The 553,112-nt window shown below is 41.2% G+C and overlaps 3 protein-coding genes across 10 annotated transcripts; all 3 read left to right on the forward strand.

The window, feature by feature from the left end:
* Nucleotides 1-22,468: 22,468 nt before the first annotated feature.
* Nucleotides 22,469-80,029, forward strand: LOC138759424 (beta-2-glycoprotein 1-like). Of its 2 annotated transcripts, XM_069929795.1 has the most exons (8): nt 22,469-22,605; nt 28,945-29,118; nt 30,566-30,662; nt 60,937-61,013; nt 63,660-63,851; nt 72,671-72,850; nt 77,251-77,448; nt 79,587-80,029. In XM_069929795.1, exons 1-8 carry the CDS (start codon nt 22,539-22,541, stop codon nt 79,649-79,651), a joined length of 1,050 nt encoding a protein of 349 aa, XP_069785896.1. In that variant the 5' UTR covers nt 22,469-22,538; the 3' UTR covers nt 79,652-80,029. The 2 variants fall into 2 exon arrangements, with proteins under 2 accessions (XP_069785896.1, XP_069785897.1); XM_069929796.1 differs by lacking the exon at nt 28,945-29,118.
* A 3,420-nt stretch (nt 80,030-83,449) lies between these two features.
* Nucleotides 83,450-482,530, forward strand: cep112 (centrosomal protein 112). Of its 7 annotated transcripts, XM_069929789.1 has the most exons (29): nt 83,451-83,886; nt 111,543-111,602; nt 111,744-111,875; nt 122,934-123,124; nt 124,447-124,616; nt 144,759-144,783; nt 154,373-154,450; nt 163,297-163,344; nt 165,517-165,594; nt 200,278-200,364; nt 209,240-209,339; nt 215,750-215,868; nt 218,738-218,881; nt 227,651-227,805; nt 234,487-234,616; nt 236,274-236,366; nt 248,010-248,069; nt 255,543-255,622; nt 280,924-281,059; nt 301,639-301,746; nt 304,017-304,199; nt 318,787-319,017; nt 329,616-329,678; nt 378,827-378,889; nt 410,982-411,131; nt 424,462-424,551; nt 472,277-472,378; nt 479,337-479,401; nt 482,139-482,530. In XM_069929789.1, the coding sequence occupies exons 3-29, from the start codon at nt 111,776-111,778 to the stop codon at nt 482,140-482,142; spliced, it is 2,853 nt and encodes a 950-aa protein (XP_069785890.1). In that variant the 5' UTR covers nt 83,451-83,886; nt 111,543-111,602; nt 111,744-111,775; the 3' UTR covers nt 482,143-482,530. The 7 variants fall into 7 exon arrangements, with proteins under 7 accessions (XP_069785894.1, XP_069785890.1, XP_069785889.1 ...); XM_069929788.1 differs by lacking the exon at nt 111,543-111,602; XM_069929793.1 differs by lacking the exons at nt 111,543-111,602; nt 304,017-304,199 and having other exon boundaries at nt 83,450-83,886.
* Nucleotides 482,531-510,843: 28,313 nt separating this feature from the next.
* axin2 (axin 2 (conductin, axil)) lies at nt 510,844-550,554 on the forward strand. The gene is given in 12 exon segments (XM_069929805.1): nt 510,844-511,684; nt 512,755-513,586; nt 523,131-523,259; nt 534,932-535,028; nt 538,069-538,089; nt 538,092-538,208; nt 539,541-540,004; nt 540,934-541,113; nt 541,773-542,009; nt 542,632-542,730; nt 546,619-546,789; nt 548,708-550,554. Coding segments are annotated over 11 exon segments (2,382 nt in total). The 5' UTR covers nt 510,844-511,684; nt 512,755-512,846; the 3' UTR covers nt 548,835-550,554.
* The last annotated feature ends 2,558 nt before the right edge of the window (nt 550,555-553,112 follow it).

The following is a 553,112-nucleotide window of genomic DNA, read 5'->3' on the forward strand; positions in this document are numbered from 1 at the left end:
GTAACAACAAATTAAAATTACAGATAGTTCGCAACAGTGAACATGTGATCCATGTTATTGATTAAAGAAAAAATCTAACTAATCTAATTAAATTTCTAACCTCAACCTATTATATGAGCAATTACTACAAAGTCAGGCATCAACTATTAATTTCAAAAATAATAGGTTCTGAAAAAAAGGAAATAAAAAGGAGAAAAAATCCAAAAATAATTGATCTATATATTTTGAAAATAATTTTAAAAAGAACTCCAAAGAGAAAAAAATTAATACTCGTTTTAGTAGTTGAACATGTAATTTTCTTAAGAGAAAAAGATCCCATCAAATCCAATGTGTATGTGTGGGAGGGACAACATCCTTCCACCACAGCAAAATGAGTCTTCTAGCAGTCAGGGAAGCAAAAGCAACCACATGGGATTGAGATAATCAAAATTAAGTCCATTGGTCTACTCATCCCAAAAATAGCAATAAAAGGGCTCGGAGACAGATTTGTATCAAGAATTAAATATAATGCACTAAATACCTCTTTCCAGTAGTTACAAAGGGAGGGACATAATTAAAACATATGATTATAAAGTGCCTTCCTGAGTTGTAGACATCACATTTAGAGAATATATTGGGATACAATTTAGCTAATTGAACTTTGGAATAGTGAGCCCTATAGACACAGAGAGGATGAATGTACATTTTTCAAAATAGAGACCCATGTATCTTCAACAAACAGCTGTTGAAAGTCATGTTCCTAAACTTTCTTAATGTTAGTCCTTTCTGATTGGGTCTAAAATTATACAATTCCCAGATAAGATTAAAATCTAAATCTTGGGGAAGCCTCAAAGTTAAGGAGTTTAAGAAACTCCTAATGTATAAATAGTGAAAAAAAATGTGGGTAATTTAAATTTGGCAGATAATTGCTCTAAAGGAAGCAAAGTTTTGGTCTATACATGTCCAAGAAAGATTGAATACCCAACCTGGACAAGTGAACAATGACTTGAAACTCTACATTTGACACATGAAAATGCAGACTTTGCCAGCACACTGGCACATAATTGAGGTTGGTGACACCTAGCTTTTCCCATGGGAAGTTGGTTGGTAGTGAGGAGTTGGAATGAAGCATGCCATCATGAAACAAAGATAAGATGGAATTGTAAAAACACAATGCTGGAGAAACTCAGCAGGTCAAACTGTGTACTTTATGTAGCAAATACAAAGATACATAACCACATTTCAGGCTTGAGCCCTTCATCAAGGTATGGAATTGAATTTGCTGAAGATGTTCCATAGTTTCCATTGTTTTCCATCAATTTGGGGGATGCTATTTCATTGCAGAAGCTCTCAGACATGCTCATTAGATCGAAACTCTTCAGGCATAATCGGCATTAGAAGAAGGGCTCAGGCCTGAAATGTCAAATACCTCCTACTGAGTTTCTCCAGCACTTTTGTGCACTTGTACCAGTTCCCTGCATCTGCAGACTTCTTGGTCACCTCCTGCATCATGTGACTTGGGCTCAGTAAGGAAGGAATCATCATTACTGGATTCATTTTTAAACTCACAGCATATAAGTACAGATCTGTTTCTGGCACCCAAAGGAATTTTCCCCACACTTTATGACTCAATTTCCTCAGCTGTAGGATTCCTATGCAAGTTTTGAAATGCGAGTTCCATGTACTCACAAGTTGAGTGTGAGCATGCTTGTTTACAAAACTTTTCATGAATCATTCTTGCAATGCACAGACTGGGAACAGGTTGAACTTACAATGACGCAATAAAGGCTGGGTTTCGACAGCGAGGTCACTGATATTCTCCTGGCTTCTAGTTGCTGCTTCCAGATTAGTTACGTTGAAAAATATCTGGAAGGTGCTGGGTTCATGTAGCCCCACAATGTTGTAATAACTTCATTAAACTAGGGATTGACCAGTCTGCAAGGAGCAAGTAGATTCATGTGATATAAGTATTGACATTCATGTTCCCATTCAGGTGGGATCAATATTTCTATCACCACCTCTGATTATATTTTTTAATTTTTAAAAAATTTACTACAACTTTGTAACACAGGTTAGTTCTCTCGGTCAAGGTATCTGGAACTAGGGGGTGCAAATTCAAAATAAAGGTTACCCACTTCATACAGAGGAGGTGGTTCTTCCCTCAAAGGATTGTGAATGTTCGACATTCTCTGCTCCAGAGAGTGGTGTAGGTGGAGACAGGTAGAATATAATGCAGTCAAGGTGAATGGGGGAAGAGGGGGTCAATGACACTGATGCCAAGATTGGATCAGCTATGTCCTGCTTGAGTGGCTAATAGTCTTTTAAAGCCATTCCAGATAGGCAAAAACTTGGGATGTAAAGGTGGAAAAAATCCACCCAAACGCAAAAAGACCTACCTCTCTGAATGTGTGAAGACGATCTCCAAGCCGCATAACCAACCCCTCTCAGAGGGATAATCTCCTCAGCGCAGCCCTTCGCTGATCAATTTGAATTGGCAGCTTTACTAGGCGGCTGTTTGGGGGTGGGCTGATAATGCTGTCAGCCCACGACCCATCTCCCCACTCACTCCTCTCCCTCCAAGTCATGGGCGGTGGGGAGCCCTCGGGACAGTTTGGGCAGTGGGGACTGGCGGGGCAGCGGGGAAGGTTAGGGGGTGGCTGGGGCGGGCTGGGACAGCTTCACCGGGCAACTTCAGCCTTCAGAGCCATTCTCTGCAGCTCAAAACACGGCAGAGCAATGACTGTTTCCCTACCCTTAATCCCCCACACAGCTGGAACTGTTCTGGGAACAATTGCATGGGGGATTATGGGTAGGAAAGACAGCCATTGCTCTGCCGCATATTGATGATGGGTGGCACTATGGTACCAATCGGCCCACCTCCACGGGGAGGCAGAGAGCACTACGGGGCGCCTCTCCTTTGAAAGGGACGCTGAAGCAGCCTTTTTGGGCTGCAGTCTGAAATGGTAAGTTCAAGATTTCACCCCGCCACGTAGCCGGTCTTCAGGTGGAGGACCGAACAGAAATGGCCTTTTAAACTCTCCGTGTTCCAACCTGAAACTTATTTCTCTCTCTGCAGGAACTGCTTAACCTACTGAATGCTTTCAGCATTTTCTGTTTTTATTTAAGGCAACATAATGTTTGTCTTGCTTGATAAATGCTCTCAGCTTTTCAGTAATGATTTATTAGTGTCAAGTGTGGTGCCTGGTGAATTTAAATTTAGTGAAATAAACCTGTATTAAAAAGCCAGTGGTGATAATTGCCTGTGAAGAGAATGAACAAACCACTGACAAACTATCTAATTCAAGTCTCACTACCAAGTTGTCAAGGGGAATTAAGGACAAGCAATAATTGCTGGTTGTGCCAACAATATCCACATTCTGTGAATGAATAAAACCTCCAACTGTCTGTGGCTAGTGCTGATTAAGGAAGCAACACAAGGTTATTGTGGGTGTAGCCATTCACATTTCTTCATCCAGAGTCCTCTGGGTTTATATTTAAACACTGATTCAGAGTAACCAAGATTCTATGTGTACCTTTGCTCTTGTGGGTTGTTACGTACACAATTGATCAAACCCTTTATGAATTCCTGGTGCCACATGTTACTTATTTATGGTAAGATCCACACAATCTGGTTACTGTGGCTGCCTTTCCAAGGTTAAAAGCTGTACCCAACATCAGTAAACAGGAGGCACATAAAGTCATAATACAACAAATCAGTTGACGTTTGCGAGCAGGTTCGCTAATCAAATGGAGAGGGGAGTTGTGGTTGCCCGGCAAGGGACAACTCAGAGAGGGGGAGGACATTTGGGGTTAAGGGAATTTTAGATGTGAGAATAGTGGACATATTTTATGTTTTAGAAGTGTCGTCTTTCAGTGTGTTAAAAAAAAGAAACAGAAATGGATAAGGAGGAAAGGTGGTGATGAGGAAGCAGAAATGAGAGGTAAACAAAGTATGAAATGGCCATGTTGAACTATATGACTATAAATATTAACGGAATACATAACCAAATCAAAAGGAAGAGGCTGTTAAATTTACTGAAGAAAGAAAAACTTGATATAGCATTCATGCAAGAAACGCATCTAACTGAAGTGGAACACAAGAAATTAAGGAGTGACTGGGTAGGACACGTAACGGCAGCATCATATAATTCAAAAGCCAGAGGAGTAGCTATATTAATCAATAAAAATGTACCAATCAAAATAGAGGAGGAAATAATAGATCCAGCAGGGAGGTTTGTAATGATAAAGTGTCAGATATATTCAGAATTTTGGAATTTGCTCAATGTATATGCACCTAATGAAGAGGATCAAAAATTTATGCAAGATATCTTTTTGAAAATTGCAGATACGCAGGGGAATATACTGATAGGAGGAGACTTTAACCTTGATTTGGACTCAAAGATGGATAAAACTGGAAAAAAGACTAGCAGAAAGAACAAAGTAACCAAATTTATGGTTAAATTGATGCAGGAAATGCAACTTTTGGATATATGGAGGAGACAACACCCAAAGGAGAAGGAATACTCATATTATTCAGGTAGACATAAAACATACTCAAGGATAGACCTGTTCCTGTTGTCAGCCCACATCCAAGGGAGAGTTAGAAAAATGGAATATAAAGCTAGATTGTTATCGGATCACTTACCCCTGTTATTAGCAATAGAGCTGGAGGACATCCCCCCCAAGAAAGTATAGATGGAGAATAAACTCCATGCTACTTAAAAGACAGGATTTTAGAGAATTCATTAGCGCCAAATTAAAATGTTCTTTGAAATAAATACAGAATTAGTGAAAGATAAATTTATACTATGGGATTCAATGAAAGCGTTCATCAGAGGGCAGATAATAAGTTATGTAACTAAGATGAAGAAGGACTACAATCGGGAAACAGAACAGCTGGAAAGGGAAATAGCAAGTACAGAAAAAGAATTAGCAACAAGATACAACAAAAAGAGAATTGGCGGACAAAAAAAATAAAATATGAAACACTACAAACATACAAGGTGGAGAAGAACAAAATGAAGACAAAACAGAAATATTATGAGCTAGGAGAAAAAACACAAAATACTAGCTTGGCAGCTTAAGATAGAACAAACTAAAAGAATGGTATTGGCATCAAGGAAAAAGGACAAACAAATTACATATAACCCAACGGAGATCAATGAAAACTTCAAGGAATTCTACGAGCAACTATATTGAACTGAGAATGAAGGGAAAGAAGACAAAATAGATGAGTTTCTTGTTAAAATTGAACTACCGAAATTGCAAGAAGAGGAGCAAAATAAATTAATAAAATCATTTGAAATAGAGGAAATACAGGATATATTTAAAAAACTACCGAACAATAAAACACTGGGAGAGGACAGACTCCCAATAGAATTCTATAAAACATTTAAAGACTTATTAATTCCTCCTCTCCTGGAAGTAATGAACCAGATTGAAGAAACACAAAACATGCCAGATTCATGCAAAACTGCAATAATTACAGTAATAGCAAAGACAGGGAAAGATCCATAACACCAGCATCTCTACTTAACACAGATTATAAGATAATAGCTAAACTATTAGCAAACAGATTGGCTGACTGTGTACCAAAAATAGTAAAACTAGATCAAACTGGATTTATTACGACGAACAACAGACAATATCTGTAAGTTCATTAACTTAATCCATGCAATACAAGGAAACAAGACGCCAACAGTGGCAGTTGCCTGAGACGCAGAGAAAGCCTTTGACAGAGTAGAATGGAATTATTTATTCAAAGTACTACAGAGGTTCAACCTACCAGAGAAATACATTAATTGGATTAAAGCATTATATAAGGGACCATTGGTGAAGGTGACAGTAAATGGATATTTATCAAACCAATTTAAATTAAGCAGGTCAACTAAGCAGGGATGTCCATTATCTCCCTCACTGTTCGCTTTAGCTATAGAACCACTGGCAGAACTGATAAGAACAGAAAATAAAATAAGAGTGATAAAAATAAAAGAGAAGGAATATAAAATCAGTCTATTTGCAGATGTCGTCATAGTATACTTAACAGAACCAGAAATATCAAAAGAATTACATAAGAAATTGAAGGAATATGGAGAAGTATTGGGGTACAAGATCAACACAAATAAAAGTGAAGCGATGCCAATGAATAATGCGGATTTCACAAAGTTTAAGAAAGAATCACCATTTAGATGGCAAACACAAGCAATCTGATACGTAGGTATACAACTAGATAATAATCTAGGCCATCTGTACAAATTAATTATCAGCCATTAATGAAGAAATTACAAGACGACTTAAGAACATTGGAAAGATTTACCACTAACACTGATAGGAAGGGTAAATTGCATTAAAATGAACATCTTCCCAAGGATACAATACCTATTCCAATCGTTACCAATTCACCTAACAGAGAAATTCTTCAAGGAGCTAAAGAAAATAATAAGGAAATTCTTATGGAAAGGGGGAAACCGAGGATAGCTCTAGATAAATTAACAGAATGGTACAGCTACCAAACTTTAACAATTATTATAGAGCAGCACAATTAAGATACCCATCAGATTTTTAATCAAACAAGGGAAAAACCAGATTGGACCAGATTAGAGCTAGATAAAATAGGGGAGAAGGTACCTGAACATATACTATATAAGTGGGTTGAAAAGCTGGTGCAACATAGGAATTCACCAGTACTGCACCATCTGCTCAACATTTGGAAGAAAATTCACTTAGAAAGGAATAAAACAAATTATCAACTACCAAAATTAATATTGACGCAAAATCAACTAATCCTTTTCACAATAGATAACCTTTCCTTTAAAGAATGGGAGAGAAAAGGGATCAAAAGAATAGAAAATTGTTTTTCGGGAAATAAATTATTATCTTTTGAACAAGTGAAGGACAAATATAGTATAACTCACGGTTATACCACCAACTGAAAACCTACTTGAAGGATAAATTGGGAAGCAGGCTGAGGTTACCAGAAGGAAGCAATTTTGAATACGTGATTACAGACACAATGATAATTAAAAGATTTATAACGAACATGTACATCAAACTGCAAGAAAAAGAGAACAAGGAAACAAGCTGTAAACCCAAATAAAAATGGGAACAAATTTAAACATAAAGATAAAGAATGAAACATGGAAAAGCTATGTTCCAGAACTATGAGAAATACAATAAACACGAGGTTACGCATGATACAATACAATTGGTTACACAGGCTATACACTACGCCCCAAAAGTTAAATAAATGGGACCCAACAGTATCAGACAGATGTTTTCGCTGTAAGGAGGAAACAGGAACAACAGTACATGCAATTTTGGCATGTGAGAAAGTGGAAAAGTTTTGGGAAGATCTAAACCAGGTATTAAATAAAATCACAAAAAGCAACATACCAAAAAATCCAGAGATCTTTCTTCCAAGTAATATAAGAAGTAAAGAACTTGGATGGAGCATAAAAAAATTTATGATAGCCTCAGCTGTAACAAAAAAATGTATTATGTCAACCTGGAAATTAGAAGATAGCAATGAAATGAATAAATGTATTCCATTGGAAAAAAATAACAATTTAAGAAATAACATCACAGTATTCAAACAAATTTGGGAACACAACAGAGAAGTCCTACCACAGACCTCCACCACCTAAAATGACAGAAGGAGAAGAAGACGAAATATACTGACCCAGTATGCAAAAGTAGAAGACACAAATTTCTTGTTTATTTTCATTGTGTGACGACAGTGTTTAATGGGTATAATGTTTCATATATGTTGAACGTTGAGTGGGAGGGAAGGGGAAAGGGGAGAAAATGACACTGTGTATATTCAAGAGGGAAATGTTTGTGTGTATTTTGGTCAGTATGGTTCATAGTGTGAAAAATAAAAAAAATTTAAAATGGCATAATACAACAAAGAATCCAGGAAAATGGGATGGAAACAGACAGTGCTGTTAAATTGCTGCACTGAGATTTAAAGGCCTGAGCTATTTGAATATTCTACTGTGATAAATGCAAAATTTAATTTTTTTAAAAAATCTGAAAATCTGCGGATAATAGCAAAATATTGTGGAAACTTATTTAATTTTAATGTTTTTAATTTTTTAAAAACATTTTATTTAGACCTACAGTTCAGTAACAGGCCCTTTCAGCCCATGCTTCCCAATTGACCTACAACCTCCCAGTATGTTTTGGGCGATGGGAGAAAACTGGAGCCCCTGTGGAAAACCCACACAGACGTGGAGAGAAGGTAGAAACTGCTGGATTTGAAGCCTGGTCCCGACTGCTGGTACTATCAGTGTTGAACTAAGCACTATGGTAACCGGGCCACCCTGGTTCTCTCCAGATCACAGTAGTATCTTTGGCTCCGAACACTACTGGAACAAATTGCAGGTTAAACAAGAAAAGCTCCATCCCATGAATGAATGGTGAGGAGAGCTTACAGGTACAGATGTCGAGAAAATGGATTTCACTTGTTTTTAATATACTAAAACCTTGTTAGCAGTAAATAAGGTTTAGTTAAAAAAAAACCCCATGAATTGCTGAAAAAGGAGTTTGTTAATCTGCAGGAGTCATCTACTGCATCTAATGTTCCTGTTGAGGCCTCCTCTACATCAGAGGTACCAGGCGCAGACTGGGAGATCACTTCATTGAGCATCTCAGCTCTGCCCACCACAATAGCACGGATCTCCCAGCGTCCCAGTGGCCACCCATTTCAATTCTCCATCCCATTCTCTTGCTGATGTCTCACACACCACCATACTGAGACCACTGCAAATTAGAAGAACACCTCATTTTGTCTGGCATTAATGTCAACTACTCCGGTGTCAGTAAGGCCCCTCCCCCCACCCCACCATCTTTGCCAATGTCTCATTTCCTCTAGTTTTCTCTCTCTCTCTCTCTCTTTTGCTCTTTCCTTTTCCTTCTGTGTCCTTACCCCAGCTCTACATTCAGAGAAAGCCCCCCTCCTCTTCCCCCAATCAATTCTCACCTTTCCTCTCCATATCCAATTAACACCTTTTGACTTCAGCTCCACTCATCCCCCTGCCCTTTCTTTTAATTCAGACATCTTCCTTTTCTCCCCCCTTGTACTTTCAAAGTATCAAGCCCAAAATACCGGATATATAGCTTTACCTCCGATGGACAGTGAGACCTGCAGAGTTTCTCCAGCATTTGAGTTAACTGCAATCAAAGCAGTAAAAGCCTGAAGATTTTTATGTTTCACTCAGGTAATTTACATCCAGTCTTGCTTTAAGGTGAAGTTTGCTGTGGGAAATATGCACAGGGGATGACACCTCCGAAAAGCATTCATGTTAGGGTATCAGACCCCGGGGCTACCAGACAACAGCAACACAGGCAATGGCGACAGGGGAAAAGAAGAGTACACAATGGTTTTCTGAAAGTATCGTGAACTGTTGGACATGAGGAGCAGGAAGAGATACGGGAAAGGCCAGAGGACAAATGCTTAATGATGCCAATGAACTGACACCCCACCACACTTCTTTAGATGTGAGCACAATGAGGTTTGAGCAACCAGTGGGCTGCAGTCTGGCATGAAGACAGGGGAATCTGATGCAGGGACTTGTACAGAAGGATTACATTTCCATAGAGGACTCAGAGGAAGGTTGTGGTTGGGATGCTTAAATCATCAGGCCAGTATGTTGACAACAATATAGTCTGTGCATGTCAGGCCTGTCTCACCCAATGCAGAAGATGACAAAGTATGTGGTGGAGTCAATCTCCTTGCTGTTCTAAAAACACAATGCTGGAGAAACTCAGCTGGTCAAACAGTTTACTTCATAAAGCAAAACTTAATCAACATTTCAGGCTTGAGCTTTGATGAAGGGCTGTAGTATGCAGTTGTGCAGAGTGCAGATCACAATCTTTGTCAGGTTTCCTCAAGGATATAGTTACACCTTCCAACATTTGAAAAATTCTTCCATCCCACACTCAAATTCCGTCATCTTGAACATGATGCCCCCCCCCATCAAGCACATTTCTTCAAGACATTTCCACCGTCTCTCACTTCCCTTCTCACTACGCAACTGCAAAAGGTGAACACTTGCCCTTTTACTTCTCTTTTCACCAGGAAGAGGAGCCTTGTTTGTCTAGGCTTACAGAATGGATTGCTCCACATATCCTTTAAAAATACTGGCATAGCTTGAACCAATGAGAGGTCTTATGGCTACTCCTTTGATCTGGAGAATGTGGGATGAGCCAAAGGAGAAGTTATTGAGAGTGAGTAAAAGTTCTGCCAGTTGGAGGAGGGTGGTACTGGAAGAGGATAGGTTAGATCTGTTATGCAGCATGAAATATAATCCTTCTGAATGGAGGACGGAAATAGATAGGGACTGAACACTAGGTGAAAATTAGGCTTTCCAACTGAAAGTTGTCAGTGATGGAGAGAATGTGATGTGTCCCAGATGTTTGGGGGGGGAAGGGACTGGATCAAGGGGGACAAAATTGAGCCAAATAATATCAGTTCAGTAGGACAGGAACAATGAGTTTACTGGAGGCAGTGAGGTTTGTGGATCTTGGGTAGGAGGTAGAACCAGACAGTGCAGGTCAGGAAACAAAGAGGCTGTGGAAGGGAGAGGAGGTCAGTGGCTTAATGTTTATTGGTGGCGTACTTTGCAAAAGGTAGGTGAAAGGTGGTATTATCAGCCCTCTCAGTAGTCAGTTCTGTCTTTGATTTCTCATTCTGATTGAATAAAGGCAGTAGGAAACTTGATGAACAACCCTTATCTTCTGACTTGGGATATTAAGCCGTCAGTCTTAACAATAAATTCAACAATTTCAGGTCATACATCTTTCCAATTTGCCAATTCTGATGATAGATCATCAATGTGAAATGTCAACTGTTTCTGCTCCCATAGATGCAGCCAAACCTATGGCATCATTCTTTTCATCATTTTTTTTTGTTGTTTCTTTAACATTACCCAGCATCAGAGTTTTGCTACTCCCAATTATATAAAACAGAGTCAGCTTATTTTATTTTTCCTTTTCTTTCTCCTCTGCTTTCTTTATCCAATTATACTTTCTTCTCTTAGCAGACCAGCTACATTGAACAAACTTCGGCCTTCCCACAGCTGGCCCAATCACCACTTACATCAGATGACTAGAGATCATTGGGAGAAATCAGAGTGGAGAGGGGGACCAAATTCAAGTTCTTGGGAACCATCATCTCGGAGGATATTTCCTGAATGGAACACACTAATGGGATAGTGAAGAAAGCACATCAGTGCCACTACTTCCTAAAGGTAGTGGACACAACCCAGGAAATCACAAGCAAAATCCTACCCACCGTTGAGAACATCTACCAGGAACATTGGCGGTGGTGGGCAGCAGCAATCATCAAGGATCCACACCACCCAGCACACACACACTATTCTCACTGCTACCACCATGAAAGAGGTATAGGCACAATAAGACTCACACCACCAGGTTCAGGAACAGCTGCAATCTCTCCACCATCAGACTCAGCCATAAACTCAATTAGGTGCTCATTTAGGAATTCTTGCTTATGCACTTTGATTTTTTTCCTCTTTGTACTGCAGTTTGTTTACATGTGTATACTTTGTACAGTATTTTTCTTGCACTACCAATAAGTGGTACAGGTATTTCTGCCTCACTGCAGGAAAAATGAATCTCAGGGTTGTATGTGATGTCATGTGTACTCTGACAATAAACCCCAATTTGAAAAGACCCCTTTTGGCCTCCACTCTATTGCAAACTTTCCTTTTGTTCTTTCCATCTTTCCTCATTCTCTGCAACTGGAAACATTTTATTTCTAACTTCACAGTTCTGATGAAGGTTCGTCGACCTCATTATCGGTGTTCCTCCCTACAGGTGCTGCTTGATCTGCTGAATATTTCTCAGGAAGGCGTTTTCATTCTAGGACCAGAGAACTTTCATGTAAATCTGAGATGAGGAAAGGCTTCTTCTCTCAAAAGGATTCTGACTCTTTGGAACTCCTTGCCTTGCAAAACTGAACAGACTGAATCCTGAAGATTTTAAAGCTGAGCTACTTATTCATCAGTAAGGACATTGATGGCTATTGTAGGTGGCAGGAAGGTGGATGAGAAAGGTCGGGTCAGCCATGTTCAATTACTGACCCAAGTAATTGAATTTGTCAAGCCGAAGGGGCTAACAACTCAATCCTGCTCCTCAATGTCCTATGGTGCAATATTTCTCATTGTTAATTGATTGGATTGTTTATTTCATTTTAAAAGAGAAAGTTTTAAGTACATGTTTCTATTATATACATATGTTGTCATATACATACGAGTTCAGATTAAATTAATAAAAGTTGATCTGTTTATAGCTCTTCACTGTTTGACTGAAAACAGTCAAATGCAACCACAAGTAGTGCTCTTCTGGCAACAGTTCGTTCATTCAGGTGCCTTGTCATTTGGCATGGGCACTCATCCCATCCCTCACAATCTCTGACCTTCCAAATTGTAGTTGTTGTCTTTGAGTGGAGACCATAGTCAATGTTGAGTTCATGATTATACATAGGAAAAATACTGAGTGATTTCCTGTTGCCTTCTTCAGTTGCAGTGTCCATACTGGATGGGTGACTCTAACCATTGATCAACAGATTCATCTGCCCAGCGTTTTTAGTTTTACAACCATCAATTCCAATTTGTAGAATCTGCTTGTAAAAACCATCTACCATCTGCAATCCATAGCTTCACGTGACCTTGATTGGGAGGCTAAACAGGTATTATACCTTGCCCAAGGGTGACCAGGCTATCAGATGGAAGGAACGCCTTACACCATTTGCTGAGCAATTACACAGCACCAACACCAAGTTAAAGGGCAGCAATTAAAGGGTTAAATCATCATTATCTTTTGAGTGAATCATCAAAATCTGTAATAAAAACACAGAAATGCTGGGAAATTATCTTTAAAGCTATATACATACCTTTACCTCCGATGGAAGCTGTGAGACCTCTGAGTTGCTCCAGCATTTCTGTATTTTCACCTCCTTATCTTTAGTATGTTGACAAGGTTAAATTGATAAAATAGATAATTTATCTGCCTTTATTTGTTTTGTTAAATTATAACATTGTTATGAAAATGTGGTGGTACACCACCGGCCTACTGCAGGGGGCAACCTCTGTACCTGCACGAGTGTAAGGGGACAGGACAACACCTGGCCGGCTGTCAAATCAGTCGGCCTGAATGGATTAAGCCCCACCCAGTCGGGTGTCAATCACCCTCCGGGATATAAGCCAGTGCCGGCCTCCCGAGGCCTCACTCAGAGTTGCTGCAGCCACAGCCTGCCTGGCTCTGTGGAAGTCTTTGTGGATAAAAGCCTGTTGTACCGTCTTTATCTTTGTGTGTGTCTGATTCTGTCTAACAGTGCACCACAGAAAAAAATTAGGCTATTTCAGATGAAGCGATCAGCAGTAAATGATTCACAGAATGCTCACTCCCACCACCCCACCAATCATTCTGTACCCTGTCAATGTAGAAAGAAATGGAGATTAAACCCATCACCTCGGTGGCAGTTAGTTGCAACAAAGCAAGTGGATTGCTTGTCAATTCAAAGCATTGCTTTGCAGGAAACAAAGCAAACAACAAACTGCTGGAGGCACTCAGCAGGTTGAGCAACATCCGTGAAAGCAAAGTGATGGTGGACATTTCAGGTTGAAACCTGAATTGGGATAGGGTGCTGAGGGATGATAGTCCTAATGAGCAGGTGAGAGGGGTGGGTGAGACTGGGGCTAGTTGGTGATAGGTAGAACCAGACGGGATGGGGCAGATGAAGTCAGGAGAGGAAGTAACAGAGACTGGGATATGGAACTAGATAAACAAGCAAAGATGGGCTGATGGAAAATGATTGGGGGAGGAGACAGAGATAGGAAAGAGTCTGTGGGTGATGGATAGAGGGGAATGAAATGGGGGATGGTAATTAGATAGTAATAAAGGAGGGATGGAAAAAAGTGAATCCCATCTTTTCTTGAATCAACATGGTGAACCTCCTCTGCCTCACCTTCAAAGCCAGAATATCTTTTCACAAGTAAAACCAAAACTGCACATGGTACCAGTATCCCCCACTTTTTGAATGTTCACATTACACTACTTTGCTTTTACAAAAGACCTACATTAATACCCATTTTCACTAATCGGAAGATATCTGGAGGATTTCTGCTTTTACAAAAAAAAAAGCAAAAATAGCGTTCAGCATTTGTTTTGCAGCGAGCAGTTATAGTGGCAGTGCGCACCCAGAGCAGTGAGAGTGGAGCTGCCAAGCTCCTTTCCTAGGAACTACACTCAGCATCAAGTTGCTGTAGCTTTGAACTGTGTCTGTGAGCATCTGTGATTTATCTCAATTTATTTTGTGCATCCGTAGCAAGATGTGTCCTAAGGTATCAAAAAAGCCTAAGAGAGCTCATAAGGGTGTTATGCTTAGCATAAAACTGACAATTAAAATGTTTCAATCATGGTGAATGAAATAAAGACATCATGCATGTGCTGAACTTGCCTGCGTCCACCATTTGTACTATTTACACACAGAGAGAAAGATTATATCAAGTAATTTAATACATTAAGTTTTGTGTGTTATTTGGTAGGTTATTTTTTTAGGTCTGGGAAGCTTCAAAAATTTTTCCTAAATTAAAGGTAATTGCTTTTTTGCTTTACACCATTTCGGTTAACAAAAGGTTTCATAGGAACACCTTACTTTTGGATAGCAGGGGAAACCTGTACTCCAGGTGTGGCCTCATCAATACCTTGTATGGATGCATCAGAACCACCCTGTTCCTAAATTCAATCCCTCCAGGAGAGAAGGTCAACATTCTATTTGCCTTCTTGATTATCTGCTGCACTTGTAAACCAACCTTTTGTGAATCCTGCACAAGCATTCCCAAGTCCTTCTGCACATCACCATGCTGCAATATTTCACTGTTTAAAATTTAAACCAATCTTCTAATTTTCTTTCCAAAAAAGATGACCCTGCATTTTACAGTACCAACAGACCATTGCCCACTCACTTATACATCTCTGCAGACTCTCCACATCCTCTGCACAATTTTGCTTTCCACTCAATTTAGTGTCATCAACAGATTTACATTCACTACACAGTCCTCTCTTCAAATCCTTAATGTATACATTTGCAGGCCTAGCTTCAACCCCATGTGAACTCCACTCACCACTGATTGCTAACCAGAGAAACACCCATTTATTCCAACTCTCTGCCTTCCATCAGTTAATCAATTCTCCATCCATGCTAGTACAGTACTGCCAATTCTTATGGAAACTTGTCTATTATGTGGCACCCAATCAAATGTCTCGAAATCCAAGAAAATAATATCACCAATCCACAGAGCTCATTACATCCTCTAAAAACTACAGTAAGTTTGTCTCACAGGACCTGCACTTCCTGAATTCATGGTGCACCTGCCTGCTGGAACAATTTCTATCCAATTTCTTCCTTAATAGTAGCTTCAAGCATCGAAATATTTTCCCAACTACAGGCATAAAGTGAACTTGCCTATAGTTACACATGACTTTTGCCTACAGCGACATGACATTCACTGTCTTTCAATCCACCACGACCTGCACAGAGGCCATAGCATTTTGGTAAATTGTCTCAAATGCCTCTACTGTAATTTCCACCTTTTATTTCCATACCTGAGATACATTCCATCAGAACCAAAGGATTTATCAACCTTCAGACCTACATGTTTGCTTGGCACTACCACCCAATTGATTGTGATTATATCAAGTTTCTCACCTCCCACTGCAACCATAGCATCTCTGGCATGTTAGAGATATCCTCCACTGTGAAGACCAACATTAGAGAGTCATTGGAAGTATTGACCATCCACATTACCCAATAACAAATCCCTTCTCATCTTCAAAGGGACCTACATTCTTTAGCCTCCCTTTTCTGCTTTATATAAATATTAAAATGTTTATGATTTATTTTTATATTTCACACCTCAAGTCTGTAGCAGTTAATCTCTCTTAACTCATCTATACTTCACAAACTTTATTTTGGGAACCGTATTTGAGTGAAGACTAATTTATAGTTCTTACTTTAGACTTGCTGGTGTGGCGGCACGCTATTCGGCAGGTGAACTGGCCCCGCATGTCACGCATGTGGCGAGGCAGCCGGCCAAAATGGTGTCGTCGGGGGATTCTTCCCGACCTCGGCACCAGGCTTAGAAGCCCGCGCTCTGCGGCCCACGTAACGCCCTGACAACGTCTGGACCCAATCCAGGTTGGGGGAATAAGAACAGCTAAGCAGACCTCAATAAATCAGTTTTGCTCACTGAACTCAACCCATTTGGTTTTGGAGTTATTCAGAAAGCAGAGTAGCTGTCGCTACACTGGCTTGGATGTTACTTGCTTGAGAAAATATTTAGATTGAAGAGCTTTGCTGCGTCTTGACCCATTCACCCATTACACTAGATCGCCTGGGATGAGGGAAAAGAAGATCTATTCTGAGCAGCCAGGGAAAGTTGTGTGGGCAGTGAGGAGAACAAACTGTACTGTTCTTGGAGCTGACTGTGAAGGGGGAGTGAGTGGGTGAATAACTCACTCTCACTCAGTAATAGGTTTGAAGCCCAAGTTTGTCTGTTTCACACAACTTGTGTAATTCAATTAACCAAACCCTTGAATTAAAGGTATATCATTTTTAGTTTTTTCTTTCTTTCAATCTACCCTTCTTGTTTGAAAGACTAAAAGTCATTATCTGCAGTGCATATCCCATCACCCTCTGACCCCATTGAGCTCAGGGATTTTACACACGATTCGTATTATGTCATCAGCCTGTTCAAGTCAGTGCGAATAAGAACAAAAGAAATACGAGCAGGAGTCAACCACCTGGCCCATCGAGCTAGCTCCGCCACTTCGAAATAATCACGGTTGAAGTGGTCATGGACTCCACCTACTTCCCCTTTCTCCATTGCCTTTAATGCCCTTAAGTAGCAGGTAGGAATTAAGGGCTAGTAGATGGAGTAGAATCCACCAATGCTGGATTCAGGGATTGCAGGGCCTGTAGCACAAATTTTAAAGGGGCCCTAAATTGTGCAGGCTAACGCTTTATGCGTGAGCAGTAAAGGGGAAGCACTTAGACTGAAATTACGCCACACCTCTCCTGCTAAAACTTCCTGACGGCGGCAGCTGGCTCAATGGTCGCCCTAGTTACCCATAAACCCTCAAGCAGCTGGAACCACACTATGCTTCCCTGGCAGAGCGGTTCCAGCTGCGTGGAGGAACCATGGGTAATGAAGACGGCCATTGTTCCTGCATCAGGCAGTCTCTGCGTGTTGCCAGGACAGCCCCGAAGCGGCCCGATCAGATACCGGAGTGGTGCTCCGGTGAACTCTGCTGTTACGCCGGGAGTTAGATTGGAGGGGAAGAGGGGGATGACGGATGGCCGGGGCTAGGAGCGAGGCGGTTGGGCAAGACGAGGACAGTGGCGCCCCCATAAGTGGCATGTAACATCCTTGATGAAAGTTTATAATTTGGCCAGTAATTCTAAAAACCCCACGTAATTTTCATTATGAGGAGAGCCAACAGTTTTCATCACCAACATGAAATGAAAGCCCTCCCAATACAGTTCAGTCTCCATTTCTTTGTTTTAGCTCATCAAGCTTGTTTATGTGAGGAATATTATTCATGTCAACATGATAGATTGCATAGCATAACCAATTCCTTGCATGTTGCTTGTCGGTTTATGAACGTGTGAAATAAAACTTCTGACGATGCTGAAGAGAAGAATATCATTAGTAAACTTCAATGGATCCATTCAATGGATGCTGACTGTTGCTTTTTGGGGGAAAAACACAAACGCTGGAGAGACTCAGGTCAAACAGTGCCTTTATATACCAACGTTCCGTGCTTGAGCCCTTTATCAAGATGCTGTATGCAAGAACAACTAGTACTGGTTGTTCCTATATTTCCACCTTCAGCCGTTATAGAATCAACTCGCGTGTTTTTGATATCACAAGTTAGTCTCTTTTTTTTCATTTGCTTAACAATTCCAGAAGCATAATGACGTCCAATATCTCCGGCTTTACACCTTGTCTGCAGTATGCTGTTCCCCCGACATGTAAACGATCAAAACCAGCCCACTGACTAAGGGGAGGCGGATTTGCAAATTGTGTAGCCTGCAGCGACTGTGAGATACAACACGCCCATTGGCTGTGTTAATAACCCCGAATTAAGGTGATAATAGGCCAAAATAGCTCACTTTAAGGTTAGCGATTTAAGCCAATCATCATCTTTAATCAGGCTAATTAACAGACTATCAGAGTGGTTTCTCACACCCGCTGCTCAAGATGAAAACAAAAATGTTTAAGTTCATAATTCATAATACTGTCATCAATGCGGCGGGCCTTTAAAATGCAGAGCCCATAGCATATGCCACTTTCGCTACTATGTTAATCCGGCCCAAGAGTCCACAGCTATTTCAGGCATGATCTTACTGAGTATCTTAATGAATGGTAGAGCAGGCTCAACTGGCCAGATGGTGAATGTAAAAATAGCTTAAACCCACTCAAATTCTGGCAAGCTAAGATAATTTTCCCCTTAATGTTAACTTTCAAGTAAACAGATTTAGCAAATCAGATGAACATTGGATAAAATCACTGTGATAAAGAACACTGAATCAGTGCATCTTCAGCAGTAATGTTAACATGTGGAACTTCCCTCCCTCACTCCTTGCCAAGGGCAGATACCCTGTAGGACCAGTGAACTGTTTTGACTTCATCACATGGCCACTAAAAGTACAACTGCCCACAGCTACATTTTGTTCATACAGCAACATGAACAGAATCCTTTGCCAAATGTGAATTGGAAAGCAAGTAGCCTGTTGCTGGATTCAAGTATCTTTAACTATCAGAATTTATTGTTATGAACATGCCACAGAATTTGTTGTTTTGCAGCAACATTAGTTATTGCTATAAATAACAATTTTAAAAAAGTGCAAAAAGCAGAGAAAGTGAGGTAGTGTCCTTGATTCATTGTCCATTCAGAAATCTATGGTGGAAGAAAATAAGCTATTTTTGTACAGTTCATCTTCAGGCTCCTCTACCTCTTTCCAGATGGTAGCAATGAGAAGAGGGCATGGCCTAGGTGGTAACGATCCTTAATGATGGCCACTTTCTTGAGACACCACCTCTTGTTAATGTCCTTAATGGAGTGAAGACTAATGTCCATGATGGTGCTGGCAGAGCTGACAGCCTTCTATAGCCTTTTCCTAACCTGTCCTTCATCACCTCCATACCAGACAGTGATGCAACCAGACAGAATGCTATCCATGGTATACCCATAGAATTTTACAAGTCTTTGGTGACATACCAAATCTCCTCAAAAAGACCTTTTTTCCTGCTTTAAGGTTTTTAAGTCAGAAATCTTAAAATTTCCCTTGGACTTCAAGATTTTCCTGGAGATTAAACTAAAATTCCTAGTGTTCCTTTAACAATCATAGACACCCTCAAATACATGGAATTCGCTCCCAGTGGAACTTGATGCCTTCTACGCCTAATTTTATGACAGTAACTGAAGAACCATCCTCTGCATTCCAGTAGCACTTACATCAACAGTGATGAAGTGTTTTGAAAGGCTGGTGTTGAAGCATATCAGCTCCCTGTATGGACAATGACATGGATATGTTCCAGATCACCTATTGTAGCAACAATTGTAAGGCTGATGTCATCACATTGGCTCTACACAAAGTCCTGGAATACCTTTACAATAAAGATGCATTCATCAGGGTGCTCTTTATAGACTCCAGTTTGGCATTTAACACCACCATCCCCTCAAAACTGATCAGCAAATGCCAAGACCTGGGACTCAAATGCTACACCATTGTGCAATTGGATCATGGATTTCCTTACCTCCAGACCACAATCAGTGAGGATTAGCAAGAACATCCCCTCCACAATCTCCATCAGTACCTGAGCATTACAGGACTGAGTTCTTGGCCCCCTGCTCTACTCACTTTACACCTACAATTGTGTAGCTCAATATGACAAAAACACTATCTACAAATTTGCTGACAATTCCATTGTAATGAGTTGTATAAAGAAAAGTGATGAGTTGGCATATAGAATGGAGACTGAAAACTTGGCTGAATGGTGCATCAACAACAATGTCACCAAAACTGTGGAGCTGAGTGTTGACTTCAGGAAGGGATAACCAGAGGTGTACAGTCCATTGATTAATGGTGGATCAGAGGTGGAGCAGGTGAACAAATTTAAGTTCTTGGGAGTCACTATCTCAGAAGATTTTTCCTAGCACCTCTACTTCCTCAGGAGTTTGTAGAGGGTTGATATGACTTTTTTTTTTGCATCCTGCAAAAAAAAAAACTTGTAAAATGTCTTTGAGGTGTGGTGGAAAGTGTGCTGTCTGGCTGCATCATGGTCTGGTATAGAGACATCAATACCCCTGAGCATAAAGCCCTGTAAAAGGTAGTGGACTCTGCCCAGGACATTACAGGCAAACATCTCTGGAGAACATCTACAGCACACATGTCAAACTCTGGCCCGCGGGCCAAATTTGGCCAGCGATATAATTATATTTGGCCTGCAAGATCATTCAAAAATGTATTAGAGGTGGCCCGCCCTGCAGCGAGAGCCGATGCTGTTTTTTGGTAATGTCACCCCCACCATCCTCCCCCTTCATTACACATCCTTCCCCACCCCCTAACTATCCCCTTCCCTCTAAAACCACCCCCCTTAAAAGATGGCCAGAATATTCTCAAAAAGGAATCCAGAATGGTAAAGTTCCACAAACCTTCTGCTGGGAATCCTAACAACACCCGGGCATCAGATCCACGGGACGCGGAGGGAGCAAGAGTGTGGTAGGTTGACCGTGCAAACTTTGAGAACGGGGAAAACAAAATTGTAACACGAGAAGTCTGTCGACGTCATCAGCCGGCAAGCCAATTGGAAGGCTCCCCGCACAACCAGTCACTTCTCCCACCTATCGAGCGGTGCGGCGGATTGGCGAGCGCCTGTGATTTCCTGTCGGCGCGACAGACATGGCAGGCTGCGCACGGCCCCCGCTGTTCTGCAAAGGCTGATCGGTAGCGCGCTGGGCCTGAGTGGGTGGGTAAGCAGGGGTGGGCAGAGGGTGTAGGTGAGGAGTAATGGGCAGGGGAAGTTATGGTGGTGCGAGGAGCAGTTAGAGGGAGAGATGAGTAGATGGAGGGGTGGATAGGGAAGAGGTAAAAGGGGAGGGGCAGGGCGAGTAGGGGAGGGGTGATTAGAGGAGCGGTGATTAGAGGGTGAGATGGGTAGAGGGAGGAACAGGTTGAGGGGAGAGGCAGTAGAGGGGCGTGTATAGGATGGGGTGGGTAGAAGCTGAGCGAGTGGAGTGAGGGGTGAGTAGAGGTTGGGTAAAGGACTGGTCAGGTAGAGGGATGGTGGGTCGAGGGTGAATACAGGCCTAGAGCCTGAGGAGTGAGCAGGAAATGCTGAGTCCTGATGCAGGCCAAAATGGACACAGCCTGTGAATGCTGACTACATCTCCACAGGGACCAAATATGTTTCCCTCAGGTCAAGCAAAGGGTGAACTTGAGCTACCTACTCCTGACCCGTAACATTATCCTCCTAAAGTTTTATCCTAAAGTTTAACATTACATATGTTGAAAGAAGAGAAAACATGCAGATGTTGTTGAAAATTTTCAATAAATATTTAGTTCGGCCCTCGACTTAGTCCAAGTTTTTAATTTTGGCCCTCCGTGAATTTGAGTTTGACACCCCTGATCTACAGGAAACGCTGCCAACAGAGAGCAGCAGCAATCAGAGTATCCACACCACCCAGCACACACTCTGTTCTCATTGCTGCCATCAGGAAAGAGGTATAGGTGCTACAAGACTCGCACCACCAGGTTCAGGAACAGCTGCTACCCCTCCATCAACAAACTCAATCAGTGACTCATGGTGACCCTAACTTTTTGCACTTCATTGATTTTTTTGTATTCTTTCTGATTACACAGTCAATTTGTTTACATTCATTATCTGTTTACAGTTCTTTATTTACATGTATAGGATGTGTACAGTTTTTTCCCCACGACCAATAATTGGCCATTCTGCCTCGCCCACAGAAAAAGAATCAGAGTTGCATGTGACGTCATGTACTCTGACAATAAATCTGAACTGAAATTTCCTGAAGAACTTTGGAAATCGCAGACTTAAAGGTGATGCAAGGTGCTATAGAAATGCAAGTCTTAATTTGTGTCTTTTGGATGGTTCATGACCATTAACAAATTGCAGGAGAGTGTTTTCTGTTGCTTGATAATGATAAAAATAATTCAATACATGTTACAGGGGATACAGTTGCTTCCCCTAATCCAGAAGCCTTTGTCCCCAATTAAAGCAGAAGGCTACATTGTTTAGGCCAGAAATGTACAGATTGGGAAATAGCTGGACCAGGAAGTTTGCACAATGTCATATGATAAAGAAACATTTACCCTTTTTTCATTCCCCCGGTCAGTAACCTGAGATGGATTGATAAAATATTTGCAATATATTTTGTGCTGCAACATTATCCAGGCACACCGTCTGGATCTGTTCTCCACATTACACCTTTGAAAAAACTGGAAGATGCTAACTACACATTTCTTTTTCACTTTAGCTTATCAACTGTATATTTATAAATGCATTTCAGCAGGTAAGTGATGATAAATTGTAAAGTTTTAATGAAAGTTTTCCAATTTGATTTTTCTTGTACTGTATTGTGGAGAATATAACCAAACTCGTGCACAGACTGGATAAGGAGCCAGCTGATGATCCTAACTTTGGTTTCAAGGCAGAAGGTGGCTGGATTACCAAATGCCTGCCTGTCCATCCAGTTGCTGTCAAAACCAATCCTTTTCTCTGCCACTGTGGGATGGGGAGTGGGGGAAAGGGGGTAGAATCTCCTCTGCTCTGGTTCAGCATGCGACTTCTGACATTTCGCAATGAAACTTTACTGAGGGAGTATGGCCCATTTGGAAAATGGGTGACAGGTGGCTTACTGATTCTTAGGACTTTGGTCTGTCAGAACTCGGGGCTGGGGGAATGAAGGTGGTACTATGGGTATAGATGTAGTTAATTTGGTAAATATTACCCATATAAATGGTTCCTCAAAATTCCAGTAAACACAGTAGAGTAATTTGGTAAAAAACAGAATTTGGCTGTAGTCTTTTCCATTTTTTTTTCCAAAGGATGCTTTTGAAATTCCAATCTCTAGTTTCCTCCCAAATTATTGACCTGGAAACCATGATGGCATTTTTCAACTGCGTCTTATTTTGGGGAGAAGTGCAAATGTGAAGCTGCTTTCCACCCCTGAAATGGACAGAGTCAAGAGACACGATTGAGCATTTCCTTGTCAGCAAGCAGAAAATAGTCATGTAAATGCAGCTTCCTTCGGCAATATCCTGTGCATCAATTTCTCCATCAGAGTATGATCATTTCATGTGAATGATGTTCAATGAAATAACAAAACGAGACTGTCTATCAGTCAGTCTGAAAGTAGATAAGAGGATGCATTGTCAACTGCGACATGATCTTAACACCTTGTTTTTATTCATACTTAAGATTTCAGATTTATTGTCAGAGTACATACAAACAACCCTGAGATTTATTTTTCTGTGGGTGAGGCCAAATTACAACTTAGTGGTTGTGCAAAAAAAACCGGACTCAATGTACCAATGTAAACAGTAAAGAAATGTAAACAAACTGTGCAATATAGAGAGAAAAAAAATCAATAAAGGGCAAAAAGTACAAGTCCTTAAATGAGTTGTTGGTTAAGTTTGTTGTTGAAGAGTCTGATGGTGGAGGGGTAGCAGCTGTTCCTGAACCTGGTGGTTCGAGTCTTGTGGCACCTGGACCTCTTTCCTGTTGACTGCAGTGAGAACATAGTGTGTGCTGGGTGATGTGGATCCTTGATGATTGCTGCTCCTCTGATGTTCTTGATAGTGGGGAGGGTTTTACCTGTGATGTCCTGGGCTGCATCTACTACATTTTGCAGGGGATTACTCTCAGGGATATTGGTATCCCCAAACCAGATCATGGTAGCAGTCAGCACATTTTCAACCACATATCTGTAGAAATTTGTCAGGATTTCACATGTCAAACCAAACCTCCTCAAGCTCCTGAGAAAGTAGAGGTGCTGATGTGCTTTTTTCACAATGCCATTAGTGTGTTCAGTCCAGGAAAGATCCCCTGAGATAATGATTCCCAAAAACTCAAACTTTACTCTCTCCACCGCTGATCCCCCAATAATCACTGGATTTTACACCTCTGGATTACCCCTTCCTGACATCAACAATCAGCTTCATAGTTTTGGTGACATTGAGTGCAAGGTTGTTATTGGTGTATCAGTCAGCCAAGTTTTCAGTCTCCCTCCTGCAAGCTGACTCATCACCTTTCTTTATACAGAACAGTCCCCTTGGTGCTCCAACACTAACTTTAACAGATGGATATCAGGATGCTGTGATATCCAATATCTGTGTCCCAATCATGGGAGCTATGCCCTAAAACACACACTGACATCCAATGGCGATAGTCAATTGACATTCAAAACATGTTCTGTCAATCTTTCTGCAGAATACTTCTTTAGAATAGAAGGTCTGAATACAACAGTCTGGACTAAAAAGACTGTTAATAATCTAACATTAGCTTTGTGTGGGACAATGCCATCAATGGCCACAACTGAGAATTGTTTAAGGACCAACAAATTAAAGTCCAGGACTGGCATGTTCCAGTGTGAAGGAAAGATGGGGGATGATAAGGTTTGAGAATCTTGGATGATGAGTGAGATCATACACATAGTGAAAAAGGAAAAGGTGGTGTGTGAAAGGTTCAGGAAGCCACAATCTGATAGGACCCTGCAGAACATTAGGAAGGCCAAAATGTCCAAGGCATTTATACTTGCATGAAAAACAAGAGGATAACTAGGGAAAGGATAAGACCACTTAAGGTAAAACGGGGAGATTTATGATTAGTGGCTAAGGAACTAAATGAACACATTGCATCAGTAATTACTAAGATGGCAAATATGGAGGATAGTGATGGTTGAAGTATGACTAATTTTTTTTTGATTCCTTCATTCAAGAATCATGTACGCTTTAGAATCCATGTAACTTTATTGCCTTTGAAAAATATAACTAACCATCAAGATAAATGCTGAACATTCCTGTCATTTTTACCAAGTCTCCCTGACAATTCAGACATTTTGGCCTGAGCCTCATTCATATCTATCACTTCTTACCAAGGGATTTGTCCTTCCATTTTGCTGGTACTTTCTTGCAGTTGCAAGTTTTCTGCTCTCACCATTTGAACTTGTAACAGGTACATCCCACTGGTGAACATAATTGGATGCTTACTGTACTGTTAAGTACATAAACAGCACACAGACTTGAAGCATCAAGGAAAGATATCCTTGTTTGAGGCAATTGATTCTCCATAGAATTGAAATGAGACATATGGTATTGCAAATGGTCACTGTGACACTGCTTCCCATCTCCACCTTTCAAAAGTGACACCCAACAGCAAATTCACCTGAGCCACGATCCTATACATAGTCATCATATCTTCATTCTTTTCTCCAACAATTTCTCTTTTCATCTGCATTCCATACTTCACCAAATACTGAATGATACAAGGGTTATGGTCTCCCAGGAACCAGACTGATTTTAATCATATCCAAGTCTAGGCAATGCCTATCATATGGGCTAATTGTCCACATTATAGAACATCAGAGTCTGCCAGTCCAGCTTTCATCCAATCTCTGAATTATAACTTATAGCTGCATTGGGACTATGTTACATGAAAATTAATCTACAGGCCTGGGTAAAAGATCCAGATCCATCAATTCAACTCCTAGAAGTTAAATTATTTAAGTTATTTGTTTTAAAAAAAGATGATATCAATGATGCTGACATGTAACTAGCACAATTGTGAAAATCCTATCAGTCTGCTAGCCTTTAACATCTTAAATGATTCTTTTCTACCCTTGGAAATGCCCAGCAAACCATTCAGTGCAAGAGCAGGTGGAATTGATCATGAATTCTTGGCCTTGTCAGCAACACCCTCTGCCCATGATAAAAAGAAACCTAACCTGGCATGACAGGATGGTGAGAACCAGAGTAGGTCACCAAGTGAAGGACTGAGGGAAAGGTAGAGGTCAGGTGAAGCACATCTGAAAGAAACAACAAGCAGGGCCAGATTAATAATAATGTAGAGAATGGTGGGCTGGTGAATTTATTTCAATGCAGGAAGTATTAAGATTAGGCAGATGAACTGGAGCCTGGATTAGTACACAGAATGGCAATGTACCCAAACTTTGTTGAGAGAAGGGCAGGTATGGCTTATCAATATTTTGGGGTTTTGATGATTCAGACATAATCAAGAGGATGTAAAAGAGGTGGGGAAATCCCCTATGGATCAGGGAGAATATCACAGTGGCACTTAGAACATATTGATGGGCTCATCCAATGATTTAATATGGGTAGAGCTCAGGAATAAGAAAGGTGCAACCCCACTCGAGGCCTTCCAATTGTAAAAAGGAGATAGAGGAACTGGTGTAGAATTGTGGAAAGATGAAAAAGCAGGAGGGTAGTTATAGTGGGTGATTTTAATTTCCTCAATATTGTCTGGGACTCCATTTGTGTTAGAGGCTTAGATGGGGAACAATTTGTTCGATGTACAGTATTCAGGAGGGTTCATTGACACTGTATAGTCCAACAAGGGAAGGGAATATCCCAGGCTTGAAGTATCTGTTGTGAGTAGAACACTATTGTAAACATCCTCCTTATGCTTACCATTCAATGAATTTAATTGGGGTGATTACAGAGTATAGGTTGTCAGCAGGATGAATGGCCAACACTGTCCAACTGCCTTCATGTTTCATGGTATTGATTGCAAATATATTTCAAGGCTTGTTTGCAGAACTTTATGAAAGGTCACTGTTCTTGTGACATTGATTGGTAAATTGTTTGAAATGTAATGTTTGGCCTGGAAGTCAGCCTGAAGAAAACGGAGGTCCTCCATCAGCCAGCTCACCACCATGACTACCAGCCCCCCCACATCTCCATCGGGCACACAAAACTCAAAACGGTCAACCAGTTTACCTATCTCAGCTGCACCATTTCATCAGATGCAAGGATCGACAATGAGATAGACAACAGACTCGCCAAGGCAAATAGCGCCTTTGGAAGACTACATAAAAGAGTCTGGAAAAACACCCAACTGAAAAACCTCACAAAGATAAGCATATACAGAGCCGTTGTCATACCCACACTCCTGTTCGGCTCCGAATCATGGGTCCTCTACCGGCATCACCTACGGCTCCTAGAACGCTTCCACCAGCATTGTCTCCACTCCATCCTCAACATCCATTGGAGCGCTTTCATCCCTAACGTCGAAGTACTCGAGATGGCAGAGGTCGACAGCATCAAGTCCACGCTGCTGAAGATCCAGCTGCGCTGGGTGGGTCACGTCTCCAGAATGGAGGACCATCGCCTTCCCAAGATCGTGTTATATGGCGAGCTCTCCACAGGCCACCGTGACAGAGGTGCACCAAAGAAAAGGTACAAGGACTGCCTAAAGAAATCTCTTGGTGCCTGCCACATTGACCACCGCCAGTGGGCTGATATCGCCTCAAACCGTGCATCTTGGCGCCTCACAATTTGGCGGGCAGCAACCTCCTTTGAAGAAGACCGCAGAGCCCACCTCACTGACAAAAGGCAAAGGAGGAAAAACCCAACACCCAACCCCAACCAACCAATTTTCCCCTGCAGCCGCTGCAACCGTGTCTGCCTGTCCCGCATCGGACTGGTCAGCCACAAACGAGCCTGCAGCTGACGTGGACTTTTACCCCCTCCATAAATCTTCGTCCGCGAAGCCAAGCCAAAGAATACAGGGTATGCCATATTGAAGAATATTTACACTAGGAAAGTAACCATTTATCTGCTTCCATCAGAAATAGGAGCAGGAACAAGCTATTCAGTTCCTTGCCTCAATTGAATGATAATCTGTGCCTTCAACTCCATTTTGCAGCCTGATCTTTTATCATTGGATCACCAGAGAGTGTCCAAGATACTTCCATCTTCTCCCTTTATCCAGAGCATCCACTGCTCTCTGGGGTATGAAATATGCTAATAACTGGACAATTATTTGAAAGAAAAAATATTTCAAGAGCTTTGGGGAAAAAGGAGGGAATGAAATGGACTGGATTGTTAGACAATCAGCCAACATGATGTCAATGAGGCGAATGGGCTTGTTCTGCATTGCAGTGATGTTTTGTTAAATTTAAGATTTCACAACGCAGCAATGTCCTGATGGAATCATACTTTGTATAAAGTAGATAAGATATGAATTTAAGGGACCATTCAAAGGTTTAAACACTGTGTGAGAGAGTCTCCATGATAAGTGGGTTCTGATATGGATTCACCATTGCTGAGAAAGGGATAATTGATTATGACCATTAATTAGGGGGATTCTGGCTCAATGGTGAATTAACTGACTGCTATGTTTTATTAACTGTATTGGTAGTTTTTAATCCAATTATCAGGCCATTTGATGAATGGGCTAGATCAAGGGCACTCAAACTACAGCACCTGGGCCAACTGCAGCCCATTGCCCTTTTTTAAGGGGCCCGTTAGAAGGAAAAAAATGGTAAAGCTGCTGTAATTGCAGCACTTCTGCTGGCGCAGACCTGCAGAGTGGGGAATGAAGCTTCAGCACCCCTCCACAGTGTCCAACTGCCCAATCCAACTGCTGTCACCCTGTACCGGCTTTAAACAGCTTGTTAAAGGACTCAACAGTGTCCCACAACCAAAACAATTTGGCCACTCCTGGGCTAGATGAACAGATAACCTTCCCTATCCCATTCTTCTACTTTCTCCTGGTTTGAGCAATGTGATTTTAGATGGGAAAGTAGAGGCACAGCAACCTAAAAGAGGGAAAACAAAAAAAAAATAAAAGTATTTTGCAGAGAAAATCATGATTTTCTCCTTCTCTGCAGCATGTGGCAGACCACCAGAAGTCAACAATGCAAAGAATATAAATGAAAAGATCATCTACGAACCTGGTGAAAAAGTGATATACTCCTGTATACTTGGGTACACAGGCATTGGCCACAACAACATTGTCTGTCCAAAGAATGGCATTTGGGCCAAACCCAATTTTAACTGTAAACGTAAGTGTTACAAAAATAAAATTGTGAACAATTTCACCTGCAACTGCAATTCTCTGAGGTCAGGTAGCTTCTTCATTTGCTGAAGTCTGAGGGACAGGCCATTATCTTTTAGTTAAATGCATCACAGCCTTCTGGGCTCGAAATTTATTTCCAATTGATACCAAAACTCTCGTTTCTAGGGCAGTAGTGGGTGCTTGAGGGTGATAGGGCAGTAATGATAATACAGCAGATGTCAGAAAGTAGAAACAAAAGTAGAAAATGCTAGGAACAATCAGGAGATCAAGCAGCATCACTGGGAAGAAAAGCAGTTGTCATTTTAGATAAAGAACTCATCAGAAATGAAAAAGTGAAAAATAACAAGCACGATTACCCTTTGGACTCTGGCCATTTTTAGCCTTTCATAATATATACTCCTGACTGGGTCTATGAGTAGGGTAAAGTACAGCACAACACCAGTATGAACCAGCTGATGTTGGATACAAAACCAGTAAAAACACACTGAAATGCTGGAGGAACTCAGCTGATCTTTCAGTGTTCATAGGAGAATGATATATTGCTGACATTTCAGATCTGAACCTTTCTTCAAAGAATAAGTAGAATGAGCAAAAAAAAAACCCAGGAAACCTCAGAATACAGACAATTCTGGCTGGGGGAGGAGTCTAGACCAACAAAAAAATGTTAATTGGACATGATAAGTGGAGAGGCGAGAATTGATTATGTCTTTGCGAAGAAAGACAGGGAAAATGGAGAGAGCCAGAGCTGGGGGAGGCAGCAGGTGAAGAAGTGAGAGGAAGGATGGTTTCAACAAAAGGCAGAGAAGTTGATATTAATGCCATCTGGTTGGAGGGTGTCCAGTCAGACAATGAGGTGTTGTTCCTCCAATTTGCAGGTGGTCTCAGTCTGAGAGTACTCAATACTAGGGACATGCATGTCAGAATGGGAATGGGATGAGGAATTTAAATGGGTGTCCACTGGGAGATCCACACTATTGCAATGGACAGTCCCAGAAAATGGGGAAAACACAGTATATGTGCTTGTTGGTAGTCCATGAAAATGGGGACAGAGTCCAAAGGGCTGTTCCCAGGGGAGGGAAAGGTGATAGTGCTTTAAGGATAGAAGACAAATAGGAAACACATCGAGACAGAAGATGCATGTTGTTCCTTGAGCTGACATTAAGCATCAATGGGACAGTGGAGGAAGTCAGAGACAGAAGGATCTGGAATGTAATTAAGAATTAGTGTCCGGTGATTGATAGTGAAGTTCATGCTTGGAGATTAAACAGGTGTATTTTGTTTCTCCTGTGTCAAGGATATTAGGGCATCTTAAACAAATAGATGAATCTTGCTTGTGTCCAGGTATAAATTATCCTGCCAGAGTTCATCAAGAAGATTGTAATTTTATTACATGGCAAGATTGTTAAATATTGTGTGTTTTCTTCCTCTAAAAGCAAGAACTTGTACCATTCCAAAAATGCTGGAAAATGGAGAAATGCAAGCAACAGAGTTCACGTTTGGGAAGCATATTTACTACAATTGCAATGAAGGGTAGGTACTGTCTGGAGAAGGTACAACAACTTGAAATATGGAACCTTACTAATCTGTTCAGCCCACAGAGTCCAAAACAGGCAACAAATGGCTTCTGCACTTAATCTCATTTCCCAATTCTTGCTTACCATGTTACAGTTCACCACACACCAACTTATTTAAAAATACAAGAGCTTCTGCCTTCACCATTTTCGGGAGTGAGTACCAGACTTTTGTGCTTCACTCGGGATGCAAAAAAGTCATCTGTTCCCAAAATCCTTCTGTTGGGCGCCATCATATCACCTTCCATTACTTGTCAACTTTAAGTGTCTTTTGATGTTTCTTGCTAATTTAGTCCTATAATTCATCTTCCCTTTCTTCAACTATTTCTTGGTCAAACTTTGCTGAATTCTAAAACACTTTCAGTCCTTAGGTTTGTAGCATTTACTCACAACATTGTTTTGTTTTCCTGAGACTTCACTTCTTGAGTGTCTTTAATTTCCCCTTCAATCAATGCTTGGACTTTTTTTTAAAAAAAAAAGACAGACAGCATGGTAACAGGCCCTTCTGGCCCATGAGCCAGTGCCTCCCGATTTGAATCCTGGAGAGCTGGCATTGTAATGGCATTGTGCCTACTGTTATGCTAGCCGTGCTGCTCTCTGTTCCTCAAAGAGATCTAGTTTTTGAAAAATCAAGTAGTATTTCATTCAATTACTGCTTAGAGTTTCTTTCATCTCAACATGTTCTTTAATGGGGTTGAACAATCTACCCCACAGTGGTTTTCAAACTTTTTCATTCCACTCACCAACGACCTTAAGTAATCCCTTACTAATCACAGAGCAGCAATGGCATAGGGATTACTTAAGATGGTATGCAAGTGGAAAGAAAAAGTTTGAAAACCACTGATCTACCATAACCAAAGTACAAAAAGACCTGAAGATGCTGTAAATCTGAAATAAAAATAGAAAATTCTGGAAAAGTCATCAGGTTGGAACAGTGCTGATGAAGAATCCGCAGTCTGAAACATTAACTGATACTTCCACAGGGCTACAAGAAACTACAGGTGCTAGAATTTGGATTTATAAAATATAAAATGCTGGAAGAATTCAGCAGATAAAGTAGCATCCGTGAAGACAAAGGAACAGTTGATGGTTTGTGTCAATATCCTGAACCAGGATTTAGATGGTTGGGGGAAGATAGCCAGTACATAGAAGTGAGGGGAAGTGTCAAAACAGAGGTTGGTAGGTAAGACGAGATGAAGATGAGGAGGAGCATGATGAGCAAATGGAGCCAGGTGGGGAAAGGGGAAGGAGAATGGTAAGTGATGTGGAACCAGATAAAGGAAGAATGATGGGCAGATGGAATCAGGTAAATGAGGAGGAGGGGATAGGAGAGGTGAACCAAGGGAAAAGGTACCTGGATGAAGGACAGAAGGGAACCAGGTGGGGGAGGATAATGAATCCTGGAATTGAGGAGAAGGGGAAGGGAAATGGTAAAGGGTGGAATGTGTGCATGTCCTGAAATTGAAAAATTCAATGTTCACAAGCTACCTCGACCACACCTCCTCCTCTCCAGTCTCCTGTTAGGATTATATCCAAGTCTCTCCAAATCATTCTCATCTGTTCTCAAGGTGGCACTTTCTACTCTGGGATTTATAAAATGCCTTTCTCCTTCTGGAAGGAGGGTGTTCTCTCTGCTGCATTTTCTTTCAATTGCCCATCACCCACAGAGACAGAGTTCCCTTGGTCCCATCAGCCTCCACATCATTTTTACCAGATATAACGAGATCCCACATTTCTTTTCCTTTTTCCTGCTTTCCACAGGGACCACCCCCCCCCCCCCAATGACTCCCTGATCTACCCATCCCCAGGCACTTTCCCCTCTGGCTGTAGGGATCAAGGGACGCAGGAACCTAACCTTGGTAAAGGTAGATATTCACATGCATCTCCTCCAACCTCATCCATTGCATTTGATGCTCTTGATGAGACCTCATCTATGTCAGAAAGATAAAGTGTAGACTAGATGATGGATTTGCAGAGCACCTACAACATTTCATAGCAGACATCCAGAACTTCCTTTTGTATGGAACTTAAACTCTCATTCCCACGCAACTTGCATGCACTTAACCTCCTCCACTAGCACAGTGAGGCCAAATGCAAACTAGAAGAATAACAGTTCATATGCTGCTGAGGCACCCTGCAAAGCAATGGAATCAAAACTAATTTTTCTAACTTTAGGTAACTTTCCATGTTCCTTTCCCATTTTTTGTCCACCCAGTGACTCTTCACCTTTTGTATCCCTTCCCCCCTCATTACCAAGACTCGTTACCCCACCCCATCTGGTTCTATTTGCCCATACCTACCTACCTGGGTTTCATCTCCCTTCTTTTATTTTTCCTGTCCCTTCCCCTTTCTGTTTTCAGTCTGTCTCATCTAGCTTTGTCTGCTCATCACTCCCCCTTATCCATCTCTACCCATCACCTACCAGCCTCCATCACATCCTTCCCACTCATTTTCATTTGCTGACTGTTCACTCAACATCAGTGGTTTTCAAACTGCCCCCCTAAACTCACATTCCTCTTTAAGCAATCCCTATGCTATAAGTGCTCTGGGATTAGTAAGGGATTGCTTAAGGTGGTATGTGAGTGGAAAGAAAAAGGTTGGAAAACCACTGTTTTAATCATACCTAATTGACTCATTTTGTGCACGGTTTCATAACTCCAAAGGAAATGGGCCAATGACAATTTTTCTCAAGAAAAATATTTCAGTAACAAATGGGTCTAGAGCAGTGATTCTCAGCCTTCCCTCCTCACTCACATACTACCTTAAGCAATCCCTTACTAATCATAAAGCACTTGTGGCATAGGGATTGCTCAAGGTGGAATGCGAGTTCAGGGGGAGAGTTTGAAAACCACTGTTCTCCACTCTTATCCTTTTTTCCCAAACTTTATTTAAAAGATAAAAACATAACATACAGTATAGAAATAATCAATAAAGATTTTACATTACCACCCATCCCACCCCTACAGCCAACTCCCTTAAGGGGAGCACAAAAAATACATAAAAAGAAAATATTATAAATGTTAACAACATTTCAAAGTATATCTAAATGCATATATTTCAAATATGGAGACCATTTACTAATAAAAGAAGAAGAATTATCATGTAAATTATAAGTAATTTTTTCCATAACAATACATGCTTTTAATTCATTATGCCAACGTGATATATTAATCTCAGTATCATCTTTCCAAGTAATAGCAACACATTTACGCACTACTGATAACATCAAACGTACAAAAGCAATTTGAATTTTATCCAATCCTATTTCCCTTAAAAAATACAAATTTCCCAACAAAAAATGGTAATATAAAATTATATAATTTCTCCAAAACTACTTTAATTCCTTGCCAAAATGATTGAACTTTAACACAAGTCCAAACAGCATGTAGAAAAGTTCCAATACATGAGCCACATCTAAAACAAGAATCCAAATGACTAAACCCATATTTTAATTTTTTTTTTTTTTTTTTTTTTTTTTTTAAAGTTTACCAGGGTCAAATATAATTGATGTAAAAAAATTATAACTAACTATTCCATATCTTACATTAGTCAATTTAATTACGTTGTCCTGACACATTATCTTTGGGAAAAATAAATACTAAATCACTCTCCCATTTAAGTTTAGATTTCTCCCAATCCGTCTTATCCATACTCCTTTGGCTTGGCTTCGCGGACGAAGATTTATGGAGGGGTAATGTCCACGTCAGCTGCAGGCTTGTTTGTGGCTGACAAGTCCGATGTGGGACAGGCAGACACGGTTGCAGCGGTTGCAAGGGAAAATTGGTTGGTTGGGGTTGGGTGTTGGGTTTTTCCTCCTTTGTCTTTTGTCAGTGAGGTGGGCTCTGTGGTCTTCTTCAAAGGAGGTTGCTGCCCACCGAACTGTGAGGTGCCAAGATGCACGATTTGAGGCAATATCAGCCCACTGGCGGTGGTCAATGTGGCAGGCACCAAGAGATTTCTTTAAGCAGTCCTTGTACCTCTTCTTTGGTGCACCTTTGTCTCAGTGGCCAGTGGAGAGCTCGCCATATAACACGATCTTGGGAAGGCGATGGTCCTTCATTCTGGAGACGTGACCTGCCCAGCGCAGTTGGATCTTCAGCAGTGTGGATTCGATGCTGTTGGCCTCTGCCATCTCGAGTACTTTGTTGTTGGTGATGAAGTCGCTCCAATGAATGTTGAGGATGGAGCGAAGACAACACTGGTGGAAGCGTTCTAGGAGCCATAGGTGATGCCGGTAGAGGACCCACGATTCCAAGCCGAACAGGAATGTGGGTATGACAACGGCTCTGTATACGCTAATCTTTGTGAGGTTTTTCAGTTGGTTGTTTTTCCAGACTCTTTTGTGTAGTCTTCCAAAAGTGCTATTTGCCTTGGCGAGTCTGTTGTCTATCTTGTTGTCGCTCCTTGCATCCGATGAAATGGTGCAGCCGAGATAGGTAAACTGGTTGACCGTTTTGAGTTTTGTGTGCCCGATGGAAATGTGGGGGGGCTGGTAGTCATGGTGGGGAGCTGGCTGATGGAGGACCTCAGTTTTCTTCAGGCTGACTTCCAGGCCAAACACTTTGGCAGCTTCCACAAAACAGGTCGTCAAGTGCTGAAGAGCTGGTTCTGAATGGGCAACTAAAGCGGCATTGTCTGCAAAGAGTAGTTCATGGACAAGTTGCTCTTGTGTCTTGGTGTGAGCTTGCAGGCGCCTCAGATTGAAGAGGCTGCCATCCGTGCAGTACTGGATGTAAACAGCTTCTTCATTGTTGAGGTCTTTCATGGCTTGTTTCAGCATCATGCTGAAGAAGATTGAAAAGAGGTTGGTGTGAGAACGCAGCCTTGCTTCACGCCATTGTAATCCATACTATGTTGTAACAAATTATACACAACTGAAATATAACCCTTTTTCGATATAGAGGAAATCAAAGATTCAAATCTCAACAAAGTAGGTAAAATCATCTCTCTACGATAATTATCTTTTATCAAAGCTCTAAGTTGATAATACACAAGGAATTTACAGGTATATCAAATCTTTCTCTCAATTGATTAAAAGAAAGAAATTTCCCCTCTACAAAACAATCTTGTATTGTCTTTCTACCCTTAGAATCCCAAATCTTTAAATAATTATTAAACATTGAAAAAGGAATAAGCTGGAGTTAAAATTGATCATTTATCTTTCGACCCTAACACCCTATTTTTAAAAAAAATCCAAATCTTTAACAAATGCTTCAATATCGGCATATCATACAACTGTAACAAAATCAAATCCCAACAAAATATAAATTCATGTATTTCAACCCTAGAAAAACACGCCATCTCCACTTTAGCCCAACTGGGAGGCTGATCTAAATCCATCAATCTACTAATGAACTTCAACTGGGTCACTTCATAATAATCTTGAAAATGTGGTAATTGTAGTCCACCCAATGTATACTTCCATGTAAGTCTATGCAATGCCATTGGAGCTAATTTATCTTTCCATAAAAACTCTCGCACTGCTTTATTCAAATCTTGAAAAAAAGCCCTTAGAAAGTAAACAAGGCAATGACTGAAATAAATATTGAATGAGGAAAAATATTCATTTTAATACAATTAACCTGACCAATCAAAGTTAATGGACAATCTTTCCACTTAATCGAAATTGCTTTAATCCGTCTTAATATAGTACATAATTTAATTGATAAAATTCTTGACAATTCATATCCATAAACACACCTACATATTTAATTTTACTTGTCCACCTTAATTTTGTAATTGTTTTAAATTTGGAATAATCTCCCACTCCAACTGGTAAATTTCACTTTTGTCCCAATTAACTTTATATCCCGATAATTCTCCAAATTTCAGAAAACTCTTGCAATTGTTTCAACGACCATTCCGGTTCCGTCAAATATACAAACACATTGTTCGCAAACAAATTAATTTTATATTCTTCATTCTTAATCCTCATCCCTCTAATTTCTTCATTTTGTCTAATAGCCTGAGCTAACGGTTCAATAATAACACAAATATGGCTGGTGACAATGGGCAGCCCTGTTGAGTTGAATGAGTCAATTTAAATGGTAAAGAAATCTGTCCATTTGTCACCACCCTAGCAATCGGGTTCATATACAAAACCTTAACCCAACCAATAAAAGAAGGGCTGAATTTAAATTTCTCTAACACTTTAAATAAAAAAATCCCGCTCAACCCTATCAAAACCTTTTGCTGCATCTAATGCAACCACATTAGGTGGTTAGGTCACTTTCAATATGCGTTGACCAAAGTAATTAATCGAAATACATTGTCTGATGCATTTCTATTCTTAATAAAACCTGTTTAATCAATATGTACCAATTTAGTTAAGTATTTAGCAAGGCTATTAGCTAATACTTTCACTATAATTTTATAATCTACATTTAATAAAGAAATAGGAGTCTATGAAGACACTTTTAATGATCTATTTTTCTTTGGAATGACAGTTATTAAAGCACTTGAACATGATTCTGGCAACTTCTGATCTTCAGTAACTTGATTTAACACTTCTCCAAATACATTAGAAAAATCATCATAGAAAATTTATAAAATTCCACAGGGAACCCATCATCCCCTGAGGACTTTCCATTAGGCATTTCCTGAGTAGTTTCCTTAATTTCAAAATCCATAAATGAAGATTCCAATTCCTGAACCTCATTTCCATCTAATACCAGTAACTTTAATTTAGATAAGCAAGTCAATAAAACCATTATCCTGTTTCCCCTCAGAAGTATATATTTTTAAATAAAATGAATAAAACTGGTCATTAATTTCCTGAGATTTATAAGTAACTTTTGAATTCTTCTCAACAGCATTAATAATCAGAGATGTCTGTTCAGCTTTCAGTTGCCAAGCAAGTACCTTATGAGCTCTTTTCCCCCCAACTCATAAGAACGTTGTTTAGATCGATTATTTAAGTGCTCAAACTGATAAGTTTGTAAAGTATTATAACATAATTTCAACCTCATTAATGTGACTTTTATCTTCTGTTACATTTTTCTGAAAATCTCTCTAACTCAGCAATCTTATTTTCTAACTCTAAACTTTCTGCCATATGTTGTTTCTTAACTTTTGTAGAACAACTAATAATTTTTCCCCCAAATAAGCTTTTAAAGCATCCCATATTACAAAATGACTATCCACAGAATCAACATTTTCTGTCAAAAATAGATGTTCTTTGAAAAAAGTAACAAACTCTGTTTTTTGCAATAACATTGCATTAAACCTCCATCTAAACGATGGATGAACAACCTCCGAACTTTCACAAGAAAAAAATAATCAATGATCTGATGTAACTCTACTTTTATATTCAGCTCTTAATACTCTACTTTCTAAATGTGCTGATACCAAAAATAAATCAATTCTAGAAAACGAATATGTCATGAAGATTAAAAAGAAAAATCTTTCTCTGTCAGATTAAATTTTCTCCAAATATCCACCAAATTTAAATATTTCATTAGCGCATTAATTTGTATTGCCATCTTTGATTTCCTTATACTTTCTGGATTTTTGTCCAATAAAGGGTCCAAAACACAATTAAAATTACCACCAACTAAGACATTTTCATTTGCTTGAGTTAACAATTAAAAAAGCTTCTGAAATAAACCACTCATCATCTATATCATAAACCACCCATCATCTATATCATAAACCACCCATCATCTATATCATAAACCACCCATCATCTATATCATAAACCACCCATCATCTATATCATAAACCACCCATCATCTATATCATAAACCACCCATCATCTATATCATAAACCACCCATCATCTATATCATAAACCACCCATCATCTATATCATAAACCACCCATCATCTATATCATAAACCACCCATCATCTATATCATAAACCACCCATCATCTATATCATAAACCACCCATCATCTATATCATAAACCACCCATCATCTATATCATAAACCACCCATCATCTATATCATAAACCACCCATCATCTATATCATAAACCACCCATCATCTATATCATAAACCACCCATCATCTATATCATAAACCACCCATCATCTATATCATAAACCACCCATCATCTATATCATAAACCACCCATCATCTATATCATAAACCACCCATCATCTATATCATAAACCACCCATCATCTATATCATAAACCACCCATCATCTATATCATAAACCACCCATCATCTATATCATAAACCACCCATCATCTATATCATAAACCACCCATCATCTATATCATAAACCACCCATCATCTATATCATAAACCACCCATCATCTATATCATAAACCACCCATCATCTATATCATAAACCACCCATCATCTATATCATAAACCACCCATCATCTATATCATAAACCACCCATCATCTATATCATAAACCACCCATCATCTATATCATAAACCACCCATCATCTATATCATAAACCACCCATCATCTATATCATAAACCACCCATCATCTATATCATAAACCACCCATCATCTATATCATAAACCACCCATCATCTATATCATAAACCACCCATCATCTATATCATAAACCACCCATCATCTATATCATAAACCACCCATCATCTATATCATAAACCACCCATCATCTATATCATAAACCACCCATCATCTATATCATAAACCACCCATCATCTATATCATAAACCACCCATCATCTATATCATAAACCACCCATCATCTATATCATAAACCACCCATCATCTATATCATAAACCACCCATCATCTATATCATAAACCACCCATCATCTATATCATAAACCACCCATCATCTATATCATAAACCACCCATCATCTATATCATAAACCACCCATCATCTATATCATAAACCACCCATCATCTATATCATAAACCACCCATCATCTATATCATAAACCACCCATCATCTATATCATAAACCACCCATCATCTATATCATAAACCACCCATCATCTATATCATAAACCACCCATCATCTATATCATAAACCACCCATCATCTATATCATAAACCACCCATCATCTATATCATAAACCACCCATCATCTATATCATAAACCACCCATCATCTATATCATAAACCACCCATCATCTATATCATAAACCACCCATCATCTATATCATAAACCACCCATCATCTATATCATAAACCACCCATCATCTATATCATAAACCACCCATCATCTATATCATAAACCACCCATCATCTATATCATAAACCACCCATCATCTATATCATAAACCACCCATCATCTATATCATAAACCACCCATCATCTATATCATAAACCACCCATCATCTATATCATAAACCACCCATCATCTATATCATAAACCACCCATCATCTATATCATAAACCACCCATCATCTATATCATAAACCACCCATCATCTATATCATAAACCACCCATCATCTATATCATAAACCACCCATCATCTATATCATAAACCACCCATCATCTATATCATAAACCACCCATCATCTATATCATAAACCACCCATCATCTATATCATAAACCACCCATCATCTATATCATAAACCACCCATCATCTATATCATAAACCACCCATCATCTATATCATAAACCACCCATCATCTATATCATAAACCACCCATCATCTATATCATAAACCACCCATCATCTATATCATAAACCACCCATCATCTATATCATAAACCACCCATCATCTATATCATAAACCACCCATCATCTATATCATAAACCACCCATCATCTATATCATAAACCACCCATCATCTATATCATAAACCACCCATCATCTATATCATAAACCACCCATCATCTATATCATAAACCACCCATCATCTATATCATAAACCACCCATCATCTATATCATAAACCACCCATCATCTATATCATAAACCACCCATCATCTATATCATAAACCACCCATCATCTATATCATAAACCACCCATCATCTATATCATAAACCACCCATCATCTATATCATAAACCACCCATCATCTATATCATAAACCACCCATCATCTATATCATAAACCACCCATCATCTATATCATAAACCACCCATCATCTATATCATAAACCACCCATCATCTATATCATAAACCACCCATCATCTATATCATAAACCACCCATCATCTATATCATAAACCACCCATCATCTATATCATAAACCACCCATCATCTATATCATAAACCACCCATCATCTATATCATAAACCACCCATCATCTATATCATAAACCACCCATCATCTATATCATAAACCACCCATCATCTATATCATAAACCACCCATCATCTATATCATAAACCACCCATCATCTATATCATAAACCACCCATCATCTATATCATAAACCACCCATCATCTATATCATAAACCACCCATCATCTATATCATAAACCACCCATCATCTATATCATAAACCACCCATCATCTATATCATAAACCACCCATCATCTATATCATAAACCACCCATCATCTATATCATAAACCACCCATCATCTATATCATAAACCACCCATCATCTATATCATAAACCACCCATCATCTATATCATAAACCACCCATCATCTATATCATAAACCACCCATCATCTATATCATAAACCACCCATCATCTATATCATAAACCACCCATCATCTATATCATAAACCACCCATCATCTATATCATAAACCACCCATCATCTATATCATAAACCACCCATCATCTATATCATAAACCACCCATCATCTATATCATAAACCACCCATCATCTATATCATAAACCACCCATCATCTATATCATAAACCACCCATCATCTATATCATAAACCACCCATCATCTATATCATAAACCACCCATCATCTATATCATAAACCACCCATCATCTATATCATAAACCACTCATCATCTATATCATAAACCACTCATCATCTATATCATAAACCACTCATCATCTATATCATAAACCACTCATCATCTATATCATAAACCACTCATCATCTATATCATAAACCACTCATCATCTATATCATAAACCACTCATCATCTATATCATAAACCACTCATCATCTATATCATAAACCACTCATCATCTATATCATAAACCACTCATCATCTATATCATAAACCACTCATCATCTATATCATAAACCACTCATCATCTATATCATAAACCACTCATCATCTATATCATAAACCACTCATCATCTATATCATAAACCACTCATCATCTATATCATAAACCACTCATCATCTATATCATAAACCACTCATCATCTATATCATAAACCACTCATCATCTATATCATAAACCACTCATCATCTATATCATAAACCACTCATCATCTATATCATAAACCACTCATCATCTATATCATAAACCACTCATCATCTATATCATAAACCACTCATCATCTATATCATAAACCACTCATCATCTATATCATAAACCACTCATCATCTATATCATAAACCACTCATCATCTATATCATAAAGATTCAGCAAAAATTTTACAGTTCACTCTTAATACTCTGCCAGCATACCCCTCTGAAGATTCCAATTCAAATGGTAAATTTTTTATTTTATTAATTTTTTTTTTAAATGTAATCCTATACGTTATTCATGTTATAAAATCTTAAATAAAGTTTAAAAAAAATTGGACTAATTTGAGTTGGGTTATTAATGTGTAATAATTATTGGGGAGGGTACAGTTTATTTAGATTACTGATACTGTATTGTAATTTTATTTTATTCTTAATTTTTTTTAATGTAATCCTATATGTTATTCATGTTATAAAATCTTAAATAAAGTTTAAAAAAAATGGTAAATTTTTATGAATCAAAATCACTACTCCTCTAGCCTTAGAATTAAAAGAAGAAAAAATATGACCAACCCAATCTCTTTTCAATTTCAAATGTTCTTTTTCAGTCAAATGTGTTTCTTGTAAAAAAGCAATATCAATTTTCTTTTTTTTTTAAATATAAACCAATATTCTCTCTCTTAATTGGCTTATTTAATCCCTGAACATTGAAAGTTGCAAAATTCAATTTAGACATATTTTTAAACTACTAATATATTTACACATGATAAAATAATGCTCCTCTCTAATTCTTTCCAAAAATAAAACCCCTCAAAAAAAAAAAAACCCAAAGTAGTAATACCCTAAAAATCTGGGTGTGGTAAACCCACTAGCAACAGATGACCATCAAAATTTTCAGGGTCATCCACCGCCCCCCCCCCCCCCACAGCCAGATACATATTTATAATTTAATCAAACACAATAAAATATTGCCCATATATTCAGCCCAATGATTCCAAGCCTAACGACTGCTCTGAATCTTCAACATCAAGACTTTGTGTCATCTCTTCTTTCTTTCCATTCTCATGTCCATTTCCATTTCCACTCCTTAGGAGACAACAGAGGAGAATGCCCATTTCTTTGCAATTCCGACAAGGAATTAGCAAAAACCAAAGCATCATGATCATTCTCAAAGAATTGAGATTGAAAATTTCCATAAAAAACATTCAAAATTTCAGGATAATGAAAAGCAAACTTATAGCTTTTTTTGCCACAAAACATGTTTGGCCATATTAAATTCTCGTTGTCTTCTAATAACCTCTTGGCTCAAATCGGCATAAAAGAACACTGATATTTTGAACCATTAATGGAGACTATTCTACCATGCTTTCTGTACTGCCATACATAAAATCATTTCACTATCTTGGTATTTTAAACAATAAATCAAGACTGCTCTCAGTATTTGTCCTGGAAGTGGTTTTCTTCTCAGAGCTCTGTGAGCCCTATCCAGTTCCAAACCTTCAGGGAAAAGCTCTTTACCCAGCACCTCTGGGATCCATTGTGCTTAAACATTTTTATAGGATCAGCACCTTCAATGTCCCCTGGAAGACCAACTATTTTCACATTATTCTTTCGGTTTTGATTTTCCAATGAATCAATCTTCTTCATTAAATCTCTTTTTTGAATCCCCCAATCTGCAAAAGAACCTTCCACTTTTTCTCCATTAAATTCTACCTAATTTTGACACTCAGAGAAGGCTGTTTCAATTGTCTTAAAATTATCTTGCACAGTGTCAACTGATTTTATACATTTATTAATATCACTCTTAACTAGACATTTCATCACACAGGGTATTCATTTTTATTTTCATCTCCATAAATCCTTGATTCACTCGAGTTGATATTTGTTTTGACATATTATGCATTTGACAAGCAATCCCTTCCAAAACAGTAAACACTGAATCCATTCCAGATTTCACTTCCACTTCTTGAAATCTACCTCCTTTAACTACAGGCTCCTTCTCCTCCTGGAGAAATTCCAATAAGATAAGTTCCTCTTCTTCCTCAGTCATCGTAGGTCCTTTGGCTGAATGGCTGCGGGTCTGGACACCTGATGCCGGCACCCCTACCTCGTCGGGATGCCGGCGTTCGGGCTCCCCCACAGCCCATACTTGTACAACAGCTTTCGGACCCGGGACGCCACACGCAGGCCAGGCAACGCCATCGGACGCGCAGGAGCGTCCTCTGATGCTACACTGCGCGCCACCGGGCCGCTCAGCAAGGTCGCGGGTCCCATTGTTGGCTGAGCCACCTGCATGCACAGCTTCATGTGAATGCAGGTCAGCAAGGGCCGAACTCACCAAGGTGTCGGCGCCACCTTGCGGAGGCAGGATCGGCACCAGAGTCAAACTCGAATAGGCTGAGGTCCTCTGAGGCTTGGAGACTCTCAATGACCACTCCATGGATTCAGCTATGCAGGTAGGCCTCAATTCTACCACACTTTTGTTTGGTAATTTTTTCTGAAGTCGAAGTTTAAATTTTTTCACTTTGGACGCCATCATAGATCTCTGTTATTTAAACAACTGTAAACATTATTTTTAACCACTTTTATGGTTTTTAAAAACTGGGTATTTAGTGATCCATCTGGGGAAAGGTGGAACTCACGTCTTTCTTTTACACCATCTTGCCACGCACCCCCCCCCACTACACTCTTATCCTGATGCAGAGTTTCAATCTAAAGTATTAACTATCTCTTTATCTGAACAGATGTGCTTCACCCATTGAGTTCCTCCAGCAGTTTAACTTTTTCTTTCTTTCCATTGACAATAGTTAACAAGAATATGTGTAGAGACTGGTGCCAAGTGCAACACACATTTCCTCGAGCTCCTCGTCCTCCCTTCTTCTATTGGGAAACTACACTTCTTCACTCTGCCTTCTCTCTTCTAACCTCTATTACTCAAGATTTAAATCGTTCAGTGGCTTCACAGAGAAGTGAGCCCAGATATAGGCAAACAAACAAAGCATGATCCTTATTGTACACGGGGAAATCGCAACAGGGAAGACTCAAAACAACACTTAATTCTAAAATTATATAGGCATTCACATTGGATACAGCAATCTCTGATACCAGTGGTTGTCTCTCTCTTTTTATTACATGCATGCAGTAATATTTAGCAACTCACAGACTCTTACAAGACAGGGACTTCAACATGCACTCCCAGTTTCCTAAATGAAAGGGGTACAGCTCAATGCAAAATATTCCCATACAATACTGCGATCCCCTATTAAGTGTAGGCAACACGTTACCAACAACTCCACAGTTTGCAATCTGGCGTAGAGCAACATTCATAACCAGCAGCAAAGTGGATCATCTGCTTTACGTGATGAGCTTTTAAAATCCAGTAAGCTGAGGAGTCCAGCCCAAGTAATCAGTAAGGGATTTAAATGGGCCAATCATCAGGTGTGCACTAATTGGTGGACAGAGTCCAACATTGATTAGCAGGTGATGCAACTTATGAGATTCCAGATGGAAAGGTCACATGATCCTCCACAATCCACACTACGCCCTCACTTCTGCATCCACCTATTACGTCTGACCTCTGTCTGTCCCCTTCACCTACCAAACCATTTTATTCAGGTGCCTGCCTGTTTTTTGGCCTAAATGAAGAAGGACTCAGGCCTGAAATGTTGACTGCCTTTTACTTTCTATGGATGCTGTGTAAGTTGCTGAGTTTCCACTGATAATGCCTAACCTGAGTTTTCCACATTTTCTTTGTTTAATACCACTCCCAACATGCCTCTAATATCTTCGTAGCATCGTATGTATAAGTTGGTTTTAGATTGAACTACATTGGACTGACATCAGTGATTGAGAAAATACTGGTAAATATCTAAATGGATATGATAACAACATTGAGAAATTGATCTTTGGAGATGTGTCTTGTAGAGATGATGAGGGATTGTCAGTGAATATGATACATTGGGATTCTGAAAAACCTGTAGATTAATGAATGATCACATGGAATGAATTCAATTCACTAGCATAGATTGAATGTTAATTCTGTGCCAAACTATTATTCTGCCTCAAACCACTGACCTGCATATCGCTCTTTACATGTACCTGACCAAATTTTTCTTAAATGTTAAAATTGAGCCCACATTCACTACTTAATTTGGAAGCTCGTTCCACACAGCCACCACTCTGTGTGAAGAAAATCCCTGGCACCTCATCTATGGTGAAGGACATTTTAAATATACCTGCCAGGCCACTGCAAGTTCTCCACAAGCCTCCCTCAAGGTCCGAGGGATTATCTTGTCATGCCCTGAGGATTTATCTACCTTAATTCATTTTATAACAGCAAGCACATCTTCTGTAATCTGTATAGATAACCATGACCTTACTGCTTGTTTGCCTCAAGTCCTTTGATTCTGTACCAGTTTCCTGAGTAAATACAGATGCAAAAAATACATTTATGATCACCCTCATCTCTCCTGAGGATGACAACGCTGATCTTCAAGAGGAAAAATATTGTTCCTTACTATTCTTTTACTCTTAGAGCATTTTCCTTCACCTTGCCTACCAAAGCATCCTCTTGTCTTTTTTTTTTTTAGCCCTTCTTATGTTCCTCAAGTCTTTTTAAAACTGCATTTTATTCTCCTCAGAACCTCATTTGCTCTGTGGTGCCTATATCTGCTATACACCTCTTTCTTCTTCTTAACCAGATCCCCAATATCACTTGAAGACCAAGGTTTCTTATGTCTTTTAACTTTGCCTTTAATCCTAACAGGAACATACAAACTCTGTAGTTTCAAAATTTCACCTTTGAACGTCTTCAACTTACCGAGCACATCCTTGCCAGAAAACAATCAAGCCCAATCCACATTTTTTTAGATCATTTCTCATTTCTTCAAAATTGACCTTCCCACACATACTTCTGTCACCTGTCCTATCTGTTCCCTAACAGGAAACCCAGTATTGGACTCTTTCTAGTTGGTACCTCGATATTTTGATTTCCAAAACTTTCCTGAAATCATTTGACTAACTCATCCAGCCCTTTTACATTATGGGAGTCTCCGTCAATGTGAAGAAAATTAAATCACCTAGTAGCACAACTTTGTTTCCTGCAGCTGTCTGCTATCTCTCTACAGATTTGCTCTTCTAATTCTCACTGACTATTAGGTAGTCTGTAATACAACCTCATTAAGGTTGTCATACCTTTCCTTTACCACAGGCCCACCCATATAGCCTCAGTAGATAAGTCCTCTGGTCTAGCCTGCTGAGTACAGCTGTGGTATTTTCCCTGACAAGCAATGCCACTCTTCCTCCTTTCATCCCTCCCACTCTATCGCATCTGAAACAATGGAACCCTAGAACAATGAGCTGTCAGTCCTGCCCCTCCTGCACCCGTTTCACTAATGGCCACGATGTCATATTTCCACACTCCACACTCTAAGCTCATCTGCCTTTCTTACAATACACCTTGCACTGAAATAGATGCACTATTATTTACACCACGAACAACCTTTTGATTTCTGTCTCTATATGCAGTCTTAGCATCATCTTTTTTCTCCTTCACCCCACTATCTGGCACTCTTGTTTTCCCCTCCCCCCTGCAAATCTAGTTTAAATACACTGGAGTAGTACTAACATACCTTCCTGCAATGATATTAGTCCTCCGCCAGTAAGAACAAAGAGAAGGAATAATAAGGTATTTCTCAGGTAGGCAGGATGTGACTAGTGATAAAGGCACTGAGATGGACAAACCTTTTTCTGCACAGCTATGAAGGCTTAGTCATTGCATTTGACTCAGAGCTTGATAGATTTTTGGATATTAACAGTTTCAGAGGATATGGTGATAAGGAAGGGCATTGGTGTTGGGGTAGAACATCAGTCATTTGAATGGTGGAACAGTTTTGGGGTGCTGAAGGGATATTCCTGCTCCTATTTCTATGTTCTTGTATTCTTGAATCTTTGCCTTCTCTGCTAAGTCAATTAGATCCGTATTGATGCAATCACTCATAATATATACATGTGATTTGCACCCCTTCCCCCTCCCCATGGTTAAAAGAATAGTAATTTTGAGAAGTTCTTTTTCTTTTGGCTCACTTCTCTCTGCGTTAATCTCTAGATTCATGTCATCTAGTTTAGTTAAGTCTGCATTGAGAATGAATAATAGTAAAAACTAAAATCAAGGTTTAGATTTATATCTCAAGTTTGGAACCAATTACCTGCATTAATTCCAGTGTCTCAGATACTCTGGACAGTTCCATCATATAACTCATTCATAAACTCACAGCTGTGCATTTTAAAAATTCCAAAGGTTCAATTATCTCTTCCTTTTTCAGATTAATGTAAAGATCTGTTTCTCAGGTCTAGACCCCTGAATCATTTTGATAAAACTGCTCTTCCTCCCAACTTTTAACATGAGCTGTTCTATTAATGATGCTGTGAGTCAGTGAGTAGGTGAACAAGGCCGAAAACATTGAATCTCTAAGACCACCTCAATCTGTACCTAATCGAAATGCACAAATTAATGCACAGCCTTTTCATTCAATACTATATACAATTACTCGATGCTGTCGAGTCCACGCTGCTGAAGATCCAGCTGCGCTGGGTGGGTCACGTCTCCAGAATGGAGGACCATCGCCTTCCCAAGATCGTGTTATATGGCGAGCTCTCCACTGGCCACCGTGACAGAGGTGCACCAAAGAAAAGGTACAAGGACTGCCTAAAGAAATCTCTTGGTGCCTGCCACATTGACCACCGCCAGTGGGCTGATATCGCCTCAAACCGTGCATCTTGGCGCCTCACAGTTTGGCGGGCAGCAACCTCCTTTGAAGAAGACCGCAGAGCCCACCTCACTGACAAAAGGGAAAGGAGGAAAAACCCAACACCCAACCCCAACCCACCAATTTTCCCCTGCAGCCGCTGCAACCGTGTCTGCCTGTCCCGCATCGGACTTGTCAGCCACAAACGAGCCTGCAGCTGACGTGGACATTTACCCCCTCCATAAATCTTCGTCCGCGAAGCCAAGCCAAAGAAAGAAGATATACAATTACTGGTATATGACACTATCAGAAAGGAAATACTCAAAGTCCTGAATTGTGTGCAATATTTTCAAAATTATTATGAAAAGCACATGAGCTGAAACATTCCAAGACCATTGGCTCGCAGGTTTGAATCTCTGGCTGGGATTCTCTGCTGCTGATATAGTTCCTTTCGGCAAGACATTAAGAAACCCAAAGCCAAGCTATTTTTTATATTTAAATGTTCTACCCTGAACTCGCTGTTCAAAATATAAAACTTGTGGCCTTTGAGGTGTATGAGTTCATGGTTTAGATTTTGAACAAGAAAGTTTTTACACCTCTAATAGTCAGCTGATAGCACATACATCAAAAGGTAGCTGGAGAACTCTTTGTGTGTTATATATTTTTCACTGCCCAACAACATATTTCAGCCAAAATAACTGAAGTTTGCAGCACAGAGTGGCCATTTGACCCAGAAAATCAGCACATGTTCTCTGCTGAGGTAGTAAAGGAAATAACCTTGTTCTTTCCTACATTTGTTTTACACTATTGGATCCATGAGAGTATAGAAAAAGGAAATAATATTTCTCTTTCCCAACAATCCCAACTCCACCCCAACATCATTTACCTTGACACAGAACAAAACAAACCAAAATATATTCCAAAATATCCAGACCCAATTACTGGACTAATGCGGTTGTATCTCATTTCATTAGAATAGTTCAATCACATCCAGGACCATGTCCACCTCTGCTCAAACCATTGCTAGTTTTTGAATCTTGAAGTGGTCTTGGAGAACAGGCAAATAAGTTAACGGCTCAAATATATGAGGCATGACCAGATGCAAGAAAAGTATCAAGGCCACTCATACTTTTGTAAGCCTAGGTCACTGGCTGCCTCTCCACATCCCAGCTCTGAAGCCCACTTTGGTCTCAGCTCAACTAATGGCATATATTTAAAATGCACTCACTGTTGCAATATAAGAAATATCACACAAGGTTCCATAGAGTAAAGTGACTAGGATCACATTGTATGTTTTAGAAACTTTAACTGAGGATAAAAATTGACCAGGATACTGGAGATAAATCTGGTGGCATGGTTAGATTAGTGGTTAGCGCAACGTTGTTACAGCGCCAGTGATCAGGACCAAGGTTCAAATCTTGCACTGTGTGTAAGGAGTTTGTACATTCCTCCCATGTTGGCGTGGGTTTTCCCCAGGGGCTCTGGTTTCCTCCCACCCTTTGAAATGTACAGGGATTGTGGGTCAATAGGTGTAATTGGGCAGCATGGGCTCATGGGCCAAAAGGGGATGTTTCTGTGCTGTATGTCTAAATTTATTATGATTGTCTTTAGAATAGCATTGCAAGATCTTTAAAAAAAGATTTTTAAAACAATCATCAGTGCATCATTCTATCAGTGTTTTTTTTCTCTTCAGTTTTCTGGTCTGGGATTCAAATGTTCAAGCTCCCAATTAGAAGAGGTGTTGGGCACTACCAGTTGCCCCAATAATCACAGAGACAAAGACTGAGGGCAACAATAGGCTTTATTACACACGAGACTGCTGGCCTGGGTCCAAGCTAGGGAAATGAGGGAAGGAAGAGGAGACTCGACCTTTATGGCCTGGGTCACAGGGGAGGAGTCCAGGAGAGGATGTCATCAGGAAGACGGGCCAGCCTGTGCCTGTAGTACATACAACCATATCATTCCATTCACCCCCTCTTTTTAAATAGAGACCACCAGGAACAATCATGAGGAAGGTGGGGGGAGTGGGGAGAGAAGAAAAAAAAATGGAAAAGGTAAACGCTCCCTCTGACTAGAGGTTCAGTCGCACAGGTGACTTCCTCCTTCTGCCGGACCACTGAGGGGCCAGCGAGTCCGTGTGTTGCTCCTCGGTGTAGGAGGCCGTCGCGGGAGAGGCCGGGGCAGGAACTGTTGGGGTCGGGGTGGTGGTGGGGGACTCGAGGGGGAATGTCTCCGATGTATCGCGGGGGGTAGACTCCTGGGGTGAGAAGTCCAGTGGGGAGACAGGCAGCTCGGACTCCAGGATTGTGCTCCTGTGTCATGTGATCAGATCCATAGTCCGGTCGGTGGCAGGCAGGGCCGTTTCGGGGTCTCCGGCCCTCACCAGGTCTCAAATCGGAACAGTGACCTCGTGACCATCAGGGTGCGTCACAAATGGATATTGGGGGATGGTGTGAATGAGGTGCACCGCTTCCTCCAGTGGGTCTATCTTATGGCCCCTGATGTGCTTTCGTAGCAGGATCATCCCTGTGGTTGCCAACCAAGGAGGGATGGATAAACCGTTCGCCGATCTCCTAGGGAAAGCAGAGCTGTTCATGCGGGGAGGTGTTAGTAGCGGTGCACAGCAACAATCAGATGGCGAGGAGTGCATCGGGCAAAATGTCCTGCCAGCGGGACACTGGCATGTTCCTGGACCTGAGAGCCAGGAGCACCGCCTTCCAGACAGTGGCATTCTCCCTTTCCACCTGGCCATTACCCCTGGGGTTATAGCTGGTGGCTATGCCTCTGGCTAGGAAGTGCTGTTGCAGCACTTAGTGAACAAGGACCCGCGGTCGCTATGAATATAGTCAGGGTACCCAAACAGGGTGAAGATGCTGTGCAGTGCCTTGATAACCATCATCGAGGTCATATCCGGGCAGGGAATAGCAAAGGGGAACCTGGAGAATTCGTCCACCACCATCAGGAAGTAGGCATTCGTATTTGAGGTTGGGTGGGGGCCCTTGAAATCGACACTGAGTCAGTCAAAGGGGCGTGTAGCCTAAATGAGGTGTGCCTTTTCTGGCTGGTTGAACTGCGGCTTACATTCCGCGCAGATCTGTCAGCGTCTGGTCATGAACCGGACGTCCTCTTCAGAGTACGGGAGGTTCCGAGTCTCGATGAAGTGGTACAGCCTCATGACTCCAGGGTGGCACAGATTGTCACGTGGGGCCTGGAGACGGTCGAGATGCACGCTGGCGCACGTCCCCCGGGATAAGGCATTTGGGGAATCATTGAGTTTACCTGGCTGATACAAGATATCGTAATTATAGATGGATAACTTGATCCTCCACCTAAGAATCTTGTCATTTTTTACTTTACCCCGCTGTTTCATATTGAACATGAAGGCCGCTGCCCTCTGGTCTGTCAGCAGTGTAAACCTTTCACTGGCCAGGTAATGTCGCCAGTGGCGCACTGCCTCAATGATCGCTTGTGCCTTCTTCTCAATGGAAGAGTGCTGTACTTCGGGACTGTGCAGGGTGCGGGAGAAAAACGCTACTGGCCTGCCTGCCTGGTTAAGTGTGGTGGCCAGTGCGAAGTCGGAGGCATTGCTCTCCACCTGAAAGGGGATGGATTCATCCACAGCATGCATCGTGGCCTTTACGATGTCTCCTCGGATCTGGTAAAATGCAGCCTGGGCTTCCGCCGATAATGGGAAGGTTGTGAAGTTAATCAGGGGGTGGGCTCTATTGGTGTAATTGGGCACCCATTGTGCTTAGTATGAAAACAGCCCCAGGGACCTCTTCAGCACCTTTACGGTGTTTGGGACTGGGAGCTCCATGAGGGGTCACATGCAGTTTGGGTCCAGGGCAATAACACCATGCGCCACGACTCATCTGAGGAGGGCCAGGTGATCTGTATTGAACACGCACTTGTCCTTGTTGTACGTCAAGTTGAGGGACTTGGCTGTACTTAAGAACTTGGCAAATTTAGCGTCGTGATCCTACTGGTCGTGGCCTAGATGGTGACATTGTCGAGATATGGGAACGTTGCCATCAGCTTGTGCTCCTCCACCATCCGATCTATAACCCTCTGAAAAGCAGAGATACCGTTAGTCACACCGAAAGGCACCCACAGGAAGTGGAATAGTTTGCCGTAGATGTAGATTCCCATGTAGATTCGATCGCTCCGGCGGAGGGGGAGTTGATGGTAAGCCGACTTGAGGTCAATGGTCGAAAAAACTCAATATTGCACGACCTTGTTAACCAAGTCGGCTATCCGGGGTAGTGGGTACGCATCTAACTGGGTGAAGCAGTTGATGGTTTGAATATAGTCAATCACCATCTGGGGCTTGCCTGCCCCTCTGACCACGAGGACCTGCACCTCCAGGGGCTGGAGCTAGGGTCTATGATCCCCTCCGCCAAGAGTCGCTGAACCTCAGCCCACGTCCTCAGTGCAATAGCGTCTACTCTTGGTGGCAATCGGTTTACAGTCCGGGGTGAGGTTCGCAAATAATGACAGAGGGGTGAGACTGCAGAACGGTGCTGGAGACTGGGTGCTTGGTTGGGGTCTGAGAGCTGGGGGTTGTAAATGGTAAGTGGCGGTTGGGGGCCCCCGAATGCCATCGTCACACACCTGAACTGACTCTTGAAGTCGAGGCCCAGGAGGATCGGCATGCAGAGCAGGGGCATGATCAGTGATATGAATCATTGTAACATTCCCCCCCCCCCCCCCCAACCATTAGAGATGTTATACAGTACCCCCGGATACGTCTGTTGGTCCTTCGCCACCATCGATGCTGATCCTAATGGGGAGAGTCTGCGGACCACGTCGGGTTAGATAAAGCTTTCAGTACTGCTGTTGTCTAAGAGGCAGTTCGTCTTGTGTCCATTCACCTCGATCTGCATCATGGAGCTCATGATCGGGTGAGGGCTGGCTTAGTTCAGAGTGACAGACACCAGGACAGGTATCTCCTCATCGTTGTCGGTGGGGAGGCCCAACGCCCAAGATGGCAACCTCCATGTTGACCACACTGCCCTCGTCGGGGAATAAGGGGGAAGTGGTGTTGTGGTGGGTGGAAGTGACGCCATCGACGAGGAAGGTTGCGGCGTAGAGGATGGGGGCAGTACCGGCAGACACATACACATTGCGCTGCTCCTGGACAGGGTTCTGGACTACAGACCTTCTGATAATGGCTCTTCTTCCTGCAGCCCAAGCATGTGGCTCCTTTCGCAGGGCAGAGGCATTTCAAGTGCCGAGCCTGCCCTCAGAAGTTGCATCCCAACGATGCTGGGGTCACCGCAGCTGTGGTCATGTCGGTAACCCCCGACGCTGATTCCCAGGACGGAGGGCCTCATGGCAGTATGTACGCGGTAGGCCCACTTCGGCCCATGATTGACTCCGCTTGGTGCTGGGCTGAATCTAAAGTTCTGATCTGACAGATCGCTCTTTTTAGCAGGAGTTTATCCTCCTCGGTATAATCCGACCTCAACCCTGACACACAGGCATCTCGGACCAGTTCTTCCATGCACTGGGTCACCGATATTGTGGTCATGGGGTTCCCCAAGCAGTCTTTTCCCAGTGTGACCAGAGATTAAACATAGAAACATAGAAGATAGGAGCAGGAGTAGGTCATTCGACCCTTCGAGCCTGCTCCGCCATTCAATGAGATCATGGTTGATCTTAAAGTTCAGTACCCCGTCCCCGCCTTCTCTCAGTAACCTTTAATACCCTTATACTGAAGAAATAGATCTAATTCCCTCTTAAATATATTTAATGAACCTGCCTCCACTGCCCTCTGTGGCAATGAATTCTACAGATTCACCACCCTCTGGTATAGAAATTCCTCCTCATCTCGGTCCTAAATGGTTTGCCTATTATCCTCAAACCATGGCCCTGGGTTCTGGATTTTCCCATCATTGGAAACATCCCATCTGCATTCACTCTGTCCAGTCCTGCCAGAATTTTATGTCTCTATGAGATCCCCTCTCAATCTTCTAAACTCCAGGGAGTACAATCCCAATTTGCGCAATCTTTCCTCATAAGTCATTCCTGCCATTCCAGGTATCAGCCTGGTGAATCGCCTCTGCACTCCCTCCATTGCAAGAACATCCTTCCTTCGATAAGGTGACCAAAACTGCACACAATACTCCAGATGTGGTCTCACCAAGGCCCTGTACAGCTGCAGTAAGGTATCCTTGTTCCTATACTCAATCCCTCTTGATATGAAGGCCAACATACCATTTGCCTTTTTAACCGCCTGTTGGACCTGCATCCTCGCCTTCAGAGACTGATGTACAAGTACCCCTAGGTCTCTCTGCACTTCCCCATCTCTTAATCTATTGCCATTCAAATAGTAATCTGCCCTCCGGTTTGTATTACCAAAGTGGATAACCTCACATTTATCCACATTGTAGTGCATTTGCCATGTATCTGCCCAGTCCCTCAATTTATCCAAATCACACTGGAGCTTCCGGACCCCCTTTTCCGTGCACACAACCCCTCCTAGCTTAGTGTCATCTGCAAATTTGGAGATATTACATCCAATCCCCTCATCCAGATCATTAATATAAATTGTGAACAGCTGGGGTCCCAGGACAGATCCCTGTGGTACCCCACTGGTCACCGCCTGCCACTCAGAAAATGAGCCATTTATCCCAACTCTCTGTCTTCTATCTGCCAGCCAGTTCTCAATCCACATCAATACTTTGCCCCCAATCCCATGAGCCTTGATTTTGGAAGCCAGTCGTTTAGGCGGGACCTTATCGAAGGCCTTTTGGAAGTCCAGGTACACCACATCCACTGGCTCTCCCCCATCTATTTTACCTGTCACCATCTCAAAGAATTCCAATAGATTTGTCAAGCACGATTTACCTTTTGTAAATCCATGTTGACTCCGTCCGATCCCTTCTCTGCTAGTCATATGCTCCGCTATTACATCCTTAATAATGGATTCCATCATTTTGCCCATTACTGATGTAAGGCTCACAGGCCGATAATTCCCCCCTTTTTCTCTACCCCCCTTTTTAAATAGTGGGGTAACATTAGCTACCCTCCAATCCATGGGTACGGATCCTGAGTCTATCGAGTTCTGGAAAATAATTCTTAAAGCATCTGCTATCTGAATGGCCACTTCCTTAAGTACCCTAGGGTGTAGATTATCAGGCCCTTGGGATTTATCTGCCTTCAATCCCATCAATTTCCCCAAGACCATGTCCTTAGAGATACTGATTTCTTTCAGTTCCTCCCTTGCATTAGTCTCTGTTTCCCAACATTCTTGGGAGGTTATTTGTATCCTCTCTTGTAAAAACAGAACTAAAGTAAGAATTTAATTGGTCTGTCATTTCCTTATTCCCCATTATATATTCCCCTGATTCCGTCTGCAAAGGACCTACTCTGGATTTCATCAATCTTTTCCTCTTGACATATTTATAAAAGCTTTTGCAGTCGGTTTTTATATTTGCCGCAAGATTGAATGAACTCTTCAGCTGACTCACCAGGTTGCTGTTTTCTGGATACAAGCAGGTAACGGGAGTAAACTTTGTTCACCTTTGGCTTGTATAGTACCCGTAGTTCAGCCATCACCTCAGTGTAGGTCGCACTGATTCAGGTGGCTTGGAAAGCCCCCTGGCCGACTCTTGCCTGTAGGACCTTCAGCCTCTTCTCATCTGAATTGATCACTTCAGCGGCAGCCTTGAGGAAGTTATTGAAGCAGTTCACCCACTGTTCAGAGTTCAGATGCACCCGGGGTTTGGGGATCTACCTCTAGCTGATTGGGGCACAGCAACTTCTCCATTATTGGAGACCTTCAAAAATCGTGTGTAATAAATTGTTGGGCACTACCAGTTGCCCCAATAAACACAGACACAAAGACTGAGGGCAACGATAGGCTTTATTACACACAAGACTGCTGGCCCAGGTCCAAGCTAGGGAAATAAGGGAAGAGGAGAATCGACCATTATGGCCTAGGTCACAGGGGAGGAGTCTCGGAGAGGATGTCATCAGGAGGGCGGGCCAGCCCATGCATGTAGTTATACAACCATATGATTACAAGAGGAAGATGCAATGCTATGGACAATGGTTTGCATGAGTGAAGTAAAAAGATTGCAACGTCATATGTAGCTCATTTCCACATCTTTGCCTCATAAAGTTGTCATACCTTTTTTTGACATTAGCGAGTGGGGAGTGAACCTTCCTGAGTTCCACTGGCAGGAAAGTTGGTTCTCAGATCCTCAGCAGTTACTTAATATTTTACACACCACAGATATTTCCCAATGATCTGTTTCCTATGCACGATGTTTTTCATGAAAACGTAGTATATATATGTTTTTAGCAATATATCAAGTGTCTTTTACAGCCCACATATTTTACAAGTCATATCAGTTTTGTGTAATATAGAAGAAAACATTGAAAGGGCAAGGCAAAATAAATATTTCTGAAGCATTTTGTACTAATTAGATGTATACCCTCAAGACCTGTTCCAATATACAGTATGTTATCATCTAATGTTATTCAATGTTTGTTATTTTGAAGGTAATACCTTATGATTTAGGTGGAAGCAAAACTATTTAATTCAGAGGGAAAAGTTGTGTCGAAATAAGACCAGACATATTGGATGAGCTAAATACATGTGATGCATATAGCATTAATGTTGATTCTAATGTTATAGTAAAAATAGTAAAACTGGGTCATCTTTGCTTTCAGTAACTGTTATCACAGTTTCCTGACCTTTAATAGAATTAAAATCTGACCTATTTATTTCAGACCGAAAGTGCACTCTGGACAGGGAGTCACTATGCCATTTGTATGTTGACCCAGGAAGTGGATTTGTGCATTTACATTTTTAGATTTAGACATACAGCACGGTAACAGGCCCTTTCGGCTCATGAGCTTGTGCAGTCCAATTACACTCGATCAACAAGCCCCAGTGCATTTTGAAGGATGGGAGGACACCGGAGCACCCGGAGAAAACCCACCCAAACATGGGGAGAATGAACAACATGGAATTTGAACCTTTTGTCCCGGTTCCTGGCACTGCAATAGCATTGAACTAACTGCTACGGTAACCGTGCTACCCACTTAAAGAGGCTGTCTAAGTGTTGGGGAAAGGAGGGGTCATGGAAAACAGGCATGATGGTTCCAAATCCTCATGATCATAATTCATCCACAGATTGAGGGTTCTGTGCACTGCAGTTATGTACATAAACCCCTCAAATACTAGAGGGATATCAGCATCCCTTTTTATGTCAAATAAAAATTACAGAGCTTAATTTTTACAAGTAAAAGCTTAATTGTGTGGATGATTACTTTGATTCAGAGTTTTATCATGATGAACACTGAAGAAAATTGGAGCAGGAGTAGGCCACCTGGCCCTTTATAACCATTGCAGCTGATTTGTTCCTGACCATGTCTGTGCCAATTCCACACAGTTCTCCAATTATTCAAAAATGTACCTATCTTCTCTTAAATTACCTCCAGTGGTCTAACCTCTGACCCCCCCCCTCCTCCTTGGACTGAGAATTCCAGATTCACAACCTTCTGCACGAAATTCCTCTGCACCTCAGTTTTAAATGACAATGTAACTATGTCTCTTTTGTTATGGAGTCCAGAGGATCCCAAAAACTAGCAGCAATAGATATGCACTACAACACAGGTTACTTAAACAAAAGTAGTTTTTAATTATAATTGAACAAGAAAACATAATTAAATTCTAACTTATTACTATCAACTTACTTAACCTACTTAACTACTTAATTCCCCCCCTCTAATACTAAGCGCGGGTGTGTGTAATGTATATTTAAGATTAGAAAATTTCTTTGGATCACAGTTCAATCTCACTGGTTGCAGGCAGTTCTTGTGCTGTGCACAGAGGTTAGCATTAACAAAGTACACCAGTCTTTGGTGTTCAACAGGCAAATGGTTACCACTCAGGAGGGTTCTTGCTGGTTTTCAGAGAGAGGTTCCTTTTCCAGGACATCTGCAACTGATTCCTTCTCAATCAGTCTTGCTGACGAAACTTGCCCCCTTCAAGGTTCTCCAGATGATCCTCTTTCTTTCAGGTCACCTTTCAACCGCCAGTCTTCTCCTTTGACCAGACAGCCTTCCAAAGTTTGCCAGCTTTGTCCTTCTGGAAATAACTTCTGTGACTCCCTCTCTGAGAGCAAAACTGCTCTCCTCTGCATGCAAAAATCACATGCTTTCCCAGGCAAGCTGCTGTCAATACTTTGTTGCCTCCTGCAAAAAGCATTCTGCAAAAGTCCTGCAAATATTGCATTTTAAAATCTGTGTGTGCAAGCTGCTCTAACAATTCCTCCCAAACCACCCCTAAATATTCTGTCACACTTTGCTCAAGCCTCTCCCACTCGAGGAACCATCTCAACATCTTTCTTGTGGTGCTTACTTAGATTCTTGTATGTTTCAATAAGGTCAAACTTTGCTCTTCTAAACAGAATACAGGCCTGATTTTTATAGCTATTTGTAAAAGGATGAGATGGATGGAGAGACAGGATTGCCCACGCCGAATGGCAAGGCACCTGAACGAACAATGATGGTATCATTGCAAGTTATCCCTTCTGGAATGCTTCCAGAGAAAATCAGTTAACTGAAAAGTTCAGTTATCCAAACATTTTTTCAGTGGCAACATGATGGTCACAAGTTGAAAAAAATTTTTCACTTGATGTGCTCATGTGGGGCTCTGACATGCTGTTAGCACCAATTTGGTATCAACAGAGCTCGGAACTAGCTGGGAAGACAGACACTGAATGGCTGGATGCCAGCTTAGAAAAGCAGGTTGGAATCTCAAGCCATCAGTGAGCGACTGAAGGAAGTTGATTGGTCAGCCCGTGTATGGGGAGACTGTCCTTGTTTCAGGTAACTCCCTCCTCCCTCTCTTTCCATTTCTTCTTTACCTTCCACTGTACTTGGTTTTCTGCTGTCCCAGCGTCATCAGGGAGAGCAGCCTCCCGGGCAGGAGCAGGAAACACGGACTCCCGGGCAGGATTGGCGATGGCAGTTGGGAGATATCGGGGATCGTTAACGGCAGTGGGGAGGTGTTATGGATTGGTGACAGTTGATACAAGTATTCTGCTAATGCTATTGAGCTACTTAAAGCCATTAATCAGTAATACAAAAAATTCAGTTAATCGAAGAACATACAGACCCAAGTTTTTTGGATAACCAGAAATGTACTGTATATCCTTTATTAAATAAAAGAAGCAAAATTGTACCAGGTGTGGAATCACCAACATTCTGTGCAAATGTAACCATTATTTTTAAACTCTAATTCCTGAGCAAGGGAGGCAAATATGCCTTTTGCCATCTTACTAACCTACAAACCTCTTTTTTGCATTACAAGAACACATGTACGGGACTATGTGTGGCTGCGGGATCACTGGAGGCAAATCATGTGGTATTAAATTAAGTACTATTCTTTTTAATTTTACATGCCCCTTTTTTAAAAAAAAATTCAAATTTTTTTTTACATTTCGCTGGGTCACATAATGAACTCTGAATGAGTGAGCTCAAAGCTTCTGTGTTTCTCCCCATCTTCTTTCTTGGAAGCATGCAAATAAGGATTAATGATGCAATTGTCCATCCTGTTTCTCCCTCCCTTTTCTAAGAATGCCTAGGCTTCATTGCACATTTAGTACAATGTGGGAGACATTCATCCTTGGATTGAAAGCACTAAATGCTGTTTGCAACATCTGTGTATTTTACTTTGTTTCTGAAATTAGCCAATGCAACTGAATTACAACACACAGATGTTATATGTCCATGTTTGATTTTTAAAAATTCTATTTATATATTTTATTTTGACAATCGAAGCAGCAGATAAAAAATATTTTTGAAGTGGGTTAAAGGGTATAAAGAGGACTTACAATAATTTGTAAATACTGCAATACTACAAATGGGATACTGACAAGATTATCATGTTTTTCTTGATATTAGTGGAGGATAAACATTATCCAGAACACCACAGAGTACTCTGATGTTCTCATTCTGAATAATATAAAGAGATCTTTGAGTATACTGATTAGATCTGAACTGCAATGCAGAATTAGTACAGAATTTTGCTTTAAAGTTCCTAGAATGTAACTCAGAAATGAGTGTAACCGACTAAACCACAATTAATATTCTGACATATTTTATGACAATTGACAGAAGCTCATGGTGAATTGCAGAATAGCAAAGGTTTATTTTGTCCTATTTAACCATTGGTAATTCTAATTTTACTTATTTAGATTTATTCTTCGAGGAAAAGGCAACAGTACCTGCCAGGCTGATGGAACTTGGAGTGATCAGCAACAGTCCTGTGAACGTAAGCATTTTGTTTTCATGTGAGTTTAATTGTCTTACTAAAGGCTTTTTAAAAACAGAAAAATTGTTCTCATCTATAACTGAATAAATAAAGAACAAGTTACAGAATGATTTACAGAATAGTTGAAAGTATGTCTTTCTTTGTGGATGACAACAATAGATAAATATTGGTTGTGTAATCTGGGTAGTTTCTTGAATATATTTGGCAATTATTTGCAAAAAGTGGCATGAGATTTAACAGGGAAGAGGAGAGATTTCATGACATGGGGTGGAAGTGGGTCCAGGATGCGGAGGTGTTTTGGATGAAAAGTTCAAAACTCTTGCACATCATTTACAAGCTTGTCTGTCTGATGGAACAGACAATACAACCATGATCCACAACTCCAGATGAGCTTGGGTTAGATGGAAACTGGGAACAGTAGATGGTAGATTCATGATGACAATTATGGATGTTGATTCTTGTTGTAATTGTTTGACAGGTTAAAGGGTGAGAAGATGGGGTGAAGTGGGGTGGGGAGGGAATTTCAATCCTGGGAACGGTGTATGGTTCCAAGATAGCTGAGAGCACAATGGCGGCACAGTTAGCACAACACTGTTTCAGCGTTGGCAATCGGGACCAGGGTTTGAATCCCGGTCTGTCTCTAAGAAGTTTGTACGTTCTCCCTGTGTCCACTTGGGTTTTCTACCACCATTCAAATCGTATTGGGGGCTGTAGGTTAACTGGGTGTAATTGGGTGGCATGGGCTCATGCACCGAAAGGGTCTGTTGTTACCTTGCTGTATGTCTAAATTTTAAAAAAAATCACATTTAAATTTAATGATTTTAGCTGTGTCTCTCAATTCTGCCCAGGATATTTGCTTGATTGGGAGAGGAATTTATTCCATGAGGGGAAAGGGTATATTTGGGGATGGGAGGAATGGATACACAATAACCCCTGCTCTTCTCAGCCTGCGAGAATGACGTGAGAATATTTACCATCTCATGGAATATTTAGCCTCCTCACCTCCTGAAAACCCAGCAGCCAACAGTTAAACTTAGAAAATGGCTTAAGTATTAGGCTGCTCGCCTCATGAAAATACAGTATTTAAAATGCAAACCTGTCTCTTTGGAGTTGACTCTGTTCCATTATTGTTTAAAAAGTGTTTCTCTGAATGCAGCCAATAATCTGACCACAAGCAATCCTCTATTATTGGCTGATGTTTCCTTTTCTGTATCATTGTCACCATCCTTTCCCAGCACTACAACAAGGAAATAAATGATTTTTTTTTCATAAATAACTTGTCCTTTGCAATTCATTTAAAAAATAAAATCTGATAACACTGAATACATCATGGGGAGAACATCATTAGATCAAATCAGGAGACTAGAGGGGCCAAGATGGCCTATTTCCATACTGTAATTGTTATATGGTTATAATGAGAACAGAGTTATTATCAAATTTCAGATTTATTTTCAGAATACATACATGACATCACATACAGCCCTGAGATTCTTTGTCCTGCAGGTGAAGCAGAATCACCACTTATTGGTAACGCAAAAAAAATCTGTACACAACATACACATGTAAATATAATAAGCAATACATAGACATCTTTTTTTTTTAAAAGATCAATAAAGTGCAAAAGTAAGAGTCCTGATATGAGTTCCTGATTGAGTTTATTGTTGTCGAGGAACAGCAGCTGTTCCTGAACCTGTGGTGCGAGTCTCGTGGCACCTATACCTCTTTCCTGATGACAGCAACGAGAACAGAATGTGTGTGCTGGGTGGTGTGGATCCTTGATGACTGCCGCTGCTTTCCATCGGCAGCATTCCCTATTGATGTTCTTGAAGATGAGGAGAGTTTTGCCTGTGCTGTCTTGGGCTGCGACCACATAATATTTGGAGGACTTTACGGTCAGAGGTATTGGTTTCCTCATAGCAAACCAGTCAGCAAACTTTCAATACATCTGTAGAAATTTGCCAGGATTTCTGATATTGTACCAAACCTCTGCAAAATCCTGATATCTGATGTACATTGACTCCCCTGATGTACAGATCAGAACGTGCAATTTATTGGTGACAGCGAGTTGAGTGCATTTGGGGCAAAAGTGTGGTGTTGCTCCCTCATTATTTCCTGCCATATGGAACAAGATAGAAGTAAATGCAAAAGAAAGAGCCAACCAATGTTCCATCTTACAATAAACCAGAAACTTCTGGAAGGCTTGGCTGACAAAATTAATGATAGAAATTAGTGAGCAGGGAACTTATAAAACCATAAATCTCTTGGTCCAAATAGATGACATACATAAAATCATAATTTAGCAAGATTCAAGAGTGGAATAGATTGGGAAAATGACCTCCTGAAACACTCCTGCTTTCACCCCATTTCCATCAACCCCCATTAACATAAAAAAAATTGCAGTCAACATTAGCAGAATAACAGGACAAGTTGAAGTGTCCAAGCTTTAAACTTGCAAACAAAATCCTCTGAAGAAAAAGAATATTTAGATTGGTTGTAAAAATTAACTGTAGGATGTTTGATACAATTGGTAGCTGGGTAATTCCGACATAAACCTGATTAGTGCAACCTTAGATCAGTTTTGAATGACAGGGTGCATATATTACATCATTAATACAAATGTTTAACTTTCTTTTGTATCTTCCACAGCTGTATCGTGTTTACCCCCAACTGCTCCAATAAATGGGAAACTCAAATTACAACCCACTGGCCGATTTGATGGCATTTCTGTCTTTGGCGACGTGGTCACGTACGAGTGCAATCAAGGCCTGGCTTTGATTGGAAATGAAACAGGCTTCTGTTTAGCAAATGGAAAATGGTCAAATGCACCTCAATGCAAAGGCAAGTAGGCCTGATGCCTGAATATAATGGCAGAGGTTTCTATTCTTTCCATCTGAATTTTAAAAGAAATTTAAAATATAACTCATCCAGAATGGAATGCAAATGACCAGAGGTTTGTATTATGAGAAAGTAATATTGCTGAAGATTCCTGAACAATGTCAGAATTATTTTTCCCAACATTTTATTGCAAAATAACAAATATTACAAACTGATCACAACTGGGAGCAGAAAACTGGCAACATTTAGCAATCATCAGGGTCCATAATATTTTAAATAAAAAATAGCTGGTGTATATTTACAACAAAGCTTCAGATGAAAGATATATTAACATGCATTGCCATTTTGTAATTTAACATGCCCCAGGACCAAAATAGCATTGTGTAATAAGTGAAAAACAGTCAAATTTAATCCTGGCAGATTGACATTATATTTTACCATATTTTCTGTATTATATTAATAACAATACCCTCTTTCAATGACAGAAACCACCCCTCTCTATTTTGGTTTTGAAGGGGTTTAAATAAAAACCATTAGCAAAAATATTTAAGGAAGGGATCAGGACTGTTTAATATTTTAAATTTTGAAATGTAGACATCAGCATGGTAACAGGCCCTTTTGGTCCATGAGCTCATGCTGCCCAATTACACCCAATTGACCTATAACCCCGGTACATTTTTTTGAAAGGTGGAAGGAAACCAGTGCCCCCATGGAAAATCCATGTAGACATGGAAAGAACATATAAACTCCTTCTCGCAGCACAGGATTCGAACCATGGTCCAAATCGCTGGTGCTGCATCAGTGTTGCACTAAGCACAATGCCCCTAATATTTTCCAAGTTTTATAAAGAATCCTCTCACCTTTCTTTGACAGGCAAATGATGGAATCTTGTTCCCTCTATAATGTTTGGGATAAAGACATTTTTTTCATTTATTTACCCTTGTGCTCCACAGTTTTATATTTATAATCAAACAATTAAAGTTTACATTGCAGATTTTATTCAAGGTTATGTGTAGTGTCATGGATTATAACATATTTTATATTGTATATAGATATGTTTTTGAAGGAGATAGATTGTAGGGGTAGTGAAGGTCACAAACAAACACAAACATTTCACAAACCAGATCTCATTTAAAACGCAAGACCTCTGGGCCCAGTGCCTTTATAAAGACAATAAAAACTGCTTTGCTGAAGTTTTCAAAAGGAGGTGCAAATAGAAGAACACGAGCTCAAGAGATTTCACAAGTAGGTATTAATTGAACATGCCGTGGAGTAAAGGATTATTGTTTTGAAAGCAACAGATGAACGGGCTCCAAAGATTGGGTCTAGTTCTGCAATCTGTCTGGTTGCAGTTTGCTGTTCTAAGAAGGTCATGTGGTTTTCCAAGCAGAGAAAGAGACCAAACAGGCTTTCTCTAAGAGAGAGAGAGAGAGAGAACTGGTTTCTGCAGTCATGGCAAGTTGGCAGCTTGTTGAAACCCCATTTTGAAGGCGGGTTGTGAGTTCTAAGTTTAGCCTGTTGAAAACCCTTGTGGTCCATACAAGACCAAATGGCTGGCTAGAGTGTTTCACCTAAAATAAAGGAAACAAATGGAACTCTGTGGTGACCTGCAGAAGAAGAGGTTATCATTTGGAAAACCCTGATGGGGCAAGTTTCTTCAGTAAGACATTGAAGTAGCTGATTGGAGGGAATCAATTTGTGTGTGTCCAACGAGCAACAAATCTCTCTCTGAAACCAACAAGAACCTTCCCAAGCAGTAACTAATTACTTTTAAGTACCAGAGCTTGGTAAAAATTCATAAATGTTAAATTCTGTGCACAGTATAAAAATTGCCAGATACTTGGAGGAGTGGGAAGTGAGATTGGACTGTAAATCAAAGAACTTTTCTGAACTTAGCAACAAATATATTGTTTTGGATGATGTTGGGGAAGATGGCCAGTCTGAGATTGGATCAAGGGAGCCAGCGGTGCAGAATGGAAGGAAGAGGGACAAAGTGGTCACTGGGGACTCCATCATCAGGGGAACAGACAGAAGGTTCTGTGCACCCGACAAATATTTCCGCATGGTTATGTTGCCTTCCAGAAGCCAGAGTGTGGGATATCTCGGACAGGGTTCATGGTATTCTGAGAGGAATGTGTGAGCAGCCGACGTCCTGGTATACGTGGGAACCAATGACATTGACAAATTAAGAGAGGAGATCCTGAAGAGGGAGTACCGTGAGTTAGGACAGAAATTAAAAAGCAGGACCTCCAAGGTCATAATCTCATGGTTGCTACCTGTGCTGCATGCGGGAAGGGGCAAAAATGAAAAAAATCAGGAAGTTAAATGTATGGCTGGAGGATTGGTGCAGGGTGCAAGGTTTCGGGTTCATGGATCATTGGGATCTCTTCTGGGGAAGATATGACCTCTACAGGAAGGATGGGTTGCACTTAAATCCAAAGGGGGAAAATATACTTGCAACAAGGTTTAATAATGCTGTCAGTTATGTTTTAAACTGAATTGGCAGGGGGAGGGGAACCAGATTGAGAGCAAAATGTATAGGAAGGGGAACATAGGGGTAGTTCCGATAGTCTGTGAAATCTCAAAGCCAGACGGAGCAAAGAGGGATAGGAGAGTTTCAGAGAGGGTGTCAGGTAGTAAATTGGAGAGAGCAGGGTGGTACAGTTTCGAGGTATTGTATATGAATGCATGGAGTATAAAGAATAAAATGGATGAGCTTGAGACGCAAATGGACATTGGAGAATATGATGTTATTGGAGTAATGGAGACATGGCTGCAGGAGGGACAGGATTGGGAAATTAATGTTTCAGGATATATGTCCTATCGAAAAGACAAAAAGTTAGGTAGAGGAGGTGGAGTGGCTCTGTTGGTAAAGAATGAAATTCAGGCGATGGAAAGACATTGAATCAGGTGGAGTAGAGTCTGTTTGGATAGAGTTGAGAAATTGCAAAAGCAAAAGAACCACAATGGGGGTTATATACAGACCTCCAAACAGTGGGCTCTGATGTGGGAATCAGTATAAATAAAGAATTGAAAATGGCATGTCAGAGCAGTAATGATACAGTAGTTATGGGTGACTTCAACTTGCAAGTGGACTGGGAAAATCAAGTAGGTGTGGGAAAGCTAGAGAATGAGTTTATTGAATGTCTTCGAGATACATTCTTGGAGCAGCTTGTGACGGAACCTACCAGGGGGAAGTTGATTCTGGACTTGATACTGTGCAACGACATGGAGTTAATAAGGGACCTTGAGGTAGGGGTGCCATTAGGTAATGGTGACCATAATATGATTACTTTTAATCTGCAAATGAAAAGGGAGAAGAGAAGGAAGGCAGAAACATTAGTGCTACAGCTAAATAAGGGTGACTATACAGCTATGAGAGAGGAGCTAGCCAAAATAAAATGGAAGAACTGGGCAACTGGGCTAAGCTGGGAGGACAACTAGGCAAAAATGGCAGATATTTCTAGACATTTTTCACAGGATTCAGAATATATTCATCCCAAAGAGGAGGAAAAGCTCTATGAAGAGCAAATGGCAGTCGTGGTTGACAAAGGATATCAAGAGCAGTATCAGGTCCAAAAGAAATAAGTATAAGATGGCAAAGCAGAGTGGGAGGTTAGTGGATAGGGAAGCCTTTAAAAAACAACAGAGAGAAACTAAGAAAGTCATTCAGGAGGGGAAAATTGCAATTTGCAGTACGAGGGCAAATTGGCAAGTAATATAAAATAAGATAGCAAAAGCTTCTTCAGATATGTTAAAAGGAAATTATCAATGACATGGAGATGGCTGAGGAATTTAACAATTACTTTGCATTTGTTTTCACCAAGGAGGATATAGGTTATGATCAGAAATAGGGGTAAGGGTCAAGCAGTATCTAGGGACTTGGTGAAATTATCGAAGGAAACAGAGAATTTAATGGATATTCAGATCCAGAAGCAGGTGGTTGTGGACAAATTGTTAGAACTGAGGCATGATAAGTCCCCTGGGCCTGATGGGCTGCATCCCAGGGTGCTTAGAGAGGTTGCTCTGGAAATTGTGGAAGGACAAGTTGACATTTTTCAAAGTTCTTTAGATTCCGGTGAAGTGCCTGCAGACTGGAGAGTGGCTTTTTAAGAAGGGAGGGAGAGAGAATACAGGAAATTATAGACCGGTCAGCCTGACGTCGGTGGTGGGGAAGATATTGGAATCCATCATTAAAGGAGAAATAGCAGAACACTTAGGAAGGAATAATAGGATAGGAGCGAGTCAGCATGGGTTCCTTAAAGGAAAATCTTGCTTGACTAATCTCCTGGAATTTTTCGAGGACGTAACAAGGAGGGTGGACTCGGGAGAGCCAGTGGATGAGGTGTACTTGGACTTTCAGAAAGCCTTCGATAAAGTCCCACACAGGAGGCTAATTTGCAAAATCAAGGAGCATGTTAACAGGGGTAGGATGCTGTCATGGATAGATAATTGGTTGAGAAAATGGAAACAAAGGGTTGGGATAAACGGGTTATTTTCTGGATGGCAGGATATGATGAGTGGGGTCCTGCAGGGGTTGGTATTGGGCCCTCAGTTGTTTATCATTTATGAAAATGATTTGGATGAGGAGATAAATAACTATATATGCAAATTCGCAGATGACACTAAACTGGGTGGTAGTGTAAAGAGTGAGGAGGATGTCAGGAAATTGCAAGGGACTTGGACAGTTTAGGGGAGTGGGCAGAAAGATAGCAGATGAAGTTAAATGTGAGTAAATGCGAGTTTGTCCATTTTGGAGGCAGAAACAAGAGAGCAGAATATTATTTAAATGGAGTTAAGCTAGGGAGTGGGGTAATGCAAAGGGATCTGGGCGTACTCGTTCACCAGTCATTGAAAATTAGCATGCAGGTTCAGCAAGCGGTGAAAAAGGCAAACGGTATGTCGGCTTTCATAAAGAGGGGATTGGAGTACAGAAGTAGAGAAGGCCTCCTGCAGTTGTACAGGGCCCTGGTGAGACCTCACCTGGATTATTGCATCCAATTCTGGTCCCCATATTTAAGAAAGGACATACTTGCTATAGAGGGAGTGCAGCGTAGATTTACAAGGTTAGTTCCTGGGATGGCAGGATTGTCATACACAGATAGGCTAGAAAGACTTGGATTATATGCGATGGAGTTTGAAGGATGAGGGGAGACATGATTGAGGTATTTAGGATTATCAAAGGGCTTGACAGGGTGAAATCAGAGCACATGTTCCCATTGATGGGTGAGACTAGGACTATAGTTTAAGAATACAGGGAAGGCCATTTAATACAGAAATGAGGAGAATTTTTTTTACCCAGAGAGTTGTGGGTATGTAGAATGCATTGCCACAGAGGGTAGTGGGGGCAGATTCGTTGGATAGATTTAAGAGAGAGTTGGATAAGGCTCTTGTGGGCAGGGGAGTTAAGGGTTATGGGCTGGGATTAGTTATTGAAAGGGAAAGATCAGCCATGATCCGATAAGTGGCGGTACTGGCTTGAAGGGCCAATTGGCCTACTCCAGCACCTATTGTCTATATACACATTCCACACTGCTGAAGATCCAGCTGCGCTGGGTGGGTCATGTCTCCAGAATGGAGTTCCATCGCCTTCCCAAGATCGTGTTATATGGCGAGCTCTCCACTGGCCACCGTGACAGTGGTGCACCAAAGAAGAGGTACAAGGACTGCCTAAAGAAATCTCTTGGTGCCTGCCACATTGACTACCACCAGTGGGCTGATATCGCCTCAAACCGTGCATCTTGGCGCCTCACAGTTCGGCGGGCAGCAACCTCCTTTGAAGAAGACCGCAGAGCCAACCTCACTGACAAAAGACAAAGGAGGAAAAACCCAACACCCAACCCCAACCAACCAATTTTCCCCTGCAACCGCTGCAACCGTATCTGCCTGTCCTGCATCGGACTTGTCAGCCACAAACGAGCCTGCAGCTGACGTGGACATTTACCCCCTCCATAAATCTTCGTCCGCGAAGCCAAGCCAAAGAGACACATGCACTTAGTAATTAGAAGAGGGTCAAGTTAGGTTAGTTAAGTTAACCATAATAAGTTAAAGTTTGATCCTGTTTTTATGTTTAAAGTAAATAAAAAATGTCTTTTGTTTAAGTAACCATTTAGCTTGGTGAATTTCTATTGCTGTTGGGTTTTGGGCTCCTCTGACCCCTTAACAGTATACATTTTGTTTTGACCATGTGGAAATTACAGCACTTATTATTCATAGACCCCTCATTTCAGGGCACCATAATATTTGGGACATTTGGCTTCACTGTGTTTTGTGAGTACTCGGGTATGTTTAATTGCTTTATTGGTACAGGTATAAGAGAGCTTTTGATCACCTTTGGAATCTGTAGTTGCCATTTTTCAACATGAGGACCAGAGTTGTGCCAATGAAAGTTAAAGAAGCCATTATGAGGCTGAAAAACAAGAATAAAACAGTAAGAGACCTCACCCAAACCTTACAATTACCAAAATCAAATGTTTGGAACATCATTAGGAAGAAAGAACATACTGGCGAGCTCAGTCATCGCAAAGGGACTGATAGGCTGAGAAAGACCTCCACTGCTAATAACAGAAGAAATCTAATCATAATGAAGAAAAAATCCCCAAATGCATGTCCAACAGATAAGAAACATTCTTCAGGAGGCAGGTTTGGATGTGTCAATGACTACCGTCTGCAGAAGACTTCATGAAAAGAAATACAGATGCTACATTGCAAGATGCAAACCATCCCAAAGGTGGTGTGCTTTGGATCTTTGGCAGTTCCTTTATGCCTCCATACTTTGCTCTTGCCATCACTCTGATAGAGGTTAATCTTGGTCTCATCTGTCCACAAGCTCTTTTTCCAGAATTCTGCAGGCTCTTTTAAATACTTATTGGGAACCTATAATCTGGCCATCCTTTCTGTGGCTAACTAGTGGTTTGCATCATACAGAGTAGCCTCTGCATTTCTGTTCATGAATTCCATCTAATTGACCCTCTGATTTGATGGCTTATGCACTTTAACAGAGGGGCATCAAGTGTATGAGGGTCTCAATAAGATTAACAGTGACTAATTGTAAAGCCATGCTATAACCCAATTTCAATGTTGAGAGGAAGAGAGATTGTTTTAAAAACACAATTTAAAAAAAATCACACATTTTAAAATGGTGAAATATTGATGTTTTTTAAGACCTAGGTATCCTTGTACATAATCACTGAAGTCTAACATGCAGGTAATTAGGGAGGATGGGTCACGTCTCCAGAATGGAGGACCATCGCCTTCCCAAGATCGTATTATATGGCGAGCTCTCCACTGGCCACCGTGACAGAGGTGCACCAAAGAAAAGGTACAAGGACTGCCTAAAGAAATCTCTTGGTGCCTGCCACATTGACCACCGCCAGTGGGCTGATAACGCCTCAAACCGTGCATCTTGGCGCCTCACAGTTTGGCGGGCAGCAGCCTCCTTTGAAGAAGACCGCAGAGCCCACCTCACTGACAAAAGGCAAAGGAGGAAAAACCCAACACCCAACCCCAACCAACCAATTTTCCCTTGCAACCGCTGCAATCGTGTCTGCCTGTCCCGCATCGGACTGGTCAGCCACAAACGAGCCTGCAGCTGACGTGGACTTTTTTACCCCCTCCATAAATCTTCGTCCGCGAAGCCAAGCCAAAGAAAGAAGAGACAATTTATTAGTCTACATTGCAAGATGATTTGAGTGGTTAAGTAAGGATATGTTATGACAGTTATATTGGGTCATTAAAAAACACATGCTTTCAATCGAGGGTGTATAGTCAACTTTCACTAAATTGGATCCTGAAGTAGCATGTCTGTCAAATGAAGTAAAATGACTAATTTAATCCTTGATTCTCCAGAGTTTATGAGATGCAATGTACCAAATTCTCAGAGAGCTCAAAGGGGCAGATGAAGCATAGGATACTTTCCCTGTCTGAGTCCAGAAACAGGGTTCACAGTCTCAAAATAAAGGCTAGACAATTTTGGATTAAAATGAGGGGAAATTTTCTTACTTGATAGGGGGGTAAATCTTTAGAATTCTTTACTATAGAATGCTTTGGAAGCTTAGCTACTGAATACATTCAAAACAGAGTTTGACTGATTTCTAGATATTAGAGGAATCAGGGGATATGGATACAGAAGGAAAATGGAGTTGATTTAAAAGATCACCAGGATCTTGCTGAATGGTGAAGCAGGTTTGAGATGGCTGTATGGATTTTTCTTACACCTATAGGATACTAGCCATTCAATTTTTAATTAATTTATTTACATCGCAGTCCAGCAAATGTTGATAACTAGTTTAATGGGGATGCATGGTTAGTGTAGCAGTTAGCGCAAGCTGTTACAGAGCCAGCGATCAGGACTGCGGTTCAAATCCTGCCCTGTCCGTAAGGAGTTTGAATGATCTCCTTGTCTCTATGTGGGTTTTGTCTGGGGGCTCCGGTTTCCTCTCACTGTTCAAGACATACCGGGGGTTGTAGGTCAATTGGGTGTAATTGGGTGGCACAGGCTCAAGGGCTGAAAGGGTCTATTATCGTGCTGTATGTCTAAATTTAAAATTTAATGAGGGATTAAAAAGGTGTGGCATCACAGAGTAAGGTGAATGGGATTATGGCATTGGTTTGACACCATAACATTTTGAGAAATTTCCTACCTGTTGCATGTACCAGGCATCTCTGGCTGGCTGCAGTACCACAGGGCATGACCAAGCAATTGTGTCATCTACAAAAAAAGAAAATATGACCTCAGCTCCTGTACAATGGGTAACACTTATAATATCGTAGAGTACAAAAAATTCAAGGCTCCATCTTATAAACTATTTTTTGCTTTATAGAAGTAAAATGCCCACGTCCACCAAAAATACCAAATGGATTTACGGACTTTCACTTAAAAATCATATATAATTTTGGAGACACTGTTGAATATGGCTGCATTGCTAATTACATCTTGGATGGAGCAAGGCAAATAACGTGTCAGAAGACAGCACATTGGACTGATTTACCCTCATGTCGAGGTGAGATAAACTTAATTAGGATTATTAATTGTCAATAATGTATATACTGTATATAATTTTTAATTTCTTATGGGATTGAAGTGACAGAGCAATCTTGATTTTATAAGAAAAATTGTGCCTAACCAACATATCTTAAGTTTTGCAATTATAACAAGATGTTTATTGTCAAACACATATGCATCAAAATTCTTACTTGCTGCATCCAAACAGATACTTGAAAAAATTACAATGATTGAGAAGGCATCAGGATATTAAAGCTTGCTAGCTTAATGTCTGCCTGTGGAGAGCTGTAGATAGGCATAATTACATAGATGTCTTCTCAGTTATAGAGTCATAAAACCTGGTTCAAACTCGATCAGACCATGGACCATCAGAATGCAATCAAAGCCTGAGAACATCACTTTTATCAGCACCCAAACGAACCAGGACAATAAAAATCTCAAATATTCCATGCATCCATTTGAGGATGGAGCACCAAATGCTGATCAAGAACAAAGGACATACACATAAACACAAAACTAATTATCCTGGTCTGAAAGGGACAAGTATGGCAAGACCCAATCCAAACTAGTCAGAATGTACATGCAATTCAACCCAAATGTAACACACTCATAATGTTGGAACTGATCAGGCTTCGTAGATTTGCCAGCATCAATAATACAAAAGAATTTATTAATTCAAATTGCTTCCACTATGAATAATGTGACTGACAAATTTACAACTATTCTAATATTTGCAATTATAAACATTGGGTGGCACAATTTGGCATAGCAGTTTGTGCAATGCCTTGCCAGCGCTTGGGACTGGATCTGGGTTTGAATATAAGGAGTTTGTATGTTCTCCCCGTATCTGTGTGGGTTTTCTCCAGGAGCTCCAGTTTCCTCCCACCTTTCAAAAATGAACCAGGATGCAGGAGTGGAATTTGGGCAGCATGGACTCCTAGGGCTGAATTGGTCTGTTACAACCTGAGCTTGTAATATCCTTCATGGAACCAACCATTGGAAGAGCAGAAATTTCTTTATACTTCAGTATTAGGAAGGACAATGCCATTGATTTTCACTCCATCACAAATCCCACTTCCGAACCATTGATTCCAACTCTTTCCTTGGCAATTTTACGAGGCTAATCAAATGGTTCACAATCTTGCAGTGATGAACTACTGAACATTTATTTATTTTTTTGGGATCTGGACATCAATGGCAACTTTTTCAGTGAATGGCTTGCTGGACTATTTCAGAAGGCATTTAAGTTTTTTTACCAGATTGATGGGCTTGGAGCCATATGATAATGGTCAGACTGATTAAGGATAGCAGATTTTCTCCCCGAGTGATACATTTTTTTCACAATCCAGTAGTTATGCAGTTATTATGACTGTGACTCATGCATTTTTTTAAATTCCACAAGAAAGCAATAACTCATGGTGTATAAATTTTTCACCAACAGCCAACCTCAGTTTAACTCAGTGGTTCTCAACCTTTTTCTTTCCACTCACATACCACTTTAAGTATTCCCTATGCCATCAGTGCTCTGTGATTAGTAAGGGATTGCTTAAGGTGGTATGTGAGTGGGAAGGGAAGGTTGAGCATCGCTGCTCTAGACCCAATTGTTACTGAAATATTTTGCTTGAGAAAAATTGTCATTGGCCCATTTCCATTGAAGTTATGAAAACGTGCACATAACGAGTCAGTTAGGTATAATTAAAACAGTGGTTTTCAAACTTTTTCTTTCCACCCACATACCACCTTAAGCAATCCCTTACTAATCACAGAGCACCTATGGCATAGGGAATACTTAAAGTGGTATGTGAGTGGAAAGAAAAAGGTTGAGAACCACTGGTAACTGCTTCTGAAATCTTGATCCATGCCTGTGTTCTTCAGCTCAACCTCACCATTCTAGCATTTTCCCAAAAAGCCTCCCACCTTCCTGTCTCTACTTATATAGAGTGAAAAGACAGAAATGCTGGAGGAACTCAGTATGCATAGAAAGTAAAAAACATTGAAGGGCTCAAACCTGAAACGTTGATTATATAAGGTACCTTTACCTCTTAGGGACACTGTGAGATCTGCCAAGTTTCTCCAGCATTTCTGTGTTTTCACTACAATCGCAGCATCTGTCGACTTCACTCATAAAATTTAGAGATCCACTTCCTGTTTTGTGTCACATCCCATTCACTCATCACTTCTATCCTGATTCTAGGACCAGCAATAACTCAGTTTCTAAATCTTTTCCCTATTTTCAAAATTCAAATGGTCTCATGCTCCAGTCCAACATCCATTACTTGACTTACTAACTAGACTAATAAAAACTTTTTCATGACGTCGTGATAATGTTAAATACCAGTTAACAGCATTGAGCGGTGCTGCACTTATATTTTAGAATTCGTTATCTTTTTTTAAAATAATTTATTTTAGAATATTGCAGCTTTATTGTACATGGTTTATTTTGTGTTTTTTATTGTATATGTTTATTGTATTGTATTCTATTTTATATTCTGGTCGATGCTAATCATGTTTCGCCTGGAATACCAGCATAATGACAATAAAGTGAATCACATCACATTGGACAATTTTAGTACATTTTGGCCCCTATTTGGGGAATCTCATCAGACCAACCCCCTGCTTTTTGTACATAAAAGCAAGTGATTGGATTGATGAAAATGCTTTCCTTATATTCCTGTTTACTATTCTCTCCCAACACTGATTCAATTTCCTTTTGAAGAAACTGATTGAATTTGTGCCAGTACACCTACAGGCAATGTATTTCAAAGCAAATTGACTCTTCATGTAAAGATGTTACTTCTTGCATCTCACACATTTTTTTCCAAATTTTCAAGTCTGTGTCCCCTGATCTTTGAACCACCCACTAATAAGAATAGCTTCCCCTTGTCTACCCTGGGGGGACTACCAAAAATGTTATCTGTATACACACAATAAACATTTTACAGATGACTGAAAAATAACTATTTAAAATATTACTGAAAATTTGATAAACAATAAAACTACAATGAACAAGTAAATTAGCTAAAATATTAATATAAATTCAAGTTTTAAATAAAAGTAATTACCTCCACTTATTTTCTTCATTGAAGGTAGATAATCCTCATTCAAATGAATGGGGCAAGCATACACATACTGGTATAAGCTAAAGGAATTTGATGTGAAATGCATCCAGTCCCTCTGTCAGTGCTTTACGGTTGCGACCTGTATCTGACCTTGTGCATTCTTTTCTTCCTTGCTGAAAAGATGCAGGAAATAGGAATTGAGTAGGCACATACTGTCAATTGCCAATGGTTCTCTATTCCAACTTTATGTGCTTCCCCTTTAGCTGCCAAGGCTCTATACAGTGTGTGATCCACTGTGGTGCAGCAAGCAATCACAAAATATGAGGAGTCTGTACTTCAGGATTTAATCAGAAACTCTGTACATGCCAGTCTTAATATCTTTCCTGGCTCAATGTGTGCCTGACTGTCTTTTGCTAGCACCATTTGTCTGACTGACCCTGGGAAGGGCTGGCTCAAGTCTATATACCAGCCAGTGGTTGACAGCCGGCCAGGTTTCGTACCTGCAGGTACAGTGGTTGCCCTCTGCAGTAGGCTGGTAGGAGTGTGGCCAGTGTTGTGGTTGTATCACAACACAGTGGTTCCCAACCTTTTTCTTTCTACTCACATACCACTATAAGTATCCCCTAAGCCATTGGTGCTCTGTGATTAGTAAGGGATTGCTTAAGGTGGTATGTTTGAAAACCACTGTTTTAATCGCACCTAATTGACTCATTATGTGAACAATTCATAACTGCAAAGGAAATGGGCCAATGACAATTTTTCTCAAGCAAAATATTTCAGTAACAATTGTGTCTAGAGCAGAGATTCTTTACCTTCCCTTCCCACTCACATACCACCTTAAGCAATCCCTTACTAATCACAGAGCATCGATGGCATAAAGATTACTTAAAGTGATATGTGAGTGGAAAGAAAAAGGTTGAGAACCACTGGTCTATGACATGCCAATTTTCCCCCAAATCTGTCTCTCCGTCCATTTTTTTTCTTTAAAGATACTTCATATTTTTGCTCACTCTTTCCTTACATATGCTTATTTGGCTCAATGTCAAAATTTGTTGATGAGAGTTTTGTGAAATGTCTTATGACAGTTACAAAGTTAAAGGTGATATACAAATGCAAATTGTTCTTCGTATTATTGATGTCATAACCCAAATGCAATGTGAACATAAATGCAGACCATCTTTACCTAACTTTCAAAGTGAAGACATATTTGGGTCCAGATGTTATCCTTCCATGATCTTTTTCCTTGTAATAGTATGATGATAAGATATAATTGAACAATGAACTTATCATTAATACATCTGAAACAACATTTACCAATTAGACTTGTCTTTCTTTCCAGCTCCATGCATTATTAATGTAAAAAGAGGTCGCATATTTTACAATGCGAAGAAAATCTGGCTGGAAGACCTCCAGCATAGAAGAATTCTGCATGGAGAAGTTGTGGCTTTTTACTGCCTCAACAAATTAAGAAAATGTGGATACCAAGTCCTGACTCAATGCAATAATGGTAGAGTTGAAATACCTTCATGCTTTGAAGGTGAGACTTTTTAGGTTTGAAGGTGTATGATATTTCTAATACTTAATTTCATTCTTTGAAATGTTTGAAATAAGTGTTAGAACTGGTTTGTTTAAAATTCTGTGGAATAGAAGGATTGTGCCCTAATATTATATGACATACATCCAATCAGAAAAGCAGACTTTCCTCCGCCTGTTGTCACCAAGCCAGTTTTAGATCCAATTAGCCAACTTACCTTGGATACTGATTTATATAAACTCTCATAGAAGTGCTCTAAAATTGGAATGATACAGAGAAGATTAACTCTCATAGAATTTCATGAAGGTCTCATTAATCTCTTTTGGTTTATAGGTTATCCTGTCATTCCCAGTTTGTACTGCATTGATAGTCCTCGAGGCCTGTTCTGTCCTCAACTGCCAGGAAAGGACTTTGTGGGCTCTCTCTCCAAATTCATAGTATTTTTATTTTGACCTTCTCAATACTATATATTTGTAGCAAATTGTATTTCAGCTTTTTTAATTATTAGAGCCCTGTAATGGTCATCTGAACCTGATTTTTGGAAATCAGGAAAGTAATTTCTAATTTATTCACTTCCCTCATTTTTTTACTGTTTGGTATATCCAATTATTTGACCTCTCAAATATGCTTGAAGAGTGTCTCATCGGAGGAATTTATCTGAAGTAGAGGTACAATTGGCCTTGCAGAACATATCTAGCTGCACTCTAATGAAACTACAAAACTCTGGATTCTTTAACAGTAACGTATTAAGAGGCCATCTGCATGGTGTATTCTGCTTGACTGCCATTTCTGTTGTTAACATCAGGATTGAATGATCTAAGAGAAGCCCAGCTGTGTACTCAGCCTCCATGATCCTACCCTCTACATGGACTGAAGCCAGAAAAAAATCTATTCTAGAATAAGAGTCAAGTTGTTTTGAATAGAAGGAATAGCCCCTCTCCCTTGGATGCTTCTGCTTTCACACATCTATCAAATTCATCTCCCTCATACCGTCATTGGTAGCCCTTGCCGCCTTTGTTTTGGTTATTTTCTTTGTTGACTTATCTAGGACAGGATTCAGATGAAAATTAAAATCTCCCCAAACCAGAATGTTTTCCTTTCTCTCTGCCAATCTCAGACAAATGTTCTGTATGAACCTCTTGTCATCAAAGTTGGGGGCATACACATTGACTAAGATCTAGGATTCTGAATACATCTGACAGTGCACCAGAACAAATCCTCTTGTTCTGTCTGTATAGTGGTTGATATCTTGAACATCATTACCAGTTTTGGAATCAGATGCAATTATTATGTTTAAGGGACAAGCACTTAAATAGACAGGGCAGAGAAGGATATGGGTTGGTAATGGGGGTGAGAGTAGATAGGTAAAAAGGCCAGCATGTACATGATGGGTTAAAGGGGCCATTTCTATGCTATCAATTCTATAACTTTATGAGACATGATCCTACCTTAAAGGATCCTTTTTCTTAAGTTTTTAAGGTCTGAAACCCTTTCTGAACTTGAAGAATTTCAATGACCCTAAGGCATAACAGTACACTCAGGTCTTATTAAACCAAGAACCACTAAGAGAAACCATAACATACCCAGAGGACTTGGGGCTTATCTTTGGAGAATGGAAGAACACAAGAATGGAAGGAAATCCAGTAAAATTAATTTCATACATTTTGTGGAGTAGACTGCTTTTGTTCAGCCATGATAAATAAAAATTCCAGCAATTGGAACAGGTTACACAGCCTCTGTTTCAGGTTCCTACAAATTCTACTCTTCAGATGGCTGAGCAGGACACAAGAATTTCAAAGGCCTTGTGTCTGTTAATATTTTGCTTGATCATGGACAAGATGTTGTATCCATGTGTAGCTTTAACCAAAATAAGAGATAATTTCTGCCTTCATGCCCTAGACAAGTTCCCATTTTAAATCCAAAGAGTAGGGTGACTTGTAGTCAAACAATTTTATGTGGATAATTTCAACGTTGGCAAAAGGAAGGATGCAATTAATGAATTCATAAGAACATAGCTGTTAGGGAGGCAGGTTTGGCGGGAGAGAAGTTGAGTCACAGGTGAAGACGGCTGTCTTCAAGGGATGTTGCTGGAAAATTAAAGATGAAGTTATAAACTCATTATCTTGTTTATTTCTTTGCAGAACCCACACGATGGACCTACAGCGTTTCATACAGATCACTTCCGTCAGAAATACAACAATGTTAAATCAGAAGCTCTACAACCTCATTTATTAGCCAAGTATCATTTACATGGGAATCATGATTCACACAATGATTCAAAGCTATATACTGTTCACAAATCTCACTTATATCACAATTGGTTAAGTAGTGCTGGTAAAATTGTGGGTGCCGTTGGTAATATCTTTTTGGACAGGTTATGGTTGATTCTCAGATATCCCTTCACTTTTCCCATGTGGAGCACAGATAAAGTTATTGTCAGAGTACATGCATAACATAATAATCAGTGGCATTTATTATTGCATCAGATAATCCACATTTTAAATATATATGAAATCATTACAACTTTGAAAAGCTTTGTTAATTTTGGTTTCTATAATAATAAATGATTGATCTATGTTCTTGAGTTATTTGGATCAATGTCCCATTTTCATGAATCAATGTTTTTCATTACTATGGTTGTTGCTTTGCTAAAATTGGCTTGTTTGAAACTGGTAGAGGAAAGAGAAAGAGAACACTTTTTAAGCTGAAGACACTGAGTGAAACACAAAAGTCTGCAGACACTGTGAATATAGTAAAAACACACCTAAATGCTGTAGGAACTCAGCCGGTCTTTCAGCATCCATTGGAGACAAAGATATATTGACGTCGTTTTGGGCCTGAGCTCTCCATCAAAAAACAAGCCAAATGAGCAAAAAACAGGAACTCTCAGCATACTGATACAGTGTTGGCTGGGGGATGAGTCCAGACCAACAAAAGGTGTTAATTGGATATAAGGGGAGAGGTGAGAATTGATTATGTCTGTGCAAAATAAGACCTTGAGCAAACAACTCTCTCATGAGATCTTCCACAATCCAAGTCCGTCGTCCATGATATTCCAAATACTCTTTATGGCGAGATTCTCAAATTAGAATGTCTTTGATCTGGTAACGATGCACCCTAATAATGACTGATCTAGGCCCCAGGCCCCAAGTGGTCTCAGCATCAATGATCTATGTGCTTGGTCTACTTTAGGAAGGGTTGTTAGTATATTGGACCCAACAACTTCGACGAGCAATTTTCTTTCTTTGGCTTGGCTTCGCGGACGAAGATTTATGGAGGGGGTAAAAGTCCACGTCAGCTGCAGGCTCGTTTGTGGCTGACAAGTCCGATGCGGGACAGGCAGACACGGTTGCAGCGGCTGCAGGGGAAAATTGGTTGGTTGGGGTTGGGTGTTGGGTTTTTCCTCCTTTGCCTTTTGTCAGTGAGGTGGGCTCTGCGGTCTTCTTCAAAGGAGGTTGCTGCCCGCCAAACTGTGAGGCGCCAAGATGCACGGTTTGAGGCGATATCAGCCCACTGGTGGTGGTCAATGTGGCAGGCACCAAGAGATTTCTTTAGGCAGTCCTTGTACCTTTTCTTTGGTGCACCTCTGTCACGGTGGCCAGTGGAGAGCTCGCCATATAACACGATCTTGGGAAGGCGATGGTCCTCCATTCTGGAGACGTGACCCATCCAGCGCAGCTGGATCTTCAGCAGCGTGGACTCGATGCTGTCGACCTCTGCCATCTCGAGTACTTCGACGTTAGGGATGAAAGCGCTCCAATGAAAAGAACAACAGGATCACCAGATTCGGTAACCTCCTCCAGGCCAATAGTTCTTAAATTCTGTCTCTTATTCCTGCTTTTGAGGTCGATAATTCTCTGTGTTAGTTTCTTTGTTTGAAGAAGTTCAAATTTACTTTGTTCAACATTGTCCATTGTCCGAATCAACCTCTCACATTATGTTCCAAAGAGGTAATATGATCTTCCAGCTCCTTCACTATTGTCGGTCAACATTTTTAACCAAAAGTTGATTAACCGAGGTGTATATCTCTTTATGTTCAGACATAAGCATCTTTTTCTGCTGGTCTATCAGTAAAGTGACAGCTTCAATGGTCAGAGCAGACTCCATAGGCTTTTCAATCCACAATTAAAATCATATAGAAAGCAGTTAGATTGACTAGTATGATATCTTTCTCATTGTAAAATATAGCAAGAACTGCAGTTCTTCATTGATCATACATTAAGAACACACCACAGAAACAGGCCTTTTGCCCCATACTATCCGTACCAAATTATTTTTCTAGATCATCTCATCAACCTGCCACTAAATTATAGCCCTCACACCCACATACCTATCCACATTTCTTTTAAATGCTGAAATCAAATCTGCATCCACCATCTTCACACAGCACTCTCACCACCCTCTGAGCAAAGAAATTCTTCCTTATGTTTCCCTGAAACATTTCATCTTTCATCCATTACCTGTGTGCACTCATTCTTGAGTCACCCAACCTCAGTGGAAAAAACCAGCTTGCATTTACCCTATCTATTTCCCTCAATATTTTGCACTCCTCCTTTTTCTCTAACCCTCCATGGAATAAAGTTGTAAACTATATAACATTTCTCTATAACTTAGCTCAAGTCTCTTCTCTCTTTTAATATTATTGATATCTTCCCTGTTGTTATCTGAATAAATCTGCACACAATACTCCAAATTTGGCCTTGTTGCGGCTCACCGGAGGCCTAATCGAACCGGCTTGGGAGGTTCCAAGTGATATCTTGACATCATTTAAGAGAAGGTTGGATGTGTACATGCAGGCGCCTCAGTAGTCCGTGAACTACTCGATGCCACTTTAGTTGCCATTTCAGAGCCAGCTCTCCAGTGCATGACGTCCTGTTTTGCGGAAACTGCCAAAATGTTTGGCCTGGAAGTCAGCCTGAAGAAAACTAAGGTCCTCCATCAGCCAGCTCCCCACCATGACTACCAGCCCCCCCACATCTCCATCGGGCACACAGAACTCAAAACAGTCAACCAGTTTACCTACCTCGGCTGCACCATTTCATCTGATGCAAGGATCGACAAAGAGATAGACAACAGACTCGCCAAGGCAAATAGCGCCTTTGGAAGACTACACAAAAGAGTCTGGAAAAACAATCACCTGAGGAAACACACAAAGATCAGCGTGTACAGAGCCGTTGTCATACCCACGCTAGTGTTCGGCTCTGAATCATGGGTCCTCTACCGGCATCACCTACGGCTCCTAGAACGCTTCCATCAGCGCTGTCTCCGCTCCATCCTCAACATTCATTGGAATGACTTCATCACCAACATCGAAGTACTCGAGCTGGCAGAATCCGCAAGCATCGAATCCATGCTGCTGAAGACCCAACTGCGCTGGGTGGGTCACGTTTCCAGAATGGAGAACCATCGCCTTCCCAAGATCGTGTTCTATGGCGAGCTCTCCACTGGCCACCGAGACAGAGGTGCACCAAAGAAGAAGTACAAGGACTGCCTAAAGAAATCTCTTGGTGCCTGCCCCACATTGACCACTGCCAGTGGGCTGATCTCGCCTCAAACCGTGCATCTTGGCACCTCACAGTTCGGCGGGCAGCAACCTCCTTTGAAGAAGACCGCAGAGCCCACCTCACTGACAAAAGACAAAGGAGGAAAAACCCAACTAACCAATTTTCCCTTGCAACCGCTGCAACCGTGCCTGCCTGTCCCGCATCAGACTTGTCAGTCACCAACGAGCCTGCAGCAGACATGGACATACCCCTCCATAAATCTTCGTCCGAGAAGCCAAGCCAAAGAAGAAGAAAGGATGTGTACATGGAGGTGAGAGGGTTGGAGGGTTATGGGCAGAGAGCGGGAGGGTTGAACTAGTAGAGTTGTTCAAGTGAACCGGTGCAAACTCGAAGGACTGACATGGCCTGTTTCCAAGCCGTAAACGGTTATACGGATGGAGTGCCTTGGCGGGGTGGTGGTGGTGGTGGAGGGTGAAACATAGGGGCATTTAAAATACGCTCAGACAGGCACGTGGATAGAACAAAAGTAGGATTACGAGGGAGGAAGGGTTTAGTATTTTGGTACGAATAATGTATATAGGTCAGCACAATATAGAAGGCCAAACGTGTGTTTCCCCCCCTTTCATCCACTGCACCTCACCTCGCCTCACCTCAGCGCTCCAATCTGCATCGCCCATGGGATGGCGCTGACATTTGACGTCACTGATTTGGCGTGGAGTCGCCAGTCTCTATGGTAACCCGGGCGGCGGTTGATGGAAGTACGTCATCGCGCGGCGACGGGGCGAGCAGGCGGTGGTTTGAACGTTGGCGCCGTCTCTGAGCTGGCGTCATTGTAGCTTCTTGGTGAGCGGGCAGATGGAATCCGGACAGTAGTTTCCGGGAGGATGAGGCACTGTCCACTTTAAGGGAGTCAGGCCAGAGGGCCTTGCACGCGGAGGTAAGACGTGTTATATCTAGGGAAAGGGATGGCAGATAAATTAAACGAACAGTTTACGACTGTCTTCAGGAAGAAGTAACAATAAACTATGGAAATAGTGGGAAAACAGCAGATCCAGAGTAAGTGGCGAACTCATTAGTAGTAAAAGCTAAAGCTACGCAACCAACGTTTTGGGCTTGAACCTTTTCATCAAGACATGAGCAAAATGTGGCCACCTCTAATAAGGCCAGCGCCTCAGTATCGCTGATGCCTTCATTTGCCAGTTGTATCCAACTGCAGCTCCTCACAGACCACGTTAGGAAATTGGAGATGGGTGAACTTCAGGAGGCTGAGGGGTGATACAGAGGAGGTACAGCGTTGCAATCACACCTAGGAGGCAGAAGGAAGGGAGATGGGTAGCAGTCAGGAGAGCGAATGGAAATAAACAAGTAGTGCAGGTTACTCCTGTGGCTGTACCTCTCAGCAATAATCCCTTTGGATACTATTGAGGGTGATAGGCCAGGCAGCAGCCAGACCAAAATAGCATTGTGGTCAGCTCTGAGCCTCAGATGGGAAGGGTGAAGTCAGGTTGAGAGATAGTCATAAGGTACTCGATAGGGGAACAGAAAAGAGATTCTGCAGGCTGCAAATGAGTCTCTGGGATAGTGTTTTGCCTCTCAGGTGCTGGTATCTAGGATGTTTCTGAGCAGGAGTAGAATATTCTTAAGGGGAAGGCTGAGCAGCCAGAGGTCATACATATTGGAACCAATGACAAAGGCAGGAGTGGAGTAGAGGTCCTGCAAAGTAAGTTTAGGGAGTTAGGAAAGAGGCTGAAGACCTCTGGATTACTCCTGGTGCCTGAACTTGAGGGGAAAAAATATTCTGGCAGTGAAGTTTGATAATGCTCTTTGGGGTGGGGACTTTCATCTTGGTCTGCAGAAGGTGAAGAGACAGTTGGTGCACAAGTAAGGCAGCTGTTAGGGAGTTTGTGTGGAAGGACAGGCAGATTGGACAAAATTGTAGCCAGTGGGATCAGTTCAATGCAACAGGGACATAGTCAAAAGTAACAAATAAAGGGCTCAAGGCTTTGTATTTAAATGCATGCAGTTTAAGAAATAAAGTTCATGACCTTGTAGTAGTACAGCTACACATTGACATGTATGATGTTGTGGCCATCAGTAAGTCATGGCTTAAGGATGAATGTCATTGGGAGCTTAATTTACAAGAAGATATTAAAAGAATAAGCAGGAAAGTAGAGGGGGTGGGTGACTCTGTTGGGAAGGAATAACATTAAACCATTAGAAAGAGGTGACATAGGATCTGAAGGTATAGAATCTGTGGGTTGAGTTAAGAATGGCAGAGATGAAAAGACGGTAATATACAGACCTCCAAACAGTAGCAGGGATGTGGACAATGAATTACAACAGCAAATTTAAAAAAAAAAGGCAAGACAGAAGGTCAATGTTATGGTCATCGTGGGAGATTTTAACATGCAAGTTGATTTGAAAAACCAGGTTAGGACTGGTTCTCGAGAGAATTTCTAGAAAGTCTACAAGATAGCCTTTTAGAGCCGTTTGATGATGAGCCCACCAGGGGATTGGGTGTTGTGTAAAGCACCAGAGACTCTTAGAGAGCTAAGAGTAAATTAATGGGTGAACTATATTTTAAACAGGGAGAAAATTGAAAATACCTAGATGTAAAGGGACCTTGAAGTCCTTGTGCAAGATACCCTGAAGGTAAAATTGCTAATTGAGACAGTGGTGAGGAAGGCAAATGCAATGTTGGCATTCATTTCAAGAGGAATAGAGTCCAAGAACAGGGATGTGATGTCAAGGTTTTATAAGACACTGATAAGACCTCACTTGGAGGATTGTGAGCAGTTGTGGGCTCCTCATTTAAGAAAGGATGTAATGATGTTGAGGAGGGTTCAGAGGAGGTTCACAAGAATTATTCTGGGAATTAAATGATTGTCATATGAGGAGTGTTTGACAACTCTTGGCCTGTACTCAGTGGAATTTAAGAGAAAGAGGGGGATCTCATTGAAACATTTTGATTGTTTAAAGGCATAGACAGAGTAGATGAAGGCTGTTTCCCATGGTCGGAGAGTCTTGGATAAGAGGGCAAATTGAAGGTCATATGCTTAGAATAGAGATGGGGAGAAATTTCTACAGCCAGAGGGTAGTAAATCTGTGGAATTTATTGCCACAGGCTGTTGTGGAGGCAAGGTCCTTGGGTATATTTAAGGCAAAGATTGATAGATTCTTGATTAGCCAAGGAATCAAAGATTGTGAGTTGAGTGGGAAAATGGATCAGCTCATAATTAAATAGTGGGCAGACTCCTATATCTGCTCCTATGTCTTATGGCAGGGGTGGCCAAAGTACAGCACCTGGGCAAACTGCATCCTGTGGCCCATTTTTAAGTAGCCCAGGGTGAATTTTAAAAATAAAATGGAATATGCCCGACTCTAATAATAAATTGCATTGTATATACATTGTACCTGTCAGTTTCAACACTAGATGTCGCTGCCATTTTGAACAACTAACCCGATTGTTGAAATGTTGCTCAAAAATGAGAACGTTGACCGTGGTTATTGAGAAGAAAAAAAAGTTGACCTCAGTTATTGAGAAGAAAAAAATTTGACCACGGTTATTGAGAAGAAAAAAATTTGACCATGTTTATTGAGAAGAAAAAAATTTGACCACGGTTATTGAGAAGAAAAAAATTTGACCCCGGTTGTTGAGAAGAAAAAAATTTGACCCCGGTTGTTGAGAAGAAAAAAATTTGACCACGGTTATTGAGAAGAAAAAAATTTGACCTGTTGATTAAACATTGGAACCAAAAAGACCATATAACCACTTACTGCACAGAACAGGCCAGTTCGCCCCTACTAGTCCATGCTGTAACAAATTCCCACCCTCCTAGTCCCACTGACCAGCACCCGGTCCATACCCCTCCAGTCCTCTCCTATCCATGTAACGATCCAGTCTTTCCTTAAATGTTACCAATGATCCCGCCTCGACCACGTCTGCCAGAAGCTCATTCCACATCCCCACCACCCTTTGCGTAAAGAAATTTCCCCTCATGTTCCCCTTATAATTTTTCCCCTTCAATCTTAAACCATGCCCTCTAGTTTGAATCTCCCCCACTCTTAATTGAAAAAGCCTATCCAAGTTTACTCTGTCTGTCCCTTTTAAAATCTTAAACACCTCTATCAAGTCCCCTCTCAATCTTCTATGCTCCAGAGAAAAAAGCCCCAGTCTGCACATCCTTTCCCTGTAACTCAAACCCTGTCAACATTCTCGTGAACCTTCTCTGCACTCTCTCTATTTTGTTTATATCTTTCCTATAATTTGGTGACCAAAACTGTACACAGAACTCCAAATTTGGCCTCACCAGTGCCTTGTACAATTTCATCATAACCTCCCTACTCTTGAATTCAATACTCCGATTTATGAAGGCCAGCATTCCAAATGCCTTCTTCACCACACTATCTACCTGAGTGTCAGCCTTGAGGATACTATTTACCACAACTCCTAAATCCCTTTGTTGCTCTGCATATCTCAATAGCCTACCATTTAATGCATATGACAGAAAATAGCAAGGGAGAAAATTTCAGACATAGTGGGAAAGTGAATACTTTTTCACAGAAGTCAAGGGGAAGTGTATTTGTTTGATTTGCAAGAAATCTGTTAACTTTAATAGTCCATTTTTACTAGCCTATCTACACATTTACTCATTGCAACATAATCATTAAGGTGGGCATGTGGGCCTTGAGCTATATTCACTGAGAGTTGGGGAGGAATGTTGGAGACTGCTCTGACCCTTTTTTGATCTTTTCTCCTGTTTTTATTTTGCACCGCTTTTTGAATGAGAATTTGAGTTTTATTGTATTAATTAAATGTAAGAGCAGCAGATACAGAAATGCCTACTGTTATGTCAGCATGTTAAATAACTACTATAATGTCAACAATTAAACTATTTAGTAGTGTTGTATAGTTATTGTGATAGAAAATGAATTTTTGATGGCGCAGAGATTTTCTGGTCTAAAAACACAGTTTTTGTAGTGTAACTGGTTGAAAACTTCTGTGCTTAATATTGTTTGGCCTCTGACTCCTTGTATTTTTGTATATGTGGCCCACAACCAAAAATGTTTGACGAGGACTGTGTTATGGTCTTGTGGTCTCATTCACATCTGCAAGACCTGGTGTCCTGTACCAACCTTACCTGTTGTGCTGAACTGTCTTTGTGTTGAGACTAGAATACAGAGACCAGTTCTTAGCAACAAGCTCTCAGCAAAGGCAGACATTGAGAAAAAAATTAACCTTTCCCTTCAGGGTGTCAGCATTTGTCTTTGATCATTTGAGGAAGGATGTGTTTTGTGAGTCATGAGATCAAAGACCATACAAAATTCATGGCAACTGTGCAGTGGTGAATCCTGTTTTCCTGAATGCTTCTGATAATTGACCATCTATCTGCAATTTATTTTTCAAATTGACTAGAGGGTTAAGTAAATAACAAAGATAAGCGTATACAGAGCCGTTGTCATACCCACACTCCTGTTCGGCTCCGAATCATGGGTCCTCTACTGGCACCACCTACGGCTCCTAGAACGCTTCCACCAGCGTTGTCTCCGCTCCATCCTCAACATCCATTGGAGCGCTCACACCCCTAACGTCGAGGTACTCGAGATGGCAGAGGTCGACAGCATCGAGTCCACGCTGCTGAAGATCCAGCTGCGCTGGATGGGTCACGTCTCCAGAATGGAGGACCATCGCCTTCCCAAGATCGTATTATATGGCGAGCTCTCCACTGGCCACCGTGACAGAGGTGCACCAAAGAAAAGGTACAAGGACTGCCTAAAGAAATCTCTTGGTGCCTGCCACATTGACCACCGCCAGTGGGCTGATAACGCCTCAAACCGTGCATCTTGGCGCCTCACAGTTTGGCGGGCAGCAGCCTCCTTTGAAGAAGACCGCAGAGCCCACCTCACTGACAAAAGGCAAAGGAGGAAAAACCCAACACCCAACCCCAACCAACCAATTTTCCCTTGCAACCGCTGCAATCGTGTCTGCCTGTCCCGCATCGGACTGGTCAGCCACAAACGAGCCTGCAGCTGACGTGGACTTTTTTACCCCCTCCATAAATCTTCGTCCGCGAAGCCAAGCCAAAGAAGAAAAAAGAAATAACATCATTTGTTTGTATTCAGATAACTGAATATGTATTACCTATTTATTTTCTATATTTATTGTCTCTTTTTAATTCAATTAAGAAGTTTTTTTTTTAGTTTTTGTAATTTTTTAATGAGGTCCCTGTTCAGCTGCTTCAAGTAAGAATTTTGGTACGCAGGTACATAAATACCAAAATTCATACTTGCAGGTACTTCATTAAAAAAATACAAAAACTAAAAAACTGCAAAAATTTAATTAAAAAGGGGCAATAAATGTAAAATGAACATGACAATAAACACACGATCATTGTCTCTGCCAGCCAATATCACCAGCGTTCAGATCCTAATTTCATTCATTTCACTCGTGTGGACAGACCTCATCCCACCTGTCTGATGCAGACTGTTAAAATGGCCACTTTGTTATGAGCTTGAATATAGAATAAGATTATCATTTAGCCTGCAGGCACAGCAAAATGTTTGCTCCATTTATTAATGGTTGAATTATTTTAAAGGATGTTCCTTTGGGAAAATGCCTCATCCCCATTGACTTGAGAATCCAAAGCCCCTGACTCCTCAATTTAAAAAAAACCAAACTTTTGGGATGGAACATTTTGATACTGTACATGTTTCTGGTAGATTGGTCGTGATAGCAAACTACCCAAATGTCCCCAGAGGACACATTAGGAACTGCAAATGCTGAAGTCTAGAATAACAAACAATCTTCTTGGGAGAAAAAGGAATGGTAAAGTCTTGATGAAGAGATCCAGCCTGAAGCATTGACCGTACATTTTTTTCCCCCACTAATGCTGCTCAACCCTGAGTTCCTCCAGGAGATAGTTCATTACCCATCTGAGCATAATGTTGGAACCCACATAACCAGAGATAAAGCAAAGTGCCTTTTCAGATGTGGGGAGATAGCTAAGTAATAACGATTTCTTCAGCCTGTGCTGCTTCAATTTCACCAATTTATTTAGTTTTTTCAGCCAAGTGGAGATTGGCTGCTGGTGAGCAGAAACTATTACTGAAAACCTGGCTTGGAGCATCAGTGAGGATGTTGACTTACAATGTCCAGGAGTATTACATCTCAAGCTGTTTGTCCACCTGAAGTGTCATTGAGGAAGAGATGCAGTGCCCTCCATATTGATTGGAACAAACACATTTTTTCCCTTTATTTGCTCTTGAGATACACAATTTTATATTTGTCATCAAACAATTCACATATGATTGAAGTGCGCTTACAAAATTTTATTAAAGGTTATTTACATTTTGGTTTGACCATGTAGAAATGACAGCACTTTTTATACATAGTCCCCTCATTTCAGGGCATCATAATATTTGGGACATTGCAATATTATGTATATTAAAGTAGCCATGTTTAGTACTTTGTTGCATATTTCTTACATACAATAACTGCTTGAAGTCTGTGATTATATGAGTGTTATTAGTCAGGACGGCTTTGTAAGGTGAGCCTGGTGGGCAGCTCGCTTCTTTGCCAGCAGCTCCTGGATTTCCTGGCTGTTTTCGTCAAACCAGTCCTTGCTTCTCCTAGAGGAGAAGCCCAGTACCTCTTCAGTGGATTGCAGTATGGTAGTCTTCAACTGATCCCAGAGGGTTTCAGGGGACGGGTCCGTGAGGCGGGTTGCAACGTGGAGCTTTGCTTTGAGGTTTGCCTGGAAGTTTCCTCTCGCTTCGTCTGACTGCAGGTTTCCAACATTGAACCTCTTTCTGGGGGCTTTATTGTTCCTGGGCTTTGGCTTGAAGTGAAGGTTGAGCTTGCAGCGAACCAGCCGGTGGTCAGTGTGGCATTCCGCGCTAGGCATGACCCTGGTGTGGAGCACATCTTGTTTGTCACTTTCTCGCACCAGGATGTCCAGAGAAGGAACAAGCCTTCCGTCGCGCATGCAGCCATCTTCAGCGCAAACTCCGGGAGATCCAAAATGAGTGGTGGACTAGCCTCGCCAAACGAACCCAGCTCAGCGCGGACATTGGCGACTTCAGGGGTTTCTACGAGGCTCTAAAGGCTGTGTACGGCCCCTCACCCCAAGTCCAAAGCCCGCTGCGCAGCTCAGACGGCAAAGTCCTCCTCAGCGACAAGATCTCCATCCTCAACCGATGGTCAGAACACTTCCAATCTCTTTTCAGTGCCAACCGCTCAGTCCAAGATTCCGCCCTGCTCCAGCTCCCTCAACAGCCCCTAAGGCTAGAGCTGGATGAGGTTCTCACCCTGGATGAGACATATAAGGCAATCGAACAACTGAAAAGTGGCAAAGCAGCAGGTATGGATGGAATCCCCCCCAGAAGTCTGGAAGGCTGGCGGCAAAACTCTGCATGCCAAACTGCATGAGTTTTTCAAGCTTTGTTGGGACCAAGGTAAACTGCCTCAGGATCTTCGTGATGCCACCATCATCACCCTGTACAAAAACAAAGGCGAGAAATCAGACTGCTCAAACTACAGGGGAATCACGTTGCTCTCCATTGCAGGCAAAATCTTCGCTAGGATTCTACTAAATAGAATAATACCTAGTGTCGCCGAGAATATTCTCCCAGAATCACAGTGCGGCTTTCGCGCAAACAGAGGAACCACTGACATGGTCTTTGCCCTCAGACAGCTCCAAGAAAAGTGCAGAGAACAAAACAAAGGACTCTACATCACCTTTGTTGACCTCACCAAAGCCTTCGACACCGTGAGCAGGAAAGGGCTTTGGCAAATACTAGAGCGCATCGGATGTCCCCCAAAGTTCCTCAACATGATTATCCAACTGCACGAAAACCAACAAGGTCGGGTCAGATACAGCAATGAGCTCTCTGAACCCTTCTCCATTAACAATGGCGTGAAGCAAGGCTGTGTTCTCGCACCAACCCTCTTTTCAATCTTCTTCAGCATGATGCTGAACCAAGCCATGAAAGACTCCAACAATGAAGACGCTGTTTACATCCGGTACCGCACGGATGGCAGTCTCTTCAATCTGAGGCGCCTGCAAGCTCACACCAAGACACAAGAGAAACTTGTCCGTGAACTACTCTTTGCAGACGATGCCGCTTTAGTTGCCCATTCAGAGCCAGCTCTTCAGCGCTTGACGTCCTGCTTTGCGGAAACTGCCAAAATGTTTGGCCTGGAAGTCAGCCTGAAGAAAACTGAGGTCCTCCATCAGCCAGCTCCCCACCATGACTACCAGCCCCCCCACATCTCCATCGGGCACACAAAACTCAAAACGGTCAACCAGTTTACCTATCTCGGCTGCACCATTTCATCAGATGCAAGGATCGACAATGAGATAGACAACAGACTCGCCAAGGCAAATAGCGCCTTTGGAAGACTACACAAAAGAGTCTGGAAAAACAACCAACTGAAAAACCTCACAAAGATAAGCGTATACAGAGCCGTTGTCATACCCACACTCCTGTTCGGCTCCGAATCATGGGTCCTCTACCGGCACCACCTACGGCTCCTAGAACGCTTCCACCAGCGTTGTCTCCGCTCCATCCTCAACATCCATTGGAGCGCTTACACCCCTAACGTCGAAGTACTCGAGATGGCAGAGGTCGACAGCATCGAGTCCACGCTGCTGAAGATCCAGCTGCGCTGGATGGGTCATGTCTCCAGAATGGAGGACCATCGCCTTCCCAAGATCGTGTTATATGGCGAGCTCTCCACTGGCCACCGTGACAGAGGTGCACCAAAGAAAAGGTACAAGGACTGCCTAAAGAAATCTCTTGGTGCCTGCCACATTGACCACCGCCAGTGGGCTGATAATGCCTCAAACCGTGCATCTTGGCGCCTCACAGTTTGGCGGGCAGCAACCTCCTTAGAAGAAGACCGCAGAGCCCACCTCACTGACAAAAGGCAAAGGAGGAAAAACCCAACACCCAACCCCAACCAACCAATTTTCCCTTGCAACCGCTGCAATCGTGTCTGCCTGTTCTGCATCGGACTTGTCAGCCACAAACGAGCCTGCAGCTGACGTGGACTTTTTACCCCCTCCATAAATCTTCGTCCGCGAAGCCAAGCCAAAGAATAGTCAGGATAATGTGAACTATTTTGTAACCACGTAAGAATACACCCTTCTCACTGTAGTAAATGCAGTGCACCACTGTGGGGCGTATGTATATGTATGGGTGTGTGAACAGTTTCCTGAGAAGGTGGAAGGCATCAGTAAGTTAAATCTCTTCTGTTATTTGAAACTTGCATCTCTAAATTATTTAAGAGACATAACATGAATAAACCCATTCAAAATTGCTGGAGCAACAGCAGTTTACCCAGTGATGGACGGGGAGGCTGAAGACATTGTTGAATTGTTTAAAAAGTTTCCGCAGAAGTGCAATGTCGCATTCAAAAGCTATTTTAAAATGCAACGGTGGAGGAGAAGGTCAGTTCTATACTTCTCTGGACAGGAGAACGAGGCCTTGACTTATTTAATAGCTGGGAGCTTACAGAGGTGGAGGAAAATGATTTAGAGCAGATTTTTGCAAAGTATGTTTCTCACCTTGACCTCTGGTCTAATCATAGAATTTAACACTATGAACTTCAAGGCCTCTGCCATCTCGAGTACTTCGATGTTGGAGATGAAGTCGCTCCAATGAATGTTGAGGATGGAGCGGAGGCAACGCTGGTGGAAGCGTTCTAGGAGCCGTAGGTGTTGCCGGTAAAGGACCCATGATTCAGAGCCGAACAGGAGTTTGGGTATGACAACGGCTCTGTATACGCGAATCTTTGTGAGGTTTTTCAGTTGGTTGTTTTTCCAGACTCTTTTGTGTAGTCTTCCAAAGGCGCTATTTGCCTTGACGAGTCTGTTGTCTATCTCGTTGTCGATCCTTGCATCCGATGAAATGGTGCAGCCGAGATAGGTAAACTGATTGACCGTTTTGAGTTTTGTGTGCCCAATGGAGATGTGCGGGGGCTGGTAGTCATGGTGGGGAGCTGGCTGATGGAGGACCTCATTTTTCTTCAGGCTTCCAGGCCAAACATTTTGGCAGTTTCCGCAAAACAGGACGTCAAATGCTGAAGAGCTGGCTCTGAATGGGCAACTAAAGCGGCATCATCTGCAAAGAGTAGTTCACGGACAATTTGCTCTTGTGTCTTGGTATGAGCTTGCAGGCGCCTCAGATTGAAGAGACTGCCATTCGTGTGGTTCCGGATGTAAACAACGTCTTCATTGTTTAGGTCTTTCATGGCTTAGTTCAGCATCATGCTGAAGAAGATTGAAAAGAGGGTTGGTGCGAGAACGCAGCCTTGCTTCACGCCATTGTTAATGGAGAAGGGTTCAGAGCGCTCATTGCTGTATCTGACCCAACCATGTTGGTTTTCGTGCAGTTGGATAACCATGTTGAGGAACTTTGGGGGGCATCCGAGGCGCTCTGGTATTTGCCAAAGCCCTTTCCTACTCACGGTGTCGAAGGCTTTGGTGAGGTCAACAAAGGTGATGTAGAGCACTATTCTTGGAGCTGTCTGAGGGCAAGGACCATGTCAGTAGTTCCTCTGTTTGCGCGAAAGCCGCACTGTGATTCTGGGAGAACATTTTCGGCGACTCTAGGTATTATTCTATTTAGGAGAATCCTAGCGAAGATTTTGCTTGCAATGGAGAGCAGCGTGATTCCCCTGTAGTTTGAGCAGTCTGATTTTTCACCTTTGTTTTTGTACAGGGTGATGATGATGGCATCATGAAGGTATGATTAAAACAGTAGTTTTCAACCTTTTTCTTTCCACCCACATACCACTTAAGCACCTATGGCAAAGGGAATACTTTAAAGTGGTATGTGAGTGGAAAGAAAAAGGTTGAGAACCACTGCTATATAGCTAATATAAACAAAGCTGGAAATGGGGACAATAGACAATAGGAGCTGGAGTAGGCCATTTGGCCCGTCAGGCCAGCACCGCCATTTTAGATCATGGCTGATCATTACCATCAGTACCCCTTTCCAGCCTTATCCCCATAACCCTTAACTCCGTTACCCACAAGAGTCTTATCTAACTCTCTTTTCAACATAGTCAGCGAATCCGCCTCTACCACCCTCTGTGGCAGAGCATTCCACAGATTCACACTTCTCTGGATAAAAAAAATGCTTTCTCATCTCCGTCCTAAAGGGCCTACCCTGTATTCTTAAACTATGTCCTCTAGTCCTCGTCTCCCCCATCATTGGGAACAAGTAATCAGACTTCACCTTGTCTATCCCCCTGATGATTTTGTATACTGCAGAAGGGCGTCTCTGTTCTTATACTCCAATCCCCTCTTTATGAAAGCCAACATTCCATTTGCCTTCTTCACAGCTTTCTGAACCTGCATGCTAGCCTTCAGTGACCGGTGAACAAGTATACCCAGATCCATTTGCACTTCCCCACTCCCTAGCTTGTCTCCATTTAAATAATACTCAGCTTTCCTATTACTTCCCCCAAAATGAATAACCTCACATTTGTTCACATTGAAATACGTCTTCCATTTAGCTGCCCACTCCTCCAGTCTGTCCAAGTCTCTCTGCATTTTCCTTACATCCTCCTCTCACCCCACACCGCCACCCAGTTTAGTGTCATCTGCAAATTTGCTCATATTATTTACAATCCCCTCATCCAAATCATTAACATAAATTACAAACAACTGAGGACCCAACACCGATCCCTGAGGCACTCCACTCGTCACATCCTGCCATTCTGAAAAAGACCCATTTACTCCAACCCTTTGTTTCCTATCTCTTAACCAATTTCCTATCCATGTCAGCACCTTACCTCCAATACCATGCTCCCTGATCTTGCCCACTGGACTCCCGTGCGGTACCTTATCAAAGGCCTTCTGGAAGTCCAAATACACCACATCCACTGGCTCTCCCGAGTCCACCCTCTTTGTCACATCCTCAAAAAATTCCAGAAGGTTAGTCAAGCATGACTTACCCTTAAGGAATCCATGCTGACTAGCCCTTGTACTATTATTACTGACTAAGTGTTCTGCTATTTCTCCTTTTATGATGGACTCCAATATCTTCCCCACCACTGATGTCAGGCTAACCGGTCTATAATTTCCCGTTTTCTCCCTCCCTCCTTTCTTAAAAAGCAGCACCACATCAGCCACTCTCCAATCCTCAGGGACCTCCCCGGAATCTATGGAACTTTGGAAAATGTCGACCAGTGCCTCCACAATTTCCATAGCCACCTCTTTAAGCACCCTAGGATGCAGCCCATCAGGCCCTGGGGATTTATCAGCCCTCAGTCCCAACAATTTACTCATAACCTCCTGCTTCTGGATCCGGATATCCATTAGATCCCCTACCTCCCCAGTAAAGTTCTGCAAGTCTCTTGGTACCGCATGACCACCACCCCCTAACTGACTATAACCTATATCCTCCTTGGTGAAGACAGTTGCAAAGTATTTGTTAAATTCCTCTGCCATCTCCTTGTTTCCGGTAATAATTTCACCCTTGCCCATTTTCAAAGGGCCAATTTTAGACCGAACCAATTTCTTCCTCTTCACATACTTAAAAAAGCTTTTGCTATCCTCCGCAATATTATCTGCTAATTTCCTCTCGTACTTCATTTTCCCGTCTCTTATGGCTTTCTTAGTTACCCTCTGATGTTCTTTGAAGGTTTCCCAATCCTCTAATTTCCCACTCTGCTTCGCTATCTTATAATTACTCCCTTTGGACTTGATAATGCACTTGATTTCATTAGTTAGCCAGGGCTGCCATTTGCATCTCCTAAAGCCTTTCCTCCACTTTGGAATAAATTTGTCCTGAATCCTGTGAAAAATGTCCATAAAAACCTGCCATTTTCCCCCTGTTGTCCTCCCAGCTAGTGTATCTTCCCATTTTATTTTGGATAGCTCCTCCCTCATAGCTGCAAAATTCCCTTTATTTAACTGAAGTACAGATGCTTCCGACTTCCTTTCCATTTCCCTTTCTAATTGCAGCTTAAAAGTAACCATACCATGGTCACTATTCCCTAATGGCTCCCCTACATCAAGGTCACTTATTAAGTCTGCGTCGCTGCACAGCACCCAGTCCAGAATCGACTTCCCCCTGGTAGGTTCCTCCACTAGCTGTTCCAAGAAAGTATCTCGTAGACATTCTATAAACTCGCTCTCTTGTGTTCCTGCCCCCGTCTGATTATCCCAGTCCACCTTCATGTTGAAGTACCCCATAACTACCGTATTGCTACCACTTTGACATGCCACTCTTAATTCCTGATTTATACTACTACCGATATCTGAGCTACTTTTCGGAGGCCTGTAAATGACCCCCATTATATTCCTCTTGCCCTTGCAATTTCTTAATTCAATCCAAACAGACTCTACCTCACCTGTTTCAATGTCCTTCCTTTCAAACGCCTGAATCTCATTTCTTACCAACAGAGCTACCCCACCTCCTCTTCTTAACTTTCTGTCATTTCTAAAGGACGTGTACCCTGGAACATTTATTTCCCAATCCTGCCCTTCCCGCAGCCATGTCTCCGTTATTCCGACAATATCATAACCTCCCATCGCCATTTGCGCCTCAAGCTCATCCATTATATTCCTTACACTCCTTGCATTCATACACAATACCTTGATGCCATACCTCCTTTCTCCCTCCACCTTGGTTCTTGGTGCATTCGTTCTTATTCTCCTATCACTTTTAGCTCCCTTATTCCTTATTGTTTCACCGTCTATCGGAACCACCCCTATATTCTCTCTCCTATCTACTTCCCTATCAGTCCTGTTCCCTTCCCCCTGCCAAATTAGTTTAAATCAGCTCCTTGTCTGCTTGATCTTGTCAATTGAAATGGAGTAGATATTTGTCCATTAGTTAGCTTTGGGATCCTTGTATAAGGCCTTAATCTAAAAATTCTAAAAATTTGACCTAATCCAATTTCTAAAAATTTGATCTCATCCAATTTCTAAAAATTTGACCTCACCCAAATTATAAAAATTTGACCTAACCCAAATTTGTCCAGGACCTTAAATTAAAAAAAAATCCCATTCCAATGGATCAAATGTGATCTAATGTGATAGCAACACTTATTTTTGTGCCAAATGTATAGTACAAAGTTGTCCAGCCACATTATCCGCTGATTGTCTCTGTTTAACAAAGCCTGTCTGGTCCATGTTTATTAATTTTGGTAAAAATTTAGTCATCCTATTGGCAATATTTTGGCAAGAATCTTGTAATCTGCATTCAATAATAAAATAGTTCTATATGATGAAGGCTTCAAAGGGTCACGGTCTTTTTTTTAGGTATTACGATAATTATTGCTGTTGAAAATTATTCTGGGAGAGTAGGGGTTCTTTCTACTTGTTATCCCTGTCATCACAGAAACCATTCAGCCAATTTGTTTCTTCCCACATTATGTTGAGAAACTATTGAGAGCTCTGGATAGAGCATAGGTTTTGAGACGGGGTTATATCTAAGCTCTAATACGGAAGACCTCCATTCCACAAACACAATGCTAGAAAAACTCAGCAGGTCAAACTGTAATTTATACCGTAAATTTGTACATTGCCTACATTTTGCTCATACTTTGATGAAAGACTTGGGCCTGAAACATTGGTCATATAACTTTATCTTTGCTGCTTAACCTGCTGAGTTTCAATCACGTCATCTGCAGACTTTCATGTTTTATTACAGTATAGTTATGGCTGGCACCTATCTGAAAATGTGGAAGATTGCACAGGCATGTGCTGTTCAAAAAAAAACAGAAATCCAATCCAGCTAATTACCATCCAATCAGTTTGCTGTTCAACTATGCACAACAAAGTCTTATCACAGTGGTCAGTTAATGATTTTTCTTGATGCAAAGCTGGCCTTTAAGTGAATATAGCATCAAGCAGTATTAATAAAAGTTGCCCGTGTGCGAGTGCGCTCACAAAAAACTTTTTTTCAAAAACCTTTCTGGTTTGTGAAAGCCTTTTATAAAATTAAGTTTTCCATTACAGGGCGTATGATTTATTTACAACATTTTCATGGTAACATCATGAGATCAATTTTTCCACATATATTCTGTGAGTGATTTCATCTGAGATTTTCACATAGATTTCAGTCTTCCCTGCATAGCCTGTGTGCCAACTGAAGCAAACTTATGTCTTCTGTTGAGCACAGTCGTACTGAACCCTGGTGTACCTCAGGGTTATGTGCTCATCCTGCTCCTATTCATGCTACTAACCCACAACTGCATCGCTAGATCCCGATCTAATAGTGTCATCAAGTTTGTAGATGACACAACAGAAGTTGGCCTCATCGGCAACATTGATGAGTTGCACTACAGTGAAGGGGTGGAAAATCTCGTGGAATGGTGTGAGTAACAACTGGAGTCTCAAGGTGGCCAAGTCTGAGATGATCATGGATGAGGAATGACACACCAACAACTCTGTAGTAGAGAAGAGTGGAGAGCACCAAGTTCCTTGGTGTTCGCTTAACTAGTGACCTATCATGGACACACATCTCCTCACTTGTCAGGAAGTTGCAACACTGACTACTCTTCCTGCAAGACTGAAGTGGGCAAGAATTACCAGCCAGCATAATGTCAACCTTCTATAGAAGCTCTATTGAGAGTGTCCTGGCCGGCTGCATCACAGCATGGTATGGTTGCTGCATAGAAATGGATCGGAGATCAATCCAGAGAACCATAAGAGTGGAAGAGAGGATTACTAGAGTGTCTCTTGCCACCCCCCAATTGACGTGATCTACTGGGATTGTTATCTGAAGAGGGTGTGCAAAATCATTGAGGACCCCTTCCACCCTGCACACAGCATCTTTCAGCTGCTTCCATTGGGGAAGAGATGCAGGAGCATCAGAGCCAGCACCACCAGGCTGAGGAACAGCTTCTTCCCACGGGCAGTGAGAATGCAGAACGACCAACTGAACTGCTCACACTGACTATCCAAGAATCTAATTTGTACAACATATTATTTATTTGTGTAGATGAAATACTTGTCCTGCATATGTATTGTTTGTCTGTATGTGTGTTATGTCTGGTTGAGTGTGTCTACATGTTTTGCACAGAGGACTGAAGAACGCTATTTCATCAGGCTTGTACAATCAGATGACACTAAACTTGATTCAACAATATGTCACCTTGTTCTTTGGGATGTGCCAGTTTATAAAATGGGGTTGTTGGACAATGTCTTGCACTAGAAAATTTGGTGCAAGTCTTTGCATCATTTAGTAACTTCATAATCTTTCAGCAGTAGATAATACGTACTAGTTCAAGTGAATGTCACTCGGAGCAGTCTGCTCATTTCTCATTTCCCAAAAAGTGAGTGGCACGAAGGCCACTTAAAAAAAAATTTAGACTTGTATAAATTTGCATTACTTGAAATTCTGAACCGCTAATGGAATTTGAACTTGTCCCCGATCATGATGTTAGTTAAGCAAATCATTCCTACAATTGCTACTCTTGCAGTTTTATTTTTAGTTTTGAACTTCCTTAAAATTTATTTTCTTATCTGTTCCCTCGAACTGTGTGTATCTTTAGCTGGTGCGTTTGCATCTGTCTGGGTGGTCATGAAAGTAATATGCACCTTTCATTCCATCTAATGGTATTTTTCACTGATAATGTATCATCCTGAGGATGTATGTGTGCCTTTGTTCTGTTGTCTTGATATCTTAAATATCAGGTTTCACTGATTTTTAGATATTAAAGGAATTACAGGATTAGGAAATAATACCGGAAGTAAATTAAAATTGAAAAAATCACCATTGAATGGTGGAGGAGGCGTGGTCCTCTTGTTTAGGTATGTGATTATTTCTTTAATTTTAGTTTTGATGACACTTAATTGGGATACATTTCAGCTGTATATATATATCTATATATATGTATATATAGAGAGATATATATATAGATATATATATATATAGAGATATATATATATATACATATATATAGATATATATATATAGAGATATATATAATATATATATAGATATATATATAGAGATATATATATCTATATATATCTAATCCTAGCCAATTCTATTGTAAATCGTGCACTGCTTTACTAAATCAGTTTTTATGGATTAAGTTTAATCTTGACTGGTCAGTGAGATTTCAATCTGGAGTCACAATGGTCCTTGCTTTTTATTTATTTTCATTTCCAATTGGATATTTAAGTTTTCTGTGATTGCTTTAAAATCTTAACTGTTCCAAAAATATCACTGCACATGCTGATCATGTGGTTCAGGATGAACTTTGCCAAATTCCCCTGAATATTGCTGCACAGAAAACAAATACTCCACTGTAATTATAGTTTACATCATGTTAGAACATAGAACCCTACAGAATAGTACTGGCCCTTCGGCCTTCAATGTTGTGCCAACCCATTTTTTAAAAAAAAGTAATAAACCCTCCCTGCCCATAACATTTTTTTTCCATCTGTGTGTGTGCTTATCTTAAGAGTCTCTTAAATGCTGTTAATGTTTCAGCCTCCACCACCATCCTTGGAAAGACATTCCAGGCACCCATAAGTCTCTGTGCATAAAAAAAACTTAACCCTGATGTCTCCCCTAAACCTCCCTCCCTTTGTACATATGTCCTCTGGTGTTTGCTATTCCTGCCCTGGCAAACAGGCACTGACTGTCCACTGTATCTATGCTTATCATAATCTTGGAGACCTCTAAGTCTCCTCTCATCTTTCTGTGTTCCAAAGAGAAAAGTCCCACTTCTGCTAACCTTGCCTCATAAGACTTATTTTCCAATTCAGGTAACATCCTGTAAATCTCCTCTGCATCCTCTCCATATCTTCCACATCTTTCCTATAATGAGGTGACCAGAACCGAACACAATACTTACCAGTGATTTGTTAGTCAGCATTTATAAATAGTTAAACTTATTTTTCTATAAATATAAAACCTTAACAAGATGTACACTTCAAACAGAATTTTTATCCAGTTGGTAGATCCACGTAATGGACTTCATGACTTTGATACTTGCTAGTTTATTTCATCTGATGCAAGGATCGACAAAGAGATAGACAACAGACTCGCCAAGGCAAATAGCGCCTTTGGAAGACTACACAAAAGAGTCTGGAAAAACAACCACCTGAAGAAACACACAAAAATCAGCGTGTACAGAGCCGTTGTCATACCCATGCTCATGTTTGGCTCCGAATTATGGGTCCTCTACCGGCATCACCTACGGCTCCTAGAATGCTTCCATCAGTGCTGTCTCCGCTCCATCCTCAACATTCATAGGAATGACTTCATCACCAACATCGAAGTACTCGAGCTGACAGAGTCCGCAAGCATCGAATCCATGCTGCTGAAGACCCAACTGCGCTGGCTAGGTCACGTCTCCAGAATAGAAGACCATCGCCTTCCCAAGATCGTGTTATATGGCGAGCTCTCCACTGGCCACCGAGACAGAGGTGCACCAAAGAAGAGGTACAAAGACTGCTTAATGAAATCTCTTGGTGCCTGCCACATTGACCACTGCCAGTGGGCTGATATTGCCTCCAACCGTGCATCTTGGCACCTCACAGTTCAGCGGGCAGCAACCTCCTTTGAAGAAGACTGCAGAGCCCACCTCACTGACAAAAGACAAAGGAGGAAAAATCCAACACCCAACCCCAACCAACCAATTTTCCCTTGCAACCGCTGCAACCGTGCCTGCCTGTCCCGCATCGGACTTGTCAGTCACCAACGAGCCTGCAGCAGACGTGGACATACCCCTCCATAAATCTTCGTCTGCGAATCCAAGCCAAAGAAAAGAAAAGTTTATTTGATAAATAGAGAATGCTTTGAAAAGTCTGATTCAATCTGTTCAACAATGTGAAAATGTGCAAAAAAGAATGTTGCGAGAGAGTAAATACTTGGAATGTACTTCATGGGGCTCTTACACTAACCCCTGCTTTAATTTGGAGGTTGGGAATAGAATTCAGGATCATCAGTGCCAATGAAGAAGCCTTGCTTTTCTTTTAATTTAATCCCTGATACCTGAAGGTGGATCGGTCAACTTTGAAAGATAAACACCTGGCTTGCTTCAGGAGAGAGAGGCTTGGCATTATGATCTTCTTTTTTCTTTGGCTTGGCTTCGCGGACGAAGGTTTATGGAGGGGTAATGTCTACGTCAGCTGCAGGCTCGTTTGTGGCTGACAAGTCTGATGCGGGACAGGCAGACACTGTTGCAGCGGCTGCAGGGGAAAATTGGTTGGTTGGGGTTGGGTGTTGGGTTTTTCCTCCTTTGCCTTTTGTCAGTGAGGTGGGCTCTGCGGTCTTCTTCAAAGGAGGTTGCTGCCCGCTGAACTGTGAAGCGCCAAGATGCACGGTTTGAGGTGATATCAGCCCACTGGCAGTGGTCAATGTGGCAGGCACAAAGAGCTTTCTTTAGGCAGTCCTTGTACCTCTTCTTTGGTGCACCTCTGTCACGGTGGCCAGTGGAGAGCTCGCCATATAACACGATCTTGGGAAGGCGATGGTCCTCCATTCTGGAGACGTGACCTACCCAGCGCAGTAGGATCTTCAGCAGCGTGGATTCGATGCTGTTGGCCTCTGCCATCTCGAGTACTTTGATGTTGGAGATGAAGTTGCTCCAATGAATGTTGAGGATGGAACGGAGGCAACGCTGGTGGAAGCGTTCTAGGAGCCGTAGGCGTTGCCGGTAAAGGACCCATGATTCAGAGCCGAACAGGAGTTTGGGTATGACAACGGCTCTGTATACGCTAATCTTTGTGAGGTTTTTCAGTTGGTTGTTTTTCCAGACTCTTTTGTGTAGTCTTCCAAAGGCGCTATTTGCCTTGGCGAGTCTGTTGTCTATCTCTTTGTCGATCCTTGCATCCGATGAAATGGTGCAGCCGAGATGGGTAAACTGGTTGACCGATTTGAGTTTTGTGTGCCCGATGGAGATGTGGGGGGGCTGGCTGATGGAGGACCTCAGTTTTCTTCAGGCTGACTTCCAGGCCAAACATTTTGGCAGTTTCCGCACAACAGGACGTCAAGCGCTGAAGAGCTGGCTCTGAATGGGCAACTAAAGCGGCATCGTCTGCAAAGAGTAGTTCACAGACAAGTTTCTCTTGTGTCTTGGTGTGAGCTTGCAGGCGCCTCAGATTGAAGAGATTGCCATCCGTGCGGTACCGGATGTAAACAGCGTCTTCATTGTTGAGGTCTTTCATGGCTTAGTTCAGCGTCATGCTGAAGAAGATTGAAAAAAGGGTTAGTGCGAGAACGCAGCCTTGCTTCATGCCATTGTTAATGGAGAAGGGTTCAGAGAGCTCATTGCTGTATCTGACCCGACCATGTTGGTTTTCGTGCAGTTGAATAACCATGTTGAGGAACTTTGGGGGGCATCCGAGGCGCTCTAGTATTTGCCAAAGCCCTTTCCTACTCACGGTGTCGAAGGCTTTGGTGAGGTCAACAAAGGTGATGTAGAGTCCTTTGTTTTGTTCTCTGCACTTTTCTTGGAGCTGTCTGAGGGCAAAGACCATGTCAGTAGTTCCTCCGTTTGTGCGAAAGACGCACTGAGATTCTGGGAGAACATTTTTGGCAACACTAGGTATTATTCTATTTAGGAGAAGCCTAGCGAAGATTTTGCTTGCAATGGAGAGCAGCGTGATTCCCCTGTAGTTTGGGCAGTCTGATTTCTCACCTTTGTTTTTGTACAGGGTGATGATGATGGCATCACGAAGGTCCTGAGGCAGCTTTCCTTGGTCCCAACAAAGCTTGAAAAACTCATGCAGTTTGGCATGCAGAGTTTTGCCACCAGCCTTCCAGACTTCTGGAGGGATTCCATCCATACCTGCTGCTTTGCCACTTTTCAGTTGTTCGATTGCCTTATATGTCTCATCCAGGGTGAGGACCTCATCCAGCTCTAGCCTTAGGGGCTGTTGAGGGAGCTGGAGCAGGGTGGATTCTTGGACTGAGCGGTTGGCACTGAAAAGAGATTAGAAGTGTTCTGACCATCGATTGAGGATGGAGATCTTGTCGCTGAGGAGGACTTTACCGTCTGAGCTGCGCAGCGGGCTTTGGACTTGGGGTGAGGGGCCGTACACAGCCTTTAGAGCCTCGTAAAAACCCCTGAAGTCGCCAATGTCCGCGCTGAGCTGGGTTCATTATGATCTACATTATAACTGCTAGGTTAGAAGGAAAATACCATACCTATCTCCGAGGAATCCTTGTAAAGACTGCTTATTGTTAATTTTATCAAAAATGAAGCTAATATCTTTTGAAATTTCAGTTTATGACTACTTTTTTGTTATCGGTCTGTGCTGAATGTATTTTCCCTGAAACATGCATTTTGACTGCTTGTAGTATTTTGTTTCTTTCATCATTATGCCATGGAAATAAGATTTTATTGTGGAGCAGAACGTTTAGTCCAACATGCCTCCCATGCCATCCTTTAATTTAATATCTGTAGATTCCCTCTGAATCGAGGAAGGTTGAGTCTGGTCAGGGGTGCTGTAAAGTTCCCAGCAATTTAAGAAGTTCTCCAAAAAGTGGTCTAGTTCATGTAGAAAGAACAGCCATTGGCCTCTTTACGATTGGGTGAATGGCAGAATGGGCAAATGGACAGCTGCTCCAATTGGCTGCTCTGCACCTGCTGCAATTGTGTTCCAGCCATTGTACTTGCCACAGCACCACTGTGCATGTGTGAGCCTCCATGAGGCACGGCAGTTGAAAACAGACCTTGGCTGATAGCAGACGCCATTACAAGAAGCTCCAGTTGTACATCGTGTTGTTTGAGTTTAACCGTAAAGTGTTGACTAAGGGTTATTTGGTGCAATAACAAACAGACCCTGTTACAACACTGATGGTTTCAGGTAATACAATGCTGCATGGTGCATTTTTGCAAATTTAGCATTGACTTTTTAATTTTCTGGACTAGCTAATATTTGCTTCAGTGGGCAAAAACAGATCCCATTTTGTTTTTCATTGATGAAGATTGATTTCCTCTGCCACCCCCTTCCATTGCCATACTTTTGAAAATTGTCTCCTCTTATGTGTTACATTTTGTAAACTAACAGCCATTTTTAAGCTTTTTTTTAATAGATGAGACAAATTGAACATAATCAGAAACAGTTTTTTAAGCCTTCGTGCTAATTTGTCTTGGCAATAAAGATGGGAGTTGCAGGGAGCATTAGTTGAAATTGGAATTTAAATAGGAAGTATGCATTTTCTTTGTACTTTTTATAGAAGTGGTTTTCCAAAGGTGACTTTTTTTAAAAAAATGTCCAAGTTGTTTATTGTCATTTGTGTGATGTTTCAGTGAATTACCAATCTGAAGGCAAATGCACATTTGATCACTGTTTGGACAAAAGAATTGTTTGGGATGATGGGCAGAAGTAGCCAGGCAGAGGAGGGGTGGAGTTTGGAAATACAGGCAGGTGGGTGATAGTTTGAACCAGGCAAAGGAAGGAGGAGGTAGATGGTCCCAGTTTTTTTTGTGGGGGGGGGAGGAATGTGGAATGAGGTGAAGATGACAGGCATTCTGTTCCTATGAGATTGGTGTGCCCCTTAACCTTCGCTGCCTCTATTTTGTTAAATTGTGTCAAAATTACAGCTTGGAAACATCCGAATCTTAGCCATTTTTGGCAGTGTTTCTCTCTTGATATTCACACAGAGATACAGGGACACACGTAGGGAGGCGCAGAGAGGCAGACTGTAGCCCCTTTTCTCATGGCACATTGTCCCAGGAATTAATGGGGAATTAACTGGGACAGGGTCTGGTGGAAAAAGAAAACAGCATGCTGTCGTCAATTGACGTCATTTCATGCCAGGGATTGATGGCCTCAACCCTTTCTCATGTCACCAGTGTCAGCTGATGCTGATTAAACCAGTGGAAAAAGGACCGCAGAAAGTCACCTGTTTCCAGTTGAAGGTAGAACACTCCGATCCCTGGAGATGAGTCTGTTCAGTGGGAAAGCAGTCACTGTTCCAGTTAAAGGTGGTCTCGTGAAAAAAGCACAACTTCCTATTGTGGGACACAGCACAGCCAATTAACTGGGATGCCCACCCCCTTGTTTTGGATTGAATCTTTATTAAACATGGTCTTCCCACAACTGAGTGCAGACTGATAGCTTGTTTATACTCCGACTTCTGTAGTTTGTATAATTTTGATTCTCTCTCCAAATTAGTCTTGCATCGTCCACTTTCATCTAAATCAGTATCTGTTGTAAGTTATTCCCTTTGGGATTTCCTTCGACATTGTTTTTTTCTGTGGGTTATTGTTTGCACAGTACTTCAAGATGTTTTTCTAGATTCAAGAGTGCTTGTTAAAAGACCAGATTCACTGATGAGAAATTTTCAAGGGGATTTGTTAAAAGTTTGTTTTGCATCACATGATCTGCAGGAACTTACAGATGTTTTTTGAAGTTGCTGGAATTTAAAACCAGCATGAAGCAAATGTCCAGATGCAAAGAATTGGTAATGCAACATTGCTGATTGATCAATTCCCTATTTCATTGTATTAGTGTACATAAGATAGCAATTCAGTTGGAGCAAGGATACCTTTCTATTTAAATAGTTGAGGTACCTAAACTAAGAAATGGAGAAATTTATTAGCATTTATTGGAAAAGACATAATGCCTGTAACTTGCTGCTGCTCTCTGGTGGTGGAATCTGATCTGTTTTTAAATCTTAAGAAATATCAATGCTGTTTGAGTGAGATGGGCAAGTTGCAAAAAGCATCTTTTAAGTAAATTTATGAATAAATTACATTTATTGATATCAAGGTATTTTTGCTCTTGCTCAGAGTTTGAACTAACCAATGGAAAATTCTTGTGGAATGTTGGATGTTTCCTGCATATTTCTACTTGAAATATGATTTTCATGTTGTAAACCATGTAGCTATGTTATAGCTATACCCCATGTTGATGCTTAACACAGAATTTGTGCAGTATCTTATGAAATCTAAAAAGATGCCTAAATGGAGACAAGGAAAACACATTTTCACGGAAGAAATGCTACCAGTGTAACTTAAACCTGCCATATTTTTGTCAAATTACAACATGCATAGAATGGTTAATTCAGTATTTCATAATTAATTTGTACAAGAAAACTTCAATGTTTTCACTGTTGTCGGCTGGCGAGAAGTTTGAGAGGATGTTGCTGTTTTGTCGTGACCCAGTGTGGTCTAGAGAGCTTGAAGAAAGATGAAATCCTGTGGTTCAGAATGGGTATGGAAACAAAAACTATCTTGTTTCAATTTCTATTATGTATTCATTATCCAAAGGTAGGGATTTCCTTATTCACAGATTCCAGGCAGATCTCCACTCAACTTAAACTTGGTTCAGTCTTCTAGCCACCACCCCTCTCTGTGGGATATTTCCAGTCAGCATTCATCCTGTCTGGACCAGACAGATTTTTGTTTCACCTGGTTGAATCCTGAGATTGTGATTTTTTTTTTTCCCCTTCCCCCTACAACCCCCCCCCCCCCCCCCGCCCACCCCCCCAAACTGGTTGAGAGACAAGTATGTGAGGAGAGATTGGGTCCACAGCCAGATCAGCCATGATCTTATTGAATCGTGGAGCACACTTGATGGGAAAGATGGACTACTACAGTTCCTATTTCTTGTGATAGTTGGCTTCTAGGTATTGTTGTGAGAACAAGGAATATTTATTAACATTGGCATGACAACCTGGAATTTTTTTCTTGCTATTTATTGTGACCTACCTACTCATAAATAAGTTAAAAAGCATTTTGGATCTTTCACTGTAGAATCAAACTTTCTTGAGGCATCCACACGGTTTTTCAGTCCAAACTTATAAAATATTAGATCAGATACTATTTAGTGTCATGTAATAAAACAGAAGTGCTGTACAACCCTCTAGCTCAGTTCAAACTATCGCAACCTAAGCCTAGATCCAAACCTCTGACACGATGAGGAAGCTTTCAGCACCCAGGGGCCTTCGGGAGCCCTTATTGCCCTATCACCCTCTTGATTCGTGGTTCTGATATCTGGTTCTCATGAGTCACTCTCTAGCAACCTGGTGTGAGTCCTTTGACTTCAAGTTACCTGCAGCCAATGTAGGCCACAAAGGGAGCACTGGATACAGTGTATCCACAGGAACCCTACCAGCCTCCACATCCAATATATAATCCCCTGGAATTTCTGGCACTTACAGTAGGATCCCACTACCAGACATATATTTCCCTCTTTGCTTTCTGTAGGGACCACTGCCTCCATGACTCCCTTGTGCAAACTTGTCCCTCCCCATCAATGCCCCCCCCCCACCCCCGGCCACCTTCCCCTGTGGCTACAGGCAGTGCCTCATTTGTATCCACACCCCTTCCCTCATTACAGTCTGGGGCCCCAAACAGGTCTTTCAAGTGAAGCAACACTTGTGTATCTGGAGGATTGATTTTCTGCATCAGATACTCCATTTGTGGCCTTCTCTACTTCAGAGAGACTTGGTGCAGACTGGGAGAAACCTCCTAGTGGCCAATTCTGCATCACACTCCCATATTCACATGTCTGTCCATGGCCTTGAGGCTATCCCACCAAGACCACCTGTAAATTGGAGGAACAACATCTTATATTCTGTCTGGACACTCTCCAGCTGGATGGCATTAACATTGGCTGTTCTGGTTTTTGCTAATTTGCTCTCCTTTTCCCCTCCCCCTTCCCTCTCTCTTCGTCTCACCATCCCTCCTCCACTTGCTTGCTCTGTGTCCTCCCTTCCTTCTCCACCTATTACCTCCTCCTTTTGTGACTATGCCTCCCTTTTATTCAGACACCTGCCAACATTTTTCCATACCTTGATGAAGGGCTCAAGCCAACAAAATGTTGGTTCTGTATTTTTATCTTTGCTATAAAGCACAATTTTTGACCTGTGTTTCTCCAGCATTGTTTTTACAGACTGCAGTGAGTTCACAGCTGTTAAAAAGGTCATTGCTCTGCAAACCTGCCAATTGCCAAGATGCAAGGTCTTGCTAATGAATGCTCTACTGTGATCATACTCTGAAGTGTGCCAAATGCGAGAAGAAATGGGTTGCACTGTGACCAACGACAATAAGCACTCCAAAACAGATAATGTTGGGTAGGGACTAGGCAAGAACATTTTGAGCTATAATTTTGTCGAAGATCATTGCTCAATGGAAAGAACATGAACATATGAAGCAACCAGACTAACTAGGATTTTTTGCTTTGCATTTGTAAAGGGGGTAAGATTGGAAGACCCAAGTAAACCAATGGTACAAGTAAAGACCTGGTGTCTGAGTGGATTATAAATATTTGGAGTGCTTCAAAGAAGGCTGTGCATCAGTGTTGATTCTAGGAAAAAAACAACAAAGGTAAACAGATATACCAAGTGATGGGCGAGCTCTTGGAGAACAAGTAAGGATATTTGGCAAATTCTTCACAGTAATCACTTGAATATATCTCAAAGTGCCAGTTAAAGGAATAAATTACAGAGCAGAGGAAAATGGAAATGATGGCTTTGGCTTTCTAATAATTTGTGATGAATTTGGACTAAGGGAAAAGGCTCAGGGATCTCAAAGAAAATCCCACCAGGAATCTTTTGGGATCAAGGGCTGGTAGTTATGGGCAGGGCAGGTTCTGATGTGAAGTTGAGGGATTTGTATTTCAACTAAAAGAACTCTTGTAATTAATGTTTGTGTGCAAAAACATATTATAGTATCAACATTAATAAGGCAATTGAAGAGGCCAAGGATCAAAACACAAAAAAACAGTCTGAAGGAAAGGGAACAAGAGAGAATCTGTATAAGGAAACTATTTGGAATTACGAGGCAAGGGGTAGTAATCTTGCAACATCAGACAAATGGGAGCGTTTCTCTCATCTATTAGAACAATATTTCTCAGAAAGATCTTCCCGAATCTGGCTGAAAATTCCTTTAAATGCATCAACATTCTCATTATCATTGATGCGTTGGACTTTCCAATCATTAAGAATGGGGATATTTTTGGGGTTTGCACCTCCATTGTTCACCACCATTCATGGTGGATGTGCAGGACTGCAGAGCTTAGTTTTGATCTGTGGGTATTGGAATGTCATTTAATTGTCAGATTGCCATTTGCTCAGTTGAGAAAGTGTGAAGATTATTACTGTTGGTTGTGAAGGTGTTTGGTATTTTCAATGAGTTGTTGTTTATGGGTGGGGGGTCAATGTTACTGGGATCTCAGTTTCTCCTACTCTTTGCTTTCTTGATGTCTGAACCAATGTTCAACAACTGCCTGCACAAAACATCAAAAAATCTAAACTAGGAATACAAGATCAATGCATATGTTGGTAACCTTTTAGAAAGGATTGCCTTCAATATGAGAAGACTGGGATTTCACACAAAGTGACAAACCTAATTTACATTATATTTGTTTGTTGATGGTGCTTCTTCAGTCTAATTCTGTGTCTTCCTCCCTCATTATTGGCTTGATTTTGACTTGGCAAACTCTTGCTGGGAGATTAGGTTGGCACTAGGTGACTAACCTTTTGGATGGTCTTCTAAAAATGTTAAAATGCTGGAGCAAGTCAAGCCACATTAATTCAAATATAAATAATGTTTTAGGTCAAAGACTTTTTGTCAGAACTTTTGAACTGAAATGTTAACTGTTTCTCTTTTCACATGTTACCTGAAGTGTTTCTCAACATTTTCCAATTTTATTTCAGATCCTCAGACTTTGCAGTTAGAATCATTAAAAAAAAAGCCAACTGTCCATGCCAATCCAGGTATCCTCCTGGCTAATCCTATTTGCCTTCATTTGACCCATATCTCTGAACCTTAACTGTGGATTAACCTGTCCAAATGCTGGCTAAATTATCTTGATTTTAAAAAAAAGCTCTACTGATTTACTTTATTTTCTGAACCAGGTTGTTGTGAATCTATGTTCTAAAGAATCAAGATGGCTCATCACGAGGAAACATGGGAAAAGTTAGATTCAGAATTTGACCACTACTTGGTTGACATGAAACCATTTGTTCTGAAGCTTGTACAAATGTCAGGTAAGATAGTGATGACTTGCATTTTTCCTGAAGATTTTTCATATGTTTGTTATTGGTGATTTCTCTTTTTGTATAATATTGGAGGTGTAATTTTATTTCTTGAGAAATTTTATTCTATTGTAATGTCTTGAGCTTTGAGATTTTAGAAATGAAATTTAAATTCAACTGTAATTTGATTTTCTGGTCCAAGAGCATTGATTGTACAGAATTGCTATATCAGAAAAACAAAACCAGAATAAATTGCTGCCAGTTCCTTTTCTTAGTTATCTATTTAATATTTCCAAATGAGCATTGCTTACTTTAGATCCTCCCTAATTGTAATTGCATTAAAGCAAGGTCATCCAACTATTTAAGGAAGTTTGCTTTTCATGAAGCTAAATACAATCTGCAGGAGGAACTCAGTGGGTCAAGTAGTATCGATGTTTTGGTTGAAACCCCTAATCGAGACTGGGGATATTGAAAAGAGAAGCTAGTGAAAAGAGGAGATTGGAGAGTTGAGATGGGGGCCCCATGTGGGTTAGGTGAACCAGATAGAAGTGAAACTTTTTTTGCCCCTCTCCCATTTGTTTGGCATATGTTGATCTACTGTCTCTAGCCGAGAGGTTAGGTGGAGGAAGGTGGGTCTGGGTGGATGATTAGAAACTGATAAAGTGGTATGAAGAGAGACTAGATGGAACCAAATAGATGGTCTACTCCCAGGATTCTCCTTTTTTTTTAAAAAAATTCCAATTTTCCTTCCTATAATTATCATTAATATCTTTCCAAATTTTTTATCAAATGAATATGTATAGGGTTTGAAGTCTTTTTCTTGATTAATTTCAGGTTTCGTCTATAGATAAAATCTTTCAGAAATACTTTGTCTATCTCATGTAGTACCATATGTACCCATTTTGTTAAGTTAGTTTGTTTTTTTATTTTTCACACTAAACCATATCAACCAAAATATGTACAAACGTTTCTCATTAAATATACAGTGGCATTTTCTCCCTTTTTTTCTCCCTTTTTTTCCCCCTTTCCCTCCCTCGCCTCTTCCCACCCACCTCCAAAACCATAAATATTCAACATGTACAAAACAATAAAACCATAAAACAATATCTTCACACAAAGGAAAATAAGCAAGAAATGCGTCATCTATTTGTTACACACTGAATCAAGTCATTTTGTCTTCTTATCATTTTAGGGGATGGAGGTCCAAGGCAAGCTCTCTCTGTTATGTTCCATGTATGGTTCCCAAATTTGTTCAAACAATGTGACTTTATTTTTTAAATTGTTATTTTTTCCAATGGAATACATTTATTCATTTTCATGTACCATTGCTGTATTCTCATGTTCTCTTCCATTTTCCAAGTTGACATTATACATTTTTTGCTACTGCTAAGGCTATCATAATGAATCTTTTTTGCACTTTATCCAATTTGAGGCCTAATTCTTAACTTCAAATGTTACTTAAAATAAAGATCTCTGATTTTTTGGTATGTTATTTTTTGTCATTTTAATTAATATCTGATTTAGTTCTTCCCAAAACGTATTCACTTTCATACATGCCCAAATTGCATGTATTGTTGTTCCCATTTCCTTCTTACGGCGAAAACATCTATCTGATAATGTTGAATCCCATTTTTTTAATTTTTGAGGAGTGATATATACCCTGTGTAACCAATTATACTGTATCATGCGTAACCTTGTGTTTATTGTATTCTTCGTAGTTCCAGAACATAACTTTTCCCATGCTTTATTTTTTATCTTTATGTTTAAATCCTTTTCCCACTTTTGTTTAGGTTTATAGTTTATTTCATCATTTTCCTTATCTTGCAGCTTAATGTACATATTCGTTATAAATCTTTTATCATTGTGATTGTAATCACATATTCAAAGTTGCTTCTTTCTGGTAATCTCAATCTGTTTCCCAATTTATCCTTTAAATAAGCTTTCAGTTGATGATATGCAAACATTGTACCATGAGTTATTCCATATTTGTATTTCTAATGTTAATAAATTATTTCCCGAAAACAATTTTCTATTCTTTTGATTCCTTTTCTCTCCCATTCTCTAAAGGAAAGGTTATCCATTGTAAAAGGAATCAATGGATTTTGCGTCAATAATAGTTTTGGTATTTGGTAATTAGTTTATTTCCTTTCTCAGTGGATCTTCTTCCATATATTAAGTAATTGATACAATACTGGTGAGCTTTTATATTGCACCAACTTTTCATCCCACTTATAAAGTATATGTTCTGGTACCTTCTCCCCTATTTTATCTAGTTCTATCTTAGTCCAGTCTGGTTTTTCCCTTGTCTGGTAAAAATCTGATAAATACCTTAATTGTGCAGCTCTATAATAATTTCTAAAGTTTGGTAACTGCAAACCACCTTGGTTATACCTCTCTGTTAATTTATCTAATGCTACCCTTGGTTTCCTCCCTTTCTACAAGAATTTCCTTATTATTCTCTTTAGTTCATTAAAGAATTTTTCTGTTAAGGAAATTGGTAACATTTGAAATAAGTATTGTATCCTGGGAATACGTTCATTTTAATGCAGTTTACCCTCCCTATCAACGTTAGCGGTAATTCTTTCCAATGTTCTAAGTTTTCCTGCAATTTCTTTATTAGTGGCTGATAATTTAGTTTGTACAAATGGCTTAAGTTATTATCTAACCTGATACCTAGGTATTGGATTGCTTGTTCTTGCCATTTAAATGGTGGTTCTTTTAAAAATTCTGTATAATCCGCATTACTCATTGGCATCACTTCACTTTGCTTTGCATTGATCTTGTACCCCGATATTTTTCTATATTTCTTCAAGTTCTTGTGTGATTCTTTTATTCATATCTCTGGTTCTGTTAAGTATACTATGATGTCATCTGCAAATAAGCTGATTTTATACTCCTTCTCCTTTATTTTTATCCCTTTTATTTTATTTTCTATTCTTATCAGTTCTGCCAAAGGTTCTATTGCTAAGGCGAACAATGAAGGGGGATAATAGAAATCCCTGTCTAGTTGACCTACTTAATTTAAATTTGTTCGATACATATCCATTACTGTTACCTTCACCAACAGTCCATTATACAATGCTTTAATCCAATTAATATATTTTTCTATTAGATTGAACTTCTGTAATACTTTAAAAAAGTAGTTCCACTCTACTCTGTCAAAAGCTTTTTCTGCGTCTAAAGCAACAGCCACTGAAGATTTTTTATTTCCTTGAACTGCATGAATTAGATTAATAAGTTTACAGACATTATCTGCTGTTCGTCGTTCCTTAATAAATCTAGTTTGATCTTGTTTTACTATTTTTGGTACACAATTGGCTGATCTGTTTGCTAATAATTTTACAATTATCTTATAATCTGAGTTAAGTAGAGATTAATGGATCCTTCCCCGTCTTTGGTATTACTGTAATTATTGATGTCTTACATGAATCTAGCAAGTTTTGTGTTTCTTCTACCTGCTTCATTACTTCTAGGAGAGGAGGAATTAATAACTCTTTAAATATTTTATAAGATTCTATTGGAAATCCATCCTCTCCTGGTGTTTTATTGTTCGGCAGCTTTTTTAATATCTTGTACTTCCTCTATTTCAAATGGTTTTATAAGTTTGTTTTGTTCCTCTTCTTGCAATTTCGGCTGTTCAATTTTAGCTAAAAATTCCTCTATTTTATCATCTTTCCCCTCATTCTCAGTTTGGTATAATTGTTCATAAAATTCCTTAAAGTTCTCATTAATCTCCATTGGATTGTACGTAATTTGTTTGTCCTTTTTCCTTGATGCCAATGCAGTTCTTTTAGCTTGTTCTGTTTTAAGTTGCCAGGCTAATATTTTATGTTTTTTTTTCCTCCCAGTTCGTAATACTTTTGCTTTGTTTTCATTATGTTCTTCTCTACCTTATATGTTTGTAATGTTTCGTATTTAATTTTTTTTGTCCGTCAATTCGCTCTCTTTCATTATATCATCCCTTTTTACTAGTTCCTTTTCTGTACTTTCTATCTCCCTTTCCAACTGTTCTATTTCCCAATTGTAATCCTTTTTCATCTTAGTTACATAACTTATTATCTGTCCTCTAATGAAGGCTTTCATTGCGTCCCATAATATAAATTTGTCTTTCACTGATTCTGTGTTTATTTCAAAATATGTTTTAATTTGGCATTCAATAAACTCTCTAAATTCCTGCCTTTTAAGTAGCATGGAGTTTAACCTCCATCTATATGTTCTTGGTGGGATGTCCTCCAGTTCTATTGCTATTAACAGGAGTGAATGATCTGATAGGAGTCTAGCTTTATACTCGGTTTTCCTAACTCTCCCTTGAACATGGGCCGACAACAGAAACATATCAATCCTTGAGTATGTTTTATGCCTACTCGAATAATATGAATATTCCTTTTCTCTTGGCCTCCTCCATATATCCATAAGTTTCATTTCCTGCATTGATTTAACCATAAATTTAGCTACCTTATTCTTTTTGCTTTTGTCTAGTTTTATCCAACATTGGATCCAAATTAAGGTTAAAATCCCTTTCTATCAATATATTACCTTGTGCATCTGTAATCTTCAAAAAAAAATCCTGCATAAACTTTTGATCCTCCTCGTTAGGTGCATATATATTGAGCAAATTCCAAAATTCTGAGTATATCTGACACTTTATCATTACATACCTCCCTGCTGGATCTATTATTTCCTCCTCTATTTTGATTGGTTCATTTTTGTTAACTAATATGGCTATATCTCTAGCATTTGAATTATATGTTGCTGCCGCTACGTGTCCTACCCAGTCTTTTTTTAATTTGTTATGTTCCACTTCAGTTAGATGCCTTTCCTGCACAAATGTTATCTATTTTTTCTTCTTTCATTGAATTTAGTAGCCTCTTCCTTTTAATTTGGTTATGTATTTCATTAATGTTTATAGTCATATAGTTCAATGTGGCCATCTTATATCTTGCTTATACCTCTTTTCCACTTTCTTGCCACCTCCATCCCCCTTTTTCCCATTTCCATCTCTTAGTTTTCCCTTATTAATCTCAATGTACGACAACACATTTAAAACATAAAATACTCCAACAATTCCCACACCCAATAATACTTTAACCCCAAATGCTCCCCCCCCCCCGCCCCCGAGTTACCCCTTATCCCTTGCCAGGCAACCACAACTCCCCTTTCCATTTGAATTGCGATCTTGCTCGCAAGTGTTAACTGATTTTGGAGTGACAGTTATTCCCTCTCCCCTCCAGCCGCTCCCAGAAAACACTTTTTTTTACACATATAACAAAGCTCTTTTTTTCCCCTTACTTCCTTCCCCCTTTTTTCCCCCTTACTTCCTTCCCTTCTCTTTCCATCTTTAGTTCTTTACTTATACATTGTTTTTACATCTTTATATATACTTTCTTCATTCTTGTTACATCTCTTCATCTCTTCTTCTGCCCTGCAAACGTTCTGCGAATTCTTGCGCTTTCTCTGGATCCGAGAACAGTCTGTTTTGCTTCCCGGGTATAAATATTTTAAGCATGGCTGGATGTCTTAACATGAATTTATAACCTTTTTTCCATAAAATCGTTTTCACTGTATTAAACTCCTTCCTCCTCTTTAAGAGTTCAAAACTTGTTTCTGGGTAAAAAAAAATATCTTTTGACCCTTGTACTCCAATGGCTTATTATCTTCTCTAACTTTGTTCCTTGCCCACTCCAGTATATTTTCTCTTGTTGTATATCTCAAAAATTTTTCTAAGATGGATCTTGGTTTTTGATGTGACTGCGGTTTCGTAGCTAATGCTCTGTGTGCCCCTTCTATTTCCATTTCTTCCTGCATTTCTGTCCTTCCCAGGACCTTTGGGATCCATCCTTTTAAAAAATTCCTTCATGCCTATGCCTTCTTCATCCTCCTTCAAGCCCACTATTTTTATGTTGTTTTGCCTACTATAATTTTCCAACATATCAATTTCCTGAGATAACAACTCTTGAGTCTCTTTAATTTTTTGTCACTTTCTTCCAATTTTTCTTGTCATTTACTTCCATTTCTACAGCCGTTTCCCGCTCTTCCACACTCTCTACTCTTCTCCCTATTTCTGTCATGACCAGTCTAAACTTTGCACTTTATCTTCTGCTCTTCTCATTTTTCTTTTAATTGCACTAAATTCTAATGATAACCATTCTTTTAATGATCTCATTTGTTCTTCTAAAAAGGCTTTATCTATATTCTGTCCATCTGTTTTACCTTCTATTTCTCTGGGTCTTCTTCCTCTTCTTCTGTGTCTGTACCTGTGTTTGTGTTTTCTTCTCTTTATGTGTGTCTCTTCTCTTTTTCCTGATGAGTTGCTTATATTTCTTTTTCGGGCCTCTTCTTGCTGGGCCTCTTGCTGCTGATCCTCCCCTACTGGGCTGCCCGTCTGTCAGGCCTCCTGCCGTTGGTCCTCTTGACGGTCACCCCTCCATCTTTCTCCCTCATCTGTTTCCTTGCTCCCTCGCCTGCCGCCGTCCTCATCCTCCAGCTGAGCACCCAGGTGTTGGGCATCCCTTAGCTGGTCACACTGTGGCTGCCCGCTCCTCTGCTGACCCCCCCCCCCCCCCCCGTCGGTGTCCTCTGATTGCGCAGTTGCGCACTTTAGTTTAGCTCCGATAGCCATTTTTTAAGTCCACTAGTCGGAAGGTCGCGACTTCACAGGGCAGGCACCAACCTCGGGGATCAGGCGCTCCTTGCCACCACAGCTCCCTGTTCCTTCATGCAGGTAAGGCCTTCTTCTTTCTTCTCCGGTGACTTTTTGTTTGGTTGTTTTTACTTTCTCCTTCTTGGGTGCCATCTTCTTTCTCTTCTCTGCAACTTTATCTTCTATTTCTTCGTTTTTATTTTTGTTGTGCTTTGTCTTTTCCTAACTTTTTTCTTTTTTTCTGGAGAGGGCTGGTTTTACCCGACCGGCCACTACTCCATCACGTGACTCCTGCTGTTGAGTTAGATTCAAAGAAAAATGCTAAGAACCTCAACTGTGAACCCAGATAATATTTCTTAAAATCTGGACCTCCTGATTTGTAGTCCCATGTCAATTTATCCAGTGCCCCCAGAAAGAGGTTCAATGTTGGAAACCTGCAGTCAGACGAAGTGAGAGGAAACTTTCAGGCAAACCTCAAAGCAAAGCTCGAGGATGCAATCCGCCTCACGGACTCGTCCCCTGAAACCCTCTGGGATCAGCTGAAGACTACCATACTGCAATCCACTGAAGAGGTACTGGGCTTCTCCTCCAGGAAAAACAAGGACTGGTTCGACGATAACAGCCAGGAAATCCAGGAGCTGCTGGCAAAGAAGCGAGCTGCCCACCAGGCTCACCTTTCAAAGCCGTCCTGGCCAGAGAAGAAACAAGCCTTCCGTCGCGCATGCAGCCATCTTCAGCGCAAACTCCGGGAGATCCAAAATGAGTGGTGGACTAGCCTCGCCAAGCGAACCCAGCTCAGCGCGGACATTGGCGACTTCAGGGGTTTTTACGAGGCTCTAAAGGCTGTGTACGGCCCCTCACCCCAAGTCCAAAGCCCGCTGCGCAGCTCAGACGGCAAAGTCCTCCTCAGCGACAAGATCTCCATCCTCAATCGATGGTCAGAACACTTCTAATCTCTTTTCAGTGCCAACCGCTCAGTCCAAGATTCCGCCCTGCTCCAGCTCCCTCAACAGCCCCTAAGGCTAGAGCTGGATGAGGTCCTCACCCGGGATGAGACATATAAGGCAATTGAACAACTGAAAAGTGGCAAAGCAGCAGGTATGGATGGAATCCCCCCAGAGGTCTGGAAGGCTGGTGGCAAAACTCTGCATGTCAAACTGTATGTTTTTCAAGCTTTGTTGGGACCAAGGAAAACTGCCTCAGGACCTTTGTGATGCCATCATCATCACCCTGTACAAAAACAAAGGTGAGAAATCAGACTGCTCAAACTACAGGGGAATCACGCTGCTCTCCATTGCAAGCAAAATCTTCGCTAGGATTCTCCTAAATAGATTAATACCTAGTGTCGCCGAGAATATTCTCCCAGAATCACAGTGCGGCTTTCGCGCAAACAGAGGAACTACTGACATGGTCTTTGCCCTCAGACAGCTCCAATAAAAGTGCAGAGAACAAAACAAATGACTCTACATCACCTTTGTTGACCTCACCAAAGCCTTCGACACCGTGAGCAGGAAATTGCTTTGGCAAATACTAGAGCGCATCGGATGCCTCCCAAAGTTCCTCAACATGGTTATCCAACTGCACGAAAACCAACAAGGTCGGGTCAGATACAGCAATGAGCTCTCTGAACCCTTCTCCATTAACAATGGCGTGAAGCATGGCTGCGTTCTCACACCAACCCTCTTTTCAATCTTCTTCAACATGATGCTGAACTAAGCCATGAAAGACCTCAACAATGAAGACGCTGTTTACATCCGGTACCGCACGGATGGCAGTCTCTTCAATCTGAGGCGCCTGCAAGCTCACACCAAGACACAAGAGAAACTTGTCCGTGAACTACTCTTTGCAGACGATGCCGCTTTAGTTGCCCATTCAGAGCCAGCTCTTCAGCGCTTGACGTCCTGTTTTGCGGAAACTGCCAAAATGTTTGGCCTGGAAGTCAGCCTGAAGAAAACTGAGGTCCTCCATCAGCCAGCTCCCCACCATGACTGCCAGCCCCCCCACATCTCCATCGGGCACACAAAACTCAAAACGGTCAACCAGTTTACCTATCTCGGCTGCACCATTTCATCAGATGCAAGGATCGACAACGAGATAGACAACAGACTCGCCAAGGCAAATAGCGCTTTTGGAAGACTACACAAAAGAGTCTGGAAAAACAACCAACTGAAAAACCTCACAAAGATTAGCGTATACAGAGCCGTTGTCATACCCACACTCCTGTTCGGCTCCGAATCATGGGTCCTCTACCGGCATCACCTATGGCTCCTAGAACGCTTCCACCAGTGTTGTCTTCGCTCCATCCTCAACATTCATTGGAGCGACTTCACCACCAAGAACAAAGTACTCGAGATGGCAGAGGCCGACAGCATCGAATCCACGCTGCTGAAGATCCAACTGCGCTGGGTAGGTCACGTCTCCAAGTATTCCTTTAATGTGTCCTACATTAAAAAAACTTATCAGTTGAACCCAAGTTAGTTTCACAGAAAAATTAGATCTGCTGTCTTATAAATTGTCTAAAATCCTCTTTTTTCAGTAACATCGTATTTAATTGCCATCTTTATTTATTTTCCTGTTTCTCTGATATTTGTATTACCAAGGTTAACGGTGAGTGATCGGAGTGCAGCCTAGGTAAATATTCAATTTTTACTACTCAGTCTTTCAGTCTTAATGATACTAAAAATAAATCTATTCTAGTATGTAAGATGTATTTTTTTAAATAACATGAGTAGTCTCGCTCCTTAGAATTCGACTGTCTCCACACATCCATCAAATTTAAATCTTTCATATATGAAAGAGTTAACTTGGCTGCTTTAACTCTTGTTACCATTTTTGCTGATTTATCAAGGATTGGATCCAGACAAAAATTAAAGTCTCCTCCAATTAATATATCTTGCCCTCCCTCTGCTGCTTTTAAAATTTCATCCTTCATAAAGGCTTTGTCGTCATAATTCGGGGTATAAGTATTCATTAATGCCTTCCATTGAAATAATTTCCAAGACAATCGGGTCATTTTTATTAATAATGATTGCCACTCCTACTGCTTTTGAATTAAATGATGATGAAAAGACCACCTCTCCCCCCCCCCCCCCCCCACCCCCCACCCCAACAACCACCTCAGTTTATCATGTTCCACTTTTGTAAGATGTGTTTCTTGGAGAAATACCACATCGGCTTCTTATCTTTTTAAAATATGAGTATTCTTTTCATTTTGACCTATCCATTCAAACCATTAACATTAAAATGATAAACTTCAATGACTTATCCATAGGAGCATATTAAAAATTCTGTGCAAATAAATATGTAAACAGTTTCATGATCTGTATCCTCACCCTAAGTATCAAACAACCTCTGCTCCGAAAGAAAGTACCCGAGGCCCGCGAAAAAAAGCCCACGAAAGCCTCCAGGGATAAAGAAGGAGAACTCCCCCCTTCAGTGCCATCTTGAAAACTATATTCCCCTGTAGATGCCATTACCCCCCCTTAAGCCAAAGTTGTACCGTGTTGTACCTTCAGTACCTTCTTTCCACTCTCTGAGCTCCCCGAGAACCGTAGGTAGGATAAAACTTTGAAATTTCATAATAAAATTAAGGCAACCTTCAAAAAAACACTTTACTATGTCCTTCAATATCTTATTTACACCAGTCTTTTCACAGTCAACTTTCTTGTTCTTCTTCATAACTGTTGAATAAACTCTTCCACCTCCTCCTTCGATTTAAGCTACCTTCTGTTACCTTCAGAGAGTTTCACTCTCAATGTTGCTGGGTATAACATTGTGTATTTCAAGTCTTTTTCATGGAGTTGCCTCTTGACCAAGTCAAATTCTCTTCTTTTCTGAATTACTGCTGAAATCCTGGAATAACATAATCTTTGCATTGTCCAATTTTATGGGAAAACTAAGAGTTCTATATATTCTCATAAGCAGCTGTCAGGGTTGTCTCTCTGTCCTTAAAGCTCAATAATCTCAACAAAACAGGCTGAGGGCGAGCTTCACCCATTCTCCTCAGTCCCAGTGTTCGATGAGCGCATTCAATATGCACTTGTTCGCCGAGTTCCTCGATGCGAAGGACTCGAGGGATCCAAGTCTCAAAGAATGTCACGGCATCTCTGCCTTATGCACCTTCTCTCAGGCCAACTATTCGCACATCTGCGTTTGTTGTCTAACAGCTAATTATTTGCTCAAGTTTCCAACTTGTGCATTTTTTGTGTTTCACAATTTGCTTGTTTGCACAGTCAGATTTTGTTAAATCCAGTTTGAGTCTGGTTCCCACCTACCATCCATGAGAAGTTTGGATATTGTTCTATTTTTTAACTAATTTTCTCATGTGCCCCTGTGTATTCTCCCACAGAGAGAATACCATGCTATTGTTGGCATTTTATTTATGCTGAGAAATTATTGTAGTTTTTGTAAATTCTGTTTACATTCTGTAGAGCGGCAGAGATGTGCACTGTGGATCAAAAAATTATGTGATCCTTCTGGAGCTGGAGCAGGAGTCATGGGACGGAAAAATCGTAATCTGTATGCCAAGCTTCTATTGCACATGCTGAGACGGGGAGTCCTTGAAGGGCCTTTCAAACGGAGGCCAGAACCTGGCTCTCTGAAAACTCTACCTTCCTACATGGTATGAAAGGTTCATCAAACAATTCTTAAATTGCAAAATACAATCATCCCTGTCTGATTTTTGTGAGTGTATGCAGTTAATAAAATGTTCATTAGATGTCACCGTTGGCTTAATTGTGGTATTAATGTGCATTTTATAAATTCAAAAAGAATATTGACCTAGTAATAGTGAGAAAGCCTTCTGGAGCTAAGGGTAAACTTCAGTTCTGAGGCTCTTATTCTTTTGGTCCTGGGGGGTAGAGTATACCTGCAATTTGGTTGTGAGCCCAAGTTATTTGGAGCAAGAAACAACATCTGTTTCATGAATGGATGACAATGCGTGAAATGCCTTTTTTTTTAAATGAAAATGGAACTGAAATTCCAGAATTAAACAAAACCTTTGTGCTGGAGTTTCTGCATCTTGGCTAGTTTGCTTAAAAACACAACTTCCCAAACACCATCGAACATGTGACAGTTTTTTTGCAGCTTGTTCTGCATGCACACACGAACACGCATGCACACACATGTACACATATATAAGTGTATGTGTATACGCATGTGTGTGTACAATATGTAAATGTGTGTGTGTACACGCACACGTGTGCACACACACAGTTATAACACCTGAATATATAAAATCTTCCCAATACATTTATCTTTAAATAGCACACCTATGTTCATGTGAATAATAATTTCTGTTGGGTTAAAAATATATTTATGGATTCTCCACAGATTTCTCCTTCCAATGAATTCTGGTAGTTTTTTTCCTTGTCTTTGGAAACTTGTATTCATGTCCAGGAAGAAGTAAATATGTTTTGTCATAGAACTTCCCCATATCAGGTTGTCATTCTCTTTTGGTTTTTCCAAGGAAATGGTATGTGTTCCATTTTCAGAACATTTGCCAGAACTTGCGAGTCCTTGACCCAGTATGTTCGATGCTGAATCAGAAGTTCTTTCTGTAAAGCAGCTGGCATCAATGCTGCATTACAGGGATTTGAATCTTGGATTATGGTGCGTGGGCAATTGAAGGTCACAAACCTTTATTCTTCATTGCTGAGTGGCTGTGCACCAAACAATTAATGCACCGAACAGGCAACTTGCCAATAAATCAGAGGAAGCAAATATTAAAGAGCAATATTAATATATTTTTATGAATCTATTTAACAACAATGATTTGGTCAGCTTTAGGGAGGGAAAAAAGAAACCCATACATTGGAATAATTTGAAACTATATGCTAACACAGAATTTGGGATTTTCTGGCAAATGTAAGGTTGTAATGTCTGTCTCTAGTGACTGGCAGTCCCAGTAATTCAACTTGTTTATTGTTGTCTTATTAATTGTAGTCAATCTACTTTGATGAACCCAGTTTTGCAAAGCCAACCGAAAACACTCCTGAAGGAATATCAGAATGGGTGGCAGCTGACTTAGGGGCAGGTGATTCAAAATTCAGTAATTCCTGGAGAACCAGCTCTGAAGATGACAAGTCTTTTGGTTTTCGCCAGGGTGTTCACAGGTCAGTTTTTAAAAAATATAAATACTTTTCAGGTTGGTCTTCCGCTAAGAGATTTTGAGCAGATGATAGCTGAATGAGTTAAGGCCTAAAATGGTTCTGATTACTACACTTGTACTTGTTGCTATCAACTTAAGTGCAAGTTCATTTTAAATTAATGTTTTATGAGATTTAGAACATTTCCCTTTGGAAAACATGATCTGAATATTATGCACACGTTAAATTGTGAGCTCAATTTATTACATCAACTGATTTCAGTACACTTCGATTAACTGATCAACTGGAATTCAGAATATCCGAAAGTTTTTTTTCGGGTGTGACATGACGTCACAATTTGGGAAAAAAAAGTTTTAAGACCACCCTGCCCCTTTCCATTTCAAATCATCAAATTATTCTCAGCTAGTAGTTCCTACTTTAACTTTTTCATATCCCCAGACTGTGACAGTCTAAGCTCAAAATGCCCCAAAACAAAACCTGACGTCGGTCATGTCAAGTCCCGACTGTCAAAAAGGAATAACTTGCAGTCTGGCCTCCTGGCTTGGGATTCTTAGTTTGATTGCATGCTGTTCTTTTAGTTGGGAGTGGAAACAGATGGCTGTGATCACTGTAGACTTACAACTTTCCTGTGTTTCGAATGTGGCAACAACCACCTTTGATTTCTTCACATGGAAATTTTCACCCAGTGACCTCCTAGTCACTAAATGGGATTTATGCCCCTGAAGCACACTTTAGGGTTAACAAGTGACCTTCTGTCACACAAGTTGTCCCTTCTAAACATCCTGTCTTGGGTCGTCAAGTGACTCCCGTCACACGAAGTCCTCCTCTTGAAAGGGGACTGAGGAAACCCAGGTCGGACACGCATACTCTCTGAGTATCAGAGTGGCACAAACTGCTGACAGGACAACAATGCTGGCACTTGCAGACGAAGTAGCTCAGTCTCCTTTCTCCCACTGAAACCACTGGGTGAGCACACTGACAGTCTGACTGACTGCCCTCCAACCACTGACAGCCTGTTCAAAAACTCAGCGTGCTGGAGTTTTTCAACTGCCCCAGCTCCCCCATTGGTGGAGAGAGGGTGACAGCAGTGGACGTGTTCTCTGCAAGCCCACTGACTTCCAGTACGTGGCTCTCACACTTGATAGCTGTCTGTTTTCCCAATGTTGTTTCAGCATTTTACAGGCAGCTTTCAGTTTTTTCCAGTGCTTCTTCAGTGCTTCACAGCAGCGCATGATCCTTTCTTTCCCCGGGAAGTTCATTCCTATCCTTGGTCCTAAAATAAAATAGTCCAGGATCCATTACAATGGGCTTTTTGGGAGTTTAAGTTAGAATTTTATCCACAACGTGGGCATATTGTCTTTCACTGAAAGCAGTGTACAAACTTTGTGTTTTGATTCTTCACACAATGCCGATTTGATGTTAAACCTGAAAAATTTGACCTCAAAGACAAGGATATTGCTGCGTGTTAATCGTCCATGGACTATACTGCTTTTATCAATAGGAAGACTGCAGATGCTGGGTTGAATGGAATCCTTGCCCATTGTAATAGTGAAGAAAACCTTTGAGTGCCAAATTACATTTTCAAAAATCTACTTGTTTTGATAAAGGTTTGATGAATGAATGCTTGCTGATTGTGGGAGACCTGGATTTGTTTCCATGTGTCATTTGGCTGAATAGCTGGCAGTGAGTGGCTAAAGTACATGATTATAAGGCTTGGAATAGTGCTAACTGAGAGAATATGGTGGAACGTATTTCTTATTTTTTTCTCAAAAACTGGGAAGGTCAATATTTATAGGGTGTGAAATGAGTTATTTGCTAGGTCATTTTGGGGGATATGCCACTTGCAACAACATAGAGGCCAGATCAAGTAAAGATGGAAGTGTTTCCTCCCCTGAAGAACATTTATGAACCAATAGATTTTGTGTCATATTTTTTAAGATAAATTCCAAATAATTACCCAATGAGATTTGAACTCTGCCCTCTAAATTGTTAGTTTGAGGTTCTGTCTTTCGCAGCAACTTAACCTCTTAATCATTTCCCACCTCACTGCAGATGATAATGTGAGATAAGGGGTGCAAGATGGTGTGAGTTATTCACTAACCGTGGCTAATTGTGTGAGAAGATCAAACTTGTCACTATATCCAAGGCTTTCAGACTTGACTTCCTGTATTGATATTGACTTGCTGTCTTCATTCACTCCTTAAAAGTTTCTTGTCCTGTATGCAGTTAGAACATCTCTTCATTCACCAAGGCCTTTGGAGCTGTACTGGAAAATCAGGGTGACGGTTCCTGCCATCTTCAAGTAAATTGACAACACTTGCAGTATGATTAATTTTATAATCAAGTCCTGCTACTTTAAACAGTTAATTCATGGTAATAATTAGTAGAAAATAGTTGTGAACTACACACAAGATTGGGGTTTGTAGGTGAGTGCCGATGACAGTAGAGTGCAATTAGCATTGGCTGGTTGCTAAGATTTTATAGGTTATCTACACCAGATCAAGTGGAAATGGGTAAATAATTTTTAGTGATTTCTATGGTTATGTTCAAACTCCTCCAAGTTGAGATTTCATTCTCAACTCTTCTAATTATTTAGCTACTAACTCCACACCAGTCCTGTAGTTACTATATCTGGTGATAAACAAGAAGTTTACAAGAATTCCTCAAGCACTGTGATTATCTGATGCATTATTTTTGTATTAGTCTGCTGATGGTTATGTTCAAGTCGAGGTTCAGGCAGGCTAACTGAAGTGACTCTTGTGTATAAGAAACTTGCATATTTAGTATTCTCTAGAAGTTTGTACATGCATGCTCTGAGGGCTCAGTTTGAAATCATCTGCAATCTGTTCAACAGGACTTTAGGTGTTGGGCAGATTAATATTTATTTTTAAGTTGCTCTTCAATTGATTTCCTTTGTTTTGCCAATATAATTATTTTGCTTATTTTTTAAATTATTCCCATTAAAATATATTTGCACATTTAAAGCATGCTTAGATGGAAATGCTTGAGGGACCTGCACCAGTTTGTCCGAGTGTTGTTAATCATGAATTTTGTAAGTCAATACCTGTGCTTGGAATTGTCTACTGAGGAATAATCAATTTCTCTTACATTTACTCGAAGACGCTACATTTTTGTGTGAGTAATTTCAAAAGTTGTTCACCTGAAACTAACCTGTGTAGAGGCATGGCGAACACTGAATCCACGAACAATTTAAAAAAGAAATGGAAATGCTCAGGATGTCGAGCAGAACTTGTAGTGAGAGAAAGAGAGTCAATGTTTTGGGTCAAGGACTTTTCATCAGTTATAAAAGTGAGCTTGTGCATTTTAAGTTGTATGGAGAGGGAATGTCTGGCTTTATGCACTTCATTTTACTGTTTCTTTGACTTCTAAATGTCTACTATTTAATGTGTATTTTCTTGCCTTGTGAGAGGACCAGAGACTGTATTTGACAGGAGATGAAGCTGATATTTTATATATTTCCCCAGGATATCTCTGAAATATTTTGCAGCCAACTGTACAATTCAGAGGGCCTAGGTGGCAAATAATTATTATGTGGTACTTGCAAGGTTCCAATTAACATTTCAGCTTAAGGATGGCACACTCTTCAGTACTGGACTGAAATTGTCGCTGTGGTAATTACAGTAATTGAGTTTTACAGTCCAACTGTCCATTCCAACCAAGTTGTCTCCCCAAGGTAGTTCCACTTGCCTGTATTCAGCCCATATTCCTCTAAATCTTTCATATCCAAGTACATGCTAAATGTATTTTAAACATTACAATTGTACCCCCTTTTACCACTTTTTCTGGCAGCTCATTCATTTCCCCACCACCCTCTGTGTCAAGGTGCCCCATGTCTGCTTTCATTATAAAATCCATGTCCTTTAATTTTAATTCCCTTGTTGTCAGATTTTGATGTCACCTTTTCTATCCCCCGTTGATTATGCATACCTCTCTAAGGTCACCCCTCAATGTACTCTGCTCTGGAGGGAAATGAGTCACAGACTATCCAGCCTCTCTTAGTAATTCAAGCCTACCAGTTCTGGTAACATCCAGTGAATCATTTCTGCAACTTTTCCAGCTTAATGACATATTTTAGGTAGTTAGGTGATCAGAACTACAAGTAATGTGTTCTCACCAACATTCTACACACTTGTGATGTGATGTTCCAATTCCTGTACTCTGTGCTGTGATTGATGAAGGCATGTCTTGCCACTTTAAAGGAATTGGGTACCTGTGCCACTGGTTCTCTCTATTCCTTAACATTCTTCAGAGCCCTTGCACTTACCCTGCAAGTCCTGTCCTAGTTTAACTTACCAAAATGAAATGTTTGTACTTGTCAGAGTTGAATTCCATCTGCTATTCTTTGGTCCACTTTACCAGTTGACCTAGATCCTGTTGTAATCTCAGATGACCCTCATTGTCCATTCTACCACGAATTTCTGGTGCTTGCTACAAGCTTACTAACCATGCTAACTACATTGTCATCGAAGTTGTTAATGTAATGACAAGCAACAGTGGACCCAGCACTGATCCCTTTGGCACACCACTGGCCTCCAATCTGATTAACAATTTTTCAGTACTTTCCTCTGACTACTCCAATCTAGTTCCTTGACACATAGTAGCAATTACTTTAAATATATTTTCTATCACTTCTATTTCAGAGGGCATTAAGGATTTGTACAGAGAGTGAGTCAAGTTGGGTCATGCTTAAGTCCTCTTCCCAAAAGAAGTAATTGAGTTTGGTAGCTTTTGCGATGCTTTATTTTAATTGGCATTAGCAAATTTTTTTGGAATATTTTATTTTTGATTTTTTTCAAAAATATACATAATAAAATCTTCAATATCACAAAATATTAAACTTTTTTTTTTACAAAACAATAAAAACGAAACAGTCCCTCCCTCCCTCCCCCTTTCCATACAAACAGATCTGCACATGGTTAGAGCTTGCGTATCTTTTAAATATATAGAATACAATTGAGGAAATCATGTTTGGATATGCATAATAACATTTATAGTCCTTTTTTATTTCTGTATTTGGGCCCCTATGTGGTCTGTGGGTAAGATATAATTAGTGCAAAAATTATATTTAACCAATTCATATCTTGCATTTGTAACTGATGTCATGCTGCCCTTGCATCAATCCAACCAACTTCTTTCTGAAATCACCACACCCAAGTCTGACTCCCATCTTTCCCTTGACCTCTGTAACCCTGGATTTGCACTTTAGCTCTGGAGAACATAGTACATTTTTGTTATATATTTGGGTGTATTCCCCATCTAGACCATTAGTTCAGATTCACTACTTTCAGGTGGGGTCAATGTTGTTCCCCATCTTTCTCTTAAGAATGATCTAAGCTGGAGAAAGCATAGGAAGGTCTCAATGGCCACTCTGTATTTATATTTTAGTTGTTTGAAGGATATAACAGTTCCTTCTGTATAGCAGTCTTTAATATATCTTAAGCCTTTGTCATACCATAAATTTAATATTCTATTGCCTACATTCATGGGCAATAACACATTTTTACACATTGTTGCTTTTATTGATCTCCCTACTTTTTTCCCTGTACATTCATTAATTTCTTGCTACATTCTAATCATATGTATTAGTATGGGATTATATCTTTTTTTCCTAGAGGTTTGGCACTCATACATAAAATCCTTTGCTTTCTCCTCTCCCATTGAGTGCATTCCTATCTGAATCCAAGAGGTGGGGTTGTCTTCCATAAAGAAGGCTGCGAGAAATCTAGCCTGTGCAGCCAGGTAGTATTTTTTTTAATCTGGAAGTCCTCTCGGCCCATATTCGCATTTCAGTTTTTCCAGTGCAATTCTTGGTACGTTATTATTCCATAGGAATTGTCTAATATTTTTAGAAGTTTTAAGGTATGGAATAGGCAGTGATTGAAAAAGGTACTGCAGTTTTGGCATTACTTTAAATTTGATGCAATTAACCCTTCCCACTAGAGTAATCAGTAAGTCTCCATTTCTGGAGGTGTTCTTCTATCTTCCCTAAATGAGGAACATAATTTAGCTTTTACAGATTTTGTAAATTGTTATCATTTGCTATTCCAATATATTTTATTCCATCCATTTTCCATTTAAATATAGTTCCTTTTTTGGTATCTTCCATATTCAAATTGTGTCAATGGCATTATCTCACTTTTCTCCATATTTATTTCATAACGAGATATTCTTCAATATTTTTCTAGTTTTCATTGTAATTTTTTTCAAAGATTTAGCTGGGTCTGATACATTAGCAGATTTATTGACTTCAATTTTTCAAGTTGCTATAATGAGATTTGAACCACTAGCATATCCATTCCTGGACAAAATCATAAACTGATTCTGGGTGGCAGTCACAAGCAATTATAAAATATAAGAGAATCAACTAGAAAAGGAGAGATAAAAGGTAGAATGAAAAAGATGAATTAATTGTAGTTATGGGTTTAATGGCAAATGGAATTTCTGGGCAGTTCTGTAAATGTATTTAAAATAGGAAACAATTCCCAAGGTTCATGAAAGAAACTTGGAATGCTGAACCCAATTTTGTTCAGCTGATGTGAGCTAGGCATTGGAGAAGCCTCAGTGGAAAACCAGAATGTTTTGGGACTTCAAATAATCTACGAAGAGGCGTAGAGAATTGACCTCATCCTTCTTGGAAAAAGTAAGATTTGAAGGGAGGAACACATTCCTTATTTCTAACATCCCAAATGGAATCTGCTGAATGAATCAAGTGAAGCTATTTGCACGGAACCAGATGATACAATTATAAATTTTGAAAGCTACCAGATGGAGGTTTTTCCACACTCGAGCTGTAAACCTCTGGAATACATTTGGTGTGGACTTTGTCAAAGCATTTAATTAGATAGTTAAATGCCAAGGAGAAAAAAATATTTCCACATATTAAAATATATTTCAGATGTTTTGCTGGACTTTGCCAACACCAATACAGCTTTCTGCCCCTGCCCCTTTTTACTTCCAAACATTCTTAGCTGTTGTTAAATTAAAACTTAAAAACAGAAGTTGTTGGTTTTGCACACCAGGTCATGTAAGCACAGAGATAAATGGTGATGACTTTTCATTGGAATGCCTCTTAATTATGATAGATTTAACCCGAGTAAAGCATCACTCTTAATTAGTTTTATTTTTAATATTGTGGTAATGCTGAAAAAAGATGGGTTTTGTTCATTGAGTTCATTTCCCAACTCTTTTTCCAAATTATCTCCCTTCAGTGAGGATGGGTTTAGTGCATATAAGAATCATTGTGAATGAATTCAGCATTTATAAAGTTTCACATTGCGCAGTATCTGCTTTGTTTCAATTTAAATTCTTTCAGTGTAACTTTTTTTGGAAACTTCACCGTGGATAAGGGATCACCTCCACATCCAAATCAACTTATCTTGACTGATTTTTTTTTTTCCATTTATTTATGTGGCTATTCATGATGCCCATGAACTGAAGTGTTCCGGACAATTTTTTTTCCGTTTGTCATTCACTCCAAAGGAATCCAGTTTATAATATTTTGGAAGTGATGAAATCCAAAATAATAAAGGGAGTGAAGCGTTTTGTTTCCACTGTTATCTGTGGGTATCGTTGTTCTCAAATTGTCTTGAGGTCTTAAATCTTTTGGGACAATTTATTTCTTGCTGCAAAACTCCACGAATATAAAATAGCAAATGCATTCTCCAGTTTGATATGTTGTACAAGTAAAATTGTTTATTAATCATGTACATCTAACTTGTAGAATGTTCAGGTGACAGTTTTTTTTAAACTGTGGAACATTTGCACTGATTGTCCGTCATGTGCCAGATATACATGAGAATTTGTATGGAGATCATCTGTAATAAAGCTAAATAAATATAAAATAAATGACAATTTGATTTAATTACTGATGGCTTCACTTGTTTAAAACTTTTTAAATGTTTGCTTTTTTTTTTAAAGATATTCTCAACATTTTTGAATGCCTTTCAGGGACATTCATTGTTTTTGGCATGCTTGAGAGTTGGCTAGGCTAGTTTTAATACATTTATTATTGTTGTAAGTGGAGTTAGTTTTTGTCCACTTTTATCATGGCCTTGTATTGCACAAGGCCCTGATGCTATACTAGACATTGCATTTTGAATTGGAAAGGCCTTTTTGAGCAGCAGGTTGACACTGGCTGATCTAGATGAGTGAAGTCCAAGGTCAGTAGCATCGCACATAGAGCGCCACCAGCAGCAGGCTCTAGTCCAAGAAGTTTAAGAAGCTGGAAAATATCAAAATTAAGTATTGTGAGACCTTTGGACTTGAATACTAAAACAAATCATTGTTTTTTAAAAAAATCTCAATGATGTGACCAAGATGCAAGAGAAGTGAGAAAGAATGTGTAAAATTTTGAAGCAGCCCTTGAAATACATTTTATGAAGGCATTATTTAATCTCTAACTATTTAATATTTTGAAAGACCTTGACAAATTGTGCACGTAGAACTCTGTTTCACTGATTGCTGAATTATATTTTTTCATATTTGCTGAAACTAACCAGAAGATGTTTTGCTTGCCTATAAATCTGAAAATAAAATATGTAATTTACCCAAACGACTATCTGGTTAGTTAAGTTTTAGCCCTAAGTTGTTAACAAGATCCCAAGTACATGAATAACATAATTAATTTGGAACAGTTATCCAACATTTATTTTGAAGGGATTTTTTCTCGCTATTTTCACATTAAATGTAAATGGAATTCATGACTTTGTATTGAAAGTTAGAGCAAGTACGCGTTCACATTATTTCTCTGAACTTCTTAATCACTTTTATGTTTTTTAAATTCTGTTACTTGTATAATTTGATGCCATGGACCTGATCCCTCATATAATTATTTGAACTTGAAAATATTACTACCATAAAACTAATATGTCATTTTGGTTAATAATGAGGGCGTGCCTAAAATATGAGGCACTGTCTGAAAATTTGTTATAAATTATTTCAATAATAAATTGCAATAATTCTAGAAGATATTTGGTGCTCAGAGGGATTAAACAAAAATCTGAGAAATTAATCTTTTAACAAGACGTTAACAATGGTCATCTGTTCATTCTTTTCTAGATTTTATGTGAACATTTTCTCTCTTTAGAAGTTCTACTGTAAAATGTATCTAAACAGTGCATTCATTAGATATGTCTCCCTCCCACTTCATTAACTCTTTTCTGATTGGAGAGTTTATCAACAACTTTTTTTCCTTAAAAGTCCATAATAGGAAAGATAGTGTATGAGCTTAGAGATACGAGTCAGATTCCTTTCTTCAAGACTGCAACCTGCCATCAAATAATGAGGCTCTTCTTTGTTTGATCTTGGCAAAAAAAATTATTAATCTCTGCTCATCTTCCAACCAATCAAATAGCCTCACTAATTATCAAAGTGTTTGGGTGGATTGAAAGCTAATTCATATCAAATGCTGAAGAAATTCCCAGGAGTTGATAGAAATGATCCTGTACAGGCTACAGCAAGTCTTGCAGGTGCTTCACTTTTCTGCATATTTCTTTGACTTGCTGCTGCCCTCTGTTTTAAGATTTTTGAGTCTATGTCATTGTATAACTGACTCACATCACCTTTTCAACAGGATGATGTAGAATCTTTATTGTGATCTTCTCATTTTATTTTTACAAAAAACTTTTGAGTGTTTTCTTTTATAGTAAGCAGAAGGGGAATTTGTCCAGTGCACATTTTTTATTGTTGCATTACTTCATTTAAGGGAGAAAATTTTTTGGTTATGTTTCAAAACAATTCTTTATCATTTAAAACAATATCAACATTTTGTCAAAAAGTTGCAAGGCATTGTACATTTTAAGGAGCACATTTAATTGTTCTGTCTATAAATTCTAAAGTTTGATATTTTAGTTCAATTTAATTTACTTATTATGTGTCAGTTGATCTCTTGAAAAAAACGAGTGCTTGGGGCTTCATACTGGGATTGAATTGTTTTGCTGCAGTTTAAATGAGCAAGCTTTTCTACCCCTGTATATTGGTTGTTGTATTTTGAGCATGTTGGAAATGAGTGGCTGAAGAGAACTTAATGGGTCATGTGTGAAGTTACAAATAATTTTTTCATGGACAATATGTAGCTTCAATATCATTTAAAATTAAAAAAAAATGTTAATATCGTATGTCTGATGTTTTTCATGTCAAATGTTTGTTCATTTTGAAAAAGAAGGTAAGTATTTGGGAGCTTGAATTTTGTGTTATTTGTGTTTAAAATCATTAATGATTTGTTCACATTTAAAGTAGAGTACTAATAGGTGCAACTTGGGCTGCAAGATTCCTTTGTGTGTTGCTCCAGTTTTCCAGCATCTGGGTAGAACCATAGGACACTCCAGCAAAGAAGGGGCCATTTGGTTCTTCTAGCCTGTGCCAAAAATATTACACCACTTGTAGTGACTTCCTGGTGCTTATATAGTCGCTTGGAGGCTAAGTTAGGAGTTTGTCTTCAACGCATTTTCAATCATTTCCAGTACAAGTTCAGGTGTATTTAAATCCTTTATTGTTAAAACACAGAACTTGTAATCTTTTCTGATCTTGTGTGTAGTAGATTAACAACAAAACATCCATATAAAAGTTAACTAGGCCTAAACTATATTCAAATGATACTTCTTGATTCTGAAAGCAGTCAACAGAAATTGTCAACCCCCATTTTACCCTTCTTCTGGTTTCCAACTGCCAATGCTGGCTGTAGGATCTCATTTTAAGTGTTCACATAACTCCTGCACACATTCCTTTGTAAGCTGGCCCTGGCTCCAGCCACTGCGCTGCCAAGAACAAGCTGAGTGCACATGTGTAACCATGCTCCATGGCGCAGCCGGGGCTGATCCAAGTGTGCATTCGTCGCCATGCTTGCCCCAGCTGACACCACCGCTGCCAGGCCTGAGGCAACCTTGCATGCACCGCCATGGTCTGGTTCCATAAATGGTGCCAGTCCTAGTGCATGCACCGACAGGAAGAGGCCTTCGGACCCCAGTGGGTACCGCCGATGCTCACAACAGGTAAGGCTCTTACTCCGCTAGTCCCACCAACCTGCATCCATTCCATAACCCTCCAGACCTCTTCCATCCATGTATCCAGTTTATTTTTAAAACTTAAGAGTGAGTCTGAGTTTACCACATCAGATGGCAACTCGTTCCACAATGAGTGAAAAAATTACCCCTAATGTATTCCCTAAACATTTACCCTTTTATCCTAAAGCCATGTCCTCTTATATTTATTTCTCTTTAATTTAAGGGGAAAGAACCTACTCACATTTACTCTGTGTCTACCTCTCATACTTTTGTAAACCTCTATCAAACCTGCATTCTTTTTTGTTTTAAAAAAAAATTATTAGTCTCACTTTGCAAGAATGGCATGCCGTACATTTGAAGCAGCTGGGTTTTTTACTTTATAAATAAGAAAATTACAGTCATGCACTGGTGACATCCTGTTCTTGGGGCTGTACTTTTAAGCTCACCAGCTAGCAGGCCCCAGATGCAATGCATGTTTTCTGTGTATTTTTGTGGGATTTTGTGAATTTAAGACAATATTTGAACTCAGATTGCATTCTTTGGTGCCGCATATTGGATCTGTTATCTTCTACTTTCTTCTTCTTCTTTGGCTTGGCTTCGCGGACGAAGATTTATGGAGGGGTAGGTCCACGTCTGCTGCAGGCTCATTGGTGACTGACAAGTCCGATGCGGGACAGGCAGGCACAGTTGCAACGGTTGCAAGGGAAAATTGGTTGGTTGAGGTTGAGTGTTGGGTTTTTCCTCCTCTGTCTTTTGTCAGTGAGGTGGGCTCTGCGGTCTTCTTTAAAGGAGGTTGCTGCCCGCCGAACTGTGAGGTTGCATGGTTGGAGGCAATATCAGCCCACTGACATTAAAGAGATTTCTTTAGGCAGTCCTTGTACCTCTTCTTTGGTGCACCTCTGTCTCGGTGGCCAGTGGAAAGCTCGCTATATAACACAATCCTGGGAAGGCGATGGTCCTCCATTCTGGAAATGTGACCCACCCAGCACAGTTGGGTCTTCAGCAGTTTGGATTCGATGCTTGCGGTCTCTGCCAGCTCGAGTACTTCGATGTTGGTGATGAAGTCACTCCAATGAATGTTGAGGATGGAGCGGAGACAGCGCTGATGGAAGCGTTCTAGGAGCCATAGGTGGTGCGGGTAGAGGACCCATGATTCGGAGCCGAACAGGAGCATGACAACGGCTCTGTACACGCTGACCTTTGTTGATCTCACCAAAGCCTTCGACACTGTGAGGAGGAAAGGGCTTTGGCAAATACTAGAGCGCCTCGGATGCCCCCTCAAGTTCATCAACATGGTTATCCAACTGCACGAATACCAACAAGGTTGGGTCGGATACAGCAATGAGCTCTCCGAACCCATCTCCATTGACAACGGCGTGAAGCAAGACTGCGTCCTCGCACCAACCCTCTTTACTATCTTCTTCAGCATGATGCTGAAACAAGCCATGAAAGACCTCAACAATGAAGACGGTGTTTACATCTGGTACCGCACAGATGGCAGTCTCTTCAATCTGAGGCGCCTGAAAGCTCACACCAAGACACAAGAGCAACTTGCCCGTGAACTACTCTTTGCAGATGATGCCGCTTTAGTTTCCTATTCAGAGCCAGCTATCCAGCGCATGTCGTCCTGTTTTGCGGAAGCTGACAAAATGTTTGGCCTGGAAGTCAGCCTGAAGAAAACTGAGGTCCTCCGTCAGCCAGCTCCCCACCATGACTACCAGCCCCCCACATCTCCATTGGGCATACACAACTCAAAACAGTCAACCAATTTACCTACCTCGGCTGTACCATTTCATCTGATGCAAGGATCGACAACGAGATAGACAACAGACTTGCCAAGGCAAATAGCGCCTTTGGAAGACTACAGAGTCTGGGAAAACAACCACCTGAAGAAACACACAAAGGATCTGTTATATATCCTTATCAAATCACCTCCTACATCTTTAATTTGATATTCTATTTCAGTTTGTATATATACATTCAGATCTATGTAAATGCTGCTCTCAATATCTTCCAAGTTTGAACAAAATTTAATTTGCAATATTGCCCTCCTCAAGAGATACTGAATTCCTTTTCAAATGAACAAGTTTCAAACTGCACATGTTCATTTCACTTGTCTGTAAGGTATGACATATCACTAAAGTAACATAATTAAAAATGACCTTTTGGATTTTCCCAACTTAGAATATTCCTTTCATCATTCTCTGAAGTTTCCTTTTGAAAATGGAGATGGAAACCATCAGTGTTTTGAACTTGTGGTTTAAAACATGCTGAATGTGAACAATAAACAAACTCATTAACTTGAAATATTTGTGTTATCTTCTGGCTGCAATTCAATGGATTAAAGCATTGATCACTGTGGTGCTGACCTATGAAGATCAAAAAAGAAGTCCAATGGTTAATTCTTGACCGACTTCAAACGAACAAAAGGCAGAACAGGGGATAGACACATGGAAGCAAATTGATGGATTTTGGTCACAAAAATGAAATGCAGTAGCAAATAATGAAATAGAACAATTTTTCAATAATGAATTAAAAAAAAAAAATTAGACATGTAGCACCGTAACAGGCCCTTCTGGCCCACGAGGCCATGCTGCCCAAGTACCCCAATTAATCTACTATCTCCATACGCTTGAAGGGTGGGAGGAAACCAGAGCACCTAGAGGAAACCCATGCAGAAATGGGGAGAATGTACAAATTCCTTATAGATAGTGCTGGATTCAAACCTCTCTAGTGAAGAGAGATCTGGATGCAAATCCTTGAAGGAGTTTGGTTGGAAAGGGAATCACCATGAAGCATGAAGGATTCTTTGCTTTAATAAGTGGTATAAAAATAAGAAATTTTTTGAACCTTAATGAAATGCCACTTGGGTACAGCTGGAGTAATTTGTCTAACTTGTCAAACGATATTATGGCCTTTAAGTATATGGAGGATTTCAGTTGTGTTGGGGTTTCATAGAAGCAGATGTGGTTCTTGAAAGCAGGTTGCAAATGATCATGAACATATCTCGGGGAATATATAGAGAGAAACTTTTCAGTATCTTGAAAGCACAGATATAATTGGAAAAAGAACCTGAGGTGAGCTAACCGTATATTATTTATTTGTCACCTGAAATGCATTAGCTGAGATAGTGATAGAAGCAGATTGAAAAATAACGACCAAAAAGTCATTGCAAAACCAACAAGATAAATGCTCAAAATTATGAGGAAAGGTTTTCTGCATCACTTTGTGATGTGCTGTTAGCCATTTTCAAGCTCAGTAAATTTTGTTTCCATCTCCAACTTATCTCTGAGTAAAGGGAAGGGAAATTGGCCACAATTGCATTTCTTAATTATTATTAGTTCCAGTTTCTGCTTGACAATATTACTAAGATTTGTGGTGATTTCTTCCCGGGTTATTATTTTGCCAATAGATTTTCTCATCTACTCATGAAGAGAGTATGTTCAGGTGCCAGTAGAGAAATTGGAAGGATCCTGAAGGGTGTGGTGAGGTGGAAGCACTTTAGATGTAATTCCACAGGTTGAAATAGTTTTAGGCAAAATTTCTGGTCCATATTTGATGGATTCAAGAGATTGGATGGTCTCATTGGACTGGGGTAGGGTTGAAAATAGAGGTTTTAGGCAGCAACAGAGTGAATAAATAAATAAAATTAGTATAATTTAGTGCACAAAAAAAAGCATCGATAACATTCATTTAGAATATCTTGTGGTAGAAGTGCGTCAGTTGGACAGTCAAGTCGAGGTGGACATGGACAGGGATTAGATGGGAAATTAAGTGGTTTTACAAGGCAAAGCATGAAGTCAAATTGAGCATTTTATTTTGTGTGTAATTTAGTGGGTGCCCTGATTCTGAAAGGTGTAGCTTCACATCCAATTCCAGAGAGCTGAGCGCAGCAATTTAGAGGGGACACTCTTGATTCTGGACTGAGGGAGGGTGACTCTCAAGGGTGCTGGCCTTCAGGTAAGACCTCAAGCTGAGGTTACTTTTGCACCCTTAGGTGGATGTGGCACAGTTTTAAATTTGAGCAAAGATGTTTTTCCTTGTGTGAGCCACATGGCGATTGAATCATTGGTGGCATTTCAGGTGAAATTTTTTTTTTCACTACAGACGAGGACATTCCTATGGAGGAGAAATTTGGGGAAACTAAAACGTGACCCATCTGGATAACAACGCCAATTAGAGTGTAAAATAGAACAGAAATTAAAAAAAAATGTGTATATGACAAATAGGCTTTCATAACAGAAAGAACCAGGTCAATATGCAAAGTTCACAGGGGAAGTAAACAAGGAAACAAATTAGACCAAGGGAGAGCAAAAGAATGGGCTGACAATAAAGATTAAGGGGAATCCAAAACTCTCTCATGTGCACGTGAACAGGAGAAAGGTTGCAGAAGAAGTGAATGCGATCAAAGGCCAAAGAAGAAATGTTTATTGAAGGCCAAGTGAATAGCAAAGATTAATCCTTACAAAGAAAGTTGGTGCGTTCGTCTCAGCAAAGGAAGGTGTAATTGAGATTCCACAAGAAAGAAAACCCATGGTGGAAGTGTGATAATATTTGCCTTTTAGTAAAGTAATGACCTTGCCACTCTTGGTTTTGAGGGAATCTAGGAATAAATTAGAGGGCTGACTATAATTTTGCAAATTTTGTGGTGGCAGAGAATGAAAAAGTTGCAACTGCTACACCTTTGTTCAGAATCTATTCTTTTACATCCTGGGTAGTTGGACAAATGATAGAAACAATATTCAGGAGCAAGCTTAGTTATCATTTGGACCAAATGTGGATTGATGAGATCAAGTTGGCATAGATTTATGATGGGCAATAGTATCTAACTAACTTGTTAATATTGGTAATTAATTTTTTTAAATTCTTTTTCTTTTTTTTGCTAGTGGGTTGAGTTCCAGATACCAGGGTTTTTATAGTATGCAGATGACACAAAACTTTGGGGATGATCCCCACTTCTAGAAGGCAATTACCAAAGAAAAGCATAATAGCAAGCCTAAATTACCACTGACAGATGGCTTTGACATCCACCATACAATGCTTTGAGAAGCTGGTCATGACTTGCATCAACTCCAGCCTCCCAACCAGCCTTGAATCACTTTAATTTGCCTACTAGCCAAAGAGACACCACCTTCCCAGCTCTTCATTTGGAACACTGAGACAGCAATGTTAGATTACTGTTCATGAACTACAGCTCTCCCTTCAATACCATACTACCTAGAAAACATTCCTAAAGTTTTGGATTGAGGCTTCAGCTCCCCACCCTCCCTACAAATGGTTCCTTGACTTCCTATTCATTGAAGAAAGATAACAACACCTGGATCACACTGTGTATATTCAAGAGGGAAATTTTTATGTGTATTTTGGTTAATAGGTTCATAGTGTGAAAAATAAAATAATTTTTTTTAAAAAGAGGCTGAAAATACATTCTTCCATATTTAGCCCTAAACTTTGCATATACGAGCACCATATTTGTGCAAAGTTGAATATTTATTTCTCGAATTGTATGTAATCTTTTCCAAGGGTATACAATTTTGAATTTCCCAGTGCCATCTTTCCATGCCCAAATGCACATCTGATTTCCAAATCACTGCAATATACTTCCTTGCCACTGCTAAAGCTATTTTAATAAATTTAACTGGATAAAATGATAGTTTCAATTCCGGTCTTGTTCTTTCCACATTCCCCAACAAAAATAAATCTGGATTTTGTGGAATAACAATCCCAGTAATTTTTTCCAAAAACTTTACAAAATCCATCCAAAAACTTTAGAACATGACCAAGTAGAATGCAAAAAGGTTCTTACTTCTTCACCACATGAAAATTTTTAACTGATAAATCTGATTTCATTTTATGCAATTTTAGTGGTGTTAAATATAATTGATGTAAATCATTGATAATGTTTGTCATACAACCTTGACAGAGTTCTGCCCATCTTTTCTTATTAATTTAATATTTAGATCAACCTTCCATTTATGTCTAGATTTATGTATTTCCTTTTTAATAGTTTATACAGGCAGTTCTTCAGTGCTGTCAGTGACTCAACTTCCACCTCTCTCTGTCAGTGTATTCCTGGTACTCTCCAGTCTCTCATTGAAAAAGGTTTCCCTCAGATCCCCTCTAAATCTCTTGTCTCTTGCTCTAAAATTATGTTGTGTAATGCCTCACGTTGATAAGAACGCTTATGGTGCATTGGCCCTCATTAGTTGGGAATTAAGTTGAAAAGCCATGAGGTAATGTTGCAGCTTTATAAAACTCTGGTTAGACCACACGGAGTATTGTGTCCAGTTCTGGATGCCTCATTACAGGAAGGATGTAGAAGCTTTAGAATGGTGCAGAGATTTACCAAGATGATGCCTGGATTGGAGAATGAGTCTTATGGAGCAAGATTGAACTTTTCTCTTAGAGCAATGAAAGATGAGAGGTGACTTAAAGGTATAGAAGATTACAGGAGGCATTGACAAAGGGGGGAGGGAGCAGCCAGTGCCTTTTTGCTGGGGTGATGATGGCAAATAGCAGAAAGAATCTGTTTAAAGCGAATGGAGTTTAGGGGAGATTTCAGAGGCAAGTTTTTATACAGAGAGGTGATTGCCTGGAATGCATTGCTGGGGGTGGCAGTGAAGGCTGGAACAAAATGGACATTTGGAAGACTCTTAGATGGACATGTGTATATAAGAAAAATAGCGGGTCATGGCTATGAGGTCGGGAAGGATTATATTGTGGTAGAGTAGGTTTCTATATATCAGGACAACATCATGGGCTGCAAGGCCTGCGCTGTGATGTTTTATGTTCCAATTTTATTAATCTTTGATATGATAATTTTGTACACCTCAAACATGTTCCCTTCTAACCGCTTCCGCTGAGTCTCATTTCATAATACACATGCTTCATCCAAGGCAATGTTCTTTCAAATCTCCTCCAGCGTTGCTGATACTTTCTCTCGTATGGAGACCAGAATTGCATGTCTTACTCCAGCTGAGGTCTGACCAATGTTTTACAAAGTTGGAGGATCATTCCCTGCGTAGCCAATATCCTGTCCCAAATTAACTGTTCTTGACTGACACTGCCACCTTCAAGGAGCTTTGTAGTTGCATGCCAAGGGTTCTTCTCTTCCTCAGTATTCTCCAGGACCTTGCTTTTTATGATGCACATTCTATCCTAATTAGTATGCCCAAATTGCATTGTTTCACATTGATCAGGATTAAATTTCATTTGCCATTTATCTGTTCATTTTGTGAACACATCAATTTCACTTTGTAGCCAAGATGATTCTACACACCCTCAACAATTGTTTGTGTTACCTGTGAATCCACTGATCATTCTTCCTGTATATCTACATCTAAATCATTCACATATATTTCAAACACAGAGTTCCAGCACTGATTCCTCTTTTTCAGAATCAGAATTTTTTGTCACGAACATGTCTCAAATTCATTGTTTTGCAGGCGCATTACACAATGCAAATGTTGCAATAAATTACATATAAAAAATACTATAAACAAATTGGTGCAAAAGAAGAGAAACCAAAGCAGTGTCTATGGTTCATTTTCCATTCAGAAATCTGATGGCAGAGGGGCAGAAGCTGTCTTTGTGCTGCTGGGTGTTCGTCTTCAGGCTTCCATACCTCCTTATCAATGGTACCAGGTGAAGATGGCATTGTATGGGTGTTGAGGGTCCTTGAGGATGAAGGTTGCTTGCTTAAGACACTACCTCTTGTAGATGTCCTTGATAGTGAAGAATGATAGTGTGAAGAATAATGGTGCTCAGTTCACAACTCTAGATTTTTTTCCTGTCTTGTACATTGGCATCTCCTTACCAGACAGTGATGCAACAAGCCAGAATGCTCTCCATAGTACACCTGTAGAAATCGGCAAGAGTATTTAGTGATCTACTAAATTTCGTTAAACACTTCATGGAGTATAGCTGTTGGTGAGCCTTTTCATGATTGCATTGACATGGAGGCCTCTGGACAGAGATTCAGAGATGTTTGCACCCAGGAATTTGAAGTTCTGAACCATTTCCATTGCTGACCCCTCAATAAAGACTGGTTTAAGTTCTCCTGAATTCCCCCTCCTGATGTCTACAATCAGATCAGATTTCATTGTACTCAATGAAAACATGTAAAAAAAATAAAGAAATGTAAACAAACTGTCCAATACAGAGGAAAAAGTGCAAAAGTAAGAATTCTTAAATGAGTCCCTGGTTGAGTTTGTTGTTGAGTTGTCTGATGGTGCAGGGGTAGCAGCTAAAGCTGGTCATGTGAATCTTGTCATTATCTATACTTTTTTCTTGATGGTAGTAACAAGAACAGTGTATGTGCTGGGTGATGTGGATCCTTGATGATTGCTACTGCTCTCTGACTGCAGCATTTTCTTCCATTTTATACGGCTTCATGCTCAGGGTTATTGGTGTACCCATACTGGACTGTGATACAGCCAGTCAGCACACCTTCCACCACACATCTACAGTAATTTACCACCTCCTTAGTTTTGCTTGCATTGAGTACAAGGTTGTTGTGATTCTACTCAACTAACTGAACTAGTTCAACTTTGAGCTGTAACCTCCTGATTGATCTCGATGATTAGAACTTTTAATTTTACATATAGTTTTAAACTCAAACTACTTTGTCGAATTCCATTCAAGTCTTGGTGATGGTTTTCCCCCATGCCCGGAATGTGCTTTTATATTTGGTGGAAATGGCAGGTTTGAAAGATGCCATATGAGCCTTCATTGCACTGTAAATTACATACGTTGAAAGCATGGAGTATTGCTGGTTGTTGTGTTTGGGCAAAATGTCTGAATCATATTAAATGGAAAAAAACATACACAGCATCATTTTACAAAAGAATATGATCAGCAAAATATTGTCCGTTCAAGATCTGCCAAGGTGAATTATGCAATGTTCTCAAACAAAAGGTCATCGCTGTTCTTACCATGACCATTTGACTTGCCGTAAGTATTTCAGTTATTAAATCTAATACATTAAGCTTGTACCTGATGACAGTATGATTTGTTTTTCTGAATAAGATGGTAATCATTACCCACCTCCCCCCCGCCCCCCCCAAACCCACCATGCTTCCAGCATTCCTGGAATACTGATTGCTTCTATTTTGTGGTTATGTTGCAGGCGAAGACACACATACGAAGGAAAGGTAATATTGTGTTCATCAATACTATTACATAGATTACATCAAGAAACTATTGTTATCAACACAATTGTAAGATGAATAAATGTAGGTGTTTAGTTTTTTTTTAGTCATTTTGTTGGTTTTAATAATAATTATTTAATTTCTTGTAATTAGAAGTAAGCGTGTTCTTTGCAGGCCATTGTCCAAAGAAAGATGATGATTTGTGGCATGAATATTTTGTTTCAATGTCAAACGAGCTTGTTGGTATTTGGGTTAAGTGAGGCAGTTTTTTTTCCACATATTGAATCAACATTCTACCTTGGCATGTAAAGCCTGAAGGCTGTAATATTGACAGAATCAAATTGGATCAGGATTAAAATCATGGGTGGAAATTACACATGAAAATTAATTTGGGTCTGAAAAATGAGGATGGCCTTTATAGTTTAGATTTTTTTAAAAAAAACTTGTTCTTTGCAAAGCTGTCTGAAGAAAAACGCAATAAATGTTGGAAACTATAAATCTATTATTTTTGATTTTAATTAATGCAGATCCATTGAGTTATAACGTTGATTTGAATAAATCTGAAGGACTTCCAGAAGTTTTTCATGTTGAAGGGGCACATTTCTACTCTAAATGAGTGAATAATCTCACCCATAGCTAGAATTAAATTAATATTGGTCCACTATTTCTGGTCAGATGTGTCCCAGCAGGATGAGAGCACAGCAATGTAAAATGATGCCTTCCATTTCAGGGACCTCCTTTTGTGCATTAAAATCACTTTTTAGGTAGCTGTATGAGGAGACAGTTACCAGTGAACCTTGGTCTATGGTGCAGAATTGATTATGATACAACAATAAATTTGAATTTTATGTAGAAAGATTTTGGCAAGGATATTATTTTTCTGGTGTAGCATTAGACAGCATTCAGTAATTAGAATGATAAAATAATTGAATAAAAAGCATTTTTGTAAAAAGAAGAGCCATCTTATTGTACCAGATAAACAATCAGTTATATCTACATTATGAAATTAATTCCTTAAAGAACAAGTTACATTAGGATCATCTGCCATTGTCCAAAATCAATTCCACATGTCCCTTGTTGGAGGGGTGGTGGGGCACAATTCTTCCAACCTCTATGGTTCAGTTGGTTTGGTAGAATGAAAAGCAATAACTTGTATTTGAACTGTCATTGGAATCTTAAAAATATCTGAAAATGCTTTCCACACATCTCTTTTTGATGTGTGTTCATTGTTGTTAAGTCACAAATGTGGCAGCCGATCTGTACACTGCAAAGTATCACCAACAATAGTCAGATGTTTTTAATGTTGGGTGAAGGACAAATGTAGGTCAGGACTCTCGGAGATCATTGCTCATCTTAATTAAAATGCCTTGAAATCTTTTGTATTCTCTTGAGAGGGCAACAGGGTCATGTTTAATGTTTTATTTGAATAATGTCATTTAAAAAAACAGCCTTTCCTGCATTTTGTATTTGCATTTCTGAACATGGATTGGAACATTATATCACTTGGCTATTTATTTGAGTACTTTATGGATGAGGTGGCTGAAAATAACCAAATTACTTGTGCCTTTTTAATTTTAATATAGAGTTACAGCACAGTAACAGGCCCATCTGGTCCTTGAGCCTGCTCTGATGTGACCATTGCACCCATGTAACCAATTAACCTTCTAACCCCATACATTTTTGAAATGTGGGAGGAAAATAGGAGCACATGGAGGAAGCCCATGCAGACAAGAGAACGTACAAATCCCTTGCAGATAGCAGTGTATTCGAATCCAGGTCACTGGGGCTGTAATTGTGTTGTGCTAAATCCCTACATTGGCCCTTAATATTTTGATATTACTCAAAGGTATAAGTTTCAGGTTTATTTCTAAGCCATGGTACCCAGATTTCTTTCTCAGTACCCCAAGAAGGAGATAACTTTGGGTTTTGAACAAGAAATCAGTAAAATATGAGCAGAGGTTGGCCATCTGGTCCTTGTCTTCTCTGCAATTCAGCATGATTATAGGGGGTCATCTGTATTGCTATCATGTCCCTACTCTCTCCCTATGCCTCTTGAAGCTTTGAACATCTAGAAATTTATGAAACCCTTTCATAAATATATTCAGCAACTCTTTGTAGGAAAATTCCACAGTTTCACCAAGCTCTGAATGAAGAACTTTCTCCTCATCTCACCCCTAAATGTCTCACCCAATATCTTGAGATTGTGGCCACCTTTTTCTGGACAGGTTAGCTAGGGGAAACAATCTTCTCATATTCAATCTGCCTAGCCCTGTCAGAATTCTGTTTCAATTTGATCTTCATGTTCTTCTAAACTCTGACACGAAACTAGTCAACCTAATCTTTCCTCTAATGGGAGTCATGCCATCCTAGAAATTAGTATGGCAAACCATTGCTGCACACCCTTTTATGGCAAATATATTATTTCTTTGCCTACATATCTAACTGATTTGTAATCCCTTTTTATTCTCCATGTTCCACTTCATAGCTACAATGTCTGTGTGACAAGACAGCCTTGCTCCATACTCAAACCCTTTACCATGAAGACTAACATGCTATTTTTCTTTGTTTTTTTGCTGCACCTCGAAGTTTGTTTTCAGTGACTGGTGCACAAGAATACCCAAGCCTTATTTTACATTAATGATTTTCAATATAATACAAATTAAATAATGTGGCTCCTTTGTTTTTCTGATGGAGTGGATATATAGACAATAAAACAGGACTGCACAGGCAATTTGGCCCACATGTTTGTGCCAAACATGAGGTTCAAATCAAACTTTAAAATCTGCTGTACCTGATAGCAATTCTTCCTTGCCCTTCATATTCATGTGTTTATCTCAGAGCCTCTTTTTGAAAAAAAAACTAGCCAGATCTTGTACCCTCTAAACCAGGCAACATGCTGTTAAACCTCTTCTGTGCCAACTGCTCCATCATGTGATGTAACACTCCAGTTTCCATTCCCCTGCCTTGCTAGTTGAAACCCTAGTTAGAAGGTGCAAAATTTGTCCCTACATCTCTTCATCTCTCTTCCATCCAGGCCCACAAATGGTCCTTACAAGTAAGGCCAAGTTTTACATACATGTTGTCCAACCTCATCTATTGCATTTGGTGCACTTGGAGTAGCCTCATCTACATTGATGTGGTGAATGTCTGCCAAGCTGCCTGTCTCCCCTCTGGTGAGCCTTGCTATACTAACATTGGCTGTGCATTATCTCTACTGTTAAGGACACTCCCCTTGGGTATAAATGTGTATGCACTTATTGTCTTTCGTTATTGTACCAAGAGTTTCTGCTAATAAAAGCCATGATTATTGTTTGACCATGTCGTCTTTGTCTACTTCATCAACTGGCTATCTCTTCTCTGCACAGTCTTGATGAAGGGTTTCAACCATTGGCCATTTTTTCTCATTAAAATCATTGGGTCAACTGGACTTGTGCAAGGTTGACATGTTCAGATATTTCAACCCAAGTGCAGGGAAATTTGAAGAAGTATGCTTTGTTGGGTCCTGAGGAGGCCAATCGAGTGCCCTTGTTCTTGGAGTAGTTACCACTGAGTAATCTTAACACTTCCACCTTCATTTAGGAGTTCTGATGTTGTGTGAACGAACATCAGCAGTCTTGGTTGTTTTTTATTGTGCCCACTTTGTTCCCATTTATAACTTCTTTCAAATATAATTAAAAGTCAAAGAATTGCATAAATTTTTTTTGTCTTCCTAGAGCTTGTTGCTCCTCTCTCTAATTTGTCCATCTTGTAAGGTTTGGATGAGCTAGCTCTCGAGTTAACCATCTGCAAAATCAAAGCAATTCTTTTCAACACCTCTCAATAAGATCTTTGATTCTTGACTCATTAATTTCCATATCTGCGACCTGCAAGTGGTAACACAACTAATACGTTTACTGTTTCTAATCATAATAGCCAAATGAATTTGAAACAATGCAGGTTTTAGTAAATCTGGTAAATGCACAAAATATAATTTTGTTTGTAGAAACGGAAAAGTACAGCACAGGAACAGAGTGTCACGCCCACCACAGCACATAAAAATGCTGGAGGAACTCAACATGTCGCACAACATCCATGGAAAACAATGGGCAGACAATTTTTTTTTTAAACCTCAGGCCTTCAACGGGAATGCCAAAATTCAAGCAGATGTCTGTGGCCATGGGGTGTGGCCAAGGGAGACGAGTGTAGGCTTGCAGGTAATAGGGAGATGCTCCCTCCTGGTCTACATTTTTTTTGGTTGGATTATTTATTTTAATTTTTATGCCAAATTTATTTTGCGATGTGTCTTTTATGAAACCCTGCTTCCTTTACAGCTCTGGTTATTTTTACCTTGTGCTTTTTTGGATAGGTGTTATTCCTTTCTGAATTTATTCAAGATTCAATTTATTATCATAATAATAAAACAATGTCCTATTACATTAAATTTCTTTTTGACTGCTGCAAGGTAGACAGATTTGCCACTAGGAGGAATTGCCTAAGCGCCACACAGAGTCAGACATACAAAAGCAAAAGAGAGTCTTCCCCCCCACCCCCCAAAGCCACCAAGTGTCTGTAGATTCGCCTACAGTGCTTCCGCAGCTACTGCAGCCACAGAGTCCAGTCAAAACCCGAGCTCCAGATCTGAACCTCCGACACGGTCAGGAACCCCAGTGCCTTTGATACCTCCTCGCATCCCAGTTCCGATACCTGGTACCCCTCCAGCCAGTTTGAGCCAGTCTCCAGCAGTTCACAGCCCGCGCGAGTCTCCCAACAGAATTCTCCAGCAGCCTATAACTTCATCACCTCGAGTCGCCAGCAGCCTGCTGCATGCACTTGTTCCTCAGCCACAGAGGCCCCTCACTGGTCCACCACTGTGGTCACTGACCCCATGGGTCGTCGCCTCTGTTTCTTCTCCAAAATCTGCTTTGATTTTGCAGGTGGTTTTGATTTTTTTCCCATCCTCCAGTACCCTGCTCCAGTCCTCTGCTTCCCCAGAGTCTACAGCTCTTCATGGCTGCTGCTCATTAATAGGTGCCGCCATCTTGGGCGCAGACCTACGGTTGCAGGATTTCAAATAAAACCACTGTCGGCTCCCTCAATGGGCCTTTCAAAGCCCGTGCGGAGCTGACAGCAGTGAATGGACCCCGCGGAAATGCTGCATCTCCACTCCCTTGCTCCCCATGGGTCTGCACCAATGGCAGCACTGCTGCTACAGCAGCTCTGGTAGTGCCGCCTTTGAGGAGAAAGTGCCAACACTTGTGGGGTTTTGATGTTTTTCTTTGGATATATGCTCTTTATTAGTGGTTTTCATTGAAAGTTTGCTTCTCTGAATTTTGCTGGGTTTGGTTCATGTATTTTTCCATTGTTCTCCAGCACAGTTTGTGCATTAAATTCAGCAACAAAAAAAGCCTTCCTGTAACTGTAGAAAAAAAAATACATTTTGCGTAAAAAAAATTTTTCATTTTTAAAATTTATAATCAATAATAAATTATACATTCAAAATACAATTCAATACATAATTTATGCCATAAAACCCCCCAGCCCCTATCCCTATACCTCCCAACCCACCTCTAACCTACCCCAAAAGAGAAAGAAGGAGAAAGTAGAGGTATCATGGTTTGGGACCACACCACCAATGTATGGGAAAAAAGAAATTTAATAATTTAATCGCATCGAATCCATGTACAGGCTCCAAGTTGTTTAAAAAAAAGGATAATTATTTCAGAAATTATATGTTCTCTTCTATATTCATGATCTCATTTCCACATGCCATCGTTGAATATTCAATTTTGAGTAAAAATTGTAAAGAAACAAAATAGTCAAATAGGGAAAGGGGAAGCCATTGCTGCTTCACAAGCACGTATTTCACTCAAAACTGTGGTTTTATTCAAGATTCACAATTATTTTATTGTCACTTAATCAAACAGAAGATGTGACATTACATAAAATTTTCTTCAGTTTACTGTAAGGCGGACAAAGATTTGTTCTCAACAAAAATTGCCCAGTGCCACTTAAGCCAGAGAAAGAGAAGCAAAAGAGAGCTCCCCCCAGAGTCACTGAAAATCTATGGCTTCAACTCCAGCACCTACACAGCCTTCATTCCGAACCATCAGCAAACTGAGCTCCAGACTCGTACCTCTAACTCGGTCAGGAAGCCTTCATCACCCTCTCTCATCCTGGTTCTGATACCTAGTACTCCTTCAACCACTCTCAAGCGAGATTCCAACAGTCTGCAGCCTGGTGTAAGTCCTTTGACCACAGTTGCCAACAGTCCACATCCTATGTGGGTTCCTCACTTCGAGTCACCAACAGCTCGCCGCCTGTGTGTTCTTCAGCCTCAGAGCCCCTCACTGGTCTGCTGTCAAGGTCACTGTCCCGCAGGTCATCTCTGGTTCTTCTCAAACGGGGTTGGTCTCCCTGTATTCTGGTGAGTCCTCCACTTCCCAGGAGTCTGCAACCCCTCGTGGCCACTGTCGATCATAGATGCAGCCATCTTGGGCTAGGCCCGATGGTTGCGGGATTTTAAAATAATCTACTGTCAGTTCCTTTACCAGGCCATTTAAACCATGTACAGTGTATGGCAGCCAAACTGGGCAGTTGGACACTGCAGGGGAGCGCTGAGACTTTGTTCCCTGCTCTCTGTGGGTCTGCACCAGTGGCAGTGCTGCCATTACAGCAGCTTTGATAGCAATGCTTTTTAATGGTTCTTGAAGAGAATTCCGTTGGAATAATTCTACTTACTTAAGTATTTCTTTCTAGAAACATCACTGGAAAAGTGATTAGGAATTAACTGTCTCTCCAAAATTATTTGTTGTTTCTTTGATTTTTGTCGGGAATGCCTCAGAGCGAGTACAGTGCATTATGAAGGGGGTGGGAGAACACCCAAAGGTGCTTTTGTGTCCTTCAAAGTGAATTTGGAAAATTAGGCAGAAAGTTTTAAAAAGTTGGTCTTCCAGGATAGTAAACTCAGGATTACTTTCTTAGTCATAAGCTAAGCAAAGGTTTTTTAAAAAAAAAGTAGGACAATAGGTCATATGATTGCAGAGCTGGTTCAGGAAGTAAGGCTGTGGGCACTTGGATCTCTGAGATCACTTTTGGGTAGGTTGGACCAATACAGGAAGAATAAAGTTTACATCTGAACTGGAGGGAGCCCAAAGCCACTGAATTCCTTCAGCAGTTTGTTTCTTTTTCTCTAAATCACAGTATATGCAACTTTTTATGTCTTCTTGCAGGGTGGTTAATGCAAGGAATGTTGGAAAAATCAGATTATCTTCAGTAACCATTCTTAACCATTTTTTTTGGTTATGGTCCCCTTAGAACTCTGTTCAAAGTTTCAACGTTTATGGGGCCCCCTTCCCTGTGAACCAGTTAAGTTTTAGTTTCTTCCATACTTCTCTCACTGACTGCATAAAAAAATTTGAAAAATTTATGTTACATGATGTGAAAAAGCAACAAGGCTTTTACTTAAATATGCTGTGATCCCTGGGGGTTGGGGTGGGGGCAGTGGTGGTCCCCATTGAGAATTCCTGATCAGCATGGATCATTGCATGGAATTATGAGATTATTATAATCATGAGTACATCGTTGAATGAAGTGGAGGGCTACCTGCTTAATGTCCTGGAGTATATAACTTTCAGTTATATGAAAGAAGGGAATGCAAAAGAGAACATGGACAAGATAAAGGAGATGATTGTGATCTTCAGGAGGACCACTCTGCTACACATCAATGCTTTCATCATGGAGAGAGTGAATAGTACAAAGTTCCTTTGTGTGCAGATCCTGGACCCACAAAACCACCTCATCAGTTAGGAAGGCACTGCAGCACGTATAATTTCTAAGGAAGTTAAGGTGGACAAGGTGACCAGCTGGCATCTTGACAAGATTTTACAGGAGTACAATTAAGATTGTCCTGTCTGGCTGCATCATTGTGTGGTGGGGTAGCTGCAAAACATTGATCTGTGGAAGTCAATGCAGAGGATCATCGAGCGGCTGAGAAGAGCACTGGAGTCTCCCTTTTCTCTAATTGATGACATTTACTGGGAGCGTTGCTTAAATAGGGCTCAAAAATTATGAAGTACCTTTTACATTCAGCACACAATATCTTTGATCTACTACCATCAGGAAGGAGGTACAGGAGCATTGAAATCAGAACTGAACGATATTCTGTAATGGAATAAATATATCAAAAATATTTATTTAGAGATATATTGCGTGTGGTCTGGAGAAATGGTGTTTTGTCTGGTTGTACGTGTACAGTCAGATGGTTATAAACTTGATCTTGAAGAGGGAGGTTTCACTTCTTTACAAATTTTACAAGACACTTGGTCACATGGAGAATTGTGTGCAGTTTTGTACCTGACGTAGAAATGAGTTGGTTGTGCTGTAGAAAGTGCGGAAGTGAGTATGTTCCCTGGACTGGAGACTTTAGTTTTGGAGAAAAATGTCATAGGCTGGATTTGTTTCTCTGGAGTAAAGGAGACTGAGGGGTGACTATTGGAGGTAGATTAAATTGTAAGAGAAGGAAAGGTCAGAATTTTTTTTCAAATTATGTGGATATCAAAAACTAGGTCTGAAGTTGAACATGAAAGTGTTTAAAGGAGATCTGTGGGCAAGTTTGATACCTGGAACTCAGTGCAAGAGATGGTGGTGGAATCAAATTCAATTATTGTAATTAATGGCATTTAGAGAAGAGACCAATAGGCAAAGCATGGAAGGATATGCTCTTAATGCAGGCAAATGAGATTAGTGTAAATGGCCAAAAATATTTTTATGGCTATATTGGGCCAAAGAGCACGTTTTTGTGTTGTACAACTCTATCTCTGTAATTAGATTGCACTACAAACCAGGATGTGATGTTTAATTGTATGGAGCCATGATCTGGAGCACTGGGCCTCACTTAGTGCAATTGTATGTTGCAGGGTATGCATATTGTAAATTAATCCACTCAGTCATGTTAGAAAATGAAACCACACTTGGAATATTGTGTGCAGTTTTGGTCACCCATTTATAGAAAGATAACATAAAACTGAAAAGGTTGCAGAAAAGATTCACAAGAATGTTATTGGGATTAGCGAGCTTGAATTATAAGGCGAGCCTGGATATGTTGGGACTTTTTTTCACTCGAGCATAGGAGACTAAGGGCGTCCTTATGGAGGTTATTAAAATCATGAGGGGTGTAGATAAGTTAAATATGATTTTTTTTCCAGGATAGGTAAATTTAGAACTTGAAGGTATACATTTAAGGTGAGAGGCGCAAGATTTAAAATGGATCTGAGGAGCACCTTCATCACACAGAGGGTGCTGTGTATGTGGAATGAGTTGTCAGAGGAAATGCTAGAGGCAGGGAAAATTGAATGTTCAAAAGACATTTAGGTAACGTTGAGAGGGGTATGGGTCAGACACAGGAAAATGGGACTTGCTTGATTGGCATGGACATGCTTGGCTGAAAGGCCTATTTCTGTGCTGGAGGAAACAGGGACTGATTTTTTTTTAGCTTGGGCTTTTGTTATTTTTAAGTCGTTATTTGTTGGTGTTATCTGGAGGGATTTATTTCATTCCTCACTCTGAAACCTAAATTGTTGATTTAATGCAAAATTAATTTGGATTATGTTCCCAGGTGATTACTGAACCCAGACCAGTTACATCTTCTGATGATGATGACTTTGAAGCAAGATTAAACAGTTGGAATCTTGGGGTATGTTCTGTGTGTGTGTGCACTTTTGGTTTTCATGTTACATATTGCAATACCTACAGCTCAAAGGCAGGCCACTTGATACATGCTAGATTTTGTGTTCTTTCCAGTTTCTTGAACTTCAGGCCATCATCCTATCTGTCTACTTACTCTCGCATGGGTTTGTCCAGCTTTAATATATTCATGCTAGTTGTTTTTGCCCTTGAGACAGTCTCCTAAATTCTCTCGTGGATTTTGAAATATCTTAGATTTGTAACTCCTGCTTCTTATCTTCCTTGCATGTGGGAGCAGCTTTTCTTACTTATCTATGAAATTATTTTGTACTCTCTCGGCCCTCCATTAGAACACACCTGAAGTTGTCACTTCTAAAGTGTACCAGCCTATTAAATATTCTGGCTGGGTTTCATTTTCTATTTCTGCTTCCTTTTGTGCTCTTCTTTTCCTTATGATTTTATAATCGAATTATTCACGGCATTCTAATATAGTTTCCCATGTTAAGCCACAAGTTGTTTTGGTTAGCTTAGCTTTGTTGTTGGTGACTATTGCTTGAACATTTCCATTCATTATTTTAAAGTTCAATGGATTTCTAGTCATTGCTTCACTTGCATTTCTGACCTTCAATTCACCCAGTTTGAGATGTGATGTGTTGGGTCTCTCTGACAATTATTTGTTTCTTGCAGCTTATTTAGAAATGGTTTGCTCTTTATCCTTTTGTCTCTCCTTCCTCAGTTTTTTTTTGTTCTCTGGGATCAAGTACAGTACTTTTTGTTGTCAAACAACTTACCTACAGAGGGTGCAGTTGAAGCATAAAGGATACGTTGGGAATCTCAGCTCTACCACAATCCAGCACTTGTATTAAAATCTGATATGGAGATTTTGGTGATAACAAGAAATTCTCATTTTTGGAGTTCAATAAAATTAATATTTAAGTTCTGAATTTTAAAAAAATTTTCATCAAGTCTATGCTCCTGAACATAAAGTTAATTAATCACAAAGAGTTCAAAAAAAATTCCTAATTCTCAGAAATGAGGCATATTTCTGGCTTGTCACATAGAATAGCCAATAGCCACACAATAGTTTTGTAGTTCAGTGACTAAATCCATCGAGAATATAATATTAGTAATAAACAGATCAAAGGGAGTAAAGTCATCCATATCCTTTAGTTGTGGCTTTGCATGAGAGCAAATAGATTGGTATTGGGCTGTACAAACTTCAAAGTGATTTCAGTAGTCAGTGAAGGAACACCACAAACAGCTGCATCTCTGAATTGCTCTGGGAAATGTTCTGTATCACAGAGCAGAAGGCTACAGCTGTTGTGAAAGAGTGTAAGAAAATTCAGATCTCTAAACAACTTTCATAATTGGTTAGCATAATATCTTGATTATCATAAAAATATACAATTATCAGGCTTTAACTAATTAAGTAACATGGTGGCAGCATTTACAAAATCAGAGATTGTGTATCAGCAACAATAAATCCTGTCAAGCAGTGCAGGGATGAAAATGGTTACCGTAATTCTCTATTATCCATAACAAAGAATGAATCTAAGTTGCAAAAACAGCAGTTTAAAGATCCAACATTGAAATGAATTTGTGTGTCTGTACAAAAAAACAAATACCCAGGAGCCTAATCTCAAGTCGCAGGGTTCATAAAGTAGCAGAGAACAGCTGGAGCTTTGTTTTTGAGGTTTGGAATTGCAATTGAACTCTGATTAGAGGACAGATGTATCAGACCCAGACTTCCATTATTCTGTTTTTTTTTTAAAATTGTATATGCCAATAATTGTACATGTATGTATTTTAAAAGTATTCACTTCTTCTTTTAATCTCTTCCACTGCACTTTGGTGGGTTGAGCAGATGACAAACAACCGTGGAACCAAATATTATCAGCTTTGGAAGAGGAAGAAAGGCAGATTCCTCTTCAGCAGTCACCGCTTGTCGCTTCCCAAGCTGTTAGTCTGGTCAATCTTGGAGATAGATGGAGTTAATTACTTTTAGGTTCTTCATCTCTCCTTGCTGGAAAACCCCTATTTTTGTCATATCTTGGTTGGAGAGGATAGGGAATTTTGGGATCTGGAGGCATTGCGTTGAAGTGATAAAGCCATAGATATCCCAACAGCACTTTTTTAAAGCTGTAATTTCTGCAACTAAGGATGAAGATGGTAGAGACATGGAAACAGCACCACCTGCAGTTACCCGTCCAAGTCTTGCACCGTTCTTTATTGCCACTGCATCTAAAGCCTGCAACGGCTACCCAGCAGTCTGTGGGAAGTTATCCAGGATGCCAACAGTTCTTGAATGTGACTCAAGGACAGTTCAGGATAGCCAATGAACTATGAACTTTACGTTGATGCCAACACCCTGTGTATAAAGTGAATGCTAAATGTACAGAATGGTAAGTTATAGCAAAAGAGGATGTAATTTACCCTATGATGTTTTGGAGGTACCCTAATCCTATTTCCCTATTTCTTGTATTTCATGAGGAAAAATAAAAGCTGCTGAGCCTGCATACCAGCCTTTTGTGAATCATGCATTTGGCCACCCTAATTTGTTTGCATCTAACAGCTCTGGAATCCTTCACGATTTAGTTTTTATTTTTTTTCTACCAAAATGGCAGATTCCCCTTTATTGCACTCCATTTACCAGAGCTTTGCTTGCTCCTTTAATCTTTTTTTTAAAATCACTTTGTATCCTTGTGTTCTCTTCACAATTTGCTCCGATCTGTCCTTCTGTCATCAGCAAGGTCAGCTGCTTGTACTTGTGTAAATTGCTCAAAGATGATGCACCAATTCCTGAAGCACACTGCTTCATCAGTGGTTGTCTGTCAGTCCTAAAAGCAGAACTGGAGCTATTCACAGATCACTGATTAAACACAACCTGCTGGAATAATTCAGACAGTGAAAAAGCATCGAGGGACAAAAAGAATGGTTGGAACTCCTCATTGAGACTGGAGATGTGGAGCAGAGAAGCCAGTGTAAAGAGGGCTGGATGGGATCTGAATGAGAGGGACATGTGTGGGATTGGTGAAACATGACAGGCAATGACACGAAAATTGGCAGGCACCTGACAAAAGCGAGAAAAACAAAGGGCTCAGGTGGAGGAAGGTGAGTCACACAGACTGATGAGGCTGCCAGTGCTGGAATCTGATGAGAGGAAGTGGTAAGAGTGTTATCAAGAGAGACCAGACGGAACTCAAGGGGTGATGAGAATAGAATGGGGGGGAGGGGGGGTAGGAAAGTGGCAAGAAAAGGGAAGAGTGGAAGTGCACAGAAGAGATTAGAGATAAAAGAATCATGGAGGGAGCAATCCCTGCAGAACGTGGAAAGGAGGGGTTAATTCAAAGATTATTGCAGTCTCCCCAGTTCTCTCTCTACTCAAATAATGATGCATTGTGGCTTGAATGTACAAAGAATACAGCAACATACAAATTGGTGAGAAGCAGAATTCTCTGCACAATTCAGTATCAGGCAATGATAATGATTAACAAAGAAATGTCTATTTACATCCCCTTGATATTTGAATGGACTACATTCAGTATCCTGAAAGTCACCTTAATCAAAAACTTAACCTGACTAGTGACAGAAATGCTATGATTCAAAGTGCAGGTTAGATGTTGGATATCCTGAGGAGGCTTTCTTCTTGATCCCTCAAAGACATTTTACTATCTGCAAAGCATATTGTGAATGTGAAGGAATAGTCTTGACTTCACTGGATGACAGCATTCAGGAGTCTTAATTCCCACCAGAACAAAGCAGCTGGCTTGATTGGCACATTTCACCATCCTGAACATTGATTCTCTTTGCCAAAGCAACTTTTCCCAAGCCTGTTGACTTTGATCATCTGCATGTGAAAGTCACAACTAAGATGTACCTCGAAGTTGTATAGCACCCTGACAAATAAAACATCATTTTTTTTTAATTGCTGCTGGGTAAAAATACTGGGACTCCTTGACTGCAGCAATAGGAGTTATTGAGAGCAATCAACTGTATCATTTCAGGAAGCTGCCTCAAATAAATCTTAGAAAAAACAATTGGGGGTGAGCATGAAATGCTGGTCATATCAAATGCCCATATAAAAAGAATGAATTAATTAAAAAAACTAAGATGAGGAATGTTATTAGGATGCCGATAAAGGGTTTGGGCTGAAACACTAACCATTCCACTGTTGCTTGGCCCAATGAGTTCCTCCAGCAGATTGTGTTTAGCTTCAGATTCTAGCATCTGCAGTCTCCTCTCTTGAGACATTGTGTGTCTCTTCAGGAATCCTCCTCTCCATCAAAGCATATTGTTCTGGTATGAACTTCTCAGTCTTTGCTTTTAGAGCAGTTTTTAGCATCAATTGTGAGCAGTCAATTTACATCAACGGAATGATGGTGAGAAAATTGAGCCATGGAGTGTATCTGACCTATCAGCACTGTCCATTGATGGAGTATTGACACTATGCAGTTGGTAATTTGGTTGAGCTTGTATTTTTTTTGATTATTTGGTTAAACTGATCATGATGCTGTCCCTTCCTTGGAATATCTGTGCTGTTTCTTTGCCACTGAAGTCTGCCATGTTTAGTAGTATTACGTGGCACTTTAGTAGAAAATTAATAAATAGATGACCAAGATAGGACAACACAAATGTTTTCCATTTTTTAAAATCCTTTACATTTACCAAAATAGTGAATGATAGTTAAAATACACACAAAATTCATAATTTTCATTATCAGTCCTATAACTAGCAACCTTGTCATTTACCATAATTTCATTTAACAATAAATTACGCCACAACAGGATTCCCAATTAGATTTCAGATTTATTGTCAGAGTACATACGTGACATCGCATACAACCCTGAATTCCTTTTTCTGCGGGCGCGGCAGAATTACTATTAATTGGTCGTGCAAAAAATAAATTGTACACAGCCTAAAATGTAAACAAACAAAGAACTATAAACAAACTGTGCAATACAGAGAGAACAAGAAAATCAATAAAGTGCACAAGTAAGAGTCTTTAAGTGAGTCTCTGAGTTTCTTGTTGAGGAGTTTGATGGTGGTAGGATAGCAGCTGTTCCTGAACCTGGTGGTGCAAATTGTGTAACACTGATAGTTCTTTCCTGATGGCAGCAGCAAGAACAGGGCTTGGGCTGCATCGTGAGGGTCTTTGATGATTCCTGCTGCTTAACAATGGCAGTGCTCCCTGTAGATTGCACAATAGTTGTGAGGTTTAGGCCTGTGATTTCCTGGGCTGTGTCCACTACCTTTTGGAGGGGTTTGGGCCCAGGAGTATTGGTCAGCACACTTTCTATCATACCTCAGTAGAAATTTGCCAGGGTTTCTGATGTCATACCAAACCTTTGCAAACTCCTGATGAAGTAGAAGCGCTGACGTGCTTTCTCCACATTGGTGTGTTTGGTCTAGGAAATATCCTCTAAGATGGTAACTCCCAAGAACTTAAATTTGCTCACCTTCTTCACCTCTGATCCCGCAATGATCTCTGGATTGTATGCCCATGGCTTTCCTTTCCTGAATTAGCTCCTTAATGTAAGATCATTCAGCCAAGTTCATCCTCTTCCTTTATACAACACATTACCTTCATATTGTTGGCAAATTTGTAGATGGTGTTATTGTCATACTGAGCCACACATTTTTAGGAATAAAGTGAGTTTGCAGGGGACTAAGAACACATCCCTGTGGTGCTCTGATACTGATGGAGATTGAGGAGAAGAATTTCTGACCAATCTTAACTGATTGCAGTCTGGAGGTGAGAAAATCTATGATCCAATTACACAGTGGGGTGTAATTAATTAATCACAGGCAGTCAATACATCAGAGATCACATTTGCAGACATTTTGCCAACAATTACTTTCAGGCATTGATTTGTTTCTTGGGATGAAGTACTATTTTTATATTACTGAATACTTACCTGAAGGTATGACAAGGCTTCCTTAGTGTGCACATACTTGAAATGATTTGATTATTAATGCTGTTATTTAATAACTGGATGATTTGGCATCCACATAGGGTCAAATTTGTGAACTTCCAACCCTATTTCAACAGGGATGTTGCCTTTCATTTTTCAAATTAAAAGGTGCAAGAAATAGAAAAACAAAAATTGCAGATGCTGGAATCTTGAGATGATAATGAGATGCTGGAGACAGCATCCAAGAGTAGAAATGGTCTCTCAACTTTCTGGTTTGGGACAAAGAAACAAAGTTCTGTAAAAGGTTGTGGTCTTGATAACTATCTAGAAATGAGGAAGTGACATTCAGTTAGAGTGGGACCTGCTGAATTGTCTTAACATCATTCAAAGATAGTGCATAGAAGTAGATAAGTTGCTTGTCATATTTATGCTGAAATACTTTGTATTCAAACTATATTAATGTGTTGCTCCTTGCCCAGAATGATTTGCTGCTTCAGAATTATGCCAATTCATCGCTAACCTTTGAATGTAATTTTCACAGAAATGAGTAACAGCTATTGATCACAAAAATGTTAAAAGATTATCATCTGAAAAAAATGTTTGAATTGATTATTGTAATTTCACTGACAAAATATTAATAATATGTGATATTTCTGTTAGTGGAAGAATCTACAATTGCATCCCTGTTTAAAAATATGGGGCTGTAGCAAGTGGTGCAGTGATTAAAGCACAGGGCTCCCATTTAATCGGGTGAATCAGAATTTATTGTCATTAATGTATCATGAAATTGGTTGTTTTGCAGCAGGATCACAGGTGCAAATATTGGTATAAGTTACATTTAAAAATGTATATAAATTGTTGCAAAAAGAGGAGAAAGTGAGGTTCTGTCTGTTCTGAAATCTGACGGCTGAAGGGAAGAAGCTGATTTTGTGCTGCTTGGTGTTCGTGTTCAAGGTCCTGTACCTCCTCCCTGATGGAAGCAGTGTGAAGAGGGCAGGCCTAGGTTGTGAGGGTCCTTGTGGTTAAAGGTTGCTTTCTTAACACACTACCCTTCTAGATATCCTCAATGGAGTGAAGACTGATGCCCATGATGGGACTGGCCAAGTTCACAACTCTCTATAGCCTTTTTCTGTCCTCTGCATTGGCACCTCCATACCAGACAGTGATGCAATCATTCAGAATGCTCTCCACTGTACACCGTAGAAATTTGTAAGAGTCTTTGGTGACATACCAAATCTCCTTCAACTCCTCACGAAGTATAGAAGTTGACAAGCCTTCTTCATGATTGTATTGATATTGAGGCCGCAGGGCAGCACTTCAGAGATGTTGACACCCAGTAATTTACTCTTTCCACAGGTGAGGTGAAGGTTTTCCTTTGAGGATCATGTCTTTGAAATGTTATTCCTTACGGGGTGGTGGAGGTAGAGTCTTTGAACACCAAGGCAGCAGAACATATTGCTCTTAATAAAAAGGGTGTGAAAGATTACTGAGGGTAGATGGATACGTGGTATTAAGGTTACAATAAAGTCACACATGATCTTATTAAATGGCAGAGCAGACTGAAGAACTGAGTGGCCAACTCCTGTGTAAATAATATGTGTTGAGACTAAATAACTCTATTGGTATTGATTTTTTTCCACTGCCGCACCTGAGTCGATAATGAATGTGTTTTTCCAGACTGTCATTGAAACATTGCTGTCTTAAAAAAAATGTTGGTTTAGGAACATTCCAGAATGATTTTTTTTTTGCACAATAAGCAAATCTGGTCATTTTATTTTCCATCAATATCATATTCATATTAAATCAATTAGCCAGTGACTGAAGACCCTACTGCAGCTTGGCTGGGAATCCAAAATATTGTGTGACCTCTCAGCACAAAAATGCTGGAAGAACTCAGCAGATCACATAGCTTCCATAGGAAGTTAAAAGTTACCAATGTTTGGTCCTGAGCCCTTTGTCAAAGGTATAAGCAAAAACTAGGCAGGTGCCTGATGAAGGGCTCAGGTCTTGTTTGTGAGAGTTAAAAGGGAAGATAGAACCATAGAACATGACAACACAAAAAACAGGCCATTTGCCCCTCTCGTCTGTGTTGACCATCATCTCAGATCCCACTGACATGTTCCTATTCCATAACCCTCCAGACCTCTCCCATCCATGTATCTATCCAATTTATTCTAATAACAAGAACAAGCCCACATCAGATGGCAGCTCATTCTACACTTCCCCCTAAACCTTTCCCCTTTCAACTTAAAACTATGACCTCTCTTATTTATCTCCCCCAATCTAAGTGGAAAAAGCCTATTTGCATCCACTTTGTTTATGCCTCTCATCATCTTGTAAACCTCGATCAAATCTCCCCTTATTCTTCTTCGCTCCAAGGAATAAAGTCCTAACCTGTTTAATTTTTCCCGGTAATTCAACTCCTGAAGACCCAGCAACATCCTAGTAAATCTCTGCACTCTTTCAATCTTATTGATATCCTTCCTGTTGTTAGGTGCCCAGAACTGCCCACAATATTTCAAATTTGGTCTCATCAATGTCTTAAACAGCTTCAACATGACATCCCAACTCCTATAATCAATACTTTGATTTATAAAGGCTAAGATGCCAAAAGCTTTCTTTACAACCCTGCCCAAATGCAACGCCACCTTCAGGAAACAATGTAATTATTCCCAGATCTCTCTGCTTCTCCTCATTCTTCAGTGCCCTCTCATTTACTGTGTACGTCCTACTTTGGTTTGGCCTTCCAAAATGCATTACCTCACATTAAACTTTTTCTTTTTTGGACCATTCTCCCAGTTGGTGCAGATTTCTCTGCAAGCTTTGAAAATCTTCCTCGCTGTCCACAACATCTTTGTTTCATCAGCGAATTTGCTGATCCAATTTACCACTTCATCATCCATCTATAATAAGTTTCAATCTTGGCACCTCTTTTGTTTTTCAGATTGAAAACCCCAGATATTTAAGAGAGAAACCAATACCTCTGTCTCCGGTAAGTGAATAGCAAAATATGCCTTGTAGAAATTGAGGAGAAAAATACCGTCTAACTCCAATACTTTGCTGTCCGACTATTCGGACATTCTGATGATTTGGCATCTGCTGATATTTGCCACGCTCCAGTTCAATTCACTGGGCTTGTGATTCGCGTGCTCCTTTTCTACTTGCTGGCTCCCGTGTTGCCTTTCCAGTCACAAGATCATAAGACAGAAAAACAGAAGCAGGCCACGAGGCCCATGAAGTCTATTCCGTAAATCTACACTAAGTTACTCTACACTAGTTCCAATTTCCAGCCTTTTCCCCATATCCCTTGATGCCCTCACTAATGAGATACTTGTCTATTTCTTGTTTAAGTAGTCCCAGTGATCTGGCTTCCACTGCTGTATGTAGCAGTGAGTTCCACAGATCCATGACCCTCTGGCTAAAGAAGTTCTTCCTAATCTCTGTTTTATATGGATAACCTCTAATTTTTCAGACTATGACCTCTTGTCCTCACTTCACCCACCAAGGGAAACATCTTACCCGCATCCACCCTATATAAACCTTTCAAAATACACAATGCCTCTATGAGATCTCCTCTCATTCTCCTATATTCCAATGAATACAACCCAAGAGCTGCCAAATGCTCCTCGTACATTAGTCCTTGTATCACATCCTTTCTAAGATGTGGGGCCCAAAACTGCACACAGTACTCTAAATGAGGTCTCACCAGTGCCCCATAGAGCCTCATCAACACCTCTTTACTCTTATACACTATTCCTCCTGAAATGAAGGCCAACATTGCATTCGCTTTCTTCACTACCAATTTCACCTGGTCATTAACTTTTAGGTTTCCCTGCACGAGGACACCCAAGTACATCCTTTTGTACATCCGAGGTCTGAATTTTCACCCCATCCAATTAGTATTCTGCCTGTTTATTTCCAAAATGTACAACTGTACATTTCTCTATGTTAAATCTCATTTGCCATAATTTTGTCCAGTCTCCTAATCTGTCTATATCCTTCTGCAACTTTATGGTTCCTACTACACTTCCTACTCCACCACTTATCTTGGTGTCATCAACAAATCTGGCCACAAAGCCATTCATACCACAATCCAAATCATTAATATAAATTGTAAACAGCAGCGGCCCCAATACCGACCCCTGCAGAACACCACTAGTTACAGGCAGCCATCCAGAATGGGAACCCTTAATTTCAATCCTTTGCTTCCTGCCTATCAGCCACTTTTCTATCCAGTTTAATAACTTCCCTGTAACTCCATGGGTGCTCATCTTATTTAGCAGCCTAATATGCAGCACCTTATCAAATCTTTTGAAAATCTAAATAGACAACATCCACAACCTCTCCTTTGTCCATACTACTTGAGATTTCTTCAAAAAACTCTAATAGGTTGGTCAGGCAGGATCCACCCTTTAAAAAAACCATGCTGACTTGGACCTATCCTGTCATGCATCTCTAGGTATTTCATCACCTCAGCCTTGAGGATCGACTCTAATATCTTCCCAACCACCGACATCAGACTAATTGGCCTATAGTTTCCTTTTTTCTGTCTTCCACCTTTCTTAAATAACAGAACCACATTTGCGACCTTCCAATCTTCTGGAATCTCTCCAAAGTCTTATCGATTTCTGGAAGATCATTGCCAATGGATCTACAATCTCCAAAGCCACCTCTTTCAAAACCTGTGGATGCACCTCATCCAGTCCAGGACATTTATCAATCTTTAATCCGTTTAGTTTGCCTAGCACAATTTAACTAGTAACTCTAACTGAATCTAACTCAACTCCCTGAAGCCTCTGACTGTCTGAATGTCTTCCGTGGTGAAGACAGACGTAAAATAATGATTAAGTTCCTCTGCCATTTCTTTATAACCCATTACAATTTCCTCACTCTCCTTCCAGTCAGTCATGACTTGCGCACCCTGTAAAATTTAATATAATTCTTTGTTGCATCTAAAAAAGAAAACTAAAAAGTGTCTGAGTATTGATAGAAATAACCTACAATAACAGAAAAATCTGCTGGTCTGGCCAATCCAGCAAACAAGATTAATGGAGTTTTATACATTGGATAGCCGAGTTATGAAATGGAGACCCCTAAAGGCACCCTCATCTTCCAGTGCCGCCATCTTTCTTTTCACTGAACTCTATTGTTGTTTTATTTATAGATTTTACCTAAAGCAAGCCAGGGAAACACGAGCACATTTTGCAGTGATCAGACTCTAGTTCGAATGCATGAAAAAGAGGTGAGAATATATTTGGTTTCAGCATTATCTGTAGCTCAGGTAGTTGGACATTTTCAGCAATATAAATTCCTCTCCTCCATCTTATACTGTTGCATTATTTGGGAAACTCAGCTTTGTCCCAAAATACAACTTGCAGCTGAGTTGATGTGAAGAAGTTTAAGGCAAGAAAATTGTCTTCACTAGTGTTAATGTGTTAGGTTCAAGTTTCTAACTTGGCAGAATTGTCAATTTCCATCTGCAAAAAGAAAAGCGTATTGCTCTTTCAGCATCTGGTTCATTAGAAAAATAAAATCCTACTGCATATTGAAGGCTAATCAGATCAATAGATGAGATGTCATAATAGTCCTCGATGGTTCATGTCCACAAGGGATGAATTAGCTTGGTCTTTCAAAGTTGTTTGCCATCCAGCAGGTTTAGACTCTGATATAAAGTTTATTTGGCTCCTTTGCTGCACCCTAAATTTTGTACTTCTCTCTGAGTCATTGTTCTTTTGCATGCATTTTATAGAACATAACAGTATGGCACAGGAACATGTATCTGTCCATGTATCTGCACCATGTATAATGCCCAACTTAAACTAAGGCTCTGCAGCGAGCATGTGGTCTGTATCCCTCTATTCCCTGAATATCTGCATCTCTCTCAAAGCTCCTTAAATTCTCATATTGTCTCTGCTTTTACTCATGACAGATGTTGCCAGCACCACCCACTCTGTGTATATAAAAAAAATTGCTCTGCACATTTCCTTTAAACCTCCCTCCCCCACTCACCATCTTAAATGCATGTCCTCTATTGTATGGCACTTTAACCTGTGAAACGTTTTGTTTCCCTGGCCTCTGATGCGCCAGAAAAAGCAGCCCATGTTGGCCCAATCTTTTCTCACAACACAGACTTTCTAATACAGACAAAATCCAAAAATCTCTTCTTTACTTGTAATAGACCACTGTTATACTATGATTGGCTACTGCTGGCTGGACACCCCACCTATTATCCCTTGCATGCTCCCCAGTCTTCCTGCCATGATCAGTCGATGAGGTTGGTGTTCCAGTCTATAGTTAATAAAAACCTATCAGTTTCACAACCTCAGTCTTTTGTGGTAATTGATGGTGCATCAGTACCCTTTACAAAACCTCAAGTATCCAGTATTACACACAATATTCCAAATATGGCTGAGCCAAAATTTCATAAAGCTGAAACATAACTTTGTACTTTTATACTCAATGTCCTGCCTAATGAAGGCAAGCACACCAGATGCCACATTTATCACCCGACGACCCTTTACTTGCATAGCCTCTTTCAAGGAAATGTGGGCCTCATTCGCCAGATCCCTCTGTGCATCACATCTATTCAGAGTTTTGTCATGTGTTTCTCTTTTATTTGATCTCATAATTGTCCAGATTTCAGATTTACTGTCAGAGTACATACATTACATCACAGACAATCCTAAGATTCATTTTCATGCAAAAGTAGAATTACCTCTTATTAGTAGTGCAAAGAAATTGTATATAACATACACATGTAAACAATAAAGAACTGTAAACAGAACAAAATGTAAACAAATTTACTAGTGCAAAAGAGTCCATAAATGAGACCCTGATTGAGGAGTCTGATAGGGGAGGGGGCAGCAGCTGTTCCTGAACCTGGTGGTGCAAGACTTGTGGCACATATACCTCTTTCCTGATGGTAGCAGCAATAACAGAGCTTGATGATTGCTGCTGCTCTCTGATGGAAGTGTTCCCTGTAGTTTAAACTCCATCTGCTATTTCTTTGCCCATATCTGCAACTAATTTACAGTAAAACCCCTGGTATCTGGCAATCAATAATGGTAACATTATTGTAAATCAAAGTACTGATTAAAGCTCAAAATTCATATATCTGGTCCATAATACTCCTTGCATTAAAATAAGCATACTTCAGCCCATCAGTCTTACAGTTTTCATTCACTTGACCTTTCTTTCAGATTTACTTGCCACAACATTTGCCATTTCCTCAACTCCTGCACTTGCTGCTCTGGTTTCCACTCCCCTGCCGCTCTAGAGTAACACTAGAGAACCCCCTATGAGGATATTGGTTCCTCTCCAGTTTAGGTACAACGCATGCCTTTTGTTCAGGCCCCACCTGCCATGCAGGGGAGCCCAATAATCTATGTATTCCAAGGGACTGGTAGATTTCAATTCTACAACAATGTCAATGCCTGGAAAGTGGAAAAGACAGGAAGATTCATGGATTGGTTGAATTATGTGAGAATGTCATATTTTGGTTGATCACATGTACAAGACAAAAAGATCAATGTTATTTGATTATAGCAATATATTTCTGAAATACAAGTCTTGTGTTAGCAAGGAAATTCTAAATATGGTAAATCTGGAATTCAAGCAACAACAGCCTCAAGCCACCACAAAAAAAAGTTAAAAAAAGATAGGAAAAAATATGCAAGTTGTAAAAGTAAATGCTTTAATGTTTATATACAAGCATTCTTGCAAGTAAAGTTTGTTCATTGTAAATATGGAATAGTATTTTTGTCTTTTGAGCTGTTTATTCTTAATGCAGGTGTATTAAGCATTGTAACTATTAAGCAACCAGAAAATACACTTATCTGGCATCTACCAATCCCCATAGGTGCCAGATACCAGTGGTTTTACTTTATTATGAAGTTAGATGATTTTCATGTGTTCTTTATATTTTGATGCATATTATTGATTTTGTTTTATGGAATTATTCATCAATGTGTTTCTAAGAACGTTGTGAAGGTGAGTGGGGAATATGTTTGTGTAGAATTCTGTTTGTTGTGGTTTATGCTGTCGCCTTTGCTTATTTTAAAACTGGAAGCAGGTTGAAACGAACATAATCATGTGCCAGAGGGCATGCAGAAATTGAGAAAGGCTCCACTCCACTGCTGTTGTTGTCCCACCTCCTGTCACCATGATACTCTGCTCCCTTTGATCAAATGCCTATGGATCCCAAGGTTGCTTCTATCTTTTATACCCTGACCTGCTTCCTGTGGAGAATGTCACAGTGCAGATTGTGTTTGTACTTGATATACATGTAGAACCACCCACCTGCATAAATGCTGTCATTTTTAAATGCTTTGGATAAATCCAGTCTTGTTTAAATACTGCCCCTGAATGTTTAGATATCTTGCAATGAGTTGGAACATTTTTTAATACAGAAATTATTCAGACATGTCAATTAAGAAGGAAGTGTACATATGTTTGTAGTTCATATATTCTATAGTTGATTCAGAAATGTTCAAAGAATTTGGCATGAATTATTTTTAAAATGTAATTGCCAAGGGCTCTGCTTCTGGATATCTGGGGATACCTGCAATGCAATAGCTTTTCAGTAAATTCAAATTGTTTGGAGTGTATTTCATTGCATTAATGTATCAAGAGATTAAATGATATTGTAAATTTCAAAATGAAACCTCAGGAGTTTGTTTTTTGATATTAAAGCAAGTGATGTAATTCTTCCCAGTTCAATATGTTTGCAAGCTGTAACTGTCTTTTATTAAGCTCCTTTCTTCTGTAGGCTTACTAAAATACCAGATTTACTGCTATATCAGACAATGTTGGCTATGGATTCATATATTTAAAAAATCAGCTCATCAGGCAGAATCTGTGGAGGAAAATAAAATGATTATTTTGGCTGTCTTGATGAAAATAACAGTCTCTGTGCATTTGCAAATGCACAGAGACTGATGAAATATGATCACTCTCTCAAACTTCCCTTTGCTGGCAGCTAAGTCGCTGGTACTTGGTTATTTCAACAGTTTTACTGTCCTTGTCTGTCTTGGTGGCAAGAGTTTCCAGGAGGGGTGAGTTTCTGCTTTTCAGCCAAAATCGCAGACTCCATCATGATTCCTTGTTGTGTCCAGTCTTGACTAGAGGTGGTGTTACAGTCTGATTTTTAGATCGCCGTGGATTATCAGCATTGATAATAGAAGGAACAAAGATTTCCTCAAAAAGGGGAAAAGAAACCTCTGGACACCCTCCAACCAGATGGTATTAACATCGACTTCTCCGATTTCCATCAGCATCCCCCACCCATCCCATGTCTCCCCCTTCCCCATCCCTGTTTCTTCTTTCCTCTAGCTCTATTTCTCTCTTTCCTTCTCTGACAAATTATAGATATGATTTTGGGAGATAAATTGGGGCAGGCAATTCCTATACTATGTACAGAATTTAACATTTATGAACTTGGAGGAATGAGAAGTGAGATTGGACTGTGAATCAAAGAATTTTTCTGAATTTGCATACACATTACATAAACATGTGCTTAGAATTAGAAGGGAGTTAAGTTAGGTTAATTAAGTTAATAGTGATAAGTCACATACAAACACTTCAAAATAGATCTTGTTTAAAATACTGGAGCTCTGCTCATGCTAGACAGACCCACTCCAAGAGCCTTAACAAAAGCTTTGGAGAGTGGCCAAGAGACTTCAATAATGGATTTTTGTTTGCAAAAAGGCAGTAGATGAAAGAACTCGTCGGAGCCATAGGCTGTCTGGAGTGGAACTTGCTGTTCTAAGAGGGAGTAAAAAAAAGGCTTCTCTCAGAGAGAGAGTGAGAGAGAGAGAGGGAATTGAGTTCTGCAGTGCAGCAGCTGGGACTGGAACAGGACAAGCTGGAAAGCTTGTGGAAAACCCCATTTGGAAGATAGGTTGTGACTGCTTAGTTCAGCCTGGTCAAAGCACTTGTTGTTCATGCAAGAGGAGAGGACTGACTGTCTAATGTTTCACTTGAAATAAGAGAAACAAAAAGGAACTCTGTAGTGACCCGAAAGAAAGAGGTTATCATCTGGAGAACCCTGATGGGACAGATTTCTTCAGAAAGATTCTGAAGTGTCTGGTTACAAGGAATCAGTTGTGGGTGTCCAGAGAAAAACAAATCTCTCTGAAAACTGACAAGAACCTTCCTGAGCGGTAACTATTTACTTTTCAAGCATCAAATCCTGGTGAACTTCATAAATGCTAAATTCTGTGCATAATATAGGAATTGCCTGCAACCAGTGAACTTGGAGGAATGAAAAGTGAGATTGGACTGTGAATCAAAGAACTTTTCTGAATTTGCATACACATTACATAAACGTGTGCTTAGAATTAGAAGGGAGTTAAGTTAGGTTAATTAAGTTAATAGTGACAAGTTAAAGTGTGATTCTCTTTTCGTGTTTAAAGATAATTGAAAGCAACTTTTGTTTAGGTAACATTTGTCTTCGTTAATATCTATTGCTGCTGGGTTTTGGGGCCCTCTGAGCTCGTAACACTTTCTTTTTTCTTTTCTCCAGCTCTATTCATAGAGCCATCCTTCCCCTGATCAGTTCTCACTTTTCCTCTCCTCTCTCTAATTTAAGGTTCAAGGTTTTTATTATTGTCAAGTTATAATGTTAAAAATGCAGCATACATGTTATACTTTAACTTTTGCCTGCTATTTTGTTTGTTTTCTTGTGCCCATCCCCCTGTCCTTTCTTTCTTTCTCTCCCAGCCTTTTTATTCAGCCAATTGCCTGCATTTTGCTTACTTCTTGAAGGAGTCAGGCCCGAAACATTGGTAATATAACTTTACCTCCTATGGATGCTGCAAGACCTGCTGAGTTCCTCCAACATTTTTGTGTTTTTACTGCAATCACATCATATTTCCTGCAGACTTTTGTGTTTCACTCCAAAGAAATCTGATCAGCTGAAGACATTTTTTAAAAAATTGTACTTAATGAGATTCAAAACAAAGCGAGCTTGATTCCTGGTGCTCTGTATTCTGAAGCAACAGCAATAATCTGTAATCTCATAGTCCAGCATATTGCCTACTCCGCCATTTTGATTAATCTAGGGCATCCATTAAGGATGTAAAAGCACATAACAGTAGCACAATCAAATGTACATCAGAATGAAGTACATACCTGGTTGGGTGTCTCTTGGATATACCTTAAAGATTCCAATCCTTCCTTGAGTCATGGGGGTATACAGCATGGAAATGGGCCCCTTGGCTCAACTAGTCCACGTCAACCAAGTTGTCCACCTGAGCTAGCCCTTTTACCTGTGGTTGACTTATCATCCATCTAAACATTTCCCATCCACGTACCTGCCTGAATATCTTTTGAACTTTGCAATTGTATCTGGCCCTGTCACTTTCTCTGGCACCTTGTTTCACGTATCTATCATCCTAAGTGTAGGAAAAAAAGGTATCCCTCAGGCCTCATTTAAATCATTTGCCTCCTGCCTAAAATCAAAGGCCTCTAGTTTTGGATTCACCAATCCTGCGGAAAAGGTAGTGACTCTTTACATTATCTATAACCCTCATGGTTTTGCATAACTCTATAAGGTTATCCCTTGGCCTTCTACACTCCAGGGAGCGTTATCCCTTTCTAACCTTGTAACTTAAGCTTCTCTGCTGAAAGATCTAAACAGAGTAGATATGTTACGGTTGTTTCCATAGTAGGGGAATCAAGGACAAGCGGGCATAACTTCAGGATAAAAGGGCATCACTTTCTTTAGTCAGATGGTTGTGAGTGTGTGGAACTTGTTGCCACAGGTGACTGTGGAAGCAAGGTTGTTAGGTGTATTTAAGGGAGAGATTGACAGGCATTTGATTAGTCAAGGCCATCAAGGGTTATGGGGAGAAAGCCGGGGAGTGGGGCTGAGTGAGAAGATGGATCAGCATATGGCAGAATGCTGGAGCAGACTCGATGGACATTTTAGCCTATTTCTACTACAATCTTTTGATCGCGAGTCTGGGCAACATATTGTGAATCCTTTTTGCATTTTTTAAAAAATATTTTATTTATTCAGCATATATAACGTCAAAAATTAAGAACATTACAACATACGTACATAATAAAAAATTAATCTTCCCCCAAAATTAATCTAATCCCAAAACAAATATATAAAATATTAATTGTAAAACTATTATAAATAACTAAATTGGATTGCATCAGTTGACACTCAAAGACCTCAAAAACATCATAAAATAATTATGTTTTTAGGGAAAACTTCACTGATCAAGAAAGTATAAATTTATAATTTTAACTTCATTATTTTTGCATTTGGACCCTGAATTTGCAAAAATAAAAAATATTTATCCCTTAAATTATACTTAATTTTTTCTAATGGAATTCATCTTTACATTTCTAATGTTAATGAAACATCAGATTTCCAGGTTACAGTGATACATTTCCTTAAAACCAACTTAATAAACTTTAATTGAGAATCTGACAACAATAATTTAGGAGTACCACTTTCAAAATTTCCTCATAAAAATAATTCAGGATTTAAAGTAAAATTCACTACCATTATCCATTGTAGAAATTTAGTAATAGAAACCCAAAAAGGACTAACCTTTAAACAAGACCACGTAGAATGAAGGAAAGTTCCAATTTCTGTTCCATATCTTAAACACTGATCCGATAAATATGATCTCCATCTACTCAGTATATGAGGAGTAATATATAATTGATGTAAAAAATTATAATAATCTATATCATACATTAATAGTACTTGTCATAACTTCTTTACATAAATTCTGCCAAACTTGTTGATCTATTATCATGTCTAAATCTCATTCCCATCTTTCCTTTGAATTAAACAAACCTATTTTAGGTGTCTGTTCTTGTAATTATATAAATGCAATTGAAATAATTTTTTTAACCATTCCATCAACCATAATTTGTTGCAAATTTGAAATATCTTTTGAAATAATTTCCGGTCCCAATTTGTCTCTGAAAAAAGCTCTCAATTGAAAATGGCAAAATAATGTGTTAAAAGGTATACCATATTTAACCATTAATTGATCAAAAGGCATCAATCTATTACAATAACAATCCTTTATTGTACCACATATTTAAAAAATTATCTTCTGGAAAAAAACAACAAAGGATTAAGTGTTTTTAAAGAATACATCCATTAACTTCATTCCAAATATTCAACAAATGTTTTAATATCGGAGCATCCTTATCTATCACATTAGATTTAAAATCCCATTTATAAATGAATTCATCTGACTTAGCCTCTCCTATATTATTTAGTTCATTATCCACCCACGATGGTTTAATTTTACCAAACATAAAAACTAAAAATTTTAATTGTGCTGCTCAATAATAATTTTTTTAATTAGGAAGTTATAATCCTCCCTTCTTATATTTCCATGTTAATTTTTCTAATGACTTTCTTACCATCTTCCTTTTCGAAAGAAATTTCCTAACTTGTTTATTTGAACTGAAACAATTTATGGGGTATAGGTAAAGTTTGAAATAAATATTGAAGTCGTGGGAAAATATTCATTTTAATACAATTAACTCTCACAATTAATGTAATCGGTAAACTAACCTATTTCTTTAAATCTTGCTCTGTCTTTTTAAATAATGGAATATAATTTAATTATATAATTTTTTCAAATTAGTATCAATATATATACCTAAATATTTAATCTTATCTGTCCATTTAAAACTAACCTCTTGTCTACATTGAATAATCTCAGTCTACAAGCTCCAATATTTCACTTTTATTCCAATTTATCTTGTATCCTGAAATTTTCCCATAGTCTAACAAATGTCTGTAAAGTCTTAGTAATGATATTTGTGGTTGAGTTAAATAAACTAATATATTATCAGCAAATAATTTTATGTTCTACCTGATATATCTCAAATTTCTTCAATTGTTGATCATCTCTAATTTTTTGTGCAAGTGATTCTATAGCTAAAGCAAACAAAGCTGGTGATAAAGGACACCACTGCCTACAAGATCTACATAATTTAAAAGGTCAAGATACCTGTCCATTAGTAATCACTTTAGGACTTCTATATAAGGCCTTAGTCCAATTTATAAAATTAATACCAAAATCAAATTTACTTAATACTTTACATTTTAAAAATCCCACTAACCTATCAAAAGCTTTTTCAGCATCTAAAGCTACAATAAGACAAATCTCTTTTTTTCTGAGCTAAATAATTATACTTAACAAGCTTACTATATTCTCTGAATTTGCCTATTTTTAACAAAACCCGTCTGATCCATATATATTGAATCAGGAAGATATTCATTAATCCTATTCACCAATACTTTTGCTATAATTTTATAATCTACATTTAACAAAGGTGTAAGTCTATAAGAAGTAGGCTTTAATGGATCCCTATTTTTTAGGAATACCTGTAATAATCGGCATGGAGAAAGTTTCTTGAAAACTATGTGGTTTAGAAGCCTGATCTATCACTTTCATAAATAATAAATCTTTAAAACCTTTATAAAATTTAACTGGAAACCCATCTTCGCCCAGATATTTATTATTATTTAAACTATTAATCATAAATCTCTTGCTCAGTAAAAGGAATCTCTAATTGATCTAAACTTTCTTGAGTCAAAGATGGTAATGTTAATTGTGACAAATAATTGTCTGTGGCTTCTTCATCCTGTAATGAATCAGATGTATGTAGTTTTTCATAAAATTCCTTAAATACCTCATATGTAACTTCATTGTTATCTTGTTGCATAGCATTAATTGTTCTAGAAGATTGTTCTGCTTTTAATTGCCAAGCATTTTGGGGAGGGAGGGTTTTTTGTTCTTCAATTTTTTTCATTTTAACAATTTTATATAATGTTATTTTTAATAAGTTTAGTGTTTTTGGTTTTCAGATAATGATACGTCAGACCAATCTAAGTTATAGGAATTCTTCCTGGATAGGACTGTATGTTAATAATTTGGGAAATAATGGCTAAAAAAAGTTAAGATATTATGTTTTAATATTAATGGGATTAACAGACCCACAAAAAGAAAGAAGGTATTAGCATATATTAAGAAATTAAGGGTATTAAGCCTTTTTATAAGAGACTGAAAGTGAACATTTAAATTTGAAAATAGATTGGGTTGGTCAAGTAGCTTTTTATACATTTCATTCTAAAGCTAGGGGAGTGGCAATTTTATTTAAGAAAAAATTACCAGTTAAGATTCAAGATGTAATTACAGGTCTGGTGGGAAGGTATCTTATAATGAATTGTCAAATATTTTCTGAAGAATGGACTTTATTAAATATTTATCCACCGAATTTGGATGATCAGAAATTGATACAGGATACTTTTTAAAATTTAGAGAATGTACATGAAAATGTTTTAGTGGGTGGTGATTTTAATTTTTGTTTAGAATCTATTATAGATAAGCCTTCAAGACATATAGTGAAATCAAAAGCAGCTAAAACATTGTTATCTTTAATGAAATATTTTAATTTAATTGATATATGGAGGCAAATGCATCCTAAGGAATGGGATTATTCTTTTTATTCTAGTAAATTTGATACATACTCTAGAATTGATTTTGTTCCTACTCTGCTCAAAATCAATCGAGTGATTGCTGTGGATTATAAGCATAGATTATTATCAGATCATTCTCCTCTTAATGGAGTTGGAATATTTAGAAAAACAACGTAGTTTACAGATGGAGATTGAATTCTTTATTATTGAAAAGACTGGATTTTTATTTATTTATAAGACAACATATTCAATTGTTCTGTGAAACTAATTTAAATTCAGTAGATAATGTTCTTTATTTGGGATACATTGAAAGCTTATTTATGAGGTCAAATTATGTTATTCTTCAAAACTTAATAAAGAATATATGAAAGATATAGACAAATTGGAAAAGGAGATAAATTTATTGGAAAAAGAAACTAAAAAATCATTTTCTGAGGATGAATATAGAATTTTATTAAATAAAAAATTACAATATAACGAATGCAATGTTAACCTAAAATAGAGAAAATGATATTACAATCTAAGCAAAAATATTATGAGTTATGGGAAACATCACAAACTTTTTGCACTCTTTCCAGTTTAATTACATTTTTCCTGTAAGTAGGTAACCAGACTTCATGAAACACTCTAAATGTGGTCTGACCAACATCTTTTACCACAATATGATATGTTTAACTTCTGCACTCAATGTCTTCATTAATAAAGGCAAACATTCCAAACACCTTCTTCACCAATCTATCTGTGTCTCCGCTGTCATGCAATTGTGTACCTGTACTTTTGGGTCTCTGAGACACAACACTTTCCAGGGCTGTAGCATTTTCTGTGCAAGTCCTGCCTTATTTTGACTTCCAAAATATATCACCTCACACTTATCAGAGTTAAATTCCATGTGTCATTCTTTGGTCCACTTCCCCAGATCCCTTTGTAAACTTTGATAATCTTTTGGTGTTGTCCCTGCAAATGTAATTGCCATGTTAACTTCATTGCTATCCATATTGTTAATACAGTGGACCTGTGACAGAGTATATAGATATGGTTTTGGGAGATAATTTGGGAAAGGTTTGTTAGAGTAGGTTAAATACAAACACTTTAAAACAGATCTTATTTGAAATACTGGAGCTCTGCTAATGCTAGACATATTGGGGCCATAGAGCATTTGCAAGAGCTTTGGAGAGTGCCCAGAGACTTCACTAATGGATTGTTGTTTACAAAAGGCAATAGATGAAGGATTTTGTCAAAGCCGCCACCTTTCAGGAGTAGAACTTGCTGTTCTAAGAGAGCCATGTGGTTTTGCAAGCTTCTGAGAGAGAGAGAGAGAGAGAGAGACACACACACACATACACACACCACACACACACATACACATACACACACCACACACACACACACACCACACACACACACACACACACACACACACACACACACACACACACACACACACACACACACACACACACACACACACACACACACACACACACACACACAGATCACTTCCAGTGTACAGCCAGCATTAGCCGGGACTGGAACAAGACAAGCTGGCATCTTATGGAAAGCCCCATTTTGGAAGATGGCCTGGTCAAAACCCTTGAGGTTCATCCAAGAAGAGAGGACTGGCTGTCTAATGTTTCACTTGAAATAAGAGAAACAAAAAGGAACTCTGTGGCGATCTGAAAGAAAGATGTTATCAACTGGAGAACCCTGAATGGGCAAGTTTCGTCAGCAAGATATTGAAGTGGCTGATGTTAGTACATCAGTTGTGGATTTCCTGGAACAACACATCTCTCTCTGAAAACTGGCAAGAACCTTCCTGAGCATTAACAATATACCGTTCACCTTTCAAACACCAAAGCCTGGTGAACTTTAAAAATGTTAATTCAGTTTAAGAATTGCCTGCAACCAGTGAACATGGAGGAATGAGAAGTGAGATTGGACTGTGAACCAAATAACTTTTCTGAACTTACACACACATTACACACACGTGCGCTTAGAATTAGAAGGGGGTTAAGTTAGGTTAGTTAAGTTAAAGTGTGATAGATTTTCATGTTTAAAGATAATTAAAGCAACATTTGTTTAATTAACCATTTGTCTTGGTGAATATCTATTGCTGCTGGGTTTTGGGGTCATCTGGGCTTGTAACAGACCAAACAGAGTTTCCTGTGACATACCACTAATCATAGGCCTCTAATCAGAAAACCCCTCCACTACCAAGTCATTTATGAATCCAATAACTTGCTCAACTTGGATCTCATGATCAAAACTTCCACATCAACCTTCCATTTTGGATGTTGTCAAAGGCCCTACTAAAGTCCATAGGGTCTCTGTCCACTGTCCTGTGATCTCTTCTTAGCGACAGCTTCATAAAGCTCATCTAATTTGTGAGACATACCCAATGCCATGCTGACTTTCCCCAATCAGTTCTTCCTTTTCTAAAAATGGGTCAATCCCGTCCCTTCCCTCTTGTGGCCGAATACCCTCCATCCACTGTTACATTGAAGAGATGTGTTAAACTAGTTTATATTCTTACAGTTGATATAATAAATATTCAGTGGAAAATTGTGTTGCATTCCAAATCTAAGGTGTTACATATAGAGCATGGGTCCACTGCCTCTATTTATCAGGTTCTGTGGTGGTGTTTTCTAAAAGAGATATGGCAGAGGAAGACCAACTGGAGAAGAAGAAACATGCCACAAAAAATCAACAAATGTACAAGGTTGACATTCTAGTGATTCTGCCATGATATGGCCCATGCTTTCCAAGGTTTTGGCCAGAAATGCTAGAAGTAATTGAAAAGCAGACTTTAATTTGCACATTATCTTCTCCAATTTCTCCCACCTTTAATGAGATGCCTGCACCAGGCATATCTTCTTCCCTTTCAACAATCTGAAGTGAACTGTCCTTTTGTGGACTCTAATTTCACCACTGCCCTGCTTCCTTCCATTGGCACATTCCTATTCTTTCTTTGGCTTGGCTTCACGGACGAAGATTTATGGAGGGGTAATGTCCACGTTGGCTGCAGGCTCGTTTGTGGCTGACAAGTCCGATGCGGGACAGGCAGACATGGTTGCAGCGGTTGCAAGGGAAAATTGGTGGGTTGGATGTTGGGTTTTTCCTCCTTTGTCTTTTGACAGTGAGGTGGGCTCTGCGGTCTTCTTCAAAGGAGGTTGCTGCCCGCCGAACTGTGAGGCGCCAAGATGCACGGTTTGAGGCGATATCAGCCCACTGGCGATGGTCAATGTGGCAGGCACTAAGAGATTTCTTTAGGCAGTCCTTGTACCTCTTCTTTGGTGCACTTCTGTCTCGGTGGCCAGTGGAGAGCTCACCGTATAACACGATCTTGGGAAGGCGATGGTCCTCCATTCTGCAGACGTGACCTACCCAGCGCAGTTGGATCTTCAGCAGCGAGGATTCGATTCTGTCGGCCTCTGCCATCTCCAGTACTTCATCAAAGGCACATTCCCATATCACAGAAAAGGCAACACCTGTTGCTTTACCTATTTCCTTTCCACTATACAAAGGCTCCTTCTAGGAGAAGAAGTGATTGAATTGTATTTCCAATCTGAGACATTTGATCTCGTTATTGTCTCCTCTACAACAAAGAAACCAAATGTAGTTTGAATGAACTTTGCAGAATCTGATGGGTAAGAAGGTAGGAGAAGATTTCATTTATAAATAGAGTATTAAATTATTGTCTGGAAAGACAGATAACCCCATTCTAAAACACATAATTTGGATGTGGCAACAACTTTTAAAAATGTATAGGTCTAAAAAACACCCTTGTATCCAAATTAGTTAATACCAATGGCATTAGGAAATAAAATCCTGGACTCTTGGCACCATACAGCGATCAAGTGTATCGGGAATTGTTATAAACAAGGACAATTTATGACATTTGAAAGCTTTAAAAAAAGATCTGATTTGTCAAATACAACTTTCTTTTGCTATCTTCAATTAAGATCTTTTTAAGAGATAGTTTAGGACCAGTAATGATCCTGCCGACGTGTAATGACATGGAGGCTCTTCAAAAGGGAATCACAAGTAAATTTATATACAAGATATATTTCCTATTGCCGAGCAATTGCCTGAAAGCAGGCTTGCACAAATCAAAGGAAAGGTGGGAGATAGACTTAGGGAAAAAGATTCAAGTGCAATATTGGTCAAAATTGTGCTCTGAATATATGACATCATTTATTAATGTCAGATATAGATTAGTACTGTTACGTACTAACAACCCTTTTAATTATGTTTGGGATTAAAGGATTTTTGTTCACACTAACACAGGAACAGCAATGGAAAATTCACCAGACAATGGTAAATTCAAAAGAATAGTTTTCACTAAACTATTAATTCTAAGCTTATTTAACTCTAAACTTAACCCACAATGTGCAGATGTAAATGTATATGTGTGTGTGTATAATTAAAGTCCCATTCTGAAAAGTCAATCTTGAAAAGTTCAGTATCATTTTAGTCTTGCTTGAAGGACTTAAATTCTCAGTTCAGAAACAATTATAAAGTGCTTTTAAACATTATATCTTCAGGCCTTTTTACTCACAATGTGGTTATTTTCTTCCACGATGAATTTACAAACCAGATACGGGTTAAACAAAGTAGCCACACAAAAATAGATCCAGTATATATCTGTCCTCTTTTCCAAAGAGACAGCAAAATTGTCTTCCTTATTTCAAAAGCCACTGATTCTGTGTTCCCCTTTTCCCAGGAGTAACACATGCAACAGCACCGTTTCTGGTTACTGTAACTCAACCTTGTCTTCACAAGGTTTCAACCCCTGTGTCACAGGGTTTTGACTTCTGTACTCTCCAAACTGAACTCAAAATGTCTGAATTTGGTAATATAGTTCTCCAAATCATGTGACCGTTACATCATCACCAAGATGAGGTTGAATGTATAGATGTTCTAACCTCTATACCACACCTAAAGTATAAGTGCAGAATTTCAGATTTTAAACCATGTAATTTTTGCAGTGTAAGGTATAATTGGTGCATAAAATTGTATTGTACTGTAATGGATTTGTGTTAACCTTTAATTCTTGAAAACCACATGACTATCAGTTTTATTTCTTCCAAAATGTTGTTCCTTTTTCAAAACCATTCCATATCCATAACAACCTCTGACCTCATCTCTGTTCAAGAGGCTTAAGTGGCTTTGATTAGAAACAGATGACTTCCTCAGCAGTTCTTGAATAATTAAGACCCACTTGAAATCCATTAGCTCTGTCTGTTGACTCTGAGGATGAACACTCTTCTCTGAAAATAATGGTTCTCTACTAATGTGCTTGACCTATAATCCTGTACCAACCCACAGCTAACTTACTAAGAATACAGATACAATATTTTAACTCTATAATTTACTTTATTAAGACATTTTTAAAAAAGAAATGTAGTTTAACATTAAATTAAAGGTTTACACAAATCCATTACAGTACAATACAATATTATGCACCAATTATACCTTACACTGCAAAAATTACATGGTTTAATATCTGAAATTCTGGACGTGTTTTAGGTGTGGCATAAAGGTTAGAACATTTATACATTCAACCTCACTATGTGTGAAAGTAAGATCCTTTTGGTATGACTTGGCAGAAATTTTAACAAAAATAATAGAAGTGGGGTTTCCATTGGAACCAGAACTGTATTTATTGAGCAATCTAATGGTTATTGGCACAAAACAATCAAAATATCAAATGCAGTTCGTGAGAATTACACTAGTGATAGCCAGGAAATGTATCGCTGTTACATGGAAGTCTTACTTCCCCCCTACTTATTACTCACTGGAATATGGAAATGCAAAGTTGTACCCCCTGGAAAAGGTAACATAATTTTAGAAAGAAATATGACATGTTTGTTAAAATATGGTAACCTTGTTTGAATCATACTGGCTTAAGGATATCATTAACTTCCCCAAAAAAAGCTTAAATAATACAGTTAGGTTAATAGTGTTGAATTCCTGAAGATGATGATTGTGTCTTACAATCCCAGTAGTCTCCTCTGCTCAAACATCCCTTCTTTTTTGGGCAATTTTTTTGAATGTTAGTAGTTGGGTGGGGGGGGGGGGTGGTGGGGAGTGAGATTTGGGCAATCATGTGAGACTCTTTAATTTTAAAATACTATTTATATAATGTATGTAATAATATTCTACATGAGTCTTGGAAAGATGAAAATAAAATATTTTTAAACAATATGTCGGGCTGCCACTGATCTTCCAGTTGGTTGTCACTTTAATTCTCCATTCTGACTTCTCTGTGTCTGCTCTCTCACATTATTCCATCAAAGTCTGTGCAATCTCCATGTACAGCAACTCACTATGCATCAAGGCACATTGCAACCCTTGGAGTTTGGCATTGAATTCAACAATTTCAAATAATCAATCTTTCCAGTTTATGACCAGTTCAGACAAAATGTTAATTCAGTTTTAATCTCACAAATGCTGCCCAACCTGTAAGTACTTTGAGTATTTGTTTTTAATTTCAGATTTCTTGCAGCTGTTTTGTGTCTCTCAATCCCAGTAGTCTCCTCTACTTTAACATTCCCTTCTATTTGTACCACCCAGATAGCTGCCCTCTCTCATCTTGTTTGTAGTGTTGTTATTTTGAGGTAACTAATAATATTTAGATCTACCACACTCCTTGAATTTGTCACTGTGGGATGTGCAGAGTATACAATGCTTATAACTTTCAGGCATCCCTGTGTTGCGAATTTTGTACATGTTGCTCCCTGAGGTCTTGTATAATGCAAAGGTCTCCAGGGATGAAAAGGAGTTTCACATTATCTTATGCTGTTGGTCTGCATCTTGCACATTCACATCAGCTCTTCTAGCAGCTAGCTTGTGAATTTTGTGTTGTCTCTGAATTTCCATTTTGAAGATTTTGCTGGTCTCGAGCAGTTCATGTTCATTGCCACCTTTTGAGATGGCCATGCAACTGTGCATAGTGCACCTGTTGTTTCTTTATCCTGTTCAATTTCTTGTATGTCTCCTGCCTGTGGTAGGGGTGTGCTTTATAAGTCAAATATTATTGCCATGAAACACAGCTACCTCATTCATCACGATGTACTCTTTTCTTGTGTGTTCATTCAGAATATCAGCTGATTCTGAGACAGTAGAGCTTTAAGAAAGTTAAAGTGTGCCTTGAGGCTGATTCAGATGAAAGATGTTGACTCCAACCAGCAAATTATCTTAAGATTAGAATTCAGGACCTCTTTTTCAATAGAATTTAATACCGTTATTGAAGAAAAATCTATTCTTGCATCCAGCTCTGCATTCTTTATTGTTTATTCCCTTTGCATGACATGTAATTTAAGGATTAAAATATCTATATTTATCAACTGGAATCAGTAAAATTAAGAACCATACAGTTTTATTGTATCAGCCAAAATATTAGTGTAATACCTCACTTGGCACATCGCCAGACATTGTACAGAATAGAAGCAGGCCCTTCGGTCCTAAGTGGGCCTATTCATGTCGATGCTAACCTTCATGCCTACCTACAGTGGGACAAAGACACTTTTATTTGTTCTGTATTTTCCAATGTGCTCCACAGTTTTAAATTTGTAATCAAACAATTCACATGCGTTTAAAGTGCACATTCCAAGGTTATTTGTATGCATTTTGGTTTGACCATGTCAAAACTACAGAACTTTTTAAACAGTTTCCCCATTTGGGACAACATAATGTTTGGGATATTTGGCTTCACAGGTGTTTATGATGACTCGGGTATGATTAATTACTTCATAGGTGAAGCTATGATTCTAAACATTTAATCAACTTTGGGGTCTCTAGTTGCCATTTTCAACATGAGGACCAGAGTTGTGCCAATGAAAATTTTAAAAAAGGCCATTATGAGGCTGAAAAACAATAGTAAGAGACCTCACCCAAACCTCAGGATTACCAAAATCAATAGTTTTAAACATCATTAAGAAGAAAGAGTGTACTGGTGAGCTTAATAATCACAAAGGGAGAAAAAGATTGAGAACCATTGCTCTTGACCTAATTGTTAATGAAATATTTTGCTTGAGAAAAATGGTCATTGGCCCATTTTCTTTGGAGTTATGAAACCGTGCACATGACGAGTCAATGAGGTACGATTTAAAAAGTGGTTTTCAAACTTTTTTTCCCACTCATATACCACTTTAAGTAATACCTTACTAATCACAGAGCATCTATGGCATAGGGATTACTTAAGGTGGCATGTGAGCGGAAAGAAAAAGTTTGAAAGCCACTGGTTTAATTAATTCTGTTTATTCTGGATAATGTAAAAGTATGAAAATGCATTTGTATCTGATAATTGTCCTTACAGCTTGCTTACAGATAATTTTTAGTTTCCTGAATATGAATGTACTTGTTGAGGTGACTCTTTTACATTAATGGGCTGAAGTCTGCCTTTTTTAAAAAAATCATCTGAATTCATCACATATTACAAAAGAACAAATATTCCTGAAAGGAATAATCTTTTCATGCCATTTGATAGTTCCTGTGGTCAAATACTCTGCATGGATGTGAATGTTCTGAGTAGAAAGTGATAAGAAGCTTGAAGGAGATTAATCATACAATAACCCACCTTAGGTCCTGTTGAAGAAGCCAGGTTCAGCTTGCTTTGGCAAGAGCTCAGCATTTACCACAGTTAGGTCAGAGCTTGCACAATAACCCCTGTGAAAACAGCTCGATGTTCCAACATCCTCACACCAGCAAAACTTAATAAACAGACTAAGTAAGGTATCTGGGATTCTGTTCATCCCTCTGCAACTGGATCCTTGAATTTCTCATTGGTAGACCCCAATCAATGTGGATTGGCAACATCACCTCCTCCTCACTGACTATCAACACGGGCACCCCAAGGCCTCAGTCCTCTGCTCTATCTCCTATACACTCATTATGTTACCAAGTTCAACTCCAACACAATTGATAAATTTTTGATGTCACTACGGTGTTTAGTTGAATAACTGGAAATAATAAGTTGGAATAAAGGATGGAAATCAAGAATCTGGGCAGAGCCAGAGCAATCTTACTCTCAATGTTACTGACCAAGGAATTGTTGGTTTCAGGAAGAGGAGACAGGGACCACACGGCTGTCTGTATTGATGGGACAGTGGTGAAGAGGGCTAGACTCTTCATATTGCTGGGAGTCCATATATCAGATGTGAAACCTCGACGTGCAATGTGGAAAATATGCCAACCAGTTGCATCGTAGCCTGGTTTGGAAATTCGAGGGCCTGAGAATGCATAAGGCTGGAAAAGGTAACCAGATCCATCACAAGCTCCATCCTCCCATCTGTTGAAGAGATGATGTGTGGTTCTGCCTCAAGAAGGTCACCATTGTTATAAAGGACCCCCATCACCCTGGTCACAACCTCCTTGCTTCTTCAGGTAGCAGGTACAGATGCCTGAAGACCAGTACCTCCAGGTTCAAGAACAATTTCTCTTTTCCCTTGTTACCCAAATCATGAATTGCACTGGCAGCAGAAAAAAGACTGTCTGCATTGTTGTAATGCCACTTTTTTTTGCACTGTGGTAACTGAATATTTATTATCTATCGATGTTTTGTCTTTATTATCTCTTTTGAAATTAATTTAATATATGCTTATTTTAATGAAGTAAATGTTCAGCTGCAGCAAATTAGAGTTAAAGTGCATTTGTACAATCTATAGACAATAAACTATTATCTTTACTGCTAATTGTGGTGGTGCTAGCGCAGCTGTAACATCAGCGCTGCTGCGGACCTGGGAGAGTGGGGAACAGAGTCACAGCACTTCCCACGGAGTCCTACAGCCCAGTACTACTGCTGACAGCTCCGTACATGGAGCTGGTGGTGTTTTATTTTAAATCTTGCGACTGTGGGGTTTGGGCCCAAGATGGCTGTGTCTGTATTCGGCAATGGCCTTGAAAGGTTGCAGACTCTGGGGGAGTAGCAGACTGGCACAGGGGTAATAATGGGAAGAATATAGCCCATGCTTCCCTGTTGAGAAGGAAAGGCACAGGAGCCAACCCTAAGGATGGTGACTATAGTAGCAGACCAGTGAGGGACTCTGTGGCTGAAAGACACACACAAGTGGTGAGCTATTGGTGATTTGCAAGCGAAGAACCTATCCAGGCTGCAGTCTGCTGGTGACTTGAAGTCAAAGGACTCACATCAGACTGCGGGCTACTAAAGGTGACTGGCTCAGGAGAACCAGGTATCGGAACCAGGATTTGTGAGGGTGCTGAGGGCAGGAAGAGCTCCTGAAGGGCCTCCACTGCTGAAGGCTTCCTCATCACGTCAGAGGTTTAGATTTGGGCTCAGGTTGCCAATGGTTTGCAGAGGCTGCAAGAGCGCTGAAGACAAATCTATGAACACTCAGTGATTCTGAGGGGACTCTCTTTTGATTCTCTTTAACTCTAAGGGGTGCTGGGCAATGCTAATGGCGAATCTTTCTCTGCCTTATGGCAGACTAAAGGCAATATTGTGTAATATTACATTCCTGTTTTATTCCATGTCAATAAATATTATCTGATCTTATCTGATCACCATAAAAGATGAGGTGATGGACTGCCACCTTTAGATTGCAAGTTCCTTTTCAATTCATATCACCTTTTCTTCATTGCATCAATGAATTCCTTCACCCTAAGGAATGCAGTGTTCAAGAAGACACCTCGCCATTAGCTTCTTAAATATGTTAAATATTGGTCTTACCAATCCCATCCAAGAATAGAAAATTAAGTTTTATGGAGCAGTTTTGTAGTGGCAATTAGTTTTTGGTCTTGATCTCTTTTATATTTTGTCCTGCTTTTTGAACCTATGATAGGCTATTTTCTTTGGCTTCATGTGGTCTTGTATCTTCAGTCTGATTTAGGACTATTTGTGTTATTTTGCATTGATAATCCAGACGGCATACTATCGATTGGGCTTGTGCAACTCTCAGGACAAGAAAAAACTCCAGAGGGTTGTTAACCCAGCCTGCGATATCACAGGCACGAGATTTCACTCCATTGAGGATGTCTACATGAGGTGGTGTCTTAAGAAGGTAGTCTTTATCCTCAAAGACCCCCACCACCAAGGCCAAGCCCTCTTCACTCTGCTACCATCAGGGAAAAGGTACAGGAGCCGAAAGATGAGCACTCAGTGGCATAAGGACAGCTTCTTCCCCTCCGCCATCAGATTCCTGAATGATCAATGAATCAAAGACACTGTCTTACTTTTTGTGCCACTATTACTTTTTTTTCATATTATTGTTGTAAGATGGTTTATCATAAGAATGTTTGGACTTTGACGCTGCCGCAAAACACAGAATTTCATAACTTGTTCATGACAATAAATTCTGATTCTGAACTGATTTTGGGCTGCAGTCAAGTGCAAGTTAGGCACATTGTGCATAAAACAGGCAGACAATTCATAAAGCTTATTATAATTCTGTTTGTGACATTCATATAGTTAAGATGTAAAACAATTTATAACTGCTATTCAGTTGATATTGAAATTACCACTCTACTTAAGTAAATGAACTGGGCCTAGAGGGCATTTGTCATAAATAAAACAGACAAGGTCACTGGAGAAAAAGCAACTAATTTGGAAGTTGTTTTAAATTATTTAGGAATGATATTAAAATTTTGCATATAAAAATTGACATGTTATCTTTCTGCTTCTTCCTTACCTCCCTCTCAACTTGTGATTGTGGTGATCTGATAGAAAGAGAATTGCTGGTTTTTTAAGTTAATGTGAATTTTCAGGTTTTTGATAAATTACCTGATGTCTTTTTCAATCTATAGAAATAATTTTGATTGTTAGACTGTTGTGGGTAGTTTAGCTGTTGTGGGTAGCAGGCGGTTGTGGGTAGCTTAGGTGGTTGTGGGTAGCTTAGGTGGTTGTGGGTAGCTTAGGTGGTTGTGGGTAGCTTAGGCGGTTGTGGTAGCTTAGACGGTTGTGGGTAGTTTAAGCTGTTGTGGGTAGTTTAAGCTGTTGTGGGTAGTTTTGCGGTTGTGAATAGTTTAGGCGGTTGTGGGTAGCTTAGGCGGTTGTGGGTAGATTAGGCTGCTGTGGGTAGTTTAAGCTGTGAGTAGTTTAGCTGGTTGTGGGTAGTTTAGCCAGTTGTGGGTAGTTTAGCCAGTTGTGGATAGTTTAGCCGGTTGTGGGTAGTTTAGGCTATTGTGGGTAGTTTTGGCTGGTTGTGGGTAGTTTTGGCCGGTTGTGGGTAGTTTAGGTGTTGTGGGTAGTTTAGCCTGTTGTGGGTAGTTTAGCCTGTTGTGGGTAGTTTAGCCTGTTGTGGGTAGTTTAGACTGTTGTGGGTAGTTTAAGCCGTTGTGGGTAGTTTAAGCCGTTGTGGGTAGTTTAAGGCATTGTGGGTGGTTTAAGGCATTGTGGGTAGTTTAAGCCGTTGTGGGTAGTTTAAGCCGTTGTGGGTAGTTTAAGCCGTTGTGGGTAGTTTAAGGCGTTGTGGGTAGTTTAAGGCATTGTGGGTAGTTTAAGCCGTTGTGGGTTGTTTAATGCATTGTTGGTAGTTTAAGCCATTGTGGGTTGTTTAAGGCATTGTGGGTTGTTTAAGGCGTTGAGGGTAGTTTAAGCCGTTGTGGGTTGTTATATGCATTGTGGGTAGTTTAAGCAGTTGTAGGTAGTTTAAGCAGTTGTGGGTAGTTTAAGCCGTTGTGGGTAGTTTAAGCCATTGTGGGTGGTTTAAGCAGTTGTAGGTAGTTTAAGCCATTGTGGGTAGTTTAAGCCGTTGTGGGTAGTTTAAGCCGTTGTGGGTAGTTTAAGCCGTTGTGGGTAGTTTAAGCCGTTGTGGGTAGTTTAAGGCATTGTGGGTAGTTTAAGGCGTTGTGGGTTGTTTAAGGCGTTGTGGGTTGTTTAAGGCATTGTGGGTTGTTTAAGGCATTGTGGGTAGTTTAAGCAGTTGTGGGTAGTTTAAGCCATTGTGGGTTGTTTAAGCCTTTGTGGGTTGTTTAATGCATTGTTGGTAGTTTAAGCCATTGTGGGTTGTTTAAGGCATTGTGGGTAGTTTAAGGCGTTGAGGGTTGTTTAAGCCGTTGATTATTCTTCAGCTGAATAAAAATTTTCTTGGATACTCTTGTTTTGCAGTTTTTGAAAATTGATGTGAAATTATCAAAGATAAAGGGAAGATTCAATGGCACTTCAGTGGGTTAGTTCTTAAGATGTGGGTGCAAAATTAGGTCATTTGGCCCTTTGAGTCTGCTATTTGAATCACGGTTGATGTAGTTTTCTTCTAAAACCCATTCTCCTGCCCTCTCCCTGTAACCTTTGACTCCTTACTATCAACCCTGTAACCTGTCAATCTCTGTTTTAAATATAGCCAATCCCTGCTTTAAATATACCTCCACAGCTGTCTGGCAACAAATTCCACAGAGCCACCATTCTCTGGCTGAAGAAATTTCTCCTTATCTCTGTTCTAAAAGGATGTATTTTTGTTCACTGGCTTTGCTCTCTGGTCCTCGATTCTCCCACTACTGGAAACATGCCCATTCTTTTCAGCCCTTTCATTGTTTAGTAGTTTTCAATGTGATCCACACTCATTGTTGGAAACACCAGCAAGTACAGGCCCAGCACCATCAAACTCTCCTCATATGTTAACCCTCTCATCCCCAGAATCATTCTTGTAAGCCACCTTCAGACCTCAATGCCATCCTTAGATATGAGGCCCGAACTGCTCACTATAATCCAAAGGGGCACGTTTGAGCCATGACCCTTTAGAGATACAGGAGTATCAGAACCAGCACCACTGTTTTTTTTCCGACGGGCACAGAGAATGCTAAATGACCAAAGGAACTGCTCACACTAACCATCTAAGACTCTCATATGTACAAAACAATATTTATTTATTTATGTGTATAGATGAAATACTTGTCCTGCATATGTATTGTTTGTCCTTGTGTTATATCTGGTTATGTGTATATCTGGCATGTTTTGCACCGAGGACCAGAGAAAGCTATTTTGTTTGATTGTACTTGTGCAATCAGATGACAATAAACTCAACATGACAGAATGTCAGTCACCTGTAAAGATTATGTGGTAGGTCAGTTTAAGACTGAATGTCTTACCTTATGATTTCTAGTGTACAGTTTGCAATTCTGTGCATTCTGCATTTAAGAATATGTTAAACCATCCAATTAATGTATTGCACTAGTGCTATTCGTAGATCAGTTCATTGAGGGTGCAACACCAAAAACCTTGCACTCAGCATTGACAAAATCAAGGAGATAATTGTGAATTTCAAGAGAACACGAACCAGTTCTCATCAACTGCAGTTTTTAAAGAACATCAGCATGTGTGAATGAGTCCTCCCAGTGGGAACTTGTGGGGAAAAGGTCAGCCTTCCTCTCCCGCGTTCTATGTAGATGTTCTTCATGGTGGGAAGAGTTTTACTTGTAATATACTGGACGGTGTTCACTATCTTTTGCAGGGCTTTCCACTCAGAGATATTGGTATTCCCCATACCAGGCCATGATGCAGCTGGTCAACACACTTTCCACCAAGGTTTCTAATACCATACCAAACCTTTGCAAACTCTTGAGGAAGTAGAGGTATTGACGAGCTTTCTTCATACTAACATTGGTATGATGAATCCAGGAAGGGTCCTCTAAGATGGTGACTCCCAGGAATTTAATTTTGCTCACCCTCTCCTCCTCTGACCCCTTGATGATCACAAGATCGTATACCTCTGTTTTCCTTTCTTAAAGTCTACAATCCCTCGTCTTGGTGACATTGAGTGAAATGTTGTTGGTGCACCATTCAGCCAAGCTTTCAATCTTCCTCCTGTCTGCTGACTCATCGCCCTTTTTTATACAGCCAACTAAGATGATATGGTCAGCAAATTTGTAAATGGTGTTCTTGTCGACTGAGGTGTAAAGCAAGTAAGGCAGGGGGCTAAATACGCAAACCTGTGGTGCTCCTGTGGAGATTGTAGAGGAGATGTTCTTGCCAATCCACATTGATTGGGGTCTGGAGGTGAGGAAATCCAGGATCTAATTGCACAGTGGAATATTAAGTCCCAGATCTTGTAGTTTACTGATTAGTTTTGAGGGGATGATGCTGTTGAATGCCGAACTGCAGTCAATAAAGAGCATCCTGATGTTTGCGTCTTTGCTGCCAGGTTTGTGTAGACGTGTCCAGGTAAATGCCAGAAGTATAATTTTAAGGAGGAGGATGTTTTAAATTTTCACTGATTCTGGAGTGATAAAATCCATCATTTATCTCTTGCATGCTGCAGTCCTTCCTTTGATGGTCTCTTTGTCTTTATTGCTAACCTGTCAATTATTATGTGGTCATTGTTGGTGGAGCAACTATTAGAAGTGATAAAGCAGCTGTTGTATGTGTTTTAAATTCTTCCCTGCAAAGTGATAGACTTGACCAAATTTGGAAAGTTAGTTTTGTATTGATTAAGTTAGTGAAAGTGATCTGAATCACGCTATTAAAGTATATCCTTAAAACTACATCCTGGTATTTGTATGCCTTATAAGTGCTGCAGTGCTTTTGGAAAGTTTTGCTGGTAGCAGTTATTATTGTGACTCCTGTACTAGGCACTTGATTTTCTTTAACAGAATTAGCATGTTCAATGGGAGTATTGGTTTATCAAAATGACCTGCAATTGATTACCACCATGTTCCATGAGGATTGGCTATGCAGATTGGGAATAGACCATCAGACACACCTATTAGATGATAGTTAATCAATATCTTTACAGCATTCACTCTCCACCAAATTACCTGTTAATCTCAGTAATGAAAGAGGTAGTTGAACTAACATTTCTGTGTGTATGTCTTCATGCTCACGAATATGTTTCTTAATTTTGCAAGCCCTACTTTCAAAATTCCAATGTAATGTGAACTTGCCCCATTACATCATCCTTTTATTTTGGTCTTCTTCTGTGTGGATTTGCTCTGTGCATCTTTGAAGCCAATAGATCCTTCTTAAGTTTTGGCACTAAAATAATGAAAGTGCTCCAAAAGGGTTCTTGCCAAGGCTCTCGACAACTAATGGGTTTATTAAAATAATGGCCAGAAAATGAATTTGCCTTTTTAATTATTTATTTTTGCCTAAGCACTTGATTTTATTGGTTTATGTAAAGTAGTAACTAATTCTCTTCTCCCACAACCCAGTGCTGTACCATTAAGTATTTATACCTTTTTTTTGCAAAACGAACAATGGTGTAGCATTGAACATGTGTATGATGAACTGCAATGAGTCAGTGGGTGTCCGTCTATAATTCTGGAAGGAATTTAAGTTCTAGATTAGGTCTTTTTGAAAAATAGAAATGTTTCAAATTGAAGGTAACTTTGGTAATTGGTAGATTCTAAAGAGCAGAGATGACAGGAATTTTTAATTAGAGGAAAATGTCAAGTTGCATTTTGTAAGGATTTGTGTTAGGAATGCTGCTTTTCACCAAATGAAAAATAATAATTTGAATGAAAGAATGATGTAACTAATTTGCAAAAATATAGAGCAGTTACAGTGTATTTAGGATCAAGAAATTGCAAAGGAGCAGATGAGAATCAAGTTGGAACTGTGGTAAATGGAATCTGGAAGCACATCTGGCTTGAATAAAGAGAACAAAATACCAGACAAATATTGTTGAATTCTTTTGAATAAAATTAGGACAGTGAAATACAGGCAATAAGTCTTGGGTATATTGTAGTTAGCAAGTGCAATGAAAAAGCAGGCAAGATTTTAGGCATTAACAGCAGAGATCAGATATACATTTATAAAAGAAATGTTGAATTTGTACAAAATGCTATTGTATAGAATTCTAGCTAACCTACAAATGGGTGAATACTGTGGATGCTGGAGATCTTGAGTAAAAACACATTGCTGGAAGGACTCGGCATACTAGGCACCATCTGTGGTGTTTAAACTGTGTCATCAGCCATGATCGTCTGAATGGTGGTGAAGGGCTGAATGGCCTTCTCCAACTCTTATTTTCTATGTTTCTATGAAAAGATGTTAATGTTTCAGATTGATGAACTGACTAAAGAGAATTAATATGATATAGGGTGGATTATATCTAATACAATTGGTTAAATAATCATTTTTGAATATGTTGCAATCATTGAACTGTGAGATGTGGACTGCACGTCTTGAAAGTCCATCATATTAGCAAAGGCAATGAGTGGTCATGGACCCTTAACATTGACCCTTTTCATATTGGCTAACCGCTAAATCGGTGGTTCAACGAACCATTTCAAAATACCGGTAGAGCCATTCACATTGGACCAATGTTAATCAGTTTCACATTCACCACCTGGCATCACAGACCAAAGGGGCACCTATCCTCCAGTGGTGATGTCCTCCATACCCCTGTCCCATTCACAATGGACAAACCAGTCTTCTTTGGCTTGGCTTCGCGGACGAAGATTTATGGAGGGGGTAAAAAGTCCACGTCAGCTGCAGACTCGTTTGTGGCTGACAAGTCCGATGCGGGACAGGCAGACACGATTGCAGCGGTTGCAGGGGAAAATTGGTTGGTTGGGGATGGGTGTTGGGTTTTTCCTCCTTTGCCTTTTGTCAGTGAGGTAGGCTCTGCGGTCTTCTTCAAAGGAGGTTGCTGCCCGCCAAACTGTGAGGCGCCAAGATGCACGGTTTGAGGCGATATCAGCCCACTGGCGGTGGTCAATGTGGCAGGCACCAAGAGATTTCTTTAGGCAGTCCTTGTACCTTTTCTTTGGTGCACCTCTGTCACGGTGGCCAGTGGAGAGCTCGCCATATAACACGATCTTGGGAAGGCGATGGTCCTCCATTCTGGAGACGTGACCCATCCAGCGCAGCTGGATCTTCAGCAGCATGGACTCGATGCTGTCGACCTCTGCCATCTCGAGTACTTCGACGTTAGGGATGTAAGCGCTCCAATGGATGTTGAGGATGGAGCGGAGACAACGCTGGTGGAAGCGTTCTAGGAGCCGTAGGTGGTGCCGGTAGAGGACCCATGATTCGGAGCCGAACAGGAGTGTGGGTATGACAACGGCTCTGTATACGCTTATCTTTGTGAGGTTTTTCAGTTGGTTGTTTTTCCAGACTCTTTTGTGTAGTCTTCCAAAGGCGCTATTTGCCTTGGCGAGTCTGTTGTCTATCTCATTGTCGATCCTTGCATCTGATGAAATGGTGCAGCCGAGATAGGTAAACTGGTTGACCGTTTTGAGTTTTGTGTGCCCGATGGAGATGTGGGGGGGGCTGGCTGATGGAGGACCTCAGTTTTCTTCAGGCTGACTTCCAGGCCAAACATTTTGGCAGTTTCCGCAAAGCAGGACGTCAAGCGCTGAAGAGCTGGCTCTGAATGGGCAACTAAAGCGGCATCGTCTGCAAAGAGTAGTTCACGGACAAGTTTCTCTTGTGTCTTGGTGTGAGCTTGCAGGCGCCTCAGATTGAAGAGACTGCCATCCGTGCGGTACCGGATGTAAACAGCGTCTTCATTGTTGGGGTCTTTCATGGCTTGGTTCAGCATCATGCTGAAGCACTGGTTCAAAATGAATAAGCAATGATACTACCTCCTTAGGTGTGTGAGAAACAGAAGTACCTTCACAGAATTTGCTCGAGACAAAAATTGAGAACAAAGAACTTTTATTCTACTATTACAACAATGCAAAGTTGGGTGCTTCCCCTTACCCTGGGAATACACACAGATACTGAGGCAGACCCAACTTTTATACATTTCATTTCAGGACAGAGATACCTTCCCCCTAACATTCTTCTGCCTCCTGGATTGGTTTAGCATTAGGTAATTCTGCCCACGTGGATTCTAACTTCTTATCAGTTTATGTGCCTTCCTGGAAACTTGTTAGCCAGGAAATATCGTCTTTGTTCTTTACTCATTAATCAATGCCCAAGACTTGCTAAAGCTATCTACTTGCTCTCCTGTTTTGAAGATCCTTATTTTATTATACTTTTATAACCCTTCCTCCCATTCCAGCATCCCTTCACCCTGATTTAACCCATAATACTTCATTTCTAATGAGCACTTGCTTGACTCCTCACATTCCAGCATCCCTTCACCTTAAGTTAACCCATAATACTTCATTTTTAATTAGCACTTGCTTGACTCCTCACATTCCAGTATCCCTTGCAGGTGCTTCATCCCCGGGATGATTTGACCCCTGGCATGTTAACTAGTCTTCTTTGTCTTGGCTTCGCGGACGAAGATTTATGGAGGGGCTAAAAAGTCCACGTCAGCTGCAGGCTCGTTTGTGGCTGACAAGTCCGATGCGGGACAGGCAGACACAGTTGCAGCGGTTGCAGGGGAAAATTGGTTGGTTGGGGTTGGGTGTTGGGTTTTTCCTCCTTTGCCTTTTGTCAGTGAGGTGGGCTCTGCGGTCTTCTTCAAAGGAGGTTGCTGCCCGCCAAACTGTGAGGCGCCAAGATGCACGGTAGATTGGTGGTTAATTACAGGGTTGAAGTGCCAGCATGAAAGGGGCTATTATCTTTGATTCTCTCACTGTGGGTGCTGCTCAGCAGGCTGAACATTTCCTATTTTGGATTACATCAGAAAGGAATATCAAAAGTTTACTGAAATTTTCAAAGAACAGAATTTAGATTTAGAGTGAAATAATTCAATATAATTTGCATTTGGCAATGGTGATTTAGTAATGAATTCCAAAACCTATGAGAAATGTTAGTACATGTATTATTTTCTTTTTTGCAGGGTTCAACAAACCTTTTCAAATATCTGTTTCACATGAGATAATTTAGCTATTCTTGTTTACAGTATATATTTTGTTCAATTTTTGCTTCGGTCCCACAAGACACCACTTTAACAATTGTGAACCACAGAGTAATTTTCTTTCTCTGTAATGCAACTTTTTTCTTGTAGTTCATAGTTCCTGCTCACTTGACCTTTTTTTTGTTTTCTTTTCAATATTCCACACACACAAATGCTTTTTCTCCATCCAACCTCCTGGCCTTTACATTGCATAAGTTTGGATTCATTCCACATTTCACAGATGTTACAGATCTGAATATACTGTTTAAATTGTACAAAGTAAAGCTCTGCTTTTATTTTTGCAGCTGCTCTGTGGAAAATTAATCACGAAACATCCATCGTGTCATTGTTATTTAACAGCAAAAATGCATTCATGTGTTTGGTAAAAATGTCCTAAGTTGCTTTACAGGAAAATTAGTAAACAAACTTTGACACAGATTTTCATAAAGTGATTGTAAGATAATTTTTATGATATAGATTAGTGTACATGCTCTTGTTTTGTCTCTTACAACAAACTGGTGTGGGTGGTAGGCTAACTGTCCACTGTACATTGCTCCTTACATGTCAATAGGTGGTAGAATTTGGAGAGAGTTGATGAGGATATTGGAGAGGACAGAAATGGATTATTGTAGGATTAGTGTGAATGGTTGGTGCTGACATGATGGGCCTATTTTCATGCTGCATATCTCTATGGAAATGGAAGTGGATATTTTGACATTGGAGGGAATTCCTGATACTGGGCACTTGACATTCAGCGATGACAGATTTGTTAAAATTGACATCTATGAATTGTTAGTATTTTGAGGGCTGAGGCATCACTGTTAGAGTAGTGGTTTGAGCAGCGCGACTCGGGTTCAAATCCTCCGCCATCTGTAAGGTGTTTGTCTCTTATTCCTGTGACCTCCAAGTATTCCGCTTTTCTCCAGCGTTCCAAAAATATATGGGTTAGAATGTTAATTGGCTGTGTCAGGTGACTTTGGGTAATGCAGGCCAATGGGCTGGAAGTACTTGAATCTGTAAATTAAATAGAAACCAGTGAGATTGGTAAACAGCAGGGAGAATCTTAAAATCACCTATGTGCATTATAGATATTTTCTGACCTGCTGCAATTTTAAAAAGTATATATTTTTATTACAGATTTCTTGCTTTCTCAAATATTTTGCTTTTGTTTTGGTCATCGTCCAGTTGAGTTCTGGAAGTCAGTTATGAGGGGGAAAAAACTGTTTAATCAAATCATAGGCTATGAGATTTTGCAATAAAATGATAAATGTGCACAAGTTGATATGAAAACTTGATTATGTACTGGTAATTTGAGTTTCCTCTAATCTTATTTTGGTTAAGGTTTCTGTTGTTGAGGGTAAAATGGTACCTATTTATTTTCAACAAATTAATTTGAACACACCAGTTGGTTCATTCCTAAACTGAAAGTTAAATACATTGGAAAATCCCATTATAAAATGATAACAGAAGTAGTTTCAAGGTGGAATGTTGGTGTTTGTTTTTTTATTTGCTTCCTCCAGACACCAGAGCTGAATATTTTGACATGAATGAATTGTTTTAAATTTTTAACAAGCTGGTTTGCACTTTGCTTCCAAGTCCACTTCTCTATTGTCACATTCCTTTTCAGAGAGCAGGTCAGACAGATGCCATTTTTCAAACCATTTACTGATAAAGCTTTGTTTATATTCATAAGGCTGGAGTCTTAAAACAATAGCTTCCTTCTAACCTGCTATTTTATTTTAGGTTGGGAGAATTGGTCCCAGACTTGGCATCTGCTCACTATCTTCCACTGACCCAGTCAGATTTAATTTGAATTAATATATTTGGCTAAGTTAATGTAGGTTTTTGAGGTAAACCCTACCCCCATTATTTGTTTATGTTTCACGAAGCCTTTATAGACACACTAGCACAAGCATTTTAGTCATTACAAACCAGAGGTGTTAGCATTTTCTGAGATGTGCCTCTGGCCAGAGGTGATCAGATAAAAATCACAAGCAATAAAAGCAGATGGAGCTGTAAGCATCAGATAAGGAGAAACCTATAAGCATGAAGTTTTGTTTATAGAGAAGGAAATTAAACAGATCAAATAGATCATAATTTTAAATATCATAAATATGTTTGACAAGTATAAATGAAATTGTTATTGAGCATAACATTAAGAACTGCATAAGCAAACATAAAACATCAGCTATCATCAATTGCTTGCAGATAATATATTTGCACAAGTTTGAAATTGGCAAAAATGTCAGCTAATGATTAATAAATCAAACAGATCAAATCACAATTTTTGTGAGAAGGAAAAGGAGAATTTATAACACTGTGGATCTTTGGGTTGAAATAGGCCAGGGGCATGATTGCCACATGAGATTAGGGGCAGCACGGTTGGCGTAGCGGTTAGGGCAATGCCTTCACAACGCCAGTGATCGGGACTGGGGTTTGAATCCCATGCTGACTGAAAGGAGTTTGTAGATTCTCCCTGTGCCTGCATGAGTTTTCCCCGGGGATTCCACTTTCCTCCCACCGTTCAAAAGTACCGGGGGTGTAGGTTAATTGGGTATAAATTGGGTGGCACAGACTCGGGGACCAAAATAGCCTGTTACTGTGTTGTATGTCTAAATTTTAAAAATTTTATAAAATGAATAATACTCAGGAAAACAACACTACAGCAGATGCATTCTTATTGCTTCTGGGTTTTCTGACCTGACTGGTTTGTATGGTGAAGTGCCTCCCCTCAGCACAGTTAACTCTCAGCACTTGGCACACTTCAGTGTTTGGTACACCAATATGTGGACTGAATAATAGTTCCATTGTTTTAATAAATCAACATGTATCTCGGCTCAGGAATAGCAATAAACTAGTACCTGCATCATAAGGTATAGAAGGAGGCTATTTGTTCCATTGTTTGCTCTTTGATAAAGTTGTCCAAAATTGTCCCACTTCCTACTTTCTTCATAGTTCTGCATTTTTTTTCATTTTGAAGAATATATCCAGCTCACTTTGGACGTTATCATAAAATTTGATTCCAGAATCTTTCAAGCAATGCACCTTGTGTTTCTCACCCCTTTCCCCTGGTCTTAAGCCTGTTATCTTCAGCCATCAATCAACGTGTTCCAGCTTGCCTACCAATCATACAGTCTACAGATGACACCATAGCCTTGACCCTCCATTCCCTCTTGACCCACCTAGAGAATGATGCTAGGCTGCTGTTCATTGAGCAGTTTTCCACAGCATGATCATACCTCACAGGTTGATGGATAAACTCCTCAATGTGACTCAACACCTCTCTCCAAATGGATTCTTTGCTTCTTGACCAAAAGACCTCAGTCAGTCCAGACTGGTAACAAAATCTCGTCCCATCATACTGAGTACTGGCAAACCTTAAAGGCTGTGTGCTTGGCCCACAACTGTTTATGCTGCTGAACATACTATGCTACCAAATTATGTTCAAACAGGATCATCAAGTTTGCAGATGATACAACAGTAGTTGGCCTCATCAGCAACAATGATGAGTAGACTTACAGAGGAGGTTGGAAAGTTTGTAAAATGGGGTGAGAACAACCGCCTGATTCTCAACATGGACAAAAACAGGGAGAAGCAAAAATGAGTCTCATCAGAGATATCAAGCGGCCATGTATCTCACCACTTCCTCAGATGTCGTTACTTTTAGTGCTCCTTAACCTCTGTAGCCACAGGGAATGTTGTTCAGAAGCTCAAGATCACTTTTCCAACTCACATTGCCTTGACCCTTAGTTCTGAATCCCAAATTCTCGGAAAGCCAACAGTGTCCTGAGGTCTTTCGGTGGGGGGGGGGGGGGGGGGGGCCTCATGGCAGGTTACCATGAAATTCTTTCCGATTCACTGATACTAATGTCCATTGGCTTTTGTAAATTACTCTCTACTATTGAAAGATGGTAAGGAAAGGAATTGATAGGCCTGTGAGAATGAATAAGTTTCAGGGCCCTAGGGAAACGTAGGGCAGGTAGGATTGTCCCTGCTGGAAGCCAGCGTGGACTTGATAGGCTAATTGGTTTTCTGTGTCATAAGGCAAAAAATTATTTGACTTCCTTCTTCACCTGTTTTGACCCACATGTGAAGGAAAACAATGTGATTTATTGTTAACTTCCCTTTAAAATTACTTAGCAAGCCTCTAAGTGAGCAATAAGGGATAAAAATGTTTGCCAGTGATCATCCCATCCCATCAATTGTATCTTTTTTAAACTTGTTCCTTTAATGCCGAGTGTGATTGCTGTTGGCTCATCTGATCTCCATCTGGTGCTTTATCGTGTGGCTAAACGGAGATGGAGTAGCACCCAAATATTTCCACTTGGGAATGCGGTGTGACGTGAAGAGCATATCAGTCGGAGTCTGTGATTTGGGTTCATAATATCTGTAGCTCTTATAAAATAATAATTCTTTATATTTCTTTTTCCAGACCACAGATGTCCCTAATGTCTTTGTAATTGTCCACAGTGATGTGGCTGCAGTAACATGTTCCCCTGAAGAGCTAAACTGAGGAGTTTTGAATAGTAATACGACCAAGCAAAGAGGATATTAAAAGATTATCGTTAAAAATAATGGTCTCAATGGCAGCTATAACCTCTCCATTTCAGAATTGAATACTATTAGGAGCATAATTTTATAAGAGTAAGCTATAAATTGAAAATAATAGGATTTAATAAGAAATTCCCATAGGTAATTTTATGCATTCTTTAACATTTTCTTTGAATAGGAAATGGAATGGGTAACCCTTGTTTATTCATTTTAATGAACATAGATTGAAATGAAGACAAAGATGCTGGAAGCAAAATTCCATGAGGAGAAGCTGAAACTACAACAAAAGCATGATGTCGATGTGCAAAAGGTAGAGCAAGGTTTTTTTTTCTCATTGTTCCATTTAGACTACTATTTAAGAATCTCATGATGTGATAGGGAGAGGTGAGCATGATGGTCTAGTTGTTTTAGGGAGCCTTTGAAACTTCTACTTGCTGCTCAGAAAGAAATTCAGATTTGGATCCTTAAGTTCGACCATAAATAAATGCCATCTTACAGACCTGATGCATATGGGTTGATGAACTTCATTGTTTGCTTTTCAAACAACTTTTCAACCCAGTGACAGCTGGGGTTGGTTCATTGTTGCAGCCTTTATTCCAGGAACATGAACAATGAAGGGAATGGGAATGAATTGGTTGAGGAGATGGTAGAGTACCCACACAACGATGTTCAGGATAAGTCAAGTACTTCACATTTCAGTATTTCCACTCAATGTCCCTTGTTTTTAATTCCTAAACATTGTGCTTAATTTTTCTTCATCATGAAAATTAGGGAAAAAAAAATCATGAAAATTAGGATAGCTTTTGGGGACCATAGATTAATCTGGAGGAGATCTGAAACTTTTCAAGTTGGCGTCAGCGTGGAGCAACATTTTGAGAGCTGCTCCTAGCATATATTCTCTTTGCTGCCTTCTTATTGAACCAAGTATGAGTTGACTTGCCAGGAGAGCACACAAAACAAACTTTTTCACCGAATCTTGCTACACATAACAATAAACAATTTGATATAGCTTTGTATCACAATTAGTCGAATAGAATGAAGCCCAAGAAAGCCTAACTAGCATTAAATTGTCTGTCTATCCAGACAAGCCATTGCTTCACTCTCTAACCTGTTCATTTCTGAAGATGTTTAAGTGCTAAGCTCAATATATATATATTTTTGGATCTGGGCAATACTATCATTTATTGCCCATTGCTTGAAAAGGCAATAGTGAGCTTCCTTCTTGAACAGCTGCAGTACTTTGAGTGAATGATAATAAGTTTATTGTCATACACACAAGTTCAATGTACATATGCAGCAATACTCTTGCTGCAGCCAAACTGATAATTTTGTAAAAAAAAGAATCACTGCGATAGTATACATTAAATTAGCCTTAGTACAGACAGGTCTCTGTGGTCTTGGAGTAGTTTATGGTTAATATCATCAGGAGTAAGTTCAAGATTCTGATAGTCATTGAAAAATATGACTGCAGCAGCTGGAGGAGGGTTGAGGACCAGAGTCTCATCTGAGTGCTGCATGAGGTCACTCTGCTGTTGTGGCTGGTAGAAATACTGGCTTTGGGGTTGATGTGTCTGGTACTGTCTCACGGGAGTTTGTGGCAGTGGAACAGGGGGTTGATGTTGTTGACCAGAGGATGACATTAGAGTCATCATGTCCCACATGAGTGAGGCCTGGTTTTTAATATCCTGCTGGAAATCTTTGAACATTTGTCCAAACCCTGCCGTCTCCTCTGCGCACGAACATCTGCCTGCCTCACGTGCTGCCATCTCCGCCTCCTGTGCCTCTGTCTTCATTCATTCCTCACACCTTTCTGGACCTTCTCCTGAATATCGTCCCTTTCAACATCCACATGGTCTTTTCCTGGGTCACGACCTGTGCCTTGATAGATCTCGGTCTCATTTTAAGTGACTAGCACATTAGAAAGCAATGGAACACAAGCCTCATTAGTAAGACCGCTCTTTATGAACAGATACACTTACAAAACACATGACAAAATTTGTTGATTCTCCGGAAGAAACAAGTTTTTACTTGATTGCTCTTGAGGCACAAGAGCTGCATTGATCGCCTCAATTTCCATGCTACTTGGGACCCCAGCGTCAGGACTACTGCTGGAGGAGGGAGACACATATGAAACCACATCAGGGATAATGGATCGACAATGTTTCTCCTTAGTGGTACTGGGTGGGCTGAATGGCATAACAAAGTTCAAAATGCTGCCAGTCCAATCACCGCCTGCCTTACTATAATTATCTGATGGTACTTTCTACGCAGACATTTAAACTTGCCTCTCACCTGGGACTTGTCACGATTGAATCCCATTTCTTTTATTTGTAATGCTACCTGATTTTATATCGGTCCATCCTCATCGTGCCCATTATATGGTGGTTTATTTAATTCTCCGCATGGATGGTGAGGAGCTCGTGGACCTCAGAATCATTCCAGTTGGCAGACATTATGGTCGTTGCATGCTACGAAGTGACTGTTGGCTGTTTAATGCTTATAACTGACTGTTCGATTAAAACTTTCAAATTTCATGCTGAAACGTCTTGCACATTACGCGTCATTAAACGCTATCGTAATGCCATATTAATTCCGCCAATTTGGTCCTGAAATGCCATTTACTGTGCAGCATTCTGGAAATTTTACTAGGTCCCTTTGTGGTAAAAAGACTGTACTGAAAAGACACATGATTCTGTTTCCGTGCTTTTTACACAGCACAGGTTCTGGAAAAAAGGAGAATGTCCTGGAACAAAGTGGATGTGTAAAATGCATCTCTCCCTACTCCTCTCTCCCTCTCCCCCACCCCAAGAACTGCAGAGTTCCTCCACCATTTTGTTTTTATTTGATGAAAGGTCTGTTGGTTTTGTTTATAGTGAAATTCACTTAATATTCTCTGGTCTCTGAGAATATTGCATGGGTATAATGTGAGTTAGGATTACCATTATCATCTGTATTGGTTGTTGGAAATTTACAAGCACATGATGTACACAACAGGCTATTTTTTTGATTGGGAAAATCTCAGGCCAGTCTTTTGAGACTTGCAATCCTTACTGTAATAGTTTTATGAGCAGTGTTATGTACCTGCTGTGGTAGTGACTTCCATGCTCTCATCAGTCTCTGTGTATGAAAGTTTTCATATTTTTGTTTTGTTTTGGAGCTATGTCTATGCATTTATAAGTACACAGAGAATAGAACAGAAGACCAACCTCTTGTGTGTCTGGATTAAATTCTATCTGCCCCTAGCCTGCCCAACATTCCATCTGATACATCTGTCTGTATCCTTAGACAGCCTTCTTTGCTATTAATAACAACCAATTTTTGTACCAACAACAGACTTGTTATTCAGACCACCTACATTATGATCCAAGTTTTATTTGTAAATGTATGTAGTAGGAGTGCATAATAATAAAGGTCCCAGCACTGACCTATGTGTACACGTTGCAACGGACTTCCAATCAGAAAAACAATCCTCTACCACCACCCATTGCACTTCATCAGCAAGCTAATTTTCTAGTTGCCAAACTACTGGTATTCATTGAAAAATATTGTGAAACTTTACTGCCCTTCCACTATCACAAATGTTTCTTTCCTTGGATGGGAAGATCAAAACTGTTTGAAATGATCCTGATCTTGCCTCATCACAATAATTGGAGTAATAAATCTTCATTATTCAAGAGGGCATCGGGCCCTTCTGGAGTATTTGGCAGGGTACTGAAAATCTGTGCCAAACAATGAGCTGGAGTGTTCATGGACATCTTAAATCTCTTATTGCTGCAGTCGAAGGTTCCCACAAGTTTCAAAAGAGCTTCAATCGTACTGGTGCCCAAAAAGAACAGAATGAGCTGCCTCAATGACTATCGCCCAGCAGCCCTCATATCTTCTATGATGAAATGCTTTAAAAGGTTGATCATGGGCAGAATTAACTCATACTTAAGTGAATGGAAAGAAAAAGGTTTGAAAACCACTGTTTTAATCGTCCCTAATTGACTCGTTATGTGCACAGTTTCATAACACCAAAGGAAATGGGCCAATGACAATTTTTCTCAAGTAAAATATTTCAGTAACCATTAGATCTAGAGCAGTGGTTCTCAACCTTCCCTTCCCACTCACATACCACCTTAAGCAATCCCTTACCAATCACAAAGCACTTATGGCATAGGGAATACTTAAAGTGGAATGTGAGTTTTAAAAAAAGGTTGCTCACCCTTGCTCTATCCTCAAGGACCCTCACCACCTAGGCCATGCCCTCTTCTCACTGCTACCATCAGAAAGGAGATACAGGAACCTGAAGATGAAGACACCTTCTTTCCCTCTGTCATCATATTTATTAATGAACAAGAACCACATATGCTACCTTACTTTTTTCTCTTATTTTATACTAATTTTTTTTTTAATGTAATATATAGGCACGTGCCACTTAACATCTGTTCGGGCAACGTCCAAAGCCATATTTGTCTATGGTCCCATAATTATCTTGTTACTGCAAGCAAGTCTGCAGCAATTTAGAAAAAGTGATTGCTCACTATAAGAAATTTTATACTGTATATCCACACTGATCCCACTGCCCTACTCTCTGCCCTCTGTTGGTCCCCTCACTGATCCCTGCTTATAGATAAAAAATTTACAGGTGCATTACAATTTTTGTATGCCTAACATCATGTAATTGTGAAGGAAAAATAAGCATTTAATGTTGAGACCATTTTGAATAGAGATTGAAGAAAGGAGTGGTTGCTTTTAATTATACAGTTGCAGATCTTGGTCAGCAGTTGGATTATGGTATCAGAAGATTTATGATACAGAAATAGAGTATTGGACCCATCTTGCCTATGCTAGTTATAAAGGAACCACAGAAATGCGGTCTTCCAGAAATGTGTGATTTTAAGACACTAATCAATTTATTTCTCATTGCTGATGTTAAGCATGCTCTGAATTGATTAATGCTGATTCGCATTGTACCTGTACCACTTAAATTTGATTAGATTTAAGTTTCAGATTTATTGCCTGTGATATCATGTACAACCCTGAAATTCTTTTTCCTGTGCGTGAGGCAGAATTACTACTTACTGGTAGTGCAAAACAAAACTGACTCAACATCCTCATGGAAACAAATAAATAAATGTAAGTATACTGCAATACAGAGAGGGAAAATCAATAAAGTGCAAAAATAAGAGTCCTTGAATAAGTCTCTGATTGAGTTTGTTGTTGAGGAGTCTGATGATGGAGGAGGAGCAGCTGTTTCTGAACTTGATGGTGAAAGTCTTATGGTACCTATACATCTTTCCTGATGGTAACAGAGAGAACAGAATGAAAGTCTGCAGACACCATGGTTGAAGTAAAAACACAATGCTGGAGAAATTCAGCTGGTCAAACAGTGGACTTTATGTAGCAAAGATAAAGATACATAGCCATAAATTTGGGATTGTACCTTGATGAGGAGTTCAAGCATTGGTTGTATCTTTATTTTTGCTACATAAAGTCCACTGTTTGACCAGCTGAGTTTCTCCAGCGTTGTGTTTTTAGAACAGAGCATGTGCTGCCTGGTGTGGATCATTGATTGCTGCTGCTCTCCGATGGCAGGGTTCTCTGTAAATGTTCTCGGTGTTCTCGGGAGGGGAGTTTACCTGTGATGACTTGGGCTGTATCTACCTTTTGCAGGGCTTTATGCTCAGGGGTATTGGTTAGGGTGGCCAAATGTCTGGTTTTAAGCCAGACAGTCGGGCTTTTGAGTAATCTGTCCTCTGTCTGGCGCCACCTGCATTTGGGGTGTAGGGTCAGAAAGGGGACACACCATATTTAATGCAGTGTCTAAGGATCCATAGGCCGTGCGCAGCCATGTTCTTTCTTGCAAGCATGCGCTAGTGCTTGCTGGTGCGTGTGCAATAGATTGGAGTACCAGGTCCACTAGCGTCACTTCCATCGGAGGGAGGGAGCGCATAGTCTACGGACCCTGGGACGCTGCATTTAACTGAGAGAGTTTTCTCATGCACACCCTGCATGTCTTCCATTTTGGAAATGGCCACCCTAGTATAGATGTCCCTGACATCAGATCATAATGCAGCGCACTTTCCACCACATATCAGTAGAAAATTTCCAGTTTGATAGGGTAATTACCGCTGAATCCAATCACTGTTAGAAGCACCTTGGAAAACAGCAATTAGAGCACTAGTTCTGGTGTGGGCTCTCTTTTTCACCAATACAAACCTAGAAATCTTGGTGGAAGGGTGATTCAAAATGCTGGATTTGGCAGTAGAAGCTGCCAAAGGTGGAATTGAATATCCATGGAGACAAGTTACATTAGAGACTGCAGAAGCTGGAATTTGGAACAAAAATTAAGTAACTGGAAATGATTGCTGGGTCAGGGAGCAAGTTGGTTGTCGAGCGAGAGGAAGATGAGTGGGCTTAGTGTCAGTGGTCCCTTCTGCCTATAACAGCACCATTTCAATCAGTCATTTACAACTTTGACACGTGGCACAGCTGTTCCAGGAGTATGAATGCAATCCACTTGGTAACACTCTTCCCTCTCTCTGCCTGGAGAAGGTTCCATGCAATTGATATATTAAAAAAATCAATTCAAAATATGAATTACACAATTGAAGTTTTAAGCCAAAAATTATTTTTTTCAAAACTACAATTATACTAATTAGATTCAAAGCATCAAAGTTGTTTTTAGGAATTGATAAGAAGAAAGCTCTGAACTGTCAGTGAAAACCAGGCTTTTCTGGGTTTTTTTAGCCCTTGCCCAGTGATTTCTGTCTATGTTATCATTGATTTTTTTTTTTAAGAACTAATTGTAACAGCACAGTCACAAAGACACAAGTCATTAACATTCAAGTTTGCCTGAAGTTCAATATGATCATGTCTAATCTCTGCTGGCCTTGCTTCTTTTTGTGCTATTTTCCCATAATCCACAGCTCTATCAAATATTTATCTATCTCCACTTTAGATCTCTGCTCTACTACCCTGGTGCAGAGAATTCCAGAGATTCATTAACCACTGAGAGAAGAAATATCTACTCACTTCAGTTTTAAATGACCAGCCCCTCACTTTGCAGCTAAATACTCCCAGTGTGGCATCATTGACTCAATGTGGTACTTTCTGCCACTAACTTCATTAAAATCATAAGTTCTATTTAATACAATTCAAAGTTGCTCTCAAACAATGGTATGTGTGTTGTGGATAGCCTACATTTGTGGATTCATAAATCAAAAGAGTTGCTACATGTCTAGAACTGAGCATCCTCAAAAACATTTACAATGTGGAGCGGTTTTCCAAGCAAAATCTTCAAGGTTACATTCTCGTGTGCCAGTTATATTGTGTTAATAAAATCATTGTGTTAATGAGATAGCAAAGGTGACAAATGTATTTTATTGCACTTGAATTTCAAATTGTTCATTTTGGACCTGAAAGAGATGGAATATGGCACTGTCTAACTGATGATGTTCAATACCTTGGTGGTCTAATCTGACTTGACGGCTCATGCATGCAGAGGACTAAAATGTAGGAAGGTGCACCAAATATTGGAATGCTGACTGCATCATGAGGCTGAAGCACAGTGGTTAAGTCCTTGTCAGGATTGTGTGAAGAACTGAGAGTAGTATTGGCACCATGCCGTTGAAAAAAAAATCTCCTTAAGTAGAGTGCATGGCTGATTTTACCAGAAAGATATCTGAACTCCAAAGATTATATGGTGGAGGGAGATTGCAAAGACTTGTCTTTAACTGCTGGTATTTAACTTTTGAAGATTTAAAGCAGAATTGATGTGTTAATTAAAGAGAAACTTTTGCTGGTTGGGAAATCTAGGACTGGGGATGGAAGAGCTCGTCTATCATCACAACATCAAGGTGTGAAGTTTAAAAATAATAATTCCATGTGCAAGTGACAATATAATTAATTTTGAATTAGAAATGAGATAAATTAAAGAGTATGTGACAAACCCAGAGTAGCCTGCTGAGGGCAGGTAATATGATCACTGAAACAATAGATTTCAATGAATTAATCGTTTGTAAGTGTAACTCTGCTTCAAGATGTTGTAAATTTACATTAAACTTTATTGCAGTATGGATTAATCAAATGAGGCTTACTGGCAGCCATTAGCATTGTGTATTCAATGTAATCAGCTTTACTTTAAGGAGTTGCTTCAGATCTGTCTTTTTTACTTATGCTTTTGCCATTCTAGTTGATTTATTTTCAGGATTTTTCAAAAGTGACAATCTGATTTTCAGAAGATTTTTTGTTTCATTAAACTCTCAGAATCAACACTGGAGTAATTTTATTATGTTGCCATTGTAAATATATGATGTGAATTTGGGGCTTGTTTTTGATACCTAGGGGCAGAATTAGACTATTCACCCCCTCAAGGCTACTCAGTCATTCAAATCATGGCTGATATATTTTTCCTCTCAATCCCACAATCCTATCACCTTTGAGACATTTACTAATCAACCTCTGCTTTAAATATACTCAATATACAGATTCCCCACCCTTTGGCTAAAGAACACCTCATGTTCAGGCATTGTTATGCTTTTAGAAAATAGATCATATCATTAAATAGGACAGAATTGACCCTTTATTTAGATCAAGGGATTGTTTAATTTAGTCTTACTTATTTTCTATCCAGAACTATTTTGGAATATATTAAGAGAAAGAGATAAACGGTTAATTACTATATTGACAAATATGGATAGGTTTTGACATTTGTATTTAATTTGTGATATGACCTGTTGTATGTTATAGTGGAAGACCTTGATTATAGGATTTATATGTAAAACTCAACAAAAATATTTTAAAAAGAAAGAAGGAATATACGATTGGCACCAGAATTATTATTTTTGCTCTCGTGCTGTGTCAACTTGAGATATTTTTTCTTGACACTTTGTGATGGAATTTTTTTATTTAAAGGTACACTGGATAGAATAAAATTGATAATAACAGTTATTAGTGTTATTTGAGTCTCTGGATGGATTGACCCTCAATTGGATGGTTTCTAAATAATCCAAACCAGATTTATTATTTGCCAATCCACATTTATCAGTGCTTTTTCTTCAAAGTCTATCTTTAAAAGATTTTATTTAATTTATTTTCTTGCTATAGCTGAGTTATGTCTGTACACTATATTTTAGAGTTGGAAAATGCCTTCAAAACTGAATTCATCTGGATCTTCGGATTTTTTTTTCGTCTTGTTCCAGATTCTTGACCGGAAAAATAATGAGATTGAGGACCTAAAGACACTTTATAGGAGCAAACAAAAGGAAGCAGAGGAGATGAATAAAAAGCTGGAAAAGAGAGGTAAACATTGTGAAGATTGTGGCAAGTGTCTGCTTTGCTCTGAAATTAAAACTTGATCTGAACCTGTTGTGACTAAAGCCAATCCAAACTTTAACCAAGCTCAACATATATTTTTTTTGGTTAACCTACCTGACCCTGACATATTGAGAGAGCAAGTTCTCGAGTTAAAAAAAACGCAGCTACTTTCCCATCTCTGTTGGCATTCATCCTTATTGTGTCCCACAGTCCACTTGTTTATAAGGATCAGGGGTGGCCTGCTCCAATCTCAACAAGAGGATTTACTCAATTTTTATTGTTTGGTTTGACTTGACACAATTTGTGAAGTTCTGTCAGACTGATTGAATGAACAGGTTCTAGTTGGAGCTGGATGCACAACTTGGTGATCTTATTTTGCACAGGCTGAACTGGAGGATTCATGGAAGAGATTTGTTTTGTAGCCTGAAACAGAGTGGGAATCAATATTAAAGGACCTAATCAAAGGTTCATGCAGGGGCTATCTAGCCATATAGGAATGGATCCCTTTTTATTCCATCCTTCAAATCCAGAAAGATCTTGGGCTCTCTTGGAGATGTAGTTTACCTTTGTTTGGATAACAATGGGGAGTTTGTGTTAGCTGATATCACTTTATTCATGTTTTTGATCATTTGCTTCCACCCATTTTTTTTAACTACAGTTTAGCTGAGTCTTAGATCAATTACAGTTAAATTTTGTTGACCAATTCCACTTAAATTATATCAAGAAACTTACATAGACTGGCAGCTATCCAGCTTGTTGGGGTCACAACAATCAGCAGGAAAAGGCCTGCTTAACATTCTGCCCATACCCAAGAAATTTGTGGATTGTGACATTGGGAGACTTATTATTTGTAAATACAAGTGCAATTTAAAAATGACAGTCAAAGTAAATTTATTGATGAAGGGTGGCATCTTCAGTGAAAGATTCAAGTTGTGAACACAATTATCATTAAATTCATAGAATTGGATCTGTACTGAGTTGTGGAAATAACTGGTCTCTTAAACAGGTTTCTATTAAAATATGATTTGTTTCAAGATAAACAAAGCTTCGAACTGCCCCTCTACAGATGATAACTTCCTAATATGGGACACACTGAAGGCTTATTTTAGGGGCCAGATAATTGCATATACCAAAAGCATCAAAAAGGGGCACATGAGGAGATTAGGATTTAGAACAGGAGATAGCTCAACTGGAAAAATAAATATCAAACATCAAGCTCAGAGGGAAAATACAGGAATTTGGTGAATAAAAAGCTCAAATATAATATGTTACAAACATATAAGACAGAAAAAGATGTTAAGATCTAGAGAGCTGTTCTTGAGCTGGGGGAGAGGGTCCGTAAAGTCTTGTCCTGGCAGGTGAGGGCAGAAGAGGCCTCAAGAACAATCAATACCATTCAAACAGGGAAGGCAAGATCTCACATAAATCAAAAGAAATAAACAAAACATTTAGAAGGTTTTATAAAGAATTGCATAAATCTGAGTCAGGGAGAGATCCTACCAAAATAGATTATTTCTTGCTTTCATTGGAACTACCAAATTTGTCAGGTCACTCGTCAGAGTGCTTCTGGTACCATGTAACTCAGTTCTACTTGTCGCATAGTCTGGTGGTCAGCGACTAACTCCCCTACCAGGCTTGCCTGGGGAAGAGGGTGGCTAGGTTCCCTGCAGGATGAAAAACAAGACCTGTCAAAGGGCAAATGAACCCTCTTGTAGGGTTAATCGCCATCTAGCAAACATAGAAATGGCATCCCTTGCATTGAAGCTTGGTCTGGCCATTCACTGCAACAGAACTTCCTTTCTGAGGAGTGGGATATCCTCATTATAAAGGTTAAAACCCTGTGTTTTTGATTTGTAGTTAATTTTGTGCCTATCCCTTTAAGAAAAATTATTGTTTATAGTATTACCATAGTGACTATGATGTCATATGTCATAATATCTGAGCAGACCAAGAGCTTGCATCTCATTCTTCAAAGAATTATGAAGGGAACATAAGCTCGAGATACTTTTCTTTGACTTCTTCTTAATTCATCTTATTTTGTCTTAATTTTGTCTATTTCTTATATCTGTTTAAAGTTGAATATCGTTATATCATTTATACAGAATGCTTTGTTTATTCATCATTATGAAAATCTCAATGCGAAGTTATGCAAAATGTTTATCAGTTTTATCAATGAATTAAAGCTACTTAAAGCTGAATCTACAAAGTTTAGTTTATTAGATTAATAAGTAATTATTATTGCTCATATTTCTTTGAAGATGATGTGTTTTGAAATTGGGAAATACTTGAACTTGGAAATTGACATATATACTCATTAAACCCCACAAACTGACTGAAAGAAACCATCATCATCCAAAAGGATGGATAGCCAGAAGAAAAAGAAGAAGACCACTTAATATGGATCAAGAAGAACAAGAGGGGCTGAATGCCCCTTTCTCTAAAGATACGATTGCATGGACCCTGAGCTCTTTGCAGGCTGGCAAATCACTGAGGGAGGATGGTTTCCCTGTTGAATTTTACAAAGAGTTCAAAGATCTTTTAGTCTCTCTTCTTATGAAGGGTGGTGGATCACGTAGTGGAGATCCATATCCTCCTGGAGTCTTTTTCAACAGCAATCATAATAGAGATCCCAAAAAGAGGCAGCGACCCATTGAATCCCACCTCATATAGACCCATCTCTTTATTGAATAGAAATCATAAAACCATTGCAAAAGCATTGGTCAATAAGTTGGCAGAATATTTGCTGAAATTAATGAATCCAAACCAAGCTGGATTTGTAGAAAAGAAACAATCAGCAAACAACATAGCTAGATTGCCTAATATATTTGGCACAGTCGGGTGGAGCCATGAGTGGCCGTAGCTCTGGATGCGCAGAAGGCCTTCAACAGATTGGAATGGGACTTTTTGTTCAAGGTACTGGAGAAATTTGGATTGGGTCAAACATTTATTAATTGAGTGAGAACACTTTACTATAAACCCCAAGCTAAAATTATTACAAATGGGCAGATGTCTTCAGTGTTCCCATTGAGCATGTCCAGTAGGCAGGGCTGTCCATTGCCCCAGCATTGTTCATACTGGCAATTGAGCTGCTGGCAGAAACTATTGGGCAGGACCCAGACATAAAGGGGTTCAAGGTGGGCCAGGTGGAACAAAAAATTAACCTTCTCGCTGCTGATGTGTTAGTGTATTTGACAGACCCCAGGGGGTCATTGGCCAGGCTGAGGACCACGCTGGAGGATTATGGTAAATCTCGACAAAAGTAAGATTATGCCTTTGACGAATGGGGATTATAGATAATATCAACATGAAAGTTAATTTAAATGGTGGCAAGAAGGCATTAAATATCTGGGGATAAAAGTAGACAAAGATTTATCCAACTTATACAAACTTAATTATCTCCCTTTGTTCTGGAAGACTGAGGAGGACCTTGATAAATGGAGGACTCTGCCCAAAACACTGTTAACTGTGTCAGAATGAAGGTGATGCCAAGGCTCCAGTAAATGTTTCAATCATTAATCATTTTGTTGCCCCAGGGCTTTTTTTAAGATGCTAAGCAAATGTGTCAGAAAGTTCCTGTGACGCGGTAAAATGGCTAGAATCTCCATGGAAAAGTTGACACGGAAAAGAATTTGGGGGGTTTAAAATGATCTGATTTCCAAAAATATGACTGGACAGCCCAGGCAAGGTTTATTGCCTCACTCTTTGAGCGAGGGGGTCCCCCCTCATGTGCACAAATTGGACTACACGTGGTAGGTGAAAAGATAACAGGAGAATTCATATATAAGTGGAACACCAAATTATTCTCAAAGAAAACAGATAACTCCATATTAAAGTCTGTACTGCAGACAGGGAAAAGAATAAAGCAGTGTATGGATGAAAGATGGGGATATCTCCCAAAATACCCTTGACCCAGAATGATTTAATACCCTTGACTCTGGGTAATAAAATTCTGGACACCTGGTGCCAGAAAAGGGATGAGGTGTATCAAGGATTGTACAAGCGAAGGCAACTCATGTCATTCAAGCAAATGAGGAATAAATATGATTTGTCTAATAGAACATTCTTCTGCTATCTGCAACTCAGATCTTTTTAAGGAACAAGTAGGGACCATCTATGACTGCCCATGTGTAGTGACATGGAGATTCTAATTTGAAAGGGAAATGTGTGTAAATTTATCTCCAAAATGTATTACATATTCCAAATTGAGGGCTCGATCCTGGGCTTATACAGGTGATGGGAGTCAGACTTGAGCACAAAAATTAATGAAGAGTGGTGGCAAGATCTGTGTCTGGACAGCGTGACTAGAGTCAGTAATGCCAGATACAGGTTGGTGCAGTACAATTTCTTGCACCAATTGTACCTCATTCCACAAAAGTTACATAAATCAAAGCTAGAAATTTTGTAAATGTGCTTTAGGTGTGGTGTGGAGATTGGAACCTTTGTCCACTCCACCTGGCTATGTACATGGTTGAGATCCTTTTGGGACGTTCTAAAATAAAAAATTACAAAAGTGGATTTTCCACAGGATCCAGAGTTGTACCTTCTGGGAGATATTGGGGACGTGAATTTTAGACGGTCCAAATACCAAATTCTGTTCGTGAAGGTCGCTTTGTCGGTAGCCAGGAAGTGTACAGTGGAAGTCCGACTCCCAATTAAATGCCACACAATGGAATATGGAAATGCAATCTAAATGCATTCGTCAGAGAATGGCAACCCTATTTGAAATATATCGGTACACAGATTTGTTTAGAATCCCTTTGAATTATGGGTACTTTAACAATCCATCTCCCCAGAGAAATTAGTGGGATTAAGGAAGTAGGACATGATGCAAGTTATGTGCTTTTTTTTAGTTTTGTTTTTAGTTCTTTATTTAGTCACCCTGTTTTTTGCTCCCCAAGTCTTTTTCCTAAGTTTCTGTTGACCCCACCAGTATTTGTATCTATACAGGTATTCTCAGTTGTAATGGGGCGGGGAGGGGGATAAATACAGACGCTATGTTATATGAGTGTTGAATGGGATTGTATTGTTCATTTGAATTCTTGAGTCTATGAAAACCAAAAATAAAATATTCAAAAAAAACCAAAGCTTTATTGTAGATAAGTTAAGAAACAATTTTAATCAAGTTTGTATGGTCAATGCAGGAGATCTGTGGCCTTAAAAACATTTTTGCTCATTTAATAGCATAGCACCCCAAGGGAAAACAGATGTGTTGTAATAATCCTGGAGTCACAAATATAAGCTTACTAGGCTATTTTAGAAAGCACTTAAGAGTGAAATGCAATGATGCAGGTCTAGTTTCTGCATGCTAAAAAGCTGTTTGATTCTGTGACAAATAGAGAAAAGGGTTATGATTGCAGAGTAATCCAGAAGGTTGGACTAATGATCTAGAGGAGGATTCATATTCAGTTGTAAATAAATTTGTACTTTAGTATCAATAAAGGGTGGCAATCAACTTTGATTGTTATAAATATCTTCTGGCTTTAAAATATCCTTCAAGGAGGGAAATCCACTGCCCATGACCAGTTTGACCTGTATGTGACTCCAGAATCAAACATGTTGTTGACTCTTAAATATCAGCTGGAGTAGGATTGAAGCACTGCAAAAATAAATTACTGCATTGACTGCTTGGTTAAAAATGGACAATAAATGCTGGCCTTGCCCATTACACTCAGATTGTTCTGTATCCATCAGAGGAAGGTGCACCTGCAGGATTGCCTGACAAAATAACTTCCAAACCTCGGGCAGGTAGAGGAGCCTCGAGGATGCTCAGGAATTTAGCTCACTATAAATTTTGGGAGAAGGGTAAATCACCAATGGTGATTTACTCTTAATCTAATATTGATTGACATTGACAGAAGGCTGGAATCATTTGCAAAAGTTAAGCTGTGTACAAAGTTAGAATTTCTACTGAATCATAACTTTGAATTGATGAAACTATAGATTATTACAGTGTGGATAATCACTGTACAGAAATATAAAATGAAAATTGTTAGCAATATATTTAGAACATGAAATCACATGGACCAAAGGGTCTGATCCTATGTGATTTCTGCACCCAGATTGATGTCTAAACTAAAACTCTGCTGCTTGTACATGATAGATTTTCCTCTATTCTTCCAATATAATTGACACATCCATGCATCTTAATAATTTCCCAAAGTCCTTTTGGAATCAGGTTTTAACCAGTAATAAAACTACCTCAGGTAAAAAAAATGTATGACTAATTGCCTTGAGGTTTCATTAAGGTTTCTTCCAGGCAGTATTGTAAAATCAGTGCAAGTGGAAAAGAGGAGCAGCAGGACAGATACTACAACCAACGTGTCATGTCCATGATTGTCAGTTTCCAATGTTCATTTATCTGGTATGCTCAGTTATTTATTTTTGTATTTTGACAGTTCAGATCTTGGTTCGTGAATCACAAGTTATGCGAGAAAGTAAGGAGAACCAGATTGCTGAGTTGAAGAAGATGGCTGGGCAGAGTGCTGATACTTTAAAAAGTGATTGGGAGAGAAAGGTATGGAGCATTTGAAATGTGGATTGCTCTAGTTCAGTGGTTCTCAGCTTTTTTTTCCCCATTCACATACCACCTAAAGTAATCCCTTTCTAACCACAGAGCACCTAGGGCAAAGGATACCATATGTGAGTGGAAAAAATAAGGTTGAGAACCACTGCACTAATTGCATTATTGTGAATTTTTTTTTAAATACTGAGAATATAGATCTAGAGATAAAATTTCCTGTTTCTGTGATCGTGGAGGTAGGTGTTGGATGTGGGTAGTTGTGGATGGGAGGCAAGAAGCCACATAACAAATTGAACATTATGGTAATGTTTAGTTTTTATGGTCTTTAGGATTTCTTGTTTAATATATAAACAAAGGGAAATGTTAACTGTGCTTTCTCTAATCCTTCCTAGGAAAACTAACTGGTTCATTGGATTATTTGGGATATACACTGAAGAGTACTTGAAGTTGTAGGCGTCAAACTTAACTCTTCAGTAGATGAGTCAGTGGCAATTGGTTTTGGATAGAATCTTGCTGACGGATTTTGAACAACTTGGTGTCAATTGGGAGCAAATTAGAATTGATTGCTATGGCCATAATCACCTTGGTTCAATTTAAAGGTGGCCAGAAAGAAATGAATTGAGGAAAGTGTGTTTATTGGTAAAAATTGTGATTCATTGATGATTCGATATCAGCGAAGAAGTTTGACACTACCTCAAAGGTAATGAAGGGTGAGAAATGTGGAGGGGTGACAAAGATAGGTGATATCTCCAACTATGTGAAGCCAACCCAATAGCCTTTGGAGAATATTTTGAGGATTAACCATGTAGGTAAGAAAGAGGAGAGATGGGGATTTAGAACCTTTTCTACGTTATAGAGATTTGCTATTGAGACTTGCATATAATGAGGGTTCCTTAAACAAATAACCTGGTTTAAATTGTAAACTATATTTTCTCAATAACCTTAACACTATTACAAATAATGGTTTTACTTTAGAATCATTTTAACTATTCTACATTTAGATCCCCAGCTTAACTGACAGTTGCTGTATATGTATATTCATTCTGGGTCAAATACACTTCCTTGGACTGGCTGCTGTTCCAACGACCATCAACTGAAGCATTTCCAAAGTTCATACCTCCTGCTCTTTATTCTCATTGTGAGTGTGTGATCAGTTCCTTTTCCTCTCCCTTCATGTACTATATGCACCATATTTTTCATTGATTATTTTGTCACATAGGGCTAGGCTGATAGCTGCAATGTAGAAAGTTTGGTCTTTGTTAAATTCCTGTGGCCAGCTTTATCAGCCCTTCAAGAATGTCTCATTGTCTTTGAGCTATACCTTTTACCTCAAATCCAACTTCCTGCTTTTAATCATTTGTATAATAATTTTACAACCAAGAAATCTTTTACAAACAACAGAAGTAATGATGTTTGGGTTTAAAGGAAAGACATTTCAGCAGGTAGCTATGACTAAATAGGGAAGACAGATATTGAAAGGCTTTGGAGATGAAAATATGGAGATTGCTTGGCAATTTTCAAAAACCAAGAGGTTAAGAGTGGAAATAAGAAGAAAAAGCTGATGCCGAAAATCTGAATTAAAAGTTGAAAATGCAGGAAAAACTCAGTGGATCAGGCAGTATCGATGGAAAGAGAAACAGTCAATCTTTCAGATCAGTGATCCTTCATTAGAACTGGGAAGAGGGTGATTGAGAGTGGAACTTTGGAGGGTAATATGGATATCTGAGAAGAGGGAACAATTTGCATCAACTCACTTGGAGTAAGGGGGAACAATTGATTTTCAGTTTTTAAGTGGGAATGAAAAAACAGAGATTGGCTTTGTTCTTCCAAATGGTTCTGAGAATTGAAACAAATTGTTTGATAGTCTTAATGGTTTGGTGTCTGGCGCATTCATTAGTTTGGAGTGAGAGTCAAGGGTATGGACTGTGGGCCAATGGTATGAAATATAAGAGTGTTGGAAATGGAAGAATAGCATCCAATTGTCTAGAAAATTTAACACTTCTTGGCTATAAGCATGTACCCACTCGGATTTGGTGTTTTGCTTATGGAGCAACAGTGATTGCCTTTAATAACTGATCCATTGATTGCTGCTTACTGGAGACATGTAACAATGTTGTTTCTATTTTATGGTTTCTAACTATTTGTTAACATTTTATTTCTGAATTTAATGTTTGTTCAGGTTCAATGTTACTGGTTCCTCCTGTTCCTTAAGATCTGATGCTGATCTTCAGTAACCATTGTGGCGTTGGGTTTAGGGTTAAGAGTCCTAACAGTGAAACTCCTTATTATCGCAACTGAATATTGCCATCTCAACATGAAATTCTCCTGCTTCCCAGAGGACAAAGTAGTCAATATGCTTTTGAGATAGACCCTCGCCCCCCCAGATGGTAATCAATATTCAGCTATACATTGCTTGTAATTTAAAAGAAAGACATGGATTTCTTTACATTTTTTGATTTGTGTAATCATTTTGGTTTTTACTGAAATTCTGTACTCTAAATGTGCACATGAATGGCAAAAATCCACTTCTTTGGACACGATACATATGTCTTTCAAAATCTGTTTGCACACACACAGTCTCCTTTAGGTTTGGAGCAATGTAATACTTAAGAAGTAGGCATTATGATATTTTAAATGTCTGTATTTCCATAAAGCGTGCTGATGGAAATTTTGTAAGTTCAATCATTGATAACTCAAAAACCAATCCTGGGGTTCAGATGAACTTGGCAACTGAATCACTTCAACATTTTGATGGCAGGCTACTGACAAGTTGAGATAAAACCAGGCGCACCTTGAATCCTCTTTCATAGAACAACCACTCATGTCTAAGTGTTATAAATAACTTTTTATTGTTTAAATGTAGTTACACAATGTTGTGGCAGAACTGGAGCAAGAGAAGTTTCAGCTACAGAAGAAGCACACAGAGAATATTCAGGAACTCCTCAAGGATACCAATGCACGCCTCACTAAAATGGAGACAGAATATGCTGCTCAGTCAAAAGCTACAGTAAGTGTCCAAGCTTTCGTTATCATGAATAAGTTATTAACAATTCATTAATTGAAGTACTGTGTAAAACCCTGCCAGGATTAAATTGTCGCAAGTTGCTACTTTATAAAGTTTTCAAGCTTCTTGTTGAACTTGTTTGAACACTCAAAGCCCATTGAGATTTGACATAATAATAGAGAACTTCAAAACAAGTGATTTGTTCTTATACAATCAGTTATGTCTTAGGTTTGGGTTTACAAACTGACCATTTCAGCCTGTTAATATCAAAGAAGGATAGGGGACAGAAGATGGCACGCATAATCTGAAGAAGTGGTGAAAGCAGACATTCTCACCATGATCGGGATGACAATATGATAAATTGTACTGGCAATTTTGCAGATGATACAATGATTGGAGATGTAGGGACAGCGAGGAAGGCTTTCAAAGCTTGCAGTGGGATCTGGACCAGCTGGAAAAATGGGCTGCAAAATGGCAGGTAGAGTTTAATGAGGACAAGAGTGAGATGTTGCACTTTCAAGGGATTAAACAAGTTGGGACATGCATAGTAAATGGTAGGGCACTGAGTGATCTGGGAATACGGGCACATAATTTCCTGAAAGTGGTGAATAGGGTCATAAAGAGAGCTTTTGGCTTGTTGGCCTTCGCAAATCATAGGAATTGGGATGTTAATGTAAAGTTGTCCTAAGACATTGGTAAGGTGAAATTTTGAGTATTGTGTGGAATTTTGGTTACCTAACGACAGGAAAGATATCAGTAAAATTGTAAAAGTGCAGAGAAGACTTATAAGGATGTTGTTAGCAGTTGAGGAACTGAGTTGCAGGGAAAGGTTAAGCAGGCTATGATTTTATTCCCTAGAATGTGGAGAATGAGGGGAGATTTGATAGAGGTATACAAAATTATGAGGGGGATAGATGGAGTAGATGCAAGCAGGCTTTTTCCTGAGACAAGAACTAGAGGACATAGGTTACAAGTGAAAGGGAAATTTAGGGGAACTTCACACAGAGAAATTTGAGAGTGTGGAATGAGCTGAAGTGGTGATCACAGGCTCCTTTTTAACATTTAAGAAAAATCTGGATACCTCATGAATGGGAATGGTATGGGGAGGCTCTTGTCCAGGTTATTGGAACTAGGCAGAAAAATAGTTCGGCACAGACTAGATGGTCTGTTTCTGTGCTGTAATATTCTACGGGTTCTAACATTAAAGAAGCATCTTGAGAGCCAAAGGGCCTGTTTCTGTGCCATTTAACTCCATCTCTGTGATGTACTCCACCTCACTGCTTCTGCACTGATCAATGAACATGCACTCATGATCCCACTATTCCTGTACAACTCTCAGTATTCAGCATATCAAAAACACCACACTTGTTTGGATTACATTCCATTTTGTCCACCTGATCATTGATTAGTCATTGCTCCTACAATTAAGGGTACGTTTTTGCTATGTGGAGCAAAAAAGAAGGGAACAGCAATTCAGCCCCAACAAAGGCAAACACAGATATATCACTTGGGCCACTTGAATGCCAATCAATCATTGCCCTTTTCATTTTGCTTCATGTGTAGCCAGTTTTTAAAAACTCTAATTTACTACTTTGCCTTTGATTGTTTGAACTTTCCTTTTCGAACCAGTCTGCCATTTGGGATGTGTTCCTAACATCCTGCTACTAAATGAGATAAAATCTGAACAAATTTTTTTGATACCTTCTCAAAAAACATCCATTCAGATACCATGTGTAAACCTTGTGTTTTTGATTTGTAGTTAATCTCATTCTCTGAAGAATCATGACAGATTCAAGATATTTTTCTTTGAATTCATCTTATTTAATTTCTTTTATATTTGTTTAAAGTTGAATATCGATATCATTATACAATATGCTTTGTTTACTCATCATTCTGAAAATCTCAATGCGAAGTTATTGCGAAATGTTTATTGGTTATCAACTTATTAAAGCTAGTTACAGTTGCAACTATGAAGTTTAATAAATTAATATGATGGTAATTCAGAATATCGTCGCTTATGTTTCTGTGAAGAAATTGGGAAATACTAGAACTTGGAAAGTGCTGTCTATACCATGCTCATTCACAAATCCACACTGACCATACTCATTCTTACACCCAAGATGTTTACTGAATGATTTACAATTCAGGAACAATTTAAGTTATGCCCACCATTCAAGTAGACAAGTGGCTATATTGTCATTATGTATATTATGATAATATACATACATAATGGTGTGATGCACTCCTATATACAGTATGTTGCAGAATGATGTGTTCCATAAATTGAGGGGGAGAGGGGTAACGTTTGCATTAAGATGAACTTAGGAAGAGGGAAGATCTTGATTTTTGCTGAGAAATTTGAAAAATCCCTGTATGAAGAAAATATTTGGAGTACTGTTGTCAATAATAAATATGGATCAGTGAGAGAGGGCAAGTGCCTGACTAAAAGAAAAGTCCATTATGTTGGCGCATACTCAATTAGGAGTGTTGGGAGGGAAATGGGAGGAGTTACAAATATGTCATTTGCAAATTTGTTGAAACGTTTCATTGATTCATTATTTTCTTGCAAACTGCAATTAACCAGTCATGCTCTGCCTTTCTGATGCACTGTGGCATAACAATTGAAAGTAAAATTTCCATTGTTCACCTCTGCATATGTTATAACTGAAGTTTTGTGTCTCTGACACAGTACATTTGTGTAACTCATAAAAATTGAGCAAATTTAAATTAAATCCCCATCTAACATGATAACTTTATGCTGAGATCACTGCAGTCACTTGGTTTTTTAAACAATTTTTTGCTTTTCATAAATCAATTAAGACACTGTGTGATCACTATTTGTTAGATCTGACATGGAGCAGTAAAACTGTATAATTTATATATAGTTTAAATTATTGTGTTGGTTTGAATGATCAAACCATGACTTTTGATTTCTTTTTTCTGGACATTTTGAGAAGTGGAAGTTGATTAGGCTGGAGACTGGTAAACGGAAACTTTGTTGCATCATTTGAAGAAGTGGAAGTAAAAAATAGCAAGTAGCACTTGTCAAATCTTTCATAAAATAAGCAATGGATTAAACATTTCCTGTCAGTAGGCCTGAATTCTAGAGCTATCAAAAGCAGTCAGATTCCACTGTGATACTAAGGATTTAATAATTAAACACTGTAGAGTTCAACAAATGCTTTAAGATGAAAGAGCAGGCAGTCAATGAAAATTAGATTGTTTGTCTCTCCTCATTTCCCATCATGAATGAGTATCTAAGATGTCAGTGTGTGAATAGAATAGAAATAAAAGAGAGCTATCTTGCACTTCTGCACAAGCGTGAAATTCTCTCAATGGATTGAGATTGTTTATTTCACCTCCACATTGCTGGGCCCTGTAACTAACTGGTGATCCTGGAATTGCTCTGAGATTCATCAAATCACAAGGAGCATCGAATCAGCAGCCAGCCTCGCTCAAGCCACGCCCCAGTGGTGACACGGCCGGCTGCAGCCCAATAAAGTCGGTGTCGATTACACTCCCTTGGTGTGCAAGTCTTTTTTCTACCTCGAGCTATAACCGTAGCAACCCTGCTACAATATCATATATTATAAACAGTGTGTCCGTGCATAGCCCAGACCATTACATTCTGTGCCCAATATTTTAAAATGAAAAATACCCAAAAACCCCAAGCCACTCAGTCAACTCAGTCAGTCCAAAATAAAACAGTCCACAGAATTCAATCTCAAAGTTCAATGTCCAAGTTCAGTTCTGAATGAGTTCAAAGCAGTCAAAGGAAAATTGTCATTCCATGTTCCCACCTATTTTTCATAAATATATTTGATTAGTTTGAACTTTTACTGAGTACACCAGACCATTGGTTGTATTGGTTCAAATAGCCTTGATGAATGAAGAGTTTTATAGCATTGGAAGCTGATTCTTTGGCCCAACATCCATGTCAATCAAGTTGTCTACTTAAACTAATGCCTTTTGCTTATGTTAAACCTTTCTATGTACCTGTATAAAAATATTTTAAATGAAACTCCTGCCTCTACCACTTCCTGTGGCAACTCATTCCACATATCCATCACCCATTGTTAAAAAGACATCCTTAAAATCCCTTTAAATCTTTCCCCTCACACCTTAAATTTATGCTCTCTGGTTGCACTCCTCTTCTATGGAGCAAATGACTTGCCTCATCTATGATCCTCATGAATTTTTTTTTGTACTTCAATAATGTCCCCCTCCCATTCTCCTATGCTGCTATGTGAAAGGTCCCAGACTCTCCTTGTAACTCAAGGCCGCTAAGCCTGGTAAAATTCTTGTGAATCTTTTTTGCACTCAAATTAATGAATAATATTAGCCATTTCTGCTCCAGGATGTATGGTGGTCATCAAACCTTGGTAGAAAGTTTACTATAAATGTTCATGGCAATTATTTAATAAAGTAGGCAAAGAAAGGCCATTTCCTTTGACTATTTACTATGAAATTAGAATTGAGTTATAGTCCTAATGCAGGAAATGAGATGAGCATTGATGGCAAAGAAGCCAGTATGGGTTTGATGGCCATTGAGCTATTTCATTGCTGTGCAACTTTGTCCATGAGGTAACTCGTGTTTATTGTCTTATAGGTGACATCTGAAGAGGAAGGGTTCAGTTCAAAATGTAAAAAAACTAAGACTGATAGGCTTTTTAAAAATAAAATCAAAGCAATAAAAATTGCTAAGAAACAGAGCAGGTATGATCTAACCAAATTGTTGAATATTTACAAGGGGCTGATTGGCCTACATCAGTTCTTAAGACGCGATTGAATTACATAAAACAGGCCTTTTGATACCTTTTAGATCTTAAGTGATGATTTACTATTTGAACAAATGATCACAGTCATTGAAATTGGACTATATCCCTGGTGAGAATGTCTTCAGAATCAAAATCAAGATCTATTGTCATGAACAAACCATGAAATTCAGAGTTTTGCAGCAGCATCTTAGTGCAAACATACAAATTATAACCATCTTACGACATTACTATAAAAAAGAAAATAATAATAATACTGCACGAAAAGTAAGGCAGTGTCTTTGGCTCATTGGTTATTTAGGAATCTGATGGCAGCAGGAAGAAGCGGTCCTTATGCCAGTGAGTGCTCATCTTTAGGCTCCTGTGCCTTTTCCCCGATGGTAGCAGAGTGAAGAGAGCATGGCCTCGGTGGTGGGGGTCTTTGAGGATAGGGGCTGCCTTTTTAAGACACAGTCTGATGCGTGTAATGTCACAGGCCGAGTTGACAACCCTCTGTTGTTTTTTCCTGTCCTGAGCGTTGGCACCTCCATACCAGGCAGTGATGCAACCAGCCAGAATACTCTCCACGGTACACCTGTAGATGTTTACACAAGTCTTCGGTGACATACCGAACCTCCTCAGACACCTCACAAAGTATAGCCGCTGGCAAGCCTTCAGTAAGGAGCATTGAGAGAAATAATTATTAAACCTATTTCTAGTCTATGTTCCTGATGGCAGCTATATACTTTTCCATTTATCTTGGCATTTAATGAGCTAATCTAGTATTTTAGTGTGCTAAATCAAGTTATTGATGTCCAAAATCAGCTGTAATATCAATATATATCTTGCACAGCATTTTCAAAAGCTAGTGTTGCATTGCGGCTAAAGTTTGGGGATTCACTGAAACAGACTTGACATGTTTGCCTTGGTAATGAGTACAGCACTTTGTTTTGGAGAAGAGAGGTACCCTCTCAACCTTTTCCACAAGTTGCTCTTTTTCTGAAGGAAGAAGTACAGTTTGTGGAGTTGGCCTTAGAGCTGCAAGTTTCAGACTTGTTAGTGATATCCTGGTCTCATGAACTTCTACTTTGCAAACCGAGAGAAGTCTACTCAACAGCTTTTTGTACTGCTTATGTGGGAAAAGAAGAAAAGGGATAAAAAGAAAACTGAAATCCATACTCTAGATGCTAAAATTGGCAACATAACCCCCTCTTATAGTTTCAGAACCCTTTCCCTCTTTTTTATAATTAGTAGCCAATGCTTTGAAAATCCATCAAACACTTTCAAGTCGAAGGGAAGCTATTAATCTTTCTGAGGTTTTTAATGGTGGCAGTTGATGAACTGCCAATCTTTCAGCACAAGTCCCAAAAGAACATGTAATGAGTGAAAATGAACATAAACTGCAGATGCTGGAAATCTGAAATGAAAGCAGACAGTTCTGGTAACATCTGTGGAAAGAGAAACGGAGCTAACGTTTCCTCCCCCCCCCCCCCCCCCCCCCCCACAGTTGTGATGAACTGTCTTCAACTTGAAATATTAATTCTGTTTCTCTTTCCATAGATGCTGCCGGATTTGTTGAGTGTTTGTAGCATTTTCCGATTTTGTTACATGCAATGAATATTCATTATTCATCGACTGCCTATTCAGTAAACTACCTTGATCTGTCGAGGTCATTCCCAGTACTGTTTCTGTCATCACCAGCTGTTTCTGTTGATGGATGATATTTTTTCCCTCCATTTATCCTCATAGCTTCATCTGTTGGCCATTCTCCTGTTTACAAGATGTTTAATAATTGCTTTAACCAGAAACCGAACAATGAGCTTGGAACAACTGTAAAATCACAATTGGCTTTGGGGGGGGGGGGGGGGGGGGCGGAGGCAAGAGACAATTTTTAAAGTACATTTTTTGTGTTTAAACAAGTGATTAATCAGAAATCTGTAGATGATGGGGTCAATTGTAATGGACAAATGCAGTGGAGAAATTCAGCAGGTCATGCACGTAAGTTGAAGGTGACCATTCATTCCTGACCAAGGGTTCAGGTCCGAAACAAAGATTATCTTTTGCTTCAATCAGATGCTGCATGACCTGCTGAGTTTCTGTGACATATTTGTGTATTGCACTCGACCCCAGCATTTACAGACTTTCTTGTTTAACTCTATTAGGCTGCTCCACTGCAAAATCTCTTTGAGGGATACCTATCCTGAAGAAGATCTCTTCTCTTTCAAGGTTCTATGAATCTCTCTCTCTCTCTCACTCTCACTCTCTCTCTCTCTCTCTCTCTCCCTCTCTCTCTCTCTCTCTCTCTCTCTCTCTCTCTCTCTCTCTCTCTCTCTCTCTCCCTGCTTTCCTTTAGATATCCCTGCATTCCTGATGAAGGGCTCAGGCCTGAAACATTGACTCCCTTGTACTTCTTATGGATGCTGTGTAACCTGCTAAATTTCACCAGCACGTTTGTGTATTGTATTTCAAATTTGTGACAATATGCAGGGGTGCAGTCCTGCTGGAGCTTTGGGGCTGCTTTGGGGCTACTCTGTCACCTCACAGGCCCACTCAGAGCAGTGGGGGCGGTGGCTCAATGCGGGATCAGTGGCCATCTTCATTATCCATAATCCTCCACGCAGCTGGAACCACTCTGCCAGTACCAGCACCAGGGAAACATGAATTGCCCCCCCACCCCACCCCCCTTCCTAGCTAAGCGCTATTTTCTATTCTGGACATACCTGGGTCTTCCATGACTACTTCATAGTCCTACATTTTGCTGTCAATTATACAATGACAAATACAACATGGAGGCCACCAAGGCCAGTTCTCGCGAGACCTCCTTATCGTTGTTTTTGGTGAGCTCTGGCACCTAAAAAATTAGCACTGCACCCCTGACAATTTGGTTCATGCTCCAAACATGTAGTTCCTGTTCTGAGTGCTTATCATTAATGTGCAGAAGGGCATTCCATTTGTATATTCCTAGGAGGATTATGGAGTAGGGAAATTTCAGATAGTTGTTAGAGTAATTCACAAAACATTGGGCTGAAGGGCCTGTACTGAATTGCAAATTTCTATATGTTATGTTCTGCGTTGTGTGCAACTCTGTGGCATCATTTGTAGTTGAAATTTATAATCCATAAGCTTTGTGATCAAATTTATGATAGAGATGGAGAACTTGCTGAATCTCAGTTTCCCATACCAACATAAAGCCTGCGGAATCATTTATTTAAATGGGCTATGTCATAATTGCCAAATTCTGGGAGTTTCTGGAGAGTAGACAATCAGTAAATTATGAAATCTGTATGCTGATCTGCAAATAGGATTGAAGCAAAATATGTGGAAAGAAGTTCAGGCTGGAGCTCCCTCAGAAACCTCTCCAATGTAAATTGGGCCAAAAGGCGATGTCTTCAAATAAAAGTAACATTTTTCATAGTATCAATGAATTTACTATCATAAATAAAATTAAAATTAAGCATAATAACAGGCCACTTCAGCCCAGGAGCACGTGTTGCCCAATTAACCTACAACCTCCAATACATTTTGAACAATGGGAGCCCTTGGGGAAGACACAGGGAGAACGTATAAACTCCTTATAAACAGCATGGGATTCGAACCCCTGTCCTGATTGCTGGTGTTATAACGGCTACACCAACCATGCCGCCCTAAATCATGGAATAGATTTTCAGTGAGCTGACAAACAAAAATTGGAATTCAACCCATTACCAACTGCAATGGATACTGTAAATTCAGGAATCTGAAAAGAATAGACTGTTTTGATCTGTTGACCTGTTAAGTATCTATTGAGGGTGGTATCATGATGCGGTCCATCGGAAAATTATTTAATCGAGGTCGAAAAATGCAGGGTATATAATCAGTTTATTTATTTTGACATGGTAAATCTTTGAATTTAAATTGTCTTCTTTCCATGGGAGAAAAAAAATCTGATTGTTATCAAAGAATAGGTGTTCTTGGGTATGTAGCTCCAAAAGCAAAAGTTTAGAGGTTGAATACATTTTCTGTTTCTTTGCATTTGCAGAACCACACTGTGAAAGAACTGGAGGCTCGCGTCCAACAGTTGACTGTGGAGGCTGAGAATAATACCTTAGTGCGACAGAAACTGACTCAAGAAAAGGGAGAACTGGAACAACGCTGCCAGATGATTTCCCTGGAATTGCAGGATATCAAATTAAGGTACAGTGCACACTGAAAACACCATGAAGTGCCTCCTCACTTTCCTTGCAGCACAAAGGACCAAAATCAAGAAAAGGAAAATAGAAATCAAGACGAGGATAGTGAGAAATATAAGAACAGTCTATCATGGCTTCTATGGATGTGTGTGTTAAAAAAAAAAGATTCACTGAAATTATTTTGAGTCACTTGTACACTGAGATTGAGAAATTAAATTGGTGAATAAGGCAGAGATATTAAATAATTAGTTTGTGTTTGTTCTCATTGAAGAATACCTTCCAGACCATAAAACAATGGAGCAGAAATAGGCTACTCAGCCCATCGTGTCTGCCCTGCCATTTAATCATGAGCTGATCCATTTCCACTCAGCCCTGCTGCCTGGCCTTGATGCTCTGGCCATTCAAGAACCTATCAATCTCATCCATGGAGAGAAAAGGTCATCATTTTGTGTTGGGAGCAACCCAAAACATTAATTGCCTATTTCTCCCTCTGGATGATGCCTGACTGTTTGCTAAATAAAAATTATAAATAAGGAGTTATACACTAGCATGCATTTTGATTGGTTGAGGGACTGAAAACAGAATAAGAATAAATGGGTCATTTTTGGTTTGGGACCAATGGGGTCCTGGGGCTGCAGCAAATCATAATCTATATCAATGACTTGGATGAGCAAATCGGGTGAAATATAATTACGGTTGGTGATGATATAAAGCCAAGTAGCAGTGTCAGTTGTGAAGAATATGCAGTTAAGTTTCAAGAAGATAGATACAGGCTCAGTGAATGAGCACAGTGGTAGGAGACGGAATATAAAGTGTACAGCCGTCATTCTCAACCTTTTTTCAGCTTAGACACACCCCCCTACCCCGCACCAAAAAAAAAATCCAGGACTCTGGTCAAATTTATGAGCCTCCTTCCCTGTGAAGCAGTCAAGTTTAGGTTTCTTCCATACTTCTCTCCTACCAAATACAAAAATGATGTTATGTGAGGCAAAGAGAAATCAAGGCTCTTACTTAAATGTGCTGTGGCCCCCCAGTGAGGGCCAAGGCGCCCCCTTGAGAATGATTGGTATACAGGTATGGTCTCCCTTCACAAGGAAAGACATAGGGATACAGGGGAGTGCAACAAAGGATTACTAAATTAATTCCTGGGATGGAGGGTTTGTCCAATGAGAGATTAAGCAAACTAGGGCTGTAGTTTAGAAGAATGAGAGGTGATCTCATTGAAATACAGGTACACAAAATTCTTTGAGATGGTTTAATCGATAGATATAGATAGACGTTTCCTCTGGCTAGGGTGCGTAGAACCTGGAGGGGTCATAGTCTTAAAATATGGGGTCAGGTTTTCAGGTTGAAATGGTAAAAAATTTATTCACCGAGAGGTAAACAAGTCCTTGGAGGTCTCTATCCAAGAGATGGAGGCTTAGACACTGAGCTTATTCAATGCAGAGTTGATAGACTTTTAGATATTAAGGGAATTAATGAATATGGAATTTATGCAGGAAAATAGCTCTGAGATGATAGATCAGCCTTAAGCTTGTTGAATGGTGAACAGGTGTGAGGGCTGAATAGCCTACTCCTGCTTCTATTTCTTATCTCCTTGTGCTCCTCTTCTGCATGGATAGAACAATTCTGCAGTAGAATTGTGACTTGCTTCATTTTGCTCCTGACCTGGAAGGGTTGGATAACCATTGGAAATGCTATTTCCATTTTGAGCATTCCATAGCATGTGGTACAATTGTAATGACAATGTTTAGATTACAGGATTGAACAATTATCTCTGAAATAAGAGTTCACAGAAGAGCAGAGGATATATTTTTTATAAAAATCAAATGGATAAATTCCCCAGGCTCTAATAAAGCCAGTCAAACTTCCTCAGGAGTTTGCGGAGGAGCTAGTGGAGTTGTTCAAGTGAACCGCTACGGACTTGAAGGGCTGACATGGCTTGTTTCCGTGCTGTAAACGGTTATATGGTTATATATGGTTAAAACATAAACATCAGGAAGTTCTTTAAAGCGAACATTGAATTGAGATGAGTTTTAAAAAAAACTTGCTTTTTCATAGTATCCAGGGAAGTCAACTTCTATGTGTATAATAAGAGCAGGGTATAGTGTTACACAAAACAAGAATGTAGGGTATAGAGTTACATTTTGAGTTGACTTGTGTATTGAATAGGAGAGACGAACACATTTGGTAGTGTTCAGTGATGTGTGCCTGGATTTCAGTGGTGGACAGCAGATGAACCAAAATAGGTAAGCCATTCTCGGCAAACCTTTGGAAACCCCCCATTCCAATGAATGCCTCTATGAAAAATATGTCTCCTCTGCATCCAAAAATATATTACATGCAGGAGAAGGAAGAAATGCAGATTTGTAGTTGAATTATGACAGTATAAAGATTTTAACATTAACAAAATGTAGGTATTTATTTAAATTAAATTTATTTTAATTTTTTAAAATTTAGATGTAAAGCATTGTAACAGGCCAATTTACACCTCATTAACCTAGACTCTGGTATGTTTTGAAGGGTGGGGAGAAAATCGGAGCCCCTGGATAAAACCCTAGCAGACACGGGGAGATCATACAAATTCCTCACAGACAGCATGGGATTCGAACCCTGGTCCCAATCGCTGGCTCTGCAAAGGTGTGGTGCTAACCACTCCACCAACCGTGCAGCCCACAGTCCTGTACCTTTTGCTCTCTACCTTTTGCATGCATGATCTAATTAAAGGAAAGGGATAGGTGGTTCCATAAAAGGGAATAAGATCTGAAAGTTGAAACAGTCATACAATATTGAACAAGCCCTCCAAGCTTTCCAATTTTACATGCTGCATTGGGTCCATTTCCCTGTGATCCCCTCCTTTCCACAAATCTGTCCAAATAATGGTATTGTGCCCACTTTTCCTCTGGCAATCCTCATGTCTAAACCAGACAAACTAGGACTGATGTTGAGTGCCTAATCAGCTCGGCGCTTGTTCACAATCACAGAAAACTGAGGTCTGTTCTACCCCAGTTAGGGTTAGCATATTGGTTAACTCAACACTATGACAGTGCCGGCAACCCAGATTTGAATCCGGTGCTGTCTGTACGAGTTTCTTTGCATGGTATATAACACGATCTTGGGAAGGCGATGGTCCTCCATCCATGTCTGCATGGATTTCCTCCAGTTTTCTCCCACCTTTCAAAATGTTTGGAGGTTCTAGGTTAATTTGGGTGTAATTGGGCGGCATGGACTTGAGGGCCGGAAGGGCCTGTAACCGTGTTGTATGTTTAAATTTAAAAATTTAATTTAAAATTTCAATCAATTAATGACAAGAGTCTTAGAGTTATACATTGTGGAAATGGGCTCCGTGGCCCAACTCATTCTGTGCCCCTCCATCAGGTATTATCCCAACCTTCTACGCACCAGGTTAAAAAGAATTCTGGCTGATTCAGCCCTTCCTTATTACTCAAACCCTTCAGTTCTCTTCCTATTCCTGGTTTTATGACTCCTGGGAATCCATGGAGCAACACAATATTTTAAATTGAGGTCCCATTTTTACATGGAAGCTGGAGTTAAATGCCCAGTTATTCTGACCAGACACTAAAATACCTCAACATCCGTCAATGTAAAAAGGCCATTACATATTTTTCATATTTTATTTTTTCACCATCTTGACAGCAATTGAGTTAATATCCAGGTCCTTAATCAACTTGTTCTGTTGTCAGAATGGTCCCCAAATGCCTCTTTTATAAGTTGTGATTAAAAAGTTATTTTTCTTCCTATCCCTCCATCTAACAAACATTAAGTTGAAACATTGTTACTTTGCTTATTTCAGCTTTTGCAAAGCAAGTTTAAAGAAACTAAAGTTGTTTAAAGTCTATGCTAGAATCATATGAAGCTAAGCTTGGAATGTTGATTTGGTTATTACAAAAAGAGAACCTGATAACGATGGGACAATTAAATTGGCATGCAATAAGCTTAATAACATAAGAAACACAGTTTTAGTTTATCCTTTAACACTGTTTTGAAAGATGGCTGTATTTTCATTCTGGTGCAAAAACTTGATTAGATTCTTCCAACACAGAAATGATGTGGCTTTATATGGATTTGCACATTGAGTCTTTGATCATTTATGATTTAGATTTGCTTTCAAGCCGCTGTTTAAATATTTGCTAGAGGCTAGTTATGAGCATTCACCAAATAACATGTTCCGTTTTGAATATTTCACATGAATAAGTGAGCATTCCATTGACAAAAATGCATATTTTAAAGGAACTTTGAAAGAAAAATGCAAGATAATGAAAAGAGATGAGAAAATATTTAATAAAAGCTAAATATTTTCCTTTGCCTTGACTGTTGCTTGGTATAATATAGAGCAGCCATTCTCCATGGGGGCTACAGCACATTTAAGGGGGTGGCACTGCCTGAAATCCTAAATTTTTTGATATAGTTTGTAAGAGAGAAATACGGAAGAAACCAACTAAATTTTAATGCTTCACAAGGAAGGGAACCTATAAACTTTGTGCACAGTCATAAGGGGGGAGGGGCATAGACAATAAAAGGTTGAGAATGACTGATAGCACTATTCACTTATTACTAATCTGCAAGATTAAAATCTTATATCAAAACAACATTCTACTCAGTGATTACATTTTTATTGGAAATTTGATTTAAATTTTAACTTGTGTACTACCGAGATAGATTTGTTGCATACTCTACATCACCTTTGTTGACCTCACCAAAGCCTTCGACACTGTGAGCAGGAAAGGGCTTTGGCAAATACTAGAGCGCCTCGGATGCCCCCCAAAGTTCGTCAACATGGTTATCCAACTACACGAAAACCAACAAGGTCGGGTCAGATACAGCAATGAGCTCTCTGAACCCTTCTCCATTAACAATGGCGTGAAGCATGGCTGCATTCTCGCACCAACCCTCTTTTCAATCTTCTTCAACATGATGCTGAACCAAGCCATGAAAGGCCTAAACAATGAAGACGCTGTTTACATCCGGTACCGCACGGATGGCAGTCTCTTCAATCTGAGGCGCTTTCAAGCTCACACCAAGACACAAGAGAAACTTGTCCGTGAACTACTCTTTGCAGACGATGCCGCTTTAGTTGCCCATTCAGAGCCAGCTCTTCAGCACTTGACCTCCTGTTTTGCGGAAACTGCCAAAATGTTTGGCCTGGAAGTCAGCCAGCTCCCCACCATGACTACCAGCCCCCCCACATCTCCATCGGGCACACAAAACTCAAAACAGTCAACCAGTTTACCTATCTCGGCTGCACCATTTCATTAGATGCAAGGATTGACAACGAGATAGACAACAGACTCGCCAAGGCAAATAGCGCCTTTGGAAGACTACACAAAAGAGTCTGGAAAAACAACCAACTGAAAAACCTCACAAAGATAAGCGTATACAGAGCCATTGTCATACTCACACTCCTGTTCGGCTCCGAATCATGGGTCCTCTACCGGCATTACCTACGGCTCCTAGAACGCTTCCACCAGCGTTGTCTCCGCTCCATCCTCAACATTCATTGGAGTGCCTTCATCCCTAACGTCGAAGTACCCGAGATGGCAGAGGCCGACAGCATCGAGTCCACGCTGCTGAAGATCCAGCTGCGCTGGGTAGGTCACGTCTCCAGAATGGAGGACCATCGCCTTTCCAAGATCGTGTTATATGGCGAGCTCTCCACTGGCCACCGTGACAGAGGTGCACCAAAGAAGAGGTACAAGGACTGCCTAAAGAAATCTCTTGGTGCCTGCCACATTGACCACCGCCAGTGGGCTGATATCGCCTCAAACCGTGCATCTTGGCGCCTCACAGTTCGGCGGGCAGCAACCTCCTTTGAAGAAGACCGCAGAGCCCACCTCACTGACAAAAGACAAAGGAGGAAAAACCCAACACCCAACCCCAACCAACCAATTTTCCGCTGCAACCGTGTCTGCCTGTCCCGCATCGGACTTGTCAGCCACAAACGAGCCTGCAGCTGACGTGGACAATTACCCCCTCCATAAATCTTTGTCCGCGAAGCCAAGCCAAAGAAAGAAAGAAAGATATATTTTTCTAAAAATCTAGTCATATTCTAACACAAGTAATGCTAGCTGCAAAGTTACTATCTACAAGAGTTAAAATCACTGAGTTATAATTTGTCCCTGATTTTTTTTCATATGATGCAACATACCATGAAATTGCTTAACAGTCTGTAATATACTGTAAATGTTCTTTCAGATGATAATAATTCACATGATGTTATTGTTTCAGATGTAGAATCTATAGTAATTTTCTTGGGGTTTTGAAAACCGTGTGTGAGGTTGAGAAAACATTAATAACTATGACTTGCAATGGTTTATAATGTTGTCTACATCCCTGCCCACACCCCACCCCAAGATGTAAAACAGGTTTTTAAATAGCTGATTGATTTTGAATTGTAAATTTATTCAAAAAAATCTATTGGATTTTTAAATTATTAATATACAAAAATATGGCACAGAATGTAATATAAACTTTCAGTTCAAGTTGATTTCTTTACTCAGATATGAAGGTCTTGTTGGTTGCAATCAATTATTATTTCATATTTAATAGTGTTCCAGAGGGAAGTTTAAAGTCTGACATTATTTAAGGATAAATTTGCTGTCAAAGTGGACCCTGAAGATAGCTGAATCTTTATATTAAAATAAAAGTGCTTTTCTTGCCCTCATAGATACAACTCTCTTCAAAAAGAAAAGCAACAAATGTTGGAAGATCATGAGAAAACCGTAAGGCAATTGCAAATTAAACATGACTCAGAGCTGAAGAATATAAAGCAGGAAAATGTACTCTCAGCAGCCAAGGTAATACAAAGGCTTCCAACCTACAGCAGCCAGTCCTTGAGCAAAACATTTCATAAGTTCTCTGCATGTTCCTAGCTTGATGTGCTTTTCAGACACCAAGCAAGTTTTAGGCTTTAATGTTTAGCCCCTTTCACACTTGCAAATGGTCCCAGGAATTAATGGCCAATCGGCCTTTAAAGTGTTCAGTGTGAAAGGAAAATCTTCTCAATGCCTGTGTCAATTGACGTCATCTCATGCCGGGGATTAATGGCCTCAACCCCCAGTACAAGCTCTGGTGTCTGCAATCAGGCAAGTGTAGAGTGGGCAATTGCATTGTGGGATTGAAATGACCCAAGTTTTTGCACGAGTGCAGGATTATGAAGGTCGAAGAGATTAAAATGAAGGTATAAACTTTGCCTGGGAAAGTCGCAGTGGGAGAGAGAGGAAATAAATAGCAATAGCAGACAATTTTTAAACAGTGTGGGAAGTTGGTAGCGCTATACCACACAATTTATAAAGACGGGGGTGGGGGGGGGGAAGCAATAGCGGACCTGATTTTTCAGAATGCCGTGTGTCAGAGAAACCCCTCCATGAGTGCTCCATGCATACAGCCATATATACATCCCTTTCTCTGCCACACAAAATTCTGGAAGGGCAGGTCCGACATCACTTTTCCCCTCTTTATTTCTAATTGTGTGCGACAATGCTACCAATTTTCCAACGGTCTTTATAGATTGTGCTACTGTGGTGGCGCAAATAAGTGCAGCGGCGAACCGGTCCTGCTTGTTACATGCGGGTGGCAGGGTAGCCGTGGCAAAGATAGCATCGTGGGACCGTCTACCAGGACAGGCCGGAAGGGCGTGTACACACTCACATCATCGTGACGCGACCACGGATGCGTGAAGGGCGGAACAGAGTCGGGTCTAAAGGCTGTGCGCGAGATTCAAATAAAATCAGTTAGTTGTGCTACATGAGCACACAGCCTGCTGCTTCATCTCTGCACTGCACTCACTCAAAACACTACACTACCAACTTTCCCAAGCTGTTTAAAAAATTATCCGTTATTATTTGTCCTTTACCACAGTCCCTTATAAAGGTTTATATAGGTTGGCACAGCAACAACAAGGGCTTAAGGGTTCATGCTGTGCATAAAGCTTAATTATGTTATAATTAGGTATGATTAATTTTGTTCAAATATAAGATCATAATACATTGATCAGGATTTAGGGCAGGTCCACCATCGTTCAATGCATCATGCCATCACCAGTAGAAGGTAGAACAGTCTTAACCCCGTTGCAAGTGTGAAAGCATTCAGTGTCCCAGTTAGGAGTGAGCAAGTGTAAAAAGCCAAATCCCCATTCCTATTCTGGGACACTGAACAGCCGATTTAGTAGACACAAGTGTGAAAGCACCTTTTGATGCAAAAAAAAATCTTTGACTTCACTTGCAGTTTGGCAATTGCATTGTGAGAATATTTTATTCATCTCTGTCTCCTAAAATCTTTACAGCTGCTTCACAGCACCCAAAATGATCTTTCACCTTAAAGTCATCATCTTTTAGCATTTAGTCTGTTAATTTGATTTTGCTCTGTTCTGAATTTATGAAATGTGCAAAAAGATTCCATTAACTTTGTGTATTAATCTCACTATTATTTTCAATTTTTGCCCTCTTGAAACAGGCAAGTAATGTTATTGAAGAAATGGAGCAGAATATCTCCCAACTGAAGAAGGAGCTGCAGGAAAATGAACATCACAAACAGGAACAGTTAAGGGTGAGTTCATAGAAAGCTATGTGAAGATCACATATTTTGATAAATATTTCATTAAGGCCCAGTGAACTCATGTCAAGTTTATTAGCATCTGATGACAATCTAAATCCAAAAAAAATCTAGTGAAATTATTTGAATTTATTTAATTAGTACCTCTACCACATTCATTGGAGCTGGTAATGATGCCACAGTGTAGATGTCACTCTTGTGGAGAATTTATGTGTTATTAGTTCTATTTGGATTAAGATGTTGAAAAAGCCCTGGAAAAGAGATTTGTAAACTTTGCATATTTCAACCAGATTTGCGCAAAGGGGTAATTTTGGTGTGACATTTTTTGGAAAACTGGAAATACATTTCAACCTCGTTATAAACTAAGCTGTCTTTGAGAAGTAAATGAATAGGGTGAGATAGGAGCATAAATTTGTAAATTCCACTTTTAATTTGCATAATATGTTTTTCTTCGATGTCCAAAGCAATCCAAGGGTGAGTTGGATTAAACTGCATAGAATGAATTCAAAGAAAGTACTGCATTCTGATTGAAAATACAAAAAAATGCTGAATTTTAAATGTATAATCTATGAGGTTAAATCTCTTACAAATATTTTTTTGAGATTTTAATATTATCACACAATATTTTTGCTTCATTTTGAGCTTCATTGTGCTCAAATGCTTATATTTATTTTTACATATTATAAGGCACACCTTCCTATATGGGGCTGGCTGTCTTTAACATGTTGGGAGAGATAGCAAAGGATAAATGGCTTTCTAGATTTTGAAAAATGTAGCCTGCAATGCTGCATCTTTAAAACCCATGAACAATGAAACCTTAGAAACCATTTATCATAGATTATAACATCAGCCTTGGAATCTTGGAAGTTCTTATAGCAAGGGTAAGACCTTTGATTGCTATTCAACTATGACTGCTAAGAAACACAACGTATCAACTTTGCAGCCAGAGGAGAGAATATCTTAGATCTGGCGTACACAAATGTCCCTGGAGTGAACAAAACTGTCTCCTGCCCCACCTTGGACCACATCCATTCTGTTAATCCCTATTTACACATCACTGGTAAAATGAGTGAAACCAGTTCACAGGGAGATCAGAACATGGCCAGAGGAACTCGCTGCAGAACTGTTTTGAAACCATGGACTGGAGAGGATTCCAGGAGGCAATCACCTGTAACGACCACATCAACATCAATGAGTAAACGAGCACAGTGACTAGCTACATAGAGAGGTGTATTGAGGATGTCACAGTAATCAAACCTTACACAGCCAGAACAATTATAAGCCATGGGTAGACACAGCAGTCCGTGCATAACTCCGAGCTCATGACGCTACTTTCTGGTCAGGAGACAAGATGGCTTTAAGATCAGCAAAGGCTGAACTCTCTTGTGTAATCAGGAAAGCAAAGCATGGGCACTCACTGAGAATCCATAGACACCTGGGTGACTCTAGTTCCATAAGGCACATGTGGCAGGGTATTCAAACCATACTGACTATGTCAATCTTGCAGGTCAGCAACAAGTTGAATACCTTCTATGTGCGTTTTACTGAGGAAAATAAGATGAAATTCAAGAAAAGCTTGTCTCCCCCTGAAGAACAGGCAGCCTGTTGGTTGAGGTGAGGAAGATCATTCGAGGGTGAACCCACACAAAGCAGCAAGTCTAGGAAATATACCTAGTCAGATACTGAAGGATTGTGTGGCCAAGCTGGCGGAGGTCCTAATGGACATTTACAACATCTCACTGCAGCAGTCCACTATCCCTGTGGGATTCAAAGCAACCACCATCATTATCAAGATGGGTCACGCTACTTGCGGTATTTCTTTCTTTCTTCTTTGGCTTGGCTTCGCGGACGAAGATTTATGGAGGGGGTAAAAAGTCCACGTCAGCTGCGGCCTCGTTTGTGGCTGACAAGTCCGATGCGGGACAGGCAGACACGGTTGCAGCGGTTGCAGGGGAAAATTGGTTGGTTGGGGTTGGGTTGCATCTTTTGAGGGGGAGGACGTGGAGGGGGAGGACGTGGAGGGGGAGGACGTGGAGGGGAGGATGTGGAGGGGGAGGACGTGGACCTGTCCTCGGGCCTGCGCAAAGGAGCTTTTAGGTGGAGTGCAGTGCGCGCAGTACTGGCCCCACCCTTTACACCCATGGTTCGTGTGCCGTGGCCAAGCAAGCTGGGACGTGGCAGCGAGGTCCTTGGGTCGTAGGTTTTATATCGGAGTGGCCTTCTCCTATGCAGGTTTCTTACCCGGGCTGGAGGGGCCTGCCTCCCCTCCTAGGTCGGTCCATACTGCCCGGACCGGGGCCGAGGCCGCCGCAGCTCACCCTGTGCCTGGACTGGGGCCGGGGCCGCTGCTTCTCTCCCTGTGCCCGGACTGGGGCCGCCGCCTCCAACTCTCTGCCCGGACCGGGGCCTCCACCTGCCTCACTCGACCGAGGCCGGGGCCACCGTCTCCCCCTTGCTCCTGCCCGGATCGGGGCCGCCGCCGCCGCCTACCCTTCGCCCGGACCGGGGCCGGGGCCGCTGCTGCTCTCCCTGTGCCCGGACTGGGGCCGCCGCCTCCAACTCTCTGCCCGGTATACAACTATGATATAAAACATAAACCAGGAACACTTTAACAGCCTTGCAGATGCCTTATCATGCATGCCACTACCCGACAGAGCAATGAGAGAAAATGATTAAATGGACGGCAGAGGCTGCAGCGATCAACCAAGAACAACTTCAACAACTGCCCATTACAGCCCAGATGATCACAAAGGAAACCCGAAAAGAGGCAACATTAAGCAAGATCCTATACTTCACCCTTAATGGGTGGCTCGAATCTGAAGTCATTCCAGAAGATCTAAAACCTTATCACACACACTGCCATGAACTATCATTTGAAGAAGGATGTTTACTATGGGGTACCTGTACAATTATTCCAGCAAAATGGCAAACTACCATGTTATCAGAACTACACCACAACCATCCGGGAATGGTATGAATGAATGCACTGACCCAGATGCATGTCTGATGGCCTTCTGACAGAAACATTGAAACAACAGTAAGAGAATGCCAAGTATGTCAGTCAATGCAGCCAAAAATGCTGCAAGCCAAAGGTAACCCATGGAAATGGCCATCCAAACCTTGCCATCGGATTCATGTAGACTTCGCTGGACCGTTCATGGGTGAGACTTTCTTGATAGCCGTGAACACACACTCCAAATGGCCAGTAATTTCACAGCTGAAAAATACCAAAGCAGATCCCACGATTGACCGTCTACGATCTATCTTTGTCTCTTATGGATTGCCTCATGAATTAGTTATAGATAATGAGCCTAAATTTACATCAGAACATTTTTTTAAATGTATGCGTGACAACAATATCAGACATATTTTGTCTGCACCCTATCACCCAAGTACTAATAGGAAGGCAGAACGTTTTGTACAAACATTCAAAAAGGAATGCAAACCATGAAATTTCTAAATGCCTCCCAGACAAGCAAAATTGCAGAATTCCTATTGGGATACAGAAACACGCTACATTCTACCACAAAACGCACCTCAGCTGAACTAATGTTTGGCCGCAACCTGTGGACCAGGTTGTCCACAGTTCATCTAGATCTGGGTGTCTGATTGCAATAAAAACACAGCATCGCCACAGACCTCACCTAGAACATTGTAAGTGGGTGAGAGAGTTCTGGTACAAAATTATAGACCATATAAAGACCCATGGGTGGTAGGAATAATCTTACAAAAACTGAGCTCATACTCTGTTCTAGTGGGGGACAGATTGTGGAAGCGACACATTGACCAGTTACGAGCATTGACTAACACTAAGGTCCATGAACTGCCTCATGAACTGGAGGAGGTGGAGACAGATCTGTCGTAGCCTGTTCGACCATCCCTCCCCTCAGGCCAATTGGCGGGGGGGGGGGCAGAGACGGTCATGGAGCTGAGCCATCCAGTGAGGAGTCCAGTAACTGAAACACGCATCCAGAAGGGCAGTGAAGACAGGCAGTCACCACTAACTCGACCGTCTACCTGACTATCTATCGGTCCTGAGCAAAGACCGGCACAGCAAACCACTCCAAGGAGAAAGAAGACCACCTGAACGCTTTAAGGAATATGTGCCCTAATTATTATTAAATACTTTTGTGGCGGTACTCCATTAGGCAGGCGAAGCAGCCCCACTTGTCACGCACGCGGCGGGGCAGCCGGTCAAAATGGCACTGTCGGGGATTTCCTCCCAACCTCGGCACCAGGCGCACTTGGGGACCCACGTGACGCCCCAGTGATGTCGGGTGCCCCCCAGCACGGTTCTCAGCCAGGTCCAGGCTGGGAGTATAAGACCAGCCAGGCAGCCTGCAATAAATCAGTTATTGCTCACTGAACTCAATCTGTCTGGTTTTGTGATCCTTCAGATAGCAGTGTAGCCGTTGCTACAATTGGTGACCTCGACGGGTTCAAACGTCTTTGAATGACCCTTCGATCAATGCTATAGCCATCAAGCTTCCTGACTTCTGTGTTCAGGAGCCGGAGACCTGGTTCAGCCACGCAAAGGCTCATTTTCACCTGTGCCAGATTTCATTGGATTCGACCAAGTTTTACCATGTGGTCGCAGCCCTGGACTAGGCCACCTCCAAACGAGTGCTGCACCTCGTTCAGCACCCATCCACGGAAGATAAGTACGGGACCATCAAGAGGGTGCTCACCGGCTCCCTTAGCCTCTCCAGGCGCCAGCGTGGTGCTCGGATGTTGTGCCTCGATGCCTTGGGGCCCAGAACTCCAATCGAGTTGATGGACGAGATGCTCACGCTCAGGGTGATCACACCAACTGCTCACTCTTCGAGTGCATCTTCCTCAACCATCAGCCTGAAGACATCCGGCTATTACTGTCCCGGGAAAGCTTCGTCGACCTTTGGAAGGTCGCTCAAAAGGCTCCGGAGCTATGGCTTGAACGATTCCCGGAGGGCTCAGCAGTCCAGCAGGTTACAAGTCACAGGCATGACCAAGCAAAGCCTTCCTCTAGCGCTGCGGTGGAACAACTGCAGGGGCCTCAAAGAGCATAGCCAGAAGCAAGTCATCCATTTCAGGCCTCTGCTTCTTCCACCTGTGCTGGGGAGCCAAGGCTCAGAAGTGTCGTCATCCCTGTTTGTTTCAGGGAAACGAGCAGGCTGGCCGCTGTTAATAGCTGCGGCGGCTGGCCAAGAACACAGCCTTCTCTACCTGCGGGATTCAGTCAGCGGCTGACGCTTCCTTGTCGACACCGGGGACCAGATCAGCATCATCCCGGCCACAGCCATTGAGTCCTGGAACCGGCCTCAAGGACCTCCCCTCCGTGCAGCCAATTCGACGGAGATCCGATCCGAACGTATGGAGACAAGACAGTCCACTTCAAGATCGGCCAGTGGAAGTTCTCTTGGAGGTTCACCGTTTTGTCCCTTCCAACCGCCATCCTGGGTGTTGACTTCCTCCTCACCCACGGATTCCTGGTCGACATTCGGTAGGTGACTGGTAGATGCCCGTACCTTCCAATCCGTTCGCCTCAACGCTTCCCGCATAGAGCAGCCACAAATGGCCATGGTCAGCACGCCCAAGGACGAGTTTCAGCGTACCCTGGATGAGTTCCCGTCCCTCCTCAAGCTGCAATTCTCGGCCACCTCACCACGCAACGTGGTTTTTCATTACATTCCCACCCAAGGCCCGCCGGTCCACGCCAAGGCAGGCTGGCTCCTGCCAGATAAGCTCCAGATAACGAAGGAAGAGTTCTCGCATCTGCAGGATCTGGGGGTCATTCGACGCTCTGCCAGTCCTTGGGCCTCACCACTCCACCTGGTCCCGAAAACCTCAGGCGGCTGGTGCCCCTGCAGAAATTATCGACAGCTTAATGACGCGACAGTACCTGACCGTTACCCAATCCCTCACATCCAGGACTTTACCACCAACCTACGTGGCGCGAGGGTATTTTCCAAGGTTGACCTGGTGCGCGGGTATTACCAAGTCCCGGTGCACCCCGAGGACATACCCAAAACGGCCATCATCTCCCCCTTAGGCTTGTTCGAGTTCCTACGCATGGCGTTCGGGCTCAAGAACGCCTCCCAGACCTTCCAGCGCCTTATGGACACAGTGGGTAGGGATTTGAATTTTGTATTCATTTACCTGGATGACATCCTTGTCGCCAGCAGAGACCGGGCAAAACACAAGTCTCACCTGCGCACTCTCTTTTCCCAACTGGCCGACTTCGGCCTAACGATCAATCTGGCCAAGTGTCAGTTCAGGAAAGAGTCCATGCAGTCCCTGGGTCATACCATCACGGCTGAAGGAGCCACACCTGCTGCTACGAAGGTCGCTGCAATCAGGGAGTTTCCACGCCCAGACAACCTCAAGGGGCTACAGGAGTTTGCGGGTATGGTCAATTTCTATAACCGCTTCATTCCAGGTGCTGTGCGCATCATGCAGCTGCTTTTTGCCATCCTCGCGGCCAAAGACAAGACACTCACCTGGACTCCAGAAGCCAGCAGGGCATTCGAAGCTGCGAAAGATGCCCTTGCGAAGGCTACCCTGCTCGTCCACCCACACACCGACCTGCATATGGCGCTCTCTGTCAATGCCTCTGCCACATCCGTCGGCGCCATCCTGGAGCAGCAGGTGAATGGACAATGGAAACCACTGGCATTCTTTAGCCGACTTCTTCGCCCAGCAGAGCGCAAGTATAGCACTTTTGATCGTGAGTTGCTGGGCATGTACCTGGCAGTGCGTCATTTCCGCTATTTCTTGGAGGGAAGGCCTTTCACCATTTTTACTGACCACAAACCCCACACTCAGGCGCTCGCTATGGCAAGAGATCCCTGGTTGGCCCACCAACAGCGTTACCTCTCCTTCGTGTTGGAGTTCACCACTGACATTCAGCACAAGGCAGGGAAAGACAACACGGTCGCTGACGCATTCTCACAACCGGCCATTTGCGCGCTGACACCTGGCCTCAACTTCGACCAGCTCGCCCGGGACCAGAAGTCCGAAGACGAGACGTGGACCTTCAGGACTGGTATCACGGGTCTGCAGTTCCAGGACCTCACGGTGAGGGCACTATCCTGTGCGATGTCACCATGGGCACCCTGCAACCAGTGGTTCCCCAACAGTGGCGCAGGCAAGTCTTCCACCATATCCATGACTTTTCCCACCCTTCCATCAAGTCCACGGTCCATATGGTGGCAGAACGTTTCGTTTGGCACGGGCTTCGGAAGCAGATTGCGGACTGGGTCACAACCTGCACCCATTGCTAACTTTTCAAGGTACACTGGCACACCAGAGCACCCATACAAGATTTCGAACACGTCCGGGAACAGTTCAGCTATATGGACATCATCGGACCCTTACCCATTTCCCGAGGTAACCATTACCTTTTCACAGTTGTTGACCACACCACTCAAGGTGATCCTGATGCCAGATACCGCCACGGACTTCTGCTCCCGAGCGCTTTTGAACGGTTGGGTTGCCCGGTTCGGCGTCCCGAACCACCTCACTAGTGATCGGGACGCCCAGTTCACCTCTGCGCTCTGGGCACAGCTCGCCAACAGGCTGGGGATCGAGCTACATCACACCACAGCCTATCACCCACAGGCCAATGGGCTAGTTGAACGATTGTTGGCATTTATGGCCCGCCTCACTGGGTGGACGAGCTGCCTTGGGTGCTCCTGGGCATCCGCTCGACATCCAAAGAAGACCTACAGGCGTCATCAGCTGAGCTGGTCTACGGTGCACTGCTAGCCCTACCCGGTGAGTTCGTCGATGCACCTCACAAACCCCAGCAGTCACCGCACGGTCTACTTCCCCATCTCCGGGCCCAGTTGGACTCCTTCATACCCCCACTGCTGCCCAGACATGGCACACAGGCCTCTTACATCCCCAGCGAGTTGTACTTCACAGAGAACGTTTTTATCAGGTGGTGCCCAGCCACAGCACCTTTACAAAGACCATACAAAGGGCCATGCAAAGTCGTCCAGCGTTCAGGATCCACTTTCACACTGGACATCAGTGGTAAGAGGGAACTGTTTACACTGGACAGGTTAATGCCAGCCCACCTCGACCCCACTGAATCAGTAGTTGTGGCCCAACCCAAGAAGTGAGGCCTCCCGGCAAAAAAGGACATTGGCGCCGGTTCTGGGGAGGGGTGGGGGGACTGAGTGGCGGTACACCATTAGGCAGGCGAAGCGGCCCCGCTTGTTATGCACGCAGTGGGGCCGTCGGGGTTTTTCTCTTGACCTCGGCACTGGGCTCAGAAGCCCACGCTTGAGGACCCACGTGACACCCCGGTGACGTCAGGGCCCCCCAGCGCGGTTCTCAGCCAGGTCCAGGCTGGGAGTATAAGACCAGCCAGGCAGCCTGCAATAAATTAGTTTTTGCTCACTGAACTCAACCCGTCTGGTTGTGCGATCCTTCAGTTAGCAGTGTAGCCGCTGCTACACTTTCCCTTTTAAAATTATAATTATTCATAAGATGTATTCTAATTCTCACTTGTAGTCCTGGTCCTGATGTAACCTTATTAGTTCGAAGGGCCCCAGTCAGTTAGTCTATGGATGATAAACCATCACATCTCTGAGTCTTAATTGTATGAGTACATGCACAAGAATAACGGTAACCAAGCTAAATAACTACTGTCCAGTAGCACTGACATCTATCACCATGAAGTGCTTTGAGCAGCAAAGTGCACCTTCCAGCGACACTGGCTTCATTCCAGTTTGCCTACCATCCAAACCAGTCCACAGATGATGCAATAGTTTTGACCCCCTCCCCATCTTGACCCACTTTGAGAATGATGCCTGCATGCCAGGCTGTTGTTCATTGACTTCAGCTCAGCATTCTACACAATCATACCTTCAGATGAATCCCCATCTACTACCCTACCAGCCTCTGCATCTAACACATTATCCGCCGGAATTTCCAGCACTTACTACAGGATCCCACCACCAGACACATTTTTCCTTCTCCTCTCCTCTTGCTTAATGTTGCCTCTTTTTGGGCACTCACCAAAGTCTTTGCAAAGGCCCCCAGGAGCCGCCCTGTCTGGCTTGAGCAGAGCTCCAGTATTTTAAATGAATTCTGTTTTGAAGTGTTTGTATGCAACCAACACTAAAAAATCCTGCCCCAAATTATCTCCCAAAAACCTATCTATATACAATACAAACACAACATAATCTGTCACACTCTGTTGAAGAAAGGAAACAAATTCAGTTGTGATAATTACAGACGGGATACACTCTATTTGTATAGAGAGTCATCTCAAAGATTCACCTCAACTGCCACCTGCCACTGGTAGAAGAGTTAATTCCTTGATCACTGCAGATTCCAACTATCTAGAAGCATTATGGACCTGACCTTTAAGAGTGACAAATGCAAGAGAAATGCCATTAGCAGTATTAACTGCAATATGCAGTTATTGACTTAACAAAAGCAATTGACTCTGTCAATCAAGAGGGACTGTGGAACATCCTCCTTAGGTTTGGATGCCCTCAGAAATTTATCTCCATTCTCTCTGATTACATGCATGCCATAAACCTAACCAATCAATGCACAATTTTAAATCTCCATACAGACTGAAATCAATTGCCATGCAGTAATTCTCTCTGTGTTTTTCATGGCAATGCTGTTCCTCATTTCCATTGAGCTACCTGCTAGAGTGGAGCTCATCTCCAGGTCAAATGAGAACTGTTTAACAGACATTACTCTCACCTCAGGTTCACTCGATCCACTTACATTGAGCTGCAGTATTCAGGTGTATTTGCACTTGCCAGTTTCCCAGTTATCAGTGATTTGTTCACTGAGTGAATAGCCTTCAGTAAACATTTCTATGGCAAAGATCCTGCCCACTAACCCGCTTCCAAGTGAACAACAAAACAGTAAGCATAAAATTTAGCATTGTTCAAATAGCCCACTTCTAAGTGCTGACAGAGCATTGAAGGTAATACAGGGAGTCTAATTTTAAACCCTTAGAGAAGCAAGCTTAGAGAAGAGTTGCCAAGAAGAGAGAGGCAGGAACTAGGTAACTATAGACCAGTTAGTAAAAGCAGAATCTTGTTGGAATCCAGATACAAACCTTTAATGTGTTAATTTTGTGCAAAGTTGCATGATATAGATGAGAGGAATGTTGTTGATGAATTACTAGGTATTGGAATAAAACTGTTGAGATAAGGATGACGTCCTGGCCTTTCTGGTCCATATGCTGGACAGTTTCAGAGCAAACCATTGGCCAGGTTTGCTGTCAAAACCTTTTGCTGATAAACTGCAGGGAAACGCAAGCGCAGTTTGCATATTTATTATAATCTTTGTAAGGATGGCAAATGCAATGAATGCTAAATTCATTTCAAAAGGATTGGAACAGTGGTTCTAATCTTTTCCTTTCCACACACATGCCACTTTAAGTATTCCATATGCCATAAGGGCTCTGTGATTAGTAAGGATTGATTAAGGTGGTATGTGAGTGGAAAGAAAAAGTTTGAAAATCACTGTTTTAATCGTACCCAATTGACTCGTTATGTGCACGGTTTCATAACTCCAAAGGAAATGGGCCAATGACAATTTTCCTCAAGCAAAAGATTTCAGTAACAATTGGGTCTAGAGCAGTGGTTCTCAACCTTTTTCTTTCCACTCACGTACCACCTTAAGCAATCCCTTACGAATCACAGAGCACCAATGGTACAGGGATTACTTAAAGTGGTATGTGAGTGGAAAGAAAAAGGTTGAGAACCACTGGATTAGAATATAAATGCAAAGATGTAATGCTGAAGCTTTACAAGGCAGTGGTCAGACCCCATTTGGAATATAGTGAGGAGTTTTGGATCCCATATTTTGGAATGTAATGCTGTTGGAGAGGGTCCAGAGGAGGTTTACAAAAAATATCCCTGGATTAAGAGGGTTAACAAATAAGGACCATTTGATGGATCTGGGCCTTCATGGGCTGGTGTTTAGAAAGATGAGGGGTGACTCATTGTAACCTACTAAATATTGAAAGGCCTGGATAGAGTGGATGTGAAGAGGATGTTTCCAGCAGTGGGAGAGTCTTGGACCAGAGAACACAACCTCAGAATAAAAGGACATCCTTTTAAAGAATTAAGGAGAATTTTCTTCAGCTAGTGTGTGGGTATCTGTGGAATTCGTTACCACAGACAGATCTGGAGGCCAAATCATTGAATAGATTTAAAGGGGATGTTGATAAATTTTTAATTAGGAGGGTATCAAAGATTTCAAGGAGAAGGTAGGGAAATGAGATTAAGCTATCTCAGCCATGATTTGAATGACGGAGCAGACTTGATGAACCAAATGGCTTAATTCTGCTTCTACATCTTGTGCTTCTTGCCAGGAAGAGGAAGAAAATAAGAGGATGTCTTGTCCTATTTTTGAGCTCTTGATGAAAGCACTGAAGGAAGATCAGGAGTTGCACTTCCATGTGCAGCGGCAACTGGTCTAGAGGAGTTCATGTAGAATGTTGATCATGACATTGTAATTCTCGAAGACACAAACCTTTAAATTTCTTAAACCACCTCATAGATATAACTGTTTAAAATATGAAGAACCTGTAAATTAAATTTGTAATGTGAGATCATTATTTTTTTTTCACATCATTGAATGCCTTTACTTTATTCATTTTATGTGTATTTATTTAAGAATCAAATAGGAAGATTTGAAGAAGAAAAACTGCATCTGGAACGCCTTCATGAAAGGAAGGTAATGAAGAAATATCTGTTATAAATATTGATGTGAACTATTGAGGAGACATGAAATGTGATAAGAGCAATAATTGTTTTAATACAGGAATTGTAATAGTGTTTCTCTGCCATCTATACCACAGCAGTAACATGCTGCTCGTCCCAGCAGCATGTTCCAAGTACCTACCACTCCAAGTTTCGAAAGAAAATCTGGCTTTTCAGATCTCCTTTAAACTTTGTCTCTTTCACCTTCAAGTATACATACAAGTATTTGACTTCCTCCCTGTGGAAAGGGACTATCTACCCCATCTATTCATCTCATAATTTTATCGAATTCTATGAAGAGGAAGGGAAAGCGAGAGACCAGAAAAGGAAGTTAATAGAAATTGGAGAAGTTGATATTGATGCCATCTGAATAGAGACTGCACTAGACTTCAGCATCTGCAGAATATCTGAATTTCTTGTTTTCCTCCTTTAGCTAACCCCTCCCAGGTCCCTCTCTTTCCCCTCCAGCTCCCCACCCCTTCTCTTCTATCAGAGAACTACTCCTCTTAGTTCTTTGCCCTCTCTTCCATCATGTCTCCATGTCTTTCTCTTCTACCCTCCCACCTATTCCCTCTTACCTGCTAGCCTGTGCTCCTTCCTCCCACCCCCACACCTTTTCTTGAGACATCAGGCTGATTTTTGACTCTACTGAAGGGCTCAGGCCTGAAATGGTGACTGCCTTTTACTGGGGTGGCCAAACTTGCTTAACGAAGGCCACATACAATAAACTTCAGATGTTTGAAAGCCATAATTGCAAGATATGCCTATTAAAACTACCATTGTGAGCACCAGTTTGTACGACTCCTGTCTCATCCAACGTATTTCTGCAAGCCACACATTTTGTGTCAAAGAGCACATGCAAGTCATGGTTTGTCCATCCCTGGTTTATACACTGCTTGATTTGCTGAATTTCCATTGCACTATTGTGTACTGCACTAGATCCCAGCATCTGCAAATTTTCTTGTTTGCCTCCGCCTTTCTTGAACAATGTTTACCTGTAGCTTTATTTTAGGAGTAATTCCCTTTCATGAATAAAGTAGCTAAAGCATTAAAGTAACTGAAACAGAAACACTTTCAAATTAATGGTTCAACATAGTTCTGCCATGTAGTTATATCATGTGTCATATTGAACATATTGAACAACTGAAAGTTGACTGTTATAAGCCACCAAGTGGTGATCACGTGGATGAAAGAATTCAATATATGCAAAACACACCTGCTTTGTTCCTCTTGTTTATCCCAATAAAGCTGTAAAAGATGGACAGCAGTGCACTAGTTGTCAGGCCAGTAATTAGAACAGCTGCAAGTATCTTTTTGTATACCTCCAGGGAATATGGAATACATGGTGATGTTTGCTTCAAAGTGCCACAAGGCACAGGAGAACCTCTAATTTTTACTCATGTAATAAAGAAGGCTCATTGGAGGAAGGATAAAAGAAAAGTCTGATACTTTTAGTTGTTAAAATAGTAGTTTTGCAATGGCTAGCCATTACAGCTGTTTGTCCTCTTTGTCCAGCATTAGAAATAATAAAGCAGCAATAGTTTAATGTTTTTTTTATTAATCATTAGTGCAGCAGGAAATAGATGAAAAATCTAATAATGTACAATTATTTTATTTTATGGGTGTCATTTCCTCTTCTTTTTGGAATTTCATCTATCAATGGTGACCTTGAGAATGTGCGGATGACCTGCCGCTAGACTGATCTCTAAGTATCTCTAGATCTACTGTTAAAAAGCAATTTTGAATATTTTTTGGAGGTAATGCCTGGTGTTTCTGTCCTTTCCTCCTCTCTCAGTTACTTTTCTACCACAATATAACTGATAGCAGGAATCCAACTATTTACAGAACTCCAGGCACAAACCTACTGTTGTCACTCTATGGCATCATGTGATCCTGTGTAAATTAAACTAGTTTTAGCCTGACTCGGGTTTTAAAGCCCCATTCGAAATTCTCTCTTTTTTTTCCATCTGCTAGATATATTTTATTTTAGCAGAACTGGAGATATGCAGCTAATAACAAAATTAAACATTAATTTGAGAGTTTAATAAATAGAGTATGTTTTAGGAAAGAGTAGAATTTGTGATATACAGAGTTCTGAGAGGAAGCTATACAATGAGCTCCAGTCAGAGATAGTGTTGAATTATTATAGCCTTTAATTCTGTAATCCAGATTCCCTACTGGGTTCTGGAATCTCCCTTTAACGTCAATAGAATCCTTTCTTCCTTTTTCGCCTTGAACTTTATTCCCAACCCTCAATGTCCTCGACAGGAAAATGAATAATTTTGATTATATCAGAACCATTCAGTAATTAGGTGTATTAATTCCAAGAATGTTTGTAATTTGGGTTGGAGGTGCAACCTGATCTTAAGTCAGAGAAACTCAAAACTTGCTTGCATCTGGATGATTGGCAGAGGTTTCATTTCCATCCCTATGTAGGAAGTTTGCTCACTTGGAATAGGACAATCAAGTAAGACAGTAAAACCCCAGTTAAATGGAATTCAAGCAACTGGCAACCTTAAGCAACTGGCAAAAAAACCCCCAAGGAAAATAAATAAATAAAAGTGTAAATAAAACTATAAAATTGAAATTGTTCTCTGAAGTAAACCTTTGGTGAAGATGGGAGGAAATATTCAACCAGCAGGGTGCTTTGGTCTTGCTTTGCTTGTAGCAGCTGTTTGAATAAAGTTGTGTTTTTTTTTAAACTTTATTTAAGATTTTATAACATGAATAACATATAGGATTACATTAAAAAAAAATTAAGAATAAAATAATAAAATTACAATACAATATCAGTAATCTAAATAAACTATACTCTCCCCAATAATTATTACACATTAATAACCCAACTCAAATTAGTCCAACCCCCCCTTTCCCCCAAAAATAAAAAGTGAAGAATTAATAAAGTTAATAATATATGTGAGAAAAAAAAACCCACTTACAAAAAAAAACAAAAACATAACCGATTAAAATACTAACAAAAAGAAAAGTAATTAATACTAAGATATCAGACTGAAAAAAAAAATATTTAAATCAAACTTAAATGCATATATTTAACAAATGGAGTTAAGATGAAACATATATTTAACTCAAACTTAATATAAAAAATTAGTAAAGTTCGTAATATTATCTATCAAAAATTCTTAAACATAATCAATTCTTAAAAAAAAATGTAGCATGAAAAAAAGATGAAAAAAAAACTTTCTCTATAGAGATAAACCTTCACCAAATATCAACTAACTTCACATCTATCATCATATTAGTCACATAAACCACCATCTTAAAACAAAATTCAAACCTCATTAAGCATTGTACAATTCAATTTTAGTACTCTTCCACCATTTTTCCCTTTTACTCTTGAATAGTTATCCAATAAAAGCTCCAATACCACATTTAAATATCCCCAATCATTACGTTAAAATTCAGATATCCAAATAATAAAAACACATCTACAACGAAATCTATATCTTCAACAAATGGAGCATAAACCACAAACAAAATTCAAGCCTCATTAAGAATTGTACAATTCAATTTATAACTTTCACCATTATTCCCTTCGTTCTATAACTAAAATAGCAAAATAATATACACCAGAATTACCACTCCTTTCACCTTAAAGTTAAAGAAAAAATATAAAAAAAACTTATCCATCCCATTCACATTTAAATTTCAGATATTCCTTATCTACTGAATAAACTTTACAAAAAAAACCACATCAATTTTTAGTTTTTTAAACAATCAAATACTTTCTTATGCTTTTTTTATATATTTAAACAAAAAAACTCTTTAATCTAATAATACAAAAAAAAGGAAAAAAAATGGGTAGGAGGTTAAAAATACCCCCTCCCTTCTAAACCGCGCAATGCGGTAACTCCCAAAAAAAAAAATGGGTGTGAGATAACTCACACGTAGCAAATGACTTTCAGGAAATAGTGCCTATCCAGTTCTCTCCCCCAACTCTCACTTCACCTTAAACTAACATCATCATTATTTAATATCCCTTTTTTTTTAAAAAAACATTAGAAAAAAAAAAGGACAACTCTTCTTTTAATCAGCTCCAACTGCCGAGTCACCATTACAACCATTCCTTCTTGGAGCACGGCTCTTTTCTTCCATCTCTTGTCTCCTTAGAGATCGTGGTGGACTATGTCTCTGTTGAAACTGAGTAATTGGCAGCTCTAGAGCAAATGCTATAGCTTCCTTTGGAGAATCAAAGAACTTTGGTTGGCAACCATCTTGAAAAACCTTCAAAACAGCTGGATATCTAAAGGTTGCCTTGTAACCTTTCTTCCACAACAACTCTTTAGCAGGATTGAATTCCCGTCATTGGAACATAACTTCTTGACTCAAATCCGCATAGAAGAAAACTCGATTATTTTGAATCATCAAGGGTGATTTTCTCTGTTGTGCATTTCTAATAGCCACTCGTAAAATTATTTCTCTGTCGTAATAATTCAAGCAACGAACCAAAACAGGTCTTGGACTTTGACCTGAAATAGGTCTTCTACGCAAGGCTCTGTGAGCACGTTCCAGTATTATACCTTCCGGGAAATGTTCTTGACCCAACACCTGTGGAATTCATTCAGTAAAAAATTTTCTTGGGTCTGGTCCCTCCATGCCTTCCGGCAAACCAATAATCTTTATATTGTTCCGTCTGGATTGGTTTTCCAAATAATCAAACTTTTTCACCAAATTTTTATTTTTAGTTTGTAAGTCTTCGACCATTTTGGTCACATCAAAAACTTGATCCCGTATTTCGTCTATATCTTCTTCACACGAATTAAATTTATCTCTCACTTCAAGCTTAAAAGCTCCAAACTCAGCCATCTGTTGAGAATGTATTTTCACCAAAGTATTAAACCTAGTACCAAGTTCAGTCATAATCTTGGATAATCCCTGCATTATATAAGATAATTTAGATTCAAGATTCACAAAAATCTTTTCAATTGGAAGAGATTTTGGCTCAACAGATTCCTGCTTCTTCTCCAAAGGATCTTCTATTCCTTCCTTCATTCTGGTTGCCTTCCTTGTAGTGTGACTGCATGTGGAAACCCCAGCCACAGCCTCTCCAGCAATGACTGGAGGACGCTGGCCGGGGTTTTCCCCAGTCCATAATGTATTAAATTCTCCCAGTACATCAAGTTGTATAGGTTCTTGTATCTCAAGAGATGCAGTTTGCAGCGCCACCTCTACAGTTGACAAATGCCTTTGAGTAACTCTTTGTTCTAAAGGCTGTTTGGCGCCCTCTTTAGGGTGCTCTACCGATGTAACATAGAGCTCTACATCCGAACACTGTACCTCTCTCCTGGGATCCATTTCACGCTGAGTCCCGGTGTCTTTCCTGTAGGTAGGCTCCAAAACTTGAACTTTTGGAAAATGTAGTTTTTTGATGATCTGTTGTCGTTTTTTTTTTGCTCTTTTCCACCAATTGCACCATCGTAAGTTAAATTAACAGCACTGAAATTATCTAAACTTTTAAAGAATTTTAACGGGCATTTCTAGACAAAACAATAAGATAGAGTCAGGAGAGGACTGGAAGGCACGTCTGATCCTTACGCCATCTTACCACACCCCCGAATAAAGTTGTGTTTGAATAGAATTGCGTCACCCAGGATGAAGAGCTGGTTGATTTTGTTCGCCTTTGAGGTGATTCTCTTATCCCTGCTTAGGAAGAGTCTTTATTAGTATATTATGAAGTATATTGTAAGACTTTATTTGTAAATTTGGGGGGGGGTGGTTAATTGTGATGTTATTGTGCATCTTTTGGGTGGCTCTTGGATGGGGAGGAACCTTGCAGATGCAGCGATGGTTAAATGTTTTAAAATAATATGACTGAAAATAAAGTAAAATGCTTTAAGGCTTATATATTCACGCAAGTGAAATTTGTTCAATGTAAATACAGTATAGAATTTTTGTCTTTTAAACTCTATTCTTAATGCAGATGTTAGGCATTGTAAAAATGAGTCTCAAGCAACTGGAAAACTCAAATATTCAGCATCTACCGATCCACATAAGTGCCAGATACCAGGGGTTTTTACTGTAATTAAAGAACAAGAAGAGATTATTTTAGATTTATTGTCAGAGCACATACATGACATCACATACAACCTTGAGATTCTTTTTCCTGCAGGCGAGGTGGAATTACCAACTTATTGGTATGTAAAAGAAAACATAGTTAATGTACACATGCAAACAAATAAAGAAATGTAAACAAATTGTGCCAGACAGACAGGGGAAACCCCAATAAAGTGCAAAGGTAAGGACTCTTAAATGAGTCCCTGATTGAATTTATTGTTGAAGGGTCTGATAATGGAGAGATAGCAGCTGTGACAGTGCGGGTCTTGTGACACCTTTACTTCTTTCCTGATGGTAGCAGTGAGAACAAAGCGTGTGCTGGGTGATGTGGATCCTTGATGATTGCTGCTGCTTTCCAACAGCAGTGTTCCCTGTAGATGTGCTCTAAGATGAGGAGGGTTTTGCCTGTGACATCCTGAGCTATGTTCACTGCTTTTTTTCAGGGTTTTGCGCTCGGGGTTTTGGTGTCCCAATACCAGCCTATGATGCAGCCGGACAGCACACTTTGCACCACACATAGAACAATAGAATACTACAGCATGGAAAACAGGCCATTCAGGCCTTCTAGTCTGTGCTGAAATATTATTTTGCTAGTCCCATTGACCAGTCCATAACCCTCCAGACCTCTCCCATCCATGTATCTATCCAGTGTTCTCCCTAAACCTTTCTCATTTCACTCTAAAACCATGTCCTCTCATATTTATCTCTCCTAATCTAAGTGGAAAAAATCTACTCACCTTTACTCTGTCTGTGCCCCTCATAATTTTTAAATCTCTATCAAATCTCCCCTCATTCTTATATGCTCCAAGGAATAAAGTCATAATCTGTTTAATCTTTCCCTGTAACTCAACTCCTGAAGACCCAGCAATATCCTAAATCTTCTCTGCACTCTTTCATCTGTAGAAATTTGCCAAGGTTTCCAATGTCACACAAAACTTCCGCAAACCTTTGAAGAAGTAGAGGCGTTTGTGTGCTTTCTTCGTAATGTGTTAGGTCCAGGAAAGATCCTCTGAGATGGTGACTCCCAAGAACTTAAATTTGATCACCCCATCCACCTCTACTCCCCCAATAATCACTGGATCATGTACCTCTAGTTTTTCATTCCTGATGTCATCAATCAGCTCCTTGATTGTGGTGACATTGAGAGTAAAATTGTTGTTGGTGCATCATTTAGCCAAGTTTTTAATCTCCCTCCTGTATGTTGATTCATCACCCTTTTTGTACAACCCACAAATTTTGTTGCAGCTGCCAACAGTGTTATTTTAATTACCAAACCATTTAATATTTGAGAGAACATTAAATTTGAAATACACTTAAATTGTCATCTATCTATTATTTTTGCTCCTACTGTATTATATATTTTATTTTATTTTAGATCCACAACTTGCTTGCTGAGAAAGACCAAGAGAAAGCAAATGCACTGAAGCAGATTTGGAAATTAGAAGAAGCCTTTCGGTAAAACACTTTTTTATAACTTTTTTCACATAAAACAATCAAGTTAATCTTTGCTCCTTTAATGTTCATTTAAGCTGATCTGGAAATGTGGATTTGAATGTTTCTGAGAGGCTTATAGGTATGTTTTAGTGCTGAATACCAGACTAGTGTGTTAAGCCGATGAGCAATTTCCAATGGGTGGTGAACATTTAATAATGATCATTGAATAATAATAGTAGGCATTTTGTTAGCGTCTGGGGCAGAATCCTCATTAACTAAATTTCCATTTTATTAGTTCATCACTGGAATGAGCTTGCTGTGTGTAATACCTGCCACAAGTTTACGGCAACTGAACTTGTTTATTCTTAAAACATGAGGAACTTGATACAATATTTAGGCAATTGAATTTTTTTTTCCTCCTCCAAATACAATTTCAAGATAGATTCTGAAAAGCACAAATTGTGGTGGATTCTTGGTGATGACCTGTTTTTTCTTATACTCTGGTAGCAGACTTGTGGCAGGTAATTCACAAACAGAATGCAAACCTGTTCAGCCCTAGTTTTGCAACCTTCTAGGATTCCTGTTTAGCTATTTGATGCTTGGGGATCTTGCGCTAATAGAATGGGTAGAATTCACAGAATAAAATCATGCAACTGGGAGCTTGTAGGGCTGATGAGATTACAGATGGGAAGGTTGACACGAAGGAAGAATTTGAAAAGGTTGGGAATTTTAACCTTGAGTAGATTCTGGAACTAGAAACAACATGGGTCAGCAAGCACAGAGTGATGGCTGAGTAGGGATTCAAGATTTATTATCATGTAATTTTCCACAAATGTAATAATACACAAAATTTGTCAACTTTTCCCACTAGCCTGGCACACTTAACAATAAGCGAAAGAGAATAAAAAGGGATTTCTTTCACATCCATTGAATGTCTGTGGATTCACCTCCAGTGCTCCCCCAATCTCTGCAGCCACACAGCCTCCTGTCCATCCATTGGTGAACCTGAGCTCCCTGAACCGAATGTCCAATATGATCAGGACCCTTTCTGCGCCTAAACTCGCCACTAGAGTGGTTTGACCTTCTGGTATTTAGTTAGAAGAACATTTTGTTTATATGCATCATCACACAATCAATGCCTGATTGAGGGACAATCAGAAAAAAAGTCCCCAAATGGGAGGATCTAAGTCAACACATAGTTTTCATCCTGCTGTTGTTATTTTATAGATCACAAATGAAACTTTGACAGAGAAGATATGGAACATCATTAGGGTCATTGGCAAAGAGTACAAGTCTTCTAAGGAAGACTTTGTTGCTGCTCTAAACATTGCTTACAACTGGGATGACACCATGGTTATTTAAACATTTTTAAATAAGGGGGCATGGTTAGTGTAGTTGTTGGCCCAATGCTATTACAGCGCCAGCAAATCTGGTGCTGTCTGTAATGAGTTTCAATATTTTCCTCGTGTCTGCATGGGTTACTTCTGAGCACTATGGTTTCCTCCCACCCTTCAGAACATATAGGAGTTATTGGTATTGGGCGGCATGGGCTTGTGGCCTGTTGGTGCTGTGGGTCCAATTTTTTAAACTTAATTAAGATTGAGATCAATCCAGGGAAAAAATACTCTTTGAAGAGCAATTTACCAAATTAGTGATTTTATTGACTATGAAATATGTAATCGATAAACCACTGACATGTTTGCAGTAAAAACTTTGGAATAAAACATAAACATTCCAGACTTCAATTTAGACCTGCCATTTGTTGACTATGTGATGTTATGATGGTGTTATTCTCTACTCTAACTGCTAAGATATGTGTTTAGTAAACCAGTAATATCATATAACACAATCACTGACCTGTTTTAACATTGTCGATGCCTTATTGTGTAATTATAATATATTTTATCTCTTAAATAGACTATTATTAAATTGTCAGGCATGGTGCATTTGGCAGGAGTCTCACCTCTGAGTCAGAAAGTTCTGGATTCCATTCCCACTCCAGAGATTTGAGCATGAAATCTAGTTTGACACATCAGTGAGATATTGAGGGCTATTTGCCAGATAAGATGTTAAAATGAGGCCCAGTACATCCTTTCAAGTGGACATACAAGATACCATGGCATTATTTCAAAGAAAACATGAGAGTTGTTCTTGGTGTCCTGACTAATTTATAATTTCAACCAACTTCACTAAAAACACATTATTGGGTCATTATTGGGTCATTATTCTCATTGCCATTTGTTGGGCTTGCTCTGCAGACATTGTCTGCTGCGTTCTGTATGTTCTGTATACTACTTTGGTTATAAGGAGTATGGGTTTCTCTAAGATTAAAGAAGGCACAATGTAAATGAAAGTTTTTTAAAATTAAATTTAACTACAAAAGGAATAAGAAGCCGATGTGAATGCAATATCTCCCTTCACTTGAGCTCTTTATTTCATATTTCTCATGAAAGTTTTGTTCATTCAGTTCTTCAAGTTTGTTATCTTAAAAAAAACAAAAAAATATATTTTTTTTCAGAAATGTGCATTTTCAACTGGATGCTGAGAAAAAAAGTGAGATTTCCAATTATATGTTGTCACATTGTGTTGGAATATGTGTGGAAGAGGATATTATTAAAGGACAACAAAGTTTAGAATTCAGACTGCTTCCAGTGTGTAATTTTGAGACTATGTGAATTTTGTATCACCTTTTCAACTACATCAAGTATTTCAGGTTAACAAGAAATAACATGCTTTTGAATTAGAATCAGAATTTATTGTCATGAACTTGTGTAACAAAATTTTGTGGCATCACTACAGATATAAAGATTGCTATAAATTACATTTTAAAAAGAACCCAATTAGTGCAGAAGAAGAGAAAAATTGGGATAGTGTCTGTGCTTCATTGTCCGTTCAGAAATCTGATGGCAGAGGGGAAGAAGCTGTTTTTGTTCCATTGGGTGTTCATCTTCAGGCTCCTGTACCTCCTTCCTGGTGGTAGCAGTGAGAAGAGGGCATGGCCTGGATGTTGAGGGTCCTTGAAGATAGAGGCTGCTTTCTTAAGACTCTGCCTCTTGTAGATGACCTTAATGGAGTGAAAACTAATGCCCATGATGGTAACCTCCTCCTGTCCTGTGAATTGGCACCTCCATACCAGACATTGATGCAACCAGTCAAAATGCTCTCTTCGGTACACCTGTAGAAATTTGCAAGGGTCTTTGGTGACAGACCAAATCTCCTCAAACTCTTCATAAAGTGTAGCTGCTCGCTAGGCTTCTTCATTATTGCATCAACTTGAAGGCCCCAAGATAGATCTTCAGAGATGTTGACACCCGGGCATTTGAATTTCTTTACCCTTTCTACTGCTGACTCCTCATTGAGGATAGTTTTGTGTTTTCCTGCTTTCCCCTTCCTGAAGTCAACAATCAGATCCTTAATTTTACTAATGTTGAGGGCAGGTTTGTTGTTGTGGCACAACTCAGCTCGCTGATCTGTCTCACTCCTGTACACTTCCTCATTCCCATCTGTGATTCTCTTGATGACCGTGGTGTCACCAGCAAATCATGCCTAGTCACACAGTCAGGGGTGTAGAGTTAGTAGAGCAGTGGGCATCCTTGAGGTGTGATGGTGTTGATTGTCAATGAAGAGGAGATGTTGTTACTGATTCGCACTTTTTACAGTGGTCTTCTGATAAGGAAGTCAAGGATCCAGTTGCAGAGAGAAGTGCTGAGGCCCAGGTTTTGAAGTTCGATGACTGATACTGAGGGGATAATGGTGTTGAAAGCTGAGCTGTAATCAATGAAAAGCAGCCTGATATATGTGTTGCTGTTGTCCTGATGATCCCATGTTGAGTGGAGAGCCAGTGAAATTGCATCTTCTGTGGAGTGATTATTGCAGTGGGTTCAAGTCTTTACTTAGGTACAAGTTAATTCTGGCCATGACCAACCTCTCAAATCATTTCATCACAGTAGAAGTTGGTGCTACTGGGGCGATAGTTATTGTGGCAGGTCCCTCTGCTTTTCTTGGGCACCAGGATGATTGATGCCCTTTTAAAGCAAGTGGGAGCCTCCATATTCAGCAATGAAGGATTGAATATGTCTGTGAACACTCTGAGAACTAACAAGCCATAAAAAATCATTTGAGTGATAAGCATCAGCATTTCCCTTTTGTGTCACTCAATCACAGAACGCAGAGTGTGTTTATTTGGAATTTATTTTGGTCACAAATAAGTCTAATGCAATTGCAGTAAGAAGAGTTGAACACAAGATATTTCACAACTCAAAACATTACATATATCCAAACCAGAAATCTCTGAAATATGTTCTCGGTATGGTGTGGAGACTGCTTTGTTTTCTCGCATTAATAAAGCATTTATTTTAAAACGACAGAACTATTTTAAAAGCAATACACTGTTTATTACTTCATGCTGTTTGCATCTTTCTTAATAATTTAAAGATTACTTTTCTTAACCATTTTGTCAAATGGGACATCAAACCTTTAAAAGTAATTTCTTTTTGGATGCAAATAAATTATGCAATGTAACCAAACATTTGCACAAAGGTTGCAATTTAGATTTGCAGTCACCAATGGTGGAAAATATTTCCTAAGATTATCCAAACAATCCTGGAAATAATTAAGGCAAAGGGGGTAACACCGAAATCTGCAGAATGCTTTGCTTATTTCTCGAAGAAGGGCTCAAGCCTGTTGGGCTGCAAAGCCAGCTGAGTTCCTCCAGGATTTTGGACAATTAAAGGCAAGGTTACACATCTGTACTAATCTCAATTAATCTAATACTAATTATTTTTACATGGTCAAACTGGAAAACCAGTTTGATTTTTAATTGTTTCCAAGTATTTGTTTTTTTAATCTGAATATCAGATTAAAACAGCACCTCTGGCTCAAATGTTTTATACAGCTGTTTTATGATTAGCATTTGTTGTGGCCACCCACCCGAAGAAGATTCTTCTGCTGAGCACCACCACATTATTTGAGATCAGAGTGGCTTCAAGCTCCAAGTCAAGACCATTGAACTCAATGAAGTAAACCTGACCATATAAGCATCAAGATTATGTAACTCAGCATTGGTAATAAGTTCAAGCCCAAAATTTTATGTACACATTTGTTTTCATCTCTAGATTCAACCTTCTGGCCTACCTATGGACTTTCCACTGATTCCAAGAATGGTCTCTTACTGTAATGAAAGGTCAGAAATACTTCATATCCTGCCCTCAGCACATCAATGCTGCTCAATTCACATCTTTTTTTCAAAAAAGGTACTTTATTTCACCAAATTGCCAACATTGATCAATTCAGAAAGCCAGCAATGCTTCCTTACAAATTACTATAAGGCAAAACTCCCTTGCTGGATTTTGCCCAATTATCAGTGGCAATTAATTCAATAGCATTAAAATATTCAAAAGATCTATAACTGTGACAGCATCATAATCAAAATATTTTTTTACTGCTCTGCCATCCAACTATTTAATTTGGCACTATTTAAAGATAGGTGTCAATATTGTTCTTTTTAATTTAATTTTTATTTTATTTACAAATTTTCAAGTCAAACAATGCAAAAGACAAAATAAGTTTCCAAAAAAATATTAATATACATCATTAATAGCTATTGCATGTCTAACTATAATTAACTGTTCGTGACCCCCTTTTTCACAATCTGATTTTTTTTGGACCTGAGCCATCGCATTATATATATATATATATATATATCGCCCTGTATATGAATGGAAGAGATATGGAGGACTATATGGAGGTCAGTGGGACTCAGCCTGAAAAAGTGGCTTGGTACACTCTATTGGGGCCGAAGTGGCCTGTTTCTGTGGCAATTGTTCTTTGGTTCTTTTTAGATCATGAATGATCTCGATTGTAACCTCAACTCCATATTGCTACCTACCTATAGGATCTTTCATCCACTTGCTTTCAAAGTATCTGAATAATTCTGCTTGAAAACATTTTGAAGGTCTTTTACCACCATTTAAAGAAGAGTGTTACAAAAGCTTAAACTTTGAGGACAAAAAAAAAGCCTCACATCTCTAAAAGGGGTGATCCTGTATTCTTACTCTGTGACCCACCCTCTCCAGATGAACGATGTCAGGATCCTTTTGGATCTTGTGCCCTGTTCTAAACTTCATTGGATACAAGCCTGATTGGTTAAACCTTTCCTCATAAGACACCCTATTCATTCCAGTTTTTTTTCCAGTAAATCTTCTCTGAGCTATTTCTTATGCATTCTACTTTAAATAAGGAGACCATACCCTGTATAGAACTCCTGATGCCATCTCACCAATGGTCTAAAAATTTGGACCAAAGTAAATTTTAAATTTAGACATACAGCACAGTAACAGGCTGTTCTGGTCCATGTGCTTGTGCCGCCCAATTAATCTACACCCTCAGTATGTTTTGAAAGGTGAGTGGAAACTGCAGCATCCAGAGGAAACCCATGCAGATACATGGAGAACATACAACTCCTTACAGATAACACAGGATTCAAACCTGGGTTACTGGCACTGTAGTAACATTGCGCTAACCGCTACACTAACTGTGTTTCCCAAAATGTTAAAACATAACGTCCATATTTTTGTATTCAATTCCAAGCAATAAATGTTTTGCTTATCATTGTACTGACTTTGACTCTTCATCCTGATCTTTTCTAATTTTGGGATATTTGAAATTTTGTTTTTAAATATGCTGTAACAGAAGACAAACTGTCTCAATTCATTCACAGGTGAAAAGGATCTTAATATGATCCCTTCGACAATTGGTTTCTGCTTTGGTGATGTCGTAGATTACTTGCATCTAAAATATCTTGAATGATAAAGGGGAAAAACTATTGAGTTGGATATTTTTATAGTTCAGGAGTGCTTGTTAACCAAAGAGGAAATAATTAATGATGGCATTGCTCACTGTCAACTGCCTTTGGGTGAATGCCCATGTACTCTAACTGACTTAGCAGCATTAGTGCTCTGCACAATTCTGCATTTTTACTTGTTCTTCTTTGGCTTGGCTTCGCGGACGAAACTGCATATAAAAAGACACCATCAATCTTTTAAAGTGACTTTGACAAACAACAGTGAAAAGACTGGCAATATTATATCTGTTTATATCTTTAGTTTAAGATAAAATATTATTGAAGCATTACATTTTAAGCTGTTCTAGGACTCCCAAAAAAGATATGAAACAACTTGCCGGTCACTGGTCATCAGCTTTGTACCCTAGCTGAAACAGAAGTAATGCCTTTTATGAATCTTTATTTGAGCTGTTAAAGAATGATGCTTGAGCTAGAATGGAACAAGCAAGTAAAATGTAATTGTAAAGTTCTTTAATTGTCAAGATAGTGTTATATTTACACAAGTTTCATATTGATACTAATGGTTATCTGGAAATAATTGTAAATTTTATGTTAAGTAAGATTTACTGATGATGTAATTAAAATTGAGAGGAAATATATTGTGTGTTTCAAAACTACTGATCAGATGAGTTTGTGAACAGACATACTGTGCAAAATATTCTTATGAACTTAGGACAATCTATCCAGCAACGGTATAAGTTGCCCATTGTGTGTGTTCTCCGGACACATCTGATGAGCAGTTTACATTCAACATTTCATGCTCGGCAGTTGTAAAGCTTAAACAGGAACAAGGGAAGTTTGAAAGACACTAGTCAAGTATACAGAGGTTATCCTTCATAAACCACAGTATTACGTAACATTTTGCTTCTCTCCAGCGCCATAAATTTTCAGCTCTTCCTTCAAAATTTGTTTTGTGCTGATTCTTGAACTATTTTGATGAAAGCTTATTTCAAAGGTCAGATGCAATATTGAAATAGGTTTAATTGTCAGTGAGTGGGTAAAGGCAAAAGTAAGTCAACTTTAAAACCATACAGCTGTTCTTTATTGTATGTGGCCTATCAGCATCTGAAACCCATTTAAGCAATAACAGTTTCCACAGTCTATCACTAGGCAATCATTTTGACCTTTCTTGCATGCTGCTTGACCTTCCCTCCAGGGGGCAGAGTGTGAAGTAGGAACAGAGGACCGAAATATGCAGGATTTGTGTTTAATAGTCTTGAAAAAGCTGAGAATAGGGAATGGTATTTTAGTTACGCAGTTGTATTAAGCTTTGGCAAAAACTTAAAATATTCTTTTACATGAGAGCAGTTTTTTTGATTGAAACATCTGGGAATTGTTGGGGGTTGTTGCAGGTTGATATGTTAAAGGCAAGCGGCTTTATTGTGGCTTGAATGTGCACCATATAAAGACGTGAAATTTCCAAGTGTGGGAATATTCCCATTAAGCTTTTCTGATTTAACTGTTTCCCACAATAACAGCACCTACTGCCAATCTTTTTTTTCTCTTGGCATAGATAAATGTATTGCTAATGTAAGATCAAAATGCAAGTAATTCTTCTCGCCGTGATACCAAGCCAGTGGATATTTGAGGTCACCTTTTCCAAGGGGGCTCTAAAGGAACACAGCTACGTTTTATCATGCCATTTTTCATGATATGTTAGCTTGCTTTCAAGTACCTTACACCAGATGCTATTATTTGGTGGAAGAAGATCAAAGAATGCCAAGGAAGTCAGCTGGCACCAGTCAGACTGTTTAGATTAACCATATGTGCAGGCCTGGTACATCTCTGGTGTGTGAAAGTACATAGATGTGGATTTTTCACCTGATTATGTCAATGGCATCCTAAAATCAGGTCCTTCCTCAGCCTCCTCCACCAAAGCAAAGCAAATCCAGCCTCTCTTCGTAATTGAAATGCTCTATTCCAGGCAAAATCCAGGGTAATCTCCCCTTTTACCTCTCCAATACAGTTAAATGGTCAGAACTACATATAGTTCTCCAGTTGTGACCTAACCAATGTTTTTCAAAACTGTATCAAAACCTCCATATTCATGTATTCTCTGCCCCAGCTAATGCAACCTAATGTCCTTTGCACCTTCAGTGATCCTTGTACATCCCTTGGTTCCTCTATTCCTCGGGCCTTACCTTCATTGTGCATTTTCTACCTATGTTAATCTTCCCAAAGTCCGTCACTTTGTACGTCAGGATTAAGTTCCATCAGCAGTTACTCTGTCCATTTTATAAATTTATCAATATCCTCCTAACCACACCCTCAGTTCTGCTTTTGTTCTTTTATTTAACCACAATCCCAGCGGGAATCTCACTTAACTATATCCCCAGTTCAGGCTCTGAATCTACATCCAACCATGTCTCTGATCTGCAGCTCTGGCCTTGCATCTAACCCTATTTCTGACTGTTAGCTGTGGGCTCACACCTGACCTTGCCCCTAATCTACAGTGACACACCTTCCTTCAACCTGGCTCTGGCTACAGACCAAACCACATTACCAACTGCTGGCTCTGGTCTCATTTCAAGTCTCTTGCCTGATACCCAGCTCTGGCATCACACCTAATCACTGCTGGGACCAGGCACAAGATTTGGAGTGCAGCCAGAGACCAGTGGGTCCCAACAGTACCTGAGATGGATCTGGGGCAGATCCATCTTTTTTGCTTACTGCATGCATGTAAATAAATAAACAGGAAGAAATCAGGAACATCAAATAGAAGCAGGAGTCATTACACAATGAAAATAAACAAGAAATTTGTGTCATCTACTTTTACAGACTGGGTCAGTCCATTTCGTCTTCTGCTCATTCTGTCATTGTAGGTGGTGGAGGTCTGCGGTAGGACTTCTTTGTTGTGTTCCATGTACGGTTCCCAAATTTGTTTGAATACTGTGATGTTATTTCTTAAATTATATGTTATTTTTTCCAATGGAATACATTTATTCATTTCTATGCACCATTGCTGTATTCTCAGGCTATCTTCTGATTTCCAGGTTGACATTATACATTTTTTTGCTACAGCTAAGGCTATCATAATAAATCTTTTTTGTGCTTCATCCAAATCGAAGCCAAGTTCTTTACTTATATTACTTAGAAGAAAAATCTCTGGATTTTTTGGTATGTTGCTTTTTGTGATTTTATTTAATACCTGATTTAGATCTTCCCAAATCTTTTCCACTTTCTCACATGCCCAAATCCCATTTCCTTCTTACAGCAAAAACATCTATCTGATACTGTAATGGGTTTAATGTATCGTATATCTTGAACGTTTAGTGGGTGGGGAGGGGGGTGGGAAGGAGGTAGGGAAGAGAGGGGGGAAAAGAGGAGAAAATGACAGTGTGTATATTCAAGAGGGAAATGTTTGTGTATTTTGGTCAATATGGTTCATGGTGTGAAAAATAAAAAAAAATGTTTTAAATAGAAGCTGGAGTGACTCAGCATCCATGGAGAGAATAGTCAGTCAACGATTTGGCTCAGGACAGTTTTAAGGTAGTGGCTGTTTTCAATCATTTTTAGAATAAATGAAGAGATTCAAGGGACTGAGAAAAATCAGCCACAATTTTACTGTGAGGCAGAGCTTGGAGCAGGGTTTAGAGATTGAGAAAGCAACACTTTTTCTGTTTATTCTATTGGGTTATTGCAGGCATAATTTAGTTTGTAAATCTCTGGTTTTGTCTCACAGGTGACTTACTGTTTGTCCCTGCAATGAGATTTTAAAATTATAGATTAAAATAGAAGCACATAATGTCAGAACTTTCTGAAATGGTGCATTTCAAGCAACAGCATAAGGTTTTGTGTAAGTTGAATTACGATATAAATGATTGCTGAAGTTCAAGGGACATTATCACCTTTTCACAGCAGCTGAGCATAGGTTATAAATCCAACCTTCCCAACATTGCTGATATCCCAAGAATGAGCAAAATTTTTTTAAATAATTTTTTTTATTGTTCACACTGTGAACCATATCAACCAAAATATGTACAAATGTTTCTCATTAAAAAAATGAGCAAACTTGAGGTACTTAATCACAGTAAAGGTTGAATTTGTTTTTACTTGTAGGCTGATTTATATGAGATCTAATCTTTACCAATTTTTCTGAGTATCTATCTTAGTATCATAATATAAAAGTGCTTAGAGCGAATAATTCCAAACTTTGAAAGTCCAAGTAATGATCAAAGGAGAACACTTGTTTCACAGATAGTAATAATCATCCACATACAGCTGTGTGGCTCCTTCTGTACATGCAATGTTTTATTCCACCACCCCCCCCCCCCCCACTCCGTTCTCTCTTTCAGCTCTTGCCAGACCACGTAGCTCTCCTGTGACTGAGTGTGGGCAGATTCATACTCACATGCCTTTGTCAGTCCCAAATTTTGGCCAGTTGCTGGGGGAACATAACATTAGCTTGATAAGTTTTCTTTAATCTCCAGGGTTTGGCCCTCTTTCAGTCTCTTCCGTGGCAATGTAGCAAAAATTAAGAACTTTTGACTCTTCAGATGTAATCACATTGCATAACAACAAGTGTATCATTGAATATAGAGCACAGAAACAAATCGTTTTGCCATTCAGTCAGTGCTGTTCCTGAGGAGTCTCCGCATGACGTACAAACAGACTGCACCGGATTTGAACACTGGTTCTGGTGATGTACTGCCACACTAACTATGCTACTCTTTAATAGTTGATCTTTCCTTCATGACACTACACTGCTTCTGTGAAGTAGTCCAGGGGACCCTGTTGAGGCCTTCCCCATTAACCAGAAAAGTTAGCTCTGGGTGATGATCAGGATTAACCATGACGTAGAGATATAGAGCAAAATTTGTTGCATGGGAAAATAAATATTAGCATTGTACTGAAGTTCATAATTAAAACTTTAATGTTAGATATGCAAGATATTTTTGAGGAAAATTTCAATGACTGAGAAAGAGGAATACTTTGAAAGAATTAAGTTCGACAGTGAAACAGTAGCGAGCAGTAATGCCTATTGGGCTGAATGATCTGTTTTTGTTATATCCTTGCATTTTTGGCAGCATTCCTAATGAAGCATCCTCAGGATTCCCCTAAGTCCTTAATGAATATTATGACTAAAGCAGCATGGTGTTGTACCAAGCATAGTGTAACCAAATTTTGATTTTTAAAAATTCATTTTTCTTTTTTCCTATCCCTCTGGAGGTAAGAGCCAATTGGCCTTGCTTTACATATTTAATGTGTTAGCTTTAGTAATTCATACTTTCAAGCCCCTTCACTCTAATACCTCATTTAGATTCTCTGATATGTGAAACCTCGTAATCATGCATTGAGATTCATTTTTGTCTATTTTAAGCACACACTGCAATTTTATCCATGATATCTTGTCCAGTTAATGTAGCAATAGTTACATGAGACACTTGATACCATTGATTATTCATGAAATCCAACACACTTCATTGTATATTTCATATTAACAACCTGCTAAAGTGAAGTACTGGTGTTGAAGTTTGAACACATTCGTCAATGACATAGATACAAATGTAGCCCTGAAAATTGAGTTGAAAGACCTCTCAGCCTGCTATTTATAGGGATCTATGTGAAATAAGTTTGGGCAATGTCACCTCAGTTCTGCCTGGCATGACAGCTCAAACCTTCCTTTTTTTTTTGCCTTAACTTGACAATCTTAACTGAAGAACAATGCAGAAAATAAAAAGGCATCACAGTAGTGCAGAACAGGTTTTGGTCTGATTTTAGATGTGTGGAACATCATGGAAGTATAGTGATGAGTAGTACGATATTCTGCATGACCTAAGAGGGCTTGGCACAGAGAGTACTCCACTTCCCAATAGTCAATACTTCCCAAGCACCCAAAACAATCAGAGAAAGACAAACCCTGGTCAGACAAGACTTAGCAATGAGGGGAGAGAATTTGATATTTGTTGTAATATATTCAGCAGCTTTGATTAAAAAATCATAAAACATCATGAATGTTTTATAACAAGCTCTTTTAGGTCTTGTATTAATTGACTTGATTGAGGCCATTTGTAGCATTGCTCGGAGGGTATGAGAGCAAAGTAGAATAATAATAAGCTAACAGATAATTGCAGGCAGTAATTCATTCAAGTGGTTATGAAGTCATTTTGAAACATGCACTGGTGAACATCCATAATATTGTAAAATTAAGGAAATGCACAGCCCCTCAACCAACTACTGGCTGGAAAAGAGAAAGGACATTTGCATACTGTCACTCCAAGATCCACTAGGCAGAAAAATCCTGCTGTCCACTGTCCTTCCTCCCACAGATTCATTCCCTGTCCTTACTTTCTGTAGTTCTGACTTGTAACAATATGCTCAGAGCAGCCCCTTCCTCTGTCATGTCAGCAGCCAAACCCACCAGTGAATGTGCAAAGGTGGTAAAAAGAGCCAGAGCTCTGTGGCCTGCTGCAACCTTTAATGGGTATTGTAATACAGTATCCAGGTTTATTTTGACCATTGTATAATTGGAGAGAAACCATTTACTTTGAATTCTTGAGCTGATATTTTTAGAGTCCCATCTTACAGGTGCTAAATGGCCTGACCTTTTTCCAGCATTTTCTGATTTATTTTTATTTGTAGACTTGCATTTGTGCAGCACTTTATCACAACCTCCAGTTGTGTTTCCTAATATGTATCAGGAGCAGGGCTTTGACCTGATGCATTGACTGTCTGTTTCCTTCCATGGATGCAGCCTGACCCACTGAGTTCCTCCAGCAGTTTTTTCTTGCAGTCGATATTGATTGACTGGTTTCCATTCTCTATAAATGTCAAAATATTTTGTTTTGACTCCATGTATGATCCATGGTGACTCAGTAACCTACTGCTTGAAATACATTTCCAGAAAACAACACTGGATATTTAATTTCGAATTGGGTAGCATCATCCCTCAACAACAGGAATTCTGGATTTCCAGTATACTTCCTGTTACCAAACATAGGATATGTTAAGGAAAGAGCATTTAAATATGTGTGTACAATCACAAATGTTGACTTAACACCTTATAAAATAAATTTACCTTATTTTCTTTTCTCAGTAACAATTTGAATGGGTCTCATAAATAGTCACGGGTCTCAAATGCACCTTATCCTATCAGTCCTTTCAGGGGAAGCAGATACAGTGCCTTCCACAATGTCAAGGACAAAAACCTTTTTTTAATTTATTTTCCCCCATGTTTCACAGTTTTAAATTTGCAATCAAACACGTGATTAAAGTGCACATTCCAGATTTTATTTCAGGTTATTTGTATTCATTTTAGTTTGACCATGTAGAAATAACAGCACTTTCTATACATTGTTCTCTCATTTCAGGGAGCCATAATGTTTTGGACATTGGCTTCACTCAGATATTTACTCAGGCATGTTTAATTGCTTCATTGGTACAATTATAAGAGAGCAAGGCTTGCTTCTCAGCTTTTGATCACCTTTGGAGTCTGTAGTTGGATCTTTCAATATGAGGACCACAGTGTGCCAATGAAAGTCAAAGAATAAAAGAGTCAGAGACATTAACCAAAGTTTAGGACTACCACAATCAATTGTTTGGAACATCATTAAAAAGAAAGAGCAAACTGGTGAGCTCATTTATCACAAAGGAATTGGTGGCCAAGGAAGACCCTCCACTGCTGATGTCAGAAGATTTCTCATCATAATGAAGAAAAATCCCCAAACGCCTGTCTGACTGATCAGAAACACTCTTCAGGAGGCACGTGTGGATGTGTCAATGACGACTGTCCGTAGATGACTTCAGGAATGGAAGTACAGAGGCTACACTGAAAGAGGGAAATCACTAGTTAGCCATAGAGACAGGATGGTGAGATTACATTTTGCCAAGGAAGTATTTAAAAGAGCCTGCAGAATTCTAGAAAATGGTCTTGTGGACAAATGAGACCAAGATTAATCTGTATCAGAGTGATGGCAAGAGCAGAGTGTGGAGGTGTAAAGGAACTGCCCAAGATCTAAAGCATACTATCTTATCTTCATGTATGGCTACCAGAGGTAGTGGCACACTTATCTTCATTGATGATGTAACTGCTCTTGGCAGTAGCAAAATGAATTCTGAAGTGTAACATTGCTCAAGTTTGAAGCAAATGCCTCCAAGCCCATTGGACAGAGCTTATCCTACAGCAAGACAATGATCCTAAACCTACTGCTAAATCCAATTGAGCTTGCCTTCCATATGCTGAAAAGAAAACTTAAGGGGACAAGCCCCAAACAAGCAGGAACTGAAGATGGCTGCAAGTAGACCATCACCAGAAAAGATACTCTGCACCTGGTGATGTCTATGAATTTAAGCAGTCATCCAATGCAAGGGATATACAGCAAAGTACTAAACATGACTAATATACGTTCCAAATATCATAGTGCCCTGAAATTGAAGGAATATATCTATAAAAAGTGCTGTTATTTCTACATGGTCAAAACAAAATGTACAGAAATACTCTTTAATAAAACCTGGAAAACGCACTCTCATTACATGTAAATTGTTTGATTACAAACTTAAAACTGGAGCACGGGCAAATAAAGAGAAAAATGTCTTTGACCCAAACATTGTGGAGGGCACTGTATTTCCTTTGTCCTCATTGAAAAGTCACTCCCCAGAAAAATCCTGAATTATTCAATCTAGTTTTGTTCCTTGTTTTTCACAAAGTTACCTTATTGTACTCAGCTCAAGAGATACAATTCAAGGGTTTGGTGGTTGTGGCAGGACCCAGAGTGAACATACTGAGTCAGAACATAATCAGGCCAAACTGTATTACACATTATTAATCATAGTCACATGCAGGAGCCTAAAACTCTGAGCACAGAACCAGGACTTACGGCCCACTGAGCCAACACTAGCCATCAAGCCTCGATTTGCACAAACACTAATCCTATTTTAAAGGTTAAAGGTTTCATTATTCTCATTTAATACTACGTTTGGAATGTAACATACATGAAATTCTTTAACTTTGTCAACCGAAAGGAAGACAGAGAGTTGCCACTTGGTCAAGCACCTCTCACAGAAATGAGGCCCCAGTGAGGAACACACTCATGACCCTTTGTTTACAAGACCATTGCTCTTACCACTGAGCTATTGGAGCCTCCCTATTTTAATCTTCTTCCCCACCCCCACCCCATGCTCCGTTCCTTCATCAATAGCCATGTTGGATTGACTGCTGATCTATACACAGTGATCATCTACAGTGGCTTAGTTTAATCAGTCAACCTGCTCTCTGGAAGAGAACTGAAGCACCTGGGAGAAACCCAAGCAGCCACAAGGAGAGCATGTTGACTCCATGCAGGCAGTGCTGTAGGTCAGGATTGAAACCGAGTTGTTGGAGTGGTGAGATAATTGCCTTTCACCATCTGTGGACCTGCACCTCAGAAAGAATTAGTGTCCCGAGGAGGGGTAAAAAGTAAGAAATAATGATATAATCACAAGAAAAATTGATTAAATAATTTACGATAGAAGTGGTTGCAAGAGATATTGAACCCGACAAAGCAGAGGAGTTGAAATTATTACAAGCAAGGAGATCTGATTGATTAAACTCCCTCCCAACATCAAGTTAATTTCTTTATATCGTAGTAATGTTCAAATCATGCATGGTCTTTAGGTAGAACTGTGGAAAAATTGTTTACCATTGAGGTTTAATGTCAATCTGCCCTTTATCATCTCATCCAGCTTTTGTCCATATTACACAGATCATGGATTGATGCCCCAATGATACCACAGAACAAACAATTAAAGATTGAATCAAGGATCGAACATTGAGCAAGCGAAAGAATAGAAAATCTTTCAGTATTAATGTTCAAGTTTATTATCATCTGACTGTACACACACAGCCTGACAAAACAGCATTTCTCCAGAACCTGGTGCATACACATATACAGTACATAATAATCACATAAAAATATAATTTAAAATAAATATATATAAATACCTACTTTGTTACAGGATACTGTTCATCAATTTCACAACTTGGTAAAGATGCTATTACTCTACCTGGCAGTCCTGATTTTGATGCTCTTGTACCTCCTCCTTGATGGTAGTGGGTCAAAGGCACTGTGCTGGAAAGAAAGGGTCTTCTATAATTCTTTGAAGCCTATTTCAGCAACCCTCCTGGTAAATGTCATCAATAGATGGAAGGTTAACCCCAGTGTGGCGTGGCACAGATAGAGTAGTGGTTAGCATAATGCTGTTACAGTGCCAGTGATTTGGACTGATGTTTTCTGCACTGACTGTAAGGAGTTTGTATGTTCTCCCCATGTCTGCGTGGGTTTTTTCCCAGTTTTCCCCCACCCTTCAAAATGTACCAGGGGTTATAGGTCAATTCGGTGTAATTGGGCGGCATGGGATCGTAGGCCAAAAGGGCCTGTTACTGCGCTGTATGTCAAAATTATTTTTAAATTAAAAATTTGATCTTCTATCTATCTTCTAGTTCGATGCTTTGTAGCTACCATACTACGCAATGATGCAGCCAGTCAGGACTCCTGTAAAATGTGGTAAAGCTGGAGGCCAGTAGCCTTGCCCTCCTCAACCTCCATAGGAAGTGTAGACGCTGCCGTGACTTCCTGACTAATAAGGAGCTGTAGTGTGTCAAGGATAGATTGTCCTTTAGATGGACGCCGAGTAACTTTGTGCTCTCCTTGCAGAACGATTGATGTGTCATCCAGGTTGATCGACCTTCATCCTCCTGAAGTCCGAAATCATCTCTGTCTTTTCCATTTTGAGACTCAGTTTGTTGTTTTCACCCCATTTTATGAGCCTTCCAACTTCCTCTCTGTCAGCCGACTCATCATTGTTATGATGAGCTCAACTACTGTTGCATCATTCGCAAACTTGATGATTCTGTTTGAACCGAATCTGGCAGTGAAGTTGTGAGTCAACAGTGTGTACACAGCCCTGAGGTGCTACCTACCATGAATTTGCCATTTATATACATGGGGCTTGAAGATGAGTTGTCTCTTGAGTGATATTAGTATCATTTAGTCATTATCAGATGACAGTTCACATGCAGTCCTTATCACACAACTATCACCATTTGTCTCTTACCCTTATTTCCTGAAGATCTACCGGGACCAATGCCTGAAGAGGGCGCACAAGATCGGTGAACCGATGCGGACTCGAAAGGCCAACATGGCCTGTTTCCGCTCCGTAAATGGTTATATGGGATATTGATGGAGCTGTACTGTTCCATCTTTTCCAGGAAAAGATGGCAAGAGGAATGGACGTAATTGGAGGATAGTGATCCCAACTTCCCCACAACATAAGTGCAAAATTCTCATTAAATCAAAATTAATAATGATGCCTATTGTTTCCTGGAGCAGAAATCCAGATAAGCAAACTCCAGCAGTTGAATTAGCATAACGTGCAGTTCCAGCACAAGATTCATTTGGGGCTTCAGGGCATTTCAACATTGCTTGAGCTATTGACAAAGTGCCAGTTCATGCAACAGTTGTATTTTGTGCAGCTAACAGCACGGACATTCAGGAGCTAAACATTGAACATCCCGGCTAACTCGAGATGTGGTAGCAGGACCTAATAAAATGCCCCTTGCTGTAGATGCACAACCTTTCACACCCAAGAGCCTCAAAATCTATGCACGACGAAAGAGGCACTCGCTCATCCAGCCTACCCTGGTAGTTGCTATGCATTCTTCATGACTGATCTCCCAAGTATTTGATCTCACTATTTGAATTTGAATACACGGCACATCAGTCGTAGAATTCTAAGAGCCGGCAGCACTTGCATTTAAAATGGATCAAAGCAGAGCTGCCTTTCCCTGCAGAAAAGACATTTCAAAAGGAAATCAGACAGCCAGGCAAGGAAGGAATCTGGAGAAGTGGAAGTGTGCAGATTAATTTCTTATTAAAGACAGCAAGAACCAACTTCAAAGGTGCTGTCATGAATGAAGAATCCAGTTTCAATGTTTACACTTTGCTTTTCATCCTCTTTGAATGACTCCACTTTGGGCATTGTTAAAGCAAGGCCACTCTAGCATGAATTGAACTTTGGTGACATCTTGACCTTTTACAATACTGGGCCCACAAGGGAACATGCTATATTAGGTCTCGACCCGTGCAATGAGACAGTTAAAATGAACAATATTGGAGTTGGGTATCCTCTTGGAGAGATTGATCACATAATTGAATTCAAAGTTCAGAATTATTGTCAGAGTACATACATGACATCACGTACAATCCTGAGATTCTTTTTCCTGCAGGTCAGGCAGAATTTCTACTTATCAGTAGCACAAAAAACTATACTCAAGAAAAGATCCGAAAATAAAAGAAAGAAAAGTAAACAAATTGAAAATGCAATACAGAAAATATTTTTCAATAGTAAATAATGCACAAAGTAATTTTCAAATTTTTTTTGGATTTCAGATTTATTGTCACACTACATTAATAACATCACATATAACCCTGAGATTCATTTTCCTGAGGACAAGGCGGATTAACACTTATTGGTAATGCAAAAAAAATCTATGCAACATACACATGTAAACAGATATCAAAATGTAAACAAACCACATATCAGAGAGAATTAGAAAAAATTAGTAAAGTCTCATACATATGGAGGTTCCAATATTTCGATTAAAACCATGGTATTATTGCCGAAAGAAATGAGATTAGCATGGGTTGAGGAAGAAGTTGGCTAGCAGAGACTGGTAAAACAAGCTACATGGCGCGACAGTTGAGGAACAGTAGAAGACTTTCAAAAATATTTTTCACTGTGCACAACAAAAGTTTTACTCCAATTAAAGCAAGATTGGGGAGAGCCACCTTGGACAAGCAGGGAAATAAAGGTAGGCATCAAAGTTCATCCATATAAAGTCATCAAGGATAGTGGGAATCTGGAGGATTACAAAAACTTTAAAAAACAACAAAGAACCACTCAGCAAGCATTAAATAAGGGGAAGATAGATTATGAACGTAAACTAGCATAGAGTATGAAAACAGATGATAAAGAGTGGATAAAATGAAATTAGGTCCCTTGCAAAGCTGGAATTGTTCAAACCTCTAAAGGTGGCCTCATTTAACAGGGGCAATAGGACCAGTTTACACATCTGTCTGATGAGGAAGAAGTAAATTAAGGATTTGATCCTTAAAAGATCAATGAGAAATGCCAAATAATTAATGCTCAATTTATCTGGGCTGCATTGAATAATATCAGGATTTAAGAAGGCGTTTACAGATATTGTCTCTCACTCCTTTCCCAATGTTTTGTAATTCATTCATTCTCATGTCAGTGAAGTATGCACATAAAGATATTGTCCTGTTCTTGTACATCTAGTACATCTAGAGGTCACAGGTTGATGAGTCTTCTGCACAAGTTATATTGTTGGTGAAAGTTGAAGTCAAGGGCATCAACACCATTTTGAAACTGATACTTGAAAACAAGCAGTGAGTTCTTTTCATTCAACTAGGAATAGCTGTATTTATTTCTGTATCTTATAGTGAAGTATACTATACTGAGCTACTATAGACATCGGAGTACATGCTGTCAAGTTGATGTATATGTGGGGAAGTCTATGTACACGCTGTGGAGTTTAGTGCAAGACTGAAACCTCCAGGATTGCTTGCTGGGCTTATATGCATTATTGCTTCTGTCATATGGGCAGGAAGTGACCATCAGTGATGTCATCAGCCCAGATAAAAACCTGCATTGGATGCAGGTCAATTTCCCAGTTTTCCATAGCACATCCACTATTTTTGGAGCCGGTTCACTTACTGGTAAGTGGGTCGCCACATGACCCCCCCCCCTACAAGAACCACTAATCCCGCTATGGACCCCCAAAATCTGTATATTTTTTTGTTTCTGTGTCCTCCATCCTTTCAAATTCCTCTTTGGGCAGATAAAGTTTATCTGGAGGGAGCCTCTGAGCTCGGGCATGCAGCAGTGGCCCTTTGGTTGATATGTGGTGCTGCACCCCATGTTTTGGCATCACTGAGGTGAATTGTGACGTAATTATTTCGGGGAATTCTGCCAACAACCTAGTGAATTCATTCTTCAAAAGAGTAACATAGTCTAAATGCAGGGTTGGCAGCTTGGCCTCATCTAGGGCAAAGTTCTGGAAAGTGTTAGCATAAATGAGTCTTTATCCCTCAAGATCAACCAGCAGGCTATGTGCTCTGAGAAAATCAGCTCCCCTTAGCGGTTGTGCGACCACGGCCAATGTGAACATCCACGTGAACTTAGTATCGCCGAACTGAAATGGTATCCTACATGTGCCAAATGTCTGGATAGTACTGCAGTTTGTGGGTTTCAATGATGGCCCAGGTTTTCTGTAAATGTGTCACATCCCGAAAGCGGAAGCACACTGATCTCAACCCCTGTATCCACCAAGAAATCCTGGCTGGAATAACTATCCCAGACATATAAAAGACTGTTTCGATAGCAGCCATTAGCAACAGCTGGCCCCAGCATTTCCCTGAAACTCACAGGGTGATCGGCAGTGGCTTCTGCGCCCTATCAATTGATGGTAGAAACACCAATGGGTGCTACCTTTGTCCTGTTGTCTCCTAGCAGTCAGACAACAGATTTGATCAATCCTGCTGCCAGTCTAATATTGGAGTTGCACAGTCCTGCTGCTGTGAGCAGGATCTGGTGACCTATCCTATGGATGTCATGCTTTCTTGCTTAGCCTGCCATAAGGCACTTTCAGGTGGCCAAAATACCCCTATGTAAAGCTGCATATTCTACCCCTATGCAGCTGTCGGGAGGCCACCTGAAAGTGGAGAACCCGGCTAGGAGGAGTCCTTACCTAACCCTCCTCCTGTAGGTATAATCTCCGGCTCAGAGAATCCCCCGTTGCACCTGAAAGCAGCAGTGGGTCTATGGCCACAGTCCACAGGAGCTGGCATTCACTCGGACGCAGCTCTCCTTCAGCTGGCACGTTCAGGTGACAGAAAGGCATCTTCTCTGCGGCCACCTGAACGTCCCAGCTGCACTCCCCCAGCCTCATCTGCCAGCGCATTATCTGTGTCCGAGCACCAAAAAGCAGCTATAGAATGTCAGCACGGACCATGACTCTCCGTGGTTACTGCAATCCTCATTGGTCAGCAGCATGTGGATATCTTCTGGCAATTGCTCCAAGTAAGCCTGCTCAAACATGAGGCAGGCCCCCATGCCCTTCCGCTATTCAATCATGAGCACAGAAGGGGTCCTGTCTCCCAAGCCATCCAAGTGAAGTAAACGTGCCACTCGCTCACATCATGAGAGGCCAAAGGTATGGATGAGCGGACTCTTGAGCATCATATACTTTCCCTCCTCCACAGGCTGCTGCAGAAACTCGGTATGTCCAGGGCGTTTACTACTTAGTAGTACCGCGTGGAATTAGATGTTATCTGCCTCAACTGGAATTGGGCTTCTACTTGGTCAAACCATACTCGTAGTTGCGAAATCCAAAACATTGGTAGTTTCAGAACTACAGCATGCATCAAAGAAAAATTTTCCATGTTGTGGTCCAAATATTGTTTGGACGGCCGGGGTCATCAATGTAGTGAAGTATTCTATACTGAGCTACTATAGACGTCAGTGTGCATGTTGTCGAGTTGATGTACGCACAGGAAAGCCACTGTGGAGTCTAATGCAAGACTGATAACTCCAGGTATCAGTCACATGAACAGGAAGTGACATCACCAATTATATTATCAGCCCAGATTAAATACCTGTTTTGGATGCAAGTTAATTTCCGTGTTTTCCACAGCATGTCTGCCATTTTGGAGGCAGTTTGCTTGCTGGTAAATGGGTTGCCACAATCTAGTATTTTCATATAAGCTATTAAACATGAAAGTCTGCAGACATTGTGATTGTAGTTTACACAAAATTGCAGGAGAAACTCAGCAAGTTCCGCAGCATTTTTTTATGTGGCAAAGATAAAGATACATAACCAACATTTTAGGCCTGACCCCTTTGCCAAGGTATAAACAAAAAGCAGGCAGGCGCCTGAATAAAATAGAGGGAGGTAGGGGCAGGGGAAGAGCACAGGCCCACAAACAAGAGGTCATAGGTGGATTTGGGTGAGGGCATGAGAAAAAAACTGAAGTGATGGGGAGAGATAGCTCTCTGAGTGGAAAGAGAAGGGGGTGGAGAGCTGGAGGAAAGGAGACAGAGGGGATAGGGAAGAGAGGGAGACAGGGAAGTGGTCTAATGGAAACGGGAGAAGTCAGTGTTAATGCCATCTTGTTGGAGAGTGCCCAAACGGAATATAGTATTAGGTGTTCCTACTCCAATTTACAGGTGGCCTCAGTTTCACAGTGCATGAGGTCATGGACAGACATGTCAGCACAGAATTGAAATAGTTAGCCACTGGGGGATGCCTGTTATTGCTGCGGACACAGTGAAGTTGCTAAGTGAAGCGATCACCCAATCTGTGTCCAGTCTCTATGATGTAGAGATGACCACAACGGGAACACCTGATACAATAGATGACCCACACAGATTCACAAGTGAAGTGTTGCTTCACTTGGAAGAACTGTGTGGGGCCCCAAATGGTGGTGAAGGAGGAGGTGTAGTCATGACTGCAGCATTTCCTTCAGTCATGGGTAGGTACCAAGGAGGGTGATTAGTGAAAAGGGAGTCACAGGGTGGGGGGGGGGGGAAATGATCCCTGCAGAAGGTGAAGAGGGGAAGATGTGTCTGGTGGTGGGATCATGTTGGTGACACAGAAATTGCAGAGGGATAATATGTTGGATGCGGAGGCTGGTGGGCTATTAGATGAGGACAAAAGGAATCCTGTCCTTGTTGCACCTAGAGGCAGAGGGAGCCAGGGCAGGTGTGCGGAAAATGGAGGAGATTTGAGTAAGTGCAGGGGTGATGGTGGTAGAAGGGAAGCTACATTTTCTGAGGAAGAAAGGCATCTCAGATGATCTGGAATGGAAGAATTCATCCTGGGAGCAGATGTGACAGAGACGGATGAATTGAGAGTAAGGTATAGAATTCTTACGAGGGACAGGATGTGAAGAGATGTAGTGATGGTAACTGTGGGAGTTGGTGGGTTTGTAAAGTTTGTCTCCCGAGATGGAGACTGAGCGATCAAGAAAGGGGAGAGTCACCAGAGATGGACCAAGTGAATTTGAGGTCAGGGTGGAAGTGATTGAAGCCAAAAGCTTATCATGGTTGCATGAGGCACCACCATTTTAGTTGTCAATGTGGCGGAGTTTTCTTTGTAGCTTGCATTGGTCCATTTAACCAACAAAAATGCGGGCATAGCTGGTACCACGGCTACCTCTTTGACTTGAAGAAAGTGGGATGATTCAAAGAAGAAATTATTAAGGTGAGAACAAGTTTTGCCAGGCAGAGGAGGGTGGTGATGAAGAGGGATTTGTTGGGTCCGTTGTTGAAATAAAGTTTCTTGTGTAAGCAGTTCTGTTGACTCTTTTTCATGCCCATCAAGGATCTTATAGCTGATCAGAAGTTAAATAATTGGAAATAACTGCAAACCCCAGTGACTGGGGACGTGTTTTGATTCAGATTATAACAGTGATTATAACATCCATAATAGTTTTGATTATAACAATGTGTACTAAAACAGTTATGTAAATGTATAGGTGAGTCTCACTCTTCTTTACTCATCCTTTTTCACATCATTATAGGATGGGTCAGATAAATAGAGAGTTTTAAGTGAGACAATTTTAAAAGAACTGAAAAATTTGCTTGCTTGCTTGCTGAGTGATTGGCACTCAGAATGAGAAAATAAGAATACTCATTAATCAAGGTTAGAATATTTTATGGACAGATTTAAAGTGAAGCACTAAGATTCAGATAGAACAACCTGCAATGTTGTTGTCTTTTTCATGGTATTTCGTGTCAGACCCAGTGAAGTGCTTTGTAAGTATGGCACAGGGAAACACAGTGAATGAAAGTCAAATCAATAGAGAAGCGGACAATCTGAAATAACCAAAATTCAGGCAGCAAACAGCCAGTCAGGGGACATTCGTGGAAAGAAGAAATAACAAAGTTAATATTTCATGTCATAGATTCTTCATCTTCGGCCTGAAATGTTAACTCTGGTTTTTCCATAGATGCTGCCTGATCTCCTGTTCATTTGCAGCATTTTCCAATTTCATTATTATTGGTAAGAAAAGCAACAGGGTAAATAACCAGAGGTAAACAAGAAAACTACAGGTGCTGGGGCCTGGCAGAGTACACAATAGTGCTGCATGGCCAACTGAGTTTCTCCAGCACTTTTGGGTACTGCAGGGTAAATAACTAGAAATTCTGTCGTGGTCATTGGTTGAAGGATACCTTGAACAACCATCCCCCATCTATTCAAATAATGTTATGAGATCTTCATCAACCACCAGAAAACAGACATGGTACAGGCACAAGACATAAATTAAAAGAAGAAAACTCAAGAGATGTCTCATCTGTAGTGTGAATCTGGTGCAACACAGGGCTTTTGAATGTTTAAATAGATGTAATGGTGGCTTTTTTTTTGTGTTAAATGAAAGGTTCCTTTGGCTGGTATATTAACAAAACATTTGTGCTCTTTTAGTGAAAAGGAAGATCAGCTGACACGAGTGACCGATTTGCAGAAGTTCCAAGCCCAGAAGGCAGATGCAGCTCTGGAGGAATTCAAGAGACAGGTTGAACTGAATTCTGACAAGGTCTACTCTGAAATGAAACAGCAGGTGAGAGTTCTTCCATTGACTCAGGAGTGTCAATGACAGCCTGTTTTGTACGTTTATTCCATTAACCATCATTTTTTAAAATTCACTGGAGACAGAAGCAAGTAATCAAGCGAGTTGCTTCAAATGATAAAGTATTGATTGTCTATTGCTTTTCCTATGTGACCTGCTGCGTTCCTCGAGCACTTTTGTGCACTGCACTGGACCCCAGCATCTTCAGACTACTTATTTACCTTGATATCTTAGCAGACAGGGGGTAGCTCTTGGAGCTGCAAGAAATAATATGCTGAAGAGCAGCAAGGAACCCACAATTATGAATGCACAACACAGACCGCAAGTGCTGGAGGCTGGAGCAACCAACAAATTGATGGGGAACTCTGGCCATGCTGTATCTGTGAGGGTAAAATAGTGACAATTCTTTTCCCTGCTGAGTTCCTCCAGCAGTTTACTTTTTGCTTTCCATAAATGCATATTTCTTTTGCTAACTATTTCACTTCAAAAAAAATCAAGTTGGAAGCCCCATGAGTCACCATCCTTTGAAAGTCTTGTTGACAAGGAATGCAGAGATCCTTGTTCAGATGTTGATTTGTAACAAAAACAAACAACAATAATCGGGCACCTTTGAGACTTTAGTGGTGCTAACTTCCATATTTTATGAACTATTAATAATATCAAAAATCACTTTAAGACAGTAGTCTACTATATTTTTCAGTGAACCTGGTGAGTTTAAAGGAAGTGAGAAGCATACCAGCGCTCCAAATTTTTTTCAGATTTCAGATTTATTGTCAAGAGTGCATGCATGTTATCACATACAACCTTGAGATTCTTTTTCCTCTGGACTTATTGGACAGATGTCTGGATTTAGGCTGGACAATCCGACTTTTGAGGATTCTGTCCTCCGTTCAGCACTACCTTGAGCTGGATGTTAATACACCACCAATGGAGGACAAATTAAGGGGCAGAATCTGCAAAAATGGAAGGGAGTCAAGGGACATAGTACTTGCCTGTTAATTTACGGCTTCTGGGGTCAGAAGGCCTTGCACGACCATGTTTCTTCTTGCACACGTTTCAAAACTTTTAATATGCTTAAAGAGAATCACTTATTAGACAAACAAGACTTCTACCAGTATTTGCAGATCATAGGAATTGTTAATAGGAGAGTTAACAATGTAACCAAGGCAACATGTTTGATACTATTATTTCTTAGAAACATATAATTCAGTTAATGGTAGTAAAATCATTTCAAGTCTAAGTATTGTGTATATAAAGGTCCGTCAAATCTTAAAACATACTCGACTTCATACATTACAACAAAAAGGGAAAAGGAAGGAAGAGGGATAATTTCTGAGGAAGAATGGAAAATAATATGGAGCAATGGAGGTATCACTTGAAGACTAATATGCAGAATGATAAATCATTAACTAGGAAAAAGAGCTCAAGCAGATAATTGCTGATTTACATTGAAAAAGCTAGGTTTTTGCTGTATTTACATAGGAAAAAAAAATTTCATGCTAGAATTTTTATTTAATAAAATAACTAAGGTGAATATCTGTTTGCATTTGTTGTTTTTGCAATATAGTTTAAATTTTATAAATTTTTTGAAACACACTAGTAACCTATGACCGTGTCAGTCAGGGCCGGTGCCAAGGAGGGGGGCATTCGCAGGTATTGCCCCCCAATGAGTTATTATGTCCCCACCCACAGCACTAGCATCACCCCCTCCCCTTCCCCCCCCCCCCCACCCCCCCACCGCTGAGACCCTGTATATCCTCCTTTCTCCTTTTTGGTAATTTGGAAATGGTCACTCTATGCAGGCTCCAGACCTGGTTCCAACAGCAAATACCTCCTCTCATTTCGGACAACCACAATTCCAGTGATGGCCACACCTAGCAGTACTCATGGCCCTACATTCTGACCATACATCTTGCTGGCACTCTGGACCTTGGCTCGCATGCCCAACTAATCTGTGAGTCAATCTCTCAAAATTTCCAAACCATCAGATGCAGGATACACAAGAGAGTTTTACAGAATTTCAGTTTTATCAGCTTCCATCATGGAATATAACAATTCATGGCAACGCATTGTGTCAAAGATTGATGAGCAAATATTTTGCTCTTGAGTTGTTCCTGATGCTTGCCTCCAGAAATTAACTGCAAACATAGACCTGAACAGCACAGAGGAAAAGATCGAAGAGTACATTTAAATTCTCCTTGATAAAGTGCAACATTTTCACTGATTCATTGAATTTTTTGCCATTGACCTCACAAATCCCCATTCATTTGAACATCAGCCACCTCCTACTCTATCTGTGAACATGTTTGCAAGCCCCACTATCAGTTACCTGAGAGCCCACAAATCCAGAGTGAAAATAAGTTATACATTAGTAAAACATCAAAGTCATCAGGCTCTGTAGTTGAAGTAAAACGACAATGCTGGAGAAACTCAGCAAATCAAACAGTATAGTTTATGTAGCAAAAATAAAGGCTTGAACTTAATACCTTGATAAGTTATTCACAGTTTTGAGATACTATCAAAGTTGCGGAAAATTCTATAACCACTGTTTTAATGGGATCATTGATGAATTATTTTAGAAGAAAGGAAAAATTGTACAGTAAAACCCCTGGTATTTGGCACCTTTGGCCATTGGAAGATACTGGATAAGTGTATTGTCTGGTTGCTTGAGATTTATTCTGACAATGCTGAACTAAAACACTTGCATTTTAAAAGGCATAAACACTACACTGAACTTACATTGAAAAAACTTCACTTGCATGAATATATAAACTTTAAAGCATTTTACTATTTTTAGTCATATTCTTTGAAAACATTTATCCATCGCTGCACCTGCAGGTTTCTTCTCCCTCCACAGAGCCGCCTAAAGACAAGCATAACATTATATATAAAATTAACCCACTTCCCCAATGTTACAGATAAAGCCTCTGACTGGGGCGACTTACTAAGCAAGGATAAGGAGACACTTTAAGAGAGTCACCCTAATGGGGAGTGACATCAACCAGCTCTTCATCCTGGCCCATTGCTGTTTCACACTTTATTTAAACAGCTGCTCTGAGCAAAACATGACCAAGGCTCTCCGCTGGCTGAATATTTGCTCCCATCTTCACTAAATGTTTATGTGTTACTTCAGAGAATATTTAACTTTTATAATTTTAAACTTACATATTTTATCTATTATTTTATTCTTATTTATTTTGATTTTTAAAATTTATTTTCCTTAGTTTTTTTCACTGGTTGCTTGAGGCTGCTGGTTGCTTAAATTCCAGATATGAGAGGTTTTACTGTATCTCTACTAGTCTTTAAACTTGGCCTGAAAGTCCAACTGATCTTGCAATTTGCTTTTGTGTTCCTCGGTTTGTAATCTTCTGCTGATAATAAAGTAGCAGAATTAATTGAAATTTCTTGTAGCAATGTCTCTTTGAGAAAATTTTTAATTCATTATGAGGAACAAAGATGGTTTGAGGAAGGCCAGATATAGTGCCCTCCATAATATTTGGGACAAATGCATTTTTTTTTTCATTTATTTGCCCTGTACCCCACAGTTTTAAATTTGTAATCAAACGATTCACGTGTGATGAAAGTCCACATTTCAAATTTTATTCAAGGTAATTTGCATACATTTTGATTTGACTATGTAGAAATTATAGGATCTCAACAAAAATTGTAATCTCCAATCAATACATTTTGCCTTTCCCTGCATTTTCAAAAATCTATCTTTCATAAAAACATCATCATCATAATTTGGGGCATAAATGTTCATAAACATCCATGATTCTGCATAAATTTTACAGTTTGCCATTACAAAACTTCCAGCTTGATCAGTTAATGTCTCTTCTATATTTTGATCCAAATGAAGATATTTGCCCCACCCATCCTCATTTTATTTTTTTGTGTTCCAATTTCCTAAGTTGTGTTTCTTGTAAAAAGACTATATCTGCCTTTAATTTTTTTTTCTTCACTGACCCATTGATTCCATTAACATTAAAACTAATACATTTTATAATGTTCTATCTATATTTTTCTTTAAAACAATATTCTTAACAGTAAAAATCTCTTTGACTCTTTAAATAATAGGGATCCTTCCCCTTTAAGAAAAACACACAATGTCCCTGCCCCAACAGTGACATATATGTAGAGCCCTGAAATCCCACAAGAAAGTCCATGGAATCTCTCTCGAAGAGGAAGAACCCCACACTGTAGCTCCATCCTTTTTTGTTACTCCTTTCCAGGCACCATTCTCCCCCATCGATTGGAGTCTCTACCCTGCTACCACTTCTCCCAGATTATTTTTTTCTCTTACTGAGCTCTCCGTAAACATTTCTATACCACTTTACTTTTAAGCACTAAATATTATATGGTTGAATAAAAAAAATTTAAAAATCCAAATTTTATTACTTTTACTTAGTCCCATTATAAATATTTTCACAGTCTTCTCCCTTGGCAACTTTAATCTTTTTTTTACAAACTTTGCAGAAAGCTTCCACCTCGTTCTTGGTCTTGAAAAATCGCTGGTTCCCTTCCACTACTTCAACCCTCAAAATTGCGGGATAAATCATTGAGTATTTCAAGTATTTTAATATGTCATTGTCTTTTCACATCTTCAAATTATTTTTTTTGTTTAATCAAGGTCTGGCTAAATTCTGGAAAAAATATTACCTTTTCATGATCAACCTCAGGTGGGCCATTATTCTGTTTAGAGTAGTCATATGCTGCTCCAAATTATTCTCAGTAGTTTAAAAGTCTCACCAGAACTGGTCATGCTCCCTGATCTCTGGCTCTTCTGAGTCCGAGTTTTTGGTGAGCTCTCTTGTTATGCAGTTTTTCTCCAAATGTTTTTTCTCCCAACTCATATGAGATCCATTTTTGAAAAATGTTCACCAAGTCTCTTCCCTCGATTCCTTTAGTCCAATAATTTGGACATTATTCTGTCGATAAAAGTTCTCCAAATGGTCAGTTTTGTCCAACAGTCATTACTTATCCAACTCCCATTCTTTGGCTTTTTTTTCCCAAAGCCTCAAGTTTTTCATGAATTTTTGTCAATTCATCTTCTGTTCGACCCATTCTCTCCATCAAGTCTTCAACAATCTCTTTTCAACCATTTTCTCCATCATATCTTTCATCACTGCTTCGACACTTATGAATCAGTTACTCAAATTCTCCATTTTCTCCAGGATGATACTCAATTCTTGACTCAACTCCCCAGTTTTACCTGGTTCTGCCAGTCCTCTCACCATTTTTGCACCACTGCCTTTTGAACTTACACTCAAAGTTCCCAGTTGAATAGGAGCTTCTTCAATCTTTGTTCTCGGCTGCCTTAGCTTCTTCGTGCTAGCTTTATCCATTTTTGATGAAGAAATTTTGATTTTCAAGTTTTGACCATCTATTTAGTTCTCTTCACAAAGAGCTCATCCAAAACATATCTGTCTAAGTCCTTCGCATGGCCACGTCTCCTCCACTGATCAATCCTGACGTAATCTCTGATTCATATTGTTAACTTTTTTTGGACTTTGTTAACTATTAAAAAAAAAGATTGCTGGTTCCCTTTATGGTATGGTTTATCAATTGCAAGAGAATAATTTACTGTACCCTCCTGAGTAAATACCTTCTGTTGGTACACTTTAGTAAATTAATTTGAAACATATTTAATACCTTTCAAATTAAATGGGCTAGTTCAATATAAAATTATAATATTCAAATTAAATAAGTTAAACATATTGAAGACATTTGGTGAGTTTGATAGGGCATTTATTTACAAGAATTTATCTTTCTTCACCTTATTCTGTTTGCGTAGGCTGAAGTATCAGGAATGGTTCTGGCCATTCACCCAGTGTTGGAATTAAATTTGCATTTTTTTTAATTTCTTCCCTGCTGCATAGCACAGGCAGCTGATCTCCCAATAGCTGGGGTTTGTGATGAATTTGAATGGAGTGTTCGTCTTCATCCTCTCCATCTTTGGCACTTTTTTTCTTAGTGTTAGCACGAGAATATACGCTGTATTAATGTTACCAATCAAAACAGAATGAACTATTTTCCAGTGGCAGAACCTCTCTACTTTTTTTTTGTTTGGCTTGGCTTCGCAGACGAAGATTTATGGAGGGGTAATGTCCACGTCAGCTGCAGGCTCGTTTGTGGCTGACAAGTCTGATGCGGGACAGGCAGACACGGTTGCAGCGGTTGCAAGGGAAAATTGGTTGATTGGGGTTGGGTGTTGGGTTTTTCCTCCTTTGTCTTTTGTCAGTGAGGTGGGCTCTGCAGTCTTCTTCAAAGGAGGTTGCTGCCCGCCGAACTGTGAGGCGCCAAGATGCACGGTTTGAGGCGATATCAGCCCACTGGCAGTGGTCAATGTGGCAGGCACCAAGAGATTTCTTTAGGCAGTCCTTGTACCTCTTCTTTGGTGCACCTCTGTCTTGATGGCCAGTGGAGAGCTCACCATAGAACACCATCTTGGGAAGGCGATGGTCCTCCATTCTGGAGACGTGACCTACCCAGCGCAGTTGGATCTTCAGCAGCGTGGATTTGATGCTGTCAGCCTCTGCCATCTCGAGTACTTCGATGTTAGGGATGAAGTCGCTCCAATGAATGTTGAGGATGAAGCGGAGACAATGCTGGTGGAAGTGTTCTATGAGCCGTAGGTGATGCCAGTAGAGGACCCATGATTCGGAGCCAAACAGGAGTGTGGGTATGACAACGGCTCTGTATACGCTCATCTTTGTGAGGTTTTTCAGTTGGTTGTTTTTCCAGACTCTTTTGTGTAGTCTTCCAAAGGCGCTATTTGCCTTGGCGAGTCTGTTGTCTCTCGTTGTTGATCCTTGCGTCCGATGAAATGGTGCAGCCGAGATAGGTAAACTGGTTGACCGTTTTGAGTTTTGTGTGCCCGATGGAGATGTGGGGGGGCTGGTAGTCATGGTGGGGAGCTGGCTGATGGAGGACCTCAGTTTTCTTCAGGCTGACTTCCAGGCCAAACATTTTGGCAGTTTCCGCAAAACAGGACGTCAAGCACTGAAGAGCTGGCTCTGAATGGGCAACTAAAGCGGCATTGTCTGCAAAGAGTAGTTCACAGACAAGTTGCTCTTGTGTCTTGGTGTGAGCTTGCAGGCGCCTCAGATTGAAGAGATTGCCATCTGTGCGGTACCGGATGTAAACAGCATCTTCATTGTTGAGGTCTTTCATGGCTTGTTTCAGCATCATGCTGAAGAAGATTGAAAAGAGGGTTGGTGCGAGAACGCAGCCTTGCTTCACGCCATTGTTAATGGAGCAGGGTTCAGAGAGCTCATTGCTGTATCTGACCCGACCATGTTGGTTTTCGTGCAGTTGGATAACCATGTTGAGGAACTTTGGGGGGCATCCAAGGCGCTCTAGTATTTGCCAAAGCCCTTTCCTGCTCACAGTGTCGAAGGCTTTGGTGAGGTCAACAAAGGTGATGTAGAGTCCTTTGTTTTGTTCTCTGCACTTTTCTTGGAGCTGTCTGAGGGCAAAGACCATGTCAGTAGTTCCTCTGTTTGCGCGAAAGCCACACTGTGATTCTGGGAGAACAATCTCGGCGACACTAGGTATTATTCTATTTAGGAGAATCCTAGCGAAGATTTTGCCTGCAATGGAGAGCAGCGTGATTCCCCTGTAGTTTGAGCAGTCTGATTTCTCGCCTTTGTTTTTGTACAGGGTGATGATGATGGTATCACAAAGGTCCTGAGGCAGCTTTCCTTGGTCCCAGCAGAGCTTGAAAAACTCATGCAGTTTGGCATGCAGAGTTTTGCCGCCAGCCTTCCAGACCTCTGGGGGGATTCCATCCATACCTGCTGCTTTGCCACTTTTCAGTTGTTCAATTGCCTTATATGTCTCTTCCCGGGTGAGGACCTCATCCAGCTCTAGCCTTAGGGGCTGTTGAGGGAGCTGGAGCAGGGCGGATTCTTGGACTGAGCGGTTGGCACTGAAAAGAGATTGGAAGTGTTCTGACCATCGGTTGAGGATGGAGATCTTGTTGCTGAGGAGGACTTTGCTGTCTTAGCTGCGCAGTGGGCTTTGGACTTGGGTTGAGGGGCCGTACATAGCCTTTAGAGCCTCGTAAAAACCCCTGAAGTTGCCAATATCCGCGCAGAGCTGGGTTCGTTTGGCGAGGCTAGTCCACCACTCATTTTGGATCTCCCGGAGTTTGCGCTGAAGATGGTTGCATGTGCGACGGAAGGCTCGTTTCTTCTCTGGCCAGGACAGCTTTGCAAGGTGAGCCTGGTGGGCAGCTCGCTTCTTTGCCAGCAGCTCCTGGATTTCCTGGTTGTTTTCGTCGAACCAGTCCTTGTTTTTCCTGGAGGAGAAGCCCAGTATCTCTTCAGTGGATTGCAGTATGGTAGTCCTTAGCTGATCCCAGAGGGTTTCAGGGGACGAGTCCGTGAGGCAGATTGCATCCTCGAGCTTTGCTTTGAGGTTTGCCTGGAAGTTTCTTCTCACTTCGTCTGACTGCAAGTTTCCAACATTGAACCTCTTTCTGGGGGTTTTACTGTTCCTGGACTTTGGCTTGAAGTGAAGGTTGAGCTTGCAGCGAACCAGCCGGTGGTCAGTGTGGCATTCCGCGCTGGGCATGACCCTAGTGTGGAGCACATCTCGTTTGTCTCTTTCTCGCACCAGAACGTAGTCCAGGAGGTGCCAGTGTTTGGATCGGGGATGCATCCAGGTAGTCTTCAGGCTGTCCCTCTGCTGAAAAATGGTGTTTGTAATGACAAGCCGCTGTTCTGCGCAGAGCTCCAATAGGAGGCGCCCGTTGTCGTTGCACTTGCCGACACCATGCTTGCCCAGGATTCCTGGCCAGGTTTCTGAGTCTTTGCCGACGTGAGGGTTGAAGTCGCCAAGGATGACAAACTTGTCGGCTGTAGGGGTGCGTTGAATGAGGTTGCGCAGATCAGTGTAGAACTTGTCCTTTTCTGCTGGTTCTGCCTGGAGGGTTGGAGCATAGACACTGATGAGGGTGATGGGACGCTTGTTTTGAAGGGGGAGTCGCATGGACATGATCCGGCCCGAGTGGCCTGTCGGGAGGTTTTCGAGTTTGGAGGCAATGGAGTTCTTGACCATGGTAGAGTGTGTAGCCCGTGCTGTGTTCTTGGAGGCTGCCTACATCTGCAAGGCAGACTTCACTGAGAGCGGCTATGTCGATGTCAAGTCTGAGGAGTTCATGTGCGATGAGGGCAGACCGACGTTCAGGTCGGTGGCTGTCAGCATGGTTCTGATGTTCCAGCATGCTGGAGTTTGAGTTTGTGAGCATCCCCTCAAAAGATGCTCACCTCTCTACACTCAGTAGATAAAAAAGGTGTTCCTATGAGATAAGCTTTCCAAGTCTCTTGAGGTGGGAAACTGGCTGGCAGAAACCCTGGAGCTGTTAATGAAAAAGGTTTGTACTTGGGGATAGAGAATCAGAGGTCCACATGGCTTTAATCCACTTGTCTTCCTCCTGCAGTCTTATTTTAAGTGTGTATCATGCCCAATTGGTGTCTATTGAGCTTGAACCAACACTTAACATGCGCTTAATTAATATGAAGCAGAACATTGCTGTATTTCCAGGAAAATCTTCAGCTTTGAAACTCAAACGTGCCTTCTGTCATAACAATGGGAACAGCACATTTTATTCCTTGTGCTCCAGGCTCAAGCTGGCTGCTTCTAGGAATTCCTCTCTATTTTTTTGGCAAGAATGCAAATTATTATTGGTTAAAATATTTTAACCATGGTGATGCAATATAGTTTGCAAATTTGAGAAATTCCATTTTCTCCCACACTTGACCAAAGCTCATGAATTTGAGTAGAATGTCACCAGCAGCCCATGGATTTGAAAACTTGACCAGAAACCAATGGATTGGAAATGAATGACACTTTATAATTAGTCAAAAAAGATGCCCTTAGAGCTCTAGAAGCTGTTGGACGTTCCCAAATGGAAAGGATAAGAATATTTTACATCTGAATATTGATAGGATTTTATTAACCTAGCTTTCTTCCTTCAAACACTGATAGGCTTATATTTCATCAACAACAAACTATTCATATATTTACATCTTTAACATAAAAGAAAAACATGCCATAAATAGGACCAAAATTGAAATCAACTCAAGGGAATCATGGGAAATGCCTAGGGGGCCAACATTAGGCTAAGGGGAGACAGAAGTAGGGTTGAGGGCGGGGTGGGGTATCAAATAAAGAAACATCCCATAATTAGAATTTTGAAGAGGCCTTGGTTGAACAGTGGGTTTAGTGGCATAGGAATGATGTCATCTCAAATTGCAACCTGCAAAAGCAATTCTGTTGTCATCAGTTTCATGGAGGTATGGATATGGAAGTAGGATATGGTTTTATTGGATCAAGTGAGTTTGGATATTGTGTGAGGAGACAGGGCCCAGCGGATATGAATAAAATGAACCTCTCGATGAATAGCTTAAACCAATTGTGGTTAAACCAGTTGTGGGCTGATGTAACCATGTTAAAAGTCTGCATCTGTTAGAATGAAAACCAGGGCAGTGTCAGCAGGAAATTCAAGGCTGAAGGACTGGCAACTAGAACATTGAAAGCTGAGCTACATTAGTGATCAACACATTGAAAACGACAGAGGTATCACCGCAGTCAGATGTGGATCCTTCTCCATTTCTCCACTTGATAAAGGATTTTCTTTCTGAAACATCAACCATTTGTTCTCTCCCACTGATGCTGCTTGACACATTGAGTTTCTCCAGCAGATTGTGTTTGGCTTTGCATAAAGGATGTTCAGTTGATCAAGAAAAGGCAACATTTGCATGACATCAACAAGGGTTGCAGGTGTAATTCTGCATTTATCCAAGGTTCTATAAGGGAGGAAAATCAGTAGAACTTTCATTTCCTGACCATCTCTAGTTGGGTCAAAATTGTGAACTCTCTAGCTACAAAATAAAAATAGTCCATGGTTATTCTGCAAGACCTTTCTCCACTGATCAATCCCGATATGATCTCTGATTAATATTGTTCACTTTTTTGGACTTTGTTACTTATATTTAAAAAAGGATAAACTACTTTTCTGATCTGTTTTATCAATTACAAACGTATTTTAGTGTACCCTCCTGAGTAATTGTCTTCGGTTGGTATGCATTTAAAATGGACTTTTAAATGAATTAACTAAATAAACATGATTATTATCTTTCAAATTACATGGGCTAGTTTAATATAAAATTACAAGATTCAAACTAAATCAATTAAACATGGAGACACTTGGAAAGTTAGTGTGTTTTTTTTCAAAACAAGAATTTATCTTCCTTCACCTTATTTCTGTTTGCGTAGGCTGAACAGTCAGGAATGGTTCAGAGTGACTTTGGTAAAGTTCAGGAGGGGAGAGGAAGTGTCTCTTTCCTCTCCCCTCCTGCATAATTGGTCAGAGGTGTTTCAGTTTTGGGTAGATGAGAGACAAAACTAATGGAACTGCTGTTTGTAACAAGATCCTTCAACCTTTTTGTTACTGTTTGTATTGAGATTCAGTTTTTATTGTAAGAAGAAAATTAGGAATTCAAATATAGATGAAAGCCAAGGTGAGAAATCTCCAGATATGTGTTAAGATTATCAATGGTTACATTAGTAAATCACAAAATACTGTAGTTATCATCCGATTGTACAAATACAACCCAATGAAACACCGTTTTCTGCTTCATGGTGCAAAAATATGCAATAATATATACAGACATAACACACATACAGACAAATGGTACAGTGCAGTGCATATATACATATATAAAAATAAATATATATTGCAAAATAAATGGTAGAGTCTTTGAGTATGAGCGGTTCAGCAGTCAATCGGCAATATCAGATTTAGATTTTACATTTATTGTCAGAGTAAATACATGACATCACATACAACTCAGGTTCTTTTTCCTGGTAGTGCAAAAACAAAACTACACAGCATATACATGGAAACAAATAGAGAACTATAAACAGATAATGAATGTAAATAAACTGACCGTGCAATGCAGAGAGCATAAAGTGCACACCTTGCCCTGTTTCTCAGCCTGGTGGTTCTGGGTCTGATATTCTTGTGTCTCTTTACTGATGGGAATACCTGGAAGATGCTGCGTGCAGGTTGGCAGGGATCCTCAATGATTTTGTGAGCCCTCTTTAGACAATGATTCCGGTTGATCGCGTCAATTGGTTGGGTAGGGGAGAGGGAGACAGACCCCAGTGATCCTCTCTGCCGCTCTTATGTTCCTGTGTATTGACCTCCAATTTATTTCTCTGCAGCAACCATACTAGCCAAGATGCTCGTGGTAGAGCTCCTGTAAAATGTTGACAGAATGATGGCCAGTAGCCTTGCCCACTTCAGACTTCTTAGATCTCAGAAAGTGCAGTCAATATTGAGCCTCCATGACAAATGAATCCAGGATAGGTCCCTTCTTAAGTGGACTCCGAAGAATTTGGTACTCTCTACTCCACTTCTGAGCTGTTACTGTGTAGTGGAGGGTGGTTGTTCTTGATCCTCCTGAAGTCCACAATCATCTCTTTTATCTTGTTCACATTGAAACTCAGATTGTTGTTCTCATACCATTGTTGCTGATGAGGCCAACTACTTGATCACTGTTGGAATTAGAAATGCAGTCGTGGGCAGTAGCATGAACAGCAGCAAGCAGACCACACTGCCCTGAGGTGCACCAGAGCTCAGCATGATAGTACTCGATGTTCTGCTGCTGACCCGGACAAACTGTCATTTTTCCATAAGAAAATCCAAATTACAAGAGAGGTGTTGAGTCCTATTGAGGGCTGCTTCTCTACCAGCCTCTGGGGAATTATCCTATTAAATGCCAAGCTGGTCAATGAACCGCAGCCTGGCATATAAGGCATCATTCTCCAGGTGGGTCAGAACTGAGTGGAGGGACAAGGCTATAACATTATTAGTGGACTGGTTCCATCTGTGGGTGAATTGAAATGGGTCCAGTATCTCTAAAAGATGCGTTTTGATGTGTTCCATCACCAGATGCTTAAAGCATTTCATAATAATGGAGGTCATTGCCACGGGATTGTAGTCATTGAGGCTTGATACTGTTGTCCTCTTTGGTACCGGGATGATGGTGGCTGTGTTGAAACCCGCAGGGGTGATGGACTGCTGCAGTAAAGTGCTGATGTCTATAAGATCCTCTGTCAGTTGGTCCGCTCAGTCCTTCAGTACCCAACCAGATATGTTGACTGGTCCCACTGCCTTCTGTGGGTTCACCTTAGATAGGGTTCTGCTCACCTCGGCCACAGCAGGGGACCCATTCTTCAGCAACAGCCCGTTCTTGTCATACTGTGCATAGGAGATGTTCAGTCTCTCTGGAAAGGCTGCATCATTGTCTTTGACTCGCAAGGTTATCTTGTGGTCTGTCATAGTTTTTAATTTCTTTTCACATGCGCCTTGGGTCGCTAGTTTTGCACAGCTCTCTCTCAATCTTCTGTGCCTATCCACTCTTTATAAATGAAACATTAACTGTTATTACAGCAAATCCATCCTAGAGTTAAATTTTCACTGACCTTCTTAAAGACATCTGCCTCTACTTGTATCCCCTACCTTCTTAAAAGCTAAACCTCATACCTTATGTACATACTCGATGGAAATTCTGAGAGAGTGATGAACACTCCGAACTTGTCTTTGACATTAAATCAATGAGAAAGTTCCTATTTCTCAAGGTAAATGGAAGCTAAAATTTAGAAATATGACACAGCAACAGGCCCTTTCAGCCCCCAAGCCCATGCTTCCCAATTACATCCAAATGACCTACAAACTCCAGTATGTTTTTGAAGGGTGGGAATAAACTGGAGCACCCAGAGTAAATCCCCACAGACATGGGGAGAACGTACAACTCCTTACAGACAGCGCCGGATTCAAATCCTGGTTGCTGGTGTTGTAATAGCATTGCACTAACCACAATGTTAACATGCTGCTAACTGTCAAATAAAGATAGTTCACCAAATGTCCAAATCAATTATCCCTCAACCAGTGTAATTTTCATAATAATTATTTATCTTGTTGCTGCACTTCCAATGAAAGAGTGACCACTTTAATAAACTTCCTTATTAGCCATAAAGAGGTCAATTCCTGAGTTCATTGTGATACAAGTACAGGTTCTTCCCCCTTTTAAATACTCTTCTGATGGGAGACAAAACTGATGAGTGGAATTAATCCACATGTGCCTTCTCTTTGCGTGACTGGTGTTTTACACGTGTCGTTTTCGTTAAGTTTTGGGATCAGAAGCATGATATCTGTCTTAAGGGTGACTTGAGATCTGTAGCCTCAGGAACACGGTATTTCCAGGCTATATTTTTATTTGGCTGCACCTCATGCTCATCCTGAAATTGCACGGAGTGTGGGCCATGTAATTACTTTGGAAGTGAGGTTGCATAATCACTGCAGCTCCATTGGTTCCAAAGAACAAGTTCATTTTGCAAAGTTAAAAGAAAAATTACTAGGAATCAGGAAACAATCTTGTAAGGAATTTAGTTTCCACTGTTACGAATTGATCTCAGCACTGATGCATAAGAATACATTGCTTCCAAATGACATGCTTTGAATTGAGGAAAGCTATGTCATTCAACACAGTAACTTTCAGACCACCAAATAAATCTACTTGATTATTAACAGTCACACTTGTCACCAGCTCTCTTGTCATCATGGTTTGTGCCTGGAGTTGACTTAGAATTGGAATAGTTTAAGATTTATCAGAAATTGAAGTGCATTATGATAAAATGAGTATTCATTTAATGGAGTAAGCTTGTTCTGAGTGGACATTCTCAATCCAATTGGCAGATCATACATTAACTATTGACGTGTTCTTTCCAGGAGACAATGCAGCGCCATCTGGTGAATTTATGTAAAAGAAAATAAGGGAAAACAGGATTGAACAAGTCAGAAAGAAACTGCCTGGAAAATATTCTCCTTTGTGATTCATAGTGGTTTGGATTCTCAACATTAGATACATCAGTACTGTAGTTGATTTTTCAGATTTTGGTTTACAGATCAGAAATTCATGTTTTTCTTGCTGGCTTTTTAGTAGACGTCGAAAAGTGATTGCTACATTGGGTGGGGCGTATTCTCCAAGGTGCAGATTTTCAATTTATTTTATTCACCAGTTTTCAGGTGTTTTGATGATGTCTAAAGAAATTAAGAGGGTATGAAGCTTTCAATTACAAATAAGTAGCTTAAAAGTACCATAACTGAAAGGTTGCAATACACAAAAGTGCTGGAGAAACTCAGCAGGTCATGCAAGTAAAGGGCAACCAACATTTTGGGCCTGAGCCCTTCGTCAAATACATACCTCAACAAAGGGCTCAAGCCTGAAATGTGGTTATCCTTTACTTCCTATAGATGCTGCATGACCTGCTGAGTTTCTCCAGCCCTTTTGTGTGTTGAATTCAACCCAGCATATGCAGTCTTTCTGATCCCCAGAAAAGATGCTGCTGCCAGGTGTCTAGCCCTGTAAGAATGTGATAGGTTTTAATAAAATCATCTCTTTTTCAAATAAACAGTCCATCCTGCTTAATCTCCTGTTATAGGGACAACCCACTATCCAAGGAATCTTTACCACACTCACAGAATATATTGTGGTAATTTGCCTTGTGTCACTCCAATGCCTTCCCAGCATTTACAAGGCACAAGTATAAATATAGTGATGGAATTCTTTTCTCTTGCCTGGATTAATGTAGTTTTGACATGTTAAGTTCTGGAAAAACTCAGCAGGTCAAGCAGCGTTTGTGGTGGAGAATGTTTTGGGTCAAGAGCCTGTATCGTTTTTGATGCTTTTGAAGGGCAATAGAAATAATAGGGGAGAACACAGAGAGGGACTCACAGAAGCATTGTCAAAGAGAGAACTTCTTCAAGGTGGAAATGCCTTGAAGAGAATTGTAGAGTATTAATTGTGGAGAAATAGAGACTGCAGACACTGGAATCTGAAGCAAAAACTAAATTGTTGGAAAAACTCCTGCGACCAAACAGCATTGTGGAGGCAAAATAAATGTGCGGACATCACAGGTTGAGACCCTGTATCAAATTACATTATTCTTGATGCATTCACCCAAATCATTGGACAAATTGTGAACAGCTAGGGCACTGGCACCAATCCCTATAGATGCCTGAACTCAAACATGATCTGTTTTTTCTGTTAAGAAAACCTCAGTATGTGCCAGGATATTGAGTTCAAATCCATGTGTTCTTGTTAATAATTTCTCGAATGACAGTTTATTGAAAGTTTAAAACCATGACATGCACTGTTTGCCTTTATCCATTTTACTAGTTACAACTTAGAAAAAAAACTCTGAATAAATTTATGAAATAAGATAAATTTGTTTTTACTAAATTTGTTGTTAATGTTCTCTAAGCACCCTGGTACCACTTCCACCATTTTCCCCATTCCTGATGTTTGGATAACTGATCAGTAGCTCCATCTTTTGTCTCTTCCTGTTTTAAAGAGTGGGATACATTTGCCATCGTTCAAGAATATATGAAGATTTAGAAATTGTCAAGAAATGCACCTCACTAATTTCTTTGAGTGTTTTGAGGAGGTAACTAAGAAGACTAATGAAATTCGGATGGATGTTGTCTACGTAGACTTTAATAAGGTGTTTGTCAAGGTCCTGCATAGTAGATGAGCCCAGAAGGTTGAAGCACATGGGGCCTAAGGCAAGTTGACTAAATGGATCCAAAATTGGTCTTGTGACAGAAGACAGAAGGTTGTTGTGGAAGGATCTTTAGTGGCCAGTGGTTCTAGCACAAAGATTGGGACTGCAGCCCTTGTGGTTTGTGGTGTTTATTAATGACTTGGGTCTGAATGTAGGAAAAATGATGACTAAACCTGACTATTAAGCAGCAGAGTTTTAGTTATATTTGGTACAGACATACAGGCCAAAGAGGATATTCTATGTTCTTCAAAGTTACATAATACATAATAATTTAATATACATGATATACCAACTTTTGTCTGCTGTAAGGTGAACCAAGAGTCGACATGAGCATTGACTGGCATCCCTAACAATAAAGAGAAAGAGAAGCAAAAGAGAGTCCCTTCGAGAAACTGTGTTCATGGATTTGCCTCTAGGGCTCTCGCAGCCTCTGCAGGCACAGAGACTCTTGTTCAAACCACTGACAACCTGAGCTTCACCAAACCTCTGTTACAATCAGGAAGCCTTCAGCGGCCGATGTCCTTCAGGAGCCCTTCTTGTCCTTGGCACCCTCTATCCTGGTTCTGATGCTAGTTCCCATGAGCCAGTCTCTAGCAGCCCGCTGCATATGTAGGTCTTTCAAGTCACCAGCAGCCTACAGACTGTGAGTTCTTTGACCACAAGTTCCCAACAGCCCACAGCCTATGGGTTCTTCTGTTGCTGAGTCCCTCGGTGGCTTGCTGCTCTGGTCACCTTCCCTGCAGATCATCTCCCAGACTTCTCCTTCTCAATGAGGGAAATTCTCCCCATTTCTGGTGCCCTGAACTGGTCCGCTGCTCCCCTGGAATCTGCAGCCCTTGTAGTGTACTCCCCAACTCAGACACCACCAACATGAATGCAGACGTCTGTGGTTGCAGGATTTTTTTAAAAACGCCATCAGCTCCTCTAATAGGCCATTTAAAATGTATATGGAGCCATCGACATCACAGCTGGGCAGTAAAACCCGGAGGAGCAAACTGTGTCTCCCCATTCTCCTGGGTCCCCACTAACGGAAGTGCTGCCATTTTTATGTGTAGTAATTTTGTGGACGACGTGAAAGTTAGTGGTACTGTATAATCATTCAAGACTAAAGCAGAATATAGATCAAATGGAAAGTTGGGTGGAGCATTTGACAGATGGAATTTAATCCCAATGAGTGTGAGGTAAAGTATTTTGGGAAATCAGATGGGAAAAGAACATGCACAGTAAATAATAGGGTGCAAAGTAAAATTGATGAATAGCATAACCATGGGGTTCAAATCCTGAAAGTGGTAACAGCAGTGATAAGTGGTGAAGAATGCATTTGTGTGTTCCATATTTACTAGGGCCCTTACATGCTAGGACTAAATCTTGAACAATTGTTTTAGATGAGAGTAATGCAGATAGTCTCTAGTTTTCTGAAGTTGTTTTTGATGTTTACACAGCAATGCTGGAGCACCTCCTCATTTGACAACCAGGAGGTTTGATCATGTTTGTTCACTTCTACTGGGAAGGCAAATGTGTCTCATCGCACTTCATGCTGGCAATTGTTCATTGCCCTATCTAAAATTGATGCCTTGAATCTGATAGTACAGTAAAACCCCTGGTATCTGGATTTCGTGCAATCGGCAGCCTCAAAAAACTGGCAAAAAAAAATCAAGGAAATTTAGTTTTAAAAAATTTAAATAAATAGGTACACAATACGCATTTAAAATTGTAAGAGTAAATATGTTCTCTGAAGTAACACATAAACCTTTGGTGAAGATGGGAGCAAATAGTCAGCCAACAGAGAGCCTTGGTTGTGTTTTTCCCTTAGCAACTGTTTGAATAAAGTTGTGTGAAGCAGCACTGTGTCACCCAGGATGAAGAACTGGTTGATGCTGCTTGCCATTGGGATAACTCTCTTAAGGTGCCTCCTTATCCCTGCTTAGTGAGGAACACCCCCGGTCAAAGGCTTTATTTGTAAACTTGGTTTGGGGGAGGGGGGGGGAGTTAATTATATATAATGTTATTGTTCATCTTTTGGGTGACTCCGTGGAGAGGGAGGAATCTGCAGATTCAGCGACAGTTAAATGTTTTCAAAGTATATGACTGAAAATAAAATAAAATGCTTTAAGGTTTATATATATTCATACTAGTGAAGTTTTTTCAGTGTAAGTTCAGTATAACATTTTTGTCTTTTGACTTTTAAAATGTTTATTCTTAATGAAGACTTATTAGGTATTGTATGACCAAGTCTCTAGCAACCAGAAAATACACTTATCCAGCATCTAGCAATCTGTATAGGTGGTGGACACCAGGGGTTTTGCTGATGCTGGTAAACCAAACTTTTCTTTGTACCATTTGTCAGAGGTTGATTATAATTATTAGTCAACAGTTGTTTCTTAATCTTAACTGCAGTTTGAGTAAACATGTTAAACAGTGAAAAAATTAAAATTCCATAACACTACGAATTACCAAAATATGTATTCCAAGAAACCTATACTGGAGGTAATAATTGTTTGAAATCATTAACCCTCAATAACAAATGTACAAACTCAGTTATTCTTCAGAGCTTAAACCTTGTGATAAAATTTAGAACTTTGTCTATAACTGGTGGGTGCCAAAGACCTGCAATTTCTTTATGTGGGTCAGAAACCAGCTTCTTCCCATGGGCAGTGAGACTACTGAATGACTGAGGAACTGCTCATACAAACCCTCTATGACTCAAGTATTTACTTATTTTAATATATGTGTATGCATATTGGGCATGTATATCGTCTGTCTGGATGCGTGTTCGCAGTGCTTTACATCAAGGATTGGAGTAGGTTGTACTTGTACAATTGTATGATAAATTTCAACTTTAAATGTTGGCTGAAAGTGTTGAGAACTATTCTGTGTTTATTGGTATCCTTGTAATCATCAGTTGTTTCTCTTCCAAAGGAGATCACTTCATCAATTGATCTGAGGGAGAAGAATGCTGCCAATGCTAAAGCATTTGTTTGGGGCCACATGAGATTGGTGTTGCCCACATTCACTTGTTCCACCCCGCTCCTGAGAACCTCTATCTGCAGTCACCTTTCTTTCTCTCGCCTCTTTCTGCTGCCCGTCTTCCCTCTACACTCTCAGTCCGATGCAGGGTCTCGGCCTGAAATATTGACCAACTCTTTGCTTCCACAGATGCTGCTGGACATGCTGAGTGTTTCCAGCAGTTTTTTTCCCCCTCCAGATTTTAGCATCCCCAGTCTCGGTGTGTCTCCATGGATTTATCCTCTGGAACAATAAACCTTGATGCTCCCATGTCAGCTCCATTCTACTTATTTTTTAATGCTGTAAATGTTCAGAGTTTTATTCATCTGAAGCAGAGTAAAATTATTGTTCAAATTCATAAGATCTGGAATAAGTGGAATCAACACTCTCGACCTGTTTGCCAATGCTGGCATTAGTGGGAAGTTATTGTGGGAAAGATGACTAGTATGGTTTTAACCCAGGCATGGTGTCTTGGAACCATTTATTACCAATTCCATAATGGGTTAACTAGCTGTTTTGATGGTTTCAATTTTCACTCTATAATTCATATTGCTCAGATCAATCTGCTGATGGCTTGGGGACAGAATCTGTAACTGGAGGAGGCCTTTATGTAAAGGAAAATGGCAAATGTATTTGAAGTTTGCTTCTGATCTTTATTTGACTGATTTATTTTGTCATCAGTTGTTTTAAACTTTGTTCTTTTTAAAATTTGTAAATTTTTTAACTACTACTGATGTTCGCACAAGAATGTTTTCTTACTTTTTTTTTAAACACAGAAATCACAAACAGCTACTCAAATATAATCACAATTTATTCCATCCTGGATTCACTTTGTGAAAGCTGTATTTGGTGTGGTGAAATAGTTATAGATTTTTGTCTCTATGACTACAGTGTCAAATCAAAAATTCCTTTTTTGCATTTTTTAGATGGAGAAGGTTGAGGCAGATCTGAGAAGATCAAAATCTGTCCGAGAGAAGCAATCAAAAGAATTCTCTTGGCAGTTGGAGGAACTCAAGCAGCGATATGAACAACAGGTATATATAATCAGATGTGTTTTTACTTTTATAGGAACATTGATTGCCTGTATTTTCAGCAAGCTCTCAGAATGATTTTGGTTCATTAGAAGTTCACTGTACAATAGTAGTGATTTTAGTTGTGTCACATTTTCTTCACTTGCACTCATTGTACCAACATTCTTGGGAATTAAAAGTATATGGGTTTGAGTGAAAAATATGTTGGAGAGTGGCCAGGAACACTGCATTCAGTAGGTCTTGAAGGAAACAAAGATGGCAGCCATTATTCTGTTGCCATATCAGGAAGATGCCTGGGGCAGAATGAAAGAAGAAAGCAAGATGTATTTATGATAATAAAGAAGTACAGATTATTATCTCTGCTCATAAGTAGAGAAAATGAGGGAATCCACCCACCCTACATCACTGAGCCAGCCAGTGAGGAAACAAATTCTGTGTACTGTGATAGCTAAAGTAAATGGAACAAAAATTCTTGGCTCACCCAGTTTTGGATTTGAGATGAGGAGAAAGGGGAGAAGAATAAAGAAGATAAAATGCAATTTAATGCACCAAAGTATAAAATGAAAATATATGTATCATTTAACTAACAGTAACTATTAACACACCTCCATACTTTCAGTGTTTCTGCATTGTTGTAAACTAGAGGACAATTTTTCTTTAAAATCCCGAGCACCTGTTTCCCTTTACTGACTAAAAAAAAAACCCATATCTCAAATCATTTGATGCCTTTGCTTTTCCTTTTGTCTTGTACTGCGGGCTTCTTCCCTCTTTAATTTTTTAAGCATTTTCCCGTTCCAAAATAATAAATAATTGAAATATGTGAAGCCGAGTTGTTGATGTAAGCAGCATTGCAGTGGTTCAGGAAAGGGCAAGGAAAACTAAACTGCTGAATATTTGATAAGGGTTCAACAATGCGGGTGTGTGATGAAGGAACGCACTCGTAAAGTCGCGGTAAAATAGCAGATCTTGGCTTTATGTTTGTGTGGCAGTGGGGATGGAGGTGAAACATTCCCATTTTGAATACTGAGTGTTTTTGGTTAAATGTGTAAAGAAAGCCAGAATTGAGGCCGCCTTGGAGTTGAATTTAATAATTGGTTTCAGTTTGAAAGTTGCCTAAGGGTTAAGTGCTCTTAGAATGCCCTGCGCATGTTGAAGCATTTGAGACGGATCTAGCCATCAGCTGTTAGACATGAAAATGTCTGTGCTTAAAACAAGCTTACATCTTTTGGGTCGAGCGCCATCTCGACGAAAATCAACCAAAACTGAAGAAAAATGTAAGTGACTGCTCCTAGCAGCTGTGCTGCCTGGCATTTGCTGGAAATCTGGCATCCTGCAGGCCCCTATTCATCACCTGCTTCAAAGCCAGCCTAGCTGCCTTTAGTCAGAAGGCCAGGTAGGGTGCCATTGTGCGCAGTCTGGGAGGATTAGTATCACAGCAGTAGAAAGTAGGCCTCAGTTTCAAACTACCATTCAAACCTAGTGAGAAGAGCTGAGGATTGGCCAAGGTCACAGTATCCAGCTTGGTAGGGACTGAGAACAGAATATTGGGGAATAGACTGCTTTATGTGTAATCATAGCCACCAGCACAGCAGGCGTCCTGCTGAACACGTAAGTCTGTTTATTTCAGAATCACGGAGCTGACAGCGAGATAATGCTCCAGCTTTCATGTAAAAACGACTGTAAATTGGTTGATTTTGTGTGCATGGAATTGGAACTGTAGAATCCCGTAACCTGCTGATTTTTCCACAAAAACAAGATCCAAATTCCATTCTGTACAGATTTAAGGGGAAAAAAACCTTTGTGCGTCTTTTCATTGAAACGTCATTTCTGATTTGAATAGCTGCAGAAATCAGTATCTTATGGTTCACATAGTAAAGATTAGGTTTTACTGTTTTATAGGAATATGGTGTTGGGCCGGTTATTGCCATAACAGAGAAAAGCTTACAAATATTGATATGAATGTAATCATGTCTTCTGTAAAAGATATTGATGGATTTATTGTTTCTCTCTTCAATTTGTGAAAGTGGGCAGGGAGGGGAAATGTAGATTGAGCACCCGGTGTACAATGAACAAATTCAAGTGAACTTTAACACCTACAGAAGGGTCGGAGCACAAATGACGTAGAAATTTTGTTTTGCATGGGAACAAGAAAAGAATTTTTTGACACTGATCAATTTAAGAGGAATTAGGAGGGGGAAAATGCAGCAGAAGAATTGTTGTCATGGCAACAGTGATGTGGTATTGATGAACAGTACCCTTCCTCATCCAATCAGATAGTCGAATTGAAGCTGGAGCATGAGCAGGAGAAGACGCACCTATTCCAGCAACACGACGCGGAAAAAGACAGCCTGGTCCGAGAGCACGAACGTGAGATAGATAACTTGGAGAAGCAGCTTCGCGCCGCCATAGTGGAGCATGAACACCAGACTCAAGAATGGAGGAAGCGAGACTCGCAGGTGAAAATGGCTGACATGGTTTTTTTGTTTACTTTGCTAAATTAAAAAAAAATCTTATTAGAATGTTTGCAACTGATACAATACGTTTTGGGAAATATTGGAATTGTATGCTTGCTCGCCGATTTAGTGAGGGGCGTGTAGCCCTTCGCGTACATCTCTTTTTTTTTGCCAGATAGGGATAAATAAAGCTTAATCTGCAGAAACGGCAGGTTGCCAGCTTTAAAATATCCCCTGATGCGACACAATTTGGCCTTTCACTTTCACCTGGAGTCACGGTTCCATTACTTCAAATTTCTTCTGCAAACTGGGAATCGCATACGGTCTTTGTGATCCGTGTAAGTCAAATGTTTTATCGTTTATTTTTATTTTGCACTGTGGGGAGCCTCGCATCGTTTTCATTCCCACCACTCCCTCCCCAAAATCTCTCATTTTTTCACTACTGGATGTCCTCTGTGTGAGCGTTCCTGAATTTGTGAGGTTTAGACACTCTGCTCTCCCCCTAGAGGTTTTTTTGTTTTTTTTTCCCCAATCCTTGAACTTAACAATCACTGTTGGAAGCCACTTGACAGAATAACCCCCAGCTGTGGACACATTTGAATCATCAAACTTACGGATGAAATTTGCATTGTCAGCATGGAAAATTATTTAGATTAGTCCTGAGCTTTTTTTTATAAAAAAAAACTTTCAAATGCGTTGTGTTTTTGAGCTGTAAACCCAAATTATATCAGCAGGAAGGAAAGAGGCCTATTTGAAACCACTGCAGAAAGATTAATGCGGTGAGATAAATCCCAATGTCTGCATCACCATGGCACGGTCAAACTGGCACAAAAAAAAACAAATATTAAGATTTTGGGCCAATGTTTGAAGGATATTTATTTGAAGAAAATGCAAGTCAAAGAAGGACAAATGCAAGCAAAAATATTTTAATATTTCCATAATCATCGAATCCCATTATGACAGGAAAGCAATAAATACAGGTTCAAGTCATTCAACGCCCTAAAATATAGAAGATAGGTTGCTTTGTTTTGATCAACAGTAATGAGTTGGCGCTCTTAAAATGGTGTCTGTTCATTCTACATGAAGACATCAACAATGCATGGCAAGTTATCTTAATATTTCAAATGGAAGTTTATTTTAGAAGAAAAATATAAAGCAGCCTTTATTTCATGAAACATGGTCGTTTGATACAGAGCATGGGCAAGTAACAGATTTCAACAAAAGGACAAAACCCAGGGCGTTATTGGAGCTGTGCTGACTGATTGCTGGGCGTGGGCAGATCGAGAAGATCTGGCGAAGAGACTTTGGTTCCCACTTGATATTTTGTATGCAACTGAGTTTTATTCAGCATTTTAAGGAATATGACTTCTCAAGGAACCGTGGCTTTATTTTTAAAATCATTGCATCACTTAAGCTCAGCAAACCATTGGATCTGGCCAAGATGGTCTAATAAGATGCTGATATTCAACATTTGGAAATAGACCCTTATGAGAAGTTATCAATCTCACCAACTAAGCTCCAAAAATAAAATAACCCTCTTTGGTATTTATGAGCCAGAGTTGGAAACAGAGCTGAGATGTTGGAGAAATAAAGGTGTATTTGAAATATTGAGTGTGGTGTTCTTGAGTAAAGTATATTATAAATGTGTTGGCTTAACAGATAAACAAATTAAATTATTATATGGGAAATCAGTGTTATAAAGGGTACATGGTGGAAAGTCAAGTTATATAATAAGGACCATTCCTTCTAGAAGTCACAAATAAATGGCTTGGAAAAAATCTAAAAATGTATTATAAGGAAACTCTTTATTCCTTTCTGCCTGTAAACTGTGTCATTATTACTCAGGGTTGAACCTCATATCTTTCTTATCTGAATGAAACCAGCAGATCCAAGGAAAAGGAGGTGTGCCATTTCCAGACACAAATGACATTAGATTTTGGATTTGTGTTATCTCACCAAAAGAAAAAATAATTGTTGATTACTGAATATGATTATTTAATCCTATTAAAACTGTATTCTTTGATTCAAGAAAGGATATGTGTAAAAGAAAATCATGGTTGCTAATGTTTGGTCCAAGAACTGAATGTTATGGGGGAATCATTCAAAACTCCAGTATTCACAGCGTCAATTTCATTATTCCGTAATGCTTACATAATTCAGTAGGTGACAAAGGATGACCTCAATTGGTTCATTGGTTCATCTCTATTGAAGATGTCATGCCATATTTATTTGAAAATTTGGAGTGGGGGGGAACTGCTAAAGAAGCTTTTCAAAAGCAGGAATGAACTGAGTAACTTGTAAATTGTTGCCAGTAAAGGTTGAATGTTGCTTGATTTTCTACATTGTTACTTGTTAGTTTTGTAAAGAAAAAAAATGTAGGTCCTGGAAATCTGAAATAAAAGCAGAAAGTGCTGGGAATACTCAGCAGATCAGGCAACTTCTTTGGACAGAGGCACAGATGTACATTAGCAATTAGTTTTGTCTGCCCTGTTTATGTATTCCCACTCTGGCATGGCAAACATGTATAGTAAAAGTCTGCTTGGGGATTGGGTCAGTCCGGATTTTTGGATTCTTGGGCAGTACATTCAACATTTAAATTTAAGGAAGAATATAGAAGAGACAAACAGTTAAATTTTGATAGTTTATTCATTAGTAAATACAGCACGCTTCATTTTCAAAACAAGCAGTTTTAAAGAAAAATATAAATGGTGCTGTGCATCTGTGGCATTTAAATATGCACACACACATAAAAGCCTGCTAAATTTAAACATATTGAGAGTTTTTGAAAAGTCCGGATCTCAGCTGGTAACTGGATTTTTGGATTGCTACTGTAATTGTCCTTGTTCCTATTGGTGTAAAACAAATTTAACATTTTAAGTATTGTGGTTAATGATAAAATGTATTACTCCACAGATTTATTTCATGTTGTGCTCTTAAGCTTCTTGTGGATTGTCTGAGCAGATGAAGGAGGGTATCATTAATATTTGTGTTCTGCTAAGAAAATGTATACCTTCTTCACTGCTGTATTCCTGCAGGTTTGGAAATCTGCTTTTAGTAAATAAAAGTGAACATCAGCGAGTTTAAACTAGAATGCGATTGGAACACAGCTAAGTTCAGATATTCAAGGTAACACAAAAGTCTGCAGACACCATTGTTACCAGAAATGTCAGTTATGTATTTTTATCTTTGCTATATAAAGGACACCATTGGACCTGCTGAGTTTTTATATTCAAGATGAAGTCCTGATCCTTTTAAATTCAATCTAAATATTCTTTGGAGACACACAGGAGACTGCAAGTGTTGGAATCCTACAGCTAAGCGCAGTCTGCTGCCCGGCCTGCAGGATCCCTCCAATAGAATGTTTCTTTGCCAATAGACTTAGCAGATGAGATAGAATCTGTGTAGAGAGAAACATGTTCAGGTCATACACCAATGAACAGTTCTGGGGCAAAATCATTGACCTCAAACTCTCTCTCTTTAGACACTGACCTGCTGACTATTTCCATGTTTTTCAACTTTTATTTCAGATTTCAAACATGTTGTGATTTGGACATGTAGCTTTCATACCACGAGGTTGCTCAAATTTAGTAACAGACCCTGCCGCCCCCCCCCCCCCCCCCCAACTAGATCATACAATGCAATGAAATATACATCAGGGTTAGCAATTACCAAGTTGAAACAGGGAAAGGAGAAGCAAGGTTAGTAGAAAACAAATACAAAGATGTTTACTCAAAAATGCTGGAGAAACTCAGCAAGTAAAGCAACGTTCTTTAAGTAGCAAAGATAAAGATACATAACCAATGCTTTGAGTCTGAGCCCTTCATCAAAGTATGAGCAAAATGCAGGCAGGTGCCTGAATAGAATGGTAAGGGGGGGGGGGGGGGGGCTGGGGAGATGGGGAGGAGCACAGGCCTACAGGTAAGAGGTCACAGATAGAACAAAAGAAAAAAGCTGAGGTGATGGGGAGGGGGTAGCCCTCTGAATGGAGTGGGAAGGGGGTGGAGAACTGGAGGAAAGTGGGCAGAGGGATATGGAAGAGAGGGAGATAGGGGCGTAGCCTAACAAAATCCATAGAAGTCGATGTAATGTCATCTGGTTGAGAGTCCCAAGATGGAAAATGAGGTGTTGCTCTTCTAATTTAAGGGTAGCCTCAGTTTGGCAGTGCATGAGGCCATGGAGAGAGAAGTTGGTGTGGGAGTGGGGTGCAGAATTGAAGTGGTTGACCACTGGAACATCCCCACCATTGCTGTGGACAGAATGAAGGTGCTCAGCGAAAAATCGCCCAGTCTGCAGTGTCGATATATAGATGTGCATGGCTTCTCCAAAATATTCATTATCGTGTCAATAACTGAGAAAAGCAAATACATGTTGTTGTGAGTTGCCAAGCAACTTCGTAAGATGTTCCAGGCACCATCATTCTTCTGAGGAAGGAAAAGTATGAAGTGCAGCAAGCTGTTGATCCTGCACTGACTGTTGGTCTGTGAAACACCCAGGAGAGTTTGTTTCTCTGAGGCAATCTTCAGCACATGGATTATGAAGGCTCATTCCATCAGCTTTTGAGCATTACGGCCTATCACCATCAGAAATAACAACTGAACTGCAAAATAAATCAGAATAACTACTGTTATCATCTGATAATGTCATGCTTTGATTGTGGTATTCACTTGAAATAATGCCAGCAAGAAATTTCCCAACGGGTTGAAGAAATATTGTTACATCAGGCACGCTTGTAGAGGCTGCCAAACAGAATTCTTTGATTATCCGAAAAATGAATTGTGGACTTGTTTGATAATATCTGGAATTTTAATATTCTGCTTCACGAGGAGGTCAGAAATTTGGATCCCAATCTTGCTGATCCGGGATATCACGATATCTGCACTACAAGTCTTGTCATCCTGCTCCCTAAAGTCCAAATTGTTTAAGTCCTGGAATCTTCCTTTGTGAATATCAAATCCAGTGTTCTGTGGAATAAAAAGAGCGAGGAAGCAAGCACTGAGAATGAGGATGTAATTGATACTACTGGTAAATATGAATCATGAACAGAAGAGAAGAAAAGCAAAATCAAATGAAGAAACAGACAGGAAAACAGTTAAAAATGTTGATTTTTTTTTCTTACAGGAATGGGACAACAATTTGTTCCTTTTCAGGATCATAGAGGTTGAGTGGTTTTGCATTAAAAATGGTTTCATTGTTATAAAGATCTTTACTTTCTCGAGTACCCGTTATATTTTTATAAACAAGAAAATCTGCTGGGCTATAGTACAGTACACAAAGTGCCAGAGAAACTCAGCTGGTCACGCAACATCCATAGAAAGTAAAAGGCATTTAACGTTTCTGGTCTGGACCCTTCTTCAGGAGGACTCTTGAAGAAGGGGCTCAGTCCCTTTTACTCTCAATGGACACTGCGTTTCTCTAGCACTTTTGTGAACTGCAGTTATATTTTCGTGGTAATTTTAGTGAACTGTTAAAATGAAAATGCAGCAGGGTTCACAAAACTAGAGAGAAGATCAAAGATGAAACGTTATTCATTCAAAACTTGTACAAATCTCATAAGATCAATAAAAAGAATATTGTGACAGGATGGTGGGGCTGGGGAAGCACTTTATTTCCCTGATGGGTTGATTTAGAAATCTCAGATATAAAAAATATCATGATTAACATTCCACAGCTTGGCAGAAAGCTTAATAACCATAACCATATAACCATATATCCATTTACGGACCGGAAACAGGCCATGTTGGCCTTTCGAGTATGCACCGGTTCACTAGAACAGCTCCACTAGCTCAAACCTCCCGCTCAGAAAATTCTTTCTTCATTAAGAAAAGACGAACAACAGAGACCAATAATGGGTAAAGGCAGAATCAAAGTTTGAATCGGCAAAAACCAGAAAATGTTAGAAACACTTGGTGGGTGGCATTTATGGGAAAAGAACAGAGCTAATGTCTCTGGTCAATGACTTTTCATGAGAAGGATCTGATGATTTTCCCACAAAGGGTCTTTAACATGAAATGCTACCTGTTCCTCTTCTCACAGATGCCGCTTGACTGCTCAGTGCTTCCTGCAATTTCTGTTTTGATTTCACAGTTCCTGCAGCTGCTGAGTTTTGCCTTTCTGTCTGAAAGGTGCAAGAGCCAATTGCCAATACACCAGAATCCATGATTTCAGGATCTGGCACATTTGTGTGATAATAACCTGGTTTTACAGATTCTGGATAGGGACTGAAAGTCAAAATATGCTGGAAATCTGAACTAAAAACAGACTCTGATGCAAACACTTCCACTTGAATGTGAATTCTATCTATCAGCGAGAAATTCTGACCTGCTGAGTGATTCCAGCATTTGTTTTATTCAATAAGGATGTCATTAACCAGAAATAATGGTTAATCGTATTACTGTGTGTTTCATTATGTGTATCAATGATCTGCAATATAAGGAGATATATTGGTCAACAGTTTTATTTCCTTTCCTATTGATTGCAAATAACAGCATAAAATTGGTTTCAATGTCATCAGACTCATGTATTTCTCAAAGTGGAAAAGCCTTTGATGGCATCTATGCAGCTATCCTACAGTATCTGCCCTGTAGTAATAGGTAACCTTGAATTCTGCCAGTAGATTATGTTACAATAAATGAATATGTAAATCCTTCAAGGGCATTATAGTTGTAAAAGGGAGACACAAGGAACTCCAACTACTGGAATCCAGAGCAAAAGACAAACTCCTGGAGGAACTCAGTGAGTCAAAAAGCATCTGTGGGGAAAAGGAATTGTTCATGTTTTGAGTCGAGATCCTGCATCAGGACCAAGAGAGGAGATAGGCAGGATAAAGAGGAAAGGTGAGAAATGAGAAGGGGAGAAGGATAATGCGTGGATAAAGCAGGGAAGGGGTGGGGTAGATTTGGCACACACGGGGAGGTAGGTGATTGGGAGAAGAGTGAAGGTGAAGACAGCTATTGGATGATTATGGTTGTAATTTGTAAGTTGCAACTTAAATCTATCCCATGTGATGAGCAAAGAGAGTTAGATAGATATTTACTCTTCATGGCATGTCTCCCTGAATAAATGGAAAGTTGAAGAATGTTGTTTTGGTCGTCCCTTTGCATGTGCCATCTGATTCCACATCTCTCTAGGTTCCTATTAGTACTGTACACAGTATTAACTGTGGTGACACATCTTGCCAAGATTTATGTAGGTGGCACAACGCTATTACAGCACCAGCGATCGGGACCAGAGTTCGAATCCTGCGCTGGCTATAAGGAGCTTGTGCATTCTCCCCGCGTCATCTTGGGTTTTCTCTGGGTGCTCTGGTTTCCTCTCACTGTTCAAAGCGTACTGGGGATTGTAGGCCAATAGGGTGTAATTGGGTGGCGTGGGCTCATAGGCCGAAAGGGCCTGTTACTGTGCTGTATGTCTTTAAAAAATTTTAAATTGTCCTCAGAAGGACTGCCATTCCAAAGATCTTATTTTGCTTTATGGAAGAACACGTCCATTTAGCTAACTACACAACAAAGAATTTTGGTGACTGTAGAATTATTGTGTGACCACAGGCTCATTTCTTCTTTCACATTTATTTTCCCATACTCTCACTGTGTCAGATAATTGTTGTGAGGAATTTGACGTAGGAACTGCCAAACATCTAAGCAATTGACAAATGTTAATCCAAAAACACATTACCTAATCTTGCGGAGAATAAGGAAGGGGCAGTAATATCACTCAGAATTGCAACAGTGCTAATACAATGGAAAAGTGTTTGATCTGTAAATATGAAGTAGTGACTTGCTAATGGAAGGTAATCGGAGTGCAACACAGTATTTGAAGTGAGGTGCAGACAAACTTTATCAGTGGGATGACTGCAGTTCATTTGTTACTCTGACAACTTTGATAATTTCCATGAATTATCATCTTTATAAATCTCCCTGTGTTTCTACAACAGCAATTGTGAAGTTTTTATTATCTGTTAAATGCATTCTTGAATCGGAACAAATAGAAAACCTCTCTTGTTAAAAGACAAATCACATTGGGTCAGAGGAATGCAATTATACTGATAGCAATTACTGAATTGTCTGTGAGTTTATTCAATATGGCACAAAGTTGGGGCAGAATGAAATTTAATGAGCATCTATGCATGAATGCTGCTCTTCTTGTATGTTTGTGGATGGATCAAACTGCAAAATAAAGTTTCAAAGTTTATTGACTTTATTTGGAATATTCAGGTCAAAAGAAACAGATCAGCTGTTTTCTCTCAGTTTACATACAGCCATGTGAAGTGATGCATATTTCCAGCAATATGCCAATTATATCATTCATTACCGATGAGATGGTAAACACTTTCCAAACGCACAGCTGCTGGATTTTGTTTCAATCACAGGCCTCTCTGGGATAACTGCTTTTTTTCTTGAACTTTGACATTTACAAAAGAATGCATATTTCTTTGCAATTTGGCTTTCTTGTTATGATAGCCACGAAGATAAAAAAATTTACTCCAATCTTACTCTTGAATTATTACAAGGAATAATTTTCTGTGCCATAGCTGTTTCAAGATCACAGGCTGATGATAATCTGTGACAAATGTAATATTTTCTGGGATACCATCATCCCACTTCATTAAGATAATTTAGATTGACTTTCCCATGTCTTAGTAGGTTGCAGTCCTAATAGAGTTGATGTCGTAAAATACTATGCTGTACATAAAGATTAATTATGTTATCATTAGGCATGATGAATTTTGTTCAAATATAAGATCATAAATCAGTGAACCGGTGTGGACTCGAAAGGCCAACATGGCCTGTTTCCACTCCGTAAATGGTTATATGGTGTTATGGTTATATGGTGTTATGGTTATATGTTGTTATGGTTATATGGTTATATGGTGTTGTGGTTATATGGTGTTATGGTTATATGGTGTTGTGGTTATATGGTGTTATGGTTATATGGTGTTATGGTTATATGGTGTTATGGTTATATGGTGTTATGGTTATATGGTGTTATGGTTATATGGTGTTATGGTTATATGGTGTTATGGTTATAAGGTGTTATGGTTATATGGTGTTATGGTTATATGGTGTTATGGTTATATGGTGTTATGGTGTTATGGTTATATGGTGTTATGGTTATAAGCAAAAGTCAGCGTTCCCTTGGCAGTTTGCATTTCATGAAACCCATTCTTAATTATTCTGAGACTTTCTGTTGATGTTCTTTAAACATTTTTAGCAAATCAAATGTAACTTTGATATCCTCTGTATAGTATAACATGCTTCAGAAGATCTCTATTTTCCTGTTGTTCATTTTGTTCATTTGGTTAGTTAAATAAAATTATGCAGAATAGCAGACATATAATGCAATTATTACACGGTGATATAATACCAGTTTGCAAAATATATTTTTTGCTGATGCTATGAAACTCAATAAACAGAAAAAAATTATAATCTGACAGACTGAAACACAAGAAAATCTGAAACATCTTAATTCATTAGATGCTGACTTGTGTCTCAGCAAGACCCTTAATAGAACTTCTTGCTGCATTTCTGATTAGCATCTTCAAAGCCACTGACAGCTGTCAGCCTTTGAAACACAATCAGAAATCTTAGCCTGTTTTTATTTCGTCGTAGCTATTTTTAATTATGGCTGCAACATGGAGAGAAATACTTCTGGTTTAAATGATGCCGCCCTTTCATTGAGTCATACAAATGCAATTGGAATAATTTATCTGGAATCAAAGCAGCAAGTTTAAAGGGAAAGATTTGACTGACGTGGACCTCAGACCAGATGGGGCTTTATGATGAAAAAGGTTTAATCCCAGACCTGGAATAGTTTCCATCAGTGGAACAGTACAAAGCAATTCACATATTGCTTGCTAGAAATGATCTTATGCACAGTGATTTTCTCAAGACTTGCAAATGTGGCATTAGCTAATATTCAGAGAGATGCTTTCCTTTCATCCACCTGAGACTTAAGATTGCAGTACAGTTTTTGAATAGAAAATGAGAACTGCAACACCGATATAAGGTTTGGCTTCTAATTTGTATTCACTCTACATGTCACTGCAGGATCTGCACACACAAGACAACTGGTTCATGTAGTTACTAAGCCAGAAACACTTCTAACTAGCTTCTTTACATTTCAACAAATAAATTAATGATAGCGTGAGTATTTCTGAAATAACCCTTCTCAGTCTTTAGCCTATAGATACATCTGTCCGGTAACAATTCTCCTTAAACCACTGCAAGATGTTTAATAAGGTGAACAACAGCCTACAAAAACAATGTGCCTTTCATGTGTTACTTTAAAAAAAATGTTGCAACGGTATTGCTATTCAATTTACTCTTTTATCCTGAAGGAATACTGCTGTAGGATCTTTATGTGCACCTGAGCCAGTACAGAACCTTGGGGTCATCTGGAACTCTTGTAATGTCTGGATTGAGATTAACATTACCATCCCAATGATTAAATACTTTTTTGCTTCACGTTGTCATCTACACACATATAAAGGATTCTAATTTTCTCTTCTGTTGTTATGTAACTAATTGAATGGTTCTTTTTTAAATATAAATTGAATTTTCATTAGGACATTTCTCGTGGATGTGAAGAAAAGATCCAATGAAGATGCTTCAATATCTTGCATTCAGCTGGTTCGAATGTGCACGTTTTAGAATTCTTCATAAAAATACTACTGACATAATAGTCCTTTTACATTTTATCCTCTTCCATAAACCCCCCTCCCCTGCCCCCATCCAGTAAGTTGGTAGGATTTTTTTCACTTTTAACATATTTGATTGTCTACACATTTATTTATTTTAATTTCTTCATAGGAATAGCATAAATTCTGTTAAGCAGTTTGATAAACTGCCTAGATTCTATGCACACTGATGTTCTGGCACCGAGCCTTACCTGAACAGCTGTCTTGCAAAGAATTGTCCAAATCTCTGACCTTCAACAAGATGATTTCAAACAACCTTCTATAATGGCTGTTAATAGATGTCAACATGCTATAATCCCACTTAGAGGAGTTGTGGAACTTCAATAAACCATAACAAGTTGACCATACTCAGCAAATCAGACAGCAACCATGAAGGTCAATGACTTCTCAACAGTGGAATGTAACAACTATTTTTATTCTTGCCTCTTGAAAAGGAGTTTTGCAATTAATTGATTGGAGAAGAAAGCTCAAGAAAACAATTTGAAACCTGGTTCTCAACCCAAGGCTTATCTAAGAAGTTTTCTGTCAAAGTATCAAATCAAGTTAATTTAATCTTCAGTCTGTACAGCTTGTAGTTGAAGATGATATTCCTGTATCCCTTAATTCCAAAGGGGAATTTAACCTCATGACCTGCCTTCATTTGCATCAAGGTCAAACTGGACATTAATGAAGATCTGGAGAACAGTATCATTAATATTTGAATTAAGGAGACCACCATCTAGGAAAACAGTAATTTGGTCGATGGAAAAATATCCAAGCCGCATTTTTCATGACTTGGACATTTATCTTCATTCCTACTTTATCATGGAGATCCTGAGCTAACACCATTTTGAGAATACCAGCATCATAAGGACTGCAGTGGTTCAATTAACTTGACACCACTTTTTCCAAGAGCAATTAGGAGCAATATGTAACAGATTTCATGTGAGAATATTTTCTTTAAATTCTTCTTCATTGACAGTTTGGAAGATCAAGATAGTTCTGCCATTGGTAGGAAATGTATTTTCATCAATTATTAACAACAAAATGGATCTCTCCATTAGGTGAAGGCCAACTTTAATCTAGTCACTCTTCCTGAAGGCATACCTTTGAATATTTAGATTCATGAACATTAGAAGTGCTCCTTTGCTCAATAGAATCATAGAGGTTTACAGCACGGAAGCAGGCCCTTTGACCCAACTTTTCAATACTAACCAAGCTAACCCCATTTTCCTGCATTCAGCCCTTACCCCTCTGAGATAGGTTACCCCTCAAAACCTATCTAATTGTCAATCTAGCTACCATTTCTCATAAATAAGCTTAGGCAGAGTGTGCCAGCTGACTGAATCTAAGCTGAGTCTGGAGTTTTTATGTGTGCTGTTTCAAAGAGCTGATGCTGATTTTCTGATCAGATTTTCCAATGCCCAAATATCCTGCCAGAATTTGTGCCTTGCCTAAATCTTTCTAGCCTTGTGCATGAAGCTATCCGGGGTTTTTAATTGGACAAAATCCTCCAAGTGGATTTTGCAGTCCAGTGCTCAACCTTGTGTTGAGTTCACATAAAATATAGAGCAGTACAGGCCCTTCAGCCCACAATGTTGTGCCGATCCATATACACCTACCAAATAAAAACAAAGCCCTCACTACCTCATAGCCCATGTGCCTGTCTAAAAGTATCTTAAATTCCCCCTATGGTTCCAGTCTCTACGAACACCCCTGGCAATGCATTCCAGGCACTCACAACTCTGTGTAAAAAAAACTTACCCCTGATGTCTCCCTTCACAGACTATGGGAAAGGTCTTGTCTCAATTACTGATCTGTTTGCTTTCTTGTGAATATCATCAGCTCATTTACCTTTATTGGAATGAATTGTTTGCAAGGCAGTATAGCCTGAAGGATTTTGACCAGACCCAAATAGTGACATTAAAGTAAAGTTTCTATTCCACATTCTCATTGGGGAAAAAAAAGAGCTGGATGCTCCAAAAATCAGATTTCAAAATTTGTTTTTTAATCTCTCCCAATATTAATTTGACATTGACACTAAATATGTTTTCTAATTAAAATAATAAAAGAATGTAATGCAAAGCACCCATGATGCGATAGACTCGAATATTGAAATATTTATTCCTATTTTTTCAACAATTGATCAAACCTTCATTGGAGCTCTTCATCTTCTTTGCCCTTTGGTATCTTGAAGCATTGAAGACCTGGAAGTGACATCAGTCAATGAGCAGAGGAGGCAGTGGACAGATGAAATATGATGTGGGATTAAAAAGTACACAGGGCTTTGAGTAAGCTGAATTTTGTGAAGGACAGGAGAACAGCATTTAGTGAATCTGGAAATATCACTGCCATAGCTGAAACAGAGGAGTTGTTTCACTGATGAGGATTGCACTACAACAGAATTACAGGTTACTATTTAATATACAATAAATTGGATGTTAAGATTGCATTTTGGGCAGCCTGGTTAACGTTGAGTAATGCTGAAACAGCGCCAGAGACCTGGATTCGAATCTGGCGCTGTCTATAAGGAGTTTGTATGTTCTCTCTGTGTTTGCGTGTGTTTCCTCCAGGAGCACCAGTTTCCTCCCACTGTTCATAGGTTAATTGGGTGGCAACGGGTTCATGGGCCAAAAGGGCCTGTTACTATGCTGTATGTATTGCTAGTGATATTATGCAATGATTGAATAGGTAAAAATAACAAACTGAAACAGCCCTGTTGAGATAGAGAGCAGAAGAGAAACATTGGTGGTACATGGAGACACAGGAGATACTGCAGATGATGGAATCTGTTGCAAAAAAACAATCTACTGCAACAACAGCAACATCATTTTGGGTCGGAACCTTTCATCAAGACTGAGAGTGCGAGGGGAGATAGCCAATATAATGATGTGATCAGTGGCTCATGTGATCAATGACTTGAAAGGCTTTAAGGAGATCACAAAGCATAAAGTGAAAGGCTGTTGCAGGCCAACAGAATATCGTTTGCGACCTTGACTTGAGGCCATTTAGTTACTGTGGAAAGCAGATTGCATAGATTCAAAAATGGAGAAGCAAGGAAAATGTTAGAGGTGATTTGGAGATGGAATAACAATGTTCAAGGTGGGGATGAGGTCAAAACCTTTTTAGAGGATGTTGATGCATGTTTTGAAGGGGAAGGGAACAGAACCTATGGAACTGAATTGAATGATGTAAATACTGCAGGATGAGGGTATCACAAAATGTTTCGCACTTTGGAAGTGCCATCACTGTTAATATATGTGGCAGTCACATTGCTCACTGATGGAGGGGAAATTTGAAAGAATTGCAGCATGCTTCTTCACATCATGCTGTGGGATGTTTTCCTTCAAACACAGACTCTAATTGTGCTCAGATTAACTAATGTCTTATATGAAACATAGAATTCTGACATTGCAACTTTCCCTTAATGCTGCACTGGAGCATCATTCTGGATTACATTCCAATCACACCAATCACTCCAGTTGATAAGAGAATCCACTGTGGGTGAAGGTTGTGTGTGAATCCTAACTCACTTTAATGTCCTTCAAGAAATAGTTTCAACATAGATCATCAGAAAGTATATCTTCCCTGCTAAATCTGTTCATTCCATCATATGTATTTATCATCTTTTTTAAAGGATTCTTCTTTGTAAAATTGTAAGGAATGCGAGCTCAGCTAAAGATATCTGATCATTTTCTTTTGTAAACTTTATCACAGAGATTAAAACTCAAGCGGCTATGTGTGAAGAAAACAGGAGTTCCTAAAATGGGCTGCAATGATTTGAACACTGCATTGAGAAGCAGCTTCTAAAACAAATGATAATTGCTGATTGTAAGATTTAACCATGATGACTTTGATCTTAAAATGCAATTTTTCATTAAAAGCTAAATTTAAAAGGAAGTGTTCCTACTTTCACAGACTATTGGGGAGTTGGAGATCCAGGTCCACCAGCTCCGAGAAGAACTTATTCAGGTCAATTCACAACGAAAGCAGCAGTTGGTTGAGTTGGGATTGCTACGTGAGGAGGAGAAGCAGAAAGTTTTGTGTGATCATGAAGCTGCTGTCAACAAGCTGAAGGCTGAGATGGAAAGGACAAAGTTGGAGTTGCAAAAGTCAAATGCTGCTGAATTGGAACGTGCTGTTGAACAGGTAAGACCTTCTTTCCTGTGTTTGTAATTTCTGCATTCTGACTGGTCAATGGGCAATTAACTTGACACCACTTTTTCCAAGAGCAATTAGGAGCAATATGTAACAGATTTCATGTGAGAATATTTTCTTTAAATTCTTCTTCGTTGACAGTCTTGGAAGATGAGTGAATGAAGCAGGTGGTATAAGGCACCTAGTTCAATTTAAGGAACAATCCTTCGATAGGAGTGTGGGCTCATACATCATCTCAGAAATAGCAAAACATCCCAGGATGTTTCAGTGGAGCAGTTATCAAATACATTTGACACAAGGTCGGTGTAAGTTTGGTTACAGGCATGAGCTTTAAGGAGTTTGTCAGAGAGGGGGAAACCTGTAGGAAGGCAGTTCCAGAGCTTAGATGTATTTTTGATGTTTTAAATGGACACCTTTTTCAGTAGGTTTCAATTATTGCAATATAGTTATATTTATGATGATTTATATTTTGAAAATTAAAGTAATTCATTCCATTTTTAATCAAATGGTTTGGAATGATCTGAAAAGGAAAGGATTGGAATTTTAAATGGTTTGCATTAAACTATCCTTCCATAATCTTCAATTGTCCAAGTATTGCAAAAGAAACAATTCTGCAGACAGCTCTTTGGTTGTGCCCAGTTTCAATGGAATTGATTAATATGAGTCCAATTTGGCCAGTTCTTTCATCATCAGGCTTGGGCTTGGCGTATTATTAGTTGAATTCTGATGTATTTTCATTGCTGCAGTCATATTCAATCAGAGCAGTGAGAGTGTAATTTCTTTGCAATTTGAAATGGTCCATGATGCTATTGTCTAGCTATGATAAACCTAACTGGAATAATAAAAGAAATTCCAGTCAGAGAGCTGATAGGTTCTCCAGAAACTGGCATGCACACTTTTTGATGACAGAAAATGTTGTTATTTTTAGTCTCTAGATTTTAAGATTTCCTGTGTGCCTTTAATCTCTTGCAATAGAAGACACATGAGTATATCAAGAAATTATGTTGGTCCAAGATAAGTGATTCATCTTGCAAGAGAATTGATTTGGAAACTGATGGGTCATGTCAAAAGTCAATGGAAATGTTTTCACATGAGAAACTCTAACCACATGAATATTTTTCAGTGTGGTTCTGATTGAAGTGCAAACTTACAAGGCTCAAAATAAATCTATTGACATTGAAAGTAACTACTAGACAGTTCAATATGTCTGTGATGAGAAATACTGGGCTCTATTTTACTCACCATGCTTACTACAACCTTGGATTCCTTGTCTCCACCTTACCTTTGCTTCTTGATGGTGTACAGCTGATGATCTTAATTAACAGCTTTATAGTAAAATCAACTATTCTGCAGACCAGAAATAAAAGCTGAGCCTGCTGCAAGCAATCAACAAGTCAGGGAGCATCAGAGGAAATATAAAGAGTTTGATCATGGCTGTAATGTAAGAAATGTAACTTGGCCAATGAGAATTATACTAGGTTCAACAAAAAGCGTTTCCATATTTCTACATTTCCATGAGATACCGGAGACCATTCAGACCACTGCATCCGAGCTAGGTTTCAGAGCATTCCCTTTCCTCCTGATGCTTGCCACCTTTTAAAGTGAGTAGGTAATTAATGAAACAGAACATAACATCGCAGGATCAAGCCCTTCGGCCCAAGATGTCTGCACTGAACATGATGCTACATTAAACTAAACTGTCTGTGCCTGAAACATATCCCTCTATTCCTTGCATATTCATGTGTCTCCCTAGATGACTCTTAAATGTGAGTACATTTTCTTCCACAACTACCCCTAAAGTTCATTCCATCCACCTACCACTCTGTGTAAAAACCTTTTCTTGCACGTCTCCTTTCAACTCTTGCCCACCCTCCCCCCTCCCATCTTATACACATGTCCTCTAGTATGTGACATTTTAATCTTACAATTTCCCCATAGGAAGACACCTCTGCAGAAACTTGAATAACATCTAATGAAGGTCTCAAGTCTGAAACATTGGTTATATTATCTTTGTCTTTGCTATATAAAGTACACTGTTTGACTTGATTTTCTCCAGCATTGTGTTTTTATTTCAACCATGGCGCCTGCAGACTTTCGTGTTTTCATTTTATTATTAGTGGGCAACTTGGCTGCCACATTTCTTAGTTCACAACAACAACTAATTTATATAAATACTTTTCTTTCTTTGGCTTGGCTTCGCGGACGAAGATTTATGGAGGGGGTAAAAAGTCCACGTCAGCTGCAGGCTCGTTTGTGGCTGACCAGTCCGATGCGGGACAGGCAGACACGATTGCAGCGGTTGCAAGGGAAAATTGGTTGGTTGGGGTTGGGTGTTGGGTTTTTCCTCCTTTGCCTTTTGTCAGTGAGGTGGGCTCTGCGGTCTTCTTCAAAGGAGGCTGCTGCCCGCCAAACTGTGAGGCGCCAAGATGCACGGTTTGAGGCGTTATCAGCCCACTGGCGGTGGTCAATGTGGCAGGCACCAAGAGATTTCTTTAGGCAGTCCTTGTACCTTTTCTTTGGTGCACCTCTGTCACGGTGGCCAGTGGAGAGCTCGCCATATAATACGATCTTGGGAAGGCGATGGTCCTCCATTCTGGAGACGTGACCCATCCAGCGCAGCTGGATCTTCAGCAGCGTGGACTCGATGCTGTCGACCTCTGCCATCTCGAGTACCTCGACGTTAGGGGTGTGAGCGCTCCAATGGATGTTGAGGATGGAGCGGAGACAACGCTGGTGGAAGCGTTCTAGGAGCCGTAGGTGGTGCCGGTAGAGGACCCATGATTCGGAGCCGAACAGGAGTGTGGGTATGACAACGGCTCTGTATACGCTTATCTTTGTGAGGTTTTTCAGTTGGTTGTTTTTCCAGACTCTTTTGTGTAGTCTTCCAAAGGCGCTATTTGCCTTGGCGAGTCTGTTGTCTATCTCATTGTCGATCCTTGCATCTGATGAAATGGTGCAGCCGAGATAGGTAAACTGGTTGACCGTTTTGAGTTTTGTGTGCCCGATGGAGATGTGGGGGGGCTGGTAGTCATGGTGGGGAGCTACATGCTTCAGATTTCTCTGAGCTCCTGAAAGGCGCTGCAACAATTTAATTGTTTTCAATCTGAATGTCATTGATGGCAACAGAAATTAACACTGATCTGTACTCAAATTGTTTGGGGACCAAGACCCAAAGTGAATCTGCCTGACAAATAATGTTTATCAAAGTTTTCCAATAACCTACAGGAATTAAGAGTACCGGTAAACAAGAAGCAAAGTAGAACCAATCCAGTGAATGAAGAAGAAACTTAATCTACAAATAATGAAAAGGCTTTGTGGCAGCCAAGACATTAAATATTAGAACAAAAGTCTTATAATGTTAAGATCCAGAATGAAGTCAAGGCATGCATTTCAATTTAAAGTTTTCAAGGAATTTTGTGTGACAGATGTTCAAATTTCAAAATCCTTGTTCAGAAACAGAATGGTTTTAATAAGAATGCAGCTGCTTTCTAAAGATGAGGTAGGATCAAGTTTCACGTCTAAGATAGCCAGAACCTAGTTATTTTGGTTTTATTTCTGAAGCACTAGTCTTTGGATGTCTTTGGGTTTTCTGTTCAAAGATGCGCTGTCACAGGAGACTAAAATTGTGCACACACAATGCCATCCTTGCTACACTGGTGTCTGCATGTAGTCAGTTCTGTGAAGATTTGAATTTTTATTGCAGCATTCAGTCTCCTGAGTTTCACCTAAAGCTTTGAAGTATTTTTTTGAAGTGAAATTGTTTAGGTGTTTTTCATGGCTGGTGGTCTGATATTAGTCACTTCATCCCCAGTGGACCAGCAATAGGATTTCTAACTATTTTTGACAGTCATGATACATTGGTAATTGTATGATTATGGTGTTGGGGGTAAGGAAAGGAAATGGATAGGTATCTTTCTGATTTAGTGGGAGGGGGCCCTTGCTGTGGCTCTAATTTCTCATGTTACTTTTGAAATATTCCTTCCTTGCATGGTGGATCTCTGCTTCTCAGCCAAGATCATTATACCTCACCTCAACTAAATTATCAATTCCTTCAGCTGAACCCTTAAAAGACAAGGTGAGATTGATTTTCTATCAGACATCGTACGTATAGCAAAGATCAAAGGGAAACTGAACTAGTTGCTGCTTTTATAATTTATTTCATGGCACCAGCCTGGGTAACATTAAAGTTCTGAGATCACATACTTTTCAATGACTCGTGCTCATGGGTCACTACACTGGATCCAAAATACTCATATCTGGCCATTAACTAACCTGTTCACCCACTGGTACAAATCAACAGTTTTGATCACCTGATGAGATGGTGAGTTGAAAGAAAGAAGGATTCGTGTCTGTCGAAAAAAAATTTCTGCATTACAGGCAGTTACTGTGTTTCAACCCTTTCTGGAAGGTGCTCAGTGGCGTAGGAAACACAACAGACTATGTTCCTACAATATCAAATTGGCAATGACCAGATAATTCTGTTTTCTATGTGAAATAATTGAAGAATAAATAATGGCCATTAGAAATGTAATAATGCTTCTGCAGATATGGAAACCTTTGCATCCACTGGAAGGAGACTGCTTCTGATCCAAACAATGGCTCCTCTGACAGTGAAGCATTTCCTGCTACACCAGTAGAGGCTCAGGCAAAGATGTGACCTACAGTTCCATGATTGATATCATATTGAGGTTAAAAAAATGCTGGAGTAACTAAACAGCTTAAGTAGCATCTGTAGGAGAAGAGTTGAGTGGTGCCAGAGAAGATTGGGAAGAAGGACTGCTCCAAGCAACCAATATAAACCTGCGCAAGTTTCCATGGTCATGGCTTTGATCTTTAAAAGTAAGAGGAATAAAATTAGAAGTTGTGAAGATAAGAGCATTCTGACAAGCAGAGGAGAGTGTTAGCAGAAGGGAACTGGTCGGTGAAAAAACACAATGCTGGAAAAGTTCAGCTGGTCAAACAGTGTACTTTGTGAAACTCAAAATCTGCAGATGCTGTGATTATAGTAAAAATGCACTGAAATGCTGGAGAAAATCAACAGGGCTCTCAGCATCCACAGGAGGTAAAGTCGATGTGTTGGGCCTGAGCCCTTCAAGGAATAAATAAATTCCTTGCTTATTCTTTGAAGAAGGGCTCAGTCCCAAAACGTTATCAATAGACATATCGCCTATGGACACTGCGAGACCGGCTGAGTTCCTCCAGAAAACAGTGTACTTTATGTAGTAAAGATAAAGATACATAACCAATGTTTCGGGATTGAGCCCTTCATCAAGGTATCAAGGTTAGTTCTGTGTTCTGGACAGAAACTGGGCACCAAGGCCTTCCTGTTGGGGAATGGAGATGGTAAGGCCTTGGGGGAGCCACAAAATGGAAGTTGTTAAAGTGACAGAGAGCATGCAAAGCGCTCAGATGTAGATGGGAAGGGACTGGATAAGTGGTGACTAGATAGTTTCAAGGTATGAGTTCAGTGGGACGGGTGGGCAGAAATGATGGCCCTACCAGGACAATCCTGTTAGTGGATACATGGGCAGTACAAGATTGGGGCACTGTCATGTATGAGGCTGTGGATAGGAGACCAATAAATCTCCTGAAGTGATGAGATCTGTACCCACTATTTATTAGTGGTCAGGGTCCATCATTTAAGAGCTACCATCTAGCTTCTGCGAGGCCAGTCCTCCAGACTGCTATAGCACCACCCTTAGCAGTGAGCTCGAGGATGGGCTTGGTGCAGACTGAATGGACAGATGTGTTCAGAGGGTTGAGGTTGTAGAGGGTGAAGTTGTTATGGGTGAGGGAAGTGGAAAAGCCAGGTGTTTAATAGCTCGTTGCAGAGGTTCCATCACTTTCCAGTTCCTTTTGGCTACAAATCTGATGTCAGGAGTCTGATAAATTGGTTAATTTACTTAACAAAGGTAAAAGGGATAGATGCCATATTTGTTGGGTATTTAACTTTTATTTTCCTTAATAAGTGAGAGAGATCACATTAGAATTGTTTAAAACATGATGTAGGCCAGAGGTGGAAGACTATGTACTGTTCAGGTAGCAGTATAGGAAGTTTGTGATGTGATTAGAGGGGGTACAGTGGAGAATGGTGAGACATGCCAAAACTGGAGATTTTTAATTGAAAGATTTGTTAGGCTCAGGTTGCTTTCAGCGGAAAAAAAGGAAAATTGATGGAAAATTTTAATGAAATGTATAAAATGATGATATGTCATGAAAACTTGGACAGCAGAGAGACCAATAAATTTTGAGTGTGATGTAAGGATATAATATGGGACTTTGGGAAATAAATAGAGTGAGTGGCCTTCTGTGGATGCAGAGTACTTAGTTCCCTTGACTTTTCACAGGGCAGAAGGATTAGAGATGAATTGTGGTATAAAAAATCAGACAGGATTAGAGGATGCTTGGGTCTGAAACTCACTGATGAAGTTGCTGGGGGCAGCAAACCACTTACAGAGCACTTCAGATGCTATAACCTCCCCACCCACTTCCTACTCCCTTACTGAGGTGGAAGCCCATTTTTATCCATACTAACCACCTGCCCCACGTTGAATAGAGTGCCTGAAGTAGATTTCAGATTTATTGTCAGAATACATACATGACATTACATACAAGCCTGACATTCTTTTTCCTGCAAGTGAGGCAGAATTACCAATTATTGGTAGTGCAAAAAAAATACACAATTCACATATGTAAACAAATAAAAATGTAATTAAAAAATAAAGTGCAAAAGTAAGACCTTAAATAAGTCCCTGATTGAGTTTGTCATTGAGGAGTCTGATGGAGGGGTAGCAGCTGTTCCTGAACATGGTGGTACGAGTCTTGTGGCAACCGTACGTCTTTCCTGATAATAGCAGCAAAAACAGAAACAGGGCGAGTGCTGGGTGGTTTGGATTTTGATGATTGTTGCTGTCTGACACCAGCAATCCCGTAGATGTTCTTAATGGTAGGGGGATTTTGCCTGTGATGTCCTGGGCTCTGTTCACTACCTTATAGAGAGGGCTTTTCCCTTTGGGGTATTGGTACCCCCATACTGGACCATGATGCAGCCGGTCAGCAATATTGAAATCAGGATCACACTCAGCCACCATCTCCATGAGAAATCCACCTAGCCAGATAACATCTGTTCAACATCTGCTGGTGCTTGAAAGTTTCGTTTGGTTCCTTCTGCTTTGGCCTGAGTGACAGACCAGGCACATCACAAAATTGCACAGATGATCTTATGTGGCGAAGGCAATTATTTTGCAGCTGTATTTTACACCCTCTTGAACAGGTTCTTCACTGAGGGAGTGAGGTTAGATAAAGGTTGTACCACATTGTAATTGGACATGACAGAAACAAGGGGAGTCAAGACTTAAGAATGGGAGAAGTAGAGTTGAAGGGAAAATTTGATGCCAGCACAAGCTCAAGGGGAAGTATGGTGTACTCCTGTTCCCCTTCCTCATGTCCCTGAGTTCTCAGATGGGGTGCAAATGTCAGAAATGCTTTCTTTCATTGGTACATATTTTAGCTCTGCTTCATTTGAGAGATAAAAGTTCTGATTATACACTTGGTGGCTCATTATTACCTAGACACAACTCATTTTCAGATGTCATTCTTCTTTTGCCAGGAGTCCACAAAGGAGAAAGGGGTTTGTACATCTGTAAGGTGTTTGTATGTTCTTCCTGTGTCTGTGTGGGTTTCTCCCAGGTATTCCGGTTTTCTCCCACACTTCAAATATACAGGGGCTGTAGGTTAATTGGCTAGACGTGGGCTGGAAGGATCTGAATAATTTTTTTAAATATAAATATAAACTATATAATCTTAAAGATACTTAAACTCACTATATTGCCTAGCATTGCGCCCTTAGAATAAAACAAGGAATCTGATAGTATTGGAGTTTCTGTGGACAACTCTTTGATTAATGTGTAACTGAACCTTTTAACAAGGCCGTTTGTTGCATTCCCTCATGTTGTACAATATGTATTGGATTTGTGCTTTGTTAAGTTTGAACAATTACTGAAAATACATATATGAGGCTGTAGAATAATTGAACAGGTGATTCAGATAGAGATGTATACCATATAGAGAAACGTATGCATAATTAGGCTGTAATCTTAAATGTCTACTCACAGGAAAGATGAATCATTCAGGGTAGGACTGAGAGCCTTGAGGCCCTGCATCAAGAGCACAGATTCCCTTATCAGTGGACAAAGTACTCATCTGTCTGACCCACCAACCACCACTTGTCCCATTTGTGGAAGATTGATCTCATTGGCCATGCCAGAACCTATAAGAGTGTTCTCAATCACAAGAGATGGCCTGAGAAAATAAAAAGAACTGCTCATATTAATTATCCAAACATATGCTAGGATAAATGAAAAGCAAAGGAAAATAAGGTTTTACACAAGTATCCAGGACAGATTCTGGATCATTATGTTTATCTCACAGCTGTATAATCAGTCTGACAGAAATGCCCTGCCCAAAAGATAGATTTTGATAAAGTAAATCAAAAATATCTAGTCTTTCCTGGGAATTAAGGCTGTAATAAGAGGACAGCCAGTGTAAGAACACACCAAAAGAATAAAGGTAGAAAACATGGTGTGCCCTATTGGAATCAGGAAAAACAAATTCCATAGTGGCTTTTAAAGGAACAGGGATTGAATATTTGAAGGATATGTTAAAAAGTTAAGATGTGACTAAATGTCCAATACTTTGATGGGCTGCGGCTATAAAATTTTCTGTTTAATATTAACGATTATGATCTGTTTCTGCATAGCAGTCTTTGAATTTAGTGATAAGTAATTTGCATATTTTTCATTCATTCTTTTCTGATGTATTCTGAATTTTAACTCTTGGCATTGCTGTTTAAGTAAAATAGAACTTGAGAAAATCAAGTGGATATGCAATACTAGAATGACAAACAGTTCAGGTATCTGGCATTGTCACAATGTCTGCACATGTTTTCACACATCTTCCATACTGGGAATTCAATTCTATATCAACTTAATTCCATAAGAAAACAGGAACAGAACGAGAGCACCAAGCCCTTCAAAGCTGCACCTCCATTAACGTGATAATGGCTGACCAACCCTGGCCTCATCTCTTCCATTTCTCCATGCCTCAATCAAGCAAATACTTATTCTCCTCCACTTTAAATCTGGAGAATTCTAGAGATTTTCCATCCTCTGTGAGAGGAAATTTATACATACTTCGATTTTAATTGCCAGGCCCTTATCTCGTGGTATGGTCCCTTGCTCGAGACACTCCCCCTAGTGAAAGCATCCCAATATGAAGCCCCCTTTAGATCTCATATGGTTGAAAAAGTCACCCCTCATTCTCCTGAACTCAGAGAATACATGAGCAAGCTATTTGGAAGACATCATCTAGGGAGTTAATCTCATGAATCTCATTAATTCTAACTTGGAACCTGGCCATTGCCAGACCACAGAACATGCTGGAAAACAGAAATTGACCCCATGCGGCAGAAGTGGTGACCTCGCTCTCTGGAGCAGGAGCGGCAACCTTGTTCTCCCAGCAGAAGGTTCCTGCTCCCGCCGGATGAATGAGGTCACTGCTCCTGCTCAAGAGAATGAGGTTGCTGCTCCTACCACGTAGGTCTGATGTTCCTACTCCTGCTGGGAGAACGAGGTCGCCGCTCCTGCCACATAGGTCTGAGGTTCCCGCTCCTGCCAGGAAAACGAGGTCGCCACTCCTGCCACATAGGTCTGAGGTTCCCGCTCCTGCCAGGAAAACGAGGTCACTGCTCCTCCCACGTAGGCCGAATTCCCGCTCCTGCCCAGTAGGCCAAGGGTTTTTTTTTGCTGTTTCTTTTTTACTTGCTTTACAGTAATTTACAGCTTTGTTACTTGGCGATTGGAGTGTTTTAAAAAATTTTGGGTTGTTGCTGGGAGGTCTGAACAGTCATAAAATGGGGGTCGATATATGCTGGATAAACCATAAAACCATTAAAATGAGGCTAAAAAAGAGAGGTCAACCTATATGATGAAATATACTATTTTTTTTAGGTAAGGCAACCAAAACTATACACAGTACTCCAGATGAAGCTTCACCGGCTCCCTCCATAAAGGGAAAAAAAACCTCTCTGAAAGGAAGGCCAAAGTAAAAAAGTTCTTCTCAAATACTTATTTGACCTACGTGCCAGATTTTTATGATTCATACGTTACAACATCTAGATCCTTTTGTACGGCACTCACTTTTAGTATTTCTCCATTTGGACGATGACCTTCCATTGATTTCTCTTCCAAAGTGCAGGACCTCACACTTCCCCACATTAAACTCTATTTGCCGGTCTTTTATCCACTCACTCAATCTGTCGATATCCCATTACAGAATCACAGATTCCCTTTAACATTGGCAAATTTGGAATCGCTAAATACTCTTCCTTTATTCAGGTTATTAATGTCAATAGTGAAGGAAGGGATGTTCCCTGACCAAAAATGTCTAATTCTGCTTTTATTCTCTGTTTTTTAATGGTTTTCTGGGATCTAACTGTACAGCATTGTTCGTTGTTCTTTGAAATCCATCATTTTGAGGTTTAATTTATTAGACTTCCTTTTTTCCTGACATACTTTATTTTTTTCAACCAGGCTGGTAACCTCAATATGGGTGCTCCTCAACTTACAATGGAGTTGCATTCCGACAAACCCATCGTAAGTCAACAAAATTATAAGTCATAAAAGAATACAGGTATACCTTGTATAACACTGACAGTATCAGTTCCTACACTGATCCTACTGATCTGCTCTCTCCCCAAGGCCCTGTATCAGTCACACAATGCCCAGTTCTCCCCTGACAGCACTCTATCAGTCCCCACACTGATCCCGCTGCCCCGCTCTCTGCCGATAGCGCTGTTTCAGATTTCAGATTTATTTTCAGGGTACATACAACTCTGAGATGCCTTTATTCTGCAGGCGTGGCAGAATTATCACTAATTGGTCTTCTTTCTTTGGCTTGGCTTCGCGGACAAAGATTTATGGAGGGGGTAAAATGTCCACGTCAGCTGCAGGCTCGTTTGTGGCTGACAAGTCCGATGCGGGACAGGCAGACACGGTTGCAGCGGTTGCAGGGGAAAATTGGTTGGTTGGGGTTGGGTGTTGGGTTTTTCCTCCTTAATAAACCGCACAGTGTAAACATGTAAACAAAGAAAAGAATTGTAAACATATAACAAATGTAAAAATAAAACTCACTGTGCAATACAGATAGAACAAAATAAAATCAATTAAGTGCTCAAGTAAGAGTCCTTAAATGAGTCTGATTGAGTTTGTCATTGAGGAGTCTGATGGTGGAGGGGTAGCAGCTGTTCCTGAACCTGGTCTTGTTGCACCTATAGCTTTTTCCTTATGGCAGCAGCGAGAACAGAGTGTGTGCTGGGTAGTGTGGGTCTTTGATGATTGTTGCTGCCCTCCAACGGCAGTGTTCCCTGTAGATGTACTCAGTAGTGCTGCCAAGGGTATTGCCTGGACTGTGTCCAAACTGTGGTGCAGCCGGTAAGCACATTTTCCACAACACATCTGTATACCAAACCTCCACAAAATCCTGAGGAAGTAGAGGTGCTGACGTGCTTTCTTTATAATGCCATTGGTGTATTGGGTCCAGTAAAGATCTTCCAAGATAGTGACTCCAAAGAAATTCAATTTGCTCACCCTCTCCATCTCTGATCCCCCAATGAGATCGCTGGATTGTATTCCTCTGGCTTTCCTTTCCTGAAGTCAATGATCAGCTCCTTAGTTTTGGTGACATTGAGTGCAAGGTTGTTGTTGGTGCACCATTCAGCCAAGTTTTCAATCTCCATCCTGTATGATGACTCATCCCCTTCCTTTATACAACCCACTACCATGGTAGTGTTGGCAAATGTGTAGATGGTATTATTGTTGTACAGAGCTACACAGTCATAGGTGTAAAATGAGTAGGACGGGGCTAAGAACACAGCCCTGTTGTGTTCAAGTACTGATGAAGGTTGTGGAGGAGAAGTTCTTACCAATTTTCTCTGATTGTGGTCTCGAGGTGAGGAAATCTCTGATTCACTTACACTGTGGAGTGTTAACTCCCAGGTCTTGGAGTTTGCTGATCAGTTTTGAGGGCATGATGGTGTTAAATGCCAAACTGTAATCGATAAAGAGCATCCTGATTTATGCATTTTTGCTGTCCAGATGTTCCAGGGTTTTGTATGGAGCCAATGAGATGGCATCAGCCATAGATCTGAAACTCTGATAGGCGAACTGGAAAACATCCATGTCACTTCTCAGACAGGAGATGATATGGTTCAATACCAGCCTTTCAAAACACCTCCTCACTGTTGATGTAAGTGCTACTGGTCAATAGTCATTAACATAGGTTACTGCGCTTTTATTTGGGGCACTGATATGATTAACGCCTGTTTGAACCAGGTGGGTACCATGCCATGCCGGAGTGAGATATTAAAGATGTCCGTGAATACCTCGATAAGTGGGTCAGCACAGATCTTTAATTCTCAGCAAGATATTCCATGCAGGCCGGATGATTTACTCGGATTCACTCACCTGAAGGTAGCATGCACATCATCCTCAGATACAGAGAGAATGGGATCATCATCAGATGTGGGGGTGTGGAGGAGTGGTTCTTCACTGTTACTGTTGCCAAATTGGGTGTAGAAGGTGTTGAGTTCCTCTGGGAGAGAGGTTTTGCCTTCTGCTACTTTACCAGATTTGGTTTTGTCGCAGGTTATGGCATTTAGGCCCTGCCACATGTCTGGGTATCCCTTGTTGTTTCCATTCTCATCTGGAATCTCCACTTTTCCCAAGAGATAGCCTTCCACAGATCATACCTGATCATGCTGAATTGGCCTGGATCTCCTGACTTGAATTCCTGCGATCTGGCGCTCAGCAGGTTTCAGATTTCATTGTTCATCCAGGGCTTCTGGTCAGGGAAAAACCTGTATGATTTTATGGGGACACACTCATCCTCAGCTATTTTGATAAAGTGTGTTACAGCCTCGGTGTTCTCATTCAGATTCTCTCTCAGCAGAGAACGCTTCCCAGTCTGATGACTTGAAGAAGTCCTGTTACCGTTCTTCAGCCTCCTGCAACCACTTTCTAGCTCTCACCACACTGATTCCACTGCCCTGCTTTCTCCCAACAGTGCTGTATCAGTCCCTGCAAGCTTTCCAACTTAAAGAATTCACCTTAGAGAAATTATCAACGTTTATTGGAAAAATCAACGATGCTTGAGATTGCCTTACTTTAACATATCACATGAAAGTAAATAACGACGGTCACACTATTGTACCATTGTAACATCGAAAAATCGTAAGTTGGACCATTGTAAGTAGGGGAGCACCTGTACTCTTCCAGAGAGCTGTAAAAACTCGGTGTGAATTCCAAGCAAGAGGACCTTTAATATCTCTTCCTGGAATCCCTTGGGACCTTTGTATAACCAACAATGAGATCCTTGAGAGAACTATTTTTAGATTTTGTTTTCAGATTTATTGTCAGAGTGCACACATGACATAACAAACAACCCTGAGATTCTTTTTCCTGTGGGCGAGGCAGAATTGGTAGCACAAAAAAAAAACTGCATGCATCATACACTTGTGGACAAATAAAGAACTGTAAACAGATAATGAATGTCAACAAACTGACTGTGCAATACAGAGAGAATTTAAAAAATCAAAAAAGTGCACAAGTAAGAGTCTCTGATTGAGTTTGTCGTTGAAGAGTCGTTGAAGGTGGAGAGTTGAAGAGTCGTCGTCATTGAAGGTGGAGGGGTAGCTGCTCTTCCTGAACCTGGTGGTGCGAGTCTTGAGGCACCAATATTTCTTTCCTGATGGCAGCAGCGAGAACATTGTGTCTGCTGGGTGGTGTGGATCCTTGATGATTGCTGCTGTTTTCCATCAGCAGATATTCTCATTAGTGGGGTGGATTTTGCCTGTGATGTCCCGGGATGTGTCCACAACCTTTTGGAGGCCTTTATGCTCAGGTATATTGGTAGCCTCATACCAGACTGTGAATATCCATGACAGTCAATGTAGATTATATTGGATAAGTCACACAGAATACATACCTTAAAACTGTCATCAAAACCTGTGCTGTATGGCCAACTCAAAGGCAGACACAATTTAAAGGAAGGCGAAAGCTTTAATACAGTGAAAGATCAAGCCATTTCAAATTTGTTTTTCTCATCAACTAAAAAGAACTGCTCACACTCAATCCAACCAGAGAATCGGTTTAATGTGGAGGATCCCCCTGGAAGTCCAGACAGATGCCAAAGGGAGAGTTAGAAGGAAGCAGGAATTTGGGGAATTTATTCTGGAATCCGATCATAACCAGTGAGAGTCAATAGGGGTTAAGCCAGGAGTCCACAGGATGGCAGAAGAAGAAGAGTTCAGATAGCTCTTCAGTTTACTGAGATCAAGCAATAATTAAGGCAATGCAGATAAAATTGTAAAAACACAAGGAATAAATGGCCATACCATCCTGAATTATATTATACATGTGATTTCACATCACTGCTTGAGAAATTCAAACAAACCAATGCAAGTTGATGTTTCCATTGGACGCAAGATAACAATCTTCAAGAGGAAAGACCTTATTTTTTATAATATATATTATTTATAGATTTAAAACCACACAAATAAAGCACATAATGAAAAATAATTAATTTCAATACAAATACATGATTGCATATGAAAAGAAAAGATAAGAAAACCACCCTATATACCACCCTTCTATCCCCTACAAAGAAAGAAAAGAAGAAAAAAGAGTAAGAATGGACAAGAGACCCTCAACAGGGTACCTATTACTTAAAAGTTTCTTATATACTGAAGACCTTAAGGAGAAAGGGAATGTCAGAGTCTCAATTAAATATTAACATCCATATTTTGGAAATAAGGGCTCCATATCTTCCAAAATATCTATTTGTCTATTAAATTATAAGTAATTTTCTCAGGTGGTAAAGGCCTAAGTTATAAGAAGACATGCACTGAAGAGGTTGTTGGTGCTTGCTCAGCTGGTTGTCATCACTAGCTACTCGTCTGGAATTTAAGATATATATATTCTCCACAGTTCATGTTTCAAGACATACTGGTGTACCTTTCATTTATTCATCCCCATCCTGCAACGCTTCCTCACTAACCAGCATGCTATGTCCTGTTTTGTTTCCTGCAGGTAGAGAAGGTAATGCCTCTATCTCTGTTTGAAAACTTCTTCCTCTGTTGGTCTCTGGTACTTATTATTGAACTATTTCCCGACCAAGTTCCTCTGTCATTGTTATTCAACAACCTGCCACAAAGTGAGACAGAAGAGCAATGTGCAATATTTGGCTCTTTTACTTTGTTTTGTTTTCCTTTCTACCTGTAATGGCCTGACAGATGGGTGAACTATGGAGGCGAGTCCATGCCCCTCTAGTGGCAAAGAATGTAAGATGGATGCAGGTTCTGCAGTGCTGCATTGTTCCACTTTTATTCAACTTGGCTGCAGCTGTACCTGAGAGATGTGTGGTTTGTAGTATGCTACATCAATAGACCTTAACATCTTTCAGCACTGCTCCCATTTTTTGTGCTTTGCACTTCATCCAAGAAGCAGCTGTTAACTATAAATGCCTCATATGAACTGTACTAAAAAAATAGGCACATACTTTGGAAATAATTCAGTTTGTTTCTACATTGTGTCACCATTCAAAACCTGTTTTTCAAAATCTCAGAACAGACTTTCAAGACCAACCATGCCAAAACTGCAGGCATGCCCAAAATTGGCAAACAATTTGCTCAATATGTATTAATGTAGTGACAGCTCCACACCATTTTCAGACTATTGATAAACATTGTAGAAATCACATAATTGTGGATTATATGTCATGATAAATGTCCACATGCGGAGGGCAGCAGTATGCATAATGCTGTCAACATTATTTCACAGCCACTTTGTTCTTTGAGGCATGGAATTTACAATTTAAGGATTACCGTTAAGTGTTGAAGTCAGGCTCTTTGAATGGAAACACAGTACAGACACTGCTTTTTTTTCTAGTTTCTTCATGCTTTGATCTTTTTAGTTTCACAATCCATATGTGGATTAGCTGCTTTTCTGAATCTAAAATTCTAAAAAGCTTCAAAAGGTTGCTTTTATATTTTTTTTAAAAAGAAGCTGAATTCATCTGTGGTATTTTTGAAACTTTTTTTAAAGACATACTTGAATTGAGGTGCATTGAATCTTTGGGCATGGGGAAAATGTCTGGTTAATTTTCAGTAGTTAGATCCCTTGCTTCTCCACCACACACTCCCCAACCCCATCCAGCTCAGATTTTAAATGCATTTGTCAAATATAGAGAGTTCTTTGAGATGTCTGCAGAAATATGATGTCTATTTGTGATTGTGATCAAATTTATTTGGTATGTTGTCAAGATTGTTGTAATATGTAAATAAATATAGTCTAGGGCACTCAGCTCTCTTGTTCTTTGAAATAACTTTGAATCTCTGAATCTTTGTCATAAGACTATTGAGCCTGAAGTGATTGTTGTATGGAGCCCATTGCCCAAAGAGCTAGACAGTGAGGGAAAATATGGTGATGGAACATATCAGTAGGAAATCAAGTCAGGTTTATTGTCATCTGATTACACAAGTACAACCCGACAAAACAGCTTTCTCCGGTCCTTGGTACAAATCACGCCAGACATGCAATCCGACATTTTTCACATACAAGCATACAATACGTTTGCAGGACAAAAATTTCATCAATAGAAATAAATAATTAGATATTGTTTCATAAATGTGAGAGTCTCGGATGGTTAGTGTGAGCAGTTCCTTTGGTCGTTCAGCATTCTCACTGCCTGTGGTAAGAAGTAAAAACATAATGCTGGAGAAATTCAGTAGGTCAAATAGTGTCCTTTATATAACAAAGATAAAGCCACATAACCGACTTTTCGGGCTTGAGCCCTTCATCAAGGTATGGAAAATGTCAACAGGCATTCAAATAAAAGGGTAAATGGGTGGAAGGCATGGTCACCAAGGCAGGAGGTAATAGATGGAGAAGGGAGAGAGGGCACAGCAGCAAGCAAGGGGAAGAGGGATGGCTAGGTGAATAGAGAGGGAAGGGGGGAGGACAGCTGACAGGGGGAAAGGAAGTGAAGGGGAAAGGAGTGCAGGTTAGCAGAAACCAGAAAAGTCGATTACCAGATGGAAAATCAGGTGTTGTTCCTCCAATTTGCGGGTGGTCTTAATGGGATAGTACATGAGGCCATGACAGATATGTGAGTATGGGAGTATGATGCAGATCAGAAATGGTCAGCCACTGGGAGGTCTCTGTCACTGGTGTGGACAGAGCAGAGGTGCTGAGCGAAGCAATCTCCCTGACTGTAGCCAGTCTCTGGAAGTGTTGCTTCACTTGAAAGGCCTGTTTGGTGCCCCAGACTGTGGAGAGGGAGAAAGTATTGGTGCAAGTGTGACTCCTTCTGCGGCCACAGGAGAAGGTGCCGGGGTGGGCGGGGGGGGGGGGGGGGGGGAATAGGTGGAAATGATGAGTGCCTGAGGGTGTCATGGAGGGTGTGGACTTTACAGAAGGCAGAGAGGGGAGGATAGGGGAAGATGTGTCTTGTGGTGGGATCCTGTTGTTAGTATCAGATATTCTGGAGGATAATGTGTTGGATGCGGAGGCTGTTGGAATGGCAGGTGAGGATAAGGGGGATTCTATGATTGTTGCATCTGGGGGAAGAGGAGGCCAGGAGAGATGAGCAGAAAATTGGACGAGATGTGGGTGAGGGCTGAGTTGATGATGGTGGAGGGAAAGCCATGTTTGCAGACATTTCAGAAGATCTGAATTGGAAGACCTCATCTTGGGAAAAGATGCGGCAGAGACAGAGAAATTGAGGGAAAAGATTAGAGTCCTTGCAGGGGACCGGGTGTGCGGAAGTATAGTCGAGGTAGTTGAAATATATATCGGTGGAAAGCTTGTCTCCTAAGATGGAGACAGAGAGATCCAGAAAGGGGAGAGTGTTGTCTGACCAGGTGAGTTTGAGATTGGGGTGGAAGTTGGCCACAAAGTGAATAAAGTTATGAGCTCATCGCGAGTGCATGAGGCAGCCCTGATGTAGTCATCAATATAATGGAGGAAGAGTTGAGCTCATTGCCTGTGTAGGCTTGCAGCATGGATTATTCCACAAAGCTCACTAACAGACAGGCATAGCTGGGACCCATGTGGGTACCCATGGCTACTCTTTTGATTTGGAGGAAGTGAGATGAGTTAAAGGAGAAGTTGTTTAGAGTGAGGACATATTCTACCAGGTGGAGGAGGGTGGTGGTAGAGGGTGACTGGTCCAGAAAGAATCAAAATGCTTTAAGATGTTCTGTATGGAGGTTGGAGGTTTAAAGAGATTGGAAATCTGTCGTCTGACCTCAGCAAGGTAGAGGTCAGTATCCAGACCACAACAGTACCATCCTTGCCTGCGGATTGAATAGTGAGGTTGATCTTGTTGCAGAGAGTGGAAGGCAAAACATTCAGAGGAAGTAAGATTAGAATAAGAGGGTGTTTTGAAGTTTAGACGGTTGATGTTTTGGCAGCAGTTTGAAATTTTAAAAAATCCAGAATTGGCAGCTGGCCAGGTGGTGTCCAAGAGGTAAAAGAAGGCTTAAAGCGAGAGGAGTCTTGGGTGGGGGTTGGAGAGTCACATTCATGGAAGTATGCCTGGAGACAGAGGTAACAGAAGAGTTTGGCATCATGGCGTGTGCAGAACTCATTAAGGTGTAGGTGGTGGGGGGCGAAGATAAGGCCTTTGCTGAGGACCATCTCTGAGGGGATGGTAAAGACCAAGCAGGGATCAGAGTGGAGGGTGTTGGGAGGAGGTGAGGATTGGAGACGTCAGAGGGTAGAGAAGGAAGGTAAGGGAGATCAGAGATGGAAAGTGGAGGGTTGAGCAGATCAGAGAGGGGAGTTTGGGGTGGGGAGTTCAGGGGGTGGTTGTTGAGGGGCCCATGGAAATAAGCGGTTCCTCAGCTAGTGGTGCTGGCTCTGATACTCCTGTATCTCTTTCCCGGGGGGGAGCAGCTTAAAGATGCTGTGTCGAGGGTGGAAGGGGTCCTCAATGATTTTTTTCAAGCCCTCTTCAGACAATGAACCCAGTAGATCACGTTGATGGAGGGAAGGAGATTCCATTGATCCTCCTTGCCACTCTTATAGTCCTGTGGATTGACCTCTGAACAATCATGGAGCCTGCACCTTTAGGAGATAGCATTTCAGAAATTGTACATCCCATTGCAAGTATGCTTTTATTGTTGAGGCCTGGATGACAGAATTCTATTCGAGGGGGAAGTGTCAAGTTTTGAGATAGCATGAGATCGTTGAGCTTCTTGTTCAAGAACTTCCTCCACTGTTAGCATTTGTCTTAGTTTTGCCATTATGGGTTGAGGTGATCTACCCTAGTAAAGAGGATGGAGTCAGAGTGCTTTCTTAGGCTGGAAATATCATAAACCGGGGCACAGGTTTAAAGTGAGACAGTAAAAGTTTAAAGAAGTGCAAAGAAAGCTTTTTTAAAATAGGAAGAGGTGGCATCTAGAATGTTATTCCAAGGTACATAGGAGCAGATGCAGTATATTGAGACCAACACATGAATAGGCAGGGAGTAAAGGGATATGGACTTTGTGCAAACAGATGGGATTGCCAACATGACTAGCACAGACTTGGTGGGCAGAAGGGTCTGTCCCTGTGCTGTTCTATTTTCTGCTCCCTGAAGTATAATTCTGTTTTCTAACAACACTAGAATTGATTTTCTGGCATTTGTCTTTAAGGTATATAATTGGAATCATGGAATTTTCAGCCTTCTGGTCATCAATCTGGCATAGCTCAGGGACAGGTGGCCTTCTTTTACATCATAACTCAATGTCTGTGCCAGCTCTTTGGACAAAACAACCCATTCAAGTGGTTTGCCCTTTTCACGTCGTCCAACAAATCTCTGGCATGATATCATACGAACTGAGTACAAACTCTTCCTCCACCTGTGCACCGTAAGGTTGAGTCAAAAAATGCTGATGTTGCATGGGAGGTGAATTGCTCTCAAGAGAAGTTAACTGCACACTGAGGATTCAATGCTAGAAAGTAGTGTTTGTTGCCAAATAGAGTAGTAGAAGTAAAATGAAAAATTTAAGGGGAAACTAGTAAGTACATAGAGGGTAAAGAAAGACGAGGATATGTTGTTGAAGATTGAAAGATTTCAGACAAGATTTACAAAGATGTTGCGGGACTTGAGGAACTGAGCTACATGGAAATGTTAAACAGATTAGGACTTTATTCCCTGGAACATTAGAGAATGAAGGGAGATTCACAAAATTTTGAGAGGTATCACTCAAGTAAATGCAAGTAGGCTTTTTCCATTGAGGTTAGGTGGGACAAAGACAAGAGGATGTGGGTAAAGCATGAAAGATGAAATGTTTAAAGGAAACATTAGTGGGAACTTCCTACAGAATCAGAATTTGTTGTCATAAACAAGTCATGAAATTTGGTGTTTTGTGGCAGCAACCTCCTTTGAAGAAGACCGCAGAGCCTACCTCACTGACAAAAGGCAAAGGAGGAAAAACCCAACACCCAACCCCAACCAACCAATTTTCCCCTGCAACCGCTGCAATCGTGTCTGCCTATCCCGCATCGGACTTGTCAGCCACAAACGAGCCTGCAGCTGACGTGGACTTTTTACCCCCTCCATAAATCTTCGTCCGCGAAGCCAAGCCAAAGAAAAGAATAGTGCAAACATTCATATAAACCACCTAATAACAATAATTTTTTAAAATAATGCACGATAAGTAAGACATGGTCTTTGGTTCATTGATTATTCGGGAATCTGATGGCAGTGGGGAAGAAGCTGTCCTTGTGCTGCTGAGTGCTTGTCTTTAGGCTCCTGTTCCTTTTTCCCGATGATAATGGAGTGAAGAGGGCATGGCCTGGGTGGTGGAGGTCTTGAGGATGGACGCTGCTTTTTTAAGACACCAAGAGAGTGGTGAGAGAGGGAACTTTTTCACAAAAGTGGTGAGTGTGGAATGAGCTGCCAGCGGAAGTGATGATTGCAAGCTTGATTTTGACACAATAAAAATTTGATAGAGACGTGGACGGGAGGAGTATCGAAGGCTATGGTCTGAGTTCAGGTCAATGGGATCGGCAGATATTAGTTTGACACAGACTAGATGGGCCAAAGGGCCTGTTTCTGTGCTGTAGTTTTCTTTGGTTCTGAGTTCCAGCGAGTGTAATCCCTGGATATTCCTCATAGACTAACCCCCCCCCCCCTCCCCCCAATCTCTGGAATCAAACTGGTGAACCTCCTCTGCACCACCTTGGTATGTCATTTCTCAAGCAAGGCGAACAGAGGTAAATGCAGTACTCCAGGTACAACCTCACCAGTGCACTGTACAGATGCAGCAGAACCTCCCTACTCTTTTGAAAAACACTAAAGCAGCCAATCTTGAATCTTGAGCAGGCAGTGAATTGCAGGAGGAACTCTGCAGGTCAAACCGCATCCATAGATAGAAAAAGTCACTTAAAGACTGACCTGTTCTACCCTTGGATGCTGTCTGATTTGCTGTGTCTCTCCCTGCCCTTAAATTTAACCTCTTGCAGTGAAGGCCCACATTCCATCTGCCTTCTTGGTTATCTGTTGCACCTGCAAACTAACCTTTGGCAATTCACGCACAAGCACTTTGGTTCTTCTGCAGAATAGCATGCCGCAGTCTTTCTCCATTTAAGTAATAATCTGATTACCTGTTTTTCGTTCCAAAGTGGATAACCTTGCATTTACTAACATTGTGCTCTACCTGCCAGATCATTGTCCACTCACTTTCACTACTTTTCCGCTTTTTAAAAATTTTACTATCTGTTTTTATATTTTGTCCTCATTTACTTTCATAATTTATTGCTTGCCTATTATTCTTTCAAGGTTTTCCCAATCTTCCAGTTTCTCGCTATTCTTGGTAACTTTCTACGCATGAGGTTTTAATTTGATACTCTCCTTTATTTCTTTAGTTATCCAAGGCTGGCGCTCCCTATCCTTTCTGTCCTTGCTTTTAACCAGAATATATTTTTGTTGAGCATTTTGAAAAAAATATATTTGACCATTATCCACTGTTCCTTACCAGTCCACTATATAGTCCGTGTTCCCAGTGTAGATTACACTTTCCTTATTCTAATATATCCTAATTTCATCTAGTATCATCTTTCAAAGCATAAGCTGCAATATCCCAAATTTAGATCTCTTTAATCCAAAAAAAATCAAACTCTGTGGCTGTTACTTTTTATAGTTTTAATTCATTGATAGAACAGATAAACATTTTACAAAGCTTTGCAACAAGACTTTTATAATGGTGAATAACAAAGCATTTACTGTATAGTAGAAATACAAAGATATATAGAAATACAAAAACTCAAAGAAAAATTTCTCGTGCTCACACTTCCTTCACATCTTGTAGAATGAGAGCAAGCACTTTGCTTCGGCTGATATTATGACATATTACATCATAGTCACTATGGTAATACTACAAACAATAGTTTTCTTAAAGAGACAGGCACAAAATTAACTAAGAATTAAAAACCCTTCACAGCCAACTTTTCATTCATCCTATTGTGGTCTCTCTTAGTTAGACATGATACACTAGTTGTAAATCAAATTATGTATGAGAAATTCAACTTGGCTATGATCATTAATATTACCTGTCTCAATGAACAGAACTTGCAGTTCATGTAACATGCTGTTCAAGAAAGCTATCACAAATGCATTCTATGGACTCCTTCTCAAAACTACTTCGACCAACTCAATTTGTCCAATCTAAGTGTAAATAAAGTCCCCTATGTCTTATATGCAATAGATATTTATTGGTTTATTACATGTGCCACTGTAAAAATTTTGCTTGAGAAAAATTGTCATTGGCCCATTTCCTTTGCAGTTATGAAAATGTGCACATAACGAGTCAGTTAGGTACGATTAAAACTGTTTTTTTTTCCCTCCTTACTCATCCTAATCTCAACACTGATGGATTCAACTTTCTGCTTCCCTAGGTCTAATATTGTTTATCATTATCACCTGGATCTCATTCTTAATTAAGAGTGCTACCCCACCTCTCTTATCTTCCTGCCTATCCTTCCTAATGAGTCAATATGCTTCAATAGTTAATTCACAATCATTTCCACTCTTCACACACTCTTCTGTAATGGCCATACCTCTTTGTACTGATTTATATCATAAGTTTGTGAACCTTGTTTTGAAAACTACGGGTATTTAGGTAAAGTGCCCTTACACTCAATGTCCTTTTAGAATCTAGCAACCTTTGTATATTTTGCATTTGACTTTTCTGTACTTCACTCTCACGTTTCTCTTTTCTACCTTTTGCTTTGGTCTCTGCACGGATTCCCATCTCTCACAGAAGAACCTTTCTCACTGTAATAGGTTTAATGTGACAAATAAACTGTAACTATTGCAAATGGTTCCCAAAGTAGATTAAAGAATTCTCAAAACATAAATATTTTAGACTTTTGTAAACTTTACCTTGACTGGAGCATATGTCTGATCCAGATTTTTAAATGTTTAAAATTTAGACATTTAGCCCAGTAACAGGCCTTTACGGCCTCGAGTCTGTGACACCCAATTAAAGTACACCTCCGGTACATTTCGAATGGTTTCAAACAGTGGGACACCCCCCCACGCCCCAGGAAAACCCACACAGACACGGGGAGAATGTACGAACTCCTTACAGACAGTGCGGAATTCAAATCCTGTTCCCGATCACTGGTTCTGTAAAGAGGTTGTGTTAACCACTAAACTAACTGAGCTGTCGTGTAATGTATAGTACAATGGTGAAACAATGTAGCTATTACAAGTGGTAAGAATTTCTCAGGTGAGATAAACTCAGCTATAAACACTGGCCAAGGATTGTAATGGGTGCAGTTATAAAAAAGACTCAAGTGTCACTGCAGCTGTATGTGATAACTATCTAATAGCTATCATCTACCTTCCCAATGCAGACTGCAGCAAGTGATGAACAATAGAAATCAGAAGCAAATTCCAAGTATAAGTGACAGCGCCGTTAGTGTAGTGGTTCACGCAATGTCTTTACAACACTGGCAATCAAGACCAGATCTTGGTTCAAATCTCATGCTGCCTGTAAGGAGTTTGCAGGTGGTCCACGTGGGTTTATTCCAGGAGCTCCAGTTTCCTCCCACCCTTCAAAAATGTACCGGGGTGTAGGTTTGTAATGTGGGTAGCACGGATTCCTAGGGCCGAATTGGCCTGTTACAGTGCTGTATGTCTAATTCCAAAAAAAAAATTTTATGTTAACAATAATTTACTTTTATGTTGTCAGTCAAGGACAATTAGGGATGGATATTGAGATTACCGGCAATGCCTAGATCCTGAAAACAAAGTGAATTTAAAAGAAGTTAGTTGGCTCAGAAATAGGAGCAGAGTACCCTGCCCCTTGGACATGCTCTGATATTGGAAAAAACATGAGCAATCCAATACTTCCTTGCTTTCAAATGGCAGGCAGGGTGGGGAGTTTGTGCAATTACCAAACCAATAGTTTCTGCTCAGTATAATTCAGCTAGAAAATAAAAGTGGCGGGTGGGGTGGAGTGCTAAGGGACAGAAAATACAAATCTCTCTAAAACAGGCACAGCAAAAAAGTATTTGGGGATCTCTGCTTGTGTTTTTGCCTGCTTTGTGAATCCCTTCATTCTCTTTGTGCCCAACAACCTTTTAATTACTATCTCAAATGTTCTCGATGACTAAATAAGTGCAGGTTCTCTTCAGTGGAGGAATCGTAAGGGTTACCATTTCTCCTTAGATTTGTCCTGAATAGTCGTCCTCAAGGTTTTAAACCTTGCTCTTGGTTCGAGAGTCGAGAAATATGCAGCGACTTCAAAGATAAGTGCTCCATTTGCCAACCAACATTACCTGGTGTGGTGCAATACATGTTTTGATAAGATCAGAGTTTGCCCATTTACACTTGGCTCAGCATGGTATTTCACAGCAGCTCATATTGTGTGAGCATCAAGGACAAGACTGAAAGCAGCTTTTGTTATATGCAATACCTCTATCACCATGGAAACAATTGGATAATTAGAATACCAATACTACGAGTTTAATACAGTTTGAATATATTTGGCAGTCACTGATGTGAGTGTTCTGTGAGTAAGCTATATCTTTTATCTTTGCAAAATGTAGTGGTATAATCTTTATAAGAAATTAAGATATCGTTAAATAGTCTAATTATTCCTCTAATTTGTTGGTTTATATTTTCTTTCATTTTCTTTTATTTTCACCAAGCAGATCATGAAAGCTATTAATTTAATCTCCCTTATTCTCTCTGACTTAATGTGAAAGGCTACAGGTTAATGCCTTCATCCCAGCTCCTTCTATTGAACTAGTCAAGAGAGTGTTAACTATCTTGTGACATTATAGCAATTTGGGACTTCCCCAAATGCCTTTAAATTATGACTTTTGCAGCTCTTTATGGTAAATATCAGCAGCTTCCAGGCTGATTTGTATGCGCACCTACACTGTCGCTTTTTGCTTACATTAGGTCTTAGCCTTGTCTGCTCATGTGCCTGTCCAAATGCCTGCTAAATATAGTGATTGTAAGGATTCAAAAAAACTTTCACTTCAGATCCCCTTTAAAGCTGTTTCATCACATCTTAAATCACCTCTATTATGGTAAAATGGTTTTGATTATATACCCTATCTCTGCTCACCTAATTTTATCTACCTTTGTCAGGTCACCGTAAGCCTTCTTTGATCCTGGGACAACAAGCTTAGATTTTCCCCAAAACTAAAGTTCTCCAAATCCACTTTTCATCTCTGCGCTCTCTCCATTACATTGGATTGGTTTTATTTATTTCATCCCCTTCTACTAATTTTGTCCTCAACAGAACTGGTTGATGGGGAGGCAAGCTTCCTGCAAGGCTGTTACAGTGCCAGGGTATGAAAGACTCGATAACAGCATTCCCCTTCCTCTACTGCATCTCATCACTTCCCTACGACTGCATAGCTAACAGAGAATTTCATTTTGAGGGGGGGAATACACTTGATTTTATGATGAATTAGAAATCTCGGGCTTCTTCAATCACACAACATTTTTGTTGGTCGTTCAAGTGGAATGTTGGAGCAACTAAGCCTGACTAAAATGCAGATAATAGCAAAAGAATTCTTCAAATTGAATTGCTTATTGCCTTGTGTACTGAGATACAGTGAAAAACGTTGTTTTTCATGCTATCCAGGCAAGTTAACCCATACATAGTACAACAGCTAGTGCAAGAATATAAACAAAGCTGCAGGAGAATATTACAATGTAGCGCACATCTAAACAGCTACCTGAGAACTTGTGGTTGCTGGAGACGATTATGTACATCGCTACAACTGACTAATTCTGGTTATCAACATGAAATTTTACATCTGCGTACAAGTCCTGTCAACTTTTCCCATGATAAATTCCTTTGTCTACATCTATAATACTAATTTAATATGTAAGAACATCACAGTGGAGATGTTTGTATCACCATCCATGAGAACTAACCAAAAAGTGACAATAAGATTCTAAGGTACAGGGGCAGAAGTAGGCCATTTGGCCCATTGAGTCTGCTCCACCATTCCATCATAAGCTCATCTATTCTTCATTCAGCTCCATTCCTCCCCATAACCTTTGATACCCTGACTACTCAGATAACTATCAATCTCTGCCTTAAATATACCCAACGATGACTTCCACAGCCACCCATGGTAGCAAATTCTAGAGATACACTCTCTGGCTAAAGAAATTCCTCCATTTTAAATGGGCGCCTTTGACTCCACTACTATGGGAAACAACTTTGCCATATCTACTCTGTCCAGGCCTTTCAATATTCAAAATGCTTTTAGGAGGGTCCCCTCTCATTCTTCTGAACTCCAAAGAGTATAGTCCAAGAGCTATCAAATATTCCTCATACGCTAATCTCTTCATTCCAGTAATCATTCTTGTGAATCTTCTCTGAACCCTCTCCAAAACCAGCTCATCCTTTCTTAAATAAGGAGCCCAAAGCAGTAAACAAGTTTCAGAATAATTGTTTACAGATATTATAATAGATACATGAAATCTGGGCAGAATGCATAAATTTTAAGATGGTGAGCTAATGACACCCTCTTGCCAGGTGCATTTGCTCTCCATTTTATTTAGTTGAAATATGTACTTGCATTTAACTCAATGGCATTCATTGGGTGCATTATGCTCGATTTTGGGTATTCTCGGTCTCGACACATACTAATTCAGCAAATGCCAATCTACACCCAGTCTGTGGAGGTCTGCTGAATTTTAATGGCCTGATTTGAAAAATATGTGCAAATCCCAAATTGATACAATATGCACAGCATATGTAAAAACCTCCTGGAAAAATTACTCCACAACCTCTCCCATTCAAGATTTTCCCACAGCCTTTTGAAGCCAATCATAATTATATAGAGAATATTCTTTTGTGAAAGTCCCTTTCTTTGTGGCCAGGAAAAAACAAGGATTATAAATAAACTCTTCAAAACTTCATTTACTGAAAAATCATTTTACAATTTGTACAGTTAAGCTCTCATTCAGCACCCACATTTCCTATAAAATTCTTCCACATCAAGTTCTTCCTAATGGAGTCGTAGAGCTAACAGCACAGACTTAGCCAACACTTTCCATGTCATCCATCATTGCTCGCATCTGATCTGTTATCATCTCACAGTCATCCAACGTTGTGAGAGTCTCTGTCTCCACCACCTTCTCAGCCAATGTGTTCTGTATTTCAGCCTCCCTCAGAGTGAAAAACTCTTCCTCAGATCCTCTTTAAATCCCTTACTCCTTACCTTAAACCAGTGGTTTTCAAACATTTGCTTTCCACTTACATACTTCATAGGTCCTCTGTGATTAGTAAGGGAATACTTAAGGTGGTATGTGAGTGGGGAAAAGAGGTTGAGTGCCACTGCTCTAGACCCAATTGTTACTGAAATATTGCTTGAGAAAAATTGTCATTGGCCCATTTCCTTTGGAGTTATGAAACTGTGCACATAATGAGTCAATTAGGTACGATTAAAACAGTGGGTTTTTTGTCCAGTGGGTTTCAAACTTTGTCTTTCCACTCACATACCACCTTAAATAATCCCTTACTAATTGCAGAGCACCTTTGCATTGGGATTACTTAAGGTGGTATGTGAGTGGAAAGACAAAGTTTGAAAATCACTGACTTAAACCTATGTCATCTAGTTTAGACTCTTATGGAGAAAAGTTTCCTACTTTCTACAGAATCTTTACCTCCTATCTTTTTGTATACCTCCATCAGATGACCCCTCAGCTTCCACTGCTCCAAGATAACCAAACTCAGCCTATCCAGTCTCTCCTCATAACTGAAATGCTCTATCCTGGAAAATATCCTGGTAAATTTCCTCTGGACCCTCTTGAGTGTATCATATCCTTCCAATAATTTGTTGACAAGCCATTCTAACGAATGTTTTATAAAGTTGTACCATAACCTTCCCTTTCTCCTATTCTATTGTATTCTATGCCCTAGCTCAGTGGTTCTCAACCATTTTCTTTCCATTCACATACCACTTTATTTCCTACGGCATAGGTGCTCTGTGATTAGTAAAGGATTGCAATCCCTTGCTAATCACAGAACACTTATGGCATAGGGATTACTTGAAGGGGTATGTGAGTGGAAAGAAAAAGGTTGAGTACCACTGCCCATGAAGCCGTGTCCCATGTGCCTTATTCTCCACGTTATTGCCTGTGCTGCCATCTTTAGAAATCTTAGACTTGTATACCAACATTCCTTGGTTTGTACATGTCCTGCCCTTATTAATTCTCCCAATGTCCATTATTTCACACTGAACAGAGGATGATGGTGCAACTATGCTTTCCTGATTGGAAATCCATACCAGTGATGTGTTGCATGGACTCTTATTTGTGAGATTTTAATTTAAAAAATAATTTAAATATACAGAATGGTAACAGGCTCCTTCAGCCCACAAGCCCATGCCACTCAATTACAACCAACTGACCTACAACCTCTGTACATTTTTTTGAACCGAAGCCTCAGGGAAAACCTACGCAGACACGGGCAGAATGTACAAATTCCTTACAGACAGCGCAAGTTTTGAACCCCAGTCCCAATCGCTGGTGCTGTAACAGTGTTGCGTTAACCGCGACGCTAATCATGTTGCCCCAATATATTAACTACTTGGCTGTGAATGCAGAAATGATTAGTAATTTGTGCAGATGATCCAAAAATTGATGGTACTGTGGACAGCGAGGTAGGTTGTCTAAGACTGCAATGGGATACAGATTTGCTGGGAGGTTGGGCAGAAGGTTGGCTGATGGAATTTAATCCTGATGTGTGTGAGATTATGCATTTTGGGAAGTCAGCTGAGTGTCAAACATATATAGTAAATGGTAGGGTGTTGGAGAATATTGATGGATGGAGGGACCTTGGGGTCCCCTGAAAGTGGCAACACATGTAGTTAGGGTGGAGAAGAATGCATATGTTATGCTTGCCTTCATAGGTATGGGCAAAGACTATCAAAGTTGGGATGTTATGCAGCAACTTTCCAAATCACAGGTTAGATGGCACTTGGGAGTATTATGTCCAGTTCTGGACACTGCCAAACAGTGGTTATGTTGGAAAGAATGAAGGGGAGGCTCACCAGGATGTTGCCTGGATTGGAGAACTGTATTCATGGTAAGAGGCTAGGGTTCTCCCTGGAGTGAAGGAGGATGTGTTAAAATGTAATAAAGGGATATAAAATTTTATGAGGCTTAAATAAGGAAAGTTGTCAGGATCTTTTTCCATTGGTAGAGGTCTCAAAAACGTGTATCAAAATTTAAGGAATTTTAAAGGGATTTGAGGTGAATATTTACTCAAGACCATGTTGCTGGAGGTGGTGGTAGAATCAGGGACAATTACCGTTTAGGAAACATTAGGACTGTTACCTGAATTGGCAACACAGAAGTGAATACAGACCTAATGCAGCAAATGTGATTATGCTGTATAACAGGACAGGAAAAGACAACAGAGAGTTGTGAACTCAGCCACCACCATCATGGGCACCAGCTTCATGCCACTAAGGATATCTACAAGAGGCAGTGCCTCAAGAAAGCAGCCTTTATCCTCAAGGACCTTCACCACCCAGGCCATGCCCCCTTCTCACTGCAGGTACAGGAGCCTGGACACAAACACCCAATGGGACAAAAACTGCTTCTTCTCCTCTGCCATCAGATTTATGAATGGACAAAAAAAAACAGACTTAATCTTCTTTTGCACTAATTTATTTTTTTTATGTAATTTGCAATTTTGACCCTATGACGCTGCCACAAAACAATGAATTTTGTAACATATTCTGACAATAAATTCTGATTCTAACTCCTTGGTTCTCCCATTTTGGCCCCCTGTTACCCAGTTTCTCTCCCCCACTCCCACCTGGCCCCATCTGCCCATCACCCACATACTCCTATCATTGATACCCCAACCCCTCCACCTACTGTTCACATCTCCCTACTGTCCCAACAGATTCCATCATCTACAGCAATTTGTTGTCTTTGCTTATCACCCCCCCCCCCCCCCCAGCCCCTGTCGCTTTCTTTACCCTTCTTTCCTCTATCTGGCTCCATCTGCCCAACAATCCTTCCTCATTTGGAATCCACCTCTTGGTTGCCAGCTCCTACCTCCCCTCCCTCTATACTGGCAATCTCCTCTTCGTATTTTCACTCTTGATGCAGGGTCTTGACCCAAAACATCAACTATTTCCATTATTATTACAAAGTGAAATCCCTAAGCTGTGGCACTTTTTTCTCGCATTATTCCTCATCATGTGGAATAAAATGGTGGTTCAGCACAGCCAGCAAATAACTAGATCTCTCTTGGTGGATCATTTGCTCAAAGTAACTGATATTCTGTTCAAATATCAATCCATGTCAGTTATCTCACATCATTTGCAACCTTAAATTTAGGATTTACCGGTTATAAATCCCCTCTACAATTTCAAGTTCTTGTGGACTGTAGCCATTTGTAGCCAGTGACCTACTTAGATCTAAAGACACTCACCAGAAATCTTCAACCTGAGGAACCCAGATTGAAAACTCACTTGTTAGTCAGGTTGACATGCCATTCATTTCATTTTCCTCCTCCCTTCCCCTACTGTTTGTAACCCACAGCAACATGGTTTATTTGCGCCCAAAATAGTGACTCCCAAGAAATTAAATTTGTTCACCCTCTCCACCTCTAATCCCCCAATTATCACTGGATTATACACCTCTGGCTTTCCTTTCTTGAAGTCAACGATCCGCTCCTTAGTTTTGGTGACATTGAGTGTGAGGTTGTTGTGGGTGCACCACTCAGCCAAGTTTTCAATCTCCATTTTGATCCTTTCCGATGCTGACTCATCACCCCTTTTTAAACAACCCATTCTCGTGGTGTTGTCAGCGTATTCATGGATGGTGTTGTTGTCATATCAAACCACAAGGTCATAAGTTTAAAGTGAGTAGAGCAGGGGGCTATGAATGCAGCCCTGTGGTGCACCAGTACTGATGGGGCCAATTCTCCCTGGTGAGAAAATCCAGGATCCAATTGCACTGGGGTGTTGAGTCCTAGGTCTTGAAGATTGCTGATCAATTTTGAGTGAATGATGGTGTTAAAAGCTGAATTGTAGTTGATAAAAAGCATCCTGATGTATGCATCTTTGCTGTCCAGGTGTTCCAGACAATGAGATGACATCCACTGTAGACCTGTTGCTATGATAGACGAATTGGAACAGATCCATGTCACCAATCAGACAGAAACTTTCCACAATCAGCCTTCCAAAACACTTCATCACTGTTGATGTGAGTGCCTCTGGTCAATAGTCATTTAGGCAAATTACCACACTTCTTCGGTACTGGTACGAAATGCTCCTTTTTTAAACAGGTGGATACCACCTACTGGCAGAGTGAGGTGTTGAAGATATTCGTGAATACACTGGCAAGTTGGTCAGCACAGGTTTTTCTACCTGTGCCCCCTGTTTCCCCATTGTTTTTCTACCTTCCCCATGAGACTATATTTCTTATGACACTTCCTGATCTTCACCTGGGAAATCCCCAATGTTTCATACATTTCCATTTAAAAATATTGGTGTCCAATTTGAACCAGGAACAGAGTTTTGAAGTACAAGAGGCCTTTGGTGCTTGCCCTAATGAGTTTTAAAAGGTTAACTTGAAATCTAAAATTGAAAATTTGTCTGTCCTAAACACACCATACATTTTTGCCCCTCCATATCTTTCTTCTAGCTTCCATCACTGTTTACTCATTCCTCCATGATGCTGCCTCCTACCTAGAGTGCCAGGTTTGTCCTGCCCCTTAACCTTTTGTTCCTCCTTCTTCCTCTTTCTATCAGATCAATGTTCTCAGCCTAAGCCAGAAAATGCAATGGATGAAGGGGGGGAGGGGTGAAAGTTGAAAAAGATAGCAAGATTTTTTTTGTGCAGAGCATGGTGGAAGAATAAGTAAAAGTCAAATCATACCTACTGCAGTGCTATCCTTTGATAGGTGCCCACCATGTCCTACTGTCCACAACCTGTCCCAAAACACACAGCAAAGGTTCTTTAATTACAGTTCACTTTATGCAGTGACCAAAGCAGCCTTGATGTGTGAAGTAAGTGGATTTTCTTTGCTTTTCTTTTTATTTCATTGTGTTCTGTTTCTGCCCCTCGCCATTTCCTTTTAACAGATGAATCCAGGACAGCGTCTGTAAGGCAAATAACAACTTCAAAGGATACTAATCCCCAAGGAGGTGTTCTCGATCAGAAACACTTCTCCACCCCTTCCCTGAGGAGTGTGTTGTAAATATCTGGTGCCCTGTTCTGGTAGGTTTAAAAAACAGCTTGCCAAAGATCCTGGGTAGAAAGGGTCTGCTCAAGTGACAAATGTTGGATCATCTTTAATGAAATATTACTAAATTGAGGGAGGATTGGAATCCTTTCTGCCCCTGCATGTAAATTCAAGCACAAAAATAGAATTCAGGAATGAGAAAGTTGAGAGGTGGTGTGAACAAAACTTCACAGATAGCTTTTAAAAAGATAAGCAGGGTTCCTGAATGACTCTTGACATTATTTTGTTCCTTTTCCCATCTCTTTCTGTGAACAGGATAAGTGCAGACTTAATATTCATCCTCTTTCCAATATTTAATAACACACACACACACACACACACACACACGCACGAAAAAATATCCAACAAAGTAAACATATATTAACCAATAGCTGTAAACGGCCTATGAAAGAGACAAACGTATATAAAGCAAAAACTATTCTAATAATCTATCCCTTCCCTTGTGAAATTATGAATAAACATAAATGTTCCATTAATGCATGAAAGAAAGGACAGCCAAACCGTAAAATGGGATCCATTAATCTTATAAATCCTGAAAATAATTAAGGAAGAACCCCATAAATTTAGAAGATTGAGATTCATTATATTAGTACAGGATCTAATTCTTTTCCAGAGTCAAGCATGACATCACATCAAATAACCATCCTTCCATCTCATAAGTTACTGTATAGCTCTTTGGGCAATAAGAATCAGCTGACTTTCTTATTCCAAAGAGGGTTTAAAATAAAGAGGATTAGGACCCAAATTAATATTAAGAACCAAAGACAAGGTGCAATTACTAATAATTGGAAAGCAAGAAACATGACCAAATCATGAAACAATGTACCTTCTTCAGTCTTACATCTATCGCATTTTGACGAGAAATTAGAATAAAATTTAGCCAATTGAACTTTGGAAAAGTAAGCTTGATATATTACTTTAAATTGCAATAATGAATGTTGGATGCATAGAGAAGATGAATTAATCAACTTCAAGATAGAATCCCATGTAGCATCAGAAAATTCTTGTTGAAAATCTTGCTCCCTTCAGATCTTAGTCTTGTCTAGGGAATTACCACAAGACATCAATAGTAACTCATAGAGAACTGATAACAGCTTTTTAGTATTTAAGATTATAAATCTTTGTTGTAGCGGTAGCTAAACGGAGTCGGGAAGAATGAGACCAGTAGCCAGTGGGATCATTTGCACTCCAGTTGTTTATTGAAACTTCCCACACTGCGCCTTATAAGGCAACGGGGAAGTCCCGCCCTTGTGCTGGAAACAACGTCATGACATTACCTCACACACAAGCAGATCCGAAACGGCCCGCAGAAAAGACAACCCCCGCAAGGGGCCATCTTGATGTGGCTGCTCTGCTGCCACAACGGTAACGTGTGGAGCAGGTTCGCCTGCTGGCAGTGATGTACACTGCCACGCAACCTCCCCCCCAACCCACCTCCAGAAACTGCGACAGTGTCCTGTTCCTCCGAGTCCCATGTTGGTTTTGCCTTCGGGACAGGCTGGCTGAGGTCAAGATGTGTGGGCTTCAGGCAGTCGGCTGTGAAAAGTTCCTCCCATGCCCCCAATGTCTAATGTGAATGTGCTGCCGCTGCTCCGGACCACCTTGTAGGGGCCTTCGTAGGGTTGCTAGAGGGGGGGCAATTCGCACCTCGGCGAATGAACACATAGTCAGTTGTCTTTAAGTCTGTGGGCACCAAGGTTGGGTGGTGTCTGTGGTGTGAGGGAGGCTGCAGTGCAAGAGAGCTCAACCTGTCCCTCAGTTTTTGCAGTGCTGCCGCTCCTGTGTCTGTGACCTTGGTGGTGGGAAGAAATTCTCTGCGGAGGGTTAAGGGGGTTCTGTACACCAACTCTGCCGAGGAGGCCTGGAGGTCCTCCTTGGGTGTTGTCAGGATGCCAAGGTCCGGTCAGGTGGGGTATGAGCACCAACTTAAGGTGGCGGTGGAAACATTCTATCTGGCCATTGGACTGTGGGTAGTAGGCGGTGGTGTGGAGTTTTGTGCCAAGGAGGGAGGCGAGCTGTGGCCTCAAGGCTGAGGTGAATTGTGCCCCCCTGTCTGTAGTGATACAGCCCATTGTCCCAAACCAGGATATCCAGTGCATGAGCAGTGCCCTGGCACAGGAGTCTGTGGATACGTCTTTGAGGGGGATGGCCTCACACCATCTGATGGCACAGTTGGCCACTTTGAGGAGATACCAGGCTTCTCGTGAAATGAACACGGGGCCGACGATATCAACGTGGATGTGGTTGAATTGTTGGCTGGGTGGTCAGAACTGGTGGACAGGAACTTTTGTGTGTCTGTGGACTTTGGAAACCTGGTAACGTATCCAAGTGCAGGTCCACTCAGTGACATGTTTGCGTAAGCTCGTGGACTTCAAGGCCAAGTGCCTGGTGCACACCCAGACATTCCAGATAATCCAACTCACCGTCACCAGTATGTGGAACCAGAAAATAGCCATCATCACCACTCCCACCGACAAGTACAGCCTCATTCTGGCCGAATGGCTGGTAGGTGAACGCATCACAGAGCAGGGTGCAGCCACTGTCTGTCTGGGATGTCTTCGAAGTAAAGGCCAGTGATGGCTGTGCAAAAAGCCTGGGTCTCCGCGTCACCTTCTTGTGCCTGTACGAGCTTGGAATAGTCTAGGCCTGGTGCCATTGACTGGATGGCTGGCCTTGAGAGGGCGTCTGCGATGACATTCTCCTTGCCAGAGAGGTGTTGGACATTGGTGGTGAATTCCAAGATGTATGCCAAGTGGCATTGCTGGTGGGCCAACCAGGGGTCGGAAAACTTTGAAAAGGCATAGGTGAGGGGTTTGTGGTCGGTGAACACGATGAAAGGCCTGCCCTCAAGGAAATAGCGGAAGTGCCTCACCATGAGCTAGAGGGCTAGGAGTTCCCGGTCAAAAGCACTGTATTTTAACTTGGGGGGCCGCAAATGGCGGCTGAAGAAGGCTAGTGGACTCCGATGTCAGTCAACCAACTGTTTGAGTATGCCCCATCACTGTGGCCGATGCATTGGCTGTCAGGGATGGGGCATACTCGAACAGTTATGGGATGGACCAGCAACGTGGCATGGGCTAAGGCCTCCTTGGTCCTTCTGAAAGCTGTGGCTGCCTCCTCGCTCCAGGCCAAGTCCTTCTGTTTGGAGGCCATCATGGTAAAGAGGGTGTGCATGGTTGATGCTGTGATGGGTATAAAGAGGTTGTAAACATTGACCATGCCGACAAACTCCTGAAGGCCCTTGATTGTGTTGAGCATTGTGAATTACTGAATGGCCTCTACCTTCTCTGGCAATGGTGTCGCTCTGTCTTTGGTGATCCTGTGGCCTAGGAAATCGATCACCTTCTGGCTGAAGTCAGCCAGGCGGGAGTAGGGTTGCGTAGGTGGGTAGCGTGTTCCTGCTGGTTCCTGCTGGTGATGAGGATGTCGTCCAGGTAGATGAAAACAAAGTCCAGGTCTCTGCCCACTGCGTCCATGAGGTCCTGGAAGGTCTGCACTGTGGTTTTTAGCCTGAAATTCATGCACAAGAACTCAAACAGTCCAAATGGCATGATGATGGCCATCTTCCCAATGTCGTCTGTTGTACAGGGATTTGGTGGTAGCCTCGTACCAAGTCGATTTTGGAAAAAAAACAGTCACGCCATGTAGGTTGGCTGTGAAATCCTGTACGTGGGGGACTGGGTAGTGATCTGGGGTAGTTGAATCGTTGAGGCGCTGCTAGTCCCCACAAGGTTGCAGCCCGCATGGCCTTGGATACCATGTGCAGAGGAGAAGCCCACGGGGTGTCGGACCTATGGACAATTCTCAGCTCCTCCATGCATTTGATTTCCTTCTTGGCTAGCTGCAGCTTGTCTGGGGGAAGGCATCTGCCCCTCGCATGGAGGGGGGGGGCCCTATGTCATGTGGTGGTGCTGTACATCATGGGGCCTGAGGATGAAGGGAAATTCGGCTAGAATGAGGCTGTACTTGTCGGTGGGAGTGGTGATGATGGCTATTTTCTGGTTCCACATACTGGAATGTCTGGGTGTGCACCAGGCACTTGGCCTTGAAGTCCATGAGCAGGCTGGGTGCTCAGAGGAAGTCTGCACTGAGAAGTGACTTCTCCACCGTGGCCAGTGTGAAATCCCAGCAGAAAGTCTTGCTGCTGAGGTCTACCAGCGCTCGCTGTGTGCCGAAAGTCTTTATGGCGGTGTTGTTGGCCGCCCACAGGGTGGGTCCATGTGGTCGTGTTCAAGTCTCTAGTGGTGTCGGTGGAATGACGCTGAGCTCGGCCCCCATATCGACAAGGAATCGGTGGCCCTTGGTTTTGTCTGTTACATGTAGCAGGCTGTTTGTGTGCCCAGCCGCTGAAGCCATTAGTAGCGGCTGGCCAGCATGTTTCCCGGAAATGCACATGGGCTGATTGCATTTACAGGCTTCTGCTCCCCAGCACTGGTGGTAGAAACACTACTGTGTCTCTTCTCCCTCTGCTGGCTTAGAGGGCGTGGCTAATCCCTGCTTGTTTGGGTTTTGGGCTGCTGCTCTGTCTGAGGGCATGTCAGCTGATTCATGGCAGATTCATTCTCCCTCTTCGCTGCAACCCTGCAGGGGTCGCTGAAATCCACATCCGCTAGCAGCAGCTGGATGTCATTGGGCATCTGTTCTGAGAATGCCTGTTCAAACACGAGGCAGGGCTTGTGGCCCTCTGCCAGTGTGAGCATTTCGTCCATGAGGACAGTTGGCGTTCTTCCCCTAGGACATCTAGCTGCATGATCCTGGCTGCTTTCTGGCATCTGGAGAGCCCATAGGTGCTTCACACAGAGTATTTACCTTCCCCCGGTGGGTTCTGTATGAGGTTGTCCACTCTGGCTGCGGTTTCCAGGTCCAGAAAGCTGAGGACATGGTAGTACTTGGTGGAGTCTGAGGTCATCTGCTTTATCTGGAACTGGGCCTCTGCCTGAACAAACCAAGTGCATGGGCGAAGTGTCCAGAAAGTCAGGAGTTTAAGGGTGACTGCACTGACTGTTCCAGCATCCATACTGTTGAGTCCAGACACATCTGGATCCATCAGGGTCACTAATGTAATGGTAGCTAATTGGAGTCGGGAAGAACGAGACCAGTAGGCAGTGGCTTATTTGCACTCTGGTTGTTTATTGAAACTTCCCATGCTGTGCCTTATAAGGTAAGTCTCGCTCTCGTGCCAGAAACGAAGTCATGACATTACCCTGCGCGCATGTGGACCCGACCCAGCAGGCAGAAAAGACGACCTTGGCTGTTCTGTTGCCACGACCGAAACACTTGGAGCCAGTTCGCCTGCCATCAGTGATGTGCACCGCCACACTATCATCTTTAATTCCAAATCTTGAGGGAGTTTTAATACCATGGAATTTAAAAAGCTCCTAATCTGTAAATATATAAAAAATAATGTTTGTTATTTTGAATTTAGAAGATAATTGTTCAAAAGTGGACAAATTTTGGTCAATAAAGAGATCTTGGAAAGATTGGATACAAAACTCTGACCATTGACAAAAACCAAAATCTTGTACTGAATGTTTAAAAAAAAGGAATTAGCTAAAAGAGGACTGATTAATAAAAATCTATGGCATCCAAAATGTTTTCAAAATTGAAACCAAATCCTCAATGTATGTTTAACAACAAAATTATCAGTTAATTTAGAAGCAGAAAAGTGTAATAGAGCTCCAACTATTGAAATGAGGGAATACTTCTTGGTAGAATCAATTTCCAAATTAATCCAACTAGCAACATCCTGTCTGTCTTTATGATGAATCCAAAAATTAATATATCTAAAATTAGCTGCCCAATAATATAATCTAAAATCAGGCAATGCCAATCCCCCTTTCTTTTTATGATTTTGAAAGAAAGTTTTATTAAGATGAGGGTGTTTATTTATCTAGATATAATAGAAAAAGAGTAAATCAAAAAAGGTTTTGGGAACAAAACAGGTACGGCTTGAAAAATATATTGGGACTTAGGCAGGATTAAAACATCCAATTAGGGACATTGAAAGAGGAGACCACTGAACTAAGGATTTTTTAACATAGTTCATTAAAATAAGAAAGTTCTTAAAAAAAATTGTTGAAATTCTTAGTAATAGTAACACCTAAATAATTAAATTGATACTTAACAAATTTTAAAAGAAACAGCAAAATCTAGAGACCTAATGGATTTTAAGACAAGCAACTCACTTTTTTGGAGATTTAGTTTATATCCAGAAAATTGACTAAATTGATGGAGTGATAAAATAGCTGGAATCGAACAATCAGCATCATATATATATATATATATATATATATATATATCTTTGGCTTGGCTTCGCGGACGAAGATTTATGGAGGGGGTAAAAAGTCCACGTCAGCTGCAGGCTCTTTTGTGGCTGACCAGTCCGATGCGGGACAGGCAGACACGATTGCAGCGGTTGCAAGGGAAAATTGGTTGGTTGGGGTTGGGTGTTGGGTTTTTCCTCCTTTGCCTTTTGTCAGTGAGGTGGGCTCTGCGGTCTTCTTCAAAGGAGGCTGCTGCCCGCCAAACTGTGAGGCGCCAAGATGCACGGTGTGAGGCGTTATCAGCCCACTGGCGGTGGTCAATGTGGCAGGCACCAAGAGATTTCTTTAGGCAGTCCTTGTACCTTTTCTTTGGTGCACCTCTGTCACGGTGGCCAGTGGAGAGCTCGCCATATAATACGATCTTGGGAAGGCGATGGTCCTCCATTCTGGAGACGTGACCCATCCAGCGCAGCTGGATCTTCAGCAGCGTGGACTCGATGCTGTCGACCTCTGCCATCTCGAGTACCTCGACGTTAGGGGTGTGAGCGCTCCAATGGATGTTGAGGATGGAGCGGAGACAACGCTGGTGGAAGCGTTCTAGGAGCCGTAGGTGGTGCCGGTAGAGGACCCATGATTCGGAGCCGAACAGGAGTGTGGGTATGACAACGGCTCTGTATACGCTTATCTTTGTGAGGTTTTTCAGTTGGTTGTTTTTCCAGACTCTTTTGTGTAGTCTTCCAAAGGCGCTATTTGCCTTGTCGAGTCTGTTGTCTATCTCATTGTCGATCCTTGCATCTGATGAAATGGTGCAGCCGAGATAGGTAAACTGGTTGACCGTTTTGAGTTTTGTGTGCCCGATGGAGATGTGGGGGTCTGGTAGTCATGGTGGGGAGCTGGCTGATGGAGGACCTCAGTTTTCTTCAGGCTGACTTCCAGGCCAAACATTTTGGCAGTTTCCGCAAAGCAGGACGTCAAGCGCTGAAGAGCTGGCTCTGAATGTGGCAAAGCAGCAGGTATGGATGGAATCCCCCCAGAAGTCTGGAAGGCTGGCGGCAAAACTCTGCATGCCAAACTGCATGAGTTTTTCAAGCTTTGTTGGGACCAAGGTAAACTGCCTCAGGATCTTCGTGATGCCACCATCATCACCCTGTACAAAAACAAAGGCGAGAAATCAGACTGCTCAAACTACAGGGGAATCACGTTGCTCTCCATTGCAGGCAAAATCTTCGCTAGGATTCTACTAAATAGAATAATACCTAGTGTCGCTGAGAATATTCTCCCAGAATCACAGTGCGGCTTTCGCGCTAACAGAGGAACCACTGACATGGTCTTTGCCCTCAGACAGCTCCAAGAAAAGTGTAGAGAACAAAACAAAGGACTCTACATCACCTTTGTTGACCTCACCAAAGCCTTCGACACCGTGAGCAGGAAAGGGCTTTGGCAAATACTAGAGCGCATCGGATGTCCCCCAAAGTTCCTCAACATGATTATCCAACTGCACGAAAACCAACAAGGTCGGGTCAGATACAGCAATGAGCTCTCTGAACCCTTCTCCATTAACAATGGCGTGAAGCAAGGCTGTGTTCTCGCACCAACCCTCTTTTCAATCTTCTTCAGCATGATGCTGAACCAAGCCATGAAAGACCCCAACAATGAAGACGCTGTTTACATCCGGTACCGCACGGATGGCAGTCTCTTCAATCTGAGGCGCCTGCAAGCTCACACCAAGACACAAGAGAAACTTGTCCGTGAACTACTCTTTGCAGATGATGCCGCCATATATATATATAATAAAAGGTCATCTGCATAAAGCGAGACCTTACGAACAGTCCTATTCCTTGTACTATCAGAAATGTCATCAGATTGCCAAAAGGCCACTGCTAATGTTTCTAATGCTAAATTAAGCAATAATGGGCTTAAAGGGCAACCTTGTCTAGTTCCAAGGTGGAGCTTAAATATTTTGGATTTCATGAGTTAGTAAAAATTGAAGCAGTAGGAGACACATATATTCAATAAATTTGAGGCCAAAATTAAATTTCTCTTATACATTAAATAAATAGTTCTAGTCTACTCTATCAAAAGCTTTCTCAGCATCTAAGGAAACAATACATTCAGTTGGTGAAATAGTGGGAGAGTAAAGGATATTTAATAGATGGCGGATATTAAATTGTGAACAACAACTCTTTATAAACCCAGTTTGATCTTCAGAAATAAAAAGAGGCATAATATATTCTAGTCTATGGGCCAAATATCTTAGCATCAACATTCAAAAGAGAAATTGGCCAGTAGGAAGAACAATCAGAAGGGTCTTTATTCTTTCTAAGAATAAGAGATTGAGGCTTCATAAAAGGTATCCAGTAGTCTCCCAGCAGTAAAAGATTCAGAAAGTACCAAATCTAAATAAGCTGTCAATAAATAAGAAAAGTTCTGTTGGGAAACCATTGGGACTGGAAACTTTACAGGGCTGCAAAGAGTTCATTGCTGTGACAATGTCTTCAGAAAAAATAAGTTTCTCCCAACAATAACTGTTTCCCTGAAGACAATGAAAGAAGATTTATTTTGTCCAAAAATTGTACCATCAAATCTGAATCTTTAATTGATTCAGTACTATATAATTTAGAACTATATTGACAAAAGACTTCATTTATCTCACTATGGTCAGTAGTAATTACTTTGTCATCTTTACAAATTTCTATAATGAGCTGATAAGCTGTGTAGTTTATAATTTGGAAGCATAAGATTTTCCCAGCCTTTTCCCCATATATGTAAAAATTAGATTTATTTTTTAAAAGTTGGGTCTATATAAGATAGGTAAAAAATTCAATCCTTTTTTTAAACAATTCAGCTTTAGGAGTTAAGGCATATTATTGGTCAATAGATTTCAATTAGTTAGCCAGTTCATCTCTCTCTAAGTTAGCACTCATTTTCACTTTAACCATTGTGACAGATTGTTATATTTTATATAGATATGTTTTAAAGGAGATAAATTGTAGGAGGTTTTTTAGTGTAGGTCACAAACAGTTCACAACACAGATCTCATTTAAAATGCCAGAGCTCTGCTCAAGCCATACAGTCCAGGCTCCAAGTGCCTTTCCAAAAACTTTGAAGAATACCTATAGAGACATCACAAGTAGGTGTTAATTGGACATGCTGTGGAGTAATGGATTATTATTTTGGAGAACAACAGATGAATGAACTTGGAAGATTGGGTCTGGTGCCACAATCTTTCTGAGTGCATTTTGCTGGTCCAAGAGGGTCATGTGGTTTTCTCTGAGAGAGAGAGAGAGAAAGAATTTCATTCTACAGTTCAGCAGCAGCAACTGGGACTGGAACAGGACAAGCTAGAAAGCTTGTGAAAAAAACCATTTTGAAGACAGGTTGTGAGTTCTTAGTTCAGCCTGGTCAAAGCCCTTGTGATCCATAAGAGGAGATGGCTGGCTATATAATGTTTCACATGAAATAAAGAGAAACAGACAGGAACTCTGTGGTGACCTGAAAGAAAGAAGTTATCATCTGGAAAACCTTGAGGGGGAAAGTTCCTTCAGCAAGGAATCAGTTTGTGTCCAACGAGCAACAAATCTCTGAAAACTGACCAGAACCTTCCTGAGCAGTAACCATTTACCTTTCAACCACCAAAGCTTGGTGAAGATTCATAAATGTTAAATTCTGTGCACAGTATAAGAATTGCCTGATACCGGTGAACTTGGAGGAGTGAGAAGTGAGATTGGACTGTGAATCAAAGAACTTTTCTGAACTTCTACACAGATTACATACATGTGTGCTTAGAATTAGAAGAGGGTTAAGTAATAAGTTAAAGTTTGATGCTGTTTTTATGTTTAAAGATAATTAAAAGCAAATGTTTATGTAAACATTTGTCTTGGTGAATTTCTATTGCAGCTGGGTTTTGGGATCCTCTGGTCCCATAACACCATGAAATAAATTATATGACCTTAAATATATGCTTTAAAGGCATCCCAGATAACCAAATCAGAGACCTCAGAAGAGGAATTAAAAGAAGACAAATTGATCTTTCATAAATTTCAAAAACTCAGGGGCAGACAACAAGATAGGATTCAAATGCTATTGTTTCATGGTTCTGGGTAAATCTGGGATATTCATTGATAAAACCACTAGAAAATTATCTGAAATTATTATACTCTCATATTACAAGAATCAACAAGTGTAATTAGTTGTTAGACTGCCGGAAAATAGTCAATCCATGAGTAAGTATGAGAAAAAATTCTTTTTTGAATAGGATGGAGAATGTCTATAATACCTGATTACAGCATAAATTAGTTGATAAGTATAGCAGACTTATTTAAAGTAACAATTTTGGGAGATGAGCAATCAAGCTAACAATTTAAATCACCTCCTGCAATCAAAAAATATACATTTGTCTGGGAAAAGAGAGAAAAAACGTTTAAAAAAGTTTGGATCTTCAATATTGGGCCCATAAGCATGAACAAAAACAAACAATTTATTACAAAGCTTGCAAGACAAAATTAAAAGATGTCCACTGCTGTCGGCAATAATGTTTAATAAATGGAATAGATTGATCAATCAAAATTGAAGCACCTCTAGTCTTAGCCATAAATGATGAGTGGAAGTGTTGTCCCTTCCAAAAATTTGAAAAATGAGGGGTATCAGATAAACATGATCTTCGGCCAAGATAACTTGTACATACCATAAATGTACCATTGTGTCTACCTAAAGGGAAAGCAATAAAGTCATGAGATGTCTATCCTTGTTGACCATAGTGATTCCATTACCCTTTAATTGTAAATTGTTGATGTACTGATAATGTGTGAAGGGTAGGCGGCGGCGGCCCCGATCCGGACAGGAGCAAGGGGGAGACGGCGGCCCCGGCCTCGGTCGAGTGAGGCAGGTGGAGGCCCCGGTCCGGGCAGGGAGTGGGAGGCGGCGGCCCCAGTCCGGGCACAGGGAGAGCAGCAGCGGCCCCAGCCCCGGTCCAGGCGAAGGGTAGGCGGCGGTGGCCCCAATCCGGGCAGGAGCAAGGGGGAGACGGCGGCCCCGGCCTCGGTCAAGTGAGGCAGGCGGAGGCCCCGATCCGGGCAGAGAGTGGGAGGCGGCGGCCCCAGACCAGGCACAGGGTGAGCTGCGGCGGCCTCGGCCCCGGTCCGGGCAGTATGGACCGACCTAGGAGGGGAGGCAGGCCCCCCCAGCCTGGGTAAGAAACCTGCATAGGAGAAGGCCACTCCGATATAAAACCTACGACCCAAGGACCTCGCTGCCACGTCCCAGCTTGCTCGGCCACGGCACACGAACCATGGGTGTAAAGGGTGGGGCCAGTACTGCGCGCACTGCACTCCATCTAAAAGCTCCTTTGCGCAGGCCCGAGGACAGGTCCACGTCCTCCCCCTCCACGTCCTCCCCCTCCACGTCCTCCCCCTCCACGTCCTCCCCCTCAAAAGATGCTCACAAACTCAACCATGCTAGACAAGGCTGACAGCCACCGACCTGAATGTCGGTCTGCCCTCATTGCACATGAACTCCTCAGACTTGACATCGACATAGCCGCTCTCAGTGAAGTCCGCCTGGCAGATGTAGGCAGCCTCCAAGAACGCGGCGCGGGCTACACACTCTACTGGTCTGTCAAGCCTTCGGATGAACGACGCCTATCTGGTGTAGGCTTCATGGTCAAGAGCTTCATTGCCTCCAAACTCGAAAACCTTCCGACAGGCCTCTCGGACCGAATCATGTCCATGCGACTCCCCCTTCAAAACAAGCGTCGCATCACGCTCATCAGTGTCTATGCTCCAACCCTCCAGGCGGAACCAGCAGAAAAGGACAAGTTCTACACCGACCTGTGCAACCTCATCAAACACACCCCTACAGCCGACAAGGTTGTCATCCTGGGCGACTTCAACGCTCGTGTCGGCAAAGACTCAGAAACCTGGCCAGGAATCCTGGGCAAGCATGGCGTCGGCAAGTGCAACGACAATGGGCGCCTCCTGTTGGAGCTCTGCGCAGAACAGCGGCTTGTCATTACAAACACCCTTTTTCAGCAGAGGGACAGCCTTAAGACCACCTGGATGCATCCCCGATACAAACACTGGCACTTCCTGGACTACATCCTGGTGCGAGAAAGTGACAAACGAGATGTGCTCCACACCAGGGTCATGCCTAGCGCGGAATGCCACACTGACCACCGGCTGGTTCGCTGCAAGCTCAACCTTCACTTCAAGCCAAAGCCCAGGAACAGTAAAGCCCCCAGAAAGAGGTTCAATGTTGGAAACCTGCAGTCAGACGAAGCGAGAGGAAACTTCCAGGCAAACCTCAAAGCAAAGCTCGACGATGCAACCCGCTTCACGGACCCGTCCCCTGAAACCCTCTGGGACCAGTTGAAGACTACCATACTGCAATCCACTGAAGAGGTACTGGGCTTCTCCTCCAGGAAAAACAAGGACTGGTTTGACGAAAACAGCCAGGAAATCCAGGAGCTGCTGGCAAAGAAGCAGCTGCCAACCAGGCTCACCTTACAAAGCCGTCCTGTCCAGAGAAGAAACAAGCCTTCCGTCGCGCATGCAGCCATCTTCAACGCAAACTCCGGGAGATCCAAAATGAGTGGTGGACTAGCCTCGCCAAACGAACCCAGCTCAGCGCGGACATTGGCGACTTCAGGGGTTTCAACGAGGCTCTAAAGGCTGTGTACGGCCCCTCACCCCAAGTCCAAAGCCCGCTGCGCAGCTCAGACGGCAAAGTCCTCCTCAGCGACAAGATCTCCATCCTCAACCGATGGTCAGAACACTTCCAATCTCTTTTCAGTGCCAACCGCTCAGTCCAAGATTCCACCCTGCTCCAGCTCCCTCAACAGCCCCTAAGGCTAGAGCTGGATGAGGTCCTCACCCTGGATGAGACATATAAGGCAATCGAACAACTGAAAAGTGGCAAAGCAGCAGGTATGGATGGAATCCCCCCAGAGGTCTGGAAGGCTGGCGGCAAAACTCTGCATACCAAACTGCATGAGTTTTTCAAGCTTTGTTGGGACCAAGGAAAACTGCCTCAGGATCTTCGTGATGCCACCATCATCACCCTGTACAAAAACAAAGGCGAGAAATCAGACTGCTCAAACTACAGGGGAATCACGTTGCTCTCCATTGCAGGCAAAATCTTCGCTAGGATTCTACTAAATAGAATAATACCTAGTGTCGCCGAGAATATTCTCCCAGAATCACAGTGCGGCTTTCGCGCAAACAGAGGAACTACTGACATGGTCTTTGCCCTCAGACAGCTCCAAGAAAAGTGCAGAGAACAAAACAAAGGACTCTACATCACCTTTGTTGACCTCACCAAAGCCTTCGACACCGTGAGCAGGAAAGGGCTTTGGCAAATACTAGAGCGCATCGGATGTCCCCCAAAGTTCCTCAACATGATTATCCAACTGCACGAAAACCAACAAGGTCGGGTCAGATACAGCAATGAGCTCTCTGAACCCTTCTCCATTAACAATGGCGTGAAGCAAGGCTGTGTTCTCGCACCAACCCTCTTTTCAATCTTCTTCAGCATGATGCTGAACCAAGCCATGAAAGACCCCAACAATGAAGACGCTGTTTACATCCGGTACCGCACAGATGGCAGTCTCTTCAATCTGAGGCGCCTGCAAGCTCACACCAAGACACAAGAGAAACTTGTCCGTGAACTACTCTTTGCAGACGATGCCGCTTTAGTTGCCCATTCAGAGCCAGCTCTTCAGCGCTTGACATCCTGCTTTGCAGAAACTGCCAAAATGTTTGGCCTGGAAGTCAGCCTGAAGAAAACTGAGGTCCTCCATCAGCCAGCTCCCCACCATGACTACCAGCCCCCCCACATCTCCATCGGGCACACAGAACTCAAAACAGTCAACCAGTTTACCTACCTCGGCTGCACCATTTCATCTGATGCAAGGATCGACAATGAGATAGACAACAGACTCGCCAAGGCAAATAGCGCCTTTGGAAGACTACACAAAAGAGTCTGGAAAAACAACCAACTGAAAAACCTCACAAAGATAAGCGTATACAGAGCCGTTGTCATACCCACACTCCTGTTCGGCTCCGAATCATGGGTCCTCTACCGGCATCACCTACGGCTCCTAGAACGCTTCCACCAGCGTTGTCTCCGCTCCATCCTCTACATCCATTGGAGCGCTTTCATCCCTAACGTCGAAGTACTCGAGATGGCAGAGGTCGACAGCATCGAGTCCACGCTGCTGAAGATCCAGCTGCGCTGGATGGGTCACGTCTCCAGAATGGAGGACCATTGCCTTCCCAAGATCGTGTTATATGGCGAGCTCTCCACTGGCCACCGTGACAGAGGTGCACCAAAGAAAAGGTACAAGGACTGCCTAAAGAAATCTCTTGGTGCCTGCCACATTGACCACCGCCAGTGGGCTGATATCGCCTCAAACCGTGCATCTTGGCGCCTCACAGTTTGGCGGGCAGCAACCTCCTTTGAAGAAGACCGCCGAGCCCATCTCACTGACAAAAGGCAAAGGAGGAAAAACCCAACACCCAACCCCAACCAACCAATTTTCCCCTGCAGCCGCTGCAACCGTGTCTGCCTGTCCCCCATCGGACTTGTCAGCCACAAACGAGCCTGCAGCTGACGTGGACTTTTACCCCCTCCATAAATCTTCGTCCGCGAAGCCAAGCCAAAGAAAAAAAAGAGAAAAAGATAATGTGTGAGTGTTCAGCCTCATTGGTGATACACCGCTGTCATCAAATATCCCACCAGTATATACGGGCTTGCATAAGATAGGTTTAAATGCCCTTACCCCTGCAGCATCCACCTGCTTTTAAAGGACTCCAGTTGCTTAACTTTTAACATTGTTTTCCAACTTGTCATTATCTAACTTAAACTTGGCCTTCACCACAAACCTATGCTGTTTATCCTCCCCATTCAGTCTTGTGAGTTTACTCCCTCTTGGCTCTATTGTGAGGGCTTTGGCTTATATTGTCATTGCAGAATAATTTCATCTATCTAAAATCAAAGATCAACAATTTTTTAATCCATGTGCTGCTTTTAGCTGGAATGGCTTCACTATACTGCTTAATCTTCAATCAAATGTAACCTCATCTACAACCCTGCTGGTCCCCAGCTGATTGGAGCACCACAGCTGAGCATGTGTCCGGTTTTATACCTGATATGGCTTTCATGAAAATGAAGTTTTACCCAGACTTACTGACTGTCAAAGTTACTGATAAATCAAATGTTGGACAAACAAGTCTTCAAACAATGAAAATACTGTTAAAATATTTAAAATTAAATGGGTAAATGTTGATTTATTTGTACTTAACTGCTGGTTTATGACCAGAAAGACAGTCCCTAATTTATTGCACAAAGTCAACATAGTTCTTTTTAAGAACATAAGTACAAGCAGAGAACGCCATTGTGTGCCCACACTGCAGTTCGGCCAGATCACAACTGATTTCTTATCTCAATGCCACTTACCAGCACTTCCTTAAATATCTAAAAATCTACCGATCCTTGACTTTCTCATCGGAAGACCACAATCAGTACTAATTGAAAACCACGTCTCCTCCTCTCTGACCATCAACACAGGCGCACCCCAAGGATGCCTGCTTCACCCACTGCTCTACTCATTAAACACCCATGACTGTGTGGCCAGGCACAATTCCAATGCCACCTACAAATTTGCCACTGACACCACAGTTGTTGGCAGAATCACAAACGGCAATGAGGAAGCATACAGGAGGGAGAGAGATCAGCTCGTTGAATGGTGTAACAACAACAACCTTGCGCTCCGTCACCAAAACCAAGGAGGAGGTCAAGGGAACACGACCCAGTCCTCATCGAGGGCTCAATAGTGGAGAGGGTACAGAATTTCAAATTCCTGGGTGTCAACATCTCTGAGGATCTGTCCTGGAGCCTCTATGTTGATGCAATCAAAAAGAATGCTTGCCAGTGGCTATACTTTGTGAGGTGTCTGAGGAGATTCGGTGTGTCACTGAAATCTCTCAAAAACTTCTACAGGTGTATCATGGAGAACATTCTGGCTGGATGCATCACTTCCTTGTATGGAGGCACAAACTCTCAGGACAAGAGTAAACTCCAGAGGGTTGTTAACTCGGCCTGTGACATCACAAGCACCAGACTTCACTCCATCGAGGACATCTACACGAGGTAGTACCTTAAAAAAGCCGGCTCTATCCTCAAAGACCCCCACCACCCAGGCCACGCCTCTTTACTCTGCTACCATCGGGGAAAATTTACAGAAACCCAAAGATGAGCACTCAATGGTACAAGGGCAGCTTCTTCCCCACTGCCATCAGATTCCTGAATAATCAACGAACCAAAGACATTGACTTACTTTTCGTGCACTATTATTTTTATTTTTTTATTTATAATAATATTGTAAGATGGTTATAATATGAACGTTTGCATTATGATGCTGTTGCAAAACACCAAATTTCATGACTTGTTCATGACAATAAATGCTGATTCTGATCTTTGTCTTGAATCTATGCAGAGACTAAGCCTCCACTGTCCTCTTGGGTAGAAAATTTCAAAGCTTCACTAAACCGAATAAAAAGATATAACTTTATCACCCTGATTACAGTCTCTTCAGGTAGAAGGTACAGAAGCCTGAAGACCAGCACATCTAGGTTCAAGGACAAATTATTTCCAATAGCTGTCAGGCTCTTGAAACTCCCCTACCATACTAATCGTAAACTACTCCAACACCACAATAATCTACACTATTGTAACACCATTGCTTTCTTGCAATATGCTAACTGTATACTGTATACTCTATACCGTCTGTCTTACATTTATTATCTACTTTAATGTATACTATTGCAGTTTTTTTTTAACAAAATATATTTTTGGCTGCAGCAAGTAAAAACTTTGGTGCATACGTACGTTGCACTCAACTTCTCTGAGTTCTGAATGGCCAACCTCTTAATTTGACACTTAATTCTGACCCCCTGGTTTTAACAGGACAACTTCAACAATATCCCTGCATCAAACTCAAATTTCGAGGAATCAATTGAATCAGCCTTTGATCCAGTGATATTTCCTTGGCGAGAAAGACCAGAGCTGAATACACCATACCAGGTCTGGTGCTAACAGCTCCACAGCCTTTACTCATGTATTCAAATCTTTTTACACTCACCATCTTTCTAAATGCATGTAACCATATATTAATTTTTAATATTTTAATGATTTGTATACAAGGGCATTCAGAACCCTTTGAATACCTTTCAAACTTTCATTATTGACACAATATTCTGTTTTTCCAATTTTTCAACCCAAAGTAGATGACTTCACATTTTATTCATTATATTCTATCTTCACCCAGTCACTTAGCTTATTGATATATCTCCTTGAAGTACCACTGCATCCTCCTTCCAGTCCGGTACTCGAGATGGCAGAGGTCGACAGCATCGAGTCCACGCTGCTGAAGATCCAGCTGCGCTGGATGGGTCACGTCTCCAGAATGGAGGACCATCGCCTTCTCAAGATCGTGTTATATGGCGAGCTCTCCACTGGCCACCGTGACAGAGGTGCACCAAAGAAAAGGTACAAGGACTGCCTAAAGAAATCTCTTGGTGCCTGCCACATTGACCACCGCCAGTGGGCTGATATCGCCTCAAACCGTGCATCTTGGCGCCTCACAGTTTGGCGGGCAGCAACCTCCTTTGAAGAAGACCGCAGAGCCCACCTCACTGACAAAAGGCAAAGGAGGAAAAACCCAACACCCAACCCCAACCAACCAATTTTCCCCTGCAGCCGCTGCAACCGTGTCTGCCTGTCCCGCATCGGACTTGTCAGCCACAAACGAGCCTGCAGCTGACGTGGACTTTTACCCCCTCCATAAATCTTCGTCCGCGAAGCCAAGCCAAAGAAGACCACTGCATCCTCCTCCCAGTCCACACTGACAACCAGTTTGTGCCATCAATACCTGTATATATTACATATGATCCTCTCGTCAAAATTATCAGTATAGCTGGAGGCTCAGCACCAATTTCTGTCGCAACCCACCAGTTGCAGCCATGGTAACAGGCCATTGCAGCCTAATTTATACCCCATTAACCTAAACCCCCGGTACGTTTTGAACAGTGGGAGGAAACCAGAGCTGGAGAAAAGTTTTATTCTCTAACTTTGTTTAATAACTTGGTATTCCTTCACTGGTACTCCTTTTCTATTCTTCTAGTTACAAATATAAAAATTCTCTAAGAGATACATCAAATGTAATTTCTCTGTCCAGGCTGAAAGTTTTCATCAAGACTGGGGATGTGGAATGGCAGCTTAAGACAGAACAAGCTAAGAAAATGGTATTGGCATCAAGGAAAAAAGACAAACAAATTACATATAATCCAAAAGAAATTAAGGAAAACTTTAGAGAATTCTATGAACAATTATACCGAACTGAAAACGAAGGGAAAGAAGGGAAAATAGATGAATTTTTGACTAAAATTGAACTACCAAAACTACAAATAGAGGAACAAAATAAATTAACAGAACCATTTGGAACAGTAGAAATACAAGAGATAATTAAAAAATTACCAAATAATAAGACACCAGGAGAGGATGGATTTCCAATAGAATTCTACAAAACATTTAAAGACTTATTAATTCCGCCCCTCCTGGATGTAATCAACCAGATTGATGAAACACAAAGCTTACCAGATTCATGTAAAACAGCAATAATTACAGTAATACTAAAACAAGGGAAAGATCCACTCTCACCAGCGTCATATAGACCAATATCTTTACTAAACACAGATTATAAGATAATAGCTAAACTATTAGCAAACAGATTAGCAGAGCAGGTACCGAAAATGGTAAATTTAGACCAAACTGGATTTATCAAAAAAAGACGCACAACAGACAATATTTGTAAATTTATTAACTTAATTCATGCAGTAGAAGGAAATAAAGCACCTGCAGTAGCAGTTGCTTTAGACGCAGAGAAGGCCTTCGACAGAGTAGAATGGAATTATTTGTTCAAAGTATTGCAAAAATTCAGTTTACCGGAGAAGTATATTAATTGGATTAAAGCATTATATAAGGGACCGTTAGCGAAAGTGACAGTAAATGGACATGTATCAAAGCAATTTAACTTAAGCAGGTCAACGCGGCAGGGATGCCCACTATCACCCTTATTGTTTGCGTTAGCTATAGAACCACTAGCAGAATTGATAAGAATAGATAATAATATAAAAGGAATAAAAATAAAAGACAAGGAATATAAAATCAGTCTATTTGCGGATGATGTTATAGTGTACTTAACAGAACCAGAACTATCAATAAAAGAATTATATAAGAAATTGAAGGAATATGGAGAAGTGTCGGGTTACAAGATAAACGTAAATAAAAGTGAAGCAATGCCTATGAATAATGCGGATTTCTCAAAATTTAAGAAGGAATCTCCATTTAGATGGCAAATGCAGGCAATAAGATACCTAAGTGTACAAATAAACAAAAATCTCGGCCAATTATATAAACTCAATTATTATCCACTAATGAAAAAATTACAGGACGATTTAGAGCATTGGAAAGATTTACCACTAACACTAATAGAAAGGATAAACTGTATTAAAATGAACATTTTTTCAAGGATATTATACTTATTTCAGGCATTGCCAATACAACTGACAGAAAAATTCTTCAAAGAGTTAAAGAAAATAATAAGGAAATTTTTAAGGAGAGGGGGGAAACCGAGAATAGCACTAGATAAATTAACAGAATGGTATAAACAAGGAGGCTTACAATTGCCAAACTTTAAAAATTATTATAGAGCCGCACAATTAAGATACCTATCAGATTTTTATCAAACAAGGGAAAAACCAGACTGGACGAGATTAGAATTAGATAAAATAGGGGAAAAGATACCTGAACACATATTATATAAATGGGATGAAAAATTGGTACAACATAGAACTTCTCCAGTATTACATCATCTCCTCAATATTTGGAAGAAGATTCATGTAGAAAGAAATAAAACAAATGATCAATTACCAAAACTAATATTGACGCAAAATAAGTTACTCCCTTTTACAATAGATAACCTTTCCTTTAGAGAATGGGAAAAAAAAGGGATTAAAAGAATAGAAAATTGTTTTTTCAGGAAGTAGATTCTTATCCTTTGAACAAATGAGAGATAAGTACAATATAACTGGAGATACAGCGCTGGCATATTACCAATTGAGATCCTACTTGAAGGATAAATTAGGAAGCAGTTTGAGTTTGCCAGAGGGAAGTAACCTTGAATATGTGATTACAGATACAATGTTAATCAAAAGATTTATAACAAATATGTATATTAAACTGCAAGAAAAGGAGAATGAGGAAACAAATGGTAAAACTAAACAAAAATGGGAACAAGATTTAAATATAAAGATAAAAAAGGAAACATGGGAGAAATTATGTTCTGGAACAATGAGAAATACAATAAATACGAGGCTACGTATGATGCAATATAACTGGTTACACAGACTATACATTACACCTCAAAAGTTAAATAAATGGGACCCAACAGTATCTGATAGATGTTTTCGATGTAAAAAAGAAATGGGAACAACAATTCATGCAATCTGGACATGTGAGAAAGTAGAAAAATTTTGGGAAGATCTCAATCAGATATTAAATAAAATAACAGAAAACAATATACCAAAGGATCCAGAGATCTTTCTCCTAAGTAACATAAAAAACAAAGAATTTGGAATTGATTTGGAGGATGCACAAAAAAGATTTGTTAAGATAGCTCTAGCCATAGCAAAAAAATGTATTATGTCAACCTGGAAATTGGAAGATAATCTGAAAATACAACAATGGTATATAGAAATGAATAAATGTGTTCCATTAGAAAAAATTACATATAGTTTAAGAAATAATATTGAAATATTCGAACAAATATGGGAGCCTTACATTAAATACAATAGCGAAAACCTACCGGGGACAATCATTACCTAAGTTGATGGAAGGAGAAGGAAAGAAAAGAATGGACTCAGTAGAATTTCTGGTGTATTTTTGTTGAATGACAACATTGTCTGACTGGTTTAATGTAACCTAGATTGTATACCTAAAATGGATGGGTGGGGGGGGTGGCTTGGGAGGAGGGAGGGGGGGGAGAAAAAGTCACTGTATATGTGTGAAAAAGAAAAAGTGTGTATCATGGCTAATGTGATTTATGGTGTGAAAAATAAAAAATTTAAAAAAAAAGACTGGGGATGTGGAGAAGAGAAGCAGGAGGGAGGGGGAAGACAAATGGCCAATGTGGCTGTGGTGAACCAGGGAGAGGTGAAGCATGATGGACAGAGGCAGTAGATTGGAAGATGTAGAGAGAGGCAGAAAGTTCAGTCAGAGGAAGATGAGTCACACAGGGTGGAGTGGGTGATTAGAAGACAAAGGCTGCGATTGCTAAAATCTGATAAAGTGAGATGGATGCATAAAGAACCATATAGAACTGAACATAAATCCTAGATGCCATCTTTTCGATAAGACTTTAAACCACAGAATACCAGACCTCAGTTTCAAGGAATGGTAGGAGAATTTCCCTGGGCTAATACTTAGCCCTCTGTCAGCATCTCTGGAAATGGCTATCTCAAAAATGATTAGATTACTTATTATTTGCCATGCACAATTGCCATTTTCAATACCCATGACTGGCTGCAAAATATTTTTGTGAAAACTTTGCATGAATGAATGATGCACATCTTTTTCCTCTTTCCTTTATGTAGCTCTTGCAAATATTCAGAGCTTGTGGGACTGTGACCATCACCAAAATAGCAAATGGACAGTGCAGGACTTTATGGTAGCCTGCAAAACTTAACAAAGTGCACTGAGTTATTTTTTTTTACTTCCTTTCCAACTCATTGGTCATGACAAAAATAAAACCTCCACACCCAAGTCCACATGCATGCTTCCAACAATACCAGCATGTCTTGCAAAATCTGAAATATCTTCAGAAAGCTAGAACGGTACGGACTGACTTTGATCTCCCTCGTCAAACAAATGGTGCGGGTGACGGAAGTACATTCCATTTAAATTCTGGAAAAGCAACTTTCCTCTGCAACTGGTTGATTGCTTCAGATTCAAGTTACACCGATCAAACTTGTCATATTGCATTGGTAACTTTGTAAGAAGAGAAAACTTGCATTGGAATACTAATCTTTGGCTCCAAGTATGTCATTACTGTGCATTACTGGGCTATGTCTCATGCAAGAAGTGATTAAGGTGGAGTGTGATGTACTGTGGTTGAATATGGCTTGTACAGTTCCCTTATTTCCTCCTCCCCACCTAAAATATACTTAAGGTACGTGACAATCAGTGCAATCAGAGCCATCCAGCAAGGAAACTGGTCTTATGACTTACCGGGTACGTGCAGGCCTCTCTATATTTATCCGATTTTCCACGAGTCAGCATGAAGTCTTGCATGGTATGGCATTTTCAGTGCTCATTTAGTAATATTAAAATGTTGTGAGAGTACCTGCTTCCACCAACCATTGTATGAAGTGCATTTCAGTTCCAATCACCCTCTGGGGGAAATAAAAATCTTCTTTAATCCACCTCTAAACCCTGTGGTTATAGATAGACCTATTAAGGGAAAGGTTGTGTGCAATCTATCATTTCAGATTCCCACTCAGACTTCTTCACTTCATGGAGGTCTATCCAGCTCACTAGCATTGATTAAACTTTTTTTTTCAATATTTTTCTGAAAGCATTAAGCACTAAAACAAGGTATTGGAAAATAATCTCTTCATAGTTTAATGGTTTTCATCTCTGAGTACAAGAGAGAAAATGAGGAATGAGCACTATAAACTCCTTGACCAATCCTTTCTTTTCCAACTAAACTTTACACATTTTACAGCTTTGTATACAGTAAAACCCTTGGAGTCCAGCACCTATGGGGATTGGTGGATGCCGGATAAGTGTATTTTTTGGATGCTTGAGACTTACTCTTACAATGTCTAACTAATCCACCTGTGTTAAATATAAACAGTTTGAAAGAGAAAAAAAACAATACTGTACTGACACTGAACAAACTTCATTGCATTAATCTATAAACCTGAAAATTTTGCTTATTTTCAGTCACATTTTTTGAAAACATTTAACCATTGCTGCATCTGTAGATTCCTTCTCCTCCATGGAGCCACCCAAAAGAAAAACAATAACATTACACATAATTAACCACCCCCCCCTCCCCACCCAACCCCCAAATTTACAGATAAAGCCTCTGACTGGGGTGACTCTTACTAAGCAGGGATAAGGAGACACTTTAAGAGAGTCACCCTAATGGGGAGCAGCATCAACCAGCTCTTCATCCTGGGTGATGCCATTGCTGTTTCACACAACTTTATTCAAACAGCTGCCTCGAGCAAAACAAGACCAAGCTGGCTGAATATTTGCTCCCATCTTCACCAAAGGTTTATGTGTTACTTCAGAGAACTTTTACAATTTTAAACTTTAATATTTTTTGCCTTTTATTTTATTCTTATTTTTAAAAAATATTTTTATTGACAATAAAAAATTGAACAATACAATTATGAAGTGTGCTATAAGATCAGAGAAAAAAAGTTATAGTGTTCCAAAGCACACTCAATACACTAAAATAGTACATAACAAAAAAAAAGATAAAATAAATAAATTTCAAAGCCCCTTCCGCTGAGCAAGGTTGAAGATTAACATTAATAAATCCAGGCAGCACAGTCTTAGAGAGTGACAACACAACGCCAAGGTTCCAGGTTTTTTTATTTATTTTCCTCAATTTTTTTTTTGCCAGTTACTCGAAGCTGCTGCTGCTTGAATTCTGTTGACCTGGGGTTTTACTGCATCTATGAGAGGCACTGCCTCAAGGCACCTAACATCATAAAGCACCCTAATCATCCTCCTCACAACCTCTTCTCATTGCTATCTAGAAGATACAGAAGCCTGAAGACCAGCACCTCTAGGTTTCCAATGGCTATCAGGCTCTTGAATCTCCCCTTGATACACTGCTGCACGACCATAATGCCTTGTTTTCTTGCACCATGGTAACTGAATATTGATTAACTTTTCATCTTTTGAATTTGTTTTCTCTTTTTAATTATTTTTAGGAATACTGTTGAAATAGGTTTTTTTTAAATTACGAAGTACCTGTTCAGATGCAGCAAGTAAAAATTTTGGTGCACTGTACATTGTATATGAGAATAGATTTTATTATCACCATTAAATAAAACACTAAAAATACCCAATTCTCCAAATAAACAATGCCAAAAAATATTTGTATACTTGGGTCAATAGTGAAAAATAAGTGAAGCCTGAATTCAAGCAGCCGATATAAAGTTTCAAAGCTACTTCTTTACTCATATTCACTTAAAACTCCCATGTGGTAAGATAAAGATCTTTTCACAATGAGAGTCCATTGACGTGCTCAGGTTGTCCTTTTATTTAATGTGTGCATAACTTCATTAAAAAACTGAGCATTTTTCTAATAAAATGAAAGATTTTGCAAACCACGAATTCTGGAAACCATGATATAATGTTCCTCAGAACTGTAAACCTGCACAATCATCTGGTTAACACTTGGCGGGGAATCCAAGTGCTGCTGTAAACGGAAAGAAAATGCTTTAGTATTTTTGCTGGTGAATTTAAGGCATTGGTTTTACAGCCAAATAAAATGTACATCAGATTGATTCAAACTAGTGTCAGAATTGTAGTGCCATACAGGTAGGTTCTTTTGAAACTATTTTCATTATCACGTTTCTTCGGTTTTTCAACCCCTGTTGTTTCAAAATACTGACATCTGTGTAGTATTCAGTTTTTGAAAAGAATTTTTGCTGGTGTTTCTTTGACTTAGTTGTCTCTGCACCCAGCAGTTCACTGAGTGGCTTTGACATTGATGACAGCCACTGCATTCTTGCAATATTTGTGCATACATTCTCACAGATCTTTCATCGTCTCTCAGAGGAAATCCTTCTATTCCTTTAATATAATTCATAGCAGTTGCTGATTTGCATCCATGCTGTATGGATCTTTCTTAAACTGGCCAATTCCAATCACTGTAGATGTATGTAGAAACATAGAGCACCTAGTTTCAAATATTCAGGCAATGCTTAAAGAAGACTCATCTCAATGTCTCCAGACCCATTTTTAATCTTTCACTCCATTCCCCTACTATGTATGGTGTTCTATCTTTAACATTTTCAGAATGCAACACTTGAGAGAGTGATGGAATCAGATTTAACTCTATTTGTTTTCTCTTCTCTTCTTCTTCTCTTTGGCTTGGCTTCGCGGACGAAGATTTATGGAGGGGGTAAAAAGTCCATGTCAGCTGCAGGCTCGTTTGTGGCTGACAAGTCCGATGCGGGACAGGCAGACACGATTGCAGCGGTTGCAAGGGAAAATTTGTTGGTTGGGGTTGGGTGTTGGTTTTTTCCTCCTTTGCCTTTTGTCAGTGAGGTGGGCTCTGCGGTCTTCTTCAAAGGAGGTTGCTGCCCGCCAAACTGTGAGGCGCCAAGATGCACGGTTTGAGGCGTTATCAGCCCACTGGCGGTGGTCAATGTGGCAGGCACCAAGAGATTTCTTTAGGCAGTCCTTGTACCTTTTCTTTGGTGCACCTCTGTCACGGTGGCCAGTGGAGAGCTCGCCATATAACACGATCTTGGGAAGGCGATGGTCCTCCATTCTGGAGACGTGACCCATCCAGCTATTTGTTTTAAATGTATAATAAATACATGAAAATATTAAAAGACAAAAGGACAGGGAGTAGAATTAATTCGATGCCACTTCTAAAGAGTAGATGCATGCAGAGTGTGGAATGGTCTTTCTACAGTCTGTCATTACACTGTTGTGCAATTAGATAGTTGTGCAAAATGGAGTTTTCCTCAGAACAAGGATAGATCAAAAAGTCACCATTACAAATACACAAAAGGAATAGAAACCTGAGAGCTCTCCCACACAGCTGAATAATTGTGGGTGTTCATCAAGCAAGGGGAAAATGACATTATTTTAAATGTTGATTTTTTTTTAATAATAATAGCATTTTTGGCTTACATAAACATTTTCAAAATATACTAAAGTATCAGTTCTGTGCTTAAATCATAAAAAAATGTTAGCAGTAATTACATTTAATGGCCTTACTGCAAAAAGGTGGAGTACAGTTTTGCTAATGGCCACATTTACAATAAGTGCACAAGCCCTTTGAAGTTCTGAGAGCTCTTTGCACCTTGGTGTATGTTGGAGAATGTTCTTGCTTCTTCCCTAGGGTGGAATTGCCCCTGCAGATTCTTTAACATTTTTTTTTGTTTCCAGGTCCTTCCTCCTCCCTCCTCTTGCTGCTCCCAGACTCTTCTTAAAACATCATCTGGCACTCTAAAGCATACGTGTCCTATTGTACCTTCACAGTCTTCATCAGAGCATGTGTTTCTGTTTTCACCAAGGTGAAGTCATTCTGATAAACTTTATGCTGTCATTTTTCATCCAGAAAGCCCTTTATGTTTTTCTAATAATTGGCAACAGAGGGTGGATTTTTCCTTTCAAGTGATGACGAGTTGGCTGAAGATCAAAGCAAGGCCCTGTGCTTTTGGCTGCCATGAAGGGGTGTTGGAACTGGCATAGAGCCCAGATACTAAGTGACAGGCATACCGATTAGGTGCCAAGCAACCTAGGTCAACAGCGAGTGTCTCTGCACGTTCTTCCTCTTTGCCTATCTCATATTACATTTCTCCTTTTATTTTTACAGACCAGTGGCAGGTTGAAGCAGATTGAGAAAGAATACAGCCAGAGGCATTTAAAGTCTTCACAGGTATGCCCAGAAATTCAAGTTTGTGAAGTATCAGTGAACCCAATTTACCAAATAATCTTTCCTTAGGAAACACTTTCCTATTTTTGAAATGTCTGCAGAGAGTGCTTGCATGTTGCAGCCCGCAATACTAAAACTAATGTGCTGTAGATTCATTTATATGCTACCTGTAATAAAAATAATTGAGTGTTCTTTTGCATCAAAAAATCTTGTATTTTAAACCCAAGAAGATACATTTATATCTAGTTGATCTAATCAGTGAAAATAATACTAATGGATAAACATTATAAATCTATGTTCAAAACAAAAACCTGCTGGTTTAATGAAAATTTACGGAAACTGCATGGTACGTCCATTACACCCTGGAAAAAAATTTGCAGCAGCTTTAATAAGATTTGGTGAGAGCTGATTTCTGACAGTTTGGGTTGAAGAATAAAGGATCTTGTGTTTTAAATAGCCAGAACGTCTGACAAAAGAGGGAATACCGAGAGGATTTTTATAATTGCAAAACAGTGTCCTAATGAGATTAAGTGGGTGTATGGGCTTTGTTCATTAAATTCTTTGCATATTGCAACATTCGCCTTACTGAAGCAGCCTTAACCCTCTCCTTTCCAGAATGTATTTATGGAGTTAAATGTTCTTTTTTTTTCTGTTGATTTCTCTTCTAAAATCTATTTCTATCAAGATCTGCTTCCTCTGCAGGATATAATTTGTCTTCACATTTCTGGGCAAATGTGAAGGGAGATGTTGCAAAATCTAAGTACATAGCCTGATAAACATAGTGGTTAGCGCAACACTTTTACAGTGCCAGCAATCGAGATGGTGGTTCAAATCCAGCGCTGTCTGTAAGGAGTTTGTACATTCTCCCTGTGTCTGCATGGGTTTCCTCCTACCGTTCAAGACTGTAGGTCAACTGGGTATAACTGGGGGGCATGGGCATGTGGGCCAAAAGGGCCTGTTACTGTGCTGTGTGTCTAAATTAAATTTTTTAAAAATATACCACACCATTCCTGGATTAATTCCTCTTCCCTTAATTTTCAATTTATTCCCACTCCAAAAATGTGTTTAATTTAGTGATTAGCACCCTCTTAAATACCAAACACCTAGATAACAAACGTTTCTTTTAAAATGTTATTGTGCCAAGTAATAATGTTCTTCCCTGGTGAAATGATTGATTGAGAATAAGATCATTGTCTTTGATTTTTTTTCTGATAGACTGTGTAGAGTAGGCTGTAATAATACAGTAGATCTGATACTTCTATTATCCTGTTCCCATCCTTCCTATTTTCCATCCAAAACAAAGTATATAAATTGTTAACATGGCTTTGTGCTGTGGCTTCAAGATGTTTGACTTTACTATACAATTACTCCAGAGTGTATCAGTCAATTTCTCACCATGGAAAAGGTCTTTCGCTCCAACTTGTCCATGCCAATCAATTTCCCATTTGTCTGCATTTGGTCCATATCCTTAAAAACCCTTCCAATCTATATATCTGCCTGATCCAGCCTATCAAACCTCTCCGTATAACTCAAGCCCTCAAGTCCCAGTAACCTTCTAATGCATCTCTCCACCCTTTCCAACATAATGACACCCTTCCTGTAAATGGACAACCAGAACTGCATACAGTATTCACCTATGATTTGTACAGATGAGTATGATGGCTCAACTTTTGTACTCAATGCCCTGTCCAATAAAGGCAAGTGTGTCAGATGTCTTCTTCTCCACTGTTTACCTGAACTGCCACTTTACCTGAACAATGCACCTGTACCCCTGAGTCTCTCTCTCTTTTACAAAGCTCTTCAGGACCCTACCATTGACTGTGTAAGTCCTTCCCTGATTTGACACCTCACACTTGTTAGAGTTAAATTCCATTTGCCACTCTTTGGCTCACCTTCCCAACTGATCTAGATCATGTTATAAACTTGGATATCCTTCATCACTGTCCCCTGTTGTCACCAATGTTGGTGTCATCTGAAAATTTACTAATTGTGTTAACTACAGTACCTTGTCACCCATATGGTTACAAAAATGGACCCAGCACTGACCCCTGCAGCACACCACTGTTCACAGGACTCCAATCAGAAAACCAATCCTCCACTACTACCCATGAATCCTGCTATCCAACCCAATTTTGAATCTAATTGGTCAGCCTCCTTGGATCCCATCTGACCTTGCTTAAGCATATATACAATTTCAACTGCCCTGCCCTCATCAATCCATTATCACCTCCAAACAACTCATATTTGATTCAGGAGACATGATTTCCCACACTCAAAGCCATGCTAACTATCTCTAATCAGTCCCTATCTATTTAAATGCTGCCAAATCCTGTCCCTCAGAACTCTCCAGCTACTTTCCCACTACTGACCCCAGACTCACCAGCCTATAATTCCCTGGTTTGTTCCTGCTCCCCTTCTTAAATCGGTACAATGATAGCCACCCTCCAGAACTTCTCCTGCAGCTAAAGATGATACCGATATCTCTGCAAGGACTTCCACAATTTCTTCCCTAGGTTTCCAGGAGGTGTGGGGATGCATTTGGTTAAGCCCTTGGGATTTGTTCACCTTATTGCGCTCCAAGGCTATCAGCACCTCCTTCCAGAATGACATCATAACTCATTTGCTGCAGTTTCTTTGCTTCATTTATCTTCTTTATGGTAAAGATGGGTGAGGAATATTCATTTAAAATTTCACCCATCTCCTGTGGCTCCATCCAAAGATGCCATGTTGTTCATTAAGGGAATCAATTTTCTCCCTGACCATCATTTTATGTTTTTTTATATTTTTGGTTTTTTTTCCCAAAAATATACATAATGAAAATTTTATTATCACAATATATTAAACTTTTTATTATAAACAACAACAAACAAAACAATTCCTCCCTCCCCCCCCACCCCCCCCAACTTCCATACATACGAATCTGCTCATCATCAGAGCTTGCATATCTTTTAAATAGATAGAGTACAACTGGGGAAACCACATTCACATATATATAAAATAGTTGCATCCTTTGTCTTTTTTATTACCGAATTTGGGCCACTATGTGGTCCAAGTATTGCTTCCAGATCTTCACAAAAGATGCAGTCCATCGTGCTATAAGTAGAGGGGAGTTGGACTTCAAAGTGTTACAGCCAGTGCTATTTTTATAAATGAGATTCAATTTGTTGTTTATTTCCATAAAATTACCAGCTCTGGGTCACCTGTGAAGGCCGCTCCTGTTATCCTGGTTAATTTTTCTGTGATGTTTTGCCAAAATGGCCTCACCTTCACTCATGACCACATAACATGTAGAAAAGTTCCTGTCTCAGTCTCACATCTGAAACACATCTCTGATATTTCTGTCTTTGTCCTATATAATTTCTGTGGGGTAAGATATAATTGGTATAAAAAAAATTAAACTGAACCCTTCCATATCTTGCATTTATAATTGATGTCATGCTGTCTTTACACCAGTCTGACCAGCTTCTTTCTGAAATCACCACAACGAAGTCCAACTCCCATCGTTCTCTTGACCTCTGTAATCCTGGTTTTGCACTTTCACTCTGGAAAGCATAGTACATTTTTGTAATAAATTTGGGTGTATTCTCCATCCAAACCGTTAGTTCAGTTTCACTAATTTCTGGTGGGGTCAATGTTGGTCCCCACCTTTCTCTTAAGAATGATCTAAGCTGGAGAAAGCAAAAGAAGGTCACTCCATATTTGTTCCAATATCTTTTCCAATATGTCTCTTATCGCCGATTCAACACTCGTGAAAACGAGTACAGAAAGTTTCCATCTTGTTCAGGGTGGTGGTTATATCTTGGGCCATCACCCCTTCCCCAGCTCTGCTGGGTTCAGCCAGTCCCATAGCCCCTCCTGAGCCACTCCTCAACGGGCTTTCACTTGATGTTCCTGGCTGAGCTGTTGCTTCTTTTGTTTTTGGTTGCCTCGGTCATTTAGCACTAGTTTTATTCATTTTTGTCGATAAAACTCTGGTTTTTGAGCCTTCAGACCATCTTTTTAATACTTTTTATGGAGATCTCTTGCGAAACACGTCTGCTCAGATCCTCAGCATGGCCACACATCCCCTCCCCTCCCCGCCTCCCACCATTTTATTCTTAATATACCTGGATAATTATTTGGGATTTTCCTGTACCCTGCATGTCTAAATTTATAGTGTTGTCCTATAAATGGAACAAACAGAAGCCCAATATAGATGTACTCACACAATCTTTCACCAACATGCCACATTTTCCAGGTAAGTAATTGCCTATTTGTAGGAAAAGCCTAGTTGCGAGGCACAGATCGAAGGAAGTACTTTGGGAGTCCTTAATGTTGCCTTCAAATTCCATGAAATTTCATGGGAGTAAGCCAGGCACAGGCAAGGAAATTTGCTCCTCATTACCTCCAAAGATGATTATTCAGCATCTTTGAACAACAAACACTTAGAAGAAGAACTGAGAGATGCACATTTAAAATGTACTTCCAAAGCTCCTTACCGGGAATAGTCTCAGTGGTACGATCACTGAAGGGTGAATCTCAAAGGAAGTTGCTGCCAAACTGTCCGGGACTGGTGAAGAGCAAACCATCATGAGGAATAACCATGCTTGAGATCTTCCACACCAATCTACTTCATAGGAATGAAATGAACAAAGGACAGTTGAGCTGGCATCACCAGGATATACAACATTAGGTTGTGTGACACTAAGTACATCAAAATATGGTTCCACTGCTGACATAAATGGTTTCATCCGATTAGTCTAATTGTAATAGATCTCCTGCCTGTGAACTGGGATTAATTTGCAGGTAAATTAAGATTGATCTGCCCTCTGTAATGGATTTGATCTGTCATATGTGAACTGGAAATTATCCATAGGTGTACTGGGATTGTGTTTGGGAAATCATTTGCTGCATGCTGGGAACAATTGGCCCTTGTTGGTTGTTTAATGAGGTTGATCTATGCAATTAGATTTCTTTGCTGCCTGCAAAGTGGAATTCACCTGTTACCTGTGGACTGAAATTTACCAATTGCCATCCCAGTAGAATTCATCTTCTTGCTCTGTATTGGTCCAAAAGCCTGGGTACTGGTATTGATTTGCCTGTGGATTGGAATGATATTTTGCCAGTGTTCTGGTGCTCATCTGCTGCCTGTGTATTGGGATTGATCGGCTTCCCTGTTCTGTTTGATATTCTCATATATTGAAGTTTTACCTGAGGACTTTTGTTGGGCTGTCTATGTACTGGAATTGTTCTGTTGATATGCATTGGGATTGCTCTGTTATGTTTTTTTTTTAACTTGAAGCCAGTTGTTGCCTGTGAACTGCAATTCTTCTGTGGTATCATTCTTTCCTTGGAATTAGTTTGCCATACTGACATCCTAATCAATATGGTTGTTTTTATTGTCACATAATAATACATAAAATGTAATGTACATGATATGCTTCAACTTTTGTCTGCTATATGGCAAACATAGGATCACCTTGAGCATTGCCTGGTGCCCCTAGCAAAAAGAGAAAGAGAAGCAAAAAAGAGTCCCTTCAGAGTTACTGACTGGCTGTGGCTTTACCTGCAGCGATCCTGCAGCCACTCAGACTTCTGTTCCAACCATTGGCAACCCGAGCTCCAGGTCCAAACCTCCGATGTGATCAGGACACATTCAGCTCCCAATTCCTTTTGGGAGCCCCTCTCGCCCTCAGCACCCTGTCAAATCCATATTCTGAATCTTGGTTCTCATGAGCTAGACTCCAGCAACTGTGTCAGTCCTTTGTCTGCATCACCCACATTCCACAGCTTGTGTAGGTCCTTCAGCCACTGGGACCCTTGCTGTTTGATGGATTCATGTAATTGGATTGATCAGGCAATGAACTTGGAATTGTTTTCTTGCCTGGTGTTGGTTTACTGTATGCTTTTTACGTGTGTTAACATTGTGTTTTGTATTAACTTTTCTGTGTCCTTTGTAGATGCAATCCATTAAGAATATAATTCAATCTGCGTACTGTTGTGTGTACTGGGACTGCTCTCTCTGTACACTGGGGTTGTTTTGTTTTCTGTATTCTTGGATTGATCTGCCCATTTTCTGGAATTGATCTGCCCATGTCTTTGTTACCTGCCATTTGGGATTGAACTACACCTAATGCATCAAGATTGATTTGCCCTTGTATTTAGATTGTTCTGTTATCAAGTATCGGCGGAGGTGGTAGGGCACGTTTGTGATGAGGAACAATACAGCATAGTACAGGCCTTTCAGCCCTTGATGCTGTACCAACCCAATATATTCCTTCCAAAAAAAATGTTTTAAAGATTTTTAAAAAGTACTAAACCCTCCCTACCCATAAACCTCCATTTTTCTTTCATTCATATGTCTAAAAGGCTCTTAAAAGTCCCTTTTAATGTTTCAGCCAAAACCACCTCCTCGGCAAGACGTTTCAGGCACCCACAACTGTGCTTTTTTTAAAGAAAAATTGCCCCTGATGTCTTCCCTAAACATCCCTCCCTTAAGTTTGTACATATGTCCAGCAAACATGTGTTTGCTGATCCTGCCCTGGGAAACAGGTGCTGGCTGTCCACCCTCTCTATGCCTCTCATAATCTTGTAGATTTCTATCAAGTCTCCTTTCATCCTTCTACAATCCAAAGACGAAAGTCCCAGCTCTGTTAACCTTGCCTCATAAGACTTGTTTCCCAATCCAGGAAACATCCTGGTAAATTTTCTCTGCACCTTCTTCATAGCTTCCACATCCTTCCTCTAATGAGGTGACCAGAAATGAACACAATACTCCAAGTGTGGTCTCACCAGAGATATGTGGAGTTGCAACATGACCTCTCTACTCCTGAACTCAATCCCCTATTAATGAATCCCAGCATCCCATAGGCCTTCTTAACTATCCTATCAACCTTGAGGGATGTATGGATTGGAACCCCAAGGTCCCTCTGTTCAACCACACTCTTAAGTAACTGACCATTAACTCTGTTCTCAGCCTTCTGATTTGTCCTTCCAAAATGCATCACCTTGGACTTATCCAGATTGAAATCCATTTGCCACTTTTCTGACCAACTCTGCATCCTGTCTATATCCTCTTGTAAACTTCAACAACCTTCAGCTCTATCCACAACTTCTCCAACCTTTGTGTCATCCACAAACTTACTGACCCATCCTTCTGCCTCTTCATCCAGGTCATTTATAAAAATCACAAAGAGCAGAGGTCCTTGAACAGATCCTTGCGGTAGTCCGCTAGCCACCAACCTCCAGACAGAATACTTTTCTTCCACTACTACTCTCTGCTTTCTTCCTATAGGCCAATTTTTTTTATCCACACAGCCAAGTTCCACTGATCCTATGATTCATGACTTTCTGGGTGAATCTCTCATGGGAGACCTTGGCAGAGGAAAATATAGAAGTGGGTACAATTACAAAGTTCAAAAGACATTTGGGCAGATATGTGAACAGGGTTTCGAACAGTATGGACAAGTTAGGCCAAAGGGCCTGTTCTGTGCTCTTTGATTCTGTGACTCTACTACTAAATCCAATCTTCCTGAGAGCTACATCAGAGTTTAGAAAGCAGTGCTTATGGAATAATGATGCTTTGGTTATCATCACCCAAACCTCTTGTATATTCTGGAATTGTTGCTGTGAAATAAAAGGTAACATATTACTCAGTTGGTTGTGTTGTGGGTGTACAGGATTTGAATTCTTGCCTGTACACTCTGATCTACTGATTGATCTTCCTGAGGTTGAAGTTCCATTAATGAGCTGGAAGTTAACTGATGCACGCTGTTGGGCTTTTTTTTGTGGCAGGTGTGCTGTGAGTCGGCTGCAGCGACTGTTTGAACTGGTGCCTCGCTGTTTTTTGATTTAATATGTTGTTTGTCCAATGGGAATTTGTAATGTTGTTGGACTGCTTGTTGTGAGTTTAAATTGGTTAATTGTCTAAATCCATAACACAAGTACTTAACTGTCTGTAAGGAGTTTGTTTCTCCTTGCGCCAATGTCTGCGTGGTGCTTTGGTTTCCTCCCACCCTCCAAAAACAAACAATTTGTAGGTTAATTGGTGTATTTGGGGGAACACGGGCTCGTGGGTCAGAAGGGCCAGTTACTTGTGCTGGATGTTTAAATTTAAATCGTGAAATAAAAACAAAATTCTGGAGATTCTCAACAAGTCAGATAGCATTTACGGACAGAAAATCAGCGTTAATGTTTCAGGCTGGAGACCTTACTTCAGACTTAGGAAAGAGAGAGATAGAAAGGGTCATTTTAAATTCCAGGAAGTGGAATTGAGGGATGGATAAGACATCTGTGATAAGTTGACGTCAGGTCAAATGAGCCCCTAGAACTGCTCATGGGACCTCAATATTTACAGTATTTCTATTTTTATTTCAGATTTACAGCATCTGTAAATTTTTTTGATTTTAATGGAATCTTACAGATTTCCATTCATTTGAACTTCCTTGAATGGATAATTCTTCCAGCCCTGCTCTTGGTACATCCTTTGTGAATCAGTCCTGGCATAGCAGTCAGAATTCTTTATTATTTGTTCTTCTCTAAATGTTTGACTTAAAAAGTGTGTCATTTTCATCTGTCTAAACTTTTGTGTTGTTCTTATGCGCATGTGTCATTTAAGCTGTGCACTCTGACCGGGTAATTAAAACTTGAATCTTGATGTCTGCTGAAACACCCCAAGCATTTTTAATCATTGCTGCTGTGCCAGCTGTATGGCGCTCCCATTTATTTTCTGAGTTGATGATTAATGAGCTGACAGCACACCAGATACAATATTGGACAGTATTAACAGTCAACATGAAATGTGGTTTTTAGATCTCAGCTCAACAACGCTGAAGAAAATTGAACCATTACAAATTAGGAGAATATTTACATTGGGCTGACTTTCTCATTTATTAAGAAATAGTCTCACATACAAAGCATTTGGTGTTTTGGAGTATGTTAATTTACCTAGGAAATCATAGCATCAGTCACAAGCTCAGCTCCAGTGCATCACTGGAAGCAGGAATCCACCATTTATTTCCAGAACCTGCACTTCCATTCAAGAAGATCACGGATGATCTTTTATCTCAATGCCCCTCCTACTAAAAGCTCATATCCCAAGATTCCCTTAATATTAAAGGAGAGTCATCTTTGCGTGGAAAATACACAATATACTCCACACCTTCCTGAATAGAGAATTCCAAAGATTCACTACCCTCTGGGCAAAGGAGTTTCTCATCTCAGCCCTCAATGGCCGACCTTTTACCTTGAGGCTGTGACCCTTGGTTCTTCACAGCCAACAAGTAGAAACATCATTCCTACACTGACCATATCAAGTCTCATAAGAACTTTACATGTTTCATTGAGATGACCTTTCATTGTTCTACCTATTCATATAGTCTACTCTCAGTGGATTATCCTTCCATCCCTGGAATCATTTTGGTGAAGCTTCATTACACTTGTTATGTTTCTTTTTAACTTGAAGCCAGTTATTGCCTGCGAATAAAGTACATCCATCCTTAACTTGAGAGACCTGACCAGTATACAATATTCCAGGTGTGATTTCTCCACGCCCTATATAATTTCAGTGAGATGTCTTTACTCTTGTACCCAAATCCTCATGCAGTCCAGAACTGCATACCATTTGTCTTTCTCCTTAAGACCCTTACAATGATTATCATTTAATGGTTCTTAACCCAGGTCTTGATCACCAATACTTTTCAATCTCTTACTTGGTGATGCATTTCACTTCTACCTTATATGTCCCTGCATTGTATTCCATCTGCCATGTCCTCACCCATTCTCTTGGCCAGTCTCTATTTCCATGAAACTGTTATACACCCAGCTCAAGAACAGGCCCTTTGGCCCATGTGTCCATGCCAAACATGTGCAAATCAATCTAAAATGTTGTGGCTTGCTCATTGATCCCTCTTTCCCCTTCATATTCATGTATCTATCTAGATGTCTCTTAAATGCTAGAATTGTATCTTCTTCCATGACTACCCCTAACAACCCTTTTCAGGCACCCACACCCTGCACATCTAAATTAAATTGTAATTTAAAAAAAAATTAGACATACAGCTTGGTAACAGGCCCTTTCAGCCCATGAGCCCATTCCACCAAATTGCACCTAATTGATCTACAATTACACCGAGTTGATCTACAATTCCCAGAAAACCCATGTAGACATGGGGAGAACATACAAACTCTTTACAAACAGAACAGGATTCAAAACCTAGTCCTGATTGCTTCCATTACGCTAACCATCCTCCCCATCACGTGTGTCCTCTAGTGTGTAACACTTTTACCATGAGGAAAGATTCTTACTATCCATCTTATCAATGCCTCTTAAAGTTGAATGAATTCAGCTTTTACAATCAATTTTTAATGCTTCTCACTTGATTACTCTTGTTTTCTACTTCCCTTATCAATTTATTTGTCCTCTTTTATTTAAGTATGAGATTTTCCAAATCCCCAGAAGCTACTTTTTGGGCAATGTTATAATCTTTTTCCTTTGATCTCACACCATCTTTTCAGAGAAGTTCTTACTCTGGCAGAGAAAAATATTCAGAAACTGAGATTGAAATGTGGCTCCACCTTTAAAATGTGGGACAGTTGTCAACCACCATTTCTTTACAGTGAATGCAGCTGTTGTGGTTCATTGCTTCTTTGATTCTGAAGCCAGGCAACTTTTACCTCAAGTTCCTTCAATGCTAAACTCTCTACAGCCAACCACAGAGCTTTGCCAAATTCCCAACAAAAGTGAGCAAAGTCAAACAGAGCAGATCAGCATTGGGAATTCTTCCGATGTAAGAGAAAAAGCAGCCACAAATTGGGGAGGAGAGAATGGGGGAGATAAGGTGAAACAAAAAATGAAGATGAGGTCAAAATTGGAAGAATTTGGCACTTAATGGGCTGAAGGTTTGTAGAAAGGTAGGAAGAAAGGTGGCACTGAATAAAGTTAAAGGAGGCAAAAGAGAGATTCATCAAAGAAAGGTGTTCTCTCAATAAATAGAGATTAAAAGTGAACAGTCTAAAAAAAAATTGGCATTTGAGTTTTTTTAAATTGCAGTAATGACATTGAAGAAAAAAAACAGGGAATTTAGAACATGGGAAGATGAAAGGAAGATTATGAGGGCTAAACAGGTGGAGATCAAAGGCAATAATATAAGGAAATAGATTGCTTCATGATGGATAAAAATGGAACATTTTATAAGGAAAGAAAGGGTTTCTGGGATGAGGAGCTTGGTTGTAAGATTTTTTTTAACAATCACGTCAATGAGAATATAGATCGAGATGAGGACATTTTGTAACCATTCAAAATGTGAAAAAGGATTTGGCTCATTCTTTCAAGTTTCTGTAAAGGCACACGTACTGCTGAGTTTGACAAAAAAACTCACTAAATGTTTGTTCAAATAAGGATTCAAAATGGCTTTGTGTATGGTAGGTCATGTTTAACAAATCTTGTAGAGTTTTTGAGGAGATTACCAGAAAAGTTGAAGGAAAGGCTGAGATGTTGTCTACATGGACTTTAGTAAGGTCTTTGACAAGATTCTCATAGGAGGTTGGTCAGAAAGGTTCAATCACTCAGTATTCATGGTGAGATGGTAAACTGGAATCAACGTTGGCTTTATGGGAGAAGCTAGAGAGTGGTAGTGGATGATTGCCTCTTAGGTAGGAGGCCTGGTGTGCCTCAAGGATTGGTGCTGGGTCCATTGTTGTTTGTCATCTGTATCAATGATCTGGATGATAATGTGATAAATTGGATCAGTAAGTTTGCAGATGACACAAAGATTGGATGTAGTGAACAGTGAGGAAGACTTTCAAGGCTTGCAACGGGATCTGGACCAGCTGGAAAAGTGGCCTGCAAAACGGAAGATGGAATTTAATGCAGACAAGTGTGAGGTGTTGCATTTTGGAAGGACAAACCAAGGTATGACATGCACAGTAAATGGTAGAGCACGGAGGACTGCAGTTGAACAGAAGTATCTGGGAATACCAGATACATAATTCTCTGAAAGTAGCATGACCAGTAGATAGAGTTGTAAAGAGTTCTTTTTGGCATGTTGGCCTTCATAAATTCAGTTTTGAGTATAGGAGTTGGGATGTTATGGTATAGTTGTATAAGCCATTGGTGAGACCAAATTTAGAATTTTGGTCACTTAACTACAGGAAAGATACCAATAAAATTGAAAGTGTGCAGAGAAGATTTTCTAGGATGTTGGCCGGATTTCAGGAACTGAGTTACAGGAAATGGTGAAAAAGGTTAGGACTTTATTCCCTGGAGCATAGAAGAATGAAAAGGGATTTGATTGAGGTATACAAATAGGTTTTTTCCACTGAGATTAGGTGAGATACAAACCAGAGGATATTGGTTAAGGGTAAAAGGGGAGAAGTTTAGGGGAACATAAGGAGGAATTTCTTCACACAGAGTGATGGGAGTATGGAATGAACTGCCAGCTGTGGTGAATGCATGTTCAATTTTAACATTCAAGAAGAATTTGGACAGATATATGGAATGGGTCCAGGACAGTGGGCTAGGCAGAATAATAGTTTGGCAAATATTAAAAGGGCTCATTTTCTCTGCTGTAATGTTCTATAGTTCTAAGAAGTCAGGCAACCAGAGAATCAAATTGACATCAGCTGTGGACTGTTGGAAACTACTCTTTTGGCTAAATTTGGTGATAACCAAGAAACATTAGGGTTAATCAAGAACAGCTGCTTTATATTTGTTAAAAACAGATCCTATCTGACAATTTTTTTAATGTTATTCAAAATGGCACCAACTGTAAAGGTAAAAGGAGTGTAATAATTGTGATGTATAAAAAGGTTCAATAAGGTACCTCACAAAATAACTTTTTTTAAAAAAGTCTGGAGTGTGGCATGAAAAAAGCCTAGCATAGTTGCTTAGCAAGAAAAAAAGATTTGACTCAAATTAGAAATGATTAATTTCCTTTATTGAAGCCTAGGCTTGGTCAACAGAAACTTGAGATTTGCTGAAATGAGATATCTATAGAGGAGATTTGCTGAAATGAGATATCTATAGAGGACATGAGAAAAATGTGTACATTTGTTGTTGACACCATAGGCAACTGGTTACACTTCCATGTGGAGCAATGGGAATAAATGCATTGTGGAGTAAAGACGAGGAAAGTGAGGAAATGGTGAATGGAATGACATGAAAGGTTATGAGTGAATATGAGGGATTCTAACACAGATGAAGCATCAAGGCCATTGGTATCTTGCATCTTACAAATAGATCAAAAATTACAAATTGAGAAAACACATGCTCAAAACCCTTCAAAATATCTTAGTGACATGGTTACCAACTCTATTTGCAGATTTTAGTGATTTGTTAGATATTTTGCAAGCTAGATTAATCAAGATGATGCTGTGGAGCACACAATAATCACATACTCATGATAGAGTGATTAAACAGCTTTAATTACTAAAAACCTGAGCATTACTGATACATGACCATATAACCATTTACGGAGCGGAAACAGACCATCTTGGCCTTTCAAGTCCGCACCAGTTCACTAGAACAACTCCACTAGCTCAAACCTCCCGCTCACCGCCAATAGCCCTCCAACCCCCTCACCTCCATGTACACATCCAACCTTCTCTTAAATGACAGAAGGGACCCTGACGTAACTATCTCATTCGGAAATTCATTCCATTCTGCCACCACTCGCTGAGTGAAAAGGCCACCTCTAATATTTCTCCTGAAGTGTTGCCTCCTTACCCTTAACTCATGGCCTCTTGTTCCAACCTCCCCTGCCTTCAGGGGAAAGAGTCTGTTTATGTCTATTCCTTTCATAATTTTAAATACCTCTATCAAGTTCCCTCTCCGTCGTCTACATTCCAATGAATAAAGTCCCAGTCTCCTTAATCTCTCCCTGTAATCCAGATGCTGTAAGCCAGGCAACATCCTTGTAAACCTTCTCTGCACTCTTTCCACCTTATCTATATCCTTTCTATAATTTGGAGAGCAGAACTGAGCACAGTACTCCAAACTTGGCCTTAAACAGCTGCAGCATCACCTCCCAGCTCCTAAACTCTATACTATGATTTATGAAGGCCAGCATACCATATGACTTCTTAACCACCCTATTTACATGGGAATCCACCTTCAGTGAACTCTGTACCATAACCCCTAGGTCCCTTTGCTCCTCTGCGTGCCTCAATGCCCTCCCCTTAACTGCATATGTCCTATTCTGGTTATTTTTACCGAAATGCAACACCTCACACTTGTCTACTACATTGAATTCCATCTGCCATCTTTCAGCCCACTCTTCCAAACAAACCAAATCCTTCTGTAATCCAAGAAAATCTACCTCACTATCCACCACTCCCCCTATTTTCGTATCATCCGCATATTTGTTTACCCAGTTAACCACAGCCTCCTGTAAATCATTAATATAAATGATAAACAAATTAATATAAATGATAAATATAATATAAATGATAATATAAATGACTTGGCCAGGATCCAGGTACAGGAGCAAGAGGGGGCAAGTCTGGGCATGCCAGCCTTTATTGGGAAATCCGGGGAGGAGCCAAGGGAGGGATTAGGGAAGGACATAGAAGTTTGGACTGACCAGTCCATATATCTATGCAAATGCCTTTCACCACAGACGCTAAGATCGGAAACTTATTTTGAGTATAGATAAGTCACTAGTACTGTTTTCCATAAGAGCACAATTGCTGAAATAAAATGTCATTATTTTAAAAATTATGTTTTACAAGAGTGGCATCAAGAAAGCTATTTCCTCCAGTTGAGGCTAATGATGAGGAGTGATTTGAGAAACTTAGATAAACCTATTTTGTTCAGAAGTGAAACTTGGCCCTCTATGCATCTGAGAAATGCCATGGCACCTCAAATTTCTTCCAAGCAAAAGCAGGGTAAATGGTTGAAGCAGTAAATGATCCAGAGCAATGGAATAAGATGGGGCAAAGAAGATCAAAGTTTGATTGCTTTTGCAAAAGACCAACAGGAAGACATGGGATCAAATTAATGTCTTCCCTGCTTTAAACCAGCCATTTTTGGACCATCTTGGACTCGACTCAAAGTTTATAGCCCCTTCCCCATGAAGCAATCATGTTTTGGTTTCTTCCATTCATCTCTCCTACCAACTGCATAAAAAATGTTTATGTTGCGTGAGGTGAAAAGAAAACAATGCTTTTACTTAAATGTGCTTTGCCCCTGTTGAGAATTCCTACTTTAAACAATTGTGGGAAATGCTTTTAGACATCTTGGGAACATGGAAACATTGCAAATTATTTTTGTTTTATTCTTTGTTGAAGAAGCTGCCTTTCTAAATCTCTTTGCTTCACATATACAACAATCATTAGTGCAAAAAAAGGTTTCCCAGTGGCTCACCGAAGTTTTTTTTCCCAACGTCATATGCCTGATATTCAAGCTGCAGTCTTTCAGATATGGCTCATGGCGTTCCATAAATTACAGATATCCAGTGGAGGCCACCTTCTACCCAAAATGTTGCACAGATTTGGTAAAATAATAACCACAATTTAAAAGCTTTGAGTTGGAAGTCGATTGGAGATCAATCCACAGGACCATAAGAGTAACAGAGAGGATCACTGGGGTCTCCCTCCTCTCCATGGATATGATCTACCGGAATTGTTGTTTGAAAAGGCCTTGCAAAATTGTTGAGGACCCCTACCACCCCACACACAGCATCTTTCACATACTCCCATCGGGAAAGAGATACAGGAGAATCAGAGACAGAACCATTAGGCTGAGAAGTAGTGAGAATGCTGAACAACTGAATGAAATCCTTTGAGATGCTACTATTTAGAAAGCAATTATTATTTATGAGTGCTGCAAATATATCATATATCTGGATGTGTGTTTGCATATTTTGCACCAAGATCCGGAGAACGCTGTTTCATCGGATTGTACTTGTACAATCGAATGATAATAAACAAAGTCAAGGATATTCAACCAAATCCCTTGATATTCCAAGTTCTATTCAGTTTGGATCTGTGACAAAATTAAATAAGATGTGCAAGCTTCCAGTGATGGATAAAATGAATATTTGGGAACACTGTGGTATTTTCTATTCTAGATTTGAATAAAACATTGCATGAACATTCCCACTCAAATGTTAATCTAATTCATCATGTCACAGACCACTACTTTTCTTTTCAAGTTAAAATAAATTTCAATTGAATAGTAACATTCATGCCATGCCCTCAATGTAGCAAATTTGGCACCTTCTCAACTGGGATGCATTCGCTGCAGGGTTACAATATTAGAATGTCAAATCTACTGCCCAGTAGCTTCCATCCACCATGATGAAGAGACAATAACACTATCTACAAATTTGCGGACTATACTACAGTAGTGGGTTGTGGGTAGGGGTGATGAGTTGGCAGGAGGGAGATAGGAAATTTGGCTGAATGGTGTACTAACAACAACCTTGCACTTAATGTCACCAAAACCAAGAAGCTGATTGTGGACTGTAGGAAGGGAAAACCAAGGTGCACGATCCATTAATCATTGAAATAAACACATTTCAAACTCTCCAAATGATTTCATTTATGCTCCCTCCACTGCCTGTCCTTCCTCACAACCTTACTACACATTGCATCAACCTTTCTACCATCTGCTCTATTCTTGTCCCTATCATTATGTTTCCCATCCACTGCCAAACTAGTTGACACCCTCCCTAACACCTCCAGCAAAACTATCCACCAGGATATTGGTTCCTCTTCTGTTCAGCTGTGACCTGTTCTCAAACCTTTCCCAAAATCCAAACCCCTTCTCCCTCACCAATTCTTCAGCCACACTTTCATCTCCCATATCATCCAATTCTCACCCTCACTGGCACATGGCACAGGCAGCAATCCTGAGATTACTACCTTTGAGATCCTGTCTTTCAGCTTCCTACCCAGCTCTTGTATTCTTTCTTCAGGACCTCCTCTCTTCAATTATATAAATTATTAATCCATGATTTGTTAAGCTTTGCAGTGTGAGCATCAAAAGGAAAGGGAGTGTTTATTCTTGAGTAACTTGAGTCGTGGGATATGAGGTTGGAGTCACTTCATCTGATTTCATATCAAGACCTTCCCAAAACTATGGCTTATATATTTTCTGAAACTTGGCATTAGGAACAGTCAGCAGGAAAACTGAGTTAGAGACATTCATTGCATTTCACCTTTCTGTTTGTTACAAGGACAGTGTTGCTCTCGGGAATAAATACAGTGGCCTGTATGAGTTAAGTTTTTCACACTGAGAGTGGTGGATGCATGGAAGGAACTGCCAGCAATGATGATGGAGGCAGGTACCAATAGAACTTTTAAGAGATTATTTGATAGGTACATGGATCAGAGATAAATGGACTACCATGACTACCAGCCCCCCCCACATCTCCATCGGGCACACAAAACTCAAAACGGTCAACCAGTTTACCTATCTCGGCTGCACCATTTCATCAGATGCAAGGATCGACAATGAGATAGACAACAGACTCGCCAAGGCAAATAGCGCCTTTGGAAGACTACACAAAAGAGTCTGGAAAAACAACCAACTGAAAAACCTCACAAAGATAAGCGTATACAGAGCCGTTGTCATACCCACACTCCTGTTCGGCTCCGAATCATGGGTCCTCTACCGGCACCACCTACGGCTCCTAGAACGCTTCCACCAGCGTTGTCTCCGCTCCATCCTCAACATCCATTGGAGCGCTCACACCCCTAACGTCGAGGTACTCGAGATGGCAGAGGTCGACAGCATCGAGTCCACGCTGCTGAAGATCCAGCTGCGCTGGATGGGTCACGTCTCCAGAATGGAGGACCATCGCCTTCCCAAGATCGTATTATATGGCGAGCTCTCCACTGGCCACCGTGACAGAGGTGCACCAAAGAAAAGGTACAAGGACTGCCTAAAGAAATCTCTTGGTGCCTGCCACATTGACCACCGCCAGTGGGCTGATAACGCCTCAAACCTTGCATCTTGGCGCCTCACAGTTTGGCGGGCAGCAGCCTCCTTTGAAGAAGACCGCAGAGCCCACCTCACTGACAAAAGGCAAAGGAGGAAAAACCCAACACCCAACCCCAACCAACCAATTTTCCCTTGCAACCGCTGCAATCGTGTCTGCCTGTCCCGCATCGGACTGGTCAGCCACAAACGAGCCTGCAGCTGACGTGGACTTTTTACCCCCTCCATAAATCTTCGTCCGCGAAGCCAAGCCAAAGAAGAAATGCAGTAGGGAAATTCTCGGCAGTTGTTGACAAGGTTATTAAGCGAGTGCAACAATGTGGGCCAAAGGGCCTGTACTGTGCCGTAAATTTCTGTGTTTATGGAGTTGTAACAGGTTAATTCAAAAAAATGCTGCTTAAATCCAAATACTTTCAATATTAACATTTATCCTTCATATGCTACATTTCACAGTGCAGCTGTTTAGACACTGATGATTAATTTATAGCTGAAGGAAGTGTACAACAAGGAGTGAAATAGTATTCACTAAAATAGTATAAAAAGGGACTTGCATTATTGCAATGCCTTTTATCACTTTGGGACATCTCAAGACACTTCAAAAGAAATTAATTACTTTTGAAGCTTAATAATCATTGCTTATATGGAGGCAGATATAGCAATTTGCATTCCGGAAGATACTAGATGAGGGTTGCCAGAGTCATTTTCTTAGAGCTCCTTAAACATATCAAGTGATCCACTTCAGAGCCTTCATTATTTTATGTTGCCGGTCAAAGCGTGGAAGCATTACTGTTGAATTAACGACTAGACCATTCAAAATGATTTACGTTGATGCTTTCCTCCAAATGTCTGCTTTGTTTGCATGCTAAAAGGGCTTGGGCTCATATCCACAAGATTTTCTATTGATTTTCTGAAAGCATTCAAAAAAGTTAGTTGATACAATTGAGATGCATGAAACAAAAGGGTCCTTGTCTCCGCTTGGATCAAAGGACATAAAGCAGTGAGTCATGGTAAATTATTGTTTTTTGGAGTGCAGAATGTTTGACATTAGTATCTACATAATGAATTGAATATTGACATCTAAAGTAAAATTTGATCATCTGCGCTCAATGTGGGCAAAACCAAGGAACTGTTTGTGCACTACAGGAGAGGGAAATCAGGAGATCACAAACCAGTGGAGAGGGTAAAGAACTTCAAATTCCTGGGTGTCAACATTTCTGAAGATCTATCCTGAGGTCATCATGTCGGTGCAATCATGAAGAAGGCTCACCAGCAACCATGTTTCATGAGGAGTTTGAAGAGATTTAGCATGTCACGAAAAACGCATAAATTTCTACAGGTGTACCGTCGAGAGCATTTTGGTTGTTTGTGTCAGTGTCAGGTATGGAGGTGCCAATGCACAGGACAAGAAGAGGCTACAGAGAGTTGTGAACTCGACCAGTGCCATCATGGGTATCAATTTCCATTCCATTAAGGATATTTATAAGAGACGGTGTCTTAAGAAAGCAGCTTCTATCATCAAAAACTCTCACTACGCAGGCCGAGCCCTCTTCTCACTGCTGCCATCAGGAAGGAGGTACAGGAGCCTAAAGACGACCACTCAGTGGCACAAGGACAGCTTCTTCCTCTCTGCCATCAGATTCCTGAATGGACAATGAACCACAGACACTATCTCGCTTTCTCTTTTTCTTTGCATGAATTTATATTTTTTTAAATGTAATTTATAGCAATTTTGCACCATTTGTAATGCTGCCGCGAAATGACAAATTTCAAAAACATGTTCATGGCCAATGACTTCTGATTCTAATGATGGCAAACAGAAAAAGTGAGGATGAAACAGAACAACTGCAACAGATCATGGATAGGCCGCTGCAATGGACAGTTGAATTCAACTCTGATATGTATGATCTATTGGAATTTGCAAAAAGGATAGGAAGAAGGAATGTGAACTTACCAGAACTTTTCTAAATGTTGTGCTTGAACAGAGTGACCTGATAATCTTAAGTTCATAGATCTTTGAAGTTTTGAGTGCGTTTGGCAAAGCATGTGTGCCATTAGGCTTAATAGGTGGACATTTTGAATACAAAAGCAAAGTTGTGCTGGTTAACAACTTCAGGATCATGTCAACAGGATTTATCCGAATGAGTTCAGGAACAAGGGGTTTCAGGCAAAAAGTTACATTGGAAAAACTGCAATTGTTCTTCTTGGAACAAACAAGGTTGAAAGGACATTTGATGGAGATGTAAGGATTATTTCAGGTTTAGCTAAGGGTTTCAAGAGACACAAAATAAGGTTTTGGTGAAGAGGCCCAGGGGATGTGAGGAAGAGCTTCCTTTTTGTGACAGGTAGTCATGACATGAAATTGGCTATGATCATCAATTTACGTGTGTGTGCGTGCACCATGGTCTGGAAAAATGCTGTTTCATCTGGTTGTATATGTACTTGTGACGATACCACTGTTTTGCTATTGGTTACCATCTTCTGTATGTATGGCTGGCCCACCTCCGTGCTGACTGTACCAGTGACTCCTCCCCTTGGAATCCTCTAATAAAGGCTGTTAGGCCCAGACCCCTCCCCCAGTACGAGCTCTAGACTTGGGCCAAGCAACATGAGTTTTAAGCAAATAAGTTCTGGCAACTTCTAGACTTTGAAGGTAATTGATAGTGCTGAGGCGGCATGCCACTAGGCAGGCGAACCGACCCCACTTGTAATCCACGCGGCGGGGCAGCCGGCCAAAATGGCGCCGTCATGGGGTTTCCCCTTCTTCTCAGCACCGGGCTCAGAAACCCGCTCTGAGGGACCACGTGACGGCCGAGTGACGTCGGCGCCCCCCAGCGCGGTTATCAGCCAGGTCCAGGCTAGGAGTATAAACCCAGTCCGGCAGCCAGCAATAAACCAGTTTTTCTGCTCACTGAGCTCAACCCGTCTGGTTGTGTGTTCTTTCAGTAACAGTGTAGCTGCCACTACAATTGGTAACCCCGAATGGTTCAAACATCTTTGAACCCAACATGAGCGAACCTGGGATCAGTGCTATAGCCGTCAAGCTGCCTGACTTCTGGGTTCAGGAGCCGGAGACCTGGTTCGGCCACACAGAGGCTCAGTTTCACCTCTGCCAGATTTCGTCCAACACGACTAAATTCTACCATGTGGTCGCCGCCCTGGACCAGGCCACCACCAAACGTGTGCTGCACCTCGTTCAGCACCTGCCTGCCGAAGACAAATACAGGACCATCAAGCAAGTGCTCACCAGATCCTTCGGACTATCCAGGCATCAGCGTGCCGCTCGAATACTGCATCTCAACACCATGGGGGACAGGTCCCTGGTGGAGCTGATGGACGAGATGCTTGCGCTCATGGGTGATCACACCAGCTGCCCACTCTTCGTGCGAATTTTCCTTGAACATCTGCCCAACGACATCCGGCCATTACTGGCCCAAGAGACCTTTACCGACCCGAGGAAGGTTGCTCAGAAGGCCCAAGTGCAATGGCTCAAGTGATTCCCAGAGGGCTCGGCAGTCCAGCAGGTCACGAGGCATGGGCATGACCACGCCAAGCCTGCCCTAGTGCTGCGGTAGAACACTCAGCCCCTTCATGGGCCACCAAGAGCATAACCAGGGGCATGGCATCTGGTCCGGGCCTCTGCTTCTACCACCAGCACTAGGGAGCTAAGGCTCAGGAGTGTCGTCAGCCCTGCTCGTTCCAGGGAAACAAAAAGGCCAGCCACTATTAATGGCTGCAGCGGCTGGCCAAGGACACAGCCTTCCACAGCCCATGCCAGACGAACTGCTCTGCCACCATATGGACCGTGGACCTGATGGATGGATGCGAAAGGTCCTGTGTCCTGTGGGACTCAGTCAGCGACCAGTGCTTCCTCGTCAACACTAGGGCCCAGATCAGCGTCATCCCGGCCACGGCTATCGAGTCCAGGAACCGACCTCGAGGACCTCCCCTCCGTGTGGCCAACACAATAGAGATCCGGACGTATGGGAACAAGACAGTCCACTTCCAGATCAGCCGGTGAAAGTACTTGTGGAGGTTCACCATCTCATCCCTTCCAACCACCATCCTGGATGCTGACTTTCTCCTCGCCCATGGCCTCCTGCTGGACATTCGAGGTAGGTGCCTGGTTGACGCACGGACTTTCCAGGCCGTTCACAACGATGCCTCCTGCACAGAGCAGCCGCAGATGGCCGCGATCAGCACGTCCAGAGATGAGTTCCAGCAAATCTTGGACAAGTTCCCAGCCCTCCTCAGGGCACAGTTCTCTGCTGCCTCACTGCGCCATGGGGTGTTCCACCACATCCCCACCCAGGGTCCACCAGTTCACGACAAGGCACGCCGGCTCCAGCCCGACAAGCTCCAGGTGGCGAAGGAAGAGTTTTCGCATCTGCTGGAGCTGGGGATCATTCGGCACTGCGACAGCCCGTGGGCCTCACCGCTCCACCTGGTCCCGAAAGCCTCCAGTGGCTGGCGCCCCTGCGGAGACTATCAACAGCTCAATGAGGCCACATTTCCTGACCGTTACCCTATCCCTCATATCCAGGACTTTACGGCCAACCTGCATGGTGTGAGGGTTTTCTCCAAGGTTGACCTGGTGCGCGGGTATCACCAAATCCCGGTGCACCCTGAGGACACACCCAAGATGGCCATCATCACCCCCCTTTGGCTTGTTCGAATTCCTTCGCATGCCATTCGGGCTAAAGAATGCCTCTTAGACCTTCCAGCGCCTCATGTACTCAGTGAGCAGGAACCTGGATTTCGTCTTCATTTATTTGGACGACATCCTCATTGCCAGCAGGGATCGGTGCAACACAAGGACCAACTGCGCTTCCTCTCTCTCGGCTGGCCGACTTTGGACTCACCATCAACCCAGCCAAGTGCCAATTCAGGAAAGAGTCCATGCAGTTTCTGGGCCATACCATCACAGCCGAAGGAGCTACGCCCGCCGCTACGAAGGTCGCCGCTATCAAGGAGTTCCAACGCCCGGACAACCTCAAGGGGACGCAGGAGTTCGTGGGTATGGTCAACTTCTATAACCGATTCATCCCAGGAGCCGTAGGCATCATGCAGCCACTATTCGTCCTCATCACAGCCAAGCACAAAATGCTCACCTGGACCCCAGAGGCCTGCAGTGCATTCGAGGCCACCAAGAACACCCTTGCAAAGGCTACTATGCTCGCCCAACCGCACACCAACCTGCATATGGCGCTCTCCATTGATGCCTCTGCCACAGCTGTCGGCGCCGTCCTGGAGCAGCAGGTGAATGGACAATGGAAGGCACTGGCATTCTTCAGCCGGCTTCTCCGCCTACCAGAGCGCAAGTATAGCGCCTTTGACTGTGAGTTACTGGGCATGTACATGGCGGTGCAGCATTTCCGCTATTTCTTGGAGGGGAGAACTTTTACCATCTTCACTGACCATAAACCCCTCACTCAGGCGCTCACGATGCCAAAAGATCCCTGGTCGGCTTGCCAGCAGCGTTCTTCGTGTTGGAGTTTACCACCGACATTTGGCACAAGGCAGGGAAGGACAACATGGTCACTGATGCACTCTCACGACCGGCCATCTGCGCGCTGACACCCGGTCTCAACTTCGACCCACTTGCCCAGGACCAGAAGTCCGACAAGGAGACACGAGCCTTCAGGACTGCCATCACAGGCCTGCGGTTCTGAGACATCCCAACTCCTAGCGGCGAAGGCACCCCGCGGCCAATAGTTTCCCAGCAGTGGCACAGGCAAGTCTTCCATCACATCCACGACCTTTCGCACCCGTCCATCAAGCCCTGTGTGATATCTCCGTGGGCACCCCGCGGCCAATGGTTCCCCAGCAGTGACGCAGGCAAGTCTTCCATCACATCCACGACCTTTCGCACCTGTCCATCAGATCCACGGTCCGTATGGTGGCAGAGCGGTTCGTCTGGCATGGGCTGTGGAAGCAGATCGCGGACTGGGCCAGATCATGCAGCCATTGCCAGATATCCAAGGTGCACAGGCACACCAAGGCACCAGTGCAAGAGTTCAAGCATGTCCGGGAACGGTTCAGCTACATTCACGTGGACATAGTCGAGCCCTTAGAAGTTTCCCGGGGCAACCATTAGCTGTTCACGGTGGTAGACCCCACCACTTGTTGGCCCAAGGCGATCCCGATGCCAGACGCCTCCATGGACTCCTGCTCCTGACCGCTGTTGCCCGGTTGGTTGCCAGGTTCAGCGTTTCGAATCACCTCACCAGCGATCGGGGTGCCCAGTTCACCTCTGTGCTCTGGGCACAGTTCGTCAACAGGTTGGGGATAAAGCTACACCGCACCACGGCCTATCACCCGCAAGCCAATGGGCTGGTCGAGCATCTGCACCGCCACCTTAAGTCAGCACTTATGGCCCGACTCACCGATCCTGATTGGGTGGATGAACTGCCTTGGGTGCTCCTGGGCATCCGCTCCACACCCAAGGAGGATCTGCAGGCGTCATCAGCTGAGCTGGTCTATGGCGCACTGCTGCCACTGCCCAGTGAGTTCATCAATGCGCCTCACAACCCCCAGCGGTCGCCGCATGAGCTACTTCCCCACCTCCGGGCCCACTTGGACTCCTTCGCACCCCCATTGCCGTCCAGACACTGCACACAGCCATCTTGCATCCTCAACAAGCTGCACTCCGCAGAGTACGTTTTTATTCGGTGGGGCCCACCCGCACACCTCTGCAGAGACCTTACAAGGGGCCTTACAGGGTTGTCCAGTATTCAGGGTCCTCGTTCACGCTGGACATCAGCGGCAGGTGGGAGCTGTTTACTGTGGACAGGCTGAAGCCAGCTCACCTCGACCCCACCAAACCAGTGATTGTGGCCCACCCCAAGAAGAGAGGCTGCCCAGCTAAAAAGGACATTGGCGCCGGTTCTGGGGGAGGCTGTGTGGCGGCATGCCACTAGGCAGACAAACTGGCCCTGCTTGTAATCCATGCACCGGGGCAGCCAGCCAAAATGGTGCCGTCGGGGGTTTCCCTTTCTTCTCAGCACCGGGCTCAGAAGCCTGTGCTGGGGGACCACGTGACGCCCGAGTGACATCAGCGCACCCCAGCACGGTTCTCAGCCAGGTCCGGGCTGGGAGTATAAGTCCATCCCGGCAGCCAGCAATAAACCAGTTTTTCTGCTCACTGAGCTCAACCCGTCTGGTTGTGTGTTCTTTCAGTAGCAGTGTAGCTGCCGCTACAGTGCATCAGTTTTCATTTCTTTTTTTTCTCACTATGGACAAGTTACTGATTCCAGACAAAATTGAAATCAATACACAAGCGCCTCAAGCTTCGGGCAAGTTTGAGCTCTGGCTACATTGCTTCAATGACTTCCTACTGGCATCTACCAAGATCGGTCATTCCAAAGGAGACAAACTGCGTATCCTATTCTCGCATGTTGGCCATTGTGTATACCTGATAGTCAGGGGCTGCACAACATTCACAATAGCCTTGGAAATGCTGAAAGGCAGTACCTGGCTGGGATGAACGTAGTTTATGCGAGACATCTCCTGGTCATGTGGAAGTAGCAACCCAGGGAGTTGATTAGTGAGTATATTTGGGCCCTGCATGAGCTCAAATTATGATGCGGCTGTAAGGACATCACGGCAGAGACTTGTGCTGACAAACTCATCCGGGATGCCTATGTATCAGGTATCTGATTGCACTATATTTGCCAGAGACTGTTGGAGGAACAGGGCGGTCTGAATCTGCAGAGAACAGTCATCCTAGCCAAAGCACCGGAAGTAACCATCCACATTGTAGACTCCTCCTCTGGCAACGTGGCTGCTTCGTGGGGGATGCGGGCACCGCCATCTTGGGACATGGGATCCCAGGTCAGTGGCATGCAAGCACATCTCAACTTCTCCTAAGCTCTCGCCACCACCGATGAAGCTCTACTTCTGTGTACTTAAACAGAAGCACCAGCGCAAGCCCTGCCCGGGACATGGCCTGCTCAGTCTGCAGGAAGAAGGGGTTCTATGCGAAAGTCTGTAAGTCAAAGCCTCCTCCCCCTAACAGTGGGGTCAGCTGCCGTGGATGATATCACTTCCGGTGTCACTTAGAGCTATGAGTAACACCACCACATGTGCCACAGGGTCTGCCATCTTGGCTGGCGTAACTTCCAGTCATGAGCAACAACACTGGGTGTGGAATGGGCCGCCCATCTCCAGCACCATCTTACTGATCAGAGAGCAAGTCCATTCTGGCCTCGGTCATACTTGCCCACAGCAGCAATTCAGACAACAATTTGGTATTGGTCTCAGTCACAATTGACCAGAACAGCCCTCACCAACTAGCCATTGCAACGATGGACATCGAGGTAAATGGTTGCACAACAAATTGTCTACTCGATACCAGGAGCATGGAGAGTTTTATATACTCTGACACGGTACAAAACTATTCCCTCACAGAGCAACCAGAGACCTACAGAATTCCAATGGCCTCAATAATCCAATCGGCAGAGACCCACAGCTGTTGTATTGTAATACTGACCATGCATGGCAAGAAGTATAAAAATTTTAGATTTCTAATAATACCACAGCTCTGCGCGCCCATGCTACTGGAGTTAGACTTCCAATGCCAGCTCAGGAGTGTCACTATGGAGCATGACAGGCCCAACCCCCCTTCACGATCTGCAACCACCAGTTTTTAAACCGCGCCTTCCCCCCCATCACCATAGCCGACCTGCAGACAGTCCACTCTCCAGGTTCCCCCTGCCCCTGTTCACCTACACCTCACACTGTCAGCCTATTGCCACCAAGATCAGGCAATACAGTTCTGGAGACAGGCCTTCAATCAAGTTAGAAGTGCAGTTCTGACTAAGGGGATTATTGAATCCAGCACAGGTCCCTGGAGGGTTCAGGTTGTAGTGGTCAAGAGTGGGGAGAACCATCGCATTGTAATCAACTATAGCAAAACCATCAATTAATTTCATGTAGCTGGTTGTGTACCTTCTTCCCCACATCGTCAACATGGTGAATCAGATTTCTCAGTGCTAGATGTTCTCCACCATTGACTTTAAATCAGCTTACCACCTGCTCGCCAGAGGACCACCAGTACACCATGTTCGAAGTGGATGGCCGCCTCTATCACTTCCTACAAGTTCCTTTCAGGTCATAAATGGTGTCTCCATCTTTCAGAGGGAGGTGGACCGAATGATGGATGTGCACAGGTTCCAGGCCACATTCCCCTACTTCGACAACGTCACTATCTGCAGCCAAGATCAGCCAAAAGCCTGAACCTCACTTATAACAAAGACGTGTGTATTCCACACTTTACACTTGGCTACCCTCTGCAGCGTTGTGGAGCATGGAGTCATTGGCCCCGATCCTGACCGCATGTGCCCCTTGTTGGAACTCCCACTACCCCACAGCCTCAAGGCTCTGAAATGATGCCTTGGGTTCTTTTCATATTATGCTCAGTGGGTTCCAAATTTTGCAGATAAAGCCCGACCCCTGGTGAAAGCCACCACTTTTCTCCTATAGACAGAGGCCCAAGAGGCCCTCACCCACATCAAAGGAGACATTGTCAAGGCCACAATGCATGCTGTGGATGAATCCACCCTGTTTTAGGTGGAGAGCGATGTCTCTGACTTTGCTCTGGCCCCTCTTAACCAAGTGGGCAGACCTGTAGCTTTTTTCTCCTTCAAACTCTGGCATTCCTCCATTAAGAAAGAGGCCCAGGCCATTGTTAAGCCAGTTTGACACTGGAGGCACCACCTGGCCGGGAAAAGATTTTCCCTGCTTAATAACCAATGTGCAGTCACTTTTATGTTTAATAATAAACAGCGGGGTAAAATCAAGAATGACCAGATTCTGAGGTGGAGAATTGAACTCTCCACCTACAACTCTGATATCTTGTACCAGCCTGGGAAGCTCATTGAGCCTTTAGATGCCCTGTCCCGGGGGACCCAGCACGCAGTCCAATTGACTAAAAGCCCTCCATAACGACCTCTGCCACCCTGGGGTCACTAGGCTTTTCCACTTTGTTAAAGCCTGAAACCTCCCCTACTCTATTGAAGATATCAGGGTGTTGACCTGAAACTGCCAGGTCTGCAAACCACACTTCTACCGGCTGAACAAATCGCACCTGATAAAGGCCACCCAACCCTTTGAATGCCCCAGTCATCATGGAGGCGGGCCTCATCTCATTGATGAGAACCAATAATAATACAGTGGAATTACCACAGTACTGTCAGATGATAATGAACTTGATTTCAAAAATAAATTGGATGGATACTTGGTGGAAATAAATGTGCACATCTATAAGATAGACTGGTGGAGAAGGACTGACTAATTTCATTTGCCAAGGACCAGCATGGGTTTGAATGGGCACCTTCATTGCCATAATAACTCTGAAATGTGGGGGGAAATGGTCTTGATTTGATGTGGCCCAGATTTTCATTTGCCTGAATATTTCACAATGAAGATCTTGCTTTCGTACCTGATCAAATCCTTTCCAGTCATATTATTTTTCTCTCAGCATCCCCTCAGCCACTCATTTCCATGTTCATTCCTTTGAGGCCTCCAATGTTTGACAAGATGATGGGGTGGTGGGGGGGAGGGGGTGGTGTGGAAGAGAAGGAATAACAATTTGAATGCTGGAAAAGAGTGGCATTTTCTGTAGACATACAGCTGTACAAATGCATTAGAAATTCACAACTGAATATGTGAGTAATATGACATTTGCACATTTTTAATCTTCCACGAAAATCTGAAGCTTCAAAATTAATGTGTGGCTGCCTCAGCCTCTTGTATATCTTCTTCCTTGGTGATCCTTTGGGATCAGGGATGATTTGATTTGACACCATTTCATTAGGTTCTAAGACAATTAATATGGGAACCACAGACTCTTCTACAGATGGGTAGTTTGAAAGGGGATGTGACCTTTCCACTATTTATAATAAGCGTCTCTGTGCTTCTGACACATGGATTGAACATTTTCAGTGATGCCCAGCATGCTCCTTCTTCACTTAGAAATTCCCAGAAGCCAGTGGGGATATCATCTTTTCAAAGATGAACCTCTTTTCAAAGAACAACCTCAAATCATTTCCTCTGACCAAGCTCAGAACAGAGTGTCTGTTCTGGGAGGATATCTTTGGCTTGGCTTCGCGGACGAAGATTTATGAGCTGCAGGCTCATTTGTGGCTGACAAGTCCGATGTGGGACAGGCAGACACGGTTGCAGCGGTTGCAGGGGAAAATTGGTTGGTTGGGGTTGGGTGTTGGGTTTTTCCTCCTTTGCCTTTTGTCAGTGAGGTGGGCTCTGCGGTCTTCTTCAAAGGAGGTTGCTGCCCGCCAAACTGTGAGGCGCCAAGATGCACGGTTTGAGGCGTTATCAGCCCACTGGTGGTGGTCAATGTGGCAGGCACCAAGAGATTTCTTTAGGCAGTCCTTGTACCTTTTCTTTGGTGCACCTCTGTCACGGTGGCCAGTGGAGAGCTCGCCATATAACACGATCTTGGGAAGGCGATGGTCCTCCATTCTGGAGACGTGACCCATCCAGCGCAGCTGGATCTTCAGCAGCATGGACTCGATGCTGTCGACCTCTGCCATCTCGAGTACTTCGACGTTAGGGATGAAAGCGCTCCAATGGATGTTGAGGATGGAGCGGAGTCAACGCTGGTGGAAGCGTTCTAGGAGCCGTAGGTGGTGCCGGTAGAGGACCCATGATTCGGAGCCGAACAGGAGTGTGGGTATGACAACGGCTCTGTATACGCTTATCTTTGTGAGGTTTTTCAGTTGGTTGTTTTTCCAGACTCTTTTGTGTAGTCTTCCAAAGGCGCTATTTGCCTTGGCGAGTCTGTTGTCTATCTCATTGTCGATCCTTGCATCTGATGAAATGGTGCAGCCGAGATAGGTAAACTGGTTGACCGTTTCATCAGATGGGAGGATATATGACAGTGTGAATATGGTCCCAGTTTTATTTTAATGTTAGTCTGGAATTGGGTGCTGACCTTGCATTATTCTTCCAGTAGATTTGGAGAATTTTCCTCCGATGAGTCCCTTGGGTTAGTCCAAACCCCAAGCATATTGGAGGATGGGAATCTTGGCAAGACAGTGAGTTTGGTGCTGGGTTTGTGCTCTTTATTCTCCACAACCTATATGTCGGATCCAAATCTGTGCTGATGCACAAAATAATAACAAATTTCAACAGATGTCAAGTGTAACTGAGAGGCGGCTCCCGATGGAGCTTCACACTGAGAACCTTATCTTGCAGATGCTGAGTATAAATGCATACTTTCAAATGCTTCAATTAACAAATCAACAATGGCTCAGATCACCAGGCACAGGCAATTTTCACTCCACAGTGTAGAGTCTCAGATGGAATCTCAACACCCTTGGGACAATCAGGACCATCTCAGTGGAAGGGAATTCCATTTTCATAGCTAAAGACTCAAAAACTTCAACGTTGAAATGATGCGCAGAAGATGACTGTCTCAAAGAACAAAGAAGTGTGATCATATTCTTCTGGTGGAGCAAACCAAAAAAGGAGCATGGTTCTCATGGAGAGGGCTTTGCCATAAAGAATGATCACGTCTTAACATGATGGCAACATTTCCTGTGAAATTATATTTAAATGCTCTTCGGCCTCTTCTATTTGCCCTTTGGGATGAACTTTGCCTCTCTTTCACTCCAGTTCTATTTGTTCTGAGGTAGCTCGCATGTGGCCTGTAGATGTTGGCACAGATGGAGCAGAAGATGGTTGGCAGTGTGACCTGGTTGGTAGTTTCTGAGGTTGTGCCCTCCTTCTGCCATTTAAACTAGGCCCATGTGTATTCCTGAGGTGTGAATGCAAGGTTTTTCGATGCCATTCCAAATGCTTCTTTTCTTCTCCAAGAAGTCTTTGGCCAAGTATTCCCAGAGGAAGCTGCAACATTTAGTAAAATTTTGAGAATATTCTAAGAGCTTTCCTTTGTCTACCTTGGTAACTTTTACCAGTAAAATATCTTGGAACAGGGTGTCTATTTTAGACTTTAAAATTTAAGAGTAGAAATATGCCATTTGGCCCATTGAGTCCACTCATCATGAGCTGATCCATTCTTCCATTCAGCTCCACTCCCCTGTCTTCTCCCAGGAACCTTTGATATCTTGACTATTTCAATACCTATCAATCTCTGCCTTAAGTACACTCAATGACTTGGCTTCCAATGCCACCCATGATAGCAAATTAGAGGTTCACCACTTTCTGCCTAAAGAAATTCCTCTGCATCTCAGTTTTAAATGGGCACCCTTCCATCTTGAAGTTGTGCCCTCTTGTCCTATTTTGCATATATTGGCATTGATCATGCAAACAACATGCCAAATGAGTGTACTTGGGCTTCAGTGCTGACCTGGAAAAGAACACTGACATTGGTTCCTGTCTATGCATTTGGAGAACTTGGGGATACCACCAATGCCCTTTCACAGAGGTAGTTAATCTCACTAAAGCGTGGAGAAGGACAAGGGTCATGCATTGTAAGCTGGGGATGTTGTGCCAGAGGTGATATCTTGATTTCTTTTCCCCTTTCTTAGTTTTCCAGTCTGCTTGTAATTCACTGCAGAAAGAAAATTACCATTATCTAACTCTGGAATTTTCAGCTATGCCTTCATAATTTTATGCAATTTGGTTATCCAAATTTCTTCTGCAACCATTAAAAGAATAGAGTAGAAAATCCTGGAGATATTCAGTAGATTGGGCAGCAAACAAAAACTGAGCACTTTAGGTCAATGACCCTTCCCCAGTTCTCATGAAGGTCTTTGTGAGCTGAAACGATGTCTGCTCCTCTCTCTGCAGTCACTGCCTGAACTCCAGAGTTTCTCCATTTTTTTTTGCTTTTGCTTTTATTACAGATTTGCAGCATCTGCCATATTTTTTAGCTTTTTAAGTGATAGTGTAGGGTTAGCTCATGCACCTGTAGCAACATCTACACTGTTTTGGGACAAATTCATAAATTATATCTGATAACAGACCACATGAAGGAACACCACAAAAAAGTAAGTGTGGCAACATGCTTGTTTTTTTATCTTTTGCTCTGCAGATGAAATTCCATGACAATTAAAGATCCTGAGAAAATTCCCCTGAATTTGGCAGCTGATAAATAATTTCAACTGTTTTCATAGCATTATCACACTTTAAAGTTTTGCCAGGCTTCAGAAAATAGTAATGTTTAAGGAACCTGTGCTATTGTTTCATTTTCAGACAATTGCTGAACTTCAATCAACAATTACAACCTTGCAGGAAAAGAGCAGTCGAGAGCAGTTGGCTGCAGAGAGGCAGCTTCAAGAGGTGGTGGGAAAATTTGAAGATGAGAAGAGGCTGTTGATTAGAGATAATGACAGAGATAACAAGGTAAACAAAAGAAAGTTTGATACCCTTGAGTTTCTCTTGCTTGTAAATATTTATGGGAGTACCATCTTATCTGACCGTTGTGATGCTGGAACAACATGATTCACCAGCTCAGTGGGATTTGTCTTGAGACTTTCAACCATCCTTTACCTCCACTTGTAAATGTTTATGGGAGTACCATCTTATCTGATCGTTGTGATGCTGGAACAACATCTCACTTGCACATAGAGTTTCATATCTCCACCCTGCCCCCCCCCCCACCATCACTCCTCACTTCACTCACTGAATACTTCCCCAAGAACGAAGGAATGGGCTTGCATTTTCATAATCATTCAAAACTTCAAGACCACCCAAACTTATTCATGATTTGATGGGTGTAAAATTAAAACCTGACCCCACCGAGTTCAAAAGTCAAACTTAAGCACAAATTTTTATAATTTTATTGATACCCACCCAAAACCTGTTCCTGCATCATTGATTTCAAAAAGTCATCCCAAATACTATGCAGAGAATGTATCTTCTTTTAACTTGAGCCTGAGGATTTAGCAATGATTCCCAATCCAAGGTGGATAAATGTCGTCAAGCTCGTGATTGTGTTCCACATTGAGGCACTTTTGAAACCTTCACTATTGTGAGTCAGTGTGTAATAACTAGTTAAATGGCATACTGAATATTTCATTAGGTAGTCAACCTTGGTTATGTGCTTGTTGATGAGACACTAAATCCTACAATTTTTGGCTCAGAGTCCCATGTAGTGAAGCACAGGTGATAACCAATTTTTTAAATAACTTTCACTTTTTTTTTCAAAATATACTTATGAGCATCAAAAACAACTTTGTATACATCATACAGATGTACATTATGCTCCTGTTTTCTTAAGCAGAAAATCCAACACACATATACACAAATGTTCAAATAGACCCTCAGATACACACCTGGGAGCCTCAACCCCTGAGCACCTTGGCACCTTTGCTGACAGCATCATCATTATTTCGTTGGTCTTTTACTCCATAAGCACTCATAATTCAGAGGAAAAAAATGCATAAAGTTTCCCATTTTTGGAGAAATTTTCCAGTGCACCCTCTTAATATATATTTGATTTTTCTCTCCAGTTTAATAAAGAAATTGATATCCTTAATCCATTGTGGAATAGAAGGACTCCTGTCAGACTTCCAAATAACAAGATTAGATGCTTGGCTAAAAAAAGGACAGGCATGCTATCGTGTCTTTCTGCTAGGAATTTAGGGAGATGTCAGAGATTCCAAATACTTCAGTCAATGGGCAGGGTTGCAAGTTGATTTTAAATATTTTGGATAGTATGTTGAAGACTCCACTCAACAATCTTTATATTTTAGGGCACTGATAAAACACGTGACTTAAGTGACAAGGGAAGCTATTATACCAATTGTATTTGCCCTCTATTGCAGGATAAATGGCTTACAGTCAACCCTCCGTAGCACTTGAAATGAATAAATCCTAAGCAAGTGCAGGAAGTGGTAGAATGAATTCTCTCAATAGCCTCTTCCTACATTTTCTCCTCAATTTCCATTTACCAGTTCAGATGGGTGAAAACTTTTAATCTTTTGATAGGGCTTCCCATTCCTCTAATATTCCAACTGAGAAATCTGACTGGCGTCCCCTCACCAGGAGTGCTCGGATTCATTGGACTATACATTTAGATTTTATGGGCTGTACCGCCCTAATTGAGTATAAGTATCAAGGTGATCCCCCCAATCCCCCTTCCCCCAACATACACCAACATAACTCCATACACGCCCACATACTACACTTGTCCCACGTATTAATAAGCCATGGGGATAACACTTTATATCCACATGGTCCAAATGTCCTTGCCTCTGTTCTTCCTAGTCTGACAGTGAGCTGATCTTTCACGTTATTATTAACGAGGAATTTGTCATTTGGAAGTTTACCTGTGCAGTGCGCTACTGAGGTAGAAATCAGGATGGTACCAGTCCTAAGCCCCAGCACTAAATAGGATGTGCTGATTTCAGAATGGTAGCAGAGCTGCTGTAATTTCCCTCAACAGGTAAAGGAGAAAGGACTTCCCATGTGGTTAGAGTATCCATCATGTAATTACTGACCAAAAATGAAATTAGCTTCAGGGAGCTGCTAAGGGATCCAACTCCCAGCACCTTCAGGAGATGACAGTAAAAATGGGGCTAAATTAGAAGCATATAACCATGACCTTGCAATCAGTTGTACATTTTAGAGATACAAAAAAGACACCACATCTGAGAAAAGTTATCTACAAACAGTAATTGTGATAGTTGACACACTTCAAAAATTGCTTACATAAGATGTGCTGGAAACACTCAATAGGTTGGGCAAGAAAGAGAAACAGAATGAATGTCTCAGGTCCTTGAAATATTATCTCTTTACATGGATACTTCCTGGCCTGCTTTTGGTTTAAGATTACTGGCATCTGCATGTTTCTCTTATTTAAAAAAATAATGCTGTACTGTTTGTAAAGGATCAAGATATGAACAGCTTCTCCATTAAAATGTCTTACCATTGCTGTAGCTCCCAGCTGAATTCAAAGCATCCAATTATCATTATTTTAAGATACTAAAAATATGAACTCCTCTACCTAATGCCCATAAATTTGATTGTGAGAGAATAACTAGCCACAACAGCATAACATTTGACATTTGAGCATTTCAAATCACCTTAAAATAATTCTGAGAGAGTACCAAGGAAAGCAGATTAAAGTATGATAATGACGTCTGTTGCAGATAAGATGATTATATCTGCCACCAACGATTAAGGGATATTACAATTTTTTCTCTAAAACAAATTGGAGAGAAATTGTATCTTCTATTGGAGAGGATTATCCCATTTTGAGGAAAATACAAATAGCAGATTAACGGGGAAATATAGCAATGATGTTCCAAATTCCTGAACTATATTTCTGTTAGATATCCACCTCTAGGTGCTTTCTTAACATCACAGGAGTTCCATTGCAGGATTATGTGACTGTTCACCTTGCTCCCCAGATACAGAAAGGTGACTGGAAATGCTGCACCACAGGATCCAGCAGCTCTCTTTCCTCTCCCACTCCCTTATTCAAAAGGGTTCTAAAACCTGAGGACAGAAACTTACAGTCCCTGTCCAGCTGTGGAGAAGACACAGTAAATGGAACATTGGGAGGGCTGAACATGACTGTTCACTCAATCTCACAGACAGAAGCAGCCCTCATTACTAGGCAGCTGGAGAGTGCAAGCGTGTGGGCAAGACATTGGAGCTGCCGCCTCGCCCACGTTCAGTCAAAACCTCATATGCTGTTTGAGTGGAGTTTGCATGAACTCACTGAGACAGCACAGGTTTCTTCTGAGAGCTCCAATTTCTATCCATGCCCTATCTGAGTCCTGGTGTGGGTGGGTTAATTTGGCCCTAGTGTATAAGTAGATGGGGACGAGATGGAGGGATGGGAATGTGGTCGAGAAAATGTTGCAGAGAAACATATGATGGCAGAAAGGCTTCCTCTTTTTTCCTCATCCTGTGTGCTGGTTCAGTTTGTGATAAGCAAGTAAAGGTGGGTTGGTTTCCTAGCGTCCGAGATAGTCAGACCTAGAAGGCCCTGAGATTAATCTCAGAAAGGTGCCAATGCAAAAATTGTGGAAACTTGCAATAAATTATGGATTTGTAGCCTGGGCTAATTCCAAAAAATTACGTTCATCACTTTGGAGAAAATAGTTCTGAGTTTGTACTTAAGGAACTGTAGCCGTGGCCTAATTGGGAGGACACAAGTCTAGCCCGAGGCTTTCTGTTACACCCAGCACACTGAAAACAAAAACTACAAGACTATTAGCTTCTGAAAAGAGAAAAAATGTTTCGGGTACGACCTTTCATCAAAATTGGAAATTAAATTGACTTGGAAGATGCACAAAAAAGATTTGTCAAGATAGCCCTAGCCGTAGCAAAAAAATGTATTATGTCAACCTGGAAATTGGAAGATAATTTGAAAATACAACAATGGTATATAGAAATGAATAAATGTATTCCATTAGAAAAAATAACATATAGTTTAAGAAATAATATTGAAATATTCAAACAAATATGGGAGCCTTACATTAAATACAATAGCGAAAACCTACCAGGGACAATCATTACCTGGAAGGAGAAGGAAAGAAAAGAATGGACTCAGTAGAATTTCTGGTGTATTTTTGTTGAATGACAACATTGTCTGACTGGCTTAATGCAACCTAGATTGTATACCTAAAATGGATGAGAGGGGGGGGTGGGGGGGTGGTTTGGGAGGAGGGAGGGGGGAGGGAGAAAAAGTCACTGTAAATGTGTGGAAAAGAAAAAGTGTATATCATGGCTATTGTGATTTATGGTGTGAAAAATAAAAAATAAAAAAAAAAAAAAAAATTGGAAATTAAAAAATCACCAATACTCGAAATATAATTCTAAGTAGTGGAAAATATTTCAACACAGAGAAGTTTACTTCCACACTCGGGTTGCTCTGGTAAATCTCACCCATTCTTAATCCAGCAAGTGTTGCACACCAGGTGTTGAAAAGTTGCATCTCCCAAAAGGTCAAGATACAAATCCTCTGCATTTTTGTCCTATGGTTGCACTGTGATAGAAATAATAATCTTTTTTTTTTTTTTTAATTAATTTTTTTTATTTTTAGAAATAATAATCTTGACATCTCATAACATTTTATAAGTTCATCAATTATTTAAGGTGTTGATAAATGAATATCATTCTAACATTAGACACAGTCACATGGTTGTCCTCTTTGGCTCCAGTCAGTGCCGTCCAACAGAACTTCAAGGAAAGATTTAAATATTTCAAAATCAATGGTATCAGAATGCTATAGTTTCTGAAGGAATTCCTGCAAAGCAACTGAGTTTGCTCATTGTTGAAGTCGGGTTGATCAAAGTTATTTTTCCCTTTTCACACCAAAGTTATCTGATGTTAGTGTGCAGCATTATTTTAGGCAGAGGTGGTACGAGGAGGTAGGCTTGTTGGTCCCTTCCATTCCCTCCTTCCATTCCCTTCCATCACTGATGGAAACTGCTGTGCTGGTGCTTTACATTGCAATTAGCACCAGAGGGAAAAAGGAAAGATGGAGGGCAAACTGTAAGAAGGCACAACTTTGTTTCTTAGCATAAGAATAAATTTGTGGGTAGATTTTCAGTAAATGACTATTATTTTTCTGATCTTGAGGCATTCACAGCAAGAGGTGGATACTTTGAAGAACAGGAAATGCAAAAAGGATATCAATGTGAAAACATTAAATCAGTTTTTCTGGCATTTCGCAAAACCAGGACAGCAGCTCACTCACTGACCACAATAGAAGCAAAATCCTCTGATGAAAGTTCATTGAAATCTTTCAGCTCATTTATACCTTTGTAACCTCCAGAGTCGACTATTCCAGGGAATTCCTTCATTTCAGAGTCATTTCAAACTCTGCTCCCTCGGTCTAAACCAATGTCTTATTATCCATTCCCACTTTCTTGTTGATCCATTTTGTCTCCCGGTAAAGCAATGTCTTAATTTTAAAATTCTTGCTATTGTTTGCCTGTGCCTCAAAGGCCTCACTCATGCAATTTACAGTTTCCTCCTGTTCTATAATTCTGTATTTAATTGCTATAACATCGATAGTGATGCCTTCAACTAACAAGAGGAAACTTCTTCATCCTTTGTGCCTGTGCAGCCTGTTTGGAAAAACTAGTTACATTCAGCCCCTTACAACCTTCTTTTGGTCAGTAACCAAGAATTCATCTCTTTCTTTCCTCCTTGAAATCTACCTCTTTAACTAATCTTTTGTTCATCTGCCCCAATGATATCTCCCTGTGCCTAGCATTACATTTTGTTTGACAATGCATCTGTGAAGTCCCTTGGGATATTTTGCCACACTGAAAAGGTTCCTATTACTGAAATATCTTCGACTTGTTCTTTTCATAACCTCAGGACATCCCCAAAGCACTTTACAGCCAATAAAGTATTTTGGTTATGAAGTCACTATTGTATAGTGTACACAACCAGTTTGTGTAGCACAGACTGTCACCAACAGCAGTGAGATATTGACCAGATAACATATATTTAAGTGGTGTTTGTTAACCATGTTGTCAAGCAGATTTTCTCTGCTCTCCTTTGATCCTTTATGTCTGCCTAAGTAGTCAGGTGGGGCCTTGCCTTTTCTCAGTGGCAAATAGAAGTGAATGAATATTGTAGAATTTGACTAGATAATATTTATGCACTCTTTTTCTCTCAATGGATTGTCTAAGTGGAGCAAATTCCCTCATAGAATCCAGCATTCTCTAGATGGACTGCCATGAAGTTCTGGCAAAACTGTGAATGTATCTGATTGATGAAATTATTAATTAGATTCCAGTCCTAAAGCACTAATCAATAGGGAAAAAAGCAAACAGAAAGATAGCTGAGATCTTATTCCTTCTGATGAATTGCAGAAATATTGACTAAATAGCTTTATAAAATGTACATGGGACAATTTCTCCAGCTGTATGCCAGTATAATGGTAGTCTTGATTAAACCCAAGACTGATTTTGGAATAGGCCATTCAACTCATTACATTTCAATCGTGTATACAATGTGTTCAACAAATCTTCCGAAACCCAATTCACACACCTGAGGAAAGGTGTACTTACAAACCGAAGCTAAATTCACATTAGTTGCCTTTCTGATGAGACATTGAATTAAGGTCCAATCTATGTTTGCATTTACTTTGAAGGGCAGAAGCAAAGCACACATCAGCTCTGATCTGATCTCAGGTTCGGCATATTCAGTTCAGGTGAATATCTGTACTAAAATAGCCACCTGGCTCTTCATTGCTGACCAGAGAGTATGTTGTAAAACCAGGATTGGGGCTTATTATTTAACACACTTGAATAGAAAGCTGGGAATGCAGAGGAAGTATTTATTTTTGTTTTAAGTGCTGTCCTGTTAATGATTGACATTTATGATTAACTCCTTCAGTAGTTGATCACTTGAAGTTTCTACAACCAGTACAAGTATCGTTCCAGATAGGAGAAACATTGGACAGAATAAGCTTCTATATCACTAGAGTTTTAAAGAGTGAGAAGAGATTTAATGAAACCTGAGATCCTGAGGGCTCTCCTTGACAGGTCATTTCTTCTTGTAGGAGAATCTGGAACTAAAGGGTTACAAAGAGTGATCATAAAACTCTTCTCCTCAAAGGAAAGTGGAAGGTAAAAATAGTCTGAATATTTTAAAAGAAGAGATTGGTAGATTCTCAATGAGCAAGTGGATGAAATATTCACATGGGTAGTGGGAAATGCAGAGTTGAAGTTGCAGTCGGTTCAGCCATGATCCTATTAAATGGCGGAACCGGCTGAAGTGGGCCAAGTGACTTACTCCTGCCAAAATTTGTATGTTTGCAGACTGATACGTTGACTAAGTTACCACGTGCCAGTCTGGAGACAGTGAGGGTCATTTCTTTGCAGATTAAAAAGGAATGCAATTTTCAGATGAGACCTCTTCTACCAGCTGCAATCACCTCTTAAGTTTTCCACTGGAATTAATTCTTCTGTGCAGTCGTACTCAACAGGGAGAAAGTAAATTCTAAAGTATGGCTAGGGTAATGTCGTCTAGTAAATTCCCTGTGACTGACATCTTGGTAAATCATGCATTCCTGACATAGAATATATCCAAATGGCAAAACCTCATGGAACAAAAGGCCATCTTGCCTCATTCATACAGCTAAACCCAATGACTGCTCATGTGAGGAAGTTGTGACTTTTGCCATTTATCTCTCCCTCTGTTGGTACTGAGTGCCTGCCATAAACATTTACATCTACTTAACCCCAGCAATGTGCCACAGTCAAAGAGACCTATTCAGGGAACTCCCACTCAAAACTCACTGTCAGCAGGTTTCCCAGTCATTTGGTAGTGATCAATGTAGAGAGCGATGGCTGAATTTATTTCCCCCTCCTCCCACCACCCTTGCCAAATTACAGAGCAACGAAGCCTCTATAACAACCCATCTACAACCCAATGAAGATTAACTAACAGTGGTAACTAGAAATTAGTGGCAACAATATCAATGTTGTGAATAAATTAGTGCCCTCACTTGGTGTGGGACCACAGTTACTGATGTTAATTCCGTAAATAAAGCACGAACAACATTATGATATCAAAGTACTTTGGGCCTGAATATGTATTGTACAGTGAGCGAAAATTCCCATGTGAAAGAATGTCACCATATGTGAAAATGTAAATTGTGGGTTATTCTAAACCCAAAAGATTTCATCTTTTCCTTTGAAAGTGTCTGTATTTATTGTGGTTGATGAAAACATATTTCTTATGTGGAATTTATAAAAGATGCGATTGTTCAAAGAAGCCATTAATCCAAACTAAACAAATTATAGTGTTGTGTTATTCCACTGACTCCATAACAGCAATCTAGTGCTTTAGTATATAGTATAGCTCTTTGCAGGTTTTTACAAGTTGGTGAAGGAGCCCATATTTTCAAAAGAGAAATTCATTCAGAAAATTGACTCACAGCTAACTGGACCCTAGTGTCAATTTATCCTTTAAGTGGGTGTGTATGCATTTGGCCAATCGATTGGTGATTTAGATTTTAAATATCTGGTTAAGTAGGCAAACTGTATCTGAGGACATTAGTTGGTTGTTGCAAATTGCTTTCGCCAAGATTAGATACGGAATAGTTGCAATGCTGGAAGGACTGTTAGCAATGGCAGAATGTAACCAAATTGGCCATTCCCAGCCCTGACGGATTGCCTTCTGAGTTGTCGTACAACTGCTTCAATTGACCCCTGGGCAGGAAAAGGGAATTCTTACAGACTGCAATCCAGTGAACCTGATGTATAATGTCCAGGTGTGATCTTAGATTGTACACTGGCTTGGTGTGAGAATGAATATCCCTACAGTTCAAATATCTATTGATTTTAAAAGGTATGTATTCTTCTTTGATATCCAGTGCTAATCAAGCTGAAACAGAGTGTCAGCAGTGAATGAAGCAAAAAAACTACAAATTCAGGAGATCCAAAGAAGTACAAAATGCTGAAAGGACTGAGGAGAGAAATAGGGTCAACATTTTAGGTTAAGGAGTGAAACATGAAAGTCTGCAGTTGCTGTGATTGTAGTAAAAACACAAATGCTGGAGAAACTCAGCAGGTCTTGCAGCGTCCATAGGAAGTACAGATATACAAACCAAAGTTTTGGGCCTGAGCCCTTCATCAGTTTAAGGATCCTATTCAGAACTGGAAAAGTGGGAAAGTCAGCCTGGTTTAAGAAGCAAAATGAGGGAGACAAGGAATGGCCAAAATGCTTGGGATACACCAAAATCACCAAAGTGACAACTGATTTAAATATTTAGGAAAAGAAAAGGAACAAATTGAAGCCAAAATATCCATCAATGGAGAAGAAAAGGTGAGTATCTGAGCCCCAAGGATTATTGTGCTCCCACTTGGAAGATGAGGTGCTTGAACTTACATTGGGCATTGTTGGAAAAAATGTAGGAAGATAGAGAGGTGAGAGTGAGAGGTAAAAGGACAGATTCACACTTTCACACACAGTGCATGCCACTAGCAAAGCTGGTGCTTCACACCTCCAGGGACCTGGGTTCAGTCCTGACCACCGGTGCTGTCTATGTGGAGTTTCATATTTGCCCTGTGACCACATGGGTCTCCTGCATGCTACAATTTACTTTTGCATCCCAAAGATGTTGGTAGGTTAATTGACCACTGTAAATTGCCCCTTATGTGCAGGTGAATGGTAGAAACTTGCAGAGGAATGGGACAATTGGTGGGAGTGTACAGAGAATAGGTTACAGGGAATGTGAGTGAGGAATGGGATTGCTCTATAAATATGGATCCATGCCCTCTCATAGCATCTTCCCACATAACTGTGGGAACTGCAACAACGGCCATTTCACCTGTCATCCTTCTGCTATCCAGGGATCTAACCAGCTATATCAGTTGAGGAAAGATTCACATATTCCTTTGAATTTATCAATTTAGCCTGATGCATTTGATACTCATGATATGGTCTCCTGGACAAATTTTTTGAAAAATCAAGTTCGGGTGACCACTTTGCAGAGCATTTTTATTCAGGCTTCAAGGACAATACTTAGCTTCATTTTAATTCTCTGTTCCGCTCTCACTCTACACCTCTATCTTTGGCCACCTACACCTTCCAACAATGTCCTATGTGAGAACTGAATTCTCGAACTTTTCAGAACAGGAGCAGGCCCTTTTGGCCAACCCCATCCATGCGGAATATGGTGATTCACCTGCATTAGGCCCATATTCCTTTATTCCTTTCCTATCTAAGTACCTGCCTAAATTCCCTTTAAATATTGTAATTCTACCTGCCTCTACTTACTCTGGCATTTATTTTGTTCCAGATAACCACCTCCCTCTGTGGAAAAGTCCTCCTTTACATTTCTCCCCTCTCACTTTGAACCTGTGCCCTCGAGATTAAGACTCTCCTGCCTTAGGAGAGAGATTCTGACTGCCTACCCTCTCTATGTCCTTGATATTTATAAATGCCCATAAAGTTACCGCTCAGCCCTCTACATCTTGGTGAAAGTAAATCCAGCCTATCCATCTCCGCTTGTAACTTCAGCCCACATCGTGGTGAATCTCTACTGCATTTTCTCTATGGTATCCGCATCCTTCCTGAAGCAACTCTTCCCTCTAGGCACACAGAATGCAGCCATTGGAACTCGATATTGAATTCAAAAATTTCAGGTAACCAGATTTCTCTTTCCTCTTTTCACAGATTTTGCTGGATTCTATTTTCCTAATCATCAGTTCAAAGCCTAACCAAACTAAATATCCAGAGCAAAGTCTAGCTGTTAATATTCAACCCCCTGGTATGGTCTCACATTTAAATTAGTGCATGAATTTTGCTGCTGAGAGAACAGTGTCGCACATCTTAAAAGGAAATAGCTTTAAATCCTCACAACTGAGTTGGATGTGGATCTTGTGGCTAATGGGATCAAAGTGTATGGAGAGAGACAGAGAGTGTGAGAGAGAGAGAGCGGTAAAAGGGTACTTAGATGTATGATCATATTTGAATGGTGGTTCAGCATCAAAGGGCTGAGTGGCCTTCAGCTCCTATTTTCCATGAATCTCTGAATATACTAAATAAAATACAGCAATTGAAAAATGTCCATCATGAAAACATGATATTTGCTTACTGAAAAGTCTTTTGTGACACTTTATTCCTTCATTTTTTTAAATTTATATTTTTGGCTCCATCGATGTAATTTCTACCTCTGAATGATAGGAACATTTAGTCTTTAATGTTTGCTGCTGTGTACTTTGTACATTAGTAAAAATCAAAGGCTTGAATGTGGAAAATTTGCCACAATCTTACATCAGCCTGCCTCTCATTTATTACATCAGATACCTGTGAACAGGGCTCCTGTGATCAAGATTTCTTTGTTGACAATTAGTTAAGAAAATAGAGGTTGATTAAAGCAAAATTATCTCTGTATGTTGTGTATCTTCACTGGAATATTTATGAGGCTTGTGAAATTTTTTAAACATTAACACATAAAAACTGCATAAGCAATCAGCTTTTGAGCACTTCATGGGTAGATTTTTATTTATATATGAAAGCTTATATTTTATTAAAATGTTTAGATTAGAGAACTCATGAATCTTGCACTAACTTCTACACACCAGACCAAAGTATCTGATCTATTTCTTGCTACAGAAAAAACATAGTTTGATATAATTATAAAGACCAGAAGTAATTGTTAATGGGGAGGCATTAAGAGTGGCCTGAGAACTTGAATGGATATTGGTTGAGGCTGTGGGTTTGTGAGAGATGGAAGAGATTAGGGCAGAGGTTGAGGTAAGTGGGCTGTGCCCAGGATCTGAAAATGTATGGACAAGAGTGTATTGGTTGGGTAGAGATTATGACTGTGGGCATTTTGTACACTGTACACAAATTTGAGGGGTATTGATGGAGTAAATACAAGGAGGTTTTTTCCACTGAGGTTGGGTGAGACCAGAGCTAGGAGTTAAGGATGAAAATGGAAATATTTAAAGGGAACATTAGGGGTAACTTCTTCATGCAGATTGTGGTGAATGTGGAGTGAACTTCTAGCTGAAGTGACGAATGCAGGCTCAATTTTGACATTGAAGAAAAATTTTGACTGCTACATGAATGAGAGAGACATGGAGGGCTATGGTCCGGGTGCAGAACGAGGCAGAATAATAGATTCAACATTGGCTGGGTGGACCAAAAGACCTGTTTCAGTGCTGTAATGTTCTATGGTTCTATATCTTTAAATGCTATCAATCAAATAATGAAACGGCCAGAAAACATCTGGAGCCAATTACAGCAGATGCTGGAAATCTGAAATCTGATCTGAGATTGCTGGATGCAATATCTGTGGAGCAAGCATGGGAACTCGCATTCCAGGTCAATAACCTTGTATTGTATGGTTTCAGAGGCTGCTATTGCAACATATATTTGTGCATCTTGATACTTTTGTCATCCTTGGGTCTGTCCTTGCTGGTGAAGTGTAGATTAGGTGCAGCGTTTTTAATAAAGCCCACTCGGGTGTAATCAGGGCTGGCTTTGCTGCATCTGAAAAAGCTCGTGCAACCTTCAGTCACTTCATATGCCTTTTGTCAAAGAGAATTTTCAACCGAAGCAATGAGTTTGCTACCTGCCACCTGCTCAACACATTAGTGAGGTACATTTGGAGTATTGTGTGCAGTTCTGGTCACTCTGCGGTGGAAGGATGTCATGAATCTGGAAAGGGTGCAAAAATGATCCACAAAAAAAAGTTATTAGCACTGGGGGCTTGAGTTATGAGGAGTGACTGGATAGGCTGGGACTTTTGTATAGGATTGACATCTTTAAAATCATAAAGGGCCTTGATCAAGTGAATGGTCACAGTCTTTTTCCCAGGGATATGGGGTTCAAAACCAGGGTCATTACCTTTAAAGTGAGGTGGGAAATATTTAAAAGGAACCTGATCCATATTGGAATGAGCTGCCAGAGAGGGTTGTAGGTGGGTTAATTATGACATTTAAAAGACATTTAGACAGAGACCCAGCGGAATGGTTTTGAAGGGCTTGGGGCAAAGGATGGAAACTCGGCCAGCATGAGTAAGTTGGGCCAAAGAACCTATTAATGTCCTCTGTAACCTAATGTGTAGGAACAATCAGAAAACACAGGAAATAAGCATTCATCCATATTGAGGTGAATATATCTCACCTTCAGCAGATCCTTTGACAGAACCATATTTGATTTTTTTCTTCCAGAGATTTAAGTGTTAACATTTCTGATCCATGCAACATCGTACTTTTTCTCCTCATGATTTTTCATTTAGGCCCTGGAGAATGAGATAGAAAATTATCGCAGCCGGATACAAGCATTAGAGATGGAGATGCAACACAAGGAGCTGGACACTCAGGAACAGGTAATGGATAAGTATAAGTAGATAAAGAAGGCAACTGTATGAAACTGCTTCGTTCTAAAAACAACAGGAGATTGACGCAGATTCGATGACAAATGGTTAAACATCTGATAAAGAAAATTTAGCTACACTTTGAGAAAAGGGCAACAGAATAATTCTATTCTGTAGCTCATTCAAAGAACCATTGAGGCCCGATTGTGTGGAAGAACCTTCTCCTGTGCTGTGCCATTCTGTTGATACTTTGGTTATTTCAGACCTACACTGCTTCACCCTATATTATATTATTTACCTATATAATACCTATATTAGGTATAGGTGCCACAAGACTCACACCACTCATTTCAGGAACAGCTGCTACACCTCCACTACAGGTAGTCCTCACTTATGACCGTGTTCTGTTCTGATCGACCTGTCCATTTTATCATTCGTCAAATACAGCATGGCAGCCACCAAAGCCAGGTCTCGCCAGAAGTTGCCCATCCCTGCCTTAAGCACTATTTTCCACCAATAGGCCCCTACTTTCACCCCAAAAGCATAATTTTTATATTTACATCTATTTTTCTTTTTTTAAAAAAATCAGTCACATGTACGGATGGCTGTAAGTCACATAGGTTGTAAATCAGGGGCTACCTGTATCAGGCTCTTCAACAACAAACAGGGACTAGTTTAAGGACTCTTACTTTTGCATGTTATTGATTTCTTTTTCTCCTTGTATTGCACAGTCAGTTTGTTTTCATTTTGTTCTTTGTTTACATGTGTATGTTGTGTACCGCAGGAAAAAGAATCTCAGGGTTGTATGTGATGTCATGAATGTACTCTGACAATAAATATGAAAATTTATATTATTGGTGTGAGATTGCATAATGAAGACAGGGTATGGTTTCCCCTAATGGGCTCTGAGAGAACTTATCACTGGCCAGTTGCATGTCCAATACTTTCCCTCTCTGATAATGGTGGGGGACCTTGCTTTGCTGACAACAATGTGGCATTTCTCATTTCTCACAATAGTGAGCATTGTGGCCCTTCTAAAGGACTTAACTGATCTTAGTACCGATTAGATCTAAGTTAGATACTGATTTAAGCTGAGATAATCAAACACACTTGAAACTTGGTATTTCCCACTTTTGGTATTTGAATATTCCACTTGCATGTAAAGAAGCTATTCCAACTTGCCACACTTCTTCAGTGCACAGGTTTTGAGAGAAGTATTTAAAATTTAATTAATTACAGCTAGTTTTCTGTCTACTGCCGAATTATTAATAGGATCAAAGAAAATTTTTTCGTGAACTAACTTGCTGGTTTGGCAATAATGAAAAAGATGTGTGTGTTCAATCCTCATGTTGTTCAAGCGTTTCTACAGTTCATTTCAAAGTTCTGGCAGGGCATGGAGAGTACCTACCTATATAAGGTAAGAAATGCAGTTCAAAGGTTCATTTTATTGCCTGCTAAGGCAAACAAAGAGTCGCCATGAGCATTGCCCAGAACATTGTGCCCCAAACTAAAGGAGGAAGAGAAGCAAAAGAGAGTCTCTTTAGAGTTGTTGAGCACCTCCAGCACTTCTGCAGCCACACACTGCACAGTTCAAACCATCGGCAACCAAAGTTCCAGATCCAAACCTTGACACGACTCAGAAGCCTTTAGCACCCGAGGCCCTTTGGGAGCCCTTCTTGTTCTCAGCACATTTTCGAATCCCAGTTCCAATACCTGGTACCCATAAGCCAGTCTCCAGCAGCCCAGTGTAACTCCACACAACATGATTCGAGGGAGCCGTGAGGTGTCTTCTTGAGACAGCCGCTGTTCTTCAGAACAGTGATGTGAGATCTTATTTGAGAAGTCAGATCGAGTTTTCACTTCATGGTTCATTCAAACAACAACACCCTGTTCAATTTGTGGCAGCAGTTTGTACCATTTACAGAATGGTACAAACTGTTGCCACGAATTGAATAAGGCACAACTCACCAAACCTAAACACACCCGCTGCAAAGATGAAGGCAGCAAAAGCATGGGGACACCACCATCTGGCAGTTGCCCTCCAAGTCACACAGCATCCTGACTTGGATAAGTATCATCTTTCCTTCACCATCACTGGATCAAAATCCTGGAACTCCTTTTCTAATAAGTGTGGGGAGACCCACACCTCAAGAACTCCTCCACCTTCTCGAAGGTAATTAGGAATGCTAGCTCTGACTGGTTTAACAGGTCTACACTGTATTGAATAATCTTAACAAGTTTGGTTAATATAGTCAACATTGCCTATAAAGGGTTCATTAATGAGCAGAGATTCCTAGTGGACATACTCAGGAGTGATGCAATGCAGGAAATTTTCTTGCAATTAGACTCTGGAGTTCTTGAACATTGCAGACAATTTTTCCTTCTTAGCAGGCACAATGGCAACCTTTAGGTTGCAAAAAATTTGCAAAAGTTCCATTCCTTGCTAATGGCCACAGACAGTATTTTTTTAAACCCTATTAATGGATACTTTTGTCTTTTGATTGCTAAGAGAGTATTGTGAAAATTAACAAGGTAATTTTTGGAGCTTTAAATTTGCACTGTGCTTCACGGTAATATTCAAGGAAACTTGGAATGCCCAAAGATGAAATGACTTCCACTTTTTTCAATATTCATTCAAATTGCTAAAAATAATTCTTATTTGCTTTTATGCATTCTTTTAATACTGTCAAGTAGCTACTAAAATATTAAATCTAAGTCAAAATAAAACCTGTTTTCCAATCATTTTTATAATTAATTCCTGTGATTTTTTTTGTGTGTGATGCCACAATTCCCTGTCTCTTTTTGAATAAATATCTGTTTGCCACCACCAGATTTGTGGTCTACGTGGTTGAACTTTCAGTCAGCATCAATTTAGCAGCATAAGTCTGTCTGAATAAGGATTATATGTAGCTCGTGAGGCATCTTGGGAGATTGCTATACTCATATGCACCCATCACCATTGTCCTGCATCTACACCGTGCAATGATCAGTTGGCTGAAATAGAGGAAAGTGTTTAGGTTTGGATATTGTCTTCCAAAAATGCACAGATGTAGGTGTGATCCCTCAGGAGAGGTAAGTGTTGATCAAAAAGGGGTGCAGAGATAAATTCAGTATCTCCAAGCCAGTCAGTATGACATTAATAGTGGGGGTTGTAGAATCATGTAGCACAGATAAAGGCTCTTTGGCCCACTATATCCATTCTGATGTCCTCTGCACCGCCTTCAAAGCCATGTGCTGCTTCCAAAGTCTTACTGCTGATCTTAAATCTTTGCTGTCTGATCTTTGCATCTCTCCCATAGTCAAGTTGTTTATTATCATCTGATTGTAAAGTACAATCTGATGAAACAACATCCTTGGTGCAAACATGCAGACACACAACCAGGCATAGCACACATACAGACAAACAATACATATGCAGGACAAGTATTGCATCTATACCAGTGGTTTTCAAACCTCTTCTTTCCACTCACATACCACCTGAAGTAATCCCTATGCCTTTGGTGCTCTTAGTAAGGGATTACTTCAGGTGGTATGTGGGTGGGGTAAAAAAGGTTGAGGACCACTGTTCTAGACTCAATTGTTACAGAAATATTTTGCTTGAGAAAACTTGCCATAGGCCCATTTCCTTTAGAGTTATGAAGTTGTGCACATAACAAGTCAATTGGGTACAATTAAAACAGTGGTTTTCAAACTTTTTCTTTCCACACTGTAATCGCAGTACACCTATGGCACAGGGATTACTTAAGTTAGTATGTGAGTGGAAAGAAAAGGTTTGAAAACAACTGATCTGTACAAATAAATATTGTTTTGTATAAAAGAGAGTCTCGGAGGGTTAGTGTGACCAGTTCCTTTGCTCATTCAGCATTCTCACTGCTCGTGGGAAGACGCTGTTCTTCAGCCTGGTGGTGCTGGTTCTGATACTCCTGTATCTCTGTCCTGACGGGAGCAGCTGAAAGATACTGTGTGCAGGGCTGAATGGGACCTCGATGATTTTGCACGCCCTTTTCAAACAATGATCCCGATGGATCACATTGATGGGGGAAAGAGACTTCAGTGATCCTCTCTGCCACTCATGGTCTGTGGATTGGCCTCCGATCCATTTCTATGCAGGAACCATAACCGTGGAATATATGCATCTTACTCTAGAAATTTTTTTTAAATGTTTCTTGCTCTAGGACTGAATTAGCAATCACAAGTAGGCTTGATTAAAAACCAACATGGATTTTGTTCAAGGTGAATCGTGTCCAGCTAATTTGAGCAGAGAGAAGACCAACAAGAAGAATGCAGTTGATGTGGTACAAACAGACTTCCAAATGACATTAGACTAAATGCCACATAAGGGACTTCTTATCGAGTTTGAGGACTAGGGAATATAATAGCAGTTGGGATTGACAGTTGAATAAATAGGAGAGATTAATAGTGAACGTTTTTTTTGGACTGGAGGGAATTTCATAGCAGAGTTCAGTACAGAGAACACTGTTTTTCTTTACAGGTATGCATGACTTGGTCCTGAGTGTACATAACATAATTTCCATATTTGCAGATGACACAAAACTTGTAAACTTTGAGGTAGTGAATTGTGAAGAGAATAGAACTAGGCTTCAAGTGGAAAGGAATAAGTTGCTGGAATGGGTGGGAAGGTGCCAGATGAAATTTAATGCTGAGAAATGTTAAGTATTGTATTTAAGGAAGAAGAATAAGAGGAGGCTTTATAAACCTGCTCTAAAAGGGTGGTAGAATAGTGAGATATTGTATATATGTGCATAGACTACTGAAAATGGCAGGTCCGATTGGAAAAAAATTAAAAATACAGGTAGAATGCTGAGCTTTGTAAACAGACAAAAAAGACAGGAGAAAGAAGTCTTGATTAACCTTTATCAAACATTTGAACAATCAACTGAAGTTCCATTTCAATATACTTTAGGAAAGCAATGGAGAGGATGCAAAAGAGATTTAACAACAATTCTAGGGTTGAGAAAGTTAAACTAAGTAGATAGACTGGAGAAGCTAGGGTTTTCTCCCTGCAGGAGAGGAGATCTGATCGACGGACAGATAGAGTAGAGAGAGAAACATTTCCCATTGGACACAAGAATCAAGGATTGAGGACATAGATTGAATGTAATTTGCAAAAGAATCAGAAGTGAGATGAGCAATTCTTTTCATAGAGGGAGTGGTCAGGTTCTGGAAGCAGTGCAAGGTATAGATAAAAGCAGAATCAGTGTTCATGTTAAAAAGCTAACCTTTAAAAGGAAATTGTTTTCATGGCTGGAGAATTTGCCCTGTCCACTTCTGCTTCCCTGAAAATTATTTCCTTTGGAGATCTGGATTGCTTTTACCAAGCAATAGCATGGACTGGGGGGGGGGGGAGGGGGAGGGGGAGGGGGGTGGGGGGGGTGGCAAGATGGCGTAGAGTCTAGACGTGTAATCTCAACCTCTCTGGCCAGACTTTTAAATACCTGTTTTTTAACCCTTTGTTTTCAAGTTTAAACTTTTAAATTTTAGTTTAAAGTATTAAGGAATTATTATGGCTACTAATGGTAAAAAGACTAAATCTCAAGTTCAAAAGAAGATACATTTTCGAAGTGCTGAAGATCTGGGGCCTAGACAACCTGAAAAAGCCCCAGGCTCAATTTCTTCATTGCCTAAATCGCAAAGATCGTCTGTGGAGGCTGGAAAAAAAACCTATTACTCATCAAATGAAGGATGGTGCTGGAATTACCCGTTCTCCGGAAGAAGGTGTGTGTTCCCAAGAAGTGGACCCCAATTTGGAAAGCCTTTCGATTTCAATGGGGGGAGCACGCAGGAAGACAACTCCATTGTTGGAAATGCAGCAGGCAGCATTACAATCTGAAGAAATCGTTTTTCGTCGCGAATGGATGAGAAAACAACAAGATGCGGGGGGAGACCAGCAGCGACCCGCTGAAGAAGTCGGGGTGCCGTCGCTGGGAGTCCAGACCCGCAGTAAAACTTTTACAATGCCTTCTGTTGAATTGCAGCAGGAGCTGCAGTTACCTTGTTCTGCCACTATGTCAGAGAGAGCAGAGCTGAGTTTTACTGATTCACAATTTATGCAATTGAATGCAATTATTCAAGCTAGCATGCTGGAATATCAGAACCATGCTAGACAAGGCTGACAGCCACCGACCTGAACGTCGGTCTGCCCTCATCGCACATGAACTCCTCAGACTTGACATCGACATAGCCGCTCTCAGTGAAGTCCGCCTTGCAGCCTCCAAGAACGCGGCGCGGGCTACACACTCTACTGGTCTGGCAAGCCTATGGATGAACGACGCCTATCTGGTGAACACTTCATGGTCAAGAACTCCATTGCCTCCAAACACGAAAACCTCCCTACAGGCCACTCGGACCGGATCATGTCTATGCGACTCCCCCTTCAAAATAAGCATCACATCACCCTCATCAGTATCTATGCTCCAACCCTCCAGGCGGAACCAGCAGAAAAGGACAAGTTTTACACTGATCTGCGCAACCTCATTCAACGCACCCCTACAGCCGACAAGGTTGTCATCCTTGGCGACTTCAACGCTCGCGTTGGCAAAGACTCAGAAACCTGGCCAGGAATCCTGGGAAAGCATGGTGTCGGCAAGTGCAATGAAAACAGGCGCCTCCTGTTGGAGCTCTGAGCAGAACAGCGGCTTGTCATTACAAACACCCTTTTTCAGCAGAGGGACAGCCTGAAGACTACCTGGATGCATCCCCGATCCAAACACTGGCACCTCCTGGACTATGTCCTGGTGCGAGAAAGATACAAACGAGATGTGCTCCACACCAGGGTCATGCCCAGTGCGGAATGCCACACTGACCACCGGCTGGTTCGTTGCAAGCTCAACCTTCACTTCAAGCCAAAGCCCAGGAACAGTAAAGCCCCCAGAAAGAGGTTCAATGTTGGAAACTTGTAGTCAGACGAAGTGAGAGGAAACTTCCAGGCAAACCTCAAAGCAAAGCTCGAGGATGCAATCCGCCTCACGGACTCGTCCCATGAAACCCTCTGGGATCAGCTGAAGACTGCCATACTGCAACCCACTGAAGAGGTACTGGGCTTCTCCTCCAGGAAAAACAAGGACTGGTTCGACGAAAACAACCAGGAAATCCAGGATCTGCTGGCAAAGAAGCGAGCTGCCCAGCAGGCTCACCTTGCAAAGCCGTCATGGCCAGAGAAGAAACGAGCTTTCCGTCGCGCATGCAGCCATCTTCAGTGCAAACTATGGGAGATCCAAAATGAGTGGTGGACTAGCCTCGCCAAACGAACCCAGCTTAGCGCGGACATTGGCGACTTCAGGGGTTTTTACGAGGCTCTAAAGGCTGTGTACAGCCCCTCACCCCAAGTCCAAAGCCCGCTGCGCAGCTCAGACGGCAAAGTCCTCCTCAGCGACAAGATCTCCATCCTCAACCGATGGTCAGAACACTTCCAATCTCTTTTCAGTGCCAACCGCTCAGTCCAATAATCCGCCCTGCTCCAGCTCCCTCAACAGCCCTTAAGGCTAGAGCTGGATGAGGTCCTCACCCGGGAAGAGACATATAAGGCAATTGAACAACTGAAAAGTGGCAAAGCAGCAGGTATGGATGGAATCCCCCCCAGAGGTCTGGAAGGCTGGTGGCAAAACTCTGCATGCCAAACTGCATGAGTTTTTCAAGCTCTGCCGGGACCAAGGAAAGATGCCTCAGGACCTTCGTGATGCCATCATCATCACCCTGTACAAAAACAAAGGCGACAAATCAGACTGCTCAAACTACAGGGGAATCACGCTGCTCTCCATTGCAGGCAAAATCTTCGCTAGGATTCTCCTAAATAGAATAATACCTAGTGTCGCCGAGAATATTCTCCCAGAATCACAGTGCGGCTTTCGCGCAAACAGAGGAACTACTGACATGGTCTTTGCCCTCAGACAGCTCCAAGAAAAGTGCAGAGAACAAAACAAAGGACTCTACATCACCTTTGTTGACCTCACCAAAGCCTTTGACACCGTGAGCAGGAAAGGGCTTTGGTAAATACTAGAGCGCCTCGGATGGCCCCCCAAAGTTCCTCAACATGGTTATCCAACTGCACGAAAACCAACAAGGTCGGATCAGATACAGCAATGAGCTCTCTGAACCCTTCTCCATTTACAATGGCGTGAAGCAAGGCTGCGTTCTCGCACCATCCCTCTTTTCAATCTTCTTCAGCATGATGCTGAAACAAGCCATGAAATACCTCAACAATGAAGACGCTGTTTACATCCGGTACCGCACGGATGGCAGTCTCTTCAATCTGAGGCGCCTGCAAGCTCACACCAAGACACAAGAGCCACTTGTCCGTGAACTACTCTTTCCAGACGATGCCGCTTTAGTTGCCCATTCAAAGCCAGCTCTTCAGCGCTTGACGTCCTGTTTTGCGGAAACTGCCAAAATGTTTAGCCTGGTAGTCAACCTGAAGAAAACTGAGGTCCTCCATCAGCCAGCTCCCCACCATGACTACCAGCCCCCCCCACATCTCCATCGGGCACACAAAACTCAAATCGGTCAACCAGTTTACCTATCTCGGCTGCACCATTTCATCGGATGCAAGGATCGACAACGAGATAGACAACAGACTCGCAAAGGCAAATAGCGCCTTTGGAAGACTGCAGCTGGCGTGGACATTACCCCTCCATAAATTTTCGTCCGCGAAGCTAAGCCAAAAAAGAAATAAAACCTTTGTTGACATCTCTGATGAATGAAATGGTTCAAATGAATGCTGGTATAAGTTCAGAATTAGATATGGTTAAAAACAACCAACTGAAAAACCTCACAAAGATAAGCGTATACAGAGCCGTTGTCATACCCTCACTCCTGTTCGGCTCCGAATCATGGGTCCTTTACCGGCATCACCTACGGCTCCTAGAATGCTTCCAGCAACGTTGTCTCCGCTCCATCCTCAACATTCATTGGAGCGACTTCATCTCCAACATCGAAGTACTCGAGATGGCAGAGGCCAACAGCATCGAATCCACGCTGCTGAAGATCAAACTGCGCTGGGTAGGTCACGTCTCCAGAATGGAGGACCATCGCCTTCCCAAGATCGTGTTATATGGCGAACTCTCCACTGGCCACTGAGACAGAGGTGCACCAAAGAAGAGGTACAAGGACTGCCTAAAGAAAGCTTTGGTGCCTGCCACATTGACCATCGCCAGTGGGCTGATATCGCCTCAAACCGTGCATCTTGGCGCCTCACAGTTTGGCAGGCAGCAACCTCCTTTGAAGAAGACCCCAGAGCCCACCACACTGTCAAAAGACAAAGGAGGAAAAACCCAACACCCAACCCCAACCAACCAATTTTCCCTTGCAACCGCTGCAACCGTGTCTGCCTGTCCCACATCGGACTTGTCAGCCACAAACGAGCCTGCAGCTGATGTGGACATTACCCCTCCATAAATCTTCGTCCGCGAAGCCAAGCCAAAGAAAGAAAAAAAATCTTTGTTGACATCTCTAATGAATGAAATGGTTCAAATGAATGCTGGTATAAGTTCAGAATTAAATATGGTTAAAACACATGTGGATGCATCTTATGAAGAATTTTTAAAATTTCAGACTGCTTTTTTGGACTGTAAGCAACAAGTGACTTCTAACACAGAAAAAGTGTTGAAGATGGAAAAATCAGTCATAGAATTAGGAGATCGTGAGAAGGAGCTAGAAAGAAAAATAGATTATTTGGACAATCGAAGCAGAAGGAATAATGTGAAAATTGTTGGTTTGCCAGAAGGTATAGAAGGACAAGACCCTCTTCGTTTCTTTAAAGACTGGATTCCGCAAATATTAGGGCAAGGATTTTATCTGGGGGATTGGCACTGGAAAGAGCCCATAGAGCTTTAAGAAGAATACCCTCAGCTGGTCAACCCCCGAGACCAGTAATAATTCAATGAGTGAGTTATTTGGATAGAGAAGCAATACTTCGACTTGCAGTACAAAATGCGAGACAACGACAAACCCCATTATTGATTCAGAATAGTAGAGTCTTTTTTTTAATCCTGATCTGAGTCAAGATGTCATTCAGCGTCAACGTCGATTTAATCCAGTTAAAGAAGTTTTGTGGTGTAAAGGTTATAAGTCTACTTTTCGTTACCCTGCAGTGTTGAAGTTCTTTTACGGAGACTATCAATTTTGGTTTTTTGAAATTGATTGTGAAGCAATGATTTTTGCTGACTCATTGCCAGATATAAGAGGAAAAAGACGTAGTCCACCATTATCTCCTAAAGAAAAATTTGGTAGCTCTGGAAACGGAAGAAATGACAGAAATGGGAATGGAAAGAGTCCACCTCCTTCAGAAATGGGATCTTCGAGATTGGAGTCTTTTGGATGAAAAGAAGAATTTTCTTATTTTATTTTTTCTCTTGTTATTATGATACTTGGATGTTACTGATTGTTTGGCTGGGGAGGAGGAGATTTGCATTAAGTTCTTTATTAGTCATCAGCCACTGGTGGGTGATCCACACCCAATTTTTGTTTAAGGGATTACTACCTTTTGGTAGTTTTTTTTTGGGGGGGGGGGATTTTTTATTTTTTATTAGTTTTTAATTTGTGATTTTTTTTATTGGAGTGCCTATATATGTTGATTTGAGTTTTTATATAAAGATATTATTGGTATTTAGTAATAATAGTAGATATGTCAAAGTTGAGGTTTGCTACTTTTAATATTTGAGGATTAAATAGTGCAATTAAATGTAAGAGAGTCTTGGCGTATATTAAGAAAATGAAAATTGATGTTGCCTTTTTACAAGAAACACATTTGAATGTGAAGGAAAGTGTGAAATTAAAAAGGGATTGGGTTGGGCATGTATATTTTTCTTAATTTAATTCTAGAGCTAAAGGTGTAGCAATTTTGATACATAAAAATTTATCTTTTGAATTTCAATCAATGGAGGAAAAGGTAGGATGTATTCTTAAATTGAATTGTAAGATTTTTAGTGAATTTTGGACTACTTAATATTTATGCTCCAAATGCAGATGATGAAGTATTGTGTTTTGGAACCTTTATTAGATAAATCTCCAAAGAAAGTTAAAAAATCCAAGATGGCAATCCAGGTCCAAGCGTTGATGAAAGATCTCAATTTAGTAGATATTTGGAGATGTCTTAATCTGACAGAGAAAGATTTTTCCTTTTATTTATCTAGACATGAATCGTTTTCAAGGATTGACTTCTCTTTAGTATCGGCACATTTACAAGGGAAAATACAACAAGTGGAATATAAAAGTAGGGTGATTTCAGATCATTCTCTGTTATATTTTACATTTGAAACTTCTGAGAAAATCCAAATAGCTTGTCATTGGAGATTTAATACAATGTTAAAAAATACAGAATTTGTTGATTTTTTGAAAAAACAAATTAATTTTTTTTGAAAGAAAATTCTAAATTTGTTCAAACTAAGTTTGTATTATGAGATGCTATGAAAGCCTATTTGAGGACAAATAATTAGTTATACTTCTAAAATAAAAAAGAATCGATTAAATCAGAGTCTTGAATTAGAGAAACAGATCGATGAGTTAGAAAAGGAATTTCAGAAAGATACTACAGAAGATAGAAAATAGAATTATCTAGCTGAAATTGAAATATAATACCTTCCAATCTTATCAATTTGAATGTGTGATTAATAGGACTAAACAACGGTATTACGAATGGGGAGAGAAAGCACACAAGGTATTGGTGTGGCAATAAAAGAAAGAACAGATATCAAGGACTATTAATGCTGTTAGACGGAATTCTCTTATTACTTATAAACCTCGTGAGATTAATGATGAATTTTATTCATTTTATAAAAAGTTATATACATCTGAAGGAAAACAGGAAACTGGATCGATTGATTTTTTTTTATCACAGTTGAATTTACCGATATTAGAGGATGGAGATATACAGGAGTTAGAAAAAACATTTACTGATTTGGAAATTAAAATGGCTATGCTGGAAATGCCAAATGATAAATCGCCTGGTGATGATGGATTTTCGGTTGAATTTTAGAAAATTTTTTACGATGATTTATCTACTGTGTTTGGGGATGTATTACGTCAAGTTGGAGAACACTATGATTTACCTGAGTCTTGTTCTAGTGCTTTAATTACAGTAATTCCGAAAAAAGATAGAAATCCTTTGAAGGTATCTTCATATAGACCAATTTCGTTGTTAAATGTAGATTATAAAATAATAGCTAAAGTATTACCGAATAGATTGGCTAAACTTTTACCAAAGTTGATTCATATTGATCAAACAGATTTTATAAAGAATAGATATGCTTCAGATAATATTTTGCGAGTGATTAGTTTGATTAATAGATTTCAACAATCTTTAGATCATCCAATGGTGATATCCTTAGATGGAGAAAAAGCATTTGATAGAGTTGAATGGAATTTTCTGTTTAAAGTTTTGGAGAAATTTAAGTTTGGTCCTTCTTTTATTGGTTGGATTAGGGCTCTATATAGTAAACTAGTAGCTAGAGTATTGACGAATGGTTTGATTTCGGAATCTTTTAAGTTAACTCGATCAACTCGTCAAGGTTGTCCTTTATCACCAGCTTTGTTTGCGTTAGTGATTGAACCTTTAGCACAGTTGATAAGACAAAATACACAGATACAACGTATGAAAGTTTTAGATGAGGAGTATAAAATTAATTTATTTGCTGATGACGTATTGGTGTATTTAACAGTCACGTTTGCATTTGAAGGAATGCTTAGTACAATTCTTTATATCTTTCTGGATATAAAGTTAATTGGGGAAAAAGTGAAATATTACTGGTAAGTGAAGGAGATTATTCAGTTTATAAAAATATTATTAATTTGAAGTGGACTGATCGAATTAAATATCTGGGTATAATTTTGAATGTTAATTATCAATCTTTATATCAATTAAATTATCCTCTGTTAATGAAAAAAAATTAAAACTGATTTGATTAAATGGAAAGATTTATCTATTAATTTAATGGGAAGGATAAATACAGTTAAGATGAATATCTTTCCGCGTATACAATATTTGTTTCAATCTATTCCGTATTTACTTGATAAATTTTTTTTCGAGATTTAAATAAAATGGTGAGGGTGTTTTTATGGAGGGGTAAATTTTCTAGAGTAGCTTTGAATAAATTAACTTGGAAATATGAGGTAGGGGGATTACGTTTACCACATTTTCAAAATTATTATGAGGCAGCCCAACTTAAATTTATTAGTTCATTGATGGATTTGTTACGGCCTCCTAGTTGGGCTAAAATTGAGATGGCAAGTATTATTAAATTTGAAATACATCAATTTTTGTTTAGGTGGAATATGAATTTGTTACAACAATAAAATGTGCCTATACTAAAATATTTAATGAAGTTATGGATAAAGAAAAATAAAATGATAGGTTCTAGGGGTAAATTATTGGCTTTGACTCCGTTGTATAATAATCAACTTATTTCTTTTTCAATACATAATCAAAGTTTATTGCATTGGAGATTTAAAGGTGTGAAAAATTTGGGAGATTGTTTTAAAGAGGGTAAGTTTTTATCTTTTAATCATATGAGGGAAGATTTTGGAATTGATAAGAATTCTTTATTTCTTTATTATCAAATTCGATCTTTGGTAAAATGTATGTTTAGTAGAGATATGATTTTACCTAAAATGACTAAATTTGAGACTTCTCTTATGAAGGTACCAGAGAAGGGTTATATTTCATTTCTGTATCAAATATTACAGGATGGTATGGATAAAAAGGGTTGAGATAGATCTAAAATTAAATGGGAAGCTGATATTGGTTTTACTTTTTCTGAAGAGGATTGGTTAGATATCTGTAATGATAGTGTAACTAGATTGATAAATGCACATTATGCAATGATTAATTATAATTTTTACGTCAATTATATTTGACACCTGAAAATTTTTAAAAATATGGTTTTAATGAATCAGATTTGTCTTTTGGATGTGGTGATACGGTTGGAACTTTTTTTCATGCTGTTTGGTCATGTATACATAAGCAATCTTTTTGGAACAAAATTCAATCATTTTTAGAATATCTGTATAAGATTAAAATAGTTTTAGATCCAACAGTATTTTTATTGGGTAGTTTGCAACCTCTGAAAGGCTTGGGATTAGATAAATTTCAGCTTGTTTTTGTATATTTAGCTTTATCCGTAGCAAAAAAATGTATTGATAGTATGTGGAAAGATACAAATATGATTGATATTAATAGATGGCATAATGAGATGAAATATTGTTTAATAATGGAAAAATTATGTATGTTTCACATGATAATTATATTTTTTTATTAATAAGTGGCTGTTATACTCAGAATATTTACATTTCAATTTATATTGATTAGATTTTAATATGTATATTTAACTTTTTTTTAATATTCTTTTTTCTTTTTTTATGGCTCTCCTTAGGAGAGTTGGCTGAAGGGGTGGGTATCTTTTTTTTTCATTTATATAGATATATATATAAAAAAATGTTCATGTTTAATTGCTGTATATGTCATTTTTTTTGAACAAATAAATAAAATTTTTTAAAAAGTAATAGCATGGAGTACATGAAATGAGAGCTTTCTTCCTTGCAGCAACTGTGCTGCTTTTTCCATTTCTCATTCCTACTTTTCTTGTTTTAAACCTTTATCAGTGGAGAAACTTAAAGTGAATTGGCCATGTTTAAAATGACCTTAGCAAGGGTGTTCTGTTGTTTAAAAAAGGCTCCAAAAGTAACCCTGGAAATTATAGGTTGGTGACCCTGATCTCAGTAGTAGGTAAATTATTAGAAGGCGTTCTAAGAGATTGATAAACAAGTATTTGGATAGCCAGGGACTGATCAGGGATAGTCAACATAATTTTGTGTGTGTTAGGTCATGTTTAACCAATCTTAGTTTTTCAAGGAGGTTACCGGGAAAATTGATGAAGGAATGGCTATGGATGCTGTCGACATAGACTTTAGTAAGGTCTTTGACAAAGTCCCACATGGGAGGTTAGTCAGGTAGTTCAGATGCTCAGTATTCATGGTTAAGTAGCAAACTGGATTCGACAATGGCTGGACAGGAGAAGGCAGAGTACTGGTGGATGATTACTTCTTAGACTGGAGGCCTGTAAGTAGTGGTGTGCCTCAGGGGTCAGTGCTGGGACTATTGTTTTTTCTCACCTATATCAACGATCTGGATAATAATATGGTAAATTGGATCAGCTTTTGCATATGACACTAAGATCGGAGACGTGGTGGACAGTGAAGAAGGTTTTCAAAGCATGCAGATGAATCTGGACCGGGGAAAAATGAGCTGAAAAATGGCAGATAGAATTTAATGAAGACAAGTGTGAGGTATTGAATTTTGAAGGACAAACCAAGAAAGCACATACACAGTAAATGGTAGGGCACTGTGGAGTGAGGTAGAACAGAAGGGTCTGGGTATACAGATACCTATTTCCCTGAAAGTGGCGTCACAGATAGATAGGGTTGTAAAGAGAGCTTTTGGCATATTGGCCTTCATAAATCAAAATATTAAGTATAGGAGTTGAAATGTTATGGTAAAGTTGTACAAGACGTCGGTGAGGCTACATTTGGAGTATTGTGTGCAGTTTTGGCCACCTAACTACAGGAAAGATATCGATAAGATAGAAAGAGTGCAGAGAAGATTTCCTTCGATGTTGCCCAGACTTTAGAAACTGAGTTTCAGGTAAAAGTTAAACAGGTTAGGACTTTATTCCCAAGAGTGTAGATGAATGAAGGGAAATTTGATCAAAGTATTTAAAATTATGAGGGGGATAGATAGTGTAAATATACGTAGGTTTATGAGATGTAAGCCAGAGAATGTGGGTTAAGGGTGAAAAAGGAAAAGTTTAGGGGGAGCTTCTTCACACAAAGAGTGGTAGGAGTGTGGAATGAGTTGCCAGCTGAAGTGGTGTATGCGGGCTCAATTTTAACATTTAAAAATTTAGACAGGTTCATGGATGGGAGAGGTATGGAGGGCTATGGGTGCAGGTCAGTGGGACTAGGCAAAAAAAATTTCAGCACAGTCTAGAAGGGCCAAAGGGCCTGATTCTGGGCTGCAATGTTCTATGCTTCATTCTCATAGCAACCATGCACTGCACAATGTACAAGTCTCCAAATCTGCTCATGGGGCAGGGATACCCAACTTGGGCAGCATAGCATCATGGGAAGTCAACAGAGGCTGATTAGACATTGTGAATTTTGGAGCACAGATGAAGCTTTCACTGGGAGTGCTAGTAAAATCATATCTGTTATAATTTAACAGGTGCAAAGAAATAGTAGGAATTTACAGTGTTGTAGCAAAGGGCAAGGGTTGTCTTCAACATTTGAGTCCAATGAAATCGTGTACAAGTCCAATGAAATCATGTATGATTCCACGATCCCAAAAAGGAAACATTTTCAAAAGGAAGGGAACCCCCTTCCAAGGGGAATTGGTTAACTATTAAGTAGAAAAATTTTATTAAGTTAAGGAAAGAGTGTGGTAATGAGATGAAATGGGTTGCCCTCTGAATAAGCTTAGGTTAAAGTACTTACTGTTTCATAATCCTGTTCCCCAGTGGTATCTGTGTATGAATGCCAGGAGGTTAAGGGGAAGAGTAAGTATGGTAGAAAGGAGGGTAGTAGTTAGTTTATGAGAAGGCTTTTGATTATAGGGAGAGATGAGTGGGCAGAAATCTGAGTGAAGGTTCCTCAACTAGAGGAGAATCGGAGGGAGAAGCACCATATTCACAGTAGACCAGAGGATTATCTTGAAGTTGTAAGGCTGAAAGAGATGTACAGGACAGATGGAGTGAGGGTTTGAAGTGGAGACCTGTGTGAAGTAAATGAGATGAGGTCCATGAGGACAATGAAAAGGGTATTATGTTTATTTTGAGATTGGATCCTCAACCGATGGTCAGAACACTTCCAATCTCTTTTCAGTGCCAACCACTCAGTCCAAGATTCCACCCTGCTCCAGCTCCCTCAACAGCCCCTAAGGCTAGAGCTGGATGAGGTCCTCACCCGGGATGAGACATATAAGGCAATTGAACAACTGAAAAGTGGCAAAGCAGCAGGTATGGATGGAATCCCCCCAGAGGTCTGGAAGGCTGGTGGCAAAACTCTGCATGTCAAACTGCATGAGTTTTTCAAGCTTTGTTAGGACCAAGGAAAACTGCCTCAGGACCTTCGTGATGCCATCATCATCACCCTGTACAAAAACAAAGGCGAGAAATCAGACTGCTCAAACTACAGGGGGATCACGTTGTTCTCCATTGCAGGCAAAATCTTCGCTAGGATTCTCCTAAATAGATTAATACCTAGTGTCGCCGAGAATATTCTCCCAGAATCACAGTGCGGCTTTCGCGCAAACAGAGGAACTACTGACATGGTCTTTGCCCTCAGACAGCTCCAAGAAAAGTGCAGAGAACAAATCAAAGGACTCTACATCACATTTGTTGACCTCACCAAAGCCTTCGACACCGTGAGCAGGAAAGGGCTTTGGCAAATACTAGAGCGCATCGGATGTCCCCCAAAGTTCCTCAACATGGTTATCCAACTGCACGAAAACCAACAAGGTCGGGTCAGATACAGCAATGAGCTCTCTGAACCCTTCTCCATTAACAATGGCGTGAAGCAAGGCTGCGTTCTCGCACCAACCCTCTTTTCAATCTTCTTCAGCATGATGCTGAACCAAGCCATGAAAGACCTCAACAATGAAGACGCTGTTTACATCCGGTACCGCACGGATAGCAGTCTCTTCAATCTGAGGCGCCTGCAAGCTCACACCAAGACACAAGAGAAACTTGTCCGTGAACTACTCTTTGCAGACGATGCCGCTTTAGTTGCCCATTCAGAGCCAGCTCTTCAGCGCTTGACGTCCTGTTTTGCGGTAACTGCCAAAATGTTTGGCCTGGTAGTCAGCCTGAAGAAAACTGAGGTCCTCCATCAGCCAGCTCCCCACCATGACTACCAGCCCCCCCACATCTCCATCGGGCACACAAAACTCAAAACGGTCAACCAGTTTACCTATCTCGGCTGCACCATTTCATCAGTTGCAAGGATCGACAACAAGATAGACAACAGACTCGCCAAGGCAAATAGCGCCTTTGGAAGACTACACAAAAGAGTCTGGAAAAACAACCAACTGAAAAACCTCACAAAGATAAGCGTATACAGAGCCGTTGTCATACCCACACTCCTGTTCGGCTCCGAATCATGGGTCCTCTACCGGCATCACCTACGGCTCCTAGAACGCTTCCACCAGCGTTGTCTCCACTCCATCCTCAACATTCATTGGAGCGACTTCATCCCGAACATCGAAGTACTCGAGATGGCAGAGGTCAACAGCATCGAGTCCACACTGCTGAAGATCCAGCTGCGCTGGGTGGGTCACGTCTCCAGAATGGAGGACCATCGCCTTCCCAAGATCGTGTTATATGGCGAGCTCTCCACTGGCCACCGTGACAGAGGTGCACCAAAGAAGAGGTATAAGGACTGCCTAAAGAAATCTCTTGGTGCCTGCCACATTGACCACCGCCGGTGGGCTGATATCACCTCAAACCGTACATCTTGGCGCCTCACAGTTCGGCGGGCAGCAACCTCCTTTGAAGAAGACCGCAGAGCCCACCTCACTGACAAAAGACAAAGGAGGAAAAACCCAACACCCAAGCCCAACCAACCAATTTTCCTGTCCCGCATCGGACTTGTCAGCCACAAACGAGCCTGCAGCTGACGTGGACATTTACCCCCTCCATAAATCTTCGTCTGCAAAGCCAAGCCAAAGAAGAAGGATGTTGGCAAAGGATCAAAACGTCTTGAAGTACTGGGAAGAGTGGGGATAGACAGGTTGAAAATTGGGCCAGAGTTACACAGACGTGGTGCTTGTACATCAAATGAATCTTCAATCAGCCAGTTGTTCAAATTCTCTTTTGAAATCAGGATGGCCTTAGAAAAACCTCAATCACACCCGTGCCTAGGTTATACAATGGTGACCGTTGTAATGTGATTTGTGAAGACATTACCAAACAAACACCAAATGTAACCATAACAACATGGATTTATTTTTCCAAATTGGATTTTTATCCAATGTTCTCATAATACCTTGTGTCCCAAAGCAAATAAACCAAGGAAGAGTTGCTACAGAAATGAGTTTTTTTGTTGTGTCTTTCACTTTGAGGAGACAGCATTCACTAATGATCAGCAGACTAAGTTCATTAATGATCAAAATGGAACCTTATTTTTTGGAACCCTGCAGATATTAAATATTTTTAAATTCTATCATGAGATGTGGGTTGTGCTGGCAAGCATAGCATTTATTGCCCTCTAGAAGATCACGGTGAGCTGCATTCTTGAACAGGAATACTTAGTCATAGAATTATCACAGCACAAAGGAGGTAAATTGATTCATTGCGCCACTTCCAGGGTTAGGGTTAGGATGCGATGTTTAGGGAACACAAGTATTTCTAAGACAGAATGGTGTATGACTTGAAGGGTAGTCTGCAGGTCATGGCATTGTCATCTACCTGCTGCCCTTGTCCAACTCATTTTGCAAAACTTATCTTCCAGAGCAACACCCTTTCATACTGGGAGTCACACTCTTTTGTGGAAGGCATTATCTGCAGTATTCAAGCTATACATTCCTGATATTCGCATTGTTCTTTTTTTTAATGTGACATCAAATGTTACTTGTATGAGCTGTTTTCTGGTTCTACTACTTAATGTGTACATTCTGTCTGCAGCAAATGGGCACTTGAGAAGACTGCAGCTACCATCAAGCTGCTGCAGTGCTGCACTGTTGGTGAACAATGTAGTCACTCAGGGTTATCAAAGATAGTTCATTTATGTGACCAAAGTATAACCAGTGGACTTGAAGGGAATTATGGGGTTCAGCTGCTCCTGGAGCAGCACATGCTGCATAACAGACACTGGCACCAGGAATCTGCCTCTCCTGTCCCTCGCCACTCACCTCTAGCTGTTTGAAATCTCCATTCATTTCAATGGGGATTCCTGGCCTGAACACTAAGAGCAAAATAGTGTTTATTTTTCACTTTTTTAAAAATTATCTCTTCATAGTTATTATTTTTTTTAATAATTTTAAACTTTTAATTACTTAAAACAGTGGTTTTCAAACTGCCCCCCAAACTCACTTTAAGCAATCCCTTTGCCATAAGCACTCTGTGATTAGTAAGGGATTACTTAAGATGTTATGTGAGTGGAAAGAAAAAGTTTGAAAACCACTGTTTTAATTGTGCCTAATTGACATGTTTATGTGCACGGCTTCATAATCTCTATGCCATCAGTGCTCTGTGATTAGTAAAGGATTGCTTAAGGTGGTATGTGGGTGGAAAGAAAAAGTTTGAAAACCACTGTTTTAATCATACCTAATTGACTCATTATGTGCATTGTTTCATAACTCCAAAGGAAATGGGCCAATGACAATTTTCTCATTGGAGGTCTCCAAGGCCCCTGGAGGAGCCAGATCCCTATTGGAGACTGTGTCCTCGTGTCCATCAGAATACACCACGTAGGCATATTGGGGGTTGGCATGGAGGAGATGGACCCTTTTGGGGAGTCAGACGTTGCTTCTGGAGTAGGACAGGCCCTGGGAATGTCAGCCCCACCGGCAGTGTGGTCCCTGCCGCATGCTTTCTGGCATTCGTGATAGTATATAGAACGGACCTGATGGAGTGGAGTGCCTCCGGGAGGACCTCTTACCAGCAGGAGACCGGAAGGCCCCTAGATCACAAGGCCAGGAGGACAGCCTTCCAGACCGTGGTGTTCTTCCTTTCCACTTGCCCTTTCCCCTGAGGGTCGTAGCTAATGGTCCTGCTCATGGCAATGCCCCTAGCTAACATATATGTGGATATAGCTGCCCTCAGCACAGGCCTGGCAATTCTTGGTCATGGATCTGTTCTCTTCGATGGAGTATGGCAGGTTGTGGGCTTTGATGATCCTGTTCTTAAGTAAATGCTGTACCTCTTCATGAATGAAGGTCCTGTCCCCAACACTGTACCATCTACTTTTAGTGGCGATGGGTTTACAGTCAGGGGTGAGGTTGGGGAACAATGTGGGAGGGGTGATTTTAAGTGTAGAGAGCACGCAGGTCATGCGTGGTTGGCAGCTGGGTTGTTGACCATGTACAATTGGGGGGGGGGGGTGTGGGGTGGATGGAATGCAGCGGTCAGTTTGAAATTTGCTGGTTAGTGATAGTGAGGGGCAGATGGGGCCCATCAAACTCCATCATCATACTTTCAAGGTGACATTGAAAATCAAATTCCAGTAGCATGGCAACGCAGAGCTGTGACAATACCAAAAGGTTTAAAGTCTTTATAGAGTGTACCCTGAACAGTAGCCCTGGACATCCACTGTATGCGATCTGGAGGCCAAAGAGACCTTCTGGTTCACTGACATTACTATGAGGGAGAAGCGCCATATGAAGCTCTCTGTGCTCCTACTATTGAATAGGCAATTCATCACATGGCCATTTACCTTAATACACTGAGTTGATGTGGGCTATTCTGGTCAAGTGTGATGGAGGCCAGTGTCAGGTCACTGCTTATTGCTGTTACGGAGGGCGGCGATGTCCAAGATGGTGGCCCACACACGGCACTGCTATATCCTGAAGATGGCAGCCCCAACAATTCGCACATGGCACTGCTGGCTCCCAGTGATGGTGGCGCCCAGGATGGCGGACCCAACTACCTGCACATGGCACTGTAAGGAGGGGGTTTAGACTTGCACACTTTGGTGTAGTGTTAATTTTTCCAGCAGCTGGAGCAGGTCGAATCCTTTACTGGGCAGCATTTCCTCTTGCCCAGACCACAAAAGTAGCACTTCAGGTGCTCCCGGAGTACCACGGCTGTGGTTGGGTCACCAACAGAACCGGGCAAAAGCATTGCTCGTGGAGCACTTCTGCCGTGGTCGACTTGTTAGCGGAGTGAAGGGGCAGCGGTGCATCCCAAGATGGCGGCACCCAGGGTGACCACAAGGCAGCCGTATTATCTTTCAGCATACCTGCCAGCTCAACTGCTCTCTGCAGTCTGAGGTCCCCTTGGCAGATATAGTTTGACCTGATCCCGGCAACATTGGCATCCTTGATCAGGTCCTCAGTGTACTCAGCAGCAATCACGGCCTTTCAGTCACAGGCTCTTCCAAGAGTTCGCAGGCCCTGAAGTTACGGTGTTTGACTCACTGGGTCGCTGTTTGCGGATCACTAGAATGTGCCTGGCGTAGACAACGTTGATCTTCCGTGGGTACTAGCCTTTAAGAATATCCATGGCTTCCTGATACAATGTGGCATCCTTGATCATGGAGTATACCAGAGAGCCGACTTGAGAGCGCAGCACCTGCAATTTATCGGTCTCTGACTGAACAATGGCTGAAGATGCCTGCAGGAATGCTTCAAAACAGTGTAGCCAGAGTTCAAAGTTAGTAGGTACCTTGAGTTATTGAGGGTCGATAGCCAGCTTTTCTGGCTTTAGGATCTGTTCCATGGCAAAATAAACCTTTTAGTGAATAAAATTGATGCACCATCAATTACTCAAAGACTGAGGTTGAGGAACCAATAGGCTTTTACTCACTAAAAAACAAAGGCACATCCATACTGCTCGACTGTCCTCCCTGAGGAGGGGGCTGTGGAACAGTCGCCTTTATACAGCTGGCCAATGGGTGTGCCTCACCAGACAAATACATCCAACGGTGGTTTACCACAAGTAGCTAGTAGTTTAGGAAGATCTGGATCTGCAATTTGACAAAATGCTAAGCTTTGATATGTTAGATACAAAGTAGGTTAATTACCCAAAAGGCTCTTTTCTATGATGTCAGGATATATGGAAATATAAATTATGATGTAGGCAAAAGCATTTACTGGGATTGGAAAGAAATAATGGCTTGAGATGCATCCAGTAGCTTAATTGCTCATGTAAGGTTGTTTAACTTCTTGAGGCACTTTGTCCCACCAACCTCCAGACTCTATGCTCTATTCTCTTTTGTTTGAGTGTCACCTGACTGCCAGTGAAGGGATATCTCTCCAACCTTTGACTTGTTCCACCCAGTACTTACCCTGGAAATCTTGCAACCTGTTCTCCATGATCTGCACTCTTTCATGTCCTTGACCCAGGTATGTTACAAGCACTGACCCTTATCATAAATGGTGTATTTTTTTAAATCTCTTATATCTTACAAACTGGTTCTATGCAGGTCTTTAACTGTTTCAATGGAGTTGAATCAAAAATATCTTTCCCTATTTACCATCAATCCAACATATTTTTGTATTGGCTTGATTACTAAAGTTTTTGTCATTAAAGTCTCCACTGAAACACATGTTATTGACAAACCTGAGGCAATTTGTTAAATGATGGAACACAACAAAAGCAGGCATCACCCAGATTCACTACAGTGTAAAGCTGAAAGCAATATTCCTAGTAATATGACACAAATTGTTGGAGCACATCACAGTCTGTACCTCCTCCTCAAGTACCTGGTACAAACAGCACTGCCCAGAAAACATGCAGGGGCATGGGATAAAGAAGAACAGAATTCATATATAACCATACACAACCGGGTACCTTTCTTCATGAAATGAAGTTTCATTATTGTAATACAGAAATACTAATTGCATACTCTCACAAGAAACATTTTGCTATTTTGCAGATAATCTGTTTCTCAGAGTGAAAGTTGAGAAGTCATTATAGGGCTTGGTGAGAACTGTCCTATTTGAAATAGTGATGAGAACTCTCGAGGTTAGCATAGATGGGTGGCACGGTTAGCATAGAGGTTAGCGCAATGCTGTTATAGCGCCAGTGACTGGGTCCGGGTTCAAATCCGGTGCTGTCTGTAAGGAGTTTGTACGTTCTCCCTTTGTCTGCCTGGGGTTTCTTCTGTGTGCTCCAGTTTCCTCCCATCATTCAAAAACGCACCAGGGATTGTAGGTCATTTGGGTGTAATTGGGAAGGGTCTATAACCATTCTGTATGTCTAAATTTTTAAAAATTGTACTTTGAGAGGCTTGTTGGAATTTTATCTTAAAGTTTCATTTAAGAGACAGTACCTCTGACATTTTAAGCACTCAATCAGTGCTGCAGAATGATTATTTTGGACTGTTACCCAAGCAATAATCAAGAGAACTAGTTTACATCTATTTCAGAACATAAGGACTTAAAATGGAATATGCCATGTAGTTTGACCTTCCTGCCTGATCCCTTAATATATGGTTTCCCATGGTTCAAAAATCTATCTGAATCTTGTAAACAATGAATGTCGACATTCTTGATGGCAGAGAAATTCACAACCCTTCTCATTTCAGATTTAAATGGGCCTCCCCCTTCTGCTGTAACCATGCCTCCACAAGCTCCAGTCTTCCCATCGGAGGAACCATCCTCCCTCCAGCTTCAGGTCCTCTCAAATCAGTCAGAATGAGACCTCTTATTCATCTTCTAAACTCCAGATAATATCAACCCATTCTGCACAATAATTTCTCATACAGCAACCATCTCATCCCAGAAGTGAACTCAATGACCCCATAATTCCATGGCCTCAAGCCAGAACGCCAGGGTAGTCTCGGCAAAGCCCACTGAGGTTGTAGCAAGACATGATGTGCGCTTTCACTCCATCCCTGCACTAATGGCCATTTTAAGAGAAAACTAACTAAACGCATGCAGGAGAAAGGAGCATAGGATTTTCCAAGGGACGAGAAAACAAGGGAGGGTGTTCATGTGCAGCATTAGCTTCTGTGTCTATTTTAATGTGTGTACATCATCAGACCATTAAATAACTGGAGGAGAAACTGGAAACATGACTCCCCTGAAAAAGTTCTGCAACAATGGGTTAAACCTCTGTCTTTTCTCCCTTTGGGGCTAGTTTAAATCCATGGATCAAACTCCTCCTCGAATGGAAGAGTAAATGGCTTAGGAACTGTTTCACTAATTTTCCAGTGTGCCCATGTCTAAGGCATAAAATACCTCTCGGTGGCATTAAATCAACATTATTAAGACATCAACAAAGAGAGTGGTTTTGAGAAATGGGACATTAAACTGCTGTCGAAGGAGAAACTTAAATGATTGGCAGAAATTATGTTACTGGACCAAATGGAGGAGGCTTTCCTCTATGTCTAATCTCTACTCCTCTGGGAGTTCCACTCAGTGCCTGATCTCCAGTCTGTCTGATGCAGAAATGACACTGACTAAGTGAAAGGCTCTTCTGTTCAGTGCACTAACATTACTCACCTTGATGAACACAACTTTTTTTTCAAAGAATCTCCCAACACAGGCTTTTTGTCTCTGGAAGTGTGTTCCAGTCAGTGTCACCACATGAGCTGTGGAATCCTTTAGTCACAGGCAACACATTTAAGACAGGATACTAATGTGCTCAGAGGGGTTGTCTGGGGTTCTTTTTGTTGCTGTCTCAAACCCCATTCTGAATTAAGCATAAACTTTGAGTGTGGAAAAGCAAAAGAAGAGACTTTCCATCTGGGCAATCAGGACATCAAAAAGCAGATTCAGAATAAGGAGGCAAAGAACAGTTAGATATGGCTTGTATCGAGCCCAGTCACAGCAAAGTTTAGGTGTGGATTCACAGCAGAATATAACCAGAGGGCTTGTGAAGATTAATAGCACAGTCATGCTGAGGGTTTGGGCAACATGCCTTTTTAAGATGATAAAGTACAGATTTCAGCCATGTTTCAAAAATAATAATCAGAGTTGAATGTGACTCTCCAATAAATTCTAAATTTGCCTAACAGCTCATCAATAGGGAATGCACAGAATTTTTCAGGTTTTAAGATTAACACAGGAGAACAGCTCATAATTATCATGTGGACAGTTTTGATCAGTCTAAATCCTGATATTTTATTAACACAGGAGAACAGCTCATAATTATCATGTGGACAGTTTTGATCAGTCGAAATCCTGATATTTTGACTCTACCTTCCAAAGCAAATAAACACGGAGATTTTTCAGATGGGTTAATCACTTGGAGAAAAAGCATGCAATTATCATGTATGCAGTTGGCAATCATTCTCTATTTGGCTATTTGTGTCACTAAATTCCACTTTTTTCGATGTTAGATTGTTGTTCCTTCTTCCCTAATTTAATAAAGCATATTCCTTCCTTCAAGTGAGGTTAAACCTCTCAGATGGGCATAACAATCCCATAGTGCTATCTCACAGAATATCTCTCCTGGCCAATATTTAGCTCTCAACCCACATCACTGAAATAGTTGATCTGGCCCCTTACACATTTGTGGGACCTTGCTGTCCATTAAATGACGTGTTTCCAAAGTGACCGCATTTGATGAAAGATTGCTCTGACATCTGAAATTCTGAAAGGCTCAGTATAAATATTTTATTTTATAAATTGGTATCAATCTCTGTGGGCAACCTTAGGCCTCTCCAGAACTTTGATACACAATATCAACATATTTTTTGACCAGCTGAGATCATGTTCAAGGTTAATCCTATCCACCCACACTTTCCAGCTAGAGAGAAAGCCACTTAATAAGGTTCAATAAAGTGAACTCTGGTTGATTTTAGCAGAGCTAGGATTTTTCTCTCTGGAGTGAAGAAGGATGAGAGGTGACTTAATAGAAGTCTACAAGATACTGAGAGATATAGATAGCTAATGCCTTTCTCCCAGGGTAGGAATAGCAAACACCAGGAGACATCTGTACAATGTGAAGGAAGGAAAGTTTTGGAGAGAGGGTAAGATTTTTTTACATCGAGAGTTGTGGGTGCCTGGAATGCCTGATTAGGGGGTCTTTTAAGAGACTATTAAGGCCTTTTATAGTGAAATTTAGCAAATTGTAAAGACGGGTTTCCTTTGCTTTTAAACTGCTCCACTTACCTGTATAAAAGGTCCAAAGGTGAATTGGCGGGTCCAATGCGATCCGAGTTCCCTTCACCAAGGGTAGTAGTGTCAGAGATGGAGATATGTCGCGTAAAAGGATTGCCACTGAAAGCGGCTCTAAACAGGAAGGTAAGATGATTAACATTGTGCTGGCAGCCCCATCGCCCAACTGGAATGTCACAGAGTGGCCGGCGGAGTTGTCAGGCTGCACTTGCTCATTCCACCCCACACTCATGCCACCCTGTTTCCTCAAGCCACTCCTTCACTTTTACATGCCACCCACCTCCTCACGCTACCCCACTCCTGACTAGGTTGTCAGGTGACAGGGCTGTCAGGCAGCGGAGCAGCAAGATCGGTGCGGGACTGATAGGGGGAGATGGGTACATGGAAGAGAGAGAGAGGATGAGGAGGGAGGGGGAATAGAGGAGAAGGCAGTAGGAGTGTCACAGGGCGGCTGTTGCTGTGCCACACATCTTGTCTCCTTTTGCCCTGGGAAGCTGACGTGCTCCTATGGGCTACGTAAAAGGACTGCATGATCTGCCTTTTCAGTCCTCAGTATAAGCGTTAAATCTGCCTTTTTTTTAAACCTGAGCAAGCAATAACGCAGCTTTTGTGCACAAAAACCTCTTCTGACAGTTACATGGATGAAAAAAAATAGAGGGTTATGAGGTCGGAAGGGCTGAGTATTTTTTTTTGGTAGAAATATATAGGTCAGTATGACATCAAGATCCGAAGGGCCTGTTGTACTGTGCTGTAGTACTTTATGTTCTATTTGACAAACTGTTGATGGCAGTATATTCTGCAGTGGATTGTATGCATGTGCCGTGTCTTTGCCTCGCTCTGTGAACAACAGCAGTAGGTACTAATACCAAGCATCTCTCCAGAAAGAGAGAAAGAGAGGAGTGATGATCTGTCTTTACCTTCACCCCCCCCCCACCCACCTGCCTCTTTCTCCAAGCTTCACCCTTAGCTCCTTCTTGTTATTACCCCTCTCCAATGGCCCCAGTCTCACCCCTTCCCCTCCTCTTTATACTGCCTGTCTTCCCAGTATATTCTCAGTCCTGATGTCGTGTCTCATCCCACACCTCCCCTCTTCCCACATGGATGCTGCTCAACCCTTTTGAGTTGCTCCAGCAATTTGTCTTTTTTCCTGATTCCAGCATCTGTAGTCTCCAATATCTGCTAGGACGTCCTAAGCAGAGTGACCCATTGTCACCAGGAGTGGGTGTAACCAGTTCTTGGGACTTGAGCCATCAATCAACTAGTCCAGTCACATGTCATGAGATGGCTCATGAGAGTTCGCTCTGGTCCAAGGGCATTGCAAATACTATAAATAGTTCTCTAATTGTAAATAAAAGTTTTCGTTCTTTGGTTTTGGGAAAACACTGGTGATTGACGTTTCTCTCTGTGTCTAACGAGATGGAAGCTTGTATTCCACACAGCGTGTGCACAGCACAAACATTCGGAACATTTGCAACATTTTGGCGACAAGGTGACAATGTCAGTTACATTGGAACAGCTGCAGGCTGTCCTCAAGCAGCAGCAGAAAAACTTAGAAGAAACACAAGCGAGGCTAATTGACCAGCTGGCAGGAAAATGTCCATTGGGTCTTCAGCCGCTGTAGAAGGTGAGCCTGAAGTTAATTCAAATTCGGCAGATGCTTTAATAAGCTCTATCACTGAGTTCTCACTTTACCCAGAGTCAAGCACATTTGAAACTTGGTTCAAAAAGTATGAAGGCTTATTTTCCATTGACTTTGCCATGTTCAGTGAGCTCAGCTTCAGGGAAACACTTAACGTGTTGGCAGAGATATTTCGTGAGTGAACATCGCTGTTCAACATTCGTGAATGGTGCTCAAAATGACTAAGGAAGATACTAAAGGTTTTGTGACATACGCTAGTATGGTGAATTGACAGTGCAAGCGTTTTAAACTCCCTACGCTGTCTGAAGACCAGTCTAAGTGTCTAGTGTTTGTAGCAGGAATGCAGTCGCACCAAGATGCCGACCTCAGAATGCGTTTGCTAGTGAAGATTGAGCACGAATCAGATGCGACTCTTCAAAGATTGACAGCCGAATGCCATCGCTTAATCTGAAACACAACAGCTAAATGGTGGAAGTGGCACACCCATTTTCAAGCAGTTGTGTCCAGACAGTCAAGTCAGCAGACTGCTAGATAAAACAAAAGTGTGACCCACCCAGCCAAACTGCCCAAAGCCCGCGATGAGTGGCACTACGCTCGTGACTACAAACACCAACACTAGAGTAAATGCAAGCGCCTGGGGCATAAAGCAGAATGCTGTAGAGCTGGAAGACAGAAAACACCTGATGAGTTCACTTCACCCTCAAAAGTGAAACCTATCACAGCAGCTTTTAAGGTGGCTAACACCAAATGCAGAAATATGTGAAAGTGCACATTAACGGCATCCAAGTGAGGCTTCAAATTGATACTGAGTCTGACAATTACCCTACTATCAAAGAAAACATGGAAACTGATTGGTCAGCCAGAGGAATTCCAACTGAAAACATGGCATGGATTGTTTCCATGGGGTTCCTGTTAGAGTTCAGTTGCCTATTCCGTCAGCTTAAGTGGCGCAGAAGAAAATGGAATATGTTATCTGGTAAAATGTCCTATCCTTGATCTCATGGGTTTTGGCTGGATCGAAAGGTTGAACCTTCTGGACTGGCCACTCAACAATAAGTTTTCCGAAGGCCTCAGACGGTGCACTAAAACAGAAGTGAAACTCTGTCTTCTGCCAAACGTGCAACCAATTTTCAAGCCAAAGCGACCTGTCCCATACGCAGCACTGCAAGAAGCAGAGCAAGAATTGAAACGTTTGCAACATGAAGGAGTAATTGAACAGATCAACTACTCATCATGGGCTGCACCTATCATGGTGGTGGAAAAAAATCGAATGGCTCCATACGTCTATGTGCTGATTTCTCAAGTGGCCTGAATGCAGCATTGGACACTTTGCAATATCCACTGCAAGCTGAATGGTAGCAAATGCTTTGCGAAGATTGACTTAGCAGAGGCTTATCTTAAGGTGGAGGTTGATGACAAATCCAAAGAATTGTTAATTATCAACATGTACCGTGGACTGTTCAGATATACATGTCTACCATTTGGAGTGAAGATCGCTCCAGCTATCTTTCAACAGATCATAGACACAATGCTGAACGATGTTCTGGGAGTTGCAATGGACCTAGATGACATCCTGGTAATGGGAGCATACGCTTGAGAATTGTTTAATCGTCTTGATTGCATTTTGTCCCATATCAAAGACTATAGATTTTGTGTGTATCCAGAAAAATGCAAATTTTTCATGAAGTCAGTGAAATATCTTGGTTTCCTCATTGATGAACATGGACGACGGCCAAATACACAAAACACTGATGCTATCAAGCGCATGCCTGCACCCACAGATGTGACCATGCTACATTCATTCCTGGGACTTATCAGTCACTACAGTTAATTTCTGCTGGAGATGTATAAACTCTGTGATCCACTCAACAACCTCCTTACCCTGGGTATCAAATGTCAAGAGTATTCAATTGTGTTAAGTCAATGCTGAACTCCAAATTTCTTTTCACGCCCTACGATCCAAACTTGGAGATTGTCATAGCTTCAGACATATCACAGTCTGGGGTGGATGCAGCCATTTCTCACATATTTCTAGATGGGAATGAAAAGGCCATAGCGCATGCAGCACGCTCTCTATCAGCAACAGAGTGCAACTATGGACAAATTGAAAAGGAAGTCTAGCAATCATTTTTGTAGGGAAGATAATTCCATAAAATGCTCTATGGATGGCAATTCACTCTTCTGACAGATCATAAGCTGCTCCTAGCAGTATTTGGTTCAAAGAAAGGAATTCCAATTTATACTGCAAGCTGTCAGCAAAGATGGGCAATCGTGCTACTTGGTTATGACTTCAAAATTAAATACATGCTGACCACAAGAATCGGGCAAGCAGAAGCATTGTCAAGACTCATTAGCGAGCAGGAAACAGAGCCAGAAGATATTTTTGTTGCAGAACTCTCTGTAGAGGCACGGGTCAACCAGGTATTCAAAGATATTATTAGCTTGCTGCCAGTCACAGCAGGAAGAGTCAGACAAGCAACGAGTGAAGACAACCTCCAACAAGAGATAATGCGTTATCATCATTCAGGGTGGTCAAAAACTTGTCCACGAATGGAAATCCAGCCATTCTTCAAAAGACAAGAATCACTGACAATCACTAATGGCTGCCTTTTGTTTGCAGAAAGGATTGTGATCCCAAAGCTCTGCAATCTGCAACCCTCAGTTTTATAGTAGACATCCTGGAACAAATCAAGGGAAAGCACTTGTACAAAGCTACGTTTATTGGCCTCTGATGGATGACCAGATTGAACAACTGTCACAGTCGTGTACCCGATGTGCCTCAGCTGGAAAATTCCCTGTTAAGACAAATCTACGTTCCTAGCCTCAACCAAGCGGGCCATTGGATCATCTTCATATTGACTATGCAGAATTAATTAATGAGAAGTACTACCTAATCGTAGTGGACACATACTCCAAATGGCCTGAGATCATCAAAGTAGTCCGACCGACTGCATTGGCTACAATCATGGAACTCTTATTCATATTTGTCCATATTCAATTGATTCGGTTCTCCTGTAACGATAGTTTGAGATAAATGGGACAAATTTCACTGCAGCCAGGTTCAATTTTTGTTTTGCAAGCAATACGGCACCACGCATATACACTTGCCTCCATATCATCCTCAGTCCAATGGTCAAGCAGAACATTTTGTAGATACGTTCAAACAAGCTCTGAACAAGGGCAAGGGGGAGGGTACAAACAGAGGAGATCCTGCAGACATTCTTGTTAAATTACAGGATCACTCCAAACCCATGGTTCAGGTGGCACTTTGCCTGCTGAAAACTTCTTTGGTAGGAAAATATGAGCACCATATGACATCATATTTTCACAAAGACGAGAATCTGGACCAAGAGATTATGATATGAACAACAGTACAATCACTTGTATGGATCCAAAGAAAGCACATTTCATGATGGTCAACATGGGTTGGTGCGGAAATACAAGATAAGTCAGATGTATGGTGTACAAGTTGGACCAGACAGATAGACCAGACTGCCAACATGTTGCCACCAACAGAATGCAACCTCGCTGAAGCATCACCTGCACAACTCAGCCTTGGTGCCCTGTTGGACACATTTGAACTTCAAAAACCATTGAACCAGCAATCACACCCATCACATGGAAACGAGCTTATACCCTCTACAACACTGGAACCCATAAGGAAATCTCAAAGAGTTCGGAGACCAGTGTAGTCCTTCCAAGTGGACCCAGACTCCACTCATATGAGAGCCAGCTCAAAGGGGGAGGGGCTAAGATGCTCTAAACAGAGCAACCCCACCATCTCCAGGAGTGGGTGTTACCTGTTCTCGGAACTTGAGCCATCAATCAACTAATCCAGTTATGTGTGTGAGATAGCTTGCAAGAGTTCCCTCAGGACCAAGGACATTGTAAATACTATAAATAGTTCTCATTGTAAATAAAAGGTTTCATTCTTTGGCTTGATGTCTGTCATTTCTCTCTGGGTCTAACAAGGTGGAAGCTTGTATTCACACAAGATGTGCACAGCAGAAACATTCAGCACATTTAGAACAATATCTCAATTTTATAGCCAATTGCCACAATCACCTCTTATTAAGGACTTCAATAATGTTGAATATATTGATTTTGAAGAGTGGGAAACAAAACAGAGGGCTTTGACATGAGTATTTACATCAGTGTAACTTTGTTACAATGTACAGTAACTTCATTTTAAATCGAATCCAGGCAAATGCCATAAATTTTAATTCCTATAGTAAAACATTAGCCTGGTGACATTACCATTCTCCATACCTGTGTTTTTGTGAAGTGAAGTTGATGTCTGCAATATATTTTCTGTGATTTACTAATCCTCAATACATCACAAGAACACCAGAAAATAGGAACCAGGAGTAGACCTCTTGACTGCTCACACTTGACTGCTATTCAATATGGTCTATGCTAGCCTCAAATCTTCCCCTCTGACTGTTTCCCATAACCTTCAATTCCTTGATCTTTCAAATATTTATCTGTTTGCACAAATATACCCAGTTTTCCAGCTTCCATTGTCGTCAGGTACAGAGAATTCCAGAGATTTGGTTTCTTCTTGGCACTTCTATTTTAAATGACCAATCCTTTTTTTTTTAAACAATGTGCCTTTGTTCATGACTCTCCCATTACTGGAAACATCTCAACATCCTGCCTTGTCAAGCCCCCTCAGGATCTTACATGTTTGAGGGCATAAGATTGCCCTTAATTCTTCTAAACTCCATGGAATAAAGTCACCCAACTGACACTTGCCCTGATAGAAGAGCCTGTTCATCCATCCCAGGACAACTGTGAGGTGTTGCACTTTGGGAAGTCAAATTTAAGGGAAATGTTAACAGTTAATGGCAGGACTCTAAGGTTCATTGATGTGCAGGTGGATCTGGGGGTTTGAGTCCAAGAATTCTTGAAAGTGGCCACATAAGTAAATAAGGTGGTACGAGAACATTTGGTAAACTTGCCTTCACTGGACAAAGCATTAAGCATTGGAGTAGAAAAGTCATGTTGCAGCCATGAAAACTTGGTAGGGCCACACATGATTCAAAATTCAATTTATCTTAGTAATAAAACAGTGTCCTATTACATGAAATTTCTTTTTGCCTTCTCCAAGGCAGACAGATTTGCCACCAGCAGAAATTGCCTAAGAGCCTCTTTCAGTTCTTACAGTCAGACTTACAGTCAGAAAAAGAAGCAAAAATGAGGACCCCGCCCCCCGAGGAATTGTGTGTCTGTAGATTCACTTCCAGCACTTTCGCAGCCACACATAGTCCAGTCCAAATTATTGGCAACCCAAGCTCCAGATCCAAACCTCCAACATGGTCAGGAACCCTTCAGCACCCTTGGCACCTCCTCGCATCCCAGTTCTGATACCTGGTACCCCTCCAGCCCAGCACGAGTCTCGCAACAGCATTCTCCAGCAGCCCACAGCTTGGGCGCAGACCTGCAGTCACAGGATTCCAAATAAAAACGCCCATCAGTTCCCTCAACGGCCATTCAAAACCCATTCAGAGCCAGCGGCACTTGATTGGGTGACTGAACCCCACGGGAGCACTGCATCTCCGCTCTCTCGCTCTCCACGGTCAAAATGTTATTGCAATTTTTGATGTCTCATTACAGACAGTTTACGAAGCTTTGTTGGGTTGGGGGAGAAGGATGCAGGGGAAGTTTACTGGGTTGTTGCCTGGTTTGGTAGGTGTGAGCTGTAGGGAGAAATTGGATGGACTTGGGTTATTTTCTCTGGAGCATCAGAAGTTAATGAAATTGCGAGAAGGATGACGAGAGTCTTCCATGCAGACTACAAGTATCACATTCTGGAGAATGTACTTGTTTGGTTAAGGTGGGGGGGGTGAGTGGCTAGACTACATAGAGAGTGGTGGGTGCCTTGAGCTAGATACCAGGTATGGTGGTGGAGGCAGATAAGAGGCTTCTAGATAGACATATGAAATGTGCAGGGAACAGAGGGATACATATCATGTTCAAGCAGCTGAGTTTTAGTTTAACTTAGTCATCGTATCTGCATGCACACATTTGTTAAAGGGCCAGTTCCTCTGCTGTTCTGTTCTATGTTCTTTGAATTATAACGAGAATTATAACTTTTCTCCCAGGAGATTAAGGGGTGGGGGGGGTCCTTATATAGGTTTATAAGATCATGAGAATCATAGATAAGGTGAATAATCATTGCCCTTTTCCCTGAGTAGTCGAATCTAAAACTAGAGGGCAGAGGATTGAGGGGGACAAGATTTAAAAGGGACCTGAGGGCACTTTGTTCACACAAAGGATGGCTGGTATATGGAACGAGCTGCCAGAGAGTGTGGCAGAAGTGGTGACAATTGAAATATTCATAAGATATTTAGGCAGGTATATTAATAGCAAAGTTTTAGAGATAAGAGCCTTATACAATCAAATGGAAATGTCTTGGTCAGCATGGACAATTTGGGCCAAATGGCCTGTTTCCGTGCTGTAGAATTCTATGACTATGGTTATGATTAGGGGATAAAAATGAGACAACATAAAATGCATTGTCCAGGGCACAGAAGGAAATCTTCAGTCTTTTGATTCAGCCTTAAAGCCCTGAACAAGGAAAGTCTGACAGCAGCTGTTTACCTGTGTTTTTTTTATTGTGGCATTTTTACAAAGTATCTCCTTCTAGGTTATCTGTTCACTTGAAAGTGGAGCCTCAAAAGGAAATGTCAGGAGAACAGTGATCCTGATAGGTTGAAGCTATAGGTGAAGAATGAATTAAGAATTCCTACTGGGAGTTCATACTCAGCGGAATCTGTCCACACAAAAATAACCTAAAGAAATGTCAGGTTTCATCATGGCTTCACAGCTAGCTCTCACCAGACACTGATATATATATGTTGAAACTCCAATGCAGTACTGCAAGAGTGCTTACTGTAGGAGGTTGTTTATCAGATGAAATGTGAAAACAAAAGGATCGACCATCCTTAAGTAAAAAGCTAGCCAAGTTTCCACAAGGTCTTGGACAATGTTTTAAGGCCATAAAACATAGGAGCAAAAATGGGCTATTCAGCCCATTATGTCTGCCCCGCCACTGAATTATGAGCTGATCCATTTTCCCACTCAGCCCCACTGCCCGACCTTCTCCCCATAATCTTTGATGCCTTGGCTAATTAAGAACCTATTCATCTCTGCCTTAACTACACCCAATGACTTGGCCTCCACAACAATCTGGCTCAAGAAATTCCTCCGCATCTCTGTTCTAAGCAGACACCCTTCAATCCCGAAGTTGTATTCTCTTATCCTAAACTCTCCCACCATGGGGAAACAATTTTTCAACATTTACTCTGTCCATGCCATTCAACATTCGAAATGTTTCAATTAGATCACCCTCATTCTCCTAAATTCCAATGAGTATCGGCTGGGAGCTGTCAAACGCCTCTCATATGATGACCCTTTCATTCCTGGAATCCTGCTTATGAACTCCTGTGAACCCTCTCTGACGTCAGCACATTCTTTCTTAAATGAGGAGCCCAAAACTGTTCATGATACTCCAAGTGAGGACTCACTAGTGCCTTATAAAGCCTCAACATTATTATATTCTATTCCCCTTGAAATGAATGCCAGCATTGTATTTGCCTTCTTCACCACTGACTCAAAGTGAAAGTTTACCTTCAGGATAACCTGCATGAGGATTTCCAGGTCCCTTTGTATCGGGGTATTTTTAGTTTTCTCACCATTTAAAGAACATAGTCTGCCCCTTTATTTTTTTCGACCAAAGTACATGACTGTACATTTCCCAACATTGTTTTTCATTTGCTATTTCTCTGCCCATTCTCCTAATCTGTCTAAGTCCTTCTGCGACCTCCCAGTTTCCTCAACACTACCTGCTCCTCTATCTTCCTTCATATCATCTGCAAACCTGGCCACCAAGCCAGTCATTCCATAATCCAATCATTAATATACAACATAAAAATAATTGTCCCCAAAACTGATTCCTGTGGAATGCCACTAGTAACTGCCAGCCAAACAGAATATGATCCTCGTATTCCAACACTCTGCTTCCTGCCAATCAACCAATGCTCTATCCATACTAGTATGTTTCTTGTTATACCATGAGGCTTTATCTTAAGTTGCTTCATGTGCAGCACCTTGTCAAAGGCCTTCTGAAAATCCAACTACACAGCATCCACTGCATCTTCCTTATCCAGCCTGTTTGTCACCTCTTCAGAGAATTCCATAGGTTTGTCAAGCAAGATTTTCCCTTAAGGAAACCATGCTAGCTTTAGCATATATCTATTAATTAATTTATTTATTTGATGTAGACATTCAGCCCAATAAGGGGCCATTTCAGCCCACGAGTCAGTGCCACCCAATTAACCTACACCTCCGGTACATTTCAAATGGTGAAAGGAAACCAGAGACCCCGGGAAAGCCCACGCAGATACGGGGAGAACATAAAACTCCTTACAAACAGCGCAGGATTTGAACCCCTGCCCTGATCATTGTAAAGGCATTGCGCTAACCACTATGCCAATCATGCCACTCAATCTTGTCATGTCTTTCCAAGTACTCCATAAATTCAACCTTGACGATTTACTCCAACGTGTTCCCAACCACTGGCATCAGGCTAACTGGTCTATAATTTCCTTTCTGTTGTCTCTCTCCCTTATTGGATAGTGGGGTGACATTTATGATTTTCCAGTCCTCCCAGACCATACCAGAATCTTTTGATTCATGAAAGATCATTACCAATGCCTCCACAATCTCTATCAGTGCTTCTTTCAGAACCCAAGGGTGTGATGCATCTGGTCTGGGAGACATCCACCCTTTGACCATTCAACTTTCTGAGCACCTTCTCCTTTGAACTAGTAACTACACTCACTTCCCTTCCTGGTGTCCTTTGATATCCACACACTGCTTGATTTTTCCACAGTGATGCCATCTCTTTGTCTCCCATTATTAGCATAATTTCCAATTGACTTTTATCTACTCTTACCTCTCTGTTACTCTATATACCCGAAGAAGCTTTTTTTGTATCCTTTTTGATGTTATTTGCTGGAGTGAAACATTAAAGTCTGCAGACACTGTGATTATAGTAAAAACACAGAGAAATGCCGGAGGAACGCAGTCATTCTCGCAGCGTTAATAGAAGGGAAATATGTATTATCAATGTTTTGGGCCTGAGCCCTTCTTTGATGTACAAGCAAAAAACAAGAAGGCATCTGAATAAAGACTGAAGAATGGCAAGGGAGGAGTACAGACCAACAGCCAAAAGGTGTTAATTGGATATGATAAGAGGAAAGGTGAGAATTTATTTTGGCTCTGTGAAAAGAAATAGAGGGAAAAGGGGAGAGAGAGAGAGCTGAGCTGGGGGAAAGGATATTATTTGATAATTATACTTCATCTTTTCCCTTCTTATGAGTTTTTGGTTACCTTCCTCGATCTTCCCACTAATTTTTGCTTCTTTCTATGCCCTCTCTTTTGCTTTTACATTGCCTTTGATTTCCTTTGTCGTCACAGTTGTGATATTTTTCCATTTGAATATTTCCTCTTTTTTGGTATAACTTTATCCTGCTCCTTCCTCATTTCTTGCAGAAACTCCATCCATTTCTGCTCTCCCATCCCTACTAGTGCCCCCTTCCAATCCACTTTGGCCAGTTCCTCTCTCATGCCATTGTAAATCCCTTTATTCCACTGAAATACCAACAGATCTGACTTGTCAAATCTCAAATTGAACTTAATCATCTTGTGATCGCTGCTTCCTAATTGTTCCTTTACTCTAAGCTCTTTAATCACCTCTGATGCATTACACAGGTTTTTGTGGGAGGTGTATGGTAATCAGATTTTGAGACAGAATGTTGAAAAACAGAAATTTTCATTTCACTTATTCTTCAGGAAAGTAATAGGTTCTAGTGCAGTGTTGACTTTACGTTGTCCGATTTCACATGTTGAAGTAACATTGGTGGGAATGTGGACACTGCTGAAGACTTCCTGCAATGTCCTTAATGTAGCTCTGTAAGTCCATAGAATGTTGATGGAGAAGACGATTCCAAGATGTAAGGTAGACCTTTTACCCAGAATAAACATCAAAGGACATCTGTACAAAGTGAAGGGAGGGCGAGGTTTAGGGGAGACATCAGGAGGGGTTAGTTTTTTTACACACAGAGTTGTGGGTGCCTGGAATGCATTGCCAGGGGCGGTAGTGGAAGCTAGAACAATAGGGGCATTTAAGAGATTCTAGACAGGCACAGATGGAAGAAAAATAGAGGGTTATGAGGTAGTGAGGATTTATTTTTTTAAGGTATATATAGGTTGGCATAACATCATGGGCTGAAAGGCCTGTACTGTAATGTTCTATGTTCTAATCGGGTCTTGTCCAAGGACAGCTAGATTATTGTTCTATTCAGGGTGGTCAGGTTAACGTCACTCAGATGTGACTTTGAGTGAGACATCGTTTATTCTATTTGGTCAGTTTCTTTTACCAGTTGTTGGGCACACATCAATGGGCATGTTTCCCAGTATTGAAGAGTGATCACACCCTCTAACCACTTCATCGATTGTAACACATGCTGAGATATCTTGATGCCGCAGAAGGTTGTATTCAGACCGTCTTCCTTTTGCTATTTGTCTTCTTCATCGGAAATCACAAACTACAAGCAAACAAACTACAAACTGCTGGAACTAACTGGGCATGATTGGGGATGAAACAATGATGTAGTGATATGTTGTTAGCAGCAGTTTCTCAATTCCTGTATTACTTCGCACCTTTACAGAAGAATCCTCCCTCCTGCAGGGAGCGTTCCATCATAGGTATCTGAGAGACGGACACAGCAGTTAGCGGTCTCACTGCTAATTTTTTTTTAAATGGTTTGTCCCTGATTGCTTTGATAACCCAAGGAGATGAAGGCTTTTTATTATTTTATTCAGCGTATCATTCTCTTTCTCTAGCTCACCATTTAACACATGCTGTCGTTGTTCTTTGGCGGGGCTTTCTTTGAAGAGCTATTCAAAAGTTGTCTTGCAGGATCCCTTTGAAGTTTTACCTCATTGGAATGAATTTGCCTTTTTTCCTCAGGGTTTGTCAAGCACAGGCAAGAGCTGGTTGTATGGTGCCCATAATTGTGTGCTGGATGTTGTGCAACAGCACATAACATTTTGTAACTGTTCCTCACCTAAGGGGAGCCGTCTGCCGAAAACTGGATGAACTGAAAAGAAAAATATACCAAGCCGGGGTGAAAGGGAAACAGTCTTGAGAGGCACAAGTTAAAGCAGTTGAAGGAAAGCTTTAAAGCTCTGAGAATTTTAATGTAAAGGGAAATTGACAAAAAAGTCCTCATCCAAGGAATAGTGAGTATCTATACCCCTGAGAATGAAAGACATAGAAACCCCAAAATTCTAAAGGGTATCTGGATGAGCATTTCAATGCTGTGACCGACAGGACTTCAGATCAATCTAAATATCCTGAACCTGAATGGGATGGGCTGAACAGACTCCTGTTGTGGTGTAAGTTACAATGATTAGTGAAGGGAGAGCACAAGGCAGGAGGGACATGCTTGAAAAAATAAATTGTCTTGGGAGGAATAAAAGATATAAGATCAGAGAACTGGTTTGGGGACCAGAAACTGTACAGACAGCAAAGGTAGGGTGAGACAAGGCCAGGAGGCTGAGGAAGAAATTGAAAGCTTGAATTGTTCAAGAGAGCCAGTGGGGACCGAGTAGAACAAAGGGAATGGAGAGAGCTATGATGTTCCAAAATAATTTAAAGGGGAGCAGCCAAACTGGGAAAATGGTTACATATCTCTAGTATCTACATTACTCCAATGTGTATGAATTCTTCCATCTACTCCATCAATAGATCTTTCAGTGTCCGGTTTCCATTGCTCCATTCTTGCCAACATTGTCTTCAGCTATCCAGGTATATGAATCTCTCTCACTCTCTTCCCCCCCCCCCCCCCCCACCCATAAAGGCACACAAAGAGGCACCATGAGTCCAGCAAATGAGAAGCAGAAGAGAGTCCTGTCAGAGACATCTGCACTTTTTGTCTTGTGCCTTATTTGCTGTACTATATATAAGCTGTCATTCATTTAAGACGAGACTCATTTAAGGATTTTCTTTCTTCTCTGTACTGCACAGTCAGTTTGTTTAAATTTGTTATTGTTTACTGTTCTTTTATTTGTTTACATGTTTACCTCTGCACAGTTTATTTTTGCACTACCAATTCTGCCATGCCCACAGTAAAAAGGAATCTGAGGGTTGTATGTGAAGTCATGTAAGTACTCTGACAATAAATCTGAAATCCAACAGGTCTGCTCGCAAAACGACCACTATCACTGCACCTTTGGCACATGTGACAAGCAACTTGATCTCTCTCCTCCTGTAAGATACTTTTTAAAAACTTACCCTTGATCAACATTTTGGTCAACTATCTTATTCCCTTTCTCTGAGTCTTAGTGTCAACAACGTCTAACATCAGATATTGAACCTGTAACAGTTTACAGCCTGTCTGCAGTGGCATATCTAGGGAAAACAGCGTCTATGGCAGGCACTGAAATTGCGCACCCCTCCCCCCCCCCGTTAAAACTCACTTACTTCCACCCTTCACCCTGTAAACATCCCTCACCACCACCATGCCATCCACTTGGCTTTCCCTACCTGTCCTCGCTGCTGTAGAACTCTAAAATAGTCATATCCAACGTTGTGTTGGATATATTGAGATATTGGAAAATAATCTACATCTTAGAAATACATGACAGTCATTTCAATTTTTTAAAACCCTCTGCCTACTTTAAAGTAGTGAATGAAAGCAGCAAACGGTGTCCCACGGGCTGCCACGGAGCAGCCAAAGTTAAAGGAGTTGAGCGGCTGTCACTGTTCCCACAGATGCCCTCTCTTCTCTTCAGTAGAAAGGTGACTCTTAGCACCGAGCACCGAGCGAAGATGCTGAAGTCTATGCTCAAACTCATCCTTCAGCGCACATCCTCCTCAACCCTGAATCCAACAGGGAACAGGGGAGGGTTCAGAATCAAGCATCGAGAGCTCTGGTGTAGGCTGGCAGGAGGGTTTGGAGTCAGGCATCAGGAGCTCTGGTAACCGGAGTGCCCAACATTTAACTCTGAACCCTCCCCTTGGCCTACCACACACTGGAGCTCCCGATACCTGACTCCAAACCTGCCCACTCGGCAGTCGGCCTACAGGCGCATACCTGAACTCCTGACGCCAACTCCAAACCCTCCACTCAGCCTACTGCTCCATGCGTGGTAGGCCAAGGGGAGGGTTCAAAGTTGGGCATCGGGTGCTCCAGTCACCGGAGTTCCCAACGTTCCACTCAGAATCCACCCCTTTGCAGTTATAGTAAAATTACTAATGCCAATTATTCTCTTGCTGGTTTAAAAAGTATTCTGTTTGAAATAAATTGGACAAGGGGTGTTGGAGGAGTCGGGCTTGGGGCAGGATGGGCTCTGCCAGTGTGTATGTGTGTGTGTGCCACAAATTGCCAACTTTCAGCTACTTGCTTGCCGAGCTTGCAACTTATTTTTTACATCATCATTAAAGGAGGATTGGTGCTGGAGCTCTCACCCCTCGGAAAATGCTCAGTGCCAGGTTTAATAGGAAGCTCACAGCCAAATGTGCAGGTTTTGGTGGGTGTGCGAGGACACCAGCAGTGAAGGGGATGCTGAACTGGCACATCCGAGGCACAGATTGGTCAAGAGAACTGTCATTAAATGGCAGAAAGTGTCAACAATGCCGACACTAACTCAATGAGCACTTCTGCTCTAAATAGCACATATGAGCTTGTTTTTAAACTCTTAGGAGGATTGGTGGGCGAGGACAATGGTGCCCATCCTTCAAGTGGTGCCCAGGGTACATACCATAACATAGATACGCCTATGCCTGTCTACGCCAGTCCGTTTGAAGTGACATTTCACAATGACTAGTGCAGTAACAACCCTTGCCCACCAAATTATATAAAATAACATTTAATCTGAACTGTGTCAGGATAAAGTGGGTTGAGATGGGTGTTTTATTCAAAATATTTTCATATTTTGAAGTATTAAATCCTTGAAGAACTTTTGATGTTGTGAATCAACTAAAAATGTGACTGATCCCTATATCTACCCTTAATTCACCTATAATTGCAGCTCTAATTCTCAACAATTTGGGTTCTTGTTCTCAAGAACCAGGTAATTTCATACCGATGTCAGAATTATTGAGGTTCAATAGAATCCTAACTGACAAGTCAGCAGTAAAGAGATTTTCATGAGTGGGTGGGGTCAAAGTGGGGGTGGGGTGCCTCATAATCTTTTGAAGCCATAAACTAATGTTATAAAATAATCTCTACAGTGAAAGGTTTTTTTAAGTGTTCAAAGTAATATGGATAGGATCTGTTGAGTGTGCACCTTATTATCACACTATTATAAGAAAATGTTATAGATCTGAATTTTTTTGACATTCTTGTTGTGATGGAATTGAATTTTTGACTTGCAGACATCAAAGATTAGCTGTAGCTAAAGTACTTTAGAAAGATGCAGAACAGGCTGACAGGAAAGAAATAATTATGTACCTACTGAAAGCTGCCTCCAAGAAACTGTGAAGTGCTCTGACCACTGTGAGGGTTTTTTCAGTCAGATTCGCAGACTTCACTTCTGGCTTCTGCAGTGGAAGTCATCTGCACAATTTCTAATTGTTGTACAGACTGTCCCCGATCAAGTCTGCCTCGCCACCCTCCGCCCCCAACCCAGCAAGCCAGAATTGATTGTTCTACTATTGCCAGCTGCCAAGGTTCTAAGCTCTGAAATACTTCCCCTCCACATCAGCGATTCTCTACCTCCTCCTCCATCTCCAAAGAACTCCTGAAAACCTGCCATTTTGATCAGCTTTTTGCTTATCTGTCCTAATGTCCTGTTTATGTGGCACACTGTTCACTTGTGTAAAGTGCTCAGAAACCTTTCTGCTATATTAAAGGTACAATGAAATAAAGGTTGTGAATGTGAGTTTGGTCCCCATTGTAGCCATCCACATAGCTAGGGAGATCCATGCCTTCAGTGCAAGTACTGTACTGAGTTTGGACAAGGGGCAGTTGAGCACAGGAACAGGCCCTTTAGACTAAATATCTGTGCCAAACATCAGAATCAGAATTAATTTCATGAACATATCACGAAATTCATTGCTTTGCTATTAATTATATTTCAAAATAAATAAATAGTGCAAGAAAATAGGAGAAAGTGAGTTAGTATCAGTGGTTCATTGTCCATTAAGAAATATGATGTTGGATGGGAAGAAGCTGTCCTTGTGCTGCTGGGTGCCCATCTTCAGTCTCCTGTTCCTCTCTCCTGATGGTACCAGAGTGAAGAGGACATGGCCTGGATGGTTGGGGTCCTTGAGGATAGAGGCTGCATTCTTAAGACACTGCTTCATGTAGATGTCCTTGAATGAGTGAAGTCTGGTGCCCGTGATATCACTAGTCGAGTTAACAACTCTGTGGAGGTTATCCTGCCCTGTGCATCAGCACCTTCATTCCAGATAGTGATGCAATCAGATAGAATGCTCTCCGTGGTACACCTGTAGAAATTTTTGAGTGTCTTTGGTGACATACCAAATCTTCTCAAACTCCTCACGAAATATAGCTGCTGGCCAACCTTCTCTGTGATTGCATTGACATGGAGGCTCCAGGACAAATCTTCAGACATATTAACTCCCAGAAATTTGAAGTTCTCGACCCTCTCCACTGCTGAGCCCTCAATGAGGACTGGTTCGTGTTCTCCTGATTTCTTCCTGAAGTCCACAATCAGCTCCTTAGTTTTGCTAAAATTGAGTGCAAATTTGTGATTTTGCCAACCTCCGGCAAAATTGTAGATGGCATTTGAATTGGCGTTTGAATTTGGCTTAGCCACACAGTCATGGGTGTAGAGTGAGTAGAGCAGTGGACTAAGCACACATCCCTGAGGTGTGCCTATGTTGATCGTCAGTGAGGAAGAGATGTTGTTTCCAAATCGTACTAACTATGGTCTTCCAATGAGTAAGTCAAAGATCCAATTGCAGAGTGGGGTTCAACAGACCAGGTTTTGGAGCTTGTTGACCAGCACTGAGGGAATGATGGTGTTGAAGACTGAGCTATAGTTAATGAAGAGTAGCCAGACATATATGTTGCTGTTATCTAGGTGATCCAGAGCTGAGTAGAGAGCCAGTGATATTGCATCTGCTGTGGAGTGATTGTGATGGTATGCTTATTGCAGTGGGTCCAGATCTTTACTTAGGTACATGTTAATTCTGGCCATAAACAACCTCAAAGCATTTTATTACTGGGCAATAGTCACCCTGCTCATCTCGGGCACCGGGATGATTGATGCACTTTTGAAGCAGGTGAGAACCTCCAACCTGCAGCAATGAGAGATTGAAAATGTCCGTGAACACTCTGGCTAGTTGGTTGCCATCAGGGCCTGACACCTTTCAAGGGTTCACCCTCTTGAATGATGTTCTGATGTCGGCCTCAGAGACAGATATCATAGGGTTGTCATAGCACTATTGTGTTCTTCCTGTCAAAGTGAGCCTAAAAAGTGTTCAGCTCATCAGATAGTGAAGTATCACAACTATTTATGGTATTTGGGCTTGCTGATGTCCAAATCTAACTAAAATCATTCTGCTTGCGCCTGATCCATATCCCTCTATTTCTCTGCATATTCATGAGTCTATTTAGAAGCTTCTTAAACATTACTATTTTATCTGCTTCCACTGCTATTCGCGATGGTCCATTCCAGGCACTCTAAAATATTTATCCCATAGCTATGCCTTAAACTTCCTCTCCCTCACTTTAATCATATCCTTAAGTGTGTGGCACTTTTATCCTGGGGAAAAGATACTGACTGGCCACCTAATGAATGTCTCTCGTAACTTTATGAACTTCTATCAGGTATCTTCTATCAGGACAGACGCCAACCTCTTTGCTGAATGCAGATTTGCAAAGAGTGTGTGGAGAAAGATGCAAAGGTCCTTGTCACGGTTCATCTCCAGCATCAGCGTGACAGAGGACTCTCTGATCTACAGACTGTTCCCAGCGACGCATTCAGAATTAGATATCCAGATCTGCTGGAAGGCCATCAACTTGGTGAAAGATGCACTGTGGTCTTCCAGCATACAGAGATGTCGGTGAGGGAATGCCGACTGGCACATTCCAGGATGCAGGAGTATGTACTGAGGGATGCAATGGGGCTTGGTGCAGCAACGCAAGGGTGCTGTGGGGAAGGACCACAGTCTAGAGCAGGGGTTCCCAACCTAGGGTACATGTCCCCCCAGTGGTACATTTGCACTTTTCGGTGGGTACATTGGGTGTGAGAGAATAACCATTACTGTACAATACATGGTGTTGTAATCTGCAGTCAGATTGCACAATGTCGTATTTTTTTTTAATCCTTCATTTTTAGGGGTACATGGGAACCTATGAAAATGCCCAAGGGGTACAGAGGAACAAAAAGGTTGGGAACCCCTAGTCTAGAGTCTTCCCATTACCGGGAACTGAGGGGCTGAGACTGAAGGAGTTCCTGAACCAACAGAGGGGGGGAGAGCCAACAAGGTGCTGTAGTGGTGGTAACAGTGTACAATATTTAGAGACAAATGTAACAATGTACATTGATAAAAGTATATATTTATGAAAACCATTGTGGATGTAAAAAGACTTTGAATGGTTTTGTTTGTAAATAATTTATTGTGAATAAAATATATTTGTGGTTTAAAAAGAAACTTCTATCAAGTATCCCCTCACCCTCCTACAATTCAGTGAAAACAACCCAAGTTTGTCCAATTTCTCTCTTTAACTCACACCCTCTAAACTAGGCAACATCCTGGTCAACCTCTTCTGTACCCTTTCCAAAGTCTCCACATTCTTCCTGTCACAGGTCAACCAGAATTGCACACAGTATTCCAAGTGTAGCTTAACCAAAGTTCTACATTCCTGCAACAGGACCTCCTTACACCCTGTTACACTGCAACCCCTTCAGTCCTCTTCAGTGACAAGATGGCACCATTCAAAAATGGGCAAAGAGTTCTCCTTTGTATCTTGATTTATAATTATCCTTTAGTCCGGAGGTTTTAACCAAATTATCTGATGATTAACTCACCATTATTTGTTGGATCTTGCTACACGTAAATTGGCAGTCTTGTTTCCTGCATTTTGACAATAATCATGCTCAAAAGGTGGTTCTTTGGGATGTCTTGAAAATGACATCAAAAGGAATTGAATGCTTTTTTTTAAAAGATGCAGTTTTTTCTTAACAAAGAATTCCAATTAAATTAATGGTTAGCGTAACGCTGTTACAGCGCCAGCAATCAAAACAAGGGTTCAAATCCTGCGCTGTCTGTAAGGAGTTTGTACTTTCTCCCCAAGTCTGCGTGGGTTTTCTCCAGGGGATCCAGTTTCCTCCCACCATTCAAAAATGTACCAGGGGTTGTAAGTCCATTGGGTGTAATTGGGCGGCACAGGCTCCTGGGCCAAAAGGCCCTGTAACTGTGCTGTATGTTTAAATTTTTTAAATTTAAAATTTAATTTTTTTTAAAATCCAACTCCAATAGATCCCTCAGTTACCTATGTTACCCCTAGCAATCTTTCTCAGTCCAGAGGCACCCAACGCACTCTAGTGGTCTCCAGCAACAGGTCTGGTACCTTTTTAAAGGATTGTGACCTCCCACTGCTTCCTGCATCCATCCAATTACACTTCAGTGAGTCATGGTTAGACAAATGATATCCCATGCAGCCACCAGCACTGCCTCATTATACTGTGTGCCAAGTTCATAAACAATATCTTCCACAGCAATAGCTCATTTGCTGAATTTTTATTTGAAATCAACACAATTACAATAGGGCTTTGGTGGTGCTAAATGAGGAAGTTGTGGGTATTTTGTGGTCTCATGCATAAATTGGTAGAATAATCCACTCCACATTGTGGATTAATACCCTTGTCTCAACTGCCTAGCTCCTCAGGCCTTGAAATTCTTCTGTAGAACTATTATTTCCCTCCTGCTTTATTGCTCCATAAAATTTTGACAGCTGTTCTAACATTTGATATTTTTTAAGCCAGTCAAAATTTTGCCCAGAATATTTTTATTAAGGTAAAGACACTTCATGAAAGAGAATTGTTCTTAATCTGCTGCCAATCTCCATTTGTTTGCTCAAAATGCCGGGATCTGCAGTTTCCTGCTTCACAAATACATCTTTATCACTTTAATAACAGGACTTCCCATTTTTAATAAGGATCCAAGTTCATTCACATCAACCTGCTGACTTTTGTTCATCTCATAACAATAGACAGTCTTGAGATCGAAGTGAAAATCGATTTGCATTCTCCCCGTTTCTTTCCAGATCATTCATATCCAACAAGAGTGCGAATTGAAAATCAAAGGCCTGTTGCCTGTTGCCATTCAAAAGGAACTTGAGGAGACCATTGTTTCCATGAAGGCTCAGGTAAACCTTTACAGTTTCTCTGCAGTCTTCTGATAATAATGATTTGTCTCTGTCTGTGGTGCCAGCTACCTTTCCAATGTTTCAGCAGGTCATTCTCACAATGAGAGTTAGCAGGGTGGAAACAATGGATATATTTTTCCTATCCAGCAGTAAATCACTGCAATTTGTGGCATGCTTTGATATTCAATCACCATCACTTATTACTCCAGTATCAACATTCAGGGGTCACTACTGACTGGAATCTCAACTGGGCCCACGCACAAGTATTGTAACAACAAGAGGAGAATCACAGATGGTAATAAGGAAGCAGGAGGGAGATAGATCAGCTCGTTGAGTGGTGTCACAACAGCAAACCTTGCATTCAAAGTTAGCAAAATCAAGGAGATGATTATGGACTTTAGGAGGAAGTCAGGAGAACACAAACTAGTCTTCATCGAGGAGTCAGCAGTGGACAGGGTCAAGAACTTAAAATTCCTGGGTGTCAACATCTTCGAGGATCTGTCCTGGAGTCTCCATGTTGATACAATCATGTAAAAAGCTTGCCAGCAGCTATACTTTGTGAGGAATTTGAGGAGATTCGGTATGTCACCAAAGGCTCTCGGAAACTTCTACAGGTGTACCATGGAGAGCATTCTGTCTGCTTTCATCACTCTCTGGTATGGAGGTGCCAACACTCAGGACAAGAAAAAATTCCAGAGGATTGTTAACTCGGCCTGCGACATCACTCCACTGAGGATATCTACGAGGCATTGTTTTAAGAAAGCAATCACTATCCTCAAGGATCCCAGCACCCAGCTATGCCCTCTTCGCTCTGCTACCATTGGGAAGAAGGTACAGCAGCCTAAAGACAAGCACTCAGCAGCACAAGGACCGCTTCTTCCCTGCTTCCATCAGATTACTGAATGAACGATAAACCATAGACACTGCCTTACTTTGTTTCTTTCTTTCTCTTGTGCTATTTTTATTTATTTTGTCAGGTGGTTTATATCAAAGTTTGCACAATGATGCTGCCACAAAACAATGAATTTTGTGACATGTTTATAACAATAAATTCTGATTCTGAAGAGGAGGTCAGAAACTGGGTATCCTGCAGCAGGTGGCATGTATCCTGAAATCTCACAGGCTTTCAACCAACTCTCAACATGAGTCAGGAGTGTGATGAGGTGCTCTTCGCTTTCTGGATGTGTGCAGCTGCACCTCTCAAGAAATTTGATGCCATCCAGGACAAAATGGCCTGCTTAATTGGCATCCCACCTTCCTCCCTGACCATTCATTCCCTCCAGCATAACTGTTGAAGTTACTCCATCAGTGTTTCCCAAACATGCAGTCTCCACCACACGAAGCACAGGGACAACAGGCACATGGTTCCCCTCCAAGTCACAAACCATTCTGGTTTGGAAAAATATTGCCCTTCCAACATTGTCACCCAGTCTGAATGCTGGAACTCCCTTCCAACAGCTCTCACCAGGAGGACTACAGCAGTTCAAGAAAGTAGCTCGACATCATTTCTCAAGAGCAATTAGACAGTGATGCCCAAATCCCAGAATAATCTATAAAGAGTGAATAATTTCTAATCATTAACACCATTCCTTTGCATCTCTACACTCCCAGATTGTCTGTAATTATCCATAAATGACAAACTCATTTAGTTTAGTTGAGTTTCTGAGCAGTAATCCCAAGCTTTCTATTTCCAACAGATGTACATGTTCATAGAAGGAAGCAGTGATTAAAATCAAGAACTAAGGCTGACTTTCTTCCCTTTTCTCAGGTACACTGAGGCTCTGGACCCAACTCCATTGTCACTGCACCTGGGACTTTGTGGTGTTCAAACTTGATACATTTGCACACTTCTCTACTAGACCTCCCAAAGTTAGCAGATAATGGGGGACACTTATAAGTGTACTGCACTTGACTGAGTCCTGGTACCTGATCAGCGACCGTTTGTAGCGCTGTGGGCTCCTGATTTGGGCCACAGTGACTCTGGGGAAAATGGCAGCTACCACAGAGTTTGGGAGCTTCACATTCGCTTCCCTTAATCTCTGGTGAGATTATACTTTGCATCATCATTCCTGTCTATTGCATTCTATGCAGAGTGTTGGGATGCCAGCATGGCAAAAATGCCCAAGGACAGGTTGGCCACATAGTGTAATGGAGTAAATACTGAGCAAACCACCCACCGTCACTGAAGTATAGCTGTGGAGTTTCCTGCATGTTGGCCCTTTTACTCCAAAACATTCTGTTGTTGACCAGTCATTGTTTGTAGAGAAGGGTCCAGATATCTTCCTCTATCAACTGATGATAGGAAGAAAGTATTGAAATTCACCACATAGTAACACCCTTGAATCATCTTTTCCTGCTCACTTTAGATCTCCCAGTGCAACAGAAACAAAAACCAACAGGTATAAACCACTCTGGATAACCTGTTCCCACTCTGGATAACCTGTTCCTACTCTGGATAACCTGTTCCTACTCTGGATAACCTGTTCCTACTCTGGATAACCTGTTCCTACATATCACTTCCAGAGAAACAAATTCCTGTTATGTTTATATCACGCTAGAGCCCCAAATCTTTTTTTTTAATTTCACTATGAGATATTTTGGCAGCCAATGCTTTCAGTCAATAAATAAAAAGGTTATAGGCAGACATTATCTCAACTTAGAAGCAGAGAGCTGAGTAGCATTTGTTTTGCACACATTCTTGTGTTCATAAGACCGTAAGGTGCAGAAGCAAACCATTCAACCTATCAAGCTCACTCCACCATTCCATCATAAGCCGAACCATTCTCCCACTCAGCCCCACTTCTCTGCTTTACCCCATAACCTTTGATACCCTGACACTTCAAACACCTATCAATTTCTGCCTTAAATGCACCCAACATCTGCCCGTGGTAGCAAATTTCAGAATTTCACCACTCTCCGGCTAAAGAAATTCCTCCCCTTCTCTGTTTTAAATGAGCACCCTTCAATCCTGACATTGTACCCTCTTGTTCTTGACTCCCGTACCATGGGAAACAGCTTTGCCACATCTCTGTCCAGGCCTTTCAATATTCAAAATGTTTCTATGAGGTGCCCCATATTCTTCTGAACTCCAAAGAGTACAATCCAAGAGCCGACAAACGTTCTTCATGTGCTAATCACCTAATGTGTCACATCATTGTGACCCATTACCTTGCACTTTCATCTTCAGAATGAGGCAACAGCTGTTGTGTTACACAACCTTCAGGCACTTTTCACCTTACTGTACAAAGCTGTGCGGCATACTGGAGTGTTTACATTGGATAAGCCTCTGTGTATTAAATATTTTACAGCCTGGCAATGATTTGGGGAATGGGGAAATCACATCTGTGCTGCTGCTCTTTATTAAAGACCTCAACCAAGACAAACAACTCATAAATACACTGCATTATTTGCCATTGTTGGTAATAAAATCTCAAAACTAGGAACTCATCTGCATGGATGTGTGACAATTAAAGGCATTAGCCTGGAAATTGTCTCATGCATGAAAACCTGCCTTAAAGCAGAGGAGCAGAAGGGCAAGGGCCCACCATCCAGTGATATTTTATACAATTGAACAAATGGCCCAGGGCTTTGTGCACAGGAGACTGCATCTTGCACAGGAAACTTGTGCAAACCCCTTTCTCATCCAGTATCACACCTTTAGAAGTCCAGATGATAGACATAAGGAGCAAAGGAGTTGTCCAGCAAATGATCAGAATGAGGGAAGATCAGAGCCTTCCAGTAATAGGGAGAGAATCATAACAGCCTGGAGGGTCTTGCTGTGGAAACAATGGATAGGGTTTCTGGGAGGAGCTGAGGACCAGCAGGAAAAGTGGGAGAATGTGGCAATTACTAACAGAAAACTCAGTGAAAGTATCTATCTGGAAGAAGCTGGTCACTCATGCTCATCAACAGCAGCCGATGTAAAGTCCAGCCACTCAACTAATGCCAGGGTAAGCCTTGACCCTCCAGCTAACATCTGTTTTAGAGGCCCAAGCATTTTGTACACAGTTTCACTCAAGTGGCATTAGTTCAAAGTTCAGATTTATTGTCAGAGTACTTACATGACATCACATACAATCCTGAGATTCTTTTTCCTGTGAGCTGGGTAGAATTTCTACTTATTGTGCAATAAAACTGTACTCAAGAAAAGATACATACACAAAAGAGACAAATACAAACAAGAAGGAAGTGCAAAAAGACTGTTCAATGCAAAAAATAAATTTTCAATAATAAATAATGTGCAAAGTAAGAGACTTTAAATGAGTCTCTTATTGAGTTTGTTGATTAAGAGTCTGATGGTGGAAGGGTGGCAACTGTTCCTGAACCTGGTGGTATGAGTCTTGCGGTGCTGATACCTCTTCCCTGATGGCAGCAGCAAAAACAGAGCATGTCCTGGTGGTATGCACACATCAATATCATGGGCACACCAGTTTCATCACATGGTGCCTCATGCCACAAAACCTGTTGCACAGCCACTTCCTCCTGAGATCTTTACTATCATGGAAACTAGACTCGGCCAATTTGAATTTAATTTACTACACGTGATACCAGGAAGAGGCTGAGTGTACGAAATGCACCAAAGGCATCGGGATCAGACAGTTACCCAGCTATGGTGTTGAAGATTTATCTTGAAGAACGCAGCATGCTTCTCATTCCATTACTGTTCATCTCTGGTATCTACTTGGCAATGCAACAAATTACCTATGTGTCCTTCCCCCAGAAAGCAAGACAAATGGACAGATGTTCTGAATCGTCAAGAAAGTAATGGAAAGTGTCTTTGAGAGAAGCCATCAAATGATACTAACTCTCCAATATCCTGCCCACTGATTTTTGCCACAGCCTAGTCAGCTTCAGATTTTATCACTGTCTTGATGTCTTAGTAAAATTGAAGTCAATGAAATGTAATCCACTCATTGGAGAGCAACCATGCAAAAAGCTCAATGGTGCAATTTAGGACTTGCTGTCAGAATTCCCCATGGCAGTGTTCCAGGAGTAGGCATTGATAACATTCAGACTTGAGCTGATAAGCAACAGGGAACATTTAAATTTTACATTTTAATGATTATAGCACAGTAGAAAGCCTTCTGGCTGATGAAGCCCATGCAGCCCAATTGTACCCAATTAACCCACCAACCCCGTACATTTTGGAGGGTGGGAGAAAACTGGAACATCCAGAGAAAACCCATGTAGGTACAAACTCCTTACAGACAGTGGCGGATTCGAACCCAGGTTGCTGGCACAGTGATAGTGTTGTATGAACCATGCCACCCTTGCTGAATGGGGCAACAGGTGAGAGGGTGCATAAAGACTTCTCCTGGTCCTGTTCTCATGCCCCTAAAGTTCGTGAAGCCTGATATATTCCAAGACGAACCATGTCCCCAGGCACCCATTCTTCACAGAAAATATTCTCTTCCTCTACCATGTGTTTGTGGCTGCCATTTGTAACAAATGATTCCTCACCGAGACCACTCTGACAGCAACTCCCAAACGCTCAACCTCTCCTACCATGAAGGACGAGCAATAGGCTCGTAGCAATTCCCTTCCAGTCACATAACTTCCCAACTTGGAAGTGTATTATTATTCCATTCTTGTCACTAGGTCTAAATCAGATTTCAAGTTTATTGTCAGAATAAATACATGACATCACATGCAACCCTTATTTTTCCTCATCCTGGATCCTCCTACCCATCAGCATAGTAGAAATCTCCTCACCAGATGGATTGCAACAGCTGAGGAAGGCAGGATCAATTAAGGATGCTCACGTCCTGTAAATAAATGTTAAAATATGAACCTCACAATGTTATAGCATCCCAAGTAGAAAAAGGCAGTGGATACACAATGACTACAAACCGACTGCTTGGACTTTAAAGATAGACAGAGTTGCCTTGTTCACACATCATTACAGCAAATATATTTTGTATTTAATATGAGACCTTCTCCTGATTCTGTTCTGTAATAATGTATCACTGAGCTGGAGCAAAGTCTAAGGAAACATGGACACCCATTGACCTGGATCCACAGACACCTTCCCTTTCCCTGCACTCTACCCAACCCCTGCCTAATGTTTAATGTCTATTGACCAGTTCATAATATCTCAAGTTTTATGTCCAATGAAGAAAAAATGTCAGCAAATTTATATTTTAATTTCTGTACCCGTGAATGCATTCTGCATGCAATTGTCCAGAAATGCTCAAAAAATTGCTGTACCCACACATAACACAAGAACATAAGAAATAGGAGATAGAGCAGCCCATCCAGCCTTCTCCGCCATCCAGTGAGATCATTGCTGGAAGCTCACCACCATCTTCTCAAGGGTAATCAGGGGTGGGAGATTAAATGCTGTCTCAGCATATGAAATCCCTTGAATGAAAAAAGCACCTTCCTCATAATGAGAGGGATAAAGAAGTGCCCTGTGCTGTTTGGCCAGGGTTGGACATCAAAGACTGCGTGGTGTTCTGGACCAGAGTGTCCGTCCACTAGGGTTACCAGTTTAGACTAACGAGTGGTGGGGAGAGGTTTGGGATGACATGATGAGAAGGAACACCAGCTAGGAGCCCTGTGCTGTTAATAACTGAGGAAGACCTTTGCTGTTCAGACAATGTCATTTCACCGAGCAATGTTAGCATAACTCGGTTAAAACATGAGCATCCTGAAGATTTCTTTGTGCTTGTTGCCTCCAGTGATGAATGTTACACTGGCTTCATTGCTAATGGTGTCAGAGCATAAGCATTCTCTCTGCCTCTGCAAACACTAATCTCTACCGTTTGCTCTGGATAAATGGGGAGGGGCGTCAGCCTGGTGTGGAAGGTGATCAGTTTCACGGAGAACGTTGGCTTTGATCTGTCCTTGCCAGATTTAATATTTATGTTTCGGTGTAATAAACTGATGAAACCTGTCTGTTCTTTTGAAAGTACTAGGGTTATTAAACAGTAATTTTACCCTTTGTTTGTTTTCTTAGATAACTTTGCTTCAGAAGAGAGCATCTGTTCTCCAGGAGGAGCTGGACACCTATCGGATCAGAAGGTGAGGGTCACAGCAGACAATTTAATCCTCTCACTTTCCAAATGCCTTCACCCTTTCTGGCTTTTTAATATCACAGAGTGGGAGCTGCAGCTTGCTGTCTGCAACCAGTTAAAGTAGCTGGAGTTGTTACCATGGCAACATAATTCAAGTGTGGCTGTGAACCATAAAACTATTTTTATGGAGGATTTCTCCCCCTCCCCCAGCGCAGGTGCTGACTGAGTTGGACTACAGTACTTCTGGTGGGGGGGAAGGGAGAGGGAAAGGGGTGGGGGGGTGGTGGTGGTGGTGGTGGTGGTGGTGTAGGGAAGAAAGCCAAACAGCCTGAGGTCCTCACCCGTGTGGTTACTATTAATGTGAGAGCATGGAATGCTGTTTGACCATGGGGGGCATCATAGCTCGTCCCAAATTTCTGCAGGCATGCACAGGCTCTGTAGGTACAGCTCTTTGAGTGGGAACCCCGCCTAACATCGGGGGCCAACATTACATGTCATGTAACAAGCTGTCCTGCTGAGATTAACCAGCCCAGGCATAGACTGAGGCTCAGCCATGGGCCCTGTTAGCCTGCGAGACTCAACAAAGCACTCGATCAACTCGCTGAGCTTCCAGGGTACCCTGATGAAACTATCCTTTTGAAAGTTATTTTTGAGCAAATCTTTCCTGATCTTCACATGAAGGCTCTTGCATTAAAATTACATTTTGTGTCACCATCCAGAAAATCTTGCAGAACCTTACTCCTGCTATTCCTTTGATATGCCTAACAAGCAACTTTGTAAAGGAGGTTTAGAAGCTTGCAGGCCAGAAGCTACTGATGGCACAGAGGCTTTAAATATTTAAGATTCCTTGACTGGCAAAGAGATTTTGAAGGCGGCTTGGGAATTGTTAAAGTTACAAACTTTTCCAGATGAAATGAGGGTTTTGTGGATCTGAGGAACGTGAAACTCTTCCTCCCTGTTGTGAGGGCACTTGCTAAAGACACCATCAGCCTCTGATTCCACGGCCATTGACTCTTCTCCAGACGGCCACTTATGAAAGGAAGTTAAATAGCAAGGGTCACCAGATTGCTTGCTTATTATGACGGTCAGAACCACGTGCTTCCCACTCCACTGTAATTTGTTGTGACTTTTCTCTTGAGTCATCCATCCTAAAATCTCCATCTAAAAATCATAAAGCAGAGAAGGGTATCATCTCACCCAGCATGCCAGAGATGGCTCCTTGAAAGAGTAGTCCAATTAGTCCTGCTTGTTTGCTGCTTCCCCAGAGGCCTGTAAGTGTTTTCCTTTCAATTTATCCAATTCTCTTTTAAAAGGACTGTTGGTTGTGTTCCTATAATCCACACAGGCAGTGCATTCCAGATTGCTGCCCCCATAAAGGAATGTTTCCTTCTGTCAGTCCTTCTGTTTGCTTTGGTCAATCACCTTGAACAAAATCATCCTAAGTGGCTTGATTTTAGATTTAATTTGAGAACAATCCTGTGAAACACACTGAGAAGCCTGCTACAATAAAGGCATTATGTCATTGTAATTTGGTTGAGACTTGAGTGGCCCAATAGTGCCCTGTCCATGGTGCCAGCTTGGGGATTTTGTGGATGTCAGCCCATTGGTGATAAAGGAAAGGCCTCAGTATATCCCGGTCAGTCTGAGGGGTAGTTTGAGCTGGTGATATTCCTACAACTGGTCCATCTTGCTGAAGAAAGTCATAGATGAGAGTTACCTTATGTTCTTGATATCTTACCCATCAATTAAGTAAGAAAGGAAAATCATTTGTAGAGTTACATGGAGAGAAAAGGGGCTGGTTACACGAGCTGATTGCTCTTACAAAGCGCAAGTACAAGTCAAATGCCTGCTGTATTTTAACCTTTCCATGATTCAGTCACAGAACAGTGATTGAACCATAGAATGTGGAAAGAGTCTTAAAGGTTTCCTGTTTAAAGGCAAAGTCCGAAGCCATTGCAAAACAAATTTGCTGTATTTTAGAACCTGCAATGTGATTTACCATTGTTAATAAACCTTGCACATTATTCAAGAACACAATGCCAAGGAATCATAAAAATGATAGGAGTGTGTACGAGTTAAAGAGACCATTTGGTTCATCCTGTCTCTGTGGACTCATTGAAAGAGTTATTGTTCAGATCTCATTGCCCTCTGAGTTTCATTCACTCTCTGATGTATCATTTCATGATTTAAAATGCTGGTTAATAAAAATACCATAGACAGTTATATGGGGAAAATCTTTGTTCTGAAATCCACTCATTTTCAGACAAGCTCTGTGATTAAGTATGAAAAAAAAGCTCTCTCAGTGCCAGCTCTATACATCGGAATATATGAGATATGCAATGGCCACACTTAATCCTCGCATTGTGTATTTTACTTCTGTTTAAGCATTTCAGTGCAGCAATTGAAACGCTTCATTCTCATGATATTGTATATTTAAATTTAAAATGTATAAAGTTGAGTCTTTCTAACTGGCGTTCTGTGACGTGAAAGCGACTGATTGTGAAGCCTCTCCCTATAATGTCAATCCCCATTATTAAAGCAAACATAAAATGTTACCATTGCACTTGTCTAGCAGTGCAGACTTCTGCCAGGTGGATATATTTACATAAGTAGTCCCCATTTTAAATATGGATGTTGGAATTTAGTACGTGCATGGATCATGACTATATTAATGCATTTTCCTAGAAATGTATTTAAGGAGGATTTGTTTGTACCCAAACAATATTTGAAATTTTTTATTTCAGATGATTTATGATTTCCTTTCTTCACTCATGCCTTGAGTACAACTAATATGGGACGGAATGGGGTTCAGCATTATCAATAGCTACTGTGTAAGGACCAGCATCTTATGTGTGGAACCAGTGAGATTAGAAGCTGCCATATCAGTAATCTTTCTTTTGGCTTTTGGTTTCTGTCTGAGTTTTTGCTTTCGTTTAGTCATTTTTCATTTCTATTTTTTGCACATTTTTTAAATTTACGGTAAACTATTAATGTCTGTACATTGTCAGTATTTTGCTATTATTTCTGGTTCTTGTGCATTCATGAACAAAGTTTTAAATTATGCTTTGTATTGTACATCATTTTGTTTTTTTCCCCCCCCCAATGATTTTTATTATTAAAGTATCTATTTTATGCATGTTTTTTCATGATGTTGAACGACATTTTTAAGGAGCTCTGCCATAATTAAATTGATTTGCTTCCCAGATACTGTCTGAATAATAATGTACTGTATTATCTTAAAAAAAATGACAGCCATTTATTCATAAAGATGAAGACCTTTGACATTTTCTATGACAGGCCACCATTTATTAGTCTGGACCACCATTTTATAGGCCAGGCCACCTGGAATTTCATTTATTAGCCTGATCTTGACCCCATTTTGGAATCTCAAACTCAAAACAGTCAGTCCTTTTTACCTCTTATACTGCACAGCAATTTATTATTTAAATTTTAAGAATTGAAGGAACTAAAATGATAGACAAGCAGATAAAGGAACAGGTTGAGGCTGGGTGACCCAAGTAGTTCTGCAAGGTTAGTGACCATGAGATAGTGTAGTGCTATGTAGGGAATTTTCAGGATGTTGGCCCAGCTGTGAGGAAGGAAAGGGCTACATTCATAGAAGCATTTAAGGTTTATCTAATTTGAGGGCTTAAGCAGCCAACACAGTTGCTGTGAATATCCCACACCATGCTGATCTCATAGCCCAGAAGGTGAAGGGATCCTGGCCCGATTCTGCTCCTGTATTTATGCTGTAAGTGAAATATAGTCCTAATTGCATGTTGAAATTAATTCCTTTGGTTTGAAATTTCAGAAGGAAATATAACACAAAGGTGGTACCATTTGGTCTCCACAGTTTATAGTGAGGTAGCTGATCTGAACTATAATTTAAGATTTGTAATGATTCTGGCAGTAATTTGGTGGTGCTGGTAAATACCCCTTAAAGAGGAGAATTCCAAGCATTCCTTGTGTATATCTCTGACAGATTCCTTTAAACAATATTGAAATCACGGTCCATTCCATGCAAGTAATTCAACTTTTTTTTTATCTAACGTCTTTATTGAATATCCCAAGAGGCAAAAACAGATGCAAAGCAGAGGCACAGGAGTTAAAAGATTTAACCAGAAACAGATCCAAGGAGATGGATTCAAAAGTGAGTGGTAACCACAGCATCCTCTCTTTTGAAGAGAATTTTAGAGCCCAAGCCCCAAGTGTGGAAGGCATCTATAGTGCAAGAGGATAGAAAGAGCTGGGTGCCTTTGCCAAAAGAATGCAGGCTGTCATTGACAGGTGGAGCTGGGAGGGTTGAGGGATGAAGATGGGATGATGTGAATCTAGGAAAGCATTAATAAATTAGGGTAAAAACTTGTAACCAAAGCTTTGAATGTATGACCAAGTACATTGGTGCTGAACCTAACATGAACAAATACAGGGATAGTGTTTTGCAAGAGTTAGATTTTATTGGATATTCCAGATGTCTTTTTTGACTTGGGCGATCTCAAAGGAACAAGAAAGAGTTCCCCCTACTCTGCTTCAACTGTTACTTGAAGTAAATGGTGAGGCCATTGCGGGAACTGCAGACTTCACCACAAGTGTGGCGTAGCGTAACTGGAGGTGGATATTTTGTGAGATGATGCATTCATTTCCCTGTATACATTGGGCTCCTGGGCACTCCCAATGCATGGAATGATCCCAAATATCCTTTCTCTGCTTTGAACAATCAAGGGCCAGAGATTCTCGAGAGTCAGAAATGATGTTGCATATTTTTTTCAAGGAGGTTTTGTGAATCTTTCCCGCTTGTCAGGCTGGTAAATCATATCCATGACAGAGCTCAGAGAGAGTAAAAACACCATGCTGGAGATACTCAGCAGGTCAAACAGTGTAATTTTAAAAAAATTAAAATTAGACATACAGCACTGTGATTAATTCAACCCTACGAGTCCATGCACCCATTTTACACCCCATTAACCTAAAACCCAGTACGTTTTGAAGGGTGGGAAGAAACTGGAGCCCCTGGAGAAAACCCACACAGACACGGGGAGAATGTACAAACTCCTTACAGATGGTGTGGGATTCCATCCCAAGTCTGGTCTCCATCACTAGCGCTGTAAAGGCGTTGTGCTAGCCACTATGCCAACCATGCTGCTTAAGTACCAAAGATAAAGATACATAACCAATGTTGAGGCTTGGAACTCTGTCTCCAAGTGTCATCTCCACATTACAGCTTCTGAGGATGAGTTCACCCTGGTTGTGAAGAGTGGATATCAGAGGTTGATTGGAACTGAAAAGCCTGAGGAAGTAACAGGAGAGGGTTCACTTCAATGTTGGTTAAGGTGGAGAAGGCCAACATGACTGAGATAGCAGATGACGTGCTTTGTTCCCTGGAGCCTCTTGTTATGAATTGTTTGTTCCATTGAAGCACTTGGAGTTGCTGGAACAAAGATTGTCTTTACTTGAACTCCTGCCCCTCTTCCACATACCCTGTATGTCTTACCACATGGAAGGAACAAGCTGAATTTTAAAATGTCAAGCCAGGTGAGGTGGTCCATGAATATTCTCCCTCAGTTGGCGTTTCCAAGACTACTAGTTACTGGAAGGAACACCTTAGCTAATTCATCCCTCTTTCCCGCAATTAATGAAATCTGTGTGTGAAATGTTTGTTCGAGGTTTCAGGAGGCAGGACTGCCAATATTACAGCTGCCAATCTGCCTGGTGTCTCTCTCATGCTAAAGCATTTGTTTTATCATTTGGTGGAGCAGTCTCCATGGTGAGTGCAGCAATGGATTCTGTTTCCTACATCCATGTGGTAACAGTGGTCATTCTCACTTTCATTCAACTGTCTGTAGGGGCAGACCACCCTCTCTGTACTCTTGCACATCTGCTGTTTTCTTCAGTTCATCTTGGGAGCCAAGACCATGTCCAATACTACCTGTTCCTGAAAATCTACCTCACCAAGGTCAATGATCCTTTGTGCTCCAATGACCAATTCTAACTGATTATATTCCTGTGGGATTTTTTTGTAACATGGAAGGAGCAATATAAATGCAGGGTTTCTTGTAGCACGATCACTATTTGTGAACTCAAAGGTCACCAGGCATCAGCAGTGTTTTCACAGATTGGCTCCCAATGGCATGATTCCATTCCTGTACAGAAGACAGGATGGCTGCGTCCCTCAAAAAATTATAAACACAAACTATTTTTAAACAATGGTTTGGAATTTTGGAAATCTACACAGTCCTATCTTATATGGTCTCAGGAGTGTCCCCTTGCTTGCAAGAAAGATGCATCTTTCCAGGGCTCCTTTCAATTTTTTTCTTGGCCTGAGATAGTTCTGAAGTATTTTCACTGCTGTTACAGAGGCCAATTTATTTGTGGAAAGCTTCCACAAATAAGAATAAGAAAATGATCGGATATTCTGTTTCATTTAAGTTGCTTGAGGGGTAAGTATTAAAAATGCTCAGATACCAAGGAGATCATTCTCCTCCAACCCAGCTCTTCAACATCATGGCCATATGATCTTTTACAGATAGACTGTCACTCACAGCCTTCCAATCTAGGCCCTTACTGAGCTGCCAATCAAATCCTCTGGAACTTCTGATTGGAGGTCAGCTGCAGTGGTCCCATATGTTCAAGGATGTTGCACTCTGAATCAATGAATCCAATGGAGAAAGCTGCTGTTGATTGATTTTACTTGGTGGGGGTTATTACCCATCAGTGGCCTCAAGGATCTAAGCAACAATAGAACCCTCTTATCATCAGAAACATTGGAAATAATCTAAGAAATAGTTATTTTTTTAAATATAAGAAAATATTTATTTTCAAATCAATTTAACAAATAATTAATTGAAAACATTATTAATTGAAATAAATTAAACAAATGAAACATCTTTATTTCCCTCTGGCTATGGCTAACACAAAGCTGAAGGACCAAGGTGCGTCCAGGGAGGGTTGATGTGTTGACATTTAACCCCTAGCACATTACATTCCTCCACGCTGCAATGCGCAGTCATGGAGGTCTACGATGTGCTGATAAGCGCACAACGCCTGGTCAATGTTTCTCTTCAAAATCACCAACTATTAGTTGGGCCTATTAAACTCTCACAGGGAGCTCAGCATCTCTGACAAGCTGGTTTCCATTAAAAATCCTTTCCCAATTGAAGATTAATTTAAAAATACATTGCTTCAAGAAACCTGCAGTAGATTCAAACTCCAAGATTTGCCATTCATTTTAAAAGGCATACATTAAAGGAATAGCTAAATTCTTGTATCATCACATTATTAAATTCCTATTTGTCACAGCCTGGGGTCGACAATAACTTGCTTCCACACGGGTTCTGTGAGCTCCAAGGTGGCTGATGAGGATCTGTAGCCTCTCCCATAGGTTGGCCAGGAAAAGGATGATGGGGTTTGAGAGGTGATTCCGTTGAACTTCGTATGCACACTTTGCATTTACTCGAGCTCCTCAGTCGTATCCCCGATGCTCCTTTGCCACTAAGCACTTGTGGGCCAAGGATCCCCATCTAGTGGACATATTAGCCTGAAAATGCCCGATCTCATCTGATCTTGGAAGCGAAGCAGGCTCAGGCCTGGTCAGTACTTGCATGGGAGACAACCTGGGATTACCAGATGCATGGATGGGAAAGGTGTGAAGGGCTATGGACTGGGTGCAGGTTAGTGGGATGAGGCAGAAAATGGATTGGCACAGACCAGAAGGGCTGAAAGGGCCTGTTTCTGTGCTGTAATGTTCTACGGTTTCAAGGATGTCTTAAGAATATTGTATACCTGGTCATCTCTTCCTGTGTCCAAAATCGGAACAGAGAGCATTTTGGAAATCTGGTGTCAGGCATGCAAAATGTGTGGCCTTTCTAGTGAGCAGACTGAACTTATTTATGGCTGCAAGCCTGAAAGATGATGTTGACTTAGAATTGATTATGCTGCCAGTAAATGTGGAATATTGTAGTGACTCTATCCTTCTTGTTCCTTGGGGTGCCTTCTGTGGAGAGACCATGCCTTAGAAGCATGCAGGAGAGCGGAGATCATTTCTGCCTGGCAAAATGTGTGCCAGGTTTGATCTTCAAACACTTTTCCTCAGAAAATGAAAACCAGCACAGTGAAGGTACTGCTGAATTTCATCATTCACGTAGTGCTGTGCTGTTGGCTTGATTCATCGCGCACACCAGGACAGTTCCAGGATGTGGGGAGGAGATTACATTTTACGTGTAATCACTGACCCCCTGACTGAAGCTGAGAATTTATCACTGACTGCGGTTCTGAAGTGTTCGTTGTGGTTTTGCTTTCAGCTACTAGCTCTAAACTCTGGACACCCAGCCCCCCCAACCTTCTGCTGAACCCCTCAGACCCACTACTTACCTCTTTGATCACTCACATGAATGCCATCTTACTCATCCACTTGAACATTCTTTTGGTGTCTCTGTGTCAGATTTAGACTGGTAATATTTGTGAAGCAAGTATAAGTTGGTGCCATGCATCTTGGAAAGTTTCACTGTACTAATGCCATGATATAAATGCACGGTTTTGCTCTTGCACTTGCCCAGGTCTCCCATAAATAATTTCTGATTGCCTTCACTACCTCATTTAGATTTGTCAAGTATCAAAACGAAATGTATGCATGCCACACACTCTCACCCATCATCACAAAGGGATAAATCAGTGGTTCTCAACCTTTTTATTCCCCCCACCCCCCCTACCTACAGACCACCTTAAGTAATCCCTTACTAACCACAGAGCATCTATGACAAGGTGGCCAAACTGCAGCTCGCAAGCCACATTGATATGAATGCGCAGCTTGCAGAAGTACGTTGCTGTGTAGTGTTAGTGGGCGTAACTTGCGATTGGGTTACTGGCATGTGCAGCTGTGTTGCGGGCAGTGGAATTACCGGAGTGCAAATGTGATCCAGACCGCCCTCCATCTGAGCTCCTGACACCCTGACTGCTGTCTCTCACCTAGGCCCCAGCCTCCACCCATCTGAGCTCCCAGAGCTGCCAACGATGCAGGTATTTATAGCGGCCAAAAGTAGTATGTGTGTAATAGTTGATCCCCCAAATTTTACCCTAAAAATTGGTCCCAAAAATTTGACTATTACACGAGTACATGTACTTTTTGATTATTGAAACTAGAACAGATTAGCAATTTCAAAACTACATACAAGAATGAATATTATTACATACATGTATTTCTTAATATAAAATTTATTGTAACAAAATGTGAATGTAAGAGTAAACTCATGTATGTAATATATTTCCATGTCTTTTAGCTCTCAGATATCTGAATTTATCATATGTGGCTCTTACATTAAGCAAGTTTGGCCACCCCTTAGCATGGGATGCCATAGGGGCTCTGTGGTTAGCAAGGAATTACTTAAGGTGGTGAGTGGAATAAAAATGTTGAGAACCACTGGGATAATTATCCTGCTATCCCTCAGTCAAAGTGAAAACATGCCATTAATGTAAGAAAACCCGACTGAAAAAGTGTGGAAGTTTCTGTTCAGATAACTCCTTATGAAGCGTGGGAAACAAGTTGCAAACAAGTCACCAAACATCTCTTGATCCTTAAGGCCTGTAATGAGAAAGACAAATAAACAAAAAGACCAAGTTGGTCACAAAAAAAGGTTTAGCTAATCACATCAAGGAGGCTTGATGCTGGTTAGGCAGGAATCAATCCCCCCTCTCTCACTATGCATTAATAAGTAGGGAGCTGATAGCACTTCATGCTTTCCTTGAGAAACAATGGAACAACTCCTTTGTAGCTTGCTAGCACAACTAAAAATAACAGTCATGGAAAGATAATGTGAGTGAGCCAAACACCGATCACATTGGATAGCTTTTATATGTTACATGTATCCCATTCCTATTAGTTCATACAATATGGCTGCAGTTGAATCTGGCCTGTGCAATTCACATTGCAGTATAGAGAGGTGGCTGCAGTTTATTCCAGGGTCATTTTATAACTTTTGACTTTATCATAATGTCTGCATTGATTTCATGTGAAAATCAGGCAAAATTATGGAACACAAGTAACAGGTTTGAAGGAACATAGTGTTCGATGTTGTCAGTCCAATAGGAAAAGATACTTGGTCTCGAGAGGCAGTTGTTAAAACCATCACTCAAACTTGATACATCTCATACATCTTCATGCCTCATCTTTCCATAGCAGCTTTATAACTTGAAAGGACTATTGCTGTTGAATTTGCAGTCTGGTTTTGGATCTACAGAAATGTTGTCAATGAATGAACTGAGCTCCAAACTGGCCCAACCATCCCTTGAAACCTTGAAGCAAGACAACCAACCTGCTTGGGCCACAGAATCTGGCTGAAAAATTTCAACCCATTGAAAACAACAGCCAGTATTTGTATAGAACTTCAATGTGGTAAAATGTTCCAGGATGTGACCCAGGAACATAAAAGGGTAACATTTGACACCAGACTGTTTAGGAAGCTTAGGGCAATTGACCAAAACCTTGTTCAATGAGATACACTTTAAACTGTAATTTAGAAGAGGAGTGAAATCTGGAAGAGGAAATCTGGAACTTAAGACAGCTGAGGTCTGGTCACAGTCTGGGAGGAAAGGGGATCAAGAATCCACAGGAACTTGAGATACTCAATGATCTCCAAACACCAAGTAAAATATTACAAAAGAAAGCGTTAGGTAGGAAAATAATTTTTTTCCAGGATTTAGTTTCTTTTTATTTTGTTCAGTGACTAGTGAGTTCTGCGGACATCTGTTCTGTGACCCCTGTTCTTAGTGATTTTTATAAATGACCTAGACGAAGTAGAGAAATAGGTCAGTAAGTTTGCAGATGACACAAATGTTTGAAGGTGTTGTGGACAGTGTTGAAGGCTGTGGTAGGTTACAACAGGATGTAGAGATGGCAGAAAAGTGTCAGATCCAGATAAGTGTGAGTTGATGCATTTTGGTAGGTCAAACGAAGGCAGAGTACATGGTTAATGGTAGCATGCTTAACAATGTAGAAGAACAGAGAGATCTTGGAGTCCAAATCCATAGATCTCTTAAAGTTGCTGCGCAGGTTGATAGGACAGTTAAGAAGGCCTATGGTATGCTTGACTTCATTAATCAGGCGATTGAGTTCAAGAGTCTTACACAAGGTACTTTTGCAGATCTCTAAATCTCAAGTGAGACCACACAGAGTATTGTGTTCAGTTCTGGTCACAGGAACAATGTAGAAGCTATGGAGAGGGTGCAGAAGAGATTTGCCAGGATGTTGGCTGGATTGGAAAATAAGTTCATCCTACAGAGAAGAGGGCACTCCTCAGTGTCTACTGCACACTTCTACCTCCACAAGGTTCTTGCAAGAAGGAAACACCTTTTCACTGATGATATACAGATATGTGAAGAGTGGCCCAAACACATCTGTTGACATTTGGGTGAGCCAATGAGAAAGTGTGCCGTCTCCTGGTGAGGAAATCCTGTCCCTAGACCCATGCTACATTTGATGCACCAGGTGGATTGCAGGACCTCAAACATCCTCTCGTGGCCACAGCCAACAAAGCAAGCTGTAAGGGTGGTGGCTGTCAGCAGCTCCCAGGACAACAGATTGCTTCAGGAAGCTGACATCACACAGAAATCAATTGGTTCCAGGTCAACTTGGCAGTTGATATTTCTGTTCATGTTGTAGTTATACCTTTGTATCTCAACAAGTTTATCAAGTTCATTACAAGATCACAAGATATAGGAGCAGAATTTGGCCCATCAAGTCTGCTCCACCATTCTAATCATGAGCTGGTTCATCCACCCACTCAGCCTTACCACCCACCCCGCCCCCGCCCAGCGTTTTCTCATAACCTTTAGAGCCCTGACTAATCAAATACTTGTCAATCTCTGCCTTAAATACACCCAATGATCTCGCTTACACAGCTGCCTATGGCAACAAGTTCCATAGATTCAAGACCCTCTGAGTAATTATCTATGTGTTCATATACAACTCAAGAAAACAGTGTTTCGCCAGACCACAGTGCCCACACATACACACAATACACAGGACATAATAATCACATATATACATAAAGATATAATTCAGAATAAAAGTATATAAATATTTTGGGATTGTATACTCGGTTACAGGACACTTTAAGTCATATTTGTATAGTACCTTCTTGATCTGATCCTCTGCTTGCTTAACCTACAGTTTTTAGTGTTCTTTGCATTTATCAGTGTTTTACGATCATGGACAAGAGGGGCAGAACTAGAGATTATACCTTTTGTTTTGAACCGGACAGCCACTGCAACCATGCACAACGCCTTTTTTTTTCTGACAGGGAATGATCTGAGACAATATGTTCCATGTTCAGGTCACATTACAGAGAATTGAAACCAGCATTTTGGTCCCATACTGTTGGAGATGCCATCACTCAAATGAAATAGTAAGCAGGAGTGCTATCTTCCCTCTCAGGACAATGTAAAAGATCCCTTGGCACTATTCCAAAGAGCAAATGTTTTTTTAATATATCATCTTAACCAGTATTTATCTTTCGATCAATATCACTCAGGTCATTATCAATTACTGTTTATGGAAGCTTGCTGTGCTCATTTATCTCACACTCTTATGCCTCAGTATTTTCTACACCTCTAGACCATAAGAGAAATGGAATTGAAAACTTCAAGAGAAGGTATTTTATAGACTTGATTCCAAAGTTGAAGACTTCCTGTCTGGAAGAAATACAACACAAAATTCTGCAGACACCATGGTTGAAGTAAAAACACAATGCTGGAGAAACTCAGCAGATCAGTGTACATAATATAGCAAAGATAACAGTACATAACTAGTGTTTCGGGCTTGAGCCCTTCATCAAGGCATTGGTTATGTATATTTATCTTTGCTATAAAAGATATCCTGATGAAAGGCTCAAGCCCGAAACATTGGTTATGTATCTTTATCTTTGCTATGTAAAGTACACTGTTTTACTAGCTGAGTTTCTCCAGCGTTGTGTTTTTACTGCCTGGAAGAGGTGGGTGATTTGGCCAGCCAGTAGGTGCCTTGGAGCAGGTGCAGTCAAAGTTCTCAGGATGGGAAGATACCCATCTCATCATTAGACTCTTACCATGCCTTAGATGGACCAGAACAAACTAATGGCTTTGGCTTCCCAAAGCAATCCAATTGAATAAAAGTCAAACCCAACAGGACTGAGCTTTGCACAATAATCTGTTCTGTCATTTGGTAACTGCACCTTCACCTTTAAATTTGACTGATTAAGCATTTTAAAAAATACAAAAAAGATTCAAGGTTGAACAACTTTGAAGTATTATGAATAGAGCGGTCAAAAATAAATAAAGCTTAGAGCTCCTGAGACCTCAGAAGGGTGAATTCTCAAACTGAGTTGTCCAAGAGCTCCAAGACGCAGAGCAGAACGATCGTGGTTCATGGGAATCGGGAACAGAGCAAGTGGCTCATGACTGCAGCCACTGACAGTACATCCTCCAAAGGTCTGCAGTCTAAATGCAAAAGTGCAGAAGAGATACACCAGGACATTACCTGGGATAGAGACATTCAGTTCTGTGGAGAGACTGGAGGAGGGGAGGTTATGTGGAGACATGATTGAACTATATATAATTATCAGGGGTATAGATAGGGTAGACTGCAGGAAACTTTTTTTCCCATATCAGAGATCAATAAAACTAGAGGACACAGACAAGGTCATGCAAAAGAGATTGAGAGAGGATCTGTGGATGACCTTTTTCACCCAGAGTGGTGAGTACCTGGAATGTTGGAGGCAGAGTTGCTTGCAGCATTTAATGTGCTTGGATCAGCGCTGAATTGTGCGGGCCGAGAAGACTATGGCTAGTGCCTGAAGATGGGATTAATATAGATGTGTGCCCACTGGCCAGTATGGGTGTGGTGGGCTGAATGGCCTTTCCCTGCTCCTTACCTGTACAATCTTAAATGTAAGAATAGTGGATGGTTCATGTTAGAATTGGATCCCTGGGAAAGAAGAATGCTCAAGGTCAAGGAAGGCCATTCAGTCCATCAAAATCATTCTAACACTCTAGCCAGCTTCACATACAAAACCATTCTAAACACCACAAATAATTTTAATACCATCTTGTTTCATGGTGGATGAACACATAGGGCTGATTTTAATCATGCTATGCAGTTAAAATCTCTCAGGTTATTTACTGATTGGAAACATTCTGAAATCAAACATCAGCACGCTTTAATGAGCTAAGCATACACTCACAACTGTTGAGCTCTTTCAACCACAGTTTTCAGGAGGTTGGAGGAACCACGGTAGCTATATCAAAGGGGAGGTCTTGGGAGAGAAAAGACCAAAACTGGAAGGAGTGAAATACAAAATTCTGCAGGCTCTGTGATTGTCGTAAAAACACACGAATGCAGGAGGAACTCACCAGGTCACACAGCGTCCAGAGGAGAACCAGACCCTCCAGCATTCTTGTGTTTTACTTAAGCCCAGATTGGAAAGTTGTTTTCAACCTTGTGAGGCCAGTAGAGCTCCTGAGGGCCTTGTTTTAAAAAAATGTTAAATCACCTGTTCCAAGCCCCACTAGGTCTCCCACAACCAACTAGCCCAACTCAAATCAAAAAACCCAAGCCTAAAAAAATCCAATAGGGAAGGTGGGGCAACCTTCTTCACCCAGAGGTCAATGGGAAGGTATGATTTGAACCATGCATATGGAGGTGAGTGATTTGGATGCATTTATAAGGATCAGCTCGATGAACACATGATTGAAAGAATATATCAATGTGGTTAACAGAAGGAGTACCAGAGAGGCACCTCACAGACGAGCACTGCGGATCGATCTGATACTGCATTGTAAGTACTTTATCGATGTTTACTTATCTCTGAATGAAGACATTCCTAAAAGCATCAGTTCATGTTTAATTATTGTTTGTGTCCTCTGGTTTAAAATGCTTGCTTCAGTCAAAGTAGCTATCACTGAATTGCACACAGATAGCAGCATCACCTCAACAAGAACACATCTGAAGAATTCCTGACCCTGAACAAGGAACAGAAGAGTTGACCTGGTCAACACTTACCTCTCCGTGAATACCTAAAAACCTAACAAACTGATCATTTGTCTCACTCGTGTTTCTGGGAGCTTGTGGTGCAACAAGCACTGCCATATTTGCTACCTTACCACTGTCTACAATTCAGAAGCGCAAGTTTGCTATGTGGTCAATGAAAGGCAGTGGAGATTATAGGGAGGACGATAAGTATGCCTTCTTCTTTCCTTCACAATTCCCCACTCCCTGAGCCTCCAGCTCTTTTCTGCTTTGCAGATTTTGGAACTGATTTCCTGACCTTTGCTCTTGATCACAAACATCAGGAAAAAAAGAATTGGCAGGGGACCAATTTTCCCCCCAAGATGTACCTCTTGTGTGGGACGGTTGCTGCAGAGAAATGGATCGCAGATCAATCCACAGGATTGATAAGAGGGGCAGAGAGCATCACTGGTGTCTCCCTCCCCCATCAATGTTATCTATCAGGATCATTGAAGAGGGCGCACAAAATCATTGAGGATCCCTTCCACCCTGCACACAGCATCTTTCAGCTGCTCCCATCGGGAAAAAGATATAGGAGTATCAGACCCATCACCACCAGGCTGAGGAACAGCTTCTTCCCTCGGGCAGCGAGAATGCTGACCAAGGGAACTGCTCACACTAACCATCTAAGATTCTCATATTCATGAAACAATATCTATTTATTTATTTGTATAGATGGAATTCTTGTCCTCCATATGTATTGATTGTGCGTTATGTCTGGTTGAATGTGTGTTTTTGCACCGAGGACGAGAATGCTGTTTTGTTGGGTTGTACTTTTACAATCAGATGACAACAAGCCCAAGATTTGGATGAAGACTGAGCTGATGCTGGGAAGGAAGATATAATGTAATCAGATACATAGAACACAGAAGGAAAACAAGCCACCCTCACTCCGAGTTTGTATACGAGCAGCCCAGGATAATAACAGTTTGTATTAATGTTGCACCCTTAAACAAAGTAAAGCAGGAATATCATTGGACAAAATCTTATATTGAGCGAGGTTGAAAAAATTTGGAAAAAGACACGGTCAGGGTCTGAACAGAATGTGAGGTTAGGGGAGGGAAGTGTGAGTTCAGGGCCCAGGCAATTAAAAGCGCAGCTTCAAGTGGTGGTGGAATAAGAATAGGGATTGAACAGGAAGCCTTAATTTCCCAATAGAGTTTCCGATCTTTTGCTGATACAGTATGATCTTTCATTGAACGACACATCGCAAAAGTCACCTCTCACCTAAGCATGTGTTGAAGCTAGCCCCATCAGTGATTGTCTCTAACCTTGTCCTTAGTCCAGGAATAGTGCTAAAGCTGGTAATAGTAACCCGCCTTAAAGCATAGAACATTACATCACAGTACAGGCCCTTTGGATGCTAGAACTAGGAGGAAGGTGGATTGTGGGTAGTGGAGCAGGGAGCAAAACTGCTAGCTCACAGCTCCAGTGGACCCAGTTCAAGGCTGCATGCCAGTGGCGTGTAAATGGAGCTTGCGTGTTCTCGCTGCTAAGTGTTCATTTTACATAGAACAGTACCGGCCCTTCAGCCCACAATGATGTGCCAACCCATATATACTTTCCTACCCAAAAAATAAACCCTCCCTACCTCATAACCCTCCATTTTTCTTTCATCCATATGCCTGTCTTAAGAGTTTCTTAAATGCCCCGATTGTTCCAGCCTCCACCACCACCCCAGAAAGGCACTCCAGGCACCCATAACTTTCTATGTAAAAAAAACTTACCCCAGTGACTACCCTAAACTTCCCTCCCTTCACTTTGTACAGATGTCCTCTGGTGTTTGCTATTCCTACCTTGGGAAAAAGTGCTGGCTGTCTACCTTATCTATGCCTCTCATATCTGCCACTTTTACGCCCAACTCTGCATCCTGTCTATATCCTGTAATAATTATGACAACCTTCAACCCTGTCCGCAACACCTCCAATACTTCATATCATCTGCAAACTTACTGACTCATCCCTCTACTTCTTCATCCAGGTCATTTATAAAAATCACAAGGTACAGGGGCCCCAGAACAGATCCCTGCAAAACTCCACTAGTCACTGACCTCCGGGCAGAATATTTCCCATCCACGACTACTCCCTGCTTTCTACAGGCAAGCCAATTCTGAATCCACACAGCCAAGGTTCCAAGAATCCAATGTCTTGTGACTTTCTGAACGAGTCTCCCATGGGGAACCTTACTAAAATCCAGATACATCACATCTACCACCCTACCTTCAATTTATTTTGTTACCTCATCAAAAAACTCAATTTGCCTCATGAGGCATGATCATCCCCTCACAAAGCCATGCTGACTATGCCTAAGAAGACTATACTTCTCCAAATGCTTGTAAATCCTGTCCTTCAGAACCCTCTCCAATAGTTTGCCCACCTCTGATATAATTCCCAGGATTCTCCCTATTACCTTTTTTAAACAAGGGGACCACATTTACCATTCTCCAACATTCTGGCACCACTCCTGTGGCCAGGAGGATGCAAAGATCGTAGCCAACACCCCAGCAATCTTTTCTCTACCCATAGCAACCTGGGGTATATCTTGACCAGTCCCTAATGTTTTTAAGAAAATCCAGCACTTCCTCTTTGATAATCTCAACATGGTTCTGCTCATAATCTTGTTCTATTTTGACCTCACCTTGACCAAGGTCCTGTTCTCTGGTGAATAATGAAGCAAAGTATTCATTTGGGACCTCCCCAACCTCCTTCGCCTCCAGGCACATTTCCTCCTTTATCCTTAAGTGCTTCTACCTTATCATCATCACCTTTCTGTTCTTTATGTATTCATCGACTGCCTTTGGGTTTTCCTTAATCCTACTTGCTAAGGCCCTTTCATACCCCCTCGAGCTCTCCTAAGTCCTTTCCTAAGTTCCTTCCTGGTTCCTATATAATTGATATGAGCCTTTCTTGTTTTTTTCATCCTCCTTTGTCTTAACTAGCTGCCTCACTGCTTTTGTCAACCATGGTTCCCATTTCATACCATCTTTTTCTTGTATCAGTGGGACAAATCTATCTAGAAATCCACACGTGGTCCCTAAACATCCTCCACATTACTTCTGTGCTTTCTCCTAAGAACATCTGTTCCCAATTACTCTCCCTAGATCCGGCCTCATCCCATCAAAATGAACCCTTCCCAAATTAAACACTTTACCATTTGATCTACTTTTATCCTTGTCCATAGCTAAGCTAAAGCTCAGGGAGTTGTGGCCACTACCACCAAAATGCTCCCCCAGAGAGGTTTGTCACCTGACCAGGTTCATTACCCAGTACTATATTCAGTATAGCCTTGCCTCTAGTCAGCTGATCCACGTACTGTGTCAGGAATCCCTCTTGAACACACTTGACAAATTCTGCCCTATCCATCCCTTGCAGTAAGGAGGTGCCAGTCAATATTCGGGAAGTTGAATTCTCCCATAACAACAACACTGTTATTTCTGCACTAATCTGCATTATTTTTTCCTCAGTGTTTGGAGGGCTATTTGGGCTCTACAGACTACTCCTAATACAATGATTGCTCCCTTTCTATTTCTGACTTCCACCCTCAATGACTCAGTAGATACTCCCTTCATAGCATCCTCCCTTTTTGCAGCTGTGATAGATATTATCCCTGAACTGTAATGCTACTCTTCCCTCATCTTTTACCTCCTGTTTTAAAATATCTAAACTCCAGTACCTGCATCAGGCAATCCTGTCCTTGTGTCAGCTATATCTCTGTATTGGCCTCAACATTGTAATTCAAATACTGATCCATGCTCTTAAGTTCTTCTCCTTTCAAATCCTCCAAATGACTACATTTATGCTTCCTCTCCTGCGTGTCCTTCCTCAGAAACCGACAACACATTATATCATCCTTTCCACCTTCTGCTCCATCCTCTACCTTCACATTCTGGTTTCCATCCCTTTGCCAAACTAGCTTAAACTCTCCCTAGCAGCTCTAGCAAATCTGCCTGCCAGATATTGGTCCTTCTCCAGTTCAGGTGCAGCCCATCTTTTTTGTACAGGTCATATCTTCCCCAGAAGAGATCCCAATGATCTACAAATCTGAACCCCTTCCCCCTGCACCATATCTTCAGCCACACATTCATCTACTACAACTTCCAATTCCTACCCTCACTGGCACGTGGCTCAGGCAGCAATCCTGAGATTTCCAACCTTGAGGTCCTGCTTTTCAGCTTCCTTCCTAACTCCCTGTATTCCCTCTTCAGGACCTCATCCCTACTGATATCTATAGCCCTTTTAACAAGAGATCCTGCAATACTGCCATAAAGAAGACCCATCATTATGATGACTTTGCTTTTTTTAACATTGAACCAAACAATGCCGGCAAAATGCTTCCTCAGTGTGTCATTTAACAAAGCATGCCAGCATTACGGAAGCAAAAGAGACATGACATGTAACACAACAGCATCAGTGTCAAGTGTGACCACACTCTTTTTACACACGGTGACTACCTCCGCTGCTGGCTTAAAGATGGGACTAGAATGAATCCCCCCCCCCCATTCCATGTTCATATCTTTTACGCAGAACAACATGGCTCAATAAAGGAGCAATATTCCCGCTTTGAAGAGGCTGTGTAAAACGGGCTTATGTCATTGGTCCCAATGTGGACTATGACATCTGGCCGCTCACCCTCCCACTTCAGAATGCTTGCAGACTTGATCTGAGAAGTCTGAGCCCCTGGCATCTGGGAGGTAACCTACCATCCGGAGATTCCATCTTGTTCACAAAACCTCCTATCCAATAGCTATTGAGTGTCCAATCACCATAGTTCTCTTCTCCCCACTTTCCTTCTTAGCTGAAGGGCCAGACTCTGTGCCAGAGTCCTGACCACTATGGCTTGTCCCTGTTAGATCTCTCTCCCGCCGCCCCCCAACAGTATCCAAAATGGTATACTTGTTGTTGAGGGGAATGGCCACAGGGGTACTCTGCACTGTCTACCTATTCCCTTTCCCTCTCCTAACAGACACCCAGTTACCTTTCACTTGCCTTTTGGGTGTGACAGTCTGCCTGTACCTTCTGTCTATCACCCCCTCAGCCTCCCAAATGATCCAGAGTTCATCCAGCTCCAGTTCCCTAACATGGCCTGTCAGGAGCCACAGCTGGATGCACCTCTTGCAGGTGTAGACATCACAGATAATTGTGCTGTCCCATATCCTACAATTGAAGCATTCCATTGCCCTGGCTGCCATCTCCATTACCTACTCTTTAGTACTACACAAAGATCTTACCTGACCTTACCTGTTGTAAATCCTCAGCCTCAGATCTGCCATCAAATTTCTGAATAAACAATGAACCACAGACATTATCTCACTTTGACTTTTTCTTGAACTATTTTATTTATTTTAAAATGTGGTTTATAGAAATGTTTACACTGTGATGCTGCCAGAAAACAACAAATTTTGTGATAGGCTCATGACAATAGCTGTGATTTGATTCTGTTCTCCAAAGCCTCTGAATCCCCACTCGTACACTGGGCTGATCCGCATTGGCCACTCCGCTTGAGCTTCCCAACTACCAGTAATTGTCACTCCGCTTACCTTTTAAACTGTCCTGACACAAAGCCCAGCTCGCAACACTCACCAGTTGATCCGTTGGTTGCCAGGTGCATACTGAGATGTGCAAATTATACGCATTAATGGAAGGATGGGCCACTCATGGATGTAGCTGTTCTGTCATTCTCTTTGTTTCTCAAATATGAGAAAGATTAATACAGCTGAAAATGACGATGAGGGTCTACAAAAGCATTTTTTTTTACAATTTGTAGAATTTAGTCCATTCAATTACATGGCAATTAATTTTTCTAGTACATTAAAAGAAAACATTAAATCTAAAGTAATTGCTAATATAAAGAGGTATATCCCTAAGAAGTTGCTTTGAAACCGCTGCAACTCTGTGACCTTTAGATTTGGTCTCTTCCCAGTGAAGTAACATTAGCATTTTACATTGGCAGATTAGCAAGACACTCTCAACTCTTCAAAGTGATCTTATTAATGGTCTGTAACCAAAGTTACTGGACAGAAAGGCATTTTTTTTAACCAAGAGTGTCCCTTTTACTTCCAAGCCAACATCAAAGGCCTATTCTTTACACTCTAATTGTATCTCTTTTGGCTTAAAAGGCTACTTTCCATTGGCCCTCGGGTGAGACTCTGACAACTGTATTTATGTCTTCTCTCATTACTGCTAAATTATTGTCATTCTTTTTTTGGTGATTATTAGAAAATTATAGCTGTCACCTATTGGTCATGGTGCTACAACAGAGGGCAAGACTGCTTATATATTTTTAAGAGTATAGCAGAGTTTTTTTTTGCACCTTCAGCTTTCGTTTTTTCCACTGTTGTGGCACAAAATTCCACACTAACCTTGACGGCACCATAGATAAAGGGATAATCACTTCAAAAGCAGGGGTCATTTACGCTCACAGGCAGTGAGCAGAGGAGTTTAACCTTCAAGGTGAAAGAATGACCAAGGAAGTAATTGACAGAGAAACTGATCAATAGCTTTCAAACAAGGGTCCGGACACAGCTCTAGTCACAGTGTCTTCACTTAATTACCAGGCTTGTCAATTTCTCCCTCCCCACCAAACCCTGATCATCCTCCATATCTCCCCCACCCCCCACCATTAGATCCACTCCCCTTCCATCACTGCACTCATTTAAATCACCTAAACCATCCATTTTCCTGTTGGTAGCTCAGAGGTAATCCCTGCACTATATTTGAAGACGTTGTTATTTCATACAAAATTGACAAGAAAGTACTAACTGACACATGTGGAGACAGAATTCTGGAGTGAGTTTGAAGCATCCATGGTAGAAATCATCAGTAAATGTTTCAGGTTGGGACACTTTACCAAGACTAGCAGAAAGGAATGATGCCTGATGAAGGGTGCAACTTCACATTCAGGTTTCAGATTTATTGTCAGAGTACATACATGATATCACAAACAACCCCAAGATTCTTTTTCCTGCAGGTGAAGTATAGAATGACCACTTAACTGATAATGCAAAAATAAACTGCACATAACGTACACATGTAAACAAATAAAGAAACAAAAACAGATAAAGAAATGTAAACAAACTGACTGTGGAATACAAAGAGAATTAAAAAATCAAAATGCAAAAGTAAAAGTCCTTAAGTGAATCCCTGATGGAGTTTGTTGTTGAGGAGTCTGATGGTGGAGGGGGAGCAGCTGTTCCTGAACCTGTGAAACCTATACCTCTTTCCCAATGGCAGCAGTGAAAACAGAGTGTATGCTAGATGGTGATGGCCAAGGCTCAAAACATTGGTTACCCTCTACTTCCCATAGCCGCTGCATGCCCTGCTGAGTTTCTCCAGCTCATTTGTGTATTGCACTCAACCCCAGCATCTGCAGACTTTCTTGCTTAACTCAAGATGTTTCTTTATAGCTTATGAAAGACTTTTGGTTGGCACCAAAGATGCCTCCTCTGTTTTTGAAATAAAACCCATGAAGGTCTCCCCAAAAGAATGTTGGCACCCTGGGTTAATGTCTCATCCTCAGTTCTGCAGGGAACTGATTTGGAGTGATGGGATAGGACTTGAACCACAGGCTCTGATGTAGAGATCCAGCTGAAAACTGTGCAGAAGGAGAAGGTAGTGGAAGGTTAGGGTTAGGTGGAAGATTTAGGCCTGGAAATTAGATGAGAGGGTTGCACTGTGTCCGATAGGGTTTGAAATCAATGCTTTCTTTGGAAGGATGTTAATGAATTTATGTTTTCTTCAGCCAGGTATATCAGATGTTAACAATTCCAGCCCAACAGTTTGAAGTTCACATCTGAAGTCGGTGGTGACCTGGTCTGGGAAGCATATTCTTCTTATGAGCACAGACTTAGTGACCCCCACCCTACCACCCACTCACTGATCTTCCTTCCAGCGCGTCAAAGCAAAGTTGTTTGCTGAAAATTGCCCAGTGCCATTCGCTTGCTGTTGCTCGGGTGATGAATGACTTCACACCTTCCTGCACCAAGGCCAGGATCAACATTTGAGCCTACACTGGTAAGTGACAATGAACCTTGATACCATACAGATGTCAAACAAAGACCATGTTAAGTAAGAAAGCATTTAATTACCTTCTTTGGTTATTCTACTGTATAAGCAATAATTACCCCAACATAAGCAGCCATGAGACATCTTTGATCATGGAACAGCTACAGAAATACCACAGCTACAATAGCAGGTCAAATATGGATGGTCACGAGTGGTCTGTCAATCCTTGACTCTACAAATGCTCTCCATCACCTGAAAGGCGTCATTTCATTTGACAGGATTTGTTCAGCTCCATCAAAGTTCCCAAATCCATTCAGGACAAAGGAATCCTCTTGAATTGCCTTCAATATTCTTTACCTCCACAACCAGAGGATGCCATTCCTACCCCATGTAACATTGACAGACACACAGCAGCCACTCGCCCAAGGGTTCAAAGGGTCTACCTCCAAAAATGATGGTCACACTCCATCCTGATGTGGGGGGTCTACTAATCATTTCCATGTCCTTGATATTACAAGCTCTGGATCCCTTTGTGGCCTTCACCATCAGGACTGTGGCAGTTAAAAATGAAGATGGTTCACACTTTCTCAAGAACAAATGGGGATATCATTAAGGTCAATATAACAAGAACAGCTTTTGGCTCATTCTTGTTGAAGCAACTGAAGAAATAAAAGCAGGAGTCGACCATTCAGCCTCATATACCTACATTGCCAGTCAATAAGATCATGGCTGATCTTTTACCACAGCACCACTATCCTGCATCAACCGATGCCTCTTGATTCCATCAATATCCTAAAATCTATCAATATCTGTGATTCTTTTGGAGTCCAACCTGACTCCTCAAAAATTCTTGCATCTCTCCAACCATCAGGAGGAGATAATCTCATTACAACTCAATGGGGCTCCTGGCAACATTGTGGGGAGCGGCAGGATTTGTGACCACCCCCACCCACCTCCTCCAACCTTAAGGTCTCGGTGTGGCTGTGCACCATTCCCTCACCAGTAAAACATGAAAGTCTGCAGACACCGTGATTGAAGTAAAAACACAAAGCTGGAGAAACTCAGCAGGTCAAATAGTGTACTTTATATAGCAAAGATAAAGATACATAACCAATGTTTTGGGCTTGAAGGTATAAAAAATGTCAGCTGGCACCCGAACAAAGTGGTAGGAGGGAGAGGTAGGGGGAGGAGCGCAGACCCAAAGGCAGGAGGTAATAAGCGGATAAGTGAGAGATCCACATATCAAAAACAACTTTTAAAGATTGTTTTAGCAGTAGGAAGAAAATGTGCAGGAGTGACATGGAAATCAGATGTATACTTTGGTAGAGTGTTGGAATGCAGTTATGTTCCTTTGGAAAAGATCACATAATTTGAGAAATAGGTAAGATGTATTTTTGAAAAATTGGCACCCGCACTTAAGAATTGAAGGAATGAATCTATAGACCTTTCCTTCGGTCACAAACTTCGTTAATCTCCTTGAAATAATATTCTGTTATTAATTATTAATTCCGTGTGGTAAGAGGGGAGACCTCCGGCAATGGGTTTCTATTCTAGTTTCTTATTTTTATTTTCTTTATTCTTTTTATTTCATTTCTGCTTCTTTTTCTTTTTCATGAATTTTCTTCTTTCTATTCAGGTTGGTTTAGTGGGGAGAGGGAGTTGGAATTTATATCATCATTTAATAGATTTGACACTTTCTTTTGATTGTTAAACTTGTACATGGATAATATTACATGTATGGAAAAAAATTAAATAAAATTTTCAAAAAATAAGAGAGCGGAGCACAGCAGTAAGCAGAGAGAGGAGGGAGAAGAGCTAAGGAAATGAAGACAAATGGAAAATGTAGGGGGGAGAATGGAGAGTAGATCAGCAGAAACCAGATAATCTCATGATGTTCATTCACCATTCACCCACACAAAGAGTGGAAGGGTCCACCTCAGGCCCAGAGTTACCTTTCAACCAACAACACTACAAATGAATTACCTTGTCACAGACATCCTGCTGTCTCCATTCCCCATGACCCAACAGTGGCCTGAGTTTTACAAACCTCCTTGGTTCAGGGACATCCTACGTTTACGAGAAGTAATTGTGTAAATGCAAGTCTTATCTATATTGAATGTAAAGTATTTTGAATTAAACAGATCAATTTGATTTCCTGTCCCTTTGCCTGGTGATCAAAGCTGCTGAATTTCTGGCACTCAAGTGACTCTCCAGATATTACAGTGGTGGAAGGCAGGGATTAGGGTGATATGATGCCAGGGACTCTGTTCCCATGTCTGTAACCATCCAGTCACCACATGCAGAATGTGAGTTTGGTGTCCTGTCCAAAATCCAGTAAATTTCGAGTCCCACACATGGACACAGAAGTTCTGAAAGACAATACTAAACTACAGAAGCAAAGGTAAAATAGATGCTGCAAATCTAAAACTCTAAAAGGTGACCAACCTTTGGAACAAGCTCACAATAGCTAACTCAGATCGTACGGAATTGGGAAAAACTTTATTTTAATCTATATTTGAACTTTTAAAATATTGTTAAATATACCCAGAAATTCATTGCAGGATAACATTGAAGCTATCCTTCCTTGTACCGGATCTTCCATGAACTCTCACCCACCCAACTGACATTCCTTGTAGCCATCCTTTGGCTGCTTGTCAGGTTTGTCCCAAATTGAACAGAGTTTGAATCTGTTGTCCTTCCAGTGCAGGGACATGAGCAGAAAAAGCAGTCCAACATGTTCGACATCTGGAGGTGGGCACAGGAGTGCAGGGCCTATTTTGAGGGATTCATCACTCATTCCAACACTTACAAAAAAAAGTATTGGTTATTATACCATTGCTCACTGCTTGAGTTTGTATGTTCAAATTGCCTGCAACTTTTTTTAAACCAAAAAAAAAATTTCAAACAAAATTTATTTTAGTTGTAAAGTGCTTTGGATTGTTTTTGGGTCAAAAGAAGATTGAGTAGAAAGGGCTTTCATGGGAAGTTGAGAAGTTTGTCCCTCAATTTATGCAGGCTGCAATTGGACCCAAGTCCAAAAATGAAAATGAGGTTGAACAAATTAACATAGCTGTTCAAAAATCTAAGAACTCAGCAGGCCAGAGAGCGTCTGTGGGAAAAGAAACGGAGTTGGTAGTTCAGATCAGGGAGCTTTCATCAAGGTGGAAAAGTGACGCGGCTGGTGTGCTTTAAGTTGCAAGGGGGAAGAGAGGAAAGAACAGAGAGATTGGATGTGATGGAATGCTAATGTCAGCAAGACAGCAATTGTTTTAAAAATTGACAGTTGGAGACAAAAAAAAGAAACAGCAAGGGATTGATACAGAAAGGTGCAGCCACAGTTATGGAGAGGATAAGGAGGCACCAAAATGTTAAATTCCTTAACATGTCCCAACGACCTGAATGTATCCGAGGTGTTGTTCCTCGAGCTTACATGGAACATCGTTGGAACAATGCAGGAGGCTGAAGGCATAGATGTCAGCGTAAACATGGGGTGAAGAATTGGAGCAACAGGTTTCTGGAAGCTCAGTGTTGCCCTTGAAAATTGACCAAAGATGTTCTGCCAATCAGGTACCAAATCGGCTCCTTCAGCATAGAAGAGGCCAACACCAAATTTCATGACTTGTTCATGACAATAAATTCTGATTCTAACTCTGACATTGTTAGCACTGAATGCTGAACACTAAATGGGGAAATGGCAAGTAGATCACTGCTTCAGTCTTCCAAGTGAAGAAGCAAGCAGGTTTCCTCAATAACTGTGGTTAACAACCTATCACAGACATTCCCTCAGTTGTCTCCATTGCTCCCCATCACTCACCTTTTCATTTCTTAACCTGGAAATCTGGTTGTGTTTCTCTCCCACAAGATCCTGCCTGGCCTGCTGAGTATTTACAGCATTTTCTGGATTTCAGATTTCTGCCATTGGGAATTGAATTGTTTATCTGGAAGGAGTTTCCACCCTCCAGGTACTCCAGTTTCCTATAACCCTTTAAAACGTACCAGGGGTTGTAGGTTAGTTGGATGCAATTGAGAGGCACGGGCTTGTGGGCCAGAAAGGCTGTGTGTCTGTATTTTTTAAATATATATTATTATGTACACCAAGCTAAGCTGAAAAGCTTTATTTTCAGTGCAATCCAGTCAAGCCAACCTCTACATTCTTAACCAGAGATAAAAATAAACATAAAAATATAAATAAAAAAAATACAGGTTGTTGGGTCACAAAAGACAATGTGCAGGGGATAGTGCGAAAGAGAAGAGTACAGTTATTTAATGAGATCATCTTATACTGATGGGAGGCCCATTCAAGGGTCTGATTACAGCAGGAAAGAGACTGTCTTTAAATCTGGTGATGCATGTTTTTAAGCTCATACATCTTCTGTCCAAAGAGAGGGGAAGAAGAGAATGTGACTAGGGTGGGATGTGTTCTTGAGCATGTTAACTGCTTTCCCGAGGCAGCAGGAGGTGAAGATAGGGTCAGTGGAAGAGATGCTGGTGTGTGTGATGGCCAAGGGAGCCTTCACAACTCTCTGTAGTTTCTTGAGATCTTGGACAAAGCAGTTCCTGTAACGAGCCGCAATGCATCCAGACAGGATGAATTCAATGGTATATCTATAAAAATTGTTCCGAGACCTTGGGTACATGTTGAATTTCCTCAGGATATAGAGGACTTGATGTGCTTTCTTGTGTGAGAAGGGAAAAGTTTGGTGGTTTCAAAGAAAAGTGGGTCTGGACACAGGCTGAATCTTTATTGAAACACACATAAGGGGATCGCAACAGGAATAATATTCACAAGTATCCTCACTCACAACACAGTGCAACCAGTCACATTGGACTTAACACTACCGATACCAGCAACTGCTTACTCTCACAAGCACGGTACAACCCAGTCACATCGGACTAAATAACAAATGTTTATAGAGACTTATTACAACCAAGGACTACAATACTCTACCTGCTGTTCCTTGTCTAATGTGGGCGTGGCTCAGATGCTATTTATAACTACAACAGTCCTATGTAGTGCACACCTCACCAGCAATTCCTCCAGCATTGTCCACTGCAGTGTTCATCTTAGGATTGAAGAGCAAAAAAGGAGAAGCTACTGCACTTAGTGGACTTTAAAGTGCAGTAAACTAGAGGGTTCAGCCCATTACAGGGCCCAGTGGTCAGCAGTGCACCAATGGGTGGGCTGAGTCCAACCTTGATTAGCAGGTGAAGACTTCCAACTAGGTTCCAGGTGGAGAGGTCATGTGACTGTCCATAATGCACACTCCAATCAGGTTCCAGATGGAGAAGTCACATGACCTTCAACAATCCACATGTCACTTGTCAAAACCACCAATGTGGTTGGACCAGGACAGGTTATTTACTTCTCAAAACTTAAAGCTCTCCATCAGTTTAGTGTCATGATTAGCAACAGACATTCCTGAAGTCAATGGTCAGTTCCTTCATCCTGCTGACATTGAGGGAGAGGCTGGTGTCCTGCCACCATCTCCATAACCTACAAAGTTCTTTATACCCAGCAACCTGTATTCACCCATTACCTCCAAGCTGTTAGCTTGTGATCTTCCTCCTTTCTCAACCTCTCTCCCTCCCTCCACCTTTTTATTCACGAGTCTGTTTTTCCATATTCCCCACGAAGATTTCAAGCCTGAAATGTTGATGGCCTTTTATTTTGCATGCCCTGCTGAGTTTCTCCACCACTTTTGTGTATTGCATAGGTTCCCAACATAAACATATTTTCTTGTTTAACGTGAGCTTTTTAACTTGCATTTTCCTCGTGGAACCACTTCACACGCAAGGTTATCCACTGGTGTAGTGGTAAACAGTACAGGCCAAATTAGTCCAGTCATTAATAAATTGGTTAATACCAGTCAGGAATTAAAGAGGGGGTAGTTGGGGAGAGGACAGAGGGGGGGAGGATTGTGGACAAGATGCAGGGGGGGGGGGGGTCAGAGATTGGAGATAACAGGACAAATAAAATAATTCAAGTGGCTGATTACTGAGTATTTTTTGAAAAGGTGCATGCCTGGATGTTCCAGCTCAGAGCCCCTCATGGATAAGTAATCCATGCAACCACATCAAAGAGGTTCATGCATTCAGGAAAGGATTGGCCAAAGAATTTTATGCTCTGCTGGGATATTGCAAACTGCATTTGAATGAGCTGTTAACTTCCTAACATTAGAGCAGTCGATAACCAATTATTTTACAGAGCTTTCTGAGTGCCTTACTACAGTAAATGGGATCGTTTCCTGTGCAAAAATCTGCACTGAGGCAGGTAGCATCACACCCATTGGCCTAAGTAAAGCTACAATTTTACCCCCAAGGAATTCAGAGGAGTGTTGGAAACTTTTTTCAATAGGCAGGGTATAAACTTCCTCACAATTTCCCTGCAGACAATCCCACCACTATTAATAAGAAGACACCACACGCCTTTGCTTTCAAGTGTCTTGATGTTGCTTGGCTGTGCAAAGCTTTTTTGATGGTGGTCTTGGTTTATATATATAATGACAAGAATCTTACTGTGAAAAGAAATCTGGTGCAAGCATTTGCAAAAGTATGACCTAAAGGTCCAAATTATTGCATTTCTTTTTAAATAAAAGTGTATTTGAATTTTTTTTTGGCTTGGGAGAATTGGGGGTGTCAAAGCTCAGGGGTTTACAACAAAAAAAATCCTTCAAACTTAAAAGTCTTTTTAAAAAAAACCAAGGATAATAGCTCGTGTATTTATCACATCAGTGATCATGCACATAATTAATAAGTGAATGAAAACAACGCTGAAGAAACTCAGCAGTAGTTTATGTAGCATCAAGGTAACTCTTGCTGAAGAAGCTCAAGCCCCGAAACGTTGGTTGTGTATCTTTGCTGTAATGTATCTGATAGACCTGCTGAGTTTCTCCAGCGTTGTGTTTTGACTTGCACCACGGTGTCTGCAGACTTTCGTGTTTTGCTTTCCCCCCCCATTAATATCTGAATGTTGGCGTGCAAATCTGCACGAGGTGAAATCTGGATGTTAAATGATAACCTGAAACATGCGTGGCGCGTTGGAATGGGGGTGACCTGCGGCAACGAAGCAGGACTTCTGCTTCTGAACAGGACACGAATCAACCCCGGGCCTGTTAAATTGAAGGAAAGAGTCAGCGGCCTCGATTTCACGCTTCTACCGCCCAGAGCGCTTGCCCTGGCGGCTGGAGCCAGCTCCTCCTCTCTTCCCCCAACCGCAGGAGACCAAAGAATGTGCGCTCTTGTTTTAATCTGGGGGACGTCGGCAGAATGAAAGGATCTGTATGAATAGGAGTATTTGCATTGTGATTACAGGGCCTCTCCTGATGGTGCTGGCTGTAAATCTGGGCTGGTTGGTTAATGTTTGATTGGTTGGCTTTTCGAGAGAGCGCTGCTGTTTCCCAAGAGAAGCCTTTTCCCTCACCAACCACTTCCGATCTGACACAGATCATCATTTTAAAGGGGCAGCGGCTGGGCTTCCCACTGCTTTGAAACGAGCAGACACAGGACGACCAGCTCCGAACAAATCTCCTGCAGAATCCCAACAGTCAACATGCAACAATTGCCGCTAAAACTAAAAGGGAAGCCCCGCAACTTCTATCGTTCTATCGAATGGAGAAGTTAACTTTACCCTCTTGTATTTAGTTAACGTTGCAGTGATCATTGATCAACCTGGCATTAAAATCTGCAACCAGAAGAGCCTCGTAAAATCCATGTTAAATCCCCTCTAAAGCAGAATGTTAGTTAAGGGATGCTTCTGAAGAGAACATATTTTCTTGTTTAACGTGAGCTTTTTAACAAATGTTTATAGAGACTTATTACAACCAAGGACGACTGCTGTTCCTTGTCTAATGTGGGCGTGGCTCAGATGCTTTTTAACAACATTTCTATTTTAAAGTAGATCACATTTTTTTTAAAAAAAAGCTTATTTTAAGATTCTTCTAATGTTATAGCCAAAGTCTCGCACCGCCTCTAATTTACACGATCGCCCCCTTATTGTTGATTATATGGAGGCTGGAGATGTTCAGAGATTGTTGAGAATCAGCGTCTCAAACTTCCGCTCCATTTGAAGTCAGGCTGCCTTTCAAACGTGCCAGGCTGCATCAAAGGGAACAAATCCGTTTGGGGAAAAAAACAAGACTTTCTTAATTCTTGGGCTTGCAATGCCATTTGGACAGATGGGTTGCATGTGGGGCTCCCTGCCATGATCCCGAAGACAAAAATGAAAGAAATGATTAACTCTTTCTGCAAACTTGGAGAGGCAGATGCATGTTTTACCAATGCAACCCAAAAAAAACCGGATTCATGTTTACTCTGTGTGTGAACGACTCCAAGTAGAAGAGTCTCTTTCCCCTTCGAGTCGTTGGTACATGTACTCATTTATTTCTTGCTTTGTAAATGTGGGTGGGATTTATTCGTAACTGCAACATCCCTTCAAAAGTTTTCAATGGTCTGACACGCTGGAAGCCGGTTCCCTGGAAAAGGCCTCTTCCCCTTTTACGCTTGGAGTTTCTGTGCCTCTCGTGGTGACGAGTTTGAAAACGCAGTGCAAGAACAAAAAGCCAGTCGCACGTCGGCGTGCATAAATGCACAATCAAGGAAAACTTTCAAGGAGTCTGGGCGAAGAGAGAAAACATTGATCTGGAAGCTTGGCGACTCTTCCCCCCCGGAGAAGTCACATCGTGGCGAGCCGTGAAAGTTGACGGTGCAGCTGTGCGGCGCAGAGAGAACGCGATTGGGGCGGTACATCAGTCGCTGCTGACGTCTCCGCCCCCAGGGAGTTGGCTGAGGACGGATTCCCTTTGATAAGGTCCTGGGAAGTTTATAAATCCCTGGCACGGCGGCGGGCAGGAGATCGCGGGTGTTAATTACCGGGCCGTGCCCGTGGCGGGCTCTGCCGGGACGCTGCCTGCTCCTGTCGCTTCGCTCTCTCTCCTTGGCTGGATTTGCTGATCGCGGCGGATCTCTTTGATGTCGGCCCTTACACCGCAGCCCCAGCTTTCTGTGCGTGCGTGTTGGAATAGCCGGGGGGACATTTGGAGCGCCGAGTCACGTCGTCAGAGGTAAAACTGGCTCTTGCAACGGAGAAGCGAAGGAAGAACGAGCTTCAAGGGGGCGAGAGAGAAGAGGCTGGGTCATGAGTGAGAGTCAAGGAAAATACCCATCGCGATTCGCTTTGCACACACTCGCTGTAAAATAAATCCGGGGTTTTTTTTCTAAGAGGAAGGATTCGGTGGTTTGGAAGGATAACGATGGGTTTATGGTAAGTTGTGGACTCTCCCTTGTTGCTCGTGGCCTCCGCGGTGTCGTTTGATGTTTGCTGACATTCCTTTGAACTGGGAAAAGCGGTTTGAATGGGCTGTGTGTGTGGGGAAGGGGGGGGGGGGGAAGGGGAAGGGGTCTCGCTCAGACGGATTTTCCAATAGGGCTGTCCATTTTTTCCCCCAGTGTTACCACCCCTCCCTTGGAACTCACTGCTTTGCCCCCCCCTCCCTCGGGGAGGTGGGGAGGGTGACATAGCCTTGCAGTCCCGAGCATTCAGATCAAGGGACGCTCTCAATGGCTTCAGTGCATGGGGAGGGGGGGGGGGGGGGGGGAACCGTACGCTTGTCCTTTGAAGTCTTCATCTGATGGTGATGTAGGAGAGGCCCGGGAATCGGGTCATCTCTACCCACCTGGCCCGGGGTCTCTCTCCACGTCGTGCGATTAATAATTTTCATTGTTTTTTTTTACTTTGTGAGTGGTACAGAGCGTGGGGGGGGGGGGGGGGGGAGATCGGGGAGGGTTGGGACCATCAGAGTTCCGGTTGTCTTCTTCATAAGGTGGTGTTTGAATGGTTTTTTTAAAGGGGCGTGCAGAGTCGATCTGAAACGTTTTGTGTTTTTTTTAACCGGAGGCAAAAGGCGTTCATGATTGATGTCGACCCGAAGGGAAATGGTGGGGAGGGTTTTGTACTTGATCCCTCGGGGAACAGGGCGGGGAGAGTCCAAGATGCAGAACATGTTGTTCAATTGGTTTCATCTGTGGAACCCAAACACGGTCCAAACTTATATTTCACAGGTCACATTTACATCTCACATGCATGCAAAAGTTTGGGAAGGAGTTTCAGCGAGAGCCAGAACTTCTTTTCCCCCTTTACATTTCAATAACTTTCAAGGCATTTTTTGATGCTTTTGTTTAACTTCAAGAGTTATTCTCGGCCAAAAACACAGGGACGAAAGATGTGATTGAAAAGGCTCGCTTGCTGTGTGTGTGTGTGTGTGTGTGTTTTCGCTGCATAGCCTGTTTGAAGTCAGCAGTCTGGGTTTCATTAAATCGATCCTTTCTGTGCAGACAGAAGACGGCCGTGTCATCCCCCGCTGACTGAACGCTTCGCTAAGAGAGAGAGAGAGAAAGAGAGAGATCTCCACCCAGCCCTCGGAGCGATGAGCGCCTCTGCCCTGGTGCCAGCCTTCCGGGCAGACGCTCCGCGGCCGCCGGTGCCAGGGGAGGAAGGGGAGAGATGCGAACCTCGCTTCCGCGGCAAAGGGCCGAAGGAGCAGGCTGTCACGCCGGCCCCCAGGAGGGAGGACGACGAGCTGGGAGAACCGGAGGGCAGCGCGTCGCCGGACTCGGCGCTCAGCCGCTGGACCAAGTCTCTGCACTCGCTGCTGGGCGATCAGGACGGGGCGCAGCTCTTCCGTGCCTTCCTGGAGAGAGAGGAACGTGTGGACGCGCTGGATTTCTGGTTCGCCTGCAACGGCTTCAGGCAAATGGACGTCAGGGACCCCAAGACGCTGAGACTGGCCAAGGCCATCCACAAGCGCTACGTGGAGAGCAGCGCCGTGTCCAGGCAGCTGAAGGCGGCCACTCGGACCGTCATTAGGGACAGCATCAGGAGGCAGCACGTCGACTCTTCCATGTTTGACCAGGCGCAGACCGAGGTGCAGACGGCCATGGAAGCAAACTGTTACCAGATGTTCCTGGTATCGGACATCTACCTGCAGTATGTCAGGGCCGGCGGAGAGGACTCGCTCTTCGTAGCCAACTCCGAACTGGCCCGCATGCGGCTGGTGTGTGGTTACCTGCCCACGCTGAACGAGGAGGAGGAGTGGGTGTGCCCGGCGCTTCGGGCAAGGGACCCTCCATCCGGAGCGGGGCTCGGCCACAGCGGCAAGTGCCTCAGGTAGAACTTTGCACGCAGTCCTCATCCCAATTCCCCCTCTCACTCGCCCTTCCCATTCACCCCATTCCCGCCCATCCCATTCTCCCCTTTCACCCCTTCCCATTCTCCCCTATTGCCCATTCTCCCCTATCGCCCCTTTCCATTCTCCCCTATCGCCCCTTTCCATTCTCCCCTATCACCCCCTATCCATTCTCCCCTATCGCCCCTTTCCCATTCTCCCTTTTCACCCCTTCCCATTCTCCCCTTTCACCCCTTCCCATTCTCCCCATCACCCCCTTCCCATTCTCCCCTATCACCCCTTTCCCATTCTCCCCTATCGCCCCCTTCCCATTTCCCCCCTCTTGCCCCTTCCCCCTTGATGACCCCTTCCCCCTTTCTTGTCCCTACTCCCTCTCTTGCCCCTACCTCCTCTTCCCCGTTCTCCATCCCCCTTCCCCATCCTCCCTTTCCCCCCTCACTCCCTCTCTCTCTTCCCCCTCCCCATTTCCTCCCACTCCCCCTCTCCCTCCTCACTTCCTCCCACTCCCCCCTCTCTCTCCCTCCCCACTTCCTCCCACTCCCCCCCTCTCCCTCCCCATTTCCTCCCACTCCCCCCCTCTCTCCCTCCCCATTTCCTCCCCCTCTCTCCCCATACTCTCTCTCTCCCCCCCCAGACCCTGCGACATCTCGTCAACCCTCACTTGGTCATGCCACACCCATGGACCCTGCAACTACACCCACTTATTTGCACTCCCACCCCCAGGGACTCTGCCACCCCTACAGCACTCCTCGATGCTTCCTTCTTCCCCCTCTCTCCCACTTCCCACAGGAGGCCACAATCCCACTGACCCCTATGACCCCACAATCTCAGCCTCCCAGGTCCCATCCCCCTTGGACCAGTCCTTGCAGGGTCAATTTCTAATGTTCCCTTTCTTATGATTCATTTGCTGTCCATTAGCCTCCTCCTTGAGCTTTCAAGGGCAGAGTACAGTGACATAACTTGAACTAACATGAGGCTGAATTTCTTCAAAATGTGGCTGAAATGTAGTCATAAATATGGGAAGTTTTAAACTTTCTATCTTTTTAAATAATTACAGCATGAATAAACGGGGGCTAATGGGATGGGATCAGACCCAAGGCTACCAGCTATATTTTGTATTGGTTTTAATTGTGGTGCAGGAATAGATTTGATTAATTGTATCTAGGCTTAATTTGGAAGGAAGAATGTGGGGCGCAGAGAGAGAGTGTGTGGGGCAGAGAGAGAGAGACAGAGAATGGGGTGCAGAGAGAAAAAACTGCATTGTCACTGAATGATAGGGATCAGTGGTTAATTGTGGCAGGGATGAATGTCACCACACTCAACTATGGGAAATACAAATCCATAACTGCTTTCTCTTTTAGAATTACAGTGAGATACAAGATACTAATGGTCTGAGAAATAATCAAACAATTTCCTTGAATGTGGTGTCTACCTGCTGTAAATACTTGGAATGTTGCCCATCTTCTGGAATGTCATCCATTGAAGGCTAGCACCTCTCCTATAAATGCTGCTGTTATTCAAGTTGATACAAAACAGGGAAACAATCAACCCATCTGTGTACAATTAGCATAATGTGGCCATGTTAAAAAGTGTAATCGCAGGAAAACAATTTTAATCAGTTTGCTTAAGATGGACTACTTTAAGAAAGAGCTTACTGATTGATGCTTAAAAAGGAAAAATGAACATACAAAGTGAGGCTTTTGAATCGGTACATCAGTTAAGTTCTTTGTCAGGGTTACAGCCTGTTGTTTGGCAGTGTCAGTGGAAGGTTTAGGCTCCTCACCCACTCCATTCCTTCTCCCATGCTTTGTACTGCAACTGGGTTTGAAACTGTAAGGAACCTTTTACATATCTGAAAGAGAAATATGTTGGTGCACTGCAAATGGATCCACCGTTAAGACTAAAAACAAATCTCAGAGAACTGTTTAGTGAAGCTTTCACTTCTGGCTTAGATTGTTTCTTTTGCCCCTCTTTCTAATCAGTCCAGGATTTTGAGCTTCTAAGCACAAGGCCATTACTCATTACCAAGTGATAAAGACCAAAAGTCTGTGGCTTCCTTAATTCAGAAGACTGGGGGAAGGACAGAGAGAAGCCACTGACACTCCCTGAGTTGAAATGATTGATCCAAGACAGTCAAATCTTTCATAAAAGTCTCTCTTTTATGTTGTAATTTAGTGCCCATCAGAGGCATGTGGAACTAATTTAGCCCCAAGATTTAATTTTTTTTCCCTGTGCATCTTCAACACTTGTAGTTTCACTCTTTACTCCCCCCCCCCTGTCCTTCCTTCTTTTATCTTCTAATTGAAGTCACTGAGTTAAACTTCGCATGCCTTAAAAAAAATGCAATCCCAGCTGTGCTCAATACCTGCTCTTTGAAAGAAGGCCTGTAGCAAAAGGTCAGCCTGCACTGCAGCCTAAGACTTTAGTCATGCTGTTAACTCCCAACAGCACACTACAGTCGGCCTCTTGCCAGGCTGTCCTTCCCCACCCCACCCCCCGAAATCTTCTTGTCTTCACATTCTCTAACGTCAGCTCACAGTCTTTTCTCGACTGCCCCCTCCCCCCCCCCCCCCCCCCCCACACCACTATGCCATCTCTACTGAAACAGTGGAATGCATCACAGTAGGGGTAGAGAGAAGACTGTTGTTGTGAGAGAAATGAGCAGAGCTGTTTCTGAGGTCGAAAGTGATAACTCAGTCCAATTGGAACAAAGGATGTAGAGCCATCACATTCAAGGAAAAGTGCTGTTAACCATTAGAGCAGCAACGTTGCTCACTTAAATCAAGCCAGCATGGTTTCATCAAAGACACTGGGGTGGGGTTGGGGGGTGGGGGAAGGAACGGGATCATGAAAGGAATTAGAAGAAAATAGAATGTGCTGTCACATTCCTGAGCCCCAAGTCTGGTGTAAGTTATTAAAATCAGCAGATGCCGCAGACTCATGGCCAGGCTATCTTCAGTGTTCACCATGAACAAGGAATACAGGAAAGGGACATTTATTATAGATTCTTGCAATTACTTGGTTTTATAATAGAGAGGAGTTGGAGTATCAACTGGAATGCACTCACTATGCATTGGGTTTTGGTTTGGAGGTCACGACCAGGGAATGAACACTCAGTACTAACCCCTCAACCAGTGGTTCTCAACCTTTTTCTTTCCACTCATATACCACCTTAAGTATTCCCTATGCCATCGGTGCTCTGTGATTTAGTAAGGGATTGCTTAAGGTGGTATGTGAGTGGAAAGAAATAGTTTGAAAACCACTGTTTTAATTGTACCTAATTGACTCGTTATGTGCACAGTTTCATAACTCCAAAGGAAATGGGCCAATGACAATTTTTCTCAAGCAAAATATTTCAGTAACAATTGGGTCGAGAGCAGTGATTCGCACCCTTCCCTTCCCACTTACATACCACCTTAAGCAATCCTTTACTAATCACAGAGCATGGATGGCATAGGGAATACTTAAAGTGGTATATGAATGGAAAGAAAAAGGTTGAGAACCATTGCCCCTAGCACAAGGTCCTATGATATACATGAGTAGTCATTCTCAACCTATGCCTCCCTAGGACTCTACTCAAAGTTTATGGACCCCACTTCTTTGTGAAGCAGCCAAATTTAGTTGGTTTCTTCCATACTTCTCTCCTACCGACAACATTAAAAATATTTTATGATTTCAATCAGGGAATGGGGGTCTTGAGAATGGCTGCTGTAGAGAACAACTTAAATTTGTATTCTTTCACTGACATTGCCAAATCTATAACCTGTCAAAAAAAATGGAAGCTGACAAAATAAGGTACCAAGTCACTTCGTTCATTAAGATGACAAACCAAAAACTGGACGAGGAGGGATGTTTTTGGGCAGAATAATTGAGGAGCTCATGGTGAGAATTCTAGAGTTGAGGGGGTTAGCAGCAAATCAAGTGGGGTATGAGTTGAGGAGTCTGAAGATTACAGATGGCTGGAGGTGATCGTGGGATGGGGAGAGTTGAGCTGTGAGAGAATTTGTAAATAAAGATGAACATTTAATAGTTTATGGGGGGAAGAAATAACCAGCAGATGCTGGAATCTTGAACAAAACTGGAAAAGGCCAGTGGGTGAGGTAGCATCTGTGGGTCAAAATGATCGGTCAATGTTTTGGCTTGGGAACCTTTGTCGAGACTCTGATCCCATCTCAAAACACCAACTAACCATTTCTATCCATAGATTCTGCCTGACCTACTGAGTTGCTCCAGCAGCTCATTGTTCATCTTAGCTGCGGGTTCCAGTTGTCACATGAGACAACTGAGGAGCGCTGTGTGTGGGCCAGGTTTGTTCCATTCCTGCTGCTCTTGGGTGAACGATCTGTACATTTCTCAGGATTGATCCTGAGAAATTTGTGGTGACTATCAGGATTTTGATCTCTCCATTCCAAGTCTCCTTGAGCAATAACTTTGTGTGGGCTAATGGAATGAAATGATAATCTGTGATATAGTAATACTCACATCTATTTCCTGTAAGTATGGAAGGCACCGTAGTCACCGGTGACTTTACTTTCAGCATAAGCCAAGGTGTAGGCAGGAGATAGGCACCCAATGAAAATGTCAAATTGATATTCTTCAATCAAATTGGCTAATTATAGATTACATTTAAATTTAGACATACAGCACAGTAACAGGCCCTTTCAGCCCACGAGCATGTGGCATCCAATTACACCCAATTAACATTAAACCGCTGGTACATTTTGAATGGTGGAAGGAAACTGGACCCCCAGGGAAAACCCACCCAGACACTGGGAGAACATACAGACAGTGCAGGATTCGAACACCGTTCCCGGTCGCTGATGCTGGAGCAGCGTTGCACTAACCGCTACGTGAACCGTGCCGCCCAATGTCTTAGCTCAGTTAAGTCATTGTGGAGGTCTCTATGAACTAATCATTCTGTAAAACATATTGATTGGTAATAGCGATTGCCTTCTATAAAATGTTCCTTCTGCAAACATGCAACTGGACACCTGTATTGGTTGAAGTATTGTACTGTCTGCCTGAGCTGCAGACAAGAGTGAACCTCCATGTAGAGGGTGAAATATTATAATTTGAGTTGCTTCGCCTAGTGAGATTGAAGAATACCAGTTTGACATTTACATTGGTTCCTGTAATGGGAACAGCCAGAGTACCTTCCTGGGCTCCTGTCCTGATGTTCACTGGCAAGGTTACATAGGAGAAGTGGTGACATGCAATGCGAGGGGGAGCTGGCACGTCAGGAGCAATGAGGTGAGTAGATTTGTTGATACTTGCACTGTACCTCCATATTTAATCATAATCTTGCTGAAATAAACACAGAAGGTGCAGGAAACACCCAGGAGGTCAGATGGCATCTGGAGTGGGTTAAAGTTTCAAGTCAGAGACCCATTGTCAGAATGTTTCTTGGTTCTGTGGAAAGGTCTTTGGCCTGAACCAAAGATGTTTGTTTCACCTAATAGCCTGAATACGCCTAAGATTGACTGATACTGGGAGCTAAACAGGCTCAGAACTGGTCAGTACTTGGAGGGGAGTCCTCTTCCGGAACACCAGGTGCTGTAGGTTTCTGTGAGGGGCGCTGGACAAAGTGGTGACTCTCTGTTTGCCTTACGGTAGACAAAAGTTAAAGAATGTCATGTATATAACATTCTAAACAATGGCTATTTCTCACATGTTCTGCTTTTATTCCAGATTTCTAGCATTTGTTGAGAGATGTTTTTTTTTCTCACCATCCTTGGATCACCAGATCTCGTGCAGATCTAAATCCAGAGAAAATCAGTAACAACGGTATTATTCTCTGGACCTTTGGTAACCAATGCCCCACATGGGATATCAGAGCAGTAAGAGAAAGGAACAACCCAGGACACCAGCCAGACATTGCAGCAGTGTTTAAGGCCTCAAACTATAGTTGTGAGGAACAGCATTGACTATTAAAGCATAGTCCGTATACACGGTACAAGAAACAGGAAAGGGCGGTACAATTGGTGTAATGGTTAGCGTTATGCTGTTACAGCGCCAATGATCTAGACTGGAGTTCAGATCCCAAGCTGTCTGTAAGGAGTTTATATGTTGTACCTGTGTCTGAATGGGTTTTCCCCAGGGATTCCGGTTTCCTCCCATCCTTCAAAACGGACTAGGGGTTGTCAGTCAATTAGGTGTAATTTGGCTTGTGTCTACATTTAAAATTTGAAATAAATATGTATTGATTTTGTTCACTGTCGGAAAATGAATCTGTTGGCTCCATCACTAACCCAGCTCTGCCTGCCCCATGGGCACTGAGAGTCATCTCTCAACTCTCACAATGTCATTGACCCTGCTTTCATTCACCAACCCTGCTCTTCCTCCAAGACTTACCATGTCAGCCCCACTCCCCAGCTTTCTCCCTATAACCTTTGATATCCTCACTACTCAGTTACCTATCAGTGTCTGCCTTAAATACACCCAAACGACCTGGCCTCTTGGTAGTAAATTCCAGATGTTCATCACTCTCTGGCTAAATACATTTTTCCACATCTCTTTTTTAAATGGGTGCCTTTCAATCCTGAAGTTGTGCTATCTTGTCCTAAACTCCCCTACCATGGGAAACAACTTGTCACATCTACTCTGTATAAGTCTTTCAATATTCAACATGTTTCGATGAGCCCCCCACCACCTGAACTCCAAGGAGTTCAGTCCAAGAGCTGTCAAATGTTACTTGTATGCTAATCCCTTCATTCCTGAAATCATTCTTGTGAATAAATGGATGTACATCATGCAGGTTTACTAATAGTTTAAACTCCAGAGACAAGACCCAGATACTAGGGTAATCCTGCTGTCTAGTACTGAGAGTGCTGCAAGGTTGGAGTTGTTAGACTTTCCATCCAGGTGTTTTACTGAGGTCCTGTTTGCCCTCTTGAGGTTGCAAAGAAGCAGGAAGTTCTCCCTCAGCTGACAGCACCTTGATACATTTTCTACTCACACAGTGCAATAGCAGGAGGGTAATGTTACTGGATAGTAGCCTTCCAATGCTGGACCAATAAGCCAGGGGCAGAGGTACAGATCCCACCAATGGCAGATGGAGAACTCAAACTTCAGACAAATATATAATGTGGAATTTAAAAATACTGGTCTTGGTAACAGGGACTGTGAAACAACGGCATTGTTCTAAAAGCCCATCAGTTCATTTCTGTCCTGTTAGAGAAGGGAATTCCCATTCTGACCCATGGATGACTCCAGACCCATGAATATGGCATCCGTATTCCACCCATGTTTACCATCACTCACCCCTGCATCACTTTTACTGCCTTTAGATCAGGACCAGTTAGGGGTAGGTAATAAATGCTGGCGCCATTGATGTCCGCTTCCTGAGGATGGAAAAAGTCTGTTCATTATTACATTGCAGCGTGGAATTTCACTGCCGCTTCCATACATACAGTGACGAGCATCTCACTGATTTCACAGTGCCTGCAGTGCTTTAACTTGCTTTTTTTAACCACGTGGTTTGAGACTGAAGTAACAGGCAAATCTGGAGCTGGAAGACATTGGTTGAACTGTTTAGGTTGTTCAGGTAATCTCGACATTCAACATGTCTACTCTCCGTGGGGCCAATTTGCCACACATCAGCCTTCACTTTCCTTTGCTGGGATCTGAACTTGCTGGGTTTTTGCTTTGAGACTAGCTATGAGCTGTCCACATTGTGTCTGCACTCTGAAAGATGACTATTATTTAAGTTTGTTTATTTGTCACAAAATATCTTGTACAGAGAGAAGGATTCTTCTGTGAGCAGTCTGATATTCATACAGCCAATTAAAGAGGACAATTACTGAGTACAGGATTGCAATGAAAAAAAAATCAATTACCACCAAGGTCAGCATGATGGCACTCTTATGGGGTTCATTCAGGAGCCTGATGGCTGTGGGGAAGTAACTGTCCTTAAGCCTGTTGGTGCGTGCTTTCACACTTGAACTTTTTTCCCTAAGGAGGGAGAAGAGAGTGTGCCTGGGATGTGATGATTCTACAGTATGTTGGCTGCCTTTTGTAGGCAGTGGGAGATGTAGATGGAGACTGTGGAGGGGAAGGTGGTTCACGTGATGTTCTGAACGTCATTCACCACCATCTGCAACTTTTTCCAATCCAAAGCAGAGCATCTCCTGTCCTGCACTGAATTTTACCCAGCAAGCCTGCTTTCGATGGTGCCCCATAGAAGTTGTTGAGGGGCAGGGGTAGGGGGGACATGCTGAACCTCTTTAGGCCCTCTCAGGAGGCAGAGGCATTGATGTGTTTTCTTGACCATCGAATCAACATGCAAGGTTCTGCTTGTGGGCATCCACACCCATCTTGCAGACTCACTGCATGAACTAGTTGTGTGGTATCAGCTCTGTGACTGCAGGAGCCCACTGTCCAGCTACCCCTCCAGCTGGTTTTATCAGCGGTCTTCCACAGCAGCAGGAGACTTGCTCCATCAACATTTACTGGATACATCAGACTGATGAAGTAGTTATTTTCACTTTTGAAAGAGAATGAAAATAAATTTTATGCCTTTATGTTGGATATGAGTTATTGAACGACAGGGGCTCCCTGCATTATCAGTGAACTGAAGTTTGGTAATCTGACTTCGCACAAACTCTTCCAAACAGATTTCAAGCATTTTTCAAGCTGGTAGTAATAATGATGAAAAAATATTTCAAATTATTAATCCACGACTGAATACAGTATATATTCTACTTGTTGAATTATGGGTAGTGTTAGGATGAATATTTAATGAAATGGAAGAATTCCAGCAAGTGTAATTGGAGCAACATGATATGGATAGAAAATGGATGTTTATGAGTTTACAGGGTAATTGTCTTATTGAGAGTTCTTGGGAACAGAACCATCACACAATCCAGGGTCTGCCTGTATTTGGGATCTTCTGGGCCATTCCATGGTGTTTCCTGTGTCTGATGATACTCCCTGGAATCTACTGATTCCAGTGTCCTAGCATCAGAAGTCATGAGAGAACACAGACTGAGTAAGGGTAGAGGGCAAGACTTTTGGCCTCCTCTGCTGCTACGTGCTAAGATTAAAGTCCAGGCCTGGAAGTTCATGCAGCCAAACCTTGCTTTTCTAACATTTGTCATGCGTCAACCATCCTGATTTTTGCTGATGCCTCTATTATTCTTCTGGCGGACTCACCAGACCCTTCAGAACACTGTTTCCATAGCTGTGGCATGTTTTATTATACCACACCTCTTCTTTATTGATGGACTTTTTGAATGTGGAAACCCATCATTGAATCTGATGTCTACACTGGTTGTGAATTCAGTGATGCAAAACTGAAGGATCATTTTTATCTCATCTCCCCCTATAGTAAGAAGGCCAATTGTGATACCTACCATTACGGCAGACCTAATGTGGGATGATACAGGCATTACAATGGGCCTCAAATAGATCTCTTACTCAGTATGTATTACTCTGTAGCACACAGTCATCTAAAAAAAATCCTTCCAATAAAATGTGTCAATGAAAGACCAGGTGTAGAAATGCTCATTATGGAATTGTCTTTTTCAGATCCTATGGGAGGAATGGCTATACCAACCCCTGTCACATTCAGTCAGGGTATGTCTTCGCTCCAGCGAGCAGCGCAAATGATAGCGATGTCGTGACTGATGACTCGATGTCAATGACCGACAGCAGTGTGTGAGTATGATCCCTTCTTACACGGCTACACCATGGACTCTTTTTGGCTCTCAGTGATGGGTAGCCTTGTGTCTGTGAACATTGGGGCTGATTTTCCATCCCCATTCCTGTCCAGCCAACCATGTCCATAGACCCTAGGAAATGAATGGAGCTAAATTCATTCACTTGTTCATTCCTCTTTGTCATATTAAAGTGCAGGACCTCCCAACATTCACTACACAAGCAACTGGAGCAGGAGGAGGTCACCAGGTTCCTCACTCCAGCCCCACTTTTCCTCATGATCACGGCTGATATATGCTGGCCTTGGCTGTCTCCTCTGTGCCATGATCCAATGCCTCTCAATTCTTTGCCATATCAAACATTTATCTACCTCAACCTTAAATGACCCAGCCTCCAGTACTCTCAGAAACAGAGAATTTGAATACTCACTATCCCCTGAGAGAAGAAATGCCTCCATTTTAATGTCTGGCCCTTTATCTGTCCTACTCCTCCTCATCATCATGGTTAATGTAGTGGTTGGCGCAAGCAGCCAGGACTGGGGTTAAAATCCTGTGCTGTCTGTAAGGGGTTTGTACATTCTCCCCTTATTTGCGTGGGGTTTCTCTGGGGTCTCCGGTTTCCTTCCATCCTCAGTTGGGTGTACCTGGGCAGCATGGGCTCGTGGGCTGGAAGGGCCTGTTGTATGTCTAAATTAAGATTCCCAGTAGTGAAAACATCTCAACATTTACCCTGCCAAACCCTCTGGAGAATGTTCTATATTTGGGAAAGGTCATCCCTCATTCTTCTGAACCAAGGGCCACACCAACACACCAATCCCCCCTCCCCGCCACCCATCCCATACCGACACCTGTTCCAAAACAAGTGGTTGTCATCAGGTGAGGAAACATTGCAATGCAAAGAGGAACTTTGAATGGTTTTGTATGGCCCACCTAGTTCAACAAGGTCAACATGGTATGTGTAACTGCTGTCTGATTTGCTCTTGCAATGAATGTATTGTTATCATGTTAAATGTGTGCAAGTACAACTTGTTAACTTGTTTTGCTGATCTGCAAAATGGTCCTTTGACCATGGTCATATTGAAAGTTAACACATCCTGTTGTAAATGCCTAATGATACAGTTGTTATTTCCAGCTGAGATACAAGTAGACTGGGTCACCAGACATTCCCCCCCACCACCCCCCACCCTCCATACCTATTGCAAGCCACTCCACTGGAGCAGAGCATCCAGAATCTTGGTATGGACAGTAAAATGCACCACCTGACCTTGGCAAATCATTAGTTACCATTTATTACTGTCTGGGTCTGTACAGTCTGGTCAGTGATACTTCTACTTTTCATCCATGCACTGTCAAGTTTCATGCCTAGACGTGCATAGGTGGCCTTCAAGCTCATACACAATGCTGACGTCTGGTCCAGACCACTGACCAGACTCTACATAGACTCAAAACAGTGATGGGACTAATAACTGGTAACTAATGACTTGCCAAGATCAGGTGGCTCACCTTGCTGTCAATACCAAGGTTACACTCCCTCTGTCCCAGTGCCAGTCGGTTGGGATTGGTATGCGGGGATCTGGTGTCACAGCCTGCTTGCATCTGAAATAACTATCATTTTGCATTCACAACAGGATATGTAAATTCATGCAAAATAAAGGCAATGAGTTGATGGCCATCTCTGAGAAATGGACAGGGCTGGACTTGGTGTCAGTGGTAAGCTGAACAAGAGTGGGGGTGGCATTGGTGGGGAAGTTGGAATAAGAGGATCACAGATTGCACTGAGAATTCCTCTTTGAAGTGAATAGGAAATGGCTGTTTGGCTGCGCTGGAAAAAAGACACCGTGCTGGTGTCCTGCTGCACTGTGTTAGCTGCCCACTGTCTCCTTGATTGATTTGCAAGCAGAAGTGGAACTCTTTCTGTAATACCCGGCAATGGCCAAGTGTTTTATTGCAACATTGCATCCATCTGTGGCCAATGGTCAATTGGCATCTAACCTCTTTTGTGTAGAGATAGTGCATTACATGGAGCATAACTAGCTCCCGTGTGTCTTGTATCTTGCTGAAAATTGTGGACTGTCCTGTTCCTCCAACATCTCCCAGCTTGGAGAAAGGAAGGAAACCCATATGGCAGATTCTGGGAACTAGAACAATGGAACCAGGACACTGGAAGAACACAGTAAGTCAAGCCGTATCTGTGGAGGCAGAAAATGCACTCTCACATTTCAGGTCACGATGTGTCCCGATGCAGGGTCTCGAACCGGAATGCCAACACTTTCTGCCTCCACAGATGCTGCTCAGTCGTCTGAGTCCTTCCAGGCTTTATGATGGTGACAGGAAGTTGTGCTTAACCCTTCATAGGTCAGGTCTTTAAGCAATGAACAGACACCTTGCTCGAAAGGTTCAGACTTGAGCTCTTGCTCTCTGACCTCCCCAGCTCGGGATTTTGACAGAGGTTACCATTCAAGTGCAATACTGAGGTTGTCCTATAGATTGAATTGAGGTTGTGCCACCCTGCAGTGCTGATGTTGAAAACATCTAGTATCATGGAATCTAACAGCACAGTCCAATTTTGTCCACCCTCATCCACGCCTCATCCACGCCTCCACCACGGCAGGATGGATGAGCATAGTAGCAAGAGTAGCAAATGCTACGGGCCCTGTAATTTCAAGGGCCCACATGTTTATGTACTATGAATTATGAGAAACATTTTTGTTTTCATCTTTGTTCAGCAGCTATCACATTCCACTGATAGTCTGTTTTAATAACCCCGTTTAAAGGTGATAATTGGCTAAAATTGCTAACCTTAAATTTAAAGTTAGCGATCTTAGCCAATTATCACCTTTAACCAGGGTTATTAACACAGTCTATGGGTGTGTTGTAATTTGTGCAGTGCCAGCGGCTATGAGAAACCACACTGATGGTCTGTGTTAATAACCTCGATTAAAGGGGTTATTAACACTAAATTCGCTAACCTTAAATTTAATCGGGGTTATTAACACAGACGATCCCCAGCAGCTCGCAGCAATGGCTCAATGCGGGAGCAATGGCTGTCTTGGTTACCCATAATCCCCCTCACACAGATGGAACCACACTGCCAGTGTCAGTGCCAGGGAAATGAGAGCAGTTCCAGCTGTGTGGGGATTATGGGTAGCCAAGATAGCCATTGATCCCGCATGCCGCCAGTCGCACTGCCATAAGTTTTGTTTTAACAAAATGTGTTATGTAAGTTTTAGGAGGGGAGGGGAGAGGAAGGGAGTAATTTCTGTGTAAGTGTAATTTCAGGGTAAATGCTTCCCCTCTCACCACGTCAGCCTGCACTATTTAGGGCCCCTTTAAAATATTTGCTAATGGCCCCATAATACCTTAATCTGGCACTGGTCTCCCATCGTCTCACTTGCCTGCATTAAGCCTGTATCCCTCTGCTCTTTTATATTCAAGAACGTGTAGAAATAGCCATTCAACATCACTGTACCTCACTGTACCACCTCCTCTGGCACTTGCTCCATTAACCACTGCCCTCTTTGTTATTATTTATCCCTCACATCACCTCTAAATGTGATTTTAATTTGGCGATACAGCACGGTAACAGGGCCCCTCTGGACCACAAGCTCGCACCATCCAAATACACCCAATTAATCTACCAGCCACATACGTCTTTAGAATGTGGTAGGAAAATGGAGCACCTGGGGAAAATCCACCCAGATACAGGGACAACATACAAAATCCTTACAGACAGCACGAGATACGAACTCAGGTTGTTGGTGCTGTAATAGCATTGCGCTAACCACTTGTATCCTCGCACCCTAAACCTGTGCCCTCTAGTTCTTGACTCCCCTTCCTGGGACAAAGATTCAGACCAGCTGTGCCCCTCATGATTTTGTAAGCCTCTGTGAACTCACCCCTCAGCCTCCTACCAATGAAGGGTAAGAATAAACCCACCCTATTCAATCTCCGCTGATAACTGCAACCCTCCATTCCAGGCAGCACCACTACAATCCAGTGACAAGAACTGTACGCAGTAGTTCGAGTGCGGTCTAATTGACATTTCAACACAGCATCCCGATTTCTATACTCAAGTACCAGACTGTGAAGGCAGGCCTACGAAATGCCTTTTTCACTGCCCTGTGTCATCACTTTCACAGAGATATGGACTTCCATACCAAGGCTGCTCTCTTCATCAATACTTCCAAGATCCCTGACATTTACAGAAGATCAGTATCATTTTACAGATTATTCATGGCCTGTTTAAACACAGACTTAAATAGAGTCAGAGGCGCAGAAATACAACCCTTCTGCCTATCAGCAGAGTCTGTGGGAGCACTGGATCCACAGACAATAAGTGACCCGGAAGGGACTCTTCTTTTTCTTCTCTTTCTCTCTTACTGTAACAAACACCGGGCCACACTAATGGTGACATCTTTGTCGGCCTTACAGCAGGCAGAAGACAACGACATGGACATGATCTGTACGATCAAGGATTCTTGAATTATTCTGCTCAGATTCTCATCAATCTCAGATTCCACCAGCCAACTGCACAGCAATTGGCCAATTCACTGACCACCCTGCTTGTCTTTGGGAACACCCAGTGGAAGCCCTTTTGACACAGGCAAACTCCACCCAGACTGCATCCAAGGCTGGGAATGGTGTGGGGCACCAACTCTACCAACTGCTCCACAGTGTGACCCTTCAGCTTGAACCAGCCAACAAGCTGGGCATTTGTCTTGTTGCACGCGTCTTACTGTGTACAGATCGACAGGTTTGTTCATCAGCATGTCTCTTCTTTGGCTTGGCTTCGTGGACGAAGATTTATGGAGGGGGTAAATGTCCACGTCAGCTGCAGGCTCGTTTGTGGCTGACAAGTCCGATGCGGGACAGGCAGACACGGTTGCAGCGGTTGCAGGGGAAAATTGGTTGGTTGGGGTTGGGTGTTGGGTTTTTCCTCCTTTGCCTTTTGTCAGTGAGGTGGGCTCTGCGGTCTTCTTCAAAGGAGGTTGCTGCCCGCCAAACTGTGAGGCGCCAAGATGCACGGTTTGAGGCGATATCAGCCCACTGGCGGTGGTCAATGTGGCAGGCACCAAGAGATTTCTTTAGGCAGTCCTTGTACCTCTTCTTTGGTGCACCTCTGTCACGGTGGCCAGTGGAGAGCTCGCCATATAACACGATCTTGGGAAGGCGATGGTCCTCCATTCTGGAGACGTGACCGATCTTCAGCAGCGTGGACTCGATGCATGTACGCAACACTGAAAGGATCTCAAGATAACTCACTATGTATGAATTTCTTTGACGTGTGTCTGAGAGACACACCAAAAAGGCAAAAATGCTCACACCATCACCTTGTCAACACGGAACTGCTGATTGAATACTGGGCTTTCCTCTTGTCACCTTACTTTTCATGAACATTATTGGCCACACTGCAGTGCAGCATTGTAGTCTTTCTGGAGCGGGAGAGAGTTGCAAACTAAAATAGAAAAATGCAAGCCTTGTACTTTTTACATACCTATTGTCTCATAGCCCAGGATGAGCGTTAGGGAGTAATCTTCACAAATAGGGACAGTAATCAGATTCTTTCTGTTTTTCACGAGGGAGGGTGGGAAGTTTTAAGGCAAAATAAGTTCTAATTAGCAAATAGGGGCACTCTGATGCAGCAATAAATGAGATGTGGTGGCAATCTCTCAGATCAGAGTTTACTTTAAAATAAAGGAGGTGTAATGTTAGATTTTTCTTCCTCTGCATAATCAATGGAGCCAAGAGTGATTTCTCTATTTCTCTCATCTCTGAGTGTCTCTGTTTCTCTCCCTCTCTCTCCCCCTCTCTCCCTCTCCCTCTCTCTCCCTCCCCCCCCCCCCCCCCCCCCCCACCCTCTCTCTCTCTCTCTGTGTTATGTCTTATTTATGGATTTGGATTTGAGGCAGGGCAGACTTGCTGTGCAAACTTCAAACATTACCTTATCTTGCAACCCAGGCTTTTGATGTTGGCGAGATCAGAGGCTTGCTTCAGAACGGCTGCCAACTAAAGATGCCTGGCGCATATGCGCATGAGTTTGAGGCTTTCAAAGGAGCAACTGAGCAGCATCAGGAACAGGTCACACACATCTGGCTCTTAAATGGAAAGATAATTGGGCCTCCCCCTAAGTAGCAGCTGATTGGGCCCTGCAACTGTAAATCAATAGCTGCCTGAAAGTGATCAAGGCCCAGTGTGGAGACTGTTTACCATCTGCCCAGAAAGGTTTTGAAACATGATCTTTATTTGGCAGCGTTGTGAAAGAGAGGGGGAATGGTTTTGGTTAGGCCCAAGCTTGATTATTTCCACATTAGATTCACTGGGAAGAGGGTTCTTTCATGTTTAATTTTTCACAGGAGAGAAGATGACAGAATTGCAAGGTGGCTTCTCTCTCTCCCACACAGACACACATCCTCACCACCAGATCTAGGATGATTCTTGCCATGATGAGTTCAAGGAATGGCCACCAATCAATGCGACTCACTTGGCTCTGCATGAGTCCAGGCATTTCTTTTCCTGAGTTACATAGAAAGACGTTATGGGTCTCTAGTACTTTACTGAGGGAATGCTGCAGACTGAAGTACAGTCTTCATATTCACTGAGGCATTTTGTGTGGTGATAAATGATGCTTTGGATTATGGTTGAGCTGGGGATTCTACTTTTGTCTTGGTTGACTAGACTACCTGTTCTTTATTGCATTGCTGGTGACAGGAACCTGTTTGAGTTCATGACTTCATACCCCGCAGTCATAGGAAATGGAACTGGGTGCAGCCCAGCCAGCCCTTGTCCTCTCCTTCCACTAGTCAGCCTACAGCTAATCTTTTACTTCAATCTTTTTTTCCTCAATACTCTTAATATCCAAAAACCTTCCCATCTCCGCCTTGAATGTACTCAAGGCCCAAGCTTGGGTTGAGAATTCCACAAAGTCGTCACTTTCTGGAGAAGGACATTTGGATTGGCCACTCCCTTCTTTAGAGAGTATGACCCGAGTATGACCCTCCCCGGCTCCAGGGAGAAATATCATCCCTTTATCGACCCTGATGACCAGACAGCTCAGTAGGTCATAGCAGGGGCCTGGCTTGTGGTGGTGAGCCAAGTGGTGGGATGGGGTATTAGTTCAGCAATGGTAACCGGTAAATGGACAACAAACAGAAGGTGTGGTAAACCACTGTAATGTATAATTATCTGGTCAAGCATACCTATTGGCTGGTTCTACCTGTGGCCCCTCCCCATGAGCTCCTGTATAAAGATGACTGTTCCACAGTTCTCTGCAACAGTGCAGGACAACCAAACAGTAGGGATGTGCGGTATTCTCCAGTGAATTAAAGTCTATTGGTTCCTCCACAATAGTCTTCTGAGTGATTGATGGTGCATCAGTTTAATTCACTTGAAGTGTTCTACAATGGAGCAGATCCCCAAACCAGAAAAGCTGGAAATCTTGGGCTGGCACCCTGGTCTACTCCATGATCAGGGACGCCACAATGCACCAGGAGGCCAGGGACATCCTCAAAGGGCAATACTTGTGTCAAATCAACGTTGTCTATGCTAGACACCTTCTAGTGACTTGAAAACAACAACCTGGTGAGTCAAACACCAAATATCTTTGGGCTCTGCGAGCACTCAGCAGGGCCTGTGAATGCAAAGCTGTGTCTGCCATGGAGTATATAGAGGACCTGATCCGGGGTGCCTACACGGTGGGGATCAGGTCAAATTACATACGACAGAGACTTTTGGAGCAAGGGGAACTCAGTCTACAGATAGCAGTCGAACTGGCAAGTATGCTGGAGGTGGCTCTCCAGAACATGGAGGCCTAATCAACCAACAACGCGGCCACCTCGTGGTCACTCCGGTCGCAACCATCCTGGGTCGTGCTACCCTCCCCCTCCCCCCCCACCCCTTCCTCTGCTCCACCCATGACCAGACTATGGCAGCAATGCTCCGCGAAAGCCTCGGCTGGCTCTGGTAATGACCCAACCACCGCTGCGGTGTTCCTGGAGCTCCCAAAGTGCTAATTCTGCAGCCTGAGCAAGCATCAATGGTGCCTAGTGAAGGATTCAATCTGTTCCAACTGTGGAAAGAAGGGCCACTACGCCAAAGTGTACGTCTAAACCCCTACCTAGCAGCGTCACGATGGGGCAGTCTTTGCAACACCACCATTACGCAGGGCCAGCAGCGCCATGTGCGGGCACGGAGGCCGCCATCTTGGGCACCATCTTCCAGATCTTGCAACACCATATGCAGGCCCTGGGGACCGCCATCTTAAATGCCACCATCTTTCACTGCAGTGAAGCACAGCAACCTGATTTTAGCTTCCATCACCCTCAACCAGGACAGTCTGATGAGTTGCTTGTTTGATAGCAGGAGCACGGAGAGTTTTATTCATTTGGACATGGTGCGGAATTTCTCACTCACAATACTACCAGTGAACCAGAAGGTCTCCTTGGTATCCAAGCGGATATTCTGGGTTTCTGTATTGTGACTTTAATGGTGCGGGGTACTGTATATGACAACTTTAGACTGATGGTAATGTCACAGCTCTGCATTGCTGTACTGTTGGTGCTTGATTTTCAATGTCACCTTGAAAGCAAGATGATGGCGTTTGATGGGCCCCATCCACCCCACATCTTTTGTAACCAGCAGTTCAATAACCAAACTCCCTACTGTACACGTCCATGAACTAAACCACACACACATACACGACTTGTGGGCTCTCCACATTTAAAGTCCCCCCCCTCCATCGCTATTCACCTCCCTCACCCCTGACTGCAAACCCATCACCACTAAAAGCAGATGGTACAGCACCGGGGACTGGGCCTTCATCTGGGCAGAGGTACAGCGCTTACTTAAAGAAGGTGTGATTGAAGCCAGCAATAGCCTTTGGAGAGTGCAGGTAGTGGTAGTGTGGAACAAGAAAAAGAATAGAATGGTCATCGACTACAGTCAGACCATCAATAAAGATGTTCAATTGGACACATAACCCTTCCGCGAATCGCCGACGTAGTCAACCAAATTGCCCAGTATCAGATCTTTTCGACCATCGACCTAAAGTTGCATATCATCAGCTATCATCCACCCAGAGGACCACCAGTGTATGGCATTCGAGGTGAATGGCTGCCTCTGCCACTTCCTGTGGGTCCCCTTTGGCATCATGGTCTTCCAGCGCAGCGAGACATGGACTGTGTGGTAGATCAGTATGAGTTGCAAGCCACTTTCCCGTATCTCAATAATGTCACCATCTGTGGCCACGATCTGCAGGACCATGATGCCAATCTCCAGAGATTTCTCAAGAAAGCCAGGCTCCTTAATTTGGTGCACGACAAGGCCAAGTGTGTGTGCTCAGCATCATTGACCCGGACCCAGACCACATGCAACCCCTCTCGGAACTTCCCCTTCCACACAGTCTCAAAGCCCTGAAGAGGTGCCTTGGGTTTTTCTCCAATTATGCGGACAAGACCTGCCCTCTTATCAAGTCTATGTCCTTCCCTTGGAGGAGGAGGCTTGTGCAGCCTTCAACTGCATTGTCCAACATTGTCAAGGCAACCATGTATGCTGTGGACAAATCCACCCTGTTTCAGGTGGAAAGCTATGCATCAGACTTCGCCCTGGCCACCACCCTTAATCAGGCTGGCAGGCCCATCACATTTTCTTCTCGCACCTTGTAGGGCCCCGAGATTCGACATTCATCAGTTGAAAAAGAGGCACAAGCCACTGTTGAGGCATTACCTGACCAGTAAGGGATTCACCTTGCTGACCAATCAACATGCTATTGCGTTCATGTTCAACAATCAGCAGTGAGGGAAAAATAAAAAAGTGATAAAATACTGCGGTGGAGAATAGAATTATTCACCTATAATTATGTCGGCTGGAAAAACTTAACAAGCCACCAGATGCCCTGACCCGTGGGACTTGTGCCAACGTCCAGATCGACCGACTGCAAAATCTCCACCATGATCTGTCACCCCGGAGTCACCAGTTTTTTTCACTTTCTTAAAGCACACAACCTGTCGTACTCTTATTGAGGGGAACAGGACCATGACAAAGAACTGCCAGGTCGGTGCTGAGTGCAAGCTGCACTTCTACTGACCAGACAGGACACAACCTATTAAGGCCACTTGCCCCTTCGAGCGACTCAGTGTCAACTTTAATGGACTCCCGCCCTCCACTGATCGTAACATATACTTCTTTAACATCATCAATAAATACTCCCATTTTCCATTTGCTATCCCCTGCTCGGACATGACCACCGTCACAGTCATCAAGGTCCTGCGCAGCCTCTTCACTCTGTTTGGCTTCCCCAGTTATAGCCACAGCGACCGGGGGCCTTCCTTTATGAGTGACGAGCTGCGCCAGTTCCAGAGCAGGACCACTAGTTACGACCCCTGGGGTAACGGGCAAGTGGAGAGGGAGAATGCTACGGTCTGGAAGGCAGTCCCCCTGGCCTTGCGGTCCAAAGGCCTCCCAGTGACCCACTGGCAGGAGGTTCTCCTGAAGGCCCTCCACTCTATCAGGTTCTTGCTGTGCACCGACACTAACGCTATAACCACGTGAACGTATGTTTTCCTTCCCCAGGAAATCTGCAACAGGAACCACACTACCAACATAGCTGACGTCCCCAGGGCCTCTCCTGCTCCGGAGGCATGTGAGGAAGCATAAGTCTGACCCATTGGTTGAAAAGGGCACCTCCTCCATGCCAAACTCCAATATGCCTATGTGGCATATCCAGATGGACATAAGGACACGTTTCCATCAGTGACTTGGCTCCCTCAGGGGCCCTGGAGACTGCTGCTCATCACCCCACACCCTCTTCACCATTGAACACACATGATGCACCCAATCTCTGTTATCCTGCCTCCGCCCTGAGGGAGGAAACACCAGGCATGGCACCCCCACCCATCAGCCCAATACTGATGAATATGAACAATGCCCAAGACAGTCTGGGACTCCGCTGCTGCGCCGCAGCCACAACCAGTTCTACAGCAGTCCCAGCGAGCGACCAGACCTCCTGATAGGCTGAAGTTATAACTTTCAAATTGTAAACGTGTAACTTTATAAGTTCCACTTCACCCTGTGAAACCTTTTTTAAAAACAAGGGGTGAATGTGGTAAATCACTGTCATGTATAATTATCTGGTCAAGCATGCCTATTGGCTGGTTGTACCTGTGGCCCCGCCCCACAGGCTCCAGTATAAAGGTGACTGTTCCACAGTTTCCTGAAACTCAGCACAGGACAACCAAACAGTAGGGATATGGTATGTTCTCAAGTGAATTAAAGCCTACTGGTTTCTCCACAATAGTCTCTTGATTGATGGTGCATCAGAGGCTTGTGCTTGGGGTCTGGTGAGGCATCCCACTAGCACATCCTGCAGACCCAGAAATCAGATAGCAGTCAGAAGGAGAACCCATCTAGTGGTCTTAGCATCAGTTCTTAGTAGTCTGAGCTTCTCGACCTCAGGCCTTGTCAGTTGATGAAGAACCGGGGGAGCATTCAGGGTGGATTTGGCAACGCGGGTGTGTGAGACCTGCCCTCAGCTTCACAGAGTCAGTAACAGAATACACAGGCTAGCTGGAGGTGGGACACAGTTTGAGTCCTGGAGACCCAAGGGCAAAGCTGATGCGAAGAATTTTCCTGAAGATGCTTTTCAACTTGCCTCACTGTCTCTTTGATTTTGTTTTGCAGAGATGGCATCCCTCCGTATCAACAGAAGAAGCACCAACAGCGGGAAATACATCACAGTGTCAAGGCCAATGGCCAAGTCTCACTACCTCACTTTCCTGTGAGTCCTCTTTCTTTCTCGTGCTCTCTTACTCTCTCTTTTCTTTTGTGCTCTCTCGTTCTACCTTGCTCTTGCCCCTCTCCAATGATTTACTATTGTGTTTTTTTAAGATGCTGTCCTGTATACACCTTACTGTTTGATGTCTCTACACAAACATTCTGGTCATTATCATGGTTTCCACAACACGGTTCAAATCCAGCACTGTCTGTAAGGAGTTTGTACATTCTTCTAGTGGATATCCTCCTCGTGCTCTGGTTTCCCCCCACCCTCCAAAATGTAGGTTGATTGGGATATTTAGATGGTGTGTGTGAGACTGTAGCCCAGTGGAGATCAGTGTTTGTGGAACTGTAGCCACTGGGGGCTGGTGGTGTGTGTGGGACTGTACTCCGGGGGTGGGATCAGTGTGTGAGTGTGGAACTGTAGCCCATTTGGGGGGGAGGGGTCAGTATGTGAGTGTGAGACCGTACCTCAGTGGGGGTCGGTGTGTGTGGGACTGTACCACGGTGGGGGTCAGTGTGTGCGTGTGCAGGCGTGCACGTGTGTGTACCCCAGTGGGGGCGCGTGTCTATAGAACCTAACACAATGAGTGATGTAGTTCAGCAGACCTGGAACCAACCTTTCCAGTTATACTTCAGACATTTGTGATAATGTAACCATGTTCCTGCTGATGTAGAAAGGGCTGTGTCAGGAATAGCTATAACTTCAGATGATCTTTGAGCTGTTCTTGTGACTGGGATTATTGGACTCGAATGTTGGATCTTGTTCCCTTGACATGTCTGTGCATGTGATAATCAAGATGCCAATGTATATTGTTTAGCTTTGTACTGAGCTTCAGTGTTTCAGCCCCATGCCCCCCCCCCCCCCACATGTCTATCCCCAAACACCCTCCACAAGTGGGAAAAAAAAATCATTTGCAACAAAAATAACTTTCAAACAACAGAAAAGCTTCTCAAATTTATTTTCCCCAAAATTAAAAGTTGGAAACAACAACTGTTCTATTTTTGTGCATGTAAATGAGCCGATTTTTGTCCTCGGGCTCACGAATGGGCATTCTCTGCCAAGCTGGGCTTTGATCTGCAGCTGAGGAGCAGCCAGCCACTGTGGGAAGGCCTTTCTCTCCTCTGCCACCGCACTCTGGTTGCCCTAGAGCAAACCTTGTGCTTCATCGTGAGGGGACGGTGCCCAGCATAAAGAGATGAGATGTTGGTGGGGGTGGGTGTAGAGAGAGGGAGACAGAGGAGGGAGAGTGGAGCAGATCGAGAACGGAGAGGAAGAGAGAGCGGGGGAGATGGGGACAGAACAGAACCATAGCACATTACAGCACAGAAGCAGCCCCTTCAGCCCTTCTATACTGTGCTGAACCATTTTTCTGATTAGTCCTAGTGACCTGCACCCAGTCCACAGCCCTCCACACCTCTCCCACCCATGTACCTGTCCAAATACTTCTTAAATTTTAAAATTTAGGCCACATTCACCACTTGTGACAGCTCGTTCCACACTCTGGGTGAAAAAGTTCCCCCTAAACATTTCCCCTTTCACCCTTAACCCATGTCCCTTGGTTCGTATCTCACTGACCCTTAGCGGAAAAAGCCTAACTACATTTACTCTGTCTAACCCCTCCTCATTTTATCAAATCTCCCCTCATTCTTCATGAGCAAGGTGAGAAAGGGAGGAGGGAGTATATTGAAAATGTGAGAGAGAGAGAATCATGTGGTCACACTGTCGGTAAAAACACAGTGAAATGCTGGAGGAACTCAGCCAGTCTTTCACGTCATTATGGACACTGAAAGTCCGGCTGAACTCCCTCAGCATTTCCCTGTGTTTTTACGACAATCACAGCATCTTCAGACTTTTATGTTTCATGCTGTCAGTCAGAGACAGAGAGAGAAGGGGTAGTGAGGAGCATGTAGATCTAGCTTTGACCATGGCTGATTCCCACCCCCACCCCCAACTCTAAAGAGTATGCCAGGTACAGGTCCTGAATCCCTGGTAGTCTCGCATCTCCCCTGGTAGCCACAGCTTCAGGCAGCTGAGCCCAGCAGTGAGGCACAAGTAGCCTGCAGCTGATTTGGTTCACACTCTGTACAAAGAGACAGAAGTGGAGTGAGAAGAGTGAAAATGAACACAGGGTTTCTTCAGCCAACAGATCCTCAAAGCAAGCCAGCATGCAGCCAGGAACTAAATTACCACATTTTCTCTGATCTGCACCAGTATGACTCCATCTTTCCATCAACTTTGAATTTTTTAATTTAATTTTCATTTTCTGTTTATAACCCACTTCAGTTAGAGAAGGCTCCCTCCCACCTTCGTTACTTTTTTGATGTTAAACAAAACCCTTTGAAATAGCCTGAGCCTTCTGTGGAGCTACTGATGAGCAGGTTGTACTACAGAGGGAATGAGTAGGGCAGCCGACTGATCTTGCTCTTGGCCAGAGCTGGTGGGGAGGATATCACACCACGAGTCCACTGTAAGCAGTTCATATAAAACCCCAGCTCATCAGTTCCAGCATGTTAACGGGTTGAACTGAAAGCAGAAGAAAGGCCCAGCCACACTTCTTCTCTTTCTCTCTCTCCTCTCTTTCTCTCCCCTCTCTCTCCACCTCTTTCTCTCCCCCTCCACCCTCTCCCTCTCCCCCTCTCCCTTTCTTGCTCCCCCATCCTCAACCCCCATTTTTGCCCTGCCATTCTTGCTCCCCATTCTTGTCAGCCCCACCATTCTTGCCCCCTTTCTCTCCTTTTGCTCCCCTTTCTCTCCCCCTCCCCTTTCTCTCTCCCCATTCTCTTTTCTCCCCCTCTCTCTACCTCTCTACCTCTCTCTCCTCTCTCCCCATTCTGCTTTTTCTTCCCTCTCTCTCCCCCCCTTTCTCCCCTTTCTCTTTTCTCCCCCCTCTCCCCCACTCTCTCTCTCCACTTTCTCTTTTCCTCCCCTTTCTCTACCTGGCTTACTGTCATTTGCCATCTTGCTTCCTTTCTCCCTTTCCCTGCATAGGGAATGCATAGGGTTCAGGTTGTTCAATGTGGACTCTGTACTCTTGCCTTAGAGAACTCACCGCCTTCCAAAGGAGATGACTCGGTGGATCCAGCAGCCTTTGCTGCTCAGCTTATTGCCCGGCTGGAGCAGCTGAAGCAGGAACGGGACAGCATGGACAGCTTGGAGGAGAGACTGCAGCAGATCAAAGAGGTAGGAGACAGCTTGCCAAGCCATAACCCTCTCCCGAGGGCACAGCTGCTGGCAGAGGGAAGGTCATTCTAATTCCATACTCTGTAAAACATGCCCCAATATTAGGAAGGTTGAATTGTGATGGAATGGAAGAAATTAGAAACAAATTTTATTGGTTTGCAGCAACGTCACGGTGCAAACATTCATATAAACCAGCATATTAAAAATAAATTTATAATATTGCACAAAAAGTCAAAGTCAGGCAGTGCCTGTGGTTCATTGATCATTCAGGAATCTGATGGCAGAGGGGAAGAAGCTGTCCCTGTGCCGCTGAGTGCTCATCTTCAGGCTCCTGTACCTTTTTCTCTGGAACAGAGTGAAGAGGCGTGCCTGGATGGTGGGGGTTCTTGAGGATAGAGCTGCTTTCTTAGGACACTGCCAAACATTGATGATGTTTTAAAACACAGGCAGCATTATAGTCCAGTGTGATCAGGCCATTTTACTGTCTTCTATTCATTCATTCATTCAATCCTCTCTCTCTCTCTCTCTCTCTCTCTCCCTCTCTCTCTCCCTCTCTCTCTCTCTCTCTCTCTCCCTCTCTCTCTCCCTCTCTCTCTCTCTCTCTCTCTCTCCCTCTCTCTCTCCCTCTCTCTCTCTCTCTCTCTCTCTCTCTCTCTTCCTCTCTCTCTCCCTCTCTCTCTCTCTCCCTCTCTCTCCCTCTCTCTCTCCCTCTCTCCCTCTCTCTCTCTCTCTCTCTCTCTCCTCTCCCTCTCCTCTCTCTCTCTCTCTCTCTCTTCCTCTCCTCTCTCCCTCTCTCTCTCTCTCTCTCTCTCTCTCTCTCTCTCTCTCTCTCTCTCTCTCTCTTTCTTCCTCCCTATCCTCCAGTCGGACTTAAGTTGCATAGTCACCCTAGTCAGTGTTGGGGAGAGTGGAGAGTTTGCCTGCAACGTGGAGTTCATTGTGCAGGCATGACAGATTTAATCACTTGTTCACATGGTACAATCCATACACAAAGCATTGATTGGAGGACACTGTGTCCATTTCTGGACTCCATGCTGCAGGAAGGATGGGGGAGCAATAGAGATAGTGTGAAAGAGGTTGACCTGGAGCATTGGGGTGTAGTTGTAGGGAGAGATTCCTTGAAACACTCTAATCCAGGGAGCATGATCCTTCGTGGGTCCAAGGCAGGCATCAAGGACACAAGGGCGATCAAGGGGATTGGAGAGCGGGTGGGAAATGTGAAGCTGAGGCTCATATCCAGCCTCTGCTTATGGATGGGATGTCTCCGGCAGTGGACCCACTAGGAAGGTTGGAGGAGCCATCAACCTTGTTCCGTTTTCTCTTCCTCCACAGGATGAAGGGGAAGACACTGAAGCCACTGCAGCCAAGGTGCAGCCAGAGAGGGAAGCCCCACCCCATCACCAGCCGCCCCCCCTGACCCTGCTGCCCCCCAGAAGCTGCGACGACGACCCACAGGCCATCCTGGATGACCACCTATTGCGGGTGCTGAAAACGCCGGGCTGTCAGTCCCCGGGCCTTGGGAGGCACTCTCCACCCTCGCCAGGGCCAAAGTCCCAGGCCCCATCTCCGGGGCTCGCCCGCAAGGGCTGCATCTCCAAGCAGTGCACCAAATACATCCACCACCACTACGTCCACCACCACACTGTTCCCAAGACCAAGGAGCAGATCGAAGCTGAGGCTGCCCAGCGAGTGCAGTGCTTGTGCCCCGGACACACTGACTGTTGTTCTTTTGCCAAATCACGCGGGCACTCCAAGGCTGAGCCATCACCATTGCTGCTGGAACAGATTGCCTTTGGGTGAGATCTCCTTTCCATGATTTATCCTCCATGTCCTCCCATTGAGGGTTGGGGGGGCTGAAGGACCGTCAGCTGGCAGCTATGAGGCCTTTCTGTCTGGCCAGGTTCTGCTAGGGTGATGATTGGGTGGAACAGGTCTTCAATGGCCATCTTGACCTCCTGTATTCCCATTGAGCCACTAGTATCTGAGGCCAGGTGAATCTAGAACCAGATTTAATGTGAAAAAGGTGAGATTTAAGAGGGGCCTTTGGAAGGTGGGGGGGGGGGGGTGGGGGACAACTGTTCTACTCAGAGAGTGGTCAATGTTTGGACTAAACTGGCAAAGGGAGCTGTGGAAGTGAGTATGATTGCAACATGCAAAAGCCATTTGGACAGACAGGTGGTTAGCGAGGGTGGGCAAGGCAGATGAGAAGAATCCAGAATCCCAACAGGTAGTCACAGACATGTTAGACTGAGGAGCCAGTTCTTTGCCCTGTGGAAAGGGCCTAGACCTCTGGCCTTGCATGTCCCACACCTAAGGCCAACCGCAACGAGGTTGAGATCAACAACCAAACTTGTGGCTGAGACACCCCCTCACCCCACCAAAGCCCCTCTCCCTGGTGTCATCCCCCTCACCAGACCCCTTCTCTCAGATGCTAATAACAGTGGCTTTGACCATCCTCTTAACATACGGATGCAATCGATGTTGTGACTATGTCCCACTGCCTGCTGCCCTGAGCCCTGGATGAGGTGGGGAGGAGGACTGCAAGTGCTGGGGGGGTTACACACTGGCCTGTGTTGAGCCACTATATCTCCTGTCTGTGGATTAGGGCCAGGAAGCTACTGCTCAGGATCCAAGACTGAAGCCACTCCTTCAGGGGAGGCAGCCAGTCGAGATTGGGTTTAATGATAGATCCTCCCACTCACCATCTCCACTGTTTGACCTGCAGCAGAGGGTCTGTGCTGAGGAGGAGTTCACAAGTGCCAGACTGTACCAGCCCAATTCCCAACGAGGGAACACTCCCCATCTCCGCCCCCCAGCTCCCTGGAGAGGAAGCAGACCGGACACAGAACGTGTGGCAGTGGATGCTAGAGAATGAACGACCCACCAGCAAGCATAAGACCCACAGGTGAGGAGTGGTCTGGCATGACTGTGGGGGCAGGACATACCAGGGTGAGGAAGGGGAGTTCAGTTCTGTGCTTGTTCTTTTCTCTGTAGAGAGGATGAAGGTGCTCAGTGTGGGTGAAGAGGGCTGTGAAGGAGAGATGTATATGTTGGGGTGCAGGCTACAAGGATGAGCTGTGGGTGAGGTGGTCAATCTGTGAGGAATGTATGTGTGAGCGCATGCACGAGTGCATGCATGCAAGTTTGTGTGCAAGTGTCCATCTGCATGAGCGTGAGTTTGAGTCCGTGGGTTTGTATCTGTGGGAGTGTGTACGCGTGTGCATGTGTGTGCGTTGTGAGATTGTGTTTGTATCTGTCTGAATATGCCTGTGTTGTGCCCGTGCATTGCAGAGTTGAGGATGCCTGAGGAGAGAGGGGGTTGATGGTTCTTTTGGGTCGGAGGTGGAGAGCACCTCCCCCATGACCCATCACTTGGATTAAGGGAAGGTGGAGATGTTCCCCTCCCAGGTTCTTAACCTGGCACAAGGCTCCTTTATGGAGGATCAGAGTGGAGTGTGGAACCGTCTCGGGTGTTTCAGTTCAGGGGAAGAATGGGATGGGGTGGTTGATAGGGTAAGGTGGAGTGAAATGTCAAGAAGGTGATGGCCCTTTGTTGCCTGCCAGTGTCCAGTGTATGAAGAAGGGAATCGTCTCGGACTGTTTGAGGGGCACAGCGGGAGATCGAAGTGGTCGGCAACACCTCAGCAACACCCACCAGCGGAGCAGTGCCCAACCTTCACACCCCTTCATCCAGGACCCAGCCATGCCACCACTGCCACCACCCAACACACTTGCGCAGCTGGAGGAAGCACGCCGCAGACTTGAAGAAGAGAAGAATGTGGCCAAGCCCCTAAAGCAGAGGTGTGAACCGATTGGGAGAGCTCGCATGCCTGCCCTGATCCGGGGAGGCTTTGCTGACACTTGCTGCCTGCCCTCTCTTGCTGTCACCGAGCCTGTCCTCTACCTTCCTCGATCTTGATGTCTTGCTCTCTCCATCTCACTTGTAATCTCATGGGGTCCCGGCTCCTTGCTGTGAGCCTCCCACTCAGTCTCCTTTCCCTGTTCCTGTTCCCTTGCTTATTGTCAGTTTCTAGGTCTCTGTGTCCCTGGTCTCAAGGCCTTGGTTTTGATCATGTGCTCAGCCACCCTCTTGTCCTTTCACTGACTTCTTGTCACGTTTTGGATAGCGTAGTGGTTAGTGCAATGCTGTAACAGTGCCAGTAATCACGTCCGGGTTTTGAATCCCGCGCTGTCTGTAAGGAGTTTGTACGTTCTCCCCGTGTCTGCGTGGGTTTTCCCTGGGTGCTCCTGTTTCCTCCCACCGTTTGAAACATATCAGGGGTTGTAGGTTAATTGGGTGTAATTTGTCGGCAGAGTCTCATGGGCTGAAAGGGCCCTATTACTGTGCTGTATATCTAAATTTTAAAAAAATTATAATTTTGTCTCTCACTGACACTCACGCTGATCTTGCCTCATTTTTCAGATACTTCACATCAAGTTTACAGCGAGACAGAAACCACGGGGTTCCAGGACAAGGAGGGAGCATGTCGAATACTGGCCTCCTAACCTCTCCCACAGAAGAGTAAGTAATCCTGCCCCAATTTCTGCTCCTATTTCTTCTAACTGAGGGGAGGGGAAGTCAACATTCTGTAGGTTGTGATTCTATTCTCACTCCCTCTTATTCATAAGCCATTTCCCATGATTTTTTGAACCTTTCCTTCATGGTCAGTCTGCGTGTACTCATAGCCACATTCCGTGGAAACAGGCCATTCAATTTGTCCCATCCAAGCAACTCCTACCTGTGTGTTTCGCCCGCATACCTCTAAACCCAGCTTATCCATGAATCAGTCCAATTATTTCTTAAACATAGCAATAGTACCTGCCTCATCCATGTCCTCCAGCAGCCCGTTCTATACTCTAACTATCCTCAGTGTAAACTAAAAAAGTTACCCCTCAGGTTCACATTAAATCTCTTTCCACCCCACCCCCCCCCCATCTTAAAACCTATGTCCACTGGTAACTGATTTCCCTACTCTGGGTACAAGACTCTCTGCGTTCACCCGATTGATTCCTCTCACAGTTACAGTGTGCACTGAATCAGTGTGAATCTAACGAATATTAATGATGGACTGAGGGAGGTAAAGATGTGTCTGAGGGTGGGTCAGAATTACACTGGACAACAAATATTTTCAAAAGGTTTGCTTTCTGAAATCAAACTAGGGATATCAATATCAAGATGAACACAAATAATTTCAGATTTGATGTATCATGTTGGAAGTTGGAGAAACATTAAATTAACTTTTATTGAATTTAGCAAGTTTAATTGTATAATAATGCTGACATGATTGCGTTAGTTCAACTGATCTAAAAACGTTTTGCCGCTGATTTTTATTTGTACTCAGCATCTGATGCCTCTGGTGTCAGTGTCCAACAATAGTCGGCTAGCATTGATGGATTCCATTTGCCCTGATACCGCTGTCCTGGTGAAACCTTTCACCATGTTCGTCACTGACTGCACCAAGATCAGCAGGGAAGACGTCCAAGTGTGAGAGCAGAAAATGAATTTTCAAGGACGTGTTGCATTTCATGTTTTTGATTGCATGAAATAGACTTAAAATATGACAGGAAATCACAAAAATAGGTGGTATCTAAAAAATAGTTTAATCCAGAAAAGATTTGAATTGATTTTCATGATCAGCAGGCCAAAATTCATAAAATACACTCAAAAGTGTTCAGGAAGCAAAGTCTTTGTTGTCCAGTTTTACTGATTGCTAGAGCAGGGTCCTGGAACCATGGTTTGCTGGTCTCCTGTTATTTGTGCACCTTTCAGTTGGACACCTGCGTGGAGGCCTAGTGATCTAACCAGGGAGAGAAATGATCTCCAACCTCCGTGGTGTCAATTAGTGGACAGACCTTTAACACAAAGCGCGGACGTTGTTAATCTGTGCCCTTAGTTATCACTGGGTCGGGATCTACCTACAGTGGACCGAGGAGGGGAATAGGCTTTGGAAGGGAACAGCCTCCCAGAAGGTGCAGATCATCAACTAAGGAACAATTAAAGAGGGAAACCTCCAATACTTTTGTGTTCACTTGCTTCAGTTATGAGGCAAAAGGCCACGGCAAGAGAAATCACCACTGCTTCAGTTTAAACCTTAAATACAGCACCAGGAGTCCTGGCTTCAATTTCTCTGTCAGGGAACCATGGGCTGGGGTTATGGTAACTAAAGGATCACATTCTTTGGAATATAAAAATAGAAGATCTTAAAAACATGAAAATGCTGGTGGAATTGTCATGCAGAGGCCTGGGAGTACATGTGCATGAATTGCAGGCCATCAAGAAGGTAAATAGAATGTTGGCTTTCATTACTGAAGAGAGTGAAAGCAGCAAATTACTGCTACAACTGTATGGAGTCCTGGTCAGTGCAGTGCTGTCAAAGCTCACTGGATGTGTCACTCCGGACCCTCAAGGGGCTGCTCTGGCATCTCATCGCTCCAGGCGGGGGCAGTGGCGGCAGCACCCCGCCCCGCCAGCTCAACAGTATTCTGGACACCAAAGGCCGGGTCTCATGAGACCTCCTTGTCACCAGTTTTGGTGAGCTCCGGCACCTAAAAAATTAGCACTGCACCCCTGGTCCTGGTGAGGATGAACCTGGAGTACTGTGTGCAGTTATGGCCTCCTGACTTGAGAAAGGATATACCAGCTTTGGATGGGGTGCAGAGGAGGTCCACCAGGTTGATTCCAGAGATGAGGGGGGAGGGGGGCCTTATGAGGAGAGATTGAGTCATCTGGGATTCAGCTCAGTGGAATTTGGCAGGTTGAGAGGGGTTCTTATGGAGATACACAAAATTTAAAAAGGAATAGATAAGATAGAAGCTTCTACTGGGAGGGAAACTATAGACTAGTGGCACGGTTGGGGACACACTGTTACAGCACCAGCGATTAGGACCAGGGTTCAAATCCTGGGCTGTCTGTAAGGAGTTTGTATATTTTCCCCGGGGCTCTGATTTCCTCCAAAATGAAGCAGGGATTGTAGGTGTAGTTTGGTGGCACAGTCTCCTGGCTGGAAGGGCCTGTTACTGTGCTGTATGTCTAAAAACATTTTTTTAAATTAAAAATCTGGAAGCAGGAGTCGTGGGGTTATTCAGTACAGAAAGGAGCCATCCAGACCAATGTAATTGTACTTGTTTCTCCTACTTCCTCGGGCAGATAATTCCGTTTATACGCCATCCTCTGAGTGTAAACCTGCTCTGCCATTCAAAAACTCCGGTTCCCTCTTCCTTTAGATATTAAGGAAAATGAGGGATTTGGGGTCATTGGTGGAAGGGGAAAAATAAACCAAGGTAGAGGGAACCTGAAATAGAATTAAAGTGGACAAAATAATTGACATGTGTCCGTTACACTCTGACTCCTCTGGGACGCTGAGTTTGAAGTCAGACTCAGACATCCGACTGTATTGCTGTTCAGTAATTAGTTTACCTTTGAAGGAATGAGATGGAACTAAAATGCTGGTTTGCAAAGGTTTCACGATCCTTTGATCAATGTTTATGTGCATTTTATTCACACAATAATAAACACTCCTGATTAGCTAGAATGTTCTGATTTATTCCACAGTCACACTCCCCCCCCCCCCAACCCCACTGTTGGTTTTGGTCTTAATGAGTTTCTGCACTGGATAATTCTTGCTACTTTAGTTCATCTGCTTTGATTAAACTGGTATAAACAGGCTCTGTGGATTAACTGTTCCTAGTTAAATTAAGCGAGGTGTAGATGCTGGAAATTTAAATTCTAATTTTTAAAATAATTTAGACATACAGTAGAGTAACAGATCCTTTCGGTCCACAAGTCTGTGCTGCCCATTACACCCAATTGACCTAAAACCTCTAGTACATTTTGAAGGATGGGAGGAAAACGGAAGTCCAGGAGGAAACCCACAGAGACATGGGGAGAATGTACAAATTCCTTACAGACATCGCAGGATTCAAACCCGGGTCACTGGGATTGTAACAGGGTTGCACTATTCACTACGTTAACTGTGCTGCCCAATCACAACAAGTAATGCTGACCCTGGCAGGACAGGAAGCATCTATGGGAAGAGAAACTGAGTTGATGTTTCACGTTGCAGACTCTTTGTCAGATGCAGACTAACATGTCGTGCATTTCCAACAGGTTCTGCTTTTATCTTGACTGCCCCCAGAGTTGAACACTCAGCCGAGACTTGGTTCTCGATTACCCCTATTTCCCTGCTTGGGTGCAAGTGACCCATCATCCTCCCCATTCCTGCCCAGGACTTTGTGACCCAAACCGTCCCCAAACCTCCAGCTCAGCCTCTGTTCCTGCCGCAATAATGTTATCTGCCAGCCAGCATCACAGGTTCAGGCCCTTGTTCCTGTTACATATTTGGTCCTGTGTCTCAATGAGGCCCTCTCTTGACCTTTGATGTCATTCCCTTGTTTTTCTCCTTCTTCACAGGCACAAGGCACCAAAGAAGCAGACACCTCTGGCCCACACGGCGCAGCCTGGTGAACTGGTCGTTACCTACTTCTTCTGTGGAGAGGACATTCCTTACCGGAGGATGATGAAAGGACACAGCCTGACACTGGCCCACTTCAAGGAGCAGCTTAGCAAGAAAGGAAGTTACAGGTACGGCGCTGGCAGAGGCAGGTTTGATGGAGGAGGGAGTAGTGGGTGGGAAGCTTCAGGCGTTGACTGTGCCCTGTTTCACCTAACATCCCGCATCCACTTTTGGTCTGACTGCAAGTGTGAACAGCTGTTTGCTGGGCTCCTGCAGCTGGAAACAGGAAGACATGTTGACCTGTCCTCTGGTCAACCAGTACTGTGGGATCTTTTTGTATGAGTGACTCAGAGTTAAAGTTCCCATCCTTGTCTTTAAACCTGGAGTGTTGGTGGCACTTTCGCCATGTTGGAGGGTCAGTTGTAGGGTAAAGGAGGTGCGTAGGGTTTGGATCCCCTTGTGATTCCATGCTCTCTTTCAGCTTCTGGGCTCCAGAATTCCCTCTCTAAACATCTCCACCTCTGTCACCTCCTCTCCTCACTCCATAAATTGCAGCCCTTTCTCTTATCCTGTACTTAATGATGCCAGAGTTTTGTTGGATGCTTCTCTGAAGGGTTGGGAATGTAGTATGACATTAAAAGTCCCATGTGCAGGTGAGTGTATTTTAAGGCAATAACCTAACTTTTGTGGTTCAGTGTTTGTGAGTTAAGCCATGGGACTGTGGTGAGAAGTCGGGCACTGACATCTTGTCATCACTCTTGGGTTTGAGACCAGCAGGATTTGGTTTTGATTTGGTGCATTTTGAGGCCTGTCTTTGAAGCTAATTCTGTTCATATCTCTGAACTTCAGGAAGAGAGGCAAACATTAACCATCAGGATTCTAGGATATGTTGAAGCCAACTTTGGGATTGTGCCTTTAAAATGCTAACGCTGCTAATTTAGTTAGTGATCACTGGTTGGGTGGTGTCAGTGGGTTATGCGGAAGGTTCAAACAGCAAAATCAGGGCGCAGTCTCATTGGTTACACAGGATTCTTTTGAAACCATTCACCCTACGTTTAAAAAGTGAAATTTCAAACTCAAAATCCTGTGCAATCCTTTCTTTTGGTGTGAAACAAAGCTCACTGGAAACTCGCTCATTGGATTAATCTTGAGCAGACTTCCAGTCCTTGCCTGAGATCTGTTTCTCCTGCAGAAACTCCTTCAAAAATGCAAATGTAATTTTGTGCTATTGATTGAAAATTACTACTGTCCATCAATACAGCCAGCAAATGGTCCATTAATTCCACTGGAGAACTTTTTTTTTCAAAATTCTTCCTGAGAAAGAATTGAGGATAATGATAGACACGTTCAAGTTGAACACAAATAATTTCAGATTTGCTGTATCATGTAGTAAGTTGAAGGAACATTAACTTTTATTGAATTTAACATTTTTAATTGCATAATGATGTGGACACATTGCGTTAATTCAACTGACCTTAAAATGTTTTGCCGCTGATTTTCCTCTTGTGTCAGTGTCCAACAATACTCGGCCAACATTGATGGATTCCAGTTGCCCTGATACGCTTTTCCATGGTTGCAATATCCTGGTGAAACCTTTCATCATGTTTGTCATTGACTGCACCGAGATCAGCAGGGAAGACGTCCATGTGGGAATGCAGAAAATTAATTTTCAATGACATGTTGTACTTCATGGTTTTGTAGCTTGGTGTATGACAGGGGATCACAAAAATAGGTTATATCTAAAAAACTGTACGTGATAGGAAATTTTTAAGGTGATTTTCGTGATCAACAGCCCAAAATCCTTAAAATACCCCTAAAAGTGTTCAGGAAGTTTTGTTGTCCAGTGTTATTTAATATTCACTGTACCATTTAAAATGGCTTAATGTCCTGTTGAAAAAGCCACACCAAGTTCTCACCCTTAAAATTGCAATGCCCTTCAGAGTATTTGTTGATACTGAGCTGACCTTTCCTTCCCTCTGTTCCCCTCTTCGTCTTGGTCCCCCTTTCTTTCCCACTGGTTCTAACTGTGTGCCATCTCCCACACAGGTATTACTTCAAGCGAGCCAGCACTGAGTTTGTCTGTGGAGCAGTGTTTGAAGAAGTTCGGAACGATGATAGCCCTCTGCCTATGTACGAGGGAAAGATCTTGGGCAAAGTGGAGCGAATTGATTGATTTGTCAAAAAGGATGTTTTCAGAACAGGCATCTGGCATTTCATAGGAGATTTTAAAAACTACAAACAAAGGAAGTGAGCTGTGGTGCATTGAAATCCAGACTCAAAGAAGAATCGGTGTTGTTTGCCTGACGTTATATGTAAAGATCAAGAAAGTGTCTATTTAAAAAGTGGGCTGCATTATTGAATGTTCGCTTTTGGGTTATTGGTTATTTACAGACGTTGAGGTCTAACTGTGGGTTCCCAAGTTGCAATATAGACGGAAACGCAAGTTACTGCCCAGACATAGGCGGCATGTCAGGAGATTTATTGAGCTTGCATCTTTTCACTTGGGTGGTGGATATCCTGCTGCATTGACGTGACCCCTCATCCATTGGAGTTGGTAGCTGTCCCATGCCTCCTCACTGCCTCTCTGTACCCAGTACCCACCATCCCATCGCTTGCCCTCACCTCCCTGACTCTTCCTCCTATTATGACCAGTCTGAAAACCCCTGCACTCATATAATGTCCAATGGAGTGAAACTGATATGATTCTTTTCATCATTTTAGTGAAAGGAGTCACTACATCTTAGTTTTAGATTGCTTTATATATTTACACCAGACCATAATCATGTCTTAATGTTCTGACAGAAATAACAACTGACCTTCCCTGTGACATTAATGGTGTGTGCCTTTCAAACCCAGGAAAATCCACAGAAATCTGTTCAACAAGCCTGCTGCCCATTTCCATTTTGTGTCCTAACACAGTTAGAGCCACAACCCAAGTGCAGATTGTAATGTGAATTAGTGCATTATGGTACAGCCAGCTCTTTGAGCCTCATCTGTACAAGACTCTACCCACCCAGTTCTCATGCAAATTCAGATGCTGTAGACGCAAGCAAGGAGTTCTTTAGAAGGGAGTGCAGTGCGGCCCATCATGCAGTAACTTGGCAGCAGAATCAGAGTTGATGCTGACATGTTTAAATCTGGATTAAATGATTACACCAAATCAATGTAGAATTAACCAGCAATAAAGGCACAAGTAGTAAGTAGTTCATCATCATCACATAAAGTTGCTCAAACTTCAACTTCCAACAGAGAGCAGAGGGTTGAAAACTAATCTGGTTTTAATACCTGGGCATCAGTTCCATTCTTGGAAAAAGACATTACTCAATAACCTGCTGATGGAACCTCTTCTCTCCCTCTTACAAAGACTGACCAGGCAGCTGCACATTTCCACAATGTCCTGCTTTTATCGCGACATTCCTGATCTCTCTCTCTCTCTCTCTCTCTCTGCCTTTCTGTCTCTCTGTCCTCTCCTCTCTTTCTCTCTCTATATCTCCTCTCTCAAATGAGTACAGAGAGAAACCTCCTTCTGAACTACAGTATTAACCTGACTCCGTTCTGTCTGGGTACGACTTGTACAATACCTGTGTAAATATTGTGGGAGTTTTACACACTATTAATAGTGTTACTTGTTTATCCAGTACAGTACCTGTGCCTGCATGGTATTATTAATACTGTGTGTCACCCTGTGTTGAGGGTCACCTCTCCCTTTGTTAAGGGTTTATGTATAAAGATATTTTATGCTTTTGAGTGTTGTAATCATGTTTTATGGCATTTTGTTTTACCTTATGTAAATTATGCATTACAAAAGAGTTTGATTTAAGGATCCTTGGTACAATAATTATGTAATTATTCAGAGATGTAGCCTTTATTAAAGTTTATATTTTTCAAATTAATACATCTGTCTGACTTTTTTTTCCCCTTTTGAATGGTGTGAATCCAGTTTGTTGCAGGAGAAAGGGATGGCAGAACAGAATGAGCTAGCTCAAGAGAGGTGGAGGAGCATGGGGTTGGAGGGTAGGGAGGTTCAGGAGGCCTGCCTGGGACGGGCAGAATAGAAAGGGGAGAGCAGCAAGTGGTGGGAAGAGGGATGAGGCAATGGGGGCTGTGTAGTGTGGCACTGAGGTAAGGGAGCTGATTAGGGGTGTGGGAAATGAGGTTGCAGATTTCAGATTGATGTTAGAGTACATAGATGACATCACATACAATCGTGAGATTAATTTTCCTGCAGGTGAGGCAGTATTACCACTTATTGGTAGTGCAAAATAAACTGTACATAGCATTCAAATGAAAACAAATAAAGACATGTAAACAAACTGCAAGACAGAGAGAAACAAAATAAAGCGCAAAAGTAAGAGTCCTTAAGTGAGCTCCTGATTGAGTTGATTGTCGAGGAGTCTAATGGTGGAGGGGAGCAGCTGTTCCTGAACCTGGTGGGTGCGAGTCTTGTGGGACCTGCATCTCTTTCCTGATAGCAGCAGCGAGAACAGTGCGTGTGCTGCATCGTGTAGATCCTTGATGATTGCTGCTGCTCTCTGATGGCAGCGTTCCCTGTAGATGTTCTCACTGGTGAGGAAAGATTTGTCTGTGATGTCCTGGGCTGTGTCCACGACCTTTTGCAGGATTTACGCTCAGGGATGTTGGTGTCCCCATACCAGACCTTGATGCAAAAGGTACAGGTTGGGCAAGGAAAAGTGCTGTAGGAGTTGGGAGGAGGGGTGGGACGTGCATGGCAATAGATTCTCAGACAGGATAGTGGGTGGAGTAGGTGCTGGAGGAGCTGTGGCTCACACCTGAGGTCAGCTATAGATCAACCATGTTGATGGTAGGTCAGGCTTGAGGGGCTGAGTGGTCTCCTGCTTCTATTTTCTTGTGACGTTGAATGTAGACTTCTTCAAAGTCATAGAAATGTAGCACTGGCACAGGTTACTTCATCATGGCTATCTTTAGTCACCCCTTCTCCCCATGTTACTTTGGTTAACAGCAGTCTAACAAAGTTTAAGGATACATATATGTGAACAGAAATGGAAGAACTTGGGCAACATCCACAGAGAGAAATGGTCAGTCAATGTTTTGGGTTGGGAGCCTTTATCAAAGTTAGTGTGATGTACCTGGTCAACACACTTTCCACTTTATATCTGTAGAAATTTGCCAAGGTTTTCAACGTCACACCAAACACCTGAGGAAGTAGAGGCGCTGACATGCTTTCTTCATGATGCCATTTGTGTGCCAGGTTCAGGAAAGGTTCTCCCAGGAATTTAAATTTGCTCACCCTCTCCACCTCTGATCTCCCAATGATCACTGGATCATACACATCTGATTTTCCCCTTCTGAATTCCACGATCAGAGAGAATAAATGCAAAAGGATCAATAAATAAATATTCATAGCTGTAGTTGGTTCGGTTCTGCATACAGGTGTGGATTGATGAGGTTATCCATTTCAATAGGATGAACACAAAGGCAGGATATTATTTAATGGTTGGGTACTGTTGATACACAGCAGGATCTTGTAGGTTTGTCACTGGAAGCAAACATGCAGGTACAGCAGTTCAGAAGGCAAGTGGAATGTTAACCTTCATTGGAAGAGGTGTTGAGTTGTAGGAACTCTGGTGACTTAAGGTGGTATGTGTATGGAAAAAAAAGATTGAGAACCACTGGCACAGAGAGAATGCAATGAAGGCTCGCCAGATTATTTTCTGGGATGATGAGGCTCTTATATGAATTGAAACTGGTTTGACCAGCCTGTATAGAAGAGTGAGGTGAGATTAAATTAAAAGGTAAAGCATTTTAACAGTCAGGGTGCTGTGCTTATTAGCTGTCCCACGATGCCTGCCAATTCTCTTAATCTATCTTTGGTTATTAATTGCTCCTAGCTAAATCTTTTCCCAACCTCAGTCTTACTATTCCAGCTCACATCTTAACCCTCTCTCTTATTGAATATCACCTTTAACAAAGTGAAATATGAATGTCTGCAGGCACTGTGATTGTGTCAGAAACACAGAACTGCTGGAGGATCTCAGCGGGTCTCACCGTGTCCATAGGAGGTAAAGATATATAACTGATGTTTCAGGCCTGAGCTCTTCTTCAAGGAATACCTCCTCCAGCATTTCTGTACTTTTATCTGCCACAGATAGATCACTTTCATCTTGGACTTCTTATTTCTCAAATGATGAGTATTTTGAAATATTTATTTAAATCATCTTCACTGATGCACTGGCAAATTTTTCATCATCTTGGCCACTCCTTCATACCCACATAATTGGCTTTATTTAAGATCTAGATTCTAGGTTTTGACTGATCTGAATCTCTCTCAAACTGCAAGTAAAGTTCTATCATATAGTGATCATTTTTCCCGTGAGGATTCCCTCACTCATTAGCCTGACCTCATTACACAAGATACCATCTAAGTCAGCCTGCTTGGAGAAAGCCGACCTGAATGCTTTTTATTAACTCA

This window comes from Narcine bancroftii, chromosome 3 (genome assembly GCF_036971445.1).
Source record: "Narcine bancroftii isolate sNarBan1 chromosome 3, sNarBan1.hap1, whole genome shotgun sequence".
Taxonomy (NCBI): Eukaryota; Metazoa; Chordata; class Chondrichthyes; order Torpediniformes; family Narcinidae; genus Narcine; species Narcine bancroftii.

Bases quoted from the DNA above. Each gene is read 5' to 3' on its own strand.
- LOC138759424 (XM_069929795.1), top strand. From the start codon at position 22,539: ATGCTAACTACACATTTCTTTTTCACTTTAGCTTATCAACTGTATATT. The intron at 63,852-72,670 runs GCAAGTAGGCCT...TTTGCTTTATAG, and splicing joins AAATGCACCTCAATGCAAAG to AAGTAAAATGCCCACGTCCA. The intron at 72,851-77,250 runs GTGAGATAAACT...CTTTCTTTCCAG, and splicing joins TGATTTACCCTCATGTCGAG to CTCCATGCATTATTAATGTA.
- cep112 (XM_069929789.1), top strand. From the start codon at position 111,776: ATGGCTCATCACGAGGAAACATGGGAAAAGTTAGATTCAGAATTTGAC. The intron at 163,345-165,516 runs GTAAGTGAATAG...TTTTATTTATAG, and splicing joins AACCAATACCTCTGTCTCCG to ATTTTACCTAAAGCAAGCCA. The intron at 248,070-255,542 runs GTAATGAAGAAA...ATTTTATTTTAG, and splicing joins AACGCCTTCATGAAAGGAAG to ATCCACAACTTGCTTGCTGA.